The sequence below is a fragment of the Pholcus phalangioides genome, unplaced genomic scaffold (assembly GCF_987345545.1).
Source record: "Pholcus phalangioides strain wild (caught in Gottingen) unplaced genomic scaffold, Ppha-v1.0 ptg000020l_1, whole genome shotgun sequence".
Classification (NCBI taxonomy): Eukaryota; Metazoa; Arthropoda; class Arachnida; order Araneae; family Pholcidae; genus Pholcus; species Pholcus phalangioides.
In genome coordinates, this window is record NW_028301613.1 from 723,932 (window position 1) to 1,300,647 (window position 576,716).

Consider the following 576,716-nt stretch of genomic DNA (forward strand, 5'->3'; position numbering starts at 1 on the left):
GCCTCTTTCGTTTCTACACAATCTGTTCCGTTTCAAGAGGATCTGTTTCATTTGCAGACGATCTGTTTCATTTGCAGACGATCTGTTTCATTTCGAAATGATCCGTTACGTTTTGTTTTGAAATGATGTTTCTTTTGATCAAACGTTTCGTTTTGTTTCAAGACGATCTGTTTCGTTTCTGCATAATCTGTTCCATTTCAAAACAATCTGTTTCGTTTGCAGACAACGTGTCTCATTTCGAAATGACCCGTTATTTTTGTTTTAAAATTTTTTTCTTTTGATCAGATGATTTGCTTTGTCTCCAGACAATCTCTTTCGTTTCTACATAATCTGCTCCGTTTCAAAACGATCTGTTTCTCCTGATCAAACTTCTTGCTTTGTTTGGAGACTAAATGCTCCATTTCGAGACTAACGACTTCATTTCCACACTAACCACCAGTTTCATTTTGAGACGCTTTGTCCTTTCTAGACGATCAGTTCCGTTTTGGTATGATCTGTTTCTTTGCTGGACGATTAGTTTCCGTTTTCGGGCAATTTGTTTCTTTTCTAGACAATTATTAGTTTCGTTTTGATCAGCACTTGATCTGTTTCGTTCCGCTCGAGACAAATTTTCTTGCATTCAATGTACGTTTCACACTCAGATATCCCATGGCAATTGTTTCGAGACGATCTGCTCCGTTTGGATGCAATCTGTCATTTCTGAACGGAAACTCGTTACAACGAACGGCACCAATGGCAACATTCTGTTTCCAAGACCATCTGTATCCCTTGAACAAATCCATTCGAAACGGACGGTGATACACAACTCCGACCAGTGAGTATCCCATGACATCAGGTCTTTATATACAGTATATATGGACCGAAATCGATTCCGATTCAAGAGGTAGTCGGGACCAAAGAAAATAATCGATTCCCTTCGATGTCTTATTTTAAGGGGGGGTGGAGTGTGTTTTTTGTCGGTTACATATGGATGGATCGAAAGCTTATACGCACTGAAGGCTTCTTTTCGGTCTTCCTCGTACAACCAAAAAACAGCTGGTTATGTCACCGCCGCTAGAAGAGACGACCAGGGGGAAAAAGAAACAAGAAATTGTACCACACAATGACACGGTAGGGAATCTCCCCATTCATACGTATGGTTTTTCCACGATGGGAGGCTCACAATACGTTGTCGTCGTCGTCGTAGTCACTTCCACCAACCACGAACCAAAGACTGCGCGTTGTAGACCCCGGAGTTGCCTTTTGTGCCAATCTCCGCCGGAGAAGAGGTGATGAATTTTTTATCCTTTTAATTCCCTACCACAACATTCGACCCCCGAATGGCGTCTGTTGATTAAACAAAGAGGTTTAGAACCTGCGCAGAGGAATTAGGGCCCGTTATTGAGAAGTTGCCCGTCGGGGATGATGAACATTGCTTTACAGATGAAGCCTGATCTCAAACCTTTGTCGGCCGTGGCTCCCTTGCCCAATTCATGATTCACCTACGTAAATGGGCACACAAATAAATAAATATCTCCAGCTCACCGCTGTGCCTCTGAAAAGGTTGATGACGGCCCCTAGGAGCGGTGACGCACACTTTGAGAAACACCACGCCTTCCCCCGACGGAAGCAAGGGCGTAGCCGGGGGGGGGGGACTTGGGGGGTCTGGTCCCCCCCCCGAAATGTGAGAAAATGACCGAAAAAAGGGAAAAAGATGGCCAAATCCATTGTTCTGTCACTTTGGTCCCCCCCCCCCCGAACGAAATTTCTGGCTACGCCCCTGGACGGAAGTATTGAGTTATGACCAAAGATGTTGAAGATTCTGCTACAGCTTTGGTTATGACTACAGCATAGTTTTCCAAACTTTTCATTCCATCGCCTTCCCCCCCCCCTTTTTCAAAATAAAATTTTCCCTCTCATCACCCCCTTTTTTTCAAAAAAAAATTTCCTCTCATCGCCCCCCCCCCCCAATTCAAGTGAATCCATGGAATCCTATGTTGAATCCGTAGCTTCTATCGCCCTCCTGGACCATTCCATCGCCCACCAGGAGGCGGTATTGCCCACTTTGGGAAACACTGGACTAGAGCAAGGGTACTCAACTTTTAGAGTGCGGTTCACTTCATTGGTTCGAAAACGCTTCGCGAGCCACTTGAGTGATGATCTGCGACAACACCGTCTCATCTCAGGTCACTTAAATGAATGGAAATGTGCCGCGCGTCACTCAAGTTATCTGGGAAAGTGCCACGGGTGACGTAGGAGATCTGGAACTGCACCACGGATTTTCAGTATCTGGTTATGTGCTTGCCGTGGTTAACTTGATGGATCTGGTTATGTGCCACTTAGTTCATTCCTGCAAAATCAGGTTTGAGGTCACGGGTCACATCAGATGACTCCAGGGGCCCACATTTGGTCCGTGGGCAACGTGTTTAGCATGTATAGACTAGAGTGACCAGACGTCCAGTTGACTTTTAAGTATGTTTCGGAATACAGCAGTGGTTCTCGACCTTTTTTTATTCATTCCCCCCCCCCAACCATTTGTCATTTCTGTGGGCCCCCTTGCGAACATGATTAATGGGGGTCATTCAAGTATTACGTCAGCATTGGGGGGGGGGGGGTTTGAAGGTTGCTTACGTCATCAACCACCTTTTTTTGAAGATATGAAATATTCTAAGCTGCTGACGAAATTTTGCCGACAAGTGTTTTGCTGATTTTTGCTGACAAGGAAGGGGGAATCAGAAAAACGGCTAAGAATTTGCAGACGTAATACTTGAACGGCCCCTTGAAAACGTCATAATGTCATCAAGTTACTGTACATGAATGAATGAACGCCAGGGTCTCTGCCACCGGACTTATCCCGTTGCCGAGATCTCTTCCAGCCCATCTTCGTGGCAGAGTCTGGAACAAAGTGAGTGTGTACACCTAACAGTCTGAGTGTGTAGCTAGTGTTGTGTATGATATTTCAGTGCTGCCCCATCTATACTTCAAATTGTGAGTGAAGTGTAATGATTGAATATTTGTAACGTTGTAGGCCTGTTGCTCTCTGTGGCGAGACTTTTTAACGGGGAGATCGGCTCGCATTCGCGCCTTGAAGGTTGAGAACCACAGAAAACCAACTTCAGCCGACCACCACTGTGGGGTTCGAGCCCGGATCCTCGCATCGCGAGTCCGTCACTATAACCACTCGACCACCACAGCGGCCAAGTTACTGTACTGGAGATGAAGTTTGAATTATTTACGAATTAGTTTTTCTTGGGTAAATTTGAATTTGGGTAAATCAGAATTTCAAAACTAATCAGAAATTATAAATAATCAAATTTCAAATAATATTGGTTTATTGATTGTAATTTCGAGATACGGTGAGGTTTACATTCATCGTGAAAATCTGATGTCCCGTTGGATGACAAGTTATCTCCAAGTGGCTTTTTTGGTTCATAATGTGGCCTCTCTCAGGCGAACGAAGCAACATGTCAGTTGGCTTAAACACAACACAATATTTCACATAACAGACATTACTGTATGTAATGTACAGGGTGCATAGGTATCAAGACGTATGGTATTTTACTGGTAAACCGTTCACCCTACAGGAATATACTTTCAATTAGAAAACGTTACCCAAGTAACGCGTAGTACTCAGATATGTCATTCATGTTGCAAAGGGGTGTATAGTTATTAAAATAAAACATGTTAAATTTTTATGCAGACTCCCCCATGTGCTCAAAAACCCAATTACAAAGTGCTGCCCTATCTCTCTCTTGATGCCAACAAAACCATTTTATCCGCATTGAACGCAGTTTTTTGGTTGGTTTGTCTTCAAATAAATGTTATTTTGTCAATCACTGTCAGTGAAGTGGCACTGTACATATGAATACATTCATCCTGAAACCTTATAATTATTAATAACACATGCTTATGACTAGGGCTCTGATTTTTACGACTTGAAGAAGAAACGTAGTTGCTAATAACTTATCAGCAACGACGTTTCATCTTTAGGTCATAAAAATCAGAGCCCCCTACTTATGAGATAGTACTACTACCTATGAAATAGGTGACGTGCACGGGGAAAATTGGTGATATTCGGTATGAGGATTAGCTATATTTGACGGTAATTATACACGTATCTTGGTGCCGTGATTTCAAAATCTGTTCGCTCCAGTCATGACTAGAGCCCTCTGAAGATGCTGGGCTGACTCGTCCACCATACTGTTTGTTCCGTTTGGTGGCGCTCCTCACGGTTATCTTTCGAACTCTCCCCTAAATCTCCTTAGTTAATTACTTTAACACGTACTAAGTTAAATAAATCTCTGTCACAGCGTTGACCATGAGGGCACCACTGTATGCCCTTAGGAGGCGGGTCAGATATATTTAATCCCTGCTAGCGTCTGCAGTTGGGTTCTGGATTTTTCTTAAGGGCACTCACTCTAGTCTGTGGGAGAAACACTTAGCGTAAACTGGAGATATTAGGGGTCATTCAAGTATTACGTCAGCATCGGGGCGGGGGTTTCGGATCTGCTGACTTTTGATGACAAGGGGGAGTTTGAAGGTTTCTTACGTCATCGACCACCCTTTTTTGAAGATATGAAATATTCTAAGCTGCTGACGAAATTTTGGTGGGGGTCTAAAAGTGCTAAAAATCTGCTGACGTAATCCTTGAATGGTCCCTTAGCTACGTTTGGCGAGAATTATCCAAAGTGTCCCCGTTTTTGGTAGCATTCAAATATGGTCATGTTTAGGCAGGTGGATAGTGACTCCGACGTAAGAGGAAATCCTTTCGGGGTGGGGGGGGGCTGCCAACTGCAGAATTCAAGAGAGCAGGGGATATAAATCTACGAATTAATGCACAGTTGTTATCAAACTTCCGTCACCAGCGGCTCCCTTGCCCATTTCATGACTCATTTGCGACTCCCCAGAATAGTTTAGTAGATATTTTCACTTTTTTAAAGAACCACTTCGAAGCGCATAAATTAGACACACAAACTTGTCGCGACGCCCGTGACTTTTCCAAAGGTTGGAGGGTTGAAGTCCCTAGGAGCCTCGACGTACACTTTGGGAAACACTACTCTTATCTAGTGTAACATCCCTTTCATTTTGATTTCTCATCCCCGATTTGAAAATTAAAGGATTGGCTGAGCCTTTAGGCGCAGATCCAGAGCGGAGACAATCGTTTCTCCCATAAGCAGAATAATTGGGAAAAAAACTGGTCTGTCCCGTAAAATACGGGATGATTCGGCTTGGGTACAGGAAATGAATCTCCTCATGTTTTTTTTTTTTCCACATCCGACATTCTCGGATGTGGGGGGATGCCTCCAGGATGTGGGGGGGGGGGGCAATGAAATTAATTCGAATTTATTTTCCTGGAACACGAATAACAAACAAATAAATCCGAGGAGAAAAAAAAATCCCATTAAAAATGAATCCGAAATTACTTTTTCTTCCACATATATACATATATATCCTCCCTCCTTCCCTTCGGACATCATAAATTAGTCGTCATCAATATCAATGTCAAGAAAAGTGGGTTTCCTTTCTTTTTTTTTCTAGCACACTCCGCCCCCTCGTCTTCTTCCTCAACACACCAACGACGACAGCAGACGACAAACACAAAAGAAGTAATAACAATAACAAGAAGAGAAAGAAAAAAAATATATATATTATATTTCTTCTTTATTATTGTTATTATTATTACTTTCTTCCTCGCCCTTCACATACTTCTTCTTCTTCTTCTTCTTTCTTCATTTGTCGTTAATAATGCGAAACACGGATACGAGAAAAGAAGAAAAATAACATAAAATACATTATAAAATATACCGATTCCATTTTCTCTTTTTCTTTCTTCCCACCCTTTTATTTTTCCCTGCGTCATAATTCACGGTGTGTTTTTTCCCCCCTTCCTTTCCCCCCCCCCAAAACTAGAGTCTAGGAAGGGAGTTACATTAAGCGCCATCTACCGGATTTTCGGCGGAACTCTCCAGGGGGTGTGTATTTGTGAGAAAAGAGAAAAACGCGAGCGTAATTATCCGTTGGAAAAGAAGAAGCAAAATAAAAATTGAAATATAGAAATCAACGCGGTTATCAAGGCATTTCCCCCCCCCCCTTTTTTTTTCTCGTGTTAGGATCCAACTGGATTAATACTCTCGCGCGCATATAAGCATATAATACAGTAAGTAAGTACACTCACCGGGAGAAAAAAAGAAAATAATAATAATAAAGTAAAATGTGGAAAGAGGAATTACTGAGACGTGTGACACAGTGGGACGCCATTGTATCAATGAGCAACCCTCTCTTGCCTTGTGTGTGTGTGTGTGTAGGAAAAACGGGAAAAAAGGAAATGTAAGGAAATTGGCAATGGCCGCCAAAAATATATATAAATTTAAAAAAAAAAAAGGAAAAAGCAGGAGTCGTTAAAAAAAGAATAAAAAGAGGGTTGTTGTGCGTTGGAATTTTTCTAGGAATTCGTGGATTGTTGTTGGTTTCTTTTCTTTTCTTCTTTTTTTTTAATATAGTGTGTAAAGGACGTTGTTAATCATTGCTTGATATGGAACGGTAAACATTCTGAGGTCTAGATGCTTGATTGAAGCCTTCCCGTTTTCCAGAAATACAGTCGATCCCACTTATAACGTTCCCCCCCCCCCCCATGCTTAGAACGATTCATTTTTCCTGGTATCAACTCTAACCAATTCTCACGTTTAAAACGTTTTACCCGCTTTCAACGTTTCCTCATGGGAGCCGTTCAAGTATCACGTCAGCAAATTTTTAGCCGTTTTTGATCCCCCGTCAGCACTACCTCCTAACACATATTGATGGGATCAGAAACGTACGCGGGGGGGGGGGGCATAGGGGGCTCGAAATTTCGAAAGAAAATACCTTTATATGTTATTATAATCAATTTCTGTTAATTTCAATGCTATTTGAAGGGTAAGAACTCCAAATTTCTGTTTAAGAAATTCATTGCGACCCACCCTCTAAGCCATATATGGTAAACCCTTGACCGGCGGACCAAATGTGGCCTTGAAGGTTACCTGATGTGGCTTGCCCCTTCAACCCCGTCGCACAATTCCAGAGCATTTAAGTGTCCCGTGGCACATTTTCAGATCACTGAAGTAGTCCTCAAAGATCACTTTCACATTCAAAGATCACTAAAGTAACCCGCGACACAGTTCCAGAATACTTAAGCGATCCGTGGCACATTTAGATATCCCTTGAGTGACATGTGGCACAGTTTTAGAGCACATAAGTGGCTCCCCCCCACCCCCTCTCCAGTGCGTTTCTACATCACTCAAGTTACCCGCGGAACATTCCCAGGTTATTTAAGTGATCCGTGGCCGAACCACTTAAGTGATCCGTTCCAGAGTACTTAAGTGGCCCGGACACATTTCCTAAGCACTTGAAGGATCCGTGAAACATTTAGAGATCGCTGAAGTGGCTTTGTAAGGAATTTATCATTAGGGGGAATGCTAGTTCACAGGTGCCGAAAAACTAGAGAAAGATTTTTCTCGTTTTTGGCGCACCGAGTATAAGATGTCATTAAGAATATTTCATATTTTCATAAAGGGGGTGGTTGATGACGTAAGCATCATCCGACCCCCCCCCCGTCATCAAAAATCGGACACCCCCCCCCCCATCGATGCTGACGTAATACTCGAATGGCCCCATGGTGGTTTTTTTGAAAAACGTTACTAGCGGGATCAACCGTCAATCGTATAGTAATGGAAGAATTAATACAGTATATGTGTGTGTGTTACTGGAAAAATAATTAAAAGATTGCATCACGTCTGGTTTCTGAGAAAAAGTGAAAAATCAAATTTCAATTTTAATATATAAGCAGCATATACAGTCGAATCCCGTTATAACGAACTTCAAGAGACCGTAGAAATCACTTCGTTACAACGAAATTTCGATATAAAGGAATTCCAAGTTTTTGCATTGCTCCTATGTAAACTTATCTGGGGGATTAGAAAAGTGTTCGTTAAAACGAGATTTTCGCTATAACGGTATTCGTTAAAACGGGATTCGACTGTAAATCATATTGAAGCTGTGCGTTATCTATGTATATAAAATTGATTTTGTGTGTGTGTGTGTGTGTGTGTGTGTGTGTGTGTGTGTGTGTGTGTGTGTGTGTGTGTGTTCTATATATACAAATGTACAATTTTAGACCGATCGTTACCAAATTTTGCATATATACCATACGGGACCCGACTTCAACGATAGGATATTTTAAAAGTTCATCAGAGCTCCGCCCGAAATGGGCGGAAAAATGTCGGTCGAACAATGTGATGACTCAACAATCACTTTCGGAATGTTTATTTTGGTTACCGTGGTTGCCACTTCTTTAATGGTGCCAGTATATACCAGTTAGCGCCCGAGTGGCGCAGTGGTAAGATGCGCGTCTACCACTGTGAACGTTGCCGCCAAGATCCATGTGTTCGATTTCAGCCAAAAGAGCATGAGAGGAAAGTTCTTCAACTATCGAGCTGGAGTGACCACCGACAGATGGCGCCTTCATTTCCCATCCAACTATGGGCGAAGAAACCCCCCCCCCCTCCCAGCGTCAAAGGTGAAGTTAACTGATCTAATGCATATATGAATTGTCATCATCTTCATCGTGCCCCACCCCCCAGAAATAATGACCGTCCGTCCCCCCCAGACTTCCAAGTCTATCTCCGCCTATGCACCCAGCTCCACTAGTTGGGAATTGCCATATGGCGATATATGACTAGAGTTGGTGTGCGGTAAAGTAGCATATAAGGGGTTATTCAAATATTACGTCAGCATCGAGGGAGAGGGGGTTTGGGATTTGCTGACTTTTGATGACAAGAGGGGGCGGGGGGGGGGGGGTTTGAAAGTTGCTTACGTCATCAACCACCCTTTTTGAAGATATGAAATACTCTAAGCTGCTGACGAAATTTTGCAGACAAGGGGTGGGGGGGGGGTCAAAAACGGCTAAAAATCTGCTTACGTAATACTTGAATGGCCCCTAACAGTTTATTCCTTTATAGTGGTTAGTCACTTTTTCAATCCTCCCAGTAATTGAAGAAAACTCTGGCGGCACCGGGTATCTGTATGCAGGGTGTTCTGTTAACTCCTCCCAGGCTCCGTGTGAAATCAAAGGGTCTCCGCGGCCGCTCGAGGAAAATAAAAAAAAAACAGTAAATTAAAAAAATAATTATTATTAATATTTTTGAATGATAAAAATGAGTCAATAACTTTGATAAATAATAGAAAGTAATACTACCGGGCTCCGCCATAGAAATTATATACACGGAAGTATATAAGTATAAGCTCCGCGGGTCAAGAAAAGTTGAGAACCGCTGCTCTATACAAATCTACAGTTCATATATACGAAACAGGACCCAGATTGAACGATAGGCTACTTTAAAATATCGTCAGAGCAGGGCAAATGCCCCAAACGGGCAAAAAACTGTCGGGCAATAATTGTATTTGGGCCTCAACAATCACTTTCGGAACGTTTACTTTGGTTACCGTGGTTGCGTTTCAGACATGCATATGCCTTTACAATGGTTTGTCACTTATTTAACGCTGCCAGTGTGTATATGTATAATAGTTTATGCCTTTATAATGGTTTGCCACTTTTTTAAATCCTCCCTGTAATGTGAGCTTTTTGAATAGACGCCATCATCAGCATCGCTTTGAGGGTAAGGCAAAGGATGATCCCCATAGGAATCAGTGTTAAAATTGAATCGGTTGCCGATTTTACTGTAGGAATGCGGAAATTTAGTGACATTTTCCACCTCATCAATAATTTCAAAAATTGTATTGAATTCTGGATTTTTTGAAATATTGAGTTCGCTTAGAGAGATACGAAGCCCAGAAAATGAAGAAATATGATGAAAATGAAATATGAAATAATTAGCCAGACCTACTTTTGAGTTGGATATTCATGCAATAACATTGATTTCAACTTCTTATTTATATCCTCCCAATCATGAAAATTAATGTCTCCGTATTGTCTTTTAACATTCAACTGCATAAATTCATGTAGGTTAGGTTGTTTTAAAATTAATTATGGGCCCGTATAAAGTACATCGAAGAAATTCCACAGCTTTAAATTAACCATTTTTTGAAGCAGAAACAGGTGGAGATAGATAACTATATAGGGGGGGGGGAACGAAATACTTAGCGCCCCTTAAAAAACGAAAAAATATATATATTAATTTCTACGTTTCTTTAAACCAAGATTTGTTTATTTCATGAGGCGCGCAGGAAGTCGCCATATTGGTTGCCTTAGACACGGTTTGTATGTCCCTCAAAGAAAGAGGGAGAAATCACGTGATCCTCATCGAATATAAAACATATATAATTTCACAATTCTAATATTAGTATTAAAGTTCTGAAAAATATATATTTTTTTGGGCAACTTTCTAGACTTAAAAAAACATGCAACAATGTAAATGATTTTCTTAACGCTTTTTCTGACTTCTTAAATATCTTGAGTGGCAACGGATATCCATCTTCCTTTGCGGTTTATGGGTTTCAAACTTCACCCACGTTTTTTGACTCGTTAGTTAACGCCATTTGGCTTTTAATTTTGGCGTTGAATTTATTTTGTAGGGTTTGTGTAACTTTTTATATTTCTTTTCATAAAATACTTCGGAACACACACTTACATTGGTGGTGAACACCATGTCTCGGATTCATTCGCAAACTCGCTTTCTGTGAGAATAAAACTTTTTAGTCTTTGAGCAGCTACAATGAAATTCAAAATTGAGTGATATTGTTTATGAGATCATTTTAAGAGCAATTCAAATCAAAATGACTTATGAGGTTAAACAGATATTTCCGCCTATATGAGCGATAGATTGAACAATTGAAAAAAAACATGGTGCCAAGTTTCGAATTCGTTCAGATTACACATATTGCAGAAATTGTGGGGAGATATTGCAAAAATTTTTCCATGGAAAAAGATTGAATCATGTTTCATTCTAAGTTGAAAAAGGACTCTTTTTCACTGTGATATCAATTTTTGATGCCATGTAATCCTCAACAAATGTGTGCGATTTGAGAAACTTATAATGAGGGTGGTTATTACTATTTTCCATAGCACTCATGTCAATTTGGAGATTTTGGTCTACATGTGTTTGCAGAGTCTGTGGCAGAAACTTAACAGCTGTGTTGGGATCCTGAGCAAACCAGACAAACCCAAAGCCAGATTTTTCAAGTAACAGTTTGACGTCTGAAGCCCAGTTAAATTTTGACTCAATGGACGAGTTGCTATATTGGTGAAAATATGATTTCTTACTAAGTCTAGAGTCCGGCATTTTGAGAATACGTATCCAGAATTTAACAATCTTATATATAAATGTGAAAGTATGTATGTATGTATGTATGCTCTTTATACAAATCCACAGTTTTAGACCGATCGTCACCAGATTTTGCATATATACCAAACAGGTCCGGGATTGAACCGTAGGCTACTTTAAAATTTCGTCAGAGCTGGGCAAATGCCCGAAATGGGCGAAAAACTGTCGGGCAACAATGGTATTGGGGCCTCAACAATTACTTTCGGAACGTTTACTTTGGTTACCGTGGTTTCCAACAATGCGTTTCAGACTTGAATATATGCCTTTACAATGGTTTGTCACACCTTTAATTCTGTTATTATAACAGTTTATTCATTTATAACGGTTTGTCACATTTCCAATCCTATCAGTAATTGAAGAAAACCCGGGAAGCGCCGGGTATTTCTGCTAGCCTATATACAGAGTGTCCTGTAAGTGATAATGTGGCCTTTATCTCATCAACCGCCCATCGTATAGGTATAGTTTCAATTTAAAAAATGCGTAAGGCGTTTGAATAATATACATATAAATTTTTTACGGGGTGGGCAACGTCGCCGGGTATCAGCTAGTCTTATATATAAATGTGAAAGTATGTATGTATGTATGTATGCTCTTTATACAAATCTACAGTTTTAGACCGATCGTCGCCAGATTTTGCACATATACCAAACAGGTCCGGGATTGAACCGTAGGCTACTTTAAAAGTTCGTCAGAGCTGGGCAAATGCCCGAAATGGGCGGAAAAACTGTGTGGCAACAATGGTTTTGGGGCCTCAACAATCACTTTCGGAACGTTTACTTTGGTTACCGTGGTTTCCAACAATGCGTTTCAGACGTGTATATATGCCTTTACAATGGGGTTTGTCACACCTTTAATTCTGTTATTATAACAGTTTATTCCTTTATAACGGTTTGTCACTTTTCCAATCCTCCCAGTAATTAAAAAAAACCCGGGAAGCGCCGGGTATTTCTGCTAGCCTATATACAGGGTGGCCTGTAAGTGATAATGCGGCCTTTATCTTATCAACCGCCCATCGTATAGGTATAGTTTCAATTTAAAAAGCACTGGCACAAAGTTAACACTCTGGTACGAAGTTAAAAAGTTATCATTATCCACCAACATGTGAGTTCAACTGCAAAATGACTCAGCACTGCTATCATTTTCACATCAGTTGATCAAACTTGGCAATGGAAGAATTCCCGTAGACCCAAGCGCTGGACTGATTACGTTCCCAAATGAATCTTGCCAGTTGTTAAATTCAGTTCAAGAACTTGCAGACAAAGTCTTCCCAAACATTCAACAAAATCACCGAAACCATGAGTGGCTTTGTGAGAGTGCGATTCTGGCACCGAAAAATGAGTGTGAACAAGATCAACGGAAAAATCCTAAAAATTATTCCGGGAGACTCCACATCTTACAAATCGGTTGACACTGTCACAGACACAGCGCAGACAGTTCTGTATCCTGCTGAATTTCTGAACTCTTTGAATATTCCGGGTGTGCCACCACACAACTTGACCCTCAAAGTCGGAGCACCTAAAATGATTTTAAGAAATTTGGAGATACCGATACTCTGCAATGGCAACAGACTCTGCGTGAAGAAATTGCACACTTACATCATTGAAGCAACGATTCTAAGTGGATGTTCCGGAGGAGAAGACACGTTCACATTCCACGTATCCCAATTATCACTGAAGAAATGAAATTCACTTTCAAGCGATTACAGTTCCCGATTCATTTAACTTTTGCCATGACAATCAACAAAGCGCAAAGCCAGTTGTTAGCAGTGGCAGGTATCAACCTACTTGAGCCCTGTTTTTCACACGGACAGCTTTACGTCGCCTGTTCGCGTGTTGGTAATCCCAAAAATTTGTACATCTACACACCAGATGGACAAACAAAAATATTGTGTAGCCACAAGCAATTGTCTGAAGTTTTTGATTAAAATGTTTAAAAATGAAAGTAATTTTTTCTTACTTAATGCAGAAATATTTTGATTAAGAAATAATTAATAAGCTATACGTATAGAAATTTTTTACGGGGCGGGCAACGCATCGCCGGGTATCAGCTAGTCAACTTTATAAATGTAATAGATAAAGAGGTATATCCGAGTTCCAATCGCAATATGTAATTTGGAGTATATTTTGACAGATTAAATAATTTTTTAATAAAAAAAGAGAAGCATTTGTCGAGTTGGGGAAGGTAATGTATTGACCAAATTGGTGAGCCATAGATTAAAACAGAAGTTACCATACCGTTAAATAGTTTAAACCAGATATAAGGTGAATTAAGTTTGGCTCCCAAAAGAATAGGCCATAATGCATGTATTGCAGATATACCCTACGCTTGGAAATGATTTTTTGCCAGATGGTATGTTCCAGAGGAAGAAAAGGGAATTCTTCGTATCGTTTTTGGACTTCTTCCCCTCCTTACGGAAGACCAAAACTTTCGTTTTATTCACATTGACAGTTAGTTTACAGTCCTTACAAAATTGCTCTAGAATATCAATTTTTCTTCTTAAATTCATAGGGGAGTCCGCCAGTAACACTGCGTCATCCGCGTACAGCAAGATGTTGAGTTGTGTTCCATCAGGGAAAGACAAATCTTTTATTTCTGCAGAATTGAAGCGAATTATGAGGTCATTCAAAAACAATGAGAACAAAATGGGATTCAGAATTTCTCCCTGAAGAACACCAGAGTTAATGTTGAACAACTCAGTGTATCCTAATGAGCAGCGCACCCTGGCGCCGGCTTCTTTGTATATGTCAGCAAGCATGGAAACAAATTTTGCACTAAGATTAAACTCTTGGAGAACCGACCAGAGAATTTGAGGTAGTAGTATTGGCCATTCTATGGCTTGCCATCATCAGAAACATTTTGGCTTGTCTGGAACAATTTCGGGGGGTTCCCCCCCCCCCCTTGAGAACGACTCCTTATTGTTCCTGCATCCGTAAGTAAGCCACTTTCCTTTTTCTTTTCTTAGCGGGTCCGCTAGAGGTGAACAAGTGTATAAGACACATTTATATTCCAAAATGAACGAACAATATAATGTTAGACAGACATGAATTTCCGACACATTTACCAGCCAATAAAACTGAGACAATTTCTTTGGCGCCCCAATGGTGCCAATGTACGTCTTCTGCTATGAGGGTTGCCGTCAAGGTCCGCGGGTTCGAATCCGGGCTAGAACATCAGAGACAAGTTCTTTATGATGATGCCTTCATTTCCCACCTAGCTGGCAATTTCCGACCGTGCCATATGGCGATATATGGCCGGAGTTGACGCGCGGTAAATAGATCCCGAACGTGCAGAGAGGGGATGTTGTAATTAAAAAAAATAATAATAACTCGGAAAGAACAAGTGGTCCCTACCGGGGCTCGAAAACAGGTCTTCTTGCAAACCGGGCAAGCATGCCACTATCTACACCACTGGAAACACGACCCTGCCTTCCTTATTAGAAGGGCTGAGAAGAAATAGAGTTAAAGGAGGCTACTAATGCTTCTACTTCAGCGCCTTCACAGTCCGTGAAGTGAAAAAAGGCAAGGCCGTGACTTGTGTAGATGGTAGTATTCTTGCCCGGTTTGCGAGAGGACCTGGGTTCGAGTCCCGGCAGAGACCAGATGACTTTTCTTTCCGAGTTCACCACCTCGGCATAATATCCAGAAAATACGTTTCCTTGATATCTTGAGCTGAGAAAAAAAAACCGTCTATATATATCTCTCTGAATATCATTGGCGGTTTCAATGAGAATTCTGCAGATTAGTGTTAATCCCTCTCATTCGCCTATCTTCCACCGGACCACTAGATGGCAGCACATCCGTCGCAATAATCTCGCTGCGTTCCGGTATAAGCGGAATCTCGCACGTTAAAGGAGGAGGTTATGCAACACAGTCCATCCGTATACCACCACACACGCATTAACGGAGGAAATATTACATGAATATTCAAGTATGATGTACATATATATATATTGCATGTATATTTTGTATAACATCTGTTCGGCAATGTTCTCCGTTGTATGCACATAAAGCAGGAAGCGACACCCACTGAGCTTCGTAAAAATCCATCCGAAAGAATCAAACCTCGCCAAATAGGAAGGAATTTCAACGCGGGGTTCCCCACTTCTAACAGCAAGACGCCTTCGATACGACTCGCAGGGGGGTCGTATATATACGACCAAAAACGCGTGGGAAAGAAAACGAATAGATGGAGGGAGGGGGGGGGGAGAATGGCATGGCCTCAGTAACACTTCTCTTACTTACCACAAAGAACCTCGAGGTGTATTACTGCCATTATAATACACATGCATGAAATGTATACACGGAAAGCCATAACTCCCGAAAGTGCCTAATGTCGGAATATGAACAGACAAACACATGAGTGCATGCGTTAAGTTATACTTTCCAGTACTGGCATCTCGATGTGACGTCCAACCCCCCCCCCCTCGAAAACTACGGTGATTTGGTGCGGGGAGAGGGGGCTTTTGCGTAACATTTCCTCTCATGGGAAAGTTAAAACCCTCCGCCTCTTATAATAAACGTACATAGAGAGAGAGTTATTTCAAGTCCAATGGGTTCCCTTGTTTTCGCCGATTTCCCAAGACGAGTTACGGCAGCGGTCGCGGTTATCCGATGGAGTCGCACAGCGGGAGGGTGGTATCCACGGAGAACATACTGGGAAAGTCGTTCTCTTTGGCTTCTTTTACCTTTTCTCCCTAGGCAGTGAAGTAGCACTATACCGGTTGAGGTTAGTTGTTCGAGAGAGAGATTAAGGTTAAGTATTTCTACATTTGAATCGCGGCTGAATAAACTCGCGGTAAGAAGAAGCGAATCATATATATATATATTGATATGGAAAGTCGGTCGACTTCTTGTGCTTGCGCCATTGTAAATGATTATTACCCCGTTGAGAAGAAGTTGGAAATTCTATAGAGGGATCGATCTTATACAGGTCTTCTATACGCCGTTATGAGGCTCGCGATGGAAGGACGTCGATCTTCTCGTGGATCCATGGATAGCACCGTGTGTGTGTGTGTGTGTGTGTATGCAGGCCTATACCACGGATATTTCGTGAACCCATCTAAAGATAGATTTTCATCAATCCAATTACTCTCTACCAATTTTTGATTTCGGTTGCGTGGTCAACCGTGTCGTCCTACTTACCTGAGGGGGGGTATTCGAAAAGATTTTACTCACAAAAAAAAGAAATTCTATTATATCATACTGATTCATCTTCTAAAATTGCTCCCCCCCCCACCCTCCATCGGGTGGTGGAACCCCCCTCAGTGCCGTCTTAAGGCATGGGCCCAACCGGGCACGGCTCGGGGGTCTCACAAAAATGAGATGTGGTTGAAATTTTCGAGAATTTGCTTGGTAGGGCCTCAGAAAAATCAATTGGCCCGGGGGGCCCCATGATACTCTTAAGACGCCCCCCCCCCCCACTCCTGGTGGGGATTCAAGTGCTGCTTCTTTGCCCTGGCGGTGATTCAAGCGCATCTTCCTCGCCCTAGCGTGAATTCAACTACGGCGTCCCCGTTCTAGCGTCGATTGTTGACAGTTGTCGACTTTCTTGTTCTAGCGATGATTCAGTAATGGCTTTCTCGCCGTAGCGTCGATTCAACCTCTGCTTTGTTGTCCTAGCGCGATTAAATCACTGCTTTCTCGTCCTAGCGTCGTTAAACCGCGGGTTCATTGTTCTAGCGATGACTCAACCTTGGCCTTTTTGCTTTCGATTCAACCACAATTTATTCGTTCTGGTGATGTCTCAATCGCAGTTTCCCTGCCCCGATGGCAGTGATCATTTAACTCGGCTCTATTACCCTGGTGGTCCCCACTGCTCTCTTGACCGGGCATGGTTCACTTGTGACTTTCTCAACCTGGGGATTCATTTCTTCAAGACACTCTTGCTCTAGCGATGATTTAAATGCATGCTTCCTTACTGTGGATATCATTTTACATCGGTTCTCTTGCGGTAATATAACCATGGCTTCCTATATAGCCCTGGAGAATCATCTTTCAGCGGGCTTCCTTTCCCCAAGCGTTGATTTTCGAACCACTTCTTTGCACTAGGACAGGGATTCTCAAACTTTTTTCCACCCCGCGACGCCCCTTTCCCATATTCAATGCTTCTCCACTAGCTCCGCCGGCTCCCCAGAGCTGTTTAACAAAGAAAATTTTCGAAAAACCTTTGTCAGAGTCACCTGTCTGCGGCGCCGATGACAGAGGTTGGAGGCAGAGCAGAGTGCCATGGCGCACAGTTTGAGAACCTCTGCGCACTAGAGATTGTTTTCCAGTTTTTTTCTCTTCTGGGATCATTTTCCCACGGCTAGCTTGGCCTGGCGATCATTGAAACGCGGTTTCCCCGCCCGAGTGATGATTTAACCGTGGCATTCTTTCCCTGGAGATAATTTCGCGTGACTTCCTGGTGCTAGCGATGATTTAACCTCTTCAACGGCTGCTTTTTCGCCCTGGCGATGATTCAAGTACATCTTCCTCGCCCTAGTGCCAATTCCTAGATTCCTACGACATCCCCGTTCTGGCGTCAATTCAACCACGACTTTCTTGTTCTAGCGATGGTTCAATAATGGCTTCCCCGCCCTAGCCTCGATGTAAACCGGACGTCCCGCTCTAGCGATTGTTCAACCGCTTTCCTTGCCCTAGCGTCGATTCAACCTCTGCTTCGTTGTCCTAGCGAGATCAAACCACTCCTTTCTCGTATTAGCATCGTTAAACCGCGGGTTCATTGTTCTAGCGATGACTCAACCTTAGCCTTTTTGCTCTCGATTCAACCACAATTTCTTCGTTCTAGCGATGTCTCAATCGCAGTTTCCTTGCTCCGATGGTAAGGTATATGTCCACTACGTTCCACTGCATGTAACACTGCAAAAAATATAATTTCTACTGTGTGGTCCCTATATAATAACATCAGCATTCTCTGCTTGTCAAGACACAGCATTGAAAAAGGTCTGGAGGATGCCCGATCGAATAGATCGAGAGATTTTTTCGCGGCACAGTGTGGTTATTGGGTTGAACCATATTTCTCAAAGCAGTACACACATCACTGAAAAAATTTTCTCTCGGCTGTACCTGAGGATAAAAATCTGATTCCTCGCATTTCGTTCAGAGGTAAGGGAATAAAACGGGCCAAGATAAGCAAAATTAACTTATTGGAGTGAAATTCTTACTAATGTTTTTGGCTTGAAGAAAAAGCTTAATGTCCTGACTGCAGCGTAAGTTGGCGCATTGTCTTGATGAAGTTTGGCCTCTGGCTCCAATCTTTTGGACACTTTCCGGATCACTTTTACGGCAATTCATACACGCATGAGCGGAGATAAACTTGAAGGTCGCGGGTGGGGGAAGCACAGGGTCGTAACCAGGATTTTTGTGAGCCGTCTTAACACATGGGCTTATCCGGACACTGTCCGAGGAATTGGGGGCTGTCACAACCCCCCAGGAAATGCCTGGGGTAAAAAATGCCTTGCCCTACAATATCTGTATGCAGGGAACCATAGTGCATGCACCGACGTCTCAGCGCATAGACCCACCTGGGTATGGCCCGAGGCCTCAAATGCAGAGGAGCTTCATAAAAATGAGTAAAAATTTCGGGAGTAAGCATATTTATTTATTTATTTATTTATACAATATTGTTGGCCCTTGGGCCTATACAAGAGGATGCGATTGAGAATGACAAAGATATTGTTTGATGTTGGATAAAAAACTAGTGATAGAGGGAGATTCAACAATAGAGCTTGGGAGTTTGTTCCATTCACCAATGGTATGAGGAAAGAAGCTGTATTTAAAGCAGTCAGTGGAAGCAAAAATAGGTTTTATTTTAAGGGAATGGTCGAGTCTTCTAGAGATGTAGGATGGTTTGGCTAAGATACCAGAAGTATCCATGTTGAACTGACCATGGAAAATTTTATAAAGCAATGTTAATCGAGAGATGAGACGAAGAGTAGAGAGAGGGAGGAGATGAAGTTCATTTGTAAGTTCGGACACAGAAATGAAAGATGACCAGCAGTCGTGAACAAATCGGGCGGATTTATTTTGAATAGATTCAAGTTTGTCTATATTACTGGAGGTGTAAGGGTCCCAGATTTCAGCGGCGTAGGAGAGGACGGGGGATATATAAGTTTGGTAACAGAGAAGTCTGATATCCCGAGTAGAGTGTTTAAGATTGCGGCGGAGGAAGAAAAGTTTGTTAAGACACTTCTGGTAAATGTAGTCGATGTGTTTGTTCCAACGTAGGTCGGCTGAAATAATGACACCAAGGTATTTGATATGTGAAACTTGGGATAACGGTAAATGATTGATGGAGTAGGAGTATTCAAGAGGAAGAAGTTTACGGGTAACTTTCATGTGAACCGTTTTTGAGATATTCATTGGCATTTGCCGTAGGGAACACCAGTCGGCGATGGAAGCCAGGTTATGTTGGAGAAGTTCTTGATCAGATTGATGGTGAATGATACGGTAAATTACACAGTCATCAGCAAAAAGTCTAGTGGTGCAGTTGAGGGATTGAGGAAGGTCATTGATATAAATTAGGAAAAGTAACGGGGAGAGGACCGATCCTTGAGGGGTCCCAGACTTTACGGAGGCGGATGACGAGTTATGATCATTAAAATGAACAAACTGTTTACGGTGTTTTAGGAAAGCCTCCACCCAATTAAGTAATTGAACGTTAAGGCCAAGGCGGGAGAGTTTGAGAAGTTTATCGTGGGGAACTTTATCAAAGGCTTTAGAGAAATCTAGGAATACGATATCAGTTTGTAGGTTTTATCAATGGCTTCAGAGAGGTCGTGGATGAAGAGGGCCAGTTGAGAGGTAGTAGAGAGAGATTGTCTAAAGCCGTGTTGGTTGGGAAAAAAGAAGCTGATGGAGTCTAAGTGGATACGGATTTCTTTTGCTACAATATGCTCGAAGATTTTACAGCAGGAGGAAGTGATTGCTATTGGCCTGAAGTTAAGGGGATTGGAAAGTGAACCCGTTTTGTGGATAGGAATAATTTTATTGATTTTCCAGTCGTTCGGGAGGGTAGCAGAATTTAGTGAAACATTGAACAGGATTAAAAGATAGTCGGCGACTTCATCAGCACAGAATTTAAGAATAGAATTTGGGATGTCGTCAGGGCCAACAGAATGGGGTTTCAGTTTTTTCAAAAGTTTTAGGATACCTTGTTTGGAGAAGGATATAGGGGGTGAGTTGTGGATAGAATAAAAAAAAAGAGTATTGGGGAGGAGAGGGGTCTATTGAGAAAACCGAGCAGAAAGCTAAATTGAATTCGGTAGCCATCTCTGAAGGAGAAAATGTATATTTATTTGAACTTCTCAGGGAAGAGGGACCAACAGATTTAGGTCTAAGGTAACTCCAGAATTTTGTTGGATTGGTTTTTAAGTAATGGGGTAGAGAATGAGAGAGGTATCTGGACTTTTGGACGGAAATGAGGTTTCTGAGGTCTCGGGTGGAGGCTGAAATTATGGATTTGAGTGAATTGGATTTGTTAGTTTTATATTTGAAGGCGATTCGGCGGATTTTCCTCTTTAAATGAATAATATCTCTGGTGATCCATGGATTAAAAAAAGACTTAGGAGAAACATTTTTAATTGGAACTGTAGTTAAGCATTTGTCTATAATACATTTAAAAGAGGTCCAGAGGGTGTGGATATTGTTAGAAGAGGATATGGATAAGAAATCATTGAAGTGAGAGCGAAAAATATTTTGCATAAGTGGATAATTTGCCTTGTTGAAATTACGTTTAGGGGCGAGTTTGTAGGATGGGATAGAGTGGCGGAGGGAAAAGTTAATGACTGGGATATTATGGTCGGAGCAACCCTCAAAGATGGAGGTGGAAAGGACTGAAATTCGATTGGAGGTAGCAATGAGATCTAAGGTAGAGCTGGAGTAGAGGGTGGTTCTTGTGGGTTCAAAAATGGATTGGACCAAGTTAAATTTAAGGAAGATATCTAGGACTTTGTTATTAATTCCGTGATTGCCGGACAGGGATTCCATATTTTTCCAGTCAATGCCGGGAAGATTCCAGTCTCCGGAGATAAGAATAGAATGTGTGTTATAAAATTTTTCAAGAATAATTTCCAGTTGTTCAAAAAGGTGGAAATCAGGAGAGGGAGGGAAATAGACAGAAAAGATGACAAGTGGGGGACAGTTGGGTTGAAGCCATTCGGCTCCAACAATTTCGAGTTCGGAATCTAATAGAATTTCAGTTAAAGGGATAGATTTTTTGAAAATAAGTAAGACCCCGCCCCCCCCGAGAGTTTCTATCCTTTCGAAAAGCATTGTAATCGGGTGGCAAAATTTCGGAATTAGAGATTGTATTATTTAGCCATGACTCTGTAACACCAAGAAAATGGGGATTATGGATGAGTAAGAATGATTCTAGAAAATCAGTTTTGTTTTTCAGGCTGCGAGTGTTAATAGTTCCCAACTGGTAGGTATTTTTTAATTTGGAGGTTGTGTAGACGGAAGGGTTGCTCGGGGGGAGTAGCCTAAAGGGGGTACCGAGGAAATATGGGAGGAGAGGGAGGGCATAGAAAGGTTCGAAGCAGTATGAGCGGGGAAGATGGGGCTGAGCGGGGAAGATGGGGCGGAATGGGGGATGGAAAATTGGTAGGCGGGAGCCCCAAGATGATCTTGAGACTGCTCCGGGGAATGGGCTTTCGGGATATAAAAGCGATTACCTACCCAGGGCCCGCAATTTGAAACTCTTTTCGACGGAGAAAGAGTTTTTGCCTCGTCCGTATAGTTCTGAATAATTGATTAGAGGAAGAATTTAGCGTCCCGTTTGTTTCATCACCAGGGACACTAGATGCCCCCTGCATCCCCCCTCCGCCCTCTTGGGTTAATGGGAAGTGGGGGGGAAGGGTCTGTCAAAACCCTATGCGATGTCCAAATATTAAGGATTTTCTGTCTTGGATAGAGTTTTAAACTATTACTGTGTTAAGATGAAGTCAAACAAAATGTAATCAAAGCATTTTTATACTGTTTTGTGGCCCCTGAAATACAGCGGCCCGGTGCGGCCGCACACATTCACACACATTCGACGCCGGTGTTTAATCCTTTGCTGTCCAGGGAGTGTTTTCGGTACTTCGTCGGTGCAGTTCTACTTTATAGCGCCTTCCCTTTTCAATCAGTGATCACGATCATTTTAGGAACCTCCCATTATTAAGTAGGGGTGGGGGGCTCCACACTAGCTATTGCGAAAATCATCACCCACAGAAATCGACAGGAAACAGACAGATATTAAAGCTATTGCGGAAATCATCGCCCACAGGGATCGACAGGAAACAGAAAGATATTAAAGCCATTGCGGAAATCATCGCCCACAGGGATCGACAGGAAACAGAAAGATATTAAAGCCATTGCGGAAATCATCGCCCACAGGGATCGATAGGAAACAGAAAGATATTAAAGCCATTGCGGAAATCATCGCCCACAGGGATCGACAGGAAACAGAAAGATGGTAAAGACATTTTGCGGAAATCATCACCCACAGAAATCGACAGAAAACAGAAAAATATTTTAGAAAAACATCCATTTTATTATTTTGAAAGGATTTTTTTCTGTTCAGAAGTCGATATGACGACCCGTCATGCTTTCTTGTACCAGACCTCGTTGAGGCGATCCGTTTCCCGCCAGGGTGAGTCGTAGGCGCACCTGTAGTAGAAGGATGTCTCGGCGACATTGGCCTCGTCCTCTTTACCGTCTTCTTCGATTGAGTTCTTCAGAGATTCCGCTTCTCTGTCCCATATGTATTCTTGCCTTGCCATCCCACTGAAAGACCTAGGTGAAGAAATAAAAAACATACGTCAAGACTCACAATTCGCAAATTTAACATGCACTCAAGCCTAAAATAAAGCAACTTTGGAGGCAATACAGTGGTGTATTTAGAGACAATGCCGTCTTAAGAGCATCATGGGTCCCGGAAAGTGTTTTTTCTGTGGGCCGTACCCCTACCAAACTAGAAATTATAACCTACCAATTAACATGCTTGTTCTCGGAAATTTGAACCAGATCTCGTTTTCACGAGGGTCCCCTCTGCACGTGAGCCCCCTCCCCCCCGGGTGGGCCCATGTGTTAAGACGACACTGGCTCAGGGTGGCAACTTCATAGGGGGGAAATTTGTGGAATAATTTTCTTTGTCCAAAAAAATAGAATGGGAGAAGGGCAACCACATTTGTGCATCGCCATCAACCACTTTCAATCCACTGCTGGGTGAAGGCCTCCTCTAAATTTTTCCATTTTACTCTGTCTGATGCTTTAGCCATTCAGTTGACTCCAGCCACTTTCCTGATCTCGTCGATCCATCTTGCGTGGGGACGCCTTCTTGGACGTTTAACACCGCGGGGTTACCAACCCAGAATACTTGTGGTGCATCTGTTGTCCCGCCTTCCTGCAATATGTCCAGCCCATTTCCATTTTAGACGTTTAATTCTTTCCACGATATCATATACCTTTGTGTGGCTTCTTCTGCTGAAGTGCTCTGGATTACTGCTGATAATAACAATGTCGTCGACAGAACGCAAATGGTTCAGAAATTCCACATTCATTTTAAATTTCTTTCTCATCCCAATCCAGTTTCCGGTATATTTCTTCTAAAGCAGCGGTAAAGAGTTATGGTGAGATAGTATCACTTGTCTGACTCCTTTTCCAAGTTTAATCTCCGCTTTTCCTTCATCCAAACGGATGGTTGCAGTTGCTTTGTCATATATTTTCTTGACCCATGGGCCCCCGGGCCAAGTGATTTCCCGAGGCCCTACCTGGAAAATTCTCGAAAAATTCAACTACTTTTCATTTTTCCGAGTCCCCCCTCTTCTCTTGAGGACCCCCGGGCCGTGCCCGGGTAGACCCATTCGTTAAGACGGCACTGAAATGAGCGTATATTTCTTTCTCGCTCCCTCTTCTTATCTGACATTGAACAAGAGCTGACTCCGCCCGCTGCAGTTAATTGGCTGGGGGGGGGGGATGAAAAACGTTTTTTTTTTTGTAAAAACACCTTTATTTCGTTTTTAGAAGACGAAATATCTCGGGGAGCCCAGAAATAAATCATATCAAGTTTGACGAGATATCTCGGGATTGCCGCTGAAAGGGTTAATGATATTGAAAGATTTAAGTCTGCTCTTCCCTCCAATTACATCTAGAGCTTTAACAACAGCAGATGTGAAGACAGAGTCAAAATGTCTCTAGAACTACTCCCGTACCCTCTTGATCGCCAAACTATGTGCGCGGCCTTGGACGTGAGCAGGCATGTGAATGACCAAATAATGACCATTCAAATGACCTTATTGTTCGAATAAGAAAAATTGATCAAACGGATGGAATCCGCAGGTGGATGCCGATCTGCACCACCAAAAATTCTCACCTGACGTAATACACAGTTTCGGGTTCCCTTTGCAAGGTCAAGAGTTCGCTGTTGGGCATCGGCAAGTCGTCCCGTTCGTTGTTGAGGTCAATCAACACGGACATGGTGTAGTTGAAGGTGTTGCCGCTGGGAATTTTAGCCGTACGCACGGGTATCATCATCTCGACGTTGACACCTGCAAAATGACAGAAATGCGGTATAATAACGCTACAGTGTAATAATATGCCAGGGGGAACCCCCTTTCAGTTCATTAAATGGCGTGATAATCCAGATATATCCAGTGATCCATGAATATCCAGATACAGGGTGTAACTAACTGATGGTCAGAACAGGTACATCTTAAGAGCATCATGGGCCCCGGGCCAAGTGAGTTTTATGAGGCCCTACCTGGCAATTTCCCGAAAAATTCAACTACTTCTCATTTTTCCTCAGGCCCCCCGGGTCGTGCCCGGGTGAGCCCCATTCGCTAAGACTGGGTTCAGAACTGTAAGGAGTGATAGAACTCGCCAAAACAAACAACTTTCACCGTACAGTGACAGTGTGGGGTCGGAAAGCAAGCGGCGAGCCGCGAGAGGACGCTATTTATGGAGTGGATGAAACGTCGCCTTTCGCAGAACCCGTCATTCAGCTGTTCTTCGTCCTTCAGCGTGTGCTGCCTGATTTACTACAAAATGTACCAGCTAATCTTCGAGCGGTCATGTGGTTCCAGCACGATGAAGCGCCAGCACATTTCCTCAGGATTATGCGAAACTACCTGCCTTTCTGATCATTGGCCTCCCGATCTATCCTCCCTGGATTTTTTTCCCTCTGGGGGGTGGGGGGAGGGACAGCTAAAAACATCGTTTACGAGACGCCCATCGAGTGACCAGAGGACCTTGTCACCCGAGTTAGCGTCACAGCTGCAGACGTTCGAGGACTGCCAGGAATCTTCCAGTGTGAACGCGAATCACTTCGCCGCTTATATTTGCAGCTGGTGGTCGCTCACTTGAGGATTTTACTGAAAAGTTTTCGATAATGAAGATTCTTTGTCCTTTATTATCGTCTTTACTGCGTGTATATTTTCACCACGCAGGCGCCCTCTCGCGGCTCGTCACTTGCTTTCCGACCCCACATTCTACAGTTGTTTTAATACCACATAAAAGTTGTTTGTTTTGCGAAGTTCTATCACCCTTTGCATTTCTGACCATCAGTTTAGTTACACCCTGCACAGCAGGGGTGTTCAACCTTTCTCGAGTTGCGAGCACTGCCTATTCACTAGTGATCAAACAACGAGCACCCCCTTACGGCAACGTTTACTCACGATCCTGAAATCTACATTCAATTCTTTCGAGAATTAATTTCCATTACAGAGTATTTAATTGAAGCGTTAATAAAGTGCTCGCGAGCACGAAGTCTCGCATGATCATTGATCACTCTTGGTGCTTCAAGGAGCACCACTGTGCTCACCAGCAACTAGGAAAATTCACTAACTAACAATTCACCGACAACGGTTTGACATGAGTCAGTGAGCCAGTAAGCGAGCAAGAAATGACCAAGTGAGTGAATCAGTTAGTGATACAGTAGCTAGTGATTGAGTGATTGAGTGACAGAGTGGTTAGTGTTGGTGAGTGAGCGAGTGACAGTGTGAGTGACCTAGTGAGTATGTGCGTGACTAGGTGATTGAGTGCGTGTGATAAAAAGAGCGTCCTGATCAGGGAGTGACAGAGTGAGTAACCTAGTCAGTGAGTAAATTAGTGAGAGTGAGCTACCTAGTTAGTGAGTACGTGAGCAACATGGTGAGTTGATGATAGATTGAGTGACCTAGTCAGGGAGCAACCGAGTGAGCGATCTAGTTAGTGAGTAAGCGAGAGAGAGGGAGTGATCAATTAGTGTGCAAGCGACCAGGTGATTGAGTGTATAAAAGAGTGAGCAACCTAGTGAGTTAATGATAGAATGAGTGACCTAGTGAGTGAATGACCAAGTGAGCGGCCTAGTGAGTTACCTATGGACTACTACTGCTATACCAGACATGCACCTCGCCCATATTCCTCTGCGGAAGTTTTTCACCTAGGAATAAAGTGAGCGACCGGCCTACTGAGAGAGTGACTGAGGGGCATAGTGAGCGACATTGAGTGAATGGCGTATGAAGTAAGTGAACAGGTGAGCAAGTGATTGACAAGGGGAGTAAGTGAGCGACCTAGTGAGGGAGTGATATAATGAGCACCTAGTGCTTGATACAATGAGTGACCTAGTGAGTGAGTGACAGAGGGAGTGACCTTGTGTGTGAGTGATAGAATGTGATTGCTTTGAGTGAGCTTGTGAGTACGTGAGCGAAACACACGGTCATCCACCCACTCACTAATTCATTCATATGGCCACTCAACCTTTCAATTAGCCATTCATAGAGTCAAGTGAGTGATCACGTAAGTAACCTTTATTGTGATCAAGTTAGTGACCGTATTAGTAACCACACTCACTTGGTCTCACATTACTCAGTGGCGGATTAAAGGTATTTTTTTTCCTTTTCATACAGTCACTAACTTGATCGCTAATACGGTGACTCACTTGGTCACTCAAACGGTCACGTACTTGGCCACTCATACGCAATTCCTCCCCCCCCCCCCACACACACACCCTGCAAGCTAGCTCTAGTCACAGGCCGGTTTCATTCACTCACTCGATCTTTTATTCACTCATGTCGAACTGGTGTGGGTAAATTGCTGGTGGTGGTGCATTTTCCGGGTTGAAGGTGACTGCCGTACAGTCACCCGGATGTCATTTCTAGGTACCTTTGTCGTTTTCGCCGCCTATGTACGTGTACAGCCTTTTGATCAGGACACGTGACACTTCATTACGAGAATCCGCTGGTGCCGAGGTGCTCACCCAGGTCAATGGAGGATATCGTCTCTCTTCGTAACTCTGAAAAGTTCGAAAACAAAAACTTACTTGTTAATATACAAAAACGAAGGTTGAAAAAACACAATGAAGAACCCCGTATGTAAATGAATGTACAGGGTGCTCACAAAACAACTTTGCCGGTACACGAGCCCTATTGTTGGTTGCGGGAATCAACGAATGCCAATGAAATTCGAGGCATGCCCCCCCCCACATCCTGGAGCATGGCCCCTAGGCTGGGATCTTTTGCGGTGCCCCTCGACCAGACTTTCACGGGCCCCTTTATGATGAATTTATAGCGTGAAAAAAAGCAAAAAAAATTGTGAAAATCGTCCCGGGCCCCAGGGCTGAAGCCTTGCCAGCCCACCCCTTGTGGGGGCCCATGATTCGAGGTACCGCCGGGCCCTGACATCATTCATATACCCGAGTGATTAGCCGTTTCCTTTTTCCTCGTTCATTTTCTATTGGTCGTGTGTTTGACTGAGCTTTCAACTCACAAAAATGAATGAAACCGGGCCGCGGGCTCGCAAAGGTTGAGAACCACTGGTCTAGGACAGCGGTTCCCAACCTTTTTCAGTCCGCGTACCCTCCACAGCTGGCTCGGTTTATTTTCGCGTACCCCCCCCCCCCCAAACCCCATTTCCTCCACCCCCCTCCAATCTGTTTCACGCATATTACAGTTTTCGAAAAACTTCAAAAAAAGGCGTTGCCCGGGTTTTCTTCAATGAGAGGCTTTTCTGGATCACGTGATATCTCCCTCTTTCTTTGAGGGACATGCAAACCGTGTCCAAGTTAACCAATATGGCGACTTCCTGCGCGACTCATGAAAGAAACAAATTCAGATATAAAAAGAAATGTGAAAATAAATACATATTTTTTTCTTTTTTTAAAGGGTGCTAGGCATGGGCAGAGATATGGGGGGGGGGGGAAGCGTGGGGTGGCATTGCCCCCCCCCCATCCCCCAGCGTCAAAGGTAAGGTCGACTGATCGAATGTATATATGTATATATGAATTGACATCATCATCGTGCCCCCCCCCCCCCTCTCTTCCAACACTTCCAACTCTATCTCCCCCTATGGTGCTAGGTATTTCGATTCCCCCTTTGAACTTCAAGTTATCCATCTCTGCCTGTTTCTACTTCCAAAAATGCTCAGTTAAAGCTGTGGAATTCCTTCGATGTACTTTACGGACCAATGATTGATTTTAAAACAACCTAAACTACTGTATATCAGTTTATGCAGTTGAATATCAAAAGACAATACGGAGACATTAATTTTCATGCTTGAGAAGATGTAAATAAAAAGTTGAAATCAATGTTATTTTGCATGGATATCCAACTCGAAAGTAGCTAATTACTTCATATTTAATCTCCTGGGCTTCGTATATCTATCTCTAAGCGAACTCAATATTTCAAAAATCGAGTATTTAATACAATTTTTAAAATTATCGATGTGACAGAAAACCCCAACAAATTCCCGCATTTCTGCATCCAAATCGGCAATTTTAACACTGATTTCTATGGGGATCATCGTTTGCCTTACCCTCAAAGTGATACTGATGCTGATTATGACGTCATTCAAAAAACCTCATTCCTGGGAGTATTGAAAATTGACAAACCATTATAAAGGCATATCCACGTTTTGAACGCATTGCTAGGAAACCACGGTAACCAAAGTATACATTCGGAAAGTGATTGTTGAGGGCCAAAAACCATTGTTGTCCGACAGTTTTTTTGTCCATTTGGGGTATTTGCCCTGCTCTGACGAAATTTTAAAGTAGCCTATCGTTCAAGTCGGGTCCCATTTGGTATACATGCAAAATTTGGCGACGATCGATCCAAAATTGTAGATTTGTATAGAGAACATACACACACAGACACAGACAGACAGAAAATCAATTTTACACTGAGGAGCCAAAAAAACTGGTACACATGCCTAATATCGTGTAGGGCCCCGCGAGCCCGCAGAAGTGCCGCAACACGACGTGGCATGGACTCGACTAATGTCTGAAGTAGTGCTGGAGGTAATTAACACCATAAATCCTGCAGGGCTGTCCATAAATCCGTAGGAGTAAGAGGGGGGGGGGTGGAGATCTCTTCTGAACAGCACGTTGAAAGGAATCCCAGATATGTTCAATAATGTTCATGTCTGGGGATTTAGGTGGCCAGCGGAAGTGTCTAAAGTCAGAAGAATGTTCCTGGAGCTACTTTGTAGCAATTCTGGACGTGTGGGGTGTCGCATTGTCCTGCTGAAATTGTCCAAGTCCGTCGGAATGCACAATGGACATGAATGGGTGCAGGTGATCAGACAGGATGCTTACGTACCTGTCACCTGTCAGAGTCGTATCTAGACGTATCAGGGGTCCCATATCACGCCAACTGCACACGCCCCATACCATCACAGAGCCTCCACCAGCTTGAACAGTCCCCTGTTGACATGTAGGGTCCATGGATTCATGAGGTTGTCTCCATACCCGTACACGTCCATCAGCTCGAAACAATTGGAACCGAGACTCGTCAGACCAGGCAACGTGTTTCCAGTCCTCAACAGTGCAATGTCTGTGTTGTCGGGCCCAGGCGAGGCGTAAAGCTTTGTGTCGTTCAGTCATATACGAGTGGGCCTTCGGCTCCGAAAGCCCATATCGATGATGTTTCGTTGAATGGTTCTCACGCTGACACTTGTTGATGGTCCAGCATTGAAATCTGCAGCAATTTGCGGAAGGGTTGCACGTCTGCCACGTTTAATGATTCTCGTCGTTGGTCCCGTTCTTGCATGATCTTTTTCCGGCCGCAGCGATATGTCGTAGATTTAATTTTTTACCGGATTCCCGATACTCACGGTACACTCGTGAAATGGTCGTTCGTGAAAATCCAAATTTCATCGCTACTTCGGAGATGCTATGTCGTTCCCATCTCTCGTGCGCCGACTATAACACCACGTTCAAACTCACTTAAATCTCGATAACCTGCCATTGTAGCAGCAGTAACCGATCTAACAACTATGCCAGACACTTGTTGTGTTATATAGGCGTTGCCGACTGCAGCGCCGTACTCTGATTGGCCTTCCACGTGGCCTACTGTTAAATTCAGCCCAGCTCGTGACAAGAAATCGTGAAGTATTTCAAACACTTCCGAAAAAAAAAAAAAAAAAAGGGCTACCTCGTGCCGAAGTTCGAACAGCATCGTCAGGGACTTAACCCCGGGACAACCACCTAACTTCGGTGTGCAAAAGCAAAGCGTTGCGAAGGCTGTCCATGTCTTCACACAACAATTTAAACAGCCTGTAGTTGGTAGGATTTGCCTTGACAAAGTTGACAACCTTCACCGCTTCATTAAAAGAACGTTTCGCAAATTTGGAGGCGAAGGTTTCGATGCAGGGCTTTGTCTGTCTGTGAAAATAGCAGTGAGTCCATTTCATTTTGGGAGCGACTCCTGCCGCGCGTGCACGACGGCCTGGGTAGCAGCAACCTTCCGGGGATTTTTCCTCCATCTGTTGTGAGCCCAATGCGTTTTGACCACTGAATTCTTCTTTCAACGAAATACTGATTAATTGCTTCAAATAAGTCTTTAACAGTCGTACTACGACCCCTTCAATGGGTGACAAATGAAAAGATTTACTTCGAATTCTCTTTCAAGTACTTAGCAATTACAAGTAGCACGGAATATTGCTCAACGTATTGCTCGGCAAACATCTCGCAATACGATAGCTAATGGTAGTTGGAGGTTTCGGTAGCTGTGGCTGAATCACTTTCGGAAGATTCGAAATAGGTTTCCACGTTTACAGGTGCACGGTATTTCGTTTTGGTGGTTTCAGTCCGCTTCCGCAAAGATCTAGTTTCTAGCCACTGATCCATAGCGCAAATCACGTGAGTAATAGGTGCTTGGTAGGAAAGTTGACGTGTAGGAAATTGCGGGAACAACACGCACACGCCTCAATACAAACGCCCACGACAAAAGTTAATAACGCAACGCGAATTGATTAATTCTTCGTTTTTACGCAGAGCCCGGCACGCGTCAACAAACGAATCTAAAACGCCGAAGAAAAGTGAGCCGAGAGGAAGGATCCCGATCATAGGTTGCAGCGCGGGCGGGAGGAGGGAAGGCCAGCCCTTCCAGCCGACCATTTTCTTTTCGCGTACCCCCTAATAGCCTCTCGGTTGGGAACCGCAGGTCTAGGGCATTCACCCCGGAAAGTGAAAGGACGTCGGTTCGATTCCCCGCAGGGGCAGTTGAATTTTTTTCTCTCTTTCCAAAAATATATCTTCGCCTCGCAGCCAGCTGTTAATAACCTTTGTATGGATAGCCGGTGAGTGACGTCATCGTCGGACATATTTAACATTCGATTGAATTGACCGAGACGCCCTCAAGGATATGTGACAGGTGGGGCCACACAGGGCCCTACCCCTTGAAGTAGCCTATCGTATGTGTTGCAGTATGAATGCAATTTTTTTACAACAATAAAACATGGAAACTGTTATAAAAATGATAATGAATTTTCCAAATAATGCAACAAGTAAATGAGAATCATTCGTTACTCTCGTAGGAGCCCCCACCCCCACCCAATAATTTTCATTACGGGCTCCGCGTGTGGCTAGGCCCTGGAATCGACCTAATCCTGAGGGACCACAACCGCACACTATTTTTTTGGCATGAAATCAATTAAATTCATTATTAAATTTAATTATCATGAAAATAATGTAGTTATTGTAAGCTATAATTGAAACGGGATCAGGAAACTTTTTGCCCCGGAAATGTCGCCTGCCCTGACAGTATGATTGACCGAATGATGGGTGAGTGACGGAGTAAGTAATTGTATGAGTGAGTGACCGTATGAGTGCGTGGCCGCATGAGTGACCGAGCAACTAATTGTATGAGTGACCGAGTAAGTAACCGCTTTTGTGATCAAATTAGTGACGGTATGAGTAACCACGAGAGCGACCACACTCTCTTGGTTTCACATACTGTCCCTCACACACTCATACGGCCATCCACCCACTCACTAATTCACTCTCATATGGTCACTCAACCCTTCAATTGTTCATTCATACAGTCACTAACTTGATCGCTAATACAGTGACTCACTTAGTCACTCAAACGGTCACATACTTGACCACTCATTCGCATGAACTCCTCCCATCCTGCAGCAGGGCCCCTAGGCTGGGATTTTTAGCGGGCTTCCCCTGTCAAAAGTTTCGCGGGCCCCCAATGTAGTGAATTTATTGGAGCTAGAGCCCTGTCACCCCCCCCCTCTTGTGAGGGTAATTATCATTAACTTGATCTCACTCATAGTCACTCACTTGGCCACTCATGTGGTCACTCACTCACTCACTTGGCCACTCATGTGGTCACTCACTCACTCACTTGGTCACTCATATAGTTACTTTCTTCGTTACTCATTCGGTTAGGGGCAGGTGAAATGTCCGGGAGCGAATTGTCAGGAGCGAAGCGTGCCAGGGGCGAAATATCCGGAAACCCATCGAAACACTTAATATCTAGGATTTTAGTTATTTTTCCTTTCTTCCATTAATTAACTATAAAGAGTGGCGGATTAAAATCGATCGGGGCCCCGGGCGCAAAAGAAAATATTGCCCCCCCCCCTAAATTAGAGAAAAGTTTGTGTTCTTCGGGGCTCTGTAGAAGTCGGGGCACCCGGGACTAAAAATGCCTTTTCCTTTTTTGGTGCCTATTTTAGGCATTTTGTGAGTGACATTTTACCTACTTATTCAGACCGTTTTTGGTGCCTAAACTTCCGGGCTCTAATTATTAATGTCATTACATGGTACTCACCTCTTTGCGCTGCACAACAGTGTAATCCGGGCACTTGGCATTGTTTCTGACACATGCCTGACAAGTTGCAATGTCCAATAACACTACGATCTGAAAGGTATGGTTGAAGAATTACTCATGGTGTTTTCGATATGCCTACACGCTATTATTACATTGACATCGAATATGAACCGCACTTATGCAATATGAACACACAATATGGTACAATACATTTAGAGGAGGAGGAGGAGGAGGAGGAGGAGGAGGAGAGAGAGAGAGAGAGAGAGAGAGAGAGAGAGAACTCACATTTCTCGCATTTCAAGAATGAACTCACATTTCAAGAATGAACTCACATTTCTTACATTTCAAGAATGAACTCACATTTCTTACATTTCAAGAATGAACTCACATTTCAAGAATGAACTCACATTTCAAGAATGAACTCACATTTCAATAATGAACTCACATTTCAATAATGAACTCACATTTCAATAATGAACTCACATTTCAATTCAATAATGAACTCACATTTCAATTCAATAATGAACTCACATTTCAATTCAATAATGAACTCACATTTCAATTCAATAATGAACTCACATTTCAATTCAATAATGAACTCACATTTCAATTCAATTCAATAATGAACTCACATTTCAATTCAATTCAATAATGAACTCACATTTCAATTCAATTCAATAATGAACTCACATTTCAATTCAATTCAATAATGAACTCACATTTCAATTCAATAATGAACTCACATTTCAATTCAATAATGAACTCACATTTCAATTCAATAATGAACTCACATTTCAATTCAATTCAATAATGAACTCACATTTCAATTCAATTCAATAATGAACTCACATTTCAATTCAATTCAATAATGAACTCACATTTCAATTCAATTCAATAATGAACTCACATTTCAATTCAATTCAATAATGAACTCACATTTCAATTCAATAATGAACTCACATTTCAATTCAATAATGAACTCACATTTCAATTCAATAATGAACTCACATTTCAATTCAATAATGAACTCACATTTCAATTCAATAATGAACTCACATTTCAATTCAATTCAATAATGAACTCACATTTCAATTCAATTCAATAATGAACTCACATTTCAATTCAATTCAATAATGAACTCACATTTCAATTCAATAATGAACTCACATTTCAATTCAATAATGAACTCACATTTCAATTCAATAATGAACTCACATTTCAATTCAATTCAATAATGAACTCACATTTCAATTCAATTCAATAATGAACTCACATTTCAATTCAATTCAATAATGAACTCACATTTCAATTCAATAATGAACTCACATTTCAATTCAATTCAATAATGAACTCACATTTCAATTCGATAATGAACTCACATTTCAATTCAATAATGAACTCACATTTCAATTCAATAATGAACTCACATTTCAATTCAATAATGAACTCACATTTCAATTCAATAATGAACTCACATTTCAATTCAATAATGAACTCACATTTCAATTCAATAATGAACTCACATTTCAATAATGAACTCACATTTCAATTCAATAATGAACTCACATTTCAATTCAATAATGAACTCACATTTCAATTCAATAATGAACTCACATTTCAATTCAATAATGAACTCACATTTCAATTCAATAATGAACTCACAATTCAATTCAATAATGAACTCACATTTCAATAATGAACTCACATTTCTTACATTTCAAGAATGAACTCACATTTCTTACATTTCAATAATGAACTCACATTTCTTACATTTCAATAATGAACTCACATTTCTTACATTTCAAGAATGAACTCACATTTCAAGAATGAACTCACATTTCAATAATGAACTAACATTTCAATAATGAACTCACATTTCAATAATGAACTAACATTTCAATAATGAACTCACATTTCTTACATTTCAATAATGAACTCACATTTCTTACATTTCAAGAATGAACTCACATTTCAAGAATGAACTCACATTTCAATAATGAACTAACATTTCAATAATGAACTCACATTTCAATAATGAACTAACATTTCAATAATGAACTCACATTTCTCACATTTCAAGGAGGTTTGCACACTTCTTACACTTTTCAAGAGATATCACAAGCAAATCTCTTTATTTCTCAAGGAGAATTCACATTCCTCCCATGTCAAGGAAGCACGCACACTTCCTACGCTTTTCAAGGGATAAGCCATGCAAGTCTCCTTACACGTTTTCACTACACACACATACGCACGTTTCTCCCGCATTTCAAGAGCATGAGCAGATTTCACACACACTTGAAGAGAGGAGGAGCATTTCTTATATTTTCAAGTGCGTACGCACATTTCTTACACATTTAGAGGAGGTACGCTCATTTCTTACATTTCAAGTGGGGCGGAGGATACACATTTCCAGGAGGGGATTCGCATTTTTCCCATTTCAAAGTTGAATTCACATTTTTCACATTTCAACTTTGTCAAAGGAGTGCGTTCACTTCTTACGCCTTTCAAGGGATATCAGACACGCAAGTCACTTATACATTCGAAGTTGTGCCTACATTTCTCCTACGCCTCTCAAAGGAGATGGCATGCACCTGTGCATTTCAAGTACAAACGCACATTTTAAGGACATGCGCAGATCTCTCACGCATTTCAAGGAGAGAAGGGATTCACATTTCTCACACACCAAGGAGGTACGCACACTTCCTACGCTTTTCAAGGGATATCACACTCTCGCCTCCTACACATTTCAAGTGCATACGACCATTTCTCACGCATTTCAAAGAGGTACGCACAATATTCCTAACTTCTCAAGCCATTATGACGCGCAATCGCAGGGAGTACGCAATCTTCGCGTTACGTAAAAAATGAGAACCAACTTCCTAGGAACTTTTAATGGTAACACCGTCTCATACGCATATCGGGGGGTGGGGGGGGGGAAGCAATAGTCACAATATATATACAGTACTGACACTCACCAATATCGTTCGTACTTACCAATCATCTTATCTTACTTACCAATATCGAAAATGCTCCTTGCGTTATCTTCATCATCGTTATTATTCACGTTTCGAAACAAAGCGAAAACAAACTCCCCAAGCGTAGGAATTCGACGTTAATTGAAACTCATTCAGAGTTTAATAATCTGATTATGTAAGGAAATAAACAAGCCGAGGAAGCTTCCACACAATCTTCGCTATATTATCTGACCATTTACTGACCGTGTGTTTACGCTCTTCGTAGAGGAAGTCGGCGATAACGATAACGATAATTACGAAACGCTTCCTTTTTTCCCCTCCACAAATACGCAGTCCGGTTTTGGATTTTTTTTTTTTTTTTTTTTTGTTAGTTTTTCCTCATTAGAATTCTAGGAATAATCAGTTGTTTTCTTTGAAAAGCGAAATACCGGTATTCCTTGTTTTAATGATGTTACTTAATGCGGGAACGCAGACATAACCTTTTGGGGGGGAGCATTCAAGTATTGCTTCAGCATCGATGGGGACGGGGGCGGACTTTTGATGATGGGGGGAGGGGGGGGGTTTGGATGATGCTGACGTCATCAACCACCCTTCATAAAAATATGAAATATTCTTAATGGCATCTTTACTCAGTGTGCCCAAAATTTTTGCAAAATTAGGTTTGAGGTGGTGGGGGGCGACATCAAATAACCCCGAGGGCCACATGGGTTTAGAATGTATGCTCGGTCGCAATGAATTTCTTAAATAGAAATTTTGAGTCCTTAGCCTTCAAATAGCATTGAAATCAACTATAATAGCTTGTAAAGGTATTTTCTTCCGAAGTTTTATTATTTTTTAAATATTTTTTGCATCAGAAAAGTAAATTTTTGATTATTTGGGGGGGGGTCACTAACACCTGTATGTGCCCTACGGAGGAGCTTGTGCCCCCCCCCCCCCGGCGTAGGCCTCTGCTCTCAATATGCGTTAGGAGGTAGGGGGTGGGACTGATAACATTTTGCTGACATCGTGGTCAGAGTTTTGCTGACAAGGAGGAGGGGGAGAGGGATTAAAGATGGCTAAAATGGCTAACGTAATACTTGAATTCCACTGCGCGACCCCCCTTCCCTACCGCGCAGTGGAATTTCATTATTAGAGCCTGGAAATTCAGGCATTAAAAATGATCAAACCAGACAGGCAAAAAGACATGAAAAATGCTTAAAATAGACACTAAAAACTCATTTATAATTAACGGAAGAAAAGAAAGATAAAGTAAAAGCCTAGATATATCAAGAAGTGCCTGAAAACTGACTAAAAAATTGGCTGCGCCTATTCCGTCTCCTGTTTGAAAATTATCTCTTATAATAACTTCATAATCTTAAATAGCCCCCTCTATAGGGAATTTTCAACTTGAAAAAACAGAGAGATGACGTGAATCGTCTCAGGCTCTTGTCAGTCTCGATCTTGGGGCGGCGGGGGAACATGTCACTAACCCCAAAATTCGTTTATGTGACCATTTTGGACTCGACACGAAATGAGAAACCAACGGCCGAAAAAAACGAAATCGATTACCATCGACACAAATTACTACGTTCACACACACAGCAAACAAGCCCTAGAAAAGCGAAACAAGTCCCAAAATTAACGTTTCAAAACATGGGGGGGAGGGGTGACAGCCTATCTTGTGTACTTTTGGTGGTTTTGTGTACTTTTTAACAAGCTGCTATCAATCTTCTAACTAGAAGGGGGGGGGGGGAGAAGAAGACGAAACCGTAATCGTCTCCAACATGTAAAGAAACCACTTAACAACCTTGTAACCAAATAAAAAGGAAGAAGAGATAAGAAAGACAAGAAAAAGTGAAAGTCGTTTTTTTTTTGGGTAAAGATGGTGGAAAAAGAATGCTTGTATTCAGTTGGAAAAGGAAAGACAGGGAATTCTTTGTCTATGACGTCTCGTTTTTTCCCTCTTACACTCTAGCGGACAAGTCTGGAACTAGGCAAACGGGGATGATAGAAATTCGGGCGTGGAAGAAGAAAAAGAGTCCTGTCAGTGGGAATCGAATCTTCTTTTCTTTTTTTTTATTGTTGGCGTTATCAACGTACGGGATCGATGTTTTCTTTTATTCATGGTGGGTACATATAACACACACACACAGTACGTACTTGACTAACGGTGTCAGATAGCGATCCTGAGTGACTTGCGTACGCTGGGGTCAGAAGTTAAATTCTCGGAATCGTTTCAAAAAAATAAGAAACCAGTATCTCTTGTCAAAAGAATTCTTCTCCTCTGTTTTATTATTCGCTGACCTTTTTTGTACCTGTTGTTACAATACATACCAAGCCAATTTTCAGGTGTGACAGATTGTGGTTGGGGAGGGACCCACCAATGATTTTTTTTTTTTTTTTGTTCTGGAAGAGAAACTTTTCCAGTTGTCGTTCGTTTTAAAAACGTCGTTATGAATGCGAAACGTTTGCTTTCTATTTCACGTCAGTTTCCCAAACTTTTTTTGTTCCATCGCTCCCTTCTTCAGAATTTTTTTTTTCTCCCCAACCCTCCCCCCTTTTAAGCCTACCCATAAGATCCTGTATTGTAACCATATCTTCAAACCCCTCCCCCCCTCCCGGACCATTTCATCGGCCAATCAATATTTTCCAATTTTTGGGGGAAACACTGGTTTACGTGAAGAACTTGAACTGGTGCAGAGGTAGTGCCGTCTTAACGCATGGGGCCGCCCGGGGGCCTCACAAAAACGAGAAAAAGGTGAAAATTTTCGAGAATTGGCAAGGTAGGGCCTCAGAAAAATAACTTGGCCCGGGGGCACTGTGGAGAGGGTCCAACTGTTTTGACATATGGGCCAAATCCAGGTTAGGGGCCGTTCAAGTATTAAGTAAGCAAATTTTTAGCCATTTTTGACCCCCCCCCCCTTGTCAGCAAAATTTCGTCATCACTGCCCCCTACCTCCTAATGCATATTGGTGGGATCAGAAACGTACGTGGGGGGGAAGGGTTATAGAGGGAGATCGTGTGCCCCCCCCCCCCCGACGAAATTTTTATTTTATTTTTTTACGGCAAAATTCTTTTTTTTAATTAAAATTTCGGAAGAAAATACCTTTATGTGTTATTATAATAAATTTCTGTTAATTTCAATGCTATTTGAAGGCTATGAACTCAAAATTTACCTTTGGAAAATTCATTGCGACCCTCCCTTCAAGCTACATATGGTAAACCACAGACCAAATGTGGCCCTGAAGGTTATCTGATGTGGCTTGCCCCCTCCCCCCAAACCTAATTTTGTAAAAATGAACTAAGGAGCCATTCAAGTTCTACAGCCATTTTTGACCCCCCCCCCCCCCCCGTGTCAGCAAAATTTCGTCAGCAGCTTAGAATATTTCATATCTTCAAAAAGGCTGGTTGATGACGTAAGCAACCTTCAAACCCCCCTCGATGCTGGTGTAATACTTGAATTGCCCCTAAGCGGCACATTTACAAATCGCTTAAATTACCCGTGGCACAATTCCAGAGCATTTAAGTGGCCCGTGGCGCATTTTCAGATCACTGAAGTTAACTAGTGGCACATTCAAAGATCACTTAAGTAACCCACGACGCAGTTACAGAACACTTAAACGATCCGTGGCACATTTAGAAATCCCTTGAGTGACATATGGCACAGTTTTAGAGCACTTAAGCGGCCCCCAATGCGGTTCTACATTACTGAAGTTACCCGCGGAACATTCCCAGATTACTTAAGTGATCCGTGGCATAATTACGGATCACTTGAGTGATGCGTGGCACAGCTCCAGAGCACTCGAGCGGTCCCGGAAACATTTGCAGAGCACTTAAAGGATTCGTGAAACATTTAGAGATCATTACAGTGGCTCTGTAGGGACTTATCAATAGGTAGAATGTTAGTTCAGGTACCCAATAACTATCGAAAGGGTTTTTTTTCGTTCTTGGTGACCGAATAAGATGCCATTAAGAATATTTCATATCTTAATGACATATATAATAATAAACATTTGTATGCTTAGTCGTATGAAATTCATTAATTTCTAATCGGGTAGGTGCATCGGCGTACGCAAAGGGGGGGGGGGTTGGGGTTCTAACCCCCCCCCTTCTCCTCCAAGCCGATATTATAGTGTTATTTTGCAGGAAAAAACTTAACCCCCCCCCCTCCTTGAGAAGAAAAAAAAATTGACACCCCCTTGAGAAAATTCTGCGTACGCCTATGGGTAGGTGACCTTAGAAAAATCATTTTGCTAGGGGGCCCCATGAAGCTTTAAAGACGACCGTGTGTCCCCGCATTTTAAAGTGGCGTCGCTACGCCAGGGTTTTTTCAGGCCTGATGCCCCCACCTCCCTATACAAAATAAGTTATGGTTCTGTGAGTGTATAAAATTAGTACCAGAGTCGATCTCAAAAGCATCATTAGTAAACGGGATGCTTCAGTTTAGGGCCCTTTTTGAGGGGGATGCGTTGCGCTATAAACATTAGCCATGGAGAGGTTCCGAGGAGTTCTCAGTTCCTAGTTCCGAGGAGAACTCAGAACTTGATCCGTGACCCTGTGGGCAGCATAGGTGAATACGGAGGGGGGAAGGCTAATGTTGATCGCTCCCTTTTCAGTTAAAAACTCTCGGTGATTTGTCCCCCACCCCCTCCCCGTTCGAGGAGCCGTATACGCTTATGGTGGGCAGTGATATAAGATTTTGGTCCTGGTTTGTTTTGTTGGTCCTGGGCACGTGCCCATCTGCCTCCTTGAGAGAGAAGGGCACTGGGTACGCATCTGGAGCTTTTGGAGTATTCCCTTGGCCTCGCTCCCATTTCTTTCCCCACCTCCAGAAAATAAGACCATATCACACACCGTGATGGTCTCCCGACCAAAGCAATACATTGGAACCCTACAACCAGGGACGGGCTTAATGTATTTAGCGACCCGGTGCAAAAAAAAATTGCGTCCCCTATGAGCAGGGTTTTTCAATACCCCCAGGGCTTCCATGGGGGAATGCCATTTGGCAATAAATTTGGACAAAAGTGTACGCTTCTCAGTGAAAAAATTGCGAGTGAGCCCCGAGGCACTTGAAGGTTTAGGGCTCTCAGGGCTAGAAACTGATTATCTACCCAGGCCCTCAACCTTAGCGGTTCTCTTCCTCTATCTTGAACTTGAAGCTATTGCTTTGTTAAGAAGTTGAAGCCAAAATGTAATCAAAACATTTTTATCCCCCTTTTGCGGCCCCCAAAAATTTAGCTGCCCGGTGCGGCGGCATCCTTCGCACCTGCCTACAACTTTACCATGGGCAGGACCGTCTTAAGAGTATCACGGGCCCCTGGGCCAAGAGGTTTTTCGGCTACCTGGTATATCCTAGAAAATTTCAACCGGATCTCATTTTTGTGAGGCCCCTCTGCTCTTGAGGCCCCCCGGGCCCCTCTTCCGGCATCAACTGCCTTCTGCCCATGCTTCAAGATGACCCTTGCAAGTATCTGCGTGTGTTGCTGGTCCTGGGCACGTGCCCCATCTGCCTCCTCGAGAGAGAAGGGGGCACCGGGTACGCATCTCTCTCTCTGGAAGCTTTTGGAGTATTCCCTTTGCCTCGCTCCCATTCCTTTCCCCCATCTCCAGAAAATGAGACCATATCACCCACCGTTGGCGGATGGACCGCCACCATCGAGACTCATGTACGTACGCGCGGTGGACAAAATTACGCGATAAATCTCTATTAGCACGCTCTTTCTGCCATATAACATAATTAAGCGCGCCAGCCACGCAACTAATCAACATGGAGAACGCTCGTCATATTAATACGTTTTGAGTGTGGTATCATGGTAATGCATTGTAGAGTTCCCCCTGTGTCCTTTACAAAAGGTGGGGGGGGGGGGCTCTTTTCTCATTTGATGATGATGGAGGAAAAATACACACACAGTATATTATATTACACGAGGAAAGGGCCACAAAAAAAAAATAAATTGAAGCTTCTCTCGCTCACATGCTAACGCTCGTGACGTCACGGCGAAATGGATCGCCACCCCCAGCGGCGAGCGAGATGAACGACGGATGACGTAATGAATTGCTCGCTGGCGCCACCCGCGGAGATTCGCGGAAACAGCGGGAGGGCCCCCCCGAGTCCCCCCCAACCCCCCCCCCCCTTCACCTCCTCCCACAAAAATTTTCCTGTTTATATAAAACCCGCAAGAAATCAGATGAGCAGCGAAACTCCAAAAAAAAAAAATCGTATTGAAAGAAAGAACGAAGAGAATTGTTTCATTTTTTTTGGTTACTTTGGCGAGAATTTTCTCACCGAATTTGGCGAGAATTGATTCCTCTAGTATAATCTAATAATATACCAAACTTTAGCGAGAATATCTTCAGAAGGATTCATTTTCGCGGGGTTATTAATCATTTCCTGCTAGAATTCCATTAAAATACTCGTATTTTATCTCCATGGGGTCGCCATAAAAAAAAAAAGGAGAGGCGGATAGGGCCAGGGCCCGGGACTCCATTTCTTCCCCCCCCCCCCCCAGCTTCGCCTGCACTAGAAATTTACTGAAAAATACGAATTGAAGGGAAGGAGTCCAAGCATGGCGTATTTACAAGGAGGGTTCAAGGCTTGCAACCCCCCCCCCCCTAGGAATTTCCTGGAGGGAAGGGGGCAAATTTGAGTGGTCGCAAAAATTTTATATTCCCTCCCTTCCCCGTCGCCTCTGCATAGACAGCGAAGAACTAGGTCAGTGAATGACCAAATGAGTGACCTAGGATGCGTGCAAACATGTGAATGACTAAAAAAGTGACCAAAAGAAGAGAGCAAGGAATCAAGGGTCAGTGAGTGACATAGAGAGTGTGGCAGCATGAGAGTGACCGAAAGAGTGACTCCGAGGGTGAGTGAGCATTGCAGTAACCCAAAAAGTGACCCAGAGAATGTGTGATCAAAAGAGTGGAAAAAGTATATGAATGACCAAAAGAGTGACCTAGGATGCGTGCAAGCATGTGAATGACTAAAAAGGTGACCAAAAGAAGGGAGCAAGGGATCAAGGGTCAGTGAGTGGCATAGAGAGTGTGGCAGCATGAGAGTGACCAAAAGAGTGCTCAGAGGGTGAGTGAGCATTGGAGTAACCCAAAAAATGACCTAGAGGTGTGAGCATGGGGGTGATCAAAAGTGGGGAAAAAGTATATGAATGACCAAAAGAGTGACCTAGAGAGTGCTCGAGCATTTGAGTGGAGTGGCCAAAAGAGTGTACAAGAATGTGAGTGCTAAAAACAGTGCACAAATATGAGAGTGACTAAAAGAGTGTGTGAGCATGTGAGTGACCTAAAGAGTACGCAAGCATGTGAGTGACCAAAAGAGTACGCAAGCATGTGAGTGGCCAATAAGAGTACGCAAGCATGTGAGTGACCAATAAGAGTACGCAAGCATGTGAGTGACCAAAAGAGTACGCAAGCATGTGAATAACCAAAAGAGTACGCAAGCATGTGAGTGACCCTCGCCAAGAGACAGGGACGTGTTTGGCGTATTTACAGGGACGTGGGCCAAGCGGGTTATGGCCCATGGTGCCACATGTGAGGAATGAGTCGTCAAGAAAAATCCTAAATGCGCCTCTGGGTCCAAGTCCAGAGTGACGAGGGTCCACAATTCCAGTCAAAACTTCAGGCCTGGGGCCCTCCATCAAAATTCTTTTTCCTTGGGGAGGGGGGCGTAATGGTAAAATCAGGGTGATAATAAATATTCGACATTTATTGGAAATCAACGTACGCAAGCGTTGTAAATTCCACACAAGCTGTGCATAAAGTTTTATGTCCTCTGTGTGCCCCTCCCTTTCGGAGAGGGGGGGGGGCCTCAACGTTGGTCTTGCAGCCATAAGCTTTCCTCTCCCGATAAGGGCCAAACATGAGTGGTTAGCGAGTAATGTACAGTGTGTTATATGGATTTTGAAGCATAAAATAGAAGGAGAAGGGCCTGACTACGACTTTAAGCAGGGAACCTGGGGGAAGTAGGCATTAGAGGGGTCGATTGCCCCAGCAGATGCACTCTTCGCAGATTGCCCAGACTTCAAGCATTTCTCAGACAGCCCTGACTTAATACAACGCCACACCAGGCAAAATGCTCAACGAGGTGGCTGAGGAAAAAGATGACCTGCCCATAAAGATACTTCGATACTTATAGAGCTAAAGATAAGACACTTCATGCAGTTCACAAACTGCCTAGATTTTGGACACCAAATTGCCCAGACTCCGCATACCAAAGTTCGATGTCTGCACAGACTTCGGAGCCTTTGCAGATATCCCAGACTTCGGAGCCTTTGCAGATATCCCAGACTTCGGACACCTTGCAGACCGTCCAGACTTCGTAAAGTACGCAGATTGTCCGGATTCCAAACTCCTCTCAGAGACTGCCCAGACTTTGGAAACTTCACAGACTGGTCAGATTTGACTATACAGACCTCATACACTTTGTAGACTGCCGGACGTCGGACACTTCGCAGACTTTTACTTTACTTTATTACCAGACGCACCTGCTCAGACCAGGACCTGGCCTGGCCACGGCGGAAGGCTCACCCGAGCCAACTCCTTCGCAGACTGCCCAAATTTCTGACACCTCTCAGACTACCCAGACCTCATGCACTTTGCAGACTACCGGACATCGGACACTTCGCAGACTTTTACTTTACTTTATAACTTTATTACCAGACGCACCTGCTCAGACTTAGAGCACTGGCCACTTCGCTTAAGCGTATAGACTGTGGACCGTAACTTACATAATGAGATGACCCTCACCAAAAGATGTCCAAAGGGCTCTAGAAATCTGTCTATGGCTCTGGGACATCTTAGTAGCACCCTTCTCTGCATCGTTCCAATTTTAGTGTATGTACTGCCGAAGAGAGTAAATTCAATAACACCCTGGGTCCCCTGATCAAGCCATGCACTGACTCCTCACAAAGTCTGACACGATGTTTGTTATTCTCTACGAAAGGTAATCAGAGGCTCCTCATGCCCCCTCCCTGCTCGAAATCACTTTTTCAGACTGCCCCGACTTAAAACACTTCGCAGGTTTCCCAGACTCCGGACACCTCACAGACTTCAGACCCTTTGTGGTTATCCCAGACATTTCGGACATTTCACGGACTGTCCAGACTTCATACAGTTCACAGACTGCCTAGATTTTGGACACTTCTCAGATTGCCCAGACTTCGGATCCTTTGCAGATATCCCAGACTTCGGACATTTCGCCGAATGTCCAGACTTCGTAAAGTTCACAGATTGGGGTGGGGGGGGGGGCAGCTCGGTCCTGCCCATCTCAAATACCTACATTCGTACAATGCCTTGGTAAAAAAAAAATAGTCTGTCTGAAATTACGATTTGGCGCTCAAATGGCCGCCGATGTTGTCGGCAACCCCATATCTTATTATGCATGTCTTTGCTCGTTTATATCTTCCGTTAGTCGATTCATCACGTGATCTCATAAACAGCAGACAAAAGGTCTCTCTCTCTCTCTCTTTATATTTTTTTCCTCTCATATACCCTCGCTCTCCTATTTATTTTCTTTGTCCCTCGACCGCCATTTTTACTCTCACCCACACACATACGCTCTTAATACACAAATTTGATAGAACTGACAGGTAAGAAGAGAAGAGGGAAATCTTTTTTCTCTCTTTATCTTCCTAAAGAAGAAGAAAGTGATCATATATCTTCCGAATACTTATTTGCCAAAATAATAAAGAAGAAGAATGGCACGTAGCCTAAAAATGGCGGCTGCAAATGGCGATGGAACTCCGCGATTACTTGATGGATCCTTTCCTCGAAAATGGATGCACAGGACTCTTCGTTCACGACACATACAGGGGTTCCTTCAATTTCGTTTTTTTTAATCGGTCACGGTTATCCCATAAACTCCACCTCGTTTAAAAAAACGGACGTCCCTTTCGAGAGAGAGATGGGGGGGGGGGTGCCCGTCGGATTCGGAAGCAGTGGGGGGAAACTCTACGTCACCTTCAGACATGTTATACCTGCGGTGTGTTGTCATTATAAATACCATCGTATACATCTCCTACTCGTATAAGAAACAGCGCGTGGCCAATTAGGGTACCAGGCCGGGGCCCAGCTAATAAAAGTGCCAGTGGTGATGGTGGTGGTGCTCGAGAAAATCTATCACCGGACCCAACTCGAGCAAATTTGTGAGAGAACCTTAGGACTAAGAAGAGCAACAGGAGGAGGAGGAGTAGTAGTAGGTATGTAGGGCCCATAAATATGGATGAATAGGAAGTTGGGAGGAACTTGAGTTACGGTCAACGAGGGCGTGGGGTCAATTGCCAGGATATTCTGAGGGAAGATGGGAAGAGAGTGTGGGGTGCTCCTCCAGTAGTTTTAAATCAGGCTTAAATCCGTCAGTCTTGAAAGATATTGCGTAAACTTGTCCTCCACGAACTGAGGGAACCATTCTTTCAGGCTCGATTTATTTGACCGCGGTTATTTCGAGAATCGCCCGTTTTTTTGGAATTAGTGGTGATGACCCCCAGTGTTTAATTAGGGAGAAGGGGGGAAGAAGAAAGTGAAGCTAATAAGTCGTTGGAGGGGTAAAGAGGTAAAGAGTAATCTAGGAGCTCCCTCTCTTTCTGTGAGAAAGGGCTGGCGGAAGATGGCGATACGAAATGTGCGATGGACGACTTAAGAATACATTTTTAGAAGCACTGTACGTGAAAAAGAATTCTAGATAACGTTATCAGGAGGGAGTGTGGGGGGGGGGGGGAGTAGGCTGAAATCGAGCAGCCCTCATTTGGGCTGCCATGGGGATCAGATTTTTTTTAATGCGGACCTAGCTTGATCTTTCCACGGGCCCATGTTTGTCTTCTTGTCAATAACAGAAGAAACTTCGGTAATTCTGGGCCGCTCTCTCTCCAATCCGATTCTAAACTGTCAACTGGGCTCATGGGCTCATGTTATCGGTGGGGGCCGGGCTCTACGGAGCTGGCTGGGCCTGATTTTTCGCAAGGATAATTGAGACGTTCCCTCTCCCCCCCCCCCCCCACACACACACACCCAAAGCTCTAAAATTTACAGACAAAAAATTTAAACAGCATTTATTTACTGATCAATCAAACAACTTTGACTGCGGATGTAGGGACACTCTAATGCCCAATGCGCACAGGGCCCCGTGAGCAATTAATTAATATTTTCGGCCCTGTACGACAGTGTTGGCCCCCGGACAAATTAGGTCTAGGCTCTACTGGAATGGTTGTGGAAGACTGACCTCTCCAGACCAACCGTGGTCCCCGCTCTGTCCCCCTAGGGGATATAAGCTGGTTCGTCTCAGGAGACGTGGGCCATGGTGGACTGGCCATATAGCAAGGAAACTTAAGGTGACCTGATGTGATAGAATAGCATGTGTATGTATGCATGCATTGATATCATAATCATTGTCCCCCCCCCCCTCCTCCCCCCTCCAGGGCGACAATTTTTGAGGGTGACAAATTTTGCGAGAGGACGAAAATACCGTAATAAAATCATCGGATTTTTCCCTAGGGAAGGGGCGAAAAAAAATCGCGTTTGCTCCCCTGTCAGGCTTGAGGCTGCCCCAGGGCCGCAACTAGATGCTTGGTCACCCGGGGCAAGCGCTCATTTTGACGCCCCCCTTGTAATGTTGAAGGAAAGGTTTCAGAATGAAATTTGCACCCCCTCGGGTCTAGCGCCCGGAGCACGAGATCCGCCTGCTCCCCCCCCCCCCCTAGTTGCGGCCCTGGGTTACCGCCCCCCTCTTTGCCCGGCACTGAGGCAACCACAACTCGCCTGGAAGGCAATCTCATTTAACGTCGGTCAATTTCGGGCAGGTTGGGGTCCAGGGCCCTAACTGGGATTTGCAACGGCAAAATTTAGGGCAGCGGCAATTTTAGGTGGGAACAAAGAACACCGTTATAAAATTATCGGTGATCGGGATCATCGTTGTAAGGGTTAAGCATAACCGTAGTAAGAGGGAAGGACCAAAGCCTTCTATATAGTAGTATCTTGGAGGCTTTTTTGGAAGAGGACGCAACTCCAAAATAAATTTGTGGATTAAAGTCTGTCGAGGTCCCGGGCGCAAAAGAAAATATTGGGGCCCCTTGCCATCAAAAGTCAGCAAATCGGAAACCCATCCCATTGATGCTGACGTAGGGGGCGGGGGAAGGAGTTCAAGTATTACGTCAGCAAATTTTTTGCCATTTTTGACCACTTCCCCCCTTGTCAGCAAAGTTTCGTCATCACTGCCCCCTACCTCCTAACGCATATTGGTGGGATCAGACACCCTTTAAGCCATATATGGTAAACCCATGACCCGCGGACCAAATGTAGCCCTGAAGGTTATCTGATGTGGCTTGCGCCCCTCAAACCCAATTTTGTAAAAATGAACTAAGCGGCACATTTACAAATAGCTTAAATGACTCGTGGCACAATTTCCCGATCATTTAAGTGGACCGTGGCACATTTTCAGATCACTGAAATAGGCCTCAACGATCACTTTCACATTCAAAGATCACTTAAGTAACCCCCGACACAGTTCCAGAGCACTTAAACGATTCGTGGCACATTAAGAGATCCCTGGAGTGACATGTGGCACAGTTTTAGAGCACTTACGCGGCCCTCCCAGTGCGGTTCTACACCACTCAACTTACCCGAAAGACCAGCCGCGCCTCCACGTCAATATTCGTTAGAACCTCTAACGTATTGGAGACGCGCCGGAGACCGGCGCATTGCCAGATTACTTGAGTGATCCGCGGCATAATTACGGATCACTTAGGTGTGGCATAGTTCCAGAGCACTTGAGCGGCCCGGACACATTTCCAAATAAATTAGATTCGAGAAACATTTAGAGATCACTGAAGGGGGCTCCGTAGGGGACATATCAATAAGAAGAATATTAGTGCAGGGTGCCCCGCAAACTAGCGAAAGGTTTTTCTCGTTTTTGGCGCACCGAGTAAGATGCAGTAGCGGATTAAAGTTTGTCGAGGCCCCGGGCGCAAAAGAAAATATTGGGTGCCCCCCCCCCCCCCAACTACTTTCCATGTGCCGAATATAATTTTTTTTTTTTGTTCAGACGGGAGGAGTTCAGCAACAGTCTTGGTAACGAAAATGAAATCCAAGACGAAGAGATGGAGGAACACCAACTACTTTCCATGTGCCGAAAATAATTTTTTTGTTGCGACGGGAGGGCCCCAATGCTGAAATTATATCTTCCATTAATTTTGGAATTATCACTTTTATCCAATGCTGAAATTATCACTCCCCCCCCCCCCTCCCACCAAGCAGCATTAGTGGTTCCCCGTTAAAAAGTCTCGCCACAGAGAGCAACAGTCCTACAAACAGTACAAATATTCAGTCATTACACTTCACTCACTTCACTTCTGAGATATAGATGGCAGCACTAAAAATCATGCATAACACTAGATACGCACTCAGACTGTTAGGTACACATACTTACACTTCTGACACAACTCACTAGGTAGTAAATTGCCCATGGCGATAGACCTGAGTTGTGCTCGGAATGAAAAACAAAAAAGCATTAGTGGTGTCCCTATGGGCCGCTCGTTCCGACCTGATTTGATGCAATTCTGCCATCTGGCTCCTTACCGAGCTATGACAGAGTGGCTGATGCCAAGGCCATATAGTATAACAGCGGTTCTCAACCGGTGCTCCGCGGAGCCCTTGGGGCTCCTTGTACACTTTCCAGGGGCTTCGCGGCGACTCAAGGAAAATAAAACAAATCAGTAACTTTGATAGATAAATAAAAAAATGAGAGGCCTACAGGGTTCCACTATAAAAACTATAAGTAAAAAGGCTCCGCCATAGAAATTATATACTGAAAAGGGCTCCGCGAGTCCAAAAAGGTTGAGAACCGCTGTACTATAAGATAGCCGCAGTGATCTGATGCGTCACGCTAGGAAAACACAAACGCGTAGCGTGATTATGTAACACTTTTCTCCCGGCGCGAAATGGTCTAATTGTGTTCACGCGGCGCAAAAAACCTATTCCTAGGAAAAGCCGGCTTCCCTAGAAGTAGAATTTCTGCGCTGTGTGTAGCGTTTTCACGCTACAAAAGTTCGTGCAAAAGTTCTGCTGGAAGGAAAACCCGGATTTAGAATCGAATTATCAAGTCTACCTGGGGACCACCTATGTCATCGTATATGGTTCTCGGACTTTAGGTTGAGAAACGCTGATATATATACAGGAACCGTCATATAGGGGCCGCTGAAAACCTGTGTTTCGGACGTTGGCCGGATTAACTAGGCCGGCCAGTCATAGCTGCCAAGTCTCCCGAATTTTAGCTTCATCGCTCGACCTCCCGAAAAGTTCTTAAATCTCCCGAATTTTTACGAAAATCACAAAAATCCCTAATTGCCCCTAAAAATTCCCTACTTCGTTAAAAAAAATCCCCGCTCATGAAAACAATCCCTAAGGAATTTCTTGTGGGGCATGAAGCCTCTTTTTTCCCCCCTTTCGAAATGACGTCACACGTCGTAAATGGGGAAATTCTCTTTTTAAGGAAGTTTTACAAACCCTCTGATGGAATGTTTGTTCACAGCGTTTGTGATTGAACACAATATTTATTTTTACATCATTGAAGTTTTGGCCTCCAATTTCACTTGTTTTTTGCGTAGGAATTTTATTCCCAAGGGTTTAACTTCCATGTGTGTAAAATCCCTATTTTAATTTGACTTCAGTTTTTGAGTAGGGATTTTATTCCCTACGCTTCAACTTTTATGTTTGGAAAATCCCTATTTTATTTGGAAAATCCCTATTGTATTTATTAGGGAGTGGTTTTAGCATAAAATACGGGTTTGCGCGAAAATCTCCCGAATTTTCATTTTCAAAAGTTGGCAGCTATGCGAAGTGACCAACTTCGGTCTTTGTGCAGTAAGAAATGCGAAACTGAGCAAAGAAAAAAAAAAAATTAAACAACAAAAAGAACCGGGTCTGACTATGTTGAATGGGCTGACTCCAGTAACCCATTCACGGACGCTATCCCGCTACTGCACGATGCGGGAGCTTTTGCCTGCTGCGTTTCCGCCCTGGGCCGGTCCGCTCCTCCTCAGTGATCGACCTGGACGCCCCGGGTTCCCCCGAGGCAACCATATCGACATCGGGCTTAGCGCGGACGTCCGATCGACACAGCGCTGCTGGGATCAGAACTCCCAACCTCAAGTCATCCGCCAGCTCAGGCTCCCAAAGCAGCTGGGTTACACGAACGCGCCACCATTCGCAGCCGTCCATTCGCGCTTATTTTACGTATATAAAGCTCACAACAACTTTATTTAGTTTATTTTGAAAATTGAAATCTCATTATTATTTAATTTTTTGTTTATTTGATTTTCTAATCTTTTGTTTTATGAATTTATATTTATTTATTTATTAATGATTTAAGTTGGTGAAACCGAAAATATTCAAAGCGAACCGATCTTGTACTTGCTCATGCTGCCATCTATGAGACGCGAAATACGAACTACGAGTGCTTTTGGCAAATCTGATAACTAGAAAATAACGCTAATTAAATAGTCCAAGACAGTGTTTCCCAAAGTGGGAAATGGAATGGTCCAAGGGGGCGATAGAACCAACTGATTTTACATAGGATCCTATGGGTTTATTCGAGTTGGGGGACGATGAGAAAAAAATTTGAAGAAGGGGGGCGATGGAGAACAAAAAGTTTGGGAGACTATGGTCTAAGAGTTTGGGTACAAAAAAAAAGAAAGTTTGCGACGGCCAATGGCTTATTTTCAGGGTGAGAAATGAGGGGGGGGGACGATTTCATTTCGGGGGGGGGCCGTTCCCTTCATCGGGTCCCGGCCCGTATGTTGATTTATGGCCCGATTCCCGATTTAAGGGTCAGACATCATCGCAAAATTCTGATTCTGGTTGATTTGAGAAATGGGGGGGGGGGGGCCGAGTCATAGGTGGAGATAGACTTGGCGGAAGTCTGGGAGGACATGGTCATTATTGCTGGAGGGGGGGCACGATGATGATGATGTCAATTATATATACATATATACATTAGATCAACCTACTCCTCTTCTGACGCTGGGGGGGGGGGGGGGGGGGCAATGCTCCCCCGTATCTCCGCCAATGGGCCGAGTAAAATTAGAATGGGACAAAGACAGCGAAATTTGCATGGCCCTAAATAAATCCATTTCTGCCGGACAGTGTTGTCTTAATAGAATGGGCCTACACAGGCCCGGCCCGGAGGCTTCAAGACCGGCTCATAGAAATGAGATTCGGTTGAAATTTTCGAGAATAAGCGTGCGAATTGGTACGGTGCAAGGGCGTACCGAGGGGGGGGGGACTCGGGGGTCTGGTCCCCCCTCCCCCGAAATGTGAGAAAATGACAGAATAAAGGGAAAAATATGGCCAAATCCATTGTTCTGTCACTTTGGTCCCCTCCCGAAATGAAAGTGGCCCCCCCCCGAACGAAATTTCTGGCTACGCCCCTGGTACGGTGGTACGAACAAGCATTTCTAGCTGGATAGGGCTTAAAAAATATCATTTTGCCTTTTGGCCCTTGATGCTCTTAAGTCGACCCTGCTGCCGCGACAGTGCATCCAATCCTCCCACTAGGCCAGTACGTCCTATAGATATTGTATCTAGGAAGTAATGAGTCCCGTATATACCGGGTGACTCGAAACGTTACACCGTCCGCCAATAGCAGGTTTGTTTTTTTTTTGCCTTGTAGCATTTGCAGCGAATTCACAATGGCACACACTAACAATTTTAAGGGAATTAAAATAAAAATTTAATATTCTAGAATACTTTAAGACATTCATTTTAAAAAATATTGTTGGTGCTGCTATCTACTTTCAAAATCAGAAGTGCATGGCCCCCACATCCTGGAGCAGGGTCCCTAGGCTGGTATCTTTTGCAGCCCCCCCCCCACCGACCACACTTTCACGGGCCCCTTTATGATGAATTTATAGAGTGAAAAAGCAAAAAAATGGTGAAAATCGTCCCGGGCTGGAGCCTTGTCAGCAGGGCCGTCTTAAGAGCATCGTGGGCCCCCGGGCCAAGTGGTTTTTCTGAGGCCCTAACTGGTAAATTCTAGAATTTTTTTACCGGATCTCATTTTCGTGAAGTGCCCGGGTGGGCCCATGCGTTAAGACGGCACTGCTTGTCAGCCCACCCCTTGTGGGGGGCCATGCATTTCTCCCACGCATTCCGAAAAATGTGATGCCATCTAGTGGGGAAAACATGTAATCAAGTATTTTACAATTTAGAAAAAAAGGTATTACACTCTATTAACTCTTTGTTTTTTTTCAAAAAATTCTTTTGTTTGTTTGATGAACTCTCAAAATTTCCCACTCGGACGAATTTCGGCCAATTTTTCCCTCGAATACGGGAAATTCGCCACGAGTTACCCATCACTGCCTCCACACAAGCAGGTAAGACCGTAAAAAGTGAATTTTTCCACACACCACTTTATAGTAATGTGCTGCCATCTAATTTCAAATTTAAAAGTGACTCTTGTGGTGACGATGAAGTTTAAAGTAAAAAAACTATATTTTTTATTCCGCTCAGTTCCTTATAAACAAAGCTCATAAACTGAACTGGGAATTTAAACTGAAAGTTCGGTTATTTTACTTGAGCATAAGGAGACGTCCAAAACAAATGGCCTCTTAATGAGCAGACGACAGACAAGAAGTCGGTTCCCTACAAGCTAAGCTCACGAACAGAACTGGAACTTTGAACTGCCAGTTCGGTTATTTCTTCAGGGCACAAGGAGAAGTCCAAAACAAATAAGCTGGAGAGAAGCAGACGACAAAAATTCTGAAATTCTTGCATCGAGCTTATATTACTGGATGCTCCAGCCGCCGCGACGGATGAGCCGTTAAAACCCAAAACGGCTCCGTGATATGATTGGCTGCCGATGATGTAACAAAAATGAATGGGTTACCAGCTGCGAGGGCTTTGGTGAAGAAAGTGGCAGTACATGGTTGGCGTCGAAATTTCATTTTGTTTATGCTTTCCTTTTTCGCACCGCCATTTTCCCTCACGTTTTGCGCTTGTTTTTTCTCGGGTTTTTAATTCGTAATTGTCATTCCATGACGAAAATAAACGGCCAACAAACAATACATTCTCTTTCGACTACTGTTGATGCGTTCAGAACGTGAAAGCACTCGGCTCAACATTGTTCGCAATCATCTGATTGAAAGCTATTGACATGAAATTGAAAGCGAGGAGCACGTATTTTCATCGATCCTGAGTGAGTTGATTCGTTTGTTAAAATTATTAGTAATAAAGTGTCGAAGTTCGATTTAACGAATTGTGTAAAACCGGCATTTCCATACCTTAAATTGAGAAAATTGTTTTATCGGGAGGGGAGGGGGGGGGGTGACATTAATGCAGATATATGCACAGAAACTTCCTTAAATCAAGGAAATCGTGATACGACCATCATTAAAATTGCTGGGCAAGGGCGTTCTAAGAGCATCACGGGCCCCAGAGGCGTACGCAGTGCCGGGGGGGGGGGGGGCTTCCCAAACCGACCAAAAATTAGAAAAAAATGAGGGACCCCCACCTGGACAGAAATTGTTGCCCACCAATACTAATTTAAACCGGATCTCAGTCATGCTGCTCTCGAGACCCTCAGGCTGTGGGGGCGACCCCACACGCTGGGGTGGTCCCATGCATTAAGATAACACTGGCATCAAAGTTACAGTAGCCTATTTCCTGCCTTAATGGTATGCCTTAAAAATTAGGAGAGAATCCAGCTTATTGAAATTTGTAGTCCAGTCCATTTCCAGCATGCGGGAAAACCAAGGTTCAATGAGGATATCGTGATACATTTAAAAAATTGTTTTCAATTTATATTGAATAAATAAGCTAATTAGAATAAAATAATGGTTTTTCCACTATAGGAAACGTTGAAGAATCGGGTAGTGATAAGAACGTGGTCGTTATAACGTTTGTTCACTGTATTTCCATTAATTCATTTAATCTACGTAAACAAATATCTTTAGTATCTGATATATTTCTTAAATTATGCGCTTGTTTGCGTGTAAAGCAAACACAAAGCTAAAACATTTTTTTTTTTGTTCACCCCACCATGAAATCGCCAGTGGCGACAACTTTAAAATGACTGAAAATGGAAATTACGCCAGAACCTTAACCCTTTAAGCGTTTTTAAAATTTTCCTGATGTGCATCGCAATTGCCACTTATGTTTATAAAAGTGTGCTAAAAGAACCCGAGATATTTCGGGGTGACAAAAATAAAGTAGATCAAGTTTAACAAGATATCTCAAGATTGCCGCTGTAAGGGTTTACTGTGATTTTTGTGGGGCCAAGTGTGATTTTGCTGCTCCCACCACTAGAATTTGATTAATGATTTTGCAACTGTGTTTTTTCCCCATGTAAAATTAGCATCCCTTCTGAATTTTGTTGCTGCCCCCCCCCCTCTTTCAGTTCTGGCCCTGAGTTGTGTTTTTGAAATGCATGATTTTCTTCTTTTTTTTGTAGATTTTGATCTTTGGAAAGGCAGTCGAAATATTTCTATTAAAAGCAGAATCAGAAGGATACAAAAGAATGAATGTGGAAGACCATTGTCTGTCATAGGTCAGGAAATTTCGCCAGTAGATTTACTAGCCATAGAGGTTGGAAAAGTCAGGGTAGCGGAAAGATGAATGTCTAGTGTCCTGCTGAAATATTATTTTTTGAAAGTTCAGGAATCAAAGTACAGCACTGGCAAAGTCACTTTGGGCAAACCTTTGGCTCTTACCAAAGCAGAGAGGTAAGAAATTGTGATTCTTCCCCCTTCCTTAATGCATCTTTTCTAGTTATTGAGCTACCTCTATATTTAATGACATGTTGGTTGTGAAGTCATTAACAGGCTAACCTACATTTTTCTATATTCAATTGTGTCTTCTTCTTTTTTTTTTTCAAAAATGTTATAGCCATGAAAACTACAGAAACAATCTAAAAATCAATGTTAGAAATAGTACCATGGGCCCCCTCAACCAGGGGCAGCTCGAGCTTAACGGCGGCCTGGGCGCAAAGCCTTGTGTGCTGCCCCTAAAGAAAGCTCTTGCGAGAGAGGCTGGCATTAGGGTTTCTAAATTTCTGACATTTTTGAGCCTCCGGGAACAGGATATTGTATTTCCAGACAATTTGGGAAATCACTTATTTACAGTGTAACTCTGTTTATATAACTAATTTATAATACTTTCTCATTTATATTACGATTAGGTTTGGCCTCAATTATTCTCTATACTTTTTAAAAAAAAAGTTATATTTCATTTATGCATCATATAACTTCAACTACACTACGTTTTCACTCCGATTTGAATCCCAAATTTTGGCAAAAATATCATTTCACTCAATTGATGTACATGGGAATTTTTTGAAATCTCACTTAACATATCGTGTATGTAAAAGTAAAACACTGCAATTGGACAAATACTTACATTTTTATACACCTTAGGTTTTGTTTTATGACACTTAACAATAAATGGCAAAATATAATAAAATTTTGCAATGATACAGTCAATAGATTTTTAGAAATTGTGTTTTAAACCCAAGTAAAATGTCAGAAATAACATTCTTCATAAAACGCCATTAAAATTTTCATTCACAGATTACTTGATGTAAAAACCAGGGTTGGGATAAGTGTCAAAAACTGGTTTGAACCATCAAAATCTTAAATTAATGCTTTTGGATAATGTTTTGAACACAATAAGTATACAGTATAACATAATGAAAAACACTTTCATATGTTTCATTTTATCTACACTACTGATTACCTGTGTTCAATTTACTTAGCAAAGTGGAGCTGTTTATTCAAAATATGTGTGATAAGAGATCAGGGATAGGTTTCTTACCTCAGAAATTAGCTCAGTATTAAAACAGTCAAAAACTTACTGATGTCAAATAGTTTTTGTTAACCTGATAGATAAGTTGAATAAAACACTTACTTTTATGTATGTTTTTATATTTTGAATTATAATTACTGACCACAAAATATCTATTTTGATATTTTAAATTTAAATTTTCTGATCTACCCACAAAATTTTATTCCATGTAAAAATTCTCATGTAGCATCTGTTAATACACTAATTGTGCTCATTTATTCTCACCTAAAAATTTTATAGTTTAGGTCATATAAATCCAGAGTTTTAACAAGTATTTTTGATCAAAGAACTGGCAGGACATGATGCCCATTGCATATTTAGATACAGCTTCAATCAAAAAAACCATTGCATTATAAATGCTAGTAAATATACCATATCATAGTAAAAAAACTTATCCTTACTCATGCACTAAGTTACAAGAGTTTCTTAAGCATCATATACAAGCCAGCACTGCCAAATTAGAGAAAATTTTATTCTTACAATTTATTATTTTGATTGCTAGATATATTCTAATGTTATGCACGATAAGGGTATCGCTTTGAATATCAGTGATTATTTAGATAATTTAATAATAACAGAAAACAACATTACATATATGATGTAAAAGAACTTTTTTAAATACCTCTCTGTTATGAAAAGAGTACAGCAGATGATTTATATCAATACACATATATAAGCAGTTAAAGAAATTTTGGAGGATCAAGAATCATCTTGGATTGAAGAATATTAAATCATTCCATAGTTTTTCGTTCAGCATTTATGCTATGCTTTTTTAAAAAGTGTATATTTATTAAAAGTGTATTTGTAAGAAAGAAATCATATATTGTCCAAAATAATTCTTTAGAGTAGAAAGTTATTTTACAATCATATTAAGTATTTATTCTTTGTATAACAGTCACTTTGAACATTACATGTAATTAACATATGCATTTCCAATGAGAATTTTTATATTGAAAAGCAATATTTGAGGTTTTTGATGTGAATGTTTAAACCGTCAAAAACTTGCCAATCCTGGTAAAAATGCAACTCTAAAGTGGGCATAGCTTCGGTTCTAAGCGTCAAAGGCCTGGTTTGGAATCACAAAAAAAATGGGTCTTTCATAAAAAATGAAGAGAAAAAAAACAAACCAATATTTTTTCTTCCAAAATGAGGACTCGTATAGTTTCTGATAACAATAACCAATTGATAACTATAGCCGAAAGAAACCCAGAAGCCAAATGATGATCTTGAGTCCTACTTGGTCAAACAGGATACATGAAAACAGGGCAACTCCATTTTACATATAACTCAGGGCTTGACAAATCTCAGTCGACGTGGTGATTATAAAATAGGTAAATGGTCGCCTGAAATTCATGTGATTATTAAAATGGAGTCTAAGGGTGGCACAAAATTTTCTGATTTTATTGCAGTGTGCCTTTCAACATCAGGAGGAGTCATTAAGTCTCTGAAAAGTCGAAAAACATTATTTAGGACTGTTTTGAGGAAAAATCATGCTGGGTTTTTTTCCCTTTAAGCTAAAATCTTTTTTTTTAATTCAGTCATGTGTTTAATTTATGTACTGTATGTGTTCCATAGATCCCTCGAGACAGTCTTTCAAGTAAAAACTCGATTTGGATAATTGACTGAGAATTTGAAGTTTCTTTTTTTGATCTTACCTTTAGTGTGCCTACATTGCCGGAAGCTCATTACAAAAGCAGCTTCACACGTCCATGGATTATAACAGCTAATAATATTCAGATAGCCTATCGATTTCATGTGCAAGCAAAAATCATCATCCAGAATACAGAAATGTTTGTCAATTTTAGGGGGGGGGGGGTGTTACATTTTTTAATCTACAAAAGTATAGTTAAAACCTCAGCTTCTATATGCAAAAAAAAAAAAAATAAATAACAAAAGCCATAAGTCCTGATAACTGTCAATGGACTTTTGCCTATGTTACAATATTGGTCCATTCTATATTTTATATTAGTGATTGATAGCAATATCCAAATGGTAGCATTATGCATGATTTCAATAAACCGCGTCTACTGTATTGTGTAAAAAGAATTTTGGCCTCCTCCGATACCCTCCATCTCCCTTGTCAGCAAAATTTTAAATATATTATAATAATGATCTCAAATATTTTCAGAAAAAAATATTACAAAAGAAAACACCTTTTACGTGCTATTGTAATCCAGGGTTGGCAAGGTTTTGGACAGTACGGTAAATACCGTGGTTTTTACCGTACTGTCCAAAACCTCCTATTTATAACTATAAGTGAAAAACTTTGCAATTTGATAAAGAGGTAACTTCTATAATCAATTAAACTTTATATTATATAAATTATGTTATATTAATTACATTAAATATAATAAGGTTTTGAAATTCAAAACAGTATATGCAAAGAGTTGGAGAGAGAAACGAAGAGTAAATTATTTTTCATTTTATAAATTTTTTGTCACTTTCTGAATGTTTTTTTTTATTTGAAAACAATACAGGGTGTTTTAAAAAGTTAGACCAAATATTAGAGAGGTAGTAGAATACCCATTTCAATTTAAATTTAACAAAAACTTTGGGTGTTGAAGTCTTTTATCATCATATAGGTGTAATCAGTGTTTGTGAAATTGTGTTTTGTTAGTCATGAGTAGGTGCTACATAGTGGCCTCATTGACTTCAGATATATTTTCCTTTATTTACAATTAGTTTTTAAAAATTGAGAATGTAAAATAGAAAGATCTATATTTAAAAAAAAAAAGTTTGAAAAGTCAAAACAGAACAATTTGCATCAAATAAACACTACACCATTGATATATATTCACATCATTATATTGTTATCTAATAAAAAATAATATTTATGTTGAGTTTCACAATAACGCAATGATTATAACTGACTATGCGTATTTGGTACCTTCAATATAATATATTTTTTAAAGAAAAGTGTTTGGAGAGATTCGGCAGGGTTTTGGACAATCACTGTACTAAATACAGTACCTGCTTCATAATCATACATGAAAAATAAGATGTGGAGTATAAATAACATTTATGACAAACTAAAAAACTGAAAACAGTGTTTATATTTAAACAGTTATATACGTGATATTAATTTACTATCAGATTTCCAACTTAAAACCATCAATTTGGTGAAAGTTTACTTAGGAAAAAAAAACAAATGACACCTTTTTGAAATATTTTTGATTTAGTTTTATTTTCTGCTAGTATTTTTTGTAATATGTTAGTATCATGAAAAAAAACAAAAAATCCAAAAGGTTTCCACGTAACATTTTGAAACTTGGAGGTTTTAGACAGTTTCAGACACTTTTGGACAGTTTATCCCGCGTGTCCTGTCCAAAACCCCAACCCTGTTGTAATCATTTTCAATTAATTTAAATCATTTTTTTAAAGGTTGGTAACTTTTGAAGTTTTTCTGTAGAAAATTCCTTGTCCGTCCCCCCCTCTCAGAAGTCAATTCTGCTCAAGTGTATTGTAGCACGTTTTTTGTTCCATGCATGATGCTAAGGTGAAAATGGGGTTTCACCTGTTCTGCCATCTTTTTAAAACTATCCCATCTCTTTTGGAACACCATCTGTTTGCTCACCGTCCTTGCTTGAGTTAAAAACCTATTCCCGGCATCAGTCCTCGCTTGGGAAATTTCCCTGTTGTGGCCTTTCAGTTTGTATTTGTATTATTAATTGTTAAATGAATGTTTTTTCATCATAACTTGCTTGTCTAGTATTTTACAATTGCTTTCATTCTCTTTTCAGATAAAATGAAAGCTGGGGTCTTTCTCCACAAAACACTACATGATATCAGAGATTCATTAGTTTCAGTTCTGGAAAGGAAACATTTAATCACCAAAAAAAGAACATCCAACAGGAGTTTGACACTTTTATGCTAAGAAAGTAGAAATGATCGAAAGTTTACAAAGTCCTTTGCATGTGCATAGTGGCTGCAATCATACGTATTGTAAATGAACATTAGTTGATATTTTTTCATCAATAAATACTTAAATTTCAATTTATTTTGTGATTTATTTACAAAAATGATGTGAAATTTTCATTGAACATCTCAAGACTTGCTAGGATTTGGAGCGGAGGTGCTTTTGAACTTTTTCTAACCAAGTCCGATTCCTATCCTTTGTTACTGTATTAATTTATATTCACCAGCTTATGAATTTTGATATTCGAGAAGTGGAAAGATATTTTGAATAACATTGAATTTTGAAAATATAAAGGTATTTGGGTATTGCTTTTTTGGCAATAATGGTAGCCTATACAAAAAAATGTTATTACCCTTTCAGACCTTGAATTCAATGATAACACACCTACAATCCTTGAAATCAGGGCTGAACTCACTAAGTTAAAAAAAAATCTACAGTGAGAAAAAGTTTACCACATTTGTGCTTTCTGGGATCCAAGTCAATTAGCTCGAGAAAAACGCCAGTGACACAATATTTCTTGCACTGTCTTTACAGCAGGGGGCCACTAACTCTTTTCCCATAATATTTAGTGCAAAGCAATGTAAAAACAATAGGTTGCTTGTATTCCCATCCAAGCCATCATTCCTCTAGTGATTAAAGCACAAAACTTGGGTGAAACCTGATAATGCGAGTGCATACAAACAAACGAAATTTTGAATAGCTCAATTTATTTGTGCAGTATTTCCAATACTTCAAGTGTAAAACCAAAGCATAGAAAGACTGCCACCGAAGAATTTAATTTGATAGTTTGTTGTTCGAACAACATTTCACTTTGTGTCAACGTCTCTTTTCCAGCAATTAAAAAAATCTGCCAAATTACTGATCTCCCCGTTGGTCTCTGCTCAGTAGCGTAAGCAGGATTTTCTTAAGGAGAGGTGCTCATTTTTTTTCACTGCCAAAAAAAAACAACACTGATAGCTTGGGGAGGGCATATAGGTTCCCTGAGCACCCCCCCACCCCCCACGCGTAGGCTTCTGCTTGGGGGTTTTGAACCCCATCTTGCGTACGTCAGCGGTTCTGCATTTTTTTTTCAGTATGTTGCACATTAGTACAGCATACTCAGTATATATGTAATGATGAAAACTAGTTTAAAAATATGAACATATAATAAATAAAAAATTATGAAAATTTAGAATTGTAAGAGATACATTATTAAAATCTAATGTGAGAGTTAATTATAACCCCATTGTTGAAAATTTAGAATAAATGAAAGAAATACGCAATTGAAAATTTATGACAAGTAATTATAAAACTGTATTTTTGAAAAAAATTTTGAGAATCAGTAAAAGCCTTCAATTGTCCATCAGTGCCGGGAGGGGGGTCCATCCCCTCTAAACCTAAGAAAATGACAGAGATATATGTTATAACATGGTATATTCGTTTGCTCTCTATTACTCTGTACCCTCCCGTCAAAAATAAATTTCTGGACAGGGCCGCAACTATAGATGCTTAGTTAGCAGATGCAAGCACGCATTTTGGTGCCTCCTGGAGTTAATAGATTATATTTGCACCCCCTCTGGTCCGGGGCACCAAATCTGTTTGCTGCCCTGGTCCTGGGGTCCATTTGATCTAGTGGCTCTCTTATTGTTAAAACACTATACCATAGCTGCCAAGTCTCCCGAATTTTTCGGGAATCTCCCGAATTTTATCTTCATCGCTCGATCTCCCGAAATGTTCTTAAATCTCCCGAATTTTTACGAAAATCACAAAAATCCCTAATTGTCCCTAAAAGTTTCCTACTTCATTAAAAAAAATCCCCGCTTATGAAAACAATCCTTAAGGAATTTCTTGTGGAGCATCATTTTTTCCCTTTCGAAATGACGTCACACGTCGTAAATGGGGAAATTCCCTTTTTAAGGAAGTTTTACAAACCCTCTGATGGTAACAAGAAAGTTGTTTGTCTTATCGTGCAGGGAAATGGCTCAGAGGCCAATAGTTCTTTATAATAATTGAAGATTATGGTGATGCACATGTGGTCAAAATTTTTTTTGTTGAAGTTACGTACGTGCGATATAACAAAGCATGAATAATGATAAGCAAAAACATATTTAATCAATTTTAAAGATACTTATTCCGATGAATTTCCTTTCATCAAACGTTCCAGAAGAGGGCTGACTTTTCCTTTTTGTACAAGTTGTGTTACGGACATAAACATCGGTCATGGAAAGACTGCCATCATCACTCGTGAAGTGAAAAAAAAAATCAAGCAAGTGTCACAAAAAGTCAGTGTTCTTCAAAAATTGACGGTGTTTTCCTTCATCTTCCGATGATTTTGGGGTCATTCGCGCAGAACGTTTGTTCACAGCGTTTCTGATTGAACACAATATTTATTTTTACATCATTGAAGTTTTGACCTCCAATTTCACTTGTTTTTGGCGTAGGAATTTTATTCCCAAGGGTTTAACTTCCATGTGTGTAAAATCCCTATTTTAATTTGACTTCAGTTTTTGAGTAGGGATTTTATTCCCTACGTTTCAACTTTTATGTTTGGAAAATCCCTACTTTATTTGGAAAAATCCCTATTGTATTTATTAGGGAGTGGTTTTAGCATAAAATACGGGGTTGCGCGAAAATCTCCCGAATTTTCATTTTCAAAAGTTGGCAGCTATGCTATACTGATAAGAATCATGACGAAACTTTTTTCACTTCCAAGCTTATAAGCGAAAAAAGTTTAGTCCGTGTGAGATTACACGGACCAACCGGAATCTTGCCATTGACCCTTCGCTTCAACATTACTGTAATGCAAGGATATTCAATCTTTAGGAGAGCGCGGGCCACTTCCTCGTTGATTTGAAAATGTGTCACAGGCCACTTAGTTCATGTGGAGATATACCGTGGGCCACTTGAGTGATCTGGAGCTGACCCATGGATAACGAGTAATATGTGGAACTGCACCGCAGGCCGCTTACGTGCTCTGGAACTGTGCCGCACATCACTTAAGTGATCTGTAAATATGTCGTGGATCACTTGACTGATTTGTAAATGTGTCGCGGGCCACTTGAGCGACGTGAACTGTTCCAAAGGCCCCTTAAGTGATCTAAAATGTGCCGCGGATCACTAAAATGATCTGGAAATGTGTCGGGTTCGCTCAAGTGTTCTAGACCATGCCGCAGGTAAGTGATCTGTGTATATGTCGCGGGTCACTTGAGTGATTGATCTTAAACTGTTCCAAGAGCCATTCAAGTTCTCTGTAAATGTGCCACGGACCGTTTAAGTGTGCGGCGGTCACTCAAGTGATCTGAACATTTTTACAAAATTAAGTTTGAGGTCGCAGGCCACATCAAATAAGTCCGAGGACCACAGTTGGCCATGGTTCGAGCATGTATGAAACAACAGCGCAGTAGTATTGAATGCAACCAATATCTCAAAACGAGAAATTTCATGGATGGGAAATTTTCATTAGAATTAAAAATTCACGGTTTGAAAAAAAAAATTTTCTCTCGAAGACGAAAATCCACAAAATGAGTATTTTTACTAGAAATGACGTGATAACGGGGGAAATTTTGCAATTTTCTGAGTTCTACGTAATTTTGTCCCGTAAAATACAGATTACATGGTCATACGATTTCCAGATACAGTTCTGTTTTGAAAGATAGCAACATAAGATCATCTTGGCGACTTGTATGATAAACTAATGAAACCACGTTATTACGTTTATACTGACGTCCCTCCCTCATCAGCCAATCATATCACTGAGCCGTTTTGGGTTTTAACGGCTCGTTATATTACTGGATCCAGCCGCCGCGACATCAAATGCAAGGAGAAATCACGTGACTCCTCGGCTCGTTTGCCTGTAGAAATGTACAGTTCGGTCTCTAAATATCGGGTTTTAAAGATTAAAAAAAAGGATTGTGGGAACTCATCTAAAGGTGAAAAAAGATTAGATTATTTATTTCATTAATACTGGAGTAATTTCTTTCATCAATTCTGGATTTTCGTTCATTAATTCTGGAATTCTGAAATTATCACTTTTATCCAATGCTGAAATTGCCTCTTACATTAATTAATTCTAGAATATTTTCTTTCATTAATTCTGGAATCAAGGCGGGACTTAGGCAGGTACGGAGGGTGCAGTCACACCGGGCCGCTAAATTTTAGGGGCCGCAAAACGAATTAAAAATACTTTTTTTACAATGAGAAAAATAGGTTAATTGCATTGCGTTGAAATGCATGCTTGTCACAACTGAAAGCGTATTTAGTTGTAACTCTGGGCAAATAATCCGTCGCCTAGCCCTGAAAGCCCTTCCATTGTGATGTACTGTGTACAGATGTTGTATTCTCTGGCATAGGCATTGGAACCTGGGGGGGCTGAGTCTTATTTCAGCCCCCCCCCCCACAAGGATCTTGAAAAGTAATTTCAGAGGGCCGCAAAGAAGCTGTTTTCGCACCGGGCAGGGCCGCAAAATGGTTAAGCCCGTCCCTGTCTGGAATTATCTCATCGGTGCTGAAAAATTATTTCTTTCATTTATTGTTTCAAATTCCTGTGGATGCCATAAGAAAATAACGGGGGATTGTGTTTGTTTTCACCGAGTCACGTGATGTTGAACAACGCTCCAGGTCACTTAAATGATCTGGTCGCTCAAGATAAGCCTGCATTCAGCACCCTTACTTGCCATGGACCCGGATCAAGCGGGGTTATGGGTGCCCACCAGAGGGGGCATAAATTTCACACTTTAACCCCCCAAGATTACAAAAGGGCGTCAAAATGTGTGCTAGCCCCGGAAGAAAGTAGTTGCGGCCCTGCCTGCTGTGCTGGGGGTGCTCTTCTTTTGATGATGGCAGTACAGACAGTGCTCGCGACTAGAAAGAGGCCTCTACGATGTTGAGAAACCTCGCACTCCAATACAACCAGGACGGAAGGGAGGCTCTCTGAACAAGCACCTAGAGATCGGGGCCCCCCTGGGCTAATTGATTTTTCTAAGGCACACCCTAGTTGACAAGGGCGTAGCCAGGGGGGGGGGGGACTTGGGGGTCTGGTCCCCCCCCCCCGAAATGTGAGAAAATGACCGAAAAAAGGGAAAAAGATGGCCAAATCTATTGTTCTGTCACTTTGGTTTCCCCCCCCCCCCCCGAACGAAATTTCTGGCTACGCCCCTGCTAGTTGACCATAAATGCCTGCCTACTAATTCGCATGCTTAATCCCAGAAATCTTAACCAGATCTCATCCGGGCTGTCTTAAGAGCATCTTAGGCCCCTGGGCCAAATGATTTTTCTGAGGCCCTCCCTGGCAAATATGCATGCCAACTCTCGAAAATTTCAACCAGATCTCATTTCTGTGAGCGCCCGGGCATTGTCCAGAGAGAGTTATTTATGCAATTTTAATTTTTTTTTTTCCTTCACAATAAATATAAAAGGCCACTCTTGGATTGTGGGGGTGGGGGTTGCGGGCACCACGGGACAAGACAGAACAGAACGGGCCATGCAAACATGTGTGAGAATTACAAGGGTAAAAGGGTGACTTGGAGCCAGGACCGTCATTTGGGGGGGGGGGGGCTCTTTTGAAAATACACTAAAAATGGTGGCCACCATCAGCGCTGCTGGCCACCGTAAATGCAACACCCTGAAGGAAGCATGCAAATAATATGAAATTTACAACATGCATTAGCGGAGGTGAGATATGCAAATGATTAGAATTTCAGCGCAGACGCACATCACGCGCGCCTGTGGCGCCACTTCAAAGCGCTATTTAAGGCTTGGAGATTTCGACGATTTGAAGTACGGCAATTGTGTTTTTCTTGCGGTTTTTTTTGAAAAAACGATCATCTTTTGATCAAGTATCCGAGTTCGACAGAGGAAGGATAGTGGCCTACCGAGATTGCGGATTATCTTTCAAGGAAATCGGTAGTCGTGTTGGACGAAACCAAACAACTGTAATGCGGATATGTGATCGTTGTATGCAGGAGGGTACGACGGACCGACGTGTTCGATCGCATCCACCTCAGTGCACCACTTCACGTGATGACAGGCGTATGGCAGTGACGGATCGCTCAGCCACATCACGAACCATAGCACAGCACATTGTCTGTACCGCATCATCCAGTGTCTGCACGTACCATTCGACGCCGTTTACAGCAGAGTGGTCTGTCCGCAAGACGTCCATTGCTTCGTCTACCTTTGACGCAGAACCACAGACGTCTCCGCCGCCAATGGTGCCATGAAAGAAGGATGTGGACGGCACAATGGAATGAAATTGTCTTTACTGACGAGTCACGCTTCTGTCTGCAACACCACGATGGTCGGATTCGAGTCTGGAGACACCGTGGAGAGAGGATGCTGAACAGCTGCGTTATGCACCGCCCCACTGGTCCTGCACCGGGTATTATGGTATGGGGCGGTATTGGATATCACTCTCGCACTCCTCTAGTACGCATTGCCGGTACTTTAAAAAGCCAGCGCTGCATCTCCGAGGTGTTGGAGCCAGTTGTCCTTCCTTACCTTCAGGGCTTGCCCACAGCCATATTTCAACAGGATAATGCGCGACCACACGTGGCACGCATTGTCCAAAGGTTCTTCGTCAATCGCCAGATTGAATTGCTTCCCTGGCCAGCTCGCTCTCCGGATCTTTCGCCGATAGAAAACATGTGGTCCATGGTTGCTCAACGATTGACCCAGATTACATCCCCAGCTGCCACACCAGATCAACTTTGGCAACGCGTGGAAGCTGCTTGGTCTGCTGTACCCCAAGAACACATCCAAAGTCTCTTTGAATCGATGCCGAGGCGTGTGGCAGTGGTGATCAACAATGGCGGCTACTCTGGCTACTGATTTTGGCAGGAACCACACTTCACAGAAGTCTATAAATTTAATCATTTGATGCTTGGTCAACATGTTATCTACAAAATAAATATTGTTGCGATATCTCTTGTCTTTCTTGGTGTTGCAATTTGGGTGGCCAGCAGTGTATATTAAAAAAAAAATCAAAATCACGGGAATGCGGTACCAGGCGTGGTTATTTAGCATCACACTCTTTGCTTATAATAACGACTCGCAACACATAACTTTGAAATTTTATTTACAAATTCATGACAATTGCAGTCAAAATCATTTCCATTTTTTTTTTTATAATTTCAGGGAAATTAACAAAAACTTTTTTTTTTAAATTCCCAACACATACTCAATAGACATTCACTGATAGAGAGGAAAAACATGCACAATAATATATAAGAATAACCTCATATAATTTGAATCACCGGTGAATCAACAGGTGATTGTGGTAACCACAAACGCTCAATCATTGCAACATAATATTCATTTAAATCACTCCATCAAACAGCCTCACGATAATAATAAAAGTAGCGAGTCTTTGAAATCGTTCCAAATCTTATTTAAATTTTGTTTACGTTAATCAAGTAAATTAAGGAAAACAAGTCTTGTCAAACAATTATTTTTCATATTTGCGTTTTACATAGAAAAAGGAAAGAAGGGGAGGGTCCAATAGCAAAATTACCGGTATTAGGTTAAATGTCATGTACTTTGAGGGTACATACATATTTCTGTCAGTTCAATGATTGTTAACAAGTATACTTCAAATTCTGCGTGCCTTTGTTGTCTTTTTTCTTGTGGTAAAGAAGAGAAACAATCAAATGCAATGAGACGTAGGAGAACCCCCAACACTATTGAGCCGTTCCAAGACATTTCGTGATTTAGATTACGGGAAAATCATCCTACTCGAGTCTTCGTTAAATTTAGTTCAAATGGTGACTTTAAACATAATTGTTTTTTTAGGAGGAAATATATTCCTACTAATGCCACAATTGGCAAATTTGTCACGCCACACCGTGACAAAATTTCATGAAATTTTTAAAAAGCACATGAATTAAATAGAACGTCAATGTTTGAGTTGTAAAAATGTAGGGTCTTGATGAACAAAATGTTCAGTTGAGGCGTTAGAATATCAGCTGGTTTTGTTGTCCGACTACGATCAAACTGCCACCGAGAATAAAGCCAAACTGACATAACATTAAACTTCAATGCGTACTGAAAACTTCAATCGGTACAACTAGTATTTCAATTTTTTTTTCTCCACGGGAAAAAAATAAGAAAGCTTCGAGTCGAACCAATTCTGGCATACAAAGGAAATTCGTTTTAAAAAAAGGCTCTAAATCTACGTCTACTGCGTTAATGTAAAACACTTTATACATCCACAACATATATTCTAGGCATCTTAGTAACATCATATATATATATTTTAATATGTATTACACTTTTACGTCGTATATATATCTTCTACACACGTATATAAATTTCTTTTCGTTATGCTTGTGAGAACTGATAATGATGAGTGAATGCAGTCGATGTACAAACCTGTCAGAAAAATTGCATATCATGTATATACCATAATAATAAATATATTTATATATTAACCATTTATCATTCGTTTCCATTGGCCAAAATGTAATAAAAATCTTCAGATTATTTTTTTCCCTGTGTTTATCATTTTTTACTTCATTCAGACAGCATAAAAAAATGGACGGGGAAGAAACTGCTAAAGGTGTGACGAGATGTTATCACTGGACAGTTGTGAAATATGGACCATCGTCTCGTTTGAACAAGATCAAACAAAAAGAAGAAACTCCCCTACAGTAATGGCGTATAGATAACTACTGTCGTCCTAACTATTTCAATGCCGATTACATAATATTGTTACCGGGTTCAGCAAAAAAAAAAAAAAACCTGTTAGTGCAACATAACGAATGAATGTAGGGTAGGTGTTGAATTGATTGCTGTAAGTCTTTATGATCCTGTGTTGAGACTTATCCTTCCGAAAGCACTAAAAAAACTAACTTCCTTACCAATTAAATTGTTTGCTCAAATGTAGCGTAGATGGCAACTGATTCATGCACCGCTTAACAAATCTTAATTATGCAAATCTAAGTTGACAAAACAAAAGATGGACGCAGTGATGAGATGCATCCTATTTACACAATGATGCACTAAGGGCGCAGTGGTGTGCAATCATATAAAAGTGCATCTTTATCGAAAAAAAGGCTTGAGAATTCCTATGACAGCATACAGAGGTGATCTGCTTGGATAGAAGCTAAAAAAGTGAAAAGCGTCCGCTGCTCATGACACAACACTGAAAATTAAGCTATCCTCTAACAATTTTAACAATGTATGATCGTAAACATTATCCGTAATTATTCTATAAATTTTCACTTATAAGCCACTATATTTGTTTCCATTCTCTTTAGAATAGTGGTTCTCAAACTTTTGTTACAAAGGGCTCCCTTGCCCAATTCATGATTTGTCTGCGGCTCCCCAGAAATACAGCCTAATAGATATTTTCATCAATAAGAGAACCGTTTCAAAGCATAAATAGGCATACAAATGAAAATCTCCAGTTCACAGCAACATCCCCATGACAAAGGCTGACGATGCCCCTAAGAGCTGAGACGTACACTTTGAGAAATGCTGCCTCGGAAGAAAATGCAGCTATCAAAACAAAGAAACAGCACTTGGTATTGCACAGAAACTGGTTGTAAATTTTGATTTTTCTTTCTAGTAAAACAATGAACAATACACTTTCCTAACACATTATGCTCAGCATGGCTTCAAAATTTTCAACATATTGGAGTATAACAGTTCATAAAGATCCACCACTTTCAACGGAACCAATAGTGCAGCAGATTTCAGAGAATCTGCAAGTATTTTTTTCTAACGCAGTCAAAGCAATGTTTGTTGGTGACACCAATTCATCCACCTATGGAGATAGTAATGCTATTTTCATAACCACAAGAAAAACTTAAGATCCACACACTGCATCGTACAAAAAATCATCACTCTAAAAACCTTACTAATGTTATACTCGAATCGTCTCATCTGTCTAGAACAATCTGGTCAGTTATGTACTATAATGGCCAAAGAAGGGTTTCTTGGATCACTTAGCTTTTCGCTCTGAATCGCTCAATTAATTTTGACTACAGTCTATATGTACAACTCTTGTTTTTAAAAAAATTTCAGCGAATTATAATTAGTCGAACTGTATTAATCACATACAATCGCCCTCTTCTAGTTTCCAAGCAGGAAAAAATTTTCAGATGAACAAAGAGTACGAGAGATCTCCGGAAAGACTGCAAAAATGTAAGAAAAAACAGATTGCACTGTGATTACACATGTATATAAATATAGAATTTTCGTAGAATCGGAATTATAAATTGCTAACGTCATTTCATTGTTTGAGTGCATTATATACAGGAAAAAGAAAAACATTTTGATTTGAAACGTAAACCAGCAAACAGGAAGCCTTCAACGCCCGAGAACGTCTAAAAAATACGAATCGCAGTTAATTACATTATGCAAAGGGAAGTATGCACGGCGACACGACTTCCGACAAACACACAGATATATAATTATGTATAACAACATTTCGCAGCAGAGTCTTCATAAGCACAAACACTGCATATATTGCATAGTTAATAATATCATGTACATGTATATATATCATATTGCAAATACTTCAACCACATTAGGCACATAATAGTGAGTGTGTTATGAATGGATTCCCATCTTATCGAATCGCAAGCGAAGCCTCTTTTGTTTAAATTCCGAAGATATAGAAAGGAAAAACGGTTTTAACGGAACAAATTTCAATTCACTAAAAGCACGATATACAATAGATATATATTTTGTATCCAATAAGCAAACTATATCCAACCACATGTAATACATTTCAATTTAGATGAACGAGTTATTTTTTTTTAGTGCACTCATAACACACACGCAAACATAATGTTAATATGAACGATTCTGACATGTTCAAACCAACAAATATTTGTAAAATGATAATGATAAGATGAGACAGACGGACACATCCAAACAGACATTAAATATATGATAGAAGTTCTTTTCCCGTTTTCTCGATAACAATTAAAAATATATTTGATTATTATTTGTTTTTCAAATTGATAACGCAGTTGATACTCCTCTCGGAAAAAAATTATTTGACTCTACCTTTGAAAATTAGACTAGAAACCATCGTTGCAAAATCAAGACGTTTCTTCAGAGCAACAGCATCTAAATGGTTCGAGGAAAATGAAACGTGCAATGTAAGAAAATCAATCATCGTCAAATTTGAGTTGAGCAATTAATGCAATCTGTAATTAAAGTTCTGGTTCCTCGAGACATTGCTACGATGTTCCAAAGGGAATGATGAAAAAAAATGAAAAACAGCTCTGGAGAATCGTTATACAGAGGTATCCAAAATAGGACAATGAGGCACAAGGTGTTAATAAATTATTGCCCCCATAACTTTTGAACAAAAACGTAACGAAAAAAAAAATTACCAGGAAATCATTAATGATGAAAATACAGCTATCAAAAATTTTCAGATAATCATAAAAAGTCAAACAGTTTTCATGTGGCACATCAGCACAGAAATCAGTTTTTACTCCAAGTATTTGCAGTGTAACAGTATGGATCTCAACAATTCCGAGTTTCAGTTCATCAAGTGAGAGCACTGGGAGATTTATAGACAATGTCTGACTATAAGAAAAACCAAGTGTTATTTAGTTCATTAATTTTGGAGGCCAAGGAATCTGTCCACATCATCTGTTAGGAAAGTTCATGTCAAAAAACTTGGATACAATTGTGCACCATCTTGCTGGAATATCACATCTGGCCATGGCCTCCACAAAAGGGTAGAGCTGATAGGGTTCGGGCCCCAGGACAATTACCATAATTTTTTTGGTTTTTCATGCTATAAATTCACTATAGAAGGGCCCATCTGGTTTCGGGGGGCCCACTAAAGATCCCAGCCTAAGGACCTTGCTCCAGGATGTGTGGGGACATGCATCTGGCTGATGGAACTGGAGAACCCCACACAGGTCTAGCATCTCCAAGTCACTAAGTCACTTCTTATTTCCTGATAACGTCTATATGTGATAAATTGTTTCGTCTAGAGCACTTGTCATTTTTGGTTCCAATGCCACGATCTCTCACAATGCAATGCCACCATGACTGCAGTGATGCTAGATAAAATATTTTGAGCTGTACTTTATGAGATTTTGTAAATTTCATTCTAAACTTATTGGGCAACGAAACCTGACAATAATTTTGAAAAACCTTGTATTCTTTGGAAGGTTCTTTAAGTGCAAATGTTAAACTATACTGTGCTAACCTCATGGAGGGATATTGAAAAAAAAAATGCTATTCTAAGAGCAAGTTTCTAAAACTCAATGCTGCGAGTTACAACACAACTAAAATGAATTTCTCGGAGAGGAGTACCAACTAGGAGTATTACAACTGTCTGTCTTTAGATTACATAACGATAAACGAGAACAAAAAAAAAAGGAATTATATATTGTATTTTTCTGAAGTATTTATAATTCAAATGGCACTAAAGGTAACAACTGGTTCCTCGGTTCATAGACTAGTTACACACAGTCACCGAAGGTGGAGAAAAAAAATATATCTGCTATCACAGACGTTTTTCTTCCATTTTTGTTTTTTTCACACGACATCTGCAAGTCCAACTTCAAAGGTGGCTTTTGGTGCATTTTGTGGAAAGATAGAGATATAGAGAGAGATAGGGGGAGGGAAAAAGTATCCGAATTAACAAATTTCTCGCTCGCCTTGACTTGCACATAAGAAATGTCCATAAACAACAAACATCTCATATATATATATACTTTTTTTTATATAATCTCCAGTCAAATAACGCTGTTCACGCAAGGAAGTGGTAGAGGTATGTGGTAATACTTGCATATTGGACGATTACATTTTCCCTTAACTGCATCTCGACAGACAGTCACTTTCCCATCAACCTCTTCCACACAATCTGCAAATTTATTAAAATGCTATGAAACACAGAGATTACACACTTAATAACATTAGAAGAAATCAGTAAAGGAGTGTAACAGAGGATTTTTGCTATATAAAATTAAGCGTAAGAAAGAAAATATTACCTTCCAGAAGGTGAACATAGCGGCACTGTGGCCTGTTACAAAGGCCCGATTTAAAATCTCGGCACAGCGGCAGGGTGTCCAGCAACTGCGGCAAACAATATAAAAGGAACTTTTTTAAAACTTGTGAAGCAATAAAAAATGCACTACAATATCGCGTACAAGTTCTCAAAGTGCATGCCGTAGCAGACACACTAAGATGAAGTGCTAAATGAAAAAACCCATGCACAGTAAGGGAAAAAGAACTAGCATTTTTTGCAGAAAACTTTTTGTACGTTAAATTACAATAGAACTATAGAGTACTCCTTGATGAGAGCATGCCTCGTTAAATTAATTAGCTTAAGAAGTGAGTAAAATTTCTTTACTCAAAAATATTTATATCAGTACCTGTACAGAACAGCTACGAACATTTCCAAAACTAAAACAAGATAGAATACACCAAAATTTCTTTGACACAGTTTCACGTACAAAATTAATTATAAGAAATTATGTCCATTTCAATTGTGACAGCTGAATATTAGAGGTCAAAGAAACTGCTAGTATTTGAGCTAAAATTCTTTCCTAGCATATTCTCAATTGGGAGTGAAAATCGAGGACTAGAGATGGTTGGACACCCCTCCCCAATAAACTTTGTAGAGGGCTTTAGCCCCCCCCTGTCTCCCTAAGTAGTCAAGGATATACAATGTCATTGCTTTATACAATGCACATTCCCATGCGGAAATGAATCTCATGGGACGTCCAGCAACTGCGCCCAAAGATGAAAAACCAAACAGAAAGGCATTCAATAGAAAAAGAATCATCACATAATTATTACTTTCAAAAGTAATAATTAAAGCCCACCGTACTAAATACATGTTTGGCAACCTACAAGACATCATTCACATGAAAGGGATTGCTTAAAATTTAGAGAGAATTTATTTGATTGGAGAAAAAAAAATGGAATATATATATATATATAATTTCTTTAATTTTTGAAAAGCGGTTGGCGTGCCTCTCCTGATTGGCAGATATGCAGAAGGGTTGACTACCCCTGGGATAGAAGGTTTTGGCTATGAATATATCAGTGAATAAAGTACACCGCATTGGTAGTTACATCATGAAGGAAGGCAGGCACAGTTAAGTGTTAGTAGTTAAGACTATGGGGGCGGAAGATAATGGACAAAAAAACGGGAAAATAAGCATTGGGGAAGTAAGTCTTCAAGATGTTTTTTATTGCAATTTACTTTAATTACCAAGTCTTCCGATACCCCCTAAACTAAAAAATGTACCCTACCCAGTATAAAATTTATATGTGCATGGAAAGGATGAGCAGTATGTTCTAGGGTTAATAAATTTGATGACGAAAAAAGAAGCAAACTGTGTTCAAAGATCAAAAATAAGACTCTGAATTTACAGTTGCTTTTATGTATTGCATAATTAAAGAATTTAAATTAAAGTCTTCAATCAGTTTGTACATGCATTTTACGCATGCTTAAAGAAAGAAAGAAAGAAAAAGTCTTTTTAAAGGAAGGATGCAGAAGTAGATGCATGCACAAATTATCAATTGAGAAAAAACGAGGCAACAGACCAGATGAGTAGAAAAAAATGCATCGAGCAATGTAAAAGAAAATTCTGAACAAAAATAAAACTAATTGAGATAAAATCAAAAGCAGGAAAGTGAGTGCAATTCTTATCATTTTTGTTAGTACCTGACCCTTGTCATCACAGTAAGTTACAGCTGTAGAATTTGAGGCAGTAGCTGCATTGGCGTTGGCGACAGGTGCAGTGTGCATCGTGGGTACTGGGAAATAGGCGTGAGAAATAGAATCGGTGACGTGTTACAGGATAGTAAGACACACAAGGGAGGGGAGTGAAAGCAGAGAGAGAAGAGAAAGGATAGATTTTTTTCATGATGCAAATCTTTTAGCAAAAGCGCAGCCGCAAATGATAATAATGAACTATTAAAATGTTATTATCACTTTTGAGTTTTTGTGTAGGAGAAATTAAAAATTACTGTTCATCTAAAAAATATACGACATGGTAAAAACATTTTATATTGGCTTATATATAACAATGAAAATGATACACAATTAGATTTAAATATCACGAATGTACTAGTATACAAAAAACAACATATAAATATACAATATTCAAATCAAACATTATTCTCTCAGTGCAGCTATCAACTGCATTTCTCTATAGAGAATCTATTCACTTCGAAGGAAGTGTATCAATCCACCCAGCATGACGTTTCATCGCTTTGCTTTGCAACACAGCATTGACGTAAAGTAGGCTGTGGAAGATGCAGGTGTCGACATTGTGAAGACAGCACTTTACAAGGCCTCAGCCTATAAACAAGCGATCATCACTGGGGAAGATACTGACCTACTAAATGCTTCTCACTGGTTTGGCTCCTAATGTGTACCTAAACAAGAGTTGAAGGGGCGATTCTGCTGGTTTACTGTATTATAGTTCCTCCTTCAAATATGATTCATCAAGCTGCCCACCAGGTACCGTCTTTTTCCTGCATGCCATCAGTGGATACGACACCACATCCGCCATTTTTAACCAAGGCAAAATCAAATGCTGCACTATACTAAAAAAAATTATTTTCTGTTCTTACAGCAACACTTTTCTGCTGAGAAGATAGTAAACGCAAGGGATAAGTATCTAGTCACTTTGTAAGGGGGTGACATGAACACACAAAATTTAGATCACCTGCATTTCATAAGACCTGCAAATTAAGTCTTGCACAGCTCCCACAGACACAAGACGTTGTCAGATACCATTCCTTTCAAACATACCACACAGTGGTTGGGATTTGAAAGACATCCTACAGACTAGGGTTGGATGTGGACAATTCAAGGGATCACACCAATTCAAGCCAGTAAAGATCCTGCACCTCAATGCTTATCGAAATTTATATCATGTCACTGCAAGAAACGGTATAGTGGGGTTTGCCAAAAAAAAGCAGACCTAAAGTGTTCAGGTCTTTGCACTTTGTTGTGGCCAGTCATGCAAAACTCTCCTACTTCTATTTTGGAAGACAGCGACATAGATGAAGATGAGGCTCTGAATGTTTGTGAGCAAATTGAGGGGCTCGCCATTAATCCTTCACTCACACCCATAACAGTAAGGATAATGAGTGATGACAAAAATCATTCATTACTAGAACCTTCAAACCGAGCTAAATCAGAAAAAAATAGAACGGCAATGAATAAGAATGTTTGTGAAGTGAAAATTTTCACTTTTTTTAACAGGCGATTTTTACATTAATATGTAATAGCATTTAATATTTGATTGAATTTGTATTTACCTACTTTTGAATTCTGTGTTTACTTTGAAAATTTATTAGTATTCAATGTTTAATTAATGCGTAATAAATCAATAATATTTAATCACTAATATTCAATAAAATTCTGCATCAATATTTCTGCAATATGTGCATGTTTTGTAATTTTGCAAAAATTATAACACTTTCAATGCTCTGTAGTTCGATAACTATAGCCCATAGAAAAAAAATCATAAACGTAAAAGTTGTAACAAATTTTGTCATATATAATATTGTAATTCCCACTTTTACTCTCTGATGTCTAGAAACAAAGATATTGAGCAAAACCTGAAAAAAGTCTGAAAATTCAGGCGTTTTTTCAGTATTACTCAGCTTGCACAGGGCTTTCGTTTCTGCAAACTTGGTTTTTACTAGTGGCTTTGGCATATAAACATATCTAACACAACATATTTTGCACACACTCTTTGCACAACGTATCTAAAAATTAGAAATACCTAACCTTTTGCAAGGAACCATGTATAATTTGATTGGGCTATATGCCACCTTTGGTATACTTCCCTTGTTTTCAGCAAATCATGTTGCTCTACTTTGAACATGGCTCTTGCAGTTTTGTGCTTCAGTTTTTCACAGAAGTCAGGGCGGTTTAAGCAAGGGTGCAAGGGATGTGATGCACCTAAGCAGCCAGTTTTAAGAGGTGGCAACATGGGCATTCACTGAACACTGAAATTTTTTAAAAATTTCGAATATTAAAAATTTACATGCCATCACGCTTTTCAGTCATACCTTGACAAGAAAGGAAAAATTCTGCTTCTCACTTGCCTGGTTCCGAGAGCACCAGAAACACCCTTTATATATAAATTTCTCAATAAAAATCACCTTGTTATACATTGCCTTTACAGGGAAAGTTTAAGTAATAATGGCTTATCAGTAAGTGCTGTTTTGTGGATTGAGTTATCTGGCATAACCAAGAACGGTAAAACAATTCTGGAATAAAAAAGGCTGCTTTGAAAACAAGACTGCTTCTACAAAACAGAACATACGGTCACTTAAACTTTTCTGGATAAACAATGCTACAATGCTGTGTGATTTTTTTTCAAGGCTAAAGACCTGTCAGCCTTCAGCCAGGGTTGTTTTTAGATATACTGTGAGGTAATAATAGTTATTTATTAGCTTAAATAATTAATAATAATATGTAAATGCCACGTCGTCAGCTACAAAAGAAAAATGCCATTGCACGAGTTTGGCCATACTATCGATGGAGTCTATATTCAAAGGGTTTTTGGTCATCAGACCTCTGTGTTTGCTCTGACTCCAAACTAACATTTGAGTGGATCATATATACAATCTCGCCAATAAGTGTTTAAAACAACTGTGTTAGGTTTCATTGTGAAGAGTAGCAATAATCTTACATTGATTAAACTATTGAAACAGTTTTCAGGATTTATGGGCTTCAAAAACTGAAGCATTGCACTACTATTTAGAGTTCATACAACAATCTGCACTTACTGACGCTTGAATGGATTGAGAACAATGTCTATCAATAAATAATTTTTGATATACCAAAAATTCTGACATATAGAATACGATCTAATGCTCATTAAAATGAATTACAATGACCAAAACAATCATGAAACAAGTTAATCCTTTTACCTACGGACATGTACCAATAAATTTGGAAGATTTATAGTTAAAGCACCAGTGATATATCTCAGAAACTGGTATCTCTGTTAACGTTCAGGAAAGAAGGGGTAAAAGATGAGTAAAATAGGTTCTTTCCCCCAGCAACCATTCGCTTCTATACAGTATGTGATACTATTTTTTTTTCACTCAATCAAACCGTCTAGGGAGAAAAGAAAACAAATGTCAAGGTAAGGGCAAAAAACTGAATTTCGATCACATGGGTTACCAACGAAACATCTTGATGATGAGAGAGAGCTCCAAAGTATTTATTTCTCCGATCTACTCCAGCACGAGATATCTCACCCTAGCACAAGAAGAGGTTAATGCCTTATCTTAAAAACAAAATTGCTGTCGATCAAATCACTAGCAAAACAAAACATTAATAACAATATAAAAAACTGATACACTTACAGGTGACAGGCACAAAGGGCTGTTGGACTTGCATAGCAAGAGCTTGCTGATAGGCTGCGGCGGCAGCGGCAGGCTGGTACACTGGTAGGCCACTCTTATCAACCGCAGCCCGCTTCGCATATGGAATCATACCAGGAAAGGCCTAATTGTGAAGAAATTCAAAACACACACGAACCGAAGGGTAATAAAATGTCTCTAATTTAAATCTTCAATCAATATATAAATGAAATATGATTTTTTTACTTGACAGAGCAAAGGGATAAAAAAAACTACAGAGCAGAAAATTAATACATTAGAGAACACATAAAAGCATAGCATTACAACCCATAAAAGTATTCCAGAAACCATGCAATTTGGCAGTTTGCACTCGATGCAAAGCAGCATCTATTGCAGGGCCCTGTGCAGCACTCAATGAAAAGCCTTGAATTTTGAATTTGAGTTTAAAAAAACTTCACTTTGTAAAAAAAAGCAATGCAAAAGACAATGAATTTGATATTTCATATCGAACCGTGATTAATTGAACTTTTGACAAGACCACAGGTTCTTAACTTCAACGAATTTCACTTCTCTGACAAGAACAGCGATTCTTTAACTCCAGCGAGTTTTGATTCTCATACTCTTTTGAATAGTCTATATATACAAAGAATAGAATCAGTAACTCTTTTGCAATCTTTTCCAGCTAACGCCCCCAAAACTGCTTTCTTGCAATCCCCCCCCCCCCCCCACAAGCTAAAACCCATTAACCTAGACTAAAATTTTGATCGTCCAAAAGTGTCTAAAATTGATCACAAAGTCAACTCTGCTTGAACTACTCTATTCCAATTTTTAAGCCACTGATTGATATTTTGAAATAAAAATTCTCAAGCAAATACAGTAAAACCCGTCTATAACGATGCTGTAGAGACCTAAATAATATATTTTTATAGACAGGTTATCGTTCTAGACAGTTTGAGCATTTTAACAATTTTTTATTGAATAAGAGAGAGAGAATTCCACTGGGACCAAAGAAAATATCATTACAGGCAGGTTTATCGTTATACACAGGTTTCACTGTATATTCAACATTTTTTCATATCGAAGAATGAATATCAAAAGGTGTTTCTAAACACAAATTCAATTGAAGATGAATATCGTAAACATGTCGATTGCATTTCTTTTGATAATTTGATGATAAAATATGAATTTAATGACTACAAAAATATAAACAGTACATGATAATTTTCAATATATAACTCCAAAATATGACATCAGGGTCTCCCATTCATGTTTCAGCATCAAACATACTACATAGTTTTGAAATTTAAATATCTAATATGATTAAATGACCTGAGTACTTCAAGGGTTCAATGAGTCTGAGGAAGAAGTGACTCAAGTGAAAGGAAATTTGGTTCAAAAAAGGTTTCATTAAATAACAAAGGTACGATCGATCAAATCAACTATTTTAAAGTTCTTAACTGAAATAGAATTTGTAGGGAACCACTGCATCATTTTAGAGGATCCAAGCAAAAGCCAGTTTGAACATAGAAATACCAATTTGATTAATGGGCCTACTAAAAGAAAGTGATCTTAGGTTTCAATATGAGTATTTTAGATATGCTAATTATTTTTCTGCAGAGAAAATATTTCATCTTTGCAAAAAATTTTTTCCAACAAAAATTGCAGCATGACAATCAACTAGGTCAACATCGTATAGAATCAAAAGATGGCGAAAAAGTGAATGAGTATCCTGTGATGGGGAGCTGGGATGAAACTCAATATGCCAGGTGGTTTCGAGGTGTGAGCATTATGAGCCACATAGGACAAATGTCTATGACTTTGTGCCTTCGACTATATTCACATTTACAATTTTAAAAGTGATGAATACTCTAAATTAAAAGAGAAAAAACACTAAAAATCATGTCAAAAGCTTAATGCTCTGGTAACCCACTATAACAATGTGAAGAATCATCATTAGGATTACTAGAATCCATTGATATCATCTGAAGGCTAAAAAACTATTTACAGATCTTCAAGTGGAATTTTATTTGCTCCAGCTTCCTGTCCATAATGGAATCACAGATATGATAGTGTGTGGCTATATAAATGCTAATAACTTGAGTAACTCCCACTGTTCACGCAGCAACATCATCTGGCATAATAAGCATCAATGATCCCATGCACAGAGTACAGATTCAATTGCTGCCATTTGTTGAATCTCGTCTCAATTTTTTTTCTTACACCCTTGTATACCAAATCACACTCGATACGTTGTTGTTAGGACGTTACAATATAAACGTATTCAGTATTAAGCGGGAAAATTATTAAATAGGGAATGTTTTGACATGGGGTAAAGATCTAGACTTCAGAAATAAGACTTCTTCTAGGGGACTCTTTGTATAAAATGTTTTTCAAATTCAAACCAACTTTAAGATGACCCTGTTACACTTACAATAATCAGAACATCTCATACACCTTCCTTAAAATATGTGTGCATTTATTTACCAATTAATGATATGGGATATGTTTTTTTTTTGCATAAGAATATTCAAAGGTTTTATACGTCCCGGCTCGACAGATTCATAAAGTATTTTTGAAATTATCACGCTAATTGCAGCTTTGTGCAATAAGTACCAGTCCTGTATTTTCTCTAAGTATGTTCCCTTCCTTCCATGCTATCAAAAAACAGCTGACCGCTTGATTTACTTAATTAATACAAAGCAAATTTTTGATAAAGAAATCTTTGCAAAAATATTTTCAAGTTAATCGAGAACTCTCTGATCCACCTATTCTCAATAAGTGTTAATCTTAAATAGGATCAGGGATAATATCAAGCTTGGAACACCAAAATCAGCAGGCACAGCCAAAGAAACGATTTCATCAAAGAACACTAATATTGGCACACATAACACCGATTATAAAAAAAACCTAAAACACATCCAAATACACAAAGCAAATATATCCATCGCAGCTATTAATTACTGGGGGAAATGAGTTAACTAATCAGGAATGTCAGCAATAATGAAAAGCACTGGGGACAAAAAATTAATAGACTATTATTAAATCGCAAAAAACAATCAGGCCTAGTTACTATGAAAAAAAAAAATCATAACCAGGAAAAAACAAGCATTCCTAATTACCAATAGTAAAAGGTGCAGTTAATTCAATGATTAATTTCAACAGAAGCACACTGCAAGACCACAAACTTTAGGGCATGGGGAAGGTAAAATATGTGTATTAGAAAAAGGACAAAATTATTAGTTTTTAATTATTTCAACATTATTAGTTGTTCATAAGTAGGAAACGGATCGTAAAAAGTGGGAAGTTACTGCTGATAGATACGAGTTATTTCATTAAAATAGAAATTGGACTGTAAAAGAGTAGATATTGGCAAATTACAATATTTTTGATTGGAACAAAGTTGAATTCAAAACATATTCACATACATAGACATATTTACAAGGACTGAGCTGCAAATTTGGGAATGGATGGTCAAGAAATTTGGGCTGTAATGGGAGAAGGACGGAAAAATGTGTTTAGTCAACAAGCAGAAAAACCATAAAAAAATATAGTCTCGCATATTTGCACATCAAAAATAAAAATCCTGATGAATTTTACCGAAAAAAATTGAGATGAACTATTGTCTTCTAAACCACTAATTGCATCAACTCTTGCAACACTCCACCCCCCAGATCAACGATCCATTTGAGGGTTTTTAATCCAGCCTGTGAAACCATAGCCCATCACATGGGGAGTGGGGCTGAATGGAACCTAATGTGGGAGCTACAGATGAATCCAATTAATTATATATTTTTTTACATTATGAATCAAGTGCGACAAATCCTCTTGGCAAACACATTCTTTGAAATGTAAAGAACTGTTTTGAAATTTTTCAAACAACCCCAAAAATTTTCTCAGATTTTCGAAGGATCAGGTTATAGCATATTATTTAAAGTGTTTTTCATTCTGAAAACACCCTACTGAAAGCACCAACATGAAGAAAACATAGGGTCAGGACGTATGGTCTTTGCGCTAAAATTTGGAAGATTGACAGGCATGCTGTATATACCAATCCCTGTTCACTATGAATTGAATAACCAAAGGCAGTCGCATGGCAGTCGAGTGGTTAGGGAACTAGCTTCTCACTGTGGAGGTCTGGGTTCAAATCTCGGTTCAGGCATGGATGTCTACTAACACTAACAAATTCCCTGGACGGATCATGCTGATCCCTTGGGAATACGTGAAGATCACGTTATAAAGATCCCAGGATATGGAGGGGTGGGACATACATAAAGCATTTTAAAATGAATACATTCAAATAATAAAAAAACAAAATTGGTTTTCATCACCCAATGGAATCTGGAGAGAGATTGAAACTACACTGATTTCACATCAGATGTTTTCATTAGTTCATCGAATAAATACATAGAACGACCGCAATTAGCAGGGGCATAGTTAGAAGCATGGTTTAAAATTCGTGAAATAAATTATCAAAAAACAAAATGTCTGAAAGGGATGTTATGCTAAAGGAATGATTAAAACAAAGTTTTCAAAAAATTATGCAAAAGTTTGAGTGGGCTCGCAGTGGGCTTTCGAGATTGGCATACAAAAAATTAAAAAAGAAAATAATAAGCTCATCATGCAAAAGCAGTAAGGGCCAGTACCAGAATAAGGTCATCAGCAGGGTCACGAGGGCGCTTCTTGCCGATCAAGGTCTCAACCACGTGCGGCTATTAGTATTGCACAGCAGTTCATGGTGATTTTGGCCGATTTGTTTTTGGTAGGTGGCAGGAGTGGGCGGAGTTTTGCAGCACATGACACAGCAAGCAGCAAGGCGATGAGAAAAAAAACGGAAAGAAAAAATATAACAGCAACAATTATAGTCGGGCTCACCATGGTGGTTTTTTTTAGCATGCAACTGAAAGAACCGAAAAACAGTTTTGAAACAAAAAATAAAAATAGCCTCTGTCCTCTGATGCTGAATGATCACTATGATACCTGGTCGAATTTGTTCCTCAAAAAAAATTGCACAAATTTACCTGTACTCCAATAATGTCAGTGTTCTTTCACATGAAAGCAATTTCAAAAAATGACTCGAATGTATACTCAAAAGCTTTCAACAGCTTTTATACAGAAACTTCAGTTTAAAAAAATATTCAATGTACCACCGCTACAACTGAATTTCAGGGACATACATGGGAATGTGTTCAACTTGTTTCAGATTTCATCCCATTTGTGATTTCTTGCTTCAAAATATCTGACAGAATATGATTGTGAACCACAATTTGTTTTCAGGTCAAAATGCATCGTGGCTCTGAGTGTTGTGATCTGGCAGCATTTCCAACTAATTTGCATATCAACAACGAACACAACACAGACGACCAGCAACAACATACATGCTTCAAGGTGGGTGTGGCAGTAGCCATGCACACTCATTATTGATATGCAAATTATTCTTATTCGGGAGTGTTGCCAGATCCCAACCTCCTTTCCCCATTTCTATTTGATGGTTCCATGGCAGATGCACGCTGCAGCATCTGGTCTACATGTTGTCTTAGCAGATTGTGGTCCTCGGTTCTTCAACTGTGTTAGAACCGATGAATCCTATGTCACATCGTGCAGTTACAGAGGACCGCAATCTGGTAAGACAACATGTAGACCAGACGTTGCAGCTTGCATCTGCCATGGATCCATCAAATGGAAATCAAGGAGAAGAATCAACAGTGCCTGCAGAAAAATCAGCTAGTCCTCAAGCTGATGTTCCTGAACCTGTCACCACTGCAGAAAGTGTCAAGACAGCTTCAGATCCAGTGGTTCCAGACCCTCTAATAGTGACTGTGTGACATGAAATATCCAAAAGGTCAATCATTCGTCCAAAGTAGTTAAAGGAGTTAGTCTCTTGTGTGATCTGACAACTTTCCCCGACTAATTTGCATATCAGCAACGAGCATGTGAGGCCCACTTGAAGCACATGTATTGTGCGAGTCGAATGTATGAGATCACTACTACTTATGCTTAACTATGCAACTTGACTATACACTTGCTATCATTTTAATCTAATGTTAATCATGTTATAAATTTTAGTCAGTTACCAGCATGGACTTGCTGTGTTTCAATCTTTCACCCCACTATACAATGAGTTCTTTCCAAATCTTTCTCCAACACTGTTAGCATTCTCAAATGTTTTTGATTCTTGAGGTAATGGGAAAACAATTCTTTGACAAGTAGTAATTTTGATACAATATTGTTCCATTTTATCTACATGATTTTTTTTGACTGAATTAGGTGCTGTTTCAAAGATTATTATTCCTGAAATTTGAATTTGTGTATAATAATTCAATGACAAAAAAATCTTTGCCCATCACCTCATGAACTGAAAGCAGCTCTAGAAAATTCTGCCTACTTAAAACTAGTAAACTAATTGTTTTGCTACAATGCCAGTAAACTAACTGTTTTGTTGCAATGCACTAATTTGATTTAATTAAAATTAAGTAAAAGAAACATCTATTTTCCCCTCAGATGACAGAAATCAAGCAGGTTTTACTGTAAATACTGCAGCGAGAAAAATGGAGGAACTACATAATTAGAAATTAATTTACAAAAAAGAATTCTCAGTTGAATAATTCTCTTCAAATTATGTGTCATTCCACTTTTGGATATAAATCATTGCATACATATAATAAAACCTAGAAATAAAACTGAAGCATCACCATTACCATCATCAACCACCATTCTTTTTTTTTATTATTTGTTCTCATAGATAAGGAATCAATGACTAGATCTGCTATTGAGAATATTAATAATAAAGTAGACTCATTAATCTGACACATATCAGAACAGGGGTGTGCTGGATTACAGAATTCACCAGATTATCAGAAGTCAATAGAAAAAGCTCATTTAAATAATTTAAACTTCTGCACAAAGACATGCAGTGACATTTTTTCCTCTTCTATGCTTGAAGAAAATCCTTCCAAAAAAATAGCAGCTTACTGGATGGTCTGGATTAGCACATGGCCGAATTATAGAGAGTCCACGGTACTTTCTCAAATAAACAACATTGCTTTCCTCTTGCTGAAAAACATGATAACTGAATTTACTGACTTTAGGACTGATCAAATAGAATGATGGACTAGGTCTAAACAATCATAAGTCATTTCCTTGATATTCAGAAATGTATTGGTAAGTAGTAGTATTAACAAGAGTATTTTCTTCAATGAACCCTATATTTAGACTATGATGTTGGAAGCAATACATATAACCTTATTCACTCTTAATTTTAATAATAAAATCCAAATAGTAAAATAAGGTAAGAGAATCAGCTGTTTAATGAAAACTAGAAAAGGCATCCCTCAGGGATGTATATCTTGGGCTGCTTCTCACAATATTTATCAACAATTTTTGCATCCCCCATTTAGTTGACAAATGAATTTTGCTGCTGATACTGAACTGTGCTTCTATATTTGTCAACCGACTACTAATGGCATCCTGGCCCTATTACCCCCGACTTGATTGACATTTTTTCAACAAATAATCTTGAAATTAACATATAAAAAAATTAATAAATCTTCCTCAGTAGGATAATATACATCAACCTCTCTATTACAACTTTTTTCTTCATAAATTCCCCCAACCCATCCTCTTAACACTATAACAAGCATCCACTGTCAAATATTTTGGTGTTTACATCGAATGTAAAATGTCATAAATGAATTAAGAATTTATAAATATGAACACGGTTTGTAATACAGTGAAGCCTCTCTACAATGATACTTGATGTAATGGTAGAAAAAGCCCTCTACAACAATATTTTTTCTTGGTCTGCAGAGTATCATTACACAAAGGTTTCACTGTATATTATACATAACATAAATTAGTACAATATACAATAAAGCGCAACTTTCAATATTGTTTTTACATCAGCTCCAAGTGACTAAAGAACAGGTGCAAATTGTGGTATCATAAAGAGTTTTTTCCTCAACAAAATCGTGAAACAGCTTACCTTCTTTACACTTTTATCTGCTTATTGATATGCATATTCATTATGGGAAATTTTCTCTTTGAGTTGCTTAAAAATTGCTGCAACATTCTAACATTGTTCAAAAATCTACCTTCCTCACTAGGTTTCTTTGCCTGTTATGTTCACATGCTTTATTATTTCAATACCATCCTATTATAGGTCATAAGAATTGTTTTTATCCAATGATTTTTTAGTTCACATTCATATTCACATTGAGATGAAAAAATAAACATATTTAGCTCAGTCATTTATAAGAGAGCTTACTTAGAGAAATCCCAATAGTGCTAGTCATAAAAATAGAAGGAAATTTTACCTCAAATTTTTACAAAAAAGTAACAAAAAGATGGGAAAAAAAAGGAAGACAAGTTGATCGGAAGGCATGGTTTTACAATGGTTAAGATAAATGTATGATAAGGAAATGAAGGCATTATTTTGTTCATTTTCATTTAACTTTTTGCATGATCCTGAACTAATACTGTTTAGATGTCGTTTATCTCAACAACAATTAATGGAAAGCTGTATCAACCTTGGTCTCATTTATCATGATATTCTAAGCCCCTAAATTATTCTATTTCGAAGAGTAAAACATGGTCCACTGTCCCGAATTTATAGACTATCAAAATTACACGTGATTCATAATGCAAGAATGTGCTCTCTGAAAGAAGTCTGCTGTAAAATTTTTTTTTACGCTTCTAAAGTGAGTTTTTGCAGATGGTCATAGAATTTTACAGCAGAAACTGCCTATAAAGAACTTACTCAACTTTTTCTGATTCTATTTCTCTGGCATATTGTTGCATGAAGCGTGAGAATATACAGGCATACAATTTTTTGTACTGATTCAATATGACTTGTTATATGTACACATAATAGTTTTCTTGCTTTTCAACCACCGAGTTAACCAAAATACTGTAACTTCATTGTTATCTGATAAGATGGTGTCATGTCTCTCCTCAGAGTTGTTTTATTTTTTTCATTTCACGAATATGTTCACTTTTACTTGAATTTCACATTAACAATTTCAACAAATCATGCACACATAATATATATATATATATATATATATATATAACACAATATAGATGTTAAAAAAAACCATCAGTAACTAATGCTATTTTAAAAATCGAAGAAATTTCTGCTCATGTTAGCTCTCTCATTATAAAGGATTATTAACACTAATTAGCGGAGTTGATAGTAGTGGTGATGATACAGAAGGATTGATTGGGTTAACATAAAAGAAATAAGGAAATCAATCATGAACCGCAAAAAAACTATGAATTATGCAGCCAAATAAAACCAGGGAAAAGATTAGCGCATGCAGCACACAGAGGACAAGGCAAAAATTACCATATTAATAATAATAATCCATCAAATATAATCCACAATACAGATCCCAACATCTCATGCAGTGCACTGCAAGACAAAGCTAAACACTGACCATGACTATATATGCACAAATATACAATTTTATAATAAAACAAATCAACAAGAAAGAAATGTTTGTTTAACATTAAGAAAATATGAAAATGTGCTAAAATAATGTGTATATTAATGCAACAACCTAAAAATTTTGTGTTATGAATATTTGATCATGGTTTCTATGTACATTTACTTTTCTTGTGTTCATAACATTGAATTGACACCCAATTAGCTTCATTTAGTAAATAAATATACAAGTAGACTAATCCAGTGGTTTCCATCGTTTCAGTTCTAGCAGAACCCTTGATGGTTACAAGACGATTACACAAAACCTAAACACATATGTATGTTCCTACAATATAGCTATTTCTATTGTTTCTCGTCAATAATATATTTTGCCTTTTTCTTGATACTGTAACTCCAGGGTTCTGCAGAACACTAGTTGGAAACCTATGGACTAACTATATAATTTCATCATGATCACATTTTTTTCTTTTTTTTTTCCAGAGTTGATTAATTTTTCTTCGTCAAGAAGCATACGCTTCCATATAATCTCGTAATTTATGATGTCCTCACAAATCACTTCACACATTTCTCCAACTGATTCATATGGATATTTTACTAAGCATATATTATATGTACAGCAAATTAAAAGCAAATTATTCAAGATTGCAGATGAGTTTTGATTTAATTCAAAGCTTTAAACGTAATTAAATATGAATATAATTGGAGGCAATTTTAGTCCATCCCCCCCAGTGTGGAAATTAAAACTGGAATATAAATATTCCAGTATATTTTTATACCAAAATGTGTGAATGAGAAATCTTTCTCATGCTGATTTGAGGATACTGTCAAAAAATAAAAGAAATAAAACAAATATGCATGTGCTATACTTGTAACATTAGTTATAATATACAAAGTGATTTAAAATCCCGCTGATGAATTAAAAGCAAAAATCAGCTTATGGAAATGGAATATCATGAAGGAGCATGTCACAAATGCCAAGCACAATCAGGCACACCACAAACTAGTTTTGCATAGCACTTCTTACAGTTCACCTGATAGGATGGAGATGACTAGCAAGAATGAGTCAACAGCATGTTATATATAATTTGATTTCACATGTAGTGTAACATGAGGGGCTCACAAATCACCCAGAGTGTAATATGGAGTTCCATGGATCATCTGTAGGAAAACCAGCAAAGATGTGTCTGTGCACCTATATGTGTGTGTGTGTGGGCCCCAGTTTCGCACAATCGCTGATGCAATGTAGAAACAATGTAGAAATGTTGCATGATTTCACACTGGTTTGTTGAAAAATCTAAAGATACGGGGAAACTGTCATTTTGCTGCTGCAGTTAACAGCACCATACATTAGATGCATATCATAAAGTTCACTATAATGTGAATTGTCACATTATGTGAGTATGATTCATGAATCCTTTGATGAAAGCTCACTCCTCCCGCCTAATAAGTTCATAGATGACACCCTTTAGTGCCTCTAGGCATCTGTTTCAATATGGTCAAAATGTGATTTTTTTCGAGTTTCTGTATTACTGATTTTTCCTTATAACCATTTTTTTTGGCAAAATTTTGAACCACTGCATATAATATATATCAAGTGGCTTCAAACTTTTTTTTCAAGCAGAAGCTTTGCTAAGATTCAAAAGTCAACCAGTGCATAAAAAAAAAGCTTATCAAGATATTGATAAAAAAATTTGGATATTATTGCATTTCCCTAGGAAAGTGCTCCTCAAAGTTTGACAACCACTGATACAAATAACTAATGCAAGCCTAATAATATATACTATAAATCAAATGTATATGGTCACTATATTATAGGTCCTGAATATTTCAATGTTATTTGAATTTTAATTAAATTCTGAAACTTCAAATTCAAGATTTACACTTCGGTTAAGATCTTCTCATTTTACTCTTTCATTATTACTTAATTTAATTATTCAAGAAATTCAACAAAAGAACTGTGGGTGCTGAGGAACTGCTGGTGTATTGGACTAATATATTTTTAAATATTTTAAAAATTCACAAAACAACATCAATGCACAAGGATATTACAGGCAACATTATGCTAAGCACTGCATGAGCAACCCAAAGTTGTCCATACATGGTGCAGCTGCAGAAATGTTTTTGACACAGAAATGGATCGAGTTTATTCAAAAGTACTACTGCTCCCATTTCTATAAATATTATAACTATGATGTTGTGAATTCAACTTTCTACACAAAGGACAGCAAGTATCATACTTGTTAACAACCCTTGTGTTAAATAACCTAACTTCATATAGGGATCAGTAATTACACAGGGCATCCACTTCAATTAACCTTATTTTAGAATTACCATACTCGACAAACAGCTGTACAGGGTGAGGAAAGTATATAAATAAAGAGCAACAAAATCACAGTTTGAGTGAAAAAATCCGTGCTCTTCTCCACATGTGCTCCTTCCATTACTCAAAATGATATACAATCAGTAGCCAGGTCCACTAGATTCGATTGAGAACATTGTGTCTCAAACTGATCAGACATTCATGCCCCCGTGTGGGAGGGGGGGGGGGCATCTTACTAAAAGATAACATTGGGCTCTCAATGTTGCATTTGGGGTAGTGCACTTTATGCACTACCTCAAAATGTAATAAATACAGGTAAGTATTTGCAATCACAGATGCGTCAGCAAGGAAATATAAGCCTATGAGTGACCATATCACATGAAAGAGCACACCATTGATTTTAGATGGGGGGGGGGAGATTTCAAGCAATTATGTTCAGTAACTTTGTTGGACATATGTAATGTGACCACACATAGAAAAATTCTGAAGCGAAAATTATGCTCATCATCAATAAGAACATAGGCAAAAACTGAATCTCTGTAGCAGAGATAAGCAGATTCAAATTTCAGGAAGCAAGTTTTTCCCAAAGTGAAATCTACGGCAGATTTAGACTTCTATGAAGGCACACACATCCAGGCCTTCAGAAATAAATTAGTAAACAACAGTAAATCAACACCACCGATCGCAGCCATGGCTTAAATTCATTACGAATGGGAATTTAAAGACAATTTTAATAGACCAATCAGATAGCTTTATTTTGCAAGCAGCCAATCAGGTTGCTGCAAAAATCTTTGCTTCATTCTTGTCACAACGTTTGACTTGAACAGACGGTTTTTTTTTTTTCATTTCGCTGAGCAACAGAAATTGAAAATTTGGTACTCAATCCAAGTGGGAAACTCTCAGTCAGCGTGTCGAAATGCATTAGGAATTTTTTAGTATTTCCTGGTATTTGCCTTATTCATTGAAGATTTTTAGTATAACGACACATTCATAAAATTTGTTGTCAAACTCTCAAGAGTTCTTCAGTCAATTATTTTTAATATTGCCACACTATGAAACATTTCTGATTTTCACTCACTACTTGAAAATTAGGGACAATTGAAATGGACACCCTGTAGTCCGAATCAGAGGTGTTTGATTTCACTGTCTAGAACAGCTATTAATGCTGACATGAATGTTTTGTAATGTCAATGGTTGTCTCTAGTAAGGTTAAAGTACATTTTACCATGCGAGTAGGGAAACTCTGTTGTTTTATAGATGTGATCAATCTTTTTAAGAATTTTATTAGGCTTGCCATGTCATAAAGATTTATTTTAAAATGCAACATAGGGCGTAAAGTTAAAAATATTACTGCATTTATGCATGATAGGATTAGGAAAACCCTGATTGGCATTCATAAAGACCTTTACACATATCAAATCAAATACAGTATGTGTTTAAATTGATTTCATTCTTATCTTACTCACAAAGAAGGTAATTTAACTCTTACTGTTTGCAAAAGTAACCCTGTGTGAAATATGGCCCAAAAGCCAAAAAGTTTGAGCACCCATTAACATTATACAATTTAGAAGTCAGAAAAATGAAAGACTAATGTTTTTATATGACATGAATGTCGCTCTCCACTTGTTAATACAAGATATACGGAAGACTGGATGTTGTGAAGATATTTATTATTTGAGATGTTAATTTTTTAAGGAAGGAAAAAACTCATCTCTGTTCGACTCATCCGGGTTAGACTCCCGGTAGAGGCAGAGATGAGTTTTTTCCTTCCTTAAAAAATTAACATCTCAAATAATAAATATCTTCACAACATCCAGTCTTCCGTATATCTTGTACTAATGTTTTTATTGCATGTATAACAAAAAAATGTTATTGTCTACAGCAAGTTTTAATTCATCTTCTGAATCAGAATTTTGTGAAAAATTATGTTAATTCACTAAGTTCTGCAACTCAGATAGTATTGAACAGGATTATACATATTGATGCAATGGCATTTTATGTATCACACTAATGGAACATGCTCGTCATTTTCTGAACCGTGCATACGGCAGCCCTAATCTCAAATAATATCATGTAAAATTATACAAATACTACAAAGTTCAAAAAGTTTTGAGACTTATTTTATTATAGAAGAATGAATACAGATAGAACTTGTTTATTTGGTTTTTCCTTCAAAGTAACTACCCTGTGCAATTATGCATTTTAGCCATTGTTCATACAAAGATGTAAATACAGATTGCAAGCCTTTTCTTGTCACAATCGCCAGTGCCTTCATCGCTGCTCTTCTTCAGAAGCTAAGAACTGCTGCCTTCTTTATCCAAGGAAAAAGCCACATGGGGCGAGATCAAGAGGACAATCTGGTTGTGAAGATATCAGATTGTGATGTTTTGACTGATAAATCTGACACCGGGGGGGGCTATTAATCATTAAACGTCTGCATGATTCGGTGAAACACAAGTGACCAGATCTGTGGAAGGGGAAGTGGTGGTTGCTCTATCATGATAATGTGCTAGCTTATGAGTCCCCTCCTAATGTCAAATTACCTGTCAAAACATCACATTCCAATACTTCTGGAACCAGCTTATTCTTGTGATCTTGCCCTGTATGACTTTTTTCTTTTTTTCCTCAGATAACAAATTTGCTCATGGGGCAACGATTCTCATGTTCCAAAGTACAGTGAACAGTGACGAAGGCACTGGAGGACATGACAAAAGGAGGCTTGCAATCTCTTGTTTGTATGAACAATGACAAAAATGCATAATTGTGCACAGAGTAGTTCCTACAAAGGAAACGCCAAATAAACACAGGTTCTATCTGTATTCATCATTCCATAATAAAATAAGTCTCTGAACATTTTGAACATAGTAGTAGATTACTGAATAGCAATTTCGTGTTTTATGTTGTCAAATACAGGCTCAGACGTATTTTTGTTTCATGTTGTATCATGTATGTAAACCGAAATGATCTTTTACATGATCAACCACAATAACCACACCAATAAAAATTCTGAAATGTAGAGCTATAAGCAATGTGATTCAAAATAACTTAGTGCAGTTTACATCATGTGAGTTCGTGTAACACTTCTTGATTCCATAATTAAAAAGGCATGCCTGCATCTTTACTTTTAGTTTTTTGTTTTACTATCAGGGTTATAGATATTAAAACTAGCAATATTGAAACTTCAGCACATTTAAAACACACATGCATGCATGGGCATTTTCAAAAGGCATACAACTGCACCATGTATGAATGCAAGCATTCTTCAGCAACTGCTCGATATACGCACGAGACAACTTAAAATATTTGAATAATAAGTGTCCAGCAAATGTGTGAAGCATGGACAGCGAGATGGATAGATAAGTGTGTATAGGTGGAGTGAATTTAGGAAGAGACAGATAGATAGTAAAAGCCTACCACTGCAGCCGTGCTGGCTCGAGTTTGAGCGGCCTTCAGCTGCGCTTGCAAATGGGCTGGGGGATGGAAATAGCGGCACTGGTCCCGCGTGCAACGACCTTTCATAAAATCCATACACACCGTAGCAGTGCCTTCACCATTGTCGATGGTCACATGCTCTGGGGGATGGGCGAAGCGGCACTCGGTTTCGCTGCGCTTGCAGTTTCCACGCTGGAACTCCCGGCACACCTGCGAGAAGCAAAAGCGGAGGGAAAACAAATTGCTGTTTTCTTTTTTTTTCCAAAGGAAAGTAGGCTTGCAAAGCAGTAACAAAAAAGACAAGCACCAGTTTTTTTGAAAGCGGTAAAAGAAAAATTGTGTATATATAATCATGTAGTAATTTACATTGTATGTTTACATTATTTACAAAATAAAATTATTGTATTATTGCAGGAACTGGTGAATGGCAAATTTACATTTAAAAAAATTACAAATTACATGAGATTTCTAAAAAAATCGTTCTGTAAATTTTTGGGGGGAATTTCTCACTTAAAAAACTGGCAACTTTTAATGATTAACGAGTAAATCATGATAAAAATTGTCATTTTATGGAAATCATTTCAGTAAAGTAAAACTAATAAAAAAAATATAGATTAGGGGCCGTTCAAGTATTATGTCATCATCGATTGGGGGGGGGGGGTCCGATTTCCTGACTTTTGATGACAAGGGGGGGAGGGGGGGGTTTGGATAATGTTTACGTCAGCAACCACCCTTTATGAAAATATGAGTTAGAATTCAGAGGGGCAGAGCTGATGACGAAATTTTGCTGACAAGGAGGAGGGGGGTCAAAAATGGCTAAAAATTTGCTTACGTAATACTTGAATGGCCCCTTATGCAGTAACAATTAACTAAAATAATTTATGATAAATATCAGAAAAATAAAAAAAGGGAAACGTCTGCTATTTAATAACAGCATCCTAGATAGCTAATGAGATTTCTCATGTCTCAGATCTTCACATGTGTTATTGTTGAAGAGAAATTTTAGGTTTACATATGGAGCACTGAAAAAATTCAAATGATATCGCATCATATATGTATAATCTCTATCATTTTCTCTCAAAGATGATCGTGATATGCGAACAAGAAAGACTTGCAACTTGAAAAGTTTGATTGCTGCAGACATTAAAATGAGGACAATATGTCTGAGGAAAAAGCGTTGTTGCCATTGATAGATAGTACCTAAGTTAAATAATAGTGATATTCTATGATTGAAACAATGTAGTGAACACCACCTATATGGAATTAAAAACAAGTTGGATTTTTTTTTTTTGTTATCAGAGTACCATAAAAATGGTACACGTTTACAGATGTGAATGACTATTCTTTGAAAACAACTCATTGAGTAAATCTGTATTAATGCAATGATGATTTTGTTTTAAACAAGTAGATGAAAACAGGTTATCGATGGGCACTGAAGAAAAAAGATATCAATTCTTTATGTTGAAGCATTCAAGTGTGTGTCAATGCAGTCTTCAATGAATAAAAGTTTTCCGGGCTACTACGTTGTCATAGATTGGAGTTTGCATTCAATGCAGTCCTCGATATAATTCTGTTCTTTGCAATAAAAAGTAGTCTACTGAAGTAGATACCTACTTGTCTAACTTCAAATACTACTACTAAACCAGACATGCACCTCATCCATATTCCACTGCTGAACTTCTAACGAATTGGTTTACATATTGGAAATGTGTGTGTGTATGTATAGTGAACCTTCCGTGAAGTTTGTTCCTGTGTAATGCTTGTTATGTGTAGTGCTGCTATCTGAAATCAATTTTTTTTTAACTATGAGTTTTTTCTCAACTCATAGTGAGTGAAGTGTAAGGAATGAATAATTATACCATTGTAGGCCTGTTGCTCTCTGCTGCGACTTTTTAATGGGGAGATCGGCTCTCGCATTTGGGCCTCGAAGTTGGGAACCACAGAAAAGCAACTTCAGCCAACCGCCACTGCAGCGACGCTGGGGTTTGAACCTGGATCCTCATGATGCAAGTCCGTCACTATGACCACTTGACCACCACAGCGGCAACTTCAAATACTACTTGTCTATTCAAATCAGGACTACAGACAATTTCAAGATTGAAAACTTATTTCCATCATTGATAAGGATGGTAATTGCAATGCTTACACTTGTTTTTTCTGGTGCATGTGTGGTTTTGGAGTAATAGTAATAGAGTTTCTGTTTCACGATGGTTCAGTGGTGTGGGTATTATGATGGCTTTGCATTTTCCTGTTTGATTACAGTGATGGTCACGTGGAATTGATTTTTCGTTATTTCCCAACTTGGAGAAACAAAAAGTCCTTTTCAAGGAGCAATAAAACCTGAAACATTTCAATTACACCCATTTATGAAAGTTTCTTTTCTTTGATTTCAAAGATAAATAACAGCCTCTGAACACATTACATGTACTGATCTTACATAAATACATTATTGTTTCGTAAAAAGCATGAGCATCGATAGCTACCTCTCTTGAGGTAAAATAGTAGCAAATTGCATCAGAGATAGAGTGGGTTTGTTCGCAAATAGTAGGCAAGTGTTGATGTTTCAATCACTTCATCAAAAAAAATCCCTCTCGCCCATTTTATGCATCAACTACTGATGATCAGCAACTCATTTTCACAAGGGTGTGACCCTTAATTCATTGTAATCAAATGCCATCACCAAAAGCCCAAGTCAATGGAACCATTGGCCCATTTCATTCGCATAGTGCAGATTTCCTTGAGATGCCGATTAAGAAGATATATGAGATGCGATATCAGTTTCCAAGTTGGGAGGTAGATTACTCGTTAGTCACTGGGTAAAGTTAACATTAAAATCAAGTTTAGATACTTGAAAATGAAGTCCTTAAGTTACAATTAACATGGCTATTTGTTATTTATAAAAGCAAAGTCAGGAAACTAAGAGATACCACTAGAAAAAATAATCAAATAAATTTTTTTTTTAGTCAGTTCTGTTTATTCAGTGATCCTAATCCATTATTTGAACAAACTCAAATTCATTTGCATGAAGAATAAATAGAATAACGAACAATATTGCACTTTTGTATACGTGTGTGTGTGTTTGAAAACATTTCACTCAAACCTCTAAACGGTCAGTCCTCGGCAACTTATGAGCTGCCGCCGCTGCTGCAACAAGAGGAGACGGTATTAAACTCAATGGAGATGCTATAGTATCAGCAGGCAAGAGTCCCGTCATCATTGCAGTCTGACCTAGATATGGGCTCAGGGTTGACGCTGTGGCCATCGCAGGCAAATAAGGTGATGTGGTGGCCTGCAAAGATTTCAGCATAATAATGAGTAAATTGTGAAAAACTTAATTATGAAAACTGAAATTTAAAAATCTGGAGGAAAAAAAAATCAACCACAGTCACAACAAAACTTAAAACACCAAGATCATAATCTGAATACCTGTTGCCTAATGTTCAATACAGACATTTTTCATGTGTAGCAGAACCCTGCTATACCATGTATTGATAGACCTATATAACAGGGGTTCTCAAACTGTGTGCTATGGCCCCCCCCCCCTAGTGTGCTTCCAACCTTTGTCAGGGTCGCTACTCCACGGTGCCCTGACATTTGAAACATTGACAAATGTTGACAAAACATTGACAAATGAAACGTATTTCGAAGAGATTCTTTGTTAAACCGCTCTGGGAACTTGGCGGAGCTCACAGATAAGCATTGAATAGGAAAAAAAGGCGCTGTGGTTAGAAAAAGTTTGAGAACCCCAGATATATAGCATATATTGTGAGCACCATCATATCCCACATTAATTCATGAATTTAAAAAAATAAAATAAACTTTTACAGTACTGTTACATCACAGTTAGGTTATTCATCTTATATATAAATGTCAAAGTATGTATGTATGCATGCATGTATGTTCTTTATACAAATCTACAGTTTTAGACCGATCGTCGCCAGATTTTGCATATATACCAAACACGACCGGGATTGAACCGTAGGCTACTTTAAAAGTTCGTCAGAGCTGGGCAAATGCCCAAAATTGACGAAAAACTGTCGGGCAACAATGGTTTTGGGGCTTCAACAATCACATTCGGAACGTTTACTTTGGCTACCGTGGTTCCATAACAATGCGTTTCAGACGTATATATGCCTTTACAATGGTTTGCTACTTTTTTAACGCTGCCAGTGTATGTATAATAGCTTATGCCTTTATAAAGGTTTGCCACTTTTTCAATCTTCCCAGTAATGAGAGCTTTTTGAACAGACGTCAGAATCATCATCAGCATCACTTTGAGGGACAGACAAAGGATAATCCCTATAGAAATCAGTATTAAAATTGCCGATTTTACTGTAGAAATGGGAAAAATTTGGTGGGTTTTCTACCACATCAATAGATTTAAAAGTTGTATTGAATTCTCGATTTTTGAAATAATGAGTTCTCTTAAAGATATACGAAGCCCAGGAGAGATTAAATATGATGTAATTAGCTGGACCTACTTTTGAGTTGATATCCATGCAATAACATTGATTTAAACTTTTTATTTATATCTCCTCAAGCATGAAAATTAATCTCTCCATATTGTTTTTTAATATTCAACTTCATAAATTCACATAGTTTAAGTTGTTTTAAAATTAATTATGGGGCCCATAAAGTACATCGAAGAAATTCCGCAGCTTTAATTAAGCAATTTTGGGAAGCAGAAACAGGCAGATGGGTAACTTGAAGTTCATGGGGGGAGGGGGGGGGGATCGAAATACATAGTGCGCCCCTTAAAAAAGAAAACTATTCATTTCTATGTTTCTTTAAATCTAGATTTGTTTCTTTCATGAGTCCCGCAGGAAGTCGCCATATTGGTTAACTTGGACACGATTCGTATGCCCCTCAAAGAAAGAAAGAGAGAGATTTCACGTGATCCAAAAAGTCTCATTGAAGAAAACCCGGGCAGTGCCGGGTATTATAGCTAGTGATAATATATTTAACACATTATTTATAAAATAGTTGCCGTTAATCGTTCCGAAGTACCAAGCACGAGACCCATATCTTCTGTCACTGCCTTCTTCCTAAGGGGAGGAATTTCAATTCAAAGACGGCAAATTGATCACTTAAGAATGATCCTTTAAAACAGTATTACAGGGTTCTATTTGTATGCATAAATATATTCTAGATATATATAACTGGGTAAAACCTAGGATTTACAGAAGCAAACTTGTTGTCCAAAAAATGCTTGTAAACCTTCCCATTTCAGGCTTTAAACAAACCAATACTTTGTTTAGTAATAATAGCAGCCAGCTTTGCCGAAACCAATTGGTAATAAATGTTCGTTAACTTATTGCCACTTGATACTCATTGATTGATAATCAATTTACATCATTAATTAATTACCATATTTTCTGGCCTAGCCAATGCAGCATTTATGTTTTAAAAACAATTTCGGAAGCTTGATGCACTTATACTTGATGTACCATGTACAATGTTTGTTACAGAAAATACCATCTCCAAAAAGTTGACAATGAATATCATCACATAAAATTCAAATTTTAATTAATTAAATTTTTTAAAACTATTCAGAATTGGTTCCCAGTATTTAACCTTTTGAAGGGCATTGGGACAGATGGTGCCCCACGTGTTTACATGTTTTTCTATGGGTTTTGGAAAAATGCCTGTCCTTCAAAGGATTTAAAAAATACTTTTACATAAAAATTTGTTTATAGAATGCAAATAAGTAAACACACAGTACATATGATACTTAAATACAGTCAAGCTTGGTTAATTCAAAGTCCAAGGTCATTGGAAAAAGTTTGAATTATCCAAAATTTGAATTACCCAATTAATCTATTCTGGGTTCATAAAATGACTACAAATTGCAGCTTAAGCAACAATATTCACATAGGATAATAATTATCAATTATTAAAATTTGATCATCAGTTTTGAAACTGTTTCCCAAATTTTAGTAATTGATAACTGTAATTTTTGTATTTTCTGATACTTCCTAACTCTTCAAATGACGACAAAAAGTTTCAGATTTTGAATGGTATACCATGATCTATAGGCTGATCAACGTAATTTGTATCAAATGGTAAGTATTCTCGATGCATTCCAGTTGAACAATGTTAAAATGGGCATTAAATTATCAAAAAAAACCCACTTAAAATTTAAATTAGCACATTTTGGTATTTTCCTATATTACTTTACCATACACCAACTCTGGTTACATCGCTGTAAGGAAATTTACTATTATTGTAGTTGTATGGGAAATGAAGGCACCATCTATCAGTGGTTTTGGTAGGTAAAAAGACTTGTTTTCTATGTTTTTTCGCCTGATTCGAATCCGTTGACCCTGACGGTAACATCTATTATGGAAGATGATCATCTTACCACTGCACCATTCAGGCACCTTTTTTTTCTATACTGACAATTCATATTTGAGATAGATCATTTGTCATTCAAGTTCTTTTGTTGGATTTATTCAGCATGGTTAGGCTTTTTTATAAAATTATATCACTGAGTTTTGCCAGTTTTCGATCAATAATGGTAAAATTTTTTTGCGAACCAAGTTGCTAAAAAATAAATTTAATAAGAAAACCAAATTAAATTCTGATGTGTTTCAGCATACAAAGGGTGTCATTTTCAAAGGGAGACATACTCGTTCTTTAAATCTAGTCTATTAAAATTTGGGTATATCTTCAGGACTGGCTCAACATTTCTTTTCACATTGCTCACCAGACAGAAAGTTAGCATCACAGTTTGCACCAGAATTCAAGATAGAAAGAACATCTCAATAAATTGCTGAAATTACGTCCGAATTTTCAAATTGTGTACTTTTGTTCTTCAAATATTTATTGTATAACAACTTGGTCGAGAGTAACAAAGTCTGATTGCTTATAGAATTTTTGCAAACTAAATTTGCTCCTGTGCAAAAACCATGATTTTTTCCCTCCCCACAACTATTGCTTCTATACAAAACATTAAAAAAATTTTTGAATTAAACAAGAAATTTTAACATTAAACAGAAAACTCAAGGAAAGCTTGTGAAATTTTGAATTATCCAAAATTTGAATTTACCAAGGCTCCAATATAGTCAAATATAAATTTCGTCCTGGAAAATTATGTCTAATACACCAATGTGGTGCTTTTCACTTAGTTCACCCATAAATTTTAATGTTTTTCCACTCACTGCAGAGCTTATTCTAAGAAATATACTAATTTATAATTGCTAAAATATTAGGTCTTACAAGTCTTTCAGTTTTTACAGTTATATGTGCTATTGCGTGTGTGTAGGTTCTTTTTCTCCTTCTCCAACATAGTAAATCAGTATCAAGAAAAATTGCACCCTGTGCACGTGCAACTCTTATTTTATAATTTCTATCATTTATAGTTGCTTAGGACTGCCATAGCAGCCCATACCATTTTCCTCAAAGAGTGATAAAATGGTGAATGAAAAAATTTCTCTACATTCAGAATTTTTTTTGACAAGCATGCCTTTGAGCATGACCTTTGCATGAAAAGATTAGTACTATGGAATGGTTGATACGATAGCTGCAGGTTGGTCACCTATGTAGTAAACAATGAACGATAGAAGCAGCCAGAATAAGGAGAGAAAAGAGGCAACCAGAAAAAGAGTAATTAATTCATTGATCTTACTCTCTTCTGACAAGCGGATTTAACCTTAAGCTTTTTAAAATTCTAGGTTGAGGAAGAAATAATGGATATTGAAAATGCCAAATAAAAAGATAAAAATTAATTAATAATTTTGATGCAATGACTTTTCCAGAGCGATCCAGATTTATTTGGACAGTAATTACATGAATTCATAACAAATTTGTTATATTATTCCCCCTTGGAATTCCTTTTTACTTATATATGTTAAAATTAATGTGAAACGATATACGATGCATATAAAATGTGTGTATGATATGGCATTAAATAATATGCATGCAATGTATCTGAACAAATTGATGGTAAAAAACGTTTCTCAAACTACCTCCATGTCCAACAGCTCACCAGTTTATAAACAACATTTAAGACGATCTCTTTTAAGTGATTTTGACAGAATTTTCTTATCTCATAACCAATAAATAGAGTGCTCTTTATACCAGCAGCAGCAAACAATATGGCTCAGACCATCTGCATACTTGTTTCCAAACAACAACCTTTGTCTTCGAAATGTTTCTTTTCATTCCAACAGGTTTAATTTCGATCCTTTGTTTCCGTCTTTTCCAATGCTTTGTAAGCCACTCGATACACAAAACCATAATCATGCAAGTGTATTCATTATGTGCAAAGCAAATAAATGGATTACGTAGGAGAAACAAATGGGCGGAGGAAGGAAAAAAGCAAAGTCAACTAAACCATTTCTTAAAAAAAAATGAAATTAACGTGAAAATATTTTTTTTTCCTTAACGGGGAGAGAAAAAAAGCATATGCCATGCAAGTGAAGTGTGCAATTAGTGTAGACCATTTGACTAATTCAGTGTGTGTGTTGAACGAGTATTTACAGCCAATCATCACATATGAGCATTTTGAATTTTTTTTTTTTTACACGATCATGTTCATTTGCAAAGAACAACATCCATATATTCAAAAAATGAAATCGGCATTTTACATAATGTTTGTGAAAGAATGATGATTGACTATAACATTGCGATGTGTAAAAAAACCAAAGCACAAACACAATATGCACCCCTTGTTAGTAATAACACAAGAAATCCAAGCAAATAATTTAAATTAAAAAAAAAATCTATCTATAACATGCATCAACACAATTTCCCCAGACAGCAAAGCGTAAAATAACTAGTGATAAACAAATACAGTGGTACCTTGACTCACGAGTTATTAATAACTTATTATTCGCATAATCATGAAAATCTCGTATATCGAATCATCAAATTTTTCCATATAAAGTAAAAGTAATTCCACTAATTTGACCCCCACAACCCCCCCCCCCCCCACAATTTATTTCACAAAAACAGTATAGTATACATATAAAAGAAGAATACAGTATAACTATTGATTTGAATGACTTAAAAACCTCATGCTTTCTCCGTAGAACGTTCACAAAGACCTTCACTTGATACTTTACACACTAGTTAGTTGAGTGTTTCCTTGCGATTTGGTGTATTTATCATTAGCGACACTTTTGACTCATGAAGAGTCAATAACTCTCTAATCACAAGAAGAGAGACACTTGTAGGTCGAGGTACCACTGTAAATTAATCCATCAAATAATAGCACTAAAAAAAAGCATGTTAAATGAAGTGGAGAGGGAAACTAGCGAGTGAGATTCATTACAAATCATTTAAGATTTATATATAGTTTTGGTTATTAAATAATTATTAATTGGTAAAGGAATTATAATAATAAAAAAACACTCTTGGAAGCCAGTACTTGTCATTTATTTTCTGTCTTTTTATTTCATTTATCCTAAAGGGATTATGATGAAATCAAAAAATTTAAATCCAGCTTTTTTTTTAAATAAGGATAAAGTCAGAGTGAAACTGCTTTATCAGCCAATTACAAGGAAATAGACATTTTCTGGATATTATGCCCAGGTGAACTTGGAAAGAAATGTCATCTGGTCTCTGCCGGGAATCAAACCCAGGGCTCTTGCAAAGTGAGCAAGTTCATTACCATATACGCTACTGGAGACATGACCATACCTTTCTTGTTTAACAATTTGCATCAAGAAAACCGGCATTCTATTTCCTTGATGTATTTGGACTGAGAAAAAAAGTTGTCTATCTCTTACTCTCTACTGTCCCAACAGGGAACCACTTGCTGAAGTTAAGAGAGGCTACTCATACTTCAGAGCCTTATGCCACAGTGAGCAAAATAAGGCAGGCAGGATCAAGTCTCTAGTGGTGTACATGATAGCACACTTGTTTGGTTTGCAAGAGGACTTCGGTTTTATTCCCAGCAGACACCACATGAATATGCTTTCAGAGTTTACCTCGGAATAATACCCAGAAAATGTCTTTTTCCTTGAAGAATAAAGTTATTTTGAGATGAACTATTGTAGTTGAAAACTTGTTTAAATATCATCATGCACAATACAATTTTTTTCAAAACAATCCTTCAGTTTACTATTTCACATATTTCTTGGCTTATCTGTATTTATATTTTAAAAAACATAATTTGAGTGTCATCATGGCATCAGCATAAAACCCACAAGCCTCCACATTTATGTTTTAAAAAACATAATTGTGGAGGCTTGTGGGTTTTATGCTGATGCCATGCCAACATTAATGTTTGGTCCAAGGAATCAACTATGAATATCATTGTATATAACACTCAAATATCATGTCCATATACAACGAAAAAAAGTAAATGGGCCAAAAAGGATTGACACATTACCATAAAAGCTGGTTATTATTGAATTTTGAATGCTGACTTCACAGAATACATTTGTTGATGTTTTTTCCCCCATTACCACCATTTCAATGGAACTAGTGGAATTTACAAAAGAATATTAAAGCCAGGAGCTAGCTTAACTCCTTCGCTTACAAGCGATTGGCAAGAAATTCAGACATTCCCTATTTGAAGAATCAGCGATAGATATGGTAACCTTGTCCTAACCTAACCACATGTAAGAAAAACGAGAAGGGGAAAAAAAGAAAAGAAAGGGAAGGAAAAAAAAACGCAAATGAAAGAGTAAAATAGTACAATAGATAAGTTGATAAGAATGTAGGTACAAAGTACATTTCTCTTTTCACCCTCACCCTACCTGTTCTTTTTCACTGTTATAAGATACGTGGGGGGAAAAAATCACTATCTGGGTATGCAAAAACACCAAAAGGAAAAAAAAAAATTATAGGGTTGCAACAAAGCTCCGGGATAAGTAGAGAGGAAAGAAAACAGAGAACTTGTATGAATTCATTCCACTTGCATTTGGATGAAATATATGTCCTTGATCGTAAAGTAGTTAAAATGGTTGGTTGATGGGTTCTAAAACCTATTCCTTGGTTTAACCTTTCATCGAGCACATTTGACCTCAAGGAAGAGTGCAGCCATTTTTTCACCTCGCCCTGCCTCATTAAAATTTATTCGACTAGATTCATGTGAAATGCATGTTTTTTTCACTGCAACTTTTGTTTTTTTTCCTTCTATTGACACCCCTAATAACGATGTTCATCATAGTTATATAAATAAACTTAATTAGGTGTTTATAATGTTTTTGAATGTGTGGCCATCAAGTACATAGCATCCGAACTCAGCAGTCAAAATATTGTGCCTGGCAGAACGTTAAAGAAACATAATCGTGCAATTCAGATTCAAACCAAGATCAAAACCACTGAAGATTGTTGTACCATTACTGTATTAGTAGCATCAGAGTCTGGGGTGCTGCAGAGCCTCCAGTAACAACAGCATTTTGTAGTACTGGACCTCCTAACCAGATCACACATGGCCCACCGCTTTGTCTCAATGAAGAGATATAAGCAGAAGGTCGAAGAAGATCTAGGCCATGCTGGAAAATGTGGGTATATGTGTTGTGAACCTAACATGAAATTTATGTAATGCTTGTGTGTTAATTGCATTTTTGATTGGGTTGCTGTTTTTTTTTTTTTTAATATATGACATCCATATTTTTATGGGCATCTTTTTATCAGCCACCTCGTTGGGCATTTTGCCTGTTGTGGCGTTGTATTTGTATTTGTTGTATATCTGCCATTAGTTTTTTTCAACTATGAGTGAAGTGTGATGATTGAATATTTGTACCGTTGTAGGCCTTGTTGCTCTCTGTGGAGAAACTTTTTAACAGCGAGATCAGCTCACATTCTCACCTCAAAGTTGAGAACTACAGAAACCCAACTTCAGCCGATTGCCACCATGGCGATGGTAGGGTTCGAACCCGGGTCCTTGCAATGCGAGTCCAACACTATGACCACTTGACCAATACAATGGCTGTAGTACTGGACCACGTATTCCTAGAACTAATTCATATAAATCAAAATCTTTTACACAACTCAAGGAAAGAGACTTTGTAGGTATTATGCAAGGAACTCAGAAAGAAAAGTCCAGTATTCTCTGCCGGGAATAAAACCCTGGTCTCTTACAATCTCGGCAAATGTGAAAACTATTACATCATGGAAGACAAGATCTTGCTTTTCTTATGGCATGTACAGTCGCGTGACAACCTGAAATAAGGACTTAGTAGCCTGCCTTAACTTTAAAAAATGACCCTTAAGTGACGAAAGTAAAGAGGTAATTTTTGTCTATTTCCTTGGTGTATAGTGGTCAAGAAAAATAATCTCTCTCTCTCCCTCTCTCTTACATAAAGTTCAGGACCGTAACATGCTTTCTCAGAAGGCCCCTGAAAAGGTTATTATTATGCAAAATAAGTACTTTTTTTTGTGAAGCCTGCCATTCTGCCCAGCCTAGTTATGGGCCTGTTAAAGTTAGACACTGCCAACTCCAGCACACTGTTAATGCCTTTGTACTTGGTTGCCTATGACTTTAAAATACCTTCAAAACGATTCAAAAGAAATCCGTTATGAAACCAAAACTCTTTTCAAGATAAAGGAAAGTCGAATAGCATTATAATCAATTACTAAAGAGAAATTGGTGAAAATCTCAACAAAAACACAGTTTACAAAAAAAAACCAAAAAACAAGAATTGACTTCCAAAAGTGTGAAAAAAAATCTTTCTGTTAATATTTTAAGGTCAGTCTGGTGGTAAGAGTGAAGATAGCCAACAAAGCATGGAGAAGTCACTGCGGCCCCGACAAACTCACCTTAACTGCGGCAGCTGCGTTAAGAAAGTTAAGAGCAGCATATTGTTGCTGTTGTTGCTGCTGATGCAGTTGATGCTGTGCCAGGTGATGGCTCAGAACACCACTTACCACGGCCGTAGGAAGTTGACCAGCGGCTGCAATCAGAGGCTGCAGTGGGATTTGTTGCAAAAGAGCGTTCTTGAATGCCAGGTGATTGCGTCCATTGATCAACAACTGGTCCTTCAGGTGCTGAGGTGGATGGAAATACTTGCATGGAGGTTTTTCGCGATTGCATCGACCCTAAAGATAAAAAAGAAACATTTGAGTCAAATACAAGTTATTTATTATCCATGTTAAAGCATCGCTCAAGAGAGAAACATCAAATATATATTTCATGCTAATAAAATTTTGTTTCGAAACCGATTTAATTATATTTAACATGAACTTACATCAAGCAAGTTTGTTTTAATTAGGTTTCACAATAGATAGCATGCATATAACTTCCGGATGAGATTTTGAATGAAAAGAAACCAAACAATTCCAACACTTTTTGAATAATTTAATGTGATGTTGCAATGTTTTTCAACCAGAGGTTTTATGGCCTTTCCCGTTGCACATTAAGGACATCCTGAGGGGCCCACGGGTAAAAATAAAGTGGAAGGGAGGACATGGCAGGTAGCTGAATGAATGAACGTCAGGACTCTGCCACCGGACTTATCCAGTTGCAGAGATCTCTTCCAACCCAGCTTTGTGGCAGAGTCTGGAACGAAGTGTGTGCACCTAACAGCCTGAGTGAGCATCTATAGTTCGTTTCAGGTTAACTTTGCAGTGAAAGGGAAGCTACGAGGGAACCGCATCACACGTTGCTATGACAACGAAAGCCTTTCAACCAATGTATCGATGCGCAGTCGCGGTAAGGTATAGCTGATTCTCGCCAATCTCACTGAGAAAAATCTTTTTTTTACACATAATGGTGATCATTATTTTTTCTATTTTAAAATTCTTAAACGAATAAAGATCGATTCAGAACACTATTTTTTCAGTATTCATTTTCAATCATTCAAAAAAATTGAAATATTCTGCATAAATGATCATCGTAAGCCTCCGATATATGGGAACTATATTTTGTGGCGAAGGAATACACTCTCTACCTTTCTCTGCACTGCAAAGTTAACCTGAAACGGACTATAGTGTTGTGTCCGATTTTCCAGTGCTGACATCTATATTTCAAATTATGATTAAAGTGCAATGATTGAATATTTGTACCGTTGTAGGCCTGTTTTTCTCTGTAGAGAGACTTTTTAATGGGGGAGATTGGCTCACATTCAAGCTTCGAAATTGGGAACCCACAGAAAACCAACTTCAGCCTATCACCACTGTTGCGTCAGTGGGGTTCGAACCCAGGTTCTTGAATGACAAGTGGCTGGGGGGGGGGGGGGCACAAAGAAATGTAAAAAATATATTCAGATGTGAAGAAATGAAACTTCTAAGTGAAATAAAAAAGTGTAAACTATAGCTATTTTCAAAATCCAGCAGCACTCATGGGTGTACGCAGGATGAACCTTTAAGGGGGGCACAAAAATTTTCTTCCAGAGAAATTTTGAGTTACCACCCTTTAAAAAGCATTTAAATTTAAATGGAAATTGTTTATTATAGCATATAAAGGGTATTTTCTTCCGATGTTACAATTTATTTTATGCCATAATACTTTTTTAAATTCAAATTTTTGGTCGGCTTAGGAGGGGGGTCACCCTGAGAACCCCCTGCATATGCCTCACTTTTAGAACTACTCATAGCACTACTCATAGAACCAGTCAACTTAAAACCCATGGGACCACCCGGGTATGGCTTGGGGAACATGCCCCCCCCCCCCCACATCCTAAAGCAGGGCCCCTAGGCTGGGATTTTTTTTTTGGGCCCCCTCTATAGTTAATTTATTGCATGAAAAATAAAAAAATGATGATAACCGTTCCAGGTACAGGGCTGGAGCCCTGCCAGCAGTGCCGTCTTAACACATGGGCCCCGATAGAAAAGATGCCTCGCAAAAATGAAATGTGGTTGGAATTTCCAAGAATTCACCACGTAGGTCTTCAGAAAAATCATTTGGCCCAGGGCCCATGCTCTTAAGACAGCCCTGCCTGCCAGCCCCCTTGTGGGGGGCCATGGGGAACTCATGTCCATAGAAAAAGAGAGATGAGATCTAGCACAATGATTTTCAAGTTTAAGCATGTAAATATGCTACTCATTAGCATCTGGAAAATTATGGATTCTTCCTAGAACAGTGGTTCTCAACCGGTGCTCCGCGGAGCCCCAAGGGCTCCTTGTGCACCTCCGAGGGGCTCCGCGGCGACTCGAGGGAAATAAAATGTATCGGTAAATTTGATAGATAAGTAAATAAGGGAGGCCTACAAGGTTCTGCCATAAAAATTATGCACAAAAAAGGGCTCCTCGAGTAAAACAGGGCCCCACAATAGAAATTATATACTGGAAAGGGCTCCGCGAGTCAAAAAAAGGTTGAGAACCGCCGCCCTAGAACATCGCTTTTCCCGAGGCCACTGACTGATGTTAATACGGCCCCACATAGAACAATAGAACAACCACTGAACTCTAGCCTGGGGGGGTTCCAAGATTGATTTCATTCATAAAAATTAACTAAAAAAAATGAACCAAATACATAGAAATGATTTCGCTTTTCTTTTTTTTTATCAGGATGAGGGACAGGGCCGCAACTGGGGAGAGGGGGGAGGAGGAGGAGAGAAGTGGACCTAGTGGCCCCCGCGCCTTAACAAAGGGGACGCGAATTTCACCCTACTCTTACCTCTCTTTCAACGTTACAAGAGGGGAGCCAAAATGCGCGCTCGGCCGACCAACCATCTAGTTTGGGGCCCCTGAATATGCTGGGGTACGAGAGAAGAAAATAGAGCCCAAAAAAGGGGGGCTCATGGGCGCAAGAAAGGCCCAAGGTAACACTCATTTAATGCATTCCGGGGAAAAAAATCATTCACTTTACTCACCCGGCCGTAGCATGTTAATCAGTCAATGGAGGAATTCGAATGAGACCGATCATAGCATCAACCGTTGTTAAAATGAGATTCAATGGCGGATCAAGCCATCACAGTAATACTCTTATGCGGCTGGACATGCAAATAATCTTACTGCACTGGACTTACTCATATCCTGCGCTACCCCCTTCATACACATTCTCGTCTGGCTTTCTTTTTCCCAATTTCAAAAAAGCAGACGACCAAAGCTACTTGAAAGTGAAACTCTAATAACGCAGCTTTTGCAGACGACATATACCTGTTCCACTGAGAGAACCTCAATACGAATATGCTGACCATATTACCGAGGGAAAAATACGGATGGGTGGGTGTGTGTGTGTATATATCTATTCTATAATATAAAATCACAAACAAACTCGAAAAGGGCCTGTTGCTAAGCAACCGAGTGACGGAAGTGGGTGAAATTTTTGAGTGACGGAAACTCTGTTACGGAAGTGGGTTCGATTCATATATCGATATTCACATTCATATATCGATATGATATCATATATCGATATTGGGTCGATATTCACATATCGGGACCCATTTGACCCATCGGGACCATGTTATGTGCATGTACCAAGAGGCTCCTACATCCTACAGCAGAGCCCTTAGGCTGGAATTTAGATTTCGAGCCCCCAAACCAGCTTTTCAGGGGGGCCCTCTGTGATTAATTTATAGTGTGAAAAATCAAAAAGTGATAAGAATCGTTGTGGCCCCTGTCAGCCCTTCCTTTGTGGGGGGGGGGGAGGTCCATGCCGAGAGGTATATATATGTATAATATACACACACAACAGCAGTGCTCCCAACACAGGGTCGGGGTACCCGGGGAAGATTTCACGTATAAGTAAAAAGTTTTCATTTCCAGGGGCCCTTGATGGATCTCATTGTTTTCTTTGGATTCTTCATTGTTGAAAAATTTCGATAGCGGAAGCAAAAGATATATCCAGTCTGGGGCCCCACCAAAAGTATGCGAATTGGTGTCCCGGGTAATTGGTTGGGGGCCCTGGATTTTATTCGTTGCTAAAACGAATACAAATTTTTCATAGCACTCGCACCGGGGGATGACCGACAAGCTTCCAAGTCGGGGGCCCCATGTTTACAGGTTTCATTTTGGGGCCCTGGACGAATCTCATTCTTTTCTGTTGTAGAATTCGCAACAGCGGAAGCCCGAGATAAAGCCAGTCCGGGGCCCCACCAAAAGTATGCGAATTGGTGTCCCGGGTAATTGGTTGGGGGCCCTGGATTTTATTCGTTGGTAAAACGAATACAAATGAAAATTTTTCATGGCACTCGCTCCGGGGGATGACCGACAAGCTTCCAAGTCGGGGGCCCTATGTTTACAGGTTTCATTTTGGGGGCCCTGGATTTTATTCGTTGGTAAAACGAATACAAATGAAAATTTTTCATGGCACTCGCTCCGGGGGATGACCGACAAGCTTCCAAGTCGGGGGCCCTATGTTTACAGGTTTCGTTTTGGGGGCCCTGGATGAATTTCATTCTTTTCTGTTGTAGAATTTGCAACAGCCGAAGCCCGAGATAAAGCCAGTCTGGGGCCCCACCAAAAGTATGCGAATTGGTGTCCCGGGTAATTGTTTGGGGGCCCTGGATGTTATTCGTTCGTAAAACGAATACAAATGAAAATTTTTCATGGCACTCGCACCGGGGGATGACCGACAAGCTTCCAAGTCGGGGGGCCCCATGTTTACAGGTTTCATTTTGGGGCCCTGGATTTTATTCGTTGGTAAAACGAATACAAATGAAAATTTTTCATGGCACTCGCACCGGGGGATGACCGACAAGCTTCCAAGTCGGGGGGCCCCATGTTTACAGGTTTGATTTTGGGGGCCCTGGATGAATCTCATTCTTTTCTGTCGTAGAATTTGCCACAGCCGAAACCCGAGATATAGCCAGTCTGGGGCCCCACTAAAAATCTGCGTATTGTGTCCCCGCTACTGGATGTGGGGCCCTGGATTTTATTCGTTGTAAAATTGATAAAAATGAAAAATTCTCACAGGGGGGTGTCCGACAAGCTTGCAGGTCAGGGCTTCATGGAAATGTTGGCAGGTTGTAATTCGGTGCCCCTGAATGTATCTCATTGATTTTTGTGGTTTAACATTGTAAAATTTGCAACACATCGGTAGCCCAAGATATATCCAGTGTGGGGGCCCCACTGAAATTCAGCGAATTGAATCTGGGGACCCCCATGGGGAAGTTTTCTGGGGATACTTGATGAATCTCATTTGTTTTTTGTTGCTTTATTATTATTTTCATTAAAATTCGCTTCTTCAGTAGGCTGGTGCTTTCACACGTCCCTTTCCCCTTTTCCATAGCACGCTGATGAAGTGGGACGAAATAAACAAGATATGTCCGGGAGAGAAGTGGGGGGGGGGGGGGGGTTGGCCGCCAAAGGCGGCAGGGGGGCAGAGCCCCCCTACTATATATATAAGATTACGGGAAATTCACCAAATGTCGCCGAAAAATATGCTAAAGGCAGTGTTATCGGAAAAATATAATTTTCGTAAGTAATCCCACTCCTTAAAATTTTAAGAGTAGTTTCCTAAAAATAGAGGTTTCTTTTTTTTCCCGTTAGTTTGCGTAATCGGGGTTGCAGCCAAGATGGCGAATTACCGTAGCATGTTTGGCCTACCCATAATTCCTCAAACGAAACAGATAAATAAATCCATCAAGAAAAAAACAAAATTTGAAGGAATATTTTCACTCTTCAACGAAATTCAGATGAGTAAAATTGAATTTCGATGCTTGAAATCACGCATCTAGATGCGTATTAACGAACACTTTTCAAAGGTAAGAAAAGTTGCCAGTTATGGCTAAATTAATAAAAAAAAACCACCAATAACGACACTATAACATAACCTTAAAATAAATTGAAATGAAGAATTCATGTGAGATGAATTATTTGTATAGCCAAAATGAGATATAATTGATAAGTTGGAAAAATAATTTTAATCCTTGTGATTTCAATAAAGAATAAAAATTTAAAAAAAAATGCATGTGGAGGCTTTGGGAAAAAAAACTGGAAATTTTTATAAAAACGTTGAGACGGCCAAAATTACGGATCATACGGTCACCCCAAAAGGGAAAGTACAGAACAAATAAATTACCAACTATATCGTCAAAGTTTCCAATTACCGCTAAAATCATTGAAAGAAATATCACCAATGGCGAGAAACAAAAAAAAACTCCGTTGAACATGATAAACAAAATATAGCTGAAAATTTATACTTATAGTCGTAATTATCATAATATAACTTCAAAGTTACGAAAAATATCTTAATCCATGATTTGAGTAAAGATTACAAATTCACAAAATTTCGTTAGGGATGAAATGGGGGATTTTTATGAAAAAATAAGGACGGTAAAAAAAAATAAGTGTAAATACGGGTTATATGGTCATCCTACGGATAACACCGTATACACATTTTCTTCCCCTGCAAAGAAGGTAGCCTCACTGAATACTAACCATATTTAATTGCCCCATCAACCCCGGTTGACCATCAATCGAAATATCGACGAAATCCGTGAATTGTCGTTAATTTAACAAGTAAAATTTACTTTCCTGATTTTCACGCTAAAATTGTTACACACGGTATTCGAAAAACGACATCACAACTTTGAAGGTGAAAGTCCCCCCCTCCCCGGGACACGTGCCCGGATGAAAATTGGGAAGGAGACGTCGGAACATGATATTACAATGACGAAAGTAGTTTTTTCGTGCAGTGCAACAGGAGTATTTTTCCGAGATCTGAGAGTATCAACACCGTACACGCTGGTTTCCGATTCTGCGCCGTTGCTGATTGGTTAAGAATCTGAATTTCAGGTATTTTTTTATCAATCCGTGACGGCACCGAGTCGCAGAATCGGAAACCAGCGTGCACTATGTTCATACCCCTGACAGATATATTCTGCGATTCAAAAACGGAAATTAGATACTTCGGCTGCCATAATACGAAGGGACACCCCCCCCCAAAAAAAAAGCGGTCTTCATTAATACATAAATAACACCCCTGACTTCCTCATTAAGAGAAAAATCTCATGATCACTTTCCAACCTATTATCGACGTTTCGACATCCGGGCAGGCATCACGGGTAGACATCTTCCCTGAATTAAAGCGGCGAAAGGGAAGTGTGAATCTAATAAACTCTGGAACACACTGCCCGGATTTCCTTCCTAACGGACAGTTCATCTAATTTTCCTTTCACTGAACAATGGGTGAGAAGAGCGACGACTTCCTTATTACCACTGCCAGCGTGCGCATACATTAAGTGCAGTGCAGCCATAAAGTCCCCCGACCGATCTTACCAGTCTAGAGAATGGTTCGTAGGGGGGAGGGGATTTGCTGGATGCTATTTATCAAATTAAATCTAACCTAGAGAAACAAATAAAGGCAATTACAAATCGCCTTTCCGTTGAAAGGCAAGAACCTGGTGGAGATGATCTCTTAAACCGGTCATTTCCTCCGATTACCCGCGGGGTCTGGCTGAAGGAAATTGACCAGATCACAGGGAAGAAAAACACTTACTCCGCAACCGGGGATCGATACCGAAGGCGCCAATGAGACAGACAGACAGACAAAAACTCCAGAAAACAACGGAAACTGGATCATCACCACACCAGGGAACAAAAGAAACATAAATGAACTATAAGGGCAATATTCTGCTGGTTGAACTTTCTATTGGCTCGAAACCATCAAGTGATAACGTGGGTGTTGGCGAGAATGAATGGTGCATTCATCACTGCTAATGACAAATGCCACAACGCTGCTGCTACTTTTATTTCCTCTACCCCCCCCCCCCATTAACAATTGATTACACACACACCAGCGGCCCTCAGGAGAATCACCAAAACTTGTCAGGGACGATATTTATTTATGTGCGCGCCAACATAGTAATTGATAGAAATTGAAATTTACCCAACTATTCGCACAATTGTTATTGACATGAGTGCGTCGCGGGTACGTATATGACAGTTAAAACAGTGTTTCTCAAACTGGGGCCACGGGTGAAAATCAGATGAAAGGACAGCCACGACAAAGTGATAAAGTCGGCCACAGAGAACTATGAAGGAATAATGCTTTCAAGTGAAATATAGTAAGTAAAAATGTGACTACGATGCTCAATTTCGAGCAGGACTTGAGAAGTTTTATAAAAGTTCTTTATTAAACTTGAAAAATGCAGCCAATATGAGCATTGAATAGGCTTATTGTTTTCTCCAAGTTGTGTAAAAGATCTTTTTTATTAAACTTTTAAAGTGTAATCTCGGCCTGAGAATCTAGCAGAGCTGTCCATGGAACCAGGGCCATCTTAACCCATGTATCTATAGCCTGTGAACAGGGCCGTCTCAAGAGCATCGTGGGCCCCCGGGCCAAGTGATTTTTCTGAGGCCCTACCTGGCAAATTCTTGAAAATTTCAACCATATTTCATTTTTGTGAGGCCCTTCTTCTCTTGAGGCCCCCGGATGGGCCCACGCGTTAAGGCGGCACTGCCTGTGACCTCAATCTCATGTCCAAAATGACATGATAAAATCTGGTGCTATGATTTTGGAGTGTAGGTGTGCAAATATAAATATGTAAGTGGGTACTACCAGCTAAGTGGAAGGGGGGCATAGGCGGTAGTAGAGTTGGAAGTCCGGGGGGGACACGGTCATTATTGCTGGGGAGGGGGCAAGATGATGATGTCAATTCATCTATACATATATGCATTAGATCAGTTGACTTCACCTGGAGGGGCAATGCCCCCCCCCGTATCTCCGCCCACGGGGAGGGGGGGGCAGAAAATCACTCTGTTTGGAGACCCATAATGTTGAGACGCCCATGCATCTGGCAAGTGATCATCAGAGCAAGAAAGCACCAGGTACATGATCACCAGAGCAAGAAAGCACCAGGTACATGATCACCAGAGCAAGGGTGCCGTGTGTGAATGATCGCCGGGGTAAGGATGCTGCGAGAAATGACTGTCAGAGAAGAGTTCCGTGGTGAGAGAGGTAAGGGAACAGCAGGTAGATGATGGATCACTGGAGCAAGGATACTCCGAGTAAGTGGCCGCTGGAGCTAGGGTGCAGCTGGTATGTAAGAGCAAAAGTTCCTAGTTAAATGATAACCGGAGAAAAGTGAAAGTGATTAGCAGAGCAGGGCCGTAACTAGGATTTTGTGGGTGGAGGGAAGACATGATTTTTCCGCCCCATCACAGTAAAATTCGATGATATTATAATATGGTGGTTTTTGTTCCTACCTAAAAAAAAAATCCCCCCCCCCCCTAAATTTTGCAGGTGGGGACAATTGCCCAGACTCGTGTCAAGGCTGGCTCATTACGTTAAGCTCGGTCATGGGCAAACAGTGTGGCCGCTCCAACATTGGCAAATGATAGTCAAATACTGGAAGCTATTGGAAGGCTGAAACAGAACGACCAGCGAACAGAACGACCAGTACCTTCCAGATTCCAAACCAAGTCAAAGGTACCGCTTTCCTTCCGGATCTTCCAATCCGTCTGACCATACACATTGTCGAAGAACGCCGCCAACAGTCACAACACGGAAAGTGTTCTGGAAGCAAATATTCGCCAAGGAATATTAGGCCAAGCCAACACCCATTATAGTAGAAAGTACTATTAACGTCTTGTATATATATTCTATATATTCTAAAAACCCTGCTATAAACTGGTGCCACACACTGGCCAAGCTCGGCTAGTGTGTATAGCCAGCCTATGGCGCTACAGCTTCTCTATATCAGGGAAAAGCATTTAAGTATTGGAAACAAATATTTGCGAATGACTATTGGGAAAGGCATGACACGAGTGTGTCCCGGCTTATGATGATCGGACAAATGATCACTAGGGCAAGGGCAAATGGTCACCAAGTCGAGGGTACCGCAATTAAATGAACGCTAATGCTAAAGGGTATCGGGTAAGCGAATTGCTAGAGCAAGGAATTCAGGAAGGCAGAAGTTTGAGTACATGCTCAATTAACAGGTGGCGTTGAGAGAAAAGAACGCACCGATACGTACTGAATATGCTGGAAACGAACGTATACGATCCGATACACGATTCGGAACCTTCTTCTCTGATTCAATAAAACCAAACCCATTTGCATCCAAAAACGTAACAATCCGCGAATGTATGAGCGTACCTCGTCACCGAACACGGAAAAATCCGCTTTCTTAGCACACGTGGAAACCCCGTATCTTTATCACGTGATAGGGGGATAGGTAGCGAATATAGTGGGGGGGGAGGGAAATCATAGCTGCCAACTTTTGAAAATTAAAATTCGGGAGATTTCGCGCAAACCCGTATTTTATGCTAAAACCACTCCCTAATAAATACAATAGGGATTTTTCCAAATAAAATAGGGATTTTCCAAACATAAAAGTTAAAGCGTAGGGAATAAAATCCCTACTCAAAAACTGAAGTCAAATTAAAATAGGGATTTTACACGCATGGAAGTTAAACCCTTGGGAATAAAATTCCTAGGCAAAAAACAAGTGAAATTGGAGGCCAAAACTTCAATGATGTAAAAATAAATATTGTTCAATCAGAAACGCTGCGAACAAACATTCTGCGCCGCGAATGACCCCAAAATCATCGGAAGATGAAGGAACACACCGTCAATTTTTGAAGAACATTGACTTTTTGTGACGCTTGATGTTTTTTTTTTCTTTCCATGACCGATGTTTATGTCCGTAACGGCTATCCGTAACACTACTTGTACAAAAAGGAAAAGTCGGCCCTCTTCTGGAACGTTTGATGAAAGGAAATTCATCGAAATAAGTATCTTTAAAATTGATTAAATATATTTTTGCTTATCAGTATTCATGCTTTGTTATATTGCACGTACGTAACTTCAACAAAAGAAATTTTGATCACATGCGCGTCACTATAATCTTCCATTATTATCCAGGACTATTGGCTGCTAAGCCATTTCCCTGCACGATAAGACAAACAACTTTCTTGTTACCATCAGAGGGTTTGTAAAACTTCCTTAAAAAGGGAATTTCTCCATTTACGACGTGTGACGTCATTTCGAAAGGGAAAAAAAAGAGGCTTCATGCCCCACAAGAAATTCCTTAGGGATTGTTTTCATAGGCGGAGATTTTTTTTAATAAAGTAGGGAATTTGTAGGGACAATTAGGGATTTTTGTGATTTTCGTAAAAATTCGGGAGATTTAAGAACTTTTCGGGAGGTCGAGCGATGAAGCTAAAATTCGGGAGATTCCCGAAAAATTCGGGAGACTTGGCAGCTATGGGAAATGCAAATGTTTTTAAACACCTGGCCCAAATCATAAATTCTCAGTTTTTCGATGGCGGGGAGGAGCACAAAAAATAAATAAAATACATAAATGGAAACCACCAACAACGAGTGGTCAGTAGTTATATCATTATCTTGAAGGCACAGTCCATTCACTTCCTGTCAAACGGAAGCGTCAAGTAGGAAAGGAAGTGACGAAGTTCCAAATGTTAACGCGTGAAAAAGCACTTCTACCTTCAACATTATATTTAAAGGAAGAGTGATGCGGGGAAAAAAAAGAGCATCTCTGAAGCAAGAGGCTCCAGCTTATGGTTTTCCTCCTAATCAACAGATCACGACCCGCCTCTCTGTATCTATGAAGAGCTACAAGCAGGTGGTCGAAGAAGAACTGGGCCGTGCTTGTACGTGCTGTGAACCTAACGTAAATTTTGTTTCTGTGTACTGCTTGTTATAGTGATCTGCTGCGCCATCCAACTTACGTCGCGAATCGTGAGTGAAATGCAATATGACTGAATATTTGTATCGCTGTAGGCTTGGTGCTCTCTGTGGCGAGACTTTTTTTTCTTTACAGAGTTTACAGTACACCGGTAGGGTTCGAAACCGGGTCCTCGCGATGCGAGTCCGTCACTATGACCACTCGACCACCACAGCAGTAACCGTGGGGTGGGCCCCCTGAAGACCAGGACGGAGCCGCTATGGTGGTCGAGTGGTCACAGTGACAGACTCACATAGCGAGAACCCGGGTTCGAACCCCCACCGACCCCATGGTGGTGGCCGGCTGAAGTTGGTTTTCGGTGGTTCCCAACTTCAAGACGTGAATGTGCGAGCCGATCTCCCCTTTAAAAAAGTCTCGCTACAGAGAGCAACAGGCTACAAACAGCACAAATGTAATTCAATCATAACACATCACTCACTTCACTTCTGAAATATAGATGGAAGCACTGAAAAAATCAAAACGCAACACTACATATGCACTCAGACTGTTAGGTACACACAGTTGCACTTCCGGTACAACGCACTGGGTAGTAAATCGCCCATAAATGGTGATAGATCTGAGTTGTGCTCGGTTTGAAAGAAAGAAAAAAAAACAAGACCCGGACTTTGTCTCTTGGGGAATGTAAGCCCTTTATCCTATCGGGTTGGGTCTTGCTGTAGAAGGACGGAAGGGTCGGGGCGGGACCCCAAGGGATCTCCTCCCATGGGCTCCCGGCCCCCCAACCCTCGGTTTCCCTCAGTATCCAGCCCTCCCAACGCTTCTCCTACCCTCTGTTGTTCCGGGCGGGTTCCTTGATTTGTGGAATTGTTCCTCATTGGCCACACACCCCGGCTCCAGAATTCCCCCCAGGCTGTTTTATTTTCCCTCAAATTGAAGACAATATGTGTTACAACAAATTAGTATATGCATACAGAAATGAGCAAACGCTTCATGTGTGTAAGACAAAGTGTGCTGAGCATGTGCAAAACAAAAATATGCGCGGGACGGGTACAATGCAATGTGAAATGCGTCGTTGCGGGAAACGATCAAAAATATTTATAAACAAACAATATGCGCCATAGCAGAAATATGTGCGATACAGCTACAGTGCAAAAATACAGAAGCTATACAGGGTATATGCAGCTGCAGGTTACGGACGTGCTGCGGCATACAAGTCATCTATGGCACAAGTCAATACGCGCAGTAGCAAAACGATATGTGCAAGACAATATGTACAGGGCATGTGCAAAAGCAAAAATATGTGCGGGACGTGCACAATGCAAAGTGAGTCGTGTCGCGTCGACCAGCCGTCACCATATTGTATACAAACGATATGCGATATACAGATACAATGCAAAAATGAAGAAACTGAACAGGTCATACGTCGCTACAGGACACGGACGTAGGCCCCCTAGAAACGCGTAAGAAGCTGACATACCACCTTTCCTTTTACGATTATGTCCTAACGAATGTTTTGCACTTTTATATTTCCTTTACTCATTTCTTCTCCACCGCTGCTGCTAATTTTGCACGTGCCCCCCCCCCCCGGCTGGCCCATCTCGAATTCCTCATCTTCCTCCCAGGGTACTCATACACAAGTCGGGAACCCCCACTGGTATAGATTCATCTCCACTTATTGAAATTCATAAAAAAAAAAAGTGATGCCACCATCCAAGGCATACATACTCGAAGGCCAAATATAGCCCTTGGAGTCATCTGATGTGTCCCGCGACTTTACTAATCGGCACAGTTCCGGAGCAAATTCACAGCGACCCACAGCACATTCACAGATAATCGTGGTTAACAACGACAGTTCTTGAGCACTTAAGCGACCCGCAACACAGTTCCAGATCGCTCAAATGGCCCGCAGTATATTTACGAACCACCGCGGTATAGTGCCAGAGCACCTAAAGCGACCCGCGGCACATCTACGGATTGCTTTAGTAACTTGAGACACTGTTCCAGATCACTTAATTAATTGGCCCGCACTCTCCTACAGGATAAACACCTTTTGTCATAAATTTAAAAAAAAGTAGGGACCTATAATCTGGCACATGTATACATTCGTAAAGAAAACTCTCCGAGAGTCCCCACCCCACTTCGTAGCACAAGTCGAGAACCCACGGGTATAGGGATTCACATCTCCATAGAGATTCATTAAAAAAAAAAAGGAACAGCGACGAAACCATCCAAAGCATCTTGAGAGGGGGAAAAAATGGCAAAAGTGTAAAGAATTCCAGAGAGAGAACAGGAAAAGGCGTCCGTTCACCCTTTCACCCCCCCCCCCCACACACACACACACACAAAGCTCCCGGAAAGAAGAAAAATGGATCGCTATTTAATATTGAGCAAAGCGATAAGAGAAAATGGCCCGCACTACTAATATCGAAAAGGCGGAATTCTTTTTCTCCTTCCGGGAGCCGAATTCCAGGACATCCAGTATATAATGACTAGCATCGATCTTGGAGAGGCACCCCCCGGACTCCTCAGAGAAGCTCGAAGAAGCCCTTTTCTTTTTATGACGTCACGATCCGCACGTGCGAGCCTCGGTTATGCAATCTTGCTGCAGCTGTTTGGAGATGGAGGGGAATGGATAGAATATGGCTCGGCCCACGGCGTACACGTTCCGCTGATACTGCCCGAGTTACTTCCACGAATCCCTATAAGGTTGTGTTATATAGCTCATGCGCATCCCGAAAAATAATGATTCAATAATGATAATTGAATTCAGTGACAGGCATCCTCTGAGGGGACTGAGTTCCTGTTTCGAACCCATCGCTTGATTGGGGCTGAATTTGAAAACAATCTGACGAAAACAAAAAATAAATCTAGTTTGTAACGGGCAATGATTCCCAAACTTTCTTGTGTGCTCGGGGCACCCGTTGGGAAATTTCAAATCGTGTGCGAATTCATCGCCATGCGATTCACCGAAAAGAAAACTCTCCAACATGACAATGTACCAAAAAGAAAATTCCCCGACATGACAATTCACCGAAAAGAAAGACTCTCCAACATGACAATTTACCGAAAAGAAAAATTCCCCGACATGACAATTCGCAGCTGGAAAAATTCCCCGACATGACAATTCCTTGACAAATTGATACAGTCAAGTCAGGGAGTAAGCAAATGAGCGATTGAGTGAGTCACTCACTCATATGGTCACTTATTCGCTCACCCACACGGTCGCTCACTCAGTCGATAACTCACCCCCCCCCCCTGCAACTTGATCATTAATACGGCTGCTCACTCATCCAATCACTTGATCACTCAGTCATGCGGATGGTCACTCATAAGGATACTAACTCGCCCATTCATTCAGTCACTCAGAGTTACTCGGCTCTCTATACGGTCTCTCACACACTAACTTTTTTAGCTGGCTCATTCATTAACTCATTCGGTCACTCACTCGCTCAGTGCTCACATATTCATTCACTTGCTCAATCACTCGGTCATTCACTCACTGGGGTCGGTGAATTTTCCCAGCTGTAATTTTTCCGTTGGGGAATTTTCTCAGCGGTGAATTTTCCTATCGATGATGAATTAAGTTTGCTGTGAATTGTTGTCGATGAATTTTCCGTGAATCATTTCAAATGTCTCCGCTTGATCCCGAAGGACGAAAAATATTCCACGGCGCATATTCAAAAACAGTCTACTTTGGTGTAAAGACTTGGCAATGAATAGGACAATAATCTCATTTAGAGGCCCCTCCTCCTGTCAATAACAAAATTTACAAGCAAAGAAAAGAAATAAATAAATTATTGGTTACCCCGTGTACACCGACGAGCTATTATACGTTCAGTGGCCGAAAAATAGGAACACCCCCCTCACTCAAACTTCGACTCGTTCGTGCAGCACGTGCGTTGACACAATAAACCTGCTGATAAAAAGCTTTCTCCTGGTCACAAGCACCAGTTGACGTTGAAATTTGCCTGTTTTTTGGGGTAAACAAGCGATTTGAGTGAACGCGGCATGATCGTGGGTGCCAGAAGGAGGCAGCTCCAATATCTCCGAAGCCGCAAACCTTCTCGGCTTTTCTCGTGCAATAGTATCTCGAGTCTTCAAAGAATGACAGGTAAGCCAAGAAACTTCGAGCGGAACAGTGGGCGGAAATCGCCTGTGAACGAAAGAGGTTCCAGGCGACTGACATACATGCAGCAGATGAGCTGCAGCGTAATACAACTCAGGATCATTCCGAAGCCTATCCGTACGCTCTACAAGACGGATCTTGAAACGAATTAGTCTTAATAGCGGCGACTAACAAGAGACCCTTTGATTTCGATGCAAAACCGAAGAAAACGGCTTTTGTGTACTAGAGAACGCCGAAATTTGACACTCGATGAATGGAAGAAAGTTGTCTGGTCTGATGAGTCAAGATATCTTCTCCATGACGTTGATGGCAGGATCCGTTTGTGACGCGAGCAGCACGAAGCCATGGATCCGGCATGCCACATGACAACTGTTCCAGCGACTGGCAGCGGAATCACGGTCTGGGAAGAATTTTCCTGGTCCCTTATTTCCATTGGAGACATCCGTTAATGCCAGCGCCTACCTCCACATCGTTGCTGACTACATGCACCAGTTTATGGTCATAATGTTTCCTGCTAGATATTTCCAGGAGGACAATGCACCCCTCCCACGGGGCTAAAATTATTTCGGATTAGTTTGAAGAACATGATTCAGAGTTTCACTGGCCCCCCTCAGTCACCCGATCTCAACCCAATTCAGCATTTTTGGGGCGAAATTGAAAGGTCCGTTAAAAGCTCTGAAACACCACCTTCTAATCTGAGGGAATTAAGAGCTTATAACGTTAATATGTTAATACAAAATATAATAAATATCTTCACAACATCCAGTCTTCCGTATATCTTGTATTAACAAGTGGAGAGCGACATTCATGTCATACATATAGCCATCTGGTGGCTCGTCGTCCATGAGCTATTAGCTGATCGGTTCACCGTCCATTGCACGGTTCCGTTCGGCACATATACGCTCTAGCGAAGGAAAATCTCTATCTCCTCTTTAGATTAGTGGTCAGAGCACTCGTCCGGCAATCGAGGGACCCGGGTTCGACTCCCGGTAGAGGCAGAGATGAGTTTTTTCCTTCCTTCAAAAATTAACATCTCAAATAATAAATATCTTCACAACATCCAGTCTTCCGTATATCTTGTATTAACAAGTGGAGAGCGACATTCATGTCATATATAAATGAAATACTGAAATATAAGAAATTTCATTCAACACAATTCAGGAAGAATTCCTTATTTACGCTTTCCTATTGTAGAGAGCTGTGAAAACCCCCGACTATCCGGAATATAAATGGATTTTTCCCTTTTTTTTCCGGCTCACGCGTCCAGTGAAAGACTTTTTTCCCCCATTCCTATCTCTTTCTCATGTCAACAACACGCGCGCTCTCAAATGAACTCGTTAAAAATGTCCGACCATGAAATTCAGAAAATTCACACAAAAAAATAAATAAATAAATAAATAAAAATGGGGCTGGGGGGGGGGGGAATAAAATTCCGTAAATTCCAATTGCTTCCGGTGCATTGTACCGGTAGTGTAGGCATCATGGTGGACACAGGTTCAAACCCTGCTGGTAGCACCGTGGTGGTCGGCTGAAGCTGGTTTTCTGACTTCCGAGAGCAAATGTGAGCCGGGCCATCTTTGAAAAAATCTCGTTGCCGCGAGTGACAGACCTCGGAAAATTTAAATTGTCTTCATTAGAATATTCATTCATTGCCATTGTGAGGAATAAGAATGGAACTATCTAATGCGAATTGCGATACAGTAGGAAGGCTGGTCGAACAGAACGACCAATAAAACACGGAGAATGTTCTGGAAAAATCGGTTCTGTTCTTGGTAAATATTCACCAAGGAACAGGTGGGGGAGGGGGGGGGGGGCCCTCACAAAAATGAGATCTGGTTGAAATTTTCGAGAATTCGCCTTGTAGGGCCTCAAAAAAATCACTTGGTCCGGGTACTTACGAAAAAAAAAAAACAGTATACGGTTGACAGCAGCCGCGCCTGCATTAATTAATGTTTCTTCTCCCGGGCGCCCATCGAGGGGGTTTGGTCATAATGTAAATGGTTCACCGGTGTACATATATAAATAAAATACTGAAATATAAGGAATTTCATTCAACACAATTCAAGGAAGAATTCCTATTGTATAGCTGTTCAACAAACCCCCATCAGTTGAAATCCCTAGCACAGCGGTTCTCAACCGGTGCTCCGCGGCCACTCGAAGGGAAATTAAAAAAAACCCCAGTAACCTTGAAAAAAAAAATATATATATATTTTTAAATAATGGAAATAAATCAGTAACTTTTGAAGAATAAATAACAAATAGGCCTACGGGGCTCCGCCACGGAAATTATATACCAGAAAAGGGCTCCGCGAATCAAAAAAAGGTCGAGAGCCGCTGCCCTAGCACTTGTGAAGGGAACCTGGATCAATGGATACATCGAACAAGGTTATGATGAGTACTAGAATCCACCATGATGTTGAACCTTTCACAGGAAGCCCATATTGACTGGCGGCCGGTCAGTCATAAACAGGAACATGTAGTCCAAGGAAAGAAGAGAATACGATCTCTAACACAAATATAGCAAGTTTAGTTACACACACACACACACATGAAAGCTTCTTCATTGAAAATCATTGGCTCTTTGAAACATCATTTTTTTTTTGGGGGGGGGGGAATCTGCGACTCACGTAACTGAGAAGTGCATCGTAAAATGAAAGTCGTATTAATGAGAAAAATAAATAGCATCATTTTCGTAATCCCTTTGACCAGCAGCGCGGAAAATCGTTTCATAACTTAAGAGAAACGTATAAATGAAGGAGGTGTATAAGTGGGAGATCACTGTATTTTCTATAAGGGGTCATTCAAGTATTACGTCAGCATCGAGGGGAGGGAGGAGGGGTTTGAAGGTTGCTTACGTCATCAACCACCCCTTTTTGAAGACATGAAATATTCTAAGCTGCTGACGGGAGGGGGGGGGGAAATCAGTGTTTTGATGACAAGGGGGAGAGGGGGTCAAAAAGGGCTGAAAAAACTGCTTACGTAATACTTGAATGGCCCCTAATGTATACAGTACCTTCCATAGATTCCCTGCTATAATCTTCCGAATGTGGTACTGTGAATGTGATTGGTTAGCCGAAAGAAACTGGCCATGTTAAATGAAGAAAGGGATTTCTTCTTTTACTTCACCTTTGGAAAGAAATTTCAAAAGAGGCGCTACACGTGCGCACACATCGATCATAGCGGCTATTACCAACACCTCCTAGAGATAGGACCTCCGCAGTCTGCTTGTGACGTCAGAAAGTAGTCCATTTTCCCTCAGAATATTCAAAAATGCCAGTATCATCGTTGTGAGAAAAGGAAATTATCAGGCTTAGAATTAGTGATTGGATGTGGAGCATAGAAATCGCCATGTGGTATTTGTGAGCCAAGCAGGAAGATTCTACGCCAAAATAAGAAGAAGAAACGAAATAGGATGCCGTGTTTCAAAATATGGCAAACTTTCTAGGTAATCTGAATGAAGTTTATGGCAAACAGTGCAGAGGCCTTCTATCTCTAGGAGGTGCTGCTATTACGGCCCGATTAGGAACTGAGTAGGAAAATTTTTGTCAATAAGGGAGCGCCTTTCGACCTCCTTAGTTTAGTTCGGCCCGGGACTGGAGTATGCCGTAAAAGGCGGCGTTTCTCAACCTTTCTGAACCCAAAAGACCAGTAAAATGTCGACGGACCACAGAATTACAACATGGTGTCCCGTACTTTACGGGACTGTCTGATCTAATCTAGCTGTTAAAGTTGAATTAGTAATGCTTACTAATTTCGTGAATGATAATTTTTATAGCTTATAAATCATATTATGATAGCTATGGCTACATTTCAGTTAACAAATTTATTTCTCTCTAGTGGTCTTTCAGTTCCTAAGCATTTGTAATTTTCATCAATTTTAGAAACAGTTGTTTACTTTGCCGACTCACGGCAACGTTGTTTTTGGTGACGATTGACGATGTCCCGTATTTTGATGTATTTAAGATGTCATTTTTTCGGATTTTACATAATGAAATATGGTCACCAAGTCATTACGAATGTTTTTTTTTTCCGAGAAATACATCTTTGTTTACTGCGATTTGCAGCAGCCTTCTACTTCAGAAATCCTTGCAAAAAAAATTTGCAAATTTGTCGTAAATTGCATTTTTTTTTTGGCTACATTCAAGTGATATTCCGTATTTAGGGCCGCTATTTCAAGCATTTTTCACGATGAGGTATGATGATGCCAAGTATGAAGCTGTAATTTTTATTTGAACCCATAAGGCCGGGATTACACTATAAAAGTTCGGTAAAAGATCTTTTACGAAACTCGAAAATAACCGATACGCTTAATGGTTGCATTTTGCAATTTTTTATAAAATAAATAATTTAAAACTTTTGTAGTGTAATGCCGGCCTATGGATATACACACTAGTACCAATTACAACAATTTCGCAATTGATTTGCGGACCATTTTTGTCACCTACATCGTCCGCGAGCCACAGGTTGAGAAACAGTGCTGTAAGCTAGACTTGGTTGAGGGGGTTGCAGAGAAGAGCTACGCGTGCTGTTGCTGGCACAAAAGGCTTGAGCTATGAAGAAAGACTTGATTTCTTGAATAGTATAGTATAGAACCGAGCACGCCCAGGCTCTGTCGCTTTTGCGATATAAGCTCATTGATCGTGAGCATGCCGGGAAAAACTCAAGCATACCCGGTTCGGACCAACATCCCGCCAACCCGCACAACCACACCCCCGACGACCCCCAATCCCAGGGCACATCACCGCTCGACGAAGCCAGGACAGCACAGCACCACACGCGCGCGACTCCTCCCCCCAGCCCCAACAAGGCCCCTCCGGCGCGGTCCACAGCGCCCCACCACGCCCCGCGAAGAGAGACCCCCGACGACCCCCACGAACCTCCACCGCGGGCACGAGAAAGAACCCACCCTATCAAGAAAAACACGGAACGCTTCACGACAAGGGCCCCAGCCGACGCGCCACCCCCGACCACGCACGAAGCCACCCGACCCGCCAACACCCATTCCCGCCCTCCCTGCCACCCCCGCACGAATTGAATATGTTTACATTGGAAAAAAGCAGGTGTCGGGGGGGGGGGGGAAGTTAGAAAATTGGAAGTGCCGATATGAAAAAGGCAGTGAAGGATTTTGAAAAGGAAAGTTAGGCGAGATATATACTTACGAGTGGAAAGTGGTTGCATATTGAGTTGGTGCTTGAGTTCAGTTGCAACGGAGGCGGAGGATGACCAACAGTTTAAAATGAGGCGCGGGCGGATTTATTTTGAATAGATTATATTTTGTCTATATTGGAGAGGGTGTGGGGAGTCCCAGATTTCCACAGGTGTATGACAGTACAGGAAGGATATAGGTTTGGAAGCGGAGATGTCTGAGGTGACGGGTGGAGTTTTTGAGGCTTCGACGAAGAAAGAAAAAGAGTTTTTGGAGACAATGAAATGCGTAATCAACAGGGATATTCCAAAGGAGGTCGGCAGAAATAATTACACCCAGATATTTATAAAAAGAAACTTCGGTGATTTTGGAGATGCTTGGTCGGATTCGTTGTGCACTGTTTGGTACATGACGCAATCGTCTTGCAAAGGGGCCGTTCAAGTATTACGTAAGCAAATTTTTAGCCATTTTTGACCCCCCCCCCCTTGTCAGCAAAATTTCGTCATCAGCTCTGCCCCTCTGAATCCAATTCATATTTTCATAAAGGGTGGTTGATGACGTAAGCATTATCCAAACACCTCCCCTTCCCCCTTGTCATCAAAAGTCAGCAAATCGGAAACCCTTCCCCTCTCCCCCATCGATGATGACGTAATACTTGAACGGCCCCAAAGAGTTTGATATGGCAATTGATGGAATCAGGAAGATCGTTTATATAAATCAAAAATAATAATGGCGAGAGGACCGAACCATGGGGAGTGCCAGACTTAACCTGGCTTTATTAATTTTTTTTTTGGTGATATATGCTTTCATGTTGGATTGTTGTATTTCGGTTATATTTGACATCCATATTTTTTCATAATAATTTTAATATACATTATGGGCATAATTTTTTCAGCCACCTCATTGGACAGGTTGCCTATTGTGGCCTTTGTATTTGTATTACCAATAACAATTTTTGAGTGACAGTATGCAAGAAAAACAGGTGTCACACTTTTCAGAACTTGCTGCCATGTGTGAGCAAAACTAGCAGTGAATAAAAGGACAATGGGAAGTGCAGATATACGATGACCAGAGCAAAGGTGTCAAACCAGGCTATAGTTAGAGAGTAAATCAAAATAAGAATAACGGACACCCCCTCTTTTACGGCCAAATAACAATTTCCCCCTTGTATAATAAAAGAATGAAAAAAAAGAAAGAATCTCACACCCTTGATTAACGATCACCCCTCTTTTACGGACGAATCGTTTTGTCTCGCCTGTGTCCGCAAAAGAGAGGTTTTACCGTATTAAGATGTAGAGTACAATACCGATATTCATTTTAAAGTGACCCTCCCTTTGGAATGAAAATAAAATACCAGAAAAAAGACCTTCAAAGATGTTCTCGAAAACAGCTCCCGTTTGCAATTTAAATGAAATAAATTCTCAGTAAATTGTTTCCAGATGATGATTCCCAAAACGCGGCCATAAATACCGCCGAATTCTAAGGAGTTACTGAACCAACGGGATAGGAATGCACGCCGGGGAAGCGGGGTCGGCGGAACCCGGAACAATACGGGAACCGAATTTTCTTTATCCACCCTTTTCCCAAATAAGCACAGATCCTTTATTTGGCAAAACGGCTCGGGAACAAAGAACAGCACCAAATGGAAGGGCTGAAGGGCAAGAAAGGAGACCAGAGATATATATATATATATATACAGATATTAGAGGATGAGGTCGTCGTCAGCGAAAGAAACAAGAGACAGACACACACGCACACTAAAACTGGAAAACCCCGCCGACAGAACTTCGCCCATCGATCCGGGACTGGCGCTGGACGGTCTGGCGCCAGCCAGTCATTTTCCTGGTCAGTCGCCGGGGCGAAAAAGCATCTGCGGGGCTGCTTCTATTCCCCCTTCGCTACCCACGCTTTTACCCCTTTTAGTCAGTTCCCAGAGCCTTTTATTATTAGCCTTTTCCAGAGAGAGAGAGAAGGGAATAGGGCGACGCCCCAGGAATAAAAGTAAAACGTTTCTAATACATATATATACGTATAAAAAATTCGAACGGGTTGACGACTCTTCGCCGAAAGCAACTTGATTGCGTCTTGGCTCCAAAAAAAAGTACCAAACAAACAAAAACGGAACTTTAATAGCCAAATTACGTTATACACAGAGAGAGAGTAGTTCTTAAAAATTCGATATCCCAGAAAGGACACGGCGCCAAATTTTGGCAGCAGCACTTTCCGAATCGAACTCGAGACTTTAAATGACTCTCAATTGCAACCAACGAGAGAACTCACCAGAAAGCTCAGATAATAGTCGTTCGTGCAACAGTATGTTCAAAAACATTTATTATCTTGTGGACTACCGACTATTACTGATATGGTCTCAAAAATAGAACTCCAAGAACAATATGACTAATATTTCTTTATGACAAAACTGGCAAAGAATAAAATACCTCTATTAGCTAGATCTGTGGCCTTTAACCTTTTATGCAGTGTCTGCCACGTTGATTATTTTAGGGAAGCCCACGAGATATGAACCTTAATAATATGTTAAATAGCCTCTATATTTACATACACATATCATATTTAACAACATTATGCTATGAAAATCAGGCATTTCCACACGATGAAGACCTACTGAGTAATAAGACCCCAAGACTCCTAAATCAATAAATTACCAGATGGGAAATCCAAAAGAAAATCAAAACACTAGACGAAATTGCGAAACTATCATCGGAAGCGATTTTCATAGAAAATTTTAGTAGAGGACATCAAGAACTGTCTCTCAGTGAAAACCTTACGCAATTTTGCTGGTAAGATTTCCAAACTATCATCGGTAGCGATTACCATAAAACATTTTTTGCAGATGGCAATCAGGAAACTATCTCAAGTGGAAATATTATCTGAACTATCTCCAATCAGCAAACTATGTATCTCCATTTACATAGGCGTTGTTGCAGACGAGATTTGCAAGGAATTATTATTGGGAGGAATTTCCACAAAAAATTGTTCCAGACGAGATTTGGAGCGATTTCCAAAAAGCGTTGTTGCAGACGACATCTCGAAACTATCAATAGGAGCAATTTCCGAAAAGTATCGTCGCAGACGCGATTTCAAAACCACCAATGAGAGTCTGATCGCCAGAAAGCATTGTTGTTTAGGTTGAGATTTCGAACCTACCAATAAGAATCGATCTCCAGAAAGCATTGGATGGGTCAGGGTTTCGAAACTACCCGTGGGAACAGATTCTTAATAAGCATTGTTGCCCGCCCATCAGACTTTTTAACTATGAACGGAAAGTTTTGAGAGTATTATCGGGAGTCGACTTCCTAATGTCAAAGGCGGAGATTTAGAAACTATCATTAGATGATTTTTATTACAAGAAAGCAAAATCTGCTTAATTATTTCCTGGAACAAAATTCAAAAATCTCCCTTATTAAAAGGTCATATGTGAGGAATCAGCTTTGACCAGGCGCTGATCCAAGGCTAATTGAGGTCAAGAGCCAGAAATACAATAAAACCTCGTTAAGTCGTCACTCCGGTTAAGTCGTCGTTTTTCTTTAGGCCTGTCCAGCTTCCAAAGACAACAGTGTTATTAAACCCTCGTTTACTCGTCGCTAATTTCGGTTAACTCGTCACTAGGAAAAAGTTTGAGATAGAGGAACAAATGATTTCTATGGCTTCCTTTAAGAAAATAGCTTGTGTGTTAAAAACATTGCCATATGATTAAAAGTCACCATAAAAGCCTTATGTTCCAAAACGGAACAGTTCGGATAACAAAAGTTACGCTGGGGAAGTTCATTTGTCGACTAAAGTTTTTGAAACATTAGGGACTGTTCGAGCTAGATATGTTTTCCGAAGTTGAGGTCTTCTAATGTGTGCTTTTCCCTACCCCGGGCCCTCCACACGTCCCTCAAAGTGGACCCTGTGTTCGAGATTATCTTGAAGTTATCATGTGAAAGATTATCTTGATAAATTTTACCAAGATTACCTTGTAGTTGTTTCATGAACTACTGATAAAGAATTAAAACACTAACTGCCGTATTCACCAACACAGTTTAAACTGAAAGTGAAAGGATTGAAGATCGAAACGGATTGATTAAATTGAGTATTTTAACCAATCCGTGTAGATCGCTAATCCTTTAACCTGCGATTGTAGTTTAAACTCTGTCGGTGAATACGGCCGTAAGATTTAAAATTTCACGTATATGTAAAATTGATGTGCAGTAGTTATGGTGTGAAGAAAAGCTAACTAATCTAGCAGTTGCTCTGATTAGTCTGAATTAAAAATTACTAGTATGAATCAAACTGTACCAGTATATTTTAGCACAATAAGAGCTCTAAAACGATAAAAACTTAAATTTTTTCTTTTGCAATCTATAAATTTTATTAATATTGTAATTTGAATTCATATTTTAATAAATATTATGTTACTTTAAATCTATACGATTTTCACAATATCACGCATTGAAACTGACGGCACTCCGCTTAATCCGTCATAATTTTTCGATAAAATGAGGTGACGAGTTATCGAGATTTTACTGTAATACGGAAAATAATCTTTCTGTCCAATAAAAAATATGGAACGCTGTATGACTATTATTCCTGTTGATTTGACTTTTTCTACACACATCTATCTCTCTATCCCTGATTTTTGTCTTCTCTATCTTTGACTTTTTCAAATATTTGCAATTTGCTCATTCCCCGTAACTTTTCCCAAATATTTTATCTGACTTTTCAGGTCGCTGAGAACCCTGCATTATGTACTGTTGCCGATGATATTTTAAAACTAACACTGGGTTGATTTCCTAAAAAAGCATTGGTTAGGTGGATATTCGCAAACTGTCCCTGGTAGTTGACTTCCAAAAAAAGCATTGGTAAGGTGGATATTCGTAAACCTTCCCTGGTAGTTGATTTCCAAAAAAAGCATTGGTTAGGTGGATATTCGTAAACTGTCCCTGGTAGTTTACTTCCAAAAACAGCATTGGTAAGGTGGATATTCGTAAACCTTCCCTGGTAGTTGATTTCCAAAAAAAGCATTGGTTAGGTGGATATTCGTAAACCATCCCTGGTAGTTGATTTCCAAAAAAAAAAGCATTGGTTAAGTGGATATTCGTAAACCGTCCCTGGTAGTTGATTTCCAAAAAAAGCATTGGTTAAGTGGATATTCGTAAACCGTCCCTGGTAGTTGATTTCCAAAAAAAGCATTGGTTAGGTGGATATTCGTAAACCGTCCCTGGTAGTTTACTTCCAAAAAAAAGCATTGGTTAGGTGGATATTCGTAAACTGTTCGTAAACTGTCCCTGGTAGTTGACTTCCAAAAAAAGCATTGGTTAGGTAGGTATTCGTAAACTGTCCCTGGTAGTTGACTTCCAAAAAAAGCATTGGTTAGGTGGGTATTCGTAAACTGTCCCTGGTAGTTGACTTCCATAAAGTATTGCTGCCGGCGACATCCGTTCATTGGTAGTGATTTCGGGACAATAAAATGTCAAAAAACTTTCTAACGAACAAGATCTCCTCCCCCCCCCCCCTCAACGAAATACTCACGATTTAGGAGTCGCAGTCGAACACCGGATTAAATGCGACTCCCGAAACGAAATCCTCGACAGGCAACCTGAAACTTTCCAGTGGGAAAAGGCAACAATAATTTCCCGAAAGAGAAGAAAACTGTCAAAGAAATCTCGCGAAACACAGAAATAGAATTCCGTATAAAAGAAAGAAGAAAACAACGCAAAATGCGGATGCCAAAACTTAATACGTAAGAGATGGGAAAAAAAATCGCCTTAAAAAGCAGAAAAGACCGAGTCAACCACGTCAGATAAGAGAGAATCCCGTGAAGTAAACAGAATAAAACAAAACAAAAAAACCGGGAAGGAAGCCAGACCAAAGCGAAACACGATAGTATTCCAACGAAGACCCTCAAAAAAAGTTGAAATATTAATAAGGGGCCGTTCAAGTATCACGTCAGCAATTTTTCAGCCATTTTTGACCCCCCCCCCCATCTCGTCAGCAAAAGTCAAACCCCCATTGTCAGCAAAATTTCGTCATCTCTGCCACCCTACCTCCTATCACATATTGGTGGGACCAGAGACTGTACGTGGGGAAGGGGGACATAGTGGGGCTCTTGCCCCACCCCAAACGATAAAAAAAAAATCAGAAATATTTTTTTTTAGAAATCAAAATTGCGATTAACCCTTTATATGTCATTATAATCAATTTCTGTTAACTTCAATGCTATTCGAAGGCTAAGAACTCAAAATTTCCTTTTAAGAAATTCATTGTGACCCACCCTCTAAGAAATTATAATGATAAATCTCTGACCCGTGGACCAAATGTGGCCCGGTTATCTGATGTAGCCTGCCCCCTCAAACCTAATTTTGTAAAAATTAACTAAGCGGCACATTTTTACAGATCATGGCACAATTCCAGAGCATTTAGGCAGCCCGTGGCACATTTTCAGATCACTCAAGTAGGCCTTAAGCACATTCACAGATCACTTAAGTGGCCCGCGACACAGTTCCAGAACACTTAAGCGATCCGTGGCACATTTAGAAATCCCTTGAGTGACAGTTGGCACAGTTTTAGAGCACTTAAGCGGCCCCCAATGTGGTTCTCACTCAAGTTACCCCCCCCCCCTCCCCCGGCACATTCCCAGATTACTTAAATGACCAGCGGCATAATTACGGATCATTTGAATGATGCGTGGCACAGTTCGACTTAAGCGGCCGAAACACATTTCTAGATCACTTGAAGGATCCACGAAACATTTAGAGATCACTAAAATGGCTCTCTATGAGACTTTCTAATTAGGGAAATTGTTAGTTCCATAAACCGCAGTTCAGGATGCCATTAAGAATATTTCATATTTTCATAAAGGGTGGTTGATGACGTAAGCATCATCCAACCCCCCCCCCCACCTTCCCATCAAAAGTCAGCAAATCGGGAACCCCCCCCCCCCTTCCGCCATCGATGCTGACGTAATATTTGAATGACCCCTAACCAGCATGACCTAACCGTATATACCTCATTCAAAAAAAAAAAAAAATCTCGCTGGAAAATTTCCGGTTTCCTCTTAGGATCTCATCAGAGATTGGAAGTTGGCGATTAAGTTTTTATAGGCTTGCCCATCAACGCTTGTGTCACACCATTTCAACAGATGAAGGACGCCCGATTAAGAGGCAATACTTACATTTCCTTCGGGGTGTTCAAATAAAACCCGAGCCCACGATCGGGCAGAAAAAAGCACCAGGCCGGCTATCACAGCTGCGAGTTATCTCTCTCTCTGCACGGAAAGATCTATATTTGTACACGTGTGGATCTGATCAGAGAATTTTGGCTTTATATAACCACGGTACCAGATGCCACGAGGATTTTCAATAACTCCGCTCTGCTGTTCCAATTTCGACTCAAAAATCCGTTCCGTTTAGCTACGAAAGAGAACATTTTGTATGTCCTGGAATCGAAGTAGAGAGATATGGGATGTTTAAAAAAAAAGGACTACCCCCCAACTTTTAAATGATATAACTTGGACTCGGTGTTGGACAGAAAGATAAAAAGATAAAACACGGGGGACAGTTTTATGGGCGGGGCTAGAACTTTAAATACGACGGTTTACGTACTAAATTGATTTTTTAACGGAACAGATGGCACCACAGTCATTTCACTTCCAAGGCTCGCCGCAGAGAGGCCTCTACAACGGTATAATTATTCATTCGTTACGCTTCACTCACGATCAGTTAAGAAAAAAAAAACTCATAGTTTAAAAAAACTGATTGCAGGTGGCAGCACTACACATAACAAGCGTCAAACGGAAGGTTCACTATACGTACACACACGTTCCAATATGTACCAATACGCTAGAAGAGGAATATGGACGAGGTGCATGTCTCTGGTTTGGTAGTAGTCATTTCACTTCGCAACTATGTTGGAGGTCGAGTGATCACAGTGACGGACCACGACTACCGAACCACACATGCACCCCTCGTCCATATTCCTCTGCGGAACTCCTAACGAATTGGTGCATGTTGGAATGTGCGTGTATGTGTAGTGGACCTGACGTGAAGTTTGTTTCTGTGTAATGCTTGTTGTGTGTGTAGTGCTTCCATCTGCCATCAATTCCTCTAACTACGAGTGAAGTGTAATGATTGAATAATGGCATTGTTCCTAGGCCTGTTGCTCTCTCTGTGGCGAGACTTTTTAACAGGGAGATCGACTCGCATTCACGCATCGAAGTTGGGAACCACAGAAAACAAACTTCAGCCGACCACCACTGTCGGACCCGAATCGAAACCCAACCATCGCCACAGTAGTGGTCGGTTTAGTTGATTTTCCGTGGTTTCCCGGCTTCTAGGCTTAAAAGGTCTCGCCACAGACCGTAACAGGGCTTTACAACGGTGCAATTATTCAATCCTTACACTTCACTCATAGTTAGAAAAATTCATGTCAGATGGCAGCACCGCTGAACTAACACGCATTACACAGAAACAACCTAAGAACCTAAAGTTAGGATCACAACACGTACACGCCCTTTCCAACATGTACCAATTCGCAAGAAATTCTGCAGAGGAATTTGGACGAGGTGCATGTGCGGTTTCGTAGTAGTACTTACTTCCCTTCACAATCTGTGGGGTCATTTGAAGGTCATTTTCTACGGTATAAGCATCCATCGCACGAGAGACACTGTCTCCGCAAAGGGCAGGCACACCTTCAACACAATACAGTGAAACCTCGATACAACGACACTCCGCGGAACAAGAAAAAATACCGTTGTCGATGAATTTATTGTTACATCTAGTCAGATGGCAACACCAGTATAACTAACACGGAACAAGCGTAACGCTGACAACGTAAATCCGTTTTAGAGCTCGTATTTACACACACACACACCACGTTCCTGAACGTATCAATGCGTTAGAAATTGCGCAGAGGAAAAGCTTCCGCGAGGTGCATGTATGCAGGGCCGCAACTGGAGGGTCTAGCGCTCCGGGCGCTGGATTAGCGAGGGGGGTGCAGAACTCACTTTTTAACTGATGCTTCTATATCACACGGGGCTGCCAAAATGCGTGATGCGTGCTAGTACCTAGTTGCGACCCTGCATATACGGTTGGTTACGGTTAAGTAGTAATAGAGACACTGCAGGAAAGCGACTTAGAACTAACTCCTCTCTTCACTCCTGCCATGAAATTGCTAGGTAAGGGCCGTATTCACCGACATGGTTTAACGCATGTTTGTGAAGGACAATATCAACCGCTATCCAAGAAAAAAAAAAAAAAAAAAAACATTGCACGGAGACGGTGGCGCCGTCTATTAGCCAAAATTGCAACCAATTAAACCATAGTTTCCCGAACTTTTTGTTCCGTATCGGCCTCATCATCAGAATTTTTTTTTTCTCTCACCGCCCATCCACAACTCAATTGAACCCATAGGATCGCATTTTAAATCCGTAGCTTCTATCGCCCCCCCCCCCCCCACACACACACCCCAGACCATTCCATAGCCCACTTAGGGAAAAACACTGCACTAAACGAACTGTTTGTTTCTAAGTTATGTCATTTCAAACCCAAGTCCCGTTTTCACGGGAAATAAAAATATCCCGGGAAGTTACCGGTAGCAGTGATTTTCTTGACCAGTCGTCACTTGGGTTAAGGCAAGGGGGAAGAGAGGGGGGCGGGTCCAAGTCACTCACCATTATTTAGCGACAAACATGGGACCAAAGCATATTAAGAAGAGTTACATGCAAAGCTCTTTAATACGCTTTGCATGGGCTCTTTTGACGGATCTTCATACCTCCTCCTCCTCCCCCCCCCCCCCCACGAGGGGGAAAAAAGTTGCCATGCAGGTAGGCTGACCATATTTGCTCGAGTAAAATATGATGAAATCGGCCTTCGAAATACGGGACAATGCCAATTATTGCCAAAAGCGATGCTGAAAAGTAAGCAAAGTTGCCAACTCATGCTAAAAATCCCAGAAAAGTCGCCAATCGCGGGAAAATGAAGCACCACTTCAAATGGCAGTGAATTAAAAACAAAAAAAACATGACAAATATATGCGAGATGAACATTCTTTATCCGTATTCGCAATTATCGTCATGTAAGTTGAGAAGAAAATTGTAATCGTTGATTTGAAGAATAGAAAGTCAAGTTGTCTTCGTTCAAAAAAAAAAAAAAACGTGAAAAACCGGGACATTTTCGCAAAAAAAAGGCCGGGACAGCCAGAAAAAAAAAAGCCTGACTGTACCGGGAAATACGGGACGTACGGTCACCCTACGTGCAGGTAATAATCACCAAAGCAATCCTCCCAATCTTGCACATGTAAACGGGACGGCTTTATGGAGTCTTTCTTTCGAAACACCCTGTACAGAATAGAAATAGAGTATCACGACTCAAATGGTGATGGAAACTCAGGGTCCCGATACATCGGGAAGAGCGATTTACATCCCAGTACCTTATTATTCTATAGCCATGATTTAAGGGTGGGGGGGGGGGGTAGAAGGTTCTAATCACACAAAACGGGACGTGACATTGCCCGACAGGGTTGGAAAGGGTTCTTCAGTAAGTAATACTATGAAAAATTAACTAGTATTCGCGGTCATAAAAGCTACACTGTCAGTTACAGCATAGACTGGCGTTTAATACTCTCGGCTATACTCTTTTTTTTTTTTTTTTTTTTTTGAAGTAACGTTCCGCGAGTTTTACGGAAAATTACTCGAAATTCTTCAAAGGAACATTAAAGTCTTTTTCTATCCCCCATTAAACTCTCGTTTGAAGGTTCCTTATTCGGTGGTTTTCTTTTCTCTCTCTCTCTCTCTCTCTCTCACGTAAAGGCTAATTAGACCGTAACCACGTTATCTATCGTAGAAGTCTATTCCAAACTGGTTACACAGAGACGCCACAATCTAGTACCGAATTATTCTCTGCAATGACATCATTGGAATTCTGTCATATAACCGAATAAGATGCCATTAAGAATATTTCATATCTTCAAAAAAGGGTGGTTGATGACGTAAGTATCATCCAAACCCCACTCCCCCATCAAAAGTCACCAAATCGGACCCCCCCCCCCCTCCATTGACGCTGATGTAATACTTGAATGACCCCTATACCGTTTTAGACCTGTTGCCCTCTGCGGCGAGACTTTTTACCGGGGAGATCGGCTGGCATTCGCCAATCGAGAAGTTGGGAACCCCGGATAAACCCAACTTCAGACGCTGACCACCCCTGTGACGAACGCTGGGCACGAACCCGGGTCCTCGCGATGCCAGTCTCGTCACTATGACCAGGGCGCGTCTTAAGAGCTTCATTGCCCCCCCCCCGGGTCAAGTGATTTTTTTTTAGGTCAAACTCGGCAAATTCTCGAAAAAATTCAACCACTTCTTATTTTTCTGAGGCTCCCTCTTCTCTTGAGTCCGTGCCAGGGTGGACCCGCGCGTTAAGACGGCGCTGACTATGACCACTCGCCCACCACAGCGGCTAGCAAAACTATTGTTGGAGCTATTACTAGAGTGGAACCACTGGCTTAAAGAAAAAGGCAGTGTCCTTTGAGTTATTGACGAATTACGGCCTCACAGAAAAGACAACTACGAACTCAAGAACCTCACAGCGACCGAAATTAGCCACCTTATCGTCGTAACTGGAGTACGAAAACGATATCATTTCCATTGATAATTCTGGAAGAGAAAGAAGATTTCTTTTTCCATATAGAAACCATATCTATTTGTTATTTCACCCACGTGTTCAATTTCGGCCGCAACGTTACTTTCCGGAGCAAAGAGCGGAATTAAAAGTAAAAAAAAAAAAAGAAAACGAAAGATAAGATATTAAAGGCTACACACACATTACATTTCCATATCGCAAGTATGTTTACCCTGGCCGATAACAATCCGCTTAAATCGGGTTTCCGATAACGATTTCAAACGTTCCGAGATGTAGTAATAATGCTTATTTTAAGAGCAGATGGCGGTGGCAACGTGGGGCTCTTCTTCCGACTTATATCTCTGGTTAAAAAGTCCCAGTGACGGGGGGGGGGGGGGTGTTATATTTTGCCTACTTGAAAAATATATGCACGAGTCGAAGGTCATTAAATTTTTTTCTTCTTCTTCTTTCTTTAATTTTGCCTCTTGATTACGAAAACACTCGGTAGAAATCGCGGTAAATGCTCGTCACACGGGAATAACAGAGGTGGGTGTGTGTGTGGAAATGAAGTTCTCTCTCTCTCTCTCTGCAATAAGGAATGATACAACAACAACTAAGTTAGCATGAATCTTGGCAAGTTCTTGCCACAAATATACACACACACCAACTATATTTAGATGCGATTACGGAAGCCATCATTTCATCTCTCGCTCTAAAAAAGCATTAAAATAACAGGAAAAAATGGAAACTTTTCCCCCCGCTTCTTTCAATGATGATGATGACGAAGACGATGACTCCCCCAACTTCGCAAATAGTTCTTATGTGTGCGCGATGCACGTACATATTTTTAGAAGGAAAAAAATATAAACAAATTACCCCGCCACGCCCCGTACTTCTTCTCACAAGGTTCCAGATCATAATCTCAGGGGGAAATTTCGATCTCGCATCGGTCAGATAAATATTTTCTGCCATTATTAAGCATCGAAATATTCATCAACTTCAAAATACACTTTAGTCCGGAACTTACCACAAAGTGGTTGAGAAATGAAGAAAGTACCAAGTTACGAGCGATTTCTATGGGTTTGATACAAGGCTATCAATGTTTCTCACCACCCTTTAAGGCCAGTGTTTCCCAAAGTCCAGGGAGGCGGTGGAAGCTTTGAATTTAGTATAGGATTCCAAAGGTTGTGACTTGAGTTAGGGGGGCGATGAGAATGAAAACATTTTTGAAGGGGCGATGGAACAAAAAGTTTGGGAAACTCTGTTTTAGGCGAAGTGGCCTAAAGGGTGACGACGGACAATCGGCCGCATTAGCACTTTGACACCCTGCATATAGCATTCTTTGCGGCAGAGGAGTAAGCAGGTGGAGGGGGGTGGGGGCTTGGGAACGAGTGATCAATGTTAACGAGTAATCGTGCTAATCAATGGGTGAGAAGAGGGGCTTATGGAACACCTTTTGAGCATTTTTTAAATTGGAATATCACCAATCGATTAACACACATATCAAAGTTTCTCACATGGTAGTTCCACGGAAGTGACCTAAAAGGGCCACCTTGTAAATTAACCCTATAAGGGGCACAGCAGAAAGCACTAAACTTCCCCCTTCCCCGAAAATGTCATTTCTTCTTCAATGAATAAGGCTTTCTTCCGAATTTCAACAAGTGCAAACTAAGGGGTATAGGGGAAAAGCGCTACATCGAGAAATCCACTTTACAAAGTTCCTGGGCTCATCAACGCTGGAGTTAGGGGGCTTTTAAGGAAGCGAGATATCTCGCCAATGCCGCTTTGATAATGAAATTCCGCAGAAGGAATGCTTACGAGGTACGTGTACGGTCAATGGTAGTATGGTATGGTAGTAGAGGCCACTTCGACATCACTGAAGGCTCCTCGAGAAATAGTAACGAATATCAGTGCAAATAGTTATAGTAATTTACAGAGTACATTTTTGAAGGGGTTCTCCTGGTATAGGCCTGCATGGATTTGCTTGAGAATTTTTCATGCGTTTTACTTCAAGGGTTCCCCAGCACATGGAAAAAACTTAAAGGGTTCCCCCCAATGCACGCATGGAAAAAACTTGGATTCAAGTTCGATACCACTCAAGTAATATCCGAGCACTGGGGTTCCTAAGTACATGGATATGCAAGGGTGCACAACCTCCAGCATGACGGCAAAATGCGGTCCGCCAAGGGGTTCCGTCCGGCACGCGAAAAATGTTCCTGAAGAATAGTATCGATGCACAAAACACGATAGGTTTCTGGCTCGCGGACTAAAAAAGTTTCGTGCACCTCCTGCAGAAAAGTTTCCTCAGAACATTTCTTCAAGGGTTCCCCCACGACATGTATATTGTTCTGAGAGCTCTCTCAGAGGTTTTGCATATTTAATGATATTGTTATTATAAACGTTAGCAAGCACAGTGGTTCTCAACCGGTCCTGGATAATCTTCGAGAGGCCACGGGTGAAAATAAAGTGAAAGTGGGAGTCATGGCAGTTTGTTTAAATGGGTTGGGGGAGGTAGAGACCTGCGGGGGGGGGGGGATGCAAGTATATCTAAGCTACTGGTTCTTAACCAGGGGAGCCAAAGGAGGGAGATTCCAGAGGATCGGTGAGCTAGAATAAGAAAACAATTAACTTTTTGCTTTTACTTTATTATTTTTTTGCATTATTAAATGCTGAATGTTATTCAGTGCAGGTGCCCGTGGCGTTCATCTATCTCAGTGTTTCCCAAAGTGGGCGATGGAATGGTGGTCCAAGGGGGCGATAGAACACATTGACTTAACATAGGATCCTATGGGTTGGGGGGCGATGTGAGGAAAAAAATTTCTGATGAAGAGAGCGATGGAAGAAAAAGTTTGGGATACTATGATCTATCTCATAGTTTCCCAACCTTTCTTTGTCCCATCGCGCCCCCTTCTTCAGAAATGTTGTTCTCCTATCGCCCCCAACGCAATCTAACCCATAGGATCACATGTTAAACCCGTAGCTTTTACCGCCTCCGTGAAACACTCCATCGCTCCCCCTGGGGGCGTTAACGCCTACGTTGGGAATCACTGATCTATCTCATTGACAGGAAGGGAGGAAGATCCCTGGCCTTCATCTTAATGACACAAAAGGGTCCATAGAACATAAAATATTAAGAACCCCTCGATCTAAGCGAAATATGGCGGGCAAAAAGTAAGACTATATTTCAGAATCTAATTGGATAGCCCAATAATCTATACAAGACGAAAGGATTACAGATATTTAGCCCGGGGATGCGGAGATCCACCTTGTTTATAAAATTTTTCTGGGCTACAAATCTTCTCAGAAATCAAATTAATGAGTAGCCATGTGGGTATATATATGGTCAAGAAGGGGACCCATGGGAGAACAAGGGTAACAGTGACCCAGGCTTCAATAAAGTTTCCGGAAGTAATAAGTAGAAACGCAAAGTTATACCATAGTAATGTTGAAGAGAACGTGGATATTATTTTCATGGCTCCTCTGTACAGGGCTGTAACTAGAATGGGCGAGGGGGGGGGGCGCTGCCCCAGTAGGAAAAACTTAGGGGGCGGCAGTTTTAGGTGAGAGCAAAGAACACCATTACAAAATTATCGAATTTTAAAGTTGGGGCTCGACAAAGATCCTAGTTACGACCCTGCCTCCGTGTACATGAATATCATCCCAAGGGTCCCCCAAATGTATGGATATTATTAAAAGCGTTCTCTAGAACAGTGTTTCTAAACCGCCGGGCCGTGAGTGGTTAATTAATCATGCGTATAACTAGGGCCTTGCAAATCACGAAAAATTGATCAACCGGGCCGCGGGCTTCCAAATGTTGAGAACCACTGCTCTAGAACGTGCGCGTTTTTTCCAGGTGATTATTTCTAGACCGTTTTTTCCCCACAGGATTCCTAAACTATGAATATTTTATGGGCGATCCCTAGAACATGCATTTAACTTCAACTGCTCCATAAAACAATGGCATTGTGTTTCACGGGCTATATACACAAGGCCGTAGCGGAAGAGGGGGACTTGGGCGTCTGGTCTCTCCCCTCCCCCCGAAATGTGAGAAAATGACCGAAAAAACGGGAAAAAGATGGCCAAATATATTGTTCTATCACTTTACCCCCCCCCCCCCCATGAACGAAATTTCTGGCTACGGGCCTGTATATACAGCATTAGGGGTCATTCAAGTATTATGTCAGTATCGAGGGGGGGGGGGTTTCGGATTTGCTGACTTTTGATGACAAGGGGAGTCAAAAATGGCTAAAACTCTGCTTACGTAATACTTGAATGGCCCCCTTAGTCTTGTTACTTCTAGGGCGAAGGTTCTCAACGCATAGCCCGCCGAGCTCTTTTGATAACGTGTATAATGTGGCCTTAAGTAAAATGTCGAATGTGACACGCGCAGTGTCAACCGTTCAAGGCGCCTCTCTTCCAGGACTTCCTTGAAAACAAGAAAATTATTTCAAGCGATTATTCTACGCCCAAAACAAGTTGAGAAACGTGGCACTACGCACTTTAAACCCACACAACGGCAATGCAATTCAGTTTCCAAAGAGAGAAATGCGATAACGCGACGATTAGGCGCAAAAAAAAGAAAAAGAAAAAAGAGCCAAGTCCTTTTTCCGGCTTTCTCAATAGGTTATCATCATCACATTTCCGGTTTCTTCACTCTAGGCATCGGTTACTATATATCTCTCTTCTGCATTAAATAGAGAGTGAGAAACGGGGCTCGTGTTTGTGATGGATACTGCATCCTTCTCACACAGCTTCCTGACAGTACGGTAATAAAGCTAGGCCTCAAGAGTAACGTGGTATTATTCTTCTATTAACTTGACAACCTTATTGTGCATCATTCGGTGGGGGCATTTTGAATTCCCGGTGATCCAGAATTCGTGGGACAAACTTTCGGGGGTGATAGAAACACCAATTTTTTCTCATGGAATTTGCATTCCAATGAGATGCAAACTTTAATAAAACAAATTAGTGACACATTTGTGACACTAATTTTGGTGATGGGGTTCCCCGAAAGGTTGCAATGGGAATCGTATATACCTGGGGTTCTTTACCTTTCTCAGCCGCGACCCGAAATCAAAAACAATGCGTGAGTTCCCGAAATTAATGAAACCAGCGAAGTAATAAGTGCTTGGACTGCAAGTGGATTTGCGTGACCAATCTCGTACGAATTAAGTTTGGGTCGTGACCAATAGTTCAGGAACCGTGTTGCCAACTTGGTTATTTTCCAACTAGATCTGGTCCATCTAGTTGTTTCTCTAGTCTAGTCTTTTCAAAAAATTTTCTGTGTACTCGAGTCTATTATGAAAATTACGTGAAAATACGGGACGTATGGTCATCTGAATATCATCTGGTTGCTTTCTTATGAAGAATCTAGTTGGAAAATTTTTTGACTATTAGCAACACAGCTCAGGAATCCCTGCTGTAAGCTGATTCACACGATCATCCTTATGAGCCCCTGCAAATCAAGTTTGGATCGTGACCAAGAATCCCTGGCTGTAAGTTGATTTTATACGATCCATCTCGGAACGGAAGCCCCCCTGCGATCTACTGTACATTGCGCAGGAGATGGACCCCACAATAAACAATCGGGGAGAGAGAAGTAATCGTGGAAGATAGGAGGCATCTCATACACGGATGATTTTTCTATTAGGGAGGCTGCCGCACTCATCAAGGGCCAAAGGAAAGGAGCGTGGGTGCTTGGTGCTTCGAAACACGTGTCTGGGGCTGATGATATTCGCAACTATCAATGAAATCCATTCACAAAAGAGCGGTCCAAAGTTTGGTTCTTTGCAGAGAGACACGGAAGAAAGTGAAGTGCTCTAAACGTCGACCACCAGATTTTGGTTTCTTTTCTTTTCTTTTGAAAATAAATGGCTACTTCTCGTACCATAAAGAAAAGAAAACGATCCTTGTTCTACGTTACACATTAGTTTCCTTTTTGTTAGTGCTTCACCAAGATTCGTAAGATCCGTCTAATAACAAAAGGAGAGATTCTTACAAAAACAATGCAACACCCAATGCATCAAGAACGATCGAGGTTTTTGCGTGAAACACGTGTTCACCTGTTGTCACATAAATCTTATAATTCAGACTTGGTCCTGTGCGATCCGTTTACGTTTCTGAAAATGGAAATAACCTTTGAAAGGTACATTTTTCACCAAAAAAACTATTCTCTCAATGCGTATGTTAGACCGGAAGTACACATCGTAGACATTCCTCTGCGGAATTTCTAACGAATCGGTACGTGGGAGAACGTGAGCGCGCGCGCGCGCTGTGTGTGTGACCTTAATGCATTCATGTTGTCAAAGTTGTGCTAGTTTAGTGTTCCTGGTGCTGTCATCTGAGACATCAGACACTGGTCACTTCGAAAAGAGTCTATAACTTCTCAGGTTATGAATTTGGAAGGGTGGGGGAGGCTTCGAATGGAGCTGAGAGCACGAAATCTTGGTTCATAATGAGCATTGAAAACTACAAAGGACACTTCGAGAAACTGAAATGGAAACCAAATTAAGTCAAACTCAATTGCTAGTTTTGAATTTTTAGAGTGCCCTCACGTACAAAGGCTGCGAATGGAAATTTTCTAGTACACAACTAATAGATGCTACAAAATGTGGAAATTACCTTGATGGAGTCGTAGCATGCGACGACCCTGCCGTTCTGGACTTCGACGTGAGGCGGCGGGTGGGCGAACTTGCATTCGGTGTCATTGCGGGTGCACTTGCTCCTCTGGAACTCCCGGCAAACCTCGAGCTGGAGCCAGCGGGAGTCCTTGATGGCTGCCAAGCTGCTCACCATTGCCATAGCATGATTCGGACGGAAGATGTTGGAGAGAAAACGACGATTATTTATACAGTTCCGTATAAACGTGACGCGACCGACGGAGAGAGAGACACACAGACAGGAACACAAAAACTTATACAATAATATATATTATACACGTATGTATATTTGTGTGACACGGAATTTAAAATATATATTTATCTCTTTTCTTTAAAATTTAAAATGTTCTCTTTCTGTTTTTTGCACACAGTTTAGTATTTGGTTGTTATTTGTTTCTAATATCCGCATTTAGTGTCTTGGCATTGATAAAATGGCTGCTGCGAAGTCGTGGCGGAAAAAGCGGTTGTAACGATGATAATGATGGCGAAGCAAACAACTTGACGTGTGTTTCAGAAGAGATAAAGCGGCAGGAATATCCTATAAAGACAAAAGAGAAAAAGAAACCATCTATTAGAACACGTGGAGATAAATTCATAATTTGGTATTCAAACAATTTTACGTACAAGGTATCTATCTACACGAAGGTTTTTAACACAGCGGACTGATGCGAAGATATATTTCGGAAAGAGAGAAAATTCAACTGCCCCTGCGGAGAATCGGATCCGCGTAATTTCACTTACCGGGTGAACGCCCTAGACCCACTAGTTCTCAACCTTTTCGAGCCCGCGGCCCGGTTTCATTCATTTGTGTGAGTCGAAGGTCCGGTCAAATAGACCAACGGAAAATGAAATGCCAATCACTCGCGGCCCGGTATGAATGTGGCCAGGGCCCGGTAGTTGAGAAACACTGCACTAGACTACAGAGGCAACGAATATCTCGATCTTTCCTTGGAGCTCGTGTGCACTGAACGGGACCGTACATGGACGGTCGGACCTAACTCAGGCCAAAGCTCACAAGGTGTGTGCAGTTAAAATTCAGCTGTTAATAGCTGTCTACAGTTAGACTGATCGAAAAATCCAAGAAATTTTTGGAACGTGTTGGTAACCCGTAAAGACCCAGATAGCGCACAAACGTCAGGGCTGCTTTTTCTGTTTTTTCTGGCTAAGTGCTTCGGGAGTTCCGCCCTGACTTTGATGATTGTGGGTGTTTCATCTTTGATATCAGAGCTGCACCAACACCTTCCCCCCCCCCACAAATAAGATCTATCTTATCTATGGGAGGGGGGGGGGGGATCTGAACTCACTGAGGTTAAAAAAAAGGATCAAAGGTGAGGAAAAAAAAGCATACCCGCACATTTGTGCGTACCAGGTCGGAAAGGTATACAGCGATGCGTGTGGTATTCACAAAACAAATAATTAGTTCCAAACTTCACCACTAAATGGCGTATTTGATTCATTATCCAATATCCTACTGCAGTGGTGATTGCTATACTATAATCAAGCCAGATCATGCTGAGTATGATGACCACCATTGCCAGCCACCATCTAAAACTTTAAAATAGCATGTCCAGCAGTCAGGTATAGGAATACAATAGAGAAGTTGGGTTTTATGCGGTTTCCGGAATGCAAGCGGGTCTCCCATTAGTAAAAGTCACCAGGCTGGCCTTCAACACGATACTTACAAAACATGAAAAATTCAAGCGTTCACCACCTTCACTTCAAAATATGGAGGAGAGATGGCAGCACCAGCAAGAACACGAAAAAAAAAGAACAGATCTGCCAGCATAAATACGTCAGGGGTCCCACACGTTCACACATTTCGGCATATATACCGATTCGTTAGAAATTCCGTAGAGGAATGAATGTGTACGAAGTGCATGCACGTTTAAGTTGTGTTAGTCAACCGTAGGTTATATACCTACCGTATATATAACACGAAACAAGCATAACTCTTATAATATCAATGTTTCAGAGGAGTAGTTCTCAAGGTGTACGTCGTGGCTGTTAGGGTGGCTTCAACCTTTGTCAGGGGGGCGTCGCGGTGAGCTGGCGATATTCACGCGTGCCTGTTCGTCCCTTTGAAGTAGTTAAGACTATTCGGTTGAGTCGTTGATACACGTTAACAAGGGCGAGGGAACCGCGGTTGAGTAAGGAATGTATAAGAACCACTGAGTTAGGGCCACGAGCACGTACACACACACACACGTTCAAGCATTACCAATTCATTGGTAATTGCCTCAGAGGAATGATTACAAGGTGCATGTACGGTTAAATAGTATTCAAGTATAGGGTACACCTAAAAATTCCGGCATTTCTGGAAACTAAACTTTCTCGCTGTTTCAATTTCTACGCCTTCACGAAAACGCTCCGAAAATTCCGTGGGCTTCTGATGAATAGTTTCGGCTGCAAACAGCTCGGAACAAGTGAACGTTGTACTTCTAAACACACCTTAAGTCATTTCTGCAGCGTGATAGCTTAGGAAATGGTCACTTATGTAATAACAACAAAAAACACACAACATACATCAAATCACTCTCTAGAGTCAAGAGGCCTCGCAAAATAAAGGTACAAAAAACATGCACGTATTTACAAATCGCGCTAAATTTAAACGGCGGACCGAAGATCCAAGGCAACACGCATCTTTCCCATGCATTCCATCACCCAGTTTTTGGCCGCAGCAACATATATTTCTTCACCTTTTCAGAGAAAAAGAGAGAAAGACGCACGGCCCTCCCGCACGCACACACACACACACACAAGGCATTCCATCCTACTCCTCCACACAGAGCTGAAAATTTTTAGGTAAACATTTCCCAAAAAAAGCACAGATCGGGGTCCTTCTATTTGTATGGTACAGGCCTTTGGCTGCGACCCCAAGGTTCCAGTTTCTGTTCTGTTGGGCCGGCTGAGGGGTTCTCCCTCTTTTTTTTTTCCTTTCCAAAGAATAAAACCTCAGCTAAAACCAACGGGCGGGGGAGGGGGGGTATTTTACGAGGCCCCCCCCCCCCAACACACAAATTTTTATGTTTGTTTTCTTTTGGATGTTAAGGAAAGTCGACGAACCGAGTGGATTTATCTCCGGAAAGGTTTCTTTACCACACACAAAAACCACGCGATGATACACTCACTCTGCCTTGATTTGTTAAGTTTTTTAACAGTTGGAATTGGCGGTAGAGGGCCTTTCCTGACGTGATTTCCGACTATGTTCGATTGGAGTTAAAGAAGCCCAGGCTCGCGCGAGCGCTGGCTGGAAGGGTATCGTAAATATGACACGTCCGTCGTGATTTGGCGTGCCGGATACAGGAAATATATATATATAGATAGATGATAGTTTTTTTTCTCTCTCTCTCACGAGTTTGTTTCCCTCCTCGATTTTGAAACTTTCCAAAAATGGTCTCAAAGCTTTTTTTTTAAACCTCTCAGAAGGGGATGGTGTTCAAGTTGCGAGTCGCTCTGCCTAGAAACGGCTAAACCGAGAAGAAAACATCTTCCAAGACTGATTCGGGCGGGCTACATGAGGGGACACGGTGGCTGATGACGGTGGATGTTACGGTAAACACTTCATGCAATGTAAGGTCTTTGTGACACTGGATAACTCGACCCAAAATTCGTTGTTGTGATGTCAAGTCCCAGCGCTCTTTTTCGGGGCATTTAACCCTCTGAGATGGTGGCCACTACAGTACTGCTAGTCACAAACTTTAAATAAAGTGTTTGTCTTCAATTCAGATTTATTTTCACCTGTATATATCACAAACAACTTGTATATCACGTTTAAATCTTCTAGTGATGTATTTTGAAACGCAGTAATGTATAGAAGAATATTTACAACGTGATGAGGACAAACAATTTACAACACACCGACATATGTTTTGACACTCATGGGTGTCATTTATTACATACTATTATTTCATACTCATTATCAAGGTGGAAGGAAATGTAAACACGTTTTGTCCCAACGAAAAACGTGGTCAGAATGAGAGAGCGTCTGTGTTGGTCAGAATTGTTTCCTTCAATTCAGTATTTTTATTCTCAGTTTTGACATCTCATAGTTGTTGCCTTCTGTTGTTGGTGACGTCATATGTCCAGCTTGGCCCGTTCGAATATTCTTCAAATGTTTTTTTCAGAATGAAAATGTGATAGGGCAATGGAATGGAGAGCGTTGACTAAGTGCCATTTACTGATTGTTCATGAAAAGTTCGATCACCATCTAAAAGAAATGGTGATCGAACTTCTTGGATTACTTTAGCCCCTGGAAAATTAAATTTGTGGTCTTCACTCCAGCAGCGTAAAGCTACTGTGGACTTACGGGCCTCTCGATTTTTTAACATACCTCTTATGTTCACTTAATCTACATTTCAGGGAGTGTTTGGTTTGGCCGATGCAAACTTGGGCACAGTCTGGTAATGACAATATAACAAGCGCAATGCCAACTGGAATGCGACGTACGGAAATCAATATACTGGAAATTAGACAGTTGATGAATTGACGCTCGATCAGATAAGGCTCACCTGGTCGAAAATTAATTCGAAAGTGAAGATATTCACCAGATGTGGATTGGGCAGTCACGTCTCCAGACCAAAAACCCTATTTAAAATGTATGAGACGCTCTTGGGAGAACAACTGCAGCTCGCCGTCCAACTCCGAAACCATCCAAGAGCTAAAAACGTGAGTTGCTACGTAGGTGGGCCACCCACGGCATGACCACTCAAATGCCATTTTTCCAGAATGACGTCACGTTTTGAGAGCAGTATGACTGAGATGGGAACCACATATCCCTATATTATAGTCATCTTATGTTTGACTTTGCAACATGGGTTTTGGGCATAATGTGTCCATTATTTAAGAAACCTAGTGCAAATCTTCCCCCATGTAAAAAGTCATCATTTCATTGCTCAGCATGGAATGCTAGATCCATGATTACTCTAAAATAAAGCAATTCAGGACGATAACTTGGCCACTGTAACAACCTTTTTTGGGGATAAGTTTAATAAAGTTCTTATTTTCCCCCAAAAGCAGAAAATGCCGAAATCTGCGACGTACGTCACAGAACAATCAGTGCTACTGCAGAACAATTTGGAAGAAATTTAAGGAAAAAAAATGTAGAAAACACTATTATGGGGATTTTTACAACAGAACATATCCACTTAACCGAGGGCTGGTTGCAGACCAATGCAAAACATTCTACTTTGGGGCTTATTTCTTGGGTAAAAAATAAAGGAAATATGCCGGGCTTTAATATACACTCGAGAGAGCGAGTATTATTTTCCAAAAAAACTCCAATAACATACACACGCATGCGCAGAGGTTGAACACTCATTGGAATGAATTCCCATTGTTCCTCGTTTGGGGGGAAAAAAATTCACCAGTTATTTGCATTCGGCAAGCTGGTCCTTGATATCACTTCACTTAGCAGAATGGTTGACGTGGAGAGTAGTACCAAAGTCAGTTGCAAGAGAACAAGTTGCACAAGCGAAGCATCAAATATTCAAGCACCACCCTGGAGCAATAACAAAGCATAAACACGTACAACCCCCCCCCCCCTCTCTTCCAACTTCCCCGTGATGTTCCGGCAATAAAATGAGCTAAGTGGTAGACGTTTCTTCAAGTCCAAGTCGCGTTCTTTAATGAGATGCACAGAGAAAAGAAACCATTCAAAGAACAAACTCTTGTTTCGTTCTCCCTCCTCCAATACCTTCTTCCTCTCTAGGTTTCACATCTTGGGCAACAACACAAAGAGAAAAAAAAGCGCCATGAATTTCTTTTCTCTTTTGCTTGAGAAACTTCCAAGCATTTGTATACATCGAACGTATACCGACAGAAAGAAACGAGTAGAAGTAGAGAGCTAACAAGAAAAAACGAAAGTACCGTACCAGGAGAGAATTGCAATTGCCTCTAATTTTGATTCCTCAAAGGGTTACACAACAGACACAACATAAATACTGAAGCATCAAGTTCAGTGACGGGACCCCCTTCCCCCCCCCCCCAGCAACTTCTTGCGGATCACCTTTTGGAAACCACGGCAGTTTGCGTGCCTTTTAGTGTTCATAAGTGTATGATCACTCATTTTGGTTTGAACAAACCACGCTTCACTTACGAGTTGAATGTATTATCCCGGTTGCAACTACGATCACCAATTTGGGAATTCTCAATGACGAGCGGCTTAGGTTTTCTTTCAGCCTGACATTTACAGCCTGAATAATTAAATTAACTGCGGGAGTTTTTGGCTCGTGACCCTCGTCCAGTACGGACGCTAAAAAAACTTTTCTTGGATAGAGACTGCGATAGAGCGGGCGTGAGAAAAGGGATCATTCAAGTGTTACGTCAGCATCGGTGTGGCTAGAGTTTCCGATTCGCTGACAAGGGAGGAGGGTTTGGATGATGCTTACGTCATCAACCACCCTTTATGAAGATGCTATTATGAAGATAAATATTCTTAATAGCATCGTAGTCGATGCGCCAAAAACGAGAGAAAGCTTTCACTAGTTTGTGGGCACCTGAACTAACATTCTCCCTATTGATGGATAAGTCCCCTACAGAGCCACTTCAGCGATCTCTAAATGTTTAACGGATCCTTCAAGTGCTCTGGAAATGTTTCCGGGTTAAGTGTTCTGGAACTGTGCAACGCATCACTCAAATGATCCGTAATTTATGCCACGGATCACTTAAGTAGTAATCTGGGAATGTTCCGCGGGTAACTTGAGTGATGTAGAACCGCACCGGAGGGGGGGGGGGCGCTTAAGTGCTAAAAAATTGTGCCACATGTCACTCAAGGGAAGTGGTCGGCTGAAGTTGGTGTGGTCGGCTGAAGTTGGTTTTCTGTGGTTCCCAACTTCAAGGCGCAAATGCGAGCCGATCTCCCCGTTAAAAAGTCTCGCCACAGAGAGCAACAGTCCTACAACGGTAAATCATTCAATCATAACACTTCACTCATAGTTTGTAAAACTGGGGGGCAGATGACAGCACTACACATAACAAGCATTACACAGGAACAAACTTTACGTCAGGTTGCACTACACGTACACGCACATTCCCGCATGTACCGATTCGTTGGGGGGTTCCGCGGGGGGGGGGGGGGTGCATGTGTGGTGTAGCAGTAGTAGGTAGGGGCTCGGAGATCCATGATGTTCTTAAGTCAGCCACCTCGTTGGGCAATTTGCCTGTTGTGGCGTTGTATTTGTATTTGTATTTATAAATGTGCCACGGATCGTTTAAGTGTTCCGGAACTGTCGCGGGTTACTTAGGTGATCTTTGAATATGAAAGTGATCTTTGAGGCCTACTTCAGTGATCTGAAAATGTGCCACGGGCCACTTAAATGCTCTGGAATTGTGCCACGGGTCATTTAAGCGATTTGTAAATTTGCCGCTTAGTTCATTTTTTACAAAATTAGGTTTGAGGGGGGCAGGCCACATCAGACAACCCCCTGGGCCACATTTGGTCCGCGGGCCAAGAGTTTACCATACATGGCTTAAAAGGTGGGGTCGCAATAAATCTCTTAGTGAAAGTTCGAGTTCTTCAAATTGCATTGAAATGAACAGAAATCGATTATAACATATAAAAGGTATTTTCGTTTCAAAATTTTTTTTTTTTTTTTTTAATATTTTTTACATTAAAAAAAAAATATTTTTTTTCGTCTGGGGGGGGGGGCGCAGGAGCCCCCTATGCCCCCCAAATTCCGGGTACGTTTCTGATCCCACCAATATGCGTTAGAGGCCTTTCACGCGGAGCGGATGAGGGTACGGAAGAAGTTTTAACAATTGGAATATACTGAGCCTTTCATACGAGCCGAAAAATCTCCGCACCTAGGAAATGTTCATGCGGGTCCGGACGTCGTCCGCATGTGTCAAAACCTAAGGCCCCTTTCACACGGAGCGGATGCGGATGCGGGTCCGCATACCCTTTCACACGAGCACTGAAGATGCGGGTGTTTCGCCCGCATCTTTAGGTTGAAATTCGTGCATAAAAACTATTTTTTCGCAATTTTTGTAACTGTTTTTCTCCTTCACCCCTGATTCAGTGCCCATATGCAGCCTAGAGGCATTCTTTGGTGGTTTAGTCTAGAGCCACATAGAATATGGGAATAAAGATGATTTAAAGATGATTTAATGATGAAATAAAGATCTTCATTCCGATCCTCACAAGTAGTCGATGGGAGAAAATGTCTTCAAATATTTTCAAAAGATTTTGAAAACAAATCTGTCTTTCCGGAAAAATATGAAAGAAAAATTCCGAAAACATCCAATGTTCGAAAAATCCAATCCAAAAACATCCGAAACTAATATGTTCCTAAAAAAAAAATTCAGGAGATATCAAAGAATTTGCATGTAGAAAAAAAGGGGAGGGGTGGGAACGTTCAAAATGTCTGTGCTTAGAAATATTCACATCACAATTCTGTCTTAGGCCGGGATTACAGTATAAAAGTTTTATAAAAGTTAGTTTATAAAACTTGAAAAATGCAACCGATAGGCCGATCAGTTAAGTTCGCTCGAATGTAACAGATATGTTTATTGGTTACATTTTTCAAGTTTTATAGTGTAATACCAGCCTTAGGCCGGGATTACACTATAAAAGTTTTGTAAAAGCTCTTTGATAAAACGTGAAAAATTCAACCAATATTATCTTATTGGTTGAATTTTTCAACTTTCATAAAAGTTCTTTTATAAAACTTTATAGTATAATCCCGGCCGGATTACACTATAAAAATTTTATAACAATTATTAAAAAAAAAGCAACTAATAAATTTATCGGTTGCATTAGAGCAAATGCAACCGATAAATTTATTAGTTGCTTTTTTCAAGTTTTATAAAATAACTTTCATAAACCTTTTAGAGTGAAATCCCATCCTTAGATTAGTCACTTCTGAAATATAAAATTTAATTTCTTCAGTTTATAGGCTGAATATCGAGTAAAATATGCTTGTAGGTATCGGGGGAACCACCAAAAATATTCAAGCGCTAGGGTCTTCAAACGACTTAATCCGGCCCTGAGTGAACGTCGTACGTGGATAACGTTGTTTAATAAAAGTATTTTTTTTAAAGTTTAAAAAAATTAACAGATTAAAAATTTAAAAAAATAACAAATATTTAAAATAATATTTCAGATATTTTTTAAATAATTTAAAAAATTTAAAAAGAAAAAAATTAAAATTTTTAAATTAAATTTAAAAGTTATTAAGTGCGGGCTCCGCATCCGCACATAGAAGTTTTGACAATAGGTTTATTCGGAGCTATTCAGACGATGCGGATGCGGAGCGAATTCGTCCGCATCTTTGGCTACTTTTTGAAGGTGATTTTTCACGAAATTTTTTTAATTATTTGCCATAAATACCCTTAAAAACACCATATGATGGTCCCTGCTCATTAACATAATGTACCTACATACGTCTATCCCTTTGTTTCGTTCTGAGATTGAAATATAGCAACTTTAACTGCCTTTTGTCCATATTTCACAATTTTATACAATAAAACCTGCCAACAACGGCCACTGACGGGACCAAAATTATAAGCCGTTCTGTTCATTACAAATATTTAATTGACTACATACTTTAATGGGCCGGATTAAGACGATTGCAGGCCCTAAGCACTTGAATAGTTTTAGTGCCCCCCCCCCCCCCGATACCTACAAGTATATTTTACTCGATATTCAGCCTATAAACTGAAAAAAAAAATGAAATTTTATATTTAAGAAGTGACTGATCAAAGGATGGGATTTCACTATAGAAGGTTTATGACAGTTATTTTATAAAACTTGGAAAAAGCAACCATTATCGATTGCATTCGAGCACACGCAACCGATCAGCTTATTGGCTGCATTTTTAAAAGAATTATTATTAAATTTTTATAGTATAATCCAGGCTTAAGGCCGGGATTACACTATAAAGTTTTATAAAAGACATTTTATGAAAGTTGAAAAATTCAACCAATAGGCGCATCGGTTTGCATTCAAGCAAATGCAACCGGTGATCTTATTGGTTGAATTTCTCAAGTTTTATAAACGAACTTTTATCAAACTTTTATAGTGTAATCCCGGCCTACCCTACACTATAAACGTTTGATAAAATGTCTTTTATAAAATTTGAAAAATTGCACCAATAAGATCACCGGTTGCATTTGCTCGAATGTAACCGATGCGCTTCATTGGTTGCATTTTTCGAGTTTGATAAAAGAACTTTTATCAAAATTTTACAATGTAATGCCAGCCTAGGCCGGTTATTACACTATAAAATATTAATAAAATCCCTTTTATAAAACTTGAAAAATTTAACCAATAAGATCATTGGTTGCATTTTCTAGAAGGTAACCAATAATCTTATTGGTTGGATTTTTCAAGTTTTATAAAAGGGAATTTCATCAAACTTTTATAGTGTAATCCCGGCCCAAGACAGAATTGTGATGTAAATATTTCTAAGCACAGACATTTTGAAAGTCTCCATCCCTTCCCCTTTTTTTCTACTTGCAAAGTCTTTGATATCTTTTGATTATTATTTTTCCTTTTTTTTGGAACATCGAATGTTTTTGGATTGGATTTTTCGAACATTGGATGTTTTTGGAATTTTCCTTTCATATTTTTCCGAAACGACAGATTATTTTTTTTTTTCCAAATCTTTTGAAAATATTTTAAGATATTTTCTTGAAGGCATCTTTATACCCATATTCTATGGGGCTCTAGATTAAACCACCGAAGAATGCGTCTAGGCCACCAAAGGCTGCCTATGGGCACTGAATCAGGGATGAAGGAGAAAAATAATTACAAAAATTGCGAAAAAATAGTTTTCATGAGCGAATTTCACACTACAGATACGGGCGTTTCGCCCGCATCTTTAGTGCTCGTGTGAAAGGGTATGCGGACCCGCGTCCGCATCCGCTCCGTGTGAAAGGGGCCGCGGAGGTAGGAGGAAGCGCTGACGGGGGGAGGGGGGGGGGGTGTCAAAAATAAAACTTTGCTGACGTAATACTTGAACGGCCCCAAACGTGTACGTCGATCGACTGAAATATGAATAACAATCATACAAAAAAAAAAAACAAGGAAAGTCTTCTCAAAAAATGTATTGATTGACTCTATCTTATATGAACGCGCGAGATTTTGAATGACAGATAGCCATAGCAACGCGTCGATAACCTTATCTCTCTCGTGCACATACCCGTGCACAGTAAACACTTCCTTCGCGGAAAAAAAAAAGGGGGGGGGGAGTATGTATTACAAGATGTACCTGACAAATGCAGTGATCGTTATCCATTGGGGCGGCCCCAACCAACAAAAAGTGTGACGACGCTGCTCTTCGAATGAGGAAAGAAAGGAAAAAAAAACGTCTACGGGGAAACCTGACTGACGGACGAGTGAAATCGTCCTCGCCTTTATTATTATCATTATTTATCCTGCACAATTATTCACTCACTGTCGCGGACAATGGGCAGGAAATCATCAATGTATTGACGGGTACGGGTGAATGAATTATTTTCCCCCCCCCCCACACGATATATTCCATGGGCATCTACCGAAACCACGGACGGCCCGAAGGGAATTTTCGGGCAGCGTTCAAAGCAGCAAAATCCTCTGCCCGATCATTATTTCTCTGACCGAAATTCCCGAAGAAAGAAGTGCGATGCAAAATCTTCATCTTCAAAATGGTTCCCCCCCCCCCACTCACAGAACTTTTCCCTGATTTTTGCCAAAATTACACGTTCCCCCCCCCCCCGACCTTTCCTAAATATTTCACAATTTTCCGTCACTTTCGTCAAATATTTGCGTATTCTGATTTATGCCAAATATTTTACATTTTCCAGACGCTTGCCAAATATTGCATATTCCCAGACTTTTGCCAAATATTGCATATTCCCAGACTTTTGCCAAATATTGCATATTCCCAGACTTTTGCCAAATATTTTACATTCTCTCTGACCTCTGCCTAATATTTGACATTTTTCTTGATCTATCCCACACATTTCCCATTTTAAATACAAGTACAAAGGCCACAATAGACAAATTGTCCAACGAGGTGACTAAAAAAATTTACGCTCATAAAAAATGCAAATATAACCAAAATACAACAACCCAATCATGGCCCCCCCCCGGGGGGCTGACAGGGCTCTAGCCCTGGGGCTCGGGACGCTATAAATTAACTACAGAAGGGCCCCGTGAAAAGTCTGACCAGGGGGCCCCCAAAAGATCCCAGCATAGGGGCCCCGCTCCAGAATGTGGGGGCCATGAACCCAATATAAAAGCATATATCACCAAAAAAAATTTCAATAATAATAATAATTAACAATAGATGATACACCGCCCATAAAAAAGATTATGGTTGTCTCATCTAAGTAGGGTAGTTTCCTCGCTTTATCCCACTATGCGTGGATTTTTAAACGTGTCAATTGCGTTAGAATTCACGATCCCCAGGGGTAAGCCATTCCATTTGAGCCCCGTTCACATGTGCAAGATTGGGGGTCGCTTTGGTGATAATTACCGGCATGACAACTTTTTCCCCCTCGTAGGGAAGAAAAAGGTGAGAGAGAAGCTCATCAAAAAAAAGCCAATCTTTCTTGGGGTGGATTGGAGGTCGACACCGTCCTTCTCTCCCATAATCCTTTGCGCCCCGAAAACTGCTATAAGCTCCTTCGTCAACCATCTTGAATCAATCACTTCCGTTCAACCTACGTAACCAGTGACGACTTCCGGAAAGAAGAGTGGGGATTACCGGCATAAATTTAACGTCATGTGAACGGTTTGTAGCGAAAATCCCCGTTAGGCCCCTTTCACACGGAGCGGATGCGGATGCGGACGCGGAAGCGGGTCCGCATACCCTTTCACACGAGCACTGACGATGCGGGTGTTTCGCCCGCATCTTTAGGTTGAAATTCGTGCATAAAAACTATTTTTTCGCAATTTTTGTAACTGTTTTTCTCCTTCACCCCTGATTCAGTGCCCATATGCAGCCTAGAGGTATTCTTTGGTGGTTTAGTCTAGAGCCACATAGAATATGGGAATAAAGATGTCTTCATTCCGATCCTCACAAGTAGTCGATGGGAGAAAATGTCTTAAAATATTTTCAAAAGATTTTGAAAACAAATCTGTCTTTCCGGAAAAATATGAAAGAAAATTCCAAAACACATCCAATGTTCGAAAAATCCAATCCAAAAACATCCGAAACTAATATGTTCCTAAAAAAAAAATTCAGGAGATATCAAAGAATTTGCAAGTAGAAAAAAAGGGGAGGGGTGGGGACGTTCAAAATGTCTGTGCTTAGAAATATTCACATCACAATTCTGTCTTAGGCCGGGATTACAGTATAAAAGTTTTATAAAAGTTAGTTTATAAAACTTGAAAAATGCAACCAATATTATCTTATTGGTTGAATTTTTTGAATGCAAACTGTGTGTGCGTGTGTGTGTGTGTGTGTGTGTGTGTGTGTGCACCGGTTGCATTTTCTGGAATGCAACCGATGCGCCTATTGGTTGAATTTTTCAACTTTCATAAAAGTTCTTTTATAAAACTTTATAGTATAATCCCGGCCGGATTACACTATAAAAATTTTATAACAATTATTTAAAAAAAAGCAACTAATAAATTTATCGGTTGCATTAGAGCAAATGCAACCGATAAATTTATTAGTTGCTTTTTTCAAGTTTTATAAAATAACTTTCATAAACCTTTTAGAGTGAAATCCCATCCTTAGATTAGTCACTTCTGAAATATAAAATTTCATTTTTTCAAGTTTATAGACTGAATATTGAGTAAAATAAACTTGTAGGTATCGGGGAACCACCAAAAATATTCAAGTGCTAGGGTCTTCAAACGTCTTAATCCGGCCCTGAGTGAACACCGTACGTGGATAACGTTGTTTAATAAAAGTATTTTTTTTAAAGTTTAAAAAAATTAACAGATTAAAAATTTAAAAAAATAACAAATATTTAAAATAATATTTCAGATATTTTTTAAATAATTTTAAAAATTTAAAAAGAAAAAAATTAAAATTTTTAAATTAAATTTAAAAGTTATTAAAGTATGTAGTCAATTAAATATTCGTAATGCACAGAACGGCTTATCATTTTTGTTCCGTCAGTGGCCGTTGTTGGCAGGTTTTATTGTATAAAATTGTAAAGTATGGACAAAAGGCAGTTAAAGTTGCTATATCTCAATCTCAGAACGAAACAAAGGGATAGACGTATGTAGGTACATTATATTAATGAGCAGGGACCATCATATGGTGTTTTATGATGGTCATTTTATCATTATGGCAAATAATTAAAAAAAATTCCGTGAAAAATCACCTTCAAAAAGTACCCAAAGATGCGGACGAATTCGCTCCGCATCAGAACCCCCCCCCCCTCCCTTCCCAAAAAGAAACTCCCTGCGACAACAACCTGGAATCGCCCCGATATTGGTGTCCCCTTGTCAAAGTAGTTGATTGACGATGTATTAACTCATAGACCATCCCCTTGAAAATTTTGAACACTTCGATCATACCCCCCACGATAACTGCGTTCCCTCCATTGTAAACATATTCAAGAAATCGTCTTTCTTCATAGCTCCAGCCTCGTGCTATGATAGCACGCGTAGCTCTTCTCTGCACCCCCGCCCCTCAACGAAGTCCTTGTCTCACGGTAGATTGTCAATCTGTATAGATATGTGGTCTCCAAAACCTTACGGCATACTACAGTGCAGGACGAACTAAATCTCGGAAAAGCGGAAGAATGACTTTAGGAGAACGCGAAGAGACCTTTTTGAAAATGAGACCGAACATTCTATTCGATTTTTTTTACCACCGCTGAACACTGTTCAGAAAACCTAAAATTGCTCGTCAATGAGACTTCCCAAATCGGCGACCCCCGGATAGTAATACTGTTCAACTTGTAAGTGAAACGTGGGTTGTTCGCTCAAAATGAGCGATCATGCACCTATTTACACTAAAGGTCATGCTCCATTCGTTAGCCCATGCTTCAATCACATTCAAGGTTTTCCCTGGAGCATCTCCCTATCGCTTGGATCCCCGACTATCCCGGGAATTCGCTAACAATCCCGTCGATACCCCTCACATCGAGTTTATCGATAAAAAGTTAAATAAGTATGGTCCCAAGGACACTTCCTTGAGGGACTCCACTTTCGACAGACCATTTTCCCCGACCTCTCCTAAATATTTGACATTTTCTATCACTTTTGTCAAATATTTGCATATTCCCAGGCTTTTGCCAAATATGCTACATTTTCCCCTGACCTTTGTCAAATATTTAAATTTTACATTTTCCCTTGCTTCTGTCGAATACTTGCCAAATATTTCACACGTCATGATTATGACAATTTCCAAATATTTTACATTTTTCTTACTTTAGCCAAATATTTTCTATATTTTCCCCATGACCATTACCAAATAATTCCTTTTCCCTCACTTTTGTCAGATATTTTACATTTTCTCTGACCTTTGCCAAACCATTTACAATTTTCCTTACTTTTTGCAAAATATTTTAAATTTTGCCTGACCATTTTTCCCTGATTTTCCAGATTGCTGGGAGCCCTGTCGTGAAACAGAAATCACACAGATCAATTGTTCAGTATTCTCTGAATTACAGCCACTCCTCGGACTTACCTACTTTTCGAGTAACGAACAGAAATAAGTGGCAGCTTTGGCAAAATCCTAAATTTAAATTGGTTAAAAAAAAAGGCAAAAATAAAAACATTATTTGTTCACAACTTGAAGCGAAAGTTCCGTTTTGAAATGGACTAAACATTTCTGAGAAATCTCCCCGAATTGACGCGATTTCTTTCGACTTACGAACGATGCTCGTAACACGAATCCTGTTCGTAAGTCGGAGAGTGGTTGTATTGGTTTCTTCCCCCCCTTCAGTTGAAAAGACAATAGGATCACTTTTTTGACAAGTATGGTATTCTGGGTCCAACTTTGACATCAGGGAGCCATGGCCTAAGCAAAATTATGAAGTCCATTGTGACGGTAAAAAAAATAGGGTCGGAAGATGTCAGTGTTAGTTGGTGAATATATGGCTATGCTGTTTGAATTACGCGGGGGCAGTGGCGTCGGAGCCGGGGGTGCTGTGGGTGCTCGAGCACCCACGGAAGTATGTAGAACGGGTCCGAGCACCCACAGAATTGATTCGAAAATCGAAATTTCCTACATGAATATCAAGACGGGCACCCACAGGTTCGAAACACTTCCGACGCCCCTGCGCGGGGGGGTCCCAAAAATTAACGGAACCCTGCCCGACTTGCCCATGCGGAAATCGGACCCTGCTGGTATCCAATGACACATTCAGCTGAACGGAAAACACTGCTTCTTAACATGGGAGCCATATGGCTCCTTTCGGGTCCGAGCGGTGTTTCCTCAACTGCCGGGCCTGACATCAGTCAAACCGGCCGTGAGTGGTTCACAGTTTCATTTTAACCCATTTATTTCCCATTAGTCCGGAGAAATAAGTGAGATGAATGTTTATAATTTTTGCTATAATTATCATAATATAATTTATATTATGGAAACGCTGTGTGTGTGTGTGTGTTACGACTTTAATAACTATTACAAATTCAAGTAATTATCGTTTAAAAAACGGGACAAATGTATAAAAAAATGGGAACAACGAAAACTACAGGTGCGTCCCATAATACGAGACACAGGTGGTCTGTCAAATTGTTTTAGACATTTTACTGGTCCTTGGGTTCAGAAAGGTTGAGACACTGCACCTTCTTTGGGAATCAATAGCACATCATAGGGGGACAATAGACGAGACCTGTTGTCAGCATTCTTAGTGACTAGAGGGATATGTGCAAGTTATCCGATTACTAGAAAAAACCCTTTGTTTATTCGGCACTACTTACTCCAAGGGATCGTTCCGTCCTACAAAAAGAAATCGTGCAATGCTCGGGTTTTCTTCAATTACTGGGAGGATTGAAATTGTGACAAACCATTATAAAGGCACGCGCATGTCTGAAACGCATTGTTAGGGAATCACGACAACCGAAGTAGACATTCCGAAAGTGACTGTTGGCCGACAGTTTTTCGCCTATTTCGGGCATTTTTCAAGTTCTGTGAAAGTATGTATGTCTGTTCTTTACACAAATCTACAATTACAGATCGATCACCACCAAATTTTGCATATATACCAAATGGGACCCGACTTGAACGATGGGCTACTTTAAAAGTTCGTCAGAGCAGGGCAAATGCCCGAAATGAGCAAAAACACTGTCGGGCAACAATGGTTTTTTTTTTGCCTCAACAATCACTTTCGGAAGGTTTACTTTCGTTACTGCCGTGGTTCCCTAGCAATGCGTTTCAGACATGCATATGCCTTTACAATGGTTTGCCACTTTTTCAATAGTCATCAGAATCATCAAAGGATGGGTCCCCATAGAAATCAGTGTTAAAATTGCCGATTTTACTGTAGAAATGCGGAAATTTGGTGGAGTTTTCTGTCACATCAATAATTTTAAAAATTGCATTGAATTTTCGATTTTTGAAACATTGAGTTCGCTTAGAGATATACGAAGCCCAGGAGAGAGTAAATATGAAGTAATTGCCGGACCTATTTTTGAGTTGGATATTCATGCAATAACATTGATTTCAACTTTTTATTTATATCTTCTCATGCATAAAAATTAATGTCTTCGTATTGTCTTTTAATATTCAACTGCATAAATTCATACAGTTTAGGTTGTTTTAAAATTAATTACGGGCCCATTAAAAGTAAATCGAAGAAATTCCACAGCTTTAATTAAGCATTTTTGAAAGCAGAAACAGACAGAAATAGATAACTTGAAGTTCGAGAGGGGGATCGAAATACCTAGCGTCCCTTAAAAAAGGAAAATGAAAATATTCATTTCTTCAAATCTTGATTTGTTTCTTTCATGAAGTAGCGCAGGAAGTCGCCATATTGGTCAACGTAGACACGGTTTGCATGTCCCTCAAAGAAAGAGGGAGATATCACGTGATCCAAAACGCTTCAGTGAAGAAAAACCTGGGCAGCGCTGGGTATTATAGCTAGTTTATATATAAGATTATGTAACTATCGTAATCAGTTAGGAGAATGGATATTGCAGTTTCACGAGCTATGTTCGTGGATCGCAATCCCCCCCCCCCCGAAACAAAACTACCATTTTCAGTAACGGCCACATTTTCACGGTCCCGTTAGTGGCCGTTGTTGGGAGATTTTACTGCATTTCATCAGTAATCTTATCAACTATATGCATAATCACCGATAAAAGCGATAAATTTATCAAACTTACCCAGACGATTAGTAAGCAGGAATAATAACCGATTTATCACATTTACCATAACACGTACGCAGTAAACTTTCGAAACAGAAAGACCACAATTCTCTCTTATTTTCCCTCTCAATAGTCACAAATATATAAATAATATATTATTCAATGCCCAGTACAATATCAACGCAAACTGGAAAAAACTTTCTTCTCCCCACCCTTAGGCAAGAAAAGACACTGATTCAATCAAATTCAATTTGATTTCGGGAACAAGAAAGAAACCATTTGGGGGCCCTTTTTTTTCTTTTTGGCCGGATTCCAGCTCCAGTGGCGTCAAAAAATAGGGCAGAATCGCCACAGAAAATTCGATTACAATCGTATCTTAGTTTTCGAACAAAAGTTTTTTTGGTGCGTTGCGATCCTAGACTCCAAAAGGTACCCCCCACACGAAATACAAACGACAATGTAAACGAAGAGTGCTCGACTTTTAGGAGAGTACGGGCCACTTTATTTGTTTGGAAACGTGTCGCGAGCCAATTAAGCAATCTGTAAATGTGCTGCGGATCACTCAATTGATCGGTAAATACTCTGCGGGTCGCTTAAGTTATCTGGGAATGTTCTGCGGGCCACTTTGGTGATCTGGAAAAGAGTTCAGGGTAACTCGAGTGATGTAGAAATGCACCGTGTGGGGCCACTCAAGTGCTTTGGAAGTGCGCCACACGTGTCGCTTGAGTAATCTCTAAACGTGCCGAGGGTAACTTGAGCAATCTGAAAATGTGTCGCGGGTTACTTAAGTAACCTGGAATTGTGCCGGGAGTTACTTGGGAATGTGTTGGCCCACTCAAGTTATGTGTAAATGTGCCGTGGGCTACTTAAGTGAACCAGAATTGTGGCGCGTGTAACTTGGGTGATGTGGAACTGCACGGCGGACCGCTTGAGTGCTATGGAACTGTGCCATACGTCACTTAAGTGATCAGTAAATGCGCAGCGGGTCACTTGACTACTCTGGAACTGTGTCGCTATGTCACCTAAATTTAAAAATTTCCCTCCCACCCCAGACCGCAATTCAAAAATTTCCCTGAACAAAAATCAAAACTTTCCCTCACTTAAATTTAAAACATTTTCCGGCCAAAACTCAAAAATTTCCCTCACTCTTTCCAGACCGAAATTCAAAAATTTCCCTCACTAAAATTCAAAACTTTCCCAGACAACAATTCCAAAATTTTCCCTGAACAAAATTCTCCTTGAAAAAAATGCAAAACTCTCCCTGAACAAAATGCAAAACTCTCCCTGAACAAAATTCAAAACTTTCCCAGACAATTCCAAAATTTTCCCTGAACAAAATTCTGCTTGAAAAAAATGCAAAACTCTCCCTGAACAAAATTCAAAACTTTCCCAGACAACAATTCCAAAATTTTCCCTGAACAAAATTCTCCTTGAAAAAAATGCAAAACTCTCCCTGAACAAAATGCAAAACTCTCCCTGAACAAAATTCAAAACTTTCCCAGACAATTCCAAAATTTTCCCTGAACAAAATTCTCCTTGAACAAAATGCAAAACTCTCCCTGAACAAAATTCAAAACTTTCCCAGACAACAATTCCAAAATTTTCCCTGAACAAAATTCAAAAATTTCCCTCACTAAAATTCAAAAATTTCCCTCACTAAAATTCAAAAATTTCCCAGACAACAATTCCAAAATTTTCCCTGAACAAAATTCTCCTTGAAAAAAATGCAAAACTCTCCCTGAACAAAATGCAAAACTCTCCCTGAACAAAATGCAAAACTCTCCCTGAACAAAATGCAAAACTCTCCCTGAACAAAATTCAAAACTTTCCCAGACAACAATTCCAAAATTTTCCCTGAACAAAATTCAAAAATTTCCCTCACTAAAATTCAAAAATTTCCCTCACTAAAATTCAAAAATTTCCCTCACTAAAATTCAAAAATTTCCCAGACAACAATTCCAAAATTTTCCCTGAACAAAATTCTCCTTGAAAAAAATGCAAAACTCTCCCTGAACAAAATGCAAAACTCTCCCTGAACAAAATGCAAAACTCTCCCTGAACAAAATGCAAAACTCTCCCTGAACAAAATGCAAAACTCTCCCTGAACAAAATTCAAAACTTTCCCAGACAACAATTCCAAAATTTTCCCTGAACAAAATTCTGCTTGAAAAAAATGCAAAACTCTCCCTGAACAAAATTCAAAACTTTCCCAGACCAAAATTCCAAAAATTTCCCTGCCAAAAAATTCGAAATTCTCCCAGATAAAAAATGTCCTCCACTTTCCCTAAAAAAAAAAACTCCCGAAGAAGGAAATACAATTCAAAAAATCTTAACGTCCCTGACTAATATCAGATATTTGCCCACGCATATTTCCCTCACTTTCCAGTTCGCTGGGACGTGGGGGAGGGGATGGGCAAGCGATAACAGAATACGGGTATAGATAGAATACGATCCTATAGGTGCACTTGAGCGGACACTTGTCGTGATGGGGGGGGGGGGGAAAGAAAGTCCTGAAGGTGAGGGGACGGAACAAAAAGTTTGGGAAAACTCAAAATCAACGGAAATTTGTAAGTTAATGAAATTCTTCACTAACGTGGGAGGGGCTGTACAAGCCAACTCCGTCGTGACGCCAATGCAGGTCTGAAAATGTCATCACATAAAATACAGCCGAATCCCGTTTTTAACGAATACCGTAATAGCTAAAATCTCGTTTTAACGAACACTTTTCTAATCCTTCAAATAAGTTTGCATAGGAACAATGCTAGGTATCCTGGAATTCCTTCGTAACGAAATTTCGATATAACGAAGTGATTCCTCCGGTCTCTTGGCGTTCGTTATAACGGGATTCGACTGTATTTGAAAATTTATCAAAGATAAATGGACTTTCCCGTAAGTTTTGATACCACCGGAAAAATTTATTTAATACGATTTATATCATAACAAATAAATTTACTCACCCTTCACGTGGGGGAAAAAAGACAAGCAGCAATATATATCGTCCAAAATGTTTTTTCACACACACACATACACTAAAATTTATAAATTTGTCTATTTATCATATATAACCACGCAACCAACGCGCACACCGCACACTGGGAAACCCGCGAAAACAAAAAACAACCCAACTCTGGATCGAGCGAGGGGTGAAGAAGAAAAAAACAACAACACCCAACTATACAAAATCACACCCTATCTGCGCTGATTGTATCGACTGCCGATAGGTGGCGCCGGACGCTCACGCGAACCGCGACTCCAGACAACGAGACTCCGTTTTCGGGTTGCCGTGGCAACGAAGCAACAGACTTGATGGTTATTTTATTGCTTTTTATGGGTATAGGTCTCTTTCCCCCCCCCCCGCTCCCCCTTGTAATATTGGAGTAGAAAAGGGGGGAAAAAATGTTTCCTTTAATGTTTTTTTCGGTTAAAAAAAAAAAAAAAAAAAGAGGCACGAGTGGCCAAAATTTGTGTGACGCATGGTATGCACTTGACTAATGGAGAGAGCACGACAGAACAACAAATGGTGACTGAGGTGGGGGTGGAGCAGGGGGCACCTACTAATTCGATTTAGAGACTCTCCAGAAGTTATCCGATAAAATGTCCTCGCGGTTTTGTTTTTTTTTTGCTCTTTATCGGTATAAGGAGGAGACGCGCGAACCGAAATCAGCAGAATCTTTTTAAAACGCGTCGCCACTGACCCCGAGATTCCACCGGGGTCAAGTGCCCGCCGTTGAGTCACTACGCGCAACAACAGCACAGCCCAGAACAAATATTCGTATCCTCTTTCAACTCGGGGTCTACAAATACGGAGCACCGAAGAGCACCACCAAAAATAAGAATCATCGTGCAGCAGTGATGATTCTCTCCTTCCCCCCCCCCCCCCCACACAAGCGATATAGTCGCGTTCCCAACGTTTTAGGTGTCCCAAGGACCCTTTGTATCAATGGGAAAAAGTCATCCAGACAATTCCCCCACCCCCAGTGGCGTATTTACAGGGGGGAGGGGGGGGGGCTTAGCGGGCAATATCCATGGGGTGGCAAATTTGAGGAATGAGCGGCGAAGAAAATTAGTAGAATGGGGACGGCGAAATTTTTGTAGAAATCTTGACAAATCCGCCTCTACCCAGACAGCAAGAGACTAGTGAGCAAAAGAGTGACCTACAGAGTTTGCGAGCACGTGAGTGAGCAACACAGTGACTTAGTGCGTGACCAAGCACATTAATGACCAAGAGTAACTTACAGGGGTTAGGGCTAGGTATGGTGTTCAAGCCGCCTCTACCCAGACAGCAAGGGACTAGTGAGCAAAAGAGTGACCTAGAGAGTTTGCGAGCGCGAGAGTGAGCAACACAGTGACTTAGAGCGTGACCAAGCACATTAATGACCAAGAGTGACTTACACGGGGAAGGACTAGGTCAATGAGTGACCTAGAGCGTGTGCAAGCATGTGAATGACCAAAAGAGTGACCTAGACATTGTTAAAGCAAGTTAATGTCCAAAAAAATGATGCAGAGCATGTGTAAATGAACAAAAGAGTGACCTATAAAGCAAGAAACTATGTCAGCAGGCGACCAAAACCGTGACCTAGAGCACGTGCAAGTATGTGAGTGACCAGAAGAGTGTGTGATCATGTGAGTGACCAAAACATTGTGCAAAAATTCGAATGACTAAAAGAGTGACTTAGAAAGTATGTGACCATGGGATTGACCAAAAAAAGTCACTTAGGCGTACTTGCAGAAGTGGGGGGGGCGGGAAGAAAACGTGGGCCATAGCAAAGGGTGACGAATACGAGGGAAGAGAAGTCGAGAAAATTTGATTATACTGGGAAGAAAAGGGCGGCCAAACCATAAATGCGCCTCTGCCGTCCCCCCCCCCAAAAACAGATTTTACCCACAGACCCCCGTGGAGATATTTCAGAAGGGGGCGGGGGGGTTCCGCTAGGTTTGATAAGAAAACAGTCAACTTATTCGGCATCTTCTCGTGTTTGTGTGTGTTTATAAATCGTCATATCGGGTCCGTAACTATGATTTTTGCCGCCGGTGGCAAACATGATTCAGCCGCACCCCAACATTTTTGAAGTTACATAATTTTGTAAAGGTGTTCCTTGTTTCCCATTTAAAACTGCCGCTCCGCCCCTAAATTTTACTACACGGGGTAGTTGCTCTTCCCCCCTCCCCCGCCCGCTCTAGTTATGGCCCTGACCGGCATACCGAATATTATTTACAGCGGGGGAGGGGAGGTCATAACTTTTTGTGTTCCACGGAACCCTTTTTGCAAAATTGTCGAACGCCAGGTGACCCCCCTCCAATCCTTCTTCCTCCCCTTGCCAGAACAGATGAAGGTCACGCACGCATCTCCCCCCCCCCCACCTCCCGTCAGAGAATAATACACTATTCAGTACATAAGGGATCATCCAAGTATTACGTCAGCATCGAGGGGGGGGGGGGTTTCGGATTTGCTGACTTTTGAGGACGGGGGTGGGGGGGTTTTGAATGTTGCTTACGTCATCAACCAACCTTTATGAAGATATGAAATATTCTTAATGCCATCTTATACTCGGTGCGCCAAACACGAGAAAAATCTTTCACTAGTTTGTGGGCACCTGAACTAGCATTCCCCCTAATGATAAATCCCCTACAGAGCCACTTCCGCGATCTCTAAACGTTTCACGGATCCTTCAAGTGCTCTGGAAAGGTGTCCGGGCCGCTTAAGTTCTCTGGAACTGTGCGATGCATCGCTCAACTGATCCGTAATTATGCCACGGATCAATTAAATAATCTGGGAATGTGTTCCGCGCGTAACTTGAGGGATGTAGAACCACACTGGGGGGAGGGGGGGGGCACTTAAGTGCTATAAAACTATGCCACACGTCACTCAAGGGATCTCTGAATGTGTCACGGATCGCTTAAGTGTTCTGAAATGTGCCACGGGCGTACTTCAGTGATCTGAAATGTGCCACGGGCCACTTAAGTGCTCTGGAATTGTGCCGCTTAGTTAATTTGTTCAAAATTGAGCTTAGGGGGGGGGGCAAAGCCACATCAGATAACTTTCAGGGCTACATTTGGTCCGCGGGTTTACCATATAATGGCTTAAAGGGTGGGTCGCAATGAATTTCTAGAAGAGAAATTTTGAGTTCTTCAAACAACATTGGAATTAACAGAAATCGATTATAACAACAACATATGGAGGTATTTTATTTCGAAATTTTAATTTTTTTAACGTTTTTTGCATAAAAACTAAATAAACAAATTTCTGTCTGGGGGAGGGGAGGCGCACGAGCCCCCCTATGCGTCCCCTCCGCCCGCGTACGTTTCTGATCCGAACAACATGCGTTAGGAGTTAGGTGGCAGTGCTGACGAAATTTCGCTGATGGGGGGCGGGGTGTCAGAGTTTTGCTGACGTAATACCTGAACGCCCCCCCCCCCATAAAAATTATGGGAAATCAGGACCCCCCATACATGATATCACGAAAAAAAAAATGTCGAAAGCAAGTAAATTCAACCAATGACAGCCGAACAAATTGTCAAAGTCAAGTTGCTGAGACTAAAATCAGGGGTATATTTTTTTTACAAATCGGGTTTTTGCAGATCTAAACCAGATTTTTTTTTCATTTTAATTAATTGACTGCTCGGTAATTAACAAAAACCTTGTTAATCATTAATCTACATATATATAAAATTGATTTCCTATCTGTGTGTATGTTCTCTATACAAATCTACAATGTTTGATCCAACGTCGCCAAATTTTGCATATACACCAAATGGGACCCGACTTGAACGATAGGCTACTTTAAAAGTTCGTCAGAGCTGGGGCAAATGTCCCCAAATGGGCAAAAAACTGCCGGGCAACAATGGTTTTTGGGCCTCAACAATCACTTTCCGAACGTTTACTTAGGTTACCGTGGTTCCCTGGCAATGCGTTTCAGACGTGTAAATGCCTTTACAACGGTTTGTCACTTCTCTAATGCTGCCAGTATTTATGTATAATAGTTTATGACTTTGTAATGGTTTGCCACATTTTCAATATTCGTCAGAATCATCATCAGCATCACATTGAGGGACAGGCAAAGGATGATTCCCATAGAAATCAGTGTTAGAATTGCCGATTTCACTGTAGAAATGCGAAAATTTGGAGGCGTTTTCTGTCACATCAATAATTTTAAAAATTGTATCGAATTCCCGATTTTTGAAATATTGAGTTTGTTTAGAGATGAATACGAAGCCCAGGAGATTAAATATGAAGTAATTAGCCCCGGACCTACTTTCGAGTTGGATATCCATGCAATAACATTGATTTCAACTTACTTATATGGGACCGTTCAAGTATTACGCAAGCAAATTTTTAGCCATTTCTGACCCCCCCCCCCCCCACTTGTCAGCAAAATCTCGTCATCAGCTCTGCCCCCTCTGAATCCTGAATCATATTTTCATAAAGGGTGGTTGATGACGTAAGCATTATCCAAACCCCCACCCCTCCCCTCGTCATCAAAAGTCAGCAAATCGGAAACCCCCCCCCCCATCGATGATGACGCAATACTTGAACGGTCCCTATCCTCTCAATCATGAAAATTGTCTCCGTATTGTCTTTTGATATTCAACTTCATAAATTCATATAGTTCACGTAGAGCTGTTTCTTTCATTAATTCTAAAATAATTTCTTTCATTAATTCTAAAATAATTTCTTTCATTAATTCTAAAATTATTTCTTTCATTGATTCTAAAAGTACTTTATTTCTTTCATTAATTGTAGAATTGTATCTCTCCATCATGTGGTTCTACCGTTTTAGTTAAACCTCCTTCTCCTGGAAAACTGGGGCTGAAGATGCTTCCCCCCACCACTTCACCACAGAAAGAAAAAAAACCTAGTCCTGCTTGGCCCTCCGAAATCATTAAGACACCCCCTGTGTGCATTCCTACCCCATGGGAGGTCACCAAAACTCTGATGGCAACGTGCGAAAAATCATAAAATAATAACTCCTCTCTGAAAAAAAAAGTAACACAAAAAGAAATCAACTTTGTGACCATGGGGGGGGGGGGGGGGGGGTCACCAAAAATCTATAACCAAATAAAACGGCTACATCAAGCACACATAAATGCAACGTCACCGAATAGAGAGAGAGAGAGATCTCATGGACCAATAAAGCCGCAGCAAAAAGAAATGATATTACGACGATGACTTTTCACAAAAAACTACACCTACATAGCAAAAAAGATAGCGGTAAAAGTTAAGTACAGGAAACCTAGAATAATTCAAACATAGTCTCCTTATCACACATATAACACACAAGGGATTCTTTTTTACCCAAGACACACGAGTGTTTCGGGCAGCCCCCCCCCCTACCCCGTCCTTCCACCACCACCACAGATACATGACGTCATTCGCCAATCATAAAAAATAAATAAATAATAATAAAATAAACCTCTCTCTCTGAATCATCTGACAAAAAGGAAAACGAGCTCGTGATGAAATAATCGCAAGTAATATTTGAAAGAAAAAAATCGCCAAAGACCCTTCCTTGTTCCGAAAGCACCACCAAAGGCCTCTCTCTCTCTTATTTTTTTAATACATATACACACACGTAATGACACGAGCAAGAAACGCGGCGAAAAAAATATTTTCAAAACAAAAAAAAAAGATAAATATATTACACACCGAGAAGAGAGCTAACTCTATTAATACCTCACTCCACCCTCACAATATACGGACCCGCCAATTTAAACACAGAATAGACATTAGCGCCCTCTCACGGATTAAAAGTTGGAGATACGTGTGCATGTGTGCGTACATTTTTATGTCAATCAAAAAAAAAAAAAAAATAGTGTGTAAGTCGAAACGGAATTCCATTCCGCAGACCATTACTGTGATGGTTATTCGGAGTTTTTTTTTTCTTCCTTTTTATTGATGCATTAACGGCTTCCGAATCCGGATCGATAATAAAAGATGAACTTCACACACACTCTCAACTCGTTCGTACGATTCCCAGAAAGGAAAACGCGGGCGGGCGTTAACGCGGGCCGTTTATTAAATATACAAAGCAGATACGGCTGAATTGAAATTTCGTGCTACAAAGACATGGATGATTCCGTATCTAAGGTGGCCGCAGTTACACTGATACTACTAGAAGCCACCTGTTAACGGTAAGAAATTTCGTATTGGGGGAGTGGGGGGGGGTGGAGAGACTGATGAAATCATAGGAAGTGTCCCATTGGGGTCGGGGGGGGGGGTTCCGGAAGTCACCGTTGGGGCTAAATATACGCTATAGAAAGATAAGGACTACCTACTAATGGCCACAATATTCAGAAAAATAAATTAGTCGTGAAACTAGACGGGTTTACGGAAAAATCACGGCCATGCAATTCACCGATAGGAAAATTCACCGGCAACAGTTCGATGCGAGTCAGTTAGTAAGCCAATCACTCACTCCCTCGCTAAGTCAGTGTGCGAGTGAGTGACTCAGTAACTCACTCACTCTCTTGGCCACACACTCACTCCAGGGTCCTCTCAAGACCATCATGGGGCCCCCGGGGCCAAGTGATTTTTGCGAGGCCCTTCCTGGTAAATTTTCGAAAATTTCAACCAGATTTCATTTTGTAAGGCCCCTTCTTCGCTTGAGGTGCCCGGGTGGGCCCATGCCTTAAGACGGCACTGACTCACTCACATACTCACTCCCGGACTGACTTACTCGCTTATTGACTCAGTAACTCACTCACTCACTAGGCCACACACTCACTCGCTCGCTCACGGATTGACTTACTCGCTTATTGACTCGGTAAATCACTCACATACTCACTAGGTCACTCGCTCGCTCACGAACTCAGTAACTCACGAACGGACTTACTCGCTTATTTATACTCAGTAACTCATTCACTCACTCCATATCTCTCTCACTGACTCAGTAACTCAATCGCTCACTCCCTCGCTAACTGTCTCCATCAAACTCCTGTCGGTGAATTTTCCGGACACAAACTAGACTTGTATTTAGGATTTTGAATGTGAGGTTCTCCTCAGATCACGATACTGTGGCGAATAACTTCTTTCACAAGTCCTTGAAATGAGCAGAGGATGAAACAAAATGCCGGACGTCACAGATTTACTCCACAGAAACACGAAAGTGGAACCTGTCTTGGGGTGTGAACATAGTGCGCCAGTATTTCCGATTCTGGAAACACGCGTCTTCTCCGATTGGTTAAAACCCCGAATTTTAAGCTAAAAAGAAAGTTGAAATTCGGATTTTTAACCAATCGGAGACGACGCGGGTTTCCAGAATCGGAAATACGGACGCACTATGTTCACACACTTACACGCAATCAAAATATAGCCTGCTCAACGATTAGCACTTTGCCTCGCACCTTTATAAAGCTGAAACCCGTCTGCAAAGGGAAAATGATTTCAGTCTCTTGACCTCCTTCTGTTTTATACAGGTTTCACTGCATTTACAAGAAGAAATCTTGACGGAACGCGACCTACGAATAGAATGCGATCGGCAAACAAGTTCTCGTCTCCCCGATCCACAGAGTAATAATACTATAGAGTGCGCGCGAGGGGTTGCAATGTGAAGCAAAGATCCGGAGTCACGTGACTCCGGTCGAAAGGCTGGTCAGGGAATCTCGCTGCCAATGCTTTCCTTATGGCTACTCGTATGACGATCTACACGCGCTGTCTTATTTTTGATTAGAATGGCCAACACTTGCGCAGCTTTCGGATGTTCTGAGCGGTTTAGGAAAGGGGGACCAGTATGCTTTCACAAGGGAATACTTTTTTGCTTATTCCCCTTCTTATAAATTAAAAATTGGAATATTTAATTGACGATGCAATGGATTTCTGACGTAATCTCAGTTTTTAACGACTCCATTTTGGATTTAATTCAATTAAAGTTCCAAGTTTTGGTAAAATTCAAATGTCATGAATCATTATTAAATGTTTTAATAGAATTTTTGGCAATAAATGATTGAAATTGTGAGTTTTATGAAGTTTTAACTGAAATATACGTCTCCGCAAGATTTGGCGAGATTTGGCGAGCTAGTGAGTTCATTCGAGTTTTGCTCAACTTGGAAGAAAATATGCTTTTCAGAAGGAGAAATTTATGAAAAATATTCTATTTAAATAGATTGTGAGGAAAACTCCCCCCCCCCCTAGACAATTGCAGTTTTGCATAAAAATGCATAACAACCTCTAAAAATAATAGTATTTTTACCCATCTTCGTAACAGTTATGTTTGCATATGCTGATAAATACAGCAAAAGCCAACATGAACTAAGCCGATGAAAAAAAATCTCTCTCTATCTTCGCATTTATTATTAATTTAATTTTTATGGCGAAATATGTGTAGTGCACGCATCTCATACGGACAGAACTAAGTTGTTGAAATAAACTGATATTTCAGCATGGATTTTTTCCATATTCATTAAACTTACTAACTTCATTTTGAGAATTATTCGATTCATTCGTAAAAAGTGATAAAATTCATCAAACTTACTAAAAATATTGGTAATTATGCATATATTCACCAACTATTATGCATAATTTCTGAAGATAACGCGCACTACGGATTTATCAAATTTACAGTAACATAAACATTATATATTTGTTGTATACAATATTTTGTTTCCTGTGTGTGTATAGATATTTAGAAAGCTATTAAAAACTGTGCCAAAAAAATTTATTTCATGAAATTTATACTCTTTATATTCACTTCCTTCAAATATTATATATTCAATTAAAATTTAAAAACCCATGTGTTAAGAAATTATTAAGCATTATCCCTTAATGGAAAATAAAAAAATTCCGTTTTCCAATATTTGTTTATTTTATAGAATTTATTTTTTCAAATCTGATACTCCCTAAATATTTCACATAAAAATGAGTGAAATTCATTGGAAAAAATGAAGGAAAGTTTTCATCAACTTGATCGAATTGAGTCAAATTTCGTTACAGCAACATCCTTGCTTCTGCGAAAACGTGCCAAATGTAATAGCGCAGAACCTGTTCTTCCCCCGACAATACTGCTCATCTTTTCTTCACGTTCGACAAGTTTTATGAATAGCGTGCGCGGTCTATTTATATCTTAAGTCTATGCCCCGATCCAATTTCAACAACTGGGCATTAGTTGCGTTTTAATGTCGCCGCTTTATATAGGGGGCCGTTCAAGTATTATGTCATCATCGATGGGGGGGGGGGGGGGAGGGAGTTTCCGATTTGCTGACTTTTGATGACAAGGGGGGAGTTTGGATAATACTTACGTCATCAACCACCCTTTATGAAAATATGAGTTACAATTCAGAGCGGTAGAGCTGATGCCGAAATTTTGCTGACAAGGGGGGGGGGCGGTATCAGCGTTTTGCTGACTTTTGCTGACAAGGGGGGGGGGTCAAAAATGGCTAAAAATTTGCTTACGTAATACTTGAACGGCCCCTAGACAAAAGAGACCACCTACAATCATTTTGACGATTCGCGTGCCATATTTACACTTCTCGTTTGGCATCACGATATCGCTAACCTACAGCCGTCGCCAAACGTGCCAACTCAGCGACATTCACAAAGAATTCCATTAATGGTTATTTTCAGGCGAAAAATAGCACAATACATGATAAACAATGATTATTTACATACTTTTCGTAACAATACGTCGAAAATCATCGTCTAAAACCTCTAAGCCGACATCCAGCTCGTGGAAGTTGTTCATAGAAAGAAGTACCAATCCACTATTGCTCTACCTGCGCGCACACACAGCAACTCCCGCCATACAACAAGGGGGTGGCCAACCCTAAGTGCTCGCCATGGTATCAGGAGTGGCATGCGGCCGGTTTTCAAAAATGAAAAATGGAATAGAGTTGCTTTAAATTAAAAAAAAAAGAAAAGAAATTTTCTCAAACTTTTAAACAATCTTTTTTCTCATGAATGATGGTCTTGTAGGGCTGCCAAACCTACATTTAGTATGGTAGGCACTCTTAAAATAATAATTACGCGATGATTCAATGCGTTTCTGTTTGGTTTTTCGTCTTTGGGCATAGTTGCTGGACGTCCCATGTGTACGAGATTCAGGATTGTCGACATAAGGGACATGCACTGTATAACGCAATTACATTGTACAGTCGAATCCCGTTTTAACGAATACCGTTATAGCAAAATCTTGTTTTAACGAATACCGTTATAGCGAAAATCTCGTTTTAACGAACACTTTTCTAATCCCTCAAATAAGTTTATATAGGGACAATGTTAACAACCTGAAATTCCTTTATAACGAAGTGATTTCTCCGGTCTCTTGGAGGTCGTTATAACGGGATTCAACTGTATATCTATGAATTCTTGGGGCGGGGAGTGCTAGGTCCTCCTACGAATTTTATTTTTGGGAGGAGGGGCACAAGCACTCCGATTCCTCAGGTTCCGGTGCCTATGTCCAACATGGTGTAGGTAAGATGAACTTCTACCGCTTATACGTATATAACACAATCTGCATTGCGATAATCGAATTTATGACTCAAAAACAATTTATAACTCAAAAGAGTGACAAACTGAACATTTTTACGGAAAAATGAGGGCAGCAGAACAATATTTTGCAGGAACGGAGGGAGAGAGAGATCATTGTTATCTGTATCTACCAAGTTGACGCTTTTCATACATGACTTAACAGACACCATTGACAAAAACCTTCAATCCGATATCATTTTCCTAGATTTTTCTAAAGAATTTGACAGGGTGCCTCATAATAAACTTTTACTAAAACTTTCAAACCTTGGTCTAAATGTTCAACTGCTTAAATGGGTGGAGGTCTTCCTCATGGAGAGAGGCCGGTTTGTCTCATTCAAGGGCCAGAACTCCCAATTTTTTCATCTCAAGTCTACCTCAGCGTTCGGTCCTCTCGCCATTACTATTTCTAATTTATATAAATGATCTACCCGACTACGTAAACTGCCGTATGATTGTGTCATTTACATAACAGTGTCCAATATATCCGACCAAGAAGAGAAACTCTCCAACACCACCTTAACATTATTTCCGAATGGTGCTCAATCTGCCCTTTTTGAAGATAATGAAATATTCTAAGCTGCTGACGGGCGGGAGGGGGGTCAGTGTTTTGCTGATGACCCCCCCCCCTCCAAAAATGGTCAAATTTTTGGTCCGATTTGACCAAAAATGGTCAAATTTTTGCCATTTTTGGTGGGAGGGGTCAAAAATGGCTGAAAATCTGCTTACGTAATACTTGTATGGCCCTTAGTTAGAGGTGAATTCAATTAATAGAGGTGAATTCAATCATGTCAAACCCGGAAGTTTCACTTCCATCGCGCGAGATACTCACGCAGATTTATTTTTTTTATTTAATGAAATCACTAGAAATTTTTGCAATTTAAAAAATCTTCAGTGCATTTTGGGAACACCCTGTACATCAAATGTACGCGGTTCCCATACGTTAGAAATTCCTCTGGAACATTACCGTGGAGCCGCGCTCGGTTCTCTCTGCACTTAAAATGTAAAATTTCTAGAGCGAGTTTTTCGATTTCCTTAAACACAAACGTTCTAATTATGCCTGTGAAAGGCGGCATTAATTCTTCCGGATATATTAACACAGAAACATATTAAAAAAAAGACTTAAACGGAAACAAAATGCTTTTACAAAACGTTGAAATGAAGGAAAGATTAGGAAAAAGGCACTTTTCCTTATTTTACTTTGTTTTTAACGAGAGAAACACCAACTTATATATCATATTAATCGAAAGTAGAGAGGAAGTCTCAGCGATACCTTGAAAAAAGCTTGGTGCCGTTGTTGTTTCTTTTTCTTAAAAGGCTATTATAGAGGGTATAAGAATCCACTGAAGCATTCAATCTTCCTCGACGGAGGCGGCCATATTTACAGCCGCTGCCACGAACGGATAAAATATTCAATGAAGAGAAAAGACTTCCGAAACACAAACAAAATTAAATCTAACAATAGACAATGGGATTCTGCGACAAAAACACACGTGCTGTCTCGAGGAAAAGAAAACGAGACACAACAGTAATATGTACGCAGGATTCTACGGATTGGTTACTCCCCGAAGGTGTACGATTCGCTGATGCGTTTATGCCCGAGCGTGAAGGCAATGTGACCATACCTGTCACCAAAGGCTTGCTTTCTTTCTGTCTTTTGTTTCGTACTTCAGAGAGCCGTTTTGTTGGAAAATTGTTTTTACAGCCATGAACAGGAGACTATTTCCCTCACCACGTGTCAGCTGTTTTCATGTTAAAGGCAACTAAAACTGTGCCCAATCCTATTGAAAGCTGAACGCGACGCAATCTTGTAAACGGTGTTCAACCAACCTTTCTGAATGAGTGCGGGTGTCTTGATTAATTTGAAAACCTATCGCGCGCGCCGCCACTTATATAAGTCTGCCACGGTCACTCAAATAATTCAGGTCCGGTCTTCACCGGCAAAATTCGCCAGTTTTAGTCATAGCCACCTGGTGTCCCTTTAAGTTTCACGGCATGCCGGGGGAATACTTTCAATAACTAAGGCATTTCGACCAAATAAATCACCAAACACCACTTTACAAACTCCGAATGTTCTCTGAATGTGTCCGAGAACTCTATCATGTGGTTCCCAAGCTACTTAAATTTGAGAACATCCCAAGTTGTATTTCATAACGCAATTTCAATAAAGTATGTTAAGGTGTATTATCAGGTTGAGAGTCTGGAAGATTGCATGGCTCGACAAAGAGAACTAACTACAGTCTCTCCGTGACTGGTGTAGTTCAAATTTCTTTCAGCTCAATATTCGTAAATGCCACGTCGTCAGCTATACAGAAAATTGTCATCGAACGAATTTGACTACACTATTGATGAAGTTTCAATCGGTCAAGTTTCTGTTACCAAAGACTTTGGTGTTTTCTTCTGACTCCAAGCTTACATTCACTCTGACCATATATACGATCTCACCAATAAGTGCTTAAAATTGCTAGGATTTGTTGTGAGGAGCAGCAGCAATTTCAAATCAATTGCGACACTTTTCAGGACTTACGTGCTCCCGAAACTGGAGTATTGCACTATTATATGGAGTCCACGCAACAATCTATACTCCCTGATGCTAGAACGAGTCCAGAAACAGGTTTTTGCGTTGCATGTTTTATATATATATAGGCAATTCCACATTTACATTAATGACATAAGTACTACTTGGGAGAGAACTGCGGGTTTTTTTTTTTTTAAATTTTCAATCATTAGAATGATGAAGGCGTAGTGGTTGCCTTCGCTTTTTGTACAACATTGTTTCAGACATTGGCCGGCCAGTTCGCGAGGAAGTGGCCGGTGATCCCTGGCCAAAGTCCGATAACGAAAGACATGATTCGTTATCATCAAGCTGGCGTACTTTTTCGTGATAATTATGTCTACGTTAGTTATGGCAACCAATCAAACTGCGGTCGAGATGCGGTAATTATTTTTCCTTTTACAAAATTCGTCAGGGGGAAACTATATGTTTTATAATTAATTTTTATAGTTTTCCTCTCAAATTTCACTTGTTTTTTTTTTAAACATCCAAAATACAGTTGCTGTATACAAACATATACCACACGTTGGCGATTTAAAAAAAAATGGATTTGGCTACTACCGGACCGTCTCACATTAGCACATCGAGCTTTGGCCAGGGATTTCCGGCCACTTCGCGAAATGACTGGCCAAAGTGTGATTCATTTCTGCAATTCGCGAAGTGGTCAGCCCCTTCGGGAATTTGCCGCACTCCGGGCTTTGGCAGTAAGATATACAACAATGTGAAACCCGATACGTTTAATTCAAGTATAAGGACAATTTCTTCAAAGGTCATGATATGTGATTATTAAATGTGCCTGTCATCATTAGTGCTCGCACAGTGTAAACACGTTTCAAGTTTTAATAGTGGAATTTAATTCCGCTTGTGTACGTATATTTTTTTTACTGAATTTCTGTTCTCTTATATCTTGGATTTCCGTATCAGGTTTTTTTATGTACTTTTCCGCATCGTGTCAATCACCATTCCGTTTGTTTATGTATTTGCATTTTATTGTATTTTTCTTCTTCATCTCTTTAATTGGGCAACCCTTGCCTGTTAAGATGTAAATAAATATGGTCTACTGTTTGGAACTTATTAGTCGTTTCTGAAACAGATGTCAACAGGACACTGGTCGAAATTGCATTGGGAAGTCCAAGCTGCGGTCATCTCCTCGGAAAATGATGTTAACTGGTTTAGGTTTCAAAATCACCGTTATTTAAATCACAGCCCGCGACACGCTATAAATCCCTTCGGTGGAAGGCCGCTCTCTAAAAGGTTGAGCATACTCCACCTCCTGCAATACAGGATAAATATAGTCCTCATCTCAACTACCGTCTACCCGCGGTAAGTTACAGAAACCATTACGGAATGCCTTCCATACCTGACACTCTTCAATTACGCGCTTATTATCTTCACGACTCTTTTGCATGAGTACATGTTAGCAAACATCCTTTCTACAGGAGAAAACATTATCTATAGACGTAAGAAAATCATAAATCAGTCATTAGTAAGGAGAGAAAGAGTGAGATGATGCACCAAATGCCCGCGATGCTCCACTTTCGCAAATGCCCACCTGAAAATTTTTTGCTGAACTCGAATTCATTCCTTCCGGGGGGAGGAAAAAAAGGGGTAAAAATTATAGTAAATTTTTTTTTGACACGAATCTATCTAAAAACGTGATTACATCGTCAGAGGAGAACAAACAGGTCGAATTTGAATAGCCTCAGAAGAGATGACCGGTTGCTTTTTTCTTCCTCATTTCCATCGACAAGAAAATCAGAACAAAAGCTAAATGGCAAAAAATCACTAAATCACGAAAAGTGTGTGAAAAAAACAGCGTTTGTGTTTTTAAAAACCCCCCAAGGAAGGAAGTTCTCCAAAAAAAAAAAATCGCACACAATTGCCGATTCGAAACCTACCCGTTATAGAAAACGAAACTAGTTCAAAACTCCGACCTGAATACCGGTTACAGTAAAAGTAGTGGGGGGGGGGGGGGAGGAATGTAACGCGTAGGCGCCACTCGAATAGACGTCAATCAGTGAAATCGCCAAACTCTGTTTTAACGTCATATCATGGTCAGTGGACTGACTTACAAAAAGGGTTAAAGGTGGAACCTGTTCGAAGACATAACACCATCCCCCCCCCCCCATCCTGCAAGCGGTTTTTACGCGAATGCGTCAGTTTCGCATTCAGCATCATGGGACAAGCACACATGGTAAGTCAGATCTAAGTTGCATCGAGGAAAGCAACTCGTGAAGTTTATTTGCAGGTTGATGTGAGCACGAGCACCATCAGTGGTGATCTGTAGACATCAAAACGGTATTCGATCTCTCTTGCCAAGTGTTTAGTGGCATTTGAGGTGTTATTGAACAGCTGGAGAAACCGCGAGACACCCAGGCTCTGTCGCAAGAAGCAACGTAAGCTCTTCGCCGCGCCCCCCCCCCCCGGAGAGGGGAGGTCCAGGGCATCTCCGGCAAACTTCACGTCCAAATAGTCGCAAGACTATCCAAACGTATATAAACGCGTTCGATCTGCTTTTTTTTTCACGGCCACTCAGCATCGCTTTTTCATCTCCCGGATAAGTGAGCACTTGATCACTAGGAGAGAACGCATAAACCAATCCACGCGATCTCACCCACGTCGGACAGGAAACTGGGCTCGACTGCCGGTTATAGGATTTCCAGATCGTTTTACAACGAACATCATTTGGCCACACCATAGACCCTTATCACACAGGAACTGGCAACTAACAGAGGAATACCGTCTTTGGAGACGCTCGGTAAGTATTCCCACTGACCAACAGACCACGCAATGGAATTGTATCGACAGACTCCCAAACTGTTTGGACTTTATCGTTTGGCATCTGATCCAGGGATTCTTGAGCTACGAGTCACGACCCAAACTTAATTAGCACTGACTTTCGAGATGGGTCGTAGAAATCAACTTACAGCCAGGGATTCTTGAGTCACGGATAACGACTCACAAAACTGATTCGCAGGGACTCCAGAGAAGAAAAGATACCCCCCCCCTCCCCGGAATCACAGTTTGGAATCGAAATAATCTCTCACAACCGCCGAGTTATAAGATTCCACATTCTTAAGAACAGTCTTCTTCACCCCGAAGTTTTCAAACGCACTAGCATGTGCCACTACAAGCCTGAAGTGCTGACACATTGAAAATGACGCGGCGTCTGCGAGACGACACACGTTATCAATTTTTCAAAAAAAACGTCTCTATAAACCCATATATCTGTCTCATTTGTCTGAAAACCTTTCCGGTACCGAATTTTAACATTAATTTGAAGGTCTGCTATAGAAATGTACCGCCCAACTCGACACATATTAATGGCAACATTATCGATGCAGAAGTGTATGTATACGCCGCCTGGGGGACGCCGCGGGGTTTTAAAAAAGTATTAACGATCGAATCAGAAAAAAAAGAAGCGTATCGGAAGACGATCAGCTTTGTGGTGGAAAATGACCAGCAGACATGTTATCAGAGACGGGGTTTTTTTTCCTCGAGGAAGTCCGAGAAATAAACTGTGAATACAAGAAGAAGAGTACTAGGGGGCCGTTCAAATATTACGTAAGCAAATTTTTAGCTATTATTGACCCCCCCCCCCTTATCAGCAAAATTTCGTCATCACTGCCCCCCTACATCCTAATGCATATTGGTGGGGTCAGAAACGTACTAGGGAGGGGGCACAGGGGGCTTGCGCCTTTCCCCTCCCACCCCCAGACGAAAAATATTTTTAAAAAATTGTGAAAGAAAATACCTTTATATGTTATAATCAATTTCTGTTAATGTCAATGCTGTTTGAAGGTTAAGAACTCAAAATTTCTCTTCAAGAAATTCATTGCGACCCACCCTCTAAGCCATATATGGTAAACCGTTGACCCGCGGACCAAATGTGGCCCTGATTAAGTAAATTATTAATTAAATCTGATGTGGCTTCTCCCCTCAAACCTAATTTTGTAAAAATGAACTAAACGGCACATTTACAAATCGCTTAAATGACCCGTGGCACAATGCCAGAGCATTTAAATGGCACATTTTCAGATCGCTTAAGGAACCCGCGACACAGTTGCTGAACACTTAAACGATTCGTGGCACATTCAGAGATCCCTTGAGTGACATGTGGCGCAATTTTAGAGCACTTAAGCAACCCCCAAGTATAGTTCTACATCACTCAAGTTACCCGCGGAACATTCCTAGGTAATTTAAGTGATCTGTGGCATAATTACGGATCACTTGAGTGATGCGTTGCACATTTCCAGAGCACTTAAGCGGCCCCGAAACATTTCCAAAGCACTTAAGCGGCCCGGACACATTTCCAGAGCACTTTGAAGGATCCGTGAAACATTCAGAGATCATTAAAGTGGCTCTATAGGGGGACTTACCGATAGGGAGAATGTTAGTTCAGGTGCCCAATAACTATCGAAAGGGTTTTTTTTCCGTTTTTGGCGCACCGAATGAGATGCCATTAAGAATATTTCATATCTTCATAAAGGGGTGTTTGGTGACGTAAGCATCATCCAAACACCCCCCTTGTCATCATCAAAAGTCAGCAAATCGGAAACCCCTTCATCGAGGCTAACGTAAATACTTGAATGACCCCCCGTATTATGAGAAAAGGTCTTAAATTTGCGAAAGTGTGTGTGTGTGTTGCCAGACACGCGCCGAAATGATGACGTAATAATAAATAAACGATGGGGGAAAAAAAAAAGAGGGGATGGGAAGAAAACAGGTAAAGCCGCAATTTCTCGTCCCGTCGTCTCTTGTTTTCTTCGCCTTTAATATAAAAACGGACGACCTTGTTGAAAAAAAAAAAAAAACACAGCATCTCTAATGATGAAGTAGGCGTATTTATCGAATTTGCGGCTTCGTGCTGTAAAAGTAAATGTATGCAGCATAACTTCAAGGAATACATGGGTAGGTTGGGGGGGGGAGGTGGATGAGAAAGAAAGGGAAAAAGTCTGGTGCAGCATCAATATTGAATGAAACAAATTTATGCATGAGCTAAGACAAGCCCGTATGCGTGCGTGTGTGTCAGTATTACAGTATGCAATAACTGGTTACGCATGATGAACGGGTTTTTATTTTATGGTCTTCCCTATTTTTTTCCACAGGTTTATGTATATCTGTCAAACATCCCAGAAATTTTCTGTCTGGTATTTCTTGTTTGGATAGAGGTATGAAAAATTTGTCGGTAAAAAATCCGTTACGAATTGGAAGGATTTGGGCTGGATGCGGCGGAGAGAGAAGGTTAGGTTAGACAGAATTCTGAATATGGTTAGAAAGAAAGATTAGGTTTCAGTAGCCTTCAATGTCCCCCTGCTGGGAGGACTGGATGAAATTTACTTTTCATAAGCGGGATGGCTAATAACCTAAAAGCTTCCAAAAGCGAAATATTAAGTAAATTTTTATTGTCCCTTTTTCATGGAGCGCGGAAGATTCCGCGAATATTTCTGTCTCTCTCACCGCCAGGAGCGGAATAATCTATGAATTTTCGTTGTCCCTTAGCACCCAAGGGCTGAATAATAAAGCTAATTCTGGTCCTTTTCACCAAGCGTAGAAAATAAGAGGGAACATTTATTGTCCCTCATCCAACAAGCGCAGACAAATCCGCGAATTTTCGTTGCCCCTCATCGCCAAGCACAGATAAATCCGTGACTCTTCATTGTTCCTTATCACCAAGCGCGGAAAATCCATGATTTTCATTGTCCTTCATCAGCAAGGGCTTAAAACCTGTGAATTTTCATTGTCCCTCATCGCCAAGCGCAAATAAGTCCGCGAATTTTCATTGTTCCTTATCACCAAGCGCAGATAAATTCATGAATTTTCGTTGCTATCATCACCAAGCGCAGATAAATTCGTGAATTTTCATTACACTCATCGCCAAGCACAGATAAATCCGTGAATTTTCATTGCACTCATCACCAAGAGCGGAATGATCCGTGAATTTTTTTCGTGTCCATGTTACGAAGTGCGGAAAAGAGTCCACAAATTTAGTCCTTTTTCATCAAGCGCGAAATACTCCGCGAATTTTTGTCCCTTATCACCCACCAAGCGCTGAATAATCAGGAGATTTTTCCCTTTTCACCAAGCTCCGAACATTCCGTGAATTTTCTTTGTCCCTATCACCAATCAATGAATAGCACAGGAATATTTTTATGAACCGCGGGTCACTTGCAGTAGTCTATAAATGTGCCGTGAGTCACTGAAGTGATCTGTAGATGTGCCGCGGTCCACTTGAGCAATCTGGAAATGTTTCACTCGTCATTTGAGTGATTTTGAAACGCGCTGCAGCTAGCTACTCAAGTGCTATGGAAGTGTCGCGAGTCACTCAAGGGATCCGTAAATATGTCGCGGATCTGGAACAGGGCCGAAGGTCACTTACGAAGACCTGGCAATGTTCCGCGGGATCACTTAATTGATCTAAAAATAAGCAATGGGTCATTTAATTATTCTGGAATTGTGCCGCACGTTACTCAAGTGAATTGTAAATGTACCGTGGGTCATTTAAGTGCTCTGGGATTTTGCCGCGGGTCACCCAAGTGATGTGGAACTGCACGGGGGGGTCACTTAAGTGATATTTAAATGTGCCGCGCGCCACTTAAGTGCTCTTGAACGGTGCCACGGGTTAGTCAAGTCCCGTAAATGAAGTTCAATTCATTTTTACAAAATTAAGTTACAGATTTCTAGCCTCCTCAGATGACTCTGAGGGCCACGTTTGGTCCGCGGGCCAGGGGTTGAACATGCATGTTTTAAAGGGTAGAACGGTTCGTATTTGCGCCGCGAAGTTGAAAAACCACAGAAAACCAAGTTCAACCGACCTCAAGATATCGAACCTACGCCAGCCATCACGATAAGACACACGACCACAACAAAAATACATGTACTGTAGTGTTTTGTTAGACCCTTCGCCCCCATCCGCTCCACGAGTAATTTCAAACGAGCAAAGAATGAATTCGGCGCCAACACCCCTTCTCGGTCAGTCACCCGGGGCACCTGACCCCCCAGCCCTGCCCTGGGTTGAAACTGGTTAGAGACACGACACATCGGAGTAGAACAGCGGTTGTAAGGAGCCACGGAGAACCGCGTGAGAGAAAGAGTGAGAGCAGAAGAAAAAGGTGACCACGCCCCAAGATATTCCCAAGTCTATGGGGGGGGGGGTGTCCACTTACCCCCCCCCCCGATTCTCGATGTTGCGTGCCGTGCCGTCATCGAGATCGGAACTCATCGGCGGCCGTCACCAATGGCAACCTCCACTGCGTCACAAGGGGGGGGCCCCACAATTCTGTTGTCTCCTCTTCTTTTTTTTCCCCCTCCTTTATCTATTAACCGTATATTTTGCTCCCAATTACGAGAAGTACACGTGAAAAGCCAAAAAAAAAGTGTACCCACGCATACGCAACTGAAACGTCATTTCCGAAAGACCCCCCCCCCTTTCCCATGCAATCACACGATTAATAAATTTCAAATGAGCCCTTGCAAAAACAAGAAAGAAAGCCTAATTTAATTGGTCAAGTTATAATATCACGCGATGGTCACAATAATTGGCAAAATATGTTAAAATTTGTCGCAACGCGCATTATGGGGGGGGGGGGGCCCAAGGGAATCCTAATGCCGAAATCTACCTCAGCTGGTCGCAAAACTTCCGACGACAAGGCCGTCTCCGGGATGGGCCGCCCACGAGGGCGGGATCTGGAAAATTCGCACCCAACATTTCACCTCCGACATTTCGCCTCAACGTTGTCTCCAAAACATTTCACCCCCCCCCCCAAACACTTTTAACCCCTAATATGTCTCACCCCTGGCACTTTCGCCTTGCTCCGACATCTCACTCCAAAACCTTTCGCTTCCGACAACTCACCCCAAAACATTTCGCCCCAAGCACTCTATTATGTATTTCGTCTCCAAAACGTTCCTGAGACATTTCGACCCCACACCATTTCACCCCTAGCTTTTCGCCTCCGAAATTTTCTCCCCAAAACGTTTCGCACCTTATAGCACTAATCGGCCCGACGTTTCGCCTCCAACATTTCGTCTCCGAAACGTTCCGCCCCTATCACTTTTCTGCCTCCAACATTTCGTCTCCGAAACGTTCCGCCCCTATCACTTTTCTGCCTCTGACATCTTGCCGCAAACATTTCACCCCCTAGCACTTTTAGCCCCCCGACATTTCATCTCCAAAACATTTCATCCCCAAAACATTTCGCCCCAAACACTTTTTGCCCCTGACGTTTCACCCCCGACATTTCGTCCCCTAAACGTTCCGCCTCGACATGGCTAAGTGAGTGGGCAGTGACCGTATAAGTGACTGTTCAGAGCTATGTAGCGCCTGTCAGTATACTGACACTGGTCAGACCTATGTAGCTCCCGTTCTGGAGGACATATTCAATTCAAACCTGGAACGTGCGGTATATGGACCATGGGGGGAGGGAAGGAAAATGCAAAAAAGACGCGACATCTTTTCCACCTGGTGGTCGAAAATTGAATTTTTTTTTACAGCATAAATCTCTCTCCCATCGTCTCGTTAAGATATCCTGAAAATTTGGCTGTGTTCGGATGAGTACGGGAACTTCAATTACAAACACTTTGTATATAGTTCCATGCCATGACTCCGCGCGCGCTCCCCGTCCGCCCTCCTTTTAAAGCAATTCCTAGCTACGGTCTCAGTAGAGAGAGACTCGGTATAGAGACTACTTCTACAAAAACAGTCACCACGATGGCCCACTTTCAATTTAAGTACTACTACAGTCGAATCCGGTCATAACGAACTCCAAGAGACTGGAGAAATCATTTCGTTATACAGAAATTTCATGATAAACGAATTCCAGATTTTTGCATAGTGCCTATGCAAACTAATCTGGGAGGGGGGGACAAGAGAAGTGTTCGCTAAAACGAGATTTTCGCTATAACGGGATTCGACTGTATTTGAACGAAACTCGGGGAGAAATTCAAGCCATTTCATCGCGGCAAAACCTAATAATAATAATCCTTTTATGGACAGCTAGAAGCCTTTTTATTTGCAAGTATCTGTATAATAATCGTAGGCCCGTAAAAAAAAAACAAAAAAAAACCTTAGCATATTTCCAAGTCCGGTTTCTTCCACAGCCAGACATGCAGAAATTTAGGCCGATTCGGACTCTGCAGAAGGAAAAACAAAAAAGAAACACGAGAACCAGCCCTTTCAAGGCTATATATACGAGAAATATATAATAAATATCAGTGTGGTGTTGTAGGGTTATGTATCCATTCTTGTCCTAACCTTATTTCGTACCGTCGGCTTTAAAAATTGTGCTGTTGATGCCTAATCTTTTTAGTTGGTTTTTTTTTTCGCCAATTCTTCCCCAAGAACCAGTCAATCTGGTACAAGATATTACTCTGGCACACACAACACTACATACATTTTCGTTCAAACCCTTCAGGGCTCTCGAAAAAAAGGCCCCATTTCCTTTTTTATTTTTCTTATTCTCACCTGTTATAATATATGCGTGAGTTTCACTTTGCCTTGTGAGCGCGGCTCGGGCTTTAAGTGAATGGGGGTAAAGGAGGTTTCCCCTCCACACACTACTTACTAAACGCTGCCTTTCTTTTTTTTTCCTGTTGTCCTATTAAGATGGTTTGTGTTTTTTCGTCGTCTCTTCCTACATTTAGGAAATTTAGGCTGGATGGACGTTGAACCCCCCCTATTTGGTACGCGCGTACGTATACGCAAGGGTCCGTCTGACTTTTGAGCGGTTAATAAATGGAATTGAATCGCTTGTTGTGATGATGATGGGCGTTTTTTTATTTGTACAAGTGATGGTTTTTTTTTACCTCGTTTCAACCATCATTTTGGGGAGTGTTTACTCTTTGAATGGGACTTGTATCTTTTTGTCGTAATGGGAGATGTAATTGAGTGAAATAACCCGAACTGGGTTGATATTTGGGGTGATATTCCTTGTCAGGATCCAGAACCTGCCGACCTCTAGAATGTGAAAATCCTGTAACTTTCTTTATGAAAATCGGGCGAACGTACCTTTGAACGTTTAAAGTTTTTTTTCTGGACCATAACAAGAATTAAATTGGGTAGTAATACCATAAGAGGTGAACATATCACCCAAACGCAGGGCCGTCTTAAGAGCAACATGAGGCCCCCGGGCCAATTTGTTTTTCTGAGGTCCTACCTGGAAAGTTCTCGAAAATTTCAATTAGTTCTCATCTTTGTGAGAACCCCCCCATTCCCTTGAGGTGCCCGGGTGGGCCCATGCGTTAAGACGGCACTGCCCAAACGTACGAAACATAGCCGTATTTTCCACCATCATTTGCTGTCCGACTATTTCTGAAGAAAGTCCAGTTTTTTTCAATGATGCTTTTCCATGAACTTCAAATATTTACTTTTTTTTTTTCAAACTGAGCACAACTCCGATCTATAGCCATGGGCAATTTACTGCCGACTGAGTTGTGCAGGAAGTGTGAGTATGTGTACTTAACAGTCTGAGTCCGTATAATAGTGTTGTGTGTGAATTTTTTTTTACTGGTGCCATCTATATTACAAATTCTGAGTAAAGTGTAACGTTTGAATATTTGTACTATAGCAGGCCTGTTGTTCTCTGTGGCAGGACCTTTTTAACGGGGGAGATCAACTCCAAGTTGCGTCAAAATGACGTGCAATCGAGTAAACTCTCAACTGGGAGCATGTTGACTTTAGAGAGAAACAGACTTTCAAAGTTTTCAAATGACGTGCAATCGAGTAAACTATCAACTGATAATGAGAGCATGTTGACTTTAGAGAGAAACATACTTTCAAAGTTTTCAAATGACGTGCAATCGAGTAAACTCTCAACTGATAATGAGAGCATGTTGACTTTAGAGAGAAACATACTTTCAAAGTTTTCAAATGACGTGCAATCGAGCAAACTCTCAACTGATAATGAGAGCATGTTGACTTTAGAGAGAAACAGACTTTCAAAGTTTTCAAATGACGTGCAATCGAGTAAACTCTCAACTGATAATGAGAGCATGTTGACTTTAGAGAGAAACAGACTTTCAAAGTTTTCAAATGACGTGCAATCGAGTAAACTATCAACTGATAATGAGAGCATGTTGACTTTAGAGAGAAACATACTTTCAAAGTTTTCAAATGACGTGCAATCGAGTAAACTATCAACTGATAATGAGAGCATGTTGACTTTAGAGAGAAACATACTTTCAAAGTTTTCAAATGACGTGCAATCGAGTAAACTCTCAACTGATAATGAGAGCATGTTGACTTTAGAGAGAAACATACTTTCAAAGTTTTCAAATGACGTGCAATCGAGTAAACTCTCAACTGATAATGAGAGCATGTTGACTTTAGAGAGAAACATACTTTCAAAGTTTTCAAATGACGTGCAATCGAGTAAACTCTCAACTGATAATGAGAGCATGTTGACTTTAGAGAGAAACATACTTTCAAAGTTTTCAAATGACGTGCAATCGAGTAAACTCTCAACTGATAATGAGAGCATGTTGACTTTAGAGAGAAACATACTTTCAAAGTTTTCAAATGACGTGCAATCGAGTAAACTCTCAACTGATAATGAGAGCATGTTGACTTTAGAGAGAAACATACTTTCAAAGTTTTCAAATGACGTGCAATCGAGTAAACTCTCAACTGATAATGAGAGCATGTTGACTTTAGAGAGAAACATACTTTCAAAGTTTTCAAATGACGTGCAATCGAGTAAACTCTCAACTGATAATGAGAGCATGTTGACTTTAGAGAGAAACATACTTTCAAAGTTTTCAAATGACGTGCAATCGAGTAAACTATCAACTGATAATGAGAGCATGTTGACTTTAGAGAGAAACATACTTTCAAAGTTTTCAAATGACGTGCAATCGAGTAAACTCTCAACTGATAATGAGAGCATGTTGACTTTAGAGAGAAACAGACTTTCAATTACAAAGTTTCCAAATTTGTTTTAGGGATCGTATACGTAAAAAAATTAAGAAATTTACTTTTTACACAGCCCCGTGTCAGTGCCATATCAACGCATGGACCCACCAGGGTACGGCCCGGGGGTCTCAAAAAAATAAGATATATTTGAAATTTTCGAGGAGCATACATGTTAATTTGCTTGGTAGGGCCTCAGAAAAATCACTTGTCGCGGGGGCCCATGGTGCCCTGCCCATGGCGCCATGGTGCCTTAAGATAGCCCTGCTCCGTGTGCCAAAACTTCCAATCAATGAAAAGTAGATGCCGCTCTGAAACGTCATTTGAAAACAATATTCACACTTTTGACTGCATTATTGATCGAGATATTGAATATATAAAATTACTATGTTTTGGCAACTTATTCACTGCGTTGGGAAAAACACAGTGAATAAGTTCAAACGGCAGCGGAAAAACAAAATAATCAACAGCTACTGAGGCACTGGAAGAACAACGAACGGAAGAACAGGCAAATTTCAAAAGACGCGGCCCGCGGAACTAGCGTCACTCGCAGAAAAGAACAGTCCAGAAAGAACGAGAGCAACCAGAGCTTCTGTTAAAAAACTCGCCAAGGAGATCTGGAAGATTTTACTAAAGATGTTTAAAAAAAAACAACTGCATTTTTTTACAATTGTATGCCTTCTCCTCTAAATAACTCTTTTGGTCAAAACTCTTCTGGTAGCCCGCTAACCAGGTTGTTCACTCTCAAAGCCACTCTTTTGGCCACTCCCTTATGCTATCACACTCTAGGTTACTCCCATACTCGCACACTTTCTTGGCCGCTCAGTGACCTGTTCCTTCGCTCTCTAGCTCTAAATCGCTCTTTTGACGTGATTGCACATGCTCTAAGTCACTCTTCCGATCGCTCACAGACCCGGCCCGTTGCACTCTAGGTTATTATTTTCGTCACCCACGTGCATGCAAACTGTAGGTCACTCACTGGCCCACTCCCACGCTCTCCGTAAGCAGAGGCGGATTTATCGTTTCACCGCTTTTATGTGGGGGGGGGGGGGTACAAATTTTACCGACATCCTTTCATTACACTAATTTGCTTGACATAACATCATTCCTCAAATTTGCCACCACACTGGGCTATGGCCCACTAAGCCTCCCTGTAAATACGCCTCTGTTGTATACGGGAAGAGAATCACGTGGAAATTTCATTGGCACGTTAATTTAAGGGGAGAAAAATCTGTGGCGCCAACACAGGAGTTCGAGTCAAGACTAGCCACAAGGAAGTTGAGAAAGCGACGACGGCACCACACTCCAAGAAAAATTTGCATGCTGGTCACGAACAGACGCCGTGGCGTAGCCTACATTTCAGTTTTCTTCAAGATAATAATTCATCTTTCCTTTCTACTTTGGTGTAAGAAAGAGCAATAGGTCAGATATTGGAGATAAATAGACCTAACCAGTCCGTCGAGAGAAAATGGACTACAGTCATGGTCTAGTGCGATGCAAAAAACTTGCCTCAAAAACATGTTACTGCCAAAACGAAATGGCCAATCCAGTTGACCCGGCCAATGTCCGAAATTCGTGATTTCACCGGCCCCTATGATTCTAGGCGATCGCCACGTGTGATAACGTGGGATTTGTGTGATAATTATGGCCATTTGCAATTAGCCATAGCTAACCATAATTGTTACTTTAGCAAAAACCCCACGACGGACACTAAGAGGGTCGGCACCCCCCCCCCCCATTGGCACTCGACTCGGGAATTATTTCCGTTTCGCCCTGCCAAGTATCTTACTGGGCAGGACTGCAGCGTCTGGTTTACGAAATTAACCTGTATACCCTTCGGGGTGGGTCAGGGGGTGTGTATCAATGGGATAACCATAATTATTATGGCTAGCTATGGCAACCTAACGAGCAAAGGAATCTGAATATCGATATCTTAGCGATCGACATATAGGGGACGGCGAAAGCCAGAATTTCGGACATTGGCCGGGTCAACTGGACTGGCCACTTCGCGAAGTGCCCGACTTCGGGCTTTGGCAGTAACATATATGAAAGACATTTTATCCTTTAACATTTTCAACATGATTTCCCCCCCCCCCCCCGTATGAAATAGTTCCTTAAAGTCTCTTCGTGTTTCCACTCACTCTCTCCGTTTTCTCAAACCGAGGCGCCATATTTACGCTATTCCGAGCATTATTGCATAATAATGATCATAATAATAAACGTATCATTAGAAAAGCATGAGGTCATTAACAATGATCCTTATAAGCAAACATGGTGGCGGCAGTAGCGTCATTCGAGGACGGCATTCATCGACGACCGACCGGCGCCAGGAATGTAATTGGCTGGCTTCCGAGATGATGATGTTGATGTTTTTTTCAGCCCTGCGCCTTGGAGCCTTACGCCATTGCAGGAAAAAAGTTTCCCGGAAACTGGTTTTAATTTAAATACGTGGCACTTCACCATAGAAAAAATAATAAGAGGAATTCCATGGAAAAATAAGATCACATCGAATCGCGTTATAAAAAACTCCAAGGGACCCGAGAAATCACTTCGTTATAACGAAATTTCGTTATAAAGGAATTCCACGTTTTTTGTATTGTTTACATGTGAACTTATCTAGTGGATTAGAAAAAGTGTTCGTTAAAACGTGATCTTCGCTATAACGGTATTCGACTGTGTTCAGATAACACGCACACAATATGCGGTAACAATTTACAAAACTTCCTATTATTCGATTTGCAATCGATGATAGCTGTACGTTAGGGGTCATTTAAGTATTACGTCAGCATCGAGGGGGGAGAGGTTTCGGTTCTGACTTTTGATGACAAGGGGGGGGGCGGGGGTTGAAGGTTGCTTACATCATCAACCACCCTTTTTGAAGATATGAAATATTCTAAGCTGCTGACGAAATTTTGCTGGCAGGGGGGGGGGGGTCAAAAATGGCTGAAAATCTGCTCACGTAATACTTGAATGGCCCTTACCCAATCCAGCAAGAAGCCAACCGGTGGCCTACGGCAGTGGTTCTTAAAGTGTGCGTCGCGTGGCTTCCGAGCACCACTAATGTTGTTAATGGGGCGTCGCGGTGCGCTGTGCTTATTAATGTGTGACCATTCAATACACCACGAGGCCGGTCGTCCAACGGAAGCTACCACGGAGCGAAAGCAAGAAATCAAGGCGCAGAACACGTCGCGTGTATGCGCAGGACTACTACAGCGGCCCTGAACATGCACGCGACTTGTTTTCGCTCGCGGTAGCTACCAGTGGACGACTGGTAGGGCTGCGCTCATAGTCGAGCCAAGAGGATACGAGTTTCAAGAATTTCAACTACGAAGGGGGGAAAAAAAATGCGTAGGGTTGGAGGAAGAAGTGTCCGCACACAAAGAGGAGGATAGAGAAAATGTGTGTGACCGGTGTGATGATGAAATGTGATGATGCCTCCGCAGAAGAGGGGAAAGAAAAAAAAGCAAGAAACGGACCAATCAGCGCATCGAGGTGACAACAAACAGGTTTGTTCAAGTTGCGCACCTCGTTGAGTGTCTTTCTCTCGGATATGCGAGGTGTGCGTATAGAACAAAACAATACAATTGTTTTCTTTGCGCTAGTCTCTATTATACACTCCCGTACCTCTTGGTCGCTGACCTATGTGCGCGGCCTAATTTGTTAGAATAAACTGGGGAGCAGCGGATACTTGTCCACTAGGGCAAAAAGAGCCACGGAAGACAAAAGTTTGAGAACCCACTGTTCTACAGGATTCTAAATTGTGAGTTAAGTGGCCCGTCATTATTCATAATCACGATCTAGTTTAGTGGCCGTCGGATTCACGATAACGAGTTTTTAGTGGCCCCGCGAGATTCGTAATTATGGTTGATTTTAGTGGCCCCATCCGATGGATCACTATGAGTCTAGCGGGCCCGTCAGATTCCCGATTATGAGTTTAGTGGCCCTTGGGATTCACAATTATGAGTTTAGTAGTCTGACAGATTCATATTAGTTTCGTGGGCCGTCGGATCCATAATTCTTGTTTAAATAGTCCGTGACATCAGGGTCAGAGCTAGAGGGTGGGTAAACTTCAGGGGACGGCAAATGTTATGAGGTAACAGAAACCCCCCCCCCCAATAAAATCATAGAATTTTACAATTGTAAGGGGGGGGCCGAAATCCTAATTACCTCCCTGCGCAGATTCATCGATATGAGTTTAGTGGCCTGCCATATTTATAATTATTAATTTAGGGGCTCATCTGATTCATAATTAGTAGTTTAGTTGCCTGTCGGGCCTCATAATCATCATTTCAGTGACACGTCCGATTCATAATTATGTAATGCATTAGTTCAGTTGCCTGTCAGATTTCATAATATTAGTTCATAGCCTCTCGCTCCAGAGGCACACGTGTGTGTACCTTCATTTTATAATGATTCTTCTTTCAAGTATCTACCTATAGTACAGTCGAATCCCGTTTTAACGAATACGGTTATAGCGAAAAACGAACACTTTTCTAATCCCCCCCCCCCCCAAATACGTTTACATAGGAACAATGCTAGGTAACCTGGAATTCCTTTAAAACGAAATTTCGTTTTAACGAAGTGATTCCTACGGTCTCTTGGCGTTCGTTATAACGGGATTCGACTGTATCAATCTACCTGAGGTACATAAATACGAGTGTGCCCAACTTAAATGGTCCTAACAAAAAGAAATATCGACCCAAATTAATTATTTTTTTCATTTTAAAGGGCATTTTAACGTACAACAAACACAAATAAATCAAAATAAAAACCAATTTTTTTCAATAGTCAGTTGTGGCTCATGTGTGAAGAGGCCGCCACATTCATGATTATGAATTTAGCGGCCCGTCAGATCCTTAATTATGTGTTAAGTGGTCTGTCAAGATTCAAAATTTTCAGTTTAACGGCCCGTCAGATTCATAATTATCAGTTCCGGCAGTCAAAAAATCAAAATTGCAAATTTTGAGTTTACTGGTCCGTGAAAAATCATAATTTGTTACTAGTTCTGTTATTTAAAATTGTTAGTTTTAGTGTTGTTCCGAGAGGTCGGTGGCACATTTTTTGGCTACGGTACGGGTCCGCGAGATTTGAAATATTGGCGGCCGCTGGCCCAGGCTATAGTACAGTCGATTCCCGTTTCAACGAACGTTATAGCGAAAAAATCTAGTTTTAACGAAAACTTTTCTAATCCCCTCCTCAGATAAGTCTACATAGAAACAATGTATAAAAATCTGTGGAATTCCTTTATAACGAAGTGATTTCTCCGGTCTCTTGTAGTTCGCTATAACGGGATTCGACTGTATACGGAAAAAATAACAGCCCATCACACTTTAGGAAACTATCTATGTACAAGAATACATGGATAGAATACATGGGGAACTTATTTTTAAAAGGGAACATTTCCACTTTTTTTTCTTCGAAATGCAACTTTTTAACGGCCTCTGCGTCTTTGAGATGAGTTCTGTCAGATTGTGCAACAGGATTCATTCAAACGGGAACACTTTGGGTCGAAAACACAATGTAAAATTAATCGTTTCTACCGAAACTGGAAACATATCCCACTTTTTCATTCACTCCGGCGAATTTTAATTGGAAAAGTCGGAATTTTACAGTAGAACCTCTCGATTACGGACATCCACGGGACTGAAAATTTTGCCCGCTAACGAGGAGTGTCCGTTTGTGAATAGTAAAATACCATAGCTGCCAACTTTTGAAAATGAAAATTCGGGAGATTTTCGCGCAAACCCGTATTTTATGCTAAAACCATTCCCTAATAAATACAATAGGGATTTTTCCAAATAAAATAGGGATTTTTCCAAATATAAAAGTTAAAGCGTAGGGAATAAAATCCCTACTAAAGTCAAATTAAAATAGATTTTACACACATGGAAGTTAAACCCTTGGGAATAAAATTCCTACGCAAAAAACAAGTGAAATTGGAGGCCAAAACTTGATGATGTTGGCCAATGATGTAAATATAAATATTGTGTTCAATCAGAAACGCTGCGAACAAACATTCTGCGCGAATGACCCCAAAATCATCGGAAGATGAAGGAAAACACCGTCAATTTTTGAAGAACACTGACTTTTTGTGACACTTGCTCGATGGTTTTTTTTTAATTTCACATGAGTGATGATGGCAGTCTTTCCATGCCCGATGTTTATGTCCGTAACACAACTTGTACAAAAAGGAAAAGTAGGCCCTCTTCTGGAACGTTTGATGAAAGGAAATTCATCGGAATAAGTATCTTTAAAATTGATTAAATATGTTTTTGCTTATCATTATTCATGCTTTGTTATATCGCACGTACGTAACTTCAACAAAAGAAATTTTGACCATATACGCGTCACTAGAATCTTCGATTATTATCCAGGACTATTGGCTGCTAAGCCATTTCCCTGCACGATAAGACAAACAACTTTCTTGTTACCATCAGAGGGTTTGTAAAACTTCCTTAAAAAGGGAATTTCCCCATTTACGACGTGTGACGTCATTTCGAAAAGGAAAAAAAGATGCCCCACAAGAAATTCCTTTGGGATTGTTTTCATAAGCGGGGATTTTTTTTAATGAAGTAGGGAATTTTTAGGGACAATTAGGGATTTTTGTGATTTTCGTAAAAATTCGGGAGATTAAAGAACTTTTCGGGGGGTCGAGCGATGAAGCTAAAATTCGGGAGATTCCCGAAAAATTCGGGAGATTCCCGAAAAATTCGGGAGACTTGGCAGCTATGAAATACATTGAGCCCTGTCGGTGTAATTCAGAAAAAAAGTGCCCGTTGTGACAATTGTTCCTTTTAGGAAGATATGGAGAGCCTCATTAAAAGGCATTACAAACAGCAAGGATGAAATATATCATGGAACTTGACACTGGTGGAAATATATCACAGATAACATTCATGAGAAATATCAGACAGGATCCTCAAGAGATATGTGTGATAGCGTTGACATAAAATAAGATGATTAATCTTATCTTTTTCACAGCATGATGGAAAGTATTGTCCGAACAAACAGAATAAGTTAAAAAAAAAGCATTGTCAAAAAGTGTCATGCCACTGAGAAAAGAATGGACAGAATTGTAAAAAAAATTTCTAGCATTGTCAAAAAGTATCATGGACAGCATTGTCGAAGAATGGACAGCATTGTAAAAAAATCTCTAGCATTGTCAAAAAGTATCATGGACAGCATTGTAAAAAAATCTCTAGCATTGTCAAAAAATCTCTAGCATTGTAAAAAAATCTCTAGCATTGTCAAAAAATCTCTAGCATTGTCAAAAAGTATCGTGGACAGCATTGTCAAAAAGTATCATGGACAGCATTGTCAAAAAGTATCATGGACAGCATTGTCAAAAAGTATCATGGACAGCATTGTCAAAAAGTATCATGGACAGCATTGTCAAAAAGTATCATGGACAGCATTGTCGAAGAATGGACAGCATTGTAAAAAAATCTCCAGCATTGTCAAAAAGTATCACGGACAGCATTGTAAAAAAATCTCTAGCATTGTCAAAAAATCTCTAGCATTGTAAAAAAATCTCTAGCATTGTCAAAAAATCTCTAGCATTGTCAAACAGTATCATGGATAGCACTGTAGAAAAGAATGGGCATCATTGTAAAAAAATCTCTAGCATTGTCAAAAAATCTCTAGCATTGTCAAACAGTATCATGGATAGCACTGTAGAAAAGAATGGGCATCATTGTAAAAAAATCTCTAGCATTGTAAAAAAATCTCTAGCATTGTCAAAAAGTATCATGGGCAGCATTGTCAAAAAGTATCATGGACAGCATTGTCAAAAAGTATCATGGACAGCATTGTCAAAAAGTATCATGGACAGCATTGTCAAAAAGTATCATGGACAGCATTGTCAAAAAGTATCATGGACAGCATTGTCAAAAAGTATCATGGACAGCATTGTCGAAGAATGGACAGCATTGTAAAAAAATCTCCAGCATTGTCAAAAAGTATCACGGACAGCATTGTAAAGAAATCTCTAGCATTGTCAAAAAATCTCTAGCATTGTAAAAAAATCTCTAGCATTGTCAAAAAATCTCTAGCATTGTCAAACAGTATCATGGATAGCACTGTAGAAAAGAATGGGCATCATTGTAAAAAAATCTCTAGCATTGTAGAAAAGTGTCATGAAATCATTAAATTGCATCCTAGTGAAGGTGTCAATCTAATGAATGTGTCCTTTACGGGAGGCTCCACTGTAGAATGATCGTATTCCTGATGTTACTCCCGAGACGACAGTAAAGGTACCTTCCTTGGCTAGGTGAAAAAACCTCATGAAATCAACAGGTGGCGTAGAAATTTTAAATTTTTCAGACAAAAAAAAAGCCAGATCAATTTTAATCAAAAAAAAGATAACATTTCCACTAATTCCCCTTCAAAACGGAACATTTCCGAAATTTAAATGTGGACAAATCCCTTGAATGTTGATCAAGAAACACACAATATTCAAATATTATTTTACCAATCCCGCGCTACAACCTGTTGGGCTATTTTCCATTTTCGTAAAGCAGCCCATTCCGGAGAGGAAAAAAAAAAGGTACTAAACTTCTACTGCAAATTTAGGAAAAGTAAAATGTTCCCTTTCTCCAAAATAAGCTCCTCAAATATAACTAGGAATGTTATTTTCACGCCAAAGCAAAATCGTTTTACAATGACTTCCATTGATGTAGGAGTCCATGGATCACTTGAAAGCAATGGGGAGGGGCGAAATGAACGAGATGATGATGATGGGTGCAAATCCGTCCAAAAAGATGACGCAATAGATCACCAGACAAGAATGAAAGGGAAAACATTTCTCAGAAAACGCTGCGGGTATAATAGTAACACATTATAAATTCGCCAACCACACAAAATAGCAACCCCATAGATGGCTGTTTGTATCAATTTACAGCCATTACTTCTGTTGCGTTACTACCATTCCAAACGACGGCAACGTCACCGATCATGTGCGGAAAAGAACTATAACCGCAAATGAGAAGAAAAATATGTAATATGCTATCATCATCAGTTTTTTCATTTGCAAAAAAAACGAAACTTGTTCTCAATTTGAAGACGTATATATGCCTGGCGAGGCGCTCTCAGCAATTGGCTTAAATTACGTTTCTTCTCGTTAACGCAATCAAACGAAATTGGCGACGACACAATTAATGCGCTACTAACAACGCTCCGTAGAATTTCTACTAATCACAGTAATTTCTACTAAAAGCACAGCATGATGGAAAGTATTGTCCGAACATACAGGATAAGTTGAAAAAAAAAAGCATTATCAAAAAGTATCATGGACAACATTGTAAAAAAATCTAGCATTGTCAAAAAGTATCATGGATAGCACTGTAGAAAAGAATGGGCATCACTGTAAAAAAATCTCTAGCATTGTCAAGTGTTTACCAATATACGCATCAAAATTCAATTTTACTCCTCCAAATTTCGTTGCGGAATGAAAATACTCCTTCAAATTTTAGGTTATCATAGTAGTTATTTGTCACCGATGAAAATACCCTTTAAAATTTTGTAAAAGAGTGAAATTACTCTTTAAAAAATTCATTTTCGGATATAACACTGCTATGTACCCTTCCACACAATAACGCAAACCTTCCTTTCCAAGGGGTGTTCTGAAGACCATTCCCCACATTGAGGGTTTCTTTATTACACATAGCGGGGGGGGGGGGGATCCTTACCCTTTGGGTCGTCGGGGCTTCCGAGATGAGTCGTTCAAATCCACTTACAGCCAGGGATTCTTCAGCTACTCGTCACGACCCAAACTTGATTCGCTTCCAAGATGGGCCGTACAAATCCACTGTTAAAAGTCCTGTTATAAATACAATCATCGCGTCTCACTGGTTTCACTAATTTCCAAAACCAAATAGTCCCATGAGTCGCGAAGCTGATCTTGTTGTCGATATTGGGTCGCAGCAGGGAAAAAGGTTGAGAATCCCTACCATATACAGGCTGTTTCACCATAATTGACCGAAAGGAATACAAAAATCCTGTAGTTCATTTTAAAATTCAACAAATAATATGAAAAATGGTCAACAAGGAGAACGGAATTTATCTTGTTATTACTGGGGGGGATATACAAAAACTAAAATTCCCTATACGGCCAACAATATAACAAATGCAAATTAGTAACTTTTTCGCTTTTCCCTATGGAAACTCAAAGAAATTTGCCTCGTAAAACTAGGATAGAAATTCGTCGAGAAAACTCAGAATTTTTTGGCATTTATCAAAATGAAAAATTTTCCCAAGTCGATTCAGCCCTCGAGACTTAGCAAATTTTTCACTGAGAAGTGACGCCAAAAAAAAAATCACGAGTTTTCTCGTTGAATTTCGATCCCTAATCTTAGGAATAAATTTCTTTGAGTTTCATAGAGAAAGGCGCAAAATTTACTAATAGTATAAGATTTGATTTTTGTATTTGACCAAATAATAATTTTTTGGGGGTTTTCAACTATCACAGATAAATTCCCTTCTCTTTGCTGATCACGTTCCATATTTCCGTTGACTTTTAAAATGAAGTATAGGATTCATATTCCTTTCGGTCAATTATGGTGAAACAGCCTGTGTATATAATATTCATCCAGTTGATACAAAAACATTTGAAAAACTCTAATTCATCAATATATGCTGGTATATATATTGCATCACAATCAAAGGACCTCTACCTTCCACAGGTGGGCTGAAGTCATAACTGATGCGGTATTTAGGTCACGAAATGAGAAAAACCCACGATATCCAGTCACTGATGTGTGAAAGAAAGAGAAAATAAAATAAAGAGACAAGATAATCATATAAGTAGGAATTACACATTGTTCAAACACTTACATTATGTCTTTTCGTGGGGGAATAACATATTGTGGGATCAAGTTTCCTTAGTTTGAAGAAACGAGAACCACTTTCTATGAGTGGAATCAATGAATCGTATCCGTATTTATCGAACAGAAGCAAAATATGAAGGCAGAGCTCCTTATTTAAGGAGCTTAACACTTAAAATGCAAGCATGCATTAGCAAACGTGAGCGACATAAATGGCAATTGTACTTTCTACTCTATCAACGAATATCCCCGGCACTGCTGCTCTATTGGTGCTGGTTGGGATGATGAAAAGACAACTCCTCACTACATCTTCGTCTGCCAGCGTAGGGGTCATTCAAGTATTACGTCAGCATCGGAGGGGGGGGGGTTCGGATTTGCTGACTTTTGATGACAAGAGGGGAGGGGATTTGAAGGTTGCTAACGTCATCAACCACCCCTTTTTGAAGACATGAAATATTCTAAGCTGCTGACGGAGGGGGGGGGGGGGTCAGTGTTTTGCTGACTTTTGCTTACGTAATACTTGAATGGCCCCTTACCCGTTTCGGTTTGAAGGGGTTTGGCTTGACACCAGTTGAAAGTAAGCATGTCTCGCCAGGTAGGAGGATCCCAATTTTTTTAAATCCGACCTGCGCCAGAAAGTCATACTTTTTCGCCGCTGTGGTGGTCATAATAACGGATTCGCATCGCGAGGATCCGGGTTCGAACCCCACCGTCACAGCAGTGGTGGTCGGCTGAAGTTGGTTTCCTGTGGTTCCCAACTTCGAGGCGTAAATGCGAGCCGATCTCCCCATTAAAAAGTCTCGCCACAGCGAGCAACAGGCGTACAACGATAAAGTATTCAATCATTACACTTCAATCATAGTTAGAAAAACTGGTGGCAGATGGCAGCACTACACACAACAAACATTAAACAGAAACAAACTTCGTCAGGTTTCACTACACGTACATTCCCGCATGTACCAATTCGTTAGAGGTTCCGCAAAGGAATATGGACGAGGTGCATGTGTGGTTTAGTAGTAGGAGGACCTCAGAAAAAAACACTTTGCCCCAGGATGTTATTTCGTTGTTTTACTTAGGTGCACACCGTGATATCTCCCGGCGTACCTCCTGCCAGTGAAGCAGTGGTTCTCAAACTTTTGCACAGACTCCCTCCATTGCTATAGCCTAGTGGGCATTAGCCGGCAGCTCCCTTACATAATCGTCAAGCTAGAAGCTCTACTGCCCTATTATTTATATTTATATATTTCTCAATAGCTCCCTCATCCGATCAATCATTTGCAACAATGTCTCCATTGCACCTAGTGGTCATTTGAAAGCATTACTCTTTTGCTTTGGTGATCATTAACATGTAGCTACCTCGAGAGAAGTAATTTATCTGTGACTCTCTAGTGATAATTTATCCCAATTGCACACTTGCCTTTGATCATTTACATCAATGCCGCCAGGCCCCCCCCCCCCAGGTCTCAGTGATCATTAACCTGTGGCTCCCTTGCCCCAGTGGTCATCATTTGTAGCCTGGCTCCCCCGTCTTTAGCTCCCTTCCACCTGTGGCTAATATGACTTAATGGTCAGTGACCTGCAAGTGGCAGCTCCCTTGCCAGAATGATTATTTGCGAATGGCCCCCCTATGAATAATTACAATGATGATTACTGTATTTTAATGTGTATGAGGGTAGCCGTTTTGTCGAAAATTGGGTCACAAATGGAAAAAATAGGGATTTCTTATAATGTATTATAGATAATACCTTTCACCTTTTTTCCAAATTTTAAGCCCAAAACATCAGGGGGGGGTTCCTTTTACACGTTAAAATGAGGCCCGTCATTTAGGGGGGGGGGGCCGCCCCCCCCCCGGCTTTTGAAAATACACTACAAATGGTATATTTGTGTATATATATATGCGTACCTTTAGTACATGCTCTTTGCCTCTCTCCCCCCCCCCCCGGCAAAAGTTGAAATGACGGCCCTGGTTAAAATACAGTATACCCCAATGACTCTTTTTCTGAAGTTGTTCAAAATAGTTGGGTAAAGTCTAATTCCTACTGATTACTATGCAAGCACACACACACCTCAACCTTATTTTCCCTGATTCTGTTGTCAAGGTTTGGAAATGCCCCTCGCCTGAGAGCAAAAATGCACAGTTTGAAATTCGCTGTCATACAGCATACAAAAACCCCATTTATTTTCAATATCACCATCATCAGAAGCTAATGGAAAATATCAGAACTTTACTTGATTATCTTTGATGCATCCCATTCATGTCATGCACGAATTCACACAACTCTTATGCCATTGTTACTGTTTCCACACACATTTCCTTATCAATAAAGATACTCGACAATCATTGAAACTAATTTTCGAGTAACTGTTTTTGAAGTATTGAAGAGAACGTTATTAAAAGCTGTTATGGTATCATTTTGGATAGATATCAAACAGCTTTGTTAAAATATTGTGGATAGCATTGTCAAAATATGTTTATTGTGGATAGCATTGCCAAAATATGTTTATCACGGATAGTATTGTCAGAATATATGATGGATAATTGTTGAAAAGCATCGTTGATAGCATTTTAGAAATATATTACAGTGCATTGTTGAAACATATGGACAACAGTGATGAAAAACATCAGGGATAGCAGCCATAGATTGTGAAAAAAAAATATGGACAAATTTATCGACATGGATAACATTTCTGAAATGCCCCAAAGAGAACATTGTCGAAATAAGTTATATTATGGACAGCATTGTGGAAAAATATCATTGATAGCTCTGTCGAAAGACAAGGACAGCATTTCTGAAATACAGCATTTTCACTAAAGATATCGGGGTAAGAGATCAGAGAATGTGGAAAGACATCATACAGAGCATCTGTCGAAATATATGAATGAGGGTATCAATGAAAAGTATTAAGGATAGCATTATGGAAGAATGTCATAGATTCCCAGAAAATATAATGAATAAATCTGTCGAATGGCATGGATAACATTTCTGAAATATATCATACAGAGAGACTGTTGAAATGTATCATGGACAGTGTTGGTGAAAAGTATCACAGGTAGTACATGGCAGAAAGATATCAAAAATTGCTGGAAAATACCATGAATAGCTTTGCCAAAAGACATAGATAGCATTTCTGAAATACGTTATAGATAATGCTGTCACAAAAGCCATCACAGAGAACATTATCGAAATACCATGAAACCCTTCCCCCCCCCCCCTACTACAATGGTACACCTACTTTTTCTTTCAAGCCGAGCCCAACTCTGGTCTATCGCCAGGGCAATTTACTACCAATCGAGTTGTGCTGGAACTGTAAGTGTGTGTACTTAACAATCTGAGTGCGTATATAGTGTTGTGTGCATGAATTTTTTGGTGCTCCATCTACATTTCAAAATTGTGAGTGAAGTGTAGTGATTGAATATTTGTACTGTTGTTGGCCTGTCACACAACTGGATATAATGATAAATCCCCTCTGCAACATTTTTTTGGTCCTCAGAGTATTGTTATTACATCAAAATTTCACTGAACACCATGGACAAGATTGCAGAAAGATACCATAAATTGTTCGAAAATACTATGAATAGCTTTTTTGAAAGGTATTGGGGGTGCATTTCTTAAATATATCATAGTAGGCTCATACGAACGATCAGAGATAGCATAGAACTACTAAAAGGCCCCAAAGCAAAATGTTTTGCGATGTTCTGCAACGAGCCCTCAGCTGACTGAAAATGTTCTGCGGTAAAAATTCGCATATACATAATAGCGTTTTTCTACACTATTCTTAAAATTCTTCCAGATTGTTCTGCAACAGCACTGGTTGTTCTGCGACGCATGTCGCACATTTTGGCACATTCTGCTTTGGGGCTAAAAGGTATCATGGATAGATGGATAGCATTTTCTGAAAATATGATTGAAAAACAGCTGTTTATTCGATAGAATTGCACTGACAATAGCAGTTGAATTAATAGTAGAATGACTGATTGATATCATAGATCATATAACAGTGTTATCCTCGTACAAGAATAGCATAAGGGGATAGGTACATATCATATAAATTTTAAAAAAAATAACATTGCCGAAATATATCATGGATAGCGTCATTGAAAGATATCCTAAACAGCACTGTCAAAGGATATCAAGGATAACATCGCTCAAATTGTATCACAAATAAAATTCCTTGAAAGATACATAATGGACAGTATTATCAAATGCATCATGACAGGTCAAAAAAAAAAATTAATCGGCAGCGAAATTTCATAGATGCCAAGCATTTTTTTTTCCAGGAAAAATCAGAATGAAATACTGTGTTCTTTGACTTGTCTGGGACTTCGGGACCTCTCTCTCCATGCTGCTACTACAACCGCTTAACCATACATGCAATTCGCACATTCACTTTGCAGAACAGCATTCTTCTAACAAATTGGTATATACCGGAATGTGTGTGTTCTGTGCGGCCCCCTAACGTATTTCTATTATCAGAGTGGTGATTGTTTTGCGTTCTTGTTGGTGCTGCCTTCTGTCTTCCATATTTTGGAATAAAAATGGTAAATGCTCGGATTTTTTTTTTTGTTATGTGGTTATCATGTTGAAAGTCTGCCTCTCTAAAGAAAGACTTTTTTCAAATGGGAGAACAGCTTACATTTGCGCTTCAAAGTTAGTAAACCAACTTCAGCCGGCCGACACTATGCCGCCAGCAAGGTTCGAACCTGGATCCTCATGAGAATCTTCTTTCCATGCTAGCAGACATGCTGACATAATTTCCAAAAATTTTGTTCTTTACTCAGATTTCAGTTATAATACATAGAAAAATTTAAAAAAAAAACTAAGTGCCCAATATCAATTTTTTAGTTGCCATGGTGACCCGCCACCTGGGATTTGTCAAGCCCTGATAGATATTATTCTTTGGAAAACATTATGGATAGCATAATTAACAGCATTGTCGAAGTATAGATTATCATAAAAATTGCACTGTTGAAATTTATTGTAAAAACACATGCTCATAAACAGCACTGTCAAAGTATATAATGGGTAGCTCTGTTGACATGTATCATGGAGATAATATATGCATCGCAGATAGCATTCTTTTCAAAAGACATCATGGATGGCTTCATCAAAAGACATTACAAACAGCACGGATGAAATACAGTCGAATACTGTTATAGCGAAAATCTCATATTAACGAACACTTTTCTAATCCCCCAAATAAGTTTACATAGGAACAATGCTGGGTTATATCATAGATAACATTCCATGAAAGATATCATGGCTGCTGTGGTGGTCGACTGATCATAGTGACGGACTCATATCACGTGAGGATCGGGTTCAAACCACACCGGCACCACAGTGATGGTTGGCTGAAGTTGGGGTTTTCCATGTTCCCCAACTTCAATGCACAAATGCAAGCCGATTTCCCCATTGAAAAGTCTCCCCACAGAGAGCAACAGGCCTACAAACGGTACAATAATTCAATCATTACACTTCACTTCCAAAATATAGATGGCAGCACTGAAAAATCAGGGAAACACTATATATACTCATTTGGACAGTTAGGTACATACGCACACTTCTGGCACAACTCACTTGGTAGAAAATTGCCTGTGGCAATAGACTGGAGTTATTCTTAGTTTGAAAGAAAGATATCATGGATAGCAAGCACCCCTTAAGAGACATGTGGGATAAAGCACTGACATAAAATAAGATTATTAATCAAAAGCACAGCATGATGGAAAGTGTTGTCCGAACTGACTAAGTTGGGGAGTAAAGAATCATTACCAAAAGAAAAAAAGATAGCAAAGCTGAACAAATCGCAAAAGCTAAAGTACCATGGAAAAAATTTTTTAGGCACCAAAGAAATTTCCCCAACCTGAAGAAAAAGGTCCAAAATTACGCTTTTGACTTTTTCAGGAAATAGCTTTCACATTGGCAGATATGCTGCTATAAATTCCAAACATTTTGTGCTACTCTCAGCCTGTAATTTAGTAACTACACAAACGAAATTTTAGGCGGCAATCTAAATTTTTTAGTCATAATCACGACGTGGGATTTATCCGGCCCCGATAAATAGCATTGTCAAAAAGTATCATGGATAGCATTATCAAAATGTATCTTGGATAGCATTGTTAAAAGATCATTCCCAGCATTGTTAAAAAGTGTCATCCACAGCATTGTAAAAAAAAAGTACCATGGATAGCAATGTCGCAAAAATATCACGGATGGCATTGTTGAAAAGTATCATGGATAGCATTGTAAAAAAGTATCATGGATGGCATTGTCGAAAAGTATCATGGATGGCATTGTCGAAAAGTATCATGGATAGCATTGTAAAAAAAGTATCATGGATGGCATTGCTGAAAAGTACCATGAACAGGATTGTAAAAAAAGTATCATGGGTAGCAATGTCGTAAAAATATCACGGAGAGCATTGTCAAAAGGTATCATGGATGGCATTGTTAAAAAGTGTCATCCAAAGCATTGTAAAAAGTGCCATCCATAGCATTGTAAAAAGAGTCATGCACAACATTGTAAAAAAGTGACATGGATTGTAAAAAGTATCATGGGTAGCAATGTCACAAAAAATATCACGGATAGCATTGTCGAAAGGTATCATGGATAAGCATTGTTGATTGATATAAGAAATAGAATTACTGATGAACGTGGATAGCATTGTCAAAACATATCAAAGACAGTATATTATCAAAAGATATCAATCATAAGATATCAATGATAACATTGTTAACAAATATTTCCAGGATATCATTGTTGGAAGATGCCAGTCCTTTTCATACATCATTCTGGTGAAAATTGTTTAAAAAAAACGTTCATTTCTTCTTCCCCCCCCCCCCAAAAAAAATTTTTCAAAAAATGTTTCCAACAATGTAATTAAATCCCTTCGAATCAAGTAAAATGATAACTAGAGGTGTTTATATCGAGAGGGGGCGTTACTTACGATGACAACATTGACTAGGGGAGGAGGAGGAGAGGTCAAACTAAAAATGTTTAAAAAAAACAGATCCCTTAGCAACAATCGATTGTATCTTCAAATAAACGTCAACAATCAAAAACACACACAGAGCAGAGATCGGATCACCCACCAACAGTCACGTGCACACGTAAATGACGCTTCTCTTACGAAATCGCACTTTGCAATCAACCACCTGCTCTCACACACACACACACACACCGAAAGCAGACGATAAACAAATCATTCGCAGACGATCACGACAATCATTTCACCGCGACAATCAAGCAACAATTGAAAAACTTGAGCTCTGTTGGATAACTACCAGACGATAATGATCGGGCAATAATATAACGAATTAAAACGACCGACAACAGTGAAAGTCACCACACCCTTCCCAACAACCGACGATCTTGATATTTGCGTGTACGGGGGGGGGGGGAAACCATTGTCGCGACAACAATGAAAAGAAAAAATAATAATAATGATTGTTACTCACTTTGAGGGGGGAAGGAATCAACAGCGAAGGGCAGGGCGCGGGCGGAAAAATAAAAAAGCTTGTTTGAATCTTCCCTTAGGAAACTCTGCACGTTCCCGAACGCTGCGATGGCGCCATGTTTAGTGGTGGCGACGGCCGCCTTCGCACTTTCCCTCTCACTCTTCCCTCTGATTTGGCGAGAAACTGACGAGAGATAGCCAAAAAGGCATCACTTGGCGGTGATGTATCAAGCTTGTGGGGAAAACGTTTTTTCCCCCCACGTGCGATGGGGTTATGGCGTGAATAATCATTTGGCGATTTCGGTATGAAAGAAATCCGTTATGTCTTTCAATATCTGGGTCTGATTTCCTCATGGGGGTCACGGGCGTCGCCAAGGTTGAAGCGAATTCAAATTTGAAAAGGGGGGGGGGGGTTCAACAAATATTATCTCAGGGGCTCTCAAATTTCAATAATTTTAAAAAATTCGCTGACTGATATTTATTTGTTCAACTATGGGGCAGCCGAGTCGGCTCTAAGGGGCACCACTCTGGGTGGGGCGCCAAATCCGAGTTGAAGGAGCAAAAAAAAAACTGACTACCCAAAAAAACGTGGTCGAGGGCGCCAGTAATAGATCCCGCACGGGTAGAGGTTTTTCTCGAGGGTCGCAAGAAATGTGTCCTACACGGATAGAGACAGGGTTCCATCCCTGGGGCCCGGGATGATTCTTATCATCTTTTCCCCGCCCTAAATTACTTTAAAGGGGGGGGGGCCCGTAAAAAGTTTGGTCTAGGGGCCAGCCAAAGGTCCAAGCCTAGAGGCTCCAGGATGTGGTAGAGATTTTATTTCTCGAGGGGCGCCAGAAATTAGTCAAGCACGGTTGAAGATTTTTCCAGAAGGGGCGCCTGAAATAAATCCTGCACGGGTAGAGACAGCAGCCGGGTCCCTGGGATGTTTGGTGAGACTCTGGGACTCTCTCTAGGCTTCTCTGTAGTGAATGCCACAAAAAAAATGATAAAAATCATCGGACTACAGCCCTCGCCACAGGGCCGTCTTAACACATGGGGCCCACCCGGGCACGGCCCGGGGCCTCAGAAAAACGAGAAGTAGTTGAATTTTTCGAGAATTTTCCAGGTAGGGCCGCAGAGAAATCACTTGGCCAGGGGACCCATGATGCCCTTAAGACGGTGCTGCCTCGCCATCGTTGAACGAGTACTCGGAGTGTCAAACTTTATATGCTGAGAGGAAGGCAAATTGTAAAGTTGTCCTCTCCCACCTTCAAATCCCGTTTTTACGGGAAGTTTACCCACTCCCACCTCACGTGTGGATCCAACAACGTTTACAGCGAGGGCACTAGGAGCAGAGGCGTATACGAAGCGGATGCTCGGGGGGGGCCCCTGTGCCTCCTCGAAATGCCAATTCAGCTTACGCCCCTGCTCAGGAGATGTGTTTCGAGGAGGAGGTGGGTGACATTGAGAGATACTGTAATTGCAGTTTCAGTTATGTCCCGTTTTTTTGACAAAACACAACAATTATTTTCTCGCACACTATTACTTTTTACTCCTAACCTTTTGCGCGCGCACACTCGCCCTGACACATCTTCAGCTGTGAATTGAGGCCGGAGTAAGGGGCTTGCCTACAGGATGTGTGATGCCTCCCCCCCCCCCCCCACACACACACACATAGTCAAGAGCCAGCAATTCTTTAAAAAAAAAATGTTCACTGAGCTTTCGAAAGACAATATTCTGAAGAGCCCCCCCCCCTCCCGCACCCTTTCAAGGAAAAAGCACTGTATATGTTTTAATGCTAATTACTGGAGCCCGGAAGTTTAGGCACTAAAAATGGTCGAAATAGGCACTAAAAAAAAGGCATTTATAATTTTTGGAAGGAAGAAGAAAACAACTGAAAACAAAGGTATTAAGGGTCCGAAATCTAGCTGAAAAAGTGGTTGCACTTAATCCGTCTATTGTTTTCATTATAATTTATAATTACTGCATTATAATGCAAGTTAGACTAATTTCAAGCCCAAAATAAAATGTCAGTAGACCATGGGTGGAGATACGACGGGGGGGGGGGGGCAGCGTCAAAGGTGCAGTCGACTGATCTAATGTATAAATGTATATATGAATTGACATCATCATCGTGCCCCCCCACCCAGACTTCCAAGTCTATCTTCGCCTATGCAGTAGACCAGTGTTTCCCAAAGTGGGCAATATCGCCCCCTGGTGGGCGATGGAATGGTCCAAGGGGGGCGATAGAACCTACTGATTTAACATAGGATCCTATGGGTTTGCTTGACTTTGGGGGACGATGTGAAGAAAAAATTTCTGATGAAGGGGGCGATGGAACAAAAATTTTGGGAGACTGCAGTAGACCCCCCCCCCTCGTTATTAAGTCAATTCCAGGACCACAATCACCCCCACGTCGTAATGGGGGCTCCTTCGAGTTACGAATAATTCTCGTTTATTTGTTGTATTATTTGGAATGATTAGTTGAAACATAGATACCTTGTGTGTTTTAATGTAGTAAAAAAAAACTTCTTCCAATGGTGTGTGTGTGTAAATGTGTCTATACAAATGTATGTGAATGTGTCTATACAAATGTATGTGAATGTGTCTATACAAATGTATGTGAATGTGTCTATACAAATGTATGTGAATGTGTCTATACAAATGTATGTGAATGTGTCTATACAAATGTATGTGAATGTGTCTATACAAATGTATGCAAATGTGTCTTATATGTGTCTATACAAATGTATGTAAATGTGTCTTATATGTGTCTATGCAAATGTATGTAAATGTGTCTTATATGTGCCTATACAAATGTATGTAAATGTGTCTATACAAATGTATGTAAATGTGTCTTATATGTGTCTATACAAATGTATGTAAATGTGTCTTATATGTGTCTATACAAATGTATGTAAATGTGTCTTATATGTGTCTATACAAATGTATGTAAATGTGTCTTATATGTGTCTATACAAATGTATGTAAATGTGTCTTATATGTGTCTATACAAATGTATGTAAATGTGTCTTATATGTGTCTATACAAATGTATGTAAATGTGTCTTATATGTGTCTATACAAATGTATGTAAATGTGTCTTATATGTGTCTATACAAATGTATGTAAATGTGTCTTATATGTGTCCATACAAATGTATGTAAATGTGTCTTATATGTGTCTATACAAATGTATGTAAATGTGTCTATACAAATGTACAATTTTAGATCGATCGTCGCCAAATTTTGCATATATACCAAATGGGACCCGACTTGAACGATAGGCTACTTTAAAATTTCCTCAGAGCAGGGCAAATGCCCCAAATGGGCAAAAAACTGTCGGGCAGCAATGGTTTTTTGGGCCTCAACATACTTTCGGGACGTTTACATTGGTTACCGTGGTTCCCTAGCAATGCGTTTCAGACGTGTATATGCCTTTACAATAGTTTGGCACTTCTCTAATCCTGTTAGCATATGTATAATAGTTTATGCCTTTATAATGGTTTGCCACTTTTTTTCAATACTCCCAGTAATGGGGCTTTTTGAATAGACGTCATAATCAGCATCGCTTTGAGGGTCAGGCAAAGGGTGATCCTCATTGAAATCAGTGTTAAAATTGCCGATTTTACTGTAGAAATGCGAAAATTTGGTGGGGGTTTTCTGTCACATCAATAATTTTAAAAATTGTATTGAATTCTAAATTTTTGAAATACTGAGTTCACTTGAAGATATTAGCTGGACCTACATTTGAGTTGGATATCCATGCTATAACATTGATTTCAACTTTTTATTTACATCATCTCAAGCATGAAAATTAATGTCTTTTGATATTCAACTGCATAAATTCATACAGTTTAGGATGTGTTTTAAAATTAATTATGGGCCCATAAAGTACATCAAAGAAATTCCACAGCTTTAACTAAGCATTTTTGAAAGCTGAAACAGGCAGAGATGGATAACTTTAAGTTCAAGGGGAAGGGATCGAAATACTTAGCACCCCTTAAAAAAGGAAAATAAAAAAAGAGCTCCGTTAGCCACCTTCTTGGGGGAGGGTATCACCACTTCTCCGAGGGGTCCCGTCCCTTTTAGGCAAACGTGTTATCCATATAGTGATGTGCCGGAGGGAGCAACTTATTGTGCACGGTCACTGTTGTCCCGCATTTTAATTGAATTTCCTCATATTATCCAGCCCTTGGTGGAACGACCTGCCTTCTCTGGATCCGCTCCTGTTTCTGGGTGAGGGCGTTTTAGAAGTTTCAGACTGCTTGAGCTGAATGTAGAAATTTTGACATCTGAATTTATTATTTGGTTTTTCTCGGGCACCGCTCACGGCCAGGGCCGCAACTATAGATATTTTGTCACTCGCGGGGCAAGCACACATTTTGGAACCCCCTCCTCCGGTTTAATGTCGGAGCAGTTTCAGGGTAAACATGGGGTGATCCACATTAGTCCAGTGCCCCCGGGCACCAAATGCACCTGCTGCTCCCACCCCCCAACCATTCAGTTGCGGGGCCGCAACTGGCTAACGGCCTAGTACTTCCGGCCATCCCACTTCCTTATGGGAAAACTAACATAATTTCAAGTTTCGCGATCCCATGCTCCATATTTCTTTGCGGCTGACATCTATCTATGCATCAGCGAACCAGAAACTGAAATTTTAAGTTGATACCGATAGAGGGCAGCAGCTAATCACAATCGCCGCAAATTTTAAAAATAAAATGTACCGCACTCTCGGAAAAATACGGAAAAAACGTTTGGGGGTCATTCAAGTATTACGTCAGCATCGAGGGGGGAGGTTTCAGATTTGCTGACTTTTGATGACGGGGGGGGGGGGAGGTTGAAGGTTGCTCACGTCATCAACCACCCCTTTTTGAGGATATGAAATATTCTAAGCTGCTGACGAAATTTTGCTGACAAGGGGGGGGGGGGTCAGTGTTTTGCTGACTTTTGTTGACAAGGGAGGGGGGGTCAAAAATGGCTAAAAATCTGCTTACGTAATACTTGAATGGCCCCTTGTCTGTGTCGCGCATAAACACAGGTGGACATAGACTTCAAAGGCTGCGAGGGGGGAGGGGTTGGCAAGGCGCATTGATGGTTTTTTCCGCCTGTGACTCCCAAGTCCTGAAGCCATAGGCGGAGATATACTTGGAAGTCTGAGGGGGCACGATGATGATGTCAATTCATATATACATTAGATCAGTCGGCTCCCCCTTTGACTCTGGGGGGGGGCAGTGCTCCTCCACGCCCCCCCCCCCCTACGCCTGAAGCAGGATCCCCCAAGGTTGGGATTTTAAGCAACCCCTCCCCCACCAAACCAGATTTTCCACAAACCCTTCTATAGTGAATTTACAGCATGGAGAAAATAGAATGATTGTTGTAATTGTCCGGGGCTCCAGAGAACGCCCCTCCCCTCCGATTTAATTTAGACGGAGCAGCTGAAGGTTGAATATGGCAATCCTCTTTATCCCAGTGCCCGGGGCACGAGATGCAGCTGCTGCTGCTGCCTTCCCCCCCCCCCGCAACCGCAAATGGCATCCCCGGCTCCGACGCCACTTCCTTATGAGAAAACTCACAATTTCAATTTTCCCGATCCCATGCTCCATATTTTTTTTGCGGCTGACATCCATCTATGCATCAGTGAACCAGAAACTTGAAATTGATCGTCCAATTTAACAAACCTGTTAGTCCCAACCTTATGGATGCACATGCATATACTTCTTAACTGTTTTGGACTCTCGCATGGCTCCCACGGATGGGGGGGGGGGGGGTTGACAGGGCTCCAGCCCTGCGGCCCAGGACAATTACTATCATTTTATTTTCCCCATGCTATAAATTCACTATTGAAGGGCTCGTGAAAAGTCTGGCTTGGAGACCCACCAAAGATCCCAGCCTAGTGGCATTGTCCCAACAAGCTAAAAAGAAGCTGGATTCTACGCAATATTCTTGCTATACATCACGAAAGCATATTCGACGACACCGACCAACGCCCTTCAGACAATCACGGGTCTCCCTCCACTAAGTCTCTGGACAGTGTTTGAAGCCAAGATGGGACTGCTGACCAGGCTTAAAAGACCCGCCAGACCGGAGAGAAGCAGCGGGATAGTCACGCCCTCACAAATAGACAAAAAGGCTACAGGATGGTCGGCCCACCCAGCCACCAGCACGGGCAAATCAGTCTGAAACTGGAGCAACCAACAACAGAGACAGAGATTTACACAGACGGGTCTAGAATGGATGAGGCCACGGCGGCAGCTCTCGTCATCATCGAAAAACAGAAAATTAAATAACGAGACCTCGGTCTTCCAAGCAGAGATGCATGCTATTCTGGAGGCAGTCAAAAAGGCCCAAGTGATGAATCGACCAGTCAGAATAATAACGGACTCTCTCTCATCACTTCAATCGATTGATGACCCGCTATCCAAAACGGAAGCAGCCAGAATTATCAGAGGAATTCTTATTAATAGCCCAAACATCTCGCTCTCCCGGGTCAAGGCGCACGAAGGCAACTGGGGAAACGAGGAGGCAGACACACTGGCTAAACAGGCCACCAAGAAGGAAACCGTGGACCACCACCTCCCGTTCCCCAAAGCATGGGTTAAAAACAAGTTTAAGCAAACCACGCTTCGAAAATGGCAACAACAGTGGGAAACCATCATCAAAACAGGAAGAAAGATCTATCAGATCCTTCCGAAGGTCAAGATTGGTGACAATGGCTGGTCAAGGGGAATGACCCTGTACTTTACAGAGCACGGGCCCTTTCCCGCCTACCTCAAAAGATTTCATGTTCGATCAACCGACAGCTGCAAGTGCGGGGAAAGAGGCACCCCCATGCACTATTCCACAAAAATGCCCCCTCACAAAGGAGTTGCATTTTGGTGCGCCTTCAGAAGAAAACATACCTTTATAGAGAGCGGAGCTTCTGAAAAGGGCAGACCGCACGGAGAAAATAGGAAAACTTATACGCCTTCTTGAACATAACCAAAACGACTACATGCCTATTGAAGCTCGTCCACAAAGTAACAGAAAACCCTCGATGGCTGCTTCGTCAGAGGAAGACTCAGAGGAGGTGGAGGAATAAAGTGATAAAAGGACGCTCGACATCGCCAGTGAACCGCCCTCCAACACATCCGAAGATACGTTTTCAACTCTCAGCTTAGATACGAAAGCAAACGACAAGTACCGACAACATCATCTGCCCCCGAAGTGGCACGATGTCGCGAGGCAGAAGATGAACTGCACACAGGAAACACTGCGCTCCCGAGGAGGCTTATGCTCGCGAAGCAGTTTCTGGCATTTTTGTAAATAATTGTTGAATATGATATTTGATGAAGAAATTCTGGAGAGACAGGGCTTCGCTTGGTGGTGCGCATGTGCAACATCGGGAGCCACAGCTTGGTAAGGAGCCAGATGGCAGAATTGTATCAAACCACGTCGGAACGAGCGGCCCACAGGGACACCACTAATGCTGCTTGATGGGGGAGGGGGGGGGGACTGGATAGTGCCAGGATAAAAAGAGGATAGAGGGCTGGATGTGCCGGACCGGGTGGCCTTCGAATGTACCTCGAGGGCTTCCCGGTCGGACACCCTCAGCACTCTCCAGCACGGACCAACTCAGCCGAGTAAATGGCTAATAACCCTAGCGGGACAGAACCAGGTCCCTGCCTGGTAAGAAGAAGCCTAGTGGCATTGCTCCAGGATGTGGGAGCCAACGGGTACTCATGCTTGCACCACACAAACTGTAGATCGCTCTTTTGGTCCTGCACTAAACTGGTCCCTCGCTCTCCGGGTCTCTCTTTTGGTCATTCACATGCTTAGACCAGGGCCGTCTGCAGAGCATCATGGGTCCCTAGGCCAGCTGGTTTTTCTGATGCCCCACCTGGTAAATTCTAACAAGATCTAATTTTTTTAGGCCTGGGTGGGCCCATGCGTTAAGACGGCACTGGCTTTAGACACGCCGACTCTTTTGGTCCCTTGTCCTCCAGGTCACACTTTTGATCATTTCCCCATGGTTATACACACTCTAGGGGTGATTCTTTTGGTTATTCACGTATCTGCACTCTTTTCTTGGTCATTCACATGCTTGCACACACACTCTAGGTCACTCTTTTGATCACTCACATGCTCCCCAGGTCACCCAAGTCTCTTGCTCTCTAGGCAGAGACGGATTTAAGGTTTCACTGTCTGTGTTACTACCGTAGTTTGTCACTTTTTCAATCCTCCCAGTAATGAGACTTTTTGAATAGACACCATCATCAGCATCACTTTGAGGGTCAGGCAAAGGGTGATCCCCATAGAAATCAGTGTTAAAATTGCCGATTTTACTGTAAAAATGCGGAAATTTAGTGGGACTTTCGGACACATCAATAATTTTAAAAAGTATTGAATTCTCGATTTTTCAAATATTGAGTTTGCTTAGAGATATACGAAGCCCAGAAAATTAAATATCAAATAATTAGCTGGACCTACTTTTGAATTGGATATTCATGCAATAACATTGATTTCAAACCGTTTATTTACATTTCTCAAGCATGAAAATTGAAAATTAATGTCTCCATATATTGTCTTTTAATATTCAACTGCATAAATTCATATAGTTTAGGTTGTTTTAAAATTAATTATAGGCCCGTAAAGCACATCGAAGAAATTCCACAGCTTCAATTAAGCATTTTTGAAGCAGAGACACGCAGGTGGAAGTTCGGGCGGGGGAATCAAAATTCCTAGCAAAAAAAATTGTCTCGATTTCCGGCGACGTGCCTTCTTCAGAGATTTAAGGACATCTCCCCATGTGGAGTAAGGTACAGCGTTTGTGGAGAAAAATCACCCAGACAAAGCTGTTTGTTGCAGGCCGTGTCTTCAGCATGTTCAGTGACAATGCATTTTAGGCAAATCTTAAAGGCGGCAGAAACCAAACCTCTTTGGACAGCTTTCTTGTGAGACATGAGTCCACTGACTCGGAAGCTGGTCCTAGGGCCAAAAGATCAAGAAGGGAGAGTGACCCCGGATAGTGCCCCTCGATACTTAAGGTCTTATGGGAGGGGGGGGGGGAGGATTCTCCTTCCAAACAATAATATCTACACCTCTCCCCCCCCCCCCACTATTCGCCATCTCTTCCATACGTCAAGAAGAGTCTTCAGAAAGGTATAACAATGTAAATGCTATGTGTTAAATGTTCATTTATTCTTTATATTAGTCTTTCATATTCATTTTATATTGATTTCTTATTGTTTTTAGCATTAAACACTATATTTGTTCTATATAAAATGTGTTTTTGGTATTATTGTGGAGTGTCTAGAACAATATAATTGGATTTACATTATATGGGAAATAATTGACTCGGTTTTGGATTTCTCCGATTGTTTTAGGATGGATTATCAGCGAAAACTGAGCATTTGCAAATTTGTCACGAATTTCACTCGCACAAAACATAATAACCAATCAGAAGTAAGAACATTTGAGCTAATTAACACCAGTTCAATGAGACAAATTAAAATTTGTTCAACAAAAATAAAAACACATTTTACATCATATCATTCATATAAATCTTTTTAATGCAAATTTTTCAACATTAAAAAAATAATAATCGGCCAAGTTCGGCCAACATCCTACAAAAATAGAGGCATCTAAAAATGAAAGAAATTAGTAGCACGGAACTAGTACATATAAAATCATCTTTAACATGACAATATCTCATTTTCCAACATGATAGACAGAACATTAGAGTTAACATCAATTTAACAGTTTGAGTATGTGTTTTTTTTAGTATGTGTTAGCAAGAATCAACATGGAACATCAACCCAGAATGCACATTTGATAAATGGGAATTACTATATGGAACGTGAGAAAGCTGTATGTTAAACAGGGTGGGCCAGAGAGAGTTCCCATGATGATAGTACACAAAGGCAAATCTTACACAAAGGCTTGGAATCGAAGTCGCAACAAGGGGAGTTACCTCAACCCCCCCCCCAAAACTGAATGTTAAGCATTGCATTGTTCGAGCTTTCTCAACTGACTGGAAATGTTCCGCAATAATATAGTTATATAATAATATAGTTATATAATAATTCCCATAATATAGTTACCATAATCATTTGTGAGAGCCATACACATGGATTGGAAATCCGAGTAAATCACTAACGCAAAATGCATAGCAAATGCGTGTACATATGCCTTTATGCACCCGTGGGTGCTAGGCTTGAGCTTTATATGCAAGTTTTGATTTCTAAATGAATTCTGCAGGTGCTCAGGCCAGTTGTACTGAATAATGTGGGTGCTCGAGTACCCACTGCACCCCCAGTGCTACTACTAAAAACTCTCTCTACTACTATTACTCCTTCACTGCAGATGCACCTTGTACACATTCTTTAACAGAATTTCTACCAAATTGGGTCATGCCAGAACTTGGCCTGGCCACAGTAGAGGGTTCACTAGAGCTATCAAGCCTAGAAGAGTAGACATGGTCTAGGACCTGGCTTGGCTACAGTAGAGGGCTAATTACAGCTGAGAGGGGAGATGGGTCTAGCAGATGGGCCGGTCACTGCGTCACAAAAATTCGCCCGAGCTACCAAGCTGAGATGATTAGACGTGGACCTGGCCTGGCCATGGTAAAAAACAAAGGACTCACTAGAGGTACAAGCCCTAGACATAAAATTTAAATATTATGAATTTTTCTAATTGCATATTTGTAATTTTCAAATTTGTATATTAAATTTTTTTTTTAAAAATGTCTTTCATTGTCGTGTGCATCATGTAATACATTTATATGTGCATAATAAAACACCCGACACCGCCCAGCCACGTCCCCATCTGTGGCAATAGCTAAAAAAATTGGCAATTGTCGATAGAGCCTGGGCGGTGCATGGTATGAAATTGTTCATGCTGGAATACAGCCGGTATGGCTGTGTGTTTTCTACAAACATATTTAAAAAAAATTCTTCAAGACTGTTTTGGGCATACATCACAGTTTTTGACACATTCTGCTTTGGAGGGTTGTTGAACGGCCCCTAAGAACGATCGGGCACTTTAGATCGATGTACTGTATTTTTACACCAGGTGGTTCTCAAAGCACAAGTCGCAGCTCTGCGACAAAGACAGAGAGAGAGAGAGAGAGAGTCATGCTACTCTGAAGATATTCATTTGGGCCTACGTGAATTTAACAACATTTACAGGGGGAGAAAAATGCGTATTTCTAAGATATTAGAGTTACAACAAAAATGAACACAAAACCTTCAAAATATTCCCCCGCCTATTCATTAGGATGACACTTTGCAAGGTGGCAATAATACATTTCTGTTTATCGTATCAATGACTATAGCCTGGGCCAACAATGGTAAGAATGCACATCTATTACCAGATACGATTAATGGCTACCATTACAAGGCTGTAAACCAGTTTACTTGCATTGTGTGAATTGATACTTGTTTTTCAAAATGCCTGTCATACAGGACCACCTTTATGCATGGAATCAATGGAATATGCACAGGGTGTTAGCAGGATAATAGCCCAGGGCGGCGAGTTCAAAGAGGTGGCAAATTTGAGGAGCATTTTAGAGCATGAGCAAACATATGAATGACCTACAGAGTGAGAGACCACGCCAGTGAGTGACCTGGAGAGTGTGAAAGTATACCAATGATAAAAAGAGTGATCTAGAGTGTGTGCAAGCATGTGAATGACCTAGAGCAGTGGTTCTCAACCTTTGGAAGCCAGTGGCCTGGTAAATCTCTTTTGCATATGTGAAAGGTCTGGTCATAAACACAGCTAACAAGAAATTGATGGGAAAATGAAAATGTGAATCACTTATGGCCCAGTGTGACTAGTGTTAGGGCCCAGTACTGGGCCACGGCCTGGCAGTTGAGAAACACACTGACCTAGAGAGTGTGAAAGCATGTCAATGATCAAAAGAGTGATCTAGAGTGTGTGCAAGAATTTGAATGACCTACAGAGAGAGAGAGAGAGAGAGAGGGGGGGGCCAAATCAGTGAGTGACCTAGAGCATGGTCATGCAAGCATGCAAATGACCTAGAAAGCATACAAGCATGTGAATTACCAAAAGAATCTCAAACAGAGGGAGGGACCAAGTCAGTGAGTGGCCCAGAGTGAGTCCAAGCGAGTGAATAATCAAAAGAATGATCTAGAGCATGTGTAAAGGTGTAAATGAGTGACCCAGCAAGGAACCATGTCAGTGAGCAATCAAAAGAGGGGCCTAGAGTATGTGCAAACATGTGAGTGAGCAATCAGAAGAGTGGCCTAGAGTATATGAAAGTATGTGAGTGACCACAAATATTTAGAGCCCTAAAATTGGCTACCTTTTGTTTTAGGCACAGCTCGCATGCCCCTTCTCCTGCGTATGCCTCTACCTTTTGTATCTCAAAGAAGACTACATGTAAGTGGCCTCGAAAATTCATATTTGTCCAGGGCCTGAATTTATGAGGAATAGTCCCTGAGTATATATAGTATTTGAATATCCCGATATGAACTATTCATGTAAAAATCTTGATCAACAAAGGGTTACGAGTGGAAACAGATTGAGAAGCATGATCTTGATCAGAACCCCTTTTCTTTCAACTAATAAAAATGTACGAATTCTCTTTATTTATCCTTGCCGACAGTTACAAATCTCCCAGAGGTCGAGGCTATTGGGGCTGTATCCTTGAGGGCCAAAAAACTGACCAATGAATTAACTAGAAAATCAATATGTTAGGGGGATCCCACAAAAAAAATCTTAAAGTATGGCAGTGGTGCTTATATTTTTTCCACCTTGACCTTGTCATTATTTCTCCGCAGCTTCCCAGAATAATCTAGAAAATAATCCCTCCAAAGCAATGAGTCGGTGGACATATAAATGTCACCAGCTCGCTAGGACACCTCAGACAAAGGTTACCTACATCTCTAGGAGCTTTGATGCACATCGTCACTGGACTATGGGATTCTGCTCAAGAATGCAGCAGGAAATGCTATTAACAATACAAGAATCTATGTCAATTAAATGCAAAACACAACTAAAACTGTATATCGGAATGAATATGACATCTTATGGAATGTTCGTTATGTAAAAAACCAAAAATAAAATGCAGCCGAGAATATTCTAAATAAAACGCAAAAGTAGAAAAATATAGACGTTTCCAACAGTAGCATATAATAAACAAATGCCTCGCGCGTTCTATACATCAATAACAATATCTTCTATTAATAACAACAGCGCTAATAAAGAAAATTATTATTAATGACACGCTCTATAATTTCGGCAACGAATAAGATCCAAAACTTTTAAAAATGATAATACTTACACGCACAAACAAACAAAAAAGAAACCCTAAATGCTATCTATGGTCAAACATAATCACACAAAAGCACCCTTATATCTCAAAATACATGACTACATCCAATAACACAATGCCGTTATCAGAATTCTTGTGCATAGAATATATAATCTGTATTTGTATAATCTAAAAACAAAATTCATCCTCGAAACCCTTATATGAAGATTATACTTACATATCGAGTGTATTTGTGATATAATGATTCGTCAATCAAAAATAAAAGATTAATTCCCATTCTAAAATTTTAAATTTGTTGTTAATAAAAATATGTATATAATGATTTGCTATCTCTATCATTAAGCAGTCCGAAATATACATTGGAATTCCATTGTTTCACTTTCGTGCAAGATGCTCACAATCGAGTTTTTTCTTCACTTGAGAGCGTACAGTGCTGGATTACTCCCATCCACCTGCAATGAGATGAATACAGATTAACGATTACAGTTCATACATGTTCTAAGCTTGTTCTAGCTAGTAATTTTCTTGCTCGTGCTTGGGTCAGGGAACACCCAGTAGTGTTGGGTGCGGGGGTGCTATGCATGCTTAAGGCATCCATTAAAATTTGCAGAACAAGTCTGAGCACCCACTGAAATTTGTAGAACAGGTTCAAGCACCCACAAAAATTTCCAGATTGGGTCCAAGCACCCCTCCCCCAGAATTGATTCAGAAATCAAAGTTTCCTACGTTTAGGACTACATTTGACTCACTTCGTGGTCAACGTCTAAAGCCGAACTGAAGAAAATCTTCAGTGACACTGAGCTGTATGTTTGAAAAGCCAAAGATGGCTGCAGAGTCAAGTGCAAAGGAGTAGCAAACCAAGTCCATCATACATCCAGGACGTATTGGGACTTTGTCATCAAGTAGACCCGGCCATGTCAGAAGAGGAGGACAAGGTATCTCGCCTCATGAAAGGAGTGGCACAGGATGTATACCAGGCACTGCTGATGAGAGAAGTCACCACCACTGCTGAATTCTTCAGACAAACACACCCACAGGTCACAAATACTTCCGATGCCCCTGGAAACACACTTTAACTCGTATATAAGCCATATAAACTCGTATCTATAAACTCGTGTATAAGCCAAGATTTTTTTGTTGAAAAATGTGTTCCTTAATTTAAGGAGAGGAAGTCAGCTTATACATGGGCCAGTTTTTGAGGAGAAAATATTGACCATCACTTTACCAAATCAAATAACTATGTGGTCTCCGGACGGCTAGCTAGTAGATTCACAACGTTATTGGACTACTTTAGATAACGTCACTAATCAGTAGTGATTTTTATAGCTATGTTCAAATCCAGAAGAACCAATGATGTTGAAGCCAAAGCAAAAAAAAAATCCAACTGGCTTTGATACCCAAAGGATTAATGTCGATTGTACAGCCTTTAGATGTGCCGCTGCGGTGGTTGAGTGATGGAATTGCATTGCGAGGTCCCGGGTTCGAACCTCACAGTCGCCGCAGTGGTGGTCGGCTGAAGTTAGTTTTCTGTGGTTACCAACTTCGAGGTGAGAATGCAAGCCGATCTCCCCATTAAAAAGTCTCGCCGCAGAGAGCAACAGGCCTACAACAGTAAAATCTTCAAACAATGCACTTCACTCGTAGTTTGAAAAATATGTGGTAGATGGCAGCACTATAACAAGCATCATACAGAGAAACAAGCTTCTCTCACCTTAGGTTCATAACATGGACATGCACATTCCAACATGTACCAATGTGTTGGAAGTTCCGCAGAGGAATGCGGACGAGGTACATGTGTGATTTATAGTAGTAGACTTTAGATCTCAGCATCAATAAGCCCCAATGATTACTCAAGGAATTTATGGATCGAATGGTTCAGTTCCAAAGATAAAGAAATAAAAAAATGATGCCTTAAAGAAACCCAACATTGTGTGCCACTGGGCTCACGAGGCATGGAATTGTTTCTACCAAAATCATCATGAAATCCTTTAAAAAGTGTTGTATCAGTAACGAGATAGACAGAACTGAAGGCGACATCCTCTTTGAAAGCGTTGATGGCGATGACAAACACGGTTGAAAATAGAAAATGAAGATGCAACACTGTATGACGACTTGGCTTCAGAAGAAATGTTTTACCGTATTTTCTTGCGTATAATCTGCGGTGGCACAAAATCCACATGCAAAATTTGAAAAAAGAAAGAAAAACAATGTATAATCCGCAGCTGCATATTATCTGCAGGATTAAAAAATTAAAATAAAAACTTACCTCGTGTTTCAATAATTAATCCATTGGTACATTAATTAATGAAATTTATTTATGAAACAATAGCATTATTTCAAACCCGTAGCCAGAAATTTCGTTTGAAGGGGGACCATTTTCATTTTGGGAGGAGGACCAAAGTGATAGAAAAATAGATTTGGCCGTTATTTTCTCACATTTTGGGGAAGGAACACACCTTCAAGTCTCCCTCCCCCCGCTACGGCCTTGCCTTATTTACACACGAAACAAAATTTTTCAGTTCAATCAAAACTCTTCAAATTCAGACTCACCAGAATACTCATCCAGCTGATGTCATTTTCTGCAGATTCCAGTAGATATAATCCACATCTTTTAATATGTTTAACCATTTTTTTATCAGATAATCAGCAGATTATATGGAGGAAAATATGGTAGAAAATTTTTGAATCCTTTTTTCATTGTAACTTTTATTGCATGAAAATATGTGAATGTTTTTCTCCTCTAAAATATGCTGATTTTTTTTTTTTCAGGTTTGGCTTAAACACTGGTTTTCGATTTATTGTGGTCCTGATGGGTGGGGGGGGGGGGTGTTGGCCCATTCATAAGTATACATGGTAAGTTAAAAAAACTCCAATCCCCCTTTACTTACACAAAGAACAGAAAGTAACACCAACATATTGAACCATACCTGTCCATAAAATATCGGTTTTCTGCACGGAAAAAGTAATTGTGGCTCTTGTATTGAAGCTTGAAAACGAAATCTTTGGTGATTCCATCAGAAGATGAAGGAGTCAGGACTTTATATCCAGCCAATGGGAGACTTGCCAGAGGGTTTTCATCCTTGAATTATTTGGTAGTACATAGTTTCGATAAATACATATACAACATTGTGAAACATGTAGTGAACAATTGAAACAAATCAGTTCAGTGGTTTGGAACATTACATGTTATGCTGAATCATGTTTGTGATATTTTGATGATTTATAGCTTTTACTCTACTTCCTCCCTTCTCATGTGAGGAAAGCTCTAAATGCTCGGCAGCTGCAGCAAAGCAAAACAAGAACAAAGAAAACTTTATCATTCCTTAACACACAGAATAGAGTGATGTGCTGGGCGGAAACATGAAGCTTCCCTTAATAATAGGCCTTCATGTAGAGACATCTCTCTTTCAATGCAGATTAAGTTTATGCCTTTTCCATTTTCAACAATTGGACTTTCTCATGAATGTCAATTTTTTGTTTAAGAGCTTCTAATCAACATTTGATTTTAAAAAATCATGGACAGTAATTAAAAATATGGTATTCAAGACCTTCAAAATGTATGTTATTGCCAAATCGGTCAGTTCGGAGAGTGGCTGGAGATCTACGGCCAAAGAATGAAAAGAAAAGACATAATTCTGGATCATCAACTTGACATATTTTTCCATGATAATTATGTCTACATTAGTTATGGCAACCCTTCATATCACAGTCACATGATGCTGTAATAATTTTTTCCTCTGTCAAAATTTGACGGAAAACTCTATCTATTCCATAATATAAAATCACAAACTCGAAAAATGTCCATTTCTATGCAACGGAAATTAGTAATGACTTTGGGTCAAGTTTTATTTTAACTCTGGAATATATCGGGACCAAGTTATGTGTATGTACTGAGAGGTATGTATATGTATATATCACATGTATATACCACAGTGCTTCAAACACACAGGGTCCGGATATCCAGGGCGGGGCATTTAACAGATACCTTCATGGAGAAGTTGACAGGTTTCATTTCAAGAAGCCCTTGATGAATCTGTTTTTTTAATAGCTTTAAAATTGAAAAATTTGCGATAACGGAAGCCAAAGACAAATGCAGTCTGGAGCCCCACTAAAAATCTGTGAATCGAGTTCCAAGTCCCAATTGGGGACTGTGAATTTTATTCATTGGTAAAATGAATACAAACAAAAATTTTTATGACCCTCACAGGGGAGGGGGGATGTCAGACAAGCCTCCAGGTCTAGGGGAGGGCATGGGAAAGTTGACAGGTTTTATTTCAGTGGGTCTTTAATGGATCTTATCGGTTTTTGTTGCTTTAGCAGTAAAAGTTTGCTAAAGCAGAAGCCAGCTATGAATCCATGCACTGGGCCACAAAAAATCTGTGTATTGGCTCCCTGCTTCCTGGTTGGGGGCTCTTGGTATTCAATCATTGGTAAAATGAATACAAACGAAAATTTTTTGTGGCCTTCTGAGGGGGGGGGGGTGCAACAGAGCTCCAGGCTGGAGATCCCCATGCTGGAAGTTGACTCATTTCAATATGGGGGGATCCTCGATGAACCTCATTGTGTTTTTGTTGCTTTAATATTGTAAAATTCGTCAGTAAGCCAGTACTTTCACATGCCTTTTTTCATAGCACTCTTGACGAAGTGGAATGAAATAAACAAGATATGATGTGAAGACAAGGGAGAGGGGTTGCTCGCCAATGTCGGTAGGGATTTTTTTTTCCTAGTCACATTTGGAGCTAATCCAACACAGCCATGTTGGTGCTGAAAAGAAAAATGGATTTGGTACCTATCAGACTGTCTCACATCAGCACATCAAACATTGGCCAGGGATCTCCAGCCACTTATATTGACTGGCCAAAGACTGAATAATTTCAGAAAAATCAGACTTTGGCCAAAACTCTTGCGCAATTTGTGAAATGGTAGCATTTCGGACTTTGGCAGTAATATCAAGTATGAAAATTTTTTTTTTTTAAAAACATGTCTAACCTGGTATGATTTGTAGAAAAACAAGCACATATTGGAGAGGACGACCCACAGCTTTTGCCAACCATTGCTGTTGGTGAATTTTCTAAGCAAGAATCCACTTATGGTATACTTGAAAATAAAAAATAAATATATAATGGACAGAAGCAAACTTCAGCACACAAATTGTTTAACAGAATAATAAAGTTAGTCATTATTAAGAAGAATGAAGAATTAAGCAATTAGAATTATCACAATTTAAGGTCTATTCACACATGACAGTCAAGGGCCCACTTAGGCAGGTGCAAAGGATGCGACCGCACTGGGCTGTAAAACACAATAAAAGTACTTTGTTTACATTTTGACTTGAACATTCTTAACATTGGACTTAAATAGCTTAAAATTCTATCCCAGAACCACGGCCCCTACAAGGGTGAAGCTGACAAGGCTCCAACTGGGTATATGATTCTCATCACTTTTTTTCTTTTCATACTATAAATACACTACGGTGGGGCTCACTAAAGACCTTGGGCTATGCTAAAAGTTGCCAAGACCTCCAAAATTCAGGCATTGAACCCTTTAGCCCAGGGTTCTCACAGAACCCCAACTCTCATCCAAATCAGGAGAATAATGCAGGTGGATCTAGTGTTCCGAGTGATGGACAAGAGGGGGGGGGGGGCGTTAAATTCTCCTTTTAAAATTATTCAAAATTACACTAGGGAGGCATAATGCATGCTTGCCCGGCTGAAAGAGTATCTAGTTACATCCCTGAGTAGACAATCTGTTGTCTAGTCCCGACAGCCCCCGATCTTGGGACACTTGCAATCAATTTTTTAGCTGAACAGAGGGCACTATTGTTCAAATTTATTGCTGAATGGTTTTTTTTATGACCATGAAATGGTAGTTTGATATTCATTCTCGGGTGCCAATGGGGAAACGGGATGAAAACAAACATGGCATGTACCAGGGTACTCGTGGACACTGGGGGGGGGGGGGATTAGGAAACCCCATTTTAGAGAGGCGCTGAATGCTTAAGCCCATCCCTGATGACAGTAATGATTTATGTAGATTCTGAGAGATCAACCTCATGATGGAATTGAGACTGAACTGATGTGTGTGAAGAGGTCAAAAGCTGTGGTCAGAGTGATTGTTCATCAAAAAGCAAATAATAAATTAATAGTGAAACAAAAAGAGGCTTTTGTGGCCATCGTGTAAATTAGAATTTAGCTTAAAAGTTTTCAGGTTTTTTGGCCGACGTGAAGTACAGTTTTCAAGAAATCATTATGCAACAGCGAGCAAAAGGCTACTACTTATGCCTTCTCCCTGCTTGAGTCACACTGCCTCGTTGGGATTGGTCTGTTGAGCCAGTCTGTTTTCCCCATTGGCCGAAGTTGTTCTTAAGGGCTCTGGATAACGCTTTGGATTTAAATCTCATTATTTTTAAAATGGAAAACCAAGCACTGTTTATTTCCATCCTCTCTTCCTTTTCTGTTGAAGCAGTTCAAAAGTACAAGAACTACTTCAACAGGAATAATCAAAAAGTTCCTTGAACTATCTCCACAGAAAAAAAAATCCAGATTACAGAAACATATCTCTGGAGCCATTCAGCTAAATTTTATGGAATCTATCATAAGCCAAATCCATCGAACATGTTTTAAAAGCTTTCACGACAAAAAAAACTTGTAATTTTACAGGTTGTGGGAAAAAAGGCCTTCAAGCCTGATTTACACTTCATAAGTTAGAAAACTCCAAGGTTCCTCAGCCGATCAGGATATGTCAGGCCATACTATTAAGTCACGCCAATAATAGAGATGCCTACACACTTCATGCTGACACTGCACTAATTCATTGTTTTTTCAGAGGTTGCATTGTCTCCTTGCCTGTCACCACAGACAATGTTTGCCACAGTAGTTGACAAAAAAAAGTCTGCCATCAAAACAACTTGACCATGACATAACTATTTAATGGTTGATTGCTAACACCTTTTCTTTTTCCTCTGAAGATGACAACCATCGTGTGTCAAAATTTAAGGATTCGGGATTCAACATCTTTAACCTTCTATTTGCTATTTTCGTGGTCTCTAGTAATATTCCCCAATATAATAACTACGAAGCTTTAATATTTAATTTTCCCCCTTTGCAAGTTCTTATCTTTTTAAAAAAAAAATTTCACGAAGTTTTCATTAAATTTTGTGAAAAATATGGCAGAAACACTTGAAATGAGAATGGTTTTTCATAGAGCTTAGCCACCAAAATTCTAAGTTTGCGAGCGGCATGATAATTTCAAAACAAGTCAACTATCTCCCTCAACCCCCAGGACGATAACGAGTATAGTAGGGATATGTTCTATCACCCCCAGAAATGTTGAAAATAAATTATTCCGGATCTCGTCTTCGCAGGGCCTTGAGATTTATAAAAGCTCACAAAAGGAAGGATTTCAGAGCGTTAAAAGGTTTTTATTTACAGAAACTGAATATTTCACCAGATAACAGCTGCCATTCGAATGCACATACTCAACTCAACTACAACTAGAGTGAATAAAAGCTCGCTTTTCTATTCGTATAATCACATGCCACGCATCCGTTACATGCATGAACAAACCTTTTCGGATTCCTATACTTCGTAAAAATATCCAACAAAAAGAAGGAATAACAATTAGCAGAACTTGTTGAAATGGTAGGTAAAAATTTTGAGTCCGTCTGGGGAGGATGAACTAAAACATGCAGTGAAAGGGGTCCCCCCCCCCACCGGCTTTACTGTTAATTGTAGTAGTTTGGGTGATGAAAAAGAAATTATAGCCAAATGAGAGGAAAGGGTTAGCCAACTGCTCAATTCAATCTTTCATTCACTCCCCCAAAATAAAACATTTCCCTATTAATTTGGAGCAAAGGCAATCAGCAGCAGGAGCTTGTGATTTACCATTTATCTACAATTGAATATCATCTTTTTATAACGATCTTTTGATAAATTGGTTCTGAAATAAAGAATTTCAAGTTACCTTTGATGATGTGATTAAGTCTTCCCTGCCAATACTGAGGTTCCTGTGCCAACAAACGTGCACAGATGTGTTCATGTGGTGCATGATTGGTTTACCCAGATCGGCATCGTCAAAAGAATCGCAAGACACTCCACTTTCAGAGATTTGACTAGAAATGGCTGGTTTGGAGCCTGTTGATGCAAACGCTGATGCCAAGGTCAGGTCTTTCAGCCACCGGTTTTGCTCTTTCTCTGATGATGCCAACAAATGAAGAACTTTGTCCCCACAGCTAATTTTGTAACAGTAGTTAGCTCCTGTTTTTGGATCGGCTTCTTCAATTTTTGATTCTGCAAGAAGTAAACAGCTGTGCACCTTGAAGTGGAGTTTCCCCAACATCAATTGCTTAGCGTATAGTAACACATCTGAGAACTTCAAAGAAAAAATATAATAAATTTTTTCTATTTGCAATTATAATTAGATTTTTCTCCTCCCCATTCATACTTTTTTTCAAGTAAATACATACAATGTGTGACAATAACTCTGTATACAGGGTGCATAGCAAACAGCAGTATAGCATTTTACTGGCAAACCATTCATCCTAGAGGTGTACTTCTAATTAGAAAAAGTTTCCCAATAATGTGTAGTACTCAGTAATAACGTGCAGGCCTTTGATATGTCATTCATGTTTCAAAGGGTTGTATAGTTATTAAAATTTTAAAAAAAATTAGCTTTTTATACAGTCCCCGAGTGCCCTAAAACCCAATTAAAAAGTTTTTGCCCTGTCTACCCTGATGTCAAGTTAAATTTTTTGAGAATTTTTGCCAGAATTCAAAAAATTTGCCAGTGAAGGCCTCAGAAAAATAACTTGGCCCGAGGGCCCGCGATACTCTTAAAATGTCCCTGCATATGGAGCATAGGTTAAGAACCGCTGATACAAAGAAATATAAAGAATATGGGCTTATAATTTTGAATGATGAATGTTAGTTACTGTACAACGAATAGTCCAAGACCATGATTTGCCAGTAGTAAATGAAAAATGATTTTTTTATCCTGATAGAAAAGTTTTTAATGACTACTGCTCTACTTGTTGAACCCTCAAACTAAGCAAAAGAAAAATCAATAAACCAAATGGTCTACATACTCCCCCCCCCCTCCAAATAACAATGAACAAAGCTTCTAGCTAATAATTTAAGATACAGACAAAATCAAAATTCCGAAAGTATTATGCATAACTACTACTTAGCCGTACACGCACCTCGAACACATTCTTCTACAGAATTTATAACAAATCGGCACATGCCGGAATGTGTGTGGCCCTAACGTAGGGTTACCATATTAAAAAATGGAGAAAGGAGGATGCCTGCGCGCAACATTGGTAATGTCACTTATCCCAATTTTCATAATGGATAGATCAATGAAACCGGTCACAATAGTTTTTCCCAACTCTAAAACAGAACTGCTAATAAAAGCAGCAAAAATTCTTGGAATTTCGACGGCTATTGGTCAATGCATGTGGGGGAGGGGAACCACAAAACACTCATATTAAAGAAGAAATATATATTTCAAAGTGGGAAAAAAAATTTCCCCAGAATAAAAAGAAGAATGATTCTGGAATCCTGAAAAGAAGGACAAAAGGGCAAATTTTCCAAAACGTAGGAGGATGCTTGAAATGACATCAAAAAGGGGGGACATGTCCTCCTAGAGGAAAACGGTTGGCAACCTTACCCTTTGTCTAGTTGAGCTTGATTCCTGTTTATGCTGCCACCTGTCTTCCATTTTCTGAAGTTAAAGATGGAAATGTTTGAACTTTCATGTTACGTCAGTATCGTGGTGTAGGTCTTCCTGCTCTCTGGGGTATAGGTGGAGATTGATTGGAAGTCTGGGGGGGGGGGCACGATGATGATGATGTCAGCTCATATATACATATGATCAGTCGACTCCACCTTTGAAGCTGGGGGGGGGGGGGCATTGCCCCTGTATCTCCGCCCATGCTCTGCGGAGAGAGACTTTTTCAAAAATGGGATGTGTACAATTGCAACTTACCAAGAATATCATGCACTGATGATTTCCATTTTTGGAGACTTTCTGAAGGCACCCTTCTCTGAAGAAAATCTGAAAAAAAAAAAAATTTCAGGCCTTAAGCGAGAAATAAAATACACAGATATGTAGGGAGAAAAATAACAGTACCATAATTATGAGGAGTTGAGAATCAAAGTGGTTTAAAGCTTCCAAAAATCGGTTTTCCTTTTGAAATGCTTTTTTTTTGCTTATAAGACACTTTAGAGTCTAATGTGTAATACAAGGGGAAAAAATCATTTCAAGGAAAACTGATTTTTTTGGGAGCTTTCAGGAAAGAATGCTTCGTTACGAAAAGTTGCATTTCAGTGACCTAGATAGACCACTTTGATTCTGAACCCTCCATATGTTTTTATGTATGTATATAACATTGATTTTTTTTGTTTGAGTGTGTATGTTCTCAATAAAAATTTGCAATTTGTGTGACCAATCCTTGAGAAATTTTTGTATGTATGTTATGGTAAATGTGATAAATCAGTTATTATACATAATAATCAACTATTATGCATACTTACCTTGGTAAGTTTCATAAATTTATCAGTTTTGCCGGTGAATATGAATAATAACGAAGTGTCGTTGATAAATACTTGAAATTTATCGCCTTTATCTGTGATTATGCATAATGCCCTAGAGTAATTGGTGAATTAGATAAATATGAAAATAATTCCAAATGTGTGATGAATACAGTCTGGCCCCGATATAATGATAACAAATTTCACTGTCATACCCTGATATAGTGATAGAGTACATGTATGAATTTTCAAGTAAAGCACAGTCAAACTTGGTTAGTTGGAAGTTCGAAGTCACTGGAAAAGAAGTTTGAATTATCCAATCAATCTATCCTGGATCCGTGAAATGACTACAAATTGCAACTTAATCATCACCATTCATATAGGGTAATAATTATCAATTACTGAAATTTTATCATTAGTTATGAAACTTTCCCAAATTTTAATAATTGATCTTAGTTGAAGCACCATTCCGCTGTTCCAAAATTAGGAACGCCATAAAATTTCTTGACCCATGAACAGTTCATGACCACCATAATCATCATCATCATAACAGTTACGAAACTGTTTTCCAAATTTTGTTAAGAATTTATCATCCTAATGCTATCAAGGATATATTACTTTCATTAATGTATTACAAAAGTTTTACTTCCCAATACTTTCCCATACTCTAACTGGCAATGAAAAGATCCAGATTTTGAATGGTACATCACAATCCATAAGTTCAACAACACAATTGGCATTAAGTGGTACACATTCTCAATGCATTCCATCCAGCTGAACATTAAAATGAGCACTAAATCATTAAAGAAAAACAGAATTTTCGAACTTTTGTCTTTGAAGATTTGTTTTTTTAACAAGTTGATCGAGAAATGCAGAGTCTTACTTGCAGAATTTTTTTGAAACTAAATTTACTCATACAAATATCATAATTTTTATCACAAATAAATCATAATTTTTATTCTCCAATTTCGAATTAACCAAAACATTAAAAAAAATTGAATTAAACAAAAACTTTTGGCATTAAATTAAATAGAAAGCTCAAGGGGAGTTCGAAAAATCCAAAATTAAAATTAACCAAGTTGTACTGTACATCATACAGCGTGATTTATCATGCTAACCAATGATGTGTCACTTGGGTATTATGCATAATTGCCGGGAAAAGTGATTAATTTAGATAAATTTATCAATATGCTCAGAAATTATGTATAATAACCAGACTTATCACATTTACTGTAACATATACATCAAACCAGACCCAACAAGACTAGAAACAGCTTCAATAACGTAAGTCTTTTAATGTGACAAAACATGATTGTGCTCAACCATATGCTATGAAAAAAATAAATAAATAACAGATAGTATGTACAAAACACAGAACAACGACATCAAAATTCACAAACCCTTTGCCCCTGATGATCAGCTGGATAACCAGTCAAGCTGCGTTCAAGCTCCATCAACTTAACACTATTCACCTGAAATGGGCAGAAGTAACAATGCGATATATTCAAGAGATTTGAATAAAATGTGCAACCAACTCAATCCAATACAAAAAAATTACAACTATTTAATCAAATTCATATTTAAAGGGATGGGGGGGGGGGTAATCCAAATGTGATTAGAGCTTGCATGCATAATAATAGCATGATGCAATACAAATGATTTATGAAAGCGATTAAAATGTAAATGCAGTTCACAGCACTTAATGTGATTACATCAAGACTTGTTAGAGTTTTTGATAACAATAGCTGATATAGGTAACTATATCTACAAAAAATCAATCCTGGTTGTAAGTACGATGACCATGTGTCTCATTTGGTCGAGCAAGATGTACCGAAATAGAACTCCTCCATCTTTCCCATATAACAGGTTTTAAAATGTTGAATTGTGCCTTTGTTTTGTTTTCATATTGTTCTAAACTAAAAATCCTATTTATTATTATTTTTTTTCAAATTCAGAAATTGTGAGGAGTTACAATGGAGCTGTTTAACGTGTATTATAAATCATGATACTTTTAATAATGTATAGTATGTTCCATAGATTCACTTGTGAAAGTCTTCCGTCAGAGAAACTGTGAATGTGTGTGTGGTCAGTTGATATAAGCTAACTATTAACTGAAAAAAGGGCATTGCCCCCACCCCTTACACATGCCTTCACTATAGGAGAGCCACTCAAACTACTTAAATTCAGTGTATTGTCTGGAGTGTTATTTGGTTTACGATCTCAGCATTGAACCCACCTTGCTGTATCCATGTAGAGGCGGGATGGCAAAACATATTTGACAGGAGAGCCATAGCAAAAGCAGAACTACACATCCATGGAATCACAGTAGCTGTTACGGCTTAATTAAGACATTATGAACTGAGTAGGGACATTTTTGTCAATAAGGGAGCCTTCTGGCCTCCTACATAATCTTGCAGATTGGTAGCGATAACTTATAGGGGCAAAATGAATCTAGCTCAACCTTAGTTTCTAAATATGCAAAGAGAAAAATACTTTGATTTATGAGATAAACTTTTTTTTGTCTAAAGTTCTGATAACTATAAACAAATTTTTTCCCATGTTAAGATATTTGTCTGTTCCATACTTTGCAAACGTGATAACAATACCAAAATGATAACATTATCCGTGACTCTAATAAGTAGTGTCTAGTGTACTAGGATTGATCAAGACTGAATACTAATAAAAGTTAAAAGTTACTACAAGGGGGAAGGGAAAAAGAGAGAAATTTAAAATATCATACTAGAGCAGCTATTTTTCCTTCGATTTTAGAATGGCCTTCTTCAAATGCTTTCAATGCATCTAAGAAACGAAAAAATATTGAAATGTTCAAACATTAACATCGAGGCATCTGCACCCCATAAAATACTGATCAAAATACAAAAACATAAGATAATTATAAATACTCACCAGAGCAGTTCTTGTGATCGAAATGAAAGCTTTCATAAACATCAGTGAGAGCTGAAATCAAAAATAAACTGAACGGTCAGGAAGAAAGCACAAAAATGCTTGTAATGATGCTTGCACAAAATGCTTGTGCAAGAAGCTTGTTTGATGACAAGCACAAAAATGCTTGTAATCAAAAATAAACTGAAAGGTCAGGAAGAAAGCACAAAAATTCTTGCAATGATGGGATAGTAAAAGTTATGTCTTAAAGTACTGAATTCTAAAGCTTCAAGAAGAAGAATTTTCAAAGCTATGAAGCACATCCATGTTTATTCAAAACAACACAATAATTGATATTCGATCACTTGCTTGAAAATGTAACTTGTAAGATAAAAATAAGCATTCCGTTTTATTACAATTTTTTAAAAATAAAACTCTATTATAAGCAACATCCGTTATAATGAGATTCTACTGTATTTCATATTTTATAAGAGTGGGTCTCATTAGAATCATTTTTTCAATAGATCTATAACCTGAATGGGCAAGACATATTATATGGAATATGTAACAAAGAGGTTCACCTTCTAAGAAAGAACTGTAATGCCAGAGACGGTAGAGAGGCCTCAGCAGTAATGAGGTCAGTGGCAAGTAGCAGACTTTGAGAGCTTCAAAACGCTGATAAAAATTAGCAAATCGTTCACTGTCTTGTAGAACTTCACTCAATTGCTTCAAGATCTCTGGAAGCTTATCGACATAAGAGACATACAACTGTAGTGAAAGAAAAGTGAAAAACTTATTGAAAAATGGTTCAAATTTCTTCCAAGTAACAATTTTATAGCAGAAAAGAAAAGCTCTAATGCAAAATAAATGCAGTCTATAAGGAAGAGAGGTGCTATTGAGTTTGTTAAATCTCTTTTCTGCCACCGCTCAAACAATTCACTTCAGAAATAGTCTCAAATTAACAATCGCATGATCCAATTAGAGTTAAACTTGAAAATATATCCTTGATAACTGTTAACAATAAAACTAACTATTAACCATATAAATTGCAAAGCATCAAAATAAAAATGAATCTTTAATTTGAATTCCCTAGGTGGAAAATTTTACTGAGAAATTGCTGCCTCTATTTTTTGAAGCCTCTCTGGTGCGACTTTATTCTTAGGACCTGAATAAGATTAGTTGTCTAACCTAGCTCTCTAAGAGTGACATTTATTTTCCATCACCTTTTCAAATTAAATTGAATTGAAGCCAATCATTTCATTCACTAATGGCTAAGGCACATTTGAAAGAGTCATTAAAAGATGGGTTTCATTGCTTTTTGAAAAAAAAACATAGCAGGCATGCTAGGCTTAGTGAGTGCGGGTCATTGGAAACAATTTTAAAAAGCAAGTGTTATCAAGCTGCACCTGATTGAATGCATAATTGATGCACTTAGCAAGCATTAAAATCATTCTAACTTTGATTAGCCTATCAGGAAATGGATTGGATTTTGGTTTTATTGGCACAAGGACTAATTTGATCAAACTGCGCCAAAATGAATGACCAAATGAGATAAAATTTTTCCCTGTCATTTCAGGAAGATGAATGTATGTACGATAAAAAACAACGATGTGTCAAATATGAAAACAATGATGTAGAATGTGAAACACTATGATTCATCATAAAAACCAATGGCTTTGATGAATTTAAAAATACGAGATGCGTTGCAGTGGTCATTTAAAATGTCATGAAATGAAAGATGTCTATGACCAAAAGCAGTCATAAAATGATGCTGATGTGAACAAGCAAAAATATGAGCAAAAGTTAATGGACTCTGACAATGTAAGCATTCGGGCCGACTCTCTCATAATAGAAGGCGATGGTATTAGGAAATAAACGTTTCTTCAAATAAAATGAATGGTTGAAATTATTTAAACAATTCCATTAATATGTGCATAAAAGCTGAAGTGCACTCACGCTGTACAAACTTTTATACTGAATCATGATGTCTCCAACACCCTTCACTCCGTTTTTGATAATTTTCACGTGCTTTCCTTCCCTGAAAATATATATTGATAATTCAAACTAAACACAACCAAAAAACTTTTCGATACTCCTCAAACTCTAATCCAGGGCTTCACAAATCAGAAAAAAGTTTTCAAAATACAGTAAAACCTGTCTTTAATGGATTCACAAAGGATCAAGATTTTTTCCATTGAACACAGGTTTCCGCTTAATAAAGGTTCAATTGATATGATGTGTGAAAATATTTAATGGTGTGAAATTGAAATAAAATGTAAATATATTAATTGAAGATTAATATATAATTACTTAATTTATAATTAGATTTACATTTAAGTTTTGACAGCAATATGTATAGAATTCCAACCTACACTTTTTCTTCTAAAATAACGACATTTACGTTCTTTTTAAGTTTCTCAAAGAATTTTCAATTAGGGTTGCATCTGTTGCGTCTGGTTCCGCTTATGTAATCCTCAATATCAGGGCCGTAACTAAGAATTTTGTGAGAGAAAGTGTGTGAATGTGCAACGTGATTTTGCTGCCTCTACAGCTGTAAAATTAGATGATTTTTTAATGGTGTTTTTGCTCCCACCTAGAATTTGCCACCAGGGCAGTTGCTCCCTTTACCTCGATCTAATTAATTCTGGCCCTGCTTAGCCTTGCGATCACGGAATGCACACAGCTTGTATGCAATATTGCAAGTTTTGCATATCATTTGGAAATTCAATTCTTACGCTGATTTTTCCCATGGAAAAGCCTGCTTTTCCAAAAAATTTTGTTATAATTTCAGAAAGCAACTGCTTTACTACATATGGCTTATCAAAACCACAGCATCAAGTACAGAAATGGGTTTTTGTTAATCTAAAGATGGATGATGTAAACTCACATTTGCAAGCATAGATTGCATAAAAATTTCGGTGGAACACTTAAAAATTTTGTATGATCCTTTAGTCTATTGGTCACTAAACACTCAATGTTTGTGTGAAATTTTCCGTTAAAGGGTACAATTTTCTTTTCTGTTTCCACGTTAGACAGGTTCCGTTCGGCCCAGGTTTTTTAATGTGTATTTTGGCATTGAAATCATGCGACAGCACAATTTCTTTCCATTAAGACAGGTTTCTGCTTATTACAGGTTTCATTAAAGACAATATTTATTTAAACTTTTCCACAACATAGCACCCCCCCACCCGTGTTGATAGATACACTGATATGAATTCCAATTTTTTTTATTGTTTTGACTCCAATCCCAATTTTTTATTCACCATAGAAATCTGGCGCCTGGGATGTATCCAGATCTGCTCTAATCTAGTAATCACCATATGGGAAATTTTTGTCCTCTGCAGTACCAATTTTTCCGCATTAATAGTAGTTCTTAATAGAATTGAAAGTTTCTGGTTAAAGTAATATTCTGGGAATTCCCTATTGTTCTCCCCCCTAACGATTGTTCCCAAACTTTTTTCCTCCCAAACTCTTTTCTTTCCCACCACTACCTTGGCCCAGAAATAATGCACTTGTGGCTCCCTTAACTAGGAGAGAGATTCCATTTACCCTTACCTCCTTTATCCCATTCCCCTACATTCACTCCCACCTTGTTTACTCTAGCCTTCATTTGTTGTTCTCTTGACCCAACTCTATTTAACTCCTCTCCCTTTTAGAGAGATAACACACACACACCAATTTTAATCATAGACGCCATATATATTAGAATTTCTAGGAATGTCGCGAACTGTTCTGTCAACAAAAACTTCATAAAGAATGCATTACCAAAAAGCTACACGCTGCTCCAATTCTCTCAGTAAGCTGCAGTGCACTTCATATAGCGGGTCAACTGCTGACAGTATGCATTCGACAACGTCACTCGGCAAATCTCCTTGTTTGCAGAATTCATCTCGAAAAACCTGAATTTCAAACACGATCATGAAATACTGCATAAAAAAAAAGTCTGCCATTTTTTGTGTGTACTCATTCATGAAAATCACATACAATAGGATCTCGATTACCCAAATTTAAGGATCCACTTTGCTGAGAAATACTGAATAGAACCAAAAAACATTTGATGAAATGAAACTCTCAGCAGTCAGTGATATAATTTAGAATTCATAAATTTGGTCTTGCTTGCATAGGAATGAGAATTCACACACCACTCACCACATCAATGATCTCCAAGTCTTTTCTGAAAGTCCTTTCAGTCATTAAAAGCTCTTTGACGATAAAGTATTCTTTTTCTGTTGGCGATTTCTGTAAATGTATGGAAAATGCATTAAATACAAAGGAACTCTTCCTCATCAAACATTTAATGTGATTCCCATTATATTTTACTTAAAAAAACATTCAGAATTTTCATGCCAACTATGAATAGCAGTCACAATGTTAGATTAACTAGAACACCCTTAATAAATCTAGCTGTTTATTCCCATCGCTATGGAAGTCAATGTATTAAACCATTCATCAGGGTACCTCAAGCAACAAAGCTAACTATAGACATCATGCTCAGATGACTACTGCTACTTTTTCGCACACCAACTCTGTTCAAATTGGCATACAGTAATTTACTACTTATTGAGTTGGGTCAGAAATGAAGGCGCCATCTATTGGTGGTTGCCTCAGGCAAAGTAGGGAAAGATCTTTTTATTGTAATGAGACCCGTAAATTTTCAGATAATATTCTCTAAAAAAGAATTATTCTTTGCTGAATCTATGTTAAAACCATTTGAATTGATTGTGTTTTGTATTGAAGATCTGCTGCAATGATCACGCTGATGTGACACATTGCGGCCAATCCGTCCTGTATTGTTGCCAGATTCTTGAGATTTTTGTTATGCAAATTTATTATTTTTTTCAATATAGCAACTGGATATGTAAATTTCTCATCACTTCGGTGATGATTGGTGCCAGCAATTTAGCAGAGGTACGTTTGTCTTTATGAACTGTTTTAGGCTATAATTGCTCGTTTTCTCTATTTCATTTTAGTAATGAACTAATATTTAACCCCAAAGACAAATAATTTGATGTTTGGGACTCATCGATTGATTTGGTACGGGATGACCAACCAGAACAAGATGTTGATTGTCAGACAGAAAGTGGGTATACTTGGTTGCCGGTCACCTTGCCCACATGCCACTTGACACGAGAATGAGATGTAACTGCAAGAGCTCTCTGGTTTTCTCCAATCCTTACCTGGTTTCCAACGATGCTTACTACATGGACTTCCTAGTTTCCTGGATATTCTGTTTGTTAGTCGATTCTGGACGGTAACGTGACACATAGACACTGTGATATGAACTTAAAGCTCTCAGGTGGGTACAGAAGAGATGATTTTTTTCGGTACTCCCAAGATAATGATGTCATCCGATTGGCGAGACCATTTAGAAATTGTGATGTTTATGTTTGTTTGAATCATTAAGCCTGGAAATTTCAGCTCTTCGAAAAATGTGGGAAAATTTAATAAGTGTAAACATTAAGAAACTCAAATAGTTTAATAAAAATAGGTTCAGGTTGTAAGGGAATTCTTTGTGTGTTTCCTTGTGTCGCCGCAGGCATATTTTAGGTGTCAAATGAATCTGGGGATGCAGCAGACTTTGCTGCATTATGTTTTTCCCCAGGATCAAAGATGCAGACCTGATTGTAGACTTCAGGGTGGTAGACAAGAATCTTACCACTGCACCACTCCAGTGCCGTCTTAATGCACGGCTTGGGGGCCTCAAGAGAAGGAGGAGTCTCACAAAAATGAGATCTGGTTGAAGTTTTAAAGAACTTCTGGTAGGGCCTTAGAAAAATCACTTGGCCCTGGGGCCCCATGATGCTCTTAAGACGGCCCTGCACCACTTGTGCACTACACTCAGATGACAGAATTCAGGAAAAACAGTTAAAAACAAACAATAAACTCCATTGACTCACTTACTTTATAACTGCGGAGATTTGCTTCAGACAACGAACCAAAGCTGTCCGAATAAAATGAAGGGACTCCTAGAGAGTTTTCACCATCCACATTTGAACTGGTAGAATCCTCCAAGCAAACACTATCGACATCTTCATTGTTCTCTATACTAGGAGATGAGGGCCCATTAATTTCTGCTCTGACAAATGTCTTCCCGTTGACTGAAGGACTTTCGCTGCCAATATCTGACAATCCAGACTTGTCCAAAATGCTTATTTTCGTCTCGGAGGGGGATCTAAAACCCATATTTAAATGCAACTCAACCTGTCTATACAATGGAATGTCTGAAAAGGAGAAAAGAATTTATAATTATCAGTGAATATCCGAAAACAATGACACGGGAGTAAAAAAAAAACCGTTTTTTTTTAGAGTCAAGCCTCTGCATGCAGAATAAATAGACACACGTGCGAAACATGATGCAACAAATTGATTCTAATAGCTAAATCAACACACAAAAACCAAATATTTAATTCTCCATACATCATCATTACTTCGTAACATTAGTAATCACGTTACATGCACATATCTATAAGAGACTACAACTACTTATTTTGATGAAGACATTCAGCAAAACAAAAAATGATTACAACAAGCAGAAGAAAACTAAGCTTTTTTTTTAACTGCGATGATCTCGTGCAAAACAATAAACTTCGCTAAAAATAAATAAATCTAAGAATTTTTCCCTTCCTTCACTATGCAATCCATGCTTACTGTGCACGTATTCGTATTCCAAACATACAATGCGCATACTTACAAAGATCTGCCATAACCAAATATAGGTTCTTTGATAAAAATGTTTTTGCATCGTTGGAGATTTCTAGGGGCAAAAAATTTTTTGTGTCCGAACACTGTATGTACGATACATAAAAAAAATGTCATGAATAAATTAAAAATATTCATACATCGTATGTCTTGTAATCTATATATATATATATATATGTATAATTGATTTTCTGTGTATGTGTGTCCCTATACAAATCTGCAATTTCAGACTGATCGTTGCAAAATTTTACATATATACTAAACAGAGCCCCGACATGAATGATATAGGCTACTTTAAAAGTTCGTCAGAGCTGGACAAATGCCTGAAATGGGCAAAAACTATCAGGCAACAATGGTTTCCTGGCCTCAATAATCACTTTCGGAATATCTAATTTGGTTCCCTAGCAATGCGTTTCAGACGTGCATATGCCTTTATAATGGTTTGTCCCTTTTTTAATGGTGCCAGTATTATGTGTATAATAGTTATCCCTTAATGGTTTGCCACTTCTTCAATCCTCCCAGTAACTGAAGAAAACCTAGGCAGCGTCGGGTACTATAGCTAGTTTCTTAATATAGTTGAACCTTGATTTAACGAATGAGATGAAACCAACCTTTTTTTAGTAATAAAGTCGAGGAAAATTGTTAAATCAGGGTTGAGATTAACAAATATATGTACAGGGACTTCAAAAAAATTTGTTAGTTTAAGGAATTCATCAAATCAGAGTTTGTAAAACTGGAATTTGACTGTATGTTGATTTGTTTTATACAGGGTGCTTTAAAACGAATCACCCAATTTGAAATGTGTAAATTCATCCCAAACTTTTTTGAGAATGTTTGCATCCACTGTGAGTGGATTTCTGTGGACTACGTGCGAAACTCTGTCGGATGCACTCCACAATTTTGCCTGACATGCTGAGACGGCCATAGGATTTCCCTTTATATAGACAACCTGTGTCTCAGAATTGTTTATACCATCGCCTAATGCTCTGAGCGTATAGGAAGTTCAACACCAGGGTATTTTTGATGAAAAAGCATGATAAACAGTTGCTATGGACTCACACTCTGTGACGCTTAGAACACAAAACGATTTCTGTTCTGCAGTCGCCATCTTGACAAACACTGAAGTGGTGGCCAAAGGAAGAGCGTTAACGCAACCTGTTGGCAACTCAGTGAAACTCAAAATTTCTCTTTTTCTACTTATGCATTATTCAATCAAAACGAATTAAAAGCTGAATAGTTACGATTTTTTAAAATCGGATATTCTTTTTGAAACACCCTGTATTATAATGTACAAACTTTTTCTTTGCAATTGGGTTTTCCAAACATCTAACAGTTGTCTCATCATTTAAAAAGCTTTCATATGCTGATGTGATCCGGGTGTCAGTCAACTTCAGCTGACTTTTTAATGGCTGGATAACTTTGTTATAACATTATTATAAGGAGCAATGTTTCCGAACATAGGTTCAAGAATACATTACAGAAGTTTTCACAGAATAACATTAACAAATTCTTCTAGCAATGTTCTAAAGAGCCCCCCCCCCCCACATAAGGTCCTCTGAAACATGGATAGCAGGATAGCATTCGAAGCACCCTACAATAGCGAAAGTTTGAGAAACCGCATATAAAAAGATATTTTTTTAAATCTGGACTAACTGAAGCAAGTCAATAACTTTGACTTTTAAACGTGCACCTTGTATACATTCCTCTATGGAATTTCTAACGAATAGATATATTCCAGAACATGTGTTCTGCATATGCTGCCCTAACGTATTTATGTTGTAAGAATTATGCATGTTTTGTGTCCTACTGGTGCTACCATACACCTTCTATGCTTTGAAGTGAAAATGGCAAGTGTCTGAACTTTCAAGTGGATGTAAAAATAGTGACACCTCCGCTTACAAATTTCTCGGCTATTGAATACAGATTCAGTCAATGAACATTTTCATTGATATGAATGTATGCATCAACATAAAACAGCCCCGTTGAGAGCTGAATTTCAGCTCCAGTCATCATCAGAATTACTTAAGCACTTACTTCCACCTCGGAATTGCTTTCCAGATATACATCCCTCTTCCACTTTCTGAATGTTTTTGAATCAGTTCATGTGAAATCAAGGATTCAGCTAATAGAAAATGCATTGGAAGAGAAAGAGTTTATGCTTTCGGAGCAGGTGTTCTTCAAGTGCAAGAAGACACTTAGCAACCAGCTGAACAGTCCGGACATTCTAGAAGCTTATCTTTTCCATCTGCGTGTATCAGAAATGAGCTGACCAAATCACAAATGGATAGGGACACAAATGGTGTTCGACGCCTACAAACTCAAGTGGGTTGTGTACACCAGCTTTAGTAGACTAAATCTGGTGTTTGTTGTGTACATAGTACAAAATAAAATTATCTCCAGTACCTCATCTTTGTACCTCTTCCAGTATCTGCAAAATCTTAATCCAATTCTGAAGCTGTTGATTTTAGCCTTCGGTCAGTTTTTGTCTCTTTTATTGCACTCCTTGGTGTTTTAAAAGAACCCATCTTCAAATTTTGAGCTGTTGCCAGAACAAATTAAACGATTTTCCATAGAAACTTATGGGAAATCATGTTATGGCTAATGAATCATCTATGTTAGAAAAGGTATCGCTGTATTATGTTAAAGGTTTGCATGTTCTCTGCAGAATCAGAACTGCTGCAGACATTCTTGAAGCAACAGAGCGTTTTCTTTGCATCATCAACCCCATATTAGGCAGTGCCAGAGGCATCCAATGGTTTTTTTAATCACTGGTGATACAATAGGCTAGCAACTGCATCAGAGGCCACTTGAAGCCATATAAGTCCTGTGTGTGTGTGCAACAAATTAGTTGCCACAATTAAACATTTCCTCATCTGCCTTTCGGAAAACCATATTTCACACATTTTTCTGTTATTAAATAGTCATTCATCATTCATTCCTGAAAGAAAATCATTCCGCGTATTCTGGAAGGAATACAAATGAAAAAAAATTCCCTTAAAAATATGGTTTTTCTAAGAGTAGAATGATGCAGTACTTAAATTATTGGTCCTTAAATGCCCATAATATATTAGTTCATCCCGAAAGTTCTGAATTTTTCTGGCAGCTGCATGTTTCTACTGCTGCGGTTTATATCTTCAGTAATATTGAATTTTTTTCCCCGATATCACTGAGAAGTATACCGAAATAAAAGTGAAGTAATTGTAAGTCAACACCTTAACAGATTCCTATAGTTTCAAGTTCAGGAATTTTAGTTGAGAAGATAGGATGGAGTGGATGATGTCACGAAGGCAGGAATCCAAGAAAACATAAAATTAACACAGATCATGCACACTCCTTGAATTATAGTTCGGGAACAAACAGTTAGCACGCCTAGTCAGAGAAAACAATGCATGGATTAATATTCAGTATATGGTGCATTTTTGAAATGAGGAGAAATGGAGAAATTTTTCTTTTATCATCTACTAGACTCCATCACAATGTAACACATCCACGCACCCCTGGTGGAAAAGTCCAACTCTAGTCTCAATCTAATCATTTTTTTGTAAAAATGTGTATTTACATTTGGCATGCTTTCATGGGTCAGTTAGGATGTGGCAATCATGGCCGATCCATGTTGCCAGATTTCTATTGTCACGATCTTTCAATATCATGTGTTTACATGTAAATTGGGCTGATCTCCGGGATCTTGAAGCTGATTGGCTCCTGTGGCCAAGTGTGACAGGAAGTTTCCCTTTAAATACTGGTTGTGTGCTGTGAATACTCACTACTATTTCATTTCCTCTTACGTTCTTTTCCAGTTATGATCTGAGTGAAAGCAAGGTGCTTAGAGCACTTCTCGATTGTTTGGATGCTGAAATGAATTGAATGTGATAAATCTCACTTCGGTAGTTGTCCCACGCCATTCTTGCTGTGATGATTGAATAGATATAAGTTTATATCTATCAATAACTATCAATCCATCCGATGCATCCATTGTGATTGTGACTTGCTCATGCCAATGATTGTGACAACAATGTAACTTCTAATGGTTTTCCGCTCCCTGGTTTCCAGAACTAATTGTGGATTGATTCGATGATGCTCTCTTCCTCCTGAAGATTCCTGTTCTCTCCGTGGTGTCTGTGGAAACGAGATGCAGATTGGCATGGACTTCTTAGCCATTTGACGTGATTGTGGTGCCATGGAAAGGTGGTTAGAGTGGAAGCAAACTTATTGAAATGTTTTAGTCGGATTGATGTAGATTGGGTAAAATTAGTCTAACTTTGATACACTTGTAATAGTTTATTAACACCAAATTCTAAAATTACTGCATTGTGTTATTTTGATTATTGAAAGAAAATTAAAATTGTTGAGGTAATTAATGTTCAAGTGGGAAATTTTGTGTTGCACTCTTTATTGCCATCTGCCAATGATCTAACTTGGGGAACGTAAAATCAAACTGGGAGTGAACCAGTTTTTGTTGCAACACCACCATACTGATCACACATTGCATTATCTCAATTTGATTTGCTTCTCTCCTTTCAAAATTCTATATAATGAAATAATTTGCTAATGTAAATTATGTTAAAACCTCATGCGTAACTACTTGCCCTCACCCATAAACATTCTAAATTCTATAAGGATAGGATTTTGAGATCTCCCAAAAGATACGTATCACAAAGTTTCTGAGGAAAACCTAAAATAGAGCTAAAGTCTTTAACAACAATTTTTCACGTTCAACAACTTTTAAAAGAAAATGCTTAAAACTTTTGGGATGATCTAATAATTATTCCAAATGCAGAAAAAAAAATTATAATGAAAGGAAGCGAAGGAAGAAAGGAGCAGAAACTAGACAGAATAAAGCCTTTATTGAAAACAGGTTTTTTTTTTCCAAAGGCATAGTATTTCAGGAAAAGTGAGAGTAGTACACATTACATAGGAAATAAGTATACACTTAAAATGACTAGAAATGAATCCAAGAAGGACATCAAGCATACAACACAGGAATAGCACGAGAGGACGAATTTCTACACAATAAGCCAGGTCTTAAGATTGTTACTCGTGTGAACGCCCCCCCCCCCTATTTTTATTTTATTTTACATCAAGAACACTTCATGTCTACTCTACTTCAGCTAAATACATATAATGGTGCATTACATGTTGGAATGTCTCTCTCTCTCTCTCAAGTAACAGCTGAAGTTTCCACCAACCCTAGTTTAAAAAAACCCTGGACTAAAAATAATAACCATGAGACGCACCTAGATACAGGCATTCAACTCTACTCCAAGCGCCTAAACAAATATTATAATACGATCTAGAGCAGAAGTGTCCAGCCTGCATGTGACTTAGATCAGATATCAATGTAGCCCAACAAGCAACTTGAAACAGACAAATGCTTTCACACTGTTTCAGATGGATTTAAAACATTTTTAGTCACCAAGTTGAATAGGAAAGAGCTCTACACATTATTTGTTTTTCTTTAACTTGGAATGGTAAATTTTGTTTCAACAAGGCTCTATCAGCTATCATTCACATTTTTAATGTGTCCCAAAACAGTTTTTCTCTCACCAATGCGACCTAGAAAACCTGAAAGGTTGAATAGCCCTGATCTAGAATAAATTTTAGCACTTAATAAACTTTGAGCAGTAAGCAACAACTGTAACACCTCACCCCAAGAAGAAAAAAGACTTGTAGACAACAGTTATATCCTTCTTATAAACCCAAAACGTTGAATCGAATTAAATTTTTACTAATGATGAAGAAGTGATTTATAATGGTTGGATATTCAATTTCAAACTTTTTTTCTCAATTACAATTGTAGAACAGAATAAATCATTAAGAAATGAAAAAATCAAATACAATTATAATCATATGTACACCACATGATAATAGTGTGTTACCACTCTTTTGATTATGAGAGGAGAAAGAGAGCAGCAACTACATTTTGTTCCAAAAACTGCAAATTTTGGATTGAAAAATTGACAAGAGTAGTCTGTCCAGAATTTGTTTTAAAACAAAATTTGATGGCAATATCCTCTCTATTCACCTGTTGATACCAAAATACTAGCGAGGAAAAAAAAAGTCTCATGAAGAATAAACAATAATTTATCACTGAACATAAACATTAGAAGACTTGATGACATTTCTACTTGTTACCTACAGTAAAAGCTATCAATAATGCATAATACAGTAGACACTTGTTATAATGGCCCCCCCATCATTCCATCGAATACAGATTATATCAAAAGGTAAACACATATAGGATATTTCTTTTATGAAAGGATTTATTCTATTCAGAATTCATCTTATCCGTCATTGCAATGGAATGATCACTATAACGTGAGGTCAGTATAACGAGCGTTGACTGTATCTCACAACCATATAAAGAAACAAAAATAAATATACACACCACGATCGATACATGACAGCATATGACCTCAGGCTGTGTTTCAAGGTAAGGGCTGATTAGTTATGAAAAAAAGAGCAAATGAGAAGGACAAATGTGCATTATTGATCCTAAGTATATACAGATCCGCCATTTCCCTAAGCAGTCAAAACTTTTCCACGATAATAAATGAATATGGATGTAATCAGTAATAATATAATGATGAGCAGTGACAAATCGAATTACAAGTTTAATCCATTATTGAAAATTACTCTTATCTTGAAGAAAAGTTTTCTTATTCAAAGTAATGGAGATCTTCGCAATTCTTTCTACATACAGAATATCAATACTCATAAAAAAAATTTACCAGTATGTTAGTTTACAGGTTTTACTCTAGATAGAATAAAAGTAGCTTTGCCTGCAAAATGAAAACAATAAAGTACCGCAATCGCTGTCCTCTTCAAGGCAAGGGCCAGAGCTTTTATGCATTAGTTTTCTTTTATTTGCTTCATGCCATGTGCAGAGATAGATCTGATGGTCTAAGGGAGGGTGGGCAATACACTCTTCCATGACCCCCTGTATCTCCGCTCCATGCTTCAAGCTTATCATAAATTTTTAGTGAATCTATATATTTTCCCCAATAACTTGAATTACTTCAAGTTGTGATTCATAGTTCAAGGTACCACAGTACTTTATTTCATTTTACTCTTGTCTCTGAAGCTAGATGTTTCAAGGGAAAGCTGATTTGAACCCTTGCCCAAAGTTAGACACAAAATCATTACTCACTGTCACAAAAAAAAAGGAATCATGAAATATCCCAATGAAAATATTATATTGAATCTTTTGCTCTTTATCTCATAGCCAAACAGTCCTTTACTTTTGAAACACCCTATGTGTTTCTATGAGTACAAAGAAAAACACAAATTATGACACAACAAATAAATACAATTATACCAAAAACCTCACTTAATATTACTTGGGCAATGCAGCCCTATAATCAAGAACTGAGTTTCATGGGGGCTGTATTTTTAATTACATACATGGATTACACACACACTATATATATTTATAGGTAGGAGAAATTGAACTGATTTATTTTGTACGGAAACTTTTGCATTGATTACTTCATAAATGATGAAGAAAATAGCTCTCGAATGAAAAAAATATAACCTATTACTCTGAATAAACAATACACAGAACAGAAGCACTGAGCAAAGTTGTTTTTTTTTTTTTTGTTTCAAACATGTAACTGGACGGATACATTCTTAGTTTTGAGCACATTAAAAATCAAAATACGAAACTAAACAAAAACACACTAAATATGAACTACATTCACACAACATTTTTTCAAAACTAATGCATGATAAAAACATTACAATGCACACACACATAAAAAAAAATTATTTTTATAAAAAATAAACTATGTAAATTAAAATAGAATAGAAACATAATAATAATAAAAATCATATTTGATTGATCATTCACCAAACAAATTTATATATCACATTTAGGATCCCGAAAAACCTTACTTACAAACAGAAATGCATATACAGTGAATGGATAACAATAACCACTTTTACTAAACCACACATGCACTTTGTAAACATTCCTCTGAGGAACTCCTAATGAACTGGTGCCTGTTGTAATGTGCCATGTGGATGGCAACAGATTAATAACAATATGCAGTTGACGCTCGTTTTTACAAGCCCATATGGATTGAATTTCACAAAGTTCGTAAATAGGGAAGACATTTAAAGGAATAATAACTAACTTATATTAATTGGGACTAGAAAATTAGTTCATAAATTGGAGATTTGTAAAATCGAGCGTGGACTGCACTAAAAAAACGCAAGCTTATAAGTGGGTTTATTTCAACAACCTCTCCTCCTTCCCTTTCACAAACAAATGTATTGGATGTAAGGCGGAGGTGAAAAGGTAGACCGTCTTCCTCTCCATCGTTTGGCGAAGCACCTGTATCCAATTATGTTAAGCTAACCAAGAGAAAAAACGATTTATATATATTATCCTTCTATACCAGGGGTACCTAACCCTTTGGGGTCACTAAAGCTATCTGATGATCAGGCACCAGCTACAATAAAATAAAAAATGATTTAAAAAAGCTGCTTTTTTATGTTTGGAATAGTGTTATAAACATTTTAACACAGTAAACAATTAGGAATATAATTTTCCATGGGAACCAAGTACTGAAATGGAAGTAGTAATTTTCTTCAGACGATATATTCTCAAAATTAGAGTCATAATTCAATTAAAGAGTGTTGAAAAAACTAGTTTATCTAAATAATTTGAGATGAAATGTAACTGGCAGTGCAATATGAGCAACTTGTTATTTATTTATTTATTTTTCAGCATTAGCCATTACATGCTTTTGAATGAGTCATCAATCAAGTGAAACGAGAATTTCTTGGCAGATGGAAAGATTTCAAATATGTATTACACACTTTGAACAGAATTAATCGCTCCGGAGCACATAATATATATTTTTTAAAATCATATTTGTAGGTGTATTTACATTTCTGGCCAAGTATACAAAGAAAAAAACTCTGTAAAAGTTATTTTCAAAAATCATAATAGAAGGCACCTATAAACAATTATTGCTTTGCCTTCATTTATATGCACGCACCATGAAACAACAGCAAACAAGTTATTCCATAAATGTTTAAAAGGGGAGAAAAAGTTCACATTTTTCAAATACGAGACTAGTTTATGGTTCAACATGCATGTTCAGAGAATGAGCAAACAGGAAGAATCAGAATATCAAATCAACAGCCGCAGAACTTCTAGCTTGAATCAGCAGCGATGTTGGCAACAGCTGAAATATTTTGTCAAACGAATCGAAATGATTAAAGAGCTTAACACTATAGAATCATTACGCAAGAGTCAGATCCCCTATTTGGCAGAGTACAGAAGCCCATGCAGAAGGAGCGATATACAGACAAAACTTTTCTGTACCGTTCGGAAAGAAGCACAATGGCATCCATATATATTCTATTATCCAATACCTGCTTACAGAAATCCGATTATATAGTTCTACTTAAATAAAATTGATTTTCTGTCTCTGAGGGAAAAATTCTCTATACAAATCTACAATTTTAGACTGATCTTTTGCTAAATTTATTACCTATACCAAACAGGATCAGAACTGGATGATCAGCTACTTAAACGTTTCCAAGTAATGAGCAAATGCCTAAAATGGGCAAAAATGGTAGGGCAACAATGGTTCTTGGGTCTCAGCAATGACTTTTGGAATGTTTACTTTGGTTACCATAGTTTCCAAACAATGTGTTCAGACATGTTTGCCCGTTTTTACAATGATTTGTCACTTCTTTGATGCTCCCAATATATGGAGAAAATCAGAGCAGAGCCAGGTACTTTTGGTAATCATGTATATTTATCATTTCTGATCAGCTAATCATAATTAGACATAATTTGAGATGTCCATGATTTATACTTGAAAGTGGGAAGATAATATAACAATAGAGAATAACCTATTTCACATTTTAATTACACTCAGCATATGTTATAATTAGTCAACTGAAATGAAGATTTTGTGGCACCTTCTGTATCACGGTGCAGCGAAATGAGAATTTCAATAACCTCGACACTTCTAGTTTGTGAACTTTTTGAAAATGCAATCTACGTTTGTGACCATAAATAGCACCACTATACTTAAAAGAAGAAGGGGGGGGGATGACAAATTTGACATGAATTACAAAACTCAACACAATAGACTTGTCAGTGCCATACTTGGGGGGGAGGGGGGGGGGATTCAAACCCACTATTGAAAACTATCGAGCTATCTTGCTGCTATATTTTACAGACAGCGTGAAAAGTTGATTTGATACTTGAAATACCCATACTTTTTGTTTGATTTTTCAAGAAAATTTGTTTAATCATTTGAAAAACATCAAGCGATAATTTTTTTGCCCCAAAATGAATTACTTTCAAATTGCAAACATTATCTATACAAATATTTTAGAAGATTTTCCTTGCTACATTGAAAGCAACAGACATGATATGATAACAGCATCTATAACAGCAAAACTCAACTAACATGTAAAGGAGTCGCACATTGAACATTATTTCAATGTATTTGGAAACAATGTGTTCCCGTCATAATGTAGAAATACAAATATTTACAGGCACATATATAAGGATCAATGTTATCTAAAATAAATAGCATCGACTATGTGTTTGCATGTGTAGTAGATATACAGAATATTTGTAAGTGTCACAAAGACTGATTTTTGATAGATACAAATATGAATATATCACACAATGTACATTATTAGGAAAAATCCACAAATTTTGATCTATTATATCAGCTGCTTTTTTGTTCTAGCAAAGCTGCTTATGAGCGAATTTTATAAACTTGATCACCATTTGAAAAACTATCACTGTTTTATGCTGTTAACACAGCTTCAATTCACGAAAAATTTCACATACGCAGTTCAGTCTTAATCACAACATAATTCTTTTAATTATATGTTGCTGCACATAACGCCTTTGATATCAAAAGGTTTTGGCAAACTATAGATTCTTTATTAACTGACTTGTAGTGTATATATATATATACACACACACACACAGTTTCACATTCTTCTTCCAAACGGTTCTGCACTTCATATGTGAAGGTAGATTTTTGTTTCTGAAATACCCTGCACAAAAATGCTTAGTTGCATAAAGTGAAGTCTTATATCTAGCTGTTTGTATGGAAAAGAAGTTAGAAAGGATGATGAAAACCACTTCGAAATGACTTTTAATTGAGATATAAAGCATTTTTTAAATAGTTCGTAGGACTTATGAAAATGATTCTCTCGTTATCGTAATAAGCTTAGTTCGGACAACCGAACTGAAAAGGAAAAAAATCAGACACTGGTATAAATGACTACCCTCCAAAACAAAAATTCCAGTTTGCTGTTATATTATATGGGCTATTTCCTTCACTTTTTTTCTCTTTGCAAATGGAATTAAAGAACCAGAAACACACACAAACTGCGCGCATATGCATAAATATATATCACATCATACACAGATTAGAATATAACTATTCTTATCCACCAAATGATTTTTGTTCTTCTCCATGGTTTATATAAGCAGTATGAAATGGATAATTAATGAAGATATATTGGGAAGCACTAATAAAACCTTTGTTCACATCACAATAGTCATTTGAATATGAATAAAAAGATTTGCAATAAAATTTCTCCTATGCTACAATGAAAAGCAGTTTTATGAACATATTTCACAAACTTTTATTAGAAATAAAAATTTTGATTGAGATATAGATGTTGGTGGACAAAGTTTTGATGTTGGTGAATTGAAGTAAAATTAAGTATAGGCCTATATACATTATTCTATATACGGCGGAAATTTGATAAAACTCACTAGTTATATAAGTAACTTTCAAGAACAAATTAATCTCATAAGTCAAGTTACCCCAGCACTTTTATTTTTGTGACAATAAACATACAGTAGAACCTTGATTATCCAAGAAGCAAATTACCCAGGTCGCAAAATTTAAAAACCTCACGGAAGATGGAGGCGAGCTTATCATGAAATTATTGTAAAGAAAGAGAGATAACATAAAATTGAGCAAAGGTAATATTATTTAATAATTAGGCATTTTGTAAACTGAAAATTATCGCACACACAAACAATATTTAACAATAAAAGAATTAGAAGCAAAAACAGTGGCTGTCTGTAATGAACGTATATGAAGCCCAATTTTCGTAACTTCACCAACAGTCAGGACATTAGGCTTAAAGAGTCCCTATACAAAATAAACATTTTAGAATCGATGACTAGGTTAAAGATGTTTAGTTTATAAACAAATATATATTGTTTTAATTTGCACGATAGAATTATTGGCACCCATGCAAATTGCAAATGCCCCTAAGTTTCTGTGTAATAGATCGTGCCTGATTCTAAAATATTTCCATAACTATTTTTTTTGCATATTCTACTATCCAAATATTACGTCAGCAAATTTCTAGCCATTTTTGACCTCCCGTCAGTACAAGTCAGCAAAACTGACCCCCCTCCCCCCCTTGTCAGCAAAATTTCATCAGCACTACCCCCTGCCTCCTAACGCATATTGGTAGGATAGAAACGTATGCGAGAGGGGGGGGGCATACAGACTTGTGAGCCTCCCCCCTCCCAGAAGAAAAAACAAAATTTTTAACGCAAAAAATATTTTATAAATATAAAGGTATTTTCTTTCGAAATTTTATATGTTATTATAATCAATTTCTGTTAATTTCAATGCTATTTGAAGGCTAAGAACTCGAAATTTCTATTTAAGAAATTCATTGTGACCCACCCTCTGAGCCATGTATGGCTTAACCTTCCCTGACCCACAGACCAAATGTGTCCCTGAAGGTTATCTGATCTGGCTTTACCCAAACCTAATTTTGTAAAAATTAACTAACATTTACAAATTGCTTAAATGATCCGTGGCACATTTTCAGATTTTGAGGCCTGAAGTAGGCTTCAAACATCACAACCCAGTTCCAGAACACTTAAACGATCCATGGCACATTTAGAGATCACTTGAATGATATGTGGCACAGTTTTCGAGCACTTAAGCGGCCCCCAGTGAGGTGCTACATCACTCAAGTTACCCACGGAGCATTCTCAGTGATCTGTGGCATAATTACGAATCACTTGAGTGATGCGTGACACAGTTCCAGAGCACTTAAGCAGCCCGGAAACATTTCCAGAGAACTTGAAGGATCTGCAAAACATTTAGAGATCGCTAAAGTGGCTCTGTAGGGGACTTATCAATAGGGAGAATGTTAGGTTCAGGTGTCCAATAACTATCGAAAGATTTTTTTCTGTTTTTGGCGAACCGAATAAGATGCCATTAAGAATATTTCATATCTTCATAAAGGGTGGTTAATGATGTAATCATCATCCAAACCCCCCCCCCCCCCTGTCATCAAAAGTCAGCAAATCGGAAATCCCCCATCAATGCTGACGTAATACTTGAATGACCCCAAATGTGATTATACGACATGAATAACTCGAGGATATAACACTCAATATTTATTATAAACCAGCAAAATGCTGGTTTTGTGATTATTACCTATACAACCTATACTAATACAACCTATTTTGTGATTATTATTAGGTTATAATTTGATTTTTATTCCTAGCTGTTTGACTTGATTTTTCGGTTATCCGTGGAGCTCTTCCAACCATTACTGGATAATTAAGGTTCCACTGTAGCAGGATAGTGATTTTTAACTGATTTCTGAAGGGGGTAAAGCTTCACTATATTTTTGGTAATGCCACCTACAAAACTCTACCTAATACAGCAACTAATAAACTGTAACATGTGAAATAGACCTATCAATCTTAATTTAAAAAATTATGCTTTTTATAAGTCATCTCAAAATTTTTCCAACACTATACATGACAGAAGCGTATAATTTTTTTTCCTAGCACCCTTTTTTTAAAAGACAATCAAAAACGCATGCACATTTTTTGATAAAGTAATCAAAGTTATTTACATACTGAGTTACAAATCGAAGATTATAAATGATTCATGATGACAACATCATGAATTGGAATGGACATGTGTTGAAATAAAAAATTGCTTATATGCATATTATAACAAAGGAATGAGTGATTGAAACCATGATTGATTGCATCTTGGAAAATACCCCAACCCCATTCAAAACAGGTTTCCTTGCCATCCTGCTACTAGTGTCACATTTATGAAGATCAAAATAACTCTGTGGAATAGTTGATAAGGTTTTCGCGGCCATCATTTGATAAAAATTGTTTTTTCGGGTTCGAAGACCGTCATCCGTTTGAGTTGGTTCTCAACGTTTCCCCAACACTAGTGGTTGGCATCATCAGGAGAATTGATAAACTGGATCAAAGTCAAGTTTTCCGGAGTCTCAGGTTGTATTTATGCACATAAGTGGCTTGAACTACAACTATTGTTTTGCGTTTATCGTAAGCCTACTCACACCAACAAATATGTTCATAAGCTCTCCAATCATCATCCTCAGTAAAAACGAGGCGTACTGAAAACCTTGATCGAGAGGGCAAGAAGACTATGTGAAGGAAAAGATCTAGGTAAAGAGATTGAGCACTTAAAATCAGTTTTCCGCTCTAATGGGTACACGAAAGACGACATCAAGAAAGCCTTACACTCCATCAAGGAATCACCAACGGAAAATGAGCAGTCACAATCAATTGGAAAAGCTGTGCTGCCTTTTATCCCCGGAGTGACGGCAAGAATCAGCAAGGTCATGAAAAAACATCATATAAAGACCATTTTCAAACCAACCAGAAAAATATGTGAAATGCTGCGATCAGCAAAAGACCACCGTGACCCTCTATCAACACCGGGGATCTACCGAATACCGTGCACCTGTGGTCAGGTATATATTGGAACCACAAAAAGATCTGTGGCCACGAGAATAAAAGAGCACGAACGATGCTGCAGAATGGGCCAAACAGAAAAGTCGGCGGTGGCAGAGCATGCGCTTTATGACAACCACAGTGTACAGTTCAGCAAAACACAGGTAATAGCTAATGTTGACCACTTCTTCCCACGAATCTACAGAGAGGCTATTGAAATATACAAGCACAAAAACAGCTATAATAGAAGAAAAGAAACTTTAAAATTGAGCAGATCCTGGACACCAGCTCTCAGAAGAACAAGAACCTTCTCCTTCAAGATCCAGCAACCGAATGACGACAACAGCCAATCAGATAACTCCACATCTCTCTGCCAATCAGGTTCTACCAGCATAACAACTGTTTACAATACGCTGCCAGCCATAGAATCAACTGACCAATCGCAAAACAATAGTGTAGTTCAAGCCACTTATGTGCATAAATACAACCTGAGACTCCGGAAAACTTGACTTTGATCCAGTTTATCAATTCTCCTGATGATGCCAACCACTAGTGTTGGGGAAACGTTGAGAACCAACTCAAACGGACGACGGTCTTCGAACCCAAAAAAAAAATTTTTTATCAACTCTGTGGAAGTTAAATGCCACCCAAATGTTTTTTTTAAGTTATTTTTGCCGGGTACTCTAAAAAGCATAGATTTCCAACTAGTGTTCTGCAGAGCCCTAAGGTTCAGCGAGAGCTTCTTCAGGTTCCACGAAGTCATACATCACAGAACCGAAAAAAATTCAAGAACCCAAAGCACTTGTGAATAATAATTAAAAAAAATCCTTGTTACTGATACTATTACTACTTAACCGTACATGAATCTTGTACACATTCCTTCACATAATTTCTAAACAAATTAGTACATGCCGGAATGTGTGTGTGTGTTCGTGTTGTGAACCTAACGCGAAATTTGTTTCTGTGTAATGCTTGCTATGCGCAGTGCTGCCATCTGCCATCAATTTTCATAACTATGAGGTTGTTACTGATACTGTCTTTTATTTCAACAAAAAAGTGACATTTAAACAAATTCAGACCATCTGGAAGACCAAACGAATGGTAGTAGTTTTTTCTTCCATTTTAACTGTAGGAAAGAATTAAAGACGTTGCAATGGACGTTGAAGTATTGGATTTTTTTTACATTGAATTATTAAACGAGAAGCTGCTTTCAGCTTCATGCAACAATGAGACACCATAAATACATTTTCCTTATTGTCTGGAAATCATCAGGGTGATCATATGACCCATATTTTACGGGACATTAAACTATAAGACATAAAAACTAACAATTTGAAAAAAAAAATTCAATTTGCTAGGAGTGAAATTCTTACATGAACTTTACTGGGTAACCTGTATGTAAGAGAAATATTGAAAATCTGTGGAACGGACACAAGGCTTCTGCAAAAGTTTTTAAGTTGGAAACCTCCGCTTTAAAGTGCCATTATGTAATTATATTTTTGTAATGAAACCAAAAATTATTAAATGCCTGTTTCAAAGGAAAAACCAAAAAAAAAAAAAAAAAAAAAAAGCAATAGAAAATGCCAAAATTAATTCAAGAACATAAATGAACATACAGCGATAATCCATTACAACAATACCCTCTATAATGGTAGTACTCTCTGGTCCCTGCACACTTTCCTTAGTGTTAACATATTTCATTTATAACAATATAAGTCCTGTATAGTGATACTTTTCTGCAGTCCCTTGAACATCCTTATACAAGAGTTTCACTGTATGACAAAATCTTCCAGTAACATGCGTAAGAACCACTAAAATTCTCTGACACATTACATGAACTCTGTGTACACAATAAATGTTGTGGGAGGAAAAAAAATCAGCAATATGAGTACTATAATGCAATCATGAATTTCTGTGTTTATGCTATGGTCAATGTCCAAAGTCTGACCAGTTGGCAAAATGAACAGTCATGTTGCACAGTGCCAAGTAATTTAGCCTGCCCAACCCAAAAGTAAATAAGGTAGACTACTGGCTTTGGCCATAACATTTACACACATTAGTAACACGTGTATTCAAACCTGCTTGAAATGCTTAAACATATACGTTTCCCCTCCCCCTAACCCTACATTAACAGTGTCATCGGAGCTGGACGTGCTTGAGAGCTCACAGTATTCTGTCACTGGGGGTGGGGGGGGGGGTTGGTTAGTAACCCCGGAATCGATTACGAAATTAAAATTTCCTAAGCTAAAGCACTGCACCATATAAGTCTATAACACTTCCAACAACACTGTCAACAAGCATAGATTAAAATCTTTTTTACATATATTTTAAACACAGATGATGTCAACTAGATAATGGGAAAAATATGAGAGACTAATGAACAGAAAACTCAACGTTCTAACAAGATAACTTTAAAAAGCAATAACAGTAATTACCAACTGTATACAACCAGTATACGTGTGTATTCACAGTATCTCTATTTATATTATTACACATATTGATTTGTTTATATGTCTCTCCCACCAAAAAACTTTTTGTATGGTCAAAACAAATTTCAAACATAACATTCACACAATGATAAGAAACTAAATTTCGGATACCTTCACAAGACAGACTTTTAGCACCAATATGGTTCATTAAGTCTTCAGAAGCCATGTATTGCTCTCCAGAACAGTTAGATAGCAATCAAAAATGATAAAATACTCTGTGTTTCCAATTCAGGTATTTACACCGTTAAGGCTATCGGGGCTTACCAATATGAGAAAATTTATACGTGTTATATTTATATTGGCTTTCGGGATCTATGTGGTTATCGTACTGCTCCCTGCCATAATAGAGCATCTGGTAGAAGGCTTCGTACTCATCTGTGGCAATCGGGTTGTGCATTACTGTTGGAGACTCTTCCTGATCAGTAATTAGATCAGGATTTCTGTTGAGGGTTGAGATATCACATACAGCAATGTTTTTTGCCACATCGTCTTCCAGAGCATCAGCCTTGGAATCAATGCTACATGGCTCCCATACCTGTACACTATCTTGAAATGATGCATGACTAGAACACTCAGCAGATGGGTTTTTGGCACCTGAACCAATAACATCTGGTGCTTGACTCACAGCCATGACACATGGATAAGCACCCAAATGTTGCACAGCATCAGAATCGGAGACACCAAGGTCAATGTCAATAACTTTCCTTGGTTTCGGTTTTTTGAATGAACGATGGGAAACTGCATTTTTTGCAGCAGATATATCGGTCTGCAATAATTTTTTATACAGGTCCTCTAATTTTGCCTTGCTGGGTGATCTGACTTCAACTGAATCATCTTTGTATGAAAAACTACCAACAGATGGGAGCTGGTTCAATAGGACGAAATCCATGGTTCGAACGCGGTTTTGAAAGGGCCCTCTGTCTAACCCACTATTGGATGTACTAAAGTGACCAGCACGAGCATAAAGTGTTGGACTGATTTGGCCAAGGCAAGGGTTACTTAGAGTCACACGAACTCTGGGGCATTTATTGTTTTTACTTCCTCTCCTGGATGTTTGACCTTTGGGGTTTAATTGATTGCTTTCTAAAGACGTTTTATGACATTTGATATCATTTTTACCTTCAAGAGAATGATCTCTCACAACACTTCCATTCGCAATACACTTACCATCACTTTTCTGCACACCATTTTCAACAATGCTCTGTCCTTGACTCCCCTGACGTGAATGACTTTGACTACCATGTTTTTCAGAAGACACAGACACAGCTGTATCTCTGTCTGTCACATGATATGAATCATGCGATATATTGTCATCCGTATCTTGACCATAAAATTCTGGAGTTCGATAACCACACCTATCGGAATCTGGGCTGGTGAGGTCTTGACTCATATCGAAACTTTCCGTTTTTCCAGACTTCGATAAGTCATTACTGCCTATAATCTGAGAGTTGTTTACTGATGTAACCTGCGGGGTTGCTGGTTCAGAGAAGGAAGTTTTCTTTGCTGGTGTTGGTGATGACTGAGTAGTCATAACACCACCAGTAGAAACAGAATCGTATGATAAACTCGTGGACACTGGAAGCACTGGTTGCGGTGAGATGGTACCACTTGGAGGCTTCGTTGGTGAATTTGGGCCAGTTCTAACACTTGTTGACCTATTGAAAAGAAGAAACATCTTAGTTGTATAACAGTCTACGTAAAATAGGGGAAAAAATTCCGTCATATAGAAACACATGTTAATTACTGTATTTACTCATGTACAGGATGAGGTTCTTATTCAATTTTAATGAGCGAATATCTAAACAACAAAAAAATTTCACTAAAAAACAAAATCAATGAAAAATTGGAATTAATTTAAAAATAACTTCAGAATTAATGATAGGTATGACTAATTGAAAATTCAGTATCGATGAAAGAAATTAGAATCAGGGAATAAATAATCGAAAATTGCTGAATAATGAGTGAAATAGTTCCAGAATTAATGAAAGTTCAGAATTTATGAGAGATAATTTCAGAATTTTTGAAAGCTTCCAATACGTTTGGGGCTCCCTGTTTGATTCAGGGCCCTGGGCCAGACACAAGGGATCCTGACAGTGGCGTCAGGTGCAGTATTTTGTGACACCATTCTCAGCACACCCCAGAATTTATTCAGAAATCTCCTATATATACAATACGTCACTGTGCATTTACATATTCTTGACCTAAAAATCTTATGTTATTATCTGTGAATAAATGAAATAAGGAGTCATAATTTATTTTGATCTCTAAAATCATAAATCGTCTTATATGCAAGTAAATACTGTATATAAAGTTATTTGTAGTGAAAATTAGAGTTAAGTTATATTAAAAATACAAATTTATCCAATGCATTCACATTTCTAGTTGAGGGAATTAGCTACTTATATAACTATGCAGTGCTTCGTTAAATGTTTACTGAGAGGTGGCATTCAATAACTCTGATTTGCTCAACTAAAGTCAAAATTATGTCCCAGCATCTGTCAGGCCTTATAAAAGAAAAATAAGAGCATGTGCATGTAAGCACATGAACGAATTCTCAACCTCATTTCCAGCCAGAGAACCATAGTTTCAGAATTTAAACAGTGAAGTAAAACTATACAACGGCAAAAAAAGGAAAGTTTGAAGAAGGCATTTTCTCTTCTTTTCCTGAGAAGGAAATACCAACTAATAAGACATCTCAGCTGATAACATTCCATTCACTCCCTATGTTTGCTTGCCAATGTGTAGAAAATAAATGGGACAATTCAGCATCCACTTAAGAAACGTTATTCACAGTGTGTTTAATTATGAAGGTTTGACTGGGAATATAAGCATTCAGGTTAACACTTAGAGGCAATCCTGAGGCCCGGGTTCTTAAAACTCTCTTATTTCCCCGAGTCCAGAAGTTTTCTTCTTCTGATAACATGTTTTCCTTATCCTGCCAATCAACTGCTAGTGGGTGATAGCAGATAACAGAAGAGGAGAGAAAGGATGTTTTTCCTTAACTTTTGAGGTAATTATACAATTAAGCGTACAGCATAAATAACAAAATATGATAGTTCTTCCCCCCCCCCCCTTCCTTGTTTTATTATTATTATCATTTTGTATTGAGGAAAGAACATTTATCAGCTCACCCAATTGAAAAAAAAAATATTCTTCTTGAAAACAGGTGGCACTTTATAGAAGGTTTAGTGATTTACAATGTGGAAATTATAATGCGGATCAGGAAAATTTTAAAAACTGCTTAAAGGATCAAATGCTTTATCCACTCTAAAACAGTATTGATATATCTATTTTTTTCCTCTTAACCCTTACAGCGACAATGACAAGATATCTTGCCTAACTTGATGCTTTTTATTTAAACAATGATGATATATCGTGTCCTTAAAACCCTCATATTTTGGCAATGACAAGCCCAGCTCACTCTGTACAATGAGCTTTGTTTTCAAACATGTTTTCCATCTCCCCAATTTGTCAGATCAACTGCCAGTCCGCAGAGTCAGCCGTTGTTCAAAGTTTGATAACAGAAGGAGAAAGATGTTTTTCCCCCCTTTCCCTTCAGAGTAGTATGTATACAGTATATAATACAAAAAGATAGAGTATAACTTTTTAGAGTATATATTTCTCTTCTTTGGTTTTTTTATTGTTATTCTTCTTGGTGTTTAGGGGGGGGGGGGCACAAGATCAAGAAATAAGTATTCTTCTTGAAAACAGGTGCAAAATTTTGCAGAACGTGTTTTCAGTGATTTCCACTGTGGCAGTTATAATGTGGATTAAGAAAATTTTAAAAAATGTTTAAAGGGTAAATAAAGTACGAAACTCAGTGGAAATACAAAAGATTATCTGTTTTGTTTAATGAGTATTGCACACATTCTATGTTGTCCATGGTAATTTTCTGCTCATTAGGGCTAATTAGACTATAAAATACAGTTTTTGATTTACACATTCTATTAAGAAATTCTAATAAAATAAACTCCTGATTAGCATGTACATTTTAATATCACTCTCCTAAATGAGGGGGAGGGAAAAATTCTACCTTTGGAAGTTCCTTTGGACATAATTTTCCCGCACATATTCAGACACTTGTACCTGTGTTCTGCCACTGTACCTGTAAAATAAAAAAAACTATAGATAACATTATGGATTTCCAACAGCAGAGAGGATGAGATACTTCCAGTTATTGATTATACGAAGTATTTTGGGATCGATACAGTTTTGTTAATTAAACAGCTAAGACAATTGAACTTTGTTTACATAAATAAGTGTAAAATGACTTTTGATAGTCTCCCAGGACAGGCATTTGTTGTTTCCATGGCTGTATAGCTATGTGGGCTGTGCATCCTTAATACCAAGATTTGGTTCTCTTAGTTGAACAGATTATTTCCCTTTCAAAAAAGTTTTGCCGTCATAATACTGTAATTTCCGAAATGCTGCTTCACAAGTGTTGCAATGTGTATCTTGATAAATGTTGTGTTACCCACACTCCGACGCTGTTGAAATGTGGGAACGGTGTGGCTAGACAAAAGATATTATGTCTGCAATGATGGAACCCTCAAGACCTATATCCTTGAAAAAAAGTCTAATGATAAGCGCTGCTGTAAACCCTGCATCTCACAGTCATACAAAATGAACAGGTAATAGTTGCGGTGGGAACAAATTATCATTTGCTCATATTTTGCAATCTTGCATATTGACAGTACTTTGCAGATAGAAATAAATGGGGTTTGTCTGTCCCCAAAATGCCAATTTTTGTCCGGGATGATCTTTTTTCCATTCTGGAATAAAATTTCATAGATTGACAAGTTCAGCACTGTCAATCTGTTAATTTTTATAGGCCCGCTTCCCACTTCATCAAACAAAATCCCAATGATTTAGTATTCATGCAAATGCTCAAGCTATTCTGACCAGTGGCTCTAACTTTACAGTGTTGCAAATTACTTCACAGCATTTTAAAATTGGAACTTTAACTATAATCACTAGAGCCCGGAAGTTTAGGCACTAAAAATGGTCAAAACCGGAAGGGAAAAAGGCACTAAAATTTTTTTTTTTTGTTATAATTTATGGAAGAAAGGAAAAGTAACTAAAAGCCTAGATATTAAGTGCCAAAAAACTGGCTGAAAATTGGTTGCGCTTACACCATTTACTGTTTCAGTTACAGCTCATAATAACTAAACTATTTTCAAAATTAAATTGATTTCATGCCAAAAAGTGTTTGTGGTGCCTCAAGATTAGGTAGATTCCGGGGGGGGGGGGGGGCAGCATGCGAAGCTCATAGAGGAGATGATAGTGGGGCTCCGGGTTAGAAATGATTCTCATTTTACTCTTTTTTGAATTATTTAGAGAATTCATTATCATTTTTGTAGCTGAAACAGAGCTACCATGTTTCATTGTTGTAAAAAAAATTCATTTTTTTAATTTATATTACCACATATGTGGACATATACTTCAAAGGCAGGGTCTGTTGTGGCTGCACTTGTACCACGACCTTGAGTGTGTCTCTGGTCAATACTAAATACCTAAAATAACTTGTCATGGTTGTTTGCAGTGTATATTCAAATCAAATCAAATTTATTCATTTCAACATACAGGGATTCAACATTCTGTAAAACGTATTTATCATTCAGAAACTGTGATGCCTGTATGGATGATTGAAAGTTTACATGACAATTAATGAATTGGTACATTTTAAATGGAGAGATGGATGGCAACACCTGCTCAGTAGAGGAAAGGCCACGTTTTTATTTTGCTCCGACGCCATCTTGATATTTTTTTCTTTTTTTCTTTACTTGCTTATTTATTTCATCGTGTTTATTAGTTCTCGCTATTAATTTCTCAGGTCCCCACAGATTTATTGATCAGAATCTTTGTACAACGTTTTATAATGGGGAATCCTAAAAAACAGAGCAAAAGCATTGACGAAATTTTCTCGCCTGCAAATCGACTGCTTCATTCACCCCCTCAGGCTACGGGTACCTTGGGAAAACGTCAAAGGCACAGTTCAACTGATTCGCCTCCCGCCCATCGTGGAACTGACGCCAACACTGCTGACATGCTGATGGACCTCAAATCTATAATGCTGGCCAATTCTGAGACCCTTGCAGATCTTGCTGTCAGAATTGATGCTGTGGATGCGAAGCTATCGAAAATCACAGATGACCTCGAGAGAGCTAGCCGGGAAAGATCGGACCTCAGAGCAGCTAACGAAAAATTGAGATCTGATCTGATGACGATCCAGAGACGCCTAGACCGAGCTGAGGACTACAATAGAAGAAATAATCTAATCCTGGAGAACGTACAGATTCCACCCTCTGATGATGTCCAGGACTGGTGCTCCGTCGTACGTGATATTGTGAAAAAAAAGCTACAGATGTCTGGAGCCGACCGTCTGATGATCGACATTGCTCATCCACTCCGCCGCCGAAATGGAGATTCTGGTAATCTACAGTGTGTCACTATGATAGTGAAATTTGTTCGCCGTATTGATCGCGATGATGTGTTTAGTGCCTTTAAGAGTGTACGCCGTTCCAACTTCACCTTACTCGATGGTTTACGTGTGAGAGAAGATTTTTGTGCCACAACAAGGAGAATTAGATACCACCTCCATTCACTCATGGATAGCAGCTTGAAGGCAAAAAAGAGGGTGAGACTGATACGGGACTGTCTATTTGTGGACGGTAAATGTTTTTCGGTTGATTTGAATGATAACTCGATCATCGAGGTCCCATCAAATACATCAAGTAATACCGATGTCTGATCCCGGTCAATCGTGCCGCAATCCGAAAATAACTCTCCTCAGGATAATCAAATTCCGGAAAACAATTGTTTGAATTATGTTAACCCCCTAATTGATTGTCAGAATAATGATAATGCTTTAAAATGTTGTTTTTATAATATTTGTGGCTTACGGTCGAAACTTTCATCAAAACTTATCTCTGATCTTTCTGAATTCTTATTTTTCGGTTTAACAGAAACTTTTTATACAGACCAAGACCTGGAGGTGCGGGCATGGAGTGATTTCAATTTATTTATTTCACCGGCAAAAAAACCCATATTCGGCAGACCTACTGGCGGTATTATTCTTGCTATACATAAATCAATAACTGTCTTGGAAATACTAATGATGTCTGAATCCGCAATATTTGTTAAGATCTCCCTATCTGATACTCTATTATTTCAAAATCTAATTATTGGAACCGTTTATATACCCCCAGAGAGCTCCAAAACGAAAACTTTTATTGAAATTTTAGATTTTTGTTACACTCTGGTCAGTAGAGGTCAATGGTTTTTGGTTGGTGGGGACCTGAACTGCCACTGCGGGGATCCCTCTGGTCGGGCACCTCCGGATCTTGCATCTGGAAATTTTAGCAGTAGGGGTTCTCTTGACCGTAAACGCGACAGAAGGGGCAATGCCCTAATTGATTTCTGTGAAACTAATGCTATCGCTATCTTAAACGGTTCATACCCCGGGGATCAAGATGGAAATTATACCTATGTTTCATCATTTGGGAAATCAATTGTTGATTATATTTTTTGCCCATTACAGTTCGCAATAAATAACATAATAAACTTTGAGGTCGAGCAATTTTTTTACTCTGACCACTTTCCAATTGTTGCCTACTTCCTCTCGTCATCTGCACATGTTTACCCTAACAACAACATTGAATCTAAGCTACGGTGGCAGCCCCAATTTACCGAAATTTTCCAAAATACCTTTTCAGATTGCATAGCTGACACATCCACTCACCAAATCACCGACTCCAATGCTAATTTTGAATTTTTCAAAAATAGTGTTTTTCATGCAGCAACTCTTGCAAATATGCATCAACGGGTTAAAAAAAAACATCGTAAATATCTTAAATCTCCCTGGTTTGACTTGGAATGCCGCATTTTAAAGCGAGATATGAGATATACTCTAAGAAAAGCCCGACAGAGAAACTGCCCCGAACTTTTCACAAAATATATTCAACTGAAAAAATCTTTCCGTGATTTATGTACCCGCAAAAAACACACATATTTCCAGGAAATCCACTATAAAATACAAAATGCAACTAATTCCTCAGAATTTTGGAAAGCTTTGAACATTTTTAGACGAAATACATATTTTAACCCCTCAATAATTTCTAAACAATGTTGGTTCGATTATTTCTCTAATCTCTTTGCTGCCCCCTCAACAGCTAACCTAACCCACTCCTTTGCCCACCCTTACTTTAATAACTCTTGCAGTTTTTTAGAAGCGTCCATCTCAATTACCGAATATTTTTCAGTGCTTTCGTTACTGAAACGTAATAAAGCCCCAGGGAGCGATAGCATCTCCAATGAATTCTTGACGAATTTGCCTCCTGACGGACATACATTCCTCATTAATCTGTTTAATTTCATTCTGGAAAGCGGTGATATTCCTCGATCTTGGTCCGAAATAATAATCTCGCCAATTATGAAAAAAAACTCTCCGTTGGACCCGAGCAATTACAGAGCTATATCTCTCTTGAACTGCACCTCAAAATTTTTCTCCCTTATACTAACCAAAAGGCTATATCATTGGTCGGAACAGAACGGGATCCTCCCTGAATCTCAAGGTGCATTCCGTAAGAACAGGGGTTGCACTGATCACATTTTCACACTTAGCTCTATTGTTCAAATCCATCTTCGAAAACCCGCTCGCAAAGTTTTTGCGTGTTTTGTTGACCTAAGTCAAGCCTTCGATTCTGTTAATCGAAGCATTTTGTGGTGGAAGCTCTCTGACCTAGGAGTAAGCCATAAAATTATTAAAATTTACGATCTGCTTTTCAGTGATGCCCGTGCAAGAGTAAGAAGCACTAATGGGTTAACAAGTTCTTTCCCTGTAGCCAGAGGAATTTTGCAGGGCGAACCTGCCTCCCCCCTCCTCTTTTCCCTATTTTTAGCTGACATTGAAAAATCTTTTTGTCAGCCTCATGTCCATGGCATTTCAATTAATAACTCCACTGAACTCAACATCCTCCTGTACGCAGATGATATTGTAATACTGGGTGATTCAAAAATACAGTTGCAAAAAAAAATCAATCTTCTTGACTCATACTTTAAATCTAACCACCTTACTGTTAATTTAAACAAAACAAAAATTGTTGTATTTAGAAAGTCTGGCCGTCTCGCAAAAAATACTAACTTTTTTTGGGGTAACGTTAAACTCGAAATAGCCAGTAGCTATGTCTACCTTGGCCTCCCTTTTTCATCTTCAGGAAAATTTTCATTAGCAGCTAATTTCATGATAAAAAAGGCTTTCGCGGCCATGAACCAACTACTTGACTTACTGCGTAGCTCCAGAAACCCCTCGCTGTGTGTGGCATTCAAATTATTCGATAGCCTTGTACGATCTACTCTATGTTATGCTGCACCAGTTTGGGGTTTCTTCTATGCTGATATGCTGGAAAGAGTCCATACGAGTTTTCTGAAAAAGTTACTAAATCTGAGCAAATATTGTCCTGGTTATCTTGTTAGACTTGAGCTTGGTCGCCGCCCCATTGCCACTCAAATGTTTAACCAACTTATCTCGTACTGGATTAGGCTTCAAAAAATGGACGAAAACCGTCTACCAAAAATTTGCTTACTTGAACTCTGCCGGCACACAGATTCGGAAAACTGGGCAAATTCAGTCAAGACCCTTCTGAATAACTGCGGTCGACCTGATATATGGTGTACACCCACTCCTTACCTCACTCCAGTAGTTCTAACATCCCTTACTTATAATTTTACTGATATCTCTCTCCAAGAAGACAGATCTCGATTGTCTGCTTCAACATTATTTCATTTTGCCGATAATTTTGAATTTTCGCTATCCCTACAGTCTTACCTTCTCTTCAATCTCCCCTTGGCGGTCCGTAAGAATATGGCCAGGCTTCGCCTTTACCCTTTTATACTTTATACTAACAAAGGTATATTGCACAAATTTAACCCTGATGAACCTTGTCAGTATTGCAATCAACTAAATAGCTACAATGATCTTTTTCACCTTCTTAAGGAATGCACATTCTTTGCCCTTCAAAGACATACTCATATCTCTAAATACCTTCGCCATACCTACTCCCGATCAAACTTTTATCTAATGTTTAGCAACCCCTCTCCTTCTATGTGTCTACATTTTTTTCGATTTATCGAGGATATATCAAAAATTCTATTTTTCTTGGGGCAGTAGTTTCGACGCCCTTTCTGTTGTTGTTTGCTCCATATCTCTGCCCATGCGCCATTCTATTTATTTATTCTATTTATTTTATTTATTTATTTATTTTTTAAATCTATCTGGATTCGAAACTATATTATGCATTTATATTTCTTGTGTTCAAACCTTATGCATTTGTTCCTGTCTTGTGTATCTCCAATAATTTAATTACTAATATTTGTACTTGCCATCCACTGGTGTACTGATAGGCACGATTGTGCAAATCATTAAAGGTTCAGTTCAGTTTAATGAATAAAATATATAAAACATACAACATGAACAGAAACATCAAAAAAAGACACATATACAACATAAACAAGACAAAATTATCAATGCGAAATAAAAAAAATGTAAAGATAAAATATTTATGATGAAAAAAAATAGGTTCCAGTATGATATTGGCCCCAGGACCAGAGCCCTATCAACTCCTGCAAGGCCTGGGTGAGAAGACCTCTTGGGAGAGGGATCGTCAACTATAGGCTTCATATATAATGCTGCGCAATGCGGACAGCATTGTATGTTATACGCAACAATGAGCAAGATATGTTATAAGGAGAAACAAACGTCTAATTTTTCTCATACATAAGCTGCATTCGTCTGAAACAAAGACATTCATGTCTAAACACCATCCGGCCATAGCAAAAGTTAATGCAGGGCAACACCAAGTTCTCCATCTCTCTCAGGCACTAGCACCTATTTGTGTTTAAATGACATATGACTAAAACACTCAGCAGATGGATTTTTGGCACCTAAAACAAATAACATATGGTGCTTGACTCACAGCCATCACACATGGATAAAGCACCCAAATAGAAATGAATTACCTTTTGGGTTAGATAATACAACTGAACAAGCGACGTTACAATAGTGAGCTTTTATCTACAACAGCGAGTAATTCCCACTATAAGGAATTTTTCTTTATTTCTGCTACTGATGAAGGAACTTAATATAGTTCCGAAATGCGTATAACCGTGGTTCCTTTTGCAATTTTGGGTCTACTAGCATCGCTCGTTCAATTGTATTAAGCACCCAAATGCTGAATAGCATCAGAATTGGAGACATGAATGTCTCCAATGTCAATAACTTTCCTCAGTTTTGGTTTTTTGAATGAACAATTGGAAACTGCAATTTTTGCAGCAGATATAATGGGGTTGGAAATTATTTTGTTGGCATCAGGGGAGACAGGGCAACAACTTTCTAATTAAGTTTTAGGGCACAGGGTGCCAATATAAAAAGTCAATTTTCTTTACTTTAATAACTACACAACCCCTTGCAACATGAATGATGTAGCTGAAATTTCTGACTTGACACATTTATATTTTGCAAGAATGACTTTAATACCTGTCACAGTTTTCTTGCTATCCCATTTTGAAAACAGCCAGTCGATTGTGGGACACTCTGTATAACCACCAATCAGATAAGTATCAGAATCCTAAGCTAAGAGCAAAGTCCTAACAAAGTTTGGTGATACCCCCTGGGAGCTGGGACATACACTCTGAAAACAACCGCTATACAGAAAAGTTGTAACTTTCTCTTAAATAACTTAGTAAATCTAGTGTGACAACATAAAATTGAAAAAATTATAGGCATACCAGTGAAAAAAAATTGTTATATTTATTCATTTCAGACTCACCGAAAAGAAGATCCTCGACTGAAGAGCTTTGATTTTTGTCGCATTCCCTTCTTAGCATCTGCACACCTGAAAAATGTGTGATTCTCTATGCATTTCTTCCAGAAATTCTTGCATTCATTACGCCCATCAAAGAAAAATTCGACAGTGTCTTTGTAATAACCCTCATAAAGAAAAAAACACTAGTGAATATTACTTGCAGATACAATAATTCTTGACATAGAGGTGTAGTTAAAAAATAACAATAAGCAGAGAAATTTTATTTACTGCAATAGTCACATTAATGCAAGTGTTTCACCAGAGGGATTAAATTAATTTGTTTTATGCCTCTAAAAAAAGTATTAATGTTCATTTAAAAAAACATTTATTAGCATGGCATGGCATGGCACAATGTGTGAAATAAAGGCTTATTTAAAAGATGATATAGTACAGCCCAAAATTTGCCAGTTTTGATCATTTATATTGCATCACTGTCATTTTTCTGCACACGAGGGCTAATTAGACCAGGACCTACAATTTATTTCCAATTCTGAATGGCAACTTTTTTTATACTGGCTGAGGGGTTAGTGCGCTAACCCCCTCGATGTGGGGCTCCCTACGGTAGCAATCTTTTTTGTGGTCATGTCACCATTTCTGATCAGTTTTAATTTGTGCAAAATGCATGTCTGAGGGGTTGGTGTAACTTGTATTTTTTTCTATTTTGATTCATGCTAACAAGTTGAACATTTGTAATTATCCTGAAACAAAATTTTTATTGGTTCATAACTAGATTACTTACAGATGAAGGTATAACTGTATTATTTGTAAATCTGCATTACTATTTATAAAGTTTTTGTAAAATATATAAGTGTTATATATTCAAAATCAGTGGCGTCATGGAAGTTATTTTGTTTTTCATCTATTTGATATTGAAAAATTACTTCTTACGTGTAACAATAAATTTATGCTACACAGTGCTATCCTGACAAAATCATAAGGGAAACAGATTTACTAAAGCCCTGCCAATCAGCCCTAACTTATGCTAATGCCAGAATTGTCATAGGACCCCCCAAACACTTATCTACCACTACTACTACTACTACTTGATCATACATGCACCTCATACACATTCCTCTATGGAATTTCTAACGAATTGTCACGTGCTGAAATGTATGTTCTGAGTGTATGTGTGGCCCTAAAGCGTTCATACTGTCGAACTGTGCTTGTTTTGTGTTCAGGCTGTTATCTGTCTTTCATTTTATAAATTAAAGATGGAAATTCTTGAATTTTCATGTTATGTCAGTATCGTGTTGTAGGTCCACCTATTCTGTATAAAGAGACTTCTTCAAATAGGAGACAAGCTCACATTAGTGCCTCGAAGCTGGAAAACTGCAGAAAACCAAATTCAGCCAACCACCACTGTGCCGTCAACAAGGTTTGAACCTGGATCCTCAAGCAAGAGTCCAGAATGATGCCCACACGACCCCCACAGCGGCTACATACTACAACTACTTGACCGTACATGCATCTCATAGACATTCCTCTGTGGAATTTTAAGGAATTGGGACATGCAGGAATGTGTTGAGTGCATGTGTGGCCCTAACATATTTACAGTGAAATCTTAATATAGTGTGGATAAAGAAAAAATATCATTGTAGACAGATTTATCATTATATTGAGTGGTATTGTAATGAGGTTTCACTGTATATTGTCACTTACTTACTGGTGCCCATGTATGTGTTAATGTAGCCCATTTTTTAAACATCAATTCTGCATAGTTTCCTCTATGCCAGAAGCATGAATGTGCAAATTTTCACTTTTTTGGTTTATTAGCTGGTTGGATCCATTATTTTGCTACCTAAATTTTGTCAGAAATACCAATGTGTATCTCCCCTATTCAAACAATGTTATAGAACGTTTTAGGAAAATAACATCTATAGAGTTCTTTTATTCCCGAGTTCTTTATTTCACCCATAAATTTTCACATTCATGGTTTCTGGCATAAAGGGGGGGGGGGGGAAGACAATATATTAATTACAAGTATATATAGGATTGAAGCTGCATAAATACTCACTTCTGGATGGAGTTTAATTAAAAACCTCTTCCTTTTGAAGCTCAGTTTCCTTATCTTTGCCCACGAAAATGTGTTTATTTTAGTGTAGTTCTGAAACACCAGAACACCCAGGTGTGCAACTGCCAAATTCAAAGGAACGCCTTCACTATCCTAGTACAAAAAATAAAAATCCAAATCGTAAAAAAAATATGTATTATTCTCACCACCAATAAATACTGTGTTTTAAAAACTTGTACACTGAGTTTTTTTAATACAAACAAGTTAAAGATTATATTATTTTTCAATTTATATGTGATATATTTATTTATTTATATTTTTGGAAAAGTTTAACTCTCTTCACAGCACCAAAACATCTATCACATTCCTGAAATTTAGATAGAAGGAGAAAAAAAAAATCAAACAAAAATATTCAGCAATATTTATCAAGTATTCATCTTGTTGCTTGAGGAAAAAGTAGACTGCGCATGTGGAGAAAGACTTTGGGACCTTTTTTCATAAATATCGCGTCCTTGTTCAACGAAGCCTCTTGAATTTTTGTTCCTTATTGAAATACAAACACAATGCCACAAAGGCAAAATGCCCAACGGGGTGGCTGAGAAAAAATGCCCACAACAAATAAAGGATAAAATTATATGTTGCTACCTTATAAATTATGTTGTGAAAACTATGACTATAAATACAATTTTTTTCAATCTCACATACTTCTCATGATAAACATTTTGTATAGTTCATTTTAAACTACTGTTCACTGATTTGCAGTAGAGTTTCAATTTCTGTCACTAGAACTTTTTCAGCAATTTTAGCAATAATTCGCAACTTTTTCCCCATTTTAGGCATTATATTTGACAACAATTGACGATTTCAAATGTTTGAAATACCAGTTTCCCATATTTTTCTGGAGGAAACAATCAACTTAGAATTGCAAGGACTGAAGGATTTTTTTTTTTTCATGTTGTTTCAATTTTGCAAGGCAACAGTTTGAGGGTTTTCTATGAAAGATACGAAAAATCGGAAGAATATGGTTCAGAATGGAAGATTTTAATAAGGCTAGGAAATTGAAAGGCTTTTGGGGAAATCAGAAGCATTAGCACTCACGTCAATGGCTTTCTGGTTACACTATCGGATACACCTATATCATAGCTGCCAACTTTTGAAAATGAAAATTCGGGAGATTTTCGCGCAAACCCGTATTTTATGCTAAAACCACTCCCTAATAAATACAATAGGGATTTTCCAAACATAAAAGTTAAGGCGTAGGGAATAAAATCCCTACTCAAAAACTGAAGTCAAATTAAAATAGGGATTTTACACACATGGAAGTTAAACACTTGGGAATAAAATTCCTATGCAAAAAACAAGTGAAATTGGAGGCCAAAACTTCAATGATGTAAAAATAAATATTGTGTTCATTCAGAAACGCTGCGAACAAACATTCTGCGCGAATGACCCCAAAATCATCAGAAGATGAAGGAAAACACCGTCAATTTTTGAAGAACACTGACTTTTTGTGACACTTGCTTGATGGTTTTTTTTTTCATTTCACGAGTGATGATGGCAGTCTTTCCATGACCGATGTTTATGTCCGTAACACAACTTGTACAAAAAGGAAAAGTCGGCCCTCTTCTGGAACGTTTGATGAAAGGAAGTTCATCGGAATAAGTATCTTTAAAATTGATTAAATATGTTTTTGCTTATCATTATTCATGCTTTGTTATATCGTACGTACGTAACTTCAACAAAAGAAATTTTGACCATATGCGCGTCACTATAATCTTCAATTATTATCCAGGACTATTGGCTGCTAAGCCATTTCCCTGCACGATAAGACAAACAACATTCTTGTTACCATCAGAGGGTTTGTAAAACTTCCTTAAGAAGGGAATTTCCCCATTTACGACGTGTGACGTCATTTCGAAAGGGAAAAAAAAGAGGCTTCATGCCCCACAAAAAATTCCTTAGGGATTTTCATAAGCAGGGATTTTTTTTAATGAAGTAGGGAATTTTGAGGGACAATTAGGGATTTTTTTGTGATTTTTGTAAAAATTCGGGAGATTTAAGAACTTTTCGGGAGGTCGAGCGATGAAGCTAAAATTCGGGAGACTTGGCAGCTATGCTATATGATCCTATTAATAAATCTACTTGAACGAGTACTACTACGGGCTTCTATTTGACTGAATCTTATGGATTCAGTGCAAGGAATTTATGATGAAATTACAATGAGAGAATAATCATTTAACATCATACAAAACAGTAATTCTTACCAACAAAAATAACTTTGTAATCATGATAGAAGAGACAAACATATACACAGAGCATAATATATGCTACAGACTTTTTACAAACTATGGTTCGATTTTGGTTCTTCAAAATTTGGGAAATTTTGGAATTAAGTGATGAAACAGATCCTGATTTCTTACTTATACGATCAACAATCATATCAAAAGATTAATTTATGATGAAAGCACTTTGCGACAACTAACCTTTGCAGCTGTCATCTTTATACCATAAAGTTCACATCGTCTGGCCGTCTCCAAAAGATTTAATTCTGCTTCTGCTGGTGTTTGGTTACTATATGTGACAGAGAAAAAAAAACTGAATGTTGTAAACACATTAAAAATTGAATTTGCAAGTAAGATAGAACCCTGTTATACAGCTGCAAAAGTATGATGGGGATTATAAGGCTACATACAATGGTAGATAGATTTCCAGAACTACTAGACATGTTTTTATTAACTAGTCCTCTGGTCCTGAACAACACAACATTTTTTTTTAGTTTCTTTCCCATATTTACTAACTTTTGATGTCACAAACTGATTGTTCCAGTCCATTCAAATTCATTAAAATACAGCATGAAAATATTCTATATATTATATTGCTCCCATCATATCATGGATTTGAAAAATTTAGTTCTATACACTCTAATACACCCCCCCCCCCCATCTTTCTTGCCAATAATACAATAATATATAACAAAATTCTCCTGTTCTCAAAGAAATTCCCCTTTTTTCTTTTTTGCATAAAATCAGACTTTTTTTCAAACCGCCATGACAATGGCAACCTTTAATTTACTCACATGTGTTTTTTATGATTCTCCATAACTTTTTTTTCCAGTTCAGCATCTTGATGAGGCACAAATTTCTGAGCAGATAGGTACGAGTGATCAGGGAAATCTTTTGAATCATAATCACCGAATTCAGCTGAAGGAAAAGATTAAAATTCAAATGCATCATTTGAAAGGTTTTCAATAACTATAAGAAGAGTTTAAGAACTAATTTAAATTATCATTATTATTTTTGAAAGAACATACCCTGCACAACGTATGAAATCATAACGGCAGTTGTATTATCGTTACACTGCAAGAAACCAAAGGATAAATCCCTTTTAATCTGCAAGCTGAATAAGTACCTGTAATAACAGTAAAACAGTAAAAAAAAAACCAAGTTTATAAATAATGCTTTAAACAATTGTGCTTGAAGATCATGATTTCAGCATAACATAGGCATGTTTAAGCCATAAACTTCACATCTTCAATATCATAATTCAAATTTCATAACAGTGAAGTCAAACCCCACTATAACCAACTTAAGATATATAAACAAACAGGGAATAGAGCATGATGAAATGACATGTAATAAGGCAAAAATTGCAGAGAGATATCAGGGGTCTGTCCAGCCGGAATTTGGGTCCGGAAAACGGACCCTTCACAAAATTCCGGGGCTAAAAAACGGACCCTTCACAAAATTCTGGGGCTAAAAAACGGACCCTTCACAAAATTCCGGGGCTAAAAAACGGACCCTTCACAAAATTCCGGGGCTAAAAAAAAGGATGTTTCACAAAATTTGGAGGATAATAAACGGATCCATCACAAAATTCCAGAAAACGAACCCTTCATGAAAATTACGTCGTAAAAAACGAACTTTTGCGACTGCTGTGCGACAAAATTCTTATCAGTTATGACCCTAGTTGTAATAGAAAGCCATTGATCTTTTTTTTTAAGCATGTATTGTTGGCCCAACACCACCACCCCCTCCCCCATAGATGAGTAATCTTATCTATAGAAGTTGTTGGTTGGATACCGGAAAACATGACCTTGAAAAGGCGATCGGAGAAAGAGCGTGACCTTGAGAGGGCTTTCCTTGTTTCTAGTCTTCTGGTTAGGACATCCCGCTGGTTGACCACGGATTGACCGCGTCCGATATTTTATCGCGCAACCTATGCCATTATACAAACGCTTCAGCCCCGCACTTCTCCTCAAATGGTCTTTGAATCACAACAACAATCATCAACAATTGTAGAATTGGATTTTTTGTGCACGTTTTTTTTCCTGTATTGCGCTTTCATTTTTGAAAATTTAATATGAAGCGTGGTCGACCACCAACAGGTGGAAATTCAAGGAATAGTGATTACTACATTAAAAAAATACGGCCAACTGACGTTAGGGGATGCAGCTCCATAACATCGTTTTTTAAACGAGGATCTGAAAACGTCACCAAAAAGACGTCAGATACAGATAATTCCAATTGTGCTAACCCGGAAAAAATTACTGAAACATTGCTTCCTTCATCGGTTTCGAACCACGCTGTCGAAACCCTGGAAACGGCGCGATACATTACCGATTTATCGGAGGCGCCTAAAGACATTACCGATTTATCAGAAGCGCTGAAAGACATTTCGGATTCTTCGAAAGACATTGCCGATTCGTCGGAAGACATTGCTGATTTATCGGAAGCGCTGAAAGATGCTACGAATTCGTCGGTAGAGCCGGATTTTAAGAAAATTTCATCTACAGAAGCTAGAAAAATGGGTCTAAAAGTACCGAATTTGTTGAACATCGCACGTTTTGAGAAGCTTCACAGTTGGCTATGTTACAGCATTTCTGCATCTGGCTTTCTTTGCAAAATATGTTCTACATTTTTTGATAAGGGACCCTGGATTGACCAAGGGGGTGCAATTTGATGATCACCCAACACGATGTGTCAACAAGCATATATATAGCCAGAAACACAAACAAGCTGTGAGTGCATCAAAAACTAGGAAAATGATAATAAAAATGAAATAAAATAGGAAAATGAGGTTGCTGTTTAATTAGTATTACTTTCACTGCTATTTTGAACGTTTTCACAAAAATAAGGTACATTTTCACAAAAACAGGACCCTGTGCAAAAAGTCTGGACAGACCCCTGGATATTGTTTCTGGGCCCGCAATATATTAGAGAATAGACTCGATGGATATCATGCTCATATGAACTTTTGAAAAGAAAAGGTTTCTGTCCCCCTCTAGCAATCGAACTCAGGTCTTATTGCAAACCAGATGAGTGCTAATACACTGTAGACAAAACTTTTGTTTCTTTATATAACACATCAATAGGGTGATGCGCTGGGTAAAGACATTGCAGCCTTCCTTAACTAGCTGAGGATACAATAGGCATATAAAAAAGTTCAGTTTCTCATTTAAAAAAAAGCCTAATCTTGCAAACCACTGTTGAAATAGCGTAACGGTACGAATCAGGTTTGCATTGATATCTTCATCATATATTCCGGATTTGGCTCCATGTGTCTGTTTCCAGTTCCTGAACTTGAAAGTTTAGATTACTGAAAAATTATTTTCATGAAATGAAGACTCAATTGCAGCTGAAATAACTATTTCCAATTTTTTTTTACCTGGCAGAATTAAGAAATAGGGACATTTCTGGAGAAAACGTACAGAGCTTGAGGAAAACAACATTGAGAAATAAAGAATAACTTCTCCCAAAAAATAAAAACATTTTTTTTTTTTTAATTACTTATCAGACACAACCCTCATACTAACCTTGTGAACTCATCCTCAAGCTGCACGGGATCTGGGGTGTAGAATTTTACGCAGAAGTGGAATGTAGGAGTTGCGGTTGTCAACCCAACTTGTCGACAAAGGGGTTTCAAACCATCCAGCCAGTACTAGAAATCAAAAGGTAGATTTACAAACAAGAAAATTTTTAAAAGGTTACTACAAATAACTATACAATGATTGCATCTTCACAGAGAATTTTGCATCTCTTTTGCTTAATGAAAATAAATAAAATTAACAAAAGCAAAATTAACATAGGAAATAACACTATGATGTTATTTATAACACTTTAAAATTCCACTTTATGGAGCTGAAAAACAATTTAATCTGCCCCCTTCAATTGCAAGAAAAGAGTGGATCAATGAACTTGCCATGAAAGTACAAGTTGGTGAGCAGGGATGCAACTACAGTCGAATGCCAATATAGCAAAAATCTCGTTGAAACGAAAACTTTTCTAATCTTTAAATAACTTTACACAGGAACAATGTATTGCAAATTCGGATATTACAAAGTGAAGAATCTATTATAATTCTATTATCTTTTAGTAAAGGTTCAACTACTATGGTTCCACATAAATCCATCAACAGTATTTCTTTTAGTCACAGGACATTATGACCGCCCCTCCCCACTTTTGGGGTGTCATATTATGTCTCGACACATTCAAGCTATAAAAAAATATTTTAATATTTCAAACTTCCAAGAAAAGAAAAAAAAGGGAAAAAGCGTGCGCATCTTAAAAAAAAAGTGGGCACTGCGGGTAACGCTCGGAGAAATTAATTGGACAGTTGACTGGTTAAAATACGATATATCTTCATATACTCTCAGGGCCGGCTCTAGGCATGAGGCGACGAGGCAGCCGCCTAGGGTAGCATTTTTTTTTATGACAGATTAGTTATGATGGTGTTTCCAATCTTGCAGATTTTCACACGTCAAAATCATTTTGCGGGAAAGCACAAGTGGGTAAAAAAACGCAAGCAAATACAATACTTTTGAAATGCTGTTCAACTCTTTGCTATTCAATGATAGATTCATCTCAATACACCTCCTTTCCTGCACTTCCAAAAAAGTGCCACCGGTCTCTACAGACAGGGAGGACATACCAGACTTTTCTAGTTGCATCCATCCTTCAGGAAGGTTCAAAATCACATACGTGATGGGAATTTGGATGCATCTGGTTCCTTAAGTTCAAGTCTCTAGAAGCTGGTTTCTGCAAAATTAGTTTCTTTCTCTTCTTTGCAAAGATGTTTTTTTTTGATGATCTTTTCACTCTTTATCAATATTTTTCCAGTTGACTTGCCTTTTGGCCAAATACTTCAGCAAGTTTGGATTCCTTGTTCATCTTCCAACAAATGCCTTTTTCTGCCAACACCATACCTACTAGAGATAGGCTCTAGCTAAAAAACCGCTAGCTTCATGTCATTTTTCTTCAGCGGTCTTCCCAATGCTTCAATATATATATTTATACATTATTATATTTTGCTTGTTTTGGTCCAACTTATTTCCCCTTAGCCAAAAATATCGCCAAAAACACAGACACTATATTAGTGCCAAGTTTGTTTCAGACAAAGAACAGCTTAAATTTTTGGGGTTATTTATTGTCAATGTATTTTCTACGGGATTAGACCAGTGTTTCTCAAAATGTGTGCCATGGCTCCTACGAATGTCACCAATCTTTACCAAGGACCATTCAGTGCTTTGAAGTGTTTTTAGACTATTTTGGGAAGGCGCAGATAAATGTTGTCATGGCAAAGGAGGCCGCGGACAAAAAATGTTTTAGAACCACTGCTTTAGATTCTCAGTGTGATCCACCTCTTCTCAGAGGGCAACAACCCACACTTTGGGAACCATTGTATTAGGGTAATAGACATGATGAAAAATAACTCTTTTCGGATAGTCGTATCCAAGGAGAGGCAAAAAAATTATTCACCTCAGGTGTCAAAATTTCTAGGACCGGTCCTGTATACTCTTTCAACATTTCTGCAAAAATTTGATTAAGTTAGAATTTCAAATTCAAACAACAGCTATAGGATCCTTTTACAGTATGGCCCACATCTTCTTCGACTACTTGCTTATATATATTCGTTGAGGCAGAGCGGCAGGTGATGATCTGGTTAGGAGGAGGTACTACATGATCCCATAGAAAAAAAAGACTAAAATTTTCAAGATATGGATGTGGCCATCTTTTTCAACAGTGCAATTTACGATCCTATATTCAAATTTAAAATTTCATAGCGGAAATAAACTACCACTAAACACTCTTCAAAACTTCGTTTTTTTGTTTTATGTAGAAAAAAAAGGATTTTCCCCTAATCTTTAGTAGAACGCCAAAATCTTTACAGCACATTGATATGGATGCGATTATCTTTCAGTCTTATGAAACCTTTCACGATACAGATAAACCACTCCAGTTACTAGCCAACACAAAGTAAGGTGTCTAGACAAAAATATTCTAAATGAGAAATACACTTTACAAGATACCTGGGCTCGTCATAGTTTAAATGGGAAACTTTTAAAGCAGAGGGACATACTGTCAGTCAAAAGACGGCATATAAGTTGAAGTTCTTATGCTTTGCAGCTTCTCCTTATGGAATATCAGAAATTATTAAATTTTTTAAAGTCAGTTGCGGCGTAAGAAAAAATTTTAAAATGGCTAATGCATTTTCTTACTTTTGTATGAGAATCATCTTCATATTCCAAACCAAAATAATCAGATTCTAGAAGATTCAGGAACTTGCAAACTTTGTCGAAAAACATACGGCCCAGCACTTTGCTCTACAAAGATGTTAACAAGTCATTATAATAGTGAATTTATAAATAATTAATAACACAATAGCGAATTTGTGAAATTTCAGTTGCAAACATTATTTTTCCTCCAGTTTGAAAAATAACATTCCTATACAAGTATTATCAATGTTAAACATCACAGATTCTGAAAGATCTAAACTGCATGTCACCCTTTCTTAAAACTGGTTTCCTGTTTGCAAGTTAGAAGTGGAGGGGGGGGGAGGGGAACAGTACAGTTGTTTTCTCTTTCGCCCTGACATTCTTTTTCTCACTCTTCCTAGTGTATTCTGTCTCTTATACACTGTATTTTTTGCAAGGCTTGACAAATCCCAAGTGCCAAGTTACCATAGTGACTAAAAAGTTGATATTGGTACCTAAAACGTTCTCTATGTGGGTGATTACTAGCTCAGTCAAAAGAAATACGCTTGGCTCCTAAAACATTTGTTTAGTGCCTAAATTTTTTTTCTCGATTCACCAAGCCCTAATATATAGTAGAAAGATATATGTATGGGGGGGGGGGGAATAACTAAAAATCCGCTGCAGAAAGAGAACAGGGAGGAATAACAACATCCATTCATAGGGTTACAATAATGCTTAATAACGGGATAACTAGAAAGAGATAAAAAAAACCGAGAGCTGGAATGAATTTCTTCATTAGTTAGGTATCTCGTCCATGATCGTTAAAGGATTAATCATATAAAAACAGGAGAGGAATAGCACTTGTAAGAACGATAATTTAATTTTCATGCGACTAAAATTTGAAGAAAAAAAAATTTTGAAGGCCATATGAGGACAGTCAGAGGGTCACATTTTGCTTGTAGGTCTATGGTTGAGAAGGGATATGCTCTACAGACATATTCTATAATTAAATGGTCTAATTTGAGTGGTACAATAAAGTTTAAAGGACGGCTTGACGAATGCTAAGTGCTTAAATGATTGTTATTGATTGTTGATTCTATGTTATTGTTATTTGACACCTAAAATTTTCTATGTATGGATGCAATTAGTATATGCTTAATACCAGGTAAGGCATGAAAAATATATCACAGCAGAGCATAGATTATCCGAAATCTGATCAACCGAAACATCGGTTAACTGAAAGCAAGGGTGTAGCCAGAAAATTTGTTGGCGGGGGGGGGGGGAACCAAAGTGATAGAACAATAAATTCTGCCATCTTTTTCCCTTTTTTCACATTTTCGGGATGGGGGGGGGGGACCAGACCCCGAAGTCTCCCCCCTCGCTACGCCCTTGACTGAAAGCGTTTTAGTCAGCAAATTCACTGCCTTGAGATGGATATGAAGTGGTTGGAACAACAAGAAGAATGATGCTGTCCAATTGCTGTCTTTAAAATGTTTGTAAGATTTAGCAACAACAAAAAACGAGTCTCAGCTCTGAAGCAAAAGAAAATTTTGGACTTCTTTTCCTAAACTGTAGGCCTACTTTAATGGCCATTTTGAACTTGTCAAACTAGGCTAGTCAGTTCTCTGCATAATTTGTAAGGCATGCAATACAAAATCTATACAGTTTCGTGGTTATGTATCTATACAGTTCGTTTCACATCGCTCCTATGACACTGGCACAATTTTCTTTCGAGAATAATTGGTTATACGGACATTCAGTCCGCAATCGTTTCAGATAATCAATGCTGTCCTGTATGTTGATCACATTTTTGTTGATTTCATATCACATCAATCAGGGATTACTTACATAAAAAAACAGTGTAATATCAGAAAACAAAATGTGAATTCTTACCTGCATCTGGAATACGTGATTGGAGTTATCAAGAAATACCACTTTTATATTCATAACTTTCTTCGTCTTCGTGCTATCTGCTTGAGTGACAGCATCTTTTTCACCACCCATCTTTGATTGGTCTTGCTCCTGCTGTGAAGACATTTTTTACTGAAAACGGAAGAAAAAAAATCAATGTTATTTATAGAGACTAGCTAGTGAAAATCATGTGACAAATTCTTTGGGGAAGAGAGAAAACCCCCCAGGTAAAATTATTGATAAGGATTTTACTTCTATCGATGCATGTTTAGCTATTGCCACGATTGCCATAGGCCGGAAATAAAACCAGGGCTTGATAACAAATTGAAAAGAAAAATTTAAGTGCCAGCCAAATTATTTAGAAGCCAAACACAGTTTTCGATGAAGAAAAAACCGACCTAAATAATGTTCCTTCATTTTTTGTGGGACTTGGCCATTTCCAATGTTAAAAGAGCCACTGAAATGGAATCGGAAAATTTTGTGACATAACTAGATTGCAATTTAGCAATCATATTCAGAAGATTTAAGGTACCAATGACAACTTTCTAGTTGCCATGGGAACCTGGGAATTGTAAAGCCCTGAGTTAGGCCAGCACGTTGTATGGTGGGCTTTATGGTCTTATGCCAGCACTTGTATTAAGGACTACCACTCAAATGCAGTGTTGTCGTATCTTTGCCTTTATTTCCACTTGGTTATAAAATTTTAGTGACAAACATTTCCCCATCACAAAGGAAAAGAATTATCACAAAAGAAAAACAGCAACAACGTTTCCACTGCAGTGCCATCTTAAGGCATGGACTCACCCGAGCACGGCCCGGGAGGTGGGGGAGGGACCTTATAAAAATGAGATCTGGTTGAAATTCTAAAATCTGCCTGGTAGTGCATCAGAAAAATCACTTGGCCCAGGGCTCATGATCCTCTTAAGACGAACCTGGTCTACTGAGAGTTACAGGTAAATAAAGGGACGGATAGTTAGCTAGGCACTACTGTACTTTCAAATACATTTTTTTTATGGACCCTACTTGCAGGACCATCATTTCAACTTTTTCCGGGGGGGGGGGGGCAAAGAGCATGTACTAAAGGTACGCATATATATATATTTGTATATATATACCATTTGTAATGTATTTTCAAAAGCCGCGGGGGGGGGGGGAAGGCACTGCCCCCTTAAATGACGGGCCTGCCTACTTGACACAAACTAGATGTACATACTAGGGGATGTATGTATATAATTGGTTTTTTTTAATTCTTTTTATACCGCAATTTTACCATTTATTTTACTATTTGAAGAGGCTTGGCTTAGGAATTAACCAATGATCTGAGTCTTTTGTAGTAAAAAATTAAAATGTGAAATACTAATACCACTATAATCCAGTCCAGCAACCTGGCATTTTCAGGCTGGCTTCCTTTGCGTATAGATGAGGAAAACATGTTACTACATGTCCAGTGATCCAACTTTGATATTAGCAGGCCCTGGGACAAAGCAAAAAGTACAGTGCTTCTGTGCACAGCCAGGGTTGGGTCTGGACATTTTTCAAGGGTAAGCGAATAATATTTTGGTGATAAAAAAATTTCCCCTCCCCTTCAGTTGGCGCCTTCTGCAGCCCAAAGTTAACAGGATTAAAGATCTGTCGCACAGCTGTATGCAAAGAGCTTTACTCCTTTGAGCCGTGATCTTAGTGATGTGGTTTTTTTTGTAGCATGAAACGAAAGGTCAAAGCTGTTTCCTTAGTTAGTGAATGTGTTTTTAAATTTTTGCGCCACAAAATCATTGAGAGCCCCTACTGGTCCATGCGGAAATCAGGCCTTGAACATGTCTATATATACAGGTTTATGTAGTTTTTTTTTTAACTGCTCTCCTGTAATATGGCAATTCAAGTAATTTTGGAATAACTTTGGTTTTCCTTTCCAACCAAGCACAACTCTGATCCTATCGCCATGGGTAATTTGCTACAGAACGAGTTGGAGTATGAATGCCAGATGTATGTGTTTGTGTACCTAATAGTTTGAGTGCATAGCTAGTGTTGCACGTAAGGTTACCAAATGTCATCCTTTTTTGTCATTTTAAGCGTCCTTCTAAGTTTTGGAAAACTGGACTTTTCCCTTCCTTTTCAGGTTTCCAAAATTATTCTTTTTTTCTGGGGAAATTTTTTCCCACCCTGAAACATACGTCTCTTCATTGATATGAGTTTTTGTGTTTTTTCTGCACGTTTACACACTTTGACTATTCACCGTCAAAATCCCCAGAATATAAGAAACCGAGTTGCTTCTAAGCAGGGCAGATGATATTCTAACCATGACCTAGCTTGCTCTAGAATATTGTGTACTCACCAACAGCAGATGCTGTGCTTTGGCAACTTCGACGTGCTCATACCTGAAATCTGCAGAATTGTAATTCTTAAATGCAATTTTTACATGGTGTTTAATTGAAGTGTGTATGAAGTGCTCAGGAGCAGGAAATTGGACACGAGCACTGAGCACTATTGTGCTTGTGAGCAACAGGTTGAAGATGGCTGCGTTAGAGAGTGAGTGACCTAGAGATTTTGCAAGCATTTGAGTGAAAAAAATAGTGTGCAAGCGAGTGAATGAACAAAAGACCTAAAAAGGGAGGAATCGGATCTGTGAGTGATCAAAAGTATGACCTACAGTGTGTGTGCATGCATGTTAATGGCCAAAAGCGTGTGTGAACACGTTAGTGAGCAAAAGAGAGTCCTAGAACGTGTGAAATTATGTGAATAACCAAAATAGTGACCTACTATTAAATCACACATGCACCTTGTCCACATTCCTCAGCAGAACTTCTAATAAACTGGTACATGTTGTGAACCTGACGTGAAGCTTGTTTCTGCGTAATGCTGCCATCAGCAATCATTTTGGCTAGCTATGAGTTAAGTGTAACGATTGAATAATTGTGCTGTTGTAGGCCAGTTGAGATCAGCCCGCATTAACGCCCCAAAGTTAGGAACCCAAAAGAATGACCTGGAAAAGGTGCGAGCATGTGAGTGAGCACAAGCATATGCAAGCTTGTGAACGACGTAGACACAAATACGTGTTTATAAGAACAGGGGCCAAGTGTTTTTTTTTTTAAATCCGAGCACAACTCAGGTCTATCACCATGGGCAATTTACTACCTAGTGAGTTGTGCCGGAAGTGTAAGTATGTGTACCTAACAGTCTGAGTGCGTATCTAGTGTTGTCTATGATTTTTCAGTGCTGCCATCTATATCTCAGAAGTGAAGTGAGTGATGTGTAATGACTGAATATTTGTACTGTTTGTAGGACTGTTGCTCTCTGTGGCGAGACATTTTAACGGGGAGATCGGCTCAAATTTGCGCCTTGAAGTTGGGAACCACAGAAAACCAACTTCAGCCGACCACCACTGTGGTGACGGTGGGGCTCGAACCCAGGTCCCTGCGATGCAAGTCTGTCATTATGACCACTCGACCACCACAGTGGCGGCCAAGTGGGTTACAGCGCAGGGAAGCGGATTTGGGAAACGAGTGGTCAAGAAGAAGATCTGTCTAGAATGGGAGAAGGGAGGCAAAATTTATGTGGCCCACAAGCCGCAAAACCTTAAATCCACCTCTGTCTTGCATACAGTAACATATTAATAGTGAATATAGTACCTACAAATGTTTTATAACACAGGTGCAGTGCCTGAAAAAGTTCCCCCCCCCCTTTAATATCACTCATCAAAGCCTCATCATCAGCACTGAAACAAATTAATCTACATTTATCAACATTTCTAGATAGATTCCATCACGATGTAGAAAAGATTCTAGCACACAATAAATTAAATTCATTCAGTACATGGATCATGAGAGTACAATATCTTACCATTTCATCATTACATTTATCTCATTCAAATACTTATCTAATCACGAATTCGGTGGTAATCTCCAAACCACCTGTAAAAATACTTATAAGAAATGAAACTCATATCATATAAGATAGTGAGAAAATAAAAAATTATGAAATTCATCATACATGATATTAAAAAACTTCAAATTTTCCAACTGCAATTTCTTTAATTGGGCCACACCTCCCTCATCATCGGACACATGTATAATATCTCAATATTTCTTTTTATTATTATTAACAAGGAAGTGCTCCTTATCCTCCAGTTATTAGGATGGGAAAGAAAAGAAGAAAAAAAACAACAATAACAATATACTAATAATACAATAATAGTCTCTCGAAAGCTTCAACAGTAGCTACGTCAGTGACGTAATGACCAATGAGCGAACATTTAAGACAATGGTTGTGGTTGGTGGGATGAGGAGGAGCTGTCTACGGTTCTACGTGGCGGAACACCTCACGTGAGTTGGGATTCGTTGCGGAACGATGACGTCATGTCTCGAGAGGAACAGTGAAGAATACGGGACAAAAATGTACTGACCATATTTTATCAAAAATAAAAAACACTCCTCTTCCTCTTTTCTGATAGAGGAAACCCACCTAGGGAGCCACGGCACATTATTTGGGAATCAGAAGTAAGCTTATGACTAGGGTGACCATACGTCCCGTATTTCCCGGGACAGTCCCGGTATTTTCTGTTTTTTTGGCTGTCCCGACTTTTTAGCAAAAGTGTCCCGGTTTTTCCCGTATTTTGCACGAAGCCTTACTTGAATTTTTATTCTTTATTGAAGTCAAAGATTGAAATTATTTTCAACTTATAAATTATATTATGATAACTACAACTATAAATGAGTACATGAATCTCCCATATTTGTCTTAGTGAAATTTTTTTTTCGTGGAATTCATTTTAATCTACTGTAATTAGCAGTAATGCTGCATTTCCCGCCATTGTGATTTCTCCGTTATTTCAACAATATTTGGCGACTTTGTTCGGTTTTGGCGTCATTTTTGGCAATAATTGGCGATGTCCCGTATTTGGAATTCCAATGTTCCGTATTTCTGTCGAGGAAATATGGTCAGCCTACTTATGACGCTGCCACTATTCCTGAATTCCACTGCACGTACTTTTTTTTTATGACACATTTCTGAAATCTGCGGCCCCAATAACTCTCATGAAAAAGCAGGGCCGTTTGAAAAAAGCCACAAAAGACACGATTTTGAGACATACCTAAACTACAAAAAAAGAACAATGTAGTAAAGTAGCTAAAATATAAAGCAGAAAATGAGAAAAATACAGAAATGTCCCGCAAGAAAATACGAATTCTATGGTCATAGGAATCGAAAAAGGTTCTCAAAGGGAAAACGTGGAACTTCAACTCAGAGCGGTTCAGGCCGTCCGTACGTTGAAATGACAATAAAAAGAGCGGGTATGGTAAAACTCGAGAGCGATTTTGTAAATCGAAATGAAAATTGAATTCTCTGTTGAAAGAATCGAATTCGATTTCTTCAGTTAATTCTTTAAAAACAAGGTAAACGTGAAGCTCTATTGCTCTTCTCCACCGCTGTGTGAGAGAATTACATATTCCCTTTTTTCCAGCGCAGTCGAATCCCGTTTTAACGACTACCGTTATAGCGAAAATCTCGTTTTAACGTACACTTTTCTAATCATCCCAGGTGAGTTTAAATAGGAACAATGGGAAACTTGGAATTCCTTTATAACGGAATTTCGGTATAATGAAGTAATTTCTCCGCTCTCTTGGAGCTCGTTGTAACGGGATTGGACTGTGTTAGCATTTTAAATGTCTAATTAAGTCCACGTAACTCTCATTATAACATTAATGTTATGCTCCGTTATGATATAAGTGATGGTCAGTTCCGTCAAAGCGGCATTACTGTAATCAAATATGCCTATCTTTTGCTTTTCTTTACTACTCACGCATAACCGGATCGCCACAGCATTCCGTTTTTATAAGGCTTGAGAGGTGTGGTGTGATTCTGCGCTGAACACAGCAATAGTTGTTCCAAGTAATTAGTTTGTTGCTTGTCTCAATCATTGTAACCTGTGATTTTACCTACATTGTATGGGAGCTGAGCACAGGGCCGCAACTAGATACTTTGTCATCTGGGGAAAACAAGCATTTTGGCACCCCTTGCCATGCAGTTAAAGGGTGAATTCCAGGGTTGGTAAAAAAACCGGTTTATTTGAAAAAAACCAAAAACTGGGTTTTTTGGTTTAAACCGGTTTTTTTGTTTTAAATAGTATTAACATTAAAAACAATAAAATTTCTGAAAAATCATTCAAACTTCCAATAATTAACAAAAATAAAATATTTATTAATGTAATTAACACTATTCCCATATTAATTAAGCAATAAATATTTCTTACGTTTTAACAAAAACCAACTTTTGCAATTTAATTATTTTTTGCAACTCAATGGATTACTGTGTGTTTGAAAATTATTTTAATGTTATTATTAATCATATAATATATAAAGGCTTTTCTCCAGTTACTTTCAGTATACTTAATTAGGAAGCTATTTTGCAAAAAAGTAATAAAAATTAGGTGAATATAATGTATTTAATGAAGCATAAATAATGCAGATTAATTAGCAATGATTTACGATATACAGGGTGATTATAACTAAGGTTCTGATTTCAAAACACTGTAAAAAAAGAACGATTGTCAGAATGACTTGGAAATTGACATGAGTATTCCTGAAAAAATTCAATTTTATTTGATAAAGGGGAAAAAATACTTAAAAATGTAAAATTAATGACATCCAATACGTGGGAAATTTGCTTGCAGAACAGAAACGATAGCCAGTCATGGCAAAATGATAATTATAGCATTTCACGATTTCATAATTAATGGAAACATCACAAAAAAACGAAATAATCAAACTACAACTTACTCAAGAAATGTTAAATATGTTGTCCACCGTGTTCTGGATATGAGGTGAAAGCACAGAAATTCTTGTTCAACAACAGAGTATGCCATGGTCATGATGTGGATGCGCTTGCAATTCACCTTTATTGAACCAACCTCTCCTCTCTCCCCCCCCCCCATTAATATTCCTGAGGAACTTCTAACATATAGGGGATGCGCTGGAGATTGCAATTCACCAAAGTTTGCAATCTGACCACTGCTCATAACATTTCGTGGCACCCCCCCCCCCCCCATGCCAGAAGTTGCAAGGGTTAAGTTGCATCCTGTTATTGTCAAAATGGGTCTTCAGCAGCTGCTTTGCTGGTATTGCAATGTGCAAGAAGTTGTTCTATCCACACACTGATGCTGTGGAAGTGCCGAAATTATGTGTTTGCACAAAATAGATTATACTGCTGGCCAAGTGTACAGCATCATCTACTTGCACATTTTGCACTACTTGCACTTTTTTTCTTTCGCGAAAGAAACTTCCATTGCTCCAGGGGTATCCATGCAAATTTTCAAGTCATTCTGACCAGTACTTATTGTATAGTTTTGGAATCAAAACTTAAATTATAATCACCCTGTATATAGCTGATTATTTTTTATAAATCTGTTACTACTATACAGTAGAACCTTGATTAACTGGGCTTAACAGTGTGTGTGTGAAAGTATAAAAAAACAACTATTGAATATTAAGACTGGGAGATATACAGTAGGAGATGTGCTACTTCTTATGGGAATGAAAATGTATGTGAGGTAATGTAACAACTAGTACACTAGTCTTTGTCCTTTAAGGACAGCTGGTGTCTTTATTGGATTATAGGACCACCTGCCCCTAGCATGATGGTGTCACTACTGTAGCTGCTTCTTTGTGAAGGGAAAAAGAAACCTTGTGAGATAATACACCACTACATTTAGATGTGTGATGCAATCCTTATTCATGAATTTGCTAAAAGATTGAGCATCAGAATGTAGCCAAAGGGTAGAAAATGTTGTAAGAATGAGAAGTTTTGGCTTTTATATATAACTTTAAATGACTAAGATACTTCATATGAAAATTATATATATATTCTGGCCTCTTTTATGAGACTTTTTGAAAAAAACCATGTATAAGATCTTATGTCATTTAAAGATATACCGTCAGAATGTACCCCAAGGGTATAAAATGTGGTAAAAATGAAACATTTTGGCTAATAATGAACCAATATGATATTTTATGATATTTAACTTTTATTTGATTTTTTGCACAAAAAAACCACTTGGTTAAAACCAAGGTTTAAACCAAACAACCCTGCTGAATTCGTCGTCCCTTCTGGTCCAGCACTCGTTTCACCAGACCCACCTACTCCCTCTCCTCCCCCCCCCCCCACTAGTTGCAGCCCTGGCTGAGCAAATCACTTAAATGTCAAGTTCACCTTGGCATGTTTCCCCCATTCAAAATGCCTTATTTCTCGATTCAAGATTTTTAGGTATAACACGCACTTATATTTCATACAGTATGTTTAAATTTTGTCAGGAGGTCAATAACATGTCCAAACGGAAACCAACAGAAATGGCAACGAATGGTGTAAAGAAATCACACTGGACTCAGGGCCTGAAATTAGCGATGGAAGACCAGGATCAAGTTGTAGATGAAACAGATGATCAAGTCATCGTGTTGAAGGATAAATATCCGAAGGTGAGAAGACAAGTAGTATTTCTCTCGTTACTAAATAAAATTTTTAATCCTCGAGCATTACATGCATATTTATGGTATGGCACAGCGCATCTAAACCGCATTCTGAATCCTTCGCAATCAGCAGTAGGTGCGAAACCATCTTAAGTTTAGTTCAGAATACCCAGTGCTGTAGGTCTCAGATGAGCTCTCCGATCGTATCAATTTCTTCAAGAAGTATAGGGCCTAGTCAAAGAGATAAGCAATAGTTGTGCGTTCGGCCCTGTCTTAATGAGGTTCGACATTTTATGAAATAGTTATCTTATACAAATTTCTTGTGTAGGCAGAATGGTGACTCTACAATGGGCCCATGAATTGAACTACTTCCTTCTTAATTTTCCACACCGGAAAATCTACGTATTAGCCAACACCAGAAATGTTGACTTAGAAATTAGTGCGATTTAAAATTCAAGTTTTTATAGTCATATTCCAAACAGCACTCCAAGAGTAAGGGTGAATCAAATGAAAATGGAACAGTTGTAATTTGATTTATTTTAGTATGAGTGTGGCAACATTTTTGTGTGAAGGTAGAGCGAAAGTGAAGAAGGCAACCCTTACGGGAATGGACTTTCCCTAGGTAAGTTGCTCACTTGTGCCAGGTCCTGCATGCAAGTCAATAATAGTGCATGTTTTCTGTACTCTGCCTTCATTCGCTGATGCACTTAGCGAACTCCAACTCCTTCTGCCACAACAAAGAATAATAATAGCTCCACATTGTTCTTCTTTACTTGTGAACTTTCCACAGACACAGATAAAAAATAACCGACTGCCTGCTGGATGATATCGTTGGCCAGTACCGGTCTTAGACCATGTGGCACACTGTGCAAAACCAGCAGTTGCCCCCCTCCCAAGGCGTGGGATCCAGGGTGATGTAGTAGAGGGGGCGATTTATTGTTTGTTGCAAGTTACTGATGAGGAAAAATATGTTTTGAAAAAAATCCCTTAACGTCAGAAGGACGAACGCTTTGTTTTGTCCTTCCCTTTCAAATGAAAAGTACATAATTGAATGAACAAGGTGGATATATATGTTCCCTTTGTGTAGAAACGACCAACTTTATGCTGTGATTTCTACCAAAAATATTCCTGTTTGAATAAACCCTGTTGTTTAACCTGACAGAACTCGTCCCAAAGATTCAGAAACCCATTAAAAAGTGTATTTTGAAAAAAAATACATGGAAATGTTTCCCTTTCAGCCCGTTTATGTCTGCAAGATTGTACAGCATTGCTTTGGTGGTTATTACCTGCATGGCAACTTTTTTCCTCATGGGGGGGGGAAATGAGGGATAGAGATCCATCAAAAGAATTCCATCTTTGTTGCGGAATAATGATGGGTGACTTCAACCTCCTCTTCCATAATCCTTTGTGCCACGGAAACTACTGTTACCTCCTTCGTCAGCCATCTTATGCCAGCTACTTCAGTTCAACCCAAGTGACCAGTGATGACTTCCAGAAGGAGGGGAATACCGGCATTAACTAAACAGGTTGTAGCAAAAATCCCTGTTACCGGTAACTTACTAAGATATTTCATTTCTCGTGTAAACAGCGCTTTCGAAAGTGAGCTTCTCATTTAGGACTTTCTCCTATTTGGCTGGTGCCTAAAATTTTTTCGATTTGTCAAGCCTGGGTAATTTCAGTTTGGTTAATATACTCTGTCTGTTGTATAGCAGACTGAGATTGTTGGCAGCCCTCATGCGGTTTTGAACAAGTCAAAGATGACGGCAATTGCATAGGTGACAAGTCTTTCAGATTTGGACGCCCGAAAAACTCTTATATTTCCTCAGTTTTGACTGTAGTTGAAAAAAGGGTCTGGCTACTTTTGAGGAGGAGGAAATCAGTCCCGATGAACTTGCCCGGAAAAAGTCAGTTGGCTGTGGTTTTTTCCATAATGCATTGCACAAGTACAGTAAGTTGTCGCCATTGCGCCAAATCACAGAAGAATGTTTCATTCTAGAAAAGGAAAAGACAAAATTTGCTGAAAAGTCAGCGTCAGTTTAGTAGAATTGGCGAGATGACTTATATCCTGGATAAACAAACGTCCATCCTGATTTTTCGGCTGGATGGTGATTTTTTTAGCATGATTTTAGATTTGTGTATAGCAGTGACAGGTAATTTTTATCTTGTTGTTTGGTGATAATTTGTGACTTTTGCTAAGCGGCAGTGGCTACCACGATTTCACATTTTTCCAAGGAGGAAAATCTATTCTTTACTTTTAGAAAAATCCCCTTTCTATTTGTATGTGTACGAAATTTCAATCCGTGTGAAAATATTCTTGATTCTCATTCTCTTAAGCAGCGGTTCTCAACACTTTTTTACTTGTGGAGCCTTTTTTAGTCTACAATTTTTATGGGGGAAAAATTTCCTATAGAAATATTTCTATTTCTAACCTCATAGAGGCCTCTTTTTTAAAAATTGATTTATCATTGATCACTTTTGTCGCACCACAGTCATTTTCTGCGTACGGAGGCCGTGACATACAATTTATTGCCGATTCCAAGCTGCAGCCTTTTTTTTTTTATATGCACAGACAAGTTGGTGTGGGACTCCCTGCGATAGCAATCTTTTTCTGTGGTCTCACATTTTCTGATGTACACATGCATCAGGAAAGTTTCTGTGTCAAGGATGAACAAGGTAACGAACTTGCAACACCTCTTTGGTACTTTAGGCGATCATCTTATCAACCTGGGCTACCGCGCCCTAAATTGATTCATCAGATTTACTTTGTCCTGGAGTGGTCATAGAGGCCCATGGGAAGAGCACACCTAAGGGCTCTGCTGAGCACAGGTGAGAACCCCTGCTTTAAAATTTGCAGCTGTGCAAAATAATCTGTCAGTACCAATTTTTTCTTCTGAGGAAAACTTTACTATGTATAGAATGCACTATAATGAGGCCACACTAATCAATTTTTATAATAGAAGTTGGGTAGTAATCAGGGGCTCGACCATCTACTTGTCGTTCATAACAACCTGTCCCTCGCTGAAGGACAATTCTGAAAGACAAGCTGAAGGACAAAATTCTCAGCGACAATTCTGAGCGACCATTTTCCACTCGTTGAAGATTGTCGTTCAGACCACGTGATACGATAAGTACGCGAAAATGCTTCTTCGAGAGTAATTCATCTTCTGACCAATCAGCGCTATGTTAAGGGAATACAACAACTACTATGTTTTTTATTTTAATTGTTCTTCCTGCCGGTGGCAACAGAAACATTCTGTTTATTTACTTTCTGTCCCTTCCGCGTGTTTTTTTTCCCTATCGCAATGAATGGTGCTCAACCCAAGCGATGCTCCAAGACTATCGCCGCTTAGTATGAGGTGATGATAATTTTTTTGGAGAAACGCCTTGCTTTAATTGAGGGGAAGCTGTCCTCTGACCTCACAAGTCACGACAAAAATACAACATGGTCACGGCTGGCGACAAAATTAAATGCCATTCCGTATGGTCCCAGCAAAGATGGGAAGGATTGGAAAAAGGTGAGTACTTCCAAGTTTGTTGAATTTTACCTTGTAATTTATGAAATATAGTTAATTTATTAAATATGTTTCATTTATAAAACCAACAGTTTTGTTTCCTGCTGATGTTAGAAAAATTACAGAAATGAAATAAGGAAATATTGCATTTAATCGCTTAAACTAAATTTTTTTTTTTATCAACATCTCTCAAAGGAAAAAAAATCTAATGTAATTGTTTTTTATGTGGTTTATATAAAAAATGGTAGAATGTTACAAAAATTAACAGCGGTCCAAACAGGCCTTTTTGAATCTGGTTTTTGAAGGTTGAATTAATGTGGCAGTTATGCATAGGATGATTATTTAAACCACAACATTTCATTTTGTGTAGACATGGACTCACTACAAGAGTACTGTGAAAAAAAATGTGAAATTCGCTTCATCCAATGTCACATTTTCTCACAAGCGAAGAGCTTCTTTACATTGTGATCTCATTAAATTTAACTTTTTGGATACTGTACCTATTATCTCTGGCATACAGAAATGTTTCACACATTTCCAATTGAGTTTTGTGATCTTCCAGTTAGTGCCGTCTTAATGCATAGGCCCCCCCCACCAGGTTTGAGACTGCCCTGCATTTTCAGAAACTTATAACACATACAGTTGTGACATTATGGCATTGGGTTGTATCATTATTGCATATAACTGTCTGAAAGTTTGATGCATAATGGATATGATTATGAGGTATTATTTGTTAAATCTCCTTCACTTGAATACACATTTCAGGTCCTGTTGATGTATCCCTTACTGTTCCTTCCCATCAAGAGGAAACAGCCTCAGCTTCATTGAACAGGACGACACAACGAAGAAAAAAAAAAAAAAAGGATGCTATAGAAGAGCTCATACAGGCACAGGAGGAAACTGCAATAACCTTCAAAGAAGTACCCACTTCTATAACATGTAACATGTTTAAAGATTTTATGGAAGTATATAAGAAAAATTAAAATTGTGATTTTTCCTTTTTATTGATTGAATTTGTATTGCTGTATTTCATTTAGATAGGTCACTTTTTAATCTCCCACAGGAGACTGGAGGATAATACGGCCCTGTTTACAGTTAAATTCAACCATTTAAAAATTCATGAAATGTATGCATTGGCTAACAGAGATCAGGAAATAACAGATTGGAAAGTTAAAATGAACAAACATAGGGAAGGATCAAGATCACTAAAAATATTTTAATAAAAACTATTTCCGATATCTTTTTAAAACCAAAATCAATGAATTCCTCACACCTTGATTAAGTAATGAGTCAACTCAGTTACATTTAGTTTCATTGTGCATTTATTTTATTTTCTTGCAAAATTTGAGGTATGGCAAGAATTTAACTGCCAGGACAATACATTGCAGCATAAAACATTAGAAACACAAGACATTTTATAAGCAATACTACATTCAAAAACTGAAAACATCACAATCAAAAATTCACAAAGATAAAACTTGGAAGACAAATGCAACATTTGTGCATGCCCTTCTGGTCAATAATGCTTTCCCTCCTTATTTTTGACTGCATTCACACATATAGGTTGGAAAAACACACCCGCAGTCAGTGTTTACCGCTCCAAAAAAAAAAAAACCACACAGTTCACTAGCAATAGTCATCATTACCGCTGAGCATCCATTGCCTCGATGTTAAGAGTCAGAAGTTCTGTCTGAAATAATAAAAAAACTATGTAATGATAGTTAAAAAGACTGCATAGAAGCATGTGAATTATTAAAACCTGACATTGTGTCAGACAGAAATCATTACAAATATCCTGAAATTTAGTAATGGAAAAAAAATTTCACATAAAGGATGAGAACAGTGTTCAGACAACATACGTGTATAGTACTACAAGAATAAATTCTGTTTGATAGTTTGTATAAAGATATCACACCTTTTCTTATTTTATGTCATTGCATAGTGACAGTTTTCATGGAACGTATCATAAATGACTACTAAACCAGACATGCACCTCAGCCATATTGCTCTGCGGAACTTGTAGCAAATTGATACATGTTTGAATGTGTGTGTCCGTGTTGTGAACCTAATGTGAAGCTTGTTTCTGTCTAATGTTTGGTATAGTGATGACATGTGGCACCCATAGGTATAAACTCATTGAAAATTTGCAGGGAGGGGTTCAGGCTCAAATAATGGTGTCGTATAAATGCAAAAACCATATAACTGGCGCTTTTAAAAAATTAATTCCCCCCCCCCCCCCTTTCCACAGACGTTTCCCAAAATTCAAAATCATAAAGGATGATTATTGGCAAGAAGTTGAAATACTATATTTCTCACCAATTGTGCGTTGACGGAGTGAAACTGCTTCCCGTTGACGTAGGAAGGCTCTGGATACTTGTCAAACTTTGATGGTGCCACAACAGGAATGTGTATACAGTCTATGGCACAGATAATTCCCAGGAATGTGAGCTTCTCCCAAAAACTCTCTTGCAGGTCGACATATTGGGACATCTCACATACTTATGTAGCATCAACGTATTGATGGCCTCAGTAACTGTATGGATAGAGTTACTCACAGACTGTTCGTACATCCCCAAACTGACGTCTTGGCTCAGGCTTCTTCGGTAGGCACCAGTGACATGCACATAGAACCTGCGCAAAAGTCAAATCAAACATGAGGTAGTTGTTCAAGATATATTGTAAAACTATTGTATTTGAATAAACTAATGTTATGGTAAAGTGCTACGAGAAACTTCTGTTAGAAACAAATGCTAACGCGCTCTCGGAAAATGTAACCATCACCACCCCCCCCAAAACATGAAAAACAATGAGATAGTTAGTAATGGAATGGTCATTATAACGAGCATATAGACTGTATACCGTATCTCTCACTCATCCCCCCAGTGCAAAAGTACCAGGGAAAAACATGCATAAGTGAGAGCAGGGCCGCAACTAGAGGGGGGAGCAGATGGGTATCGGGCACTAGACCCGAGGGGGATGCAAATTTCATTCTGATACCTCTCCTTCAAAACGTTACAAAGGGGCATCAAAATACTCGCTTGCCCCGGGTGACCAAGCATCTAGTTCTGGACCTCAGTGAGAGAGGCATACAAGCGAATAGCATTATTATCCATGCAGTGTGCAATCGCTTCAGTACTAACAAAAATAGGTAAACCATTAAGTGAATATTTCATTGGAACAACTGTGATGGACAAAGGGTGATCTAAACAAAATACTGTAAACTTGTTTAGGGTACTTATTAATTTTACACGCACATATATATACACAGGCAAGGCTTGACAAATGGAAAAAATATTTAGGCGCCTGCCCAATTTCTTAGCTGCCCTGCAAAATTTGGGAATCACAGGTCTGGGGTTGTCTCAAGAACGCAATGGGTCCATGTGCCCCCATTCCGCAGGACCCCTGCGCTTGGATCTTTGCCGGTTCTTTCCAGAAAAGGTGAATTTAGAGTGTAAAACAATGAAAAATGATAGAAATCGTCCCCGGGGCCCCTTCAGCCCCACCCTTGTGGGTACCATGCATGGGCCTCAGGCAAAGTTATATTCTAGGACCCCCCTTAATTAACTGAAAGGGCCTGTAACTTATAAATTTTATGCTTTCCTCGTGAGAATCATAGCACCAACTCTCTCTTACGAGGCCACTTATGCACATCGGGTCGTGCCCGGAAGGGGCCCCACGTGTTAAGACGGCACTGCACAGAACTACATATTTTGTGCATGAGTTTTTCAAAATACTTTTATTTTGAAAGCCTATTGTTTTTTAATGAATATCAAAATTACTTGAAAACATCGTGAACATAAAAAATGTATAGGCCTAAATAGGCTTACGTTAAGTACTAGATTCGTTTTCCATTATTAATAAAAAAACATTCATTCAAAATGAAACACCACTACAACGAATAATTTCTGATTAAAATTATTTTAATTTAAACGTTAATTATTACTTACCTTTCTCTCAACTGTCAGCTGTGTCCGGTGTCTCGAGTTCCGACCAGACATCGAGTTCAGGCCAACATCGGCGCAATTCCTCGAACGTTTTCCTCGTAGTATTTTTCTTCAACCTAAAAAGGTTCACGAATTCTTTATCCGACAGCTTAAACGCATCCATGACGTATCTATTTCAAACCGGAGCACGTGCAGGCATTTGAGAATCGTAATAATCATTTAACAACACGTAAGTCGACGCCATCGCCATTGTTAAGCCTACTGAAATAATTGTCCTTCCGCTGAACGAGAGGTTCCCGGCTCTCGTTCACAATTGTCCCTCCCAGCGATCCGCATTTATCGTTCACGAAGAATATGGTCGCAAAAACTTCCCTTTTATCGCTCATAACGAGAAATCGCTGAGTGAACGATAAAATCGTTACCGGGGACAAGTAGATGGTCGAGCCCCAGGGCTGTCTTAGGAGCATCATAGGCCCCCCCCCCAGGCCATGCGTTAAGACGGCACTGATAGTAATATTGAAGTGCCTGTGGAACGAATCAGAGTGATTGCTATTATTGTAAATGGGGAAGTTTGTGTGCATGTGCTTCAAGAAATTTTTGATGCGAGAAACTTATCAGGAATGAACAAAATCTGAACTCCACTGTATTTATTCATTCTTAATTTGTTTCTTGGGATTCATACAGAAAAAACCCTGAGTGTCATTGTATTTGCCAGCTTGTGGTCTAGAACAAATCAAATTAGTTAATTATTTTATTTCCCCCCTTCTGTATAATCTCTGTTTCATTTTTTTAGGCCCGATATCATTTTCTGGTACTTCCAAAGTCTAATATTGAGAATGTGAAATCATTGAATAAAGAACACATAACACTGCTGAGAAGGATGCATGATAAAGGTGTCGAAATAGCCACAAAGTGAGAAATTCAAACTCATGTTTAATTTTCCTTTTTTCCCCCAATCAGATTTGATCATAACTATCGTGCTCTTAATTTGAATTTTGCTGTGCAACTGTTTCATACTGATTCGTTATCGTTTTCTAGAGCAAATGAAAATGCCACATTCCGATATGGTTATCACGCTGTTCCAAGCATGAGGTATGTTTTTCCCCCCTCTCACTTGGTTGTTTCTATATTTTGCAAGTGGAAATGAAAACATCAGGAAATTTATGATTATTTCGGCAATTGATGAATAATGGACGGCAAGTTGCCATCATGACAAATAAAATATATATTATTTTTAACATACAATTAGTAAACTAGACTGAAGACAACAACAAAAAAAGATTTTTGCATTATATGTCAGGCGTAGGTGCGCCAATGCTTCAGGTTTTTAAGCAGATGTGGCTCGAACTCTCCGTGCTTCACATGCCGCCCTTAAAGACAACCCTGTTGGGAGGCTAAAAAGGCCCTAGACTGGGATACTCTTGGATAAACCTGATTTTTTTATCTGTCTAAAGCCACAAACCAATCTTTACCCTACAAAAATACCCTTGACCATACATCCCGCTTTTGAAGAAATTCTCTGTTTTTTTTGTTTTTTTTGGTCCATCGTTTGATTATTTTGTATAACTTTCTCCTCATCTGCAACTCTTATTGATGAGCTGTCATATTTTTCTTCCTTTTAGGGTTGAATTTTTGAATTAATCGCAAATCGCCAACATAGAGTTGAATTTCATTATTGATGAAAAACCTACTCCAAAGTTTCCAGAGCAGAAACTGGGGAAGTGTGAGGGGTTTTTGATGGCCCAGGCCCTGTACAAGTGAGAATCCAAATTCTTTCATCAGCTTTATTTGACCACTCCTGAAAAATTATTGGGGGGGGGGGCGGCACACCAAATGCGCACTGACCCTCTGTGATAGAATTCATTCTCATTTCTGGTGTTACTGCCCTAGGCCAATACCTCCTACATAGCTTATAGATATTGCCCAGGCCTTCTCTGTTTTCTCAACATCTTTGTTGTCAAGGTATGGCTCGAAAAATAGTGACAGAACGTGGTATTTTGTGAATTTTTATCATAAAATTTTAAAAACTTATGTTTAAATGAAAATCTAGGCTGCCACCCCTATTTTTAGGCCTTACTAAACTCTTCTGGTCAAAAACCAGATTCTTCTGATTTTTTGTCTCTTTATAGAAAAGTCCCTGAAAATCCTCAATTACACTTCACTTAAATGAAAAATCCTTGAAGAAAATACTCTTTCAGTCCTTGCAATTCCAGGCTGACCATGTTTTCTCTGGAAAAATGTGGAAAATTCAAGTAGTGGGAAAACCGGCGATTGTCGCTATAAATAAGCAAAATGGCCAATTATTTCCAAAATCATTGAAAAAGTCATCAATGGCTGAGAAAATGAAGCGCTATTGCAAATCACGAATTAAATCTAATTCTAAAAAAAATAAATTCAATTTTATAACAGATATGTGCGATACAATATTCATATTTATAGTCATAATTTTTGGTGATTTTATTGAAGGATGAAAAATTCAAATTGGCTTCGTCGGAAATACAAGATGGTGATAAACTACAGGTTTTCTGAGTGGGAATTGGCAGCTGTGGTCGGGATATTTTCTCTCCCGTGTGCTACACACAGAAAATTACTATATTTTATTTATCCGAGATCACGTTTTATGTCGGGTACATAAACTTTTTTTTTGTTGCTCCTTGCAAACGGCAACCATGGGTGCACTGAAATAATTGTCGATGATAAAAATGTATTATCACTGCTATTAATATGTGCAATAAATTTCCTACTCTTAAATTATTTTATTCTACATTTTGTTTCCGCCGACAATGTTGCAATTCCAAATTACACAAGTGTATTTTACGCATTGCGGAGTAATTTTAATTCAAATGATTCATTTTCATCAATATGAATCAATGTTTTGAGCAGTTCCCCTAGGCATACAATGTTACTTTTTTCAGGCACTTGCATCTCCATGTTATCAGCCAAGATTTCATCAGTCCATGCCTCAAGACCAAAAAACACTGGAACTCTTTTACAACTGAAAATTTTCTCGACTCCGAAGGTAAAATCATTTCTTATCACTTGCTGTTCCTTTTTATGATTCCTTCATGAAGTGTGCTTTTTGACAGTTTATTTGATCTATTAGTGTACGAGTACAGACAGTCGAATTTTAATAAGTCTAATATGTTAATTCGACTAGTCTGGAATTCTGATTTCAGAGGGAAGGGGGGGGGGGGAGAGGCAGAAAAGAAAAATTTATCACAATAATAGTGCTATTTGCAAGTATTGCATCAGTAAAACATGTAAACTGCTAAAGATGAAGAAATTCGACAGATAAGTTATTTAATTTAATCATATTCAATTATTGAATGAAAATATTTAGAAGTAAACTAGATGTACATACTGTAGTATGATAGCAGACACATATGAATGATACTCGAAAAAATGAAAGGAGTTATAAGTAGAACGTACACAAGATTATTTTCTGTGGCAAAATATAGTGTTTTTGACTTCAAATTATCCAACTTTGCCTGTATTAATTTAAAAATTAAATTATTTACAAAAGACCAATTTGATTATTTATAATTATTTTTAGTGCTATTTTGAATTTAAAACAACGTTTTAATTTTGGGAACTGTAATATATGAATTTTAAGGATCAGCTGATATTTGGTCACAAAATTAATCGAATATTAGGTATTCGGTTATTCAGCCAAATCATTATTCGTTCCATCTCTAGTCACCATGGCAACTAAAAAATCGGCTTTGGCACCTAAAATTTTCTACGCATGATGACTATTGAAGTCTGGGGACAATGTAAAGTTTTCGGTAACAAGCATTTTTTCCAGCACGGGGAAATGGTTGCCAAGGCCCAGAAAAACATGGGGAAAAATTATTTATGAAGTGTTCTTGGCTCATGGGATTTATTTTATTTTTTTCAATTTGTCAGGTCCTGGTTAAAATGATTGATCAAACTATTCAAGTCATTGTTGAAATGTTAAAGTTAATGATTCTTAAGTAAAATTGTATCATTTCTCAGAGTTCCGCTATTGGTACCTATACATACAAATACTTGCATGCTTACGTGAACTTTACTTTCAGTGATTATTGAACAGCTCGAGAAGAATGGCGAGATAAACTTCCTGTCTCCACAAGAGTACAGCGATTGTTTGAACAGGCCTCTCAGGTACGTTCTCATCGAAATTGTTGATATTAAATTCATAGTGTGCAGGGTGGGATGTTTGGCAAATTAGAATACATTTATTCATTTGAAAGAATAAGGACATAAATTTGTACATATGAGAACTCATGAATTATTGGGGTGCCTAAGCCCCACCCCCACATTTTTTTGGAAGGAGGGATTCAAATGACTTCAGTTTCTAGAGTCTGGCTTTAATGATCAATTTTTTTTGGTATACATACCAAAGAGACTGCGGATCTTCGATGCATGGTCTGCAGAGCTCTTTAATAACATGTGTTCAATATAGCTTAGTGGCCCGTTGACTCCATTGAAACAATGAATATGGCCCTGCCTTTGTGGCCAGAGATTGGAGATGCCTGTTCTGGAGCATTTATTAACCCAGCCTGCATTGACTGTGGCCTCTATTAACTGAGGCACATGGTCAGATCGAAGTCAACCAGTCAAGTGTAATTTCTCGTTTGTGCGTGACAGGTAGGAAAACCATTCAAACTTAGTGATTCAATAATTTTTATTTTCAATTACCATTACGTATCTCAAAATTAGATTTTTATTTGTTTACAAACAAATTTTCCTGTGAAACATTTTATTTTCTGGGTATTATACTGAGGTGAACTCAGAAAGAAAAGTCATCCTGAAAGAAAAGTCATACCGGGCAAGCATGCTACCATCTACACATGGGGGGCCTCTTACAGGCCCTATGGCCGGTATGCAAGAGGGCCTGGGTTCGAGTCCCAGCGGAGACAGGATGACTTTCCTTTCAGAGTTCACCTCAGCATAATATCCAGAAAATAAAATGTTTCCTTGATATCTTGGGCTGAGAAAAAGCCATCAATCTCTCTAAATTTTCCTGTGATTAGCAAACTTTTTTTTCCACTTCACGTCTTTTCTATCTATTTGCCGAGGATCTCATTATCTAAGATGATGACCCTGAACCAATTACCCTCCTTTAATCTATGCTCTGCCATGCAAATTAATATGTATTTCTATGGTATTTACATTTGAGTCTACACTGTGGTTCTTCTCCTCCTCCTCTCGTAATAGGTGTCACAAGTGTCGAAAAGAAATGAAGAATATGCCGACGCTTAAACATCATCTTGAAGGACATGATCAGTGATCATATGGAAAACGCTTTTATATATAGTTTTATTTTTGTTTTTTTATACTATCAGTTGACCTTGAAATATAAAAAGAGGGGAAAATTATACCCTCTCCAATTAAAATTCGCCTTTCAATTATATTCCTGTGAAAGTGGTGCTTCTCATACCTGTGGTTTTTTTTTTACTGAATATAATATCAGAAAGAATTTGTTTTTGTTGACATTTGTGTTGTTGCTGTTACTATGCAGTGTGATGGTGGGTTTGTCCGAAAAATGTTTCTTCGTGCAAAATGATGATACTTTTGAGGGCCATTGAGAAAGAATATATGGCTCATAAATTCACATGATAAGGGCAATTTATTCTAGTCCTGTAGCTCACAACCAGTTTTTCCACTCTTCCATAATCTTAAAGTAATTGTATTTATGGATGTGTACTATTATTTGGGTATCACGTGTTATTCTAATAGCATACAGCAGTGGTTTCCAAAGTGTGGGTTGTGATTTCCTGGTGGAGTGGCATTAACAAGCTGGGAGGGGAGGGTTGCGAGAGATTTTTTAAAATGAAAACGTCTGAATGATAATTTTTTTTTCACCTCAACATATATAAGTATGAAACCTGAACTCAGTTGAACAGCTACATATCATCGCGTATAACGTAATCATATCAAATTCTACATGCACGATAGTCAAGTTAACCCCTTGAAGTGAAATGATGAGTCCAGCTCGCCATGAAATTGTATGTCGGAGCAGTGGTGTCTGAAAATAAATTGCTGTTCAAGGGGTTAACATTTTTATTGTGAAATTCAGAAAAAAATATTTAAAAAAATGAAAAGAACCACAGAACGATGAGTAGTATGTGAATTAAAAAAAGGGTAATCCGAGGATGATGTCACACTCTCCGCTATCCATACGAAAGTTTTTAACAGCTGGCTGGTGCGAAGATATATTTAGGAAAGAGAGAAAATTAAAAATCTAGGGTGTTCACCCTGAAAGTGAAAGGACGTGGGTTCAATTCCCTGCAGGGACAGTTGAATTTTCTCTTTCCTAAATATATCTTCGCATCATCAAGCATGTGAATGAACAAACGAGTGACCTACAAAGCGAAAGACCAGTATAATGAGTGACCAATAAAGCCAGGGTTGGCAAAACCTGGATTTTTTTCAGAAAAAACCCAACCCACCGTGTTTTTTCAGGGTTTTTGGTGTTTTTTCAGTGTTTTTGATATTGAAGCATAAGGAAAGAAAGTTATATATGCTGTAAATAAATATAATAAACTGGGTAATTTATGACAATTATTATGTATATAAGTATATTAATAATAATTAGCACAGAACATTAAATCAATATTGATAAAAATTTTAGCTGCTTTCATGTGTGCTTAAAGTGCAACCAGAGTTCAAACACCTCTAGTGAAGAAACACTGTTCTCAAACGATACCAAATAGTGTAGCAGTTTATTAGACTTATGATAAAAAAAAAAACAATCCTAACAAATTATTTGTAAGCAACTAAATTCTGAAACACATCAATCTTATTCTCTGAAAAAATAGTGTAGGTTAAGAGTTAATTTTTTTTCTAGATACCTTTGCTTTACTTGAATACAAAATAAGTTGTATTTAGATAATTTTAGTTTTTTTTATTTGTTTGCAACGCTTTCTTTCCTTTAAGAGGGAAAGGTAAACAATCTAAACAATCTAGAAAGAAATTGATTGCACCTGTTAAGTTGTAAAGCACCAGCTGCAAGCCATCTGGTCTCTTATTGGATAGAGTTTACAATGATATACAGTAAAACCTCGTGAAGTCGTCACCCTGATGAGTCGTCACTCCGGTTAAGTCGTCATTTTTCTTCAGACCCTTCCAGCTCTCATAGACCACAATGTTATTAACCCCTCGTTTACTCGTCGCTAATTTCGGTTAAGTCGTCACTATGAAAAAGTTTGAGAAAGAGGAACAGACTATTTTTATGGTTCCCATTAAAAAAAGAGCTTGTGTTAACAGCATTGACATATGCATAAAATCCTATATTCCCAAACGGAACAGTTTAAGTAACGAAAGTTACGCTGGGGAAGTTCATTTGCCGAATAAGGTTTTTGGAATGTTGGGGACTGTTCAAGCTAGATCTCATTTCTGCCTGGGCTCTACTGGAGAAACTGGACAAACCGCGAGACACCCAAGCTCTGTCGCAAGAAGCAACGTAAGCACTTCGCCCCCGCCGGAGATGGCAGGGCATCTCCGGCAAAACCAAAACTTATTGATATGTCAAAGATTACATATAGTGCAAGGAAATCGAAATTTATGTTAATCAAAGAATTAAGTTAAACTCAAAGTGCGACGCACGGATAATATATAATCATAGAAAGCATGGACTCTACTAATTTAGGGATTAAAATTTAAACAAAATATCTTTGTTGAAAAAAATGAGACATTCTTTCCCAAGTTAAGGACTTCTGTTTACTTTTCCCTGCCCAGGGCCCCTCCACCAAGTCAAAAGTGTTCGAGATTACTTTGTAGTTGCATCATGAACTACTGATGAAGAATTAAAGCACTAAAATTTTAAATTTGATTTATATGTAAAATTAATGTGCAATAGAGAGCTCTGTTATGAAGAAAAGCTACTTATTCAAACAGTTGCTCTGTTAGTCTAAATTAAAATTTACTGGTATAAATCAAGTACATTTCACCACAATAATTTAAGTTATAAGAGATAAAAAAAGATAAAAAATTGCTATTATTTTTTCTTTCTCAATCTATAAATTTTATTAATATTGTTATTTTGATTTATTACTTTGATATGACTTTAATAAATGCCATATTACTTTAAATTTATACGATTTTCATAACATTGCACATTAAATCTGACGGAACTCCGCTTAAGTCGTCACTCCGCTTAAGAGGCAGCGGAGAACCGTCGTCATTGCGTTAGGGCTGAAGAAAAGTACGGGCCGGCGAACCCTGTAGTGAGACAGATAGCATCTCAAGTCTCAAGCAACGATCCTTTGAGCGACAAGAACACCCGGAAGGCCCAACTAGAAGACTCCGACGTACGACCGATAATGGACTGGAAAGAATCCACCGGGAATAAACTAGTGTGGCAAGATATCGCCTTTTCCAGTCCGACGACCAAAAGGCACTGGCCGCTATGGGACTCCCTGGAGATGAGAGATGGCGTGCTGTACCGCAAATGGGAGACGGAAGATGGGAAGGCAACGTTCCGATGACAACTCGTCTTGCCAAGGAGTCGTGTGAAAGAAGTGTTAAAAGAATTGCACGAAAGCCTGACCGCTGGACATTTCGGCATGATTAAGACACTCCAGAAGGTCCGTGAACGATTCTGTTGGGACTAATCCGGGACCGATGTGAAAGGTGCAAGAATTGCGACGCCTGCCGCAAAATTCCTCCGAAGCGCACCCGGGCCTGCCTTCAACGTTGGAGCTCCGTTCGAGGGAATAATCACCAGGGACGTCTTGGGACCGTTACCGAGAACCGCCCACGAGAGTGCTGAATTCTCGCCATCGTAGGTACTTATGGGACGAGAGCATCGAATCGCCAAAGACCGGATAAACATCGGCTTCGAGAAGATGAAGAACCGCTACGATGCGGGGGCCACATCTCATGACTTCAAGGAAAAAAGACCTCGTCTGGCTCTGGAACCTGAAACGCCAGTAAGAACTTCGCCCTACTTGGGCGAAACTCCAGACGTTTTGGGAAGGACCCTACAGAGTCGTGAAGAAATTGAACAATGTGGTTATTCGGATTCAACAGACTACAACATCAAAATGCAAGGTTGGCCCATCTCAACCGACTTTCAAACCGAGCACAACTCAGGTCTATCACCATATATGGGCGATTTACTACCTAGTGAGTTGTGCCGGAAGTGTAACTGTGTTTGTGTACCTAACAGTCTGAATGCGTATGTAGTGCTGTGTTTGATTTTTCAGTGCTGCCATCTATATTTCAGAAGTGAAGTGTGATGTGTTATGATTGAATTACAATTTGTACTGTTTGTAGGACTGTTGCTCTCTGTGGCGAGACTTTTCAAAGGAGAGATCGGCTCGCATTCGCGCTTTGAAGTTGGAAACCACAGAAAACCAACTTTAGCCGACCACCACTGTGGTGAAGGTGGGGTACGAACCCATCTCAACAGACTGGCTCCCTACCACAGTGAGTAACTAAGTGCGACCCACCGACTCGAGGCAGCACCTCTTAGAGATAGAAGGCCTCTGCACTGTTTTCCATAAACGTCATTCAGACTACCTAGCAAGTCTGCCATATTTTGAAAGACAGCATCCTATTTCGTTTCTTCTTATTTTGGCGTAGAATCTTTGGCTGACAAACACCGCATAGTGATTGAATGTGTGGCGTAGAAATCGCCAATTCTGATCCCGATCATTTCTTTTCCTCACAACGAAGATACTGGCACGAGCAGGGAATTTTTTCCCTGAATATTTTGAGAGATAATAAACTACTTGCTGACGTCACAAGCAGGCTGTGGAGTTCTTCTATCTCTAAGAGGCCATTCAAGTATAACGTCAGCAGATTTTTAGCCATTTTTGACCCCCCTCCCCGTCATCAAAAGTCAGCAAATCCGAAACCCCTCCTTCGATGCTGACGTAATACTTGAATGACCCCTAAGAGGTGCTGCTTGAGGACAATAATTGTCGGGACGAACAATTTTAAAGGAGGGGGCAGCGTTACGAAAAATATCGGTTGCGTAATTTGTTGACGAACCCTCAAGTTAACAAAGTCATGAGGTAAAGAAGAAAGAGATCATTCTATTCGTCGAGAACATTTCTGCAAAAGTCTGCCCCCGTCCTAAACCGCCACTCTTCGACAACTACGGATAATGCTGGAATTTCTTTTTCTTGAACGTTCGACGAGTCTATAAAAAGTGATACTGTCACATGAGAAGAGAACTCTAATCTGGTTAGCGTGTATCTCTCTGCTTGTAAATACATGTAAAAATTTCTGTTCTGTAAATACACTCATTGCCATAAAAATTTGCGTACCCAGAAGTCGTCGTCAAAATGAAACGAAATTTTACACATGTAAGTACTACGTTGATATAAGTAAGTGATTAGAAAATCCAAGAAAAAGGATCATTTATTGCAGAAAAAAAGTACAGATGAACAAAGTTTTAGTACTCTGTTGGACCCCCTCTAGCGCGAATGCACGATTCGATACGAGCGGGCATTGAGGCATACAAGTTCCGTATGATGTCCTGAGACATCTCGTTCCACAGTTGCTGTAAATGCGCCTCTAGTTCGACCAACCTCGTAGGGTGTCCAACTTGCCGTCCCTAATGATCCCAGATATGCTCGATTGGTGACAAATCTGGGGATAGAGCAGGCCAGGAAAGGGTGGTAATGTGGCGGAGGCAGTCTCGTGACATCCTTGCTGTGTGTGGCCTATCATTGTCTCGTTGAAAAATGGCTCCTGGGAGCCCTGCCATGAGTGGCAACACATGTGGCTGAAGGATGTTATGGACGTACCGCTGGGCTGTCATTGTGCCATGGATCAATATTAGGGGTGACCGTGTATCGTAAGCAATGGCACCCCATACCATGACACCAGCTGTGGGAGCGGTGTGTCGCTGTAAAGCGAAGGCAGGATTGAAGCGTTCACCACGGGGCCTCCACAGACGAACACGATTGTCATCACTGCTCAAGTTGAATCTCGATTTGTCGCTGAAGACGACCTGGTTCCATTCCGTTGCAGTCCAATCCCGTCGTGCTCGACACCACTCCAAACGGAGGCGTTGGTGGGTGGGTGTCATTGGCAGCACACGTAATGGGCGCCGCGATACCAGATGTCCTTCAGCCAGGCGCCTTGCGATGGTTCGGGAAGACACAGGGGCCCGTAGTGAAGCTGCTGCCTGTGTCTGGATAGCGGCCAATGAGGCAGTTGGCTCTACGCGTGCGTTTCGGATGATGTGACGGTCTTCTCGACGACTGGTCTGTCGAGGGCGTCCTGAACCTGGTCGCCGTGTAAATGACGTCTCTTCTGTCCACTGGTCCCAACACCTCCTCACAGTAAAATCAGAACGGCCTAGTTGACGAGCTACTCGCCGAGCTGACCACCCAGCTTCCATCATCCCGATGATTCTTCCCCTATCGAACTCTGACAACTGCTCATATGGTCTTCGACGGCGGCGTAACGGCATGTCTACCTCAGCATTTCCTTTGCAAACGATTAAATACACTCCAGCAAGCTCTGCTTACCTGTTTTATACTCCAAGGAGAACGAAGTTCAACGCCCTCTAGTGGCAATGCGCAATCACGCTGCATTTCTAATCATTTGCATATCTGCCCGACATGTACCTTCAGGCCAACTTTCGTTTCGATCCCACAATTATTTCTTGGTGCGCAAATTTTTATGGCAATGAGTGTAAATTTGTGACGCCCTGAAGATTGCTTCATCCTCTTCTTATTTCAAGGACTTGTGAGAAATTATCCGGAACAATACATTCACTGACCAACCGAAGAAGAGAGGAATGTTCATTAAGAATGTTTGCAAAGGGAGAAATATGTATACGGATCAGCAATAGTAGTAGTTGTTGGACGCATTCAAAAGCAGAGATTTTAGGAGCATTACGCACGATCGAAATTTTCTTCCAAAAATTCCAATCAAGAAGACCATCTATTTATGTTTTGATTGTGGTGTGTGTCTGCGACACAACGGGAGCTGGGGGTCTATTACGCTCATGTCGTTATGCCCGCGTTTCAAACGTGTTTGGGGTTTGCGGTGCATTGTGGGATAGATTTACGTCACCATCGCTAAAGGTTGATTTTTCTCACGTCGTTACTAGCGATTTCCGTTATCGACATCGCTACGTAAAACGTTAACTAACGAGAACCGGAGTTTGCGTTACGGAAATAAACATGGCCGCTCGCGCGTACATTTTTCGATGAAGGTGAGAGCAACGGAGACAAATTAGTTAGAATTGGAAATTATTCATTCATTATTAATTTATCAAGTTGTTCATTATAATGAATAATAATTCTCCGAATTACGTTCCTTAATTTAGTAACATGATTCAGAGACAGCATTATCATTTAAAATGTTATCTGTACACATTAGAAAAAATTATTCATAGTGGTAATATTATTTTAGTTATAAGTTTAATAAGTTATAAATTATTATACTCGGTACAAAGATAAATCACTACAAAACATTTTTTTTTTAAAAATCTTGCATGGAAATGCCTTTATTCTAATCTTAAACTCATCTCAATATAAGAATATTATTTAACTGGTAAATCTCTCTACCGCGATGTTTTCAAGACATTTTGAAATTTGCTCAATATTTTATTTACATCTCGTTCAAAATCGACGTCAATATATATTTAAACGTCTCCAGATTTTCCCCTTCTTAATTCGTTTAATAACATTGATATTTTGTAATATCAATTAAGTACTTTCTGTGCAGTACACAGAAGTGTAATGCAGTAAACACCATTACACACACACACCATACTCTGCGCACACTCTAAGTACACTATAAAAAAAAATCAAAGTAAATTTTATTAATCAACAAATAAATTTTTTCTAATCCTTGAGTGCATTTTCTGATCGGAGTATAAAAAAGATGTCAACAACAGTGTAAATTTGGTGGCGCTTCATTTTCATGTGTGAAACAAGGAAACCAATTTTCTAATTAATGATGTAAATAAAAGGTTACTTGTTCTTGATTTCGACTTAATATCAAGACGGTAGATAAATGTGTTAAAAACATGGTAAGATATGATGATATTTTTGATAGTCGTTTTGGAAATTCATAACATCATTGAACTTCAATAGAAAATCATTTTTTAAACGTAATGATTTAGAAAATTTCCCCGCGCCAGTATCATGTGCGTGCATAGCTTACATTTTTCTCAAATATTTGATGAAAATAAAAAGAATCCGGATGAATTAAAAAAAAAATGCAGCTTAGAAAATTAAGGACAACCAACACACACTAACGCGTACAAATAAATAAAATAATAAGAACGCACGTGCTGCAGCACTCGTTGATAATGATGATGATTATCAGCAGCGGAGAAAATTATCCGATTGGTCCATCCCTTTCGGAGCTAACGCAACTCTCGAACCAGGGAGTTTTTCGTAAAATAGATAACGACATACCGCGGGTTGCTGAGAAAAATCAAGTTTTTGACGATGGTCGCTGAGATTTGCGTTATGAGGCTCGTTGAGAATTTGCGTTAAAGGCGTGACGTCACTAACGACCTCGTTGTATAACGACGTGAGCGTAATAGACCGGTCACGTCCTTGGAATAGCGTTGTGATTTCCCAACGACCATTTTTTTTATTTTTTGATGCGAACGAAATTTTCGTGTTTGGTACATGCATACAGAGTATATACTTTTAATTCTAAAATACGTAATATGCTGGCGTTGTTCGAAGTGGTGACATCTTGCCAGATCTCTCGCTCTATGGCGTTGTTTCCTCGTTGGGAATGGAACTGGCGACGGTGCTCTCATTATACCAGATGAGAATGATGAGACATTACAGTCCATAAAGTGATTATCACTCATTCTTCTTCAATCGTTGGCCGGGTTCCCTGGAAAGTACCAAGATTTTTTACTCTTTAAAAAAAAAGAAGCCATTCCCAATCTCTCTCTAAAGAGAAAAAATTCCACTCATAACCATTTGTCTTTGCTGAATCTCGAATAATATTGAGCCCTTGCCAGCATGGACCGCTTATGATCTTGTTTTGCCGCGACGTGCCGCCTTTATAAGATGGAACAGCAACCACGAAGCGCATGGAGTTTTGGCCCTGTCACAGAGACAACGAGATTTTCAGCGTCATTTCCAACACGAGAAGAGCTTTACTTAAAAGAGTCGTAGCCCTTCTCACACTTGATGGCTTTTGGTTCATGAATGATGAACTCCTTCTCCGAGACTCCTATGATTATCTTGTTTTACAATTGACATTAATCAGCCGTCGTGTCGGATTCTCATCGTGAGGTTCCTGGTTCGAAAGCCGTGGACGGCTGAAGTTGGTTTTCTGTGGTTTTGGAACCAATTTCAAGGCGTTAATGTGACCCGGTTTCCAATTTTAAAAAAATTCTCTCCGCAGACAGCAGGTAGACCACAACAATAACACTGTAACATAATGCAAGTAACACACCCCTGTCCCACCCTAAGGGTATTCAGGTAACATCGAGAATCGGATGCCGCCATCCTACTCGGTACAGATCTGACTGGGTGAGACGGAGATAATTCCCGAATTGAGAGCCAGCGGAGCCAGATTCGAGGGGTGGTGCCAACCCCCTTAATGTCCGTCGTGTGGGTTTTGCTAAAGCTATACAGCTATAGCCTCTTCAACCGCAGGGTTTAGTGATGCTTCGAAATGGCAGCACCAAGCTGAAGCCTCACCCCACTGTATCAATCTAGAGAACCCCAGCCTATCAACAGTAGGGTAAAACTAACCAGTCTCAGGACGGTCAACACGATGACATAACATGAAAAGTCAAGCATTTACCATCTTTACTTCAGAATTTCTTACGCTCCTTTCACACACTACGGATTCGTACGTGCGGAATATCTGCCGTACGTAAGATCCTCTGCACGGAGAGAATTGCTTTTTGCACTGTAATGAATCAAAAAGCAAGTACGAGTAATAAAGCTACAACTCCGTACGGCTGAATGTCCGTAGCGCGTGAAAGTATGCATTTAGTCACGTGGACCACTGTTCTCAAACGGCCGGCAGCTGTGTGTTGTAGTGGCAGATGACGGCGACTCGTCCGTATCATTTGAAAGCTACCATCCAATTGCCACTAATGGGCCCACTAATTTTTCCCCCGGGTATTATAGGTAACAAGATATTTTTCCCCCTAACCAGATTGGGGTGACCACTGATAGATGGCGGCTTTATTTCCAACGCAACTCGTTAACGGCAGTAAATTGCGTATAGTGATATGGCTGGAGTTAGTGTGTGGGGTAGTAGGTACAGCGTAGGCCTCTCACGACGAAGGTTGCCGTGATTACAATCTTTATCACAATCTAGAATGACAATTTGTGGTTACGATTATAAGACCAACCTATTTCCTATCATGATTAACTCAAAATAGATTTCACAAACTTCTAGTCATTCTGTTTGAACTTTTTATTCGCCATTTAAAACGTCTTGGGTTTACATTTGGTTGTATACCGGGTGCCTCTAAATTCATGGGAAAAACTTCAAGAGGTGATATGTCTTCTAAACAAGCATTTTTGATCATAGAATGTGCGGTCGAATCGCAACAGTCCTTTAGTTTTGTATTTATTCGCTGAAAGAATTGTTTATCTTTAACTCTATTTTTCATTTAGATAAGACTTGAACAATTGTAACATTTCACTTCTAATACCAGCGTTCGATGATTTGTACAACATCTAGCATTCGATCCTACTACTAGATCTCGTGATTGACGTCTTCAAATGCTTTTGAGATGTGAAGAGAGGAAACAATTTTTGTTTATTTCCGTCAATACTTCTAAGGCGAACCTACTATAACGCTCTTTTCACACGCTACGGATTTGTCCGTACGGAGACATTCCATTAGTGGCAATTGGATGGTAGCTTTCGCATGATACGGACGAGTCGCCGTAATCTGCCACTACAACACACAGCTGCCGTGCCGTTTGAGAACAGTGGCCTACGTGACTAAATGCATACTTTCACGCGCTACGGACATTCAGCCGTACGGAGTTGTAGCTTTATTACTCGTACGTGCTTTTTGATTCATTACAGTGCAAAAAGCAATTCTCTCCATGTGGGATGTCTTACGTACGGCAGATATTCCGCACGTACGAATCCGTAGCGTGTGAAAGGAGCGTAAGAAATTCTGAAGTAAAGATGGTAAATGCTTGAATTTTCATGTTATGTTATCGTGTTGACCGTCCTGAGACTGGTTAATTTTACCCTACTGTTGATAGGCTGGGGTTCTCTAGATTGATACAGTGGGGTGAGGCTGCAGCTTGGTGCTGCCGTTTCGAAGCATCACTAAGCCCTGCGGTTGAAGAGGCTATAGCTGTGTAGCTTTAGCAAAAACCACACGACGGACATTAAGGGGGTTGGCACCACCCCTCGAATCTGGCTCCGCTGGCTCTCAATTCGGGAATTATCTCCGTCTCGCCCAGTCAGATCTGTACCGAGTAGGATGGCGGCATCCGATTCTCGATGTTACCTGAATACCCTTAGGGTGGGACAGGGGTGTGTTACTTGCATTATGTTACAGTGTTATTGTTGTGGTCTACCTGCTGTCTGCGGAGAGAATTTTTTTAAAATTGGAAACTGGGTCACATTAACGCCTTGAAATTGGTTCCAAAACCACAGAAAACCAACTTCAGCCGTCCACGGCTTTCGAACCAGGAACCTCACGATGAGAATCCGACACGACGGCTGATTAATGTATATATATTTTAAAATATATATATTTTTCCGCCGGGATCGAACCACCACGCCACTCGGGGACACTACATCGTAACAGATATCGGATTTCGGGTTGGAATTAAATCAACTGTTGAACTGAAAAAAACACAGTATTCAACTTCAACAAATGTAAATTTCGTCAAGTACTTGTCTACAGTGTATGAGTGTCGTATTGGTTCATTGCGACCAATCATGAGACGCTAAATTCCTCTTCTTTTGTATCACGATTACATGTTGGAATGTAAAATTTGTTTACTCACGCCCGGAGGGGGGGGGGACCATGGTTGCAAAGTCTTAGCAGTCTCACGACCACCTAGCTAACTAGGTTATATAGGAGGTCGTGGCAGTCTCCCTACGCGAGAGTCATGACCAATCACGTTGGAAAAAAAAAAACCCTCAAAATTTGCCACGAATCGTCGAGTTAACTCCTCGATTGCTTTTACGATGACGTCGCCGGACATAGTATGTATGTATTTGCGTTTCGTATCCAAAAATATCGCGACACTTCCCTGGAAATCCATAAAAATAAAGATTTACCGTCCTTTTCAACACGAAGAAAAGAAGAAAAAAAAAAAGGATTTTCTCAACACGGAGATTCGAAGAAAACCAAATAAACTGGGACTCATTTTATACTTCCGCCGGAAATATTCATTTCGTGATGGTTGATTTTGTTGTTCAAATTCATTACTTATTTATTCTCTTTAAGAATGAAAAACCGTTCAAAAATATTTCAACATGGGGAATGTCCATCTCTTCGCGGGAAGAAAGAAACATTATAGATCTATTTTTTTTTTTTTTTTAGAGCTGTGGTTGCTCCCTACGGGGGCGCCCCGTACCTCCGCCTCGCGACGTTCGTGGTTGGGGTTGAGGGCTCTTTAAACCGCCTTTGATTAGTAGTGCGATAGCGATGGTACACTTATATCAGGATTAAATCCTGATATAAATTGGTGTTTGCTTCCATCAGTTTTGCCCATCAACAGATACTGAACCGATAGAAATCGGTCTAGAGCAATAGCAATCTATAGCAAATATCAGTCGGTATTTTTCCTCTTTGAAAAAAAAATATCACCATAGCGAGTGTAACAGGCTTTTAAATCATGGTAAGGTAAATACATTAAATAGAAAAAAAATCTTAGTTCCTTTCGGTATTTTTTCTTCGACAGATTGAAACTCCAAACAGAATCGCATTTACAGAGACGCTGAAGGGGCTATAGCCAGGGGGTGGCAAGTTCATAGGGACTGAAAATTAGACTAAAATGAAAGAAGGGAGGCAACATTTGCGTAGCCCAAAGGCGGCAGAGAATCATATTCTGAATCTAGATATAAATCGGTTTGCGTTCTTTCAGCTTTGCCACCGGCAGATGCAATTCAGGTAGAAATCGCTTATTTCGATAGAGGGTTGACACATGCCAGATAGGAATCGGTATTTGTTTCAGTTTTGCCGCCGGTAGATGCACTTTAGATAGAAATCGATGTTTGTGATAGAATCGATGATTTCTATTTGTCCGTCAAATATAAATCGGTATTCGTTTCTTTCATTTTTGCCACCAACAAATGCATTCCAAGTAAAAATCGCTAATTTCTATAGAGGGTTAGCATTACACATTCTGCCGCCGGTAGATCCACTCGAGATAGAAATTGATGTTTGTTTTGCCTGCCGATAGATACCCTCGAAATAGAGATCGGTGATTGCCTCCTGTTTTGTCACCGACAGATGCACTTCAAGTAGAAATCGTTTATTTTGATCTATGGTTGATACATTCTAGATAAGAATCGGTGCTTGTTTCAGTTTTGCCGCCGCTAGATGCTGCAAATAAGATAGAAACTGATGTTTGTTTTGCCCACCGATAGATACCTTTCAAATAGAAATCGGTGTTCGATAATGTGGAAAGAAAAATGAATATGTTTGTTCCTTTCGTTTCTTACTCGCCGATAGATTGCGCTGCTTGGCGTTTGTTATTGTATTCTGAAACTTGGTTAATTGTTATTCTACAATATTTTTTTTCCTGAACTTAGCTTCCAACAGCGTTTCCCCCTGAACGTAGATCAGAACTGTGCTCGTCTTCCTTTGGTATAAGAAAGTAAATTTTTCGGAATTGAAATTCTGAAAATTAGTACGTACTTCAGAAAAAGTAATTTACAAATACATTTTAAAGAGAAACTAGAGTGTAAAGTGTCCAGCAGCTGAATTGGGTGTAAGTTCTTTAATTACTTCTTTATTAATATCATTACCTGGAGAGGATATAATTAATAGAAAGTCTCGTAAAAGAGAAGCCGGTCTCCCTCAATCAGAGCGTGTTGGTACCGAACCACGCGGAAGCTTACGGTTAAAATTAACCTAAAAAATGCCGAATTTGGTCCTAACGAAACACTTTGTTGGCATTAGTGCGAAGATAGATATAATCTGCTCATCAGCCCAGCAAATTCAACCAAGAATCCACCTTTCCTCATTGATTTTTGTCTACTTCGATTTAAATCGCCCAACTGACGATGATGATTACATCACCGACCACTGGAGTAGAAACTATTGCTATATATTATTCTACCGGATCTCAATAAAAACCCTATTACTCCGTTATGGTAAGAAAAGTTACAAAATAGACGTTTTTTTTTTCTTCTCATTTCTTACTTCGTAAATCATTTTATGTATTTTTAGCCCAATTTTTTATTTTTACACTCTTTCCTCGACCAAACTTCAATGGCGTATTCAAAATGGCGTATCTCTCGAAGATAGTAGTAGTAGTAATAATAATAATACTTCACGCACAAGGGGTTTTTCGTGTCGGGCCCGATGTTGCGGAACCGCCTTTACCAAACAAAAAAAAAAAGAGGAGAGATTATGCGCACAAGTAAGAAAGATATCTCGGCCTAGATTTCCATTCCAAAAGGCAAGTTTTCTACTCGTAAGAGGGCTGACCTTTATATTCGGGCAAGCGTTATAATATTATGTATGCGAATGGAAAACAACCGGAGAAATCGAAACATAATTCTCTTTTGGGCAACCACCAACTTTTTCTTTCGCATATAATGAGGGGCACGTTGAGAACTTGATACTTTAATATTTTATTCAAACCGCTAGCAAAAATGTCCGGCGTCGCCCGGGTTTTTCTCTCCGTATACTGGGAAGATTGAAAAAATGGCATTCCCTTGCAAAGGCATATACAAACATGTTTGAAAGGCATTGTTTGGGAGACACGGTAACCAAAGTAAACATTCCGAAAATCATTGTTCAGGCCTAAAAACCATTGTTTGCCCGGCAGTTTTTAATGCCCGTTTCGAGCGTCTGTCCAGCTCTGACGAACGTTTACGTTGTGGTGCGAAGGCTTTTATAAACCGCAATTGATTTAGATTTTAGCAGGCTTATTGGAAGTCAAGATGATGCTGCTGAACCACTGGGTCTACGCGAGCGAGTCATTCAAGATCACTAAAAACGTGGTGTATACTATTGTATCAAGACTTATGTGATTTTTTTTTTTTTGCAACATATGACTATTGCATCACTTGGCATTGAGTGGAAGGTCGGACGAGGGGAGGGGGGAACGCCGTGACGTAACATTTATCTTTCTTGACGGATGAGCGTTATGTTATATGTGTCTGGCAGTTGGCATGTTATATGATGAAGGCACCGAGAGAGACTCTACATTTTGTCTTCCTCATCATTTTTTTTTTCTCTTCCTTCGTTCAAACGAGTAGAATACAAAAAAAGAACGAGAGAGAGAGAGAGAGAAGAGCAAAAAAAAGGAGCCACAAGAAGCCGTAAACGGAGCAAGGCTCTGGCTCTATTAATAGTAACTCATCTCTCGCTCATCTTGGGAAGAGTCTTTCTTGTTTCCTCGAAGAAGAACAAGGAGAGAGTGAGAGAAAAAAAAAAAAAATCCCCAGATTTTCTTACGACGACAATCACGATGATGATGGTTGTTCGTGGTGTAGGGCTGATCGTAGCAGGCCAAAAAGTTTTACGTGGCGGCTTTAGGCCCGTGCCGTAGCCCACCCCCAAGGAAGCTAAAATTACGGAAAACCACCCACGTGTTTAAGCTAATTACAAAGAATAACACGGCATTCGTTGGAGTATGCGAGAGAACAAAAAAAAAATTGACGCACGTTGTAGATAAAGCAGAAAACACGTTAATTTTACGGATTATTTCCCTTGGAAATGAAAGGAAATTATTTAAAACTAGCTATAATATATACCCGGCGCTGCCCGGGTTTTCTTCAATGAGGTTTTTGGATCACGTGACATCTCCCTCTTTCTGTGAGGAACATACAAACCGTGTCTAAGGTAACCAATATGAGGACTTCCTGCGCGACTCATGAAAGAAACAAATCTAGATTTAAACAGAAGTAGAAATGAATGAATTAAAAGACAATGCGGAGACATTAATTTTCATGATTGAGAGGATATAAAAAAAAGTTGAAATCAATGTGTTATTGCATGGATATCTAATTCAAAAGTAGGTCCGGCTAATTACTTCATATTTAAATTTCTGGGCTTCGTATCTCTAAGCCAACTCAGTACTTCAGAAGTCGAGAATTCAATACAATTTTTAAAATTACTGATGTGGCGGAAAACCCCCACTAAATTTCCGCATTTCTACAGTAAAATCGGCAATTTTAACACTAATTTCTATGGGGGATCATCCTTTGCCTTACCCTCAAAGTGATGCTGCTGATGATGACGTCTATTCAAAAAGCTCTTATTACTGGGAGGATTGAAAAAGTGGCAAACCATTACAAAGGCATAAACTATTATACATATAGTAACAGGATTAGAGAATTGACGAACCATTGTAAAGGCATATACGCGTCTGAAACGCATTGCTAGGGAACCACGGTAACCAAAGTAAACGTTCGGAAAGTGATTGTTGAGGCCCGACAGTTTTTTTTGCCCATTTGGGGCATTTGCCCTATGACGAAATTTTAAAGTACCCTATTGTTCAAGTCGGTCCCATTTGGTATATATGCAAAATTTGGTGACGATCGATCTAAAATTGTAGATTTGTATAGGAAACACACACACACTCTGAAACATTGCACACGACAAATTTCGGTTCCATTCTCTTCAGAAATTTGGCTTATTGTTTAATTTTGTCATTTCCATTCTCTTCGGAAATATGGCACACTTCGTTTAAATTTTCGTTCCATTCTCTTCAGAAATGTGACACTTATCAAATTGTGCCTCCATTTCTCTTCAGAAAATATGAAAACAAAATTTGCGCTCACCGTCCCCTTTTGAAATATGAACACTTCATATATTTTAATTTCATTTCCTCTCGTCAGATATCCAAATTCTTGTTAAAATTTTGTTGAAAATGCTAAAATCGAGTTTCAAATCATACTCGTATACAACGGAAATTATATTCTGCAGGAAAAAACGCACCTTTCCCCCCCCCCCCCCTCTCAGAAAATCGTGTGTATTAAATTTGAAATTTTGGCCCCGTTCTTATTAGAAATATGAATTATTGATAAATTTCAGCTCTGTTTTTTTTTTTTGGTGGAGATGCTCCTCTTCTAGGAGCCGCGACGCACACTTTGTGAAACACTAAATTACTGCACAGTGGAACCTCCCTTAACAGACACTCCCCGTTAGCGGATATACGTCCCGCTAACGGACACTTTTCTTATCCCCGACCCCGTGGAATAGGGTTTTAATGTATTTCACTCCCCGATAGCGGACAGTAAAATCAGGCAAAAACCATTTTTCAAATTCTAATTTGTGAATTTTTGTTCATAAATCATCGAGAATTTATCATATTCAACGGTAATTATGTATAATTCCAAGCTCGTTTTGGTAAAAATGATAATCCGTCAAGTAATTATTTGATTAACTGGACACAACTATGGTCCAGGATGCTGATTCCGAATGGTAATGTTGGTTTTGTTTGCACGTGTTGATACGTGTGAAGACAGTCAACATTACCAGTATACCATAATGTTGTTTTTTATGAATATTTTTATCTTCTTCACACGTACTTTAATTTAATTTTTATTGCAAAATATGTTTAGAGCACGTATCACATGTACGGGTAAAATAATTAATTGGTTCACAATGAAGAGAGGGAAGGTTTTAAATTTTTCCATACTTATATCAGACTTTATTTGGGAATTATGGATAATCACTGGCAAAAGTAATAAATGAAGTGAAATTTAATCGAACTTTTTGTTTATCGAGATGGTTGATGATTATGCATAACCAATAGTGTATCACTTTCATACACAGTAACATGTAGGAACCGATTGCGACCGAACCCAAATGTCGTATAAATGCTAAAGTGGTATAAACGAGGCTCTTCCATATATTGTACCTCCCCAATAGCGGACACTCCCCGTTAGCGGACAAAAGTTTTGGTCAAATGGATGTGTATCCGTTATCGAGAGGTTCTACTGTATTGTTAAAAGTATGGATACTTTTCACTCAGTTCTTGTAGGAAATGTTATTACTTTGTAAACTTGACTGTACATTTTATTTTAAAAAGGTGTGGAAAATAAATTTTGGCTGAGCCATGATTGAAAGTCTGCAGACTTTAATTTTTCGGTTTTTTGGCTCCATTGCCATTGCTGTCGAAACCACGGAAACTTCCAGTTTCGACTCTTTCTTATCAGAATTGTTAGAAGACAATTCTTTATTTATTATTTATCATTATTATTTTGGCTGCACGTCACTGGTTTTTTTCCTTCAGAAGGCTGGTTCATCGCTTCGTTCAGTTTTGGCTCCATCATTTGAGCATTTTTGTCGCACCATGGTCATTTTCTGCACACGAGGGCATAGGCGTAAACTTATTGAAAATGTTGGGGGGGCTCCGGCTCTAATAGAACCTCGTTTATACGACGCGTCGTATAAATGCGAAAGCAGTACTGCAAAACGAACTTTTTCCGAAAATTACCCCCCCCCCACCTTTTTTTTACAGACGTTTCCGAAAAAAAATTTTGTGAAAATCTGTCGTTTTGATTCAAAATCTTATGCTTGAGAAGAAATATACTTATAATACTATCATAACATTACTGTTGCTAAAGTCTCAAGCACTTTTACGGTATTCATTTCAAGATTCAACAGAAAAAAAAGTGTTATTTAAACGTTATGTAAAACGTCCTTTACTTGACAGAGAACACCGTTACAAAATTATCGAATGTGGGGGCGACAAAAATCCCAGTTACAGCCCTGGCTATCAGCATACCGTAGCCCGTTCAATAATTATTTCAGTACCTGTCAAAAGCCATTGAACACAGGGCCACAACTAGGGAGGAGCAGGCGGGTCTCGTGCCCCGGGCGCTAGACCGGATGGGGTGCAAATTTCATTCTAAAACCTCTCCTTCAACATTACAAGGGGGGCGTCAAAATGCGCGCTTGCCCCGGGTAACCAAGCATCTAGTTGCAGCCCTGATTGAACCAGTCAATCATCTTAAATTTTATTACTTTTTCAGTAAAAAATATGCATGAGAAACTACAGTCGGTCCCGCTTAGTTTTTCCGCTTACAACGTTTCTTCATGATGGGTTTTTGAAAACCGTAAAACACTGTATTTCAGTGACACGTTTTCACCAGTTGAAAAATTATGTGATTCGATTGATAGAAAAGGTGTTTTCCAAAGACTTGGGAGTTCGAATCGAAGTGAAAACGTCGATTAATTGAAGTGTATACAGGCAGGGCCCTGGGTAAAGCAGGAATTAGGAGGCTCTTGCGACAAGAGTCAAAGATGTTAATTGGTCAGTGAATGTATGTTGTTTGTACTAATAACTAGAAATTCCTAAATAAAATACATGTAGAAATCATTTGCATGAGAATGTTTTTGCAAATGAATATGCACCGAGATAAATAGAAAAGATGCATTTAAAAACGCATTTGCGTTTTTTGCTTGGTTATTTGTTCTTTAGCACATATTTTCTCAGTTTTAGTTCATATTTAGCCATTTTTTTTAAGTGGAAAATTCGGGCTCTAATTACAGGCGAATCCCGTTTTAACGAATACCGTTACAGCGAAAATATCATTTTAACGAATGGTTTTCTAATCCCTCTAATAAGTATACATAGGAACAATGCAAACAATCTGAAATTTCTTTATAACGAAGTGTTTTCTCCGGTTTCTTGGACTTCGTTATAACAGGATATTCGACTGTATAACAATCATTTAATGTATTGTTACCAAGGTGAATGGGACAAGGGCGTAGCCAGAAATTTCGTTCGGCAGGGGGGACCAAAGTGATAGAACAATAGATTTGGTCATCTTTTTCCCTTTTTTCGGTCATTTTCTCACATTTCGGACGAGGGGACCAGACCCCCAAGTCTTCCTCTTCGCTACGCCCTTGGAATGGGATACCCCTGAGCATGAGCTACCCAAGAAAACCAATCTATTGGGGGGGGGGGGTACACGGAATTTCTTCCAGAGAATTTTTGAGTTGGTGCCAATTTTCCAAAAGCATTTAATTAACAAAAATTTATTTGATTGTTGGGGGCGTAGCCTTTGCCCTTGAGCCCCATTCTAGTTTGATCACGGTCCAAGTAAAAATATACTTTCATTCTCTCTCTCTCATTGAAACGAGCACAACTCCGGTCTATCGCCATAGGCAATTTATTCAGATCTAGTCATGCCGTAAATCTGAGTATATCCTCCCAGGATCCCCCAGATCTCATGAATCCCGAAATCCCCTGGGCGGGGTCATGAAAATGACTATATACAAAAAATATATTTAGAACAGTATATGCATCTTTATTTATTCCAGGGTTGGACAAACCCCAAGTGCCAGGTTACCATGGTGACTGGAAAATCTGTATTCGCGCCTAAAATTTTGTATATGTGATTGCTAAATCAGAATCTAGTGATGGCTCAAAATTTTCCGATTTCATAATTGTCTTCCAACATGGAAAGGAGCAGAGCCACAACTAGAGAAAGCAGGTAGGTCTGGTGCTCCGGACGCTGGACCAGAATGTGAGTCGAATTCACCCTTTAACTGCTTCTTCTACATGCAAGGGGCGCCAAAATTCCGAATTGCCCCAGATGACAAAGTATCTAGTTGCGGCCCTGGGAAGGGGGTCATCAATTCCCAGAAAGGTTGAAAAAAGATTATTTAAGATACTTTTCTCGTGAAAAAACCATGCTTGGCTCTTACAAAATTTGGCTGGTGCCTAAATTTTTTAATGATTTTTGTCAAGCCCCGTATTTATTTATTTATATTTTATGATACAGTGTATATTTCCCCCAAAATCAAATTACATGTCACTTATTTAAGATTTATTTTACTCTCATATATTGAGTCATATATCAGGTTTTAAATTAGAAAAATAATAATTTTTTTAGTTGCATAAATTTCTTATTAAAAACTCGATTCAAATATTGTCACTTTTACAAGTACGCAAGCCAAATGGAGTTTAAATTTTTCTTAAATAAATTTTAAATATGATTGAAAAAAATAAGACATATAGTAAGTTTTATTAATTTATTGATGTGTCTAACAGAAAAAAAATTATTTTATACTACGCTTTATTGATTATAAGTATTAGAGGGCTGCAAAATCTAGATTGTTTTTGAAGATTCTGAATAAATTATCATTAAAGAAAATGCTTAAAATGCAGGAATTTATCAAAAATGTGTAACTATATTTAATATTGCTTACTTTTTCTGTCAGGAAACTGTGCGGAATCACGAGGAACTTTTCCGTTTTCTTGTAATACAACATGTTTTACTAACAGAAGGTTTATACTGTACGTGCACAACCGAATGTGGTCCACACAAACCATAAATTACTGTGGAACTGTCTATCTCAACATTTGTGGGGGGTGGGGGGGGGGGTTTCAGTGGAAAAACAAGGAGTTTACTTCAAGTGGCTCCAAACACAGCTATTCTTATTTTGCAGAATCACAAACCTCGTCTAGATTTTTCTTCACCACCGTAATTTCTTTATATTCCAATTAGGATCATCTATGTCGGCGTCCTTCAGGGATGGCCATCCATTAAGCACAAAAGCTTTTAAAGCCTTGACCGGCGGCGTCAAGAAGAATGTAGTTTTCAGGATCAGAAGGGGGGTCCCCATATGGACGGATGCCTCCAGGTGACATATTCCCCACATAAGCGACACGCTATACACTCCCCGTCCTTCTAATTAGGAAATGGTGATTGTATTCAGTAAACCTGCATTGAAGCAGCCGAAACTGAACCCTATTGAAATGCTCTTTGTCAGCTGCAGAAGGTGCGGCCCCTTTATCATGAAAAAAAAAAAATACATGGAATTAAAAGTCCGCCAAAGATCCCAGGCTAGAAGCCCTTCTCCAGTATGTGGGAGTCCATGGCCGTGCTTAAAGCTCGCTGAGTGCCCCCCCCCCCGGGAAACACGCCACTAGATGCCACGGACGGGCTGTAACTAGGAGTGAAGATCATTTTATTGTCGGGAAAGGGGGGGGGGAAAGCATCGAAATGCCTCCTTGAGATCGACTGTGATGCCGCAAGATATTTAAAATTTCTAACAGTGCTGCGAACGTAAACAGGGTATGTAAAACCCCCTCTTTGCGGTCACCGGCTGGACAAATAGAAATTCGTCAGTAAAAAATAATTGATCGGGAAAGGAGGAACCCTATTAAAACATTGAGAATAATTCTTCATTTTGAAATAAACACAATTTTTTGAATAACATAAGTAAGAAATACTACATCCTTTTTAGAAAAATTCCCCAATTTAATTTGCAATGGAACATAGAAAAAATTACAGTATTTTCCGATAAATAGAGGTCGCATCCTGTAAAATGGCCGGAAAAAGTGTTTGTGGAAAAATCGCCACTTTTTTTTTAACATGTCACAGCTTCGTATAAAGGCCGAAACTCACTGTACTGACGTGACGTGATTATTCCGAGTCTAGGTGTGGAAAACGTGTCCATGCGATTTTTCTGGGGGGGGGGGGGGAGATTGAGCCAGCTCTCCGAAATTAATAAGAGGGGGGGGGGAGTCTCGATCCCATTGGCTTAAAACAAGTTACGACAGGTAATACAAGTTACGACTTAATGCACTTAACATACGACTTAATACAAGTTACGCTTACGACAGGTCCAAGCACTTCCCTGTAAAAAATCGGGGTCCTCGCGAAAGATCTGTCCAAAAGCCCGGTCCAACGGAGACAGGATCATTTTAGTCGTGGAGGGAGGGAAGAGTATGTAATTTTTTCACCCTCTCCCCACTAAAAAAACGATCGAAACGATATTTTTCGTTCTTCCACCCCCCCCCCCCAGAATTAGCACTCCCCACAAGAATTCCGCCTGTGAAAATTGCCTTCTTCCCTAGTTCCGGCCCTGGCTACCTAAGTGTTGGAGTACTGGAAACAGGGCTGGGGGGGAGGGGTCAAATGTCTAGGGTGCCGGACCAGAGGGGAGGGGGGGGGGGAACGCAAATTTCACCTTTTAACCTCTCTTCCAACATTTATTGAAATACCGTATTTAAAATTTCTATATAAGAGTGCTGCTAACGTAGATAGTTTGAGAATCCCTGATTTATAAGGAGGAAATTTCATATTCCTAGTATTAGAATGCAATGGTACCCGGCTCAGGGGGCTTTGAAATTTTCCATTCATTTCTTATTTTCTTTTTTTTTTGTGTGTTAATTTTATTTTACTATTATTTATTTGATTCCCCTCAAAGGCACCGGAACCTAGGAGTGGAGGATATTTGAGCCCAAAAAATTTTGTAAGGCGGTTGAGCCCCCCCCTGAAAAATGTTTCGGCATCGGTCCTCAAGATCTGTTATGAATGGGCATTTAGAATGTGCTTTTTTCCCCAATATTTTTCAAAAAAACATTGGGGGGGGGCCAAAAAGTTATTGGTCCTCCCGCATATACGGGACTCAAGCGTGTACAAAGGAGAGGGAGAATGCATTGCACAATGGTTTTTTTCAGCAGTAATTACTGGGAGGCTCAGTCCCCTTACAAAATTTATTGCGGGGGGGGGGGGTGTGCTCAAATGGCCTCAGCCTCTAGGTTCTGGCACCTATTATTTATAGAGTGTAATTTATTTCGGTTTCAATATCATTGCTTCCCAATTTTCAACCTCCCCCCCCACCATGCATCTTTGGGCTTATTTTCATGTCGGCGCCATGGCCGTCCTCCGGTCGCAGTGAACAAAAGAAGAGACACTCAGTTTTTGCCACAGGCAAAGAAGAAAGAGCCCCCTCAACACCTCAAAGAATCTTCCTCTCAGCCGTGCCTTCTGGCAGTAAATTGGAACCGATGGAGGGTGCAATTGGGGATTGAACGGCAGGGAAGAAATGAGATAAACGTATTGTCATGGAACAAGAAAGCCAAAGACCATCCAGATTTTTTAAAAGAACTAAAATTTTGAGCAGATTGTTTCCATTAACTAATTCATAATTAGGACAACTTTTGGTTAAAAAAAAATTTTTCATCATTGCAAAATGAATAAGCCATATTCATACGAATTTTTGGGGGGGCTGAGCCGCGTCTTCAAAAATGTTGGGGGGGCTCGGGCCCATGGGCCCTATAGAAGTTTACGCCTATGCACGAGGGCTAATTGGACCGGGACCTACAATTTACTGCCGATTCCGTACGGCAGCGTTCGACATCTTTGCCTTTTTTTAAACTTACTGAAGTAACCCTTCAGTGTGGCACCCCATCGGTGTGGGACTCCTTGCGGTAGCAAGAATTTTCAGTGATCACGCTGTCGCCGTATCTGTTGTACCTCCACGTCAGAAAAGTTTCTGACAAGGACAAGTCAGGTATCGAACTCGCGACACCTCTAAGCATTCTTCGGTACTTTATGCCTGTATCTTATTGACTTAGGCTACCACGCCCTTGGTTCCGTTCCCTTCAAAAGAATGAGATTCGATATATTTTGGTTCCATTCTTTTCAGAAGAATTGACACTTGGCAAATTTGGGATCCATTCTCTTCAGAAGAACGGCACCGGGTAAATTTGGCTCCCTTTTCTTCAGAAAAATGAAAACGAAATTTGTGCGCTGCTCTTGTAAAAAAACGACAACATGAAAAAATATATATTTTCTTTCAATTTCAAGTCCATTTTGGTCCGAATCAACAGAAAAAAAAAGTAAGAGCAATATTCAATTTTTTTCCAGTCGGATCCTTCCCCGCGAACAACAGAAAGTTGCAAAATTTTAAGTCATTGAGAATGAGAGAGAATCAAAGTCAGTGACGTCGGAAGTGTTTCGAATCTGTGGGTGCTCGTCATGAGTATTATGTTGGGAATTTGATTTCTGAGTCATTTCTGTGAGTGCTCAGAACCCTGTCACGAATTGGAGTCGGGGGTGCTCGACATCCCCGACACCAACGCCACTGCCTAGAACGGTGTCGCGGGTCACTAATGCGATCTGCAAATATGCCGCCGGTAATTTGAGAATTCTGTGGACGCTCCAGACCCACTTCACAAATTACCGTGGGTGCTCGAGCACCCACAACACTCCCGGCTCCGACGGCACTGATCAACGTTGTCTTCAATTTACAAACATATTAACTACAACTTTTCCTTGACATTTTCTTAGTACCCGTGGTGGAGGTACCGAGTCATCGAACTTCTTAAAAACGCTTTCGAAATCAATTTTCCCGCCTCGTACGGAGACAGAAACACACAAAAAAGAAAATAAACCGTTTCAACAATAGAACCAACTCAGGAAAAGAAGCCAGCCAATGACGACATCAGTCACGTGACACTTCCCCCTCATCGTCCAATCGCAAAGCTTCCTTCTCGTAGATACTTATTTGTTGTTGTTTCTTTTTCCTCGTTCTTCATTCGCCGACGATCGTCCGTCCTCAGAGGTAGCATCAACAAAAGTTTCCCAATAGAGGATTTTTCGTTTTTTCAACGCGAAAAGAAAGACTTGCAAAACAGCAGGAAAAACAGGTTTCGTTTATTTTTTTTATTTCGGTTTTCCTTTTTTGTTTTAACCTATGTGTTCAACGAACCTTTTTACGCTGTCTTCTCTACCTCATCTTCTATTTCTCGCACAGAATACAACAGGTTCCAGCAGCATCAAAACGCGGAAGTGCACCGGATCGTCAACATATTCAGCAGCTGTTTGAGGTTGAAAAAAAGATACCCACGGACTTTTTAATAAGATTGTTCAGTGTGAAAAAAAAAAAGAAACCCCGATGCTGCTGGACACGGACGCCTCCAAGGAAAGGTGCTGAGAAAACAAAACCACACTACTGAACCAGTGCTCTGTTTCTGGAAGGCGATAGATAATAAACCGAAGCTGCTGCTGCTGCTACTAAGGATTCAGATTAGGACGCGACGAGACGTGAATACCTAACAAGGGAATATCCTTCATCAATCGTGATCAATTTCACATCATGATGCTTTAAGAAGAGTTCGTTCAAACAGCTTGGCGAATCACCGTTGTCTGGATCCTATTGTTTTTAGTTTTTTTTTTTTCGAGTTTCTGAAATTGATTTGATGGCTTCTTCGAAAGTCAATCGTGAGAAACTGAAGAGGGATGGCGGGATGGCTATGAAAGAGCCGCCGCCGCCTAATGCTGGGAACAGCAACGGACTCATGGACTTCAGGATAGAAGACTTCGAAATGCTGAAGACGGTCGGTAAGTTTCTTTCAATTCTTTGAAAATCTTCTATTGTCGAGGTCTCTTGTTGAACTTATTTGTCTCACCGAGTTCCTACTTAGCAAAAAAAAAAAATCTTGGTGCCCCAACCACTTTTCAAGTCGACCCCCCCCCCCATTGGATTATAATCAGTGGCGTATTTACAAGGGAGTTGGGGGGGGTGGGGCTTATCGGGCTATAAATGCCCCCAGGGGCAGTAAGTTTGAGTTGAATGACGTTTCTCTCCAGGCTAAACTCACGTTAAAAAACAAAAATAATTCTTTACGAGTCAATTTTAAGACCAACTATGCTATATCGTACCCAAACGAATATTGAAAAATTACAAACTACACAAAACAAGATCCCGAGGGTATTCGTGGGCGCACCTTGGTATGTAAGAGGAATCAATATAAGAAAGGACTTGTGAACATTCCACATATATTTACATACATTAAACAACTAAACACTGAACATTTTGACAGAATGCTAAATTCCGATTTTGAACACCTTAAAGAGAAATAGTGAATTGTAACATAGGGATCCTAAGGAAATATAGGAAACCTAGACAAATAATGCACTTGGGCTGGGAATTACTATAAGTCAGCAAACGGTACTTTTCCAGAAACGGGAAACAATGTAAATACTGTGTGAGCACTCATCTTTTCTTTTTTCATTGCTATATTTTGTATATTGACGAAACCTGCAACCTAGTGCATATTTTTGCATTCTTGTGTACTGATAGAACCTGTATCCGTATTTAATCGCATCTACTGATATTATTCTTAATCGCATGTAATCATATTTTTTGATGGGACTTTTGAAAAAGAGAGAAAAAAGAAGTGTTGACTTTTTTTACTTTGGCATTTTTTGGAAAAATCAACAACAACTTTGGATTCATAGAGTATACAAAATTTTGTGTAATGATAAAACTTTTCTGGACGCAATGCACTGAATACTTGAACAGAACTTTCATCTGTGTTAAATTGAATTCCGTTGCTAAAATTTTGATGGGGAGTTTTTGCGTCACGGATACCCATGTGATGTTTTTCCTCTCCTTTCCACCCGAAATAGACGAATTGGACTTCGTCCCTTCGGTGGTGCTGTTGTGGCGGCATTGTTGAATGTGTGAAACGGAAACGCCAGACCATGACCGATTGGACTTTTTCTCACAACATAATCCTATGGGGGCCGTTCGAGTATTACGTAAGCAAATTTTTAGCCATTTTTGACCCCCCCCCCCTGTCAGCAAAATTTCGTCATCAGCTCTGTCCCTCTGAATCCTAACTCATATTTTCATAAAGGGTGGTTGATGACGTAAGCATTATCCAAAACCCCCTCCCCCCCTTGTCATCAAAAGTCAGCAAATAAGAAACCCCCCCCCCCATCCATGATGACGTAATACTTGAATGGTCCCTATACACAAACAATATCTACTTTTCTTTTCTTCATAGTTCATAGGCCAGTATGTATGCTGACAGTCAGCCCATAGAGGGCTGGGAATCAGCCAGAATTTAATTCTGATCTGGTCCGGTTTGAGGAATGAATGGCCAAGAAAATTAGTCGAATGGGAGAAAGGGTGGAAAAAAATATTTGCTTATAGCCTGCCGTCGTAAATCTGCCTCTGCCCAGAGATTGAGTGACCAAAACGAGTGAACTAGAGACAGGACCGTATTAACCTTAAGCAAGATAAATACTGCTTCGGGCATCAATATAAAAGGGGGAGGCGCCACAAAAAATTATCCAATTGTATTATTCATCAGAAATTTAAAACTGTTTTTTTCCCCCACGTATTTATTGAGTAAAATATACTTATTGGGGGAGGGGACCAACATCATTCAAGTGCTTAGGTAAGTCGTTGCCGCCGAAATCTCCACTTCACCAAGGGCTACACCTTCTAGAGCAAGAAGGTGCTCTAGAAGTTACCTTCTGCTTTAAATTTCTGCAGAAATTTCGTTCGGGAGGGAGGGAGGGAGGGGGGGGGGAAACCGAAGTGATAGGCCAAATAGATTTGGCCATCTTTTTCCATTTTTCGTTCGTTTTCTCACATTTCGGGGGGGGGGGGGAAGAGACCAGACCCCCTCTTGCTATGGCCTTGTTTGTATCTAGTTTTATGGTCGCTAATATTTTTTTGCGGCGTGGTGCAATCGTATTCTTCGTGCCTTCGCAAGTCAGGACCCGACCGTACTGATGCACGACGTACATTACACAACGTACCTCTATGCAGAGGCGCATTTATGGTTTTTCTGCCTGTGGGCTACACGAATTTTGCCGCCCTTGACCCATTGTAGTCTAATTTTCTTCACTACTCTTTCCTCGAATTCGCCGCCCCGTGCTATAACCCGCTTGGCCTCCCCCAGGCCTCCTTCCTCCCTTTCAGGGTTCCTGAAAGTACACCCGTGTCTCTAAGTCACTCCCATTCTCACACGCTCTCTAAGTCAGTCTTTTAGTCATTCACATGCTTGCACACTCTTTTGGTCGCTCAATGATTTGGTTTCTTTTGCTTTATAGGTCACTTTTTTGATCACTTACACGTTTACACAAGCTCTAGTATATTATTTAGGGTATTACAAATTTTGTCATACTCTCTACCACTCTACTGATTTTCTCGGCCACTGATTCCTCAAATCTGCCGCCCTCCTGAACTTGCTGCCCTGGGCTACGATCGTTAAGATTCCCCCCAGTAAATACGTCACTGTCTCCATGTTCTAACCAGTATTACAAGTCATACCCAACTATCTCTGATAGATTTCCAGATCAGTCCGATTTCAGCATGGGATATAGGGGACCCCATAGTTTCAAGAGTCCCGAATTTAAACAATATACGTTTTCTAACCAACTAAACATTGTTGACCCCCCCCCCCCCCGCAGTCGAGGGGTTCGCTCTATCTTCCTTCAAGTCAAAGTCGGGCAGAGTCGTCTTAAGAGCATCCTGGGCGAAGCGATTTTTATGAGGGGGGCCCATACCCGACTAGAAATGGACTCCCCGTCAATTCCCATGTTTACTATCGTTAATTTTAACCATATCCCAATTTTATCAGCCGTTTCTGCACTTTGGGCCCTCCCCGGGGCCGTGCTCGGGTGGGCCCCGTGCGTTAAGATTACACTGAAGTCGGCGCGTGTATTCTAGGCTGATTGAAGTAATTATCCGATCCATACGGCGGCCTTATAAGAAAACTAATATGCAGATTGCATTACTCATTGATCTCTTTTCTCAGTTAATAGGCTAATAGTGAAGGTTTTTTTCTAAGTTAATATGAAGGTCAGCCTAGCCTGCGAGGCTCTCTCTCTCTCTAATGTAATGTAACCACGCTGACCTTTTCTGCTTGGCACTCCAAACATGGCTGCCGTTTTCTTCATTAGTAGCGAAATATCTGGGTCAACGGTTGCCATCGTCATTATTATTATATGATCATCATTCACGAATCCCCCCCACTTCTTTCTTCTTCATTAACATTTTTCAACCTGTTGAGAGAGCTGGTTTTCTTCCCTGTCGAAGATTCGTGTCTTATCGATGGTGTGGATAGTATAAACGCTTCTCTTGCGAGTTTTTTTCTCGTATCCGGCATTCCGTCGGGGCTGTCCGCATGCGCGTGTGAGATCGATGTTTTCAACGCCAAAGCCTCACGTGTTAACGTGCGAAACACGTGCTTCGCTCAGCATGTTGAAAAGCTTTTTCAAACTGTTCAATTCCTACTGGGTGTGTGGAAAGTTCTTATAACCGTCATATTACAGGGTGGGCGAAAAGTCCATAGAAAATTTAAAAATTCATAAAAACCGGAAAAATAACCGAAATAAAAAAAATGGTTTGCAGCGTTAGCATCGCTAGGTCACGGGAATTTTTTGAGGCAGGAAAAAAAACAGCCGATAGGTGGGGCTGACGTGCACAAGTCAAGGAAAAGATACGCAAATAACGAACAGAATGCCTCCAAATTGTTTACTAAAGCAGTATGTGTTCCCCATGACCACCACCACATGGGGATAACAGGGTGACATTGCAGGCGAGTCACAAATCCAGATTGCAGCAGGTCCACATACACGGTTTACAACGGTGAACTGGTTGGGGATTAGGAGCGCGCAAGTTCTTATAACCGTCTCATTTGCATATTTCCACTGAAGTCACTCGTACCAGCGCCACCTATCGGCCGTTTTTTAGTTTTTTTTCCTGTCTTAAAAAAATTCCCGTGACCTAGCGATGCTTACCCTGCAAACCATTTTTTTATTTCGGTTATTTTTCCGGTTTTTATGAATTTTTAAAGTTTTTACGGACCACCCTGTATATCTGAGATGTGTGCACAGGCCCGTGACTGGGGGGGGGGGCAGCACTATTTAGGTTGGGGCAAATTTTAGGTGGGAACAAAAACACCGCTTTAGAATTATTAAATTTTAAAGGGGGGGGGGACCAAAATCACATGTTTGTCCCGTCCGGCAAAATAGCACAATTATCCTAGTTACGGCCCTGCATGAAAATACCTCCCCAAAGTAGTGTTTCTCGAAGTGTGCGTTGCGGCTCCTAGGGTCGTCAACCTTTGTCAGTTGTGTAGCATTGAGCTGGAGATATTGATTCGTGTTCCTATTTGTGCTTTGAAGTGGTTCTTTTATAAGTAAAAATGTCTGCTAAACTATTCTGAGGAGTCTTGGATGAATTATGAATTGAGCGAGGAAAGCCGCTGGTGACAAAAGTTTGAGAACCACTTCCCCCAAAGGTTCATTTTGGCATATTGCAGGTGCTTAATAGCAGGTGATTGATTCCTCAAACATCAATCCCCACGATATATATGATGTGCCGACTGGAATTAATGAAAGAAGTAATTTTAGAAAGACTATCTTTGACCTTTGAAGACCAGACACATCCCGCTTCCCATCTCAGAGAGATATCGAAACGTTCCCGAAGGATGGGTGTATCCGGAAAGTTTCATTATAAACAACAAAACATTGTCGCCTCGGACAATGACAACAATATATATATATATATATAAATGATCGTCAATATGAGATTATGTAACAGATAATTAAAATCGAAACAACAAACGCCGACAGGCAATCAAAATCATAAACAAGATTATACGATGATGGCTTAGTATGATGGCATTCTCATAAAGAATCTAGTAATCGTCAGATAATCGAATGTTTGTCAATAATCTAATCTGCAATAATGAAATAATTTTACAAATAATTCCGTTTGATCCCGGAACGATAGGTGTGCGTGACAGTTGGTACACCAAACACCTGATCGGAATGTCGGTTTGGGATCGGAACGACCTGCGTGTGTGAGACAATCGGTGTTATCACCTGAGTGAAACATCGGTTTGGGTCCGGGATGACGTGTTTGCGTGATAATCGGCATATCAACACTTTATTGAGACATCGGTTTGAGCCCAGAACGCCGCGTGTGTGTGTGAGTTGAGACATCGGTTTGAGCCCGGAATGACCTGTGTATGTGACAATCGGTATATTAACACTTAAGTGAGATATCGGTTTGAGCCCGGAATGACCTGTGCATGTCACAATCGGTATATTAACACTTAAGTGAGACATCGGTTTGATCCCGGGACGACAGGCGTGTGTGTGTGACAATTGGTGTATCAACACCTGATTGAGACATCCATTCGGGCCCGAGATGACGTGTGTGTGTGACAATCGGTATATCAACACCTGGTTGAGACATCGGTTCGGTCCCGGGATAACACGTGTGTGCGTAGCTATCGATACATCAACACCCCTCACCATGTATGACGGGTTATTACATAATCTTCCGACGCCGAGAAATGAAAATAAAGATCCGTGTTTTGTTGTTTACATATAATCACAAGGATAAACATGAAAGAGCGGCGACGAGATAACGATCTCGAGGACGCGTGGCACAAGCGGCGCTAAATTTGTTGGGGCCCCTCTTTTCCCCGTGGCGGTCACTGTCGCCTATTAAAACAGAGAAGCTCTCTCTCTCTCTCTCTCTCTCTGTCTCTGATCCAAAATAGAACCACCTCGTTGGTGTGAATCCAAAACAACCACGAAAATCTCCAACGATCCGTTTGTTCGGAACGCATGCATCACTTTATAGGTACGAGAGACTGCGCCTTTGTTCGTGTTTCCATCCATGAGTTACGCCATTGTGTTCCGATGGCAGCGGTGGCCAAAGACAATAGCGAATTCGTAAGAGAACCGAGAAAAAAGGACTCGGAGCTTAATTTTTGTTTCTGCGGTGAATGATCCGTTCACCTCTTCACCAAACATCGAGGCGCCAGAAAAAGAAAAGGGGGGTTCCCCCAATCATTTTTAGTTCAGTCGTGGTGGCAGTGGCGTCCAAAGCTGTATTAAAGAGCTTTGGTGCCGTCTTAACGCGTATAAGTTTGTGGCGTTCATTTCATTGTTATGGGGGGGGGGGGTCTGCGATTTTTATTTTGTTGCAAGGGGTCCTGTAGTAAGTAATGTAACGGCAATAGCCTGGACACCCTTCAGTCAAAATTTCAGCAAGCCCCAATCACAGACACCGGTATTGAAGGATGTAGGGTTTCCAGACTTCCCGTATATGGAGGGTTCACCGTTGAAGACGGTGAATTGTAGATTCGTGGATTTTGGGATAGAAAACGGCCCAATCACCTCACTAAAAACTATTGTGTGAGCCCGTAGAGTCCAAGGCATCAATGTTTATTTTCTACTAAATTCACAGTGGAAAAAAAAAGAATTAAAGTTGAGCCGAAGCCCAGTCAGCTTTCCTTCTGAACGGGACACGCATACAGGTATCGTAGAGGGCCGCTAAATAGTTTTCGTACCGGACAGCCAGAGCCGTCTTTAGAGCATCAATTGCCCCCGGGCCAAGTGATTTTCCTGAGGCCTTACCCAGCAAATTCTTGAAAACTTCAACCAGATGCCCCGGGGTCTGGCAAAAACTAATTTTTGTGAGCCCCCCCCCCCCTTCTCTTGAGGCCCGGGTGAGCCCATGCCTTGAGACGGCTCTGACTAAAGCACGTATACTTACGTTTACGTTGGTAAATAAAATATATAAAAATTGGTTTTCGCATAATCGCCAGACGTCTCCGTAAGTTTGATAAACTTATCGCTTTTACCGGTGATTATGCATAATTTCCCAAGCATCGGCAGTAAATTTGATAAATACTAAAAGAATTATAATTTTTTACGGGTGATTATACATAATACCCCAGCGTACCTGGCTGATTTGATAAATAGTTTTAATTCATAGCTTTCAGCGGTGATTATGCATAAATACCCTAGTGTAACTGATGAATATTTAAAAAAATTCTCAAATGAATAGTATGTTTTTGTCGTACCCCGATTTAAGGGGGAAGGGTGTCACAACCCCTTGAAGCTGATTACGCATAATCACCGGTGAAAGCGATAAATTTCAAGTATTAATCGAATTAACCGCATATTATGTATAATCGCCAGTAAAAATGTAATTTTTTTTAGTATTTAAATTAAATTTAAGAGCTATGTTGGGGTATTATTCATAATCGCCGGTATAAGTGATAAATTTAATCAAACTTACGGAGACGATCAGCGATTATGCATAATAACCGATTCATCACATTTACCATACTGTCTATTAAAGCATTTTGAACCCCTTCCCCTCCCATCACTTGACTCTTTAGCCCCGCCTCGTCTTTCAGTGACGTGACGTAATAGTGATCTTGGCCAATGAGCGTAACCCCGTGTTAAAATCCTATGTATAGGATGGAATAACGCGAACGGGACATGCGTACTGGTATCGTAGAGGGCCGTTAATACAGGATAGGTGGCACTGGTACGAACGACTTCGGTGGAAATATGCGAATGAGACGGTTATAAGAACTTGCGCTCCTAATCCACAACCAGTTCACCGTTGTAAACCGTGTATGCGGACCTGCTGCACTCTGCCGTTGCTGGATTTGTGACTCGCTGCACATATGGAACACATACTGCTGTGATAAACGATTTCGAGGCATTCTGTTCGTTATTTGCGTATCTTTTCTTCGACTTGTGTACGTCAGCGCCACCTATCGGCTGTTTTTTTAGTTATTCTTTTGTTCCCGTTTTAAAAAAAATTCCCGTGACCTAGCGACGCTAACCCTGCAAACCGTTTTTTTTTTTTAAATTTCGGTTATTTTTCCGATCTTTATGAATTTTTAAAGTTTCCACGGACTTTTTGCGCACCCTGTAGAGGAGTGCCCGGAGCTGCCCACAAAGATTACATCAGTGCATTCAGAAACGCTCGAACAGCCAGGAAAGCTTTTTGTTGTTCATTTTTCGAGATTTTTAACAATACCTTCACGCCCTGATAATCTCGTGAAATGCGGAAATGGCGCGCTCTCTCTCTCCCCATATAGACGTCCTATACAGAAAGAAAAGCGCTACTTTTTTTTGAGTCAGACACACACACGAAACCAATTACATCTCCCCCCCCCCCCATATGAGTTGGGGGCCCCCCACCTCAGAATGTCTACGATGCAACCACAAAAGATCGCCGATTATTGGCTTGATAATAAAGATTCACCACCGTTGGATATGATGGCGCGTTTCTTGTTAGTGTTGGTTGGCGGCTCATTCATTATTCTAGTTGGTTGGTTGTTGTAACGGGCTCAAATCGATGCCATTTTTTGATATTTCTCACGATGGAAAACCATTAAAAATTGTATTTGGCTCGTAAGCGGTCAGATAGACTTGGAAGTCTGGGAGGGGGGGGGGGGCACGGCGGCGGCACGATGATGGTGATGATGTCAATTCAAATATACGTTAGATCAGTCGACTCTACCTGGAGGGGGCGCCCCACCCCCCCCCCCCCCGTATGTCCCCCCATGATTTGGCTGTGTATTTCGTTTGCAGTTGTCTTGATGAAGAGATTTGGAAAATTCCCCGTCCGATATTTCGCCCCCGTACTACTCCCCCTGCATTTGACCCCCCCCCCCCTGGACATTTGGCCCCGAACGAGTGACTGAGTGATTGAGTAAATAAAGTGACCAAGTGAGTGTGTGACCAGCGAGTGATCATATGGGAGTGGGTAACCCGTGAGTGATCATATTAGTGAGTGATCAGGTGAGTGTGTGACCAGCGAGTGATCATATCAGTGAGTGACCAAGTGAGTGTGTGACCAGCGAGTGATCATATCAGTGAGTGACCAAGTGAGTGTGTGACCAGCGAGTGATCATATCAGTGAGTGGGTGACTGGTAAGTGATCATATCAGTGAGTGGGTGACCGGTGAGTGATCATATCAGTGACCAAGTGAGTGGGTGACCGGTGAGTGATCATATCAGTGACCAAGTGAGTGGGTGATCGGTGAGTGATCATATCAGTGACCAAGTGAGTGGGTGATCGGTGAGTGATCATATCAGTGACCAAGTGAGTAGATGTATGAGTGAGTGGTAGAGTGACAGTATGAATGACCGAGTGAGTATGCTAATGAGTGAGTGGTAGAGTGACAGTGACGGAGTGAGTATGCGAATGAGTGAGTGGGTGATTTGCTGACTGAACGAGCGATAGAGTGAGTAGACGTGTGAATGAGTGTAGTGATAGTGACTCCCTCGCTCACATGCTCAGTCACGAACTCCCCGGTCAATTTTCCGGTCACTCATTCACTCACTCACTCGTACAATCATTCACTCAATCTCTCATTTGTTGGGGGAGAAATCTCAGGGGCGAAACTACCGAAGATGGATCAGTTCGGCCCCCTTCGTACTGAAAGAAATGCATAAAAGGAGTACATACTCCATAAATGCATAAGAGTATGTACCCTTAGAAATGCGTAGGAGTACAAAATTCTTAGAAATGCACAGGAGTACAACATTCTTATATAGAAATGCGTAGGAGTACAAAATTCTTAGAAATGCACAGGAGTACAACATTCTTATATAGAAATGCGTAGGAGTACAAAATTCTTAGAAATGCACAGGAGTACAACATTCTTATATAGAAATGCACAGGAGTACAACATTCTTAGAAATGCATAGAAGGAGCGCATACCCCTATAAATGCACAAAAGATTTCAGACCTATTCACAGTCATGCATAGCCCTAGACATGTGTAGAAGTGCGACCACTAGAAATCTGTGGAATTCTTGCTTATCCATAGCATAGTCATGGGTGGGAGAGATTTTCTTATCCCTAGAAATGAGTTGGTGGTGCGAGTTGCATACCCCAAGACATGCTAAAGGGAGATAAGTATGCAGCGCGTACCCAGAGAAATGCGTACGCAATTAGAGCTCATTCTTGAACATGCATACGAGTTTTATCTACCTATTGAAAGGCGTAGGGTACTTGCCTATCTTCAGTAATGCGTATTGGGGGGGGGGGGGTGTGCGTATGCTGCATGAGAAGCTTGGACACCTCTAAAATTGCACGGTAGGTGCGCGTCGTCCTAGAAATGACGAGGATGCTGCGTATACCCCTCCCCACTTTAATCTTTCTATAACTGTTTATTACTTTATTCTTTTTCACCGCCATTGATGATTCAGGTGGCCTCCCACAGGCTCTAAATGGCCCGTCACTTACCTCCATACGCAGCTCTGGTCTATCGCCACAAGAGAGAAAGAGAGAGGCAATATATACAAACATTGTACTTCCGAAGTGGTGTCTAAGTTGAAATTAATTACGTTTTGTAACTTAACTGTGCGTTCATGTAGATTCCGCGCATGCGTGTCACAGCCGTCCATCTTCTAAAGACGAAACTAACAATGAACGAATATGACTTCAATTTTCAGCCCCTAGGCTGCGAGAACAGTCGGCAGAAATGCTTCTCTCAAAACGGCAGTGTTAAAAATATTTCCTTTCTTTTCAGTTGTCTTCTGTGAAAGATAGATGGCACTCGAACTCATACGCGGCAAATACAGAGAAATCTGTGGAATATTGTTTCAGTCTCTCGACGTCCCGTTCCGTACTGTATCGAAACGGAACAATCGGAAAAAAAAAAGGGTGTGATACAAACAGAGAAATCGCCGAGACAAAATAGTGATCGGTAAATAGGAAGGCGCTCTACTACTACTCAGTAATGAACACCCGTCCTAGATAATGCAAGCAAATCTGTTAGAAAATAGAGAAATAATAATTATACGATATATACAGTATATGCGTACGCCATCTATACGTCATTTTAAGAACTTCATGTGAAGAAGGGAAAATAAATTCATATCATCACGGGATGATTGAGCAGACTGCTACGCTGATCATAGGCGGAGATAGACTTGAAAGTCTGGGGGGGCATGGTCATTATTTCTGGGGAGAGCACGATGATGATGATGTTAATTCATATATACATTAGATCAGTCGACTCCACCTTTGACGCTGGAGAGGCATTGCCCCCCCCCCGTATCACCGCCCACGACGCTGATCCCATGGCCCCCACAAGGGATGGGCTGGCAAGGCTCCAGCCCTGGGGCCCGGGACGATTTTAATTATTTTTTGTTTTTTCACGCTGTATATCCATCATAAGGGGGCCCGTGAAAGTCTGGTCGGGGGGCCCGCAAAAGATCCCAGCTTAGGGTCCTACTCCAGGATGTGGGGGCCATGGCCGATCCAGTTTTGTCTTAACGCATGAGCCCACCCGGACCTCAAGAAAATAGGAGCCCCCCCCCCTCCCCCACCTCACAAAAATGAGAACCGGTTCAAATTTTCGAGAATTCGCCTGGTATTCGCCTCAGAAAAAGTCACTTGGCCCGGGGACCCATGATGCTCGAAGACGGCCCTGCGCTGATCATCTGTGGATGATGGGAGCAATTTGAGAGTTAAACGTAATAAAATGTATACAACAAACCCGAATACCATATTCACATGGTAACTCATGAGAGAGAGAGGGGGGGGGGGAAGAGGGAAATGGTATATACCGTGGGCTCCAAGATGCTCCATACTACCGGGAGAACGTCAAGATCGCATCAGAAAGTTCCATTCTTTCTTCCCCCCACACTCACAGAGATTAGCCGAAGGATAACCACAGACGGCTAAATACAGAACATTCGCCCCCCCCCCCAAGTGTATCATAACCATGTGTGAAGCGAGGGTCTTACGTCATAGGAAAAAGAGACGTTAGTATTATTTATCTTCCTTTTATTTTCTTTTAAGCTTCAAGAGCCAATTTGTTTTCCTCTTTGCCGTCCGTCACCCATGTTTCAAAACTCAATGGCGTGTATACACACACGCGCGGCAAAATGGCTGACACAGCCTCCATGCTGTCTGGTGAATGACCCTCCACCCCTCAGATACAAATTTTTTTGACACGTCTCTGAACTTCAGAAAAGGAAAGGAAGAAGGAAAAGACAAAGTAAATCACAAATCTTTTCCTCGCCATCTTTGGCTGTATTTTTAGACCACCGCCGCCGAGAGGCGTATTTGCTGTTTTGCCGCCCTTCGCCAGTTCTGTATCTAATTTTCTTGACCACTTATTCCTCGAATTCACCGCCCCGGACAATACCTATCTCGACCTTCCACCCCCGTGAACACGCCTGTGTCTGTAAGTCACTCACATGCTCACGCACTCTCTATGTCACCCTTTTGGTCATTCACATGCTTGCACACTGTTTTGGTCACTCACATGCTTGCACACTGTTGTTCTGGTCACTCACATGCTTGCACACTGTTGTTCTGGTCACTCACATGCTGGCACACTGTTGTTCTGGTCAGCCGCTGTGGTGGTCGAGTGGTTATAGTGACGGACTCGCGATGCGAGGATCCGGGTTCGAACCCCACAGTGGTGGTCGGCTGAAGTTGGTTTTCTGTGGTTCCCAACTTTAAAGCGCGAATGCGAGCCGATCTCCCTGTTAAAAAGTCTCACCACAGAGAGCAACAGGCCTACAACGTTACAAATATTCAATCATTACACTTCACTCACAATTTGAAGTATAGATGGCAGCACTGAAATATCATACACAACACTAGCTACACACTCAGACTGTTAGGTGTACACACTCACTTTGTTCCAGACTCTGCCACGAAGCTGGGCTGGAAGAGATCTCTGCAACGGGATAAGTCCAGTGGCGGAGACCCTGGCGTTCATTCATTCATGTTGTTCTGGTCACTCACATGCTTGCATACTTATTCTGATCACCATGGCCCCCACAAGGGGTGGGCTGACAAGGCTCGCGGCCCGGGACAATTTTCACAATTTTCCATAAAGGGGCCCTCGTGAAAGTCTTTTCGGGGGGCCCCGCAAAAGATCCCAGCCTAGGGGGGCCATGCTCCAGGATGTGGGGGCCATGCTGGTCACTCACATGCTTTCACACTGTTCTGGTCACTCGCATGCTTGCTTACACTCTAGGTCACGATTTTGATCGCTTACTGACCAGGCCCCTCGCTCTGCACGTTACTCTTTCGGTCATTCACTAGCTTGCACACTCACTAGTTCAGGGCTTGACGAAATCTCGACGTCAGGTCACCATGGCGACTAAAAAATTGGCATTGGTGTCTCAAATTTTATGGATTTCATTGGAGTGTTTGGACAACACAAATTTCTTGGAAATTCTGTCAGTACCAACGCGGGCAAAAGTTGCCGAGTCCTGGACGAACTGAAAAAAACAAACAAAATTACTTTTCTGGGGGGAAGAAATCTTGGCTCGTAAGAAATTTCGTTGGCGTAATTTTTTTTTTTTTTGATTTGTCATGCCCTGCTGTAGGTCGCTCACTCTCTAGGCAGAGATTGATTTATGATTTTGCCGCTCTTCGTCCCGTTGTGCCAATTTTCTTGGCCATTAATTCCTCAAATTTGCTGCCTCTCCGAACTTGCCGTCCTGTGCTACAGCCCGCTAAGCCCCCTGGAAAATAGCCGCTGCCATCGCCAACAGTTGAAGGTCTGTGTGACTGATTATCAAAAGGTCAGCATGTGGCGTATAACAGTGCTTCCATCGATTTCACAAGACTGGATACATCCGGATCTGCCTTTGAGGAAGAAAAGAGACAATTTCCGGAGACTTTTGATGGGATAACACATGAGACGTGCTTACTGATTGGGACATTGTGAAGATAAGAAAACACGTAACAAGTTCATCTTACATTTTCTTTCGTTGTCCGCAGCATCACCTGGCCCCGGTGTTTACTTATCCCCGTGTTTTAAGTGCTATTTCAATTTTGTATATGTACGACGTTGTAACGGGACACGAATTAACGCATCACTTTGCGGACAAACACAACATATAAACGGATATAAAAAACACAGGAACGCAACTATATAAGTTCGTGTAACACTAATCGCTGCCATCGTGACAGTCAACCGCCGACTCTCTTCTCGACGAAAGTTCGCGCTCAAAGCGTCATCTATTTTTAAATAGTTACGAAACGTAGATAAATAGCGTTATGTTGCTCATATGGGTTCTTCCAAGTTTTTTGATGAACCGCGAGATGGCTGAATGCGTATCAAACGGCCCATCTTCACGTTCCGCCACGAGTATGTATATCGAACGACCCATGTAGATTCTTCAAGTTCTTGGATTCACCACGATGACCGAATACTTTTCAAACGACCCATACAAGTTGTTCAAGTTCCGCCACGATGACCGAATGATTACCAAACGTCCTATACAAGTTATTCAAGTTCTTTCACGATGACCGAAAGCTTATCGAGAATGCGCGACCCATGCAGATTATTCAAATTCTTGGATGCATATCGATGGTCGAATGTTTATTGAACGACCCATACTGATTCTTCAAGTTCTTGGATGCACCTCGAGGCCGAATGCTTATCGAACGACTGAATATTCGAACGATACTCTCACACCCACCATGCAGATTCTTAAAGTCGTCGTATTCACCACAGTGACCGAATACTTATCAAACGACCCATACAAGTTCTTCAAGTTCCACCACGATGGCCGAGAGCTTATCGAATGCGCGCGACCCATGCAGATTCTTCAAATTCTTGGATGCATATCGATGACCGAATGCTTATCGAACGACTGTACACTCGAACAATACCCCCCTCTTCCCCATGGAGATTCTTCAAGTCTTCGTATCCACCTCAATGATCAAATGCTTATCGGACGACCCATGCAGGTTCTTCGAGACGATAGTTGAGCAAATGAGAGCAACGATAGTTGGACTGTTATCGTTTGCTCTCGAATGAATATTGAGTACGTTCATCAGGATTTCTCTTGAACGTCTTCGCAAGCAAGGAAAAAGAAATCAATGAACATTGTGGAGTTCTTAGATTAACCACGATGCTGATTGAATGCTGATCGCTAATCGAACGACCCATGGATATTCTTATCTTGGACACTCTAGGACAGTGGTCAACAAACTCATTAGTCAACAGAGCCAAATATCAACAGTTCAACAACAATTGAAATTTATTTCGGGAGCCAAATTTTTTAAACTTTAACTATATAGGTAGGTACATTGTTATTAACTTAATTAGGGTACTCCTAAGCTGGCCTTTGCTAAAAACGTCCTCGATCCGATTGAGGTACGTTCGCTGAGGTCGACCCCTTCAGACTCTCCCATCCACACCCGTCTTGTATGTGCCCGATGTTGGATGCGGATGGAGAGAGGTGGCCACGAGAGAGAGTCATCATGAGAGGTGGTGGCCCAGGAGCGTCGTCTTCTGTGATCTCTGGCCGGGTAGAGGTTGACGTTCCTTTGGTATGGAAAACATTGCATGTCCCCCGTCCCCCCCATGTTCCGAGAGGAGACTCGTCTTTTGCGTCTATCTGCCCCCCCCCCCCCAGTACCTTAAGAAAAAAGCCTCGTTTTCGACAACTTTTTCCCGAACTTCCTAGTTTCGATCCACCTGATTGGTCGCGGAAGTGTCACATGACAGCAGCGTCAGGCTTTCGGCCCGCGAAAAAGATGACTCACCAGGGAGTGGAAAAGAGCGAGAACAAAATGGCCAAAATGCGTGTCTAAACCAGTGCCGTCTAAACGCATGGGGCCTGGGAGCCTCAATGAAAGAGGGGCCTCAGAGAAATTAGAACCGGTTGAAATTTTCGAAAATTTGTCAGGTAGGGCCTCCGAAAAATCACTTGGCCCGGGGCCCCATCATGCTCTTAAGACGGCCCTGGTCTAAACATAATTTTTTCAAAAATCTGGGGTTTGTGCGCCCGCACGTGGTATTTTGTGGAAGAGCCACACTCTGGGGGCCTAAAGAGCCGCATGTGGCTCGCGAGCAGCGGTTTGCCGACCACTGCCTTAGGATGATCGAATGCTTATCAGAGGTAATTCTCATCAAAGGAACAACTCGTGAAGGTTTTTCGAGTTTTTATAGATACACGGTGTAATGTTTATCGCATCCCCCGGTTCCCCAAGTTCTTGTATCAACCTTTATACAGGGTGTCCTGTAAGTGCTAATGCGGTCTTTATCTCATCAACCGGTAGTCGTAGAGGAATGATTTCAATTTGAAAAAGGCCCAAAAGACGTTCAAAAAGTACCCTAGAGATCCTAGAGACTATTTCAGCTTTAGAGGCCCAACTTGGAAATGAGTTTTGGGGGGGGGGGGAGGTGTGGTTTTTTTTTTACGGTAAAGATATATTTCCAATTTTCGGGAAAGGTTTACAGATCGATACACAAAATTTCCTCCCCATCACGACATGGCAAAGTTCTCTCGAGCCATTACTTGTAGACACATCCCCCCCCCCCGCACTTCTTGGCGGTAAATTATAATTCGTGAAATTTCAACTTACGAGAGACGTTCAAGGAAGACAAGTCCCTGGCAAATGAGATTTTTTCTGTTTTGCATCGTCGACAGCCAAGTAGTCAAAATTTCGGGAGGAATAACTCAAAACTGTTCTTCAAGATCAACAAATGAGAGCGGAGCTATTTCGAGACGCTTAAAACTCCAACCCGAACGTTACAAAGTAGCAATAACCCACGTCCGAGACGCAACAAAAAACTGAATCATTTCTCGCCTGGTGACGGGTTACACGGACCAAATAAACACAGAACCTAAAGACGACTAACTACAACCTTCATGTATGTATGTATGGATCGGTACGTTGTTTTTTTTCTTTTCCGTGTTGGGATCTCCTTCCGTAGACTTGTCTGGTTCCGCACTGCACGTGTGTATTCTATGGTTTTAACCGGACATTGATCTATAATGCAACAAGTTAGTTGATCCTATGGAAAGCATATACTACTACTTACATGCTCCAGCTTATGGGTGCGAACATAGTGCACGCTGGTTTTCGTAACGGCGCGATTTTTTCAGAATCGGAACGGGTGAAAAAACTTGAATTTCAGGTGGTTTTTTTTTTCCAACCAAGTCCGTAACTGCGTGAACTTGCAGAATCGGAAACCTGCGTGCACTATGCTTGCATCCCTAGGACTTATACTGTCAAAGGTCGAAACGAACCGTACAGGTTGTTTTTAGGATTTTTGTTCCACCACGATGGTCAGATACTGACGACCCGTGCAGGTCCTAAGGTTCTTACATGGACAACGATGATCGAATGCTGATCGAGCAACCCGTGCAGATTCTCAAGGTTCTTAGATCCACCACGATGGCCAAATGCTGATCGAACGATCCGTTCACGTTCGTGGATTCACCCAGCACCTCCTAGAGATAGAAGGCCTCTGCACTGTTTGCCATAAACGTCATTGGGGCCATTCAAGTATTACGTAAGCAGATTTTTCAGCCATTTTTGACCCCCCCCCCCGTCAGCAAAATTTCGTCAGCAGCTTAGAATATTGCATATCTTCAAAAAGAGGTGGTTGATGACGTAAGCAACCTTCAAACCCCCCCCCCCCCGTCATCAAAAGTCAGCAAATCCGAAACCCCCTCCCCCCTCAATGCTAACGTAATAATCCTATTTCGTTTCTTCTTATTTTGGCGTAGAATCTTCCTGATCAGCTCACAAATATCGCATAGTGATTGGATGTGGGTCATAAAAATCGCCAATTCTGAGCCCGATCATTTCTTTTCCTCACAACGATGGTACTGGCACGAGCAGGGAAATTTTTTTCCCCCGAATATATTCTAAGGGAAAATGGACTACTTTCTAACGTCACAAGCAGACTGCGGAGGCCTTCTATCTCTAGGAGGTGCTGATTCACCACGATGATCGAATGTTATCCGAACGATCCCCGTGGATGCCGTGCGAGTTCTTCAAGTTCCTGGATCAACCACACAGAGCGGCGGAATATTTATCGCATCAGCGGCACAGGTTCCTTAAGATCTTGGATCTCTCAGTCCAGATGACAGAATCGTTATGTACGAGTTCTGATTCAGCCTTGACGGTCCCGTTTTTGATATCTGTCTCGCAGTCCAGTTGCACTTACATAGAATTTAGTTTAGCACTTCAAGCAGGGCAATAACGAGATATCTCGCCTCCATAAAAGCCCCTTATTTTAACATCGACAAGCCCAGGTATTTTTTAAAGTTGATTTGTCAATGGAAAACATTTCCCTACGTCCCTTAGTTTGTGCCTGCTGAAAATCGGAAGAAAGCCTACTTCACTAAAAAAAAAAAGACATGGCATTTTGAAGAACGGTTAGAGCAGGGGTTTCCAAGGTATGAGGCTATTCCGCGGAACCCTTGATGGCAGTGTTTCTCAAAGTGAAGTGTGCGTCGCGGCTCCTAGGGTCATCGGCAATCTTTGCCCAGAGGCGTCACGGCGAACCGGGAATATTGATTTGCGTGCCTATTTATGCTTTGAAGTGTTTCTTTTTACATGGAAAAAATATCTATCAAACTATTCTGAGGAACTTCCCCTTCGCCCTTCCCCAGTTGCGGTCCTGCTCGTGCTTACCACTCTGGGCTAATTAATGTTCATTAATCTTTCTTCTTGTGGGGGTTTTATGCATGGCCGTCTCAACATTATGGGTGACCCGAGCAAAGTGCTGTGGCCTCAGCCTACTTAGCTGAAAGTAACAGCTATTTATTTTCATATGTACTTACACTCGAAAATCTACACGGGTCGGGAGAAGAAAAAAAAACCTACCGCAATTACCGTTTTTTCACCGTTGTTTGGCCATCCAAACCGGTACGAATTTGTTAAAATGTGCACCACTTTTTCGTCAAAATGCAAAGTAAACAACAATTTCTTTTATTTACAACGTGTCTCCGGGTTCTAAAATCTTTTAGGGATCCATAACGTTTGATTCCGCGGAACCCTCCCCAAAAAAAAAAGCTCCCACGGAACACCGGTTGGAAATCTACGGGTTAGAGAAGTGTTTGCACGTTCTTCGGTCCGCGTTCTTCCGTCTAATTATTGGACCAGGCATAAACGTTGGAACTCGTTGTAGAAACGCTTTCTTTACGAGGAAATATCCCGTATTAGCTGTTCAAGTTAGAACAACTCGTAGTTGATCTGAATTTTTACTGATTCTCTGAACACATTTCTGTCATTCATTCCGAACTGATTTCTTTCATTAAACCTGGCTTTTTTTTACCGATTCTGAACTAGTTCCTTTCATCAAATTTGAAATAATTTCATTAATTAAATCTGAACTTTTGTTTTCGAATAATTTCTTTCAATTAGAACCGAAATTTTTCTCATTCTCTGCAATAAATAACTTCATTCATTAAATCTTCATTTTCACCAAAACACTCTGAACTAATTTCTTTCATTACATTTTTTACTAAATTTTAAACCAATTTCTTATTTGTAATCTGTCTTTAATTTATTTCCATTAAATCTTCATTTTTTAACTAATTCTGAACTAATTATGTACTTTCGCTAAATCTGAATTTTTACTAATGCTAAACTATATAATTTACGCATTTCATTAATATATATATATATTTTGAGTTTTTCCAATTCTAAACCAATTTTTTTTTTCATTAAATCTGATTTCTTTACTAATTCTGAACTAATTTCTGAATTAATTTCTTTTATTGAATCTGAATTTTCCCTAATTCTGAAATGATTTCTGTCATTAATTCTGAACACTCTACAAAAACAAAGACAAAAGCAAAACTTACACTTCATTCGCAACTGGAATTGTAGAGGGCAGCACTAAAAATTCACACAACTCTGTATGCACACTCAAACTGTTAGGGCCCTTTCACACGGAGCGGATGCGGATGCGGGTCCGGAAGAAGTTTTAACAATTGGAATATGCTGCGCCTTTCAGACGAGCCGAAAAATCTCCGCACCTAGGAAATGTTCATGCGGGTCCGGACGTCGTCCGCATGTGTCAAAACCTAAGTGCGGGCTCCGCATCCGCACATAGAAGTTTTGACAATAGGTTTATTCGGAGCTATTCAGACGATGCGGATGCGGAGCGAATTCGTCCGCATATTTGGCTACTTTTTGAAGGTGATTTTTCACGGAATTTTTTTAATTATTTGCCATAAATACCCTTAAAAACACCATATGATGGTCCCTGCTCATTAATATAATGTACCTACATACGTGTATCCCTTCGTTTCCTTCTGAGATTGAGATATAGCAACTTTAACTGCCTTTTGTCCATACGTTACAATTTTATACAATAAAACCTGCCAACAACGGCCACTGACGGGACCAAAATTATAAGCCGTTCCGTTCATTACGAATATTTAATATTAATTTAATACTTTAATAACTTTTAAATTAATTTAAAATTTTTAATTTTTTTCTTTTTAAATTTTTAAAATTATTTAAAAATATAAATACCTGAAATATTATTTTAAATATTTGTTATTTTTTTAAATTTTTAATCTGTTAATTTTTTTAAACTTTAAAAAAAATACTTTTATTAAACAACGTTATCCACGTACGGTGTTCACTCAGGGCCGGATTAAGACCCTAGCACTTGAATATTTTTGGTGGTTCCCCTCGAATACCTACAAGTTTATTTTACTCGATATTCAGTCTATAAAGTTAAAAAAATGAAATTTTATATTTCAGAAGTGAGACTAATCTAAGGATGGGATTTCACTGTAAAAGGTTTATGAAAGTTATTTTATAAAACTTGAAAAAAGCAACTAATAAATTTATCGGTTGCATTTGCTCTAATGCAACCGATAAATTTATTAGTTGCTTTTTTTTAAATAATTGTTATAAAATTTTTATAGTGTAATCCGGCCGGGATTATACTATAAAGTTTTATAAAAGAACTTTTATGAAAGTTGAAAAATTCAACCAATAGGCGCATCGGTTGCATTTTGAAAATGCAACCGGTGCACACACACACACATTTTGTATTAAAAAAATTCAACCAATAAGATAATATTGGTTGAATTTTTCACGTTTTATCAAAGAGCTTTTACAAAACTTTTATAGTGTAATCCCGGCCTAAGGCTGGTATTACACTATAAAACATGAAAAATGTAACCAATAAACACATCTGTTACATTCGAGCGAACTTAACTGATCGGCCTATCGGTTGCATTTTTCAAGTTTTATAAACTAACTTTTATAAAACTTTTATACTGTAATCCCGGCCTAAGACAGAATTGTGATGTGAATATTTCTAAGCACAGACATTTTGAACGTTCCCACCCCTCCCCTTTTTTTGTACTTGCAAATTCTTTGATATCTCCTGAATTTATTTTTTAGGAACATATTAGTTTTGGATGTTTTTGGAATTTTTCTTTCATATTTTTCCGGAAAGACGGATTTTTTTTTTCAAAATGTTTTGAAAATATTTGAAGACATTTTCTCCCATCCACTACTTGTGAGGATCGGAATTAAGACATCTTTATTCCCATATTCTATGTGGCTCTAGACTAAACCACCAAAGAATACCTCTAGGCTGCCTATGGCCACTGAATCAGGGGTGAAGGAGAAAAACAGTTACAAAAATCGCCCGCATCTTCAGCGCTCGTTCGAAAGGGTATGCGGACCCGCATCCGCTCCGTGTGAAAGGGGCCTTAGGTGCGTACACACACTTCCGGCACAACTCAATCGAATGTAAATTGCCCATGGTGATAGACCGGAATTGTGCTGTTTTGCGCATACTGTTTTGTTGTTGCGCGTATTGTTTCATATTTGGTTGAAAATGAAACGGCCTGGGAAGAATTTCGGACAAGAGGTGTGGCTAGGGGGGTACCTGGAGCCGATGATCAAAGGCCTCGTCTGGGAGAAGAGTAGGGAGGACTGGGTGTACAAAAACAGGATACTCGAGAGATTTGGGGGCCTGGTGCAGTGCGCCTACGGAATTATATCCTGTGTCCCACCCCCGTTCCTCTACAGCATGACCCGACCCAACAGGGTAATGGGCTTATATCCCTTAAGGGACAGAGTCCGCGGGTCTTGTTTGGTCTTCAGACCGAAGTTGCGCTCGAATAGAAAGACAGTAAGTGGGCCCGCGCGAAAGCACCCAAACTCATTTAAGACAGCCCTATATATCCAGCGATTTCAAAAGAGCTTTCTCGTCTTTGCTCCCCGGAATGAATCAGCGAAGAGGAGGGCGACGGCGGCGGGAGGGGGCGCAAACGACGCCCGCCAAACAAAAAAGAACGAGACACACAATATTATGATTGTGTGCCGGTTTTAGAAACTGGCAAAAGCCTCTCGCAGCAGTTGTCATCCTCGAAATCGATTCATAATATGCCGCCGCGACGAACCTCGTTCTCCTCATACGAATCCCAAAAGAAAAGCATTTTAAAAAAAGGGGTGAACCAATTTTTGCATCCGATTCCAAAAAAAAAAAAAAAAAATGGCGGAGAAGACGCCAAAAAAATAAAGCCTTTTTAAAAAAAAAAAAAAATCCCGAAAACTAATTTAAGAACAGTGAAACGTGAAATCGAGCCTTTCTCTCCGCCGCTTGCTTGGCTTGGCTTTACTTTGGCTCCATAGAAATAATGATAATAATAAAATGGGAAATATGGCATGTGCTAGCTTATATCATGCATAGGGAGACGTGGCCTAAAAATAACGCTCATTAGCAGTAGACGGCTGCATGAGACACGAGGAGTAAGTGCTAATTGATGTGACCAAAAATCACCGAAGATATGGCTTCAAAGTGTGGACCAGGCTCGGAAAAAGAATTTTGCGTGTTCGTCAAACTGGATAGTCCCCATTAAAAATTAGATTAAAAAAAACCGAAATTTATTGTTAAGGGGCCATTCAAGTATTACGTAAGCAGAATTTCAGCCATTTTTGACCCCCTCCCCCCCCCCCTTGTCAGTTAAAGTCAGCAAAATACTGCCCCCCCCCCTCCCCTCCCCCAGCAAAATTTCGTCAGCAGCCTAGAATATTTCATATCTTCAAAAAGGGGTGGTTGATGACGTAAGCAATCTCCAAACCCCCCTCCCCCCCTTTTGTCATCAAAAGTCAGCAAATCCGAAACCCCCCCCCCCTAGATATGCTGACGTAATACTTGAATGACCCCTAACTAGCGAAAATACCCGGGTTTTCTTCAATTGCTGGGAGGATTGAAAAAGTGACAAAAACCATTATAAAGGAATGAACTATAATACTGGCAGCATCAACGAAGTGGCAAACTATTGTAAAGGCATTTGCATATCTGAAACGCATTGTTAGGGAACCACGACAACCGAAGTAAAGACGATTTTTTTGCCCATTTTGGGGCACTTGCCCTGCTCTGACGAACTTTTAAAGTGGCCTACGGTTCAATGCCGGTCCTGTTTGGTATACGTGCAAAATTTGGCGACGATCGGTCTAAAATTGTAGATTTGTATAAAGAACAAACACACACGTACAGACAATACATACTTTCACATCATATACAGTGGAACTTCGAGCTTAATTCGTTCCTCGAACGTGCTCGTTATTCGAATCAAACTTCCCCATAGGAAATAATATAAACTCGGATAATTCGTTCCACAACCATTCATTCACATAAAAATGGCTAATAAAAACGGCATTCGATCAATAATTAAACACAATACGCCGCATAGCTGCAATGCTACATCTAATTTCGCGCGCACACATCGTAACTATTCACACTCGCAATGTGCGTTAATTTTCCGAATGAGGCACGCTTACCGGAGACTGTAGGGGAGAATATTACCCACAATTCCATAACGAGCGCGTGAGCCAAACCATCAGCTCAGTTGTGCTAACTTGAAAATTAACAAACAAAGCGCAAAATTTTATGCTCGTAATGCGGATCATCGCTCGTTAACAGAGGCAACAGTTTTTCCAAAATTTTTGCTCGTTAACCAAACCACTCGTTAACCAAAGTTCCACTGTATACGATATTAGCTATGTTATTAATGCCAATCAAGGGTGGGTGGAATAACCAAACCGATGTCTGTCATTAATTGTGAACTAATTTCTTTCATCTGAACTTCACTGATTCTCAAATACATTGTTGCGAAAATTATGTAAGAAGTGATGGCGCATATCTCTGTAAATCTCGCCAAATTGACCGTACAAACTTGCAGGATGTCAGATTTATTCACACAGTACAGCCATTTTACATGTATTTACAGATAAAGTTCTTCCCTTTGAGGATAAAGTACAACACTGACAACCTTTCTATGTCCATAGCATCGTTTTATAGATACGGGGAATTTCCCAGGAAAAGAAACTTCCAGATTAAAAATTGTATTTCATAGTGCTCAATTGGTGGCGCCACTCTCCGGTCGAATAAGCCTTTCAGAATGTTCCTGAACAATCGCGATTCATTCTCTTTTCTTCATGGCTTTGTTAACTTAAGGGGTTTTCAACAAATTGCGCTAAACATAACTTTCGTAACGTTATCTTTTGACCCATATTTTATTGGACATTCCCGTAATTTTGGCCGTAAAAGCCTTTTTTTTTACAGAAACAAAAGTCCCGTTTTTCCCGTATTTTCAGTACTGAAAAAAACTTTGTAATCTTAACTGACATAAATTATGTTATGATAATTATGACTATGAATAATCATCCCATATATTCATGTTTAATGGGGCTTTTTTGTGAAATGCATTTTTGATTCACTGCGATTTGCGGCAACCATTTATTTCTTGCCCGTTGGCTATTTTTTTTAATCAAATTTTAGCCATAATTGACGACTTTCCCATGTCTGACATCTTTTTAAGACCCTTTAACCCCCCTCATCTATATATAGGCCTTTCAGCAGAAATCTTGGCGGAAAAAATACCATTTCCGAAACTCTTCGCCAAGTAGAGATGAATTAGGAAGCCAAGTAATTATGAACTTCTTTTCTCGTTACCCGGTCAGAAACTATCAAGTTCAACCAGGCTCCGATTGCAAGCGTGAATAAAGGGGGTGGGAGGCAATAGGGACGATCGCCCCTCCCAAGAGCCGAATAATATAGAGAAAATTTATCGGTCCCGTAAAATAGTATCGTGAGCACCCGCGTTCGAAACCCACCATTGCCACAGTGGTGGTCGGACGAAGTTGGTTTCATGTGGTTCGCAACTTCCCGAGCCGATCTCCTGGTCGAAAAGTCTCGCCACAGAGATCAACAGGCCTACAACGATACAATTATTCAATCATTACACTTCACCCCACTTAGAAAAATTGACGGCAGATGGCGGCACTACACACAACAAGCATTACACAGAAACAGACCTCATGCTTCCCAGCATGGCCCAGGTCTTCTTCGAGCACCTGCTAAAATCTCTCCTTTGAGACAGCGGTGGAGCCATGATCTGGTTAGGAGGAGGTCCCGTAAAACACAGGGAGAGCACAATAAGTCGCTTCTCCGATGCATCGCCCTCCTCCGCACCATTCGCAGCTGAAGATATCTGCATCGGCTTCATTCGCAGCTGGAGATGCCTGCCTCCGCTCCATTCATAGCTGAAGATATCTGCCTTCGCTTCGCTCAGCTGCTGTTCCGTGGGCGGGGGGGGGGGGGGAGGGTGATAGGAACGACCACCCTTCCCAAGGACCGAAGAATATGGGAAAATTTGTCTGTCCCATAAAATACGGGACGATCAAACGAACTTACACAATTCGCCCCTCCCTCACATCTTCCCAGATCAACACCACACTAGAGATAGGGTAGAATTAGATCCACCACACTATAGAGGTAGTGTACACTAGAAATAGCTATTCCTGGTGCGGTGTTGCCTGGCTCCGCGCCTGCAATTACCGTATGGACAAGTGAGAGCATTTGTCCTGGACCCCGTGATTTTGGCCCCCTCAAAATTTAAACAACATACATTGACTAACCAAAAATCTTTAACCCATTCATCGGGGTGGGGGGGGGGGGCTTTCACATCGAAGTCGGGGCCCCTCACTTGAGCGACTTTTAATGTGCCAATCCAGCAGAGCTAACATTCGAACGCGATTGGGACTTTGCTAATTTGCTAAACAGCCTCTGACAATGCCAATGTCAGTTCCCTCGAAGGTGCTATTTATGTCAACACGGGGTTTATAACGCATTTAGTTGATGGCGGGCGACACACACACAAAAAGAAAAGCCAAGTGAGATTGTGTGTTTCTGGCGTGGAAGATGGCATGTATTCCAGCTGGAAAGGGTGCCAAAGAAACAAACCCCAAAAAAAAACTTCTAAATCACAATGTTCCCGATCACGTGACGTGCAGCGAGGCTGATCTTGGCACCAAGATGGTGGCGATGTTGTTAATTAATGATCCGGCGGCGCGGAAATGCGACTCCTATTGTAGGGAGTCTGCGCACCCGAGATAATAATAATTATTATTAGACATTGGATGCTATTCGTGGAATCGGAAAATAGGGATAAGTGCGTTTTTTTTTTCCTTAATGTAGATGCTGATCAATTTAGGAGCGTCTTGGTGTCAATACTATGCATGCGTAAAGCCGCATACCAGTCATTTTTTATACATGCACAGGGCCGTCTTAAGAGCATCATGATCCCCCGGGTCAAGTGATTTTTCTTGGACCCTACCAGGCAAATTCCCAACAATTTCAACCACATTTTTTTTGTGAGGCCCCTATTCTCTTGAGGCCCCCGGGCTGTGCTCGGGTGGGCTCATGCCTTAAGACGGCTCTGTACATGCATACAATCCATATGTATACCAGTTGTAAGCCGATCCCGCTTATAACGTTTCCCTGCTTAGTACGACTCATTTTCCTTTTCCCAACTCAAATTGAATGTCATTAAAATTTCCCGTTTAAAGCGTTTCCCGCTTATAATGTTTTAAAAAAAAACCCTCATGTAAAAGCACTGTAAGCGGGAAAAAACCACTAGAACCACCCGTAACATATACGCCCAACCTATGGGCCCACGGGCCACAAGTGGCCCTTGGAGTCATCTGATATGGCCTAAAACCAAATTTTGTAAAAATCAACCAAGTGATGACACATTAACAGATCACTTTAGTCAGTATTTCCCAACCGCCGGGCCCTGATATGGTGTTCACCGTTGTGCACGACCGAGCCTTCCATTCACAAAAAAGAAAAACCGGGCCGCGGGATTCCAAACGTTGAAAAAACCCCTAACTTGAGCCACCTGCGACACATTTACAGCAGTTCCACTTCACTTTAGTGACCCGCAGCATATTCCCAGATCATTGAGTGACCTACGGATCACTTAAGAGACTCACGGCACACTTACAGATTACCCTTGACATATTTACAGAGCACTGACTCGCATCTAATCCCACCCCGAAATGTGAGAAAATGACAGGGAAAAATATGGCCAAATCTATTGTTCTATATTACTTTGGTCCCCCTCCGCCCGAAAGAAATTTCTGGCTGCGGGCCTGGGCCATAGATTATGGGAGTGCCGGCTGATGACACGTTCTTCTGTAAAATGTATATTAATTAAGAACGTTCTTAATACACACTGCAATGTGTGGAGGAGCTCCGTCTTGCATAAAGATTGTGTCTGCAAGGCACAGCGACGTGCGTGCAGAACCGGAGAACAATTTCGTTCTGTACAGGGCCGCAACTAGATGCTTGGTAACTCGGGGCAAGCGCGCATTTTGACGCCCCCCTTGTAATGTTGAAGGAGAGGGTTCAGAATGATGCCCTGGTTCCGTAACAGCAATGCATATCGCTTCCCGGTGATGATCGAACATGTCGCTGGACCTGTAGGACGTAACTCCTCGTAGAAGTAGGGACCGAGATGATGCAGTAAATCCACACCATACCGTCAGTTTTGGTGAATGCAACGGAACCTCTTAGATAGCGTGCGGATTTTCTGGTTCCCAAATTGTGAGTATTGACTGCACCATCCAAGTGAAAATGCGCTTCGTCTGTCCAGAGGATATTCCAAGGTCATTCTGAATCGACCTCGACGCGAGCTGGAAACTGCAGTGAGAACCGGAGTCGAGCGTCATAATCATGTGGAAGCACAAGTGAAAGTTTGTAATATCAGAGGATATTCCGCATGATCTTATGGACAGTTGAACGTGGCCTGTCCAACGCCTGTTCTGCACGCCTGACACTATCACGTGCATTTGAAGCTCTGTGCCCTCTTCCACAGGAAGCGAAACCTTCTTGTACTGCGTCTATAGACACCTTCCTCTTCCAGGACGAACAGCCAACGAACGATTCTGTGGTTTCAAATTTCGTTATCATACTCCGAAGGTTTTTAACATTCATTGGACCTTTCCAAGTCCGATATTTCCGTAGAGCAGTTGCTGCGCAATTGCAGTTTTGGTAAAACAATTTGACCGAAAAGGGCGCGATCTCGTAAACTTACCGTCATTGTGAGCAGCAAACACATTGAGAAACAAGATCTCCGCGAATGCTTCTAGGTTTTATAACAGCTGCTGCGTGGCATCACATAAATTTACATGTTTATTACAGGTATTAAAAGTGAAACGCCCTCTGATGGTGACATATGCAACTAACCCCCTCCCCCCCGAAACAAATTCCCATCACTTCATGAAGTCCTCCGCAAAATTTCACACTTTTCTGATGACTGTTTTTCGCCTGTAGGCTACTTTAAAATAGGGTCTTTTAATTATGGACGCCCCGTATAACTGAAATGATCTGCAGATATACCGGAGATCACACTTACGTGATCCGTAAATCTACTGCGGGCCACTTAAGTGATCTGTAAATGTGCCGTTTAGTTCATTTTTATAAATTTAGGTTAGACGTCGCGGGCCAAATGTCCGATACTCCCTCGTGATCACTCAACTTGTATTCATTTCCTTATTTATATTCCAATAGCTTATTATATTTTTAATTTATTAATATTAATTTGCGCTTTGTTTTCTTCATCAACTAGGAACGGGGAGCTTCGGCCGCGTGTGCTTGTGCAGATACAAGTCAGGGAACAGAGCGTTTTACGCCATGAAGATCCTCGAAATCAGGGACGTCCTGCAGCTCAAGCAAGTCGACCACGTCAAGAACGAGAAATCCATCCTAACCCAAGTCCAACATCCATTTGTAATCGAATTGTGAGTACAAAACACGCTGCTCTCGAACACACGCACTAACCATTTTCCCCCCTATACAGTTTAACGTTTAACGAGCAAAACAATTTGAAGAAATTTTGACTCGCTTAACGAGCGATGATTCTCATTTGAGAGCAAAAATTTTACGCTTTGTTAGTTTAGTTTCACTTTTATAGCCACTACCGAGAAGGTGGATTTACGCTTTCGTCCACACGCGTGGTGTGGAATTGTGGGTAATATTCTCCCTTACAGTCTCCTCTCAGCATGCTTCACTCGAAAAATGAACACGCGTCACTTTCTTTATCTCTTGTACACTGGTGAAATAAATTAAGAGAATTTGCATATATTTTATCGAATTTCATGAAAAGAACTGAACTGAATGTAAAACCACTGCTTCTAGACAAGAATGCAAATCTTGTACGTCAAATACGTAAGCGTACACCTGTGTGTAGGCGGAGCCAGTAGAGAAACAGGCTTTGTAAGCGCGCGTAAGTTAAGACGCATTTTCGCTAGCACACCTCGGCGAATTTCTTGCTGTTATTTTGCAGCAATCGGTTAATTTCAAATTGTAACAGTAAAAATGAGTAACCACCTACGTTTAGATGATGGAATGAGGTGGCGAATTGTGAGGAGGCTAGAAGCAGGCCAATCTCAAGTCCAGATTTGTAGAGAGTTCAATTTAACGCCCAGCGTCGTCTTATGGAAACAGTTCCAGGATACCGGATACATCGAGAGAAAGCCTGGGCAAGGTCGTCCAAGAGCCACGACGGCCAGAGAAGATCGCCATTTGTCGATTATAGCGATGCGTAACAGGAGTGCTACAGCTTCTCAGCTCTCTCGTGACTCGTATGCAGCCACAGGAACCCGTGTATCAAGGGTGACTGTTTCCAAAAGACTTCATGAGAGAGGGTTGTTTGCAAGAAGACCTGTTGTTTGCGTCCCGCTCACTTCTACGGACAGGAGAATCCGTTTATCATGGTGCAGAGAGCATAGAGATTGGAGTATGGATCAATGGGCGACCGTTCTCTTCACTGATGAGTCCCGGTTCAGCCTAAGCACCGATTCTAGCCTTATGTTCATATGGAGAGAACCAGGGACCCGCTACCCCGAAATCGACCATTATGGCGGAGGAGGTTTAATGGTCTGGGCAGGCATCATGTTGGATGACCGCACACCTCTCCATGTCTTTGAAAGAGGCACTGTGACTGGTGTGAGGTATAGGGATGAGGTCTTGGAGCCCTATGTTCGCCTTTTCAGGAGTGCAGTTGGCATTTTAATGGACGATAACGCGAGGCCACATAGAGCTCTTCTGCTCGACGATTTTCTAGAGAGTGAGGATATCCGCCGGATGGATTGGCCAGCCAGATCTCCAGACCTTAACCCTATAGAGCATGTCTGGGACGCTCTGGGGAGGGCAATTGCAACTCGCAACCCCCCTCCGGGAACCATCCAGGGAATGAAAACAGCGTTGCTGAACGAGTGGGACCAATTGCCACAGGAAATGATAAACTGCCTTATTTCAAGTATGAAATCACGCTGCGAGACCTATATATCTGTAAGAGGGGAATCATACCCCCTATTAACCCATTTTTTTGTTTATTCTGCAACCGCTGTTTCATACCTTCCGACTCCAACGAGTGTTACGCACGATCATGCGTGTGTATTACAATTATTGAATGGTTATTTGTTTTGTATTGTATAAATGTACGTACATATCAAATTTCATTAAAATCGGTACAGTAGTTCTAGAGATAATCGACCAAGTCTGCAAATTCTCTTAATTTCTTACACCAGTGTGGTTTAGAATATTTACTGATATGATGATGTTTGTCAGTGAATCTGCACTTTAATAATAATAAAAGAAAAGAAAATTGACTTTCGATGACAAAATTGACATTACAATGCGAAACTAAATAGTCCTTTTGGAAGACCGTGGGGGGACTGCAGGTGCATGGGGATGACATTGAATTAACTAGTGGAAGAACGTGGTTGGGAGTTGACCGTAGATGAACTGATGGATCTCCTTTCGCACACGCAACAGCAAAGGTTTATGGTCGGCCGTCTCGTCTGAAGAAGACAGAAGTGAGAAGTTCCCTCACTTGGAGAGATAATAGCGTAGAATGTGTGGCAATCTGTGCAAAATTTTGTAGATAAACAAGAACCGATCAGATAAAGCTGTAGCAAAGCGAGCAATCAATCTGTCCAACTATATACCGTGCGATTTCCCATTTCCGAGAAATCCTGAAAAAAGGGAGGCAAAAGAAAGTGTCTCATTGGATAGGTTCCTTTTTCAAATTCACACAAAAATAATAAGTTTACAAACAACAGAGAGTCCGTAAATCGTCCCAAACTATCTCTCTCTCATACAAGATTCATCGAAAGACTGGTTATTTGTGGAGATGAAGATTACAAGGAAGAAAATTCATCACTGCCCCCACGGGGACTCGAATCCCGGTCTCTCGCTTGCCGGACGAGTGCTCTACCATCTAAGTTATGGAAGCAGATAGAATATAGTCCTCCTACCACGAGATGAGATTTGGCTACGGCACGTCATGTCACGTGAAACGATTCTATTTTATCCTAGAAGGACATGCCAATCGTGGGAGCTCAGTCACTGATGAAATTTTCTCGATGTGCAATCGTTTTACCAAAAAAAAATTGAATAAAATCACCCGACGTGACGTGACATGACGCAGCGAAAATTCATCTCGTGGTCGGCGGACTATATGGAGCGTATATACTGTATATGTTGAAAGGCACCGTACATGGACGTCGTCAACTAATAGCTCGTGAATGACAAAGGCCAACCAAATGGCCATTTGCATGTAGAATCTCCATCTCCACAAATAACCAGTCTTTCGATGAATCTTGTATTGACAAGTGGAGAGGACGTTTCTATATGCTATATCTCTCTTTCGTTATTTAGCGTTAATTAATTTGTAAACACATTATCGTATTGTATGTTTATTTATGGCGTTATTAAGTTTAAAAGGAAAACTTATTGCATTATATTTATTGTGACGTATTAATGATTGAATGCCGTTTTTATTAGTCATTTTTATGTGAATGAATGATATGATTGTGGAACGAATTAACTGAGTTTCTACTATTTCCTATGGGAAAGTTTGATTCGAATAACGATCACGTTGGCGGAACGAATTAAGCTCGTTAACTGAAGTTCCACTGTACATAAGTCAGTCTAAATTTTTCCAGATCCGCGCTCAAGCACCCACAGCACTCTTCCATCTCCGAAGCCACTGAGCCCAGAATGTCCTTCGTACGAAATTGTCCACCGCATCTTTCAGTTCAGATTTTTCCTAGTGTGTCTCTATTTTTTCAGACGCATCCAGACTTGTGTGGCCTTGTGTTTTCTCAATCTCTCTTTTCAGACGCATTCAGACTTGGTCTATGTGGTCCCAGTTTTTCTTTCGGACTTAGCCTCATGTCTCTCGATATTTTCTGATGCGTTCAAACTTGGATTTTTGTCTCTCAATTTTTTCAGACGCGTTCAGATAGCTTTTCATGACGTGAGCAAGGTTGCCATATTTAGGTGACTTCTGAAGGGGGTAGTGCACGTTATCCGTCGAATAAACGGATTGCTACCCTGTGTTCCGTTGCAAAAAATCATTTGTCCTGACGTGTACTATCGCCTGTCTCATTTTAGCGGTAGGGTTCTGGAACACACCGTATATATAAGACACGCATATTGATTTCGTGTCCGATTGGAGAACAGGTCCATGTGAAATTACTGTCATTGGTTTGATGGTTTAGAAAACAGACTGCTTTTCAATGTCTGATGTATATGTACATGAATTTCAGGTACTGGACGCACCACGACGAAGCTCACCTGTACATGCTGTTCGAGTACGCGTGCGGTGGGGAGGTCTTCACGTACTTGAGGAGCGCAGGACGCTTCCCAAGTTCGACTGCAAACTTCTACGCTTCGGAGATCGTGCTGGCGCTGGAATACCTCCACAAGCTTCACATCGCCTACAGGGATCTCAAGCCGGAGAACCTACTGCTGGACAGGGAGGGACACCTCAAGCTCACGGACTTTGGGTTCGCGAAGAAATTAACGGAGGATGGAAGGTGCTTATACGTCTTATTTTTTATCGTTTCTTTCAGACGCAGCTGTTTTAGCAGAGCCATCGAAAACTCACTACACGCAGTATTCATTCATGCTGTTTTTTCTCTCTTCACAGGTCGTGGACACTCTGCGGAACCCCAGAGTACTTGGCACCAGAGATTATACAGAGTAAAGGGCACAACAAGGCCGTCGACTGGTGGGCGTTAGGCATACTAATTTATGAGATGCTCGCAGGGTGAGTTCAAATTCTTTCGATTAAATAACTTCCCCCCCACACACGCGGATACTCGATCTCGAGTAACCTGGATACTGAATGACTTGAGTTGCCCGTTATCCCTCACACGGCGCTACTACAAACACTTCAAAACGCAAGAGACCGAGAGGAAATGGCACAGTTTTTAATTCACCCCCTTCACACGATCACAAAAGTTTTTGCCAATGCTACGTAGTGAGAACACAGATGAGAGAGATATTTGCTGAAAGCGTAACCATTTGTTGGTGCTGCGCAAATGATGACGTAAGGAGACATGCATTTATTACACTAAGACACGAGGAGACAACCTGCTACAAGAACGGTAAACGATTAACTAAATAAAAACTGGAAAATAAGAGAAGAACATCATCTATGTACGTGAGAAGGAGCACTGCAAATACAAAAAAAAAAAAAAAAACATTTAAGAATCGTACTGAAGTAGCGGGGGGACTATCTCGTGAAGTTACCAGCAACTGGTCGCGAAGGCATTCTCAGTCACCAATACTCTAATATTTTCTCCTGGATACCGAGTCATCTGGTATCTAGGCAATTTGAGTATCCCGTGCAAGGAAGGCCCAGAATAACACACGCAGCCATTTGCCTACTTACGAAAAGGTTCCGTTCCTAACACTAGTCAGCATGGCAGAAGCGTCAAGACTCGGAAGGTTGGGCAACCTTATTCTTTTCAAGTAGTAGTGAAATCGCCCCGAGTGGAAGGTCGCCATTTAGGTATCAAAATCGTGGCAGTGACTACGTCTTGCCAGTAGATCTGACAAATGTTTCACTAAATCTAGAATTTACGAAAACCACCACCATCACAACTTTTTCTGTTCGTCAATAAACAAAAGTTCGTAAATCGGGGCGCAGTTGTATCGGCAATAAAATAGTCAATGAAATTATGTATTGCTAGAGTATCTGTATTAACTTACTAAACGAATCGAAATTTTTCAGGTTCCCTCCTTTTTTCGATAACAATCCGTTTGGTATTTACGAGAAGATCTTGGCCGGGAAGATCGATTGGCCGAAACATATCGATCCTGTCGCAAAGTGAGTGTACCTCCCTATTAGCGTTCGAAACGAAAATTCGATCAGCTAATGATTTCATTGCAATGAAGTCGATCGTTACCCGTTGTTTATATAAAAACGTCATTTTCACTTCTTTTCTTTCAGAGATCTCATCAAGAAATTGCTAGTCCCTGACCGCACCAAACGTTTGGGTAACATGAAGGTAAGTAAGATTCGCATCCACACGTTCCACTAAAAAATTCAGTCTCCCAAATTTTTTTTTTTCCTTCGAAGAAAATCATCTTCAGAATTTTTTTTTTCGTCTCATCGAAGGCCCCCCCCCCCATCCAACTCAAGCGAATCCATAGGATCCTATGTCCTTACCCGTAGCATCTATCACATCCCTGGACCATTGCATCGCCCACTTTAGGAAACACTGCACCATTCTGCTAGAATCAGTTTTGACAGGCTCGTAAGGTAACCCATGCCCTCCATTGTTCTGTTAAGGTGTCCCCGAATAGCTTCATGGTGTATTTCACCGAAGCAGAATCATTTGAGATTTTGAAAGCATGAAAATGAAATTTAATGCCTCTGTATTGTCTCATAATATCCACCTGTATAAATCCACATAGTTTTGAAATTATGGACCCATAAATTACATTGAAGAACTTCCGCAGCAAGTATTTTGAAGCATTTTTTTTTGGAAGGCAAAACAGGGAGATGGATAACTTGAACTAGAAGAAAATTTTCGAAATATCTAGCGCCCATCAAAAAGAAAAGAAAACTATTCATTTCCAGCGCACGAAGTCGCCATATTGGTTACCTTGTCTACGGTTTGTATGTCCCTAACCAACGAGGGAAATATCACGTGATCCAAAAAGCCTCATTGTGCGTAATACTGTACTAGTAACATTAAAGAAGTGACAAACCATTGTAAATGCATATGCACGCCTGAAACGCATTGCTAGGGAACCACGGTAACCAAAGTAAACGTTCGGAAATTGATTGTTGAGGCCCAAAAACCATTGTTACTCGACAGTTTTATGCCCATTTGGGGCATTTGCCCTGCTGTGACGAACTTTTAAAGTAGCCTATCGTTCAAGTCGGGTCCGTTTGATATATATGCAAAATTTGGGGACGATCGATCTAAAATTGTAGATTTGTATAGCGAACATACACACACACACACACATAAAATCAATTTTATATATATAGATAGATGATATATTGGCTTTTTTTTTTAAGTCCTGAACAAAGCTGTATTAAATCTTGAGCCTCTTTGGTCCTGAATGTCAAGCATTACCCACAAACAAAATTCACGTTGGGTTCACAACACGTACACTCATATTCCAACACGCACCAATTCGTTAGAAGTTTCGCAGAGAAATATGGACGAGGCCCATGTGTGGTTAAGTAGTATTCATAAGATCAATAGCAGAAACCTCGACTTTACCCGGAAAAAGTGGTAATCGCACAAAGTATGACAGCTAGTCATGTCTAATCAGCATATCTGAACATCTTTCGCGGTTTTCTGACGAACAAAATCATGGTCACCGACTTAATGAATCGTGAGGGATGTGGTGCTCTTTTTACTTGTTTATAGCAGAGGATCAATAACCTATTGCTGTATATATAGGCGAATATTCCGATTAGAAACGTGTAACTTTGAAAAGTCGCAATACACTCTGAACTTTATCTATTTTTTTTTTTCCAGCACGGAGCAGAAGATGTCAAAAGGCACAGGTGGTTCAAGAACGTCGTATGGGAGGACGTGTATTACAAGAAACTACAGGTAAAAGCAATTTCGATTCGTTTGTATAAATACACTACGCCGTATATCGTAAAATAACAGAAGTGCCTCTGATTCGGCAATTTTATAAAATAAATACCAAATTTCCAAGGGATAGACCTCTAGAGCAGAGGCCTTCAATCTTTTTGCAGTCACGAGCGCTGCCTGTACCTACCCACCAAAAGAAGACCACCGTTATGGCAAGTTCGGCTGGCATACGAATGCATGAAATTAAGATGATTTCAATCCTCGAATGCAATGTGTGCGAGTTGTTTAATTGGAATTGTTGGATCAAGTGCTCGCGAGCACAAAATCAGACATGAGAATCGAGTTCTGTGGGTGGTCCAGGGAATACCGTTGTACTCGCGAGCACCGGATTGAAGATACCTGCTCTAGAGTCTAGAGAATGTCTGTTTTGGACGGACGGAGGGGGTGATCATTACTGTGTTCGCGATGGCAAAAATGCTAGAGGATGAGAAAGTCGTCAATTATTTGCTTCGCATTCTGTTTTTGGAATCCCCCCAAATTCCAAAATCAAAGACGCCAGCGAAGGAATACGTTAACGTCCTTGCACCGAGTCGGTTCTTTGTCTGAAATGGATAGAATAGGTCGGATATTAAGTCTTCAATCGTCGTAGTGCAAAAATTAATTACCAAAAATACAGTATGACCCATCCCAGCTTCATCGAACGTGTGGGTTATACACTATCTGTAATAGTGGTTCCTAACCTATAATACAGTAAAACTGTATATGGGTTGGAACATTCTTTGTACGTAAAAATGAACAGTAATACCGGAAAAACGATTAAAATTTAAAAAAAAAAAAGTGCAAAAAAATCAGTTATCAACCCTTTAACCAGCACTAACGAGATATCTCGCTTCCTCAAATGATTATGCTATGCTGCTTAAAAAGGGTAAACCATATTTACCGGGTTAGCTAGCATCCTACGCAATTTTAAGGGTACAAACACTTCTCGCGCATTTCCAGGGATATGATATAACTATCCTACCATTTTATGGGGTGCACACAACTATCACTCTTCTCTAGAATTTAAGCAAGCTCCTCCTACGCATTTCCATAATTTGAACGAGCCTCCTACTTAATTCTAGAGAGTGCCCCCTACGCATTTGTAGAATTTTAACAAGCCCTGTACGCATGTCTAGTGAGCTTCCATTGAATTTCTATAATTTGAGAGTGTCTCCTACGCATTTCTAAAATTTAAGCGCATTTGTAGAATTTAGGCTAGCCTCCTAAGTTTTCTATAATTTGAACGAGCCTAATACGCATTTCTGGAATTTGGACAAGCCTCCTACGCATTTTTAGCGAGTCCCTCTTGCGCATTTCTATAATTTGAGCGTGCCTTCTACGCATTTCTAAAATTAGTGCGAGCTCCTATGCATTTCTATAATTTGATCGATCCTCCTACGCATTTCTAGGATTTTAGCAAGCCCTTTACGCATTTCTAGTGAGCTTCCATTGAGTTTATATAATTTGAGAGTCTCTCCTACGCATTTCTAGAATTTAAGCGTGCCTCCTACGCATTTCTAGAATTTATGCTAGCCCCCCTACGCTTTTCTATAATTTGAGTGAACGCGATACGCATTTTTAGCGAGCACCTCTTGCGCATTTCTATAATTTCAGTGTGCCCCTCACGCATTTCTAGAACTTAGGCGGCCTCCAATGCATTTTTTGAATTTAAGCGAGCCTTCCGTGGATTTATAAGAGCCTACTCTTATAGAAGCATTTTTAGAACGCACAACTCCCGCGCATTTCTAGCGATGCGTAAACCCCCCCCCCCCCGAAAAGATTTTTTTATGAATCCTCCGGTGCATATCAAATGATGCACACAATGCTCATGCATTTAGTGACGCGTGGACCTCCTACGCATGTCAAGATACACGTATTTTCCCACGCATCTCTGGGAATGAGCGAACCTCCCACGCATTTCGGAGGTACTCGCCCAAATGCGCATTTGTAGGGGATGCACAAGCCTCTAAAGCAGTGATTCCCAACGTGGGAGATGGAATGTTCCAGGGGGACGGTAGAAGCTACGGATGTAACATAGGATTCTATGGGTTAGATTGCGTTGGGCAACGCAATCTAACCCATAGAATCCTACCGCCAACAATCAACCCGTAACTTCTACCGCCCCCCCTGGAACATTCCATCGCCCACGTTGGGAATCACTGCTCTGAAGCATTTTTAGGGAATCGACGCATTGCTCTCTGACGTTTCTAGGGATGCGAAGGCAGCCCACGCTACACATTTCCTGGGGTTGCTCGCGCCTTTTAAAAATTTTCCGAGGGGGGGGGGGTACTTGGAGCATGGGAAGTTTGGTAGCCACTGCGCTATAGAGTCCAGTTCTTTCTCAGTTTAATTCCTTGTGTATTTATGTTGTATATTTCTTCCATTCTTTGGTGGTGGTGTCATGTCATTCTTATACGTGTTTCTTTTGTTTTCTGTTTCTTTCTTCTCCTTTGCTCACCCCCCGGCGGTGCGCCTTATAGCCCCCGATAAAGCCCAAAGTAAGTTACGCAGGGGACACGAGAAACTTCGAAGACTACCCGGAGCAAGACGACAAGAAGAGGAGGTCCTTGTCTCCGTACCTCATACCGCTCAACGACGACGGCGAGTACATTGACAACTTCAAGGACTTCTGAAATCCTCGCTAAACCAATAGAAAAAAAAGTACATACGATTTATATATATATATATATAAGGTACTCTATGTATCAGTGAATGTGCAATTTACGGTGACCACCACTATAGCAAGGGTGCTCAACCTTCAGGAGAGTGCGGGCCACTTCATTGTTTCGAAAACTTTTCGCGGGCCACTTTATTTTACAGGTCTTCTTAAGTGATCAGGAACAGCGCCGCAGGTCACTTGAGTGATGTATGAATGTGCTGCAGACAGCTTAAGTGCTCAGAGAGAAAATGTCTGGTCTTTCTCGTGATCTGGAATTGTGCCGCAGGCCACTCAAGTGGTCTGGGAATGCACCATGGGTGGAGATACGGGGCGGGGGCAGGGGGGGGGGTAATGCCCTCTCCCCAGCGTCCAAGGTGGAGTCGACTGATTTAATGTATATATGTATATAAGAATTGACATCATCATCGTGCCCCCCCTCAAACTTCCAGGTCTATCTCCGCCTATGGAATGCACCACGGGCCGCTTGAGTGATCTATGAATGTGCCGCAAGCCACTCGAATGATCTGCGAATATGTCACACCCCCACCCCCCTCAAGTGATGTAGAACTGCACCGCTGGTCACGCGATCTGAAAATGTGCAGATTGGCTTTCTTTTACAAGGTGTTTGATGTCGCGGACCGCATCAGATGGTTCCTAGGGCTTCATTTGGCTCTAAAGCATAGGAGTTGGAACCTAGGGGATGGGGAAATTCGAGCCCGTCGCCCCTCCTCCCAATAATTTGTGAAAAAACAATGCAATGCACCATGGCCCCCACAAGGGGTGGGCTGACAAGGCTCCAGCCCTGGGGCCCGGGAGGATTTTAATTATTTTTTTTGTTTTGTTTTTTCACGCCATAAATTCATCATAAAGGGGGGCCCCGTGAAAGTCTGGTCAGGGGTCCCCGTAAAAGATCCCAGCCTAGGGGCCCTGCTTCAGGATGTGGGGGCCATGCAATGCACCCTCTTCCTGCTTACGCGACCGGCAACTTTGAGCAGCCGCACCTGCGGCTTAACTATCGCTTAAGTATATGATATGTGAATGTACCACGGGTCGCCTAAATGCTCTGAAATTTTGCTGACGGGGGAGGGGTGGGGGAATCGGAGTTTTGCTGAAAATGAAAGGGGGTCAAAAATGGCTAAAAATTTGCTGACGTGTAATACTTGAACGCCCCCCGCCCCAAGCACATGCTGAAGCGTTGTGCGATTTCGTACCGTTGTGTTAGAAGGCGATTTCAGAGCCCTCTGGAGTTTGATTGCGGTGGCCCTGATACTAAAAAGTGGCCAATAATTGTTTTTTGGCATTGCTGATGAAAATTCGGCACTTTTATTTTAATATTAGTAACTGTTTTCATCAAAAACGGGGGTTGCACAACCTCCGGCCGACAAAAGTTGTTCCGGTGGGAAAGTATCAATATATATGCAACACGATAAAAACACCTGGGCTGACCATATCTCCTTCATAAAAAATACGGGATAGCGCTAAAAAAAAAATGGACGAATTGCCATCTACAGGTAAAAACTTGTCAAGGGCACAAACGCAAGAAAAGTTGTGATTTACTGCCAAAAAAAAACTGTCAAAGGCAAGAAAAGTTGCCACATATGGCCAAAAAAAATTGACAAAGGTAAGTAACGGTTCCAACCGAAAAAACTTGTCAAAGCTAAGTAAAGTCGCCAATTGCATCCAAAAAAAAAAAAAAAATGTTAAATGCGAGTTGAAGAAGTTGCCAATTATTGCTGAAATGATGCAATTTTGGGAGATGAATGTATTTTATGATAGTAATTGACTATTATATAATCACAGTCATTATTATCATAATATAGTTTATCATAATCATGAAACTGAATTTGTTTCCCGATTTCAAAAATTCAACTAAGCCTCGTTAAAAATAAGCGGAAAAAAACGGGACATTTTACAAAAAAAAGGGTTGGGGCAGCCAAAATTACGGGAATATCCCGGAAAATACGGATCATATGGTTAGTCTTTATTTCGAAGATTCTGGCGAGCGAGTTTCAGAAATACCGCATATCCAGCCAACGAACTGAAAAGGTTGTGCAGCCCCTGATCCCGAAGCATTTACATGAAATATAACGAAGTAGTAATTGTCTTTTTTTTCCTATTTGTAGCCACCTCTCGTGCCGAAGGTGTCCCACCCAGGCGACACCAGGTATTTCGACCGGTACCAGGAGAAGAAACTCAAACCACCCGCGATCTCCATCAGTCCTAGGGATCTCGTGTTGTTCAAGGATTTCTAGGAATATTTTCTTGTAGGGGAACACACACACACACACACACGTAGTATTACATAGAAACCTTTGATTCCATCATCGAAAATTTGGGACCTACCAACATTTTCCCTCCGTCCATCGTATAGAGTTAATCCGGGGGGTTCTTGACCCTTTTCTGCCGCGACCCAAAATCACCAACAACTTTACTACCCGTGGGAGACTACTTGTTCTCTGAAAATTAAGTCTGGTTTTCCTAGGAGTAGGTTTCTTTTGCGCCACGTGAACCGCATTGGACCATTTCTCGACGGCAGAAGCGTGTTACATAATCGCGCTATGTGTTATCCTGGCCTCGCGCATCAGCTCGGGGCGGCTGTATAGTATACGGCCCTGGCAGCAACTATATTCTGTCGTCTGCATGCTCTGCTGTGAAGGGAAAGAAAAACAGCAAAAAAAATGAAGAAAATGATCAGTGAAACGCGTCGCGCCGCCGACGCACAAGAAAAGCCGGGTTTTCGTAGGAAAAGGTTTTCTACGGTGCGTGCAGCGTGAAATCGCTGATTGGTTAAAAACCTGAAATTCAAGTTTTCTGACCAATCAGCGTTTCCACGTTGCTCACGGCCTCTACTCCTAGGAAAAACCCGGCTAAAGCGCTAGCGTGAGACGCGTTGCGCTCTGTAGGAAAACGGCCGTACCGCTTCTCCTATTGGTGAGTGGACGGCGTGTCGCGCTGGGTGATTCACGTTGCGCGCGGTACAGAAAACCTGCTCCAAAGGCCGGGTTTTTCCTTGGAGTAGAATTTCTGCGCCGTGGGCAGCGTGAAAACGCTGATTGGTTAAAAACCCGAAATTCAGGTTTTGTGCCCAGAGTTTTCACGCTGCACTCGCTGTAGAAACCTGCTTCTAGAACCTGGCTTTAGTGAAATTAGTGACAAAATAAGAGCACTTACAACAGACTGTAAGTGGATTTTTGTACGACCCATCTTGGAAGCTTCTTCGAAATCAAGCTTGGGTCATTGAGCCATAATTCGAGAAACCCAGGCTGTAAGTGGACCCACCTCGGAAGCCTGTTCGAATCGAACTTGGGTCGTTGAGTCATAGCTCGAGAAACCCTGGCTGTAAGTGGACTCGTACGACCTATTTTGAAAGCCCCAGCAAATCAAGTTTGGTTCGCGATCCATATTTTGAGAATCTCTGGCTGTAAGTGATTGTACAACTCATCTTCGGAAGCCTCTTCGAATCAAGTTTGGGTCGTAACCAATAGCTCGGGAACCCCCATACGGGGCAATATCCAAAATTGATAATTGTCGATAGAGCCTGGGTGGTGTACGGTTGGGCACCTGTAGCTCAAGAGCTTCCCTGGCTTTTAGTGGATTTCAACGACGCAAATTTGGGTCGTGACCCATAGGTTAAGAACCCCTGTCAAAATCAACGAAACTATGAAGCGGTCATTCTCACTGCATTATTAGAGAGCAAGAACCTTCGAATGTAACACCCCCCCCCCCCCCGCCGGAATTACTAATTGATAGTATTACAGAGAATTAAACTGCGTGTAAATACATTTTTCTCCTCGTTACGTGTAAATAAACGTTGAACTGTAAATACACACACGTGAGATAATTACATAAAAAAATGTACAATAAAGTATTTTACCGTGTATAATATATTTCGATGTAAATGTTAGAATGTGTTTTTTTTGGCATGTTGAATAAAGCTTATTATCTATGTATTGTTTGTGTATTTCATTCATGCCGCTGTGGTGGCCGAGTGGTTATAGTGACGGACTCGCCGAGGATCCGGGTTCGAACCCCCACAGTGGTGGTCGGCTGAAGTTGGTTTTCTGTGGTTCCCAACTTCAAGGCGCGAATGCGAGCCGATCTCCCCGTTAAAAAGTCTCGCCACAGAGAGCAACAGGCCTACAGCTTTACAAATATTCAATCATTACACTTCACTCACAATTTGAAGTATAGATGGCAGCACCGAAATATCAGACACAACACTGGCTACACACTCAGACTGTCAGGTACACACTCACTTTGTTCCAGACTGTGCCACGAAGCTAGGCTGGAAGAGATCTCGGCAACGGGATAAGTCCGGTGGCAGAGACCCTCTTCATTCATGTATTTTATTCATGCGAGTAATTTGTAAATGACACTTTTCCGCCATCTATTGGCGAAATTATAAAGTTTTTGCGGTTTCTCCTCCACGGCTGAATGGCTGAAGGTGACGGGCGTCTGAAAATGTCAGCACCCTTTTCCGCTCCTATAAGTGGTATGGCACTGTACGTGCTGGGGCAACACCTATAACTACAGATCTAGCTATATACAAGACTTATATGACGTTGGCTGGGGGCTATAGTTAGAGCACCATTAGACGAGAGTTTGGTCAAAGCCGTAAGGATTGGAAAGAATGGAAAAATAGTAGCGAAGTCCAGCGTTGAAAGGAGAAAGAGAGAGTTTTTAGATATTTTTTTCGACATTTCTTCCTTTTTTTGGGATTTTTTGATAGGATTAGTTTAGATTAGTTGAAGTCATGGCCCCCACATCCTGAAGCAGGGCCCCTAGGTTGGGATCTTTTACGGGCCCTCCAACCAGACTTTCACGGGGCCCCTTTATAATGAATTTATAGCGTGAAAAACAAAAACAAATGATTAAAATCACCCCGGGCTGGAGCCTTGTCAGCTCACCCCTTGTGGGGGCCATGGGTTCAAGTAATCAAAATGTTAGTTATATCACAAAAATATAGAGGACGGCAAGTGAAAGACAAAGTAAAGAGAGGAGATTTATGTCGGATTTCAGGATTTCGACCGACTTGGTCTTATCAGGACAAGATGTTCAGAGAAAAGTCCTGTTTTACTTCGTTGCTGGGGGGGTTCTCCGGACTGCCGAGATTGCCTCGGTCGTACTGGCTTAGAGCTTCTGAAATACATGGTCGAGGCTAAGATTGTTCTCTTCAGATGTCGTAATGTTGAGAATGGCCCTTTGGATGGTTTCGGCGAACTCATCGGCTAAAATTGGCTTGGCCGTTTTTCTCCATCTACGTTGGGGGCTGGATTTTGTGTCAGCACTGCTTTTTCCACATTAGTTTGGGGCACGATGCGATGACCGTCGGTGATGTTGCCGGAGGTGCTTCGGCTGGATCTGGATCCACGTGCTGATGCCGGTGTTTTCAACTTCGGTTGGCGTTGCTTTGGCTCAGGGTTTCCCCCCCGAATGTTTTTTCCTTTGCTTTAAAGCGTTTCGGGTTACTTTGCTGTGCGGTGACATCGGAGAGTTCTTTTAATTCGAGCAGTGGAATTGATGCCAATTTGTGCACTGAGGACTGCCTACCCAGCACACGTTCGTACATTCGCGGTTGGGATGCATTTTCACGCACTTTACGCACCGTTCGGGTGCCGTACATCCAGAGCTATGGTGCCCCCAGGCCAAACATCGGTAACAGGAGATGTATTTCTGTCTTGGGTAGCTGGGGAATTTTTCACTTTGATTTTTAAATAGTCGATTTCCCAGTCAGGGTCAACAGCCGTTGAGCTTCGGGGGATCACGGCATATCTACTCGCCAGAGGGGTAGGTTCCGTGCCATCCCTTCTCTTGAGTTGCTGTACGCAAACGGTTCTCAACCTTTTTTGACTCACGGAGCCCCTTCTGGTATATAGTATGTATGGTGGAGCCCCGTAGCCCCCAGTTATTATTTACTCATCAAAGTTACTGATTTCTTTTTGTTATTCAAAAGTATTTATAATTTTTTTTCAAATTTTATGTTTTCCTGGAGCCGCGGAGCCCCTGAAGAGTTCACACGGAGCCCCAAGGCATGCCCCCTCCCTCCAGCGTCAAAGGTGGAGTCGACTGATCTGCATATATATATATGCATATATGAATTGACATCATCATCGTGCCCCCCAGACTTCCAAGTGTATCTCCGACTATGACCCAAGGGCTCCGCTGAGAACCGCTGCTGTACGCTATTGGTGATGAAGCCTAGGTCCTTTAGAGCAGTGTTTCTCAACCACCGGGCAGTGAGAATATATTCATTACTCTTTCATTTTTCAAAGCATTTCCATGAATAACTAATTGGTATATTTCACTCTATTATGGTACATATTATTTTAATTTTTCAGTCTAAAAATCATACAAGGGGAAAGATGAAAACCCTCCTCTAGAGCAGTGGTTCTCAACCGGGGGCCATATGACCTCAGGGGGGCCCTAGGATATTCCGGGGGGGGCCACGGATGAAAATCTGGCGAAAGGGGAGCCACGGCTACTGATACGGGGGCCACGAAGAAGGTTGTGGAATTAGTCACTCTGACTAAAAAAAATAGAATTTCAAACAAAAAATGCATAGAATATATTTTTCGCAATTTTTCCGCTATTCAAGTAACATTAACATGAGGAAGGAAATAAAAAAGCGTTGCATGTAATCTCGGTGGTTTTACGACTTGGGGGTGACAGTAGGCCCTGACACAAACTATGGAAGAGGTTTAAAGCAAAATGGAGTAACTGTAAAGACAGAAAGTTGTGTGTGTTCGAAGACTTTTCATTCAAAGAGGGCCGCCATAAAGAAAGCAGACAAAGATTTGTTGACCATTCGTTGTAATTTTGACCATTCGTTGTAATTTTTTTAAGTGCTGGTAGTAAATGCAATCCAAGAAGTAGATGGGTGAAAAATGAAAGCTTGTGTGTAAAAAAACCCCATCGTTTTCATGCAATTACAGACGGATAGCCGTCTAGTTTAGCTCAAAGCTATCTTCAACCGGCACTGAGTGGTCTGATCCATTGATCATTTTTGTCGCACCACGGTCATTTTCTGCACACGAGGGCTAATTAGACCCCGGGACCTACAATTTTTTAACGAATTTTTGGGGTGGGGTGTGCCACCACCCCAAATTCGTGCGTTAAATTTCAGATTTTTATATTGTTCCTATGTAAACTTATCCGGGGGGGATTAGAAAATTTTTCGTTAAAACGATATTTTTTCCGATATAACGGTATTCGTTAAAACGAGAGTCGACTGTATTTTTTTACTTGTATATGCAGACTGCATGGGTAACAGGGCGCATGGCACTACTTGCGAGCCGTTAGTCTTAAAGACATACCCAACTAGAAAAAGTATCCAAATCAGATATGTCATTCATGTTGTAAGGGGTTGTCTAGTTATAAAATAAAAAAACCAACTTTTTATACCATCCCCGTGTGCCAAAGAACCCAATTAAGAAGTTGTTGCTCTGTCTTTTCCGATGGCAACTGAAATAATTTCACGTTTCCAAGTGAAATATTCACCGAGATATGCGAATTCGAAAAACTGAGGAAATTTCGGGAAAAAAAAACAGCATTAAATGCGGGTAAAATGGTTTCCTCGCATTTAATGATTTTTTTTTCCAACTTTCTTCGAATATAGGTCTGGACACACATATCCGCACCGTGCCAGGACCGTAGCTCGGGTGTCAGTTGGCCGTGGCTCGGCTCGTTCCTCTTCAGACCACACCTTTCCGTGTGTTGCCCGTATCGCTGCCGTATGCTGACTACGAAGCTGTGTCGATTGCTGCAAGTCTTTAACGCAGCCGGTTCGGTGTAATCAAAATGTCCAGTAAATTAATTAACAAGAGTGATTTGGATATAATAGCCCTAGCGTAAATTAACAATAATTAATTGTTCTAAACATTTCTGTAAATAATCTATACATGTATATAAATTTTTTATCTGTCTGTATATGTGTGTGTGGATGTGTTTTTTATAGAAATTTTAATTTTTTTATTTTGGATTGATCTCCGATAGATTTTTTGTATGTGACAAACCCGCAAAAAAGGATAGGATCTATTTAATGCAGCTGGAAATAAAAAGACGGCCATTTGCTTAGTTTGACTATATGCATTCCTGTTTATAGTTTGGAGAGAGGAGATTATTTACGGAGTGATAAAAATGGAGAGAGAGGAAAAAAAAAGTCATATAGAAATTAAAACAATCTGTGGGGGAGAGGGGTACTCTCTCTTCCTCACCTACACACTCGTTTTTTTTTTTGATTCAGAGTCAACGGCCATCATAAATATAATCATCTGTAGGGGCAGGTGGTGTCAAACTCCGATAACACCTCGGAGAAGTGTGATCCGATGCTTGTAGTGACGACATAAAACGTAATGAAAAACTTAACGATTTAATATACGAAAGAAACATAACGAGAAGGATGACACGTGTATACAAATCGGTGGTACGATTCCAACTGGCATTTTTTCTTTTTTTACAATCACCAGGAGCGTGAGGAGGGTGCGCCATCTATACAGATAAGAACGCACTACAGCACTCCCCCTCCAGTCGAAGACGAAACATTTAAGAGAAGAAAATTTGAATAATAATCATACAAATAATTAAAAAAATTGCAATATATATATATACCATACATAATTATGAATCATATAGCTAATTTCGAAGGGTCAATACGAAATCGCACTCTTCGGCCAGACCTGGAAATATACTGATTTTTGAACGTGCCACATAAATTATTATTTAACATAAAACATGGCTTAAGGCGATCTATGGATACATTTTTATGATTGCCATTAATGTTCAACATAAAATACTTATCAGTTCTTGAAATAACTTCAAATGGTCCGGTGAATGGTTGTTGTAGAGGTTTGCGTACACAGTCTTGTCGGACGAATACTGATGGAGAAGTTAGCAAGTCTGTCGAGACGAAGGGCTTAGACGAATTGTGATGAGAGGTTGGTACTGGTCTCACACGGGAGAAATGGTCTCTCAGTCTCTGCAAGAAGTCATATCGAGGTAGGACGTCTCGCTCATCCGAGTGCCGAAAGAGTTCACCAGGAAGGCGTAGGGCTGTGCCGTATACCAACTCAGCGGTTGATACTTGGAGGTCTTCTTTGATGCTGGAACGTAACCCCAACAGGACTGTAGGTAGAACCTCTGTCCAGTGCTCGTTACTTTTGAGGACACACATCAGAGAGGCTTTGAGATCGCGGTGGAATCTCTCAACCTGGCCGTTACACTTTGGATTGTAGGCAGTGGTGCGGGATTTTTCGATGCCGCACAGCCGTGCAAGAGAGCGAAATAGATCACTCTCAAACTGACGACCTTGATCTGTGGTCAACTTTTCAGGAACGCCAAACCGACACACCCAGGTAGAAAAGAATGTCTCAGCTGTAGTTTCAGCTGTTTGGTTAGACATTGGTACCGCTTCGGGCCACCGTGTGTACCGATCAACGCATGTCAAGAGATACGTGTATCCTTTAGAGGGAGGCAAGGGTCCGACAATGTCCAGATGAACGTGTGCAAAGCGAGAATCAGGAACCTGGAAAGAGCCTAAAGGAGACTTGGTATGTTTGATAACCTTCGACTTCTGGCAAGCGATGCAAGTACGACACCAATCTTTGCAGTCTCTCGCAATCGATTTCCAAATAAATCGTTTGCGTACCATACCTAGAGTGGCTTTTATCCCAGGATGGGACAGATTATGCACAGAGTCGAACGCTAGACGTCGCATTGAAACGGGTACATACGGACGTATATCGTCAGTAGACACATCGCAGTAGATATTAACACCAGAGATATCGAGGCGTTTTAGCTGAAGCCCAGTTTCACTTTGAAGCAAGGTATGCAATTCATCATCATCTGCCTGCGCCCGTGCCAATTCTGCATAATCGATTGTACAAGGAGTGTGGATTTCACAAATTCTTGAGAAAGCATCAGCTATGACGTTACTATCCCCAGGCAAATATCGTAAATCTGTCGAAAACTGACTAATATATTCAAGATGTCTAAGTTGCCGGGGAGAACATTTATCGTTACGTTGTTTGAAGGCATACGTGAGAGGACGATGATCACTGAAAATTATGAAGTTGCGTCCCTCCAAAATGTGCTTGAAATGCTTAACAGCTGAATATATTGCTAAGAGCTCTCTGTCATATGTACTGTACTTTTTTTCAGTCGAACTGAGCTTGCGTGAAAAAAATGACAATGGTTGGGTTTTGTTTCCTATTTGCTGTTGAAGGACTGCACCCAATGAAGTGTCGGAAGCATCGGCAGTCAAAAACAATTTTGCATTCGGAACAGGATGGGCCAGAAGTGCGGCGTTGGCAATTGATTGCTTGCATGACAAAAAAGCGGATTTGGCCTCCTCAGACCAAACTATTTCAGTTTTATCTTTTTTTATCTTGCTTTTTGCTAATTCATGCAAAGGAGCTTGCACCCTGGCGGCATCTTTAAGGAATCTGTGATAGAAATTTACAATTGCCAAAAAACGCTTCAATTCAGTCACTGTTGACGGCAATGGATAATCGAGCAATGTTTGTACTCGATCTGGTAAAGGTGCAATCCCATCGGGAGAAACAAGAAAACCCAGAAAATTAATTTGACGTTGACCGAATACACATTTAGATGGATTGATCACGATACCATAGTCATTTAGTCTTTGAAAAACACGTTTTAAGTCAGCTTCATGAGATTTTTCGTCAATGGAAGCGATTAACAAATCATCGAAATATGCGTAACAACAATCTAAGTCGCGAAATGATTCGTCAATAAAACGCTGAAACGTTTGAGCTGCATTTTTCAGGCCGAAGCACATATAAACATATTCGTATAGCCCGATGGGCGTAATAACACACGGAAGGTAATTCCTGAAAAATCTTGCTGTGATTATGGCCGGCAATATATTAAATTGTTGTTATCTCCATAAGTCACTAATTCCTAGACATACGAAGGATTGGATTATTTTATCCAAGAGATGTAAACTTTTCTCTCATCGAGATGCAGATACAAAAGAGGCCGAAGATGACAAAGCGGGTATCATCGACCTGGCGATGCGGCTAGTTCAGTCGTTAAACGCCGACGCAAAAGTCATCATGGACATACCTCAAACAAGACGCACCTGCAAGGATGACCTGCTGTTTAGACAGACGTTCAAGAGAGCGATGCAGTTGAAGAATTTGGGATCACCTGTGAGCAACCAAAGGTCCAAAAATCAGGTTTTTGAGGACTTCATTACGCTTACAACGGTCTGCCCGGATGATTCATGCAATATTGCCCGAAGAAAGAAGTCCAAGCAGAGGCTGGAGCTAAAAAACAAATCGGTGGCGCCGATTTTCTCTCCTGTACCTTTTCCCTCGCCAGGAAGAATTGAGACTAGCGAAAGCGATCTAACCATCCCTCTTCAACCATTGGAGCTGACTACTGCGGTTCCTGATCATGACATGGAGAAGAGTGAAGGCAACATCGACAATCCGCTACCCTCGATGGTGGTAAATCGAGGTCAAAAAAGGAAAATTCCGCCCATCCACATCTCCAGTCTGGGAAATTGGAGAAAGATATCCAAAGAACTGGATGCCATATGCCCCTCTGGATTTCAAGCCAAGATCGTGAATAATAAAGTCACGGTAACTCCAGAATGTGCTAATGATCACCGCCTCATCACTAGATATTGTGAGGCAAATAATATTGTCTTTCACACATATCTTTTGGACTGTGATAAACCTGACTCGTATGTCATCAAGGGACTGGAAATTGATTCCTCAAACGAGGATGTTTTACTCTCTTTACAGGACTTAGGTTTCCAGGCAACTAAGGTTCAGCAGCTAAGAAGACGTCGAGACGGTAGGAAGCTACCCATCTGGAGAGTCGACCTCCCGCAAGTCCCGGAGTCTTCTAGGATCCTCAACCTTAAAGTCATTGACCATCTAAAGATTAAGGTCGAAAAGTTCAAGAACATCAATGGTCAGAGGAACATTATCTGCTACCGCTGTCAAAAATGGGGCCATCACAGCTCGGGATGCAAGGCTGAGGAAAGATGCGTCAAGTGTATAATTCCACACCCGTCACGACTGTGTCCAAATGTCCGCGGAGTGGATACACCTCAGTGCTGTAATTGCTTGCAGTTTCATACGGCAAATTACCGTAATTGTAGGTTCTCACCGTATAGCAAGCAATACAAACAGGCCAAAAAAGAAGTCAAGCTGAGCCAGGCTATAAAGCTCAAGCCCAAGGTGAGTATCATAGGAAAACTGCCGAAAGCCTCGTCTCGAGAGGAAAAAAAAGACAGGACGGAGCTCCTATCTCCAGATTATTCTCCTGGAACAAGTGTTGACAGTATTGCTAATCCAGTTGATGAACTAGCTGTGGAAATAGAGCCGATTATTCTCAAGTTCATCGGCGAAAACAGCGAGCTAAGCCTAAATAGGCTTATTCGCCAGCTTCAAGATAGCATCAAGAAATCGGCTTCTATCATCATGAAGTCGCTTCCGGTCATCCAGAAAGACTGAAATTCAAGAAAACTAGGGGTTTTTTGCGTTACAGCCCGCAAGGGCTGGTGTTTTTTCCCCTTTTTCCATCCTGAGCGGGAAGATTTTCGGCTTGCATCATGTCTGTTCAAGCTCAACAGCTATCAACCAATCAGATAGCAGCAATCTGTTTTTGGGCCAATCGGGGTGTTCCTGCCGAGAAGTCGCGATTCCTGAAGTGTGATTGGCGGCATTTTGCCTCGAAAACCAAAATTTGACCATGCTTCCCGGATTTGACTAAAACTTCTTTTTTTTTTTTTTTTTTTACATACACGCACTCATTTACTGACTTCCAACTTTTCCTTTCTTCATAGGCTCGCCTTGAGTCCGTCTGTAATCCCACTATCAGCCCTTTTTGGAGCTGGGCATGGGGGTAAAACTCTTATGCTGGTCTGGTCTGGTCGATGGGCGTAATTATGGCGGTTTTGGGAATGTCTTTAGGATTGATTGGTATTTGGTGATATGCTTTTATTAAATCGATTTTTGAAAAAATCTTTTTACCACTCAAGTTGATGGAAAAATCCTGTATATTTGGAAGCGGGTATCTATCTGGGATGGTTATTGCATTGAGTCCGCGGAAGTCCCCACAAATTCTCCATTCGTTGCTTTTTTTGGGTACAAGATGGATGGGACTCGACCAAGGGCTTTTTGAGGGCCGAATTATACCTTGTTGCAACAGTTCATTGAATTGTTTTTTAACAGCTGCAAGTTTTTCAGAAGACAATCTTCTAGCTTTTGCGAAAACCGGTGGTCCCGTAGTTTCGATGAAGTGCATGACAGAGTGTTTCTTTGGAACTGCATTTAAAACTGAGCTGGTAAGCTGAGGAAATTTGGGTAATATGCGGTGGTACGGAGAATCACCAGAGATCGGCGTTAAACCAAAAGAGCCGTTTTGGGATTCTAAACCATTCACTGATAGCGATGTTTCGTTATCGATCAAACGAGAATTTTTAACATCTATAAGCAAACCAAATCTTTCCAAAAAGTCGGCTCCAATAATGGGATGTGAAACATCTGCCACAGTGAAAACGAAAGGAAAGTCCCTCCTTAGTCCAAGATTTAGAACTAGATTTTTGTTGCCAAACGTTCGGATTTCGGATCCATTTGCAGCATACAGTGAGAGTTTGTGAGGTTTTGTCAAGTTAGTCAGGCGTTTCGGAAAACAACTGATTGATGCGCCAGTGTCAATTAGAAATCGGAAACCCGTATTAACGTCGATGACAAATAGGCGACTATGGAGAAGGCTTTCGTCAGCTGTCGCCGAAACAGACGAGCCCACTAGTTTTCCTGAAACTGACATGGAGGAATACATTTATGAGCTTTTTCTCCAAACTGCTCATGGTACCAGCAAAGCCTTCCATTTTTCAAAGCATCGCCGAATTTATTTCGGCTACGAGATTGAGATCGTTTGCGATAACCGCGAGATGGTCTAGGAGATCGCGAAAGCCTTTCAAATGATTGCCGTAGCGAAGCAATTTCGTTTTTCAAATCATCAAACTCGGAAGTGTGAGACACAGCTGAAGTATTAGATGACACATGAGAAACCTCACAGATTTTGTCGGCTATTTTCGCTAACCCAATTAACGGTTCACTAGAAGCTTGTAATATTTGTTGGGAGTGCAAAGGTAATCTCTGCATCCAGAGATTTCTCAAAATGTCACTTTCCATTTTACCCTCAGCTAACGTTTGCATTTCGTGCAAAAGCTGGGACGGGCGTTTGTCGCCTAGTTGAAGCTCCTGGAGTAACATTCGCAATTTGGAAGATTCTGATTGTTGAAACTGCTCCAGCACGCGAGTTTTGAGTGTCTCGTACATGTGCTGTTGGGGAGGATTGCGAACGATATTAGAAACATAGTTCAAAACTTTGCAATCAAGAGCTCCTACAACGGAATGAAATTTAGTTTCATCGGCGGTTATGCCTGCCGTTTTGAATTGTGACTCAATTTGAAGAAACCAAATCTCTGGATTTGCTTCCCAGAACGGAGGGGCTCGAAAGGCAACACGTGAAACTTCAACTGGTGCAATAGGTTGAGCCATGACGAATGCAAGTATGGAGACCGGCAAATCGAGAGTAGAAAGTTTATTCCTCACCTTGAATTTCCAGGAACGTCTCTATATTGGGTAGAAACGAGTAGACTTGGCTTGAAAAAAATATATATAGTATGTCCAAAAGACTAGGAGATTAGAAAAGTTTCATCTTTGAAGAGCGTACGAACGGAAAGCACAAGGCGCGAAAACGAAATTTAAACGATGGAGAAATTAACTTCAATGTCCAAAATCAGATGCGTCCTATAGGTCACCAGTGATCCGATGCTTGTAGTGACGACATAAAACGTAATGAAAAACTTAACGATTTAATATACGAAAGAAACATAACGAGAAGGATGACACGTGTATACAAATCGGTGGTACGATTCCAACTGGCATTTTTTCTTTTTTTACAATCACCAGGAGCGTGAGGAGGGTGCGCCATCTATACAGATAAGAACGCACTACAAGTGTATCTCAGCTCAGTAGGAGCATATTGTACGAAAGAGCGAGCATATCTTTTACTGTGTGTGTGTGTTCGCGGAATCTTCTGAACTGAAAATTGGCTCCTCTGCAGATGGCAAATGGATATTAAAACCAATAACAATTGGGGTGTTTAGTCTGCCGGGGCTTGATTCGATGATAAAGCCTCACCAGTATTCGATAGTAATTTAAAGCACTCATTGCCAAAGTCCCAGTCGCTGAAACACCTTTGTCAGATATTTAGCACAAAGGAAGGTGTGGGCCACTTCATTGTTTCGAAATATTTCGCGGGCTTCTTCAGTTATCCAGAAACGAGTCTCGATCCTCCAAAATTATCTAAAAAGTGGCACGTGCCGCTTAAGTGATCTGCAAGCGCGCCGCGGGCCACTCGAGAGATCTGGAAATGTGCCACTAACCACTCAAATAGGATAATCAGCAAATGTAGCACGATCCACTTAAGTGAACTGGAGGTGTGCCGTTCGTCGCTCAAGTGATTTTGAAATGTGCTTGAGACCACTCGAGAGCCTTGTTTTGTTTTTTGTTGTCACGGGCCACATCAAATGCTTCCGAGGGCCGCATTTGGAGCACAGGACATGGGTTAAGCATTTATGGCTTAACATGTTGCATCTGATGTGAGTACCAAATTTAAAATGTCCCCTATATTTTCCCCATAAGAAAAAACCCAAAAATTATCGAACCGTTTTCTATTTAATTTATGTTCAAACCAAAACAATTATTCATTTATAGAAACATCGGAAATTAAACCCAGTTAGTTTTCCAAGTTTACATTGTTATTTTAACAAAAATCTCCCCGGCAAAATTTCGTTATATGCTATGTGAAACATAATTTTAAACTTTGTTTTCCCATCAAAGTTGTGAAAATGCTTATCCATATGTTTTTTACATATTACGCTGGTGCCACAGAACCGGGACCAGGTGCGTCTAAACAATTTCGGGACACGAAAAATGTTTAGGACACCCCCTCCCTTTAACAAGATTCCATATATTTTGTGGGAAGAGGGAATCGGCATACTGAATATACACGAACGCTAAGAAATACCCCCCCATACAAAAAAAAAACCAACTACACAAATGTGAATTAACACAAAAATTAATGGAGGTAATTTTTTAAATTAATGTGAGAAACCGTTTCCGAAATTAAGGAAAACTTTAGAATCGATGGATTAAAAATAATAGAAAGAAATTATTTCAGTACCAATGAAAACTCAGAATTAATAAAAGAAATAATTTCGGAATAGACTAAAATTTAGAATTAACGGAAGAAATAATTCCTGAACTATTGAAAATTCAGAATTAATAAAAGTAATAATGCAGACATTGATTAAAATCAAGAAATAAATGGAATTAATAATTCAGCAATTGATGAAAATTGAGAAGCGACATAAAATAAATGAGCGCTCTCTCCTCTTTTATAAAAAAAATCTGCGCTCTCCCGAGACCGCACCGTCACCGTAAAAATATAAAATAAACTAGTTGGTGACGGTGCGGACGCGGTGCGGTGACGGTGCTCGGCTACGGTGCGGATATTTGTGAACGGCTGCATTGCTTAGCAAAGAATTATTCCTTGACCGTGTGATGACCTACATTCGGCCGACGCACGTGTCGGGCACGGTGCGGATATGTGTGTCCAGACCTTATCTCAGTGAGTATTGCACTTAGAAACGATGATTTTTTTTGCTGGAGACCGGGAAATAACTTTCCAATTGGGTTTTGGGGCACAGGGTGTCCGCATAAAAAGTTAACATTTTTATTTTAATAACTATGTAACCCCTGACAACATGAATCAAATATCTGAGTACTACACATTATTCGGGTACTTTTTCCAACTGGAAGTATGCCTCTAGGACCAATGGTTCGCCAATAAAATGCCATATGCCCCGTTACCTATGCACCCTGTATATTAAATATAGTACAGACTATTATGTGAAATATTGTTTGTGTTTAGGCCAACTCACACGTTGCTTCGTCCGCCTGCGAGAGAGTGGCCACATTATGAACCAAAAAGCCACTTGAAGGAAGCTTGTCATCCAACGAAATCTCAGATTTTCACCGTATCGAAATTGAAGTGAACAAATTGGTAATTTTCTTATTTGAAAATCTGATTAGGGGTCATTCAAGTATTACGTCAGCATCGAGGGGAGGGAGGAAGTTTCGGATTTGCTGACTTTTGATGATAGGGGGGGGGGGTTTGAAGGTTGCTTACGTCATCAACCACCCCTTTTTGAAGATATGAAATATCTAAGCTGCTGACGAAATTTTGCTGACAGGGGGGGGGGGGTTAGGGGGTCAGTGTTTTGCTGACAAGGGGATGTAAGCGGCCTCTGGTGCAGTTCCACTTCACTCAAGTTACCCGTGGCGCAGCTCTAGATCACTCAAGTGGCCCACGGTACATCTCCACATGAACTAAGTGGCCCGTGACACATTTTCAAATCAACGAGGAAGTGGCCCGCGCTGTCCTAAAGATTGAGTATCCTTGCATTAAAGTAATGTTGAAGCGAAGGGTCGATGGAAAGATTCCAGTTGTGTAATTACACGGACTAAACTTTTTTCACTTCCAAGCTTGGAAGTAAAAAAAGTTTCGTCATGATTCTTATCAGTAGTGTTTTAACAATAAGAGAGCCACTAAATCAAATGGACCCCAGGACCAGGGCAGCAGGCAGATCTGGTGCCCCGGACCAGAGGGGGCGCAAATATAATCTATTAACCCCACCTTCAACATTAGAAGAACGAGGCACCAAAATGCGTGCTTGCACCGGCTAACTAAGCATCTAGTTGCGGCCCTGTCCAAAAATTTATTTTTGAGGGAAGGGGGACACAGTAATAGAGAGCAAACGAATATACCATGTATCTCTGCCATTTCCTTAGGTTTTGAGGGGATGGACCCCCCCCCCCCCGGCACTGATGGACAATTGAAGCAGCACCTTGAAGGCTTTTATTGATTCTCAACATTTTTTCGAAAAATTGAAATTTTCATAACTACAATTTTATAATTACTTATCATAAGTTTTCAATTGCGTATTTCTTTCATTCATTCTAAATTTTCATTAGACTTTAATCATGTCTCTCTTAAAATTCTAAATTTTTGTAATTTTTTATTAAATGTTCATATTTTTAATTAGAAGTTTTTTTTTTTTTTAATCATTACCATGTATCCCAAGATGATGTCCAACCCAGAAAGCACAAACGTGGTAAACTTTTTCTCGCTGTAGATATTTTTTTTTTAACCTAGTGAGTTCAGCCCTGACTTCAAATATTGTAGGTGCGTTATCGTTGAATTCAAGGTCTGAAAGGGTAATAACATTTCTTTTGTATAGGCTACCATTTCTGTCAAAAAAGCGATACCCAAATACCTTTATATATTTAAAATTCAATGTTATTCAAAATATCTTTCCACTTCTTGAATATCAAAATTCATGAGCCAAGATCTAGTGAATATAAATAAATTAATACAGTAACTGAGGATAGGAATCAGACTTGTTTAGAAAAAGTTCGAAAGCACCTCCACTCCAAATCCTAGCAAGTCTTGAGAGTTCAATAAAAATTTCACATTTTTGTAAATAAATCACAAAATAAATTGAAACTGGAGTATTTATTGATGAAAAAATATCAACTAATGTTCATTTACAATATGTATGATTGCAGCCGCTATGCACATGCAAAGGACTTTCTAAACTTTCGATCATTTCTACTTTCTTAGCATAAAAGTGTCAAACTCCTGTTGGATGTTCTTTTTTTGGTGATTAAATGTTTCCTTTCCAGAACTGAAACTAATGAATCTCTGATATCATGTAGTGTTTTGTGGAGAAAGACCCCAACTTTCATTTTATCTGGAAAGAGAATGAAAACAATTGTAAAATACTAGACAAGCAAGTTATGATGAAAAAACATTCATTAACAATTAATAATACAAATACAAACTCAAAGGCCACAACAGGAAAATTGCCCAAATTGCCCAAGTGAGGACTGATGCTGGGAATAGGTTTTTTAACTCAAGCAAGGACGGTGTTTCAAAAGAGATGGGATGGTTTTAAAAAGATGGCAGAACAGGTGAAACAATCTCATTTTCACCTTAGCAATACATAGAACAAAAAATGTGCTACAATACACTTGAGAGCAGAATTGACTTCTGGGGGGGAGGGGAGGGGAAAACAAGGAATTTCCTACAGAAAAACGAGTTACCAACCCTTAAAAAAATGATTTAAATTAATTGCAATTGATTACAATAGCATGTAAAAGGTGTTTTTTCTTTTGTAATATTTTTTTTCCTGAAAATATTTGAAATCATTATTATATATTTGAAATTTTGCTGACAACGGAGGTGGAGGGTATCGGAAAAGGCTAAAATTCTTCTTACACAATACAGTAGATGCGGTTTATTGAAATCATGCATAATGCTTTCATTTGGATATTGCTATCAATCACTAATGCAAAATATAGAATGGACCAATACTGTAACATGAGAAAAGTTCATTGATAGTTATCAGGACTTATGGCTTTCTTTCTTTTTTTTTTTTTTTGCACTTAGAAGCCTAGGTTTAACCATACTTTTGTAGGAGATTAAAAAATGTAACACCACCCCCATTGACAAACATTTCTGTATTCTGGATGATGATTTTTGCTTGCACATGAAATCGATAGGCTATCTGAATATTATTAGCTGCTATAATCCATGTACATGTGAAGCTGCTTTTGCAAAATGAACTTCCAGCAATGCAGGCACACAAAAGGTAAGATCAAAAAAAGAAACTTCAGTTCTCAGTCAATTAACCAAATTCAGTTTTTGCTTGAAAGACTGTCTCGAGGGATCTATGAAACACACACACACACAGTATTACATGAATTAAACACGACTGAATTAAAAAAAAAAAGATTTTAGCTTCAGGGGAAAAAACCCAGCATGATTTTTCCTCAAAACAGTCCTAAATAATGTTTTTCGACTTTTCAGAGACACACTGCAATAAAATCAAATTTTGCGCCACCCTTAGACTCCATTTTAACAATCGCATGAATTTCTGGCGACCATTTATCTATTTTATAATCACCACGTCAACTGATATTTGTCAAGCCCTGAGCTTTGTGGAAAACCAAAATGAAGTTGCCCTGTTTTCATGTATCCTGTTTGACCAAGCAGGACTCAAGATCATCATATTGGCTTCTGGGTTTCTTTCGGCTATAGTTATCAATTGGTTATTGTTATCAGAAACTAAGATTCTCATTTCTTTTTCTATCCTGTGTATATAATATGACAAGTGTAAGATAACAGATGCAGATGAGATGGCATGGGGCTCCTCTCCAATTGCTTTTAAAATATACTTCCATCCTGATATGTATACATTCATCCGTCTTAACTAAACCCAGAAACTTTTCTCCAACTCCCAATCCCATCTTGTCTGTAATCACCACAAAATTTGTTAATCACGACAGTACCCAATTGTCCAGGGAAAATATGTTGTAAAAATTTTGTGTGCGTGTGTTTTTTTGGACACAAAATAAAGTGTTCCAGACTCTGCTACGAAGCTGGGCTGGAAGAGATCTCGGCAAAGGGGTAAGTCCAGTGGCAAAGTTCTGGCGCTCATTCATTCATTCATTGTTATAAGAAACTATGAGTCCTCATTTTGGAAGAAAATATTGGTTTGTTTTTTTCTTCATTTTTTATGAAAGCCCCATTTTTTTGTGATTTCAAACCAGGCCTTCGATGCTTAGAACTTAAGTTACGTCCACTTTAGAGTTGCATTTTTACCAGGATTGGCAAGTTTTCGATGGTTTAAACTTTCACATCAAAAACCTCAAATATTGCTTTTCAATATAAAAATTCCCATTGGAAATGCACATGTTAATTGCATGTAATGTTTAAAGTGACTGTTATACAAAAAATAAATACTTAATATGATTGTAAAATAATTTTCTACTCTAAAGAATTATTTTGGACAATATATGTTTTCTTTCTTACAAAATATACACTTTGAATAAAGTACAGCATAAATGCTGAACGAAAAACTATGGAAGGATTTAATATTCTTCAATCCTCCATTTCTTTAACTGCTTATATATGTGTATTGATTTATATAAACCATCTGCTGTACTTTTTTCATAAAAGATAGGTATTTAAAAAGTTATTTTACGTCATATATGTAATGTTGATTTTTGTTATTATTAAATTATCTAAATAATCACTGATACTCAAAGCAATACCCTTATTGTACATAACATTAGAATATATCTAGCAATCAATAACAAATTGTAGAACTAAAATTTCCTTTAATTTGGCATTGCTGGCTTGTATATGATGCTTAAGAAACTCCTGTAACTTATTCTTAGTGCATAAATAAAAATAAGTTTTTGAATATGATATGATATATATTTACAATGCATTGGTTTTTTGACTGAAGCTGTATCTAAATATGCAATAAGTATCATGTCCTGCCAACTCTTCTTTGATTAAAAATACTTGTTAAAACTCTGGATTTATATGACCTAAGCAAATTTTAGGTGAGAATAAATGAGCACAATTAGTGTATTAACAGATGCTACATGAGAATTTTTACATGGAATAAAATTTTGTGGGTAGATCAGAAAATTTAAAATATCAAAATAGATATTTTGTGCTCAGTAATTATAATTCAAAATATAAAAACATACATAAAAGTAAGTGTTTTATTCAACTTATCTATCAGGTTAACAAAAACTATTTGACATCAGTAAGTTTTTGACTGTTTTAATACTGAGCTAATTTCTGAGATCACAAACCTATCTCTGATATCCTATCACACATATATTGAATAAACAGCTTCACTTTGCTAAGTAAATTGAACACAGGAAATCGGTATTGTACATAAAATGAAACATATGGAAAGTGTTTTTCATCATGTTATATACTTATTGTGTTCAAAACATTATCCAAAAGCATTCATTTAAGATTTTGACGGTTTTAAATCAGTTTGTGACACTTATCATGTCAAAAACCTAACCCCAGTTTTTACATCAAGTAATCTGTGAATGAAAATTTTAATGGTGTTTTATCAAGAATATTATTTCTGACATTTTACTTGGGTTTGAAACACAATTTCTAAAAATTTATTGACTATCATTGTAAAATTTTATTATATTTAGCCATTTGTTGTTAAATGTCATAGACCAAAATCTAAGGTCTATAAAAATCTAAGTGTTTGTCTAATTGCAGTGTTTTACTTTTACATACACGATATATTAAGTGAGATTTCAAAAAATTCCCATGTACATCAATTGAGTGAAATGATACTTTTGCCAAAATTTGGGATTCGAATCGGAGTGAAAACTTAGTGTGGTTAAAGTTATATAGAAATGTCCTCTTCACTTGTCAATACAAGATTCATCGAAAGACTGGTTATTTGTGGAGATGAAGATGAGAACCAGTCTTTCGATGAATCTTGTAGTTGAAGTTATGCGATGCATAAATGAAATATAACATTTTTTTTAAAAAAAGTATAGAGAATAATTGAGGCTAAATCTAAACGTAATATAAATGAGAAAGTATTATAAATTAGTTATATAAACAGGGTTCCACTGTAAATAAGTGATTTCCCCAATTCTCTGGAAATACAATTTCCTGTTCCTGGAGGCTCAAAAATGTCAGGAATTTAGAAACCCTACTATCAGCCTCTCGCGAAAGAGTTTCCTTTAGGGGCAGCCCATGAGGCTTTGCAACCGGGCTGCAGTTAAGCTCGAGCTGCCCCTCGTGGAGGGGGCCCATGGTACTATCTCTAATATAACATTGATTTTTAGATTGTTTCTGTAGTTTTCATGTCTATAACATTTTTGAAAAAAAAGAAGGCACAATTGAATATAAAACTTAGGTTAGCATGTTAATGGCTTCATTGCTACCAATATGTCATTAAATAGAGGTATAAGCTCAATAACTAGAAAAGATGCATTAAGATGGGGAATCACTCACAATTTCTTACCTCTCTGCTTTAGTAAGAGCCAAAGGTTTGCCTAAAGTGACTTTGCCAGTGCTGTACTTTGATTCCTGAACTTTCAAATAATATATTATTTCAGCAGGACACTAGACATTCATCTTTCCGCTACCGTGACTTTTGCAACCTCTATGGCCAGTGCATCTGCTGGTAAAATTTCCTGACCTATGACAGACAATGGTCTTCCACATTCATTCTTTTGTATCCTTCTGATTCTGCTTTTAATAGAAATATTTCGACTGCCTTTCCAAAGATCAAAATCTACAAAAAAAAGAAGAAAATCATGTATTTCAAAAACACAACTCAGGGCCAGAACTGAAGAAGGGGAGGCAACAAAATTCACAAGGGCTGCTAATTTTACGTGGAAAAAAAACAGTTGTAAAATCATTAATCAAATTCTAGTGGTGGGAGCAGTAAAATCACACTTGGCCCCACAAAAATCGCAGTAAACCCTTACAGCGGCAATCCTGAGATATCTTGTTAAACTTGATCTACTTATTTTGGTCATCCTGAAATATCTCGGGTTCTTTTAGCACGCTTTTATAAACATAAGTGGCAATTACGATGCACATCAAGAAAATTTTAAAAACTGCTTAAAGGGTTCAGGTTCTGGCATAATTTCCCTTTTCAGTTGTTGTTAATTTTAAAGTTGTTGCCACCGGCGATTTCATGGTGGGGTGAACAAAAAAAAAATGTTTTAGCTTTGTGTTTGCTTTCCACGCAACAAACGTATATTTAAGAAATATGTCAGATACTAAAGATATTTGTTTACGTAGATTAAATGAATTAATGGAAATACAGTCAAAAAACGTTATAACAACCACGTTATTATCACTACCCAATTCTTCAACGTTTCCTATAGTGGAAAAACCATTTCTTTATTCTGATTAGCTTATTTATTTGTTCAATATAAATTGAAATAAATCTTTTAAATGTGTCATGGTGTCTTCATTGAACCAAGGGCGTAGCCGGGGGGGGGGGACTTGGGGGTCTGGTCCCCCCCCGAAATGTGAGAAAATGACCGAAAAAAGGGAAAAAGATGGCCAAATCCATTGTTCTGTCACTTTGGTCCCCCCCCCGAAATGAAAGTGGTCCCCCCCCCCCCGAACGAGATTTCTGGCTACGCCTCTGCATTGAACCTTGGTTTTCCTGCATGCTGGAAAGGACCAGATTACAAATTTCAATAAGCTGGAGTCTCTCCCAATTTTTATGGCATACCAGCTAATACAGGAAATAGGCTACTGTAATTTTGATGCCAGTAAGTGTCATCTTAATGCATGGGATCACCCCAGCATGTGGGGTCATCCCCCACAGCCCGAGGGCCTCGAGAGCAGCATGACTGAGATCCAGTTTAAATTAGACTAAGCATGGCAATTGGTGGGCAACAGTTTCTGTCCAGGTGGGGGGGTCCCCATTAGGGACGTTTGATACATTAATTTTTGGTCTGCTTGGGAAGGGACCCCGGCACTGTGTATGCCTCTGGGGCCCCGTGATGCTCTTAGAACGCCCCTGCCCAGCAATTTTAATGATGGTCGTATAACGATTTCCTTGATTTAAGGAATTTTAGGAAGTTTCTGTGCATATATCTGAATTAATGTTACCCCCCCCCCCCCGATAAAACAATTTTCTCGATTTAAAGAATGGAAATGCCGGTTTTACACAATTCGTTAAATCGAGGTTCGACACTTTATTACTAATAATTTTAACAAACGAATCAACTCACTCAGGATCGATGAAAATACGTGCTCCTCGCTTTCAATTTCATGTCAATAGCTTTCAATCAGATGATTGCGAAGAATATTGAAGCTGGGTGCTGAACCTATTAACAGTAGTCGAAGCCAACTTTAACGCCAACTCTGTACTGCCACTTTCTTAACCAAATCCCCAGCAGCCGGTAACCCATTCAATTTTGTTACATCATCGGCAGCCAATCATATCACGGAGCCGTTTTGGGTTTTAACGGCTCATCCTTTGTCCAAAACATAGGACCTCCACACAAGCAGACGACAGGTAAGATCGTAAAAAGTGAATTTTTCCACTCTGCACTTTATAGTAATGTGCTGCCATCTAATGTCAAATTTAAAAGTGTCTCTTGTGGTGATGATGAAGTTCAAAGTGAAAAAAACTATATTCTTTATTCCGCTCAGTTCCTTATAAACAAAGCTCGTGTACTGAACTGGAAATTCAAACTATAAGTTCGGTTATTTTATTTGAGCATAAGGAGACGTCCAAAACAAAGAGCCTCTGAATGAGCAGACGACAGACAAGAAGTTGGTTCCCTACAAGCTAAGCTCACAAACAGAGCTGGAAGTTCGAACTGCCAGTTCAGTAATTTTTTCAGGACACAAGGAGACGCCCGAAACAAGTAACCTGGAGAGAAGCAGACGACATTACTGGTCGGACTTATTACTAGAGGGAGCGTCCAGCCACCGCGAATGCAGCGACACCAAATGCAAGGAAATTACGTGACTCGGTGAAAACAAAGAGTTCCCGCCTGGCAATTTTTCCATAGAAAGGTACAGTTCGGTCTCTAAATATTAGGTTTTAAACATTTAAAAAAAGGATAGAGAGCTCTTCTAAAGGTGAAAAAAGATTAAATTATTTATTTCATTAATACCGGAATCATTTCTTTCATAATTTCTTGAATTTTCTTTCATAATTTCTTGAATTTTCTTTCATTAATTATGAAACTTTTCTTCATTTATTCTGGAATTTTTCGTCATTATTTTTTGAATATTCTTTCATTAATTCTGGAATTTCCCTTCATTATTTTTTGAATATTCTTTCATTAATTCTGGAATTTTATTTCCTTTATTAATTATTATTTCTTTCATTACTTCTGAAATAATTGCTTTCATCAATTCTGGATTTGTTTCTTTCATTAATGCTAAAATTATTTCTTTCATTGATTCTGAAATTATTTCTTTCATTGATTCTGAAATTATATCTCATGAATTCTGGAATTGTCTCTTTCATTAATTTTGGAATTATCTCTTTTTCATTAATTTTGGAGTTATCTCTTTCCTTCATTCTGGAATTATCTTTCATTAATTTTATTATTATCGCTTTCATTAATTTTATTATTATCGCTTTCATTAATTTTATTATTATCGCTTTCATTAATTTTATTATTATCACTTTCATTAATTCTTTCACTAATTTTGGAATTATCACTTTTATCAGTGCTGTAATTATCTCTTACATTAATTCTAGAATATTTCTTTAATTACTTTCATTAATTTTGGAATTATTTCGTCGAAGCTGAAATTATTTTTTCATTTATTGTTTTAAACTCCTATTTATGTCATAAGAAAATAACATGGGGGGGGGGGGGTGGTCGTGTTTGTTTTCACCGAGTCACGTGATGGTTCCGACGAAAGATATTGGGGGACACAGTTCTCAGCACTGCCAAGGCGGAGACCGCTGACGTCATACTCTCTCCAGTAATATAAGCTGTATGGAGGCTTGATTTATATACTGTTGGTGCTGCCATTTAATCTCGAAATTTCAGGCAACTCATGAGATGATGAAAAGAGAGAGAGAGAGAGTTCTTTGATTATTTTTTACAATAAAATTTTTTTATGAGACGAAAATTTCGGTAACAAAATTCGTACATTTGCAATAATCGATTTTATGTAGTAAAAATAATTATTTCTTTCCACAAAAACATTCGGACAGTATGGATGAGTCATGGAAGTCATGGAATTCCAGTAACTGATTCCTTTACTTCTATTAATTTACATTAATTACACAAAAATAGCAATAAAAAATTCGAAAAATGATCAGTTATGGAATTGCAACGTATATTTGATAAAAGGAGATGATGAAGCGCTTTGAAAGTATGACAAAAATTTATGTCTGTTCAATATGATTCGAGCAACGATGAAGTGTCAGCAGGTGGACCACGCGCTAATTATTATTAATAATCTATGAATTTTGTAAAATTAATTTAAAATGCCATTCCCCTCTTAATGGATCGTGTTTGATTACGATCCAGACCATCAACGCGTTCCTGAAATAATGAAAAAAATTAGAGTAATACAATGCGTTCTCTCTGAAAAAAAATTCCCCTCCAAGATTTATGTTCGCAACTCGAGAAGTTTGTAAGTCGGGAACAACTACATAAAATTTTTTTCTGCATTGGATCGCGAAATTTTCCTGATCCCGGACCTGTCTCCGATTTTGAATTTGAATATCTCAGGGAATAATGCAGTTAAAAACATGTGATTTGTTTGTTGATCTCAGAAGAGAAAGAGCTACAACTGTCTGATTGGAAATTAGGGGGGGGGGGGGATCGTACAAAAATTTACATTTTTTATTTTGCGTACACTGTATTTTCATCCTCAAAACTCGTACAGGGTGATTTTTGGTCTTATTTTGAGAATTTTTTAAATTATAACCATACCACTACGACGAACGGTTGATGGATAAAGGCTGTACCAACACTCCAAGGAGAAACCATTGAATCTTATAATGGCCATAATATTACCAATAGGCAGGGCCGCAACTAGTGATGGGGGGGGGGGAGAGCAGGCGAGTCTGGTACCCCAGGCGCATTACAAAAGGTGGCGCAAATTCAACCATTCAACCTATCCTTCAGCATTACGGGGGGGGGGGGGTGCGTAAATTAGTAGTTGCCCCGGCTAACCAAGTATCCAGTTGCGGCCCTGCCAATAGGTATCTTATTTCTGGCGATTCATCGTTATATATATATTGGGTATTTTTTCTTTTTAGATACATTGTCAAGTTTGTAATTTACACCTGGTAGCATTTCCTTTACTTCTATGGATCAAACTACACAGTTGATCCACTAATGACCCACAAAAATCATGTCCTTATTCTGTAGAACTTGGTATTATTCTGTAGTATACTATGTAGTACTTCTCCTGTAGAACTATTCTGCTGTATGGGGCCCATCTGGTCACTTCTGGCAACCAAGTGACGATTAGATCTAGTTCCGATTTTCAAGAGTAAATATGCAAATAGGTAGGTAGGAATTTTTAGCAAGGTAGTAGTGCCTCTTTCAGAAAAGTCGCTTTGTATGTGGGCGTATAATGATGTTAAGACAGCCCTGGGCGTACTTTATGAAAATTGCGAAAAGCTAATCGAAAAACTTGGCAATAATGTGAAGTCTAGTTTGCAATATTATTAGATTCTCATCTTTCGTGCCATTCTTGTGATAATGATCTTCAACTGTACAATCGAGTGTTCTTACAATTTTAGGATCTTCTAGCGGATGATGGATGTTGAAAAAAAATCGTGCGTTAAAAAGAAAAATGCCACATGATATCTTTTTGGTGGTGCCCCTTTAGTACTGATGCCCTAAGCACGTGCTTATTTTGCTTAATGGTTAATCCGGCCCTACGACTGCGTGCATGATTTCTCTGGAATGAATGTTTCAAACAAATATTTAAAAATTTTCACACGTATTTTAGTTCATTTTTTTAAGTTCATGGTATGGCTACAACATGGACCTATATCCTTGATACATTATTGAAAACGATGTGGAAGGTTGAACTTTTCAATTGTGATTCATTTGTGTGGCTACTCCCTCATTACTTTTATCCGCATGAAGAGAATAAAATTAATAAAACTGCTTGCTACCACTTTTTGCGATTTTTATCACTACAAGAATGCGTATTTTGGAAACTACGACTGACATTTTCTCAACGAAACCATAATAATTTACACAAAAATAAACTGTAACAGGCAAGCTGTTAACAAGGATGTACAGCAATACTTTTATTCACGAGACACGTGAGATTTAAGTTGTATCGAGAGAAGATATTCTCGAGAGTTCGATTTTAACCTTCATCACGAAGGGTTGTGTGTTTCGCATGTTAATGAAAAATAAAGGAATGCTTCATGTTCGTCGCTTCGTATACACCTCACCAATCGTCACATTGGCGCCCAACGTTTAAAATAGACGCGTGAGTGTTTTTAGCTAAGCGGACATCCTAATTAGGTACCAAGTGAGTGAAAATGGCATACTTGGCGAAATATCGAAAAGACGAACTCCGTCGCCTTGCCGAAGAGATGGGCGAACCTACCGAACCCGAGATGAAAGTGATAGAGCTGAAGAAGCTGATTACGTCCAGTAAAGAATACGATGAGGTCTTCGCAAAAGGAGTGCTACAGACCCTCGTAGAAGAGAGAATTCGACAAGAAGAAGCAGAAGAAAGAATTCGACGAGAAGAAGCAGAAGAAAGAATTCGACGAGAAGAAGCAGAAGAAAGAATTCGACGAGAAGAAGCCGAAGAGAGGAACCGGCGAGCAGAAATGCAGTTCGAACTCGAGAGACTGAGGATAGAAGCGGAGAAGTGCCAAGCTTCCGTTCGACCGGCTGTGACAAATCGGGACTTTCAAGTGTCGGTTCCGCGTTTTGAATCATCAGATGACATTTCATTGTTCCTGGTCCTGTTCGAACGACACATGGGATTACACCAGATTCCGGAAGAATTGTGGATTACGTATCTCATCAATAGCTTACCGAAGGAGGTGGCTAGGATCTGTGCCAGGGAGCCTGACGAGAAGTTCAAGGACTATCGGTATCTCAAGGAACTGCTGTTAAAGCGATTTAAGCTACATGCGGACAGATTTCGACAGCTTTTTGTAGAGCATCGGAAGAACTTGGAGAGTTCATGGCGTGACTTTTATTTTGAGGTGAAAACGTATCTTGAAGGGTGGTTAACAGAAGTTAAGGTTACAACATTCGAGGACTTGATTAATCTAGTCATAGCTGATCGGATGAAGAAGAAGTGTCCTCCACAAGTGAAAGAACATTTCATCGACGTATGGGCCATGTTGATCTCCCCATCGGAACTAGCTGAGAAACTCGACGCGTATGAAGATGCTAGGAGTACTTTCACAAAGAAATTCAACCAGAAGTACGATGTCGAGGGTCGTCGAAAGCAAACACCGAGGAAATATCCATGGACGTCATCAAAACCAATGATTCGTGCAGATGAACAGACACTTCCCATGATCAGCCTGGATGAACAGCGACCTGTAAGCTGCTATGGATGTGGATATCCGGGGATAATTAGAGCGCAGTGTCCGACCTGTAATCCCGAAATGACAGCGACAAGCGCTCAGTTTGGTCAGTTGGAACTGAATCTATGCTCTTCTGTAACAAAACCCGTAGCATTGTTAAAAATTCATGTAAATGGCAAAGTGGGAACTGCCTGTGCCGACAGCGGTGCTACTCACTGTATCGCAAGTGATACTCTGCATCGTATTTTGAAAGAGCAAAACGCCAAATTCCATCAGGAAACTATCGAGATGCGTCTTGCAAACGGACAGCAATCAACGGTGAATGTGTGGACCACAACGGTATTGGTCAACATCCAATGGAAGCGACTAAGGACGAAATTTATAGTTCTTCCTGGAATCGTCGGTAACAGAACTCTTTTGGGAATCGACTTTCTAGAGAAAGCTGGTATCGTGTTGGATCTCAAGCGAAGGCAATGGTTCTTCGGGGAAAATACTCGAAAGCGATTCCACTTTGTGAACGAGTCTACGATTAAAACTGTTCAACATGTGGTAGAGCATGTTAACTTGAATTCTTGCCAACTACGACAAGTTGAAGGACAGCAACGGAAACAAGTGCTGAACAGGTCGTGGAAAAAGAATAAAAAATTTTTCAGTCCAGGGGGAGGAGACACTCCCGAAGGCGAAGTTCATCATGGTGATATGGCATCGGAACCTCAGCGGTGGGATCGGTTTAGACGTCTCAGGAACCAAACAGGTCGCGTCCGTGACTATCCACGTCATGTTTCTGGCTATCCACGTCCTGCTGTCCATAGCGAAATCCACCGATCCGCAAGAAGCTTTCATCACCAATCGGTGCAAAGGCAACCACGAGTTACTCCGACAGGCAGGCAAGTACTAGACTTACGTTTCCGCAGGAACGAACGAGTCGAACTTTCCGGTGCCAGGCGACGCAGTACAGGATCACCAGGATATTATCACATACTGCATCGTTGTAAAATGCCAAGCCAAACAATAACGTCTAGCAATAGCTTCCATGAGTCAACGACCCAAACAAGTATAAGCAGTGCTAGAGAAGGGAACGATAAATGCAGGGGGAGCGACATTAAATATTCGGATCAAAACCCTAACGCGCGTCGATCAGAAGGTCGCAGCCATGCCCAAAGAAGTCGTGAAAACAGGTTGACTCCCATGCAAAGCTTTACAAGAGTTTCTGTGAAGCAGAAAGTGGAACAAAAACGGGATGAACGCAAAGGTTATGTTGACAACGGTTCCAAACAGAGTTCTCGAAGGAAGAACTGGTCGACAAAGTTCACGCCACAACGAGATGGACCGTACCCTGTGCTAGCCCAGAGATCGCCTACGAGGTACATAGTCGCTGATCCGGCCAAATCGGGTGTCTCTGTCAGCGTATATCGTACTTCTGCTCTCACACCATGTGCGAAACCGGATGCTGTATCCGTAGTGCCATCACGAAAGAAGGGACGACCACTCAAAGTTGGAACTAACAAGAACACTGAACAACCTCCCACAACGCCTATTGCTGGTTCCTTGCCGGGACGTCCGCGAAACCAGAGGGGGAGTATGTAACAGGAAAGCTGTTAACAAGGATGTACAGTAATACTTTTATTCACGAGACACGTGAGATTTAAGTTGTATCGAGAGACGAAGACATTCTCAAGGAGTTCGATTTTAACCTTCATCACGAAGGGTTGTGTGTTTCGCATGTGAATGCAAAATAAAGGAATGCTTCATGTTCGTCGCTTCGTATATACCTCACCAATCGTCACAAAACTAATTTGAAATAATACAAATTTCATCCAGTACAGTAACTTGATGACTTTGTGTCATCTTCAAGCGCAGAATTTACATTGATTAAAAATAATTTATTCTATTTTTTTTTTTACTGTATTCTATTACGTTTATTTTGCTCTTTCGTTATTTTCATAAATTAAAAATTAATCAAATTAAATTCAAACATATTTATATACTTCAGACAATTTTTGAATAACTATCTTCTAATGGAAAAACGGGCGGGGGGGGGGGGGTTAGAAAATTATTCATGTTCGCAAGAGGGAGCCATAGGAATGAGAAATGGTTGAAAGGGGGCCATGGACAAAAAAAGGTTGAGAACCACTGATCTAGAGTTACAGAACAAAATCTTCCAGCCGCAATTATAGGATCCCTCTTCCCCTTATCGCACTGAAAATCCTTCGTTTTGTTGCTAGACCCAAAGAAAGGGAAACATGTCTCTGGTCCTCCCTCGAAACTAGTATTTTTTTTCTTTTCGTATTTTTGAGTATCTATCTTCACGAGACCCAAACAATAAATCAGGGGTTGGGAGCGTTTTCCCATATTCTCCGTGCTTTTCCCTCAAAATATACTACTGCTTCGGGGCCCTCTGTTGACAACCAGATGACCCTGTTGTTTGCGTGTTCACGGTTTGCCATTGTCGGCACCACAGAAAATGTCTTGAAGGCAATAATGCCATCCACTCGGTATCCCACGTTCCTTGGAGACTGGAAAAACATCTGTGCTACTCGCCATTGACCAAGCCGCATAACTTCAAAAGGGAATAATTGTGAGTGATTAAGAATTTCCGGGCAATATTATAGAAAACCACCTTCGACCATTGGACCCGTTATTTATGGCCAGTGGTAAAAGCCTCTAGCAGTCATTGTAACGATTTAGTACGTGTGCTCAGAAACGAACGAAGTATTTTACATATGCGTGGCAAATGTCAGCGACTAATCAGTGAAACACCTGCTGCACACAGAAAATAGTATATTTTGAATTGGTCATCAAGGTGCACATAACTACTGGTGATAACTGAAATACTGTTTTTTTTTCAAAAACGCAGTGAATTACGTTGCGAGGGTTTTTGTTTTGATTTCTTTTCTAGTGTGGATAGGTTCACAAATCTAAATTTTTGTTAAAAAATAGAGAAAAGTTTAAGTTTTAGAGTAGAAAAATCGCGATCAAAGTTTTGTAATTTATCAAGTTACGCAATTTAACATAAGCATCTATCGTGAATATACCGAAAAGAGTGTCTCGTCCAAAACTGAACAATTTTCTGCTCTTCAGTGGACTTTTTTATGGTGAGTTACAACATACAGTCGACCCCCCGTATTCGCGGTTTTTTCCTTTATTGGAATTTTTCTCTAAAATGCTCAGCAATCGTCGTTCACGTGTTTTATTTACAAAATTTGAGTTGTGCTTGTTTAGGATGGCTCATTTTTCTAGTGCTACTGATAATGCTTTGAAAAGGTAAATCAAAATGAAAACTTGACAAGAAAAATTTGATATATTGACTGCTTGGCGAAGTCAATACCTTCTGTGGTCCGCCATTACGGAATCAACGGATGTTCGGTGAGTTATATCAAGAAAATGGAATCTGAAATTCGTTCAGCCGTAGCTGTAGCTGCACCTGTGGCAGTCAAAACTTTGTAGCACCTATGGGATCCATGTGTTTTACGTACAGAAAATGCTGTGTTTTGTGGGTACAAGACTGACACAAAAAAGTATTTCAATTGATTGTAATATTATAACAGAAAATGCGAAAAATTTTACTATTCCATAAGGAAAGGGCTGGTGAAACGTCTATTTCATCAGAATCTTATGTATGTAAAGGTTGTTTCATAAGTTTAAGAAACGATTCGGATTGCGCAATGTAAAAAGCACTGACGATCAAGCCTCTGCCGACCAGGGGCAAGCTAGAAAATTTCGAAAAAATTGTAGAAAACTATTAAAGAGAAGGGTTTTGCACCTCACCAGGTGTTTAACACTGACGAAACTACACTATTTTGGAAGAAAATGCCGCAAAGCAACAGGAAGAAAGTGAGCTCCTGGTTTTAAGGCAAGTAGAGATAGACTTACTATGTTGTTTTGCGCAAATGCGTATGAGTACATGATAAAGCCCACCATCATTTTCAAATCTGCGAATTCGCGAGCGTTGAAGGGAAGGATAAGCCAAAGCTCCCAGTATTTTGGACGAACAATAAAAAGGCTTGGACTATGAAATCACTTTTCCTGGATTAGTTTAAACGGTTTTTCGTTTCGGAAGTCAGGAGGTACCTTGTTAGTGAATACATGCTATTCAAAGTTCTTTTGATATTGGGTTGACCGAGGAGGAGTTAATGCAGCTAACTGTTACTGAAACTGAAGCAGTACCAGATAAAGAAGATCGAGATAAAGAAGTAGAAGACAAGTTCACCACAAGTAACATAGCGAAAGAGATTCGCAAGCTGAAATCAGCAATAGATTATTTTCATAACATAAATCCCTCTATTTTACGTTCTTCACATGTAGAAAAATTAGTAGAGGAAGCCTTGCCAACATACTCCGACATACTTAATGATATGAAGAAGACACGGCAAACAGAAAAATGACAACAACAACAACAACATTCTTTCAGAAAACATCGCCAACAATCGCTGCATCCTCTTTTACATTCCCTTCTACCTCTGCGTCACCCTGCTCTTTCTCATGATATTCAATAAACGAGATATACAATAAAAAACCTATGGTTTCTGTTATTCGCGGATTTCCGTATTCGCGGTCACTCCCGGAACGTAACCCCCGCGAATACGGGGGGCCGACTGTATACATTTTTATTTTATATCATTACCTTCTTTCTAGCTGCGATTAAATACAAAGTTCGATCGTAAAATATATTTTACACTAATTAAGTTATTAAAATAGTGCTAATAAATAAGTGCTGCGTCGATGTCAGCACAAAAAATTCCATTGCCCACTATGAATGAAAACTTCGTATTTTTACACACTATGCGAAATTATTCTATAAAATTGAATATTAAGATATTTTTAGATTGATTTATGTATGACCAATTGAATCTTTTAATGAGGTAGAGGCACCGAAATGAAGAAAACATTGAGGGGGGCTGAAAGTTGCCATTTGTCCCTTATGCAGGAGAGGGGGTAGATCGTTGCATTGTATATTGATTATTGGCGGCTCAGCCACGTCGTAAAATATAATGGGGCGCTCAAACAGCCTCAGTACCCAGGTTCCGGCGCCTAAGCAATGAGGATGTTTACTGCAGTTGCTGATAAAACGTTTCGTTTATGTTTGTCTGCACGTTATTAGTACTTTACTGAAAAAAGGTTGCATCACTCCATAAGATAATAATGGATTAAATTCATTAAACGTGTTTTAATTAAGTAAATCAACTGATTAAAAGGGTTTAAATTAATTAATCAATTAACTAAAAGGGTTTAAATTTATTATTCAATTAAAGAGGGGTTTAATTAATTAATTGATTAAATGAGTTTTTAATTAATTAAATAATTAGCTCGCAATCAAAAGGTAATTGGTTGTTTATTATTATTAACTTATGAAAGAGTAAGCTATTCCAGACCGGGCCGTAGACTCATAGAAATTTGATTCACCGGGCCGCGGTTCCCAAACGGTTGAGAACCACTGCTTTAGAGTGAGAGCATGATTTCCTCATCTGCTGATGTTGGATCAAGGCCTTTGATCATTAGTTTTTCAGAGTTCACATTTGCAATTTCGAACTTAGGTAACCAGGAATTCAGCTTCTACGGACAGGACGTTGAGAGCTGCGAAGTCGTTCGTCCTGACCTGCCTCTTCGTCATAGTTTCGGATTTTCGCAATGAATCTGCCCCATATTGTGGCATTCTTCGGAATAAACTAGGCAGGGAAATAGCAGTTATCCAGGTACTTGGGTACTGCTTTTGCTTGCCATTATTCCCGTTTATTTGATGATTGAACAGAAATTATTTAACACGCTATTTTTTCGTTTGCTACGAGATCTCATCCAGGAGTGAGTTCCCACGGGTGAAATTCCTCCGATTACTACACTCTATACGCCTGGCTACGAACCAAAATACGGGATGTATTTTGCAAGCAAGACTTCACATTATTTTGCTGAGTTTTTTAATTAGCCTTTCACAATTTTCATAAAGACCGCCCGGGACTGTCTTAACATTATCATACGCCCACGTATAAAAGCTATTTTTCTGTGAGAGGCATTACTACCTAGCTAAAAATTCCTACCTACCTATTTGCATATTTACTCTCGAAAATCGGAACTAGATCTAATTGTCACTTGACACCCCGGTGCCAGAAGTGCCCAGATGGGCCCCGTGCAGTAAACCAAGTTCTACAGAATAGGGACATGATTTTTGTGGGTCATTAGTGGATCAACTGTCTAGTTTGACCTATAAGAAGTAAAAGAAATGCTACCAGGTGTAAATTACAAACTTGAGAATGTATCTAAAAGAAAAAAAATACCCAATGTAACGGCGATTCGTCAGAAATAGGATACCTACTGGCAGGGCCGCATTTGGATACTTGGTTAGCCGGGGCAACTACTCATTTAGGAACCCCCCCCCCCCCGTAATGCTGAAGGATAGGTTAAATGGTTAAATTTACGCCCCCTTTTGTGATGCGCCCGTGGCACCAGACCCCCCCCCCCCACTAGTTGCGGCCCTGCCTATTGGTAATATTATGACCATTCTAAGATTCAATGGTTTCTCCTTGGAGTGTTGTTGTTTATCTCATCAATAGTTCGTCGTAGTGGTTTGGTTCTAATTTTAAAAATTCTCAAAATGTGACCAGAAATCACCCTGTACGAGTTTTGGGGATGAAAATACAGTGTACACTAAATAGAAAATATAAATTTTTATACGGTCCCCCTCCCGCCCTCTAACTTCCAATTAGACAGTTGTTGCTTTTTCGCTTACATGTTTCAACTGCATTATTCCCCGAGATATTTAAATTCAAAAATCGAAGACAGGTCCGGGCTTAGGAGAATTTCGCGGCCCAAATGCAAAAAAATTTTTGTAGCCCTCTAAAAAAATTTTATGCAGTTGCTCCCCAACTTAAAAAAATTTCGAGTTACGAACATAAATCTTGAACGGGAAATTTTTTTTTTCAGAAAAAAAGAACGCATTTTATTACACTCATTTTTTCATTATTTCAGGAACGCGTTGATAGTCTGGATCGTAATCAAACACGATCCATTGAGAGGGAATGACATTTAAATTAGTTTTACAAAATTCATAAATTATTAATAGTAATTAGCGTGGTCCACTCATAGTCCCCACATCCTGGAACAGGGTCCCTAGGATGAGACCTGTGGCGAGCCTCCAGACCAGACTTTTCACTGCGGCCCTTTATAGGGAATTTATGGCGTGAAAAAATAAAAAAATGATGAGAATCGTCCCGGGCCCTGTCAGCCTCCCCCTTGTGAGGGCCATGAGTCCACTTACTGACACTTCATCGTGGCTCGAATCATATTGAACAGATATAAATATTTGTCATACTTTTAAAGCTCTTCATCATCTCTTTATCAAATATACGTTGCAATTCGGTAACTTTGATCATTTTTCGAATTTTTTTATTGCTGTGTTTGTTTAATTAATGTAAATTAATAGAAGTAAAGGAATCAAGTACTAAATTCTATGGCCCCCACAAGGGTGGGGCTGACAGGCAGGATCGTCTTAATAACGTCATGGGCCACGACCACCTAGAATTGTGTAATTTAGGTGGTCGTGCATGGGCCCCCGAGCCAAGGGATTTTTTGGAGGCCCTACCTGAAAAATTCTCGGAAAATCCAACTACGTCTCGTTTTTCTGAGGATCTCTTCTCTTGATGCCCTTCGGGCACGGCCCGGGGGGTGGGGGGGGGAGGCATGCGTTAAGACGGCACTGCCTAAGGTTCGCACCAGGCGTCCTCCTTTTTCAGTTTTGAATCTGGTAACCCTATCTGAAGACCACATAATCCGTATTTTCACTTATTTGTTTGATACATACGGACAATACGTATGTTTTTGTGGAAAGAAATAATTATTTTTCCTACATAAAAAAATCGATTATTGCAAATGTACGAATTTTGTTACTGAAATTTTCGTCTCATAAAAACATTTTATGCTAAAAAATATCAAAGAACTCCCTCTCTCCCTTTTTTTATCATCATTGCATGAGTTGCTTGAAATTTTGAGATTAGATGGCAGCACCAACAGTATATAAATCAAATCTCAGAATTTCTGTCGTCTGCTTCTCTCCAGGTTTCTTGTTTTGGACGTCTCCTTATGTTCTCAAAAAATTACTGAACTGGAAGTTCGAACTGCCAGTTCTGTTTGTGAGCTTAGCTTGTAGGGAACGGAACAAACCGTCTGTCGTCTGCTCATTAAGAGGTTCTTTGATTTTGACGTCTCCTTATGCTCAAATAAAATAACCGAACTTTCAGTTTGAATTTCCAGTTCAGTTTATGAGCTTTGTTTATAAGGAACTAAGCGGAATAAAGAATATAGTTTTTTACTTTGAACTTCATCATAACCACGCGAGTCATTTTAAAATTTGAGAGTAGATGGCAGCACCTACTATAAAGTGGAGTGTGGAAATTCACTTTTTACAATCTTACCTGTCGTCTGCTTGTGTGGAGATCTTTTGTTTTGGATGTCTCCTTGGATCGACGGGGGGGGGGGCATTGCCCCCTCTCCAGCGTCGAAGGTGGAGTCGACTGATCTATGTATATATGAATTGACATCATCATCATCGTGCCCCTTCCCCCTCCACAGAGTTCCAAGTGTATCTCCGCCACTGAGCTATAAGTACAAACGTTTACTTATAGCTCAGTGATCTCCACCTATGTTTTTAGTGTCTCTGAAAGAAAAGAAGCACCAGTGACGCAGTGCTAGCCGATGCAAAGGCGTCGTCATATTTTTGCATTTTTAGTATTTGGCAACGGATCTCGTGTTTACAACGCAAAACGCGTTTTCACGTTTTTCGATCTCGGAATTTGGCAGTAGGCGCAGCCCTTTTATTGTTTTCCTCTATAATTTTTTACCAAATGTTAATTGAAATTTTGACAATTCGATTGTTATTAAAGTGCTGTTTACATTATTTTATATATAAATTACCACATTTTAGCGATAGGTTATGTTTATATTTGACCAGTGATAGAGATTCATTTATATTCTTATGAATAATTATAGTATGAATAATTCACAAATTTTAAAAAGATTTTCCTCTACATATGTATATATTTCACACTTTTTAAATGATGAATCTTTTCTTGTTTTAATGTGTAAAGTGATGTATTTGTGAACTAAATTTTGAACATAGGTAAAACCTATAATTACGTTAAGCATAGTTTATGCAGTTATTGATTGATCGAAAGAAATCCAATAGTGAAATACATACTAAATATTCATTAATAAACTACACTAATTTTCCCCATGTGCTTGTTTATTGTAAAACTCGTGACACAGATCAGTGATTAGTGCATTGCCAAGGTGTAGATTGTAGCAGGCTCTTTGTTATAATACTGCGGTAGATGGATAGATGAAGCCGCGGAACAGCTGTTGTATGGTCCGCCACTTGGCGATTATTTGGCGCCACACATGTCTGATGGCCCGACGAAGAGTCGCCAAGGCCGTCAGACACTACGGACGCCGAAAAAAAAACATCAGCGTGCAAAACATAATAGAAACCACCAAGCATAAAAATAGAAAAAAATATCAGTTAAAAAAAATTACACCTGGCCCATTTTTTTAATAATAAAAAGATCGGGGCATAAGGAATTCCGGGCAATAATTCTGGGCCCGGAATGCATTCTATGCATTAAAACTAAAACCCGGACCCTTTTTTTTTAAATAAACGGATCCGGGCATGTTGAATAAATAAATAAATATTCTATGCATTAAAACTAAAACCCGGACCCTTTTTTTTAAATAAACGGATCCGGGCATGTTGAATAAATAAATATTCTATGCATTAAAATTAAAACCCGGACCCTTTTCTTTAAGTAAACGGATCCGGGCATGAAAAATTCTGTAGGTTCATTTTAAATAATAAACCGATAAAACAGAAGGCATGGCAATGGATGAATAACTACTAAATACAACGAAATAATAAAATGGCATGATACAACCTGAGCAGTAGATAATCCAAATAACTAGAGCTACAGAAGGGAGGAATAATAATGAGAGAGAGAGAGAGATGCGCTGGAAATGGAACAACGGCTGCTTAGAATTTTTGAAAAAATGCTGTGAACAAAAGAAAAATCCTGTTTGTTGAAGCCAGCACCATCTAGTATCGCCCAACGAAACCGGAAAAGTGTTTAAAAAATACGGCAACCCAGAGAAGCATTACGACGGTCTTGGCGACTTATCGCGAGAAAAAAGTCGCCAAAGTCGTGGCGGACCATACTGCATCTGTTCCGAAGCCGCTTGCAACTGTGTACAGCTTACTCCTGTTATCGAAGTGTAGCGGAGTTGTGTTAGACAAATTCCAGTCCATGAAGATAGCCACTGTTGTGGTCGAGGTGATGGACTCACATCATAAGGACCCAAGTTTGAACACCACAGTTGGAGTCGGCTGAAGTAGGGTTTTGGTGGTCTCCCAACTTTGAGGCACGAATGTGAGCTTATTTCTCCCTTTAAAAAGTCTTGCAACGGAGAGCAACAGGCGTACAAAAGGTACAAATATTTAATCGTTACACTTCACCTCTGAAATATAGATGACAGCACTGGAAGATCAGACACAACACTAGATGAGCACTCAGACTTAGGTATACACACTTGCGCTTCTGGCACAATTCTATGGGTAGTAAAATTTCCATGGTGATTGAGCTGAGTTCTCGGTTTGAAAGAAAAAGTCCATGAAGATGGCACCTATGGTTGTCGAGTGGTCATAGTGGCACATTCCAACCTGATTCGTTGGAAATTCCGTATAGGAATGTGTACGAGGTGAATGTATGGTTAAGTGGTAGTAGTTCATGAAGATTTATACACTTCCTTCAGGCCTGCGTTCGCTGGTACCATGGTGCACAACGATCTTCCTGGTGGAAAAATCACCCCAACTTGACCAACACTGCTTCATAAAATGCTAAGTGACAGAGTAAAGTGATGTCATTTGCACCACACATTAATTATGTGCCTTACCCACTTCCGAAACAAAGAGGTTTCCTTTCCACTTCATGCACAAGAAAAGAAATCGTGTGAGCCAGTGGTTTTAAAATGGAACTGTAGTATAATCCCTTTTAGCAATGTGTCAGTGATTTTTTTCTTTGGCAAGAAAAACATCCAAAAGCATGACGAGAAGTTGATAAGAGTGAAACAAAGTCGTGCTTTCAAATGTCTTTCTTGCGAAAAGAAAAAAAATTGCTGATAAGGAATAAAAAGGACGATAAAAAACGAACAGCCATAAACAACATTATCAAACAAAGAAGGGATCAAGATGAAAAATCAGGCTGTCATTTCAACTTTTTCTGGTGGGGAGAGCAAAGAACATTTACTCAATATATATATTTCACCTTGTTTGTTCATTCCTAATGTATTTTTTTGAAGGAGTGATTCCTGCCCACAACCCCCCAACAAATTACGGCCTGTGAAAAACATAACATCCTAGACCAGATATGGGATTGAAAACTATGAAAAATGAGAACTCTTTTGAACAATACAACTCAGGGCAAAAACACTTCTCTAGGTTTAGTCAAAAACAGTCTCTGGGTTCAATAAAAGCATGTTTATGGGATTAGCATCAACGATGCAAAAAAGAGGTTCTTAGAGAGCACATCCTGATACTCCTCAACTACAGTAAACACAGAAGGCATGATAAAGAGAAACAGTACAACCTGGCCTGATAATGGAGAAAGGTACGCCACGGCTGCATGCGTTCAAATAGAATATAAAGAAATGGAAGGCTGCTTCGAACAATACAGAAAGAAACAAAGGATGATCAAAGTTAGCGCCCTCTATAGTCTGTTTGACTGGAGCTCGATGACAAAGAAAAATCTGTTTGGAAACCTTTCAGTTATGGAAGGAGTATTCAAACTATAGTGCCTCCTACATCACAGATGGTGCTGGAAAGAAAGAAAACGACAACCCAGTGCCAGTAGAGCACTGAAGAAAAAAAAAATATCTTTCCTCAGTAAAGAACTCGCCCAAAAAAAGTTGACAAGGAAATGAGGGACTATACTGTAGCTGTTCCCAAAACTAAATTTGTGAAAACTGCAGTGTTGCCAAGAACTTTGCAAAGTATCGGCAATAAGGCTCCTGAACCTTTAAAATCCAAATCCGCCCAGGTTCCCATCGCTTTTGAATCTTTCTGCATTTAAGTAAGCGCATTAGGAAATCCCCTAAAGCAGTATGTCTTGCATTGTTATGCAACAAGCCCTCGGCTGACTTAATCACTAGCTGTCTACACAGAGTCAGATTTATTGAGGGTTATACACATTTTGTGTCACTTTTCTCCTATTCTGCTAATTTTCTTGACCACTCATTCCTTAAACTTGCCGCTCATCTGAACTTATTGCCCTAGGCTGTATAGGCTAAACCCCCCCTCCCGTAAATATGCCACTGGTGGGAATCCGCCTTTACATTTGTGAGAATTGCTTCAGTTTAGGTGGTTGATCAATGGTTAGGTAAGTTGTTAAATAGTTACTCTTTAGAATTCTCGCATCACCTGAGCTGAACTCTGTCACTAGTGGAAGTTGGTATCGATAAAGTCTGCACTTGAAGGCTTTCATTGTATTGTATTCCATCCAATAGTATGAGTTCTGTTTCCAGGAAACAAGAATGCCATCTTTCTCTCAGAGACGAACGGTTCTAAACTCTTGTTATTTTTATAGTTAGCTAAATGTTCTGGTGGTTGTTATTCATGATTTGTTAATGTAGTTGTGCAGTTGCGTTTAACTTCTCTAATGATTGTGAAAACATTTCCAAATTATGTAATTAAAACAATTTTTCCCCTCTATTTGGCTACTGCACCTAGTTTGCGATGCAGGAGCCAAGAGAGGAAGGTGATGGGCAAGAAAGTCCACCTGATGCAGGGGTTGTGACTAATGTCACTAATTGGCAACCAAATCCAGAATATTTGAAGATACTCACTGGTATGGGCATCAGTAAAAATGCTGCGGAGAAGGTGAGTTACTTCTCTGATTACATTATAGCAGTTTTGTTTTTTTTCATTTCTTGAATGTGTATGTTGTTGTCAAAACTCGAAATCGACCAATTCACAAACTGTTAGTATTTCCATCTAGGAATTTGGCTAGCCCCTGTATATCAATTCCTATGATATCAAAATTCTGATTCCTTTGATCATTCATTAGGGTCGCTATAGCCTAAGCATAATTATCACAAAAAATATGTCAACGTGACAATGACCCCCAAATCACAGGGATTGATATATATATGGGGGGATGGGGCTGAAATTCAGACATTTTCTAGGTCAACTGGGCCAATGTCTTGGTCTCTTTGGCCGATTTTAAGGTTTGACAGTATCATATACAAATTTTAATCTTTTTTTTCAAAAATCAGTTGTCTAATGCAAAGATCATAAATTTTGAAATTTTTTATCATTAATCCGCAGTTTATATTATCTTACGTAGGTGGTTCAAAAAGTTTTAAATTAGTATTGAAAATATTTTTCAAATATCATTATTCTGGCTTCAAAAGATAGCTTTTACTGTTTTAAAAGACCCGGCGAGGTGGCAACACTGCATAGATTAACATGATATTTTTCTTCTGTGGTAAAAAATGAAATAGCCATTTTGCAATTAACAATGGAGCTCAGTAGACAAGCATTTCGCGTGATGATCTCTTATGATTTTTCGAAAGGTTTGATGGTGGGCAGATTCCACCAAAGGTTGCAATCAACCTTCCCTGAATGTGCCATCACATGGTACCGTTTTTAACTGGTACAAAGAGTTTAAGAGAGGGTAAAACGCCTGGAAAATCGAAACGCTTGTGAGAGAGGATCCGTGAATAACGCACATTTCAAATATGTTGAACATTAGCCTAGTTCCGGAAGCTTTAATTCCATCCTCCATGATCAACTGTCCCTCAGTAAGCGTTGCTCCTGATGGATTCCCCATCCCCTCACAGAAGAGCAAAAGGCAGTACTCATTGATTGGTGGCATTTCATAAAAAGAGAAGTTTAAAGATGGCACTGCTTAGAGCAGTGGTTCTCAACCAATGTTCCGTGTGAAGCGAAGTGCATAAGTGTGCAGGTGTTGCCAGATGAAACACCACCCACCAAAGTTCGACGTGGGAGAAGCATCAGCAAGAAAATGTAGGGGCTCCACGGCCGCTCGAAAAAAATTTGAAAAAAAAAATAATAATTGTAAATGTTTTTAAATAATAAAAATAAATCAGTAACTTTGAGGAACATATAAAAAATAGACCTACGGGGCTCCGCCATAGAAATTATATGCCAGAAAGGGCTCTGCAAGTCAAAAAGGTTGAGAACCGCTGGCTTGTAGCATCTGGGATGTGACAGGGGATGAAAAGTGGATTTATCAGTACAATCCAGAAGCAAAGTGCATAAGTGTGCAGGTGTTGCCAGATGAAACGCCACCCACCAAAGTTCGATGTGGAAGAAGCATCAGCAAGAAAATGGCAGCAACTTTCTTTGCTTATTGTGGCCATACTGTTGCAGTTCCACTTGAAGATCAAAAAACTGCCACACTGCAGATTGGTAAAGCGCCCGAAACAGGGAACTTGTGAGCTGGTTCTTCGTTATGACAACACATCTCGCACACACCACTCGCAGAACAAAGGAATTCATTATGGAAGAGAAAAAAATTGAAATTTTTGCCCACCTTACTCTCCCGATCTAGCCCTTTGTGATTTTTTCCCCTCTTCGGAACTGTCAAGAAATGAGATGCAGGGAACCAGATTTTTTAATGCAGGAAAAGCTATAGTGGCTTACAAAATGAAGCTGGTAAGCCTTGATAAAGAAATGCAGTCGGTTGCTTTTAAAATTTGGTTTAAAAGAACGGACGAATGTATTGCTGCTGCGAAAAGTCATTTTGAGAAAGACGACTGAAATGTTTGTTGTAAGTAAATTTTCTCTGCATGAATCTAAAAACTTTTTGAACCGCCCTCGTATAACCTTTAAGGAACAAAATAATTGACTAGTTTTAAGTTTTGTTTGTGAGATATTCGACACATCCATCAATTTTTTTTTCAGGCACTTTTTTACACAGACAATAGATCTCCAGACTTAGCGGCAGCCTGGATCTTTGAGAACTCTGAAGGGGACTTAGAAACTCCTTTACAGGTTTGTTTGTCTTTTTCTTCCTCTCATATCCTCTTCCATTTTTACCCTAATTTCCTATATTTGCTCCATGGGGGTCCCCCCCAAAGCCAAATATGTGGAAAAAACTGCAACATACATCACAGAATGATCTCTGGAAGAATTTTTAAATGTCGGGAAACACTGCGATGCAGATTTTTGCCTCTTAACCAGATCATAGGCCACCGTTCATCTCGATGAAGAGATTGTAGCAGGTGATCGAAGAAGACTCAGGTCACATGCTGGAAGCTGTTCTTGTATGTTTCGTGAACTTGTCTCCCATAGGGAGCGGCCACAGCTATCACTATAGTGATTCGCAATAGTCAGATAACATAAACTTGCATTGCTGTAAACTGCTCAGCACGAGTGGAAGGTAAATGTTTCTATTTATACTAGGGTGTTGGTGACTATTCTATGAAATAACTTGCGTCCCAAATTAAATTAGGTCCCAAAAATAGGGTGGGGATTTCTAAAACACGATAATTCTCAATAATTGTCTGCCCACATTTCAATATCCCTCACTCGCACCCTGTTCCAGTCTCGAATACAGTGAACACTTGATTTTATGAACCAACACATTTTGCGAACTAGTCATCCAATCCTAAACAATATGCCATTCTTTTCTGATGTCAGTATTGCCGTTAATATCCAGAAAGTTCTTTCTTTGATGCATTATGAGCTGAGAAGAAAAATCTCTCGCTCTCAACTGTCATCAACTCTGGGGGACCTGTTACTGAAGTTAAAAGAGATTGTGATGTCTCTACTCAGCACATCACACTGAATGCGAGCAGATCTATCTTGTTAAAAAGTGTCGCAACAGAAAGAGCAGCAGGTCCACAATGGTACAAATATTTTATCAACTTCACTTATAGTTTGAAAAACAGATGGCAGTACTAAAAATTCACTCACAACACTATATACAGACTCAGACTATTAGGTGCACATGCACACATCAGGTACAACTCATTGCAGTAGTAAATCGCTCATCAACTGTATCATTAACCAAGAGTGGTTATACTGTGATAGTTGGAAATTTGGATACTTTTATGTATATCATTGTGGGGAAACATCATTTTCAGTAAATACAAATATGAAAAAGCTAAGAAAATGCTCATAAAGTTAATATTTTGTTTCTTATATGCAAAAAACTAAAACTTTCTTATATGGATTTTTTTCAATCTGTTTTACAGGCAGAAGCTGAAGAAATGGCTGACGAATATAAGATGGTGTTTGTCGTAAACACGAGCCTCGACATGGGTGCTGGAAAAATCGCTGCACAGGTAGCGCATGCGGCTCTAGGCATACACAGGTTACTATTGCAGGACCAGGGCAAATATGGTCAGATGCTGGTACAGTGGGAAGAGGATGGGTAAGAAGCTGTTCTATAATTTTTTCACTTATTGCTGTCGTTTTTCCTGGTAATTTCCTATTTTCCAAAGTTTTTTTAGACAAATTTTTGCCCATTCTGAAAATTAAAACCTGTTTGCAGGTGTGCGTTCCTGACCACTTACTTGAGAGGCCTTCAACCTTTTTCTTGTCACGAGCACTGCTTGTACCCAACCTCAAAGAGCACCCTTACAACAAGTTTGACATACAAATTCATGAAATCAGAATAATTTCTATCCTTGAATTGGATTGCAAAGTTATCAAGTGCTTGCGAGCACGAAATCAAACACGAGCACTCTGGGTGCTTCAGGGAGAATGGTGGGTGCTTGCGAGCAATGGGTTGAAGATGCCTGACTTACAGGAGTCTGATTTCTTTTTATCACATTTGATTACTATTATTATTCAGCATTCAATATTGTGGACTGTTGACGATACTAAAAGCTAACGACCAGGGCCCAGTCGACTAAAAAAAATTGGCATTGGCACCTAAAAAATTTTCTTTGTTAAGCAGTGGCGGCTTGTGGTCTGATATTTTGGGGGTGGGGCAGATTCCCACAAATATACTGCCATCTATCGGTGAAAATAGGAAGTCAAGTATATGTAATATTTACAATTAGTAAAGTATTGCAAAACTATAAAGTATTAGAAAACGTTTAGTTTTGTTTATAAAATTATTTTTCGCATTATCTGTACATCTATACAGTACAAAAAATAATAGTACAACGCTATGCGAATCATGAAAATTTATACTGTTATAATATTATAGTCTAATTTAAAAGGTATATAAAATTCTATGATAACGTTATAAAATATATAAATTTTTTTTATTCAAATATATTCTAATGTAAAAGATACAACAGATTCGAAAGATGAAAAAGAGATGGCAGAACCAGTGTCCTGGGACGTGTTTTCAGTGTGCCCAAAACAAGCCTAATAACCTGTGCTGATTATCCCCCTTTCCTCCCTTCTCTCGTATTTCTGCTACTAAAGGGTACCTCATATACCGTGCAAAGTAAAGTGCCTAAAAGAGAAAAGAAGAATATATAGAACTCTCTCCATAGATAGCGCCACTGAACCTTGATCATGTAGCCCGTGTTTTACGGGACTTTTTTTAATTGGTTCTTTTCCAAAAATATTTTTTTCCTAATCTATCAAATTCATTTTGAAACAAAAAATTCAACGGTGTCAAATGCATTGGAAGAATTAAATTAATGACTTGGAACTTTCAGGGGAGGAGGTGCCTACGTGCTTCCTTCATGAGCCACCCCTGTTGTTTAGTTACTAAGTTACTTACGGGCTGAAAGCAGCGCAAACTGTTTGTAATTTATAGAGCAGCGTATCTGCCAACATTCACTATGCTCTGGAAAAGTCAAAAGCAGTGTTATTTTGAACCTTTTTCTTCGGTTAAATAATTTTTGACACCTAGATTTTTTAGAGGTTTGTCCAGCCCTGCTAACGACTATCTCAATTCGATTATGAAGAATTTTTCTTTGCATTTTTAACGATAAAAAAACAATTTTTTACTTTCTATTTCCTTTAGAGAAACAAAAATAGTGTTGAAAGGTGAAAGCACGCAGCATTTAATAGAAATAGAAAAAAAAGCGTTACAACTGGGTTTGCCATCATACCTTGTACAAGATGCTGGAAGAACCCAGGTTAGTAGCATTCTGTACTTTTTTTTCTCCCTTTCAAAACATGCAGTCGAGTTCAGTCAAGCGAGACTAAAAAGTATTTGCAAAGATATATATATTTTTGGAAAAAGAGAAAATTCAACTGCCCCTGCAGGGAATCGAATCCACGTCCTTTCACTTTCCTGGTGAACGCCCTAGACTACAGAGGCAACGAATATCTCAATCTTTCCTTGGAGCTCGTGTGCACTGAACAGAAACATGGCATTATCAGCAATTATGAGCTTTGGCCTGAATTGTGTCCGACCATCCATGTACGGTCCCGTTCAGTGCACACGAGCTCCAAGAAAAGATTGAGACATTCGTTGCCTTTGTAAGTCTTGGGGTCTAGGACGTTCACCTGGAAAGTGAAAGAACATGGGTTCGATTCCCTGCAGGGGCAGATGAATTTTCTCTCTTTCCAAAAATATATATCTTTGCATCAGCTAGCTGTTAATAACTTTTGTATAGCCAGTATTAGCCAATATTATATGTTTGTATTGTTGTGATAGTTGCGTATCTCAAACTGTGGCGTGATAGAGAAAAATGTGTTTTTTTCCTACTGAATTCAGTACCCCAAAAATAGGTAAATCCACCTATTTGCTAAGCACATATGGCAAAAAGTTTTATTTTGTTGACTAGTGTAATTAACGACATTCTTTTTTTCCTGTTATAATAAATAATGGGAGAAATGTATATTTGAATAATGTGAGAAAGTTACAGATTTTGCACATATTATGCAACGTAATTCATTTTTCATTGCAAAAATATTTAAAAATCGAATTCTTTATATAAAAATATTTTATTCAAAAACCAAAATATTTTTCCTCAGAACCACTATATGTAAATTAAGAGCGACACGGAAACAGATCACTACATTACTTATTAATTTTCTCATTACTATTTCGTCACGGATATAAGTAGTAACTAAAGGTTAATACACAAGCAAACACTAGGTTTCTCCGCTCTTTATATTAACAGAGCTCGACTGTACATTCGCCTTCATTCATTTCATTTTACCCCCTAATTTTCAATTGCAGCGATTTCCCGGAGCTTCTGAAATATGGGTGGGGCTACTTCCCAGTGATCTATTTCTAGGAAGGTGCTTAATTTTTTTAAAAAAGTATGATGTTCTTGCACCTATGTGATTAGATTATTTTATTTATACAATAATGCTGGGCGAGGGAAATATATATAAATGGCATGGGTGAATCAACGACAGTGGGGGGGGGGGCTTTCCCCTAGCGAACTCGAGGCGACCACCGATAGACAGCGCCTTCACTTCCAACTCATCTCACTAATGGCAGTAAATTGCAACATAGTGATATGTCCAGAGTTGGTGTTCGGTGAAGTAGTAGTAGTTAGAAATGGTATGCGGAAGAAGCTAAATTTAAAGCAGTCGGTGGAAGCGAAGATGTAGGGTTTATCTTAAGTGGATGTGGGATCAAGTCTGCTAGAGATATATGTTGGCTTGGAGATAATACCGCTGGTATTGAAATTTAAATGTCTCTGGAGAATCTTAAAAAGCTTGGTTAATTGAGAAAAAAGACGGTGAGTATTTAAAGGGAGAAAATTAAGTTCGTGTTTAAGTTCAGAGACAGACACATAGGAGGACCAACTGTCGTAGATAAAGCGGGCAGATTTATTTTGTATTGATTCCAGCTTCTCAATATTGCTAGCAGTGTAAGGGTCCTAAATTTTGGGGGCATAGGAGAGGACTGGAAAAATATAGGTTTGATAACAGAGGAGTCTAACATCGCGAGTAGAGTGTTTAAGGTTGCAGCAAAGGAAAGAGTTTATCGAGACATTTTTGATAGATATGATCAATGTATTTATTCCAGCGCAGGTCTGCTGAAATGATAACACTGAAGTATTTATATTGAGAAACCTGGGATATGGGAGAATTATTGATAGAGTATGAAATTTCGAAAGGTGAGAGTTTATGTGAAATTCTCATGAGAACGGTTTTTGAGATGTTTGCATTTGTAGAGCACCATTGGGAGATGGAATTGAGATTGCGTTGAAGAAGTTCTTGGTCTGACTCATGATTTATGGTATGGTAGATTACTCAATCATCAGCAAAAAACTATTTTAATGATGTAGCTAGATTTGTTATTCCATGGCTTTTCCATATCTTAAAGGTCCTGTGGTCTGTTGACATTTTTAGTTTTACATCACTGCAAATGTTTGTTTGTTCAGCATTTGTGTGTTTGGTTCGTAAATGTCTACTTAGTCATGTGACCTGATGTTTGGTTTCTCGTTGTAATCATATCCTGTTTGAAAATTACATACATTTTCACTTGAATGTCACTGATACAGAAAGAAGTCTGTCCCTATCTAGAAAAGCAATCGGTGTGATATTGAACCAGAACAATACAGGCCATTGCACATTCACAGCAATCACAGCTTGGGCATTAGCAAATAGAAATTGAGGTGTTGAAGGGTGCCACAGGTCTTTCATGATGAGGCAGTAATAGGAAATCCTTCACAAATAAGGCAGACTTCCAGCAGGTCCCTATGGACTTCCTCACTCCTAAGATCCCGATTTTCATTCTCCCCTTTTCTCCTCCTAGTTTATTGCACAGCTGGAAGAATAACAATGAAAGATTTCACACTTTGAAGAATAACAATATGTGATATAGCTGCTGCTGACATCATGATGGAATCTCATTGTAAGGACCCAGGTTTGATCCTCAGTGTGTTTGCACAGTGGTGGATGACTGAAATTGGTTTTTGTAGGTTTCTACCTTTGAGATGCAGATGTGAACCAATCTCCCATTTAAGAGAAATGTCTCCACAGACAGCAATCAGGTCTGCAACATTTAAAGTTCACGCACAACATGAACAGGTAAACATAATCTGCTGCATGTTGTTGCTTCTGCATTCGGAAGATAGATGGCTGCAATTCTTGAACACACGTAATAGAAAAAACTTCATGTTGGGTGCACAGCACATTTCAACATGCTCCAATTTTTGTCGAAAGTTCCTCACAGGAATGCTCACAAGGTGTAGTTAGTAGAAGTATGTGAAATTTGCTGTGTGTACATAGTATAATCTCAACTTAATGCCTGCACCTTGATGTGCTTTGAATTCTGTTTCTATATTGGGATATTTTGTTGAAATTGCACAAAGAATATGCCAAAAGATTTTTTTAATACATCAATAGAAAGTATGACACTTTACGAGTTGAGTGTCCTCAATTGAGGACAGCAAAATATGATGACATTTTAAACTACTACTTCACCAAATACCAACTGTGGCCATATCTCTATATTGCAATTTACTGCCATTAATGAGTTAAATTGGAAATGAAGGCACCATCTATTGGTGGTTGCTGCAAGCTCGTTAGGGAAAATGTCTTATCTATATTTTCCCCGTATTTGAACCTGGGACAGTGACAGCAACCTTCACAGTGGTAGAAGAGCATCTTACCACCATGCCACTCGGGCCAAACACTCACATTAAACTGTAATCTAAATGATCAATCACAAAAGAATTGCTTGCATGAAAATAAAAATATGTCGATAATATAAGGTGGAAAACACAAAAGTACCCATAAGATAATAAAATACACCCCAACTTTGAGAGTTCACTTCTAAACCAGAAACTTGGCTTCTCTTTTCATTTTTTTTCGATTGCAATCTCTTAGTAAGGTTGTCTTTTCATATGCTAAAGTATACAACATCTAGCTGCAAGGCTAAAATGTTATTTAAAGCCAAGTCCGAAATTGGAAAGACATTAGTCAGTGGGGGGGGGGGGGGGGATAATGGGTCACCTCGTATAATACAATCCTTGGTTGATAGAGACAACTCCCTGTGCAATGTAGAAGATAGATGTCTATGTTGATCACAAGTAAATTGATTTCCAAACAAATAAAGAAGCAAACTTGGGTATGTAATAAGTGTAAAAATTATGCAAAAAAATATTTTTGCAACATAATGGAAAATGTAAAAATCGTGCAAAATAATCATCAGGCTGACTGGTTTTTTATTATCTGTCATGTGTCATGGTATGCTTGCGAAAGGGTACATGACTGGTTGAACTTAGTCTGCCCACAGGCCTCGATTATTGTATGTTCTACTGTATTTCCCCCTTCCCTCCCTCTATTATCTGATGATCAAACATGGCAAGAGCTTTTTCGGTTACCTTTGTACTATACATCAGCATGGCTAAGTTGAGTAACAGTTGTTCACTTCTGGTTGGATTCTTTTTGTTTGAATTCGTTGTTTGTTTCATTAAATTTCCACATGATTGCACAAAATGTTCATACTTCGTTTCATCCACAGGTGCCTGCAGGTTCGACTACAGTCCTGTGCATTATGGGAAGGACGGACGTTGTTGACGGAGTGACAGGTTCCTTAAGACTGCTTTAGCAAAATCACATCGAACGATTCCCAGTTTTTTTTCTTCTCTCCCCTATTAGACAACGGTGCCCTAGTTATAAAAATTGTGGCTATTTTTACTAGCAGAATTTATGTTCGCAAAAAAAATGGTTGATTTTGTTTCAGGCGGTGGCATCCTGATGAAATTGTTTGCGAAAAAGAGTGTGCTATATTTTCTTGTGTTGTTTTATACTTATATGTGTATATATATTACAGTATGTTCTTTTTACCATAATCTGCAAAAGATTTAAGTATAAAATACAGTAAAACCTCTCTTTTGCATACACTGGTGGGACAAAAAGATTCGTCCATAAAAGAGAGGTGTGCATTAAGAGGGGTTTTACTGTATTATACTCTAGATACAGCCCATGGACATGGCTATAAAAAATATCGTTTTAATTGTTTCGCGTTATCCAGAAACTTGTGTGAATGTTGAATTTATTGAAGTAGAGAAATGTGTGTCAATAGCTCGACATGCTGCAACCTTTTTGTTACTAATGTTAGGTGGGATTTGAAACCAGGTTAAAAAAAATTTTACTCGAGAGCTTCCTAAGTGTTTGTGATTTAGTGTTATGGTATCAAGATGAGTGTATGTGTGTTGTAAGTACGAGTATATGAGCGAAATTGGATGGGTACTGTATATACTTGCATATAAGCCTTGTAGTGTACAACCTGCCTTCCCCTGTCGAAGGATCACCAAAACGACGAAGAAAAAACAAACAGGAGGAGGAACTTCTGTTGATAAGAAATGACTGCAGAAACCAAATTGTTCAACTGATGACCACTCAACAACAATAGTTTTTCTTCCCCCACCTATGGCTGAAATTTTGCACTTCACTCCCTCACAGGGTACATTCCGTGAATTGTCTCAAGGCACTTTGCCAGCTTTGTTGTTGCTAAAAACAGAAAGAAGTCTGCTGATCAAATATAGCAGGTAGCTATTGTTTGCGGACCACACACTGATGATTGCTCTGCACAGTGATACTTTTTTTTTTTTAGGAACGTATTTCACAGGTTACGTGGAACTTGCTTTACGAGCCACATTTGGAGTGTGAGTTGCGTATCACCCTCTCTACTATAGGTGGATGTTGATAAAACTGGTTGCAATTCTTTTTCTCTCTCAATAATTGACATACATATAAACCAAACTCCTGTTTCCCCTTACCAATATAGGAACGTAACAAATAAATTTAGTATGGCCTGCCTGTCTGTCACCTTATATCACATAGCATGCTTTGTTTTGTTCATGCGTTGTTGAAGGAAGGTGAGAGGGAAAAAAGAAAATCTTCCATGTGGGAAGAGAGCGTGAGTTAGAGTATGGCTTCCATCTTGGAATTTTGTGTTTTTAAGAGAGTGGCTGTGAAATGAAGTAATTTTCTTTGGCTCTGTGGTTTTTTGTGCCTTTATTGGAGATTCCCTCCAATATTAAGTGTCTAGTAATGTTACGGCACTGCTTCAGAAAGGACACCCCCAACCTTCGTCTTGCAGAAACAAATTTTATGTTGAAATACTCTGCTTATATGCACAAGTATATACAGTATGATGATACAATATTGATGATCATGAGATTTTGTAATCATTTAAAATCTGTATGTAATGAAATTTTGCACCGAACATTCAGGTGAGTTTTTATTATTATTTTTCAATTGCATGCTTAAACTTTGCCGATGATGTGCGCGTTTTCGAGATAGATAGTAAACGTTTTCATCTACTATAAAATCACTTTTTTTTTTCAATTTTGATCAGTATTAGGAAATTTGAAAATTATGAAATGTTTCTCTTTTTTATTCTGGCAATTGATTCTTTTATTTGGAAAAAATCTTGCATACTGTATTATAATACAGGGTGGGCAAAAAGTCAATAGAAACTTTAAAAATTCATTACACCGGAACGTTTTGCACAGGGTTACCATCGCTAGGTCACAGGAATTTTTTTAAGACTGAAAAAACTCAAAAAATAGCCAATAGGTGGCGCTGATGTACACAAGTCAAACAAAAGTGTATTGATCCGATCCATCAAATCTGTCGAAACTGAATGATACGATCCGCCTAGAGGTGTCATATACATCCAGACCTGTGCTGCACTCTGCCATTGCTGGATTTCTGACTCGTCAGCAATGTGTTATCCCCTGTGGTGGTGGTGGTCATGTGAAACACATACTGCTGTAATAAACAATTTGTAGGCATTCTGTTCGTTATTTGTGTATCTTTTCTTTGACTTATGTATGTCAGCGACACCTATCGACTCTATTTTTTTCCCGTTTTAAAAAAATTCCTGTGACCTAGTGATGCTAACCCTGCAAACCATTTTTTATTTTGTTTTTTTTCCGGTTTTTATGAATTTTTAGTTTCTATGGACTTTTTGCCCACCCTGTATAAGGGCAACTGCATCCTCCTACTGGAATCAAACTTCGTCATGGCGAACTAGACAAGGCAACAAATTAAAAAAAAATAATTTTATGCAAAAATTGTGTCAGCCAAACTTTTTACGAGCCAAGCACGTTTTTATTTTTAGAGAAAAGGTTCCAAAATATTTTATTCCAAGAATTAATAACCTTTTAGACATTAGAGTGAGAGATAGGCAGCTTTTTCTCAGCCCGACGTATCAAGGAAAAATATTTTCTGGATGTTATGCCGAAATGAAGAATAGTCATCTGGTTTCTGCTGGAACTTGAACCCAGGCCCTCCTGCAAACCGGGCAAGCATGCTACCATCTACACCACTGGAGACAGACCCTGCATTCTTTATTTCACGCACTATGCCATGAGGTGCTGAAGTATAGGCATCAGTAGCCTCTCTCAACTTTCAGCAAATGGCCCCGTGGGGCAGTAGAGATATAGACATCTTTTTTGTCAGCCCAATGTATCAAGGAAACGGATACTTTGCGGATATTATGCCGAGATGAACTCTGAAAGAAAATTTATCTGGTCTCCTCTGGGACTCTAATCCAGGCCCTCTTGCAAACCGGGCAAGCATACTGTCATCTACACGACCTTGACTTCCTTATTTCCTTTTGTTATTTTCCTCATTGACTTTTCTTTCAAATTTCGCCTCTGCATAATATGCAAAAGACATCTGTTTCCTTCTATTATAACATTAATTTTAGAAACCTTGAGTCGTGTGTGTCCCCTCATACGTAAAATTTGGGTGCCAATTCCAATTTTATAGTCGCCATGGCAACTTGGCAGCACTTTACATTTGTCAAGCCCTTGAACTATATTTTCTGACCCCTCAAAGTACGTATTTTTCACTCACGTATGGGAATTCTTTTGGCAGAATTACTGAACTACTGTGGGGCTTGATTTCTGCATAGACAAGGGAGGCATTTGAGCAGGGCCGCAACTAGGTGCTTGGTCAGCTGGGGGCAAGCACACATTATGGAACTTTCCCCCTTGCAATGTTGAAAAAGTTCAAGTGTGAAACTTGGGCCCTCTCTGGTTCAGCACCCGGGGCAACAGACCCGCCTGCTCCCCCCCCCCCACTTTCAGCCCTACATTTCACTATCGCATGAATCTTGTAAATATTCCTCTAAGGAACTTTCTAATGAGCAGGTGTACAACAATAGTTTCCCAAAGTGGGCAATAAAATGGTCCAGAGGCAGTGTTGCCAACTTAGTTATTTTCCAACAAAGATCTGGTCTTTTTTTCGGCCATTCAGTTGGAAAAAATACCCTCTAGTTGTTTTTCTAATCTTTTTCAAAACATTTTTCTGTGTACTAGTACTCTATTATTAAATTACATGAAAATACGGGGATGTCCCAAGAAGTACGAAACTTATGGTCATTTTAATAATGACAAAAATGAATTGGTTGTTCTGATGAAGAAACCAGTTAGAAAAATTTTTACTGCTGGTAAAAGGTATGGGTTGGTGCAAGTTGGGGAGGGGTGTTGAGGAAAAAGAATTTGTGAAGAAGGAGGCAGTTGCCAAAAAGTTTAGGAAACTCTGCTGTATTCATAGGCAGAGATAGGTCTGGGGGGCACGATGATATCAATTCATATATACATTAGATCAGTCGACTCCACCCCCTCCGCCCATGGCTGTATAGTAATGGACGGTATACCAGAAAGTGTTGTGCAGTCTAATCTCGCTATAACAAACTTAAAGGGACCATGTGTTGTTTGGTTTGCTATACCCGGTAGACCCCTTAGAAGATACAAAGAATCATAGCATATACATAGGACTGAAAAATTTGACTATATATGTATTCCCTTAATAGGATATATAAGGCACATTGTCCTGTGCAAGTGCCACCATTTTATGGAAGGGGGGAATGGCCCATATGGGTGGAATTTTATATTTATATTTTTTTGTGATTGTAAGCGTTCACGTGCAGGCTATGGCACGGCCTCCCACAAGGGCAGGGGCTGACAGTGCTCCATCCTGAGGGAACAGGACTTATTTTCTGTTTTTGTGCACCATGGGAGCACATTGGTTTCCAACAAAGGGTCTTTGTACAAGGCATGTGAGGTCCGGCCCTGCTTATGGTGTTTGTTAGTGATTCTCTGTGGAACTAAGTAAGAATGACAGCATTCATCATCATCACCACTCTATAGTTTGATCTCGCTTTAGTGGAATGGAAAGAGCTTTTTCCCAGAATTGATTCCTTTTAGTTTTAATGCCATGTATTTTTAATTTTTGTTAATGTTTCTTTGAATCGATATCCTTTTGAGGACATGCATTCTAAAGCGTATACATGTACATAAGAACAAAAAAAACTGTGTTTTGGCTACATCCATACAGGGTGATTGCATAATTCACCTTGTCGCATTTTAATGGCAAACCCTTCATCCTGGAGTCATACTTCCAATTAGAAAAAGTATCCAAATAACAAGTAGAACTCGGGTACATAATTCATGTCCCAGGGGGTTGTGCAGTTATTAAAATATTTATACTGACACCAAAAACGTCTCTTCTGAGACCACTGAAAAAGTCCACGTTTCTAAGTGCAATATCCACTTCAGATATTCGAATTCGAAAAACTGAAGAAGGTTGAGAAAGAACATCATAAATAATTGAAAGAAGCGTAGTGTGTTAGTTATGATTAGAGCCCGGACTATATGCAAATGCATTTTCATATTTTGTGCATAAAACCAGAGTTCTCAGATTAAGTCCATATTGTCGAAGGTTTATTTAAGCTTAATCACTTTTCAAATAAATATTGCTCATCATACAGTAAAACCTCTATTTTGTGGCCACCGGCGGGACAAAAAAGAAATTTGTTTGTAAAAAGAGGGGGGGGGGGTGACCGTTAATCAGGGGTTTGGAATGCATACTTCTATTATCCAGGTGGGGGGGGGGGGAGAGGGAATATTATTTGACTAAAAGAAGGGTCACCGCATCCATCAGTGTTTCTTCTGCAGGTGGAATTTAGTGAATTAATAGAGATGTTCGTATTTTCCATATGTCAAACATTCTATTTTAAAGGCTATGTCTAGAGATATATCAAAAGCGTTGAATTTTTTAGAAATAACATCAAAATTCTGTTTGTACTGGTGTTTCATTATTTGGCAGCTATGCAAATATCTAGAAATTAAAAAATATGTAGAAGGTTTTTTTTTTGTATATGATCATTTGATGATTTTTGTCGCACCATGGTCATTTTCTGCACACGAGAGCTAATTATACTGTGAACCACAATTTATTGCAGATTCTGAATGGCAGGCTTGTTTTTACACTCATCAAGAGGTTGGTGTGCTAAACCACCTGTGGTAGCAATTTTTTCTGCGTTCATGTCGCCGTTTCTGTTGTACCCCTGTGTCAGGAAAGTTTTCTGACAAGGATCAAACTCGCGACACCTCTAAACATCCTCCGGTACTTTGGGCGAGTATCTTATCTACCTGGGCTACCACACATAGGCAGAGATAGACTTGGAAGTCTGGGGGGGGGGGCAAGATGATGATAATTCATATATACATTAGATCAGTCAACTCCACCTTTGACGCTGGGGTGGCAATGCCCCCCACCCGTATCTCCGCCCATGCTACCACACTGTTTTTTGTATATGCAGGTATATACATAATATGGGTGATATTTTTTAAAACATGTTTTTTTTGCATGGTGATTTCTTGAATGCATACTTTCTTATTTTTTCGCACATATTTCGTAAATTTTTAACTCTTTCTGGATTTTTTAAGTGTATATTTTGGCATTTGTAAATGCATATTTTTAGAGCATATTTCGCCACTTTTTAGTGCATATAATCCGGGCTCTAGTTACGATGTATTTTCCTTTCAGTATTTTCCTACTCAGCGAATATTGCACTTAGAAATGTGGAATTTTTTTTTAGTTGGCATCAGGAGAGACCGGGCAACAACTTTCACTTATTGCGTTTTTAAGCACAGGGTGGCCGTATAAAAAAAAGTTCATTTTCACATTTTAATAACTTTGCAACATCAGTGACGTGAGTTCTACAAGTTATCTGGATACTTTTTCGAATTGGAAGTATGTCTCTAGGATCAACGTTTCGCCAGTAAAATGCGGCAAGGGGAATTAAGTAACCATCCTGTATATTGAGATTTCGTTCCCTGCTCATAATTGAATTATAGTGTGAATGGCATTTTCCTTGAACAAGAACAATAACTACAATTTTTTTTTTTTAATTGAATTTCTTTGTCGTTGTATTTATGCAGATTATATTTCGTATTAAATGTTGCTCAAAATTTCTGGGTACCATCGAATTCAGTTTCTTTCGATTTGGCTGTGAAACTCTCACTTATTCAACATGGCATTCAGGACTACTACTAAACCACTACATCCATATTCCTCTGAGGAACTTCTAACAAATCGGTACATGTTGGAATGTGTTGTGAAGTTTGTTTCGGTGTAATGCTTGCTATATGTGTAGTGCTGTCATCTGTGTCTCTCCACACTATGAATTTACTATAAAGTTTTTTTTTTTAATGAAGTTACTTATTACCCACCAAATATTCCATCCTAGAGACTGTGCCGGATAATGCGGGGAGCAATTGTTCTACCACATAATATGCTTCAGACTGAGCAAAAAAATAATTCCGCAATTGGTAAGCAGAGAGAATCTAGTCCCTGAGTACCAGGCAGGCGCACACAAATTAAAATCACGGCCAAAGGAAATTTTATTACTTTAGTAATGAGTGTTATTGGTGTTTTCGGCATATTAAATTCCTTCAGTGCAGAGTGTGTTCATCATCGAGAATCTGTCTTATGTATATTTGCTCAGTATTTGGCAGATATTCGCAGTTGCTCTCATGCCATCTATGCAAATTTCTCTAGCGTATTATGCTTCAAACCTTACCAGTAAACTGCCAAATGAAAATAAAGCGACAAATTTTAAAAGCTCAAAATCATCATAGTCAAACTTCTTTTTAAAGTAAAATACGGTATTAGAGAATTTCTTTTGTCCTAAGAAGAGGCCCTTTTGTCCAAAATACAAAAAAAAAAATTAGTATAGGAATAATATTCGAGGATGATGTCACTCTCCGCTATCTGTACAAAGGTTTTTAAGAGACGGTCCCATTCATGCACACAAGCTCCAAGGAAAGATTGAGAAATTCAGTGCCTCTGTAGTCTAGTGCGTTCACCCGGAAAGTGAAAGGACGTGGGGTCGATTCCCCGCAGGGACAGTTGAATTTTCTCTTTCCAAAAAATATATCTTCGCATAAGCCAGCTGTTAAAAACCTTTGTACAAGGTTTATTGCAAAAATAAGTCAGAGACTGATTAGATACTGCTTTGAAAAGTTTCGGTAAGGAAAAATAATTTGTTAATTTTTTTCCCTAATTATCAAAATGACCGCTGTCGTCGTCCTAGGTCGTTCGAAATTCGCGTCGTTCTAGCATTAGAGGCCTTTCACACGAAGCGGACGCGGGTCTGGAAGAAGTTTTAACAATTGGAATACACTGAGCCTTTCAGACGAGCCAAAATATCTCCGCACCTAGGAAATGTTCATGCGGGTCCGGACGTCGTCTGCATGTGTCAAAACCTGGCTCCGCATCTGCACATACAAGTTTCAACAATAGGTTTATTCGGCGCTATTCAGCGGATGCGGAGCGAATTTGTCCACATCTTTGGCTACTTTTTAAAGCTTATTTTGCACTGAATTTTTTTAATTATTTGCCATAAATACCCTTAAAAACACCATATGAAGGTCCCTGTTCATCAAATATGATGTACCCACATACGTCTATCCTTCCGTTTCCTTCTGAGACGGAGATATAGCAACTTTAACTGCCTTTTGTCCACACTTTACAATTTTATACAATAAAACCTGCCACTGACGGGACTAAAATCATAAACCTTTCTATTCATTACGAATATTTAATTGACTACATACTTTAATATAACTTTCAAATTTAATTTAAAAATTTTAATTTTTTTCTTTTAAAATTCTAAAAAAATATAGATATCTGAAATATTATTTTAAATCTTTTAATTTTTTTAAACTTTAGAAAAAATACTTTTATTAAACAATGTTATCCACGTACGGCGTTCACTCAGGGCCGGATTGAGAAGGTCCTAAGCACTTGAATAGTTTTGGTGGTTCTCCCGATACCTACAAGTATATTTTACTCGATATTCAGTCTATAAACTTAAAAAAAATGAATTTTATACTTCAGAAGTAACTAATCTAAGGATGGGATTTCACTATAAAAGGTTTATGAAAGTTATTTTATAAAACTTGATAAATTTATTAGTTGCTTTTTTTTTTTTAAAGAATTATTATAAAAATTTTATAGTGTAATTCGGACTTAAGGCCGGGATTATACTATAAAGTTTTATAAAAGTTGAAAAATTAAACCAATAGGCGCATCAGTTGAAATGCAACCGCTGATCTTATTGGTTGAATTTTTCACGTTTTATCAGAGCTTTTATGGCCTGCAGCACAATTTCGAATAGTCGCTAATGATCATCAATAAATAATGATCTCATTTCTGGATAGTGAGGGACCTATCGGAACATGGTTCACTCTCCACTGATATGAGCGGCCACTCTTTTCAAGGTCTGGACACATATCCGCACCGTGTCCGACACGTGCGTCGGTCGCAGGGGCGTAGCCAGAAATTTTGTTCGGGGGGGGGGGGGGGACCAAAGTGACAGAACAATGGATTTGGCCATCTTTTTCCCTTTTTTCTGTCATTTTCTCACATTTGGGGGGGGGGGAAAGAACCCCAAGTCCCCCCGCTACGCCCTTGGTCGGTCGAGTGTAGGTCATCACACGGTCAAAGAATAAGAATAATTCTTTGTTAAGCAATGCAGCCGTTCACACATATCCGCACCGTCACCAAGCAGTTTATTTTATATTTCTACGGTGACGGTGCGGTCTCGGGAGAGCAGATATATTTTTTGTATATAAAAGAGCTCATTTTTATTTTATTTCACTTCTCAATTTTCATCAATTGCGGAATTATTAATTCTATTTATTTTTTGATTTTCATCAATTCTGGAATTATTTTGATTAATTCTGAATTTTCAATAATTCCGAAATTATTTCTTTTGTTAATTTTTCATTGGTACTGAAATATAATTTCTTTCAATTATTTTTAATCCATCGATTCTTACGTTTTCATTAATTTTAGAAGCGGTTTCCCACATTAGTTTAAAATTACCTCCATTAATTTTTGCGTTAATTCACATTTGTGTAGTTAGTTTTTTTTTTTTTTTTGTATGGGGTATTTCTAATAGCGTTCGTGTATATTGATGATGCCGATTCCCTCTTCTCCACAATATATATGAAATCTGGTCAAAGGGAGGGGGTGTGTTCTAAACATTTTTCGTGCCCCGAAATTGTTCAGGCGCACCTGGCCCCGGTTCTGTGGCACTAGCGTAATATGTAGAAAACAAATGGATAAACTTTTTCACAACTTTGATGGGAAAACAAAGTTTAAAATTATGTTTCATAGCATATAACGAAATTTTGCCGGGGAGATTTTTGTTAGAATAATAATGTAAACTTGGAAAACTAACTGGGTTTAATTTCCGATGCTCAATAATAATGATGATAATTGTTTTGGTTTGAACATAAATTAAATAGAAAACGGTTCGAAAATTTTTGGGTTTTTTCTTATGTGAAAATATAGGAGACATTTTAAATTTGGTACTCACATCAGACGCAACATGTTAAGCCATAAATGCTCAACCCGTGTCCTGTGCTCCAAATGTGGCCCTCGGAAGCATTTGATGTGGCCCGTGACAACAAAAAACAAAACAAACCTCTCAAGTGGTCTCAAGCACATTTCAAAATCACTTAAGTGAACTGGAGGTGTGCCGCTAGTCGCACATGATTGTGATACATTTGCAGATTATCCTATTGAGTGGTTAGTGTCACATTTCCAGATCTCTCGAGTGGTCAGCGGCATGTGACACTTCTTTTTAGATAATTATAGAGGATCGAGGCTCATTTCTGGATAACTCAAGAAGCCCGTGAAATATTTGAAAACAGTGAAGTGGCCCACACCTTCCAAAAAGTTGAGCACCTTTGTGCTAAATATCTGACAAAGGTATTTCAGCGACTGGGACTTTGGCAATGAGTGCTTTATTATCTAATACTGGTTAGGCTTTATCATTGAATCAAGCCCCGGCATGATTTTAATATCCATTTGCCATCTGCAGAGGAGCCAATTTTTAGTTTAGAAGATTCCGCGTACACACACACACAGTAAAAGATATGCTCACTCTTTCGTACAATATGCTCCTACTGAGCTGAGATACACTTTTCCGAGGTGTTATCGGAATTTGACACCATCTGCCCCTACAGATGATTATATTTATGATGGCAGTTGACTCTGAATAAAAACGAATGTGCACGTGAGGATGCTGGTACGTGTTTATGAAGATCAAGCACTGTCCATGAAGTGTGTGTACGAGTGGTTCACCCGTCTTAGAGAAGGCCAGGAAAGTGTTTCTGACAACCCCTGTAGCGGAAGACCGGCGACCTCCGTCAGTGACGAAAACATTGAGAAAGTGATGAAAATGATCACGAAAGGTACATTGAAATTTTGACCCGTTTCATGAAACGTCTACGCAGGGTACGACCTCAGTACGCACAACAAGGTTCATGGTTTCTTGTTCACGACAATGCTCGCCCTCACACAGCCAAACAGTTCCTGGCAAAAAAGGGAGTGGTGCAAATTGAACATCCACCATACTCGCCAGATCTCAGTCCTCCAGACTTCTTCCTATTCCCACGACTCGCTTGGAAAGGAAAGAGATTTGACGATATTCCTGACATCCAACGAAACGTGACGAGGCTTTTGAACTCCATCCCAAAAGAAGACTTCTTGCAAAGTTTCCAGGACATGTATAGGAGATCTCAGCGGTGCATAGTAATGGGAGGTGACTATTTCGAAGGACAGTAAGGTAACTTTCGTTAACATTTCATCTACGTTAATGTTACAGGACTATTCACCAAACTTTGTCAGAGGTTATATATATATATATATATTCTATAATATAAAATCACAAACAAACTCGAAAAGGGCCTGTTGCTAAGCTACCGAGTGACGGAAGTGGGTGAAATTTTTGAGTGACGGAAATCTGTTACGGAAGTCGGTTTCGATTCATATATCGATATTCACATTCATATATCGTACATTCATATTCATATATCGATATTGGGTCGATATTCACATATCGGGACCCATTTGACCCATCGGGACCATGTTATGTGCATGTACCAAGAGGCTCCTACATCCTACAGCAGAGCCCTTAGGCTGGAATTTAGATTTCGAGCCCCAAAACCAGCTTTTCAGGGGCCCCTCTGTGATTAATTTATAGTGTGAAAAATCAAAAAGTGATAAGAATCGTTGTGGCCTCTGTCAGCCCTTCCTTTGTGGGGGGGGGGGGGTCCATGCCGAGAGGTATATATATATATTATACATATATATATACCTCTCGGCATGGACCCCCCCCCCCCCAGTAGGAACAGCAGTGCTCCCAACACAGGGTCGGGGTACCCGGGGAAGATTTCACGTATAAGTAAAAAGTTTTCATTTCCAGAGGCCCTTGATGGATCTCATTGTTTTCTTGCTGCTTTAACGTTGAAAAATTTCGATAGCGGAAGCAAAAGATATATCCAGTCTGGGGCCCCACCAAAAGTATGCGAATTGGTGTCCCGGATAATTGGTTGGGGGCCCTGGATTTTATTCGTTGGTAAAACGAATACAAATGAAAATTTTTCATGGCACTCGCTCCGGGGGATGACCGACAAGCTTCCAAGTCGGGGGCCCCCATGTTTACAGGTTTCATTTTGGGGGCCCTGGATTTTATTCGTTGGTAAAACGAATACAAATGGAAATTTTTCATGGCACTCGCTCCGGGGTATGACCGACAAGCTTCCAAGTCGGGGGCCCCATGTTTACAGGTTTCATTTTGGGGGCCCTGGATTTTATTTGTTGGTAAAACGAATACAAATGAAAATTTTTCATAGCACTCGCACCGGGGGATGACCAACAAGCTTCCAAGTCGGGGGCCCCATGTTTACAGGTTTCATTTTGGGGCCCTGGGCGAATCTCATTCTTTTCTGTTGTAGAATTTGCCACAGCCGAAACCCGAGATATAGCCAGTCTGGGGCCCCACTAAAAATCTGCGTATTGTGTCCCCGCTACTGGATGTGGGGCCCTGGATTTTATTCGTTGTAAAATTGATAAAAATGAAAAATTCTCATAGGGGGGTGTCCGACAAGCTTGCAGGTCAGGGTTTCATGGAAATGTTGGCAGGTTGTAATTCGGTGCCCCTGAATGTATCTCATCGATTTTTGTGGTTTAACATTGTAAAATTTGCAACACATCGGTAGCCCAAGATATATCCAGTGTGGGGCCCCACTGAAATTCAGCGAATTGAATCTGGGGACCCCCATGGGGAAGTTTTCTGGGGATACTTGATGAATCTCATTTGTTTTTTGTTGCTTTATTATTATTTTCATTAAAATTCGCTTCTTCAGTAGGCTGGTGCTTTCACACGTCCCTTTCCCCTTTTCCATAGCACGCTGATGAAGTGGGACGAAATAAACAAGATATGTCCGGGAGAGAAGTGGGGGGGGGGGGGGGGGTTGGCCGCCAAAGGCGGCAGGGGGGCAAAGCCCCCCTAGTATATATATATACATATACCATTCCACCTGGGGGGGGGGCATTTTCTAAAGTTAAGGAGAGGCTGTTAATGCCACTATATTTCAGTGCCTCACGCCACAGTGAGCAAGATAAGAAAGGCAGGGTCGTATCTCCAGTGGTGTAGATGGTAGTATACTTGCCTGGTATGCAAGAGGGCAGTGGTCAAAAGTCATCTTGTCTCTTCTTTCCAAGTTCACCTCAGCATAATATCCAGAAAACACCTGTTTTTCCCCTTGATATCTTGGTCTGAAAAAAACCAGTCTAATTGATTTATTTGTTGTATTGTGTAAATAATGTATTATTTCATACTGAATATTGTGTGTGGGAGGTGGGGGGGGGGGGTGTCCACGGTCTTCGTATTATTGGCACAGAAGGTCCCTGGAACACAAAAGGGAACACAGTCCCTGCTCTGTAAGTAAGCAGCTAAGGTCACACAAAGCCTGTTCTTCCTCTAGGAAAGAATCTTGGGTATATATAAAAAGACCTGCAAATACAACTGTTACCGAAATGCATGAAAAAGTCAAAATTTTAATTTAACGTAACAAATCAACAGCACAGCAGGGTTACTTAAAAAAAACATTCCATGCAGTAAAATAATTTAAAAAGTTCGAAATCCACCAACAAAAATATTCAATCATCGTCGTAAAAAGAAACCTCACAGAAATTAGACTTTTGTGGTACAATGTAGGTGCTGTCAATAACGATATAAAGATGTTTTTAAAATTTATCCAGTGAATCCTTGCAACAATTATACTTAATATAATGATAAATCCCTTTACAACATTTTTTCAAATCTTATTTGCAATTTGCCTATAGCAGGCATCTTCAATCTGTTGCTTGCGAGCATCACGGTTCTCCCCTGAAATACCAAGAGTGATGGATACCAGTGTGCAATTCCGTGCTCGCTACCACTTGGTCAACATTCCAATTAAACACCTTGCACAAATTGAATTGAACGATTGAAATCCTGATTTCATGTATTTATATGTCGAACTAGCCGTAAGGGTGTTTTTTTTTAATGGTGGGTTCGGTGCTCGCGACTGGAAAATGGTTGAAGACCTCTGGCCTATAGTCTTATACACTGGTGGAATAAATTAAGAGAATTTGCATATTTTATCGAATTTCATGAAAAGAACTGAACTGAATGTAAAACCACTGCTTCTAGACAAAAATGCAAGTCTTGTACGTCAAATACGTAAGCGTACACGTGTGTGTAGGCGGAGCCAGTAGAGAAACAGGCTTTATAAGCGCGCGTAAGTTAAGACGCATTTCGTTCGCTAGCACACCTCGGCGAATTTCTTGCTGTTATTTTGCAGCAATCGGTTAATTTCAAATTGTAACAGTAAAAATGAGTAACCACCAACGTTTAGATGATGGAATGAGGTGGCAAATTGTGGGGAGGCTAGAAGCAGGCCAATCTCAAGTCCAGATTTGTAGAGAGTTCAATTTAACGCCCAGCGTCGTCTTATGGAAACAGTTCCACGATACCGGATCCATCGAGAGAAAGCCTGGGCAAGGTCGTCCAAGAGCCACGGCGGCCAGAGAAGATCGCCATTTGTCGATTATAGCGAGGCGTAACAGGAGTGCTACAGCTTCTCATGACTTGTATGCAGCCACAGGAACCTGTGTATCAAGGGTGACTGTTTCCAAAAGACTTCATGGGAGAGGGTTGTTTGCAAAGAATTCCTGCTGTTTACGTCCCACTCACTTCTACGAACAGGAGAATTCGTTTATCATGGTGCAGAGAGCATAGAGATTGGAGTATGGATCAATAGGCGACCGTTCTCTTCACTGATGAGTCCCGGTTCAGCCTAAGCACCGATTCTCGCCGTACGTTCATATGGAGAGAACCAGGGACCCGTTACCTACCCTCCAATGTCCGCGAAATCGACCATTATGGCGGAGGTGGTTTAATTGTCTGGGCAGGCATCATGTTGGATGGCCACACACCTCTCCATGTCTTTGAAAGAGGCACTGTGACTGGTGTGAGGTATAGGGATGAGGTTTTGGAGCCCTATGTTCGCCTTTTCAGGGGTGCAGTTGGCTGAGAGTTCATTTTAATGGACAATAACGCGAGGCCACATAGAGCTCTTCTGCTCGACGAGTGAGGATATTCGCCTGATGTGGATTGGCCAGCCAGATCTCCAGACCTTAACCCTATAGAGCATATCTGGGACGCTCTGGGAAGGGCAATTGCAACTCCCCTCCGGGAACCATCCAGGGAATGAAAACAGCGTTGCTGAACGAGTGGGACCAATTGCCACAGGAAATGATAAACTGCCTTATCTCAAGTATGAAATCACGCTGAGAGACCTGTAAGAGGGGGCCATACCCATTTTTTTGTTTATTCTGCAAACGCTGTTTCATACCTTCTGACTCCAACGAGTGTTATGCACGATCATGCGTGTGTATTACAATTATTGAATGGTTATTTGTTTTGTATTGTATAAATGTATGTGCATATCAAATTTCATTAAAATCGGTACAGTAGTTGTAGAGATAATCGACCAAGTCTTGAAATTCTCTTAATTTCTTACATCAGTGTATGTGAAACTCCTCTCAATATTGATAATTATCTGGGGTTGGTGCGCGGTGAAGTAATATAAATTTGATGGTGTTATCTCGAGATAGGCTTCACTACAATGATATTTTTTCACAGTCCCACAGTGTATCAAGGAAAAAAAAACCAAGAAATTCTGTAAAATTAAAGAAAAAAAAAAAACACTGAATAGAAAACACGTTTTCAGTGGAAGCTTACCACAGGCTATTCTTGGCAGTGCCAACAAAAAATTTGCTCCAATGGTAAAATGCAATACTTGGTCTTGAAAAGACAACGAAAGTGACATTATCCACCAAAAAAGGAACCATGCAAGTCAAATTTCCATAAGTTAGATTATGGTTGACATAAATAAAGGAATTTTACTAGTTTATAACTTACCTCTCGATTCTTTTATTGCGTATAGACAGACAAAAAAAAACTTTTTCAAAAAGTGAAATTTTTCTTTCGTACATTGGCAACAAATTTCCCAAATCATTACAATAAGAAAGTCAAATAACAAAAAACACAATTTTCCCAGGTAGGATGAATTCCCCTTACAGATTCAGAGGAACGCTAATAAATATAAAATGGAAGATGTTTCCTATTCAAATTAGATGATGCGCTAAAAACGCTTGGATCTCATATGCTTTCAGAATAGCGAGGTATACAAAGTTCTATAAAATTCCAAAGTAAACAGCTTTGCTCAGAACAAATTTGTACAAAAAATTTCGTGCCGAATATGACTGTATTCAGAGAAATGCCAGGTTTCAGCTGCATCATGCTCGAGTATGTCAACCAAGCAGGTTATGAAAGGATGATGTCACTCTCCGCTACCCATATGAATCGAACCCAAGTCCTTTCACTTTCCGGAAAGTGATAGGACGTGGGTTTGATTCCCTGCAAAGAAACTTTCTCTTTCCCAAAATTTATCTTTGCAACAGCCAGTTGTTAAAAATCTTTGCAAGTAGGTACTAAGGTATAGGAATGGGGGTAATAAGGTGCAGGAATTAAGGTACTTCTACCATATGTATATTCAGTTTTCCAGGTATGCTGCGTTGCCACAGTTTTCTGCCCTGCAAGATCCCGGAAACACAACAAAAGTTTCTTCGATGGATCCTCACAAGCAAGAGTTTGGTGGCTTTATCATTCATGAGCTTAGCGAATCGCTCAAAGACAATGCATGGTGCGAGCTTGGAGGCTATGCTTGGCAACTTCACCTTCCGTTACATCACGGAAAGGCCAAGCTTACTTAACTCAAAGGACTTCATCTCTGTCAATGTTAATGAAGCCCTGTGATTCAAACACAAGATGATTCTTAATCCAGAGGACATCGGTCAAGCTGAATCGCCATTGATTATTCCAACTAGCAGCAAACTGATCCGTCCACAGCCCAAGTGAGCACGATTCGAATCAAACCTGACATTTTTTCAAATACAAGGTGAAGCTATAACCTCTGTCTTAATCACCTCCAAACAGCAGAGAACTCGACTCCACTACAGGATTTCCCTTGTAAATTGTGACGAAACCTTTGGGGTATTTGGATCGCTAGTCTTTAGTCGAGCGAGAATCTTCTAGACTGAACAATGGACCCCTCACAGCATACATTAGTCTACCAAAGTACAAAGTTAAAGAGCATGATCGGAGAAATTGAATTCAAAATTGCTCCAAAAAAATAATTTAATATAAAGAATTATGAGTGCCATTTTCAACGCTTAAAACATTGCAATAACCAATATGACATCTACATGTGCCTTTCATACACAGAAATTAACAGTAACCTAGACAATTTAGGTGCCAGCCTAATTTTTTATGAACCAAAAAAATTTGGAGGAAAAAAAATGTTTTTATTTTATTTTCTGGGTCACAATGACCCCTTTCCAGTCAACACTGAGTCATAATTTCTAAAAAATTTTGCCGTGTAATCAGAATCAAATTTAATAACCTCACATATAAAATTCTACATCCCAATTTTCTAATCCTGGGATCTGCCAACGTAATCTATATCAGAAATCCCCAGTGCGAAGCTCGTGATGTCACTGAAGAAGTCCATTTCACCCATAGTCAATTGGATATACTGCAAAAACAGGTGAAAACATCGCACGCGTCAGCCTGCTACATCCAATGGCTACAGGTGGGAAGACTTCTTCCAATAGACTTCTTCAGTGACATGTCAAAGCTTCGCACGGAGCCCTTCTGCTGTAGATGGTGTTGGATTTACTGAGCCCCGCAGTAACCTACGTAAATCTTTGCGAATAAAAATTTCAGTTAGATTTATGCAAGATACATGCTCTGTGTTTCCAGCGCTGCAATTTCTTCATTCAAGAAAGTTCATTCAGTCTTGAAGTTTAGAAAAATAATCAATATTCTATTATTATATTTACCTTCTTCCGGCATCAATTAGGCGGTCGGTTTTATAACAGAAAAAACCTTAGAATAAATAAAAATATGACAAAAAAAAGGAGTCAAGGGTAATTTTTTAGCCCCCCCCCCCATTTCATAAAAACTAAATACAGTCGAGAACCCTGATTTAACCATTTCCGATTCAATAAATTCCTTGATTTGTTGAACTGTGTGTAAATATTTGTTATAATCTCAACCCTAATGCATAGATTTTCCTTGATTTAATGAATAAAAACTTAGGTTTTTGCTGATTTGTTAAATCGGAGTCAGACTGCATACATACTTTTTTCAGTTCATTTTGAATGATGAAAATTTTTTTTGAATAGCAACGCAGATGAGCAGAGGTCACGTTTTGCTAGACAGTTAGCCATCTGGATAGAAAGTCAAAAAACAAAAAAAATTAGTAGGCATATTGCTCGAGTTGGCTGCTATTTTATACACGCGTGTTTGGGTTAGTGAAGAACTGAGCAAATGATTATATGTTCACGAAAAAAATTCAACAATTGTATATAATCAATGGCCTTACATATAACGTGAAACACGCAGATATTCAAACTCGAAATCTATTATCGTGTGCTTCGGCAGAAAAAAAAAAAAGTCTGGGTGAAATATGACACAACAAATATGGACACCCCTCGATAAATAGCACAATTTACAATTAGAGACACAATTATCGCAGGACTGAAAATTATTGAAATGTATGAGTCATCAGCAATCAACGTCGCATAGATATTATTCGGTGGAAACAAACTAAGATGATTCATGACGTTTTATCCTAAAAAAACTATTTTATAATGTCACCACCAACTGAAACAAAACGGGTTCGGAAGATGAGCTTGCTCACACGACGATTTTATCCCTGTTTCATCTTAGTGCTGTGGAAACCCCCTCTCTTGCCTGAAAACGAACACCGAAAAAGTATAATCACACCACAGCACAACTCGATCATGAGCATAGCCTTTTGAGTACAGTTCTTCAAAACGGCACCCAATGTTTTTTTCTGGCATTCACTGGCACTGCTATTTCCGACACAAACACGCTAGCTATTCCATTCTCCTCCACGAACAAAGAGAGAAAGTAACTTCACTTGAAAGCAGTCAAGTTCACACAGCAATGTGTATTCGCGTGTTTGGAAAAGAAGTTCAGGCAGATGGCTTCAATGAGAATGATAGCTTTGGTCGGACCTTGCCTTTATTCAATATAACTTGCTGCTCTTCTTTGACTTTCCGTTCCTGTTCTTTAACGAGTCTTTGCCTCTCTTCGTCTATTTTCCTCTGCTCTTCTATCATAGCTAGTCTCTCTTCAGCCTGTATAAGGAAGGTAAAGAACGATCAGGTAAATGTTGGAATGTGGGAGAAATTTCACGAAGATAATGAAAGTTATAAATGAAAAATCTTTTAAACGTCTACAGATAATCATGAATTATGATTACAGTCACTTTTTCCTCTACTTTTGCGGAAATTTCAAAGGAAGATGCTTGGTGTGGGGGAGAAAAACCTCCTGTTCCATTGTTGTATTGGAAGCCATAAATTATTCCATAAGATATTATTCTATATTATTCCATAAGAGAAAGAAGAAAAAATACTGAATGCCCTGGGAAAATAGTGATTTGGAAAAAAAAACCTTAAGATGTAAAAAATCTGTGACTGCCCAAATTTGATGACCTTTTTCTCATTCTGTGACTTTTATGGGACTTCGTGACTTTCCTGTGATGGTAGACACCATGCTTTAAATTCAGTCTAAATATTGCGTCGCAACACAAATAATGGTGAACGAGTTCAATATTTGTCTTCTCTTGAACTCTCCTGTTCTGTCACATGCGTATACTGTATAATTTTTCCGCTATAGCTAGTCAGTAAATATTGATGCAATTAAAAAAAAATGGATGATAATTTTTTAAATAAACAACTTTCTTCCTTCGTGGGGAGGGGGGAAAGGGGAAATTGGTGCCTTTTCACCTGGATCCCACAAGGATAGGGCTGCAGCCTTAAGGCCAGTGACAATCACTATCATTGTTTGTTTTCTCATGCTATAAATTCACTACAGAGCCCCACTCACTGAAAACTTTGACCCACAGACCCGCCAAAGATCCAGTAGCCCTGCTCCATAATGTGGGGGGGGGGGTCACGTCCTTTCTATGGAAAACCAATATTGTTCCCAAGAGGACTCTTAATTGTTGTGCCAGTTAATCCCCCTTCCCAGCAATCATCACGTGATCCTGAGAACACTGCTTCAGGAGAATATTACAGATGTTGAAAAGTCCCTACAAGCAAAAAAAGAAAAGTTCTTTTTTGCTCATACAGGCTAAATAGCTTTTTTGCTCCACCCTGCACATTGACATAGTTCTTTTCTGTTGCTACTCACCCATCCATCTCTCCAGGGCAAAAAAAAAAGAAAAGAAACCTGAGAGAGAAGAAAAAAAATATTGAATGCCACAGCTTCTCCAAAGCCCAGATTTTAGGGGGGGGGGGAATCGGGGAAAAAAAGATCCCTGGAGAATAAAAAAATCTGTGACCTTCTCTAAAATTTTGTGACTTCCATGACCCTTTTCTTATTCCGTGCCTTTTCTGGGACTTCATGACCTTTCCTTGATGGTAGACACCCTGCTCATTCAACTAAAATACAGAGGCCTGAATGAATGAACGCCAGAACTTTGCCACTGGACTTATCCCGTTGCCGAGATCTCTTCCAGCCCAGCTTCGTGGCAGAGTCTGGAACAAAAAATACAGAGGCCTATAGATTTCTTTTAAAACCCTACATAAAAGAATAATTTTTGAAACGTCTTTAGAGTGCTTAATGGTAGAGCGACAGAATCATGAAAATTGAAATATTTAAATCAGTCTATTTACATACAAGTTTCTGATAATACAAGTGATACTCTTACACACACGTCTCAAGCCGTGGTAAGCACATGTGTAGTGGTAGAGTCTCCACTTTTTATCATAAGCATGTGGATGACTGCAGATTCATGCTGCCTGGTCGGAAATCTATTAGCATCTTTTCACTACTTCAAAACCCAAAATTATGGAAATGATCCCACTCTGAAGCGATTAAGTTTTATGTTATAATGGCTGTGGAAAATCAGTTTGTGAGAATATGAACTCTTTAAATTCTTGTTCAAGCAGTATTCACGTAATAATTGAAAATTTCTGAATCGCAAGTCTTTATGGGTCTAATTTCAGCTACAACAAATCAATTATGCTATTCATAGACTATACATGAATCAACATAGATACATAAAGTGCAAACATTATGTTATATAATAAAATTGTACAGTAGAGGTCTTCAACTTTTTCCCAGTCGTGAGCATTTCCTGTATCCTTCATCAAAAATGAGCACCCTTTTGGCAGTTTTATGCACAAATACATGAAATCAGTATGGTTTTAATCCTTGAATGCAATTTTTCTAATGAGTTTATTAGGGATGCTGAGTGCTTGTGAGCAGGAAATTGAAATGGGTATCAAGCAATATGAGTACTTCGAAGCACCTTGGTAGATGCCTGTTGTACAGTACATTGAATTAAAATTTGTTAGCATCGTATCTACTACCCATGTTTCAAATTTCATTTGCAAGTTTCAATTCTGTTAAGTAAGATTCCCGTGCCATTTTTATCAAGTATTCATGATATAATACTGTCAAGCTCAACCATAACACATTTTACTCTATTGTGTGAACTGGCAATATCAAAAAAAAAATTTTAAATAAAAAAGAGTAGCTAATTACGAGGTCAATTTTTTAATTATTCGTCAACACTAATGATTTATTTTTACTATTTAAAAATATCTATAATTATTTTTTTTAATTTTGCTGGTTTTTTTTTATTTTTTCCGAGCGGCTGCGTTGCCCCTGTAGAGTGCACAAGGAGCCCCAGTTGAGAACCACTGGTTTAGACAATTCTCTGAATTGTTTGAATAGACTGATATTGGCATGAAACCAAAGACTACTCTTCTCCTCTTTCCTTATACCAAATTAATTGCTATTCAAGGTCATTGGCATCACAGAGTTGTGTGATTTTCTTGCTTTCTATTTACAATATCTTGATATAACACTGCTCTGCAGAAAGGAAAAATATTGTTATAGAGGGATTATTGTTGCATTGAAAGAATTATCATTGTCATGAAATTTAAGCAGTTGTCGACACCTCTTCCAAATTGTCATTGTTAATATCACAAGAACATGCACTATAAGTATCTATTGGAAGAGTAAATATTCCTTAGCCTGAAATAATCACAAAAGACAACCGATGAAAAAGCAAGTATACCGAAAAAATACAAAATTCCCAGATGCAGGGGGTTCTTAAACCTTTTCCACCCACAGGGCCCCTTTTTCGTATTCAATGAATGATTATACACGAGCTCCGCCGGCTCTCCAGAACTGTTTAACAAAGAATGTTTTCAAGAACCTTTGTTAGGACCACTGTTCTACATAGACTTGAAAGCATGGGGGGGGGGGCTGACAAATATTGAAGGCACACAGTTTAAGAACCCCTGCCGTAGTGCATTTTGACACACTATGGGTGTCACCTTCAGAGGATAAATATCATAGCCACTATCCATGTTGACCAGGGATCCCACTTGGACTAGATGCCAAATCTTAACTCCCGGTTGCTCAGCAGAAAAATGTCTTTACTAGTCAAGCGTGGTTAGAATTGACAGCGATTATTATATTTATCCTCTGAAGATGATACACCCTTAGGGTATCAAAATACAATATATATATAGGGAATTTCATATTTTTTTCTGCGCATTTGCTTTTCGTTGGTCTTCTTTTGTAAGTATCTATTCCTCGCAAAAATATATATAGTCTAATTGATTCGTCTATTGATACAATTCAGTCAAACGTTTTACACGCGTGGAGGGGTTCACTAAATTGCATTTTAAGTAATGATACAGACAACTTATTTATAACTTTAGAATATGTTAGAAGACACCCTTGGAGGAACAGAAATAGATTTAAGTCAGCGCTTGACAAATTGAAAAAATATTTAGGTGCCAGTCTTAATTTCTTAGGAGCCAAGCATGATATTTTGCACAGGAAAAATGGTCTTAAATAATGTTTTCCTTTACTTTTCCCATGTCAATAGATATGACATAATGGAATAATAAAATTTTGTGTCTAGACTCCAATTTAGCAACAAAATTTAGAAAATTTTAGTTGTCAATACTGATTTTCTAGTTGCCATGGCGACCTGGTGCCTGGGATTTGTCCAGCCCTGATTTAAGTTAAAAAATATACGGAAGGACATTTTGAGCAATGCATAAAAAATATCATTATAGAGGGATTTATTGTAGTAAAAAATATTGTTGTATCGAGAGGAGTTTAATATCATATCAAAGGCAATTCCAAACAAGATTTGAAAAAATATTGTTTTAACCAGTCCAATTAATTTCTCCGAGCGTTACCCGCAGTGCCCACTTTTTTTGAATATGTCGTGCTTTTTCCTTTTTTTTTCCTTTTCCTGGAAGTTTGAAATATTGAAATATTTTTTTATAGCATGTTTTTTATAGCTCGAATGTGTCGAGACGTAGTATGACACCACAAAAGTGGGGGAGGGAGTCATAATGTCCGGTGACTAAAAGAAATGCTGTTGATGGATTTATGTGGAACCATAGCAGTTGAACCTTTGCTAAAAGATATATGAGTAATAAAACAGATGCATCTTGCAAGGGAATCGGAAATCGAAAAAAAAAAGCGATGGGGATGCAGCTTTGCAAAACATGACAAAGATAATAGTAATAATAATCTCAGACCTTGAAATATAATTGTCAACTCCATCTAGTGATGAGATAATAAAGTAGAAGGATGACTGTACAGAGATGGCAGCACATGTATGACAATTTATTTCGTCATATCTATGTGAAAAAGCCTGCGTGTCAGCAAATGCCGTTGTAAGTAACACCATTACGCATATCAGCGATGGCAAATGCTGTCTTAACCACTTGACTGGTGAAAAAGACCGAAAAAAGTCTGCGCGTCTGCAAATGCTGTCGTAGGCAACACCATTACCTATGGCAGCAATGGCAAATGCTATCGTAACCACTTGACTGGTTAAAGAGATTTATTGTTATATCAAATATCGTTGTGGCAAGGTTTCATGGTATATAAGGGGTCGCCACAAGACTCCAACCATTTGGATCACCGATCTAAATTTTAGAGGAACATTTTTCCACAAAGGTGATACTTCCAGGGAACAGAAAAGGTGATAATCTGATGGTACAAGATCCGGAATTACCAATATTCAGTCTCCTTAGTATTCCCAACTTCGAGGAGTAAAAATGTGAGTTGATCACCCTGCTAAAAAGTCTCGTCACAGAGACCAACAGACATACAAAAGCACAATTATTCAATCATTACATTTCACTCATAGTTAGAAAAATTGCAGGCAGAACTACACATAACAGTATTACCCAGATACAAACTTCACATTAGATTCACAACATGTACACACACATTCCGGCATGTACCAATTCATTCGAAATTCAGTAGAGGAATGTATACGAGGTGCATGCATGATTTAGTAGTCTCCTTAGCAGCTCACATCAACAGCAATTATCGCCTCCAAGGGAATCCTTATCATTTTGTTTTCATTCATTTATGAATGAAACAGACTTGGAATTGACTTCTTCTTTGCATTCAAGATCCCCAATTTTCAAAATATTGAAAATTGGGCAGCATTTCTTTTAGTCACCGGACATTATGACTCCCTTCCCCACTTTTGTGGTGTCATACTACGTCTCGACACATTCGAGCTATAAAAAAACATGCTATAAAAAAATATTTCAATATTTCAAACTTCCAGGAAAAGGAAAAAAAAAGGAAAAAGCACGACATATTCAAAATAATTTTCACCACCAGGCTATCGTACAGTTACTGACATGTTGACAAAAGATGCTGGATGATTTTGTGTGCATTAAGATTGACATACAAGATTTGCTTTTTTTTCTTCTGAAGACTGAAACAGTAAAAACTTTTTTCTTGGTTACCTCACGCACTCAAAATTGTAAAATTTACACAAAATATGTTGATTTGCTTACCAGTTTCTTCTGCGCCTCTTCGATTTTGCGATTATTTTCCTCGAGGATTTTTTCTAGTTCTGCCCTCTTCTTATGTTCTTCCTCCTAAGAAACAGGTATAAAGTTAATAAAGAACCACCATAGCACATAGAAGCATGGTCCGAAAAACAGCATAAACTGTGAATTGATCCGATACCGATAATTACTGAAAACTGTGAGACTATGTGTGTGTCTCATAAAAAGGAGAATTTCCTTTATCGCAGTATCATATGTTTAAAGCAAGTTTTCTTTTGCTTTTCCCCATTTTCCCTGTGTTTTGGTTCATACCTTACATTTACTTGGCCTTTTATTCTGTGGGATTATATTATCGATATTAATGCTCAAGATATTTAATGTATTTCATTTTTGCATCAGTATTTTTTCAGTTTACATCAAAAATATTTAGGAAAAAGAACAATGAAAATATTAATATATCTAGGGAAAAAAACACATTTAAGAATTGAAATTTTCATTTTACGGCTTCATATGCTAAGCTCCATAAACAGCATAAGGATGACTTGAATGTAATACTGCACCTATATACTTGAAAGAGAATAAAACTCACAGCCAATCATGTAAGCAAATCATATCATTTCACCGAAATAAAATCTATAAATCGTAAAAATAAAAAGATGAATTTCAGGGAACCGAAATCTTTTTCCCTCGCTTCATCTCTTATAAAAAAATTACTCAGATAGAGAAAAAAATCTAAAGAGAATCAGTTCCTTTCATCCACAGCATCGATAAGATTGAAAGCCTGTACTTGCAGCCGCTAAAACAGTGAAAGCTTTCTTCTCTTGTTGAAATGTACGCTTCATAATTATCTCTCCACGAATGTATAAAAATTTCAATTCACAATCGAAAATGCTTCACATTGCGAAAGAATGAAAAGTTGTCTAACTTTATTGAAATAAATACTCGGTCACATAACACTGTGAACGGAAAAGAACTGATTCATCATATGTTTCTCACTTACTCTCAAAGAACCAGCTTCACAAAACCTGTTACGAGAACTTTATTTTAATAATCACTTCTTCAAAAACACGACCTAACACATTGAAAGACAATGACAAAAGAACATTTTTTTTAAAGACATCAGAGACATGAAAATAACATTTGGATCTACGGAATATTCGAGGTTTCAGATTTGTTGAAAAAAAAAGTAAAGTATCATCGCTTACCTTCTCTGAAATTCCACGTCGATTTTTTTTCTTTAATTTTTAAAAAAGTTTATTGCAGTTCTCTTTTTCCGTCTTTGAAGCAGAGAGAAAGTGTTTCCTAACCATACGTAGAGACAAATATGCGCCAACGAATGCTGCAATCGAGGTCAATATGACCATTCAGCCAATATGTTAAGAGTCGTCAGTGATACTGAATCATTACATAAACAGAAAAATTTTATCTTTAAAATTTTTTCTTTCTTTTACACATTAAAAATAATTAACTTGTGCCATAGGCATAGATCACTTTATAATCTTGGCAACACATCCCAATGACTCTGTACCTCTAATTATGAAACTATCGCAACAAAATTTGTACTGATTTTTCAAGTTTCCAACTACAAATAAATAGCCATAACTAACAGCAGCTTAACCAAAGCCCTATCGTGCAATTTTCAACCAGTTTTTCTTAAAGCATTTTGGATATTTTAACGTAAATTCAAAGGCCCAAAGTAGCAAGATGCACTCAAGAAAAATGATACTGCAAATTTTAAACACAAGTATAATGCGGAGTTTTGCTCATTTTTGCTACATAAGCTTCATCAAGCCAATCAAACTGATTAGCACCAACTGTTTATAAGGTGACTCAAAATAAATTTTTCCCCCTCCCATGTCTTTTGTCAAGAGATCAATGCTGTGTGGGACTTCTCATAGTAGCACATAGCTCCTGCTGTGATTCTGATATTATTTCAGCACCATTCAACCCATTTGAATCCGCGAGAGGAGAAATAGTACTCCAATTTATATATATATATATATATTCATTTTATTACTGCCAAATAATCCGCAAAATGATTACCTCTTATCATCAGAAGTGGAGTAGAGCCTTGACATCTGCATACCTCCACACTATGAGCTTCTACCATGTCCACTCCTGTCATGTTATCATCTTGACTTTCAGTACGAGGTGTACTGAGTTACTTTAACGTGGCCAGAAGGGGCATGTAATGAGCCCATAGCATAGAGATGTGTAAATTTCAAGGCCTTATAGTGGAATAATCAATTAGCGTCAATGGTCACTTTACACCAAATTTTTAGCAATCTGTGAGTGTTTATGGAGGTAAAGAAAAGTATTTGGAGGTTACAATTCAACTTGATTCCCCTGCAGTTTCTTCAAATAAGTTCCAATACAATAATTCCATTGGCTGTCTCAAATATAGTGTTTACAAATTTCACTATTCTTTGTCAAACGCCACCAAGGTTAGTATAGGCTATAGCTGGTGCATAAAACCAGTTTTGTTAACAACGAATGGTGATAAAAAACCCTGTGAGTTGAGGGCATCCGAGTCATTTTCTCCTCTTCTTTTGACAAGTTTACCTTCAATTCTTTTTTCATTTGGAAAATGGTATCAAGATCTCTCAGTAACCTATGTATTAGTACCTAAGCATCCAAGAATGAACAGCATCAAAGTTTTTATATTTTTACGCCTATCATATAATTACAGCAATAAATTAAAGAAAACAGGCACACACAAGCTCTTCCTATTTGCATATTTTGAGATATATATCCAGAATTGATTGCATGATTAGCCAAAAACTGCTGTGGAGCATGTTGATAGAACTAAAGAGAATCACTGCTCCAGATGAATTTGAGAGCATTTGCGCGAAAATCCATATCAACAGAAAAAAGAATATCACTTACCACCCTAGTGCAAAACACTAAATAAGCCTGCAGATATTTCTATACATATCATATACGTTTCGATATACATGTATCTAAATATTTTAATAACACTCAGAGGGTCATTTTAGTAACACACATATCCCAATACGAATTGGGTAGTTCGTGATTGTTTGCAAATTGGAAAAAAAACCTACAAAAAATCCGGAAAGTTATACAAATTAAAGACACAAAAGCCAAAATTGCCTTGAGAACACATCTTCTAACAAAAAGGATTAAAATAATAAAATGATACATTAATTCAGACTCTAAATAAATTAATAGTAAAAATAAATTTATGATGGCCGTTCACGAACTGAAAGAGCAGATAGAGAATTTGTTGGCAACACCCTACAAAATTGAGAAGAGCTTGAATGGGTAACACAATACCTAAATTATCTCAGAATTTCTTGTTTTTAACTGCAGTATGCAAAAAAATATGAATTTGTAAAAGCTTTGCTTTTAAAAGTAGTAATGTGTACGCACAACTTATGATGACAGTAGTGCAGTAGCTATGAGATTTCATGCCTCTGTTGGTGTGCAGCGCATTTGCAAAATTTTTGGCACATAATTTTATTTCTTTGTCAATAATTTGCCACAGATTATAATGCATCATGTGTTGCTAGGATTCGAACTCACTAAGATGGTGAAAAAATAGATTGTGTCGGGCTATTCGATGCATTATATCACAAAACAAACAAGTCCTGTTCCTTTAAAGTAAATAAACTACTTGCGTAGATGAGTAAGATGCCCAGATTTTGAAATTGCATCATTGGGATGTGCAGCCGACTCTTGCTAAACCTAGTTAAATATTGCCAGTTTTCACCAAATATGCCCATTTGAATCCTGCAGTATGACTAAATCATATTATAACATGTTCTCCTGGGGTGAACTCAAAAACCACCCATGAATTCGGGACAAGTCCTTTAAATATGGATGTCTGGTCACCCGATAGATGGAAAGAATGTTAATGATGAAAAAAAATGTTACAAAGTGACTTGACCAACCCAACAAGCATTGTTTGCAAAAAAATTCGTCAACGGGTTTTAAACTCTGAAAAATATCTTTCATAAACCAAAAATAAGATGTGTTAGTAATATCAAAAATAGTAAATAAAATTAACTGCATCTATTCTGAGTTGAATAACCAGATGATGTCAAATCAATAACCTCAAAGCTGACACGAACACGCTTTAAAGCACTGAAAATTCAAGTTATAAACTTTGATCGATACATGTTTTACCATCTCCTTTCTCGTAAGATTTTCTAATGCGAAAATATTCCTCACAATATAACTAATGCAGCTTGTGGCACATATGCAGCTTGTGGCACATATGCAGCTTGATTGTTTTTCAACATTTTCCGTAGAATATACACATACATATATAGACAAAAAAGAAATATCAATTCTCTAAATGAAGGGAGAAAAACTTTTCTTTTTAAACTGTCTTATGTCTTTTCTTTTTCCTAAATGGATCTATTGATCCTGCCAAAAAAAGAAAAAGAACGGAACATTAGATCGACGCCTGAAGACAACTCACAATCAATAGATAATCTAAAAATGACAGCGTGAAACTAAGCCTTTTTCATTTTGTGGAAGTTATACATAGAGCATAATTTCATTCAAAAAACTCAATGCACGCATTCCACCTCTCCCAAATCAGAACTTCATTTAAATCTCAATACACTGAGGGTAGCATCTCATTTAAAGATAACAAACTTAGTCTTTAATAGAGGAAAACCTATTGGATATTATAGCAAAACAGCATCAACCAGTTATTCATTGGAAGCCATTTTCAGTTTTTGAAGAATATTTTCTGAGCGAAATGTTGTTGTCGGTGAAGTATGAATTCATTTTCTTCTTGGTATTCTCAGATTGGCAACATCAGAAGTGTGCAAGTTACATTATTGGATACCGAATTATAAGATCTGTTTGTTGCTGTTGCTTGTTGGTGTGAAATACTGAGCACAAGGAACTTATCTTCATCATTGCCTTTTCTATTAGGAAAAATTTAATTTCAAAGATGGTAGATTGACCACTTAGAAATGGACTATCACCACCAGGTACAACCTTCGGGTAAATTTTGTCTGATTATGTCCCATTATTCAGCAATTGGGTCCCCCCCCCCCCAATCTCATGTGTGATTGGGCAAGAATCTCAAGATATGTTTGTGGCATGTACTTCTGCTTTTCCAGCTTGTCAGCAGATGCTTTACTCTGATAGGTCATTGTGGACGTAAACAAAATGTGCAAGACAATCAGATATAATTCAGATCCTTTTGTCCAATAACATCCTTCCAGATGTGCAGAGTCTCTCAAGTGATATTAGTTCAAGTCTACAATGACAAATCAGAAACATCTGACAGGCTGGAAAAGCATAAGATCACTCTTGGATCACCTCACCAGCTGTTTTAAAGTATCGACATTGTATCTAAGAACAAATCTCCAGCCTGCACGTATCACACTTTGGCATGATTCATTACTCGATGGTGTAAGCTAGACACCTCCTGATTTCAGCCACAGGAAAAACCTTGAGAATAAAGTAAATCTGTACTATAATCATTTATAATCATAAAACATTTATGTCTTATATGAACTTTTAAACTGCTTCTACTGTGGATGAATGATGGACGTAATAGTTCGTCTGAATAAATTTTTGGGAAAAATAAATTTTCTCCCCTTTTTCATATGGAAAGATATATATAAGACCATTTACAACAATGTTTAAGGGATTAATATTCCTTGGCAGATCATATATAACAACTAATCCTCACATTTTCTTCCTTACACCAGAGTTGATATTCCTTTTTTAAATTTACCAGACTTCTGCAAAAAAAAACCCATTACTCATTTCTCAAAATTTTATACGATTGAATTTCTGATATTACCTCCTTCGCTTTTTGTGCTTCTATCTCGATTTGCCGCCGCCGCTCGAGCTCAGCCAGCATTTGTTTTTCCATAATTTTTTTTGCTTCCTCGACCCTTCTGAGGACCTCCTTCTCGATGTCATCTTTCCTTTTTTCCAGCTCTTCTTCGACTCTCTTCGCAACGATTTCTTCGATTCGCTTAGACGTTTCTTCTTCAACTAGTCTGGATTCCAATTCCTTTTGTCGCCTGCAAGATGGTTTAGAAATGGTTATAATTTAGGAAAAATTATTTATGTATTGCTAAAAGTGGCTGTGTTTAAGATATCAAATTTTTGTGCAAAATGGAGGAAAAACATTTAAAAATTCATTTCTGCTTTAGGTAAAAACACAACGTTCCATATAAAAAAAAAAAATCCTCGTTGTTTTGCCACCCATGGCCTCCTTCCTTCTAGTCATAGTTTATTCGTGGCTCCCTAGAATAGTCTGGAAAAAACTACTCCAAAGCACTGGACAGACAGACAAAAAAAAAATGTAAAACAGTACCGGTCTATTTTCAGTAGAGATGGGGTACGAATATTCAGCCGCTATTCTGTATTCTGCCCTTTTGCTGAATATTCGGTTTGGCCAAATAATGCTTAGGTATTTGACCGAATATTTGTATAAATCTGACCATGACAAACTAATTTTAAAAAACCATATTAATTGGAATTTTTTACATGAATTAAAAATTTTCCGATTATATCTTATTGTGTGGCGTATGCATATCCCTTTCTGTGAAAGCGGCCATGTCAGGGTGAATTTCTAGGATAAAGAAAACATGAAACTGAAAATAGAATCCTACTGCAATATGGTGGAAGTGAGCATGAATTACACAAGTTCATTAACTGCAGGATGTAACTAGACAAGAAACATACCTAGCTAATGAAAAGGGCAAAGAACATTTAAAAAGGAAAAATAAGGAAATGAGTCAAATTTTATGATGCCATTACTAATCGAGAATAAATAATGCCTGACATTTTCTTGATTAGATGTACAATTGTGACAAGTGTTGAAAAAAATTGATTCTTTAAGTAATATATTAAAATACAATACACAGCAGGGTAAATTTTCAATATATGGTATACTTGGTGACTACTTTATCGCCAAACCCACTTCGACACTACGATTACTGCTTGATTTCCCAAAAACGATTAAAATCAAATAGAAATAAAAAAAATTATATATATTAAATATATTAACAATATAGTTATTTAATCAATAAAAATCATAAAACACTTGTAGGCCGTACTTTATACAATGCATGCCTGTGACACAAAAATGGCTTTGCCACCCTCGTGAACAGTCACACTCGGCACTCTCGAACATCACTTCGCGCCGATAAGGAGGGCCTTGCCCCAGACCTGAAAATATCAACCTCGGACCACCACAAATGCTATGGCAAGGTTAATGCCTGAACACAGGCCCCATCTTCATACAGAAGTCGATAATGCTCCACAGCCCTTCGAATTGCATCTGGTGCAGATACATTAAATCTATGCGATCAGCCATTATAGCGAAAAAAAGTAAACAAGAAATAGCGTGAAAAAATGGCACGGAAAAAGCAAAACGAATAAACAAAACGAAATGACAACAATAAGCTGGAAAAGAAAATCGGGTGCAGTGGCGTCATCTACGTTTTACAACCTGGATGAATTATGTTGGTGACATATCGCTGTTTTGGTGAACACAAAAATTTGGCGGCAAACAGTATACTGTATATTGGGAATTGGCCTTCAGTAAAACTTGGTTAATTTGAACTTGATTAATTCAAATTTTGGATAATTTCAACGAACCCCCCCTTGAGTTTTCTACCTAATTTATTTTAAAATTTGTATCATTCGAATGTTTTGGATAATTCGAAGTTGGAGGGGGGAAAAAGTTTATGATTTTTCTATCTCTGCAAAGTTAGTTTGAAAAAATTCTAAAAGTCACACAAAGACTTTGCTTTATTTGACCAAGTTGATAAACAACAAATTTTCAAAACAAAAGTTTTGACTCTTATCTTGTTTTTCTCCATTCTTTCTATTATAATTTAGTGCCAATTTTGATATTGTTCAGCTAGAGTGCTTAGAGAACGTGAACCACTTGATACCAGTTATATTGTTCAACCTGTGGATCAAGGTTCAAACTCTGAATCTTTTTATAATCAAAAGTGAAAATTATAATACTTAACAAAAGTATATTTCATTTATAGCATAAGAATGACAAGCAAAATTTAGAAAACAGTTTCATAACTGACGGCCATGATAAATAAGGCTATAAGTTTCCATAAATAAAGCTTTAAGCATGGTCAAGGAACTCTGCAGTGATGTTGATTCCAGAACAATAGCTAAGATCAATTATAATTACAAGTAATTAAAATTTGGGAAAGTTTCGTAACTGATGATAAATTTGTAATAATTGATAACTACTTCCTCCCTCCCCTTATAAAAAATTTTGATGATTAAGTTACAATTTGTAGCCTTTTTACAGGTGCAGAATAAATTAATTGGATAATTTCAATTTTGAATAAATCAAACTTTTCTCCAGTGACTGTGGACTTTGAATTACCCAAGTTTGACTGTATGTCATCGTTAAATTTGATTGTCAGTATCATGACAATAAAAATCTTTCAATTACCGCAGGTTTTAATATTTATTTAAATTATGAATTGCGTAATTGAAATTCTGTATCATTTAAAATTACCAATTTCATTTTCAATTAAAAACACTAATTTTATTTACAATTTTGATGAATTTTAAGAAAACTGATATTCAGCCACCGAATATTTGGCATTCATGCCAAAACATGAGCCGAATATTCGGTATTTGGCCAAATCATTATTTGTCCCATCCCTAGTTTTTAGGACGACTACAGATTGATAATGAAAAAACCACTCAAGTTTTCTGTGGATTTTCATAATAAAAAAAAAAAAAAAAAAAAAATTGGAATCTAAATCATGCCAATTTCAAAAAGAGTACCAGCGGTTATGTTCATAGGCGTACCCAGCGAGGGGCAGCTGCCCCCCCCCCCCAAGAAGGGAAATTAAAGTGTAATAATTGGCACACAGCACAGAATGCCATTCTCTCGTATCAATTTAGTATCGTGAGTTATCCCCCTGTTGTTCAGATCCTGGGTACGCCCATGGTTATGTTATACAGGTAACAGACCAATGTCAATTAACCCTTTGAGGGACTTTTAAAATTTTCCTGATCCACCTTAATCATTTTTGTCGTACCACTGTCATTTTCTAAGCACAAGGACCTAAAATTTATTGCAAATTCCGAACAGCAGCCTTTTTTATCCTCACCGAGAGACTGGTGTGCTAACCCCTCAACGTGGGACTCAATGCAGTAGTAAGCTTGATCACTGCTGCAGTGGAAATCACTAAATCTTCTAGAAATTGTCACTTATTTTCAATAATATATTTTTTTCAATTACGGAGCTGATAACTGTCTCCTCCCCCTTCCAACACAAAATACAAAGAAAAAAAGATAATTTACTGTTATTCATGCTGTACTATCTAGAAAAGAAAAAGAAAATATCCCCTCTATTCCCCCCCCCCCCCCCCAATCAGACTTTAAACAAAAGCTGACTACATCTAATGGCATTTGATTGACAAAATTAGAAAAGGGAGAAAATGAAAAAGAGTGTTATCAAGCAAAGCTCTCTGTACAGAGCTGGATGGGCCCAGGATTGCCGGAAACGAGAGGGTTTTTAAGAAGACAAGATATCTTGGCATTGCCGCAGTGAGGGTTGAACAGATAGAATGAGTAAGGTAACCGATCTGACCTAAGTCTCTCCATTTCAGCTAGTCTCTCAACCTCATCCAGTTTCTTCAGCTTTTTCCTATGTGCATTGAAAAGACCATCTACTCCGTCACTGCTGCTACTCGATGATAAAGAAGGGGAACGTTTCCTAAAAACAATTAATCAAGATTCAAGTTCAGCTATTTTTCATGCACATTTTTACAAATTTCAAATATATTCAAGACATATACAAAGCATATTTTAAAAATAAAGTATGTTTGATTATTAAAAAATCAATATGATTACGCTCCATATACACAGTAATTTTAACGTGGTCCTTCGCACTAACTATAGTAAACCAGACATTTTAGGCTCTGAAATCAACTTTTTACCTCCCACAGCAAACCTGCGCCCCGTATTTGTCAAGCCCTGGTATAGCACACTCAAGTCTTTTTCGAAATAGCACCGGGAATTATGAAGCCAGGTCTCATGAACCTATAACATAGATTTCCCCCCTCTAATTTTTCTTTTTACGTATGTGGTCCTGTGATTTCTGTGTATGCTATGGTAATTTTTCATACACACCAAAATGGTATAGGCCTATTTAGTGATTTAGCCTGAGCAGATTTTTTTGTATCTGAAGTCAGCTTTTTTTGAGAGAGCATCACTTATCACAGGCCTTGCATATTAATATTTTAGCAAATTCACATCTTAGAGTTTAAAAATATAAGGCAGGGCTCGATGAATCCTACATGAAAATTTTTTTTATACATAATAACTTGCAACGAATTAGACTCTGAAGAATCGCTGTGGCCAAAATCGGTTATGATTCCATAAGCAAATGTAAGCCAACTTGGCAAATGTCAGTTCAAAAAATGATTAGAATGATTTTGAAAATCGGCACATTTCCTGCACTGGAAAAACAATACTACTTACCATATTCTTCAGTCAGATTCAAAGGCAAGAGCGGCTCGAAGGGAAAGGTCTCATATGTACGAGACATGTTTTTGGCACCCACGGACATCTGTAGCATTTAGAATTTGTGTGTGTGCGGGTAGTCGTCTTGATCTTTGTGAAAAAAATTTTGATTTCTGAATCAAGTCAGTGGGTGCTCAGACCCATGCCATAAATTACAGTGAGTGTTCGAGCACCCACGGCACCCTTTACTCCCCCCCCCCCCCCAGGCTTTGACACATAAGAGTGAGAGATCACTGTATTTGAAAAATACGGGAGCGGACAAGAAGTCTTGGACACCAACCAATTGACACAAAACAAGGTGCAGTTTGAGCTAAAATGTCTACCACGGCCCAGAGCTTTTTTATTTATAAAAAAAGTTCAAATTTTACTCACAGGTGATGCTGTAAAACAAAAAACTTAACATATAAAACATAACACAGAAAATGCAATAAAACCAGTACTTACTTAATGTTAATGACACACAATTTGGGTTATATAAAACTGCTACATTTCAACACATGAGCACCTCCCTTTCATATATTTAAATGTAGCCCAAGCTAAAATAGGTGCTCATATTGACATTTGATAGTTTTATATAACCCAAATTGTCATAAACATCAATTATGCACTGTTCATGTTACATTTTATGTGTTACGTCGAGTTTTTTTTATTTTACAGCACCACCTGTGAGTACAATTTAAACTTTTTAAAATTTATCAAAAAAAAACTATTTTAGGCCATGATAAATATTTTGGTGCAAACCACACCATTTATATCAATTGATTCATTTGTCATTAATTTTTAAAATGTGTTCCAGGACTCTTGTCAAAGTCCTTCTAAACAATGGTCTGGCTCCCCTCCCATAGTGGTGCCTCCACGCAGCCCCAGAGGTGCTCCTGTCTGAAGCAGAAAGCCTAAGAGTAGGCAAAATCCAAAATTGGAAATCCCATAACTCCAATCAAGTGGACACCTCTCCGTTGACAGACCCTTTTTTAATTATGTTGAAAGTCCTCAACGTATTTCATTACTATATATTAGCACACACTCTTCGGTAGCGGAAAAAATTCTTGGTACCATCGCGTAAAGGACACCCACTGTGGTGTCCAAACTGTCAGAGCAACTTACATCGCGAGGACCCGGGATCCGTTACCATGGACAGTTATATGAAGCCCCAGCACCGCATGAGCCGGCTGTGTGGCTTATGCCGCATCTTCATCTTGGGGACCTTTTTGGCCGTTGAATTTCAAATTTACTGCTATGCCCATTCTAGTAAATTAAATGAGCATAGGAAAAAAAAGGGGGAAAGGGAAGAAATTAAGAATTTGGGTTATTAAAAATTAATTTTAACTCAACATGTCTGAGTGAATAAGAGTTGATCTATCATTACGATTAATATCACAATTTAATCGCCGTCTGCCTTCCTGGCCAATCCATCGTCTTATACCTTCATTTGATTGGCCGAGAGGTTAAGCCACGTCCTGGTACCTGACCCGGGATCGAACCTTCCCATCGCCACAGTGGTGGTTGAAGTTGGTTTTCTGTGGTCTCAGGCTTAAAGGCGTGGATCTCCCTATTAAAAAGTCTCGCCACAGAGAAACAGGCCTACAATGATACAAATATTCAATCACTACACTTCGCTCATAATTTGAAACATAGATGGCAGCACTAAAAATTCCACACAACACTACATACTGTTAGGTACACGCACTTACACTTCGGCACAACTCAATCAGTAGTCCCCATGGCGATAAACAAGAGTTGTGCGCTTGGTTTGAAAGAAAGAACACCCATGGGACTGAGGATTTTGTCCGTCACCGTTTGAGGTGTGCCCATAAGTAGATAAAATACATTTAGGTCCATCAACGAAATTCAAATTCAACGTTTTCATTCCAGGATGACTGTTGGCACCATACCGCTGTTCTAATGCATTTGAAAACTGACAAAAAGGTGTACTGTATATTGAGAATTAACCATCTTGGGATCGCGAAAAGGGTTGTTATTCCAGCTGTTCCCATTACAAATTAATGTTCGATTGAAACGGTATTTGCATGTGAATTGATGAAATACCATTCAACCCAAAGTGAAGGATAACTGTCTCAGCAATCAGGAATAATGTTTCTAGCAATGGAGATAATTCAAAGATAATTACCTAATTTTGATTCGCTCGGGTGATCTAGCCTTTTTCGACGACTTGCTAGTTTTATCTCTGGCGTTTTTGTCTTTGGAATGGGACCGCTTATGACTGCGTTTGTTTCGGTGGCGGTGCCTCGACGGAGATCGACTCGTACTTCTAGAGCGACCCATTGCTTAACTAATCCTACAAGACGACAATCAAAAACAATCACGATCTTGTAAAAACGACGTGTACTACAAATACACAGAACCCTAAATTCGCTATAGTAATTGCACACGATCTCCGACCATGTTACACCAATTTTTTTTTTTTTACAGCAGAAGACAAAAATTTGATCCTAGACGTTAGGGGAGGAAATGGTCGATTACTTGATCTTGATTGGTTGGAGAGGTGATGTGACATACAACAGGACCAATGAGAGATGTCTCCCACTCTCCATAATCTAGGATAAATGCACTGAACTTATAGCTCAGTGGATAAATGTAATCGTGCAAAATGAAGGTGACCATATTCTCTCGAGGAAAAATACGGAAAATTTGGAGAGGAAAAATCACCAACATAAATCGAGCCAAAATATTGCTGGAGGTTTTTGATAGAGGAAAAAAAAATTCAATTAGTCTTCGGAAAAAATGGGAAATTTTTACAGAGAAGTCAGGATGGGGGCCAACATGAAAACACCACCAACAGTTTTGAAACGGGACGTATAGTCATTTGATTCATGAGAGCGATTCAAGTGAGCTGACCATACTTTCTCTACGGGAGAAATATGGGGAATTGGGATTCCAAATACGGGACATCGCCAGTTATTGCCAAGAACAACACCAAAAGTGCACAAAGTTGACCAAAAGTGCACAAAGTTGCCACATATTGCTGAAATTAAGGAAAAAATCGCGATGACGGGAAACGAAGCGTTACTGCAAATGGCAATGGATTCAAATTGAATTCCACGAAATAAAACGTTGGACAAGACAAATGTTGGAAATTAATGGTCTTATTTATAGTTGTAATTATCATAATATAATTTATGACATAAAATATTTATAAATATTTTCAATCTTTGACTTCAAAAAAGAATAAAAATCCAAGTAGGCATCATGTGAAAAATTGGAAAAACCGGGACACTTTTGCAAAAAAGTCGGGATGGCCAGAAAAAGAAAGAAAATCGGGATTGTCCCGGGAAATACGGGACGTATGGTCCCACCGGATTTAGGTCGTAAAGCTACAATTTTTAATTCCGCCTAGAGTGACCATACGTCCCGTATTTCCCGGGACAGTCCCGGTATTTTCTGTTTTTTTGGCTGTCCCGACTTTTTAGCAAAAGTGTCCCGGTTTTTCCCGTATTTTGCATGAAGCCTACTTGAATTTTTATTCTTTATTGAAGTCAAAGTTTGAAATTATTTTCAACTTATAAATTATATTATGATAACTACAACTATAAATGAGTATATGAATCTCCCATATTTGTCTTAGTGAAAATTTGTTTTCGAGGAATTCATCCACTGCAATTAGCAGTAATGCTGCATTACCCGCCATTGTGATTTCTCCGTTATTTTAACAATATTTGGCGACTTTGTTCGGTTTTGGCGTCATTTTTGGCGATAATTGGCAGTGTCCCGTATTTCCCCGTATTTGGAACCCCAATGTCCCGTATTTCTATCGAGGAAATATGGTCAGCTCATTTCCGCCACACTCTCGTGAGTGAGACATCATCATTGGATATGTTGTTTGTTTACATTCATTTCCAGGACAAGTCGCCCCTTAAGCAGCTGATGAAGAGTTCACTTTCAATGAAGAGTTTTGATTGAAATGTATCAAATGTGCGCACACGCACTGGGAAGAGAGAAATCATTGCATTTGTGGTAAGGGATTTCAACTAGATTTTCAATATTCAAAGCACATTTATATTTCATAAATTAAGTAAATACACAAAATTTTGTATGAAACTGATTTTAAAATGACCAAAAACATGTCTGATGGCCCGACGAAAAGTCGCCAAGGCCGTCAGACACTACGGACGCCGAAAAAAAAAAATCATCAGCGTGCAAAACATAATAGAAACCCCCAAACATAAAAATAAAAAAAAAATTACACCTGGACCATTTTTTAAATAATAAACGGATCGGGGCGAAAGTTCCTCTGGGTTCTGTCAATAAAAACAGTGGTTGAATAAATAAATATTCTATGTATTAAAAACTAAAACCCGGACCCTTTTTTAATAATAAACGGATTGGGGCATAAGGAATTCCGGGCATGAAAAATTCACTGGGTTCATTTTAAATAATAAACCGGTAAGACAGAAGGCATGACAATGGATGAGTAAGTAATAAATATAACGAAATAATAAAACGGTATGATACAACCTGAGCAGTATTTAATAATCCAAGAGACGCACTGGAAATGGAACAACAGCATTTTTGAAAAAACGCTGTGAACAAAAGAAAAATCTGGATAGATGTTAAAAATACAGTAACCCAGAGCCCCATTATGATCTTCTTGGCGACTTATCGTGAGGAAAAAGTTGCCAAAGTCATGGCGTACCATACTGCAACTGTTTCCCCTTTATTGGAATTTTTTTTTTGCAACACTCAGAAATCGTCATTCATGTGTTTTGTTTACAAAATTTGAGTTGTGCATGTTTAGGATGGCTCGCTAATGGCATTACTGTTATCACTAGAGCCGTGGTAGCTCCCAAGAGAGAAACAGTCACCTCGGGTTAAATAAAAACACTTTTCCACAATGTACGCTAAAGGTCATAACCAAGGCTACAACACCAATTGAATACAAATACAACACCCCCAACAGGCAAAATGCCCAACGGAGAAACTATAAAAGACATTGTCACGTTAGCAAAACAGGTGGGTGGAGAAGGGTTCAGTGATATGGATTATAGAAGTTGAACAGCTAATTAATAGCAATTCAGAGTTATTGACAGAGAGGAGCAATTAATGCAGTTGACTGCTCCTGAAACTGAAGCAGTACCAAATGAAGAAGATCAAGATAAAGAACTAGAAGACAAGTTTTCACCGTGAGCAACATAACAGAAGGGCTTCGCACGTTCAAATCAGCAAAGATTGTTGTCATGACAGATCCCTATATAGTACGCTCTTCACATGTAGAAAAATTGGTAGAGAAAGCCTTGTCAACATACTTCAACATACTTGATGGTATGAAGAAGAAACGGCAAACAGAAATCACAATGTTCTTTCAGAAAACATCACCAACAGTCGCTGCACTCTCTTTTACATTCCCTTATACCTCTGTGTTACTCTGCTCTTCTCGTGCTGTTCAATAAACGAGATATACGAGAAAAAAAATATGGTTTCGGTTATTCGCAGATTTCCTGTATTCGCTGTCACCTCCAGCGAATACGGAGGGTTGACTGTAGATTAGTACAGCCTCTGCGAAACAACTTATGGTCACGATCCATATCTAAAAAATTCTTCGACCCTCCACATCAATGTTGGAACCTTCACCACAGTGGTGGTTTTCTGTAGTTCCCAACGTCAAAGCGGGAATGAGAGCCGATCTCCCAGTAAAAAAAATTCTCATCACAGAGAGCAGCCGCATACAATGGTACAAATATTCAATCATTACATTTCACTCACAGCTTGTGAAAAATAGGTGGCAGATGGTAGCACTTTAGCAAGGGAACTAAGGTGCAAATACGGGCCGATCTCCCCGTTAAAAAGTCTCGCCTCAGAGAACAACAGGCCTACAACGATAACATTATTTAGTTATAGTGAGAAAAATTGGTGGCAGATGACAGCATTACACTGAAACAAACTTTATGGAAAGGTTCATTATACATACACACACATTCCAACATGTACCAATTTGTTAGAAGTTCGGCAGAGGAATGTGGATGAGGTGCATGTGTGGTTTAGTACTAGTAGGTCAAATGTTCCTGGCTGTATGTGGATTTGTAGTACTCATCTATATATATATATATATATATATATATATATATATATATAGATTATATATATTCCCCTTCTTGAACCCATATCTTGTAGATTATGGTCAAAAGAAAAGTCAAATGTCTTCTTTCTGGAGTGTAAATAGCCTCGGAAGAGTATTCGTGTTATCAACTGCATCTCACCAATGGGAAGAGTTGATTTACCATGGTGTTGATATAAAGAGGGTCTCAGCCAATGAGTTTTTCACCTGGGCAATCAGTAGCGATCATCAGATTTATCTGTATGTTCCAGCTAGAGACGTTCCGATTCGCTGTAAAGTTGTTACTTATGAAAATGAGGTATTTGTTTTTTATTCGTTTGGGTTTTACGGGTTTTTTTCACTTTATTTCATCTATTTTTTTATTTTGTGTGTGTGTGATTGAATGGTTTGATTTAAGATAAAATCATTGATAGAAAAACAGTGATGTCTCGGTTTTCGTGGATAATCTGTTAGAAATCAATAAGCGAAATCTTAAATCGATGAAAACCGAGGCAATTATTTCCACATGAATCAATGTAAATCACTCCAAAATAGTACCAAGAACACCTTTTATAGAGAATGAATTTAGTGTTTAATACTATAAACACAATCAGAAATCGATATAAAACACTAACGAAAGAATAAATAAACATATCTCCAGATCACCTAAGCAAGGTACACCCACAACAGATCACTTGTCACCAGCAGAAAATTACAGATCACTCAAGTGACCCGTAGCTCATTAACAGATCATTTATTTGGCCCGCGATGTGCTTTTAAACCAATGAAGTAGCCAACACTCTTCTAAAGGCTGAGCACTCTTGTCATAAGTGGGGTGCTATCTGTTTGATGATAAGCCTGGGCAGTGCTTGTGTCAGGTTGAAGACCCTGATTTAGGTAAATAAATTTTATGTGCCTAACGTTTCACTGCTGTAATGATGCTTTATAAATTACATGGTTTTTGCTGAAATGACTTGCGAGATTGGTCTCACCGTCTTTGATGTCCGTTCTAAAATAAATGCTTCTATGCTTTTTAGAGGCTGAATCCTTTCTATGGATTCAGTTCAAAGCTATTACCTACTGACAGACCCTGCTGGAGCAGTGCCGATGGTTTGGTGGCCTTACCCTTGAAGAGTTTCAAGTTGCCATCTGAAAACTGGCAATGGGAGGGGGACTGGCATATTGAAGATAATCTAGAGGGACAGCCGCTGGAACCTGAAGTATGTTTGCACACTTATATGTGTATATGTGAATGTTTACATTGCAAATGTGTATTTTAAAATTAGTGTCTTCATTTTCAAATAATTCTTATTTCGAATTTGACACCAAGGTATGCACGTAAAGCATATGGTGAACAATTAATTTCTCTGAAGTGTTTGTGAATGGAACATGAGCTGTATTATGTGATTATTAGTAATGGCGGCATTGGTATCAATTTTATATATTTTGTGATTCTTTCGAAAGGGCTGGACATATGCCGTCGACTTCCCTGCAACCTATAGTCCTAACAAAGCATGGTGTCTTGTACGTAGGAGAAAATGGATACGTTATAGGCGTTATGCTGCACTGAATAGATGGGCGAAGGTAAGTTAGTTTTGCTGATAGAAATTACATTTAGCGATTAAGGCTGAATGTGCTCATTATTTTTATCGATGGGTGTTTCAATCAATTTATTCATTCCCACAGATAGCTAGCGTTCATGATGACCCAGTTAAGGAGCCATTAATTGATGTTTCTGTTAGTGGACAAGATATCCCTGGTGGCGACTCAGACAAATACTCTGTGTGGGCTGTAACTATTCTTGGACGAGTGAGTTTTAATAAAATATACTTATGCTGCATTGTGTGTGTGTGTGGGGCAAGTTCCCCCCCCCCTTTTTGCATTAAAGTTTTCCCAAATTGAGACATTTAGTGTACTGTAACGCTTATATCTTAGTAAGTATTTAATATATCTATCTATTTTCCAATATTTTTAACAAATCAGCTCAATGACAACTTTTTTTTTCAGGTCCTGTTTCGGTATGGGGTAACAAATACTTGCCCTGAAGGTACTGGATGGGTTCCAGTCGAAACACCAGAACAGTGTGAAGTGTTCCAAGTATCTGTTGGTCCAACTGGTCTTGTCTGGGCTCTCTCGTGGGCTGGAGATGCTCTGGTTCGAAATGGAGTCACCCGGGAAAATGCTATGGGTAAATTGGAATATTGAGGATTATTTTATGCAGCTGATCACGTCACATATTAGTTTTATTGAAACCTTTATAATTTATTATTACCTGAACGCCAATGGTTACAAAGCTGGATATCATTCTTTAGTGCTGTGGTTCCCAATTCCCAACCAGATGCTGCACACAGTTTTCCTTGGTGTTCAGGACCGACTAAAAAAGTTACTCTGTTACAATTAATGAAGTAGCAGCTTTTAGCAATGCATCTGGACAGTTGTGCCTGCCACCCTCGCAAAATATTACACATACAGCCCCCTAGACTTATAAAATTGGGCACTGATGCTTCATTCCATTTCTCTGGATGAAATGTTGTTTCAGCACTCCCCAATATTATATATACAAGGATCAGATTTCAATTTTACCGATTGCACAGAGTTGGTTTATCGTGCATTCCTTAATTGAGAAACATTGAAAAAAAATGTTGATTTCTGGTTAAAGAACTGTGGTGAGTTTGAATCCAATTTTTCTTCAATGGCAACAGTAGAGGTATAGATATTAGATGGATTTCAGGAGACATTAGAGAAATTTGACTGAAGCAGACAGAACAGTCACAAATATTAATGCTGACCTATACTGAATGAAACGAAGAAAAATGTTGCTAGTTTTGGACTGACTTTGGCTGAAGGGGACTTGACTTGCTGCGATTGATTGTTTAGCATGTGTCCAGAATGCTCACACTTGCTGGCAGTCTTAGAGTAATTAAATTGGTATATTTTTCTTCATTATGATGTCAGCCATGGAGCAGTGCCCGAGTGGCGTGGTAGTAAGATGCTGGTCTACCACTGTGGAGGTTGCTGTCCGGGTCCCAGGTTCAAACCCGAGGGAGGATATAGAAAAAATATTTTCCCTAACGAGCTTGAAGCGACCACCGATAGACAGTACCGATAGACCTTTATTTCAACCCACCTTATTAATGGCAGTAAATTGCAATATAGCGATATGGCCAGAGTTGGTGTTTGGTGAAGTAATAGGAGCAGAAAGTGTCTTGCGTTCCTCAAGACGGGGATCCAAGTTAACTTTATTTTTCTTTCTTTCTTGTTGTAGCAATTGAGAAAGGGTGTGTTTGAAAATTTCTGTTGCTCCTTTGTAGACATGCGAGGTGAGAATATTCTCGGAGAACGAGGATATTCTGAAAATATTCTCCTGGATGTAAAAATTGGAGAATAATCGAGAATATTCATTTTTCTTTCAAATAATTTAAATTTTTTTACTAATTTTGTTTATATTGTGAAATATAAATCAGTTTTCATTGCCTGAAACATTTACAATAAAGCAATTTTTGGTATTGACAACTTTTAGTTGTCATCCACCAATGACAACTTTTAGTTCGAGAATATTCTGATGAGAGGTTTTAAAAGAGTTTGGTTATAAAGATTTTAGAAACATTTAGATTAAAACCTTAAAAAAAATATTTTAAAATTAAATAAATTTTCAGAAATAAGTTTACAACAAAAGAATTTAAATCAAAGTTGATAGACAAAGTAAGCTATTCTTATATAATCACCTTCATTCTAAGATACAGAACTGTTGTTTTCTTCAATGCACATACACTTAAAGTCTGTATCACTCACATTTCTTTTAAAGTTGTGCAATTCAGCCCCACGTTGGTTTAATTTTCTTGCTTTTAATATTGTGGTGTCTACAAACTTCAATATTCCCATCTTCTTGATGGGAACAGAGAATATTCTCTGTATAAAGAATAGTAACAAAGGATTACTACACTGCTCAAAACAATTAGGGGAGCAAGCAAAAAAGTGAAGAAAACCGTGCGAGACAGCCACGTATTGGCATACAATGGATAGTACACGCGTATCAATGCGCAATACAGAAAAAAAAAATTTGGAATTAAGCTTTAGTTCTTTGAAAATATGAAAAAAAATAAAAAAAAGATGATTTAGGGCAACAATTTGGTTACATGTAAACGATAAAAAAAAGTACTGTTTAGACATGATTCATGAGTTTTAATAGGGTGTGTGGTCTCCACGAACAGCTAAGACTGCTGCACACCTGTTTGCCATGGACGCGATGAGGTTATCGATCAGACTTTGGGGAAATACTGTTCCACTCCTCAAGAAGTGCAATCTGCAAGTCTCGGACAGTAACAGGCGGCCTTGGTCGCGCAGCAATGAGTCGTCCCAGCATGTCCCAAACATGCTCGATTGGATTCAGGTCAGGAGAGCACGCTGGCCATTCCATACGCTGTATTGTTTCAGCTTCAAGCATGTTCTCCACCAGACAAGCTCTATGCGGTCGGGCATTATCATCCTGGAAAACAAAGGAATCTCCAATGGCTCCAGCGTAAGGGATGACACGAGGTCGCAGTATCTCGTCTGCATACCTTCGGGCCGTCAAAGTGCCATTCCGAATGATATGCAGGTCTGTTCGTCCGCCTATGCTGATTCCACCCCATACCATCCAACCAGCTCGTCTGTATTGTGACCTTTCACGAACGAATGCGGGGTTATTTCGAGTGCCCCTGTCCCTCCATACCAGAACACGTCGGGTGTCACACTCCAGACTGAATCGGGACTCGTCTGTAAACAGCACTTGGCTCCAATCATGTTGCTCCCAATCTCGATGTTCAGCAGCCCATCTTCTTCGGGCCGCACGGTGGTGTGGGGTCAATGGAATGCAGACCATTGGCCTACGTGCATAGTGCCCTACCTCATGAAGCCGATTACGTACTGTTTGGCTGGACACCCTTTGTCCTGTTGCCAAGAGCAACCGTCTTTGCAGCTGCGTAGCATTCTCTGTTCTGTTTCGACGGGCTGTTAACCGTACATACCGGTCATCAGTTGCTGTAGTGGCGCATGGCCGACCTTGCCCTGGTCGACGTCTAACATTTCCTGTTTCTTGGAATCGATTCCACAGCCTTGCAACAACACTTCTGGCGACTCCAACAGCGTCCATGACACTACGTTGTGTTTGCACGGATTCCAGTCTGTCTATAACATGCCATGCCATGGATTCCGGTAAATCACGTTGTTGAGACATCCTCAAGTCACCTTGTCTCAAAAAAAAATACTGTGCAATCGAATTTCACAGTTACGGCAGTAAAACAGACGTTTCTGCAACATCCCGATTTCTGCCCTTATCTACTTTTTCTGGTTTTTGAACTTTGATTTGCATATGAAGTTTTCTTCTTCCGTTTCCTGCTAGGCTTTAAATTATGGATGATTCATTTTATGTTACTTATCGGTATACATCTTTGCATAATTTTGTTAAAACCATGTGCTCCCCTAATTGTTTTGAGCAGTGTATTATAAATTATTAGAGAATATTCTTATCAAAAATAATCTCAAGTTATTTATCGTGATTATTTATTATAATACATGTTGTTACATATATTCTTTGATAATACTCTCTGGAAAGATTTCAGTAACTGAAGAATATTCTCTGGAAGGACTATTATTATTTACGTCAGAATAATTCTTATTATTTTCTATAAGAATATTCTCCAGTAATTTATGAAAGTAGTCCTTCCAGAGAATATTCTCAAGGATATATGTAACTATATTATAAAAACAGGAGAATATTCTCAAGTTATTTATAATAGTAGTCCTACCAGAGAATATTCTCGAATATTCTCCTTGATGAGAATATTCTCTAAAAGATTATTTTCGATAATTTTACATCTCTACTCCTTTGTATAAATGAGGGAAAAATTAATCTTCTCCAGTAAAACTTTATTTTCTTTGAATTTGATTAGTTGATTATTATGAGGGGGCTTTGCGACTGCAGACTTATCTGTTTGGCCAAATCCTGAAGTTTCACTCATGCTCTTCTGATTCTAAATATTTATCACATAGTTTTGTGTATGTAGACTTTGTCTCCGACTCACAATTAGCCCAAGAGAATATCATCCATCGAGTAACAGTCCCAAAAACCTAATCGGCTACTTTAGAAACAGTATTTACATACCATTGAATTCTCATACACTCAAATGTCAACCAATCGAATACACAGCTGCCGACAAAAACTTACCATCATCCTCATCAAACTTTTCTATAAGATTAGAGTTCTGGAAACCAAATGAAAACTTGGAATTTTAGAATTATAAACAGATATTGGACGTTATCTTGATTCAGTTGTATTACCTTCCAGTGTTTCAATGAACAAAAAAAAATCATGTGATTGATTTTAACAATCAGATAAATTTTAGCAATGAGAACCATAATGGTTTCTCAACCTTTTATGAAAGCATTCATGTATTAAAAAATCTTGAAAGCGTTTGCAGTTTATAAATACAAATACAACGCCACAACAGACAAAATGCCCAACGAGGTGGCTGATAAAAAGATGCCCATAAAAATATGGATGTCATATATTTCAAAAATATGAAAACATTAAAAAATAAACAAACATTATATATAGCTTTATTGAAGCTATTATTTTGTCATCAATTTCAGGTACTTCCTGGGTGAATGTGGATCCACCAGACGGAGAGAAGCTGATGCAAATGAGTGTCGGAATGAATGTTGTGTGGGCTGTCACTCGAAACAAGACAGTATGAACATCCTCACTTTTCACATAAAATTTTTTTTTTAATTGAAAAAGTCAATAACTTTTTCTTTATCCTTGAGAAAGCATGATTGTAAAATTTCAGATTTAGCATGATTCAGGGCTCCCACTCATCCTACTTTTCCTACTTTTTGGTAAAATGTCCTACTTTTGTCGTACTTTTCCTACTTTTTTTGCCAAATCCTATCGACAAAATTTGTGTAATTGATTTTAATTGAGCAGGAAATTATTGATATATTGCCAAATATTACAAATGTTGGAGAATGCAATTAATGATTCTGCCAGAGCAGAAATTATATCATTTTTAAGGTAATTTGGAGGGGGGGGGGTGTATGTGGACCATTTGATTGATTAATTTTTCATTTGCTTAGTTTGAGGGTTCAACAAGTATAGTAGTCATTAAAAACTTCTGTCTGGATGGAAAAATAATTTTGTATTTATTACTTCATGGTCTTGGACAGTAACTTTCATCATTCAAAATTATGGTGCAAATAGGTGAAACAACAGTTTGCATTTCACAGCAGTTGGATACATAGGCCTATTCTAGGTTTGGTGATTCTGATGCTACCCAATAGCATTCAGTTGTCTTCTGTATTTTTAAGGCATGAAGAGGCATAAACAATATTTACAATGCTCAGCAAAGAGCTAGAAATGGAAGTGCTTCATTTGTCAAAAATGATTACACTATCATTGAACAGTAAAATGTGAACAAAACAGTAAAATTTAAAAAATGATGAACAACGCAGTAAAACTATCTGGTTCACCTTGCCTTATTTACGTCGGATCTTGTAATTTACACATTTTGCACTGTGATTTCGAAAGTGGTCTTGAAGTTGTGTCATTCTTAAAAAAACGTATGTCTTCGAAATTTGCTGTGCCTTGTGGAAGAGAGTTGACAAGCTCTTCACTTTGGAAGACTCCAAAAAAAGAATGTAATATGTATGAGGAGAGACAGCAAAGAATTATCTGTGGTTGCTAGTGCACTGTTTTGGCCAAAAATTGGTTTTGTAACCAAGTCATTTGTCATTTTGTTTTGGCTTGACTGAAATACAAAAACAACGTCACAACAGGCAAAATGCCCAACGAGGTGGCTGAGATAAAGTTAATTCAAAATTAAAAAAAAAATTATTATTTTTTTTTTTGCAATTTTTTTTTTTTTTTTTTACGGATTTTTTTTCCCATTATGCTATGATTGTGTTGTCTAAGTGGGTTACCCTCCCCCATCCTACTTTTTAGTCCTACGTTTTCCTACTTTTTTCTCATTTTTATGACCCTTCAAGAAATCATTCTGTTTTTATACAGCCCTCAAAGAAGTTATTGTTCTATACAGCGTCTATACAGCTCTGTAAGAAGTGATCAAAGTTTTATATGACTTTCCAAAAAAAAAAACCCAGTTTTTATGCAATCTCCAGAAGAAACAATTGGAGAAATGTGATGCTCAAACATTCATGCAATATTTCTCTAAACTGTGTGCATGAGGTGGTGGCCACTCACAGTGAAAATTCTTTCACACATGCAAAAAATCACTGAATATACTATTGCCTTGTATGCCATATGTCTCATTCACGCTGGTAAAAAAATGAAATGTGTATGTGTTGTAACGGTATTTAAAGCTATTGGCAAATTGTATTGAAAAGAGTTTGACATGTACCCAAGTTAAATTTCTTCGTAATTCGAAATAATCTTAGTAGGAATGGATGTACATTGTGCTGATTGCTGGATTCTGTTTGCAGGTTTGGTTCCGCAAAGGTGTTAAAGGAGTCAACTCTGGAACTTCAGAAATGTTTGCAACAGGAAGTGGGTGGATACAGATGGTAGACAATTTGCTGATGGTCACCGTTGGGCTCAATGACCAGGTTATTTCGGCTTTTACTATTATTATTTTGGAATACTTACTGAAATTTGATACAATTATTTTGATGTCTGTCACAAGTGCAGCCATGTGTACATACAGTGTTGAGCCAGAAAATTAAATCCACCCAAGTTACAACACACTAATGCTTGCTTCCTGCAGCAACCATATGGATTGAGATCATAAAGGTTGAACCAAAACTTGAGTCATGCTCTTGCAGTCATTGCTTTGTTTCTCCTCGATAATTTGAAAGGTTTTATCTTAAGATTCTTCTTTGAACAGAAAAATATATATGACAATGGAAATGTAAATGACTAAAATTAAAGGGAAATCTGTTCTGACACACAAAAACATATTGATTCAACTACCTGAATAGTGTCTAATGTTCATCCGAAATAATCCAACATTTTCATATGTTTGGTTAACATGCATCACTACGAACAAGAGATGCTGAAAGTCAATTTTCCCTATATACAGCATAGTGACCAAGGGAGGAATCCTACTGAAGGCGGAACTTCTTAGTTTTGACCGTCTTAACTGAACATTTGAGTTGTTGTTGAAAACCTACATTGCCTACTGTAGTTGTTATTGAAAACCTATCCAGTCGGAAAAATTATTGCCCAGCGATTTTGTGTCATATAGCAGGAGCACTAGACTTCATTATTGTAACACAGCAGAAGGTGTTGTATTTTAGGATTAGGGTGCTTGGAGAAAAAAAAAAAAAGAGACAGAAAGGAATGCTTTTGGGGTCCAGACAGTCGAAGTCCACAAAAAAGGGACAAGATGGTGTACAAGATTTGTTTAAGAAAACCCACATACGACTACAGTGAGTGGCAAACAGATAGATTATGCTGCTATTCTCAAATAATGAGGAAGCCTTTTGTATGCAGGGCAGACAATACCCAGCAGGTATTGTGGGCAATACCCAAAAAGAAGGTTGTTCAAAGAGCTAACTAATGCAAATCTGTGGGAGTAGTCGGGGATGAGGGGAGGGTGAAGATGGTTAAAAAAATCTAAAAACACACCACAACAAGCATTCTGGGAAATAAAATCGAACAAAACCGGTTTCACAGAGACTTGTTGAAGAAAAGAGTTTGAAAAAATATAGATGGAAACCGTGCAAATCTAAAAAGAATATTGTTATAGCTCTCTGAAAAATATCGTTGTAGAGGGAGTTATAGTAGAGGATATCGTTGTATTGAGAGAAGTTTAACATTATGGTGAAAGCAATGTCAAAGTAGATACGGAAAATTATCGTTGTATTGGGTGTCGTTGTAGTGAGGTTTCATTATATTGTGAAAATAATTAATGTGCACCTCTCTATTTTATTGTTCATTTTCAAAAATAATGTTAGTTTTTTCTTTCAAATTACTCTAGGTATGGGCACTCAGTGTCGATGGCAACAAAGTGTATATAAGGACAGGTGTGACCCTCACTGAGCTCAGTGGACGAACGTGGAAAGCAATAGAAGCACCAATCAAAATGCGGCATCGTGTGTCTAGTACATCTAGTCTCAGCTCTCATTCAAGCCTTTCTGTTCACAGAGAAACATTTCAATCATCTGATGAATCATCCTCCAAAAGTCCTGGTCTATGCTCAAGAAAAGTAAGCAGCCAGAGTGATGCCACTTCCAGTCCTCATTTTAGAGAAAACAGGATGTCTGACGTGAGTTCACGGACAGCCTCAGAGAGTGACATTCAGCTAGCAGTTAGGCATGGCGCAACAAGCTTTGACTCTGATTCGCCTTCAGAAACCGACAGTGCTATAGAGCGGAGATCAGTCTGTAGCATCAATGGGGGTTCTTATAACCCAGAGAGTTCGAGTGTGGTTTGGGACTGCGATATCCATGGCATTGGTGAAGTTGTCAATTTCTTGAATGACGAGTTCTCATGGAACTGGATAAGTGGCAGTGGTTGTTTGGTGGAGGCGGACACGATGCCACCATGGTTTTCTGAAGGTAATTTTTATTCTTACTTGTTTCATTGTCAAACAGTTTTCAACTTCAGTGACAGATGCAATTTTCTAATTTTCTATTTAATATCTTCAATAACTTATCTATTCAACATGTAGTGCCATATTTGGCCGCAGTATTCATCCAGATTTTTATTTACCAGTCAATTGGTGATACCTAGGGCATGGATTTCTATGACTTTTTTGCACTAGAATTTTACACAATAGAGCATTTTATTCATGATTTTTATTAATTTTTAAGGCATTTTTTTTTTATTTTCAACAATTTAAAGGCATTTTTCATAATTTTCAGCAGTTTTAAAGTAATCATTTTTAGATTTTAAGGAATATTTTTCATATAATAGAGCATTATATTATATTATAATTTCATTTTGTTGCGTCGCGCCTCCGGATCACTCGTCAAACCTCTAGTCACCAAATTTGTCTCGTCATGCGGATCTCTCCAGGGTTCTTCGCCAAGGACTTGAACATGGGTAGACAATCGCACGAACGAGGATTCGAGAACAAATACTAGCTTTTATTTACATGAACTGCTAAAACTACTGCTAAACTAGAGCAGCCTTCCGAAGATCTTCTTCCGTCGAGTTCTACTTTCCGAGTCCATTTAGAATCTCGTTCTTCTTTTCTCAATCGCATGCCACACGAACCTTGCATGCGTTCACATCCTTTTCAAAATTCGATCCTTCTTAACATTGCCCCCTCCTTGACAGTTGCACGTCCCGGGCAATGCAGTCCTCAAATCGGTGAGGCCCCCGTAGTCCTTATGGTAATAAGTAAGTCTGATGACATAGACCACCTTGAACTTCAGCGTCCTTTGAATCCACATCACGATGATGTCTAGTCTCTTCCTAAGACGACGGCATCCTTCCCATGAGGTCTGAAGTTTTGGACACCATTTCTTCCTGATACGTGACGTCCTTTCCATTAAGTGTGGAGTTTCTGACATCTTCCTTTCTGACGTCTCAGACATCCTCCTTTCCATCATTTTGGACACCCTCCTTTCCGGAGCTTCGGGCGCCACCCTTCCTGTCGTTTCGGACATCCTTCTTTCCTGTGTTTCGGATTCCAAAGCCAGACAAGGTCTCTCTCCTTGAAGTCGTAAGATGGGGCCTTCGCATCATAGCAAACTCTCATCTTCTCGGGGCCGATGTCGATCATGTCTCTGGCGATTCGATGCACATCCTCAAGGTGCTCTGGAATTCTTTGATGTATTCTCTCCTCTCTATACGAAGAGGAGCATCTTGCGGTCGCCCAAACAGCAGGTCACTCGACAGCCGAAGATCCCATCCTATGATCATCTGTGACGGTGAGAATCCACTGCCTTCGTTGACGGCACTCCTATAGGTCAGCAAAAGCTGCAGTAACTTCGAGTCCCAATCTTGTTTGTATTTCGACATGAACAACGAGAGGTGATTCAGAAGGGTCCTGTTGAATCTCTCCGCCATCCCATCGGATTCCGGATGAAGCGGAGTAGAACGCGTCTTTTCCATTCCCAGAAGTTTGCACATCTCAAGGAACACAGCTGACGTAAAGTTTCGTCCCTGATCGGAATAGATCATCATGGGGACTCCGAATCGAGACAACCAATTCTGCACCAACACTTGTGCTAGAGTCTCGACCTCCTCATCGGGAACAGGAAATGCTTCCATCCAATTGGTGAAACAGTCCATCACCACAAGTATAGACTATGTTACCATCGTGGGTTTCAGGTAACGGTCCTAAGATGTCTAAGGCAACTCTCTTGAATGGTGCACCAACGTTGAAGTCGGCCACAAGTCCCCTTCTGAGGTCTTTTCCGGGCAGCACAGGTGTCACAGTTCTCACACCACTTCTACACATCGGTCCTGAACTTGTCCCAATAGTATTGCACACGAATCCTCTGTACCATTCTGGTGATGTCGAAATGTCCATCAGTCGCACTTCCGTGCGACCCTTTCAAAACTTCTTTCACACAGCCTTCGGGTATGATGAGTTGCCATCTGAAAGTCTTTCCATCCTCTGACTCCCAACGGCGGTAGAGCATGCCGTTCCTCATCTCCAAGGAGTCCCAGACGGCCCAATATCTCTTTGTGGTCGGACTGGATGAAACGACGTCTTGCCACCCTGGTCTGTTCGCAATGGATTCCTTCCAGTGTATGACCGCTCGTACGTCCGGATCTTCCAGTTGTGCCTTTTGAGTGTGCTCGTCACTCCAAGGATCGTAACTTAAGTCCTGAGACTGTAGCTGCCTCACAATAGATTCTGCAGACCAGTATTTCCTTTCTACCTTGAGACAATGATGGCAGTTCTGTGGGCATGGTTTCCTCGATATGGCAATGGCATCTCTCCGCGATGCTCCCTCACGATGCTGGATCCTTCTCTTATGGCTACCCGGCTTTCTCAAGAGAACGGCTCCGATTCCATCATCATCCATGCTCCCGTCTGGGATTCCTGCTTCTGGAACAGCCATCACTTTCCGCTGAAGGACTTCGTCGTGACAACCTCCAAGTAGGACGATATTTTGTTCTTTCATCGTAGGCAACTGGTCACTCCGAATGTCCAAAGAAAGTCCATGCTTCTTCAGGAAGTCCAGTCCGAGGATGCCCGTGTCCTGGATGTCGGCTGCGAAGACGGCATGACAATAGGTGACGACACCAACCTCGCTGAGACTTCCACCTTTCCACGCACAGTCATCTTCTCTCCCGTGACTGCCTGTAGGGTCAACGACAGTGGCACGTACAGAATTCGATGCTGGAATCTTCGATCCAGGTCTCTCCAAACGATTCTGACGTTGACTCCAGGGTCGATGCCCATCTCAATCTGGGATGGAAACTCACTTTCCTTGCACAGTCTACGATCCCCCACCATGCCGCTGTGAGCCATGCTACACTCGACTTAGGGCGCTTCCTTCACAAGCAGCGGCGATGGTTTGCCTCACACCGTTGACAATATCCTCCTTGACAGCAGCGATGGATGTGTTGAAGGCGGCGATATTGGTCTCCATGCTAACTTTTTATCTGGGCCATCATCTCCATCAGCTGCTTGAACTGTTCTCCCGTCTCGTTCTTCTCCATACTTCTTGTCTTGACCATTCAAGTCCTTGGAGCGTCACGCTTCTGACACCAGTTTTGTTGCGTCATGCCGCTCGCCAAACCTCTAGTCACCAGATTCGTCCCGTTGCGCGGATCTCTCCAGGGTTCTTCGCCGAGGACTTGAACATGGGTAGACAATCACACGAACGAGGATTCGAGAACAAATACTAGCTTTTATTTACATGAACTGCTAAAACTACTGCTAAACTAGAGCAGCTTTCCGAAGGTCTTCTTCCGTCGAGTTCTACTTTCCGAGTCCATTTAGAATCTCGTTCTTCTTTTCTCAATCGCATGCCACGCGAACCTTGCATGCGTTCACAGCCTTTTCAAATTCTACCCTTCGTAACAATATATTATATATTTCAGCAGAACAGTGAAGAAGTATCCCCCCCCCTCCCAAGCTCACTCTTCACTAGCTTCATTTTAATCAATTGTCAATGTTTCGACATAGTAGGACCAATTTTACTTACCTTTGGCATGGTTTTTGGCAATGATTGGCTATTTTATTTGTTTGCCTTTGGCATCATTTTGGACAATGATTGGTAATTTCTTGTAATTTCCTTCCTATTTTTCTCGAAGAAATATGGTCAGCCTATTTATCTAGACATATTTTTAGGTTTTTACGGCATATTTTAAGTTTTTTTTAGGGCATAAATACATTTTTTGTGGAGAATATTTTGTATGTTTTTAGATCATAAAAATCCTAGCCCTAATGATACCAAAAATCTGAATTTCAATCCATTGTTAGTTTTGATGGTATCTTTATTGTTATTTTTACGTGGATATCCTTCATCGATTTGTATTTGTATCCTACAGGTCGCTCAAGAGGATTGACAGGACCCGGTAAAAAATGGTACAGTGATCTTCTAGGCAAATTCAAAGCTAGAGGAAGTAGAGAAATATCATTGTTCTCTTCATATCCCAGAGCGATTGAAAAAGTAACAAAATATTCCTTTTTTTCCTAGATGCTCTTTTTTTTCATATACACAGGAATTTGGTTAATTCGAACTTGGTCAATTTGAATTTTGGGTAATTCTAACTTTTACAAGCTCCCCTTGAAATTTCTATCGAATTTAATGTTAAAATTTCTTGTTTAATTTTTTTTTGAGAAAAAATTGTGGTTTTTGTACAAGCAAATTTAGTTTGGGAAAATTCAATAAGCTGTCAAACTTTGCTTCTATCAACCAAATTGTAATACAATAAATCTTTGAAGACCAAAAACACACATAATTTTAAAATTCTGGCGTAATGTCAGCACACTATGGATGCTGTTTTTACGATCGTGACTTCTGGTTCGAACTGCCATTCTGTCTACTGAGCAATGTGAAAAGAAATGTGGAGCCAGTTCTAAAGATGTGCCCAGGCTTTATGGTAGAATTTTGATAAGAAGCGTGTACTTCTTTGTTTGTATGCTAAAATAAAACGTATGTCAGAATTTAACTTTCGTTATTTTTATTTTTTTTAGCAACTGAGTTCGACAAAAAAATTACCATTGTTGATTGGAAACAATAACTCCATAACCTAATTTTATGAAAAGCTTATCCGTGCTGAATGAATCCAGCAAAAGGGCTTGAATGACGAATGAACTATTTCAAATAATGAATTGTCAGTATAGGAAAATACCAAAATGCAAAGAATTGTATACCAACTTGTGGAAAATCCCTTATTATTCAGTTACTTTCAGCAAGTTTCAAAATTGCAGTTCACAATATTGTGCATATCTTCCTGAATTTTCATGACTGTATGCGATATGCGTAGCTTCATGTTTTCTGTTCAATATAAGGTATATATATAACCAAAATTTCTGAATCATTCTCCCAGTATTTTACTAGAAATTTGAGAAAATGTCTGAACTTGAAAAAAGGACAGACTTTTTAAAACATATGTTTATATTTGCCGCTCAAAGACATAAGTTAGTCCTTATACAGCCTGTAAAAATAAATCTTTGCTCACGAGCTAAAAAAAGTTTGCACCCAGTGTTGCAAGTGTCAAAATATTTTGGCAAATGTCCAAGGTATAGTTTTTATTGTGCCAGTTAATTATGTTTTTAGTTGAAGAATTTTCAAATTTTCAGAGCACCTGGGTAAAAACAGGAAGCAGCGAATGGTATAAAAAATGTCAGTGGGTGAAGTGCCTGTTGGAACTGGAGCAACAGGGAATCGAGAAAGGAGGAGAGAGAGGCTTTTTAACCTGCCACCATAAAAGTGATAAAGTGAGTGGTGAAAAATGTATTTTATTTGAGCGATTATCTCAAAACATTTCAATATATTGGTTCATCTAATTTTCACTGTGTACTGATAACAATCAGTCTTTTGTGGATTTCAGCTGTTTCTGAACTTGAATGAGGTAACTTGTGTTGCTCGACACATTGACAGAAGCAGATCTGTGCTTTTGGTATACACAGAGAAATGGGCACTTAAAGGGAAAGTTCATAAATTCTCTTTTGTATCAGTTAAAGACTTGGAAGATTGGGTAAGAATCTATTGTTTTTTTCAGCCAATCTCGTAATGATATTAGTTAATACATTGTTTAGTTTCATTTTGGTAGTTCTAGCTTGGAAAAACACGGATTTTTTTAAATTAGAACATAGTAAAACCCTCTTTTGCAGATACCGACGGGACAAAAAAAATTATCTGTTTGGATCTTGTGGGGTGACCTATAAAAAAAGGTTTCTTAATGAAGTCTTTGAAATAGGGCTGGGAATCGATTAAAATTTTTAACTGGTTAGTCAAAAATATTCACTGGATTAATCAAATTTTAATCAAATATTTTTTTAACTATAAAATATTAATTATTGCTATAGAAATGTAATTTATTCATTTCATTCACTTATTCTCTAGATGTAGACAAGCATAAGAATAGACCATAGTTTCCCAAGTTTTTTGTTCCATTGGCCCCCCCCTCCCAACTCAAGTGAACCCATAAGATCCTATGTTATACTTGCAGCTTTTATTGCCCCCAGCCCAGGGCAATTCCATTGCCCACCAGGGGGCAATATTTTCCATTTTGTTCTCTAGTGCAGTATTTTATATTGGTTATAACTTCGAGAAGATGCGAATGCGACCTGATCTCTCCTTTAAATAGTCTCGCCACATAGAGCAACAGGCCTACAATGATACTATTATTCAATCATTACACTTCACTCGTAATTAAAAAAATTGATGGCAGATGAGACAGCACTACACATAACAAGCATTGCACAGAAACAAACTTCATGTTAGGTTCACTACACATGCACACACATTCCAGCATGTACCAATTTGTTAGACATTACACAAAGGAATATGGACGAGGTGAGTATGTGGTTTAGTAGTAGTAGCGTTTTCAATTGATGTTTATCCAAGCACCCTTGGTCAAACAGCATGGAAACCAAGGACTCCCTGGGCTATGACATAGCCACGTCATTTTTCAATCCTTATTTTTGCTTTGTTCTTTTCTACAACCCATCTAATGCACTCATTAGCAACTACTTGTAAAAACCCGTGGAGTCCGCAGACCAGGGTTTTAAAAACTACTGAGAAAGAGAGAGAGATGAAGGAACGAACATATACTTATTTTTATGTTCGCAAGGTTCAAAGAAGAAAAACTTCTTTTGAAAAAATCTTGAGGGCTATTTTTCTTATGATATGCATAATTTTTCTTTTATTTTCATGTCAAAAAGTTTCATTTTCATGGCCGTTATTAGGAAATCTTTATTCTGAGGTTGACCACAATGTTATTCCAATAGGATGTGTTCTGGTCCAAGAAAACGTGGCCATTGTTCAGAGGTTACTGTTGTTTGGAGGTGACCATTATGGGATATTTAACTGTAGAAGCCACAAATCTTTCTCTTTCAACTACTGGTAAAACAGCAACATTTGAAAAATCTATGCTTGCAAATTTAACTTTTCCTTGAGTTTCATAATACCACAACCATTAGACATTATTCTGGAGTAAAAAAATATTTAATCAATAACAGAAAATACAAAGTTGTGTCCTCAAAACCCCAAACATTGTGATGCGGAGTAAAAAACTGATTCTGTCGTGTCATAGCCATTTCATAAATTCAGTGACTAAAAGAGTTAACTCGTCAAGCAGAATCTGAATGGCTAGAATCTTTCAAGCTCAAACTGGAAACCCTATTCATAACCCAGACCGCATAAATCAAGATAATTGGTGCTGGGATCATATGGCTGCTATAATTAGCATTAAATTTTTTTTTTCGAAAGAAGCAATACGTGTGGCTTCGCCTCTCTTTCGTGCTGAAATTTATAGCCGTCAGATGCATTCGCTATATATTGAATGATAATTTCTCTAACCATGAAAGAAATAATATTTCATGGGGGGGGGGGGGAATAATTCAGGGATATTTTACAGTAAATGAAAGTAAATTATCAGTTTTTGATCCACATAATTTTCTATTAATTCTACCTTTCATTTTTTCTAGTGGGGAACGTTGAATAATTCCTGTCTCCATGTGAACAAAATAGCATTCAGGCCAACTGAAATTTCTCTTTGGTCAACAACAACTAGCGGCGATGTGTATATCCACAGCGTGTCCAATGGTGCATCACACCAGAAGCAATGCAGAGATAAAAGCTTAGAACCACCTGAAAAGATGTAAATTTTTCTTTGTGAATTACAAAAGTGCATAATTACCTTCTTTTTTTTTCCATTCCACTTGAAAGAAAAAATAAACAGCTGCCGAAACATCTGATTTCATGACTACATTGTCCTGTTGATGTTACTTAGTAGAATTTTCAAAGTCTCTGTTTGTGGTTTTTCACTTATAGGTTCTGGTATGTATTGGGCGGAGGAAATTTACGAATCGTTGAGACCAACTCATCTGGTGTTGTCTGGGGTTTAGGCTACAATTGTACTGCCTGGGTTTATACTGGTGGATACGGTGGTGGACCATATAAAGGTTTCATTTCACTCTTTAGTTTATAGAAATATTTAATTAGTATGCCTGCTTTTTGTTATATTATCCATTTACATTGACATCCAGAATGATGACATCTACAAATCAATCAATGATCTACATTAGGTAAAAACAAACGTTGAGAACTGAATCAAGAACTGAACATCAAAACGGAAAGATAGTGTAACAGCAAAATCTTTGATCTCTTTAAATCGTTCAAAGAATGTGGGTCCCATTTAAGATGTCATTTATAATAAACAGAGTTGCATCCACAAATGGAATATTTTGCAAATTTTTGTTGTCTGTTAGGGGCTATTCAAGTATTACATCAACATCGATGGGGGGGTGTTGGATTTTCTGACTTTTGATGACATTGGTGGGGGGGGGGGTTGAATGATGCTTACATCATCAACCACCCTTTATGAAAATGTGAAATATCCTTAATGGCATCTTTTATTTGTGTATTTTTATTTATACTATTCCCCTGAAAAGCTTGATCACGCTTGGTGTGGACCCCAACTTGCACTATAGTCAAGACCAGACACATCTACAACGATTCCATCAAATTTCATCAATAGCTATATGGAAAGGAATTCCCCCAAATTACTCAAAAGGTTGTTTTCAGCAACCATTTTGATACAGGGTCATTTATAAGAGCATCATGCCTCCCTGACCAAATGATTTCTCCGAGTCCCTATCAGGCAAATTCTTGAAAATTTCAACCAGATCTCATTTTTGTGAGTCTCCCCCCCCCCCTTTAGGGCCCATGCCAGGGCCGTCGTTTCAACTTTTTCCGGGGGGGGGGCAAAGCACATGTACTCAATGTATGTCAAAGCACATGTACTCAATATATGTGTATATATATATATATATATATATATATATGTCATTTTTAGTGTATTTTCAAAAGCTGGCAATGCCTCCCCCCTTAAATGACGGGCCTGGCCCCTGCCTTAAGATGACTCTGTCTTGACATCAATCTCTTAATTTTTAGAGGGGGGCACAAAAGGCTTGGGGGGGGGGCATAATGAATTCCTTAGAGAAATTTGGAGTTATTAGCTTTCAAATAGCATTGGAATTAACATAAATTAACTGTAACAACAAAGAGGTATTTTCTTTTGGTATTTTAACTTTTTTGAATCAAAAATAAGTTTTTGATTGTCTTGGGGGGAGATACAAGTCCTTATGACCTCCCCCCCTCTTGGCATTCACCTTGGGTCCCACTATGTGGTGGGGGGGAGCATAGCTGAAAATATTTTGCTAACAAGGGATGGTAGTCAAAAATTATTAAAACTCTGCTGATGTATTACCTGAACGGCCTCTTATCACCATACATGGAAGAGTCTATGAAGCAGTGATTGCTATTTTTCAAGTGGAATAATTTGCTTGTACCAATGGTTGTTTTGGACCAAATATGAAACAGTCTGTGATTGGTACACACATCGTACAAAGTGACCATTGAAGAACAATCTATTATTGTTTATCAAGGTAAAGAAAAACTGCTTTGAGGGTTTTGCATTGATTGGCTTCAAGTTATTTAAGTAAGTTCACATACTATGGTTTTTCTCTTTTCTTCAGCAAATCCCACTGAGGTCAGTATTTTACTGTTATGTAAAAACTGATTTTGTCGATACAGTCAGAAGTGGGTTGACTGCTGAAGAGTTTGAAGTGAATACCTGATACGAAGCTGATGCAAATGAGTTAAGTGGAAAAACTTCTTGAACAAGAAGTTTTTCCATGTAGAAAAAATTTATTTTGAAAATGAAGGATTCTCTCTCTCTCTCTTATGTCTGACACCAGGGCTGTAACTGGGATTGTTGCCGCCCCCCACAACTTAAAAATTTGATAACTCTATAACTGTGTTCTTTGTTCCCACCTAAAACTGCTGCCATGTTAAATTTTGTCTCCTAGTTTTGGCCCTGTCTGACGCAGTGACTTTTTGAATGGAATCCATTGTAAATATGCAGTCAAACCTTGTTAGTGCGTCACCTGGTTAACACGTCACTCCACTTACCGGGTCACTTTTTGGAAGTCCCAATTGTCCTCAGGCAGGAATTGGTACATCTATGTCTTACTCCGTGTAACGAGTCACCCCGCTTACTAAGTCATATTTTTGCTCTCCCAAGAGTGACTCATTAACGAGGTTTGACTGTATGTAGTTATATTTTTTTTGGAATCCCTGTCTCATTTTGAATACTGTCTTCATATATGAATCACTAATGATTCATCTTTGTAGAACTCATTTACTATGTCTGGGTCTTTTGGTGTGCTGAAATTTCATGTCTTTGTTTTCAGAAAGCATACATCTATTTCTCATTTTCTTAAATCAGGTATATCTGGTTCAAATGTATCCGTCAATTCCATGTCTGATACCAGGTGTTTCTACATCTACGAGAATCAGAGGTGGAATCTCCTCACTGGTTTCAGTGCCAAGGGTCTACCTACTGACCGTTACATGTGGAGTGACCAGACAGGTCGCTACGAGTGTACCAAAGAAAATACGTATTTGGCTTCCAGTCACTGGCAGTGGGTGAATAGTGTTTATTCTTATGTAATTTTTATTTAATTCACCAAAAAAATTTTAAGATCACAGTGATATTAGGTTTGAATGAATCGTCCAATAACAATACCCTAATTTATGATATCTCACCCACTGAATGCATTGCCTGTTAGAGAGATTACGAATTTGACATAACATTATCATTTCTGTGGTTTCTGCCAATTATCCGTAAGATAGTGACCTGTAGCAAAATCTGAGAATTAGGCTGGAAATTTCTAACAAATTCAGCATGTTCTCTAGAATGGGGGTTTCCAATGATTTTGTTCACTCTTAACTCTTGATGGTTACCACATGTAACCCATTGTTTCGAACATAGGTTTTTTTACTGCCATCCCAATGAAACTTTTAACAGTTTTTGATTATGTGAAACTTCAGGAAAGGTCTCACAAAACCGCAGGCTTCCACAGAACACCAATTAGAAATCTATGTCCTAGACATTTTTACTGATATGTAGATAATTGTCTATACCAATAATTACCTAATACAAATACAAAAACCAAAAGTTACAAAAGAAAAGCTTGACAAAGTGGTTGAAAATTGAAAATTCCCACCATATTTAAAATTGCTTGAATCATTTTGCAGACAATATTGCAGTGTGCGTTGCTGATCATTACCATTAACTACTACTTCACCAACTCCAGCCATATCGCTATGCTGCAATTTACTGTCATTAACAAGTTGGGTTGGAAATAAAAGCGCCATCTATCTGTGGTCGCCTCAAATTCATTAGGAAAATATCTTGTTATCTATATTCCCCCCCCCCATTTGAACCTGGGACCTGATGACAACCTTCGTCACTCGGGTGCTTCATTACCATTAACTATTACCCAGAAAAGCTGTCAGCAATGCTTGGGCAAGGTTATTACAGCATCAATATGCTGACAGTCAACATTCGTTGCCAACAGGAACGCAAAGACTGTGCCAAGAGGATATCAATTGAAATCTCTTGAAGTAGGGAGGTGACAAGACGGGTGCGCAATGGACGCTCAAGACAAAGAGTCGAGGCCGTTTTAAGATCATCATTGGCCCCCAGTTCAAGTGATTTTTCTGAGGTCCTACCTGGAAAATTTTCAAAAAATTCAACTACTTGTTTTTCTGAGGCCCTCGGGCCATGCCCGAGTAAACGCATGTGTTAAGGCGGCATTGCAAAAAATATATCATAGCATCTATTCTTACATTTTTTATTGACGAATAAGATTTGATTTACATCCCTCCATTGACAGTTATTATGGTATGATTCTTCTTCATCCGAAAGAAAAATAAAATGATGGCTGGATCTCGAGGCATGTCCAACCTTCAGAAATGCTCTGATGTTTTTATTGAATGGGGAGCGGAGACTATCTGGTAGTAAAGTAAAATGCTTGTTGCCAGATTTTAGATTAAGATTGACCTTTTTATGGTATTTTATTATTGGTATGATATAAATTTCTTTATAAATTAGCATTGTTATTAAGACCACTATTAAATCATTTAATTATTTAATATTTGAACTGCACATGAATGCGATGATGAAGGAAAATGCCTGAACTTCCTATGCTTAGCACCATTGTACTTCTCGTAAGAGATAAAATACCCATAGAGAGAAATAAAAATAAGCATTCTATATATAGCCCCCATTTTTTGGTGTGTAAACCATTTCTTTTGCACGGAGGTTAGGGTAGGCAGGTGAAAACCTGTTTTTCATTCAAAGCCATTTGTGGGGCGAGGTTTACAAATGATAAGTAAAATTAAAACACATTTTTGGACTGAAAGTTTTCACAGAGTTTTGGAATATTTTGTATTGGCTACATCTTCTGATTGCCGGCAGAGTTTAAAAAACAAAAACCTTTTTCTGGTTATAGACAATGAATTATAGTAGTGTTAGGTGTCTCAAATCGGTTACAATCAGAGATATGATTTTTCAGGGAAAAAAAAAAATTCTAATTTCTTTCTTCAGAAATAAATCATATTCTTAACACAAGTCTGAGAAAATTCAAAGTTATAAATCATCTTATTTTAGATATCTGACTGGTGTATTGATTACAAAACACCTGGTGGTGTTGATAATGCTGGCTGGCAATATGCTGCTGATTTTCCACGTTCATACCATGCGTATAAAAGCTTCATCGACTATGTGAGAAGAAGGAGATGGGTCAGGTACTATACTTATTGCATTTTTTTTTCTCTTCTTGATTTAGCTGTAAAAAATGTATTAAATAATTTTTGCTAAAAATGCAAATTTCCTCAAAGTCAGAATACTATAGTTTTGTCCATGTTTCAACCAAGACACATCTGTTACTTACGCTTTCATACCTATATGTTTGAAGAAAAATAGAGCAGGCTGTGTGCTATCGAAATGGCTAAAAATTTTGATGTGAATAAGCATTTGGAGCTGACGTAACATACTTTATCATGCATGATCCAGAGCTGTTCTTGAGGTGGTCGAATTTAAAGCAAACCCGCCTCATCTATGATCTCAAATCAGAAAATTGCCTAGCTTGATTTTGAATTATGGATAATGCTCAAAATAGTTCTGCTCATTAGACATTCTGTCTGTTCTGCTCGTTAGTTAGGAAATGGCTGCAGATGATTTTAAACGGAATTTCATGCTACTATAGAGTGATTAGCAATTATGTATCATCTTGATTGACAAATCAGTATCTTTCAGTTACTGAATTGGTTTTAATTTATCAACTGCAAGGCACCTTCTATTTATTTTTCCTGGTGTGTAAGGTCGCAACATTCTTCAATATCTTTTGATATCATTTTAGGAAGTGCCGTTTATTGACTAGTGGTCCATGGAAGCAACTTGGTTCGACTCAGCTCTTAGACGTGTCTTTTCAAGTAGATGTCTCTAGAAGCGGATACATATCTGTGTGGGCTGTAGCTACCAATGGAGATGTTCTTCGACGGGTGGGAGTGTGCAAGGAATGTCCGGAGGTAAAATTTTCTTTATTTTGATTAAAAATTGAAAAGGGTGAACATTCTTCAATTATAATGCATTTATTCGTACAACTAAATTCTGAAGTTACTTTAATATCTTCTTTACATGAAAGTCAACCTGGCGATCCAGCCCAGAGGCTCTACTAGAATGATGTATAAATAATGAAATATTGAATGCCTAATATTTTTCATACATTTGGTTCAAGGGCGAGACTTGGGTACACGTTCCCACAGAAAAGTCCTTTTGCTCAATCTCTGTTGGTGTCAATGGTGCTATTTGGGGCATAGTGAAAGATGGCTCAGCACAACTGAGGCATGGAATAAGCAGCTTAGAATTGAATGGTATGTTTTGATAACATTTCTTTAAAAAAAGTGCAAATTTTGCATGATGGATGAAACTAAATAACAGTTCCCAGAAATACACAATCGTGTTCTCACTCACTGACAGAAAAGCTTTCGAGTATTCCAAACACACACACACACACACCTGCACTTTATTAAATAAATTGACATTGTGCATGTATGTAGGGCGATTCTCCTTAATTTCCCTTGCCACATTTTACCGGGGAACTGTTGATCCTAGAGGCATACTTCCGATTAGAAAAATTATTCAAATAATGTGTAGAACTCAGATACGTCATTCATATTGCAAGGGGTTGTGTAGTTATTAAACCGCCGACAAAATCTTACGTAATCCGCTCCCCAGTCAGAACTGTCTTAAGGGTATCATGGGCTCCCGGGCCAAGTGGTTTTTTTGGGGCCCTACCTGGTGTATCCCGGAAAATTTCAACTGGATATCATTTTTGTGAGGCCCTTCTTCCCTTGAGGCGCCCGGGGGGGGGGGCCCATGTGTTAAGACGGCACTGTCCCCAGTGCCACCCTTTCTTGCTCATGTGCTGTAAAAATGTATAAATACACCCGTGGCAGTTAATGCATAGACTCTGTAAGGCATATATATGTACACCCGTGGCAGTTAAAGGGTTAAAATTTCAAAAAACTAATTTTTATGCAAGCACTCTGTCATCAAAACCCCAATTACAAAGTTGTTGTCATGTTTCTCCTGAGACCAACAACTCCACCTAGTACAATACTCCCAGGGATATTAGAATTGAAAAATTGGGGGAAAGTTGGGAAAGAACACATGGTGTCTACCATCACGGAAAAGTCACGGAATGAGAAAAGGTCACGGGAAAGTCATAAGATTTGGGCGAAGATCACAGATTTTTTACGTCCTAAATTTTTTTTTGGTTTTTTTTCTGAATCACACTATTTTTCCGGAGCATTCAGTATTTTTTTCTTCTTTCTCCAAGCTTTTTTTTTTTGCTGGGGTGGGGGATGGGTAAACAAAAACAAGAAAGACGTCTGTCAATGTGTAAATTGGGGAAGAGGAGGGATATCATTATTATGGGTGGGGGGGGGGGGAGCAATTTAGCTGGATGAACAAAAAAAGAACAACTTTTTCTTTGTTTGTTGGGACCTTTCAACACCTGCAATATTCCCTTGAAGTAGTGGACTGACCTCTTGGGAATAATATTGGTTTCCATATGAGAAAGGACATGACCCCCACAGCGTGGAGCAGGGCATCTAGGCTGGGATCTTTGCACCACCCTTCTTGCATCCTTGCTTAAGACCAAACACATAATGAGGCAACCATGAGGTACGGAGTGCATAATAGAGACTAGCAATGAAATCAATTGTATTGTTTTGTTCTCCACCTCGCACACTCAAGCAGCGAGAGAAAGAAAAGGCCACTCAATGAGGTGCGCGACTTGAACAATCCACCTCGATCTGCTGATTTTTGCTATCTGCTGTGATTAGTCTGTTTCCCACTTTTTCTTTCCCTCTTCTGCGGAGGGATCATCATCATCATCACACCCTTACATTTCAGAACCCCTTTGGCGATTTTCTCTATTTCTCTGTCCTCGTCCTCTTTTGCTATGCGAAGGTGTCTCTTCCTCCACCCCCTATGCATTTTTTTCTTCCTGGTCCCAATTCTCGTAACGCTTACCTGTTTGCTCCACTATAACTGCAGCCCAAGTCATCCCTGGCTTTACGTTTAGTTGTAGTGAATGACTAATTATGTTCCATGCGAAGCAACATCACATGTGGAAGGATGTGATTGGACAAGAAGCTCTGAACAATCCAATTGGTGATTCTATTGATGAACCATGTTCAGAACTGAGAGCGGTATGATGTAATTCAGAGCTGGGATCCATATTTATCCTATTGAGCTTCATCGCTTTTTCCTACCAATTATAGCCTTCCTCTTCTGATTGACAGCGGCTGCAGAAATCTTATCAATTACTTGCATCGAAGATGCATCAATTGAAACAAGATTTTCATAGTTCCTTTCAGCATACTGATGATTTTTATTGACTGCAGGTCTTTTCTGGTGCCACATTGAGCCACCGCAGGTCGATCATCACCTCAGGCAGATATCTGCTGGCAATTTTGCAGTACTTGCTGTGGACGAAAACAACAAGTTGTGGGGACGGCAAGAAATTGTCGAAATATTTAAAGAAGGTACTCACTGGAAACTGATTTCTGAAAATGTTAAACAGGTTTCAGTCGGGCCTGATGATGAAGTGAGTAAAATTCATCTAAACATGTATTTTCAAGCCTCATCGTAAAGTGTTTATATAATTTTTTCGGATTCCTGTGGAATTCATCCCTCTCATCTCTTACTTTGACATTCAGAACCAATATTCAGGGAGGTAACTATGATTTTTGACATGGAGGGGAAGGAGGGACAGTCATGATTTTGATGCCTCTTTTACTGTAAAATTATCAAATTTTACAACCGTGGCTTTTGATGTCCATAAAATTTGCTGTCCAGGTGCAGTTGCCTCCCCTCTAGTTCAGGCTTCTGCCATTATAATAACTACAAGACTGTGCAAACCTTTGATATAGTAGGTGAGAGGTCTTCACTACATGACCTGCTGAGATATTTGATAACATCTTAGTGACTTGTTGCCCACACCATATCAAAGGTTGATAATGCTTTTAGTCAAGGTTTTCAACGCAAGACCAAAAATAGGTTAAAGCCATTGGTTACTGAACTCAAAATAAACAAGTCTACTTCTACCAGATTTACTGGTACCTTAAAACTGCTTCAGAAAGTAGGCAGTTTTTCATTATGTATATATGTTACAGAAAATGAGATAAATCAGTTACAGGAAATAAGATAATAAGGTTGTTATGCATACTTACCGATAGTCTTGGTAAGTTTACCTTTAGTAAATTTACCTTTTTCAGCAAAAAATATGCATAACATCCAAGCATCGTTGGTAAATTTGATAAATACTAAAAAATTATTACTTTTACCGGAGATTATGTATAGTACTCAAGTCTCATCAGTAAATTTGATAAATACTGAAAACACATTATCACTTTTACCCGAAATTATGCATAAAACCTTAGTATGGTTGCTGAATTTGATAAGTATGAAAAAAATTCAAATGAGTCTAGTATATGTGTTGATTAATATAATCAGACTCTGATATAACGATAACAAATTTTACGATCATACCCGATATAATGATATAATACACATGGATGAATTATCATGCATAGTATATCATATAATATGATTTATCATGCCCAATGATGCAACTCTTGGCTGTTAAATACATAATCACCAATAAAAGTGATTAATTTAGGAAAATTTGTCAAATTTACCAACAATGCTTGGGTGCTATGAAGTATCGCTGGTAAAAGTGATAAATTTGGGAAATTTATCCAACTTACCAAAATGCTTGGCGATTGTAAACAATAGCAGGTTATCATGCGTTATAATAACTGCATTTATCACATTTACTGTAACATATACAATCGAGTACAACTATAACGTACCCCAAAAGTATAATATATTTTGTAATCCCAGAATTTTGGCTTATTCACTTTACTGTTTTTTCATAAAAAGACGTGAATTTCTTCAATGACATGATGTTATATATGCCAAAATAGTTACATTTGTTACTAACAGATGGTGATAAAAACATTTATATAGCTTTAGTCTCACCTGTTGACAAAAAATTTAACTATTCTGACAATGAAAATTTTTGTTATTGAAATGTGTCTTCTGTAAAATTAATGTCTTTCTGTGGAACCAGCATCGCCTATGCTTTTCGAATTGATGAATTTTTACTTTTTGCTACTTTTTGATCACCTTGTAAATGTCAGTGATAAAGAAACGCCAGTTTCTAAGTCATCAATGTCAATTAAAAAGTACTGACTGGTGACATGTAAAATTTGTGAACATCAGCTGTTTTTTTTTCTCTTCTGAGTAAGTTGTATACAAGACTGTCTTTTCAAATGAATCCATTAGCTCCATAAACTTAAAAAATCATTAAAATTTCCAAAAATATGCATGTTTTTGTATATTATGTTTTCTAATAAGTTTAAAAAAAAATTTGATATCAATCAAAAACTATATTCATGTAATATTACATTTCAATTACGTGCCGCATGAGCTTATTTTTTCCATGGCAATCTCTCAATAATGAATTTTATTCATATATACTATTGCTACTTGAGCTATTTCAAGACACCTCACTTATAACATATACTTCTCGAATCAGCAACAGTGTATGCTTGTTTTAGCAAAAAAATTGTGGCATATTAAATTCGCCACTGCCTCTTCATCAGAAATTGCTTAACAAAAATGTCTCTTGCCTCCTCTCTTGGTCATCTTACTTGTTACATATCAATAAACTACTGTTCATTATTCTTTACTGCTTTGTGATCATGATTTTTTTTTACGTGTAGATATGGGCTGTGATGGAATCATTCAAAACACCAGCAGGAACCTTGTCTGGAGTGGTCTGTCAGCGTGTTGGTATGAGTGAAGATAATATTTATGGAACAGAATGGAAACAAGGGATAGGGGTGAGTTTTTGATGTTGAATTTCTCTCTTTATCGTCTAAATAAACATTGAAACAGGAAGTTAGAAGTGTTTCTTGTATAAAAAGGTGATTCCTAATACGTGCTGTCAAATTTTACATTTTTTATAAAACATTCCTACAAGTTGCTTTTCTAAATTATACTTTGTTAGTACTTTCCTTGTTCAAAATCTTGAGAATTGACCATAACTCTCATTCATGTATTGGGTCATTCCAAAATTTCTGAGAAACCCTATTAATACCAGCCCACCCATAATAGCGGAATACAATCCAAAATAGCAGTGAACCATCACCTCATGTGTGGCTAAAATCAGTCTGTGGTGGTTGCTTATGGAAATCGTGCAGATAGTACATAACATCTAGGTTCCATGGCTTCTCATTGCTGAAAATGACCGAATACCATTTGGTCCATACTTGCGAGCCCACCGTAGTCTTTGTACTCAAGCTTCAAAGCTGGGTTTTTTTTTCAGAATATTTTGAAATGCTATTGCATGTGCTTCTTGTATATGTCAGTGGGTTTGATTCACCCATTGACATTGAAAATCCACCATGGTGGGTCCAAATCCAATCCATGGGTGTCTCCAAGTCTTTACCCCCCCCCCCATCCACCCCTGTGAATATGTCTGTGTCTCCAAGTCATTATTTTGGTCAGTCACGTGTGTGTACTCTTTTTGGTCAGTTCCCATGTTTACTTCGTAGGTTTCAGTTTTGGTCGCTCACATACTTCCGCATGCCCTAGGTCACCACTTTTGATCATTCAACAATCACATGCTTACACATGCTCTAGTTCACTTTTATTTGTTGCTCGCTGACCTAGTTCCACGCTTTCTAAGTCACTCTTTTATTTATTCAAATGCTTGCACAAACTCTGGATCATTCTTTTGGTTACACATATGCTTGCACATGCTATTGGATACTCTTTTGTTTGCTCACTAACCTAGTTCCTCGCTCTCTAGGCATCTTTTTTGGTCATTCATGTGCTTATATGCTTGCACACTCTCGAGGACATTCACATGTTTGCACACTCTTTAGATCATTCACGTGATTGTACACTATTTTGGTCTTTCACATGCTTGCACATTCTTCTGTTCACCCTCTTGCTTGCAAACACTTGTGGTCACTCTTTTGATTGCTCTGGCCTTGTATCTCACTCTCTAGGTTACTCTTTTGGTTATTCACATACTTGCACACTGTTTTGTTCCCTCCTATACTTGCAAACCCTATAGGTCACTCAGTGGCCTAGTCTTTCTTTCTCTGGGCAAAGGTGGATTCATGGTTAAGGGGGGGGGGGCACTATACCAATTTTATTGCCCTTCCATCTTACTAATTTTCTTGGAGACTTATTTCTCAAAATTTTGCCACCACAGGCTGTAGCTTGCTAAGCCCCTCCTGCAAATAACACCACTGCCTTTGGATAGACTACTTTAACAAGTAAGACATACTTCCATTTCTGCTTACTTCTTCAGAACTGAGCCCTGAGCTCGTGGTATTTTAAATAACTGATACTATCAATACTGAGCAGCAGTGATGACATCTGTGGTGAATTTACATAATTCAAAAAATTTTCATATTCAAATGTACAAAAAATTATGTTCAGTAGGATTTCTCTATAATGAATCCCACTATAACAGACTACTTTGTTTATAACGGACAGCTAAAAGAATTATAAAAATTTTGAAATTTTAATCCGAGACAGATTTAAAACTCGTTTCAAGTATTAATTCCTTTAATACATTGCATTTCCAAGCAACTGATTAAACAGCGATCATTGTTTTGCATAACATGGATGCGCTGTATGACTCATAGAGCTCGCCAGCCAGAAAAATTAAGATTAATATAGTGTGAACGTGCACGTCTTTTTTAATTCAACCTATGTTGAAGGCTGTTTTTTATTTGATATATAATAAACACTTTTTTACAGCTAACTGCTGCACTTTCATAGATATACACCCTGGCGCATCACACCCCTATAAGAAATATTTGTTATAAATCAGACTTTAATTATAGCGGACAACTTTCAGCCCCTATTAGTCTGTTAGAATGAAGACTTTGAACAAGGTTCTACTGTATTTGATAATTCTTATCATTCAATGTCTGATTTTTTAAAATTTCATTAGTGTCTAAACCAGTGTTTTTCAAACTATTGTCTTCCACGGCTCCCGAGAACAGTCTAACAAGGAACTGCCTCATGATATTAAATAAGCATACAACAATAAAGACAGCTAATCACAGTGCTTCTGACAATAGATGGTGGCTGGCACTTTGAGAACCACTGGTCTAAACTTTTGCAGTGCACTCACTGTATGTTATTGTCTACATCATTGTTTAAAAAAAATTCAAAACACTTTATCATTTTTTAGGGGAACTGGAACCACATCTGTATCAGAGGATGTAGATTAGAAGCCTCGAGTTGATAGTAGGTTCCTTAATTTTTGTTAATCATGAACATTAGTTTTTCTTCCTGAATACAAAACAATTATTCGATGAAATTTCAAAAATTTTTGAAACATGATTACATGTATAAGATACATGGTCGAGAGGAGAAACACCTTTTGTTTCGGAAGTTTCACTTATGCAAATCAACAAGTAATTTTCTCATTCAAGTTAGCTGTCACTCATTATTTGCTTGTGCATGCTTTCATATGCATAATTTCGAGGAAGTAAAGAAAGTGCCAATGTCATCATTTCTCGAATTACATCGATACTCACAACGGTGTTGTTTCTTGGGAAAAAAACAAAATGTGTTTCAATCAACGTGGACCTCACTTTTGAGGTTCGTTTCGCATCTCGCTTGAAATATTCAGTAGTGTTTATCTACTATGTGTGCAACATTGTAACGGCCTCTTCATGTTTGTGAATTCATTTATGTATAATTCTGCATTTTTTTCCCTCTGATGATTCCAATCAACAGTTATAATCGTATTTAGAACGACAATTTTTGTCGTTAATTCTGAAATTTTTTAGTTTTCAATTGTTACTAAATTTTTCGGGGTGAACTCTGTGATTATATAGTGAAAATATCTATAAAAGCAAGCATTATGCAGTGTTTTTTTCGTGAAAAGTGAATTGCATTGAACTGCAGTGGCTTGATGAGCAGGAAACACACAATTTCAAATTTTCCACAGCAGACTGGAATCCTTATCCCCATTTATTCAAATCAAAATTTTACTAGTCTTTCTTCTTGGAGAACTACTATTAACATTACTGAAGACTTTTTACAAGTTCTTTGAGGGTAATGTTACCCTTTCTGGTGATAGGCAGCTCATCTCTTTTAATTGAACAGCGACAGCTCCTGTACAAATTTGGATAGGATCAAACATATTACACACAACTTGACGATTCTCATGGGCTTTTAGATTAATATTCTAAAAATTGAAAACGGAACCAGACAGTTTGTTGAATGCAGCTGCGGTGAACATCTTCAGCAAGCAGCAGTAACAGAAAGATCTCAACCCTTTGTTAGAACTAATTGAATGCTTGTGGACTTTTATTGCCTCATAGTTCAAGTGCGTTCAATATATACGGTACGTTTAAAAGAGCCAGTGTCCATAGTGAAACTTTTGCGCTGCCTCGAAGCAAAAAACTTCAAGCATTCCGATCAAAATGAAATATTCTTATTCAGGTGTGTGATATCCAATGACGATGTCTGCTGCATAAATGCCTGTAACGAAATGCACAGTTACGTCCTCGATTGGACCATGGCTCAATAGTCTAGAAGAATCTATACCAAAGTACCTATCACTCTATTGGTTCATCTAATGAATGGTTGTTAATTGGATGCTCACATGAACTTTCTACATACAGATTGGTAAGTACAGGGTGGCTATAATTAAACTGACACTATACTGCAGCATCCATTCTGATGGACCATTTTGTTGAAACTTGGTATATACGTTATCAGACCATGGGGGAAAAGAAAATTGCAATTTAAAAAAATAGTTAAGATTTTGACAACCAGTTGAAAAATTGGTGATGGAAGAATGTGGAGCAAATTTTAAACAAAACTTCATTTGATAGCAGCATTTGTTCAATGTGCATATTCACATATTCAAATGTAATTCTTGAGTAGTGTTCTCCTCCAGGCCCTTAAAGATGTTCCGTCACAGGCATCTGTTTAGAGGGAGCTTGAGCAAAAAAAACTGTGCCCATGCTGGGCTTATTTTTGCCTTTTTGAAAAACACGTTTTTTTTCAACAAAGCTTTTTTTTTTACCTTTCAACTTAGTTTTGCTGGGCCTGTTATTGAGAATTTCTGCAGCACCAAATCATTCCTGCCTTAAGGAATATTCAGAGACTACTCTCTTCATGCAAGAACGTGCAACACCCCTATATCGACTGACTAGTGAAGGAACTGTTTCGTGCCCACTTTGGAGATGCTCGAGTAATTTCAAGAATTTTTCTGAATACTTGCCTCCTCATTCTCCGGACTCGAATCCCTGTGACTTCTGGCTATGGAGGGATTCTACAGGGTGTTTCAAAAAGAATCACCTGATTTGAAATGTGTATATTATGAAAAATATTGAGCATAGATACTCAAGATTAATTTTATATAACATAGCTAATCATAAAGTTTTATTTACAAACCAAATTAAAGGTGCTCAATATGTCCACTTTGGGATACATGACATATATCGATACAGCATCCACTGCGAGAGGATTTCTGTGAACTATGTGCAGAACTCTGACGGATGCCTCCACATTTTCGTTAGACATGCTGGGATTTCCCTTTGCACAGACAACCTGTGTCTTGGAATTATTTATACTATCGCTTAATGCTCTGAGCGGTAGGAAGTTCAACACCAGGGTATTTTTGACGAAAATCACAATGAACAGTTGTTATGGACTCACACTCCTTGAATCCTATTTAGAACACAAAACGATTTCTGTTGTGCAGTCACCATCTTGACAGACACTGAAGTGGCAGCCAAAGGAAGAGCGCTACCTGTCAGCAACTGCATGAAACTCGAAATTTCTCTCTTTCTACCTATGCATTATGTGATCAAAACGGATTAAAAACTGAATAGTTATGATTTTTTAAAATCGAATGATTCTTTTTGAAATACCCTGTATATTAGATCAGCCGACTCCACCTTTGAGGCTGTTGAGAGGGGGGGGGGGGCACGTATATACAAAGTTACAATGAAATACGTCCACCAGAATGAGCACTACACTAGTCTGAGTAGGTGTCAGTTTAATAAAATCACCCAGTATTGTATCCACCGATTTGAATTTGCAATCCTGTCCAAATGTGCGTGTGTGCACCTAAATTCTTTGGGATTTAAGCAATTAATATACTATGGCAGAAATTATGAAAATCATCGATTTATACACAGAATTAGGAAGAAGTACATGGCATGTTGGATGTGCTGTAAGTCAATCTGTGGTTACTATATAGTTACTGCACACCTGGTACTGTTCTCCAAAAAACTAGGGATAAAAATAATCCATAACATGCAGCTTGCGCAATATTTCATAATAATTCACACCTTGTATGTATCTGTCTTGTAAAAGTTGAGGATTTTTACTGTATCCCCCCATTTGTACCAATCAAAAATCCATGGGTTGCACGAATTGGCCATTTCCTAACTCTCCAAGTATGTAAGTACAGGGTGAACTGCAAATAATCTGCGAAATAAAAACGGGTGGTAGATGAGCCTAAGTAGAACACAAAACACCATAGCAGCCCAGTGCTGTCTTAATGTACAGGTCCATTCGGGCACAGCCCAGGGGTCTCGAGAAAAAGGGCCTCACAAAAATTAGATCTGGTAAAAATTTTCTAGAATTTAATAGGTAGGGCCTCAGAAAAACTACTTGGCCTGGGCCCATGATGACACCCCTTTTCTATCTCTAAACCATTTTCGAGTCATGATGGAAAATGAACAGAAAACGTGTAAGTAAAAGGCAGAATTGTCAAGTTTTTGAAAAAGACCTACATGCAAGCCAAGCACATATTTGGAAAGAACAGAAAAAACACTATATAAGGTGACATCAATTTCATTGAAAATCTGTATTTGATGGTGAGCTGCAAGTGCTGAAAGATTTGCGAAGTTCAAAATCTAATTTCTGCCAAATTTTTAATCATCAATTCCGCAGGCACACTTCCAGCTATAATCGAGCAAATTTACCAAAAAACTTGTCCATTGCACCAGCTTTCAAAATAGCCTACAATAAACCACATCAGTGTTCTGGTTCTGGAGAAATTTAACCTTTTGTTTACATCACTGAAATCGGCATTCTCAAAGTAGATATTTGATGAAAATTTGGAATTGACAACAATTTGATTTTGCAGAAAAAATCTTACAAGTTGACACCACCTCCATCAGGATGTATGCATTCAATGATGAACTACAACACTGAGAGATTGGCAAAGTGCAAAATCGAATTGTCGCCAAAATCAACTGTAATGGCAACATTCGATTTTGCATTTTCTTAATCTTTCAGTGCTTGTAGCTCACCATTGTATCCAGTTATTCTGATGGAAATCGTGAAATTTTATAGGATTTTTCCTGCTCTATCCAAATATCATCTTATTTTGCTTGTAGGTCTTTTAAAAACTTTACAAATTTGTGTTTTTTCAGACTTGATGCATTTTTCTTTCATAATCCATTATCCGCCATAACTCGAAAAACAGCTTATAGATAGGACAGGGTTGCTATGGTGTTTTGTGTTCTCTTTTGGCTTATGTTTATCAGCCATTTTCAATCTGCAGATTATTTGCAGCTCACCCTGTATACCGAGCATTCATGCATGTGTTTGCACCGTATCGCCTAAATACAAATATACACACCTGTATTAATATTCATATAATGTTTGTTCACTTCTCCGTGAATAACCAGCAAGCAGTATACAATGCATTTGTGTGTCTTGAGGATGCATTTTTTTTTAATGTCCTCGTTTGTATTTTTGTATGCTCAACCCTTTTATTCATCGTTAGTGGCGAAGTCCGAGTCGCCTGCAGTGGTGATGAAAGGTGAGGAAATCAATAGATAGTACTACTCCAAAATGGAGGGGAAAAAAACAACACACACCCCGTAATTGTTGAGATGCTTATCATGTTCTGGAAACTTTTCTTAGCGATTTACATTGATGTGTGTGCAGTGAAATTCAATGCATTCCACAAATTTATCGTTTCCTGTTCTGTTTTTTTTATTATTTTTACTTGATTTGATTTTAATGTACTTTCGTTCCTGTTGGCGACAGACATGTCCGAATCTTGTTGATTTGTGTCTCTTTTACTGTTTTAAATGCAACCTGGATTTTACAATGATTGTTCTGACTAGTATTTTATTCAGTGACAGGAATACCTAGTGGGCGTGAAATTACATTCAGGTGTTCAGAGCCCTGAACCTAGTAATGCATCAAACTTCAATGCCATGTGCACATTTAAAACATTCAGATTAGATTTCTGAGGGGGGGGGGGAGGAAATTGCCTCAAGTCGCCAACTAGAGAAATTCTGGCATGGTCCATTGCTGCATAATAAATTTTGTCTGTCCATGGAAAGATGGAAGATGATGATGTCATGCAAAGAAAGAGAGAAAAGTGGTCACAGTGACGGACACACATCGTGATTTCAAACCCCACTGCTGCTACAGTGGTGGTTGGCTGAAGTTGGTTTTCTGAACTTCGAGGCACGAATGTGAGCTGATCTCCCCATTACAAATGCTACAAATATTCAAACATCCCACTTCACTCAGAATTTGTAATATAGATGGCACCACTAAAAATTCACACACGCAACACTATATACACACTCAGGTTGTTCGGCACACATACTCACACTTCTGGCGCAATTTAACCAGCCGTAAATTGGCCATGGAAATAGACTGGAGTTGTGCTCGGTATGAATAAAAGAAGGTGGGGAGAAATGGAGGCAAAAAGAAATCTTCCAGGGTTGCTGTCTTGGCGCGAATACGATTTACAGCCAATTCATTCCTCACCACGACATAACTGACAAGACATAGACAGTGCCGTTTTTCATGCAAGAAAAGAAAAAATTGTGATGTAAGTACATGCAGACTCTGAGGCCAAATTAAATCATTCTTACACTGTACCTGGAAAACCGTCATTTATTGTATTGCCATATTAACACGCGGGCAATAACAACAGAGCTGACATTCGAATGCTCCAGTTGCCATTCCATGACTCATTATGATAATAGTAATAAATTATACAATAACATCTTCCTCCCTTTAGTGGGGGGGGGGGAGCAATAGGTTTGCTGATAATTTGTGAGTTAAGTCAGCCAGGTTGGAAGCTCTACCAGGGGACCTGATCTTGTGATCGTGTAAGATCCATTAACTCAAATTGTCTGTGATGATAGGCATACTACCTGTTTCTGCAGTGATAGAGCCTGGCATTTGGATGATACCTTGTGCTTGGTTGTCGTACTCAGACTCTTGCATCTTAGGTAGGGATGTTAGTGTCTTGGTGGCTGCGAAGCCATTTGCTTGATTTCTGATATATCTTGTTGCACGCATGGTTCATCAAATTACCCACTTCTCAATATGGAGCTGTCATACATGTGGGAGCTGATCTGTTTTGTTATGCAGGCTTCTTCCCAAATCATACTTTTTAGCATAGGGTTCCAGTGCCACACCGAAGCTCTGGAATGCAAGGATGATAATAAATAAATAAATAACGTCTTCAAAAGTGCTTCACCCAGGAGGGTGTCCGTTTCTTTGGGGTTGGGGCATCCATGATAAGCAGATCTAGCGCTATGATTTACGATAACCTATGTGTTCATTAGTGGTAATACTTCCAGCTGGGCAGGACCAGCCCTAAGCCCTACTGTTGAGACAGCCCTGGTTGTAAAGTGCATCATCTTGGAGAATGCTATCAAATCATCTGTTCTGCAGCATATTAGAATGCCTAACAGTATCATAAGAAATAGATTGTGGGACCGCATTTTATTCAGTACACACAGCGCTAAGATTTGCTTTGTTGGTGGCTGTTTTGCCAGTAATTTTTTTTCCTCCCTTCACAAACCAAAATCACATATATACACAACTGTGAACATATACCAAATTTATATTTATCGTTAGAAGACTGTTTTCATGTTATTTTACGCCCACTTGATACATATGAGCTTTACTTTATTTAATATGTATTTTAATTTCATGCAATCAGCGATTTATTGCCATCGTCACAGCCACAGTAATACTTAAGAAAATCTATGTGATTTCGTTTTCATGTTTGTGACTCTGATAAATTTTTAAAACAGAAAATTAAAAACTATTTTGATGGGTTTTTTTTTTGGCATGTGTCTTTTTGGTGATTCACGTGTGTTTTCTCAGCATATACGTAAAATAATCTAGAGTGGGATTCTTCTCCTAACCTTTCGGGTATTACGGGCTAAATTAAAACTTTCCATAAAGCATGTGGGCCACCAAGTCATGCCGTGGCATTTCCCTTTATTAAACAGGGTTCTCCAAATTATTAAACTTCGTTTTTGATTTTTTTTCCCCCACCAATTTTTAAATTATTTTTTTTATTAATTCTGAAATTTGTCTCGATAATTCTGTAACTATAAGCAATGTTATTTCAACCTGCAATATACTGAGAAATTGAATTTTCTAGATGTTATGCCGAAACGAATATTTTGAAAGAACAGTGATTGTCTCCTCCGGGAATCGAACTTGGGTCCCCTTACAAACAAGAAACACACTTTTGAATTCCTTATAACGCGTTATTAGCATGAAGCGCTGATTGGAGACATTGTAGCCTATCTTAACTACAGTAATTTTTTGCCCTGGGTGGTGTTTCATATTAAGAGATTTTTTTTTCAGCCTTGAAATATACTGAGAAATCTATTTTTCTGGATGTTAATGTACCGAATGTTATGGTGTGTACTGCTGTAAATAAATTGCTGTACTTCTTTGACACCCTTGAAGACTGGACACACCCCCAGTTAAGAGAAGCTGCAATGTCTCCACTCAACGCCTCACGCCAATAATGCGTGTTATAAGGAATTGAAAAGAGTGTGCCTCTAGTGCATTGGTTAGCGCACTTGCCTAGCATGCAAGGGGACCCGGATTTGATTTCCAAAGAGGCAAAATCACATCACTTTTCAAATATTCATTTCAATATACCATCCAGAAAATTCAATTCCTCAATTTTGTAATTGTAGGTTTTCGTTAACTATGAAATTATTTCTTTCGCAAATTCTTATTTTTTTTTTTATGAATTATTACTTTGGGGTCATTCAAGTCAGCGTCGATGGAGGGAGGGGAAGGGGGTGATGCTTACGTCAACCACCCTTTATAAAAAATATTAAATATTCCTAATGGCATCTTTTACTCTGTGTGCCAAAAATGAGAAAAACCTTCCGCTAGTTTGTGGGCACCTGAAGCACCCACAGTCCTCTATAGAGCCACTTTAGTGATCTCTACATGTGCCTGGGCCATGCATCACTCAAGTGATCCGTATTTATGCCGCAGGTAACTTGAGTGATGTAGAGCTGCACTGGGGGGACGCTTAAGTGCTCGAAAACTGGGCCACATGTCACTCAAGGAATATTTAGATGTGCCACGGATCACTTAAATTGTTCTGGAACTGTGTCACGGGTCACTCAAGTGATCTGTATAATGTGCCACTTAGTTCATTTTTACAAAATTATGTTTGTGGGGGCAGGCCACATTTGGTCCACGGGTTTACCATATAAGATTGGTTTAGAGGGTAGATCGCAATGAATTTTTAGTTCTTCAAATAGCATTGCAACTAACAGAAATTGATTATAACAAAATATAAAGGTATTTTCTTTCGAAACTAAAAAATACTTTTTCCATCAAGTCTGGCGGCGGCGGGCACGAGCCCCCCGCGTACATCTCTGATCCTACCAATATGTGTTAGGAGGCAGAGATGACGAAATTTTGCTTACGGAGGGGGGAATCAAAAAATGGCTAAAACTTTGCCTGCTAAAAATTTAATACTTTAACGGCCCCTTTTAAAAACTTTAAATAATTCCGGAATTATTTCTTTCACTGTTTTTTTTTTTTTTTTTTGTAATGTGATCATCACGTATTCCCAAGAGATCGTTACCATCTGTCCAGGGTTAGCGTTAGTAGACATCCATGCCCGACCTGGGATTCGAACCCAGATCTGCACAGTCAGAAGCTAGCTCCCTAACCACTGGACTGCCAGGCGGTTTTTTATAGAACTTTCTTAAATTCTGTTATCATGTATACCTTTCAAATACCGAAAATTTCGCTTCTCAAAATACTGTGCATCAGGGCTTGGCAAATCGGGGGTGTGGGGGGGGGGGAGAGAGAGTTCAGGCTCCAAGCAAATTTCTCGGTAACCACGCATTGTTTTGATACCCCTTTTTCATTTTAGGGACCATTCAAGTATTACGTAAGCAGATTTTTAGCCATTTTTGACCTTCTCCACCCCTTATCAGCAAAATTTCGTCAGCAACTTAGTATATTTCATATATTCAAAAATAGTGGTTGATGACGTAAGCAACCTTCAACCACCCTCGATGCTGACGTAATACTTGAATAACCCTTTAGAAGCAATCCTCATATAGAAAATTCTAGGCACCAATACCATTTTTTTTTTTTGGTCGACATGGCAAACCTGGGATTTGTCAATCCAGGTTTACCATATAATTTGGGATTATGTTATGAAATTATAATTTCAGCTGGGATTGACTGTGTATGAAATCACAGGTCTCAACAAGTGTTTTCGCTCCGGGTCCCTGAAATTTCTCGATATGATGGCCTTTTTAATGTATGAAATGCACAGCATTTTCATACATCATCTTCCAATAAAAGCGAGAAGTGCAGCTTATACGGTGGAAATTAAATATTAATTTAACTGAATTATTAAGTATTTCAGGTTCTTATGGAGATACTGTAATGGTAAATGTTGGGGACTCTCGGAGGAGGGGGCAGACAGAAATTTACCGTTAAAGATAGGCTCACTGTAATTTGGGGAAAAACATACAAACCGAAATTTCATCACAGCAAAACATTTCGAATTTTTGTAACTGAATTTTCAAATATAAATTTTTATGTGCAGTTAAATTTAATTGATGTTGTAATTTTAATTTCGATGACATTTCCGCATTGACAAAAAATAATTATTTTCAGTTAACTGCGTGTGCACTAGTGTTCATGTTTTATTTCACGTGCAGGACAAAAACCTGCATACAAGCTCGCGTGGAACATGTACAGTGAAGAATCGACGGTTCGACGAATTGATTCTGCGCTGTAATATATAAATTGAAGTCACGACGAATTGACACGGCGGCAAACTTGTACAGCTACGAATTGACACTGCGACAAATTTGTACCGCGACGAGTTGACCGGCTACGATACGTAATAAAGAGCAATACGCGAGGCATAAATTCCACAATATCGCCAAACACGCGTTCCAATACGTAATGAACCAAGACATCTAACAATACGCGATGCACAAAAAATTCCACAATATTGCCCATCACGAGATACGTGTTGCAACACGTATCGCAATATTCGCGATGCACAACAAATTCCGAAATACCACCCAACACGCGATATACGAGTTGCAATACGTAATAAAGCGCAATACCAACCAATACAAGTTACAATATGCGATGCACAAAAAATTTCACAACACCGCCCAATACCAGTTACAATACGTAATAAAGCGCAATACGCTATGTACAACAAATTCTAAAATACCACCCAACACGCGATACGAGTTACAACACGCAATAAACCAAGACATCTCAAATTACGTAACAAAGCACAATACGCGATGCACAAAAATTCCACACTACCGCCCAATACGCAATAAAGCACAATACGTGAGGCACAAAAAATTCCACAACACGCGATAATGAACCAAAACATCTTACATTACGTAATAAAGCGCAATACGCGTTGCACACAAATTTCACAACACCGCCGAACGCGCGATACGAGTTACAATACGTAATAAAATGCAATACATACAAATTCCAATAAGGAATGAAAGCACAATACGCGATATACAACAAATTCCGCAATATTGCCCCACACGCGATACGAGTTACAATACGCAATGAAATAAGACATCTCACAATACGTAATAAAGCGCAATACGCGAGGCACAAATTCCACAATATTGCCCATCACGCGATACGTATAAACGTAATAAATCGCAAATTCGCGATGCACAACAAATTCCGAAATACCACCCAACACGAGTTACAACACGCAATAAACCAAAACATCTCACAATACGTAACAAAGCGCAATACGAGTTAAAATAAGTAATAAAACGCATTACGCGAGGCACAAAAAAAATTCCACAATATCGCCCAACACGCGATACGAGTTACATTACGTAATAAAATGCAATACACAAAAATTCCACAATACCGCCCAATACAAATTCCAATAAAGCACAATATGCGATGTACGACAAATTCCGCAATATAGCCCAACACGTGATACGAGTTACAATACGCAAAGAAAGACATCTCACAATACGTAATAAAGCGCAATAATACGCTCTGCACAAAATTTCACGATATCAACACAAAGGTCACAACAAGCAAAATGCCCAAAAAGGCGGCCGAAAAAAAGATGCCTTCAAAAGCTACGATGTGAAATATATTTTAGAATGTAGTTTTGTTATGAGAAGTGATCTCAAATTATTAAACTGTTACACACACTAAAAAAGTTATAAAAATTAATGATGACAATACCCACAGGGCTCGGCACGGGTCACTTTTTTAGAAACTAGTCACTTTTATTACGACCCAGGTCACTTTTTTCAGCAAAAAAAAACCTCGGTCTCGCGCGCTTTTCTGCTGTCAGTGTTTTTCTTCAAGGAGGAACTTTACCGGTTCAAGGTCGCTAATTTTTCTCCCTCCCTTCATTGAACTACGATCGTTTTAGCTCCCTTCCCGTAGAACCCCTATACATGATCTTATTACATGCGTCTTATCTTATCTTATTAGACGCCTTCATATACTATTATAATTATGCCTTCCTATACTATTATAATTATGCCTTCATATACTATCATAATTATGCCTTCATATACTATTATAATTATGCCTTCATATACTATTATAATGTATTAAGGAGTTCTACTTCCCGGGAGCATACCGTGTGACGTCAGCATAACTTGATTTCAAGGCGCTTGGAAAGAAAGCTCCTGGGTTAAAAAAATCGTCATTTTATGGAAAAGCCTGTCGGAAAAAAATAGCGTAAAAGCAAAGCCTCCTAGAAGTGCCTAGTAGTATCTAGGAGGCTTTGGTAAAAGGCGTGCTTACAACAAAGAATCCCCCCTACTACCATTCTTTCTTATTTCCCCACGCGTGCTCACTCGTTTTTTCATTTTCATCTTATTTTAAAATTGATCCTTTATTTTATTTGTTTTAAAAAGTTTTAGTCCTAAGGGCCGAATTCCTTTCTTGGAGCATCGAGCAAGTTAAGTTTGTTGTTTGTTCCTTCGTTACTTTTGATAATTTTTTTTTAATATTTGAAATGACGATTTAAGAGAGCCCGTGCAGAAACTAACTTACGCGCGCGTATTAAAGATGCGTACTATTAATACGTATTAATAATACGCTTTGGAGAATACTCTTGTAGGTGGCCAAGGTTAAAGAAGCTCGCAAGTATTTTGAATTTACTTACAATAAAAAAAATCATCCGACTGAAAATCGCGATCTATTCGTACTATTTTTCTAACTGGATTTAAATCTCAGCAAGAAACCGTAGCCCCAGGTATGATCGAAAGGAGAACTGTTTATGAAAAGATCACAGAATCCTGCAATTCAACGTTTAGTTTAACACAAGGGTTTCCAAATCAGATCAAAATTGGTCATCAGGCTGATAAAAACTCAGTTAACGTGCATGCGAGCCGGCGGATTTAACGGTGGGCACGCCTCTGACCCCTACTTTACACTTTTTTACCTAATTTAAGGGGCCTAATATTAATTTTCTTTTTTTTATGCCCGGGGCCGTCAACAACTGACCTTTATCCGCTTCTGGCCGTAACTTAATTTAGAGCATCTTCACGATACTGATTGTTGACTTAATATCGGTGTTGTGTAAAAAAATCCCCTTTTTAGACCTCTGAAGTTATTAAAACGTTTTTGTCTCGAGTCGCTGTTATGACCGCAATAGGAGAGGGCGGGGTCTGGTTCCACGGGTGTTGAACGAGGAAGGGTGCAGAGTTTACTCTTTTTTCCGTTTAAAAAAAAATGGATACCGGCCCCGGACGATAGTAAATTTTCGTTCGTACTTGCGGCCCAGGTTGCTACATACCGTGATTAGATCCAAAACTGGGGGGGGGGGGGGCAATGCCTCGAACGGCATTTTTGATGGAATGGTATATTTAAGAAAAGGCAATAAATTTCTTTGCAAAACTATCGAATTTCACAGTCAACGGGCAGTAAAATTACGTTTCCCCTCCAGAAAAAAAATATTGTATTACGGCCATGGTAAATCGGGTGCCCCGGGTGGTGGGGGGGGGGGCGAATTCACTGTTTTTGTTCGTTGAAAATTACGGGAGGAATCGGAGCTAACGTGGCTACTTTTTTTCGCGCTAAAATAGGTAACCCTGACAGCAGCATCCATAAACTCTGTATCCAGAGTTGCCAGATTGGCGGTTTTCCCGCCAAATTGGGCTGGTTTGAAAACGGTTCGGCGGGAAATTTTTGGCTTTGGCGGGTGGCGGTTTTTCCAAAATTGTGTTCATGGCGAATTTCTCCCTATTTTTCTTTGATGGCGAGCAAAGAAGTTCTTTTTCACTTCAGTCCCCACCTCATGTTGTGTTTTCTTCCTGACAAGGCAGAAGGGATGGGGGGGGGGGGGGCATCTCACCGAACTATGCAAAGCCAGAACTTTCAACCATAATGCCTTTGCCACCCAATAATTGAAGGGACCGTAAAACAAAAACTTGGGAAACTGTCCTAGGCTCTAGATCAGTGGTTTTCAACCTTTATGATACCGCGGCCGATCGGTTATAATATATCCAATGTAGTATAAGGGAAGTAGTATATCAAACACTATAAGGGAAATGGGAGATTTCAGTGACGTCACTAGCTTCGCGCGGAGGCCTTCAGCTATAGAAGGTGTTGCTCCGGCCCAACGGTTGGGAAACACAGTATCTAGACCACAGAAGCCTGTGAAAGAAACCGTAGCCTCCACAGCGTGGAGCTGGCAGGGCTCAAGCCCGCGAACCAGTTCTGTCTTAACGCATCGGCCCACCCGAGCATGGCCCGGGGGCCTAAAGAGAAGAGGGGCCTCAGAGAAACGAGAGGTAGTTGTATGTTTCGGGGATTTTCCATGTTGGGAATCAGAAAAATCACTTGGCTCTCACTTGATGCTCTTCCCTGCTAGGAACCCAGAAGAGTTCTTAAATTTTTTGTTTACTAGACCGTGAAAAATCTGGTCTGGAACCCATACCTAATTTTTAAAATCATTGTACCAAATTTCGTACCAAATTTGCACAATTTGAGACAGTGCCGTCTTGACGCATGGGCCAACCCAGGCACGTCACTGAGGCCTTCAATGAAGAGCGGCGGGGAGGGATAAAAAATGAGATATGGTTAAGATTTGCGAGATTAAACACATTTTGTCTATAAAACACTGTAATTCAAAAAATATATGTGATAGACCTTAGATTTTGGTTCATAACCTCAACAATATATAGCAAAATATCACATTAAAATTTCGTAAGGATGCGATGCATCAATTTTTACAAATTATGTCACAAAGTCAAGTAAAATGTCAAAAATAGCAGTCTTTATTCGCGTATTATTTGTATGTAAAAACGCAACACTAAGGGCCCTTTCACACGGAGCGGATGCGGATGCGGGTCCGGAAGAAGTTTTAACAATTGGAATATACTGCGCCTTTCAGACGAGCCGAAAAATCTCCGCACCTAGGAAATGTTCATGCGGGTCCGGACGTCGTCCGCATGTGTCAAAACCTAAGGCCCCTTTCACACGGAGCGGATGCGGATGCGGGTCCGCATACCCTTTCACACGAGCACTGAAGATGCGGGTGTTTCGCCCGCATCTTTAGGTTGAAATTCGTGCATAAAAACTATTTTTTCGCAATTTTTGTAACTGTTTTTCTTCTTCACCCCTGATTCAGTGCCCATATGCAGCCTAGAGGTATTCTTTGGTGGTTTAGTCTAGAGCCACATAGAATATGGGAATAAAGATATCTTCATTCCGATCCTCACAAGTAGTCGATGGGAGAAAATGTCTTAAAATATTTTCAAAAGATTTTGAAAACAAATCTGTCTTTCCGGAAAAATATGAAAGAAAAATTCCAAAAACATCCAATGTTCGAAAAATCCAATCCAAAAACATCCGAAACTAATATGTTCCTAAAAAAAAAATTCAGGAGATATCAAAGAATTTGCAAGTAGAAAAAAAGGGGAGGGGTGGGGACGTTCAAAATGTCTGTGCTTAGAAATATTCACATCACAATTCTGTCTTAGGCCGGGATTACAGTATAAAAGTTTTTTAAAAGTTAGTTTATAAAACTTGAAAAATGCAACCGATAGGCCGATCAGTTAAGTTCGCTCGAATGTAACAGATGTGTTTATTGATTACATTTTTCAAGTTTTATAGTGTAATACCAGCCTTAGGCCGGGATTACACTATAAAAGTTTTGTAAAAGCTCTTTGATAAAACGTGAAAAATTCAACCAATATTATCTTATTGGTTGAATTTTTTGAATGCAAAATGTGTGTGCGTGTGTGCACCGGTTGCATTTTCTGGAATGCAACCGATGCGCCTTTGGTTGAATTTTTCAACTTTCATAAAAGTTCTTTTATAAAACTTTATAGTATAATCCCGGCCGGATTACACTATAAAAATTTTATAACAATTATTTAAAAAAAAGCAACTAATAAATTTATCGGTTGCATTAGAGCAAATGCAACCAATAAATTTATTAGTTGCTTTTTTCAAGTTTTATAAAATAACTTTCATAAACCTTTTATAGTGAAATCCCATCCTTAGATTAGTCATTTCTGAAATATAAAATTTCATTTTTTAAGTTTATAGACTGAATATTGAGTAAAATATACTTGTAGGTATCGGGGGAACCACCAAAAATATTCAAGTGCTAGGGTCTTCAAACGACTTAATCTGGCCCTGAGTGAACGTCGTACGTGGATAACGTTGTTTAATAAAAGTATTTTTTTTAAAGTTTAAAAAAATTAACAGATTAAAAATTTAAAAAAATAACAAATATTTAAAATAATATTTCAGATATTCATATTTTTAAATAATTTTAAAAATTTAAAAAGAAAAAAATTAAAATTTTTAAATTAAATTTTAAAGTTATTAAAGTATGTAGTCAATTAAATATTCGTAATGAACTGAACGGCTTATAATTTTGGTCCCGTCAGTGGCCCTTGTTGGCAGGTTTTATTGTATAAAATTGTGAAATATGGACAAAAGGCAGTTAAAGTTGCTATATCTCAATCTCAGAAGGAAACGAAGGGATACACGTATGTAGGTACATTATATTAATGAGCAGGGACCATCATATGGTGTTTTTAAGGGTATTTATGGCAAATAATTAAAAAAATTCCGTGAAAAATCACCTTCAAAAAGTAGCCAAAGATGCGGACGAATTCGCTCCGCATCCGCATCGTCTGAATAGCCCCGAATAAACCTATTGTCAAAACTTCTATGTGCGGATGCGGAGCCCGCACTTAGGTTTTGACACATGCGGACGACGTCCGGACCCGCATGAACATTTCCTAGGTGCGGAGATTTTTCGGCTCGTCTGAAAGGCGCAGTATATTCCAATTGTTAAAACTTCTTCCGGACCCGCATCCGCATCCGCTCCGTGTGAAAGGGCCCTAAGTGCGGGCTCCGCATCCGCACATAGAAGTTTTGACAATAGGTTTATTCGGGGCTATTCAGACGATGCGGATGCGGAGCGAATTCGTCCGCATCTTTGGCTACTTTTTGAAGGTGATTTTTCACGGAATTTTTTTAATTATTTGCCATAAATACCCTTAAAAACACCATATGAGGGTCCCTGTTCATCAAATACGATGTACCCACATACGTCTATCCCTTTGTTTCCTTCTGAGATGGAGATATAGCAACTTTAACTGCCTTTTGTCCATATTTCACAATTTCATACAAAAAAACCTGCCAACAAGGGCCACTGACGGGACCAAAATTATAAGCCGTTCTGTTCATTACGAATATTTAATTGACTTCATACTTTAATAACTTTTAAATTTAATTTAAAAATTTTAATTTTTTTTCTTTTTAAATTTTTAAAATTATTTAAAATATAAATATCTGAAATATTATTTTAAATATTTGTTTTTTTTTTTAATTTTTAATCTGTTAATTTTTTTAAACTTTAAAAAAAATACTTTTATTAAACAATGTTATCCACGTACGGTGTTCACTCAGGGCCGGATTAAGACGTTTGAAGACCCTTGCACTTGAATATTTTTGGTGGTTCCCCCCATACCTACAAGTATATTTTACTCGATATTCAGTCTATAAACTTAAAAAATGAAATTTTATATTTCAGAAATGACTAATCTAAGGATGGGATTTCACTATAAAAGGTTTATGAAAGTTATTTTATAAAACTTGAAAAAAGCAACTAATAAATTTATCGGTTGCATTAGAGCAAATGCAACCGATAAATTTATTAGTTGCTTTTTTTTAAATAATTGTTATAAAATTTTTATAGTGTAATCCGGCCGGGATTATACTATAAAGTTTTATAAAAGAACTTTTATGAAAGTTGAAAAATTCAACCAATAGGCACATCGGTTGCATTCGGTGCACACACACACACACACGCACGCACACACACATTTTGCATTCAAAAAATTCAACCAATAAGATAATATTGGTTGAATTTTTCACGTTTTATCAAAGAGCTTTTACAAAACTTTTATAGTGTAATCCCGGCCTAAGGCTGGTATTACACTATAAAACTTGAAAAATGTAACCAATAAACACATCTGTTACATTCGAGCGAACTTAACTGATCGGCATTTTTCAAGTTTTATAAACTAACTTTTATAAAACTTTTATACTGTAATCCCGGCCTAAGACAGAATTGTGATGTGAATATTTCTAAGCGCAGACATTTTGAACGTTCCCACCCCTCCCCTTTTTTTCTACATGCAAATTCTTTGATATCTCCTGAATTTTTTTTTTAGGAACATATTAGTTTTGGATGTTTTTGGATTGGATTTTTCGAACATTGGATGTTTTTGGAATTTTTCTTTCATATTTTTCCGGAAAGACGGATTTTTTTTTTCAAAATGTTTTGAAAATTTTTGAAGACATTTTCTCTCATCGACTACTTGTGAGGATCGGAATTAAGACATCTTTATTACCATATTCTATGTGGCTCTAGACTAAACCACCAAAGAATGCCTCTAGGCTGCATATGGGCACTGAATCAGGGGTGAAGGAGAAAAACAGTTACAAAAATTGCGAAAAAATAGTTTTTATGCACGAATTTCAACCTAAAGATGCGGGCGAAACACCCGCATCTTCAGTGCTCGTGTGAAAGGGTATGCGGACCCGCTTCCGCACCCGCATCCGCTCCGTGTGAAAGGGGCCTAAAGTGAACGTAACTTTGATTCTAAGCATCATATAAACAAAACAAGACCCGTTTTGGAATCACAAAAAACAGGGCTTTTATAAAAAATAAAAAAATGAAAATCCATATTTTCTCTTCCAAAATGACGTTTTCAACGTAGTCGGATACCTTAAAATAATTTCAGAATTATTAAAAATTGACATTTAATGAGAGAAATAATTACAGAACTAACGCAAATTCACAGTAAACGAAACTTCAAAATTAATGCAAATTGAATGGAAAAAATGATCAGAATTAATGAAAGTGACTTGCAAACGGTTTCCGGGTTATTAGGCCATGGTCTAGGAGATTTTCTTCCTGACGTTTCGCCCACATCTGTGGCAGGCATCACCTGAGGTTAATTCGACGTAAGTCTCCGCGGCAAGCGAGAAAGGCTTCGTACGTCATCCACTTGTTCTCTATATGCATTTCTGAGACTTGATCGGCCACAGAAGAACCGCATTGGTTGGCTTGTGTCTGGATCAAGTCTCAGAAATGCATATAGAGAACAAGTCGAGGACGTACGAAGCCTTTCTCGCTTGCCGCGGAGACTTACGTCGAATTAACCTCAGATGATGCCTGCCACAGATGTGGGCGAAACGTCAGGAAGAAAATCTCCTAAACCATGGCCTAATAACCCGGAAACCGTTTGCAAGTCATTTAACGCCGGCCATGAAAGCCTCAGACAGAATTAATGAAAATTCACCATTTAATGAAAACAATGATTACAGAATTGGTAATAATATTTAATGCAAGAAATCATTTCAAACTTATGAGAATTGATATTCAGTGAAGAAAATTGATATTTAATGAGAGAAATCACTTTTCGGAACTAATACAAACTGATTATTGAAGGAAATTTCATAATCAACTTAAAATTTATATTTAATGAAATAAATAATTTCAGAAATGCAGTGAATTCATATTCAATGAAAAATACTTCATAACTGATAAGAATATATACTTAATGAGAAAAATATCATTACAGATTGGCATTTACTGAAATAAATTCCATAATTAGTGCAAATTGATATTTAATTGAAATTAATTCAGAATTGATGAAAATTCATATTTGATGAAAAATCGTTCCACAAGAATTAAAGAGAACTCGTATTTAATGAAAAAAATAATTTCAGAATAACTCCAAACCAACATCAGCTATATTAGTCTATTACAGAGTGTCTCAAAGTGGGCAGTATCACCCCCTAGGTGGCGGTAGAGACTACGAGTTTAGTATAGGATCCTATAAGTCTGGGGGGGGGGGCACGATGATGATGTCAGCTCATATATACATTAGATCAGTCTACTTCACCTTTGACCCCACGCCCCACCGTATTTCCGCCCATGCTATCAACTAAATACTTTCCTCAATTTTACAATGCATACTTAATAAATTAACTAACAAAAAGAGTATTTGTAAATACAGTCAAACCTCGTTAGTGCGTCACCCGGTTAACACGTCACTCCGCTTACCGGATCACTTTTTGGAAGTCCCAAATGTCCTCAGACAGGAACTGACACAGCTATGGCTTACTCCGTTTAACGAGTCACTCCGCTTACTATGTCATATTTTTGCTCTCCCAAGAGTGACTCATTAACGAGGTTCGACTGTACTTGAAATTACTTAAATACTGTACTTACTTACAATTGAATACGTTTGTAATTTTTACAATTTAACTGTCATATGCTTAGAGCTACCCTTAGGGGTGGGCGATAGGTGCTATTGCACCTAGTCCACAATTTTAGAAGGGCCAGAACTCATTATAATAGAAGTTGGGGGGAGGAACAATTACCAAATTAACCCTTTTCAACTCGAAAAAAAGATCACATAAATATTGATATTTGCCCCCATTAGCGATTAAATTCAAGTAGTATATACATGATCATATCTGGGCCCGGGGGGGGCCCAGATATGATCATGTAGTAGGTGGTTGTCTCCCAGATATGATCATGTCTCCTCGTTTTATTAATGATAATAAACAAACTTCAAGTTTATAAGCAGTAATTCTATCAACTCTCGGGTAGTGTAGTGGTTATAGTCATAAACATTAACCTACACTGCTGTAGAGTTTTTAGGAAAATCAGAAAAAGAGATGTAAGAGTTCAAAATAAGCGAGAAACAGTTTTATATATTTATTTTTATTTTTTGCAATATTCTGTTCTATCATGATTGTAAAACTTATTAGAATAGATTTATTTAATTCCACCTACCAAAAATCTATTTATCTCAGAAGGAGCTAACTTCTAACACTTATTCAAGAACCACAGCTCAAGAAAGTTAACTCGTGTTCACGCATGAGGTGGAGTTTTGAATAAAAATGAATTTTCCAAATTTTTTTACACAGGACGTGATAGAGAATGATCTTTTTCATTTTAGATTTCCATCTACGACTGTGGTTTCTGGACCTACGTTAAGTGGAAAAACTACTTTAGTTAGGAAGTTATTGAAGTGTAACATTTATGGAAAAGACATAAAAAGTATAATGTGGTGTTATTCAACATTTCAACAATGGTTTTTGGAAGAAAGAAATATAAATTTCCATCAGGGGCTACCTCAAGCGTTTGAAAATAATGCCGATATAATTGTAATTGATGATTTATTAGAATCTCTGAATGAAGAGGTCTCTCGCTTATTTACAGTTACTTCTCATCATGGAAATAAAAGTGTAATACTTTTGACTCAAAATTTGTTTCCTAAAAATAAGATATTTAGAAACATCACTCTTAACACTCATTATCTTATTTTATTCGGAAACAACAGAGATTCGAGTCAAATTCAATGTTTGTCGCGACAAATGTTTCCAAGTAAATCTAAGTACTTTATTGATGCTTATAAAAAAGCGACAGAGAACCCATATGGGCATTTGTTGATCGATTGTCATCCGTTAAGCAACAAAACCTTTCGTTTAAGAGATTCGTGCTTTCCCGATTTTGATGGTGTTTATTGGGTGTATGTTCCTTCAGCATGAAGTCAATACGTAAGAATTATCATATGTTGGCATTTTTACAAAAAGCAAATCCATCTCAACGTCGCGCTATACTGAAAACGCTCACTGGATCACAGTTAAATTGTATATGTGAAATATGTTTAAATACCCTGAACGGGAATGTTGGAAAAGCAAATATCTCAAAGCTTAAGAAATATAAGACGGTGATTAGAAAGCTCGCTGACAAAAAAGTTTCAGACACTGTCAAGAAACAGTTGCTAACAAATCAGACCGGAGGTGCATTTTTACCATATTTGATTCCAACTGTAATCAGCGCATTAGGAAGTCTTTTCCAACGATAAAAAACGGCTCAAAAAATGGCTTTAGTCCCAGAACAATATTTGTTACCTCGACGTATGCAAATTTCTGAAGAATCACGAACGGAAGATGAAATCGAATCTCTTTTGAATACTAATCACGTGGCAGATGATGTTAAGGTTAAGATACTTAATAACATGGTATCAAAATACAAAAGACTAGTTCACACGCCGTATGAGCCCGTTAAAGTTTCTATTGAAAAGTCATCTGATGAATCGAAGGAAGAAGCTATTCCAATAAGCAATTCTGCCGAATTAGTTGATGAAGATCCAATGGTACAACAAATATTGCTTTCAATTCCACAAACAACCAGAAAATTCGTTCCGGCTCTTATAGATAAAATGAAGCAAGCTAATCTATTTTGGAACAAACAGGGTCAGTTGATTATAAATGGAGATTTGCTACCAGGAAGTCATGTGATTGATATATTTTCATTTATGTTGAGAAACCGAAAGAACATAAATTGGCCCCCGGGCTTTAATTTGTTTTTTCAAGAACTGATCAAGACTGGAATTCCTTTGGAATGGATACAAAATGAAGTACTAAAAAGAAGTTTCGCACATACGTCTCCTATACAGATTCGGGGGAAAAGCCTGGTGACACTATCAAAAAAGACCTCCCCTGAAGGCCATGTAAGTTCAGTAAATTTTCCTGAAGGTTATTTCACACCCTCACGGGAAAGTAAATTTAAGAAAAAAGAACATAAATTGGTAAGCCGCAGAGAACGGAGTAGAAGTCACGAACCTGCTGGTGCACAATGGTCAAACTATTAGAAAAAATCTACTATAATTTCGAAAGCCCGGCGTCATTTGGAGGTGTAAGAAAATTAGCTGAGCAAGCAAGAATTTCTCAACGGAAAGCGAAAGATTGGTTGATGAGTCAGGATGTGTATACACTCCATAAACCAGTGAGATATCGGTTTCCCACAAGACAAACTATAGCTCTAGGACCGAATGAGTTATGGCAAGCTGATTTGATGGATATGAAAAAATATTCACGTGAAAACAAAGGAATAAAATATTTGTTAGTCGTTGTTGATGTGTTTCGAAGAAAACTTTTTGTTCATGCGCTCAAAAATAAAACACAAGAACAGGTTTTAGAAGGATTCAAAACACTTTTGAATCTACGAGAGAAGTGTCAGAAACTTCATACTGATCACGGAACGGAATTTTTTAATCGAAAATTGCAAAGTTTTTTTAAAAGTTATGGTGTTCATCATTATGGAACTCAATCTCCGAATAAAGCTTCTTTAGCAGAAAGAAAAATCAACCAAATTAAGGAAAAAATATATCGGATTTTCACTCACACTTCAAAATATAAATACATTGACTTTTTACCCGCCTTAGTCAAATCTATCAATGATTCTATAAATCGCAGCACAGGTTTTGCTCCGTCAAAAATTAAAAAAATTCATCATTCGACAATATTTAAGAAATTATATGGTTCTAATGCAAACACTAAATTTAAGTTGAATATAAACGATCAGGTTAAAATATCGAAAACGCGGAAAGTTTTTCATAAATCTTATCTACCCCATTGGACACATGAAATTTTTCTAATCAAATCACGATATAAAACTCAACCACCGACGTATGATTTAATAGATTTGAAAGGTGAACCATTGATTGGACGCTTCTATGAGTTCGAATTACAAAGAGTGACAAAACCTTCAAATGCATTTTGGAAAATTGAAAAAATATTAAAATCACGTGGAGTTGGTAAACGCAAACAGTATCTCGTCCAGTGGCATGGTTTCGGACCTAAGTTCAATTCTTGGATTGAAGCAACGGCTTTGAAAAAATGAAAAATCAATTTTTTGTGACACTTGCAAGCAATGCTAATGATGATTTGTTTCCACAAAATACACAGAGTCATTTTGTGACAAAATTGTTCACTCCGTTACATTTAGAAGGTGATTGGAAATGTGCGCTCACTGATGCCATGAACCTGATGTTAGAGAATATCAAATATTCATTTCTCCTGATGTGGACACTATTAATCAACGAATTTTGCATACAGCTAATACTAATCTGGTAGCGTTTCAAATTAAAGATACTGAAGTAATTGTGACTATTCCAAAAGACTATGAGATAAAGATTACTGTTGAGCATGCCGATAAACTGCTATACATGTTGCATTTACCTGTGAAAGACGCAATCATAAATTCCACATCAACGTTCAAGTTTAGGTCTACGGGGAGTGATGTTAGTGAGCAATATTTCACCCTAGTGGACAAACGTAGTTTTCTGGTTCCAAATTTCATGATTCCGGTTAAGTACGTCAAAGAAGAATTCTCAAAATTATCATTTTTTGAAGCTTTAAATGAAAATATCAAGTTGATTACGAATAGAAATGCAGTCGAATTTTCACTCGATAAAACTGAAAAATATGTGCAAATAAAAGTTTCAAATGGCTTTGAATTGATCGTCAACAAGAATGATGCTGCATCTTTTGCTGCCTTAATGAATTTGAATAAAGAAGTTACAAAATTTTCCCATGGCTTGACTGCTCGTGTATATAATGTTATGGCCCCCTTGTTGAAAATTATACCTGTTCTAAATGAGGGGGAAAACCAACAGATAGTTAGATCTTATAATAATCCTTTGTATTATTCTGTAAGTAAGAATTTCATCGAGTCTATTGAAATTCAAATTTGTTCAACATCTGGTGAACTTTTGAATTTTTCTGAGGGGAAAGTATTTCTTACCCTTTCTTTCAAAGAGAGTGTTAAAATTAACAATTCGGATTTCTTTGAAATAGCAGAGGTTGCATTTAGGCGTAAAATAGAAATTGAAAAAACAGAAAAATTTTTCCTGCCTCAAGGGCTATATTCTAGAGGGGAGCAAGTGACGCACAGTTTCGAAAAAATTACTTTTGACATGCTAAAAAAAAATATGTCGAGAATAAGGTACCAGAAAACCATAAATTAACTCTATCAAGGGAATTAGCTGATTTTTTGGGTTTTGAGAGGCTGCAATTTCCACATGGCATATATTTTTCAAAATATCCGTTGCAATTGCATACAGCTATTTCTGAAATATTCATTTATACAGATTTGATAACTAGTCAGATCATAGGAAATGTTATGGCTCCCTTGTTGAAAATTATACCTGTTCTAAATGAGGGGGAAAACCAACAGATAGTTAGATCTTATAATAATCCTTTGTATTATTCTGTAAGTAAGAATTTCATCGAGTCTATTGAAATTCAAATTTGTTCAACATCTGGTGAACTTTTGAATTTTTCTGAGGGGAAAGTATTTCTTACCCTTTCTTTCATAGAGATGTAAAAAGAGAACTTTTCTCCAGCGCTCCTTATAATAGATATTATTTAGAAGCAGGTGTACTTTCATGGATATACATATGTATATAAGAGAATTATATGTTTACTTCTCATCATAATAGATAATATTTCACCAAAAGAATGTTATGTGCTCGACAATGTTGCAATTATTACATCAGTCAGCAAACTGGCAATAGTTTGCCCTATTTTCAAGGAAGATTAATTCAGCGGGGAAATAGTTTTTTTTCCAATATATTTCGTAGTGCTGTACCATTATTATCCCAAGTAGGTCATTACTTAGGTAAACAATTTTTGAAGTCGGGAATCCAGGTAGCATCTGATGTTATACAAGGCCAGAACTTTAAAACAGCTGCTAAATCTAGATTGATGCAAATGCGAGATAAAATTGCAGGTGATGTAGTTGACAAGATGCAGTCAAGTTCGGGCAGAAAGCGACGTGCAAATACTAAAAAAAAAGATTAAAAAAAGACGGAAAGATATTTTTTCCTAAAATTATAAAAAGATATGTTCATGTATTTTTTTTCACTTCTCTTTCAACATGGAGGACAAAGGTTGTATCTGTCTCAAGTCAGAATTAGATGTTTTTGAAAAACAATTAATTCAAGTCGCTGTGGAAGGTTCAACATTTGTTGAAGTGAAGCCAGTTGCCAGCATCACCCAAAAAGGCCCAATTGAATTTTTGATAAATAACACAAATAGTGAAAAATATATAGATCCGTCTCAAATTTATCTTCACTTGAAAGCTAAGATCGTTAAACAAGACGGATCCGATTTGCCCGAAACAAGTAAATCTACACCAATAAACTATATTTTAAATACTTGTTTTTCTTCTTTGCAAGTATTTTTGAATGATAAGCCCATCAACAACTACGCTAATTATGCTTACAAAGCATACATAGAATCATTATTATTCACATCAGAAGCTGCTCAAAACAGTTATCTTACCAGTTCCCTCTATATCAAAGATACTGCTGGAAAACTGGACAATTTTGACCCCCAGACAAGTCTTAATAAGGGATTGAAAAAAAGACATGAACGTTGTAAGGCATCGCAAGAAATGGATCTTTTCGGATTGCTTCATTTCGATTTGGCTCAACAACCAAAACTTCTGATAAATGGTGTAGACGTCAGAATTAAACTAGAAAGAAATAAAGATTCGTTTGTGTTGATGAGCGATGTAACAGACACTAAATTACAAATAACAGACGCTAGTTTGTACGTGCGAAAAGTACAAATAGCTCCTTCTGTTCTTTTAGGCCATGCCAAAGCATTAGAAATAGGGAATATACAAATTCCGATACGAAAATCGGATTTGAAAACTTTTACTGTTCCAAATGGGACGCAAACTCACTCTATTGCAAATGCATTTTTAAGTGAGATTCCTAGTAGAATTGTTCTTGGTTTAGTTCCAAACAAAAATTTCAGCGGTGATGAAAGAAAAAATCCGTTTAATTTCGGACATTCGAATATAAATTATATATGTTTGAGAAAAGACGGTGTCACATATCCATCAAATCCCTACACCCCTTCTGCTAAATCATACGCTCGAAGTTATATGTCACTTTTCACAGATTTAAATAAATTTGCTAGTACTACAGATATTCCGATACTTTACGAGGACTATCCTCAGGGATTCATGCTATTTGGTTTCGACCTCACGCCTGACTATTCATCAGATAAACAAGATTACATCAGCACTATAGAAACCTCAAATCTTTCTATTGAAATGAAATTTTCAGAAGCTCTAACTGAGACGATGACTTTGATTGTTTATTCTCAAGTTCCAAAAACTGTGCAAATTGATAAATCTAGAAACGTTTACACAGATTTCTAAACATGAATTCCATTGACTTGTTTCAAATAGCACATAGCGATGGTTTGCTATCACCAGTGTTCGCCGGAGTTTTTGCATGTGACCAACTCCCCCAACAAAAACGAAGAAAGCATAAGGCCTTTATTGTGAATTTAGATACAAAACATAAACCAGGTTCACATTGGATTGCTATGTATTTCGATGATAATAAATGTTATTATTTTGATAGTTATGGAATAATATGCAAAAACATACATATCTTACGATTCATGCATAAAAACTCGAGAGTAATTGAATACAATGTAACGGTGTATCAATCCCCATTCTCACGAACATGTGGTATTTTCTGTTTATATTTCCTTGCGCATATTGTGCGAGGTAAAAGACTGGACAAGCTAACAAGAAATAAAGAAGAAAATGAGAAAAAAATGCATGCTTTTGCTTCGAAACAAGTACTGAACTATCCTGATATACCTCAAAGCGATGTCATACAGTACTGTGAGAGTTTGCTTTAAACCAATTAGTGGTCCTAATTCATTTTTAATAAAAAAATTCGATCTTGTTATTCGTCATTCCATAATTTTGTAGGAGGAGTTATATGAACGTTGGTTTAGATGTTATATAAAAAGATATAGTAATGATAAAAAAATTTATTCTAAAAGTATGGAGCGATATGGTTACATCTACGTTTCTTCGGAAGCAAAGCCTATTTTTTGCTCTCCAAATTTATATTCTGATTTGATTGATGCTCTCAAAGATGGTGTAGCACAGGATCTCGATTATCTAGAATGTTGTTCTCTCCATCTACGCTATTTTAAAATTTTAAGTAATAAAAGCATTTTAGATTCCCTTCATAATCAATGGTTGCCTAACTGTTCACTAGTGAATGAAGAGTATGGTTTCATCATCCTTCGTGAAGAAGAATCCCATTTCGTTCCCCAAATATATGGCAGTCTATTTTACAACAATCTTTTTGATTGTTTAAAAGATGCTGTTGAATGCAATATCCAAGATGGGAATAACTCTAGTAAGATTGGTTATTTTAAAATGCTGAAAAGTGAAAAAGAAGTTATTGAAGAAATCCATCGACATTTGAGGAAAAAAAATTGAAATTGTTCGGCACAATATCTACAAATTGTGAAAAATACCCAATGAACACTTTTGGGAAAACATATTGTAACCGCAAACAAATGTAATTTGTATTGCTGTGATTTTTTTAAAACTGATTTGTTGAAAAAAAAATGTACAAAATGTCTGAAATGTTCAAACAATAAAAGTTATTTCACAAAATATTTTGTACGCATATTTTTTTTTCCTTGTCATTTCTTTATGAAGAGAAACTGAAGTAGATGATTTCTAAGTTCATCAACTTGGAGAGAGAGTAAGTATTAATATAGTAAAACATACAACTGAACAAAAAAATAGACACACAACAAAAACTGCAATCATTCAAGTTCTTTATTCTGAAGACCGGGAACAAGTAAAAATACAAGACCATTTATCCCAATAAATACAATCAGAAATTGCTTCAGTATTTCCAAATAATTAATAATTATTGATACGAGCAACAGTTCTCCAATTTATATGATAACTCACAATGAATACGATAAACTTGAAATATAATCCAGACTAATTTTTCTCTGATTATTTTTTTATGAAAAATATAATATTGCTTTCATTTTACAGTAGACTCCCGATAATCTGACACAAATGAGGAGCCCTACCACAGGGAAATGCATGTAACACAGTAGATTCTAGAATCCCCACACAGGTGAAACTAGGATTTGGATTGGACATCGTCAACCCAACCTCTGGTTTCCGTTCTCATCCAACAGCCGAGGACCCCAACTGCTAGACTTATCGAACCAATACTGGTCTGAGTCGGTACTCCAGCGAGATCCCCGGGTGGTTTCCTGGGGTCTAAAGTTAACAATTAATGAAAAAGATGGAAATTATAAGGGATCCTAGGTTATCGTGTCGCATAAACTTCTATGCAAAGACAAGCAGCGACATGTTTTCCTCTTCTATGCTCGAAGGATCCCCCCACCCCCAAAAAAAAACAACAAAAGAACGTCAGATTAGGAACAGGCAGACTATTGAGAATCTACTGTAATAACAAAACAGTTGCATGTGCTGAAACATTGTTCAGACGTTGTTTCACCTCCATTTTCTTTAAAAGATTATAAATAGTAATAATAACATTTGGCACAAAATGTTCTCACTATTCACTCGTCGCTCGATTTTATAAACCTCAAATTTCATTCCAGCATTGACTTGGTGCAAAGAAGATGAATTAATAGAAAATAAGTATACTTACTCAAACCATGATTTTTTTTGTTGGGTATATTGTATCACGTTTTAAGTAATATTCGAATTTTTTATCTTCTATTCCATTCCCCCCCCCCTTCCCCCGAAGTTAATAGAAACGAGCAACGACTGTAATATAAAGATAAAATAAATAAAAGATATTAACAACATAGTTATACTCAAAATGTGGTACAAATACACCCAAACCACTACATTTTGGGTAATATCTACGTTGTTCATCTTCCATTTTTTCACCTCCATATCATGAAGAATATAATACTTTCTTCACTCGAGGGTAATGGATACAGAAAACAAGAATTAAGAGTCTCGTAGTAAGTAATGACCAAATGACTTAACGGTTATTCCATTGTCATCGATAAATTTTTTATCATAGTAAGGAGTTAAGGAAATTTTATTTTGAATTATCGTTGACAGTTTATGTTTCCGACTTCTGATAATAGTTTGTGAATGATGCAACAATAAATCTGAGAATAATACATCTTTGTACATCTGATGCGAAATGTTTTCAACAACGTTTTTTTTAATGCCTTTTGCAGTCTTTTTATTTGTGTTCCCAAAAATGTATGAGTACATCTTGGGTTTGATAGCGCACACTTCTTTAATTGGTACTGATTTTGTTTCGTCTTTGAAACATCCTAATTTTCCTGTATTAGTCTTGCTGTACAATTGATGATTGGTAGTATAGTTGCTAGTATCCATAAAGTGACTGAAATGATTCTTCAAATCAGTATAAAGATCACGCGTATGGATGTGTAATAAAAGTGAATCGGTGTCAGTGTAAATTAGAGAACATTTTTCGTCATAAAAGTTTTTGAAATAGTCGTAATATGCTTTATACATATGCAATTTGCTAAGTTCTAATACACTAAAACCGACATATATGGGTTTATTTAACAAAAGATTAGTTTTCTTCAACTTAAAAACTACGAAATCGTCATTTATGCTTTCAAAATATTCTAAAGCAGGATTTGACATATATCTCTGACACTGAGCTTTGGTTACCGCGGTCTTTACATTAACACGTTTTCTGACATTTTCACACGATTTACCAAAAAAAGAATTGTTAAGAAGTTTGAAAAAAGATCTATCAAATTCGTTATTTGCTTCCATACGTTTATCATTATTGAATAAAATGTAATCCTTTAACCATGGAGTTTGTCTAAAAGACAAAGCTCTATGTATTTTTTTGATTTTCAACCCCTGTTGAAGGTAGTACTTCAGATTACGATAGTGAACAACGTATTTTTGTTTGTCGAACAAATTAGGTATTAACTTTTTCACCCCCTTATTAAATTTAAGACCCAACTGTTTCATGATTCGTTTTTGATAGGGGAAAATCATATCATAACTTATCACTAAATGTTCTGCAGCTAATGGAAAGTCGTCAGTTTTCTTATGAATAGAATCGGGATAAATAAGATCAACCTCAAGAAAATAGCCAATTTCACAGTTATCTGAAATCTTCGTTACATCCAGTTTTTGAATTTCACGGTTAGAAAGCCATTTAAAATTATCTATTGGAAGAAAATCGGTCATAACTACTCCGTATAAGTTATTCGCGTCGATGGACATGATATAACTGTTAGGTTTTTTGTCATCATAACCATCAATGTATGGATTATTGGCTTTTGCAAACCGTTTGTTAACGTAGCTGATTCCTCCACGTATGCCCGATTCTATGAAAAGATACATATCAACGTCCGTTAGAAGTTCTAATTTCACTTCAGTTTTTTTTAATCCTGCATTAAATGACAAATCCGCTGCTGTAAGAAAATATATGGGATCGATTTCATAATATTTATATGACAATTTTCTGAAACTATTAAAAACATCAGCTAACAGTAAAACATCAGTCATTTGATACAGACGTAGATAGTCCTCAAAAGTTTTACATTGGTAGTATTTCCATATTAGATGAGCATGTTTATATTCATCATCAGTTACTGATTTTCTAGTCAAAATATTATAAAACTTATTTTTTTCTGGCAACTGTTTTTCATTTAAAACTTCTTGTGAGTCAAAGTAACTGTATGGAAATATCCCCTTTTGCCTTAAAAGATGGCAATATGCACTTTCACCAAAAAACATATTGAATATAGGGAATTCATAATTACTTATATTTAAATTATGAACAAGAGTAGATAATGATGCGCTGAGAAAATTGAAACTATCGAGAAATTTTATTCTATCCAGAGAAAATGTTGTGAATTTTTCCATATTAACAGGTATAACTCGTATAACATTTGCTACTTTCCTAAACAAATGTTTCAGTATTAAGTGTGAATCATAACCAGATCCGTTATGCATTATCACTGGAACAAAATATTTATTTCGAAATTGGAGGTTGCATGTTTGGTGGGCGAGCCCACGAAACTCCCCTGTAAAATGATTATGGTCCCTAACTCTCATTTCTCCACGAATGAATGTTTTTTTACATATGTGACATTCGTTCAGATTTGTATGCATTAAAGTTGATTCATTGATAGGAACATTTTTTAAAAGCTTTTTTAAAACGATTTCTGCAATTTTATTGAGTAAAACAAGAAAATGCTGGACAGCATACTTTCCTACATAGTCTGCATGATAGAGAATTTTATTTTTGTTATTTACTACTACTAGAGCATATGAAATCGGACAGTGGGTTTCTATTTCTTGCGTAGAGCTCACAGTCAGATCCTGTTTTTTATCATCATATAGACTTTTTTGCGTGTAACATTCAAAGTCGGCAAATACGGAAAACTCGTGCTCGACCATTTTTTCAGTTGATTTGAAAAAAAGTTTAGAATCGTTTTTGTATGGCATGGAGAGTTTTTGAAACTTTCTGTTTAAACAAATTTCTCTATGGCTAAACAACGTTTTTTTTCTTTGGAAGCCGATAAGACAGTTTTTGCAAAAATGGTGAATACCATTTTTTGTGTTCATTAATCGATTGAAATTTTTTATTAAGTAGTAGTGGTTTTCAAAATACAGTAAATCAACTACATTTGCTGTCTCCTTCTTACTTATATAAATAGGAAAAATCTCACTATCATAAGCGAAAACATTTATAGAAAAATTATTTTTATTTTCAAAATAAGGAATTTTGTCAATTGCCATAGGAAAAACTATATTATTTGTATTTAAGAGTTTGATATACTTCTTATACGAATTCACATCATTTTTATGAGAAGAAACAGGAAACAGCTTTGCTAAAATGCAGTAAATGAAGCAAAGATCATCTTCACATTTTATGTTGAGTATGCATTTTTTATTTTGTAGTTTTTTTGGCAATTTTACTTTATAGCATCCACCACTAGTACTATTATATTTTCCTGTATGTATGTCAATATGTTTGATAGTCTTTATAACCCACCCACTTCCAAACCTTGTAAAGTTCTCTATTGAGTTTATGATTTTGTTATAAGCGGAATCTAATTTTTCATCAATTTCGAAAGAAGATGTCAAACGTTCTGCGAAAGAGCAAAAATAAAAATCTCGTTGTCTTAGTTCATCGCCAATGTATTTCATAAAAGTAATGGATAAGCAAATAATAAAACGAAGTCTTAATGATAATGAATTTTTAGAGAATAGATCATGAAGAGAACTTCGTACATTATTCAAAGAAAATAAAGGATCGATGATACTATTGCCAGTGATTTTGTATGTATATGTCTTACTCCAACCCTTAAATGCTGATGATTTTTCCACAAACTCCACCATTATGCACCACACCAAGAGTCAGATGCTATGTCATTGTAGTGCGTTCTTATCTGTATAGATGGCGCGCCCTCCTCACGCTCCTGGTGATTGTAAAAAAAAAGAAAAATGCCAGTTGGAATTATACCACCGATTTGTATACACGTGTCATCCTCCTCGTTATGTTTCTTTCGTATATTAAATCGTTAAGTTTTCATTACGTTTTATGTCGTCACTACAAGCATCGGATCACTGGTGACCTATAGGACGCATCTGATTTTGGACATTGAAGTTAATTTCTCCATCGTTTAAATTTCGTTTTCGCGCCTTGTGCTTTCCGTTCGTACGCTCTTCAAAGATGAAACTTGTCTAATCTCCTAGTCTTTTGGATATACTATATATATATTTTTTTTTTCAAGCCAAGTCTACTCGTTTCTACCCAATATAGAGACGTTCCTGGAAATTCAAGGTGAGGAATAAACTTTCTACTCTCGATTTGCCGGTCTCCATACTTGCATTTGTCATGGCTCAACCTATTGCATCAGCTGAAGTTTCACGTGTTGCCTTTCGAGCCCCTCCGTTCTGGGAAGCAAATCCAGAGATTTGGTTTCTTCAAATTGAGTCACAATTCAAAACGGCAGGCATAACCGCCGATGAAACTAAATTTCACGCCGTTGTAGGAGCTCTTGATTGCAAAGTTTTGAACTATGTTTCTAATATCGTTCGCAATCCTCCCCAACAGCACATGTACGAGACTCTCAAAACTCGCGTGCTGGAGCAGTTTCAACAATCAGAATCTTCCAAATTGCGAATGTTACTCCAGGAGCTTCAACTAGGCGACAAACGCCCGTCCCAGCTTTTGCACGAAATGCAAACGTTAGCTGAGGGTAAAATGGAAAGGGACATTTTGAGAAATCTCTGGATGCAGAGATTACCTTTGCACTCCCAACAAATATTACAAGCTTCTAGTGAACCGTTAATTGGGTTAGCGAAAATAGCCGACAAAATATGTGAGGTTTCTAATGTGTCATCTAATACTTCAGCTGTGTCTCACACTTCAGAGTTTGATGATTTGAAAAACGAAATTGCTTCGCTACGGCAATCATTTGAAAGGCTTTCGCGATCTCCTAGACCATCTCGCGGTTATCGCAAACGATCTCAATCTCGTAGCCGAAATAAATTCGGCGATGCTTTGAAAAACGGAAGGCTTTGCTGGTACCATGAGCAGTTTGGAGAAAAAGCTCATAAATGTATTCCTCCATGTCAGTTTCAGGAAAACTAGTGGGCTCGTCTGTTTCGGCGACAGCTGACGAAAGCCTTCTCCATAGTCATCATAGTCTATTTGTCATCGACGTTAATACGGGTTTCCGATTTCTAATTGACACTGGCGCATCAATCAGTTGTTTTCCGAAACGCCTGACTAACTTGACAAAACCTCACAAACTCTCACTGTATGCTGCAAATGGATCCGAAATCCAAACGTTTGGCAACAAAAATCTAGTTCTGAATCTTGGACTAAGGAGGGACTTTCCTTTCGTTTTCACTGTGGCAGATGTTTCACATCCCATTATTGGAGCCGACTTTTTGGAAAGATTTGGTTTGCTTATAGATGTTAAAAATTCTCGTTTGATCGATAACGAAACATCGCTATCAGTGAATGGTTTAGAATCCCAAAACGGCTCTTTTGGTTTAACGCCGATCTCTGGTGATTCTCCATACCACCGCATATTAGCCAAATTTCCTCAGCTTACCAGCTCAGTTCTAAATGCAGTTCCAAAGAAACACTCTGTCATGCACTTCATCGAAACTACGGGACCACCGGTTTTCGCAAAAGCTAGAAGATTGTCTTCTGAAAAACTTGCAGCTGTTAAAAAACAATTCAATGAACTGTTGCAACAAGGTATAATTCGGCCCTCAAAAAGCCCTTGATCGAGTCCCATCCATCTTGTACCCAAAAAAAGCAACGAATGGAGAATTTGTGGGGACTTCCGCGGACTCAATGCAATAACCATCCCAGATAGATACCCGCTTCCAAATATACAGGATTTTTCCATCAACTTGAGTGGTAAAAAGATTTTTTCAAAAATCGATTTAATAAAAGCATATCACCAAATACTAATCAATCCTAAAGACATTCCCAAAACCGCCATAATTACGCCCATTGGGCTATACGAATATGTTTATATGTGCTTCGGCCTGAAAAATGCAGCTCAAACGTTTCAGCGTTTTATTGACGAAGCATTTCGTGACTTAGATTGTTGTTACGCATATCTCGATGATTTGTTAATCGCTTCCATTGACGAAAAATCTCATGAAGCTGACTTAAAACGTGTTTTTAAAAGACTAAATGACTATGGTATCGTGATCAATCCATCTAAATGGTCGGTAAAAAATTATTCGGTCAACGTCAAATTAATTTTCTGGGTTTTCTTGTTTCTCCCGATGGGATTGCACCTTTACCAGATCGAGTACAAACATTGCTCGATTATCCATTGCCATCAACAGTGACTGAATTGAAGCGTTTTTTGGCAATTGTAAATTTCTATCACAGATTCCTTAAAGATGCCGCCAGGGTGCAAGCTCCTTTGCATGAATTAGCAAAAAGCAAGATAAAAAAAGATAAAACTGAAATAGTTTGGTCTGAGGAGGCCAAGTCCGCTTTTTTGTCATGCAAGCAATCAATTGCCAACGCTGCACTTCTCGCCCATCCTGTTCCGAATGCAAAATTGTTTTTGACTGCTGATGCTTCCGACACTTCATTGGGTGCAGTCCTTCAACAGCAAATAGGAAACAAAACCCAACCATTGTCATTTTTTTCACGCAAGCTCAGTTCGACTGAAAAAAAGTACAGTACATATGACAGAGAGCTCTTAGCAATATATTCAGCTGTTAAGCATTTCAAGCACATTTTGGAGGGACGCAACTTCATAATTTTCAGTGATCATCGTCCTCTCACGTATGCCTTCAAACAACGTAACGATAAATGTTCTCCCCGGCAACTTAGACATCTTGAATATATTAGTCAGTTTTCGACAGATTTACGATATTTGCCTGGGGATAGTAACGTCATAGCTGATGCTTTCTCAAGAATTTGTGAAATCCACACTCCTTGTACAATCGATTATGCAGAATTGGCACGGGCGCAGGCAGATGATGATGAATTGCATACCTTGCTTCAAAGTGAAACTGGGCTTCAGCTAAAACGCTTCGATATCTCCGGTGTTAATATCTACTGCGATGTGTCTACTGACGATATACGCCCGTATGTACCCGTTTCAATGCGACGTCTAGCGTTCGACTCTGTGCATAATCTGTCCCATCCTGGGATAAAAGCCACTCTAGGTATGGTACGCAAACGATTTATTTGGAAATCGATTGCGAGAGACTGCAAAGATTGGTGTCGTACTTGCATCGCTTGCCAGAAGTCGAAGGTTATCAAACATACCAAGTCTCCTTTAGGCTCTTTCCAGGTTCCTGATTCTCGTTTTGCACACGTTCATCTGGACATTGTCGGACCCTTGCCTCCCTCTAAAGGATACACGTATCTCTTGACGTGCGTTGATCGGTACACACGGTGGCCCGAAGCGGTACCAATGTCTAACCAAACTGCTGAAACTACAGCTGAGACATTCTTTTCTACCTGGGTGTGTCGGTTTGGCATTCCTGAAAAGTTGACCACAGATCAAGGTCGTCAGTTTGAGAGTGATCTATTTCGCTCTCTTGCACGGCTGTGCGGCATCGAAAAATCCCGCACCACTGCCTACAATCCAAAGTGTAACGGCCAGGTTGAGAGATTCCACCGCGATCTCAAAGCCTCTCTGATGTGTGTCCTCAAAGGTAACGAGCACTGGACAGAGGTTCTACCTACAGTCCTGTTGGGGTTACGTTCCAGCATCAAAGAAGACCTCCAAGTATCAACCGCTGAGTTGGTATACGGCACAGCCCTACGCCTTCCTGGTGAACTCTTTCGGCACTCGGATGAGCGAGACGTCCTACCTCGATATGACTTCTTGCAGAGACTGAGAGACCATTTCTCCCGTGTGAGACCAGTACCAACCTCTCATCACAATTCGTCTAAGCCCTTCGTCTCGACAGACTTGCTAACTTCTCCATCAGTATTCGTCCGACAAGACTGTGTACGCAAACCTCTACAACAACCATTCACCGGACCATTTGAAGTTATTTCAAGAACTGATAAGTATTTTATGTTGAACATTAATGGCAATCATAAAAATGTATCCATAGATCGCCTTAAGCCATGTTTTATGTTAAATAATAATTTATGTGACACGTTCAAAAATCAGTACATTTCCAGGTCTGGCCGAAGAGTGCGATTTCGTATTGACCCTTCGAAATTAGCTATATGATTCGTAATTATGTATGGTATATATATATATATTGCAATTTTTTTTATTATTTGTATGATTATTATTCAAATTGTCTTCTCTTAAATGTTTCGTCTTCGACTGGAGGGGGAGTGCTGTAGTGCGTTCTTATCTGTATAGATGGCGCGCCCTCCTCACGCTCCTGGTGATTGTAAAAAAAAAGAAAAATGCCAGTTGGAATTATACCACCGATTTGTATACACGTGTCATCCTCCTCGTTATGTTTCTTTCGTATATTAAATCGTTAAGTTTTCATTACGTTTTATGTCGTCACTACAAGCATCGGATCATCATCAATCTTTCAAATGATGGTAAACAGTATCTACTCCCTTTTTTAACAGGGGGACTTGATCAATTGCAATATTGAAATGCTTCAAAGCAGCATTATCACTCGTAACACGACAGAAGCACATATACCACGTACCTCGAAATTCTTTTACTTCAATTGAAATTCCCTTTCCGCAATACACAGCAAAAGGCGTGATCAACTTCTGTTCATCATATCCATCATCTACCAAAATCACATCGTATGTCGGCGATGGTTTCTTTTTTGAGGTTTTCTTCGGTTCTTCACTCGAGGTTCTCTTTTTAGCTCCGGCTTTTTTCGGTTTTGATGTTGTGGCGATGAGTTCTTCACCGTCATCATCAGTTAGATTAGCTGTACGTTTCTTTCGTAACTCTAAATCTAAGTCTGATTTGGAAAAATGGAAAAAAAACTATACGCAGATATATTTTTCAATTAAAAAAATCATAAAATTTGGAATAAATGGTATAGTACAGTAATATCGGAGTTGAACGCGAGTTTGATGTGATATATATTGAACTAAAAATTATTCAGTCCGAACAATGAGGATTTTTGAGAAAAACTTAAAAAGTAGAACACCGATGAATCTACTAAAAATAAAGACTACTTACTACTGAAACCTCAAAAAGAAAATTAATATATGGTATATTATAGAAAAAGAGAAAGATCCATATTATTATAGATGGATACACTATGAAAATTTCATCGAACCAGAGTATAGTATCATTACATTAGATTTTCACAGTATTTACAAGAAAAAAATTCTTACCCGAAAAAGACATCCTCGGAATATGATCTTGTAAACTACTTGTTCCCAGTCTTCTAAAACGCTAGTAAAAATGTCTTTATATATATTCATGCACTCGCAAATATCTGCTTTGCAAAAATAAGAAATATTTTTCCATCTAAATGAAAAATAAATACATGAAGGAACACAAAACATTTCAAGAATCCGTCTAATGATTTTCGAGAAATAAGCATCCGTATAAATATAGCGATTTAATTCCCATTTTCTCTATTTGCCAACCTGCCTTTTTTCTCTAAGAATGTTCCATTGCATGGATAAAGAATTCATAATCCATAAAAGTTACCTTTTCTTTCATAATTTCGTTCAAGTAAAAAGTTTGTAAGCTTTAATAAATTATTTTCTCTTACGTCCTACATACATCTTAAGAAAAATATGAGAATATTAAAGAATCAAAATATAATTGTGTTTGTACAGACTCCATGTATCATTCTTTCAGTACATCTAAAAGGGATAATAATGAACAAATGAAGGTCCAAATAAGATAATTTATGAAGCGAGAGCATAAATATGATCATTATCATATCTGAAGCCCCTCTATTACATGATCATATCTGGGCCCCCCGGGCCCAGATATGATCATGTATATACTACTAATTCATTTTGTTTCTAGTTGTGGATCGGGGGGACTGAAAACCCCGAATCAATTAGGGATGCCCGACAGCTTTCACAAATTATTCTGGATTTGTTTCTTTCATGAATTCTGAATTTTCATCAATTTCGGAATTGTTTCATTGATTCTCGATTTCCTTCGTTAATTGTGAATTGTGTCATTTAATAGTTCTGACATCACGTATTTTTCTGTCCCGGTCTTTTCTGTTTTTCTGGCTGTTTCGACTTTATTTGCAAAAATGTCCCGGTTTTGTCCCGGCAAAAATTGTCCCATGAATTCACTTAATTCTTAATTTTATTCATCAAATCAACAAATAAAAGTATGTTTCAAACTCAGAAATTATATCAAGACTACAAACAAGAAAAATATCATCTCACATTTTTTTTTCGTTTTTCTTAAATTTGCCCGCTTCAAATTGCAGTGAATTATCACTGCAATTTGAAGCGGGCTTCATTTCCCGAGATTGACGAACTTTCTATGATTTTAGGCACGAGTTGGCAAATATGCTTACTTCTAGCATCAATTTTGGTGATAATTAGCGATGTTCCGTATTTCTGAGCTTAATTTGCCATATTTTTCTCGAGCAAATATGGTCAGTCTACTAATGATGGCAATCTAGCATATAAAGACTCATTAGATGTCACTGCAGACAGTTCGTTGTCTTTAACAAATATAAGTAAACAAATCAACCTTTTACCAAAGCCTACAACATAGTAAAAGCCCAATCCACGTCTCTCAGCTTATGAAAGTATGTTTGTATGTAGGCTGACCATATTTCCTCGAGAGAAATACGGGACATTGAGATTCTAAATACGGGAAAATACGGGACATTCCCAATTATCGCCAAAAATGACGCCAAAACCGAGCAAAGTTGCAAAATATTGTTAAAATTACGGTAAAATCACAATGGCGGGAAATGAAACGTTACTGCAAATTGCAGTGGATTAAAATGAATTTCACGAAAAAAACGTTCACCAAGACAAATGTGGGAGATAAATATTCTCATTCATAGTTGTAATTATTATAATATAGTTTATTAGTTGAAAAATAATTTCAATCTTTGACTTCAATAAAGAATAAAAATTCAAGTAAGCGTCGTGTAAAATACGGGAAAAACCGGGACACTTTCGCGAAAAAGTCGGGACGACCAAAAATACAGAAAATACCGGGCCTGTCCCGGGAAATACGGGACGTATGGTCACCCTATTTGTATGTAATGTCTTGGCATATAAAGACTCACTAGATGTCACTAAGGACAGTTAGTTGTCTGTAAATATAAGTAAATGAGCTCAAAACTGGTACCAATACCTAAAATGTAGTAATAGCCCAATACTGTCGATTCCCGTTTTAATGAACTGCAAGAGACCGGAGAAATCACTTCGTTGTTACGAAATTTCGTTATAAAGGAATTCCAGGGTTTAGCTATGTAAACTTTTTTGGCGGATTAAAAAGTGTTAAAACGAGATTTTCGTTATAACGGTATCCGTTAAAGAAGGATTCGACTGTATTATTCTATCATGATCAACATCATGTATGATCATGTCATAACATGTCTAAGACCGGGGCCTTCGTGATTTTTCCCTTCTTATTAAGACTAGCGGCTAAAAATCCGACATTCCCTGGTGAACTTGGCCAATCACAGAGGAGCGGGAGCGAGTTACTCTCGAACCGGTCGTTACTTCGTGTAAAAGACTTCGGAAACTGTTCGGAACTTACAATGCGCAAGCGCGTTCTCCGTAATTTTGTAATATTCTGTGCTCTTTTCTCATTTTTTTCTGGCTCTCATCTTTATTTTTTTCCATCAATTTCCTGTTGGTTTGGGTTCATGTATTTGAAGTTAATTGATTTTTCTTTTATAATTATTTTTCCTACATTGTGTATAATTCTGTTTTTATTTTTCCTGCATTAAATACATTTTCCTGTTATTATTTTTCCTACATTACGTATATTTTTTTTATTTTTCCTACATTAAAAGTACATTTTCCTGTAATTTTTCCTACATTGTGTATTTTCCTGTAATTACTTTTCCTACATTACATGTACCTTTCTGTTCTTATTTTTCCTGCATATTAAGTACATTTTCTTGTAATTATATTTTCTACAGTAAGTATACTTTCCTCCAAAGAAGGGTAAAAAATCTGAAAATCCTCTCCTTGAGAAAATTCTACGTACACCTATGCTTTCCTGTAATTAACTATATGTTTAATTTCTGTCAACCCCTTTTAAATATGAATCAATAGAATTAAAGAAATCTTTGGGATGAAATAAAATAGAATTTACAATGTCTAAGTCTCTTCGCGCATGTCGTTTCCATGATTTATTCAATGTGGAAAAAAAAAGGATCCAAAAAAAAAAAGCTGTCTAAATTCATTAACATTTGAGCACTTTCAAAGTGGTTTACTACAATTCCTGCTTGTATCGCTGAACTTTTGTGACAAGCTTATGACTTTTGAATTTAGAAAACTAATCATTTCCACAACCCTTAAGGTTTTTCTTGACTTGGATACATACACTGTGGATACAACACATCCTCAGACCAATATTTTGGGATTAGCTCATGATTAGTGGTAAGTTATTAAAAGTTGTTTTAGCCCCAATGTTTGGGATGGTCAGCTCAAGTTGGTTTTTCAATTTTAAGGTGCCAAATCTAAGCCAAACTCCCATTTAAACACTTTAAGTGGTTTTTGAAATTTTCCTGATCAGCATTTGAAATTGCCACATTTGGAATTACAAAACCTTGCCATTATATGTGTGGCTTTCTATGAAGAGAACCCTTTTTGTATTATTTATATATTGAGCATATATTTCTCTCGCTACTTCTTCTTATCTAACCTAGAACAATAGCTAACTCTGCCCACTAACAGTTAATTGGTTGGAGGGGAATGGAAAAAATTTTATTGTAAAAACAGTTTCACTGTATTTTAATAGGAGACAAAATATTTCGGGGTGACAGAAATAAAGCAGATCAGGTTTGACAAGACATCTCAGGATTGTCACTGAAAGGGTAAAAAAAGTCTCTTTGGGCAGAGCAACACGGTCTATAATATTAAAAATTTAATTCATGGTCATGTTTATTTTTAATATTGTAAAATCATGTCTGTAATGTCTTATTGATGGCCTTATCCGCTCGGCTGTTAGAATAATTGTTTATTCTACAGTTTATATCTGTTTATCTACTGTTTATATCTGTTTATCTACTGTTTATATCTGTTTATCTACTGTTTATATCTGTTTATCTACTGTTTATATCTGTTTATCTACTGTTTATATCTGTTTATCTACTGTATATATATGTTTATCTTCAATGTTATAGAATGTCTGATCTCATATTGATTTTGATGGTCTGATCCTCTCTGCTATATCAGGAAATTGCTTATTCTATAATGTATAAAAATTCAAAACACCATGTACATCTGCACAGTATTACAGAATACTATGAAAAATAGCATTTTAAATCTATGGAAATACAAGCAGCAATTAAAAAAAAAAAATTTAAATTTCAGAATATATAAAATCATGTTTATTTCTAATTGCCTTTGGGACTATGACATAGTGTGTGCAACTTTGTTTATTTATGTTAAACGTCATTCAATAACATATGACTTAATAAAAAATTTTATGTTCAAAAAATTTTTTCCCTCTCACTGTGTATAATTTGTACATTTCTAATATTCTCACAACCGTTCAAATACTACGTAAGCACCAATAGGGAAAAATAGGGTTTTATATTTGCTTTTAATAGCAAGGAAGGAAGGGATTGGAATGAAGATAATCTAAGCATTTGGATGAGAACATATTGGCATGGCTTTCTTCAAATCGGGTTTGAAGAAAATTGAATATATCAGTTTATCGAGGATATATAACTACAGTACCTTGACTAACAATTTTTTTTTCATAGTTTTTCTGCCTTGGCTAACGGATGTGATTAATGAACATTTTCTTTGATACAAATGCAAGCAATGACATAAATCAGCTGCATCATGAGATGAATTTAGGCTAATCATCGTCAGAATGTCACTCGAGCATTGATTTACTCACATCCCCTTTTGTGTAATCTGTTCTCCAGATGTACCAAAACACAAATGGATGGGGGACACCTACACACTCGACTGTGTTAACACTGGCTTAAGCAGAATAAAGCTGGTGTTTGTGTGCATAGTTTAAAATAAAAAGATCTGTATCTTATACTCCTATAAATTCCTCATTTATAGCTATCAAAGCTATTCATTTTAGCATTCGGTCAGTTTTTATCGTCTTTATAACATTCCTTGGTATTTTAAAACACTTATCTTTAAATTTTGAGCCATACCTGGAATAAATCAAACAATATTCCATAGAAACTTATGGGAAATTGTGTTTCAACAAAAGTGATTCTGGAGCGAATTTCTTCATACAATACTGTATCCTCATTCAGAGCCGCAACTAGATACTTTGTCACCCAGGGCAAGCTGGAATTTTGGCGTCCCTTGCATGTAGAGGAAGCAGTTAAAGAGTGAATTTGGCGCCCCTTCTGGTTCAGCACCCAGGGCACCAGACCCGCCTGTCTTCCCCCCAGTTGCAGCCCTGTCCTCATTTCCAACCAAATTTAATACAGTATCTCATACTACTAAAGACATAATTATCAAAAATTTCCTGTTAATTGAGCATTCATCGCACTGATATAGATTTTTAATAGAATCATTTTTCATCCTTTTAATCAAAGCATTGATACGTGATTTGGAAAATGATGCATCAGTACTTGGACCAGATTTTGACCACATTTGACATTTTAATGAAATGAAACTCACGGGGCACTTAGATATGCTACACATATTAGTAAACAGCTCAGCAAACCATGCATTGAAGATTATTGTTTAGATCAGTGGTTCTCAACCTGGGGCCTTATGGCCCCCTTGCGGTCTTGGGATATTCTAGGGGGGGCACGGGAGAAAATCAGAAGAAAGGTGATACATGACAGGTGGTGAAGGAAGTCATAGAGAGCTGTGAAGAGAAAAGCTTTAAAAGTGAAACATAGTTGAAAAATATTACTACTTTCAGAATCCATCAGATTCGTCCATAGAAGGCGGCGTCTTAACCCTTGGGTCTATGTGGGCATGACCCGGATCTTCATGTCTATAATGGAAGGAGGGGGGACTGCACTATATGGGATCTGCTACTATGATTTTCATATGTAAGATGTTACTTAAAGCTAAGTATGGAGGGCCGCCAGAACAACGGTTGATGTGTTGGTAGGGTCGATTTATCGTGCATGTTGGTTGAATCGTCCCGTATTTCACACAGACTGTTTTTTACAATATAATTTGACTCCTGGGAGATATGATAATCCACCATTTGAATCCGTGCCTAGCCAGGATTCCAGAGATTGATCTGATTTATTAAAATTTCATTCATAATAAAAAATAGAGAGTATCTCACTCTTGGATGAGGGTAGAGGGGGGGGCCCTGGATAGGACAGGGGGCCACGAGAAAAAAGTGTGATCCATGGGGGGGGGGGGCATGAGCTGAAAACGGTTAAGAAACACTGGTTTAGATGAAAAGGGTTTTGAAACCAACTTGATCGATGCTCTTCTGGGCATTCAAAATGTACATGCACTATTAAGGAATCAAAAAGTTATTTTTTTAGTTTTGCTGGCAAAAGATGTTAGTAAAATATTATAAAGCACAATGGCAATTGATGGTTGTTTTGTTGACTGGTAGAGGTGCTCACCTCAGCAGTGCAATGTCCTGAAATCCCGATCTATTCTACTAGGTTGCTTCAGATCAACAAGGGGGGGGGGGGCTTACACAGGACCTACCTTTAAAGGGGGGGTACAGGGTAAAATATTTCCTCTCATCACAAGCTTTCAAAAAACATTTTAAATTTACAGAAATTAATGAAAACAGTACAGATATTTTTATACGATATTTCATTAAAATTATTTGAATTTAAATTTTTAAATTCAATTTTTATCTCTTGGAGGTCACTTGGGGTCACCCATTATACAATATATCATTATATCTCCCACCCGCGTATCTCTCGAGAATGGGGAGGGCAGCCGAAGCCCTCCCCCTTGGTTAATAACGGTACTAATCTAGAAGGTTTTGGTCCAGTTTACTTCATTTTGCTGACAAGTGGGGTTGGGGAGGGGTAAAATCCCATAAAATTTTGCTTAAGTAATACTTGAACGGTCTATAGTTACGGCCCAACCACTTCCTTTTTGGAACTATTTTAACTTTTCTCCGGCTCGGAAGGTTTCAATCTGTTGTTTACACTTCTCTTACAGTGTTTACGCCGCTAAATTTACGGTTCGAGAGCAAAGCTGTATTAAAGATCTTGAACCGCTTTGTTCGAGAGTAACTCATTCCCGCTCCTCTGTGATTGGTCGAGTTCACTAGGGAATGTCGGATTTTTAGCCGCTAGTTTACCAAGAAGGTAAGAAGGGAAAAATCACGAAGGCCCCGCTAAGACTCACTAGATGTCGCTGCGAAATGCATATTGTCAAATACCAGTGGACAAACATTTCTCACCTGCCAGCAAAGCTTAAAAATTAAGATCGTTGTGATTGATTAAATGACAATCTCTCAAATTTATGAAAATTAGAAAAATCGCAGTTTTACTAATTTCAATAAATTTGAGTGAGTAATTAGTTAACTAATTAGGATCGTAATTAGCATCAGGATCGATGTGATTATAAATGACAAACTATCGAATTTATGAAAGTTGGATAAATCGCATTACTAATTTTCACGAGTTTGAATGACTAATTAGTTAATTATGATTTTAATTAGCATCAGGATCACTGCGATTAATGATATCAAAAACTGGTACAGCGGTTTGTTTACATCAGGACCCAAGTTAGAGCGAACAGAGTTTAGGAAAACCCGGCTTAACTGTGAGAAAAGCCACATATTGACAAACACTGAAGTGGCGCCGAAGGAAGAGCATTAGCGCTACCTGTCGGCAACTGCGTGAAACTCGACATTTTCCTCTTTCTACCTATACATTATTTTATCAAAACTGACTGAAAGCTGAATACAGTTGAACCTCCCCTTTAACGGATACCTCCCATTAGCGGACACTTTTGCACTTTTCTGATCCCCGGTCCCGTGGAATAGTTCTTCAATGTATTTCCGTCCTCGTTAGCGGAAACTCCCGATAGCGGACAGTAAAAGCAAGCAAACTCCAATTTTTGTTTCCAAACTCTAATTGATTAATTTTTGTTCATAAATCGAGAATTTATCATATTCAACTGTGATTATGTTTTATCCGAAGCTGGTGTTGGTAATTATGTCAAATCGTCCATTAGTTACTTAATTCGCTTACCATGGCTATGGTCCAAGATGATGAATTCGAATGGTAATGTGTTGGTTTTATTTGTTGACAAGTGTGAAGAAGAAAGCCACCATTGCCCCCAACAATGTTTTAGTTACTAAAAAAAATTTTATCCGGAGAAGAAAGGTCCAAAATAATTTTTTTCTTTTTCAGGACATAGTGACCCTCTTCCATGTTGGCAGATATACTGCTATAAATTCCAAAATTTTATGCTGCACTCAACCTGCAATTTAGTAACTACACAAAATACTTTAGGCGCCAATACCAACTTTTTAGTCACCATGGCGACCTGGCACTTGGGATTTGTCCAGTCCTGTAATAGAAAGAATATCGTGGACTGTTTGGTGCACTGTTATATCTAGTCTGTTTCCATCTAAATAAAGTTGATGACATTTCACGATTAATATGAAAAATAAATACACATATAAAAACCTTAATGAAATGCTTTTCATGGAAATGTCAAACTAACAAAACTATATAGGCAAGTTAACATTCCCATTTTTGATTCATATACATGATCTCGAAGGTAATTTGAAATGCGATTTCAATGTACAAGAATCCGATAGTGACGGTCTTAATCCCTTATTTGATGTATGTGAGGATATTTCGAATGAATCGCTAGTTTATGTTGAAGACAAACAAAAACAATTGCATTTGTAAAAGATCAAATAAATTTGATTAAATATGCTAAAACTCTACGTAGCTATTCTACATATAATTTTGTTAATGTTCACCTTTTCACTCAATATGTTCCGATGAAAGCAAATATTTACTAGTAGTTAACCTGCATTAATTCCTCTGTACAAATTATTCGAACAATAATTTCTGATAATATCGTCAGTCCCCTAGAGCAGAGCAATCTGATGACCAATCTGTGCCGCAAATAGAGCAGAGCAGGCGAGTCTCGTGCCCCGGGCGCTGGACAAGAGAGGGCGCAAATTTCATTCTCAAACCTTACCTTCAACATTTCGAGGGGGCGCCAAAATGCGCACTTGCCCCGGATGACCAAACATCTAGTTAGGGTCTTAGCTGTTACATTCCGGAAATATATAAAGAATGAGAAGGAACACCCAATAGCCTTGATAACTTAACAAATAATCTCCATAGAGGTTGTTTCGATTGCAAAATTATTGTTGCTTTTTTGTTTACGCCATACGGGTCCCAATACATCCCGGAAAAGATAAATGTTCATTTGTTGCTTCCTTTGTTGTTCCAGTGACGTAGTCAGAAATCGGCGAATTGTTAGGTAATGTACACGGCGTCCGAGAAAGATCTTTATTATTCTAAACATTAATAACAAAAATACGAAAAGGTGAAATGGAATTCAGTTTGCGGAATACGAATGAGGAAATCAAACAGTTTTTTTTTTTTCATATCAATTGCTTGAGGTAGACGGCGCTAGTTGCTCGGCAGCTGCAATCAGAAACAAAAGTGGCAACCGCGCAGGGGAATGCGCAGTGTGTATTGTGGTCAGTTTAAACAAAATCACTGAAAACCGGGCAAAGAAAGTTTCGTCTAAAAATCCATCAACATGCCTTCAATTTGTGCAGGAGTTTAAAGACACCGAAAATGTTGCGCGTTTGAAAAATTACGGCTCACCATCGACATCAGAAGAAAATGTCGAGCGAACCAAAGACTCATTTCTATCGAAAATAAACGAGACATCCCCCAAATATAATGTTTGGCGTGATCTTGTATACGACGCTTTTAATTGACACTTGGTGCGAAGTCGATAAATTCACATGTTAGAAATCAGTGTTAAAATTGCCAATTTTACTGTAGAAATGAGGAAATTTGGTGGGGTTTTCCGCACATCAATAATTTTAAAAATTGTATTAAATACTCGATTTTTGAAGTATTGAATTATATAGATAGAGATATACGAATCCCAGGAGATTAAATATGAAGTAATTAGCCGGACCTACTTTTCAGTTGGATATCCACGCAATAACATTGATTTCAACTTTTTGTTTACATCTTCTCAAGCATGAAAATTAATGTCTCCGTATTGTCTTTTTAATATTCAACTGCATTAATTCATATAGTTTAGGATGTTTTAAAATTAATTATGGGCCCGTGAAAAGTACATCGAAGAAATTCCACAGCTTTAATTAGGCATTTTTGAAAGCTGAAACAGGCAGATGGAGATATCACGTGACCCAAAAAGCCTCATTAAAGAAAACCCGGGCAGCGAAGGGTATTATAGATAGTTGATACTAAAAACTATTAGATTTCTTCATTCTTTTGTCGCAAACTGCACTTCATTTCACCTTTTCGTATTTTTATTATTAATTTTTATAATAATAAATATCTTTCTCGGACATGTTGATCCACGTCATTGTTTTCGTAATTCATTTTCAATTTTTTTTTCTGATACCTAGATATGATTGATTTCCTCGTTCAAGAATTTAGTTGCCATGCAGAACTCTCATCGAATAAATGATAAATTAACACGCCATTTATCAGATTAAAAGTTCCCGGAAAAAATCTCAATGAAAAAAAAAACGTTTTCCAATTTCTGAAACTCCAAAGAAAAATTAAAACCCGGCGTAAAAATTTCCGAAGAAAAATAAATCTCGAAGGAGAAGAAATGAAAGAAATCTCGAAAAAAAATCAAGGAACAAAGTCAACGAACAAACATAAAATAAATAAACGGCTGTGGAAAGCGAATTCTATTTCAGATTTGGTTCTTCTTATAAATTTGTCAACATAAATTTATTTGTGTTGACGGCAAATATTTGTTCTTGGATCTTTTGTTTCTCTTATTGCATATGGATCGCATCCCTGGTATGAAGAACACCATTTTTGTCTTCCAAGTATTTATGAATGCCCGTTATAAATCCCTTTCTGAAAAAAATATTATAGTGAACACACATAAGACACAAAGATGGTTAGAGCAAGTATCTTAAGAAACCAATTGTGATCGAAGAGAAAGCAATAGGACATCGAACTTTTCACTTTTTATCACACATTATTACTTTCTTTTCATTAAAAGAACACTTTTCTGTGTAACAAGATGCAGAATTGAAATCTCCATGAATTGAATAGGAAACTTGAAAGGACAAATATCTGCATAAGAAAAGGTTATTTCCAAATGAAATAAATCGTGTCATTTAATGCGAAAGTTAGAAACATGCTTAAGCGCAGCCAGCTGCAGCAGGCCCACAACACTGCAAAAACATATTCGTTCGCATTTGGGATAAAAAGTCACTAGTTTTCTTGCAATACGGTTTGCACCAGAAACTACAACAGGAATTCGTATTACATTTAGTAATCAAAAATGACTTAAAGTGAATTTCCTCACCCAAGCCCATTACCATTTACATCTCTCGTGAATCCCTAAAGTTCATAACTTCGCGTTACTTCATAAAAATATACTGAATACAAAAGTCAAATTCTACGATTGTTTCTTATCTTTCTCGCGATCGACCAAAATCCATTACGATTTCCGATCACGATCGACAAGTTGCCGATCGCTTCTCCTAATCTCGCACATTAAGAGAAAACCCTGAAAGGAGTGACCAGTATATGCCTGTCGTTCACTCAGCTCACTCAGAAAATAGCCGAGAAATGAATCCAGCCAAATTATAAGGACAAGCCCGAAACCTCCGTACACTGTCATACTAACGATCTCGATAGGCTGACACGAACCTAATTTGTTTTAGGCCTTTCGTGGAAGAAGGAGTCCTTCTCACCCAGACATCGCATATACAAAGAATTCGCACCACAACATTCTTTTTTATGTCTGAACCCATTACATCCATTGTTAAAGACTGATAGAGAGTGCTCATTGTTGACAGTTTAGGAACGTAGTTAGAATTTATTTCCCTATCATTGTTGAAATTGTGCATGTTATATCACTTTGTGTTGCTCCATTGCGTGAACACTTTTGGAAGGAAGGAAATCGCCACATCCATCATCGTTCAAGTATGGATGTGGTTCCACGACCGTTCAAGTATTACGCCAGCAACTTTTTAGCCATTTCTGACCCCATTTTCCCCCATTGTCAGCAAAATTTCATCTCTGTCCCCCCCCCCACCCCACCATTTCTCGCTCAACAACAGCTGATGTCGTGCTAGAGAAGATTACACGAGCTGTCTCAAGAACATCATGGGCTTCCTGGGGGGAAAATCGAATTCTCGCGCACCTTGCACCTCGTTAGAAACGCAATAGTAGCATCTACTAGTTTACACACTTTGCAAAATTATAGCGTCAGATCTCATTATGATGGAATCCACCTATACAATTGACGCTCTCGGGCAGTGTGCATGTGGGGCCCGACATGTGTGGGTGGTCTTAGCCAGTGCCGCAACTAGGGGGGGGGGGGAGCAGGCGGGTTTCGTGTCAAGGGCGCTGGACCAGAGGGGGCGCAAATTTCATTCTCAAACCTTACCTTCAACATTACGAGGGGGCGCCAAAATGCGCACTTGCCCCGGATGACCAAGCATCTAGCTGCGGCCTTGTGATCAATCATTATTGCTTATGAGAAGTTTATTACTTGAATAAATTAAACAAAAAAGTGAAGCTTCTAATGGATGAAATTAATTTCAAACCATCCCTTGATTTTAGGGGGGGGGCTACGAGAGTGCCACATATTTTGAACTGTGTCTGATATATCTAAATCAACCAGAAAAATTGTGAAATTTCTTTATATTACCCATGTTTTGAGGAGGGCGCATCGAAGAATCTCAAATGTGCTTCACTCGCAACGTTGAGAAAATTATATGATCAATCAAGAAACAAAATTAAATATTGACATACACTAACTTCCATACATTAAATGTGAGTTTTTATAAGTTTTATTACTTTCTGTGTGAAAATTTCTACAAATTTTATCAATTTTTTTGAATAAATATGCAAAATGTTTGTAATCTGAAGTCGTGTGTTGTTTTTTTTCTTTGGTTCCTTGTTTTATTTTGAAGTTATCAGTTCAACTATAAGAGCTATAGAAAAAGTGATGTTTATATTTCATCTTATACAGGTTTATATTAATTTTTGTCTAGCTTTGTAAATAATTATTTTGTATTTATTTCTAAAGTATTTTTCTGAATCATTCAGAATAAGAGAGGGGAAGATTGTATTGCAAAAGTTCAATTTCTTTTTTCATGATTAAGGTGGTAAGTTGGAATTAACAGCAAATACCTTTCTTTTAATTTAAAAAAGAAATCCGTGCAAGCAACGGATTTCATAGTTTATAAAGGTAATTTCATGAACTTCAGAAATCTGTAAAAAAAAAAAATTGATTCAGTAGCCCTGAAAGGCAAGATATTATAAAGGAAGAAAAACGGTCGTCCCCGGAATCAGCCTCCACTCCGTGATGTCACGACTCCGGTGTTAAGGCTTTCTCATCTATAGGAGGTCGTGACCAGTGTCGTCTTAAGGCATGAGCTCACCCAACACTTTCTAGAGCAGAAAGCATCCGCGCGAAGCTTTGACGTCACTGAAGTCGTCCATTTCACCTGTGGCCATTGGATATAGTAGGGAGTAGGCCGATGTGTGTATGCGAAATCTTAATCTTTTTTTTTCCCCTTGCAGTATATCCATTGACTATAGGTGAAATGGCCGACTTCAGTGACGGAACGAGCTTTGCGCGGCGGTTTTCTGCTATAATATCTCTATTATGTACTAGAAGGTGTTCATCCAACGCAATTTCGTGCCTTCGTGAACAGAATATTTCGGCCCTACAGGGCGCAATAAAAATACGTTTGTCAGTACATATAACGGTCAAAGCGGTAAGCATATTCCTTTTCACTACCCCAAAAAGTGAAGGGCAAAAGATTCAAACACATTTCCTTTTTTTACCAAAATCTTAACGAAAGCACTGGCCCGCCCAAAGTATAATGAGTTTTCATGGAGCCAAAACCTTTGGCTTTGCACAAATAAGTCCAAAACCACCAACCGTACGTGAAGAAATTCCTTTTGTATGAAATACATTCCTTTGAAACATTTTTTGCAGATGCTGTTAATGGCGTTTTCGACCTTTTTCGGGGACTTCTTCTGGGTCTTTTACCGTGTTGCCACCCTCGGCGTCGATTTCGACATGGAGGTCGGCGTACATTTACACCCTGGTGCAGGACAGATCAGCGTACATGAACGGGTGTCGGAATGGATGTGCTACGATTGAAGCTCGCGTACAACAAAGCTCATAGCGCATCCTGTGCAGTTCGTCGGAAGTGAACCCGTTGTTGTCGTAGATGTCGGTGTAGTGAGCCGGTTTTGCTAGTGCCTTATATTCTTTCGGGACTGCGCAGAAACAAACTAAAGTACTCCTGGTGGACGACGTCTGGTGCTCACCGTGGTCCCCACTACTTTACCGCACATCAACTCCGGTCACGTATCACCATACGGCAATTTCCAACCACTGGAGTTAGGTGGGAAATGAACGACCATCTATCGGTGGTCGCCTAGACTCGGTAGGTAAGGAACTTGTTTCTGACGTTCTATGCCCAGATTCGAACCCGTGGACCTTGACGATAACCTTCATAGTCGAAGACGAGCATCTTACGATTGCGCCACTTGGGCTCCGTGGTCCCCACTGGAATGTTTCCCATCCGACCGATGCCGTCTTTGTAATATTGAGGGAAAGAATCGAGTCTGATGATTTTTCTGGATGACGACGATTGTCAATCAGAGCACGAGGTCTTCGAGTTCCTCACAAGCTTGTACGTCGCAGTTCCCTACTCTACTGAACTGGCCCTTGCCCCAGCAGCACAACGACATAGTACAATATCTGGACCATATTGTTATACATCGAAATGTCAGAGGAATATCAGGTATCATAACTACACACGATATAGAATGATCTCGTCCTATATGGTGCAAATTATTTATGATATTAATTGATCAGGTCTTTACTTTTTCAGTCGAATATGTATTTGGTTCCATGTGAATAATCTTTGCTCTGAAGGACAACAATTTGGGACAACAAATGATTTTAATATAGTTTGAAATCCATAGATCTATCATAGAAGACATAAATCTATATATCCTGAAGATGACAAAGATATATATCAGACACACATATTGTGTGCTTTCAAATAAAAATATTACCTTCTAATAAAAATTTGTAGAAAATTTAAAGTCGAGTGTGCACACAATTTTTTGTTTGAATGGAAATTTAAAAATGTTTGAATGAAATCTTGGTTTTAATAGTATAAATTATGTTGATATTATCACAAAATCATTTCATCAGTTATAATTGATTTATATCTTCGTGCTTTTTGGGTGCTCGCACCATCTCTGAAAAAAAACACTACCTTCATCGACTTCCCGTTGTCTTGAACTCCCTTGACATAATGTCTTTCAAATCGGTTATCTCTTCCTGCGACAGCGTATTCTTCTTTTCATACGTCTGAAACTTGCAGTTAACCGCGTACTAGAACGGATGTTGGTCAGAACTTCTTACAACTTCTTGTTGCGATAAATGGATAATCGCGACAACGAGGCCACTGGATGGCATCCGCTCCAAAGATTATAATCGGCTGTTTTGCCTGCAGTTTCGGTTTTTGAACCAGTTCGTAGTTTCACCAGCGAGTTTGGCACAACTCCCAATTCCAATAGAATGTTTAAAGCTGCTTGATCCATTTCTTGTTCCCTTCTCGGTCCTCGCCGACTGAATATTCCCATCGTATCGTTCGGCACGGATTGAATGGGAACCCGTAATTCTCTTTCAACCACGTACTTCAATGTCTCGTAACATCGGTCTTGATTGTTTTTATTTCGAGGCAAAACGACGAGCGCGAAGTCTAGCTTCGCTCCCTCGGCTTTTCTCAGTGCATTGACAGCCAAGACAGTGCGGCTGTAGAACTCGTTGAACTTCGGCTGTTCCAGAACCGTTCCGTTTTCATTCCCGATGTCCCGTAGTTTACTAGCGAAGGTTTCCAACGTCTTTTCGTCGAAATAAGCGAAATCGACGATCGCCCAAAAGTACGACATACTGGCAGTGGGGAATCTCAGGAGGTTATTACTGCGAATTTTCCACGTCCCTTCTTCGTAGAGTTTCCAAGACGATCTTTCGACCCCGTACTTTACGGCGGATGCTGTAAGGACCTGTCCCTGAACATTCGCGAATTGCTTCTCCATGTTCGGATTGAACTTATACATGGTGTCGCCGCTGATTTCTATCAAACCTCTGACGTGTTTTCTGATGGGGTTGAACCGATCTCTCGGTGGCATGGCTGTTTTCCGTATTATCTGGGAGTTTTCCGGACCTCCCTGGCTATTCAGAATCGTTTGATTCGGCAGCACGTCGCATACTTCCATGGGTAGGTAGAATTTTTCCGTTGTTTGCATTTCCAAGCACGGTAGGTTTGGATATTTCAGCGTGAAGTATGTGTTTTGGAGGTATGTGGCTACCCTGTCTTTCGACCCCTCGATTTGCAGCTCACTTGCCGAATCTTTCAAAACGTCCATTATGGTGTAGTTTCGCCGGAATTTCTGGTGCGTGGCTTGCACTCTGAGTTTTATTAATCTCTTCCTAAGGGCATTTACCTCCTCGGGATTTAGCTGTAGCACACTGGTAATGTCCCGACCAAGAATTTTCTTGACGTACTCGATAAGACTGCCGGATTGATGGAACGCCATGACCCCGACTGCTGTACCTCTCTCGGTGAGGTGGACGTTGCGGTTGCATCCCGATTCTATCCGGAAGTTCAGATTTGGTTCCGAAAGGTCGGCTCTATGTTGCACTCTGACTAACTGTATATTCATCCCTGAAATCTTTGGCTCTTGTCCGGGAGTGGCCGTAGATGATTCCGAGATTGTTTCAGAAGACGAAGGTCCCGTCTCTTGTGATTCTTCTGCAGTCTGTTGGGGTTCTGGTGTTTGTCTTTCGGTCGCAGCAGCTCCTCCAATGTCCGATTGTCACCGCTCTTCGCTATAGGATCCGGTGACCCCTTCATTTTCTGGAAGTTTTGGCTCTTGGGCATGGACATCATCCTCTGCGGGCTTCGTAACATTGCGCTTCTTATCTACATAAGATTTAAAAAGCAACAGATTTAGTAAAAAGAGCTTCCTATATTGGTTTTCAGTAAGCTGAGATGCACAAAGTATTCAACAGGTATTTTCAAGCATTTTCTTCCAGAAATAAACAACATTGTCATAAAAAGGAGTTTGCATTTACATTTAAAACATTCAGTCAACGCTCGTTATAACGACATTCCTTCCTTGGAAAATGGACGTTATATTTGGAGGTCGTTATATTGAACGTTTTAAAAAAATTATCAAGTTTAGCTTCTCCTTAAAATTGTTTAATGGAATTTAAAAATCAAATATCGTTATAATGTTGTAACAAAAATGTATCTGGCTGACTGAGAAACTAAATGCATAATGCATTATGTACATTTATACTTAGGAAAATACTGTACATGGTCTAAACCTACATTTATTTTTTTACCACATGCAGCAAAGTAATAAGTTCATTTGCCTGCGTATAATCTCACATCGAGAAATTATGTAAAATTGCGCAGTGAAATCTATACAAATACAACCAAACAACACGCAAAATGCCCAATGAGGTAGATGAGAAAAAGTTACCCATAACAAACATGGATGTCACATATTTCCAAAATCACAGCAACCCAATTAAAAAGGCAATCGCAAAAACTAAAAACAATATACACACATGAGGTAAAATATTATACAATACCCATAATGCATTTATGGTTATCTTATCCCAAGTATTGCTAGCTTCTCGATTTACCCAAACATGTTTATCGCAATTCATCAATAAAGGTGTGTCAATTGTGTTAGAATCTACTACCCCCGGGGGAGTAAGTTATTTATTAGCGCACTCACGCACCCCCAATCGATACTGGTGTCTCCTCGTAAAAGCACTCGATTGACGGTGTATTCATCCTATCCATCCCGTTAAAAAATTTTTAACACTTCGATCATATCTCCTGGACACCTGCGTTACTCCATTGTAAACATATTCAAAAATGAAGTGTCTCTCTTCGTAACTGAAACCCCGTGTGCCGATATGGACACGCGTATAGCTCTTCTCTGCACCCTTTGAACCATGTCCCTCTGCAGGTATGGTCTCCAAAACCTTACAACATGCTCCGGCCCAGGACGAACTACGCCTCGGAAAAGCGGAAAAATGACTTCAGGAGAACGCGTAGGAGAGACCTTTAAGAATAAAGTTAAAAATATCGCTACGTGGGAAGTTGAAGTGAGACACCAGGCACAAGCTTTTAGTCCGCGAGCTAGATATGCAGTATTTCTGCCGCTTACGGGCCAGAAACTTGTATATAAAGGGTAGATAAGCAGCGTGGGGGCGTCACAACTGGGGTCGACTGATCTAATGGATAAGTGTCAGGCCCGTCATATAGGGGGGGGGGCCCCCCCCGGCTTTTGAAAATACACTAAAAATGGTATATATATATACATACATGTGCTTTGCCCCCCCCCCCCCGGAAAATGTTGAAATGACGGCCCTGATAAGTGTATTATATGAACTGACATCTTATCATCGCTCCCCCCCCCCTGACTTCCATCTGCGCTTATGGCGTATGATGACCTGTATTTTATGAGACATTCTCGTAATTTTGTTCGTCCCAACTTTTTTTTTATAAACTGTCCCGTTTTCATCCTTGTTTTCAAAGAGGCAAAGTTTAATTTTTATAATCATGTGTGAAATGAGATTATTTTAATGAATTACAAGTTGTATTACGATAATTAGTCATAATTATCGTAATAAAACTTGTAATTCATTAAAATAATCTCAAAACCACTATCTATGACTAATTATCGTAATTAATTATTGTCATGTAAATTTATTCATCTCTCTCATAATATGTAGTCAAAAAGACTACATATTATGAATGAATACTACATATTATGATGAATCGCATTTTGACTTGAGGTTACCATCATTTTCCGCTATTGGCAATCATACTATACATTTTAACTCCAGCCAATTTATAGTAACAACTTTACTTGACTTTGACAAGCTTTTCGGCTAGAACTGGCATTGCTTGCCAGTTCACAACATTACTTGCTTTTGACAATTTTTTTTTTTTTGCAAACTATTAGGTTACTCACGTGCTTGCAATCTATTTAGGTGAATCGTCATCGAAACAACACGACCCTAACAACATAAATACGTTAGGGACCACACATACACTCAGGACGCACATTGTGGCATGCACAGATTCGTTCGAAATTATGTAAAAGTATGAGAACGAGATGCACGTGCGATTGAGTGGTAGGAACGGGAATCATTCCCTTCTCCATTAGTTTTATTTTATTTTCACAATCACATTCTAAATTTCCATTAATCCTCTAGCCGTGGGCAACGCGAATAGCGTATCACGTGTTCTATAAAATTAGTACGCTATTGTTGCGTCGTTTCGAAGTAGCGGTTAAAAATACCCCGCGACTATACACAGACTGACAGGCAGACATGACCGCTGACCGCCCAGAGAGACCATCTTGGGATGGTTTGCGCTGTTTCCCAAAGGGATGGACGGTCTCGGAAAGCGCGACTATGCACAGAAAATTTCGAAAACCGACCGTTGGTAGGGGTTGAACCCGGGAATTATTTAGAAAAACCTTTGGGGAGGAGGGGAATCCGTGAGATTGCATGAGAAAGGGCTCATAACTATGATTTTTGATGTTGCTGCCCTCTCCAACCATTGTAAAATTCAGTGATTTTATAATGGTACTAGCTATAGGCACAGGAATCTAGAGGCTGAGACTATTTGAGCCCCCCCCCCCTCGCCAGTAAATTTTATAAGGAGGCCGAGCTGCCAGGGATTTCTGTAAAACGAATGCAATGCACCTTCCCTCTCCTGCATACTTGCTGGAGTCCCGTCCCGTATATATGAGTCAGCCAGCAACTTTCAGGCCCCCAATGTTTTTTCTTTTGAATGTTGACGCCTCTGGTACAAGCTGTAGTATCCCGTGCTGGCCGGGTTCTCTACATGTGCTGGGAGCATCGCAGAAGTTACAAACCGAAAGTCATTGTTGAGGCTTATAAACCATTGTTGCCCGACAATTTTTTACCTATTTCTAGTTCTCATTCCGCCCCCCCTTTTTTTGCAAGTTCTCTTTTTTGGCATTCGTTGTCTTCGCCGGGGGGGGGGAGGTTTCCCCAGCGCGACCCAACCCGCAAGGGTAAAAGGCTTATATCCTCTTAAGGGATAGAGGATACATCCCCCTGGAGGGACAGAGCCTGGGTCGTGACTGGTCTGTCGGGGGTGGGGAGCTTGACGAGAGCCGAGAATAAGAGGACACCCAAAACCACTCTATCCCTGTTGCCGGTGGTGCTCAAAGAAAGCCGAAGTTGGTGGTGGTGGGGGCTTCGGGTGCCCTCAAGAGAGGACGCCACAATTTTATTCCAACACAACTGACACGTTTAAAAAGAAATACGATGTACATATTGGAATAGATCGAGAAGCTCTCCATACTTAAATGAGGCAGCCATAACTTTTTATGGGCAGTATAATTACATTTTATCATAATTATTTGTTTTTTATTGCTCCTATTGGCTGCAGGTTTAGATATATATATATTCCGCGTACACATAATTATTTACGGGCATCTTTTCTTCAGCCACCTCGTTAGGCGTTTTGTCTGTTGTGGCCTTTGTATTTGGATATTTCTGTAAATTATTGAGAGCATAACATTCACGTGATTTTTTTCCCATGCATTTTTGTTGATGGCTTTACTACGATTGAAAAATAATCATTACCTTTTCAATTTAGCGAATTACAACTTAATTTTATTCATTCATTGAAATTACTTCGACACTGTGAATTACACTAAACTCGATACAATTTATATTCAACATGGACACTCTCACTTCACCAAATTAAACACACAATAATTATATATATAATTTGAATCACTCACCGTCATCTCGGGGCAAGGTTTCTTGCGTCCCCTACATTGAGGGATCTCGACCCGGGGTTAGGAGGGGGGAGAAAGAGTAACTTCACGACTCTTCAAGCGCGACATGTTGGTCGTCCAACCTTCAGCAATACCTCTCTCTCTCTCTGGCTAAAGCCTCGTGTGTTCCCAAACCAAGTTGGTGAAGACCACTGCTATTGGTCAAAGGCAATCGCCTGATTTCTGTGAGGGGTTTCATTGGCCCAGAGGCACAATGTCTGTCTGCAGAGTTGTGATGATGTTATGTAATACATACTTATTCGGTGCTCAAGTGCGTCTTAGAAATACCTGGTGAGGGAAAGGAGAGCACACGTGTTGCATCCCATGTATGTATGTATGATGTGTGGTTTGTGGTTTCTCTATGAGAAGACGAGAGGGTGAGAGAGTGTGTGTAAGATGCAATCGTAACATATTACCTACGGGAAGGGGGGGAAAATTTTACTAAGTAAAATTTTTCAATATGAGACGGGTGAGAGACCATTACATATGGCACGAGAGAAAAGGTGAGAGTGAATCGCATACATGACAACCGTAATGTAACACTGTAAACATAATGTGCACAACAACAGAGTTCAACAACAAAAAAAAAAACATATGGTGTATGTGCGTGTATATGTATGCATGTTACAACTGAGCATTTGAATACATGTCAGGAAGAAAAACAAAATATATGGCAATAGTATCATAAGTTGTGCAATACATAATCAACAGTGTTATACCAAATAAAATATATAAAGAAAAATTTAAGACAAACTTGTCCTTCGTAGTTGTCAATGAAGATATAATCAATTAGAAATGTCCATCTATGTACATATCCTCTGCTCCAAAGGAAAAAACAATTTGACATTCTCTTCTTTTTTTTTTTTTTTTTTACAAAGAATGAATCACAATTCAACATCACAACTATATATCAACAACTTCAACAAAAAAAAATCAATACCACGATAACAAACTTCAGCATCTGGCGCCAAGAATCTAAACTTCCAGCCTAAAAGAAATAAGCTTCACAATATGACATCAACAATAAAACTACTTTCCACATGAAAACCGAAAAAAAATTTCACCTTCAACCAGGAGCAGTATGCACAAACACATATCATCAGTGATATAACTTCAATGCTGACAAAGAACGAGGATTCACTGGAAAGAAAAACTAGGAAGAAAAAAAAAATTAAGAACGTGCACACATATACAGCAATATCCGAGACAAACACACAATACTTAATTAGTATATATAAACAAAGGGTAGGTGTAGATGACGAGTGAGTGACCCAAAAGGTGAGTGAGAGTGCCTGTAACAACTTAACAATATATCAAAAAGGCTTTAAGCATTTCACAAATTGAAAAATAAAATTCGAAAAAGATCACACACATAAAAAGAATATATATTGACATCACAAGTCGACTCGATGCACGACATACAAGCGAAGAACTTGGAGTAGATACAGTCACTAGACTGGGTCAGTTCTTGTTGGTACACAAGGAACAGTTCTTGTTAGTGGACACATAAGTAACGAGTGACACAGTGGTTATGCAAATTTAACACAATAAGAATAATAAGATGTAAGTGAGCTTTCCTAAGTGAATGGAAAAAAAATTATGTGGGACATCCAATTTTATGCAAAAATGACCTCAAATTACAATTAGTAGAGGTACGAGATACTTGAGGAGACGAAAAAGAGGAAGAAATTGGAAATACCTGAGTCATATCAGTCCACTTATCATCATCATCTGGAAGACGGGAATCATTTGTCGATGAATTTTTACAGTCAGTGGTAGACACATGAGACACGATACAGTTTTGTGGTCTATGTTTTCCCAAGCAAGACACACATGAAGAAACAAATGTTTTCGTCAGCTTTACGATGCCAGGAAACCAATACTTCTGTCGAAGACGAAGGAGTGTTCGTGAATGTCTAGCATGTGCAGGTGATGAAACACCATGCGACAATGATAAAGCATCTGGAACAAATGACTTGGGAAGAACAGTTTTCACTTTACTCAGTTTCGCTTTAGATGAAACACACAAGACGTCATTGTGGTGAAAGAATGTAATGTTCTGGTAACGTCTTGGCAAGTGTTTGTTGTTTGTAATACAGTCCTTGATGTGTTGACAAAACTCATCTTCACCTTGAGCTTGTTGCAGGTCTTTAAGCGAGTGATTCGGTACGAGATGTACTGAAGTTGCATTCGAAACAGGAAATTTCTCTGGTAACGCCACACTGGCAGATGCGTTGTGTTCTTCAGGAACAGGTAGAAGATGAGCCACATGCGAAACTTGGTTCAAGTAGCAGGTACCATTGAAGACCATAGAAGAATGCAGAGGTTCCGCCACTGAGACAGGAATGAAAAGTTCTGTGTGGCGAGGACTAACAATGTCTCTCTTGGTGCAAGCGACAGAGGTTTTGACAGATGACACTGGATGAGGAATGGTCAATGACAGTCCATCTTTACTGAATTTGAATGCAGCAGCTTGTGCACTCAGGAAGTCCACACCAAGGATAGCCTCATAGTACGGACAAGCACTGTGTGGAATGACAAAAAATGTGTGGGAGAAATGACAATCTTTCATGTCGAAACGAAGAGAGATTTTGCGTCGAATCACGATTGGTTCACCGGTGACACCAGTCATTCGCACTGCTGGAGTGACAGCTTGATATTTACGAGTCAGTTTGGACTTTTGACACCACTCGTCTGTAACTAGTGACATAGCAGCACCTGTGTCTACGAGACATGGCAGGGTCAGTTCATGGATTTGAACATTGACAATCGGAAGTTCAGGAGTTGAGGAAGGACTCTCAGCAGCGACCATGTTGAAGCTGACACGCTTTGGACGAGTAGACGGCGAGTTTTCTCGTTGACGACCAGACTGAGAATTTTCTTGCTGACGACTAGACTGAGAATTTGACTCAGACTCTCTGGTATTTCCAGGAGAAAAAGAACGAAACGAGAAATTTCGACGCCAATTAGAATTGTTATTTCGAGAGTTGAAAGAATTTTGAGATGATCGTGGAAAATTACTCTGAGAACGAAAAGAATATGAATGATTTTGTTTACGACATACCTTGTATGAGTGACCAGGAATTCCACAATTAAAACAGACAAGGCGACGTGAGGTCTGAGGAGAACGAGCGTGCCTCATTTGTGGTTCAGGAGATTTTTGTGTTACCTGTAGTTTTTGCAATTGTTCCTCGAGAGAAGAAATTCTGTTCAGAAGTGTGGGAACAAGTGAATCTGAAAGTGAAGGTGCCTGTGATGGCATAATGGTTTCCTTAGACGAAGAAGAAACCCATGCAGGTTTGGAACTAGCCTGCTCGATACGGTAGGCTAAGTCAACTGCCTCTCGAAAGGTTGCTGGATTGTGAGCAGCGATAAGTGGTTCCATGTGAGATAGTATACCAGCCTTAAATCTGGCCAAAAGAAGTGTGTCACGATAATTTGTTATGGCCACAGGTTCATTCGGTGTGACCTGAATAGCACGTCGAGCTAGTGACTCAAGACGATCAGCAAAATCTCTGACTTTCTCAGAATCTGATTGTGTTGTTGTTGTCAATTGAGACAACACTATCTCAGGTCTGTCAGGTGAAGAAAATCTGTCTATTATATGAGCACGAAATTGTTCATATGTCATAGGGTCTATCAAGTGAGAGCTTGACTGAATGTGAGCAAGTACAGCTCCAGAACATTTCTGTAATGCAATTTCTTTCTTAGTACGAGCATCCCAATTCGCCAAGGCTGATGCACGATCAATTCTTGAAAAAAAATCAGTCACTGTCAATCCTGAATTTGTTCCATCAAATACGGGTATGGAATTGTAAGTGCCTACTATGATCGGAAACATGTTAAACTGCTGGACATTCTGAGCTTGGGCTTCCTCGTGAGCCATGATGTAGTGTGAAAAGAAAAAAAATTTTAGCGGACTCTCAATAAACACGTAAGGGGCAAATATGTGTAAAAAAAATATAAAAAAAAGAAAAATTGTGTAAGGTATCTCGCCTGGAGAAGTGTACAGGCGGCAGCCTTTACCGTTTTAAGAACGATAGAGGGGACGAGAAAGAGGAGGATCACACATCAAATATTTAGTAGTTGAGACCACTACAAGAATAAAATATAGTCCTCTTAAATCCAAAATGTACCTCAATGTTTGTGAATTGTGCAAGTCTGTGTGAAATTATCCCTATGTGTATATAAAAAAAAAATCTGACTGGGAAACTAATCGGCTAAACGGTAATCACGAAACAACACAACCAAAACGAAACACGAATAAAATTTTCCACCGGAGACATGACACGAGTTACGAGGGAGGAGACAACGAGGAAGAAAAAAAAAATCGGGGGAAAAAAAACGAGTTTTCCCTCACACACAGACTCATCCGAAAAGGAAATAGAAATGGCGCTCTTTTAGGTTTAGGTCTTGACAATTGAACTCAATCACGATACTGAAATCACAGCGTCGACAATAAACGGAATTCAACATGAGAGAAACACAAATTATACGTTCAAAATATGACTCAAATCACACACACAATAAAAGGAAATATTTTAACAAACAGTAGAAACACAATCATATTAGGTTTTTTTTTCTAAATTATGTCAACTATATAAAAATACGCTAGCACAAATACGTTACAACGATTGAAAAATAATAATTACGACAGTTCAGTATAGTTACGCCAAGTTAATCCTGACAATATTTAAGAGTGCACACTAGCAAAATATACCACAGATTCGCCGGTCGACGGCACCACTATATGTTGATGACTTTATTACGATTGAAAAATAATCATTACCTTTTCAATTTAGCGAATTACAACTTAATTTTATTCATTCATTGAAATTACTTCGACACTGTGAATTACACTAAACTCGATACAATTTATATTCAACATGGACACTCTCACTTCACCAAATTAAACACACAATAATTATATATATAATTTGAATCACTCACCGTCATCTCGGGGCAAGGTTTCTTGCGTCCCCTACATTGAGGGATCTCGACCCGGGGTTAGGAGGGGGGAGAAAGAGTAACTTCACGACTCTTCAAGCGCGACATGTTGGTCGTCCAACCTTCAGCAATACCTCTCTGTCTCTCTGGCTAAAGCCTCGTGTGTTCCCAAACCAAGTTGGTGAAGACCACTGCTATTGGTCAAAGGCAATCGCCTGATTTCTGTGAGGGTTTCATTGGCCCAGAGGCACAATGTCTGTCTGCAGAGTTGTGATGATGTTATGTAATACATACTTATTCGGTGCTCAAGTGCGTCTTAGAAATACCTGGTGAGGGAAAGGAGAGCACACGTGTTGCATCCCATGTATGTATGTATGATGTGTGGTTTGTGGTTTCTCTATGAGAAGACGAGAGGGTGAGAGAGTGTGTGTAAGATGCAATCGTAACATTTTTGTATTGAAATAAAAGTTTTGTGGTTACTAAGTTTAGTTTCTACGTTCATTCCTTAGATCCTAAAATCATGCTATATCAACTTCCAGCAGGGAGTGTGCTTAACGCCCACACCTAGGGTATAAGTTGACGTACATTTTAACAAAGATTTGACGAAATGAGCAATTTTAAGTGATATTTTTGTCGGGTTAGGCTTTTGCGAGCTATTGATTTCAAGCAGACACTACCACTTTCAAATAATAACAGCGGATTTAATTAATTATAAAACAATAAACATCGAAACGCTACGTATTTCCGCGGCTTACAGCGAGTCTTTTACGCCCCCTACTGTAGAGACAGGAGGTATAGACTTGCATCTACTCTACAACAAGACGTGAGCTGTAGGAACAAGTGCTCGATTTAAGCTCACAAGACCCAACACACAAGTGTGGCAACCACGAGGTACGAGAGTGCAGAATAACGACTAACGACGTAAACAATTGTATTGTTGTGTTCTACACCACACATAACCGAGAGGAAGGAAAGAAACACTCAACGAGGTGCAAACAACTGAGTTTCTTTCCCACATCGAGTTTTAAGGATTTCCGCTATCTGCTGATTGGCTCATTTATGTATATATGAAATATCGTGTTGGTTATTTTCACATACATTAATAAACTTCCGGACACACCCATCCTTCGATATCTCTGAGGTGGGAAGCGCAGGGGTTCCGGTCCTTCAATGTTCAATTTCTTGACAGGAAGAAACCACGAGGCTTCTATTCTAATTCCTGCGCCATGGGCCTGTCTCTCTCACGCTTTTCAATCCCATCATGCCTCTCCCCGATAGCGCGTATCTCACAATTTCCATCATTAACCTGTAGCCAAGGAGTACCTGCCGCTGTGATGGTCGAGTGGTCATAGTGACGTGTGATGGTCGAGTGGTCATAGTGACGTGTGATGGTCGAGTGGTCATAGTGACGGACTCGCGTTGCGAGGTACCGTCACCACAGTCACGACAGGTGGTCGGCTGAAGTTGGTTTTCTGTGGTTCCCAACTTCAAGGCGCGAGCCGATCTTCCCTTTGAAAAGTCTCGCAACAGACCTACAAACAGCACAAATGCAATCACAACACATCACTCACTTCTGAAATATAGATGGCGGCACAGGAAATTCAAACACAACACTCATTCAGACTGTTATGTACACACACAGTTACACTTCCGACACAACTCACTAGGTAGTGAATCACCCATAGATGGTGATTGAGTTGCGCTCGGTTCGAAAGAAAAAGAAAGCCAAGGACTACCGCTATCTCTGCAGCATCGGCCACATTTGCTGTAAGTAGGCCTATTACAGAAAGAAATAGAAAAATCGAAAAGTAAAAACCACGCCAATTAAGCCTTTGCCTCTCCCACCATAACTAGGACAGATAATTTGTAGACAGGCAAAAAATAGTAAATAGGAGAAACACTTGCTGACCAGAAAAAAAAAAATAATCAGAAATAATTCGCAGACGGGCGAAAATTGGAGAAATAATTTGCAGATAGGAGGGAAAAAAAGTAAATGAACACGGTAGAAATGATTTGCGGACCGATGAAAATTTGAATACAATAAATAAGAAAAACATTTGCGGACCAGGAAAAAATAGGAGAAGATTTGCGGATCGGCGAAAAATAAATAAGAGAAATATGTTTCTTAACCAGGAAAGAAAGAATAATTGGGAAAAATTTACGGGCCGGTAAAAAACTGCGAGTAATCACTTGTGAACGAGGGAAAAAATAATTAATAATTGTTAAACCTCAAATTATTTAGCGGTTTTATGAAAAGTGGGCAAAATTCTTCGCGGACCTGCGGCGACGAACAGCGGATTATTATTGCTTCCCTAATTGGTATCATTGCACCATTGTTTGATAGCGGGGGATGGTGCGCATGGTTATACATTTATAAATGCCGGTCGATTTCTATACGTTAATAGAGATGGAAAATATATCAAAGATATTTCTTACTTGTTTCCTTGGGCATGATTTTCAAATCGGATTCATGCACGAATGTGCGAGCATCTGTAGATATTTCTATGCGTATTAACGGATGTACTTGCTCATCGGAATCTCTGAGATTAAAGGCGACTGCACGAGGCTATTTCAAGTATTAAAATCTCCGGTTGGCAACAACCAACAGTCTCAACGCCAATGCTAAGCGCCAATCTTAAAGCAACATCTTTCATGTATTGCGCTGTCGGGAGTAACTACAATTTCAAATGGCAATGTCTGAGATAAGATAGATGCAAATGTTGTTCGCATGCGCATGTTGTGGCTGAAAGTGAAACCGAAAGAAAAGAAATTCCTCCCACGACCGGATGAAGGGAAATTTCCCTGCACTGGCCGTGCGCTGTAGGTATATCTCGTTAAGGCTAAGCGCAAATTGAGTCGCGTTCGCGAGTGGGCGGGACCCGAATGCGATGACGTCAACACGTCCCGTGCGTAGCGAGAGGATGCGCATATTGGAACGCGTCCCAGTGCAGGAGCGTTTTTGAAAGGAAACTATTTCGGGGACTGGAACCTTGTCATTTGGGAGGCTCCCGGATCCTGATTATTGGTCATTAAAGTTGACATTAATGAAGACATAACATTAATTAAAAAGAAAATACGAGTATGCGCTGAAAATATATGCATTAAAATACCGTATATAAAAACGTGAACACAAAGAAATAAAAAATTAGGATTGATGACAATTCAAAATTAGAGAATAATTAAAAAACTATTGAAAATTCAGATGTTTCTGATGAATTATTCCTTAAAAAAACGAAAGGTACATAAATTAATGAAAACTTTACATTAATTAATCAAAATTGAAAATGGATAAAAATTGAGATAAATTTAGGAGGGATAAAAATTTCAATGAAAATTCAGGGCTTACGAAAATTAATGAAAATATAAAATTTAAGAAAATTCAAAATTTAGAATGAATCACACAATAAACTTAATTGAAGATTATTATATTATAGAATTAACAGAAATTGGAATGAATTAATATTCCGAAATTAATTTCCGATATTAATCCCATAATGAATGAAATTTGGAACTTGTGAAAAGTTAAAACAACTGAAACGATTGATCACAATTTAAAATTAATAAACAATTCCAAAACTGCTGGAAATTCATATTTAATGGAAAAATAGATCAATGAAACACCAGAATTAGTGAAATTAATAATTAAATTTCAGATTTAATGAAAAATTATTCCTCTATCGATCGATTATATATAATTAACGAATATTCGGAATTAAAGCCTAATTCGGAAATTTAATGGAAAATATTTCGTAGGCTATTAAAAAAACAAAAGTGGATTTTTTTTCTCTAAAAATTCAGAATTAATGACAAATTTTTAAATTCCGAAATTAATGAATCCCAAAATGAATTCTGAAATTAATGAATCCCAAAATGAATTCTGAAATTAATGAATCCCAAAATGAATTCTGAAATTAATGAATCCCAAAATGAATTCTGAAATTAATGAATCCCAAAATGAATTCTGAAATTAATGAATCCCAAAATTAATGAATTCCGAAATTAATGAATCCCAAAATGAATTCCGAAAAATAACTCCATAATGAATTAAAATTTAGAGCTAATGAAAAGTCAAAACCTTGGAAAGAACAATATTTAATAAAAACTCAGAAAGAAATAAAATAATTCAGGAAATAATTATAGAAATAATTGATAATATATGTAAATAACGTTGATATTAAACAACATTTTTCGGGTCTACGTCAAAACATCGCGAACAAAAAAATCGCTCGTCAAAACATCGCCGTCAAAACATCGCTTGTCAAAACATCGCCGTGACAAAAACATCGCACGTCAAAACATTGCTGTGACAAAAACATCGCGGTCAAAAACATCGCCAAATACGTCAAAACATCGCGAACAAAAACATCGCCCGAACATGGCCCTCGAAAAAAGATCGCCTTATGAAAAATTTTTAAATTAAAAATTTAATGGATTAAAAATTGCAATGGAAATCACCTCATCCCTTTTTTTTTGTTCGACTGGTAACCAAAAGCTGCACTAAAAGTGCATTGAACTTTCAAGCGGCTTTGGTTGTGACAAAGCCAAACTGTCGTGCGTATGTCTGTGTTCGACTGTTTCCACACCTATTAGTTTTCTCTCAATCCTTCGAATTCGCCTTTTTTTTGAGTAATGGACAATGAACAGAGAGTTCTTATAAATTCTGTATTATACAAAGGTTTTTTTGACAGCTAGCTGATGCGAAGATATATTTTGGAAAGAGAGAAAGTTTAACTGCCCCTGCGGGGAATCAAACCCACTTCCTTTCACTAATCGAGTGAACGCCCTAAACCAGCGGTTCTCAACCTTTTTTTTGCTAATGGCCCCCTTTCAACCATTTTTCATTCCTGTGGCCCCCCCTTGCGACCATGATCAATTTCCTACTACCCCCCCCCCCCCGTTTTCCCGTTAAATGACAACTGTTCAAATATTGTTTGCAGTATAAATATGTGTTTGAATTTAATTTATTTTTAATTTATGAAAATTAAAACACAGTAAAAAAAATATATAATAAGTTATTTTCAATCAATGTGTAAACATTGCGCTTGAAGACGGCATAATGCCATCAAGTTACTGTTCAGGATGAAGTTTGAATTATTTACAAATTAGTTTTTCTTGGGTAAATTTGAATTTAGGTGAATCAGAATTTCAAACAAATCAGGAAGAATAAATAATCAGATTTCAAAAAAGAAAATTATCGGTTTATTGATTACTAGCTGACCCGTCGCGCGTTGCTGCGATCTTAGAAGAAAGTAAATTCAAGGAAATTCGTTATGATAACATTGAATTTACATTGTGTCCTTTTTATTGATACTTATTCATTTTCATATGGAAAAAACTTCAAAGCATCGTTTTATTTCCATTTATTTATTAGAGTGCTTGTGGATACACGATATTTTTTGTTTTTCCGTCTGGTGCGTACACGAATAAATCAGAAGGTTTTCTGACGCGTGAGCTGGCCACATACAGTTGTCGATGTGAGAAGAAGCACGGATTCTCCAAATCTAGCCCACACACTTGCAGCGATTGCCTTTGTGGTTTGTTGATGGTCATTGCAAAAGCGAGTCACACCGGAAACTGTAAACGTTTGAATTCCAATGGCATACCTGTTGGGATCATTGGAATACTTGGCAACAAAAAAAATACATCTTCCCCCTTGAATTTCCCATTCAAAATTGTAGCTTCGATGACATTGTTCATCATCTTTTTCACCGAAAGTCTTGTACCGTTGCAAAGTCGTGAAGGGTTGATGTTTCGGAGAAGAATGATAGGCACGACAATTTTCAGTGTTAAAATGTGCGAGGGCATACCTGGCAAATCGAGTGAATTCAAGAATTCCGTTGGGTAATTGACAACTTCGTCTTGATTCATCACATTATCGATGGACTTGTACGTTGTCGCTTCGCCTGGTATGCCGTTTTGAATGCTGAAATTGATGGCATTGAGATCGTTGTTCGTAGCTGCTAATATAGCACGTGCACTGAGCCACTGATGATTTTTGTAATTCCGCGCCATATTTGGGAAAACCTATTGAATCAATTCGTCTTTGGTTGATTTCATCTTACAAAAGTCTGTTGGCAATGTGATACATTGTGTAGATCTGTCGATTGCCATCTTCCCATTCCCAATATCCAGCAATTGTTTTGCGAAACGTTCGACGGATGCCCCATTTTGTAGTTAAACACGCATATTGGTTTTCAAAGTCAATTTCTTTACATGTCGCCATAGAACTGATGATTTGAGACATGCATTAAGTTCATCAGCGGGTGTTGAACGTGGCATGACTTGCAGAGTTTGTCGAAAATCACCAGACAATAAAATGAGTGCTCCACCGAAGGGCTGTCTATTTCCCCTGCAGTGTACGATAAAGCGCTTCCAATGCTTTTTTGTGAGCCATTGTGCATTTGTCTCATATGATAAGTTCACATGTTTGGAGAACTTTGCCCACTCTGGAATTTTTGGTGACATTGCATGTTGGCGTCTCAGTGATTTGCAAATTCAACGGCAATTTCAGTGCTGAATGCGCTGTTCGACCACCATCCAAAAGTGTTGCCGCAATTCCAGATGATGCAATTGCCAGTGCAGTTTTATTCCGTGTTCGTATGGTTGCCAAAATGATTGAAACGAGAAAATTTTTGCTTGTACCTCCGGGCGCATCTATGAAGTACAATCCGCCGCTTTGATTCGTAATTGCTTGCATGATTGTGTCATATACAATGCGTTGTTCTGGAACCAATTTCGGAAGATTCTTTTCAACAAATGTATCCAAATCATCGACATCGAAGTGTGTTTCATGTTGCAAATCACGATCATATGCGTCGTTTGCAGATCGATTTGGTGCACACATTCCCAACTGCACCAATCCTTTGTTAGTGATTGACAAACATATATCCTCGATCGAAACCAACGTCTCATTATACACGTTTGGTGTGAATTGTACGTCCGGTTCGTTGGTCGAAAACGACGTAGGATGCCTTCACTCATGTAATCTTTGTATTTTTCCCAAAGATCTTTCGGATTGGATGGGAAACACGTTGTCAATATTATCGCTGCTTATTTGCTGAGGTTGAGCAGTGTTCGATGCATCAGCGAGTGCTATGTCCCAATGGGCATCGTTTCAAGAAGATTTAATTCTTGGCAAGCTTCTCGATAGGCCACACATACTTCATCATTTACTGTTCTCAGTTCTTGGAAGGATTTCGGTCCACGTACGTTAACTAACAGTAACCGCAAGTAAAAACATTCTTGATTGTTTGGATGAACTGTATACAGACGGCCTAACGCGTCGGACGAATATAAATTCGGATGTACTTCAACTGGTTTGCCCTGTTTATGACGTTGAAATTTTTTCTCTGATGCATTCCACGAGTAGTATTTTGGCACTTCTGAGTAAAGTAGCATTCTCTTGCGAACAAATCATCCGGGCACAATGAGAAGAACGCAGTTACCGTTGTTTGCGGTGGCGAAAATGCCTTTGCATGTACATTTTCCGTTGTAAAATGTACTGCTGTGCATGAACAACTGTTGGATGACGTTCATGAATTGGAAATGAGAAAAGACGCCAAACAGCTTCATTGCTTCTAATGTAGCGTCCCAATTGATATGCGTTCGATTTCATCAATTGGTGTAGATGCATTTCCCTCTCCAGAAACTCTATATCGCTTCCTTTGTTGACATATTTGCAAATGTATTTGATAGATTTCCCTGAATTGCAATACTCGACATTGATGTGTGCGACATTGAGCAGTGTGTACTCGATCGGCTTTCAATATTGATTCTCGTTGCTCGTTCGCTTGAGAAGAACGGGCTTGAGCAGTTTGTATTCGAACAGCTTCTAATCTTGCTTCCCGTTGTTCGTCTGTTTCTGAAGCTCGTAATGCCTTTTTCTTTCGTGCTTCAGATGTAGATCGACCAATCGATTTCCGTTTGGGGGGGGGGGGCATAACTGTCGACTATGCTCGCAAATTCGCTGAAAATAAATAATCGCTAAAAAATCGAATAAATAAATTCGATGAATAAATAAATGGAAAAATTCATGGATATGCCACACAGTTCGTTATAATGATAACGAACATAATGATAGTAACATGATGAATGGATCCTGGGCCCCCAATAATCTTTTTCGGAATGTTTATTTTGGTTACTGTGGTTCTCAAAAAATGCGTTTCAGACATGCATATGCCTTTACGATTGTTTGCCTCTTCTTTAATGCAGCCAGTATAACAGTTTATTCCTTTGTAATGGTTTGTCATTTTTCCAATCCTCCCAGTAACTGAAGAAAACTTGGGTAGCACGGGGTATTATTGCTAGATGAACATGATAGTCATAATTATTACTCCTTTTATGTTTATAAACAAAATATTTATTGACACCTCAACTTGATTTCTTCGGAAGTTACTTTTTTCGTACTGATTATCTTGTTGTATCACCAAGCTGGATGATTTTTATTATATTTTAAATATTTCTTTTTTTTAATAAATCAATATGTATATAATACATAATAATCAAATCTATATATATAAAATTGATTTTCTGTGTGTGTGTGTGTGTGTGTGTGTATGTTCTCTATACAAATCTACAATTTTAGATCGATCGTCGCCAAATTTTGCATATATACCAAATGGGACCCGACTTGAACGATAGTCTACTTTAAAATTTCGTCAGACTAGGGCAAATGCCCCAAATGGGCAAAAAAACTGTCCGGCAACAATGGTTTTTGGGCCTCAACAATCACTTTCCGAACGTTTACTTTGGTTACCGTGGTTCCCTAACGATGAGTTTCAGACGTGTTTATGCCTTTATAATGGTTTGCCACATTTTCAATACTCTCAGTAATGAGGCTTTTTGAATAGACGTTATAATCATCATCAGCATCGCTTTGATGGTCAGGAAAAGGGTGATCCTCATAGAAATCAGTATTAAAATTGCCGATTTAACTGCATAAATACGGAAATTTAGTGGGGGGGGGGGTTTCCTGCCACATCAATAATTTTAAAAATTAAATTGAATTCTCGATTTTTGAAATATTGAATTCGCTTGGAGATACGAAGCCCAGAAAATTAAAAATTTGAATAATTTGCCGGATCTACTTTTGAGTTGGATATCCATGTAATAACACTGATTTCAACTTTTTATTTATATCTTCTCAAGCATGAAAATTAATGTCTCCGTATTGTCTTTTGATATTTATTTGCATAAATTCATATAGTTTAGGATGTTTTTAAAATTAGTTATGGGCCCCGTAAAGTGCATCGAAAAAATTCCACACCTTTAATTAAGCATTTTTGGAAGCTCAAACAGGCAGAAATAGATAACTTGAAGTTCAGGGGGAGGGAATCGAAATACCTAACACCCATAAAAAAAAAGGGGGGGGGGACTATTCATTTCTAGGTTTCTTTAAATTTAGATTTATTTCTTTCATGAGTCGCGCAGGACGTCGCCATATTGGTTATCTTTAGACACGGTTTGCATGTCCCTCAAAGAAAGAGGGAGATATCGCATGATCCAAAAAAGCCTCATTGAAGAAAACCCGGGCAGCGCCGGGTATTATAGCTAGTATAATATATAAATCAATAAAAAAATGATTTGAAACTGTTAAATAATGATTATAAAAATAAAACATAAATCACCGTTGTCTAGCACCCACTACACAACTATGCCAGGAACCTTCGACACGCGCGCCACCTATCGTAGGATAGATATACTATGCCAGAAACCTTCCCGGGAGTGCACTCAACAACTTCCCAAAGTTTCATGGCGATCGGATGAATAGTGTAGTAATGCATAAAGGACAGACAGACAGACATACATTCGTTTTTATATATATAGATAATTTCGATACGGTGAGATTTACATTCATCGAGAAAATCTGATGTCCCGCTGAATGACAAGTTATCTCCAAGTGGCTTTTTGGTTCGTAATGTGACCTCTCTCCTACAGACGAACGAAGCAACGTGTGAGTTGGCTTCCACACTCTCTTGTAGAACGGGGCAGAGCACCCACAGAATTGATTTAGGAATAAAAACCTCCTATATAGATTTCTGATTTCTTTTCCGTAAATATCGAACACAAAAAAAAATTAAAGGAAAAACTGCCTGTTTTTCCTCTCTGGAGTCCCCGCTGCCATCACAATTGATAGAGTCTTTAGGCGCCGATACAGCAAACATTTTATTGTAGTGTTCCCCCCCCCCCCGCTTTCTCACATATCTGCTTTTCCCTGTTTTGCCTAAGGGATGGAGGGTATCCAGATGCATATGTTTTGGTGTGGCGTCAGAACCCGGGGGGGGGGGTGCTGCTGCTGCTGCTGCTTGAGCACCCAAAATGTTTTGCAATAAACAAAAACCTAACAAAAAATGTAAAATATTTTTTCTTCATCCTATACCTCTTGTTCTGTCCTGTTGCTCTACTTATCCAGTGGTTATTCCTACAGCTTCAGGCACCTACGATGGGTATTTTTGGAGCCCCACACCAACTTTCTTTTACGATTCTGCCCACGCAGGCAGAAGCGCAACTAGGGGGAAGCAGGCGGATCTGGTGCCCTGGGCGCTGAACCAGGAGGGGGCACCGAATTCATTCTTTAACTGCTTCCTCTTCATGCAAGGGGTGCCAAAATTCCTGCTTGTCCCGCGTGACAAAGTATCTAGTTGCGGCCCTGCACGCAGGCGTCCTTCCATTATCTCAGGGTAAAAGTATTTTACAATAAATGAAATTCTGCATTGATGGGGTGATGCAGACACACATTTCACTCGAATAAATGAATGCCTTCAAAGATTTTTTAAGGAAAATTTGTCTCCTTGTTTATGACTGATACCGGCGGACATTGGCTTACTCAAAGGGAGGGGGGGGGGTTCTAACCCCCCCCCCCTCCCTTTGAGTAAGCCAAGGGAGCTCAGGGTAAAAACCAAGGGTAAGCCAAGGGAGCTAAAGCCTCAAAGGGAGGGGGGGGGGGGTTAGAACCCCCCTCCCTTTGTTCAGCCAAGATTATAGTGTTATTTTGCAGGAAAAAACGTAAAAAAAATCTGAACCCCGCCCTCGAGAAAATTCAGCGTACGCCTATGCCAGCAGATATGGGATAATTTGCTTACAAGTCTTCACAGTGGTACAATTGTGCGGGCATCTATTTCCTAAGACCAGCGGTTCTCAATCGGTGTTACGCGGATTCCTCGGGGCTCCATGTACACTTCGGGAAAGGCTCCTCAGTCACTCGAAGAAAATAAAATAAATCAGTAAATGATAAATAAAAGAGACGAATCTACGGAGCTACGTCATAGAAATTATATACTAAAAGGGGCTGCACGAGTAGATAAAGGCGCTGCTTTAGACTGCTCATCAAGGCAAGTTCTCTGAGTGTTTGGACCTTCTTTCATTTGAAGCAGCTAGGTTAGCAATAGCTCCACTTATACAATATGACGTAGTTCTCAAGTGTTTGGCAACCACGGCTCCCTCGTGCATGGCTCCTCCAGGATGTGGACGCCATGAGATCGCAAGGGCTCAAAAGATGCCAGGCTAATGGTATATTTTGCGGGGGGGGGGGGCCGTAACCTGACATTCACGGGCCCTTTATAATGAATTTATAGCGTGAAAAACAAAAAATGACGACAATCGTCCCGGGTCCAGGGCCCGGGACATCCTTGTGGGGCCCTGGTCCTAGCCATCGTTTCTCCTCCGCCTTTTAGAAGTGATGAAAGAAATCAATTTAGAGCACGGAACAGGCACGCATCAATGTTGTAAAGTCACAGTGAACCCACTAGGAACCGCAACGTGCACTTTTTAGAACCACTGATACCTAAATTTGTTTATGTAAAAAAACTGCGTTACATTAATGTATAGCAAAAGACTCTATATTGGGCAGGAGCAGTTCGCTAACAGGGTTTCAGTCCAGGGGCCCGGGACGATTCTCCTATCATTTTTTGTTTTGCACATTGCAAATTAACTATAGAAGGGCACATGTGTGAAAAGTTTAGTCTGAGGCTCTGCTGCGGAAGGCCATGGGGAATAAGGATACAGAGAATATCTTCCGAAAAATCTTGCGGTACTAACCTTAAAAATTATCATTTTAAGATGAAAGAATTTAATTAAAATATCATATATGGGTATTTTCTCTATATACCAATATGATATTTTAATTACCTAAATTTTCTTGAATATTTTCAATTTTTATCAGTTATCTATTTCTGATCACATGGAGTCTTCATTCCTTCCTGCGCACTCTTCTGGAGCCATGGTTCCATTTTGGAGCAGTATTTTTGTTTGGAAATCAAACAGTGCCGAGTACAGCCACGGTTCCTAATTGAAAGGGGTGTGCCACGAGATCGGCCGAGACAGGGTGCCGCTGTATACAGTATTTCCAAGGTAGAATTGGCAGCTTGTGGTGGGAAATTTGGGGGAAGTGCCGAAACAAATTTTCATTCTTGGTAGGAGCCGTGTTAGCCCCCATCAGTTGAGGGTATGATTTTTAGATCTCTGTGTAAAGGTAGCCCTGCGCATGATCACGTGGGTTCGAACATTTTTTTATTTCGGTTCTTCCGAAGGATTTCAGGAGGGTCAGTGATCTTGGATGAGGAAACGATGCACTTTTTATTTTATTATATACCGAATATTGTTCTTTTAAGGGGTATGTATCTAGGACCATCCATGGGTTCCGTGTGACAGAAGGAAGACCCCCTTTCTCAAACAAAAATCTCGTTGTTTTTTCATTTTCCATTTTGTTGAAACAGACCAGACCTAAGCAGTTGCAAAAGGCGCATGTTCACGATATCTACAGACAAAATGTTCGGAAGCCCGTATTCTGTTCCCTGATTGGTTAATTTAGTAGTGGGTGGTCAGGCCTGGCCATTTATCGTTGGCGACAAAATAACGTTAGCAAATATCCTGATATAAATACCACGGGAAAAAAATACTTGAAGCATAATAGCTAGGGATAAGTAAATTTCGTATTTAAGAAATAACCGCGATAAATGCGAAATTTACGAAACAAATGCGGTAAATGCGAAATTTGCTAACTTTGACAAATAAATTTTGAAATTGATTTTTTTTACTACTTTTTCGCGAAATCTAGGTAATTTACACTTTTTGAAGTGGAAAATCGTAATTTTGCTCAGTACTTGTGAGCGGGCTTGAAAGGGAAACCACAAGCATCACTTTTTCCCTCTTTGGCGTTGTGTTAGATGTAAATACAGTCAAGTTCGGTTACAACATAGCCCTAGGTGATTCGAGAAGTGTATGTAATAACCGACGTGTATGTTATAGAGAGGTGTTGAAATTAGATTACGTAGCAATGATATATATGCATTATTGAGATTGTCGTGGAAAAAATAAGCTTATACCTCATTATACCTCACATAATTGAACTATAATATAACATGAATATATAGTTTTTGATTGGTACCTGGAAATTTATTTAGAAAACGAGATAATATACAACAACATGCAGATATTTTTTGAAATGTTAATGAGAGAGAGATTTTTTTGAGTTTATGCTAATGGTTTTTCCCTTTGAAGTTTACAGTATTGTACAATTAAAAAATTCAGAAAAAATAATCCCACTCTGTGATGTTCATGAATTCCCCAATTAATAATACACTTGAATTGGCCACCCAACTTGAATTGAGACCACGAATAAAAAAAGATCACAAAGTTATAAAAACAAGTAAAAATTCCATATAATTAGAAAAGCATATACGATAAAGGGTACAGCTTCGATATAGGAAACACGCCAAATTGGCGACTTTTTTCCGGCGATAAGTTGCCATCGTTGGCGCGCTCTGAGTTTGTTGTTGTTCTGCTGGGTTGTCGTTGTTCCAGAATATTCGAAGAGTTCTGCGAGGCAGTGGCGCTGGTGGTTGTTTTTCCGTGTTCCTAGCGTCCTAGCGCGTCTTTCAAACGGGTTTTACTGCCATTTTCACTAGCGGCTAAAAATCCGACATTCCCTAGTGAACTCGACCAATCACAGAGGAGCGGGAATGAGTTACTCTCGAACCGTAAATTTAGCGGCGTAAACACTGTAAGAGAAGTGTAAACAACAGATTGAAACCTTCCGAGCCGGAGAAAAGTTTAAATAGTTCCAGAAGGAAGTGGTTGGGCCGTAACTATAGATCGTTCAAGTATTACTTAAGCAAAATTTTATGGGTTTTTACCCCTCCCCAACCCCACTTGTCAGCAAAATCAAGTAAACTGCACCAAAACCTTCTAGATTAGTACCGTTATTAACCAAGGGGGCTTCGGCTGCCCTCCCCATTCTCGAGAGAGATGCGGGTGGGGGATATAATAATATATTGTGTAATGGGTGACCCCAAGTGACAAAAATTGAATTTAAAAATTTAAATTCAAATAATTTTAATGAAATATCGTATAAAAAATATCTGTACTGTTTTCATTAACTTCTGTAAATTTAAAATGTTTTTTGAAAGCTTGTGATGAGAGGAAATATTTTACCCTGTACCCCCCCCCCTTTAAAGGTAGGTCCTGTGTAAGCCCCCCCCCCCCCCTGGCCCTCTTTACTTCTCTTGTTGATCTGAAGCAACCTAGTACAATAGATCGGGATTTCAGGACATTGCACTGCTGAGGTGAGCACCTCTACCAATCAACAAAACAACCATCAATTTCCATTGTGCTTTATAATATTTTACTAACATCTTTGCCAACAAAACTAAAAATATATCTTTTTGATTCCTTAATAGTGCATGTACATTTTGAATGCCCAGAAGAGCATTGATCAAGTTGGTTTCAAAACCCCTTTCATCTAAACCAGTGTTTCTTAACCTTTTTCAGCTCATGGCCCCCCCCCCCCCCATTGGATCACACTTTTTTCTCGTGGCCCCCTGTCCTATCCAGGGTCCCCCTCTACCCTCATCCAAGAGTGAGATACTCCCTATTTTTGATTATGAATGAAATTTTAATAAATCAGATCAATCTCTGGAATCCTGGCTAGGCATGGATTCAAATGGTGGATTATCATCTCTCCCAGGCGTCAAATTATATTGTAAAAAACGGTCTGTGTGAAATACAGGACGATTTAACAAACATGCACGATAAATCGACCCTACCAACACATCAACCGTTGTTCTGGCGGCCCTCTACACTTAGCTTTAAGTAACATCTTACATATGAAAATCATAGTAGCAGATCCCATATAGTGCAGTCCCCCTCCCTCCATTATAGACATGAAGATCCGGGTCATGCCCACATAGACCCAAGGGTTAAGACGCCCCCTTCTATGGACGAATCGGATGGATTCTGAAAGTAGTAATATTTTTCAACTATGTTTCACTTTTAAAGCTTTTCTCTTCACAGCTCTCTATGACTTCCTTCACCACCTGTCATGTATCACCTTTCTTTTGATTTTCTCCCTTGCCCCCCCCCCTCTAGAATATCCCAGGACTGCAAGGGGACCATAAGGTCCCAGGTTGAGAACCACTGATCTAAACAATAATCTTCAATGCATGGTTTGTTGAGCTGTTTACTAATATGTGTAGCATATCTAAGTGCCCTGTGAGTTTCATTTCATTAAAATGTCAAATGTGGTCAAAATCTGGTCTAAGTACTGATGCATCATTTTCCAAATCACATATCAATGCTTTGATTTAAAGGATGAAAAATGATTCTATTAAAAATCTATATCAGTGCGATGAATGCTCAATTAACAGGAAATTTTTGATAATTATGTCTTTAGTAGTATGAGGTACTGTATTAGATTTGGTTGGAAATGAGGACAGGACTACAACTGGGGGGAAG

At 39.2% G+C, this 576,716-nt stretch overlaps 15 protein-coding genes, 3 long non-coding RNA genes and 1 other non-coding gene across 33 annotated transcripts; 8 read left to right on the forward strand and 11 right to left on the reverse strand.

Annotated features, from left to right (window-relative positions):
• Positions 1-22,803: 22,803 nt before the first annotated feature.
• On the reverse strand, positions 22,804-36,534 carry LOC149070702 (heme-binding protein 2-like). The gene is made up of 5 exons (XM_089248645.1): positions 36,322-36,534; positions 33,307-33,396; positions 27,416-27,545; positions 24,648-24,822; positions 22,804-23,068 (listed from the first exon to the last, which is right to left on the reverse strand). The coding sequence occupies exons 1-5, from the start codon at positions 36,355-36,357 to the stop codon at positions 22,876-22,878; spliced, it is 624 nt and encodes a 207-aa protein (XP_089104771.1). The 5' UTR covers positions 36,358-36,534; the 3' UTR covers positions 22,804-22,875.
• Positions 36,535-51,170: 14,636 nt separating this feature from the next.
• LOC149070703 (signal recognition particle RNA) lies at positions 51,171-51,472 on the reverse strand. Its single transcript, XR_016195011.1, has one exon.
• Positions 51,473-54,119: 2,647 nt separating this feature from the next.
• LOC149070704 (uncharacterized) lies at positions 54,120-61,303 on the forward strand. The gene is made up of 3 exons (XR_016194991.1): positions 54,120-54,453; positions 55,708-55,978; positions 60,836-61,303. It is a non-coding gene; the product is annotated as an uncharacterized LOC149070704 (long non-coding RNA).
• Positions 61,304-71,749: 10,446 nt separating this feature from the next.
• Positions 71,750-210,984, reverse strand: LOC149070705 (muscleblind-like protein 1). 10 transcript variants are annotated; one of them, XM_089248751.1, is made up of 10 exons: positions 210,861-210,984; positions 146,439-147,014; positions 107,322-107,492; positions 97,600-97,788; positions 94,482-94,709; positions 83,952-84,017; positions 79,312-79,453; positions 75,638-75,729; positions 73,953-74,037; positions 71,750-73,825 (listed from the first exon to the last, which is right to left on the reverse strand). In XM_089248751.1, exons 2-10 carry the CDS (start codon positions 146,616-146,618, stop codon positions 73,698-73,700), a joined length of 1,281 nt encoding a protein of 426 aa, XP_089104877.1. In that variant the 5' UTR covers positions 146,619-147,014; positions 210,861-210,984; the 3' UTR covers positions 71,750-73,697. The 10 variants fall into 10 exon arrangements, 8 of the variants coding, with proteins under 8 accessions (XP_089104877.1, XP_089104873.1, XP_089104875.1 ...); XM_089248747.1 differs by having other exon boundaries at positions 107,214-107,492; XM_089248749.1 differs by lacking the exon at positions 210,861-210,984 and adding an exon at positions 167,630-167,867 and having other exon boundaries at positions 107,214-107,492.
• A 6,173-nt stretch (positions 210,985-217,157) lies between these two features.
• On the forward strand, positions 217,158-217,817 carry LOC149070706 (uncharacterized). Its single transcript, XM_089248795.1, has one exon. It carries the CDS (start codon positions 217,158-217,160, stop codon positions 217,815-217,817), a length of 660 nt encoding a protein of 219 aa, XP_089104921.1.
• A 2,555-nt stretch (positions 217,818-220,372) lies between these two features.
• LOC149070707 (FERM, ARHGEF and pleckstrin domain-containing protein 2-like) lies at positions 220,373-289,929 on the reverse strand. The gene is made up of 24 exons (XM_089248558.1): positions 289,714-289,929; positions 285,709-285,858; positions 283,840-283,944; positions 281,158-281,282; positions 278,656-278,753; positions 278,422-278,545; positions 277,829-277,916; positions 275,349-275,498; positions 273,299-273,459; positions 265,507-265,578; positions 262,641-263,128; positions 243,432-243,751; positions 241,680-241,769; positions 241,296-241,429; positions 239,487-239,568; positions 238,112-238,298; positions 237,555-237,605; positions 237,388-237,446; positions 236,048-236,119; positions 234,103-234,171; positions 232,081-232,488; positions 229,108-229,215; positions 227,046-227,197; positions 220,373-224,570 (listed from the first exon to the last, which is right to left on the reverse strand). Exons 2-24 carry the CDS (start codon positions 285,850-285,852, stop codon positions 224,513-224,515), a joined length of 3,345 nt encoding a protein of 1,114 aa, XP_089104684.1. The 5' UTR covers positions 285,853-285,858; positions 289,714-289,929; the 3' UTR covers positions 220,373-224,512.
• A 1,052-nt stretch (positions 289,930-290,981) lies between these two features.
• On the forward strand, positions 290,982-307,030 carry Aptx (aprataxin). The gene is made up of 7 exons (XM_089248579.1): positions 290,982-291,113; positions 294,027-294,188; positions 302,429-302,547; positions 302,674-302,727; positions 304,551-304,654; positions 305,694-305,778; positions 306,835-307,030. The coding sequence occupies exons 2-7, from the start codon at positions 294,039-294,041 to the stop codon at positions 306,905-306,907; spliced, it is 585 nt and encodes a 194-aa protein (XP_089104705.1). The 5' UTR covers positions 290,982-291,113; positions 294,027-294,038; the 3' UTR covers positions 306,908-307,030.
• Positions 297,134-298,617, forward strand: LOC149070709 (uncharacterized). The gene is made up of 2 exons (XR_016194976.1): positions 297,134-297,694; positions 298,457-298,617. It is a non-coding gene; the product is annotated as an uncharacterized LOC149070709 (long non-coding RNA).
• Positions 299,031-302,104, reverse strand: LOC149070710 (uncharacterized). Of its 2 annotated transcripts, XR_016194975.1 has the most exons (3): positions 301,639-302,104; positions 300,008-300,322; positions 299,031-299,381 (listed from the first exon to the last, which is right to left on the reverse strand). It is a non-coding gene; the product is annotated as an uncharacterized LOC149070710 (long non-coding RNA). The 2 variants fall into 2 exon arrangements; XR_016194974.1 differs by lacking the exon at positions 301,639-302,104 and having other exon boundaries at positions 300,008-300,448.
• Positions 307,031-332,020: 24,990 nt separating the features above from the next.
• Pka-C3 (Protein kinase, cAMP-dependent, catalytic subunit 3) lies at positions 332,021-375,680 on the forward strand. 2 transcript variants are annotated; one of them, XM_089248511.1, is made up of 9 exons: positions 332,021-332,831; positions 361,742-361,913; positions 365,730-365,999; positions 366,113-366,232; positions 367,202-367,297; positions 367,421-367,478; positions 368,970-369,047; positions 371,552-371,732; positions 373,854-375,680. In XM_089248511.1, exons 1-8 carry the CDS (start codon positions 332,690-332,692, stop codon positions 371,702-371,704), a joined length of 1,089 nt encoding a protein of 362 aa, XP_089104637.1. In that variant the 5' UTR covers positions 332,021-332,689; the 3' UTR covers positions 371,705-371,732; positions 373,854-375,680. The 2 variants fall into 2 exon arrangements, with proteins under 2 accessions (XP_089104637.1, XP_089104638.1); XM_089248512.1 differs by lacking the exon at positions 371,552-371,732 and having other exon boundaries at positions 332,541-332,831; positions 373,854-374,125.
• Positions 375,681-385,511: 9,831 nt separating this feature from the next.
• On the reverse strand, positions 385,512-386,270 carry LOC149070712 (uncharacterized). Its single transcript, XM_089248796.1, has one exon. The coding sequence runs from the start codon at positions 386,268-386,270 to the stop codon at positions 385,512-385,514; it is 759 nt and encodes a 252-aa protein (XP_089104922.1).
• A 24,131-nt stretch (positions 386,271-410,401) lies between these two features.
• Positions 410,402-426,055, forward strand: LOC149070713 (putative peptidyl-tRNA hydrolase 2). Its single transcript, XM_089248428.1, has 6 exons — positions 410,402-410,496; positions 414,468-414,617; positions 416,667-416,756; positions 417,962-418,140; positions 419,698-419,812; positions 424,111-426,055. The coding sequence occupies exons 2-6, from the start codon at positions 414,474-414,476 to the stop codon at positions 424,195-424,197; spliced, it is 615 nt and encodes a 204-aa protein (XP_089104554.1). The 5' UTR covers positions 410,402-410,496; positions 414,468-414,473; the 3' UTR covers positions 424,198-426,055.
• An 11,735-nt stretch (positions 426,056-437,790) lies between these two features.
• On the reverse strand, positions 437,791-462,234 carry Arglu1 (Arginine and glutamate rich 1). 2 transcript variants are annotated; one of them, XM_089248769.1, is made up of 5 exons: positions 461,893-462,225; positions 458,830-458,955; positions 455,041-455,266; positions 449,256-449,339; positions 437,791-443,528 (listed from the first exon to the last, which is right to left on the reverse strand). In XM_089248769.1, exons 1-5 carry the CDS (start codon positions 462,045-462,047, stop codon positions 443,364-443,366), a joined length of 756 nt encoding a protein of 251 aa, XP_089104895.1. In that variant the 5' UTR covers positions 462,048-462,225; the 3' UTR covers positions 437,791-443,363. The 2 variants fall into 2 exon arrangements, 1 of the variants encoding a protein (XP_089104895.1); XR_016194998.1 differs by having other exon boundaries at positions 443,473-443,528; positions 449,256-450,588; positions 461,893-462,234.
• A 1,393-nt stretch (positions 462,235-463,627) lies between these two features.
• LOC149070715 (tectonin beta-propeller repeat-containing protein 1-like) lies at positions 463,628-503,949 on the forward strand. 3 transcript variants are annotated; one of them, XM_089248403.1, is made up of 22 exons: positions 463,628-463,736; positions 465,891-466,132; positions 466,851-467,033; positions 467,278-467,397; positions 467,500-467,622; positions 467,821-468,001; positions 472,444-472,541; positions 474,289-474,411; positions 475,785-476,364; positions 480,266-480,387; positions 481,524-481,661; positions 481,775-481,921; positions 483,876-484,048; positions 484,222-484,352; positions 486,680-486,879; positions 488,909-489,045; positions 489,660-489,828; positions 490,038-490,173; positions 492,214-492,416; positions 494,599-494,718; positions 497,094-497,149; positions 498,957-503,949. In XM_089248403.1, exons 2-21 carry the CDS (start codon positions 465,914-465,916, stop codon positions 497,145-497,147), a joined length of 3,357 nt encoding a protein of 1,118 aa, XP_089104529.1. In that variant the 5' UTR covers positions 463,628-463,736; positions 465,891-465,913; the 3' UTR covers positions 497,148-497,149; positions 498,957-503,949. The 3 variants fall into 3 exon arrangements, with proteins under 3 accessions (XP_089104529.1, XP_089104528.1, XP_089104530.1); XM_089248402.1 differs by having other exon boundaries at positions 497,094-503,949; XM_089248404.1 differs by lacking the exons at positions 492,214-492,416; positions 498,957-503,949.
• Positions 503,950-518,748: 14,799 nt separating this feature from the next.
• LOC149070716 (uncharacterized protein F54H12.2-like) lies at positions 518,749-523,748 on the forward strand. The gene is made up of 2 exons (XM_089248797.1): positions 518,749-518,986; positions 522,754-523,748. Exons 1-2 carry the CDS (start codon positions 518,749-518,751, stop codon positions 523,746-523,748), a joined length of 1,233 nt encoding a protein of 410 aa, XP_089104923.1.
• Positions 523,749-534,389: 10,641 nt separating this feature from the next.
• On the reverse strand, positions 534,390-535,278 carry LOC149070717 (uncharacterized). The gene is made up of 2 exons (XM_089248777.1): positions 535,189-535,278; positions 534,390-534,806 (listed from the first exon to the last, which is right to left on the reverse strand). Exons 1-2 carry the CDS (start codon positions 535,199-535,201, stop codon positions 534,409-534,411), a joined length of 411 nt encoding a protein of 136 aa, XP_089104903.1. The 5' UTR covers positions 535,202-535,278; the 3' UTR covers positions 534,390-534,408.
• A 15,272-nt stretch (positions 535,279-550,550) lies between these two features.
• Positions 550,551-551,858, reverse strand: LOC149070718 (uncharacterized). The gene has a single exon (XM_089248799.1). It carries the CDS (start codon positions 551,856-551,858, stop codon positions 550,551-550,553), a length of 1,308 nt encoding a protein of 435 aa, XP_089104925.1.
• Positions 551,859-551,866: 8 nt separating this feature from the next.
• Positions 551,867-560,429, reverse strand: LOC149070719 (uncharacterized). The gene is made up of 2 exons (XM_089248598.1): positions 557,105-560,429; positions 551,867-552,118 (listed from the first exon to the last, which is right to left on the reverse strand). The coding sequence occupies exon 1, from the start codon at positions 559,924-559,926 to the stop codon at positions 557,638-557,640; it is 2,289 nt and encodes a 762-aa protein (XP_089104724.1). The 5' UTR covers positions 559,927-560,429; the 3' UTR covers positions 551,867-552,118; positions 557,105-557,637.
• Positions 560,430-566,549: 6,120 nt separating this feature from the next.
• Positions 566,550-566,999, reverse strand: LOC149070720 (uncharacterized). The gene has a single exon (XM_089248800.1). It carries the CDS (start codon positions 566,997-566,999, stop codon positions 566,550-566,552), a length of 450 nt encoding a protein of 149 aa, XP_089104926.1.
• Positions 567,000-576,716: the final 9,717 nt, after the last annotated feature.

What these genes read in the sequence shown, in the direction of transcription:
- LOC149070702 (XM_089248645.1), bottom strand. Translation starts at nt 36,357, where the DNA reads ATGATGAAGATAACGCAAGGAGCATTTTCGATATTG. An exon ending in CTGTTGTGCAGCGCAAAGAG is followed by an intron (nt 27,546 to 33,306) that starts GTGAGTACCATG and finishes CGAACTTTTCAG; the next exon opens with AGTTACGAAGAGAGACGATA. An exon ending in GAAACTGTGTATTACGTCAG is followed by an intron (nt 23,069 to 24,647) that starts GTGAGAATTTTT and finishes TTCTTCACCTAG; the next exon opens with GTCTTTCAGTGGGATGGCAA.
- LOC149070705 (XM_089248747.1), bottom strand. Translation starts at nt 146,618, where the DNA reads ATGGCAATGGTGAGCAGCTTGGCAGCCATCAAGGACTCCCGCTGGCTC. An exon ending in CATGCTACGACTCCATCAAG is followed by an intron (nt 107,493 to 146,438) that starts GTAATTTCCACA and finishes TTTTATCTTTAG; the next exon opens with GGTCGATGCAATCGCGAAAA. An exon ending in CGAGGACTGACCGTTTAGAG is followed by an intron (nt 94,710 to 97,599) that starts GTTTGAGTGAAA and finishes TGCTTCTCGCAG; the next exon opens with GTGTGCCGGGAGTTCCAGCG.
- LOC149070706 (XM_089248795.1), top strand. Translation starts at nt 217,158, where the DNA reads ATGCATGCTATTCTGGAGGCAGTCAAAAAGGCCCAAGTGATGAATCGA.
- LOC149070707 (XM_089248558.1), bottom strand. Translation starts at nt 285,852, where the DNA reads ATGTCTTCACAGCAGGAGCAAGACCAATCAAAGATGGGTGGTGAAAAA. An exon ending in GATTTCATACGTTGTGCAGG is followed by an intron (nt 278,546 to 278,655) that starts GTATGTTCTTTC and finishes CTTTTCCTTCAG; the next exon opens with CTGAATTCGGTGATTATGAT. An exon ending in ATCAGTGCATGATATTCTTG is followed by an intron (nt 232,489 to 234,102) that starts GTAAGTTGCAAT and finishes TTTTCTTTGAAG; the next exon opens with TTCTCAGATGTGTTACTATA.
- Aptx (XM_089248579.1), top strand. Translation starts at nt 294,039, where the DNA reads ATGTCCAAACGGAAACCAACAGAAATGGCAACGAATGGTGTAAAGAAA. An exon ending in TGAAGGATAAATATCCGAAG is followed by an intron (nt 294,189 to 302,428) that starts GTGAGAAGACAA and finishes TCATTTTTTTAG; the next exon opens with GCCCGATATCATTTTCTGGT. An exon ending in CACGCTGTTCCAAGCATGAG is followed by an intron (nt 302,728 to 304,550) that starts GTATGTTTTTCC and finishes TACTTTTTTCAG; the next exon opens with GCACTTGCATCTCCATGTTA.
- Pka-C3 (XM_089248511.1), top strand. Translation starts at nt 332,690, where the DNA reads ATGGCTTCTTCGAAAGTCAATCGTGAGAAACTGAAGAGGGATGGCGGG. An exon ending in CATCCATTTGTAATCGAATT is followed by an intron (nt 361,914 to 365,729) that starts GTGAGTACAAAA and finishes CATGAATTTCAG; the next exon opens with GTACTGGACGCACCACGACG. An exon ending in ATTTATGAGATGCTCGCAGG is followed by an intron (nt 366,233 to 367,201) that starts GTGAGTTCAAAT and finishes GAAATTTTTCAG; the next exon opens with GTTCCCTCCTTTTTTCGATA.
- LOC149070712 (XM_089248796.1), bottom strand. Translation starts at nt 386,270, where the DNA reads ATGGCTCAACCTATTGCACCAGTTGAAGTTTCACGTGTTGCCTTTCGA.
- LOC149070713 (XM_089248428.1), top strand. Translation starts at nt 414,474, where the DNA reads ATGCAGGAGCCAAGAGAGGAAGGTGATGGGCAAGAAAGTCCACCTGAT. An exon ending in ACTTAGAAACTCCTTTACAG is followed by an intron (nt 416,757 to 417,961) that starts GTTTGTTTGTCT and finishes TCTGTTTTACAG; the next exon opens with GCAGAAGCTGAAGAAATGGC. An exon ending in GTACAGTGGGAAGAGGATGG is followed by an intron (nt 418,141 to 419,697) that starts GTAAGAAGCTGT and finishes TATTTCCTTTAG; the next exon opens with AGAAACAAAAATAGTGTTGA.
- Arglu1 (XM_089248769.1), bottom strand. Translation starts at nt 462,047, where the DNA reads ATGGGTCGCTCTAGAAGTACGAGTCGATCTCCGTCGAGGCACCGCCAC. An exon ending in CCCGAGCGAATCAAAATTAG is followed by an intron (nt 458,956 to 461,892) that starts GTAATTATCTTT and finishes AATTGTTTTTAG; the next exon opens with GAAACGTTCCCCTTCTTTAT. An exon ending in AAGCACAAAAAGCGAAGGAG is followed by an intron (nt 449,340 to 455,040) that starts GTAATATCAGAA and finishes CCTGTTTCTTAG; the next exon opens with GAGGAAGAACATAAGAAGAG.
- LOC149070715 (XM_089248402.1), top strand. Translation starts at nt 465,914, where the DNA reads ATGTCTTCTTTCTGGAGTGTAAATAGCCTCGGAAGAGTATTCGTGTTA. An exon ending in GCCACCATAAAAGTGATAAA is followed by an intron (nt 481,662 to 481,774) that starts GTGAGTGGTGAA and finishes TGTGGATTTCAG; the next exon opens with CTGTTTCTGAACTTGAATGA. An exon ending in TTAGAACCACCTGAAAAGAT is followed by an intron (nt 484,049 to 484,221) that starts GTAAATTTTTCT and finishes TTTCACTTATAG; the next exon opens with GTTCTGGTATGTATTGGGCG.
- LOC149070716 (XM_089248797.1), top strand. Translation starts at nt 518,749, where the DNA reads ATGGTATCAAAATACAAAAGACTAGTTCACACGCCGTATGAGCCCGTT. An exon ending in TCTATTTTGGAACAAACAGG is followed by an intron (nt 518,987 to 522,753) that starts GTCAGTTGATTA and finishes CTTCTTTGCAAG; the next exon opens with TATTTTTGAATGATAAGCCC.
- LOC149070718 (XM_089248799.1), bottom strand. Translation starts at nt 551,858, where the DNA reads ATGAATATACAGTTAGTCAGAGTGCAACATAGAGCCGACCTTTCGGAA.
- LOC149070719 (XM_089248598.1), bottom strand. Translation starts at nt 559,926, where the DNA reads ATGGCTCACGAGGAAGCCCAAGCTCAGAATGTCCAGCAGTTTAACATG.
- LOC149070720 (XM_089248800.1), bottom strand. Translation starts at nt 566,999, where the DNA reads ATGGCGCGGAATTACAAAAATCATCAGTGGCTCAGTGCACGTGCTATA.